The 576,716-nt window shown below is 49.8% G+C and overlaps 3 protein-coding genes, 1 non-coding gene and 1 pseudogene across 12 annotated transcripts; 2 read left to right on the top strand and 3 right to left on the bottom strand.

Moving 5' to 3' along the window:
- Positions 1–45,424: 45,424 nt before the first annotated feature.
- Positions 45,425–51,686, bottom strand: mibp (muscle-specific beta 1 integrin binding protein). The gene is made up of 8 exons (XM_072482717.1): positions 51,552–51,686; positions 50,468–50,558; positions 49,422–49,470; positions 49,136–49,310; positions 48,433–48,504; positions 48,207–48,313; positions 47,570–47,655; positions 45,425–47,487 (listed from the first exon to the last, which is right to left on the bottom strand). The coding sequence occupies exons 1-7, from the start codon at positions 51,575–51,577 to the stop codon at positions 47,570–47,572; spliced, it is 606 nt and encodes a 201-aa protein (XP_072338818.1). The 5' UTR covers positions 51,578–51,686; the 3' UTR covers positions 45,425–47,487.
- Positions 49,982–50,070, bottom strand: LOC140395810 (small nucleolar RNA MBII-202). Its single transcript, XR_011936322.1, has one exon. It is a non-coding gene; the product is annotated as a small nucleolar RNA MBII-202 (small nucleolar RNA).
- A 112,930-nt stretch (positions 51,687–164,616) lies between the features above and the next one.
- On the top strand, positions 164,617–166,539 carry LOC140394806 (beta-1,3-galactosyl-O-glycosyl-glycoprotein beta-1,6-N-acetylglucosaminyltransferase-like; annotated as a pseudogene).
- An 11,317-nt stretch (positions 166,540–177,856) lies between these two features.
- Positions 177,857–423,507, bottom strand: atcaya (ATCAY kinesin light chain interacting caytaxin a). Of its 5 annotated transcripts, XM_072482712.1 has the most exons (14): positions 423,300–423,507; positions 256,327–256,411; positions 256,070–256,185; positions 234,761–234,825; positions 232,100–232,321; positions 221,834–222,019; positions 220,643–220,745; positions 207,829–207,960; positions 188,980–189,066; positions 187,946–188,044; positions 184,654–184,689; positions 182,054–182,089; positions 181,801–181,833; positions 177,857–180,693 (listed from the first exon to the last, which is right to left on the bottom strand). In XM_072482712.1, the coding sequence occupies exons 3-13, from the start codon at positions 256,144–256,146 to the stop codon at positions 181,803–181,805; spliced, it is 1,074 nt and encodes a 357-aa protein (XP_072338813.1). In that variant the 5' UTR covers positions 256,147–256,185; positions 256,327–256,411; positions 423,300–423,507; the 3' UTR covers positions 177,857–180,693; positions 181,801–181,802. The 5 variants fall into 5 exon arrangements, with proteins under 5 accessions (XP_072338813.1, XP_072338815.1, XP_072338816.1 ...); XM_072482714.1 differs by lacking the exon at positions 256,327–256,411; XM_072482715.1 differs by lacking the exons at positions 256,070–256,185; positions 256,327–256,411.
- LOC140395188 (zinc finger RNA-binding protein-like) lies at positions 423,128–498,944 on the top strand. Of its 5 annotated transcripts, none has more exons than XM_072482706.1 (21): positions 423,128–423,272; positions 423,940–424,018; positions 451,926–452,181; positions 456,462–456,536; positions 457,714–457,831; positions 459,928–460,164; positions 460,943–461,190; positions 462,980–463,162; positions 473,539–473,770; positions 475,106–475,287; positions 477,658–477,777; positions 480,568–480,713; positions 481,725–481,866; positions 483,014–483,204; positions 488,382–488,553; positions 489,448–489,589; positions 489,950–490,047; positions 491,732–491,827; positions 493,699–493,810; positions 495,608–495,705; positions 496,748–498,944. In XM_072482706.1, exons 1-21 carry the CDS (start codon positions 423,236–423,238, stop codon positions 496,928–496,930), a joined length of 3,147 nt encoding a protein of 1,048 aa, XP_072338807.1. In that variant the 5' UTR covers positions 423,128–423,235; the 3' UTR covers positions 496,931–498,944. The 5 variants fall into 5 exon arrangements, with proteins under 5 accessions (XP_072338807.1, XP_072338808.1, XP_072338810.1 ...); XM_072482707.1 differs by having other exon boundaries at positions 456,459–456,536; positions 459,931–460,164; XM_072482710.1 differs by having other exon boundaries at positions 423,178–423,272; positions 456,459–456,536.
- The last annotated feature ends 77,772 nt before the right edge of the window (positions 498,945–576,716 follow it).

Genomic DNA, 576,716 nt, shown 5'->3' with positions numbered 1-576,716 from the left:
TCTGGCCGGTTTAGTTCCGCTGAAGCCCCACAAGCAGTGAAATTGATACAAGGCCATTCTGTCAATCCCAAAAGGATCAGCTATAATTGCAAATTGTGGTTTCATTTTCTGGCTGGTGTACTTTCCCTAACAGCTAGGGGGAAAATAACTGCTGAGGGAGAAGTGAAAAAAAAAAATAACACTGGCCTGTACAGGCGATCTTAAGTGCTCTGCCAGAAAAGATGATGCTTTCTCTGCCTCCATCTCTCTCTCTGGTTGCAATGTTAATATCTTCCCCTTGTGGTATTTCAGCCCAAAGGTTCTGGGACAAGTAACGTCTTTCGGTGATTCATGTTGCCTCCAGAGGTACTGGTAAAGATAATATCTAGGTGGGTCTCACTGCCAGTGGCGTTGCAGGTAAAAGGCATTGGTCAGTTTTCATATTTACCACTGAGCTGGTGATATGGAATATTCAAGCCTACTTAATCTGCACTTCTCCGCATCAGTAAGTTAAAGGACCCTTTTAAAGGTGAATTAAAATGATTCAAGTTTACTGGTGTACTGAATCACTTCACCTGCAGAATGAATAAAATTTTATTACACAGAAAGTAGAAAAGGGCAGAAAATGGAGACAAAAGAGTACTCATGTGGAACTCCAAGTTACAGAGAACTAAATTGTATAATTAAAAAGCACACCAAGTACAAACATGAATCTTTTTTGGCATCATAACAGCTTTGACCTCAGTACCCAGTCACAAAGTTTCTAAAGTGCTGGGAAACTAAAGGACGCAGGACCAGTATCAGCGACTTAAAAACATGGGTGTAAATTGGAGAAAGAACATCTTTTTAAAAAGTGGCCTTCAAGGAACAGTAGGGCCCTGTACCACTCTAAAGAGGGCCTTCAGCTGGCCCAGGAACACAGCAGCCAAGCTTCAGCACTTTAAGCAAGAGAGTCAGCGCGTCTGAGGATTTCCCCAATTCAGGTAAGTGTTATATATACTTTCTTTTACAGTGTTCTTCAACATGAAGCAGTGAAATAATATGCTCAAAAGCCAATATCTGATCTGATATTTATAATTTTGTCAATGGATTTGATGGTCAAAGGCACATTGGGATTCTTCAAAAATCAAGAATTTGGATTCAATCATTGAAAGTTCACGGTCTGCATGATTCGTTCTTTCGAGAATTGTTTGTTTAAAGACAACAACATTTCTTCCCTTTTCTACCCAATGTGATGTTACTGGGAGTCAGTAGCATGTTGTTTCACCTTGTTGGTGTTGTTGTTCTGGTGTTTTGCCCAAGAGCTATTTTTTAATGCATGGTCTTTGGCAATCAACGGTTCCGTCTATTTACCAAGCAAACATCATGGACATTCTTGATGTCATAAAGATGCACTGTCCAAAAGGGATCATATGACAACTATGGTACAGCTACTGCCCAACAGAGACCAGTAAAGAGGCCACACACTGCTGTGATTACAAGAGTCCAAACAGGATTGAGGAACAAAGCAATCTAGGGGTGCAGATACACAAATCACTAAAAGTGGTAAAACTGGTTAATAAATCCAGGAAAAACAAACTAAGCACCAGTGTTCATTTCTAGAGGGATGGAATTGGAAATGAGAGAAGTTGTGTTAAACGTATCTAGAACCTTGGTTAAACCATGCTTGGGGCAGTTTCACAGTTCTGTCTACAGATCATAAAAAGGACACAAAGGTATTGGAGAAGGTAGAAATGAGTTTCACCAGAATTGTAACAAGAACTGAGTGGGTTATAAGTATCTGGAAAGATTGAGCAATCCGAGTTGCTTTTCTCTATAGAGAAAGGTTGGATGATGACCTGACAGAGATCTTTAAGATAATGAAAGGGTTGATATGGTAATACAAACAAAGAACAAGAAACAATACAGCACAGGAACAGGCCCATCAGCCCTCCACGCTTGTACCGGTCATGATACCAACCTCAGCACTTCCTTGTGCCGTATCCCTCTACACCTATCCTGTCCATGTGTTTGTCAAGATGCCTTTTGAACGCCGTTAATGTATCTGCTTCCACAACCTCCTATTGTGGAGGAAATGTTTCCACTTGTGGGGGAGACCACAAAATGGAGACCAAAAGTATGAGATAGTCACTAATAAATCCAATAGGGAATTTAGGAGAAACTTCTCTAGCCAAAGAGTGGCAAAAGTTGGATCACACAATACAAGGAATACTTAAGTCAAACATAGCAAAGATGCATTTGAGGTGAAGCTTCTCAAGGATATGAGGGAGAAAGGAATAGAAGGGTGTTCAAATAAGTGTACAGTCATGTTGAGATTGGTATAGACCAGTTGGACTGAATGACAATTTCTGTACAATCTGCATAATCTTTTGTATAACCTGCATTGTTACTTTTCGTGATTTGTGTATCTATGTCTATAGACCCCATTGTTCCTCTACCCCATTTAGATTCTTTTTTTCAAAGCAACATATGGCTTCCTTATTCTTCTTGTCAAAATGCACCACTTTACATTTACATATATTGAAATTAGTTTGTCACTTTTTGCCAACTGTGTACCCATTGTTCTAGTTTATACTCCAGTTTTGTTGCCTTGTAACCTTTAACAAATTATGGGTGTCTCCTACCATTGAAAAAGACAGGTTTTGAGTATATCTCATAGTTCCCAATAATGAGTTATGATGGGGCTCTGTGTTCTTAATGACAGATTCCAGTTTGCCCCAGAGATCTCATCTCAGGTTCCAATTGTAACTGATGACAAGAGCAGGTTTCAGGTCCATCAAATAACTCAAGGGGCGATTTCAAGTGTGACTAGTGGCAGATTCTAGGTGTGCTCCCTTCTTCCCAATAACAGGTTCCAGATGTGTTTCACTGTTCCTGATAACAGGTTCCAGGTGTGAATCATTGGTCCTAATAACAGGCTTCAGATAGTATTGTTATTCACAAATGCAGACTCCAGGAATGTATTCTTGTTCCTGCTACATGTTCCAGATGGATATTATTGCTCTCAATAACAGATTCTAGATCGGTTTCATTGTTCCCAATAACAGATTCCAGGTGTGAATCCTTGTTACTAATAATAGATTCCAGATGGACAGTGGAATAGCACTGTTGCTTCACAGCGCCAGGGTGCCAGGTTTGATTCCCGGCTTGGGTCATTGTCTGTGCGGAGTCTGCACGTGCCCGTGTGTGCGTGGGTTTCCTCCGGGTGCTCCGGTTTCCTCCCACAAGTCGCGAAAGACGTGCTGTTAGGTAATTTGGACATTCTGAATTCTCCCTTAGTGTACCCGAACAGGCACCGGAGTGTAGTGACTAGGGGATTTTCACAGTAACTTCATTGCAGTGTTAATGTAAGCCTAATTGTGACATTAATAAAGATTATTATTATTATGTACATCATTGCTTCCAATAGTAGATCCAGGTGTGAATCCTTTTTTCCAATAATAGACTCTAGATGTGTATCATTGCTTCCAGTAACAGGTTCCAGGTGTGAATCCTTGCTTTCAATAATAGATTCCAGATGTGTACCATTGCTTCCAATAAAAGCCTCCAGGTGTGAATCCTTTTTTCCAATAATAGACTCTAGATGTGTATCATTGCTTCCAGTAACAGGTTCCAGGTGTGAATCCTTGCTTTCAATAATAGATTCCAGATGTGTACCATTGCTTCAAATAAAAGCCTCCAGGTGTGAATCCTTGTTCCCAATAATAGATTCCAGATGTGTGTTATTGCTTCCAATAACAGCTCCAGGTGTGAATCCGTGCTTTCAGTTATAGATTCCAGATGTGTACCATTGATTCCAATAAAAGCCCCAGGTGTGAATCCTTGTTCCCAATAATAGATTCCAGATGTGTGTTACTGCTTCCAATAACAGCTCCAGGTGTGAATCCTTGTTCCCAATAGTATGTTCCAGATTTGGAAAATTCTCAATACCAGGTGCCAAGTGCCGATTATTGTTCCCTCTAACAAGGTGTGTCTCATTGTTCTGCCAATTGTTCAGTCAGTACTCGATAAGCACCAAACTTTCTCATTAATCTGACCAGCCAATAGATAAATGGCGAGGCTTTCTACTGTCACCATTGTTCATTGACTCTTGCTAGAAAACATTTAACTGGCAGTGTGCAGAATGTTCTCACCAGAAGATAACAGAAAGTCAGTTGGCATATTCTGTGTAAATCTCTCTCTCCTGGCTTCCTCATTTTGTGCTACAACCTCTACTGAGCTTTTATGAATGGAGAAATTACTTCATCTGAGAAAATGCTGTTGGCTGTTTCATCTGAATACCATATTATTTTTCCTTTCAAAAGGACTGCAGTTGGCCTGAATACCTGGGATTGCAAGCAATACAAAATTCACAGCTCCTATGGCTGTTCCCCCTCATCCCCTGTTACATATGACCTGAGAGTACTCCAACCAGTATGATCATGTTTCCTTCCACTCTATTGCTTTCAATTCCTTTTGATTCGAAAAATGAATATTCCCTCCAGGGATTTATGTCTGTCTGAGATATTCTGTAAGAAGCTGACCAGGATCTCCCACTCTAAACAGAATGGTAAGTGTTTATGATGCCTCAAAGAGCTCAGTTCCCTTTTCCAAGTCGCTATTTTAGTTGGCTCAGATTCCATCCAAAATGGACCGGATTCAAGTCTCTCAAGCACACCCGTGGAGATACTGCAGCACCAGCCTGCTCCATTAAGGCTGGTACTTCTCTGAAGTGCGATAGTTCCGAGCTCTGTGTGACCTCACCTGGAGGGTTGGATAGTTATAGGCACTTGGAGGGACTAAAAGGACTGTTGTAAATAGGACAATATGTGCTGCAAAAGAGGTAACTCAAACACTAGGGCAAGGAGACACAGGGTCAAACTAGCCCAAGGCAAATTTAGGAAAGAGTATCGGAAAATATTTGACACAAAAAGTGATTTGCATATTGGAGTTTAGATATTGATGAACACTTACTTGGTTCATCTGGCATCACTTTGTCTGCCATTTTGACAGAAGAATAACTATTTCAAATAAATATTTCCATTAAAATATTGCAGGAAGAAACATCATACAAATCTCTTCAGTGTTCACCCACATTCTCCTTGGAGCAAAGGATGTTGAGGGGAGATTGGATAGAGGTGCACCAGATTAGACAGGTTTAGATAAGGCAGACAAAGAAAAGCTGTTCCCATTGGTTGATTGTACAAGGGCTAAGGGACAGAGATTTATAGTTTTAGGCTAAAGATGAACAAAGAATGTGAGGAAGAATTTTTTTAACTATGTATCGCCCGCCATAAGCAAAGGAAAAAACCTCAACATACATGAATAGAGAGGGGAACAGGAGAGCAACATTACAACTGGCTCAATACAATCATTCGATATAGCTAGATATCCCTATAGCCCTAAGAGACCATATGAGAAGCTGGATGAAGCCATGAAACATGGTAAAATGGTTCACACCTTTCCATGCTCACAATTACCACAAGAGTTTAGGATAAATTTTCCACGCCATTCTCGGGCACTCGCCAATATATATCTTGCTCAACTCTAGCAGCACCAAGGCCTGCCTCAGCCTCCACTCCTCAGATACCAAACCCATCTGCACCCATGCAGGAGCCAATCACGGATTCACCACACCAACCTTACAAAGAAAAAGAACGGGAAAAAAAAGGAAATACGCAAAAGCCCCAGTTCTAAAGAGGAGTTACATATATACTACGCAACACAACTTAAACTCCAATCTCAGGCCCAGCACAGAACATACATCATTCCGTCCATTTGGGCAGAGAGGATGGGCAACAGCATCAACAACAGCAGCAGGATTATAATTGAGCCTTCAGGGCCACCCAAGAAGGAAAAAGAAAGGAGGATGAACTAGAACCACCAGAAGTGACCCACAGGATAACAAAGAATCAGGACTCGACCTTGTTTCCATACTTCTCTGACACATGCTGAACACTCAGTAATTAAAGAGAGAACAGGTAGCTCATTCAAACAAGAAAGCATCCCCCCACCCACAGCAGGGCAACAGGATATTCACCAAGGTACAGGACTCGGCTCATCCCCCATGCACCGAATAAGCAAAACCCAACTTCTCAGGATGTCCCATAATAAATGCCTTTGAGAAGAGACACCCCACGCCCTCAGGGGCAACAGTATACCAGCCACAGCACAGGACCTGGACTAGCCCAGTACATCCTGACACACAGGAATCAACACTTCCAGGACCTCCAGCACACCGCAAAACCTACACCCTAGCCAAACTTCTCCAACCCACATCCAGGGCAATGCACTGCCCCCACTTGTACTAGGAAGAAACATGCATAATTACCCCAGCCCCAGCTGGGGAGACCCCATCACCGACGAGAGGGAGAATTGTCAAGACACCCAACAATTGGTTGCCCTGGGAGGGAGAACTGATTCCTTCCTCTCCAGTACAAGCAGGGCAACCGGACCAGGATTAGAAACAGCACTCTGCTCACCCGGATGGAGAGAGAAAGAAAGAATCATCCAAGAGAGGGCGCCCAAACTGACCCAGAAAGATCCATCATCACCCCACATTCTCCGTCATTACAGAAAGGAGCAATTCACCTCCAATAAGCCAACCACAGATTAACCAACCTCACCTCAGCTTATGCCATTACTCAAATCCTCTCACTCTAATAGCTCTAAAGAGAAGAAAAGAGGTCCGTAGGCGAAACTACAACCTCAAAGAGGAATCAGAAGGAACCCAGTCCTCCCCAGGCTATATTGTCTGCCCAGGCCATCAAAGGAAAAACACAGATTCTTAAATTGGAAATAATAGAAAAACAAATCTAAATAAAAACTTGAAGCGGATTAGCTCTAACTGGAGGGCTATCCTCAATCTCAGTGAGGCCTGAACTAACCTTAACGTCCCCAACTATCCACCATTCACCCCCCCCCCCCCCCCCCCCCTCCACCGAATCAACTCATCTTCATTAATGGCAAAAAGGAGTAAAGCTATGCACACACTACATTTCACATAACTGGCTCAATATGATTTTGCTCGAACTTTGCCCTCGTACACACATCTTGCAGGCCCTGACAGGAAAAAAGTAACAATAAATAAACAACAACATAATCACAAAGGAGTAACATCCAGGATTATAGAAGAAACGCAGGACGATGACACCATTTATATTGCTCGAGAAGACAGTCTAAAAAACAATAGCAAACACTCCTCAGGATCTCTCAAGGATTCCAAAGAACAAAGCACCATCACGTCCACCATGCCATTGCTCCAACGCCCAGGCGACCCACAGCCTAGGCCCCGGACGGGGGGAATGACTCAACCTGCTTGGCCATCTCCAACCCTTTATGTCATGCATCAAGAACAGGACAATATGGGACTAGTGATCAGCGGGGCCCAACTGACCCCTAGCCTCGAGGACCAGATACGTTGTGCTCCATTGAATCTGATGCATTTCCGGCCTCCAAATCAAGATTATTAAAGCATGGCAGCCAATGTTCAAGCTCAATTGGGAACTCGCCTCCCACCTCTCACTAGGGACTGGGTGCCCGGACACACCTTGCTCAGGCCCTACCTTCTGAGCCCGTCAATGTAAACGACACACCATGCAGCAGGATTATGACAACTTGGAGGCAGGCCTTTACCAAGGAAAGTGCTCTTTCGAATGCAAATAATCTTTTATGTACCTCCATTGTTCTCCTAAGGATATCTCGCAAATCTTCAAAGTGATCATCCGGAGGCTGGAACCAGCTCACCCCCAACAACACCATTGCACCCTAGGCCCCATCCCAGCCCACTCTGACCGCCACGATCAAACAAGGTTTTTTACAATATATATCGGCTCTTCTTTGTAAAACATCAATCAGGATTCTCCAGGGGCAGAGCGCAAGCCATGTATTCCAAGAAAAAACAAATGTGAAATGTACACCAGAATAAAACAAAGGATTAAAAGACAAGCAGAGCCAGAGCTCGTGAAAACACAATCGCTCCTACACTCACATCACATAATGCCCGAGGAAGAACTTTTTTATTCAGTGAATGTTAATAGGCTGGAACTTGCTGTTATGCGCCAGGGCGTAGAAACTCCAAAATGCATTATGAAGTTCACCTGACCTATAACCTTTATGTTGAATTTGGCTAGGATGAGCACAAAGCCTTTGCTTCAGGTGTGATTCATCAGATTTCCGAGGCACTTTAATCAAAACAAGGTTTATTCTGAGAATGTAGTTAACATATATATATATATAAACACAGCAAGATTTTTTATCAATTACAAACATAAAGACAACACAACAGTTGCAGTACTCTATGTATATAACACATAATGAATCCCCCTTTAGCTGTTCCAATTCAATAACAAAATCCAATAAACCAAAACTCTTTCAAGAGCCTGGCCCAGCACACTGTATTCTCTCTTGACTGGGACTGGTCCGTTCCCTGAGATTCTGATCCAGTTTCAACCAGCAGTTTCAAACTCCCTCTGGAAAACAACTCTATCTTTAAAGTTACCAAAACAGTTTGCCACACCCAATGCGCTTTTCATTGGAACAGCTTTTAAAATAAAAACAGAGAAAAACAGGGAAAATCCTTCTTTTTCCTTCTGCAGTCCAAAGCAACCAAATGAAAACTGAAAACAAAACAAAAACCCTCTCACCTGACAGCCACAGCCCAGCTTCACCCTAAAAAGGACATCACTGAAGCTGTGCTACAAGTCACATGATAAGAGACCAAACCTTTCTTAAAGGGACACTCACATGACACTCCACAGGAAGCGGAGATAATGAAGAATTTCAGTAACTTGGCAACCAAAAGGTAGTAGAAACTCATTGTTAATAAAGTTAATGGATAAAGTTAATCATTTTTCATATAAAGAAGTAACAATGTTTAAAATACATTATGGACCCCAAAATGGGAAGAACCAGCTTAACATCGAAATAATAGTAACTAAATTGAATTAGAACTAACAGCAGATAATTATGAATAAACATAAGTTAGAACAACAACTAATTACATCACAGCACTTAGTGATGACATCAGCAATGGATTTAAATAAGAAGATGCATAATAATAGAACTCTATGACAGACTTCAATAGGAAATTGGCTGCATATGTGAGGGAAATAAATTTGCAGGGCTACGGGGATAGAGCAGGGAAATGGCACTAACTGGATTGCTATACAGAGAACAGGCATAGATGCAATGTGCCAAATGGCCTCCTTCTGTGGTGTAATGAATCTATGCCAAACTTTGCAATTTCTAGGTCGTGACACACACTTCAGGATAGGCCACAGAGGCAAAAGCTTCGAAATAGATAAACTAGGATTAGCTGAATCTGCTTGCTCATCACAGATATTTGGTGATGCAGTCTCACTGGTAGTGATTATTATTGTGCATTCTGCTTTCCATGAAACTTGCAACCACCAGCTAGTTGCAATACTTCGGGAGAGGGGGAGGAGAGAATGGGTGGGCAGTAGCCTTCTCATAAGAGAAGAATGAAAGAATATCTGACCATCTGTCACAGATATCTGCATGAGTCATAGGTCTCAGTAAAGGCAGCTGAAAATTTATTGTACATACAATATTCAAATATCACTTCGTCACTGGAATGTAACAATTTGATCTGTTCATGAATCAAGGGAAGTTAACGACTGATCTCAGCCACAGCCTGTGGACTTATTCACAGGTTTGACAGATCTGTCTATGATATTACTGATTAATCTGACCATGGAGGCAACCATTGTTTCTTACCTTTTTCATTATATTTTGCGAATTCCAGTCGAATACATTGATCTCCTTCTAATCGCTGCTGGCATACCTCAGTATTGTGAATTAGTGCCATTTCCCTGCTCTATCCCCGTAGCCCTGCAAATTTATTTCCCTCACGTATGCATCTAATTTCCTATTGAAGACTAAAGAGATGACCAGATTTTACTGCAATGTCAAATACACTTATCTGGAGTGTTGAGTGAGTATAGGTCTGATGGGGCAAGTGCCACGCTTACTAACATGACGCCGAGGCCTCTTTCACATGAGAACCACTTCCACCACACTGCGTATATTTTAACCCCCTGCACATCCTGTTCTCATGAGATGGAAGCAATTAAAATCATGGCTACTGTCTTGCGTTATACGGTAAACAATGGTAACCAAATACCACAGTGCTTGTCGAGAAATGCACTGTCAAAGGTGTAGTCTTCCCCGAGCCACTGATATTACAAATGGTTCCCTCATTTCTAGTGCTGTCTTTTCATTACCAAACATTACCCCGCTTCAAAAATGTCCATTCCTTGATCCCTCTGTTTTTGTAAACTATGCCCTTTAATTCCAGAATTCCCTTCCTCAATTTACCTTCAAGACCCTCCTGAAAACCCAACTATTGGACTAAACAATTTACCACCTCTGCTAAAATCTCCTTTATCTTGGTTGTCTTTGATTGAGCTTTTGTGAAATGCCTTGACCACTTTTCTATGTTAAAGGTGCTAGACAAATAAAAATTGTTGCTTTCAAAAAAACGAACTTTATCTCAAATTGGCTGGAATACAAAATGAGGAAGGGACTCACAATGTTTGCATCAGTGATACTTTAGCTGACAGACCTTTGGTCAAATCCCATTAGGAGTATTGCTTTCTGTTTTGGTCACTGAAACTCATAGAATTCACCTTGCAGAACCAGTCTACGAAGTGTAGGTAAAACCCGCTGTACTGTGAGGGAGGAAGTTCTAGGATTTTGATCCAGCAAAATTAAAAGAACGGCAATATAGTTTCAAGTTAAGATGGTGTGTGGTTTGGAGGGGAACTTGCAGGTGGTGGTGTTCCCATGCATTACTGCACTTGTCCTTCAATGTGGTGGAGGCCACAGGATTGGAGGTGCTGTTGAAGGAGCATTGGTGAGTTGCTGCAGTGCATCGTCTAGACGATGCAAACTGTTGCTATTGTGCGCCAGTGTGAAAGGAGTGGTGGATGGGGTGCTAATCAAGAGACTGCTTTCTCCTCTATGGTGTTGACCTTCGTGAGTGTTGTTGGAGTTACACTCATCCAGTGAAGTGGTAGACTGATGAATCTCTCAAAGAAACAATATAAATGGGCATGTTCACCATTTTGCAACATCTGCCAGTCTCCTGCAGGAGTTACAGCAAGGACCGATGGAATTCCTGCAGACTTTCAGTCCCACCTGTCATTGAGCAGACGATGGACGCAATTCAACCAAAAATGTTCTAAGAGTCGTTTAAGGTGAGATTGGCGGGGTGTTTCCCACCAGCTCTTTGGGTGAGATCCAGACCTGGACTCACCCACACTTAGGGCTGGATTCTCCCGCCCCGCCCACCGCAAGAGCACCACGGGCGAGTTGCATAGAATGGAAAACTCCATTGACCTCGGGCGGGATTCTCCGGTCGCCAGAGGAACGCGGCTGGAGAATCCTGCCCTTAGTCATTTTTGGGGGCCTTGGGGAGTTTCTTCCCGGTCTAGCCCACACTTAGGGTGGAATCCAATGGCCACGCTGCACCTGAAAACAAGCTCGCCATGGCGCAGGATGGCCGATGAAAGCCAGAAGACCTCATTGCCAGGATTTACCTGGTTCGCAACACTGCTCAATCACATCCCAGGTGGCTACATGGGCCTCGTTGTATCGGTTCTCCACTTCGGTCTCCGGCCTCCGTGCTGGTGTCGTTAGCCTAGTCTTCAGCGGCTAACCCTTATCCCCCAAGAGCCAGCCACCCATCCTGGGGTGCTTCTCGCAGATGCCGGGGATGTAGCTGTCATGCACACACCCAGGGAAGCGGGCACACATGTGCATTATCTTGATGTGGTGGTCGCACACGAGCAGTATGTTGAGGGATTGGAACTCCTTTCTGTAACAGTGGGCACCCCCAGATGGCCCGGTGAGTGCAGGGCAACATGCGTGACATCTATTACCCCCTGGACCTGGACCTGGGACATCGTGGTAATGGTGGAGAAACCTGCTGCCCGGGCACCTTGTTGGTCTTGGTCCATGTCAAAGGTGATGTAGTTTTCCGCCCGGGCATATAGGGCATCCGTGATGTGTCGGATGCACCTGTGGGCTGTGGCCTGTATGATGCTATACAGGTCCCCGCTCGAGCCCTGGAATGATCCCGAGGCGTAAACGTTCAGAGCTGCGGTGACCTTGACGGCCACCGGGAGCATATGTCCTCCTCCTCCATGTGGTGCCAGGTGCGCAAAGTCATGGCACGGGTGTCGCACCATCTCCTTGTTGAGGCAGAGCCTCCTGCGGCACACACTGACTATCATTTGTTCAAAGGACCAGCGAAGCCTGTATACCCTGGACCGTTGCAGGACTGCCCCTCTGGGACCCTCCCTGGCCTGATGAGCAGACAGGTCCTCAGGATGTGGGGCAGTGTCCAGCACATGGGCCGCAGCTTTGAGCATCTGCTGACGCTGCTGCTGCTGTCCTCTCCGGTGTCTGCCCCGCCCAGCCTAGCAGCAGCACCATTAGGGCAAATTTTGCGACAAATATCCCTGCCATAGCATTCAAGGAATTGGGAGAGGGTGTTAGACTGACAAACAGTGGTGTCTCCTACCTCAGGATTCTCCATTCTGCCATTGACCCCCCCCCTCAACCAGGAACACCCTGCCCTTGCACGTCCGGCCACAGCAGCAGGACCCCACATCCTGTACCCTGGATACCCGCTTGAAACGTCACTGGAATCTGGTGATAGTCCCCTTCCTGTGGCACTCACCCACCCTCCGGCAGTGGACATATCCTGGTGTTGTGTTCCATTCCCTGGGTGTTCAGCTGTTGTCTGCTGCGTGGGTGGTGTTGCTGCCCGCAGTGTTCAAGTACAGTGCCGGGCATCACGGTCTGATTGGGCTGCTAGGCAGTGACTCCCACATGCTACATGACCTGCCCACCCATGGGGAACGACTTGGGCTCTGTGAGGTGCTCACTTAACCACGACTGCTAATTCCCTATTAGCGATAGCTGTCAGCCGCAAGTCCTGAGGCCTCAGCAGTCGGTGGGGGTTATGGGTGGTGTTTGGGACAGATGGGTAGTGGGCAGCACGGTAGCACAGTGGGTAGGACTGTTGCTTCACAGCTCCAGGGTCCCAGGTTCGATTCTCGGCTTGGGTCACTGTCTGTGAGGAGTCTGCACGTTCTCCCCGTGTCTTTGTGGGTTTCCTCCGTGATATACCATCAATTCACTGCGAGACTGTGAGAACGAGTGAATATAAGGCTTTACTATCCAAGAACTTGCCTGCCAGTATCTGCTGTACAAATGAGTGCCGCCCACAGGTGGCCGGTCTATATATCGCCCCTTGGAGGGCGGAGCCAGAGGCGGAGCCCACCGGGGTCCCAGTACAGTAGATCATATTATCATTTCCTGGTGATAGGTCACAGTACTATACAAACAGTTCATATTCAGGTGAATACATCCACCACATTCACCCCCTGTTGAAAAAAATCAAGTCCAGCGGGGGTGACGTGGGGTCATCAAATATTCAGTCTGTCTGGAGCCCGGATCGTTCTTTTAGACCTCCTCAGCTCTGGCGGTGCGGCGGGCACGGTTGTTGCAGATGGTGACTCCGGGGGCGTGTTGTCAGGAGCTTCAGTCCGGCGTGTCGGAGACGGTTGAGGGGTGGGGGTAGGCAGGGGGGTGGTGGGGTGGTGGGTGGCGGCAGTGCAGGCGTGGGACAATACAGGAGACCCAGGGGGGCATAAAGGGCGTGGGGGGTGGCGGCAGGCTATGGGGGGGGCGCGTTGGCAGGGGAACCAGCTGGCGCCAGGTCCCGTAGGGAGACCGTATCTTTCCGTCCGCCCTGGTGCGCGACGTAGACGTACTGGGTGTTGGCGTGCAGCAGCTGGACCCTCTCGACCAGGGGGTCGGTCTTATGGCTCCTCGTATGCTTCCAGAGGACAGATCCCAGAGTTGTTAGCCAGGATCGAAGCGAGACCCCGGAGATGGACTTCCTAGGGAAGACAAACAAACAGCCGTGAGGATTCTTGTTCGTGGCTGTGCAGAGGAGCGATCTAATGGAGTGGAGTGCGCAGGAATGATCTTCTGCCGGCGGAGGATCGGGAGACTTCTAGACCGGATGGCAAGAAGGACGGCTTTCCATACCGTCGCGTTCTCCCTCTCCACCTGCCCGTTTCCCTGCGGGTTATAGCTCGTAGTCCTGCTCGAGGCGATGCCTTTACTGAGCAGGTACTGTCGCAGCTCATCGCTCATAAACGATGTGCCCCGGTCACTGTAGACATGCGCAGGGAAACCGAACAGGGTGAAGATGCTGTGCAGTGCCTTTATAACAGTGGCCGAGGTCATGTCGGGGGAGGGGACAGCGAAGGGGAAGCGGGAGTACTCATCAATGACGGTCAAGAAGTATATATTATGGTTGGTGGAGGGGAGGAGCCCTTTGTAGTCAATACTGAGGCGTTCAAAGGGCCGGGAGGCCTTTACCAGGTGAGGCTTGTCTGGCCGATAGAAGTGTAGTTTGCACTCTGCGCAGACTTGGCAGTCCCTGATCATGGCCCTGACCTCCTTGGTGGAGTAGGCCAGGTTGCGGGCCTTAATAAAGTGGGTAAGCCGAGTGACCCCCGGGTGACAGAGGTCATCGTGGATAGCCCGAAGTCGATCATCTTGCGCGCTGGCACATGTGCCGCGGGACAGGGCATCTGAGGGCTCGTTGAGCTCCCCAGGACGATACTTGATATCGTAATTGTAGGTGGAGAGTTCAATCCTCCACCTCAAGATTTTGTCATTTTAAATTTTGCCCGTTGTGCGTTGTCAAACATAAAGGCAACAGACCGCTGGTCAGTAACGAGAGTGAACCTCCTACCGGCTAGGTAGTGCCTCCAGTGCCGCACAGCTTTGACTATGGCTTGTGCTTCCTTCTCGACCGAGGAGTGTCAGTTTTCGGAAGCGTGGAGGGTTCTAGAGAAGAATGCTACTGGCCTGCCCGCCTGGTTGAGTGTGGCGGCCAGGGCGACGTCTGACGCATCGCTCTCTACCTGGAAGGGGATGGACTCATCCGCTGCGTGCATTGTGGCCTTAGTGATATCGGCCTTGATGCGGCTAAAGGCCGAGCGGGCCTCAGCCGTCGGGGGAAATGTGGTGGTTTTAATAAGTGGGCGGGCTTTGTCCGCATAGTTGGGGACCCACTGGGCATAGTAGGAGAATAGCCCCAGGCATCGTTTGAGGGCCTTGAGGCTGTGGGGAGGGGGAAGTTCCGTGAGGGGGCGCATACGGTCGGGGTCGGGCCCTAGGACTCTGTTTTCCACGACATAGCCGAGGATGGCTAGCCGGGTTGTGCGGATAAACGCACTTCTTGTTATATGTGAGGTTGAGGGATTGGGCGATTTGGAGGAACCTCTCAAGGTTGGCATCGTGGTCCTGCTGATCTTGGCCGCAGATAGTAACATTGTTCAAGTACGAGTATGTAGCCCGCAGCCTGTACTGGTCCACCATTTGGTCCATCGTTCTCTGGAAGACCGAGACCCCATTAGTGACGCCGAAAGGGACCCCGAGGAAGTGGAAGAGTCAGCCGGCTGCTTCAAAAGCAGTGTACTGCCGATCTTCCGGGCGGATTGGGAGCTGGTGGTAGGCAGACTTCAGATCCACCGTGGATTGCCTGGTTGACCATCTCCGCAATGAGGGGGAGGGGGTACGCATCCAGTTGCGTGAACCGGTTTATGGTTTGGCTGTAGTCTACCACCATCCGGTTCCTTTCCCCGGTCCTGACAACTACCACTTGTGCTCTCCAGGGGCTGGTGCTGGCCTCGATGACTCCCTCCCTCAAGAGTCGCTGGACCTCTGACTTGATAAAAATCATGTCTTGCGCGCTGTACCGCCTGCTCCATGTGGCGACAGGCTTACAGTCGGGGGGTGAGGTTCGTGAAGAGCGGGGGGGGAGGGGGGGGGAGCAGGGGAGGTGACCTTAAGGGTCGCAAGGCTACATACCGTGAGCGGGGGTAAGGGTCCGCCGAACTGTAGGGTCAGGCTTCGGTGACTGCATTGGAAGTCTAATCCAAGCAGTAAGGGGGCGCAGAGGTGAGGGAGCACGTACAGTTTAAAATGGGCGTACTCAGAGCCCTCATCGCGAGGTTAGCGATACAATACCCCGGATCTGTACCGAATGGGATCCGGAGGCAAGGGAGATTGTTTTGGATGCTGGGTAGATGTGAAGGGAGCAGCGCCTTACCGTGTCAGGGTGAGCGAAGCCCTCTGTGCTCCTGGAGTTGAAAAGACAGGGGATCTCGTGCCCGTTGACCCGGACAACCATCATAGAACTTTTCAGATGCTTTGGCCGCGACTGGTCGAGGGTGTGTGCGCCAAGCTGCGGGTAGCCTGCGTGGTCGGAGGTATCGGGGTCACAAAATGGCGGCCCCCACGAGTCGCACGTGTCGGGCTGAGTCGAAGATGGCGACCAAGATGGCCGCCCCCATCGGTCGCACATGTCGGTCGGTCGGTGTAGAAGCCGGCGGCCAAGATGGCCGCCCCGACGAGTCCTACGAGGCTGATGACGCGTCTGGAGGGGGCGTTCCCAGCAGGCACGAGCCACATTGCGGGGTCTGCGGGTCTGTGAGTCCATGGGTCGGGCCTGTAAGCTTACGCCTTCTGGGCTTTAGGTCGGCCCAGCCAGAATCTGGCGAAGTGTCCCTTTTTGCCACAGTCACTGCACGTCGCTGTGCGGGCTGGGCAATGCTGCCGGGGGTGTTGACCCTGGCTGCAGAAGTAGCAAGGCGGTTCCCCGGTCAGAACGGGCAGCCGCGCGGCACAGGCCTGTGACGTAGCCGGGTCTGGTGGAGGCCGCCTCGGTGGTGCCCACGAGGGGTTCACTGGGTCTGCAGGGAACGCGCTGAGGCTCTGGTAGCCACTTCGCCGTGTCCTGCAGGTCGGTGGCCCCGTTTTCCAGCAGGCGATGCCTGACGTTGTTAGACCGGACCCCAGCCAAGTAGGCGTCCCGGATCTGCAGCTTCATGTGCTCCTCGGCCTTCACATCCTGGTAGTTGCAGTTCCTTGCGAGTAGGGTCAGGTTCTCTAGGTACTCGTCCAGCGATTCCCCGGGTAGTGAGGAGGTGCCGTGCAAACACCTCATTTACGGGCTTCACGAAATGCGCCTTCAGAGTCCTGACAGCCGCCTCGTACGTGGCAGCTTTCTTTATCATTACAGAGATTCGATGACTCACCCATGCGTGGAAGAGACGCAGCTTGAGGGGTTCGGAGGGAGGCATTGCGGAGGAGTCGAGGTAGGCCTCGAAACAGCGAAGCCAGTGGGAGAAGATCTCCTTAGCTTCTGTTGCTCGTGCGTCGAGTTCGAGTTTATCTGGCTTTTGAGCGGCTTCCATGGTGATGTCGCTGGATAATAAATTGATATACCATTGTTGCTAACTTTTGGTTCGCTCTTAAATGTTGCTCGTTGTGTCTTTACTTAATTTGCTCTGTTTCTATAACCTTTGCTCTAGAGTCGCCAGGTATCTTTATGATACCACCACGAGGTTCAAGTTCAAGTGCTGATCAATAACTCAATACACCAGTTAGTAAGATTCAAATCAAAACACATTTATTATACACAGTCAATCACTACTCATGCATAAAATTCTACTTACTAGACTATCTCTAACACTAAAAGGCCTATACTTAGCTTTGGAACTGGCCCACCAGGTCAGGGGAACAAATGGCCTTTTGTTCGATTCTGAGTCTGCAGGATTTAAAGCTGGTATGGACTGGTAGCTAGGAGCGCCTATCTCGTAGCGTGCGTTGACTGGAGACTTACTTGGTTGGTGCAGCTACTAGGCAGGTCACGATCAAGGGTTGTTTCGAGCTGCTGAGAGACCCTGCCAAGAAGGATGAATTGAACTTGGGGGCTCTATTTTATAGTCCCCAGGGGCTCCGCGCCATTCGGGGAGAACCTGTACCTGGTTCCAAGTGATTGGACTAAGTTCTGATCACTTGGATCGATTTCTCCAATACTGGAGCTGTTCCCTGATCGCTGGACGGTTCCTAAGTGTCTGTTGGCCTTCCTTTGTTTTGGCTCTTGCTGGCGCCGAGGAGTCTGGCTTGGCCTTGTTTACCTTAACTGTTTCCAATTGTTCCCGGGGATCGCTCATTAATATGTAGATGGTTGTTAGTTTCAGTGCTGTCTGGGTTCCTGCAAGTTCTGATTACAGGAAACTTTGCACCTGCTTGTTCTTCCTGCGTTGACTGAATTTCCCTGCATTCTTTGCGGATCTCCATTTTAAGTCGGGAAGTGGCCAACCCATTTGGCTACACTCCCTCCTTGTGATCCCTAACGCGAAGCGTGAAGGATCACATAACTGCGTCGTCTTCACTCCCTGACCCAGCGAGCACTCTTCCATGGCCTCTACACTGACCATAACTATGCAATAAACTTTTAACTGACAATTCTAAGTGGCGCTATGCTACAACAGGGACATGCAGTACAACATATTTTTAAAATGGTACCTCTAACTTTCTTCCATAAACTACACTCACTTAAACATCCGATCATGCTAACTTCCTAACAATACAAAAATAACAGCAGCATTCACATTTCCCTCTGGCTTGGCGGTCAAGCACAGAGTTGTACTATCTTTCAGTTGTCTTTATTCACAAATGACGCAAAACAAATGTCCTTTATTATAGATCAAGGGGTTCGGGGGCCTGGTGAAAACTGAAAATAGGGGATCTCATCCTGTATACCGGGGTGCGAGAGCGGTAGGCTCTCCTTCACCATTTTCTCATGCGGATAGTCTGCACGATGCTGCAGAATGTCGCCAATGCTAAAAGGGGTTCAGTTACGGATGAAAGGGAGTACCACGTTATAAACCTATCACACCATGATGGTGTGTTGTTACTTGTCACTGGGCTCTGGGTGCTATGGGGAAGTGAATCATTGACGGCCGAGGGGGTTGGGGTCAGGGGGTTCGCGTTCGCGGGTAACCGAATACAAATTATGATGATAACGAAAAACACGTACGGTGTCTTCATTGTTCTCTTCTTTCTTCTCTTCTCTTCCTTTTCGTCTCTTCTCTCTTCCTGGAGCTTCTGGAATTCTGTGGATCAAGCATAGTTTCTGTTACTATCTTGTTTAATATCTTGTACGTTAGCATGTCTGTCTTTAGTGCCAATTTCCCTTTATAATTGGTCACCATGTGTGACTCCCTCATTTTAAAAAAACAAAACGATTATTTGGACTAGACATCTAAGAAAATATTGCCGTACTGTGTGCCGTCTCGCAGCCTGTGTGATTTACCATCCCAGTGTTTGAGGATGTAAATAGCATAGGGAAGTAACCTTTGGGTTGCAAAAACCAAACAAAAGAACTTTGAACGTAATGAGCCAAAATGGGGTGCGTATGGGCCGTGGCGGGTAAGATTTGGATGGAATCCCTGGGTAGGACGTGATCAATGCCGTATGTGCTCTACCCGAGCGTCGCTGACCAGAGGGGGGTCCTCAGGCAGGGCGAAGACCAATGCCGTTTCTCCACTGCCTGAGCAACCGGCAAGAACGGGTAAGAATGTGGGTGGCGTGGGGGGCTGCCTCTCGAATTAGGAGAGCAACTATGAGTCGGGTTCTGTCGACAGACTAGTTCCTCTGAACTATTGTCTGGGACAAACGTGTTCTATTAACAGCCGGGGGGCGTTAAAGGACTGGTGATGTGGGGCTGTGAAAAACTTTCCGAGTTTACACACAACACTTAACGATAACCTTAACGAACAAACATTGAACAAACATGGTGCAGGTTCCATCAGAAAGGACACCGTTTCTCCCAAGTGGTTCCTGTTAAAACATCATCTGGACACCTCAGTTATCAGTTGCGAACAGGGTCGCAAAGGGGTTCTCGTTTTGGGAGTCAGACTCAATGCCATCATCTTCTCCCGGATGCCAGACTCTTGAATGGATGAAGGTTGCTAAAGCTGCATGGTGTGACTTAGGGTCCATCTCGTCGTTTCGGACGAGCCTGTACCAAATAGTCGTGTCTAATTCTGGGGAGATGGAGTCGGGGTCGTCATCGTAGGGCGCTGGTCTTTGGTGAGGTTTGTTAAGGAATGTGATCAGGAAGGGATCACTCGAATCGTGTTCAGATTCGCTGGGTGTGGGTCCTGTTGCATGGGGATAGTAGGGAGGCGTGCTGTGGCTATCGTCTGTGTCACAGTCGCTGTCGCTGCTGCTGCTGTCTGTGGGTGTACCGGGGCGGAGCCTAGAGTTCGGGGGTGGAGTCGAGGTCGAGTCCGTGGATGGGGTGGACGTGTTGGGGGAGGGTAGGGATACGTTGACTGTGGGCGGGACGTGGTCTGCTGCGGCGAGCATGGCGTGGTGTGTATGGTTAGACTGAGAGCCATATGCCTTGAGCTGGTTAATATGAAACCATGCGGTCTTCCTATTGGGGTACTTAATCTTATAAACGGAGGGGCTTACTTTGTCTGCAATGGAGTACGGACCCGAATACTTAGGTGACAGGAATGTGCTGGGGTTGTAAATGGAGAGCATGCCCTGCTGTCCTACATCAAACTCAGTCGCAATCACTGTCTTGTCGAAATAGGCCTTGCTCTGTTTCTTCCTGGTGCCTAATTTTACTGCGGCTGCTAGCTGAGCCGTTTTTACATTCTACTAATTGTTTCACTGCGTTCTTGTGTGTGTGGGCCGTCACTTCGGGGCTGGTCAAGTCAAGTCCTAATAAAACTTCTGTGCCTTTCATGGGCGTCCGGTCATGAGAGTGTGTGGGGTGTATCCTGTGGATGTGGAAACAGTGTTACACAAAAACATTAGTGCAAAAGGGAGGACTGAATCCCAAGTGGTGCTGTTTTGTTGGACCATTTTCCTGAGGGTTGCTTTTAGGGTCCGATTCATTCGCTCCACAATACCACTTGACTGGAGGTGGTATGCGATGTGGAAGTTTTGGGTAATGCCAAATATTGTGAGGACGTTCTTCATGACACGTCCCGTAAAATGGGAACCTTGGTCGGATTCAATGCTGCGGGGGAGTCCCCATCTCGTAAAGATGTGGTGGGTTAAAATCTTAGCTGTAGTCTTTGCCGTGTTTGTTCTAGATGGGAATGCTTCTACCCATTTTGTAAACGTGTCTATAACAACTAACACATACTTGTGACCATTCCTGCAAGGGGGCAATGGTCCTATAAAATCAATCTGGAGGTTAGTCCAGGGGCCATTAACGGGGCGGGTGTGGCTAAGCTGAGCTTTCTTCGCATATCTGTCCGGATTGTTTTGGGCACAGATAAGGCAATTTTCAACATAGTGTGTGACGTCTTCCTTTAAATTCGGCCACCAACAGAGCTGCCTGAGGTGGGCTGTAGTGGGGTCAATTCCCTGATGCCCATGACTATCGTGGAACAAACAAATGAGCTGATTCCTGTCCTGTTCAGGAACCACATGAAGGGTGTCTTTTAGGATCACACCGTCATGTGTGGTCAGTGCATTTTTAAACCTATCATATGGGGTTGGAAAGTTTCCTTTTAAAATCTCCCTGAGATTACTATCTTGCTTCTGGGCCTGCACTAAATCCTCGATATTAGTCTGTGAGACCTGAACTGCATTCACTGGGGCGCTTTCGGGGGGGGGGGGGGGGGGGGGGTTCCAAAAATGTCCATGTCTGGAACCTGCTTTAGCCAGTGCAACGGCTTTTACATTTCCAGGTGGGGAGGAACGGTGGTGACTTCGTACTTTAATAATGCCAAATATCCTGTCCTGTGCTTTGTCCAAAATGTGCCGGAGCAATGGGGCTGAAGGGAGGGGTTTTCCGTCCGCGGAAACAAATCCTCTTGCTTTCCGCAGGGGTAGGAATTCTGTGAGGCTGTTACAGACATAGAGGCTGTCCGAGTATATGTCTGCTGGGCTGGGGAAAGAATCTGGGTGATCTATAATGTATGCAATGGCTGCTAGTTCTGCAGCCTGCACGCCTAAGTGTCCTGGCAGTTTTAACGAGATTTCTTCTAGGGCGCGTCCTTGCGCGTCCTCAACATAGATGCCGCATCCTGTAATGCGTTCCCGTTTAATATCGTGGAAAAACCATCCACATATATTCTCAAGGGTGCGCACGTGTCTGTTTGCTGGGGGCTCTGGGATGAACTACCTATCTTTTTTTGGGGGGGGTTCGCGATAAAGGGGCCTGTGTCGTGGTGCGGTGAGCTGATTTCACATTCGTGGGGGGGGTGCCTGGGTACTGAAGGTTGTCGGCTAGGAAAGTGTGGATCTTGGTCCTTTTAACAGTGATGTCCTGTCCCTGCAAAAGAAAGGTCCATCTGGCTGCTCTGATCTGGCTGACTGTACCGTCCTTAAGTCGTCCGTCTAGTAAAAGTTGGGTGGGGGGGTGTTCCGTGAGGATTGTGATGGGGTTTAGTCCGGTGATATATGAAAAGTATTGAACTGCCCAGAATACTGCGAGCAGCTGCCTTTCACAGGCCGAAAATCCCTGCGCCACAGGATCTAAAACTCTGGAGGCATAAGCCACGGGTCTTAACTGTTTGTGCCGTTCCTGGAAGAGCACGGCCGAAAGGGTACGATCTGTGCTAGCTACCTCTATAGCATAGGGGGAAGGCGGGTCCGGAACCTGTAGTGCGGGGGCTGCAATGAGTGCGCGCTTTAAAGCATCTACAGCATCCGTGTGCCGCGGAAGTCATTCCCAAGGGGCTCCTTTCTTTAGGAGTTCCGAGAGGGGTGCTGCTTTGGTGGCAAAACTGTCAATATGGTTTCGGCAGTAGCCAACCAGTACTAAAAACGACCGGAGGGCGGAAACATTCTGGGGAAGGAGTAATTTGACAATCGAGTCAATTCTTTTATGCTCGATCTCGTGTTTACCATGCGTGATAATCGTTCCCAAATATACCACTTTTTTCCCAAAATTTTGGACTTCTTGGGGTTCACTTTACATCCAATTCGCTGTAGGAGTTCCAGGAGTTCGGACAGAAGCGTGATGTGCTCTGCCTTGGTGTCTGTCTGCAGTAATAGGTCGTCTACATACTGGACCAGACATTCGGGGCGAGAACATTTTGATAAACCATTGGCCAGCTGTCGGTGGAAAATGGAGGGGGAGTTGTGGAATCCTTGTGGAAGGCATGTCCACGTGTACTGCTGACCTTTAAAAGTGAAGGCAAATTTGCACTGGCACGCTTTTGCCAATGGAATGGACCAGAATCCGTTACTGATGTCCAAAACCGTAAAATATCGTGAGTTGAGTCCCTGTTTGAGCATGGTCTCGGGACTTGTTGCTACCATGGGGGCTGCTGCGGGGGTGACTTTGTTGAGTTCCTGGTAATCGATGGTCAGTCGCCATGATCCATCAGGCTTTCTCACTGGCCAAATCGGGGCATTATTTATTAGTGGAGGCTACTGATCTGAGTACGCCCTGCTCTAATAAGCTGTCGATAACTTTTGCAATTTCTCCCTCTGCCTCTTGGGGAAATCCATATTGCTTCTGGGGTCAAGGGTTAGGTCCTGTTATTTGAACCGAACCAGCCATCCTGCCGCAGTCATGTTTATGACTTGCAAATGCGGTCCTGTTTTTCTGTAGAACTGCCCTAATCGTGGTCGGGTCAAACCAAAAATCGCCGACTGTGCTAATCTTATTTCTTTTAAAATAATTTTTATTAAAGGTTTTCAGAAAATATCAATAACAAAATGAGAAAGAAAAAAGAACCCAACAGGGTTAAGTACAAATCACAATCTAAAAAAGCAACCCCCCAAACCCCTCCCCCCCTGTACATAAATAGTAAATTAACATTAATACCCCGACTTAAGACAACAGGTGTATACACCCCCTCAGACCCTCCAGTGTAAATAACATAAACAAAAATAAAGTAAACCCCCCCCCTCCCCCGAGCTGCTGCTGCCATTGACCAATGTTTATCGTTCTGCCAGGAAGTCTAAGAACGGTTGCCACCGCCTAAAGAACCCTTATACCAACCCTTTCAAGGCAAATTTCACCCTTTCCAACTTAATAAACCCCGCCATATCGCTGATCCAGGATTCCACGCTTGGGGGCCTCGCATCTTTCCACTGAAGGAGAATCCTTCGCCGGGCTACCAGGGACGCAAAAGCCAGAATTCCGGCCTCTTTCGCCTCCTGCACTCCCGGCTCCTCTGCCACCACAAATATTGCGAGCCCCCAGCCCGGTTTGACCCTGGATCGTACCACCCTCGACACCGTCCTCGCTACGCCCTTCCAAAATTCCTCCAGCCTGGGCATGCCCAGAACATATGAGTGTGATTTGCTGGGCTCCCTGAGCACCTAACACACCTGTCCTCACCCCCAAAGAACCGGCTCATCCTTGTCCCGGTCATGTGTGCCCTGTGCAGCACCTTAAACTGTCTGAGGCTGAGCCTCGCGCACTAAGAGGAAGAGTTCACCCTCCCTAGGGCATCTGCCCACGTCCCCTCTTCGATCTCCTCTCCCAACTCCTCCTCCCACTTACCTTTCAACTCCACCACCGAGGCCTCCTCCTCCTCCTGCATCACCTGGTAAGTTTCCAAGATCTTGCCACTCCCCCCCACCCCCCTGAGAGCACCCTGTCCTGTACTGTGTGTGTCATAGCCGCGGGAATTCCACCACCTGCCGTCTGGCAAACGCCCTTACCTGTAGTACCTGAAGATGTTCCCCGGGGGAGCCAAACATCCCGTCCACAAACAGGTCCCCCAACTTTCATTTCCCTGCCCTGTGCCGCCCCGAAAACCCTCCACCTGTTCTTCCTGGGGCGAACCGGTGGTTCCCCCGTAATGGGGTCCACGCCGAGACCCCAATTTCTCCCCTATGCCGCCACCACTGCCCCCAAATTTTGAGGGCCGCCACCACCACCGGGCTCGTGGTATATCTCCTTGGAGGGAGTGGCAGCGGCGCCGTTGCCAGCGCCCCCAGACTCGTACCCACACAGGACGCCGTCTCCAGCCTCTTCCATGCAGCCCCCTCCCCCTCCATCACCCACTTGCGCACCATCGTCGCATTGGCGGCCCAGTTGTACCCACAGACGTTGGTCAGCGCCAGCCCCCCCCTATCTCTACTCCACTCCAGGAACACCCTTCTCACCCTCGGAGTCCCTTGCGCCCACACAAACCCCATTATACTCCTGTTAACCCGCCTGAAAAAAGCCTTCGGGATAAACACGGGGAGGCACTGGAACAGGAACAAAAACCTTGGGAGCACCGTCATTTTGATTGACTGCACCCTACTTGCCAAGGACAGCGGCAATGCATCCCACCTCTTGAATTCCTCCTCCATTTTCTCCACTAGCCTTGTAAAGTTAAGCCTGTGCAGGGCCCCAAGCTCCTGCCCACCTGGACCCCCAAGTATCTGAAGCTCCTCTCCGCCCTTTTTAGTGAGAGCTCGCCAATCCCCCTCTCCTGGTCCCCTAGCTGAACTACGGACAGCTCACTCTTCCCCATATTGAGCTTGTACCCCGAAAAGTCCCCAAATTACCTAAGGATCCTCATTAGCTCTGGCATTCCTCCCACCGGGTCCGCCACATACAGCAGCAGGTCGTCCGCATAAAGCGACACCCTATGCTCCTCCCCACCCTGCACCAACCCCCTCCAGTTCCTCGACTCTCTCAGTGCCATAGCCAGGGGTTCAATCGCCAGTCCGAAGAGTAGCGGGGACAGAGGACACCCCTGTCTCATCCCTCGGTGCAACCGAAAGTACTCGGACCTCCTCCTATTTGTGGCCACACTCGCCATCGGTACCTCATACAACAGCCTAACCCACCTGACAAACCCCTCCCCAAACCCGAACCTCTTCAGCACCTCCCACAGGTACCCCCACTCTACCCTATCGAAGGCTTTCTCAGCGTCCATCGCCACCACTATCTCCGCCTCCCCCTCCCTCGCCGGCATCATGATAACGTTCAAAAGCCTCCGCACATTTGTGTTCAACTGCCTCCCCTTCACAAACCCCGTCTGGTCTTCATGGATGATCTGCGACACACAATCCTCAATCCTCGTGGCTAAGATCTTCGCCAGCATCTTGGCATCTACATTTAGCAAGGAAATCGGTCTGTAAGACCCACATTACAGGGGATCCTTGTCCCGCTTCAGGATCAAGGAGGTCAGTGCCCGGGACATCGTCGGGGAAAAGCCCCCCCGTCCCTTGCCTCATTAAAATTCCTAACTGACAGCGGGCCCAACAGGTCCATATATTTTTTATAGAACTCGACCGGGAAACCGTCCGGCCCCGGTGCCTTCCCCGCCTGCATGCTTCCTATCCCTTTGATCAGCTCCTCCAGCCCAATCGGGGCACCCAGTCCCGCCACCAGTCCCTCTTCCACCTTTGGAAACCTCAATTGGTCCAGGAAACGGCCCATCCCTCCCTCCTCCCTTGGGGGCTCGGATCGGTACAATTCCTCGTAGACATCCCTGAAGACCCCATTGATGCCAACCCCACTCCGCACCACGCTCCCTCCCCTGCCCTTAACTCCCCCGATCTCCCTAGCTGCGTCCCGCATCCGAAGCTGATGCGCCAGCATCCGGCTTGCCTTTTCCTCATACTCGTAGACCGCCCCCTGGGCCTTCCTCCACCGCACCTCCGCTTTCCTGGTGGTTACCAGGTCGAATTTGGCCTGGAGGCTGCGCCTCTTCCTCAACAATCCTTCCTCAGGCTCTTCTGCATACCTCCTGTCTACCCTCACCATCTCCCCCACCAGCCTCTCCCTCTCCCCCGCTCCCTCCGCTCCTTGTGGGCCCTAATGGAGATCAGTTCTCCCCTCACCACCGCCTTCAGTGCCTCCCATACAACCCCCACTCAGACCACCCCGTTGTCGTTGGTCTCCAAGTACCTCTCTATACTTCCTCGGACCCGCTCGCTCACTTCCTCGTCCGCCAACAGCCCCACCTCCAAGCGCCACAGCGGGCGCTGGTCCCTCTCCTCCCCCATCTCCAAGTCCACCCAATGCAGGGCGTGGTCCGAAATGGCTATTGCCGAATACTCGGTATCCTCTACTCTCGCTATCAGCGCCCTACTCAAAATGAAAAAGTCGATTCGAGAAGAATGAAAATTCCCTAGGTGCTAATCTCATTAGCATACTCACCTACTGTGAGCGTTGCGGGGGCTCTTGCTGACTTTGTCATTTTCCGGACACATTGATTTACTGGGTCAAATGACAGGTTGTGGGAGTTCATGAAATCGATGCCCAAAATGTGTTCAGCTGTTTGGGGCAGCTCAACCAAAACTATGGGGTGTTTTGTTGTAATGTTGCCAATTTGAATGGGTACAGGGGCTGTGATGTGTCCCTGTTGTGAGTGGCCTGTGAAGCCACTGAGGGTGATTGTGGCTGTAGTGGGCCACTTGTCTTTTTGGAACATGGTGGAGGAATTAAATGTGGTGCGGGACCCTCCTGTGTCCCAGAGAAATTCGATGGGCTGTCCCCGTATTTTCGCTGCAACGACTGGTCGGCCGGACCTATCCCAAAGGGTGTCGCAGACCGAGGTGGGGGAGCCCGAACACCGTCAGTCAGTTCCGTTCAGGGGCTGGTTTAGCACACTGGGCTAAATCGCTGGTTTTTAAAGCAGACCAAGGCAGGCCAGCAGCACGGTTCAAATCCAATACCAGCCTCCCCGAACAGGCGCCGGAATGTGGCGACTAGGGGCTTTTCACAGTAACTTCATTGAAGCCTACTCGTGACAATAAGCGATTTTCATTTTCATTTTCATTTCATTCATTTTCATGTCTGTCTGGTCTGAACGGGTGCTTACACTATGTATGGGCTTTGTCCTGTTTCTATTCAGAGTGCCTGCCTGCTGGGCTCTCTGTGGCTTTCATGGGGCATTGCACTCTCGTGCAAAGTGACCTAATTGTCCACAATTGTAACACTCCTGTGGTTTCTGTGAGGGGCTGTTCATGCCTTTGTTTACCCAGGCAGGGTTCTGGTGCACATTACTGCTTGAATATCTGCCTCTGCCTGCTGTTCTTCGGGTTTTCTAATCGCGGGTTTGTTGTGGACAGATTGCTCCCAGGAGCGGGAAAACCTTTTTAAAACCCACTTTTCGTTGTGCGCTTCTTCCGAGGGGTCATAATTAGTACAAACCTTTTGTCCTGCCTCTGTGGCATGGGAGATAAGGGTGTGGGTCCATTTGACCATGTTGTCTGGGGACAAATGGGCATGGTCTAGGTTTCCTAAAATGGCTGTAAAATGGATCCACAGGCGTCCAGCAAACGCTGTGGGGTGTTCTGTTTTCTTCTGCCTGCACTTATTCAGGCCTTCTATGGGTCACCTCTGTTATAACCGATCGTGTCTAGGATCGCCGTGTGCATCTCTGCAAGGGTGCCTCCTCCTACATTCTGTGGGTATGGAGGGGCTGCAACAACAGAAGGGTCTAAGCTTAAAACTGTGAGCTTCACTTGCTCACGCTCATCCAGGCCGTACATGGTCGCCTGCTGCTTCACTCTAGCAAAGAAGTGGTAGGGTCTGAGGTGGGGAGGAACGGTGTGATCTTTTTGCACGCGTCCCTTAATTGGGTCACGGTTAAGGGGGTGGTGTAAAGGATTTCCGCGTCTCCGTCCGATGTGACTGTGCGGTGGGTAGTTACTGGATTCATGGGTGCCTGATCTATCTGCTCTGTGGGGGTTTTCGGGTGCTTTTCTCCTTTGGGGCTTTCCTTGCGCACATGTTCCCTGTACATATCTATGCGCAGTTTCGTTTAGTTCTTGCCAATCAGGGCCGTCTTCTTCATCTAATTGGGATCCAAAGGTGCTTTGAAACCCATTTTGCACTGGATGCAAAGACTGCAGTTCCGCAATCTGCTTCCGGCACTTTGGATGATCCACTGAGCTTTGTCTGTGCTCCGTGGTGGCAGCATGGAGTGCTCTTAACGCTGTTTTTAGATCGCTGCCTCTACCTGTTTCTCTGTCTCTTCTCTTACCAGGACTGCATATTGCGTGTCCTGATAGGCCTTATTGTATTGGGTTTGGAAGCTGCTCAGATGTGCTAGACAAGACTGGTGTGCCCACTTGGCATCATCCACCTCGCCGTCCTTTGCTGCCAACTTCCTTCTCAATTCCACATTCTCTCTCTCGATCTCACTAACATCGACCTTGCTCATTCGATGTCTCTCTTCTATCTCTTTGCGGAGCGTCCGAACGACCTCCTCTGTGCCTCGCAATTGTGCCAGACAGGACACGGTTGCCATCGGCTTGCGAGCTTTCCCGAAGCTCTTCTTATGTATTTCGCTCAGGTTCTCCCACCAAGTATGTCCTATACTCCCGGGACCTGTTTCTTTATTTGAACAAAAGTCACTCCAAAGGGGCCATCCCTTCCCTTTGAGGTACCTTCTAATCTCAACTTCCCAAACGGGACACTGACCTACTCTGCTGCTGGTCGCTGCGACCACGATTTCTTGAGGGTTCAAGAGGCGTTCCATTGCCTTCATTGCCATTTTTCCTATCCGAATGCTCTCTTTTAAAATTTGGAACGAGGGATACTAAGACGGTGCTGTAAACATGGGTACGGCGTTCACTATTTTCCGGAATACAAACTCCCGACAGTCTTTCGCAACAAAATCTATCAGTTTTACCTTATAGTCCGTTTGTTACGCATGCATTAACATGCTTCCGAAATATGATGATTGATCAGAACTGCTTGAACACTTGTGAATGTTTCTGTTCCCAATTGGATTCTCAGTTCAAATTTTGGGTTCTCCTGGAGTGGTTAGGCCACTCCTAAGTCGGGTCCCGTCAGAGTTCACCAGTAAATGTTGCTAACTTTTGGTTGGCTCTTAAATGTTGCTTGTTGTGTCTTTACTTAATTTGCTCTTCTTCTATAACCTTTGCTCTAGAGTCGCCAGGTACCTTTATGATACCACCACGAGGTTCAAGTTCAAGTGCTGATCAATAACTCAATACACCAGTTAGTAAGATTCAAATCAAAACACATTTATTATACACAGTCAATCACTACTCATGCATAAAACTCTACTTACTAGACTATCTCTAACACTAAAAGGCCTATACTTAGCTTTGGAACTGGCCCACCAGGTCAGGGGAACAAATGGCCTTTTGTTCGATTCTGAGTCTGCAGGATTCAAAGCTGGTATAGACTGGTAGCTAGGAGCGCCTATCTCATATCATGCGTTGACTGGAGACTTACTTGGTTGGTGCAGCTACTAGGGAGGTCACGATCAAGGGTTGTTTCGAGCTGCTGAGAGACCCTGCCAAGAAGGACGAATTGAACTTGGGGACTCTATTTTATAGTCCCCAGGGGCTCCGCGCCATTCGGGGCAGACCCCGTACCTGGTTCCAAGTGATTGGACTAAGTTCTGATCACTTGGATCGATTTTTCCAATACTGGAGCTGTCCCCTGATCACTGGGTGGTTCCTAAGTGTCCGTTGGCCTTCCTTTGTCTTGGCTCCTGCTGGCGCCGAGGAGTCTGGCTTGGCCTTGTTTACCTTAACTGTTTCCAATTGTTCCCGGGGATCGCTCATTAATCTGTAGATGGTTGTTAGTTTCAGTGCTGTCTGGGTTCCTGCAAGTTCTGATTACAGGAAACTTTGCACCTGTTTGTTTTTCCTGCGTTTGACTGAATTTACCTGCATTCTTTGTGGAACTCCATTTTAAATCGGGAAGTGGCCAACCCAGGTGGCTACACCATCAATTCACTGCGAGACTGTGAGAACAAGTGAACATAAGGTTTTATTATCCAGGAACTTGCCTGCAAGTGTCTGCTGTACAAATGAGTGCCGCCCACAGGTGGCCGGTCTATATATCGCACAAGTCCCGAAAGACTTGCTGTTAGGGAATTTGGACATCCTGAATTCTCCCTCTGTTCCCGAACAGGTGCCAGAGTGTGGCAACGAGGGACTTTTCACAGTAACGTCATTGCAGTGTTAATGTAAGCCTATTTTTGACAATAAAGATTATTTATTTATTTTAGATAGGCAGGGACAATGGTTGTCCCCGAAATGAGTAAACACGATCCAGGGGTTGGCATGGTGGTGCCGTGAGCGGTTGCCCCCCCTCCATTGTGTCCCACGTGCCCCCCCCATCTTCCCATGGCAACCCAGCCCTACTGAGGGTCCCCCATCCCCAGCCGTGGGTCCCCCACCCCCCGCCGAACACTGTGACCTAAGATGGTTCATCACCTCCGCGGCTCCCCATGGAAGCCCTTCTGCCAGGTTCACGTTTTTAAAAAGGAGTATTAATCAGCGCCAGCGTGACCACTTGTTGGAGAGGCCACTGAATGATAGGAAGCCATCAGATAAGGGGTGGCTCGCATTAATTGTGTGCAAATGTGGCTTAAGTAGTGATAATTGGTTTCTCGCCCCGCTACGGCGAGAACCCGATTTCACCTATGAGAACGGGTCGGTTGCATCGCAAACTGTTTGCTGCCTGGCATGGTTCTCGTTTTCTGCCTCTTCCGCTAATCAGCGACCTCGTTTCACTTGAACGAGAGTGAAAAGAGGCCGGAGAATCGCGCGCCTAGTCTTACTCCAATGCGCAGATTCCCGAGGTACCTGAGGCTTTGGGATTCATCCCCTTTGCCCCGGGGACCTTGGGTGAGTGCTAATCAGCACTGGTTCTCACAAACTGGAACCAGATGGAACAATACCTGTGGGGGTCTACCAGGGAATCGGAGGGCCCCAGCTGCATGCCCTTTGGGCAGGGTGGTGCCCTGCACTGCCAGCCTGGCAGTGGCACCTGGGTGCCAGCCTGGCACTTCCAAGATGCCCAGGTGGCACTGCCAGCTGGTAGGGAGGGTGAAAGGTTGGCCCTGCTAAGCTGGCATTTATTGTGCGTGTGCTGGAAGTGCCCTGACTGGGTGTTGAGGGGGGCGAGTGGTGCTTCCCAGTACACCAGTTAGGTCCACGTGCAGCCTCAGCTGCGCGTTCCCCACTGAGGCCCCTTATAATGTGAGTCGCGTTGTTTTGCCATGTGATTCTCAGCGCTACGAGCACCGGGAAACACACGGCTAAACATGCTCTCTAAGTGAGCTTGCGGGTCCCCCACGCCTGTTGACTGCCACCCCTCGCAGACATGGGCATTAACCCCCCCAAATGAGGATATCCTGCTATGGGCCCCATTTTCGGGCTCCCCCACCCTCTAACCTTTCAGGCCATCCTCTTTCAGGGGCCCCCTTCACCCCCCCAACCTTTATGAGACCCCTTCATTCCTCCATTTCAACCCCCTCACCCTTCATTATCTTTCATGGGAATGCCCCCCCTCAGGCCCTGACCCTTGGCAATGCCAACCTGACCCAGGCACCCTGATAGTGCCCTGGTCACCCCAGGTTCGCACTGCCAGTGTGTCCAGGTGCCAGTGTATTTCCCTGTTCTGTCCCCAACCACCTGAGGTGTTCCAATAGCCTCCAAGACCCCTGAGTGGCCATCACGATTGGTCTCTACTTGTGGAGATCAGTATTAATTGGTGCCCAGTTGTGGCCTAATGGCTCGTTTAAATACCATTATCTGGTTCATGCCTGGAGAGGATGTGATCCAGATCGAGCCTGGCGCCATGAGTTGGCTGACTTGCGATTGGCTCAGCGACTGGGGTGAAGCCCAATTTGGGCCTCTCCCGCAACTCACCCATCGCGCCGGGTTCAACCCAGTGGCTGAAACGCGCCCTTTAATGCTTGGAATAGTGCAAGGGCTGAATTTGATCCTGTCCTTTTTCACTGTCTGGCCACACACACTCTCCAACTGCACAAGCTCTGGCTGATTCTTTCACCCCTCTGTCTCTTCCATCATTCTCAGTCGAATCCTGCCCTTGTGCAAAATAAAATGTTCCAGATACTTAAGCTTTGAAATAAAAACAGAAAATGCTGGAAATACTCAGCAGGTCTGGGGGCAATTGCGGTGTGGGAACAGGGTGTTTCAGGACATTGACTTCTTTTCATTCGGCAGCCAGCAAGTTTTAGTGCTGTTACACTGTCAAAGGGCTCTGCAAATACAGTGCATTTGGTATGTTTGGTGTAACATACAGCAGTAAAGTGGGATATTGCAAATCTCAGCATGGTAGCATAGTGGTTAGCACTATGGCTTCACAGCGCCAGGGTCTCAGGTTCAATTCCCGACTTGTGTCACTGTCTGTGCGGAGTCTGCATGTTCTTCCAGTGTCTGCGTGGGTTTCCTCCGGGTGCTCCGGTTTCCTCCCACAAGACATGCTGTTAGGTAAATTGGACATTCTGAATTCTCCCTCAGTGTACCTGAACAGGCGCTGGAATGTGGCGACTAGGGGCTTTTCACAGTAACTTCATTGCAGTGTTAATGTAAGCCTACTTGTGACAATAAAGATTATTGTATCAGCGTTCCTGATTATCCACCATAACATTATCATTTCATAAAGATTGTCTTCATTTGCACCACTGGATGTTTTTCACCGATGAAGGTGTTGTATGAGTATAAATTATGTTGTTCATTCCAACGCCAAATTACCAAAATTTGAAATTCTCAGTTTTCCACCAACTTTCATCAGTCACCAGGAGATTAAGCTGATCATAGAATTTACAGTGCAGAAGGAGGCCACTCGGCCCATCAGGTCTGCACCGGCTCTTGGAAAGAGCACCCAACCCAAGGTCAACACCACCACCCTATCCCCATAACCCAGTAACCCCACCCAACACTAAGGGCAATTTTGGACACTAAGGGCAATTTATCATGGCCAATCCACCTAACCTTTTGAAGGTTCCACTATATTGGTTCAGTGGTAGTTCCCTCCCTTGTGAGTCAGGAAGTTGTGAGTTCACTGCAAAGACTTGGCTTCATAGTCCCAGCTGACAGTTCAGTGCAATATTGGTGGAGAGTTGCACTGTCAGCTGTTTTGCTTTTTGGATGAGACATTAAACAGAGGCCTATGCGTCCGCTCAGGTGAATGTTTTACACCATCTGGAAAAGAACAGAGGTCTCCCCAGTATTCTGGTCAATATTTATTCTTCAGCCAACATCACTCAAACAGATTATCTGGCCATTGATCCCATTGCTGTTCATGTGTCAGCATGTTGGCGGTGTGGTGTATACATTATAACCCAGGATCTATTATTTTTTAATACTTAGTTCGCTACAGAGCACTATGACATATGCCGAGGCTGTGAAAGTCTTCTTGTAAATGCAAGTTTATTTCAATGTCATTATCATAAAATGTTAGTGAGTGTGATTCCTTAGGGTGAGTGTGAATTGGGGATTGGAAGGGTTTCAAGTGAAGATTTCACTGAAGATTCCACAGCATGTGTTCCCAATCTCACTGATATTCCTTTCAGTACAGAAATCTTATCCTCCACATAAAACGGAATGGCATTCCTGCATTGGGACCTCAGGCCTTCTGTGGAATAGGACCTCGGCAGAGCATGGGGCAGAGAACAGGTTGGGACATGATCAGGGGAGGTGGAGGGACTGTGGCTAGAGTTCTGACATATTCTTTGCTGCCCACACGGTATCCAATAGCTTTCTGACATGAGGGTAAACAGAGTTCTGTTTTTTTAAAAGGAACAGAGTGTGTCGACCATTTAGAAACTAGACTCCAAAATTGGATAGGCCCCAACTGATTCTGCAAGTTCTGGAAAGTGGGATTAGATGGGCAGGTTAGGACCTTTCTTGCGTCGGTGCAGACATGATGGGTCAAAGAACCTCTTCTGCATTGTATTATTCTGTGATTCTGAAGTCTTAAATACATCTGGTGGGTACATTATGTTGCTGTTTGAAATTGGTCCCCCTGTTTCTGATTGTGGATAGTGTATCTAATTTTTGTGAGTAATCTTCACGGATTTTTAGGATCAAATAAGTGGAGTGACTTGGCTTTTTGCCAATATTTATTTCTAGCACATGCACAGTCAGACTATACAGTACCTTGGGATCAAGTGGATATAGTACTATTTTTGTTCAGGCACTCAACATTTCTTGTGTCAAGGGTAAATATATCTCCACACGCATATAATCCACTGGTTTGGCTGTCGAGTCACGCTACACTTACAGTAGTGAACGGGATGAGGCCCATATGCTGAAATATCACTTATTCATGTCACTTTGTTTTAAAATTCTCCTGATTTAGTATTGGCCCATTTTACATCAATAGATTAATGTGGGCACCCACTTTCCTGATTAATCATTTGGCAAACACCACTAGCCGATACACAACTATAGGCACAAATGATAATCAGGTTCCATTTCCCAAGAGTCTGTTGCCAAATCAGTCACTGTGGTTGCTCCTGTTGTGAGACCTTTGAGGACCTCGGCTGGAGCCACGTGCAAAACAACAGCCTCTTGTTGGTTGACTCCAGTTACTGGGCCCAGATTCAGAGTGACTGACCAGAGGGATAACAGATCCAGAAAGCACCAAGAGATCTTCTCCTGCAAGCTGGTCTGAGGGCAGATTTGTCTATTGCCCGGGTTACGTTTGCAATGATGTAGCTTGTGAGATGGTTGTGGATTTCAGTGAAGCCGAACATAAGCTCAGCAGGTTGTCAAAGCTTGTGATGTTAATTGAACATTATCATACTCATCATTGTCTTCCAAAATCTTCTGGGCTTTTCAGCCGGGATAACTAAATCCCATCAGAAGTAGCAACCCAAGCTCATTTTCCTTTTTCACTTTGTAGCCCCTATCACCTCCTCCAGTTCGTTGAGATTAGAACTGAAATTAAAATAACTCTCAATAATCCGTGAGACCATGAAAATACCCCCGCTAATGCCATGTACATGTAAGTCTTAAAGCTTTAGCTGGCTTAGTTGGAAATAACGTTGCTTCTTTATCATATCCCAAGCTAAGGAGTTGTGGTCACAACCTAGGTTGATACTTCAGTGTGTTACTGAGGGAGCACTGCTTTGTCAGTTTCTGCCTTTTGGGTGGGTTTGGTGATTGTCCCATTGTCTCTTTAAGGGCAATAGAGTGGAACATCCCAGGACTTGTCTACCACTTCAGGTACATTTGGCACAGATTTGCACGTTCTTCCAGTCCTGAGCATCATTCCTTCCTCACCAATATTGCCGAAAACATATTAACATATCGACATTCATCGCCTGGCTTTTTGTGAGATCTTGTTATGTGCAAAATGGCTGCCATGTTTCCCTACATAATAACCATTGCACTTGTAAGTACTTAGTTGTATGTCAGTTCTTTGAGAAGAGGTGGAAGATGTGACTAAGGTGTTTTAAAAATCTAGGTCTGTATTTCCTTTCACTATTTGCTTAAAGTTTCTATTCTCAAAAATAAATGAGTAAATATTCTGAAGATGTACTTCTGTAGACCCATGTTAAACACAAGTACAATATTGGCTTGAGTGGGTAGAGACAAAAACTAGGGTGGTTAAGGTGCCATTAATCTAATTTATAAGAGGTTAAGGAAGTTGAGTTTGTTTTATTTGAAAAAGAGCCCAAAGTGATCGAATTGGCTACAAGTAAGGTCCCAGAGAATAGCTAATGTTGTTCCTTTGTTTAAGAAAGGTAGCAAGGATAATCCAGGAAATTACAGGAAGGTGAGTGGTATGGAAATTATTGAACATTATCATACTCATCATGGGCGAAATTCTCCCGAAACGGCGCGATGTCCGCCGACTGGCGCCCAAAACTGCGCCAATCAGACGGGCATCGCGCCCCCCCAAAGGTGCGGAATGCTCCGCATCTTTGGGGGCCGAGCCCCAACATTGAGGGGCTAGGCCGACGCCGGAGGAATTTCCGCCCCGCCAGCTGGCCGAAACGGCCTTTGTTGCCCCGCCAGCTGCCGCAGAAATGACATCTCCGGGCGGCGCATGCGCGGGAGCGTCAGCGGCCGCTGACAGTTTCCCACGCATGCGCAGTGGAGGGAGTCTCTTCCGCCTCCGCCATGGTGGAGACCGTGGCGGAGGCGGAAGGGAAAGAGTGCCCCCACGGCACAGGCCCGCCCGCGGATCGGTGGGCCCCGATCGCGGGCCAGGCCACCGTGGGGGCACCCCCCGGGGTCAGATCGCCCCGCGCCACCCCCCAGGACCCCGGAGCTCGCCCACGCCGCCTTGTCCCGCCGGTAAGAGAGGTGGTTTAATCCACGCCGGCGGGACAGGCAATTTATCGGCGGGACTTTGGCCCATCCGGGCTGGAGAATCCAGCGGGGGGGCCCGCCGACCAGTGCGGCCCGATTCCCGCCCCCGCCGAATATCCGGTGCCGGAGACTTCGGCAACCGGCGGGGGCGGGATTCACGGCAGCCCCCGGCGATTCTCCAACCCGGCGGGGGGCCGGAGAATGACGCCCCATTATTTTCCAAAATCTTCTGGACTTTTCAGCCGGCATAACTAGATTCCGTCAGAAGTAGCAACCCAAGCTCATTTTTTTATTGGAGACGATTCTTCGAGACAGGATTTACTCCCATTTGGAAGCAAGTGGACGTATTAGTGAGAGGCAGCATGGTTTTGTGAAGGGGAGGTTATGTCTCACTAACTTGATCAAGTTTTTTGAGGGAGTGACGAAGATGATTAAAGGTATAGCAGTGAATGTTGATATTTCAATAAGGCCTTTGACAAGGTCCCTGATGGCAGACTGATACAGAAGGTGAAGTCACATGGGATCATAGGTGAGCTGGCAAGTTGGATATAGAACTGGCTTGGTCATAGTATACAGGGGGTAGCAGTTGGACAGTGCTTTTCTGAATGGATGGCTGTGACCAGTGTTCCGCAGAGATCAGCGCTGGGACCTTTGCTGTTTGTAGTATATATAAATGATTTGGAGGAAAATGTAACTAGCCTGATTAATAAGCTTGCAGATGACGCAAAGGTTGGTGGAATTGCAGATAGCGATGAGGGCTATCAGAGGATACAGCAGGATATAGATCAGCTGGAGACTTGGGCAGAGAGATGGCAGATGGAGTTTAATCCAGACAAATGTGAGGTCATGCATTTTGGAAGGTCAAATGCAGGTGGGAAATATACAGTAAATGGCAGAATCCTTAAGAGTACTGACAGGCAGAGGGATCTGGGTGTACAAGTCCACAGGTCACTGAAAGTGACAACACAGATGGAGAAGGTAGTCAAGAAGGCATACGGCATGCTTGCCTTCATCGGCTGAGGCATTGAGTATAAAAATTGACAAGTCATGCTGCAGCTGTATTGAACCTTAGTTCGGCGACACTTGGGATATAAGGCGCGATTCTCCGGAAAGATTTCACAGTGTGGTAGCGAGCGGGAACTGCTGCGAGCTTCCCAGCGCTCGGCCCAGCGAGGTCGGCAATGCTATTCAACATTAATTGGTCCACTTAACGAGGCCCCACAAGCTTCTCGGCGCAAATAAAGGCTCGCCAGCCGATTTGCCAGGACCGCACTCGCTAGCCCCCTGCCAACAATGTCGAGCAGCACCTGAACTGCACTTGCAAGCCAGACATGGCGCTGAGAAGACCGGCCCCAAGATTCAGCGATGGAGACCTGGGGAGGCTCCTTGATGTGGTTGAGGGCAGGAGGGATTTCCTGTTCCCCTGAGGGTCCTGGAGGGTGAGTCACAGGGCAGCCAGGGATGAGGTGGCAGCAACCATAAGCTCAGGGAGTGTGACCAGGAGGACTGGCCTCCAGTGCCGTAAGAATTTCAACGGCCTGCACCTGGCAGCATGGGTGAGTTGACACCAATACCCCTGACCCCTTGCCCGAGACCTTTCTGCCCGCATGCGAGCATCCACCCCCCCCCAACACACCAAGTGCCCCCCAACCCTCCCTTCACACCCCTCTCCCTTCAACGCCCTCCAACCTTCCCTTCACACAAACACCCCTCTTACCATTGCGAACCACATGTGCAGCCAACGAGCCCGCTCTGTGGCTCCAAAGGAGTTCTACCACAATCAGCGGGAGAGGGCCCAGACTGGCAGAGGCTTGCTGGACATATGGATCCCCACCACCTTTGCTGGACACTGTCCGCAGCCGGCACACCAGGCTCCCGACCGCTGGGATCACACGTGCCCACGCCATTGGGAACTTGACCCATCAGAGGCAGATTATTGTGGGTAGGCTGGCTGATGACGCTTCAACGGGGTTGAGAGTGTGTGTGGCGTGCAGCCCGATGATGCGAATTGGAAGGGGTGGAGCATCGTGAATCTGCGCCTGTCCCAATTTCGGCATCGGGAGCCATTCTCCACCCGATCACCGTGCTCGATTTCAGCGTCGGGCTACAGAGAATCCCACCAGAGTTTTGATGGGTAGATAGAAACCTTTTCCACCAGCAGCAGGGTTGGTGATCAGAGAACACAGCTTTAGGGCAATTGACAAAAAGATAAGGGGAGATGAGATGAATTGCTTTAACTTTTTAAAAATAATTTTAGGGTACCCAATTCTTTTTTTTAATTAAGGGGCAATTTAGTGTGGCCAATCCACCTACCTGCACATGATGGGCAGCACAGTAGCATAGTGGTTAGCACGGTTGTTTCACAGCACCAGGGTCCCAGGTTCGATTCCCAGCTTGGGTCACTGTCGATGGGGGGGTCTGCACGTTCTCCCCATGGCTGCGTGGGTTTCCTCCCACAAGTCCCGAAAGATGTGCTTGTTAGGTAATTTGGACATTCTGAATTCTCCTTCTGTGTACCCAAACAGGCGCCAGAGTGTGGCGACTAGGGGCTTTTCACAATAACTTCCTTGCAGTGTTAATGTAAGTGTACTTGTGACAATAAAAGATTATTAAAAATTATTATTAAACTTTGGACTGTGGGGGTGAGAGCCACGCAGACACGAGGAGAGTGTGCAAACTCCATATAGACAGTAACCTGGAGCCGGGAGGAATTGCTTTCGCACAGCAAGTTGTTACGATCTGGAAATGTATTGCATGACAGTGTGATGGAAATAGATTTGATAGTGACTTTCAAACAGAAAGTAGATTTCTCCTTAAAAATAAAAAGATACAGAACAATGGAGAAAGAAGTAGGGCGTGCAGTGAATCGGATAGGTCTTTGAACAAGCCAACAGAGGCAGAATATTTCCAATGGCGTCCTTTGGTCCTTTATGATTCTTTGATTTATATTATATGATGTCAGATGTCCCAAAGCACTTTACAGCCAATTAGGCACTTTTGAAGTCTACTCACTATTGTAATGTAAGAAAGATAGCAGTAATTTCTGCACGGCAAGGTCCCACAAACAGCAATGTAATAATGGCCAAGGCAACCTGATTTTAGGTGTTGTTGGGGGATGAATATTGATTGACCAGGTCACTTTGGTTCTTTTTGTGTCAAAATGCCACAAAATAATTGATACGTGTATTTTTTTGAGGAACTGTTGCTACTTAAGAATATAGTGAAAGATTGTTTCATCAGATTGGGATTTGCTATCACGGGAATAACACTCGGGATAGTCTTTGTAGAAATAATAATTGGGTTATTAAAAAATGGTATCAGACCATTTTATCACAAGTGGCTATTGAACCAGAGACTGCATCATTTCAAAGAGAATTGGATATTTGCAAAATACTATGTTGCACCTCCAACTGTGATCAGCTCGTTCAGCAGACCAAGAACTGATTTTGGGAATTTCTGATCTGAACAGTTGCCACATGCTCCCTTTGGGGCAGTGAAGCACCCTATCCCTCCCAATACAGTCAATGAACTTACTGATATCATTATTTTTCTAGGCACCTTGTCATAGACCTTGTATAAAAAAATCAACTATGCTTCGCATTGCAAAGCTAAGTCTGAATGTGCTTTGGATGATATGAAGCCTTTAAATTCCATTGGTGTAATCCAATCCCCAAGATACATCTGCCATCATGGATTTCTCTGATAAAACAAGAGGCCTGAACTTCAACCGTAACAGACTCAGCATGACAGGACCGACCCATGATAAATCTAGGTTCAATTTCTAATTCCAGCAGCAATTGATTCTCTCCTGTCCTGAAACTGCTGGGGGACATTTCCATGGTTCCTCAAACAAACAGCCACTTTTCACATATGAACTTTGGTTGTATCAGCATGCAGGAGGAATTGCTGATGAGCCCAATATTTCCTTAACCCGAGCAGTCACCGGATAGTATTCAGGAACATGATCTTGGCTAGTTTTTCTCCCGAAGCACTGCGGCAGATTTTTTTTGTACTCATTCATGGGATGTGAGCATCATTGGTATTTATTACCCATCCCTAGTTGCTCTCAAGAATATGGTGGGGAGCCACCTTATTGAAATGTTGCCACCTGTATGACATAGGCACATTCAGTGCTGTTAGAGAACATTCCAGGATTTCGGCCCAGCAACATTAAAGGCATTGCAATATATTTCCAAGTTGGGATAATTTGCGACTTGATGGGGGGGGGGGGGGGGGGGGGGCCCTATAGGTGGTGGTGTTCCCATGCCTGTGCTATCCTTGTTCTTGAATACTGTTGGAGCTACACTTATCCAAGCAAGTAAAGAGCAATCTCTCAACTTGTAGCTGGTGGAAAGGCTTTGGAAAGTCAGCTGAGTTACTCGCCACACAATTCCCAGCCTCTGTAGCCAGTTTTAATGTGGATGGTTCAGTTAGGTTTCTGGTTGATGGAAATTCCCCCAGAATGTTGATGGAAATTGAGGCACACCTATTGCTAACTAACCCAGAAGGCCATGGATAAAATTTTGGAATCCCCCTTGGTTCTTGTTGCTCAGGCAGTTCTCCCAATCCTTAGAGGTAAAGATTAATTATTTTCATCACATTCATCCTCATTGTTTAAAGTATATAAAGTTAATGTCATAAATTAGGTTTGCTGTTTATCTATGTATATTTTTGCACCCAACAAAGCAACATGTGTGTTGCCTTTCAAGCTTATACAAAGCTCTTCAAGGTCAGGAGTTTGATACATTGTGAAGATCATTCAGTCCCAGCAAGCAGTCCCAAGGTTAGGCAATATCAGGCATGTCTCTTTTTCACTGTCCCATGGTCCTTAGTCCCTGTCAGATTAGCTTTTCCCTGTGACCTAGCTTCATGTGCAACTGGGGTCCAATTTCCAGACACTAGGGGCTGGATTTTCCAATTATAAGGCTAAGCCCCCACGCCAGCATGGGAATGGTGATGTTTTACGCCGGAAACAATGGCGCAAAATGGCCACCAATTCCCCGTTTTGCTGGGGACTAGCAGGACGGCATGTGCACAGCGGTGGCCTGCAGCAGCTGCGCCGTGCTACATTGTGGAGGCCGCAAAATAGTGCACCCTTCGGCTGGCTCGTGCGCCACAAACCTCCCCCCACAGTATCCCCCCCCCAGATCAACCCTCTCCCGACTGTGGTGGTGTTGGACTGAGTCCGCAGGTACCACGGCGAGTTCCTGACAGGTGAGGCCACATGTGACCCACACCTTCGGGAACGCGGCCAGTCAGGGGCGGGCCTCAGGCAATGTCCTGAGGCCATCGCTGTGTTGCGGCGTACTCGGCAAGTATGCCGCTTTGGAGGGGCGGAGCATCGCCACCCACTATTTGGTCCGAATTGGGTATTCTCTGGCTGATCGCGATTTCAGCATCTGCGACCGGAGAATCCCACCCTAGGTGTTTTCTAATAACCTATCTAATATTTCACGCTTGGCGGTGAATACCATGAATCTGTCTGATATACAGCTAAGCCAGATCCAGTGCAAATGTTAGATATAAAACAGTAAGATAAAAGTGAATTACTGTGGACGCTGGAATCTGAAACAAAAACGGAAAATCTCAGCAGGTCTGACAGCATCTGTTGGTTCAAACAAGGGCAAAAGAGCAATGCCAGAAGTGAGATGAGAGTGACTGCCCTTGACATCAAGGCAGCATTGGCATCAAGGAGCCTTAGCTAAACTGGAGTCAATGGGAATCAGGGGTGGAAACTCTCCACTGGTTGGAATCATATCTGGCATAAAGAAAAATGGTTGTGGTGGTTGGAGGTCAATCATCTCAGCTCCAGGACATCACTGCAGGTGTTTCTCAGTGTCCTAGGCACAACCGTCTTTAGCTGCTTCATCAATGACCTCCCTGCCATCGTAAAGTCAGAAGTGGAGTTATTTGCAGATGACTGCACAATGTTCAGCACCATTTGCAACTCCTCAGATTATGAAGCAGTCCATGTCCAAATGCAGCAAGACCTGGACAATATCCAGGCTTGAGCTCACAAGTGGCAAGTTACATTCACACCATACAAGTGACAGGCAATGACCATCTCCTACAAGAGAGGATCTAATCAATGTCCCTTGATATTAAATGGTATTACCGTTGCTGAATCGTCCACAATCAACATCCTGGGGGTTACCATTGATCAGAAACTGAACTGGACTAGCAGGGGCGGCACGGTAGCTGTGTTTAGCACTGTTGCTTCACAGCTCAAGGGTCCCAGGTTCGATTCCCAGCTTGTGTCACTGTGCGGAGTCTGCTCGGTCTCACCGTGTCTGCATGGATTTCGTCCAAGTGCTCCAGTTTACTCCCACAGTCCAAAGATGTATACGGTAGGTGGATTGGCTATGCTAAATTGCCCTAGTGTCCAAAGAAAAAGGTTACGTGAGATCACTGGGTTGCAGAGATAGAGTGGAGGTGTGGGCTTGAGTAGGGAGCTCTTTACAAGGGCCGGTGCACTGTGGGCCAAATGCCTCCTGCACTGTAAATTCTATAATACGGTGGCTACCAGGGCACGTCAGAGGCTAGGTGAGTAACTCACCTTCTGACCCTTAGACAGCACCTTCCAAAGCCACGACCACTACCATCGAGGACAAAAGCAACAGATGCCTGAGAACCCCACCACCTGGAGTATTCCCTACAAGTCACCACGCTGACTTGGAAATATATCGCCGTTACTTCAGTCACTGGGGCAAGATTCTGGAACTCCCTCCCCCCCACACAGCACAGTGGGTGTACTTACACCTCAAGGATTACAGTGGTTCAAGGCAACTCACCACCATCTGATGGGCAATAAATGCTGGCCTAACCAGCAATGCACACATCCCGTAAATGAATAAAAAACGAGAGCCAATGTTTCAAGTCTGGATTACTCTTCAGCAGAGCTAGAGAGAACATAGAGAGAACTATGACTTTGTAATGTGGTGACTAGGGGCTTTTCACAGTAACTTCATTGCAGTGTTAATGTAAGCCTACTTGTGACAATAAAGATTTTTTTTTAAAATTGATACTGTAGTGGGGCTGGAGCCATAAGATCTGGAGAGAGGCAGTGATAGGTAGCAGCTAGGGATTGACAAACATGCAATGGCCAAAAAAACAAAGGGAATGTCCGAAAGTTAGTGATTCCAAAGAATCCTGTTGGACTTTAACCTGGTGGTGGAAGACTGCTTACCATGGCTAAGGGTGCCAATAGTGGCACATTCAATCAGAACGTTACTGACAGAACAAAGGTTGATCCATTCATCCCACTTTCCATCTTGCTTTTCCCTTTCCACCAAGGCCATCTGTTCCATTTCAGGTTGCACCTTTTCACACGGCGTATTATTCTGCTAGGCTAGGGTTACTTTTCCCATTTCTGGATTTTGTGCTCATCACCACCCCATCTGAGATAATCTAACTCTGAGCAAAGGGGGAAACCACAATCTTACTGATCTGCAGGATTCCCTATTAAACTACCAGGGTATTTATCCATTAATGGGGGTAACAGCTCTGTATGCCGTTGAATCATTGTGTACTATGTCATCCAACCACCAAGACAATGAAAGCCCTTCAAACTGATTTCAGCCTGCCTACTCATTAACTGAATCCACCGGTTCTATAAATGACTCCCAGCCTTAGCAACTCTTCCCGAGCGATTTGTTATTTATTACCTGCTGTGTAGACATTCTTGCAGCTATCTTAAACTTGCCCTTCACACTCCTGACGCTGTGCTCACATCCTGTCCATGGGGCCCTACTGACACTCCCTACTAATCTTTCCTACAGTTGGAGAAGCCATCCTTTGCAGTAATGAAACCCAATGGGCTGGATTCTCCACTCCCCAACACCAAAATCGCATCCGGTGACAGGGTGGAGAATCCTTTTTGGCGCTGAAATCAGGAGCGATTTTTCAATTCTCCACCCCTGAAATCAGCATACTGGAGTGCGCTGCGCTGAGCAACCACCACCTCAGGCCATTGCCTGAAGCCCACCCCACAATGCTCCGTTGCTGACTGGCCAAATTCCCGACAGCATTGGTCACGGGTGCTCACACTGTCCGGGACCCTCACGTGGCGGCTGCGGAGTCAGTCCGGGCTGCCAGTTGGGAGGGCCAATCGGTGGGCAGGGGAGGACTCCGTTCGGTGCAATGTGGGGTGGCAGTCCGGGGCACACGAGCAGCCGATGCGAGGCACTACTGGTCCGCCATGGAGAATGGCACAGCCGCTGCAGGGGGCTGTATCGGCAGCTATAGCTGCGAGCTCTACGATGGCTCCCTGCAAAACGGGGAATAAGTGTCCTTTTGATGCGTTTTCCTGGTGTAAAAGACATGTCACCACTTAGTATCAAAATTGGAGAATCCAGCCCATATGCGTGGAACAAACCTAGCCTGGTGGTTGTGAACCAGCCCGGCTTTGTTTATTCACCAGCTCAATTTTATCATGGATTGTTCCCTTCCACCAAATAGTTCAAAACGGAGTGACAAGCATTTTGCTGTAGTCAAGACACAGGCAGACAGCTCTCAAAAGATGAAAGGCAGCTTGGAACAGAGTGGAAGGTGTTGAACGTGTACACTTACATATAGTAAAATACTGTTTATTTATACCCCACTAGCTCTCAGATCCTGCAATGTGACAACGGCCTATTAATTTTCTTCATATCGGGCTGACACATCGGCCCTTCAAAATAATGCACTGACAGTATTTATATCTACTTTGACAAACACCCTCTGAGCACAGCATTCCCCTCAGTATGACAAGTTTGAATCCAGACGTGTGGGCTTGCACTGAACTAGTAACAAGCTTATGCTCCGAACAGTCGGGGCTAAACTAGTTTCTTATCTTGCGATAACAAGGAGGGAGCGCAGGAACACATAGTGGAATAGAGAAATAGGCCATACTGGAGGGTGAATGATAACACAGATTCAGCAGGGGTGAGTCTATGGAGGGATCAAGGTTAAGGGTAGACTCTGAAGTGGCATTTATGGGAGGAGGATGTGATATTTGACTGAACAGATAAAACTCAAGTGAAAGGAGCTGAATTCAGACTAGAGTGGCACGACTGGTTAGTACTGCTGACGCACAGCACTGAGGATCCCAGTCCACTGTCCATGTGCGAAGTTTACACATTCTCCGTGTTTCCATGGGTCTCTCTCCCACAACCCAAAGATGTGCTGGGTAGGTGGATTGGCTATGCTAAATTGCCCTTAAATTAGTTTTTTTTTTCCATTAAAAAAACTCAGCCCAGCCAAGAACAGCTAGCTTCAAATAACTCCACCATTGCATGTTCCTGCTTTTCAGGAATGAGTACCCAATTTTTCAGTTTAACCAATCCACTATGTGGGTGTCAAACAAGGGGAGAATGCGCAAACTCCACAGTGAGCCAGGACCATGATCGAAGACAGATCCTCAGCACCATGAGGCAGCAGAGGTGACCACTGCACAACCCTTGCTTTGAGAATTCACAAGGCCTGCGGTGCTGAGACCCTGTCGTATGGAATGGTGATCTTTTAGAACTCAGCACAAGATAAAACTCTGCTGAAATTGGCAATTTAGTGTTAAATTATGCACGGTTGAGTCACTAAAGTCTAACCGAACTTTGGTAAAGAGGATCACTTGAAGCAAAATACCGTAACCACTGTTGGCAGCTAATCACAGTCCAGCTGATCGTTCTATAAATTTCAGGAGGTATTTAAACAGCTCGTGCTGTTCAGCACTTCTAAATTTGACCTTGGATTAAATGACCAATTAAAGTTACATAATGCAGACTTTAAACAGACTATTGAGGTGATGTTCTTCAATTTCCTTTGCCTCCTATCATTTTTGCTTTTTATTCTAGATCTTAATTTAATTTTTTCCCCTCTCTTCACAAACACCTTTTGTAATTACTGAGATTCTGAAGCCAATCTTCCATTTGCAAGCAAAAGATGAAGACAGTAATTTTCTAGGCCCAACAACATATCTCATTAAATTTGCTGCTCTATCACCCCAGATACAATGTGGCAATAACAAAAAATGGATACCTTAAATATTTTTTAAAACACCCAATTAAAAGAAGAAGTTTTCCCATTGCAATGCTGGAGATTCACTCATTCAGATGGTGTATTGCCAGAAGTACAAATGGCATTTCCAAAGTTATAGCAAACTATCAGAACAGAGAAATCCCAGGAGGTTTTATGACAAGGGGATGGGTCATGTATTGCAAAGTGGACAACGCATCGAAACCAAAGGGAATATTACAATATAAAATGAAAGGGTGTACAATGGAAAATCAACATAGATGAACGGCTTCAAACAGCCAAACATGACAATACAGTATAGTGGAATAACAAATTGGTAGCCAATACTTCAGACATCAGTTTACATAATTCATTAAAACTGTACAGGATCATAAAATAAAAAGTTACAAACACTACATAAAACTGAACAATTAATTTAAAAAATCTATTAGACTTAAAGTTCAATAAGAACTGCCATTACTGACAGATTGAAATAATTTAAACCATGTCCAACTATATACATACATACAGGACTGTAAAATGAAACCCAAATGTAATGGAAACTGGGCACGTTTGGTAGCAGATATTTCAACTATTTACAACTTGGTTTTTTTTCTTCTACTCTTCCTCAGTCCACCACAGACCCTGAAAGAGAAGGAAGTAACACAAATTTTAAAATGGATCAAACAATCAGAAGATTCTAAGAAATAATCTATTTTATAGTTACCTATGAACAATTCAGGATTTGATTTTGAATCTCTTCAAATACTTGTAGATAAATTTCCTCTTTTGTCTTCAAGCCATTCAAACACACTGGAAAATTAAAGAGAAAGAGTAATTATCAGTTGTGTTCTTGCCACCCTGCAAGAATCATGGATGAGTCTGGATTGGTGTTAAATCTAAAACCTAATTCTAGAAGAAGGTTATGCTTGGAGCAGTTCCCACATGGGCAACTCCAGAATGGAGTTGAACACTAGGAGCTCCTTCATCCCAATGCTGACAGATTTGATGAAGAGCCAAACTGACTCAACAAACAAACCCCCCCCCCCCCCACACACACACACACACAAAGCATTCTGTTCTTAAAACAGATTAGGACTATAGGTTGGCTGGCTGGCTAATTGGTCGATGGTCAGCCCAGATATCCTCTTTGCCACTTATACCCTCCTTTATTTGCCCCCTGCAATTCAGCAGAACAAAATGAAAAGCAGTCAGCTACAGATTACACACATTAATTCTCGAAGACCTGCTCATATCCAACTGCCAAAACATCTTTGCCACAATTTAACTAATTACTGCCTTCAAATAAAAATTGTTTAAACGTTGACTCAATTAATTTCAGTACAGCATGCATAGACACTTACCAACATCAACATTGTTGGCTTCCATCTCTTCCTTGTGTTTTAAGTACATTGGCCACACATGCCCATCAAACAAACCAGGTGGATCGGGAACTGTATAATTCCTTGTACTAAAAAGATAACAAACTCAAGTTAGTGTTGTCAAATCTGTATATTTTAGGGCAGACAAAACAGTTTTGATTACTTAGACTGGATTGAAGAATCACCCATAATAGCAAGTAATACTTGCCTCCTTCTGATCTTGCATTCTTCATACGGAAGGTATAAGAAATAACTGCGATTAAAGATCTTAAGCAATGGCCTGGGAGAGAAAGAAAAAGTCAAATGGTTAACTAAAAATTGATAAGAGTACTTTCATCTCAAGACGACTCAATATTCATTTTAAAGTCGTAAATGATTGGTCACCAGAACAAAGAATAGATTTAGGAGTCAAATCAGGTACTGTAAATAAAACAAACAAATGTTTCATCAATAGCCAATTGTTGGAACTAAAGAAGTGAGTCTAGGTTTGTGGCCAAGGTCAGACAGAATGCAATGAACTTGGAATACCAATACACATGAAAAGCGAGGTGTTGTGGCTGGGTTTACTTCAGGCAATGTTAATATATAATGCACACAATCATAAACCAAAATACTGCAATATTGTACAGAAATGTTGGGACAGTACACTTAATCACCTCAAATTGTTGCTAGTGACAAACCAGTAACCACTAATACTATACCCCAAAATGTTTCTTAGTCCATATGCTCTCCAGTAAGTATTCACTCCAGAACCCGACTGGTGGGCGATTCAATTCAAGTGGACGCAGAATAAAAAAAGGTTCACAGCCTCCATTATGTTTTACTGAACTCTGAGGTATCATGAAGTTACTCAAGGCACTTTATAAACCCTGTTTTCTCAAACTGAAATAGTGAGTTCCAGAAAACTGCACCTGTAGTTATACAACAGGAACCCTTCCACTATCAATATTTGAACTCCTTTCTCTGGATCGCTCTGCTCATCGGAGACTGGACTGGAGACTCCATGCGAGCGGGCAAACTTTACTGGGTTGTCAATCCAGGCGTTGACAGTACTCATCATCGCCTCCATGTCGAGGGCTGTGATCACTGAAGGTCAAAAAAGAACCCAGCAGATTACCGCAAGGACTAAGACAAGGTTAAGTAAATGTCAACGTAGTTCATTGTTTTAAAAAAGTCACTGCCTACAACCATTCTTACCATCCCATTGTTTAAATCCATCTTCCCCAACTTCAATTTGATCTGGTGGCTGAAATATAGTGATCATAAAAACATGGCTGCAAACATACATTTAAACAATCTTTTGCCCACTCTCCCAAACCCTGACTCCTGCTGTTGACTGGCAGCAACACTCTCCAGTACCACAGCAATTGCCATTTCCTTGCATGAGGACTGACAGTGTAAGCAGGCCCTTACCATCAATCACAACCTGCCTTCACTGTGCAAACTCTCAGCAAGTCAGATAACCAATCAGGAACTTTATGGCCGATTCTTAGCAAGTCTTCACCACCCACCTCACTCTTGGATTCAGGGGCATCGTGGCCAATCGCAGCAGCCCCATCATTCCCTGGCTTACATCAGGCAGTACAGCCAGGGGGTCAAACCAAGTGACTTCCTTGGCATGTGCTGGTTTTAAACTATTTTCAGAAGAACTTAAACCAAGTTTCAAATCATTGCAGTAGCTTCATAATCCACCTGTTTTAATACAAGAGGTATCATTGGGCATTTCTGGAAAATTTATCTCTGGACTTTTTAAAACAGAAGAATTTAGAGCACTCCACATTCATCAGCAAAAAAAAGTTCAAAAGTATTCATCAGGGAGATAGAGATTCCGGAGAAATTATCATCAGACTACTGCTCAGGGTAGCGCATTTTCCTAATCAGCTATCAGGTCCCAATCGAGAGTACTAGAGTGAAATGTCACAGGCACACCCAAACAGAGATAATTAGTGAAAGATTATGTCGTCGAATCAGAATTCAAGTGCAGGCACAAATTTCCCCAGTGCCAAACATGATTCATAGAAATTACAAACAGGTATATTGTTAGCCTGCCAAAATATTACAAGGAGTTTAACCGCACCCCGCCCCAGACATTTCACTCCTTCGGTACATTAGTAGTTAGGATTTTAGGAAAGAGGTTTGGAATTCCCATTTTTAAAAAGCTATAATAAAAACAATTCACGTTTCGATATTTTGTTTTAAAACAACACGTTCCCAACCGAACAACAAAAAAAAGTTGTACTCACTTTGAAAAAGTCATCCTGATGTACGACACAGCAGTTTGGTAATGTTTGGCGAATTCTATTCGTCAGAGTGGTTTTCCCACCGTTAGTCACACTGAAAAAGGTTGGGCACAAAAGACAACTATTAACAGGCGGAATTGGAGTGAAAGCGGCGTCAATGGGACGGCTGAGCAAACTTCCGCAATCGATCAAAAGTCGGATTTGAAAAAGGGCGCCAGATTCTAACCGAAACTTGTCAAAAATACTCAGTATGGAGGGGGATCCTGTGATTAACAAATATGTAATGAGAACACATGGGGTGGGAGGGTTATTGGCATTTATGCCAGAAATAAAATACATTCTCAATGTGGACAATTGTAATCCAATTTAATTTTTTTTAAAGCCCATGTAAAATATTTATTAAATAAATCGATTCCGAATTGAAATATGCGACTGCGAATTTATAGCCGAGGTCTGGTTTTTATTTTGAGTTTGGCGCCACTCGGATCAGAGTTTGAGCGGGAGAATCAAAACACAAAGACAAACGCGGGACATTCCCCTCTTCCAACAGGCAACTAGTGGGAAGAGGGGGTAAAAAAACATTTGGTAAAAGACAAAAAAAAAAACTCACGCAGCTCATATGATTTTTTAAGCAGGAAGCGGGAAATCGCCACCAATTTAATGGTAAAACTCGCAAGTTTTAGGAAGAAAATGAGCTGTGAATAGATTCTATCTGCATTTATAAACTAAAAAAAACTTCGAAACCAATTTAAGAAGTAGAACAAATTAAAAGTTAAAAATTTAGGCGAAGAAGTTGACTTGGCAACTACAAACTAAACTGAGTCGCCAACTACAAAATTCAAAGTACAGATTAAATATCTTGTTTAAAAAATATTACATATATATATATATACATATACATATATATATATATATATATATATATATAAAAAATTATTAGATCATGACTATGATAACTAGATACACAAGTTTTTCTCTAAGCCTTCCCACTGTCGCCGTAAGTCTGTTCATTGAAAATAAAAACGTTTCTCAGCGAGAACTGCTGATAACTTTCGCTTTTTACAAAACTTTTACCTGCCATACTTACCCTCCGATACCTATAATGTACTTCATATTACAGTCCGCTCCCAGCTCGATGCCGGTTTCCACACCTGAGATTATTTGTTACTTTCACCGCTACTATTTCATTCACAAATCGGCGCCACTTGCTCCCTTATTATACTTACCCTGTACACGTCAGCATCCAAGCCAGCCAATCCGGCCCTTGGCCTGTGAGCAGGCGCACTAAAGCTGCAGCTGTCTGGCATCACTCATCCCGTCCTCAAACCAATTATAGTCTGGAATCTTTCCTTTCCTAAATCAGAAATAGGGTAGATTCCAGGGACCCCTCCCCCAAACCATCCGTGTCCAGAATCCAGAAAGCTAAGAGCAAATTCTGCAATCTTTAAACTGCATCATCCTAGAGAATTTCTGAAAAAACATATCCTCCCCAGCCCCCCATTCAAACCTTTCACTGACGGTTTTTCTAATGCTAAATCTTCTATTCCGTCCCAAACTTTTTCAAAAGTGGTCATTCTCGCCAGTTACAATATGTATTTTCAGACCTGCAGCAGTTTCACGTGATACGAGTGTGTGTGATGCAATGTAGGAAATGGCGAGAAAAGGAGGTCTAGTTGTGGTTGTAATGCAGCTCAACGGGGCAGAACTCTGTCCCTTAGAAGCTTAACACTCTTCGCAGTTGACGGAGAGTTTGCAACAGCCTTGCCTCAGCGTCAGTCGTGTTATGTTTAAGTCAGAGGGCGTTGGATTCAATCCCCACAATCCAAAGATTTGAGCACATGATTTAGGGAGTGCTGTACTGTCAGTTGTGCTGTCTTTCTAATGAGATCTTGGGCGAAATTCTCCGTTATCGGCGGAAAGTCTGCCGATCGGCGCAAAAAACGGCGCAAATCCGACTTGCGTCACGTCGGAAAAATGGGTCGATAGTCTCCGGCCCGAAATGGGCTAGCAGTGACGTAACGGGATCCGCGCTTGCGCAGTGGTTCACACCGTGCAGCGTCATACACGCTGCACGGCGTGACGGCTCATAAGGCCGCGCTGCTCCCCCACACCCGACCGGAACACCCGACCGCAACACCCGACTGGATGGCTGGCCGTCGCTCAGCCCCGAGGTTCGAGTCACGCGATGTGGAGGCGCTCCTGGACGCGGTGGAGCAGAGGAGGGACGCCCTGTATCCCGGGCACGGCCGCAGAGTTGCCCCACGCCACAGCCGGCGTCTGTGGAGGGAAGTGGCAGAGGCCGTCACCGCTGTGGCCCTGACACCACGGACAGGCACCCAGTGCCACAAGAAGGTGAACGACCTCGTCAGAGCAGGCAGGGTGAGCCTCCCCCATATCCCCCATATCCCCCCTCCCCATATACCCCCCTCCCCATATCCCCCATATCCCCCCCTCCCCCATATCCCCCCCTCCCCATATCCCTCTCCCCCATATCCCCCCTCCCCCATATCCCCCCTCCCCCATATCCCCCCTCACCCATATCCCCCCCTCCCCCATATCCCCCCTCCCCCATATCCCCCTCCCCCATAACCCCCATATCCCCCCCTCTCCCATATCCCCAAGTGAATCCAGCCCTAACCTGAACCTCTGCAATGCACGCGCAACCGATGGCGTGCATTCATATACCTGCCTAACACTCTTGCCTTTTACCCCTGCCCCCCCCCCCCCCCACAGGAGAAGTGCGCACACAACAATAGGGAGTATGTGAGGACTGGAGGAGGGCCCGCTGATGAGAGGCCACTGACCGTACACGAGGAAAGGGCCCTGGAACTGGCTGGCGGACCTGAGGACCGTGAGGTTGCTGATGCAGAGGTCGGGGGCGTACTAGCACGTGAGCCACCGACAGCCCGTCCCCATATCCCCCCTCCCCTATATCCCCCTCCCCGTATCACCTGATCACTGCCTGATGTCTAACCATGCATGCTTCATTGTGTATCGCAGGACCAAACGTCCAGGCACCCATCCCCGCAGGTGCAGACCGCCCGCAGGATGCCCCTCAGAGACCACAGGAGACGGAGAGACCCGCACCCTCCAGCATGCGACACCCGCAGGATGCCCCTCGGAGACCACGGGAGACGGAGAGACCCGCACCCTCCAGCATGCGACGCCCGCAGGATGCTCCTCGGAGACCACAGGAGACGGAGAGACCCGCACCCTCCAGCATGCGACGCCCGCAGGATGCCCCTCGGAGACCACAGGAGACGGAGAGACCCGCACCCTCCAGCATGCGACGCCCGCAGGATGCCCCTCGGAGACCACAGGAGACGGAGAGACCCGCACCCTCCAGCATGCGACGCCCGCAGGATGCCCCTCGGAGACCACGGGAGACGGAGAGACCCGGACCCTCCAGCATGCGACGCCCGCAGGATGCCCCTCGCACACCACGGGAGACGGAGAGACCTGGAGCAACAGGGAGACAACACCACCGTCACGTGCGGGAGCGACCACCCAGCGATGAGGGGGGCAGCCACAGGCCCCCGTCACATCCGAGCCAGGACACCACTACCCAGGACACCACTACCCAGGACACCACTACCCAGGACAGCACTACCCAGGACACCCCTACCCAGGACACCACTACCCAGGACACCACTACCCAGGACACCCCTACCCGGGACAGCACTACCCAGGAAGACGAAATACCGGACAGTGACTCAGAGTGGATGGGTGGAGACGAACTCCCACCCCAAAGTGCCATGGACTCAGAGTGGGACGAAGAGCACGACACAACGCCACTGCTGTCACCAACACCTTCCACCATCGCAGAAACACTCACCACGGTTGGGCACTTTAGTGATGAGGCGTCTGGTACACTCACTGGTGCGCACAACACAGCCGTCCCGGTACAGCAGGTGGAGGTAGGAGCAGCAGAGGGACCGGGCGGTCGGAGGGCAGCCCAGCCCAAGCGAACATCTGCCGCCCAGATGGATCCCGGGTTCCTGCAGTTACCACACCCACACATAGATCCGATGCAACCACCGACCCGGAGACGAGCGAAGAGGGTGACGGGCGGCTTGCGGCGGCTCCGGTCGCAGGTGGAGGAGTCCACCCGCGTCCAGGAGCTGGGAGTGGTGCCGGTCATGCGTGCCACCCAGGCTGACACCGCACGGGTGGCGTCCGCGGTGGAGGCAATGGGTGCGACGGTGTCAGACATGGGGAACGGTTTGCGAGGCCTGGGGCCTTCCGTGCAGGCGGCGTCTGTGGCCCAGGAAATGGCTGCCCTCTCACAGGAGGCCATGAGCCAGTGCCAGCGCCAGATGGCAGAGGCGTTCAACGCCATAGCCCAGTCTCTGCAGGCCATGGCCCAGTCTCAGCAGGCCATGGCCCAGTCTCAGCAGGCCATCGCTGAGGGCATCGGCGCCAGTGGCCATGTGCGAGCCGGCGTCGCACTGTCACAGACAGGGTTTGCCAACACCCTGGGCTCCATGGCTGCAAACCTGCAGACCCCTGTCGATACCAGCACAGGCCTCCAGGACTGGCAGCGCCAGATGTCGGGGGGGCGTCGGATGGCCAGTCCATTCGCATCCCCCACCCATGTAGAGGCCTGGGGGCCATCGGGCACCCCGAGGGAGAAGGAGGTGGTGTGGTCCGTCCCGGCTCCCTCTGTAGGGGAGGTCCCGGTACACCGCGACACCTCGGACCCCCCCCTTCCGTCCCAGGTGCATCGGGTGGGCAACGGGCAGGACAGGCTGGCAGCTCGCCATCCCAGTTGCCCGGGCCGCAGCCTGGCCCATCTAGGCCAGGACGCCCCAGGAAACGGCCGCCAAAGGGATCCAGTGTCAGAGGGCAGGAATCACAGGAGTCCACCTCCAGTTCTGCTGTACCGTCTGGGGAACCACGTAGACGTAGTCAAAGGGCCCGTAAGGCCAAACAATTAGACACTGAGTAAGTTGGCACGGGTGCAGGGCACAGATGAGTTTTAGGGGCTAGGGCACGTGCATGAACTCCTTTGGTTATTAAAGTCAATGTTACACCTACAGAAGCTGCCTTTGTGCTCTGTCCAAAGTGTGCCGGGGTGTCATGTACGTTGAGCGCAAGTGTGTGTGTGAGGGGTGGTCTTACCTCAGCCCCAGGTGAGTCTGCCCCCTTCCCCCTGGGCCGCCATCAACATCCCCCGGGCAGAGGACGGGACCGTGCGCTGCAGTGTCACAGCCGCATGCAGGGATTTTCCGGGTGGATGGTGGTACTGTGGCCATGGGTCAGACATAGTCCAACGATGTAGAGCCAGGAGCTCATCGCAGGGCGGGTTGTCATCATCCTCCATGGCCTGCGATAGACACGCGTCCACCCGCAACTGTGTGAGCCCGGCCCGTTGTGCCTCAGGTGGATCGGCAATGGGGGGGGCGGGGGGGGGGGTGATGTGCATGCGGGTGGGGTGGGTGGGGTTGGGGAGGGGGTGAGGGTGCTGGGTGGGTGGATGGGTGGGGGGTGTGGGTGGTCGCCTGTTGCCATGGTGTGCGGTCTGTGGCCATACTACCCGATTCCCACGCCCATCTAGTCAGTGAAGCGGGCGTCTATCAGTCTGTCCCGTGCCCGCTGGGCCAGCCAGTAACGGTGGACAGCCACCCGCCTGTGTCTACCCCGTCTGCCCTGACCATTGCCCCCATCCCCCTCATCTGGGGAGGACTGGGCCTCTTCCTGCTGCTCCTCCACTCCGCCCTCCTCTGCCTGCGGCACATCGCCCCTCTGCTGGGCTATGTTGTGCAGGACGCAGCACACCACAATGATGCGGCTGACCCTATCTGACCGATACTGGAGGGCGCCCCCAGAGAGGCCCAGGCACCTGAAACGCATCTTCAGCACGCCAAAGCACCTCTCGATCACTCCCCTTGTCGCTACATGGGCATCATTGTAGCGGTTCTCCGCCTCATTGCGTGGCCTCCGTATAGGCGTCATCAGCCACGATTGCAATGGGTAGCCCCTGTCGCCCAGCAACCAGCCCCTCAGCCGGGGATGGCGTCCCTCGTACATGCCGGGGATGGATGACCGCGACAACACGAATGAGTCGTGTACACTGCCTGGGTGACGGGCGCAGCCGTGCAGGATCATCATGCGGTGGTCGCAGACCACCTGTACGTTCATCGAATAGGTCCCCTTCCTATTAGTGAACACGGCCCTGTTATCTGCAGGTGGCCGCACGGCGACGTGCATCCCATCGATCGCGCCCTGGACCATGGGGAACCCGGCCACGGCAGAGAAGCCCACGGCCCGGGCATCTTGGCTGGCCCGGTCCATGGGGAAGCGGATGTAGCGGTGCGCCATGGCATATAGGGCATCTGTCACTGCCCGGATGCACCGATGCACCGATGTCTGCGATATGCCGGACAGGTCCCCACTCGGTGCCTGGAATGACCCCGTTGCATAAAAGTTCAGGGCCACCGTAACCTTGACGGACACGGGGAGAGGGTGTCCCCCGCCAGTGCCACGCGGTGACAGGTGTGCCAGCAGGTGGCAGATGTGTGCCACAGTTTCCCGGCTCATCCGGAGTCTCCTCCTGCATTCCCGGTCCGTGAGGTCCTGGTATGACTGCCGGGGCCGGTACACACGGGGCGCCCTCGGGTGCCTCCGTTGCCGTGGGGCCGCGACGTCCTCCTCCCCCTCCTCGTCCTGTCGGTCAGGTGTCCCTCCAGCCTGGGCGGCTGCCGCCTGCCCCTCTGCGGCAGCCTGCGCCGCCTCTCTGGCACGCTCCTCCTCCTCCTCCTCATCCAGGGCAACATAGACATGAGCGGCTGCCACCACGGCGGCCAACATCGCTGGATGATCTGAAAACATGACGGCCTGGTGGGGGGGAGGGGAACGACGACATGTCATCATTGCCCATATCCCCTCCTCCCCCCAGCCGGGTGGCATGGACCGCATGGGTCCAACTGTTGGAGGCTGGCACCTGGCCAGGTGGACCAACTCACTTGCCCTCCCATCCCCCTCCTCGGCACGGACCCCCCCCCCCCAACCTCCACCCCAGCACGGACCCCCCCCCCAACCTCCACCCTGGCACGGCACGGACCCCCCCCCAACCTCCACCCCAGCACGGACCCCCCCCCCAACCTCCACCCCAGCACGGACCCCCCCCAACCTCCACCCCGGCACGGACCCCCCCCCCTCAACCTCCACCCCAGCACGGACCCCCCCCAACCCCCAACCTCCACCCCGGCACGGCACGGACCCCCCCAACCTCCACCCCAGCACGGACCCCCCCCCCCCAACCTCCACCCCAGCACGGACCCCCCCCCCCCACCTCCACCCCAGCACAGACCCCCCCCCCCCCAACCTCCGCCCCAGCACGGACCCCCCCCCCAACCTCCACCCCAGCACGGACCCCCCCCCCCAACCTCCACCCCAGCACGGACCCCCCCCCAACCTCCACCCCGGCACGGCACGGACACCCCCCAACCTCCACCCCAGCACGGACCCCCCCCCCCAACCTCCACCCCGGCACGGCACGGACCCCCCCCCCAACCTCCACCCCAGCACGGACCCCCCCCCCAACCTCCACCCCGGCACGGCACGGACCCCCCCCAACCTCCACCCCAGCACGGACCCCCCCCCCAACCTCCACCCCGGCACGGACCCCCTCCCGGCATTCCCCCGGAGCCCAGCCTACTCTAACCCCCCCCCCGCCGCACACACACACACACAACCCGAGACACACCTCTCCTCACGCAATCAGACTGCGGCCACGCCATTGCCTGCCCAGTGCCAACCCCCCAAGCCATCACTCACCTCCACGCTGGTCGGAGTGAGCCTGGAGCACCGGGTCACGCCGATGAAAAGGAGGTTTGATTCACGTCGACGTGAACGGTCATCACGTCGACGGGACTTCGGCCCATCCGGAAGGGAGAATATCGGCAGGCCGAAAATCGGCTGCCTTGCGCAGACCCGTGACATTCTCCGCGGCAGCGGCGCCATTAACGCCCCGCCGACATTTCTCCCTTCGGAGACTTCGGCGGGGGCGGGGGCGGGATTCACGGCGGCCAACGGCCATTCTCCGACCCTCTGGGGGGCGGAGAATGACGCCCCTTAAGTCCGAAGAGCAAGGGAGCTATTTTGGTAAAAGAGGATGCTGGAATTTGAAACAAAAACAGAAAATACTGGACAATCTCAGCAGGTCTGACAGCATCTGTGGAGAGAGAACGGAGCTAACATTTCGATTCTGGATGACTCTTCATTAGAGCTAGAATTATTTTGGTGTTCTTGCCAATATTTATCCTTCAACGCCCGTGGTGTACTGGGAAACTGTGAGGTGGAGGAACTCTTAGGAGAATGTGTTGACCGTATCATTTGTAAATCTATTTTGTTGTCTTATGTATTAATCATTTTAGTCCCCAAACATCGGTAAAACTCTGCTTTTTAGGTGAAAAATTTTAGTCCCAGTAGACATTTTATTTTGAACCATGTGGTATTTTGAGACGTAGCTAGAATTTCATTATGCAACAGTTTAATTATTTTATTTAATCCTATTAAAACATGAATTACAGGAGACGTTACCTCTGATTGGGGGATTATGTGGGAGGTTCACTGCTTTTCTTGATTTATATTTATAACCTAGACCTGGTGTACAGGGAACGATTTCAAAATTTGAAGATGATGCAAAACTTGGAAGTATTCAGAACTGTGAGGAGGGCAGTGATAGACTTCAAGACAATATAAACAGGACTGGTGGAATGGGCAGAGCCGTGACAGATGAAATTTAATGGAGAGAAGCGTGAAGTGATATAGTTTGGTCAGACGAACGATGAGAGGTGACAGCTGCCCCACCTGGGTTCTGCAAATTCCCGCTCTGAATACCTCATGACCTCAAGCCCTGAAACCTACCTTCAATCCTTACCTCCCCACTCTTTGCAGCTCTTTAGCAGACTGGTTTCTCTCTCATTTATTGCTGAGCCCGTCAGCAGAAAAGCACAGAAGAACCAGTCTGTGGTTGGATCATAGTAGCTTCACAGCAATTTTCAAATATCAGTCACTTGAATGTCCAGGTTTGACAGGCCACATTGATTCTACAAGTCTGCTTGAAATCAAAGATGCTGGATGTGCGCTCAGTAGCATTACACCACTTCTCAACACTGAAACAGATTTATCTCAAATGCTTGTGGGCCTTGTTGCTTACAAATTAGCTGCTTCATTTGCCTATGTTACAAAGTGCCTTTGATACAAAAATACTTCATTGACTGAAGCACATTGAAAAGTCGGGAGGTCTTGAAAGGCATGTTTGTCTTTTTTACATATTTCACTTTAATTATATGAGGGCAAGTTACAAGTGGCTTTATTGTGCAGAGACAAGGAAAATGGAAGCTGCACCAAAGAAAAACTCAGTCAAGGGAGTTGGGTGTTAGAGGAGGTGTGGTAGAGTTAAAGGGTTTAGAGAAAATATTCTAGGTGTCTGAAGGCAAGTGCTAGGTGGTCACATTGTGAGGCACACATAACAAATGAGCACGAAAGCTATTGGAGACAGTGACATCAATTGAACTTTCTCCTGCCAGAGGGCACAAGTCATTTCAAGTTTTGTTCAGCTTGATGCAGGTGCGGAGTCTCAGAGGTCATTCATGAGGAGGACAATTGTGGACAAGCAAAAGAAAATGTGTGAGGTTCTGTCAGCATTTCCAGAAGCACTGTGCTGCTCGGAGAGAGATGGAAGACATCCTGATCAAGCGAGTGTACAGTTGTTGCCTTTTTACCCTTTATGCGAACCACAAGCTGTTTCTTATATTGACCAAATGACCACACAACCAGTATGTTAGCTCAAAAACACAGTTTATTAATAACACAAGACTTGTACACTATGCAATAATACACGCGGCTCCGTACTAAACTACATCGAACAACTAAGATGACCTTTACTTAACTTCGAGTGACTGGCACTGTGCTAGATAAGGCCTTTATCCGGATCCACATGGTCGTTTGGAAGTTGTTGGGTTCGGCTCAGCTGGGCACATCCGTCAGGATGAGCACGGGTCCTTGAACTTGGTTGTTCTGCTACAGTTGGTCGCGCACAGGCCAGTCCCAAAAGAGACCGATGTCTAGTGCATAGGGCTTTTTATCCTTCGTCTCTTTCGCCCCCTTTTGGACGGTCCTTATTCCAGGTCCAATGGATCGATAAGGTTTTCGATCACCCTCAGCGATCTTAGCCAGTTAGGGGGCGGATACCTCGATGACTGGGCGGGTCCTAGCTATCATTGTCCCAGGCACGTAGACCTTTCCAAAAAAGGGGGGTGGCGCCGGTTAGTCTGCTATCGTTGATGGTCCTTAATGCGAATGCTATTGTCTTGGGGCAAATAGTAATTAATTCTCAATGGATGCAAGTTTCAGCCAAATCTGGTTTCTTTGCACAATACACAGGGGTTGTGTATCTGTCTGTATCCCAAATTGATCACAATTCCCATAGTCCTTTGCAGGTGGCCATTTTACATGGCTACACAAGCTTTTGCGCTTATGTGACCACCTGTATGGAGCATCAGATAAAGCAAGCAGCTCAGGGCATGTTGGCCCTCAGCAGTGCCCTGTACACACTGCCTGCCACTTTAAACAGGATGGAGGAAGACTTCACATTGGCCACTTAATGTCTCACTGAAATATATCAATGTGACCCCCAGCTCTTGGCCAGCAGGGAAATGCAGCTAATAATAATAATCTTTATTAGTCATAGAATCATTGAATTTACAGTGCAGAAGGATGCCGTTTGGCCCATCGAGTCTGCACCGGCCCTTAGGAAAGAGCACCCCACTTAAGCCCACACATCCACCCTATCCCCGTAACCCAGAAACCCCACCTAACTTTTTTGGACACTAAGGGCAATTTATCATCGTCAATCGACCTAACCTGCACATCTTTGGACTGTAGGAGGAAACCGGAGCACCTGGAGGAAACCCACGCACACACGGGGAGAACGTGCAGACTCCACACAGACTGTGACCCAAGCCGGGAATTGAACCTGGGACCCTGGAGCTGTGAAGCAATTGTGCTAACCACTATGCTACTGTGCTGCCCAGTGTCTGTGTCACAAGTAAGCTTACATTAACACTGAAATGAAGTTACTGTGAAAATCCCCTGGTCGCCATACTCCGGCGCCTCTTCGGGTACACTGAGGGAGAATTCAGAATGCAAATCACCTAACTAGCGCGTCTTTCGGGACTTGTGGGAGGAAACCGGAGCGCCCGGAGGAAACCCACACAGGCACAGGGAGAACGTCCAGACTCCACACAGACAGTGAGCCAGGAATTGAACATCGAACCTGGGTCCCTGGTGTTGCGAAGCAACAGTGCTAACCACTGTGCTACCGTGTCGTGATCATGACAAGGAAGACCATAAGACATAGGAGCAGAATTAAGCCACTTGGCCCATCGAGTCTGCTCCGCCATTCAATCATTGCTGATATTTTCTCATGCCCATTCTCCTGACTTCTCCACATAACCCCTGATCCCCTTATTAATCAAGAACCTATCTATCACTGTCTTAAAGACACTCAGTGAATTGGCCTCCACAGCCTTCTGTGGCAAAGACTTCCACAGATTCACCACCCTCTGGCTGAAGAAATTCCTCCTCATCTCTGTTCTAAAGGATCGTCCATTTAATTCCTACAAGTGGAAACACCCTCTCCACATTCACTCTATCCAGGCCTCGCAGTATCTTGTTCGTTTCAATAGATCCCCTCCCATCCTTCGAAACTCCGAGTATTGACCCAGAGTCCTCAAACGTTCCTCATACGACAAGTTCTTCATTCCAGGGGTCTTTCTTGTGAACCTCCTCTGGACCTTTTCCAAGGCCAGCACATCCTTCCTTAGATATGGGGCCCAAAACTGCTCACAATACTCCAAATGGGGTCTGACCAGAGCCTTATACAGCCTCAGAGGTACATCCCTGGTCTTGTATTCTAGCCCTTTTGACATGAATGCTAACCTTACATTTGCCTTCTTAACTGCCGACTGAACCTGCACATTAACCTTAAGAGAATCGTGAACAAGGACTCCCAAGTCCCTTTGTGCTTCTGCTTTCCGAAGCATTTCCCCATTTAGAAAATAGTCTATGCCTAGATTCCTCCTTCCAAAGAGCATAACCTCACACTTTTCCACATCCAGGAAGATGGAGAGTGTTGAGGGGTGTTGGTTACATTTTAATGTAGGTTTTAATGAAGTCTTTGTAGTCTAAAGGACGTTAACTGTAAGTCTTTATTGACTGTTGGAACTATAATAACAAATACAGAAGAAAGAATGCAATCTCGGAGCTATCTCCAAGCTCCGGTCTGCACTCAGCTCCGTCCAAGAACAACACTAGCTCTCGGTGAGGGTCTTACATCATATGTAGATGATACTGTACCCAGTCCGACATTAACCCTATATGTGCCAGGCCCTCACACCACAGAGAGAGAGAGAGAAAGCACAAAGAAGTGGGGACTCTGCTCAAGGTGGATCCACTTCTCATCCATTGGCCAGTCAGAGCACCACATGTTGCCTCCTGCCAGGTGACCAAGTCTACCCCTCACAGGTGGGGCTGTCTTTTGCAGGACACCCACAGGTTCTAAAACCCAGAAAACATCAGCTAAGGGCATCACAGATCACAAAGCAAGGGAGCAGCCTGCCTCCAGCTCTGTTGAAGCCCCCAGGGGCAGCATTACTTGGAAATAATAGGAAAATGGACATTAGCCATGAGGAGAATTCTATGAACAGAATGGAAGACAAATAAAGGGTAATAAGGTGGAGGGACTTGTAAATTGTGAGAATGTTTTATGTTGGTGGGGGTAGCAGTTAGTTTAGCATTGTTGTGCCATAAGGCTTCACAGACAGGTTATCTGAACTAGGCCTCGATGCATCCATCCTGGCTTCTCTGACAGATAAGTGAATGGCTGCAGGCACTCTGGGCATATTAGGCTCATCTTTCTCCTCTTCTGAAATACAGAGTTGTCCTCATTTTCCTTGTCCTGTCGCTCTATTCCTCACTGCAGTGTTACATTGTACAAATTGCATGCGACGCCCGCATTGCGGCAGACCAGTACCATTCTGGACAGCCGTACTGGTACAGACTGAAGAGCACTCCCAGCTCTGTTCAGGCACCTGGGGCAAAATTCTCCTACCCGCCCCGCCACATTTCTGCCCCGACCCGCCGGCGGTAGTCTCCGTAACACCGGCCGGTCAATGGGGTTTCCCATTGTGGGGCAGCCCCACGCCGTCGGGAAACCCCCGGGCGCCGGCAAAACGGAGACTCCCACCGGCGGAGAATGACGCCCTAGAACTGAATTTTCATCAACCCAATGACCTGCCCTCTGAATGACTTTGTGCTTAATTGGCTCAGATTGTATCATTCCTCTTCATCAGTGGTAGGATGGGTCACTGCTGCTATTAGTTGTCCTTAGTAGGTGGCACCTTGGATTCATAGAATTCCTACAGTGCAGGTGACCATACAGCATATAGAGTGCCCCGACCCTCCAAAAGAAAACCCTACCGAGGCTCACTGCCCCATCCTATCCCCTAACCCCACCTGTAACATTTCTTTGTTCTTTGTTCTTTAATCTGTGGATCTTTGAACTGTGGGATGAAACCGGAGCACCTGGAAGAAACTCTTGTCTCCAAGGAGCTACACACTGACTCTGTGAAGACCTGTGGGCAGCATGGTGGCACAGTGGTTATCACTGCTGCCTCACAACGCCAGAGACCTGCTTTCGATTCCGACCTTGGGAGACTGTGCAGAGTTTTCACGTTCTCCCGATGTCTGCGTGGGTTTCCTCCGGGTGCTCCAGCTTCCTCCCACAGTCCAAAGATGTGTAGATTAGGTGGATTGGCCATGATCAATTGCCCCTTAGTGATCAAACGTTGGGTGTTATGGGTTTGTGGGGGAGTGGGCATGGGTAGGGTGTTCTTACAGAAGGTTGGTGCAGACTTGATGGGCCGAATGGCTTCCTTCTGCACTGTAGGGATTCTATGATTCTATGTGACGTGCGCAGGTTGAAGGCATCATGGCATCTTTCAGGATATCTTGCACAGATATGCATGAAAACCATCCAAGAATCACATTGATGCAGTGGAATTCCTTCTGATTGTCAAAGATTACTGGTTGATCCGAGAGCACCTTGTGCGCAATCTATCATGCCATGTACTGTGGGAACCCTGTCACTGCAGCAAAAGGGAAAGCCCTTTGTTCTGTCTGGCCTCATTAGTAGCAAACTAGACATAAGTGGTGGCTCTGGTAAGCATGGTGTCAATCACTTGTGGGCAACAGATTGTAAAATCCTGCAAATGACACTAGCTGATCTTTGGAAGGTACTGTAGGTGAAGAAATTCGGAGCTGTGGTGACGTAGTCAGCTACTGGCAGTGTTTGCCCACTTGGTCCACTGGGAAGGAGACACGGCCAAAGACAGAAATCATGGGCTCCTGTTTCTGTGTCCCTTATTTCCACCACTGGCAACAGCACTGGCATCTACCTGGCAATGCGGAAAATTGCCCAACTTTGTCCTGTCTACAAAAATTTGAACAAATCCAACTCGGTCAATTACCGCTCCATCTACTCTTGATCATCAGTAAAGTGGGGGAAGGGGTCATCAACGGCACTATCAAACGACACCTTCTTAGCAATAGGCTGCTCACTGATGGCCAGTTTGAATTCCACCAGGATCACTCAGATCCTAGCCACATTAAAGCCTCAGTTCAAGCATTGACAAAAGAGTTGAATTCCAGAGGTGAAGTGAGGTGATTGTCCTTGACATTAAAGCAGCATTTGACTGAGTGTGGCATTAAGGAGCCCAAGCAAAACTGGAGCTCACGGGAGGAAGCTCTCTGCTGGTTCGAGTCGTACCTAGCACAAAAGAAGATTGCTGTGGTAGTTGGAGGTCAATCATCTCAATTCCAGGACATCACTGCAGGAATTCCTCAAGGTAGTGTCCTAGGCCCAACCATCTTCAGCTGCTTCATCAATGCCTTTCAATCAATCGTAAGGGCAGAAGTGGGGACATTCAATGATGATTGCTTACATTAACACTGCAATTAAGTTACTGCGAAAATCCCCTAGTCGCCACACTCCGCCTGTTCGGATACCCTGAGAGAGAATTCAGAATGTCCAATTCGGCAGCACGGTAGCATAGTGGTTAGCATAATTGCTTCACAGCACCAGGGTCCCAGGTTCGATTCCCGGCTTGGGTCACTGTCTGTGCGGAGTCTGCACGTTCTCCCTGTGTGTGCGTGGATTTCCTCCGGGTGCTCCGGTTTCCTCCCACAGTCCAAAGATGTGCAGGTTAGGTGGATTGGCTATGCTAAATTGTCCTTAGTGTCCAGAATTGCCCTTAGTGTTGGGTGGGGTTACTGGGTGATGGGGATAGGGTGGAGGTGTGGGCTTGGGTAGGGTGCTCTTTCAATTCTATGATTCTATGAATTCACCTAACAAGCACTTCTTTTTTTCTCTTCTATTTAAAATTTCGAGTACCCAATTATATATTTTTTCCTATTTAGGGGCAATTTAGTGTGGCCTATCCACCTAACCTGCACATCTTTGGGTTGTGGGGGTGAAATCACTTGGGGGTGGGGGGGGGGGGAGGGGTGCAGTGGTGGGGGGGAGGCACGGTGCTTACCATTGACCATAAACTCAACTGGACTAGCCATATAAATACTGTGGATTCAAGAGCAGGCCAAAGGATAGGAATCCTGCAGTGAGTAACTCATCTCCTGACTCCCTAAAACCTATTCACAATCTACAAGGTGCAAGTCAGGTGTCTGATGGAATAATCACCACTTGCCTGGGAGAGTGCAGCTCCAAAAGCTCTCAAGAAACTCAACACCATCCAGGACAAAGCAGCCCATTTAATTGGCACTCCATCCACAAACATTCATTCCCTCACCTGCCGACGCACAGTGGCAGTAGTGTGTACCACCTACAGGGTGCACTGCAGAACTCACCAAGACACCTTGGACAGCCACTTCCAAGCCCACAACTGCTACCAACCAGCAGGACAAGGGCAGAAGATGCATGTGAAAACCACAATCTGGAATCTTCCCTTTATGAAAGTTCAGGAGACCCAAGAAGGTGAATAACAATGGCAGGTTATTATCAGCCAAGAGGAAAGGCTGCAACGCAGCAGACAGCACTTAGGTCCCAACTTGACTACCAATCATGTCAGTCCCAATCTGGGCCTGGTTTTAAAGGTTTATTCTATGAGCCCCAGCTGATGGGCTTCCGTCTATTAGTGGGGAAGCTCGTATTCCACGAATCCCAAGGGGAGATCAATCGGATCATTCTATTGAGTCTCATGAGGGTTATTACATCCCTCCCCCCACCTGGAGGTCCGAAGGTCCTTCTGTCGCTGGATGCAGAGAAAGCCTCTTTCATCAGTTTGCCGCGATTGTGCTTCCAACAGATGTGGGGCTAGGTTTGGGGGGTGTAATGCATCGGGAAGCATCATTTGCACATCAACCATTGGAGGTCTCCTGTTGCAGGACCGTTTCTGACTATACTATCCTCTGAAAATATTGAGTATTCCGTATCCATATCTGATGCTAAGTCTTCCATCCCATGCTGGCCTGGGCCCTGGCCCCTGGAGAGTTGTCCTCCTTGGTAATGGATAATAGACAAGGGGGATGAGGGAACTGCTCATCTGGAGGGATCAGCTCTGGCACGGGCTCTCTGCCTTAGAGGTAGTCCATGTGCTTGCCTACAGTCCATTCTCTGTTTTTCACCATACAAGCGATTGGTCCTGTTTTCTCTAGCCAGCAATACCCAGAACCCATGAATGAATTTTTAAAAAATTGCAATCTAGCTAAATTGCACACAATCTTTTCCGTTCTGCAGGAGTAGAAGAAGATTTTCTTCTGCCTGGGTGAATGATTTATTCAACATTATTATTTCATACAAGGGGTATAATTGGATTTAATTTTATCAGTAATCTCACAGGGTAGAAAGATCAAATGACACCTAACCAACAAAGTGGAATGATTGAACAACAGAAGTCTTCACTGTCAATGGAGAAGTATTGGAGCCCTCAGATGTCTCTCTGTGACACAACCTTTAAGAAGCCAGAGGACAAAGACTGAATGGTTTACAAATGAATCTGTGTTTTCTTGATCAGTGAGTCTTAAGATTCTGCTGATTGCTGCTTCTCACAACAATAAATTTTCAATATCTACTATGCAACACAACTTTATCACAATATTTCAATACGACAAACTCTAAAAGCAACAAGGTATGACAGGTAAGTAGACAAAAGTACAAGATTGAAATCAATGGAAAATACTCATGTGCAGTGTAAAACAAGTTACTTAATCACTATAAGCCCGTTATGCACTAATGCCCTGACAATTTTACCCCACAAGGCCTGCTCACAATAAACCTTCATGAGCAACAAAATAAACAGAACTGCAGCTTTGATTCCACCCTATGTTAACACATGTGCAGGTTTTCTACGAACACCGACAGCGTTTTAAGGTGGCTGTTGGCACACTTTGCCCCAGTTTTGCAGGCTTTTGCTTCAATGAGCATCCCTTCTTCAGGCCTACATACGGAATGGCCTCACTCATTTGTTTCCATGGACCTCACCTTGCCCGCGAGCAACTGCTCTATTTTCTTGCCGAGCTTGGTTTGTCTCTGCTTTGATTAGAGGCTTTTCTTATTTGCAAGAGATATGATAGAGCTTTATCTAGTACCCCAACTACTGTGCGATCATGAATTAATTAATCCCTCAAAATTCCATAATCGACTTTCTGTCAGGCTGTGTAGATTGTTGATGAATGAATCCATGATGTCATCTGGTCTTGTTAAATTTTGCCCCTTTTATAATTATTTTTTTACAAATGCCAAAATATGAATCAAATGCTTGCAGGACTTCTTTGTAAGAAGTAGAAGTCTCATCGACTCCTTGTCTTGCTGTTACATCATCGGCAATAGCTCCCCTGCATAGAGTAATGTACTGACCTGATCCTTTTGTTCTTCGTTATGCAAACCAGAAGTGGTTCTATATTTGGAAAGCCTTCTTATTCCAGTTGTCCCAGTGCTGAGCCTGTTGCGAGCCTTCAGTGCTCCGGAATGGATCTGGGAATGGTAGTGTGGATTCCATACTTTACCAACTTCTGGAACAGTTGTTGCTGCAATGGTTTTGCTTGTTCACTCTGGTCTGTGCTCACTGCTGTCCAGTCTCCAGGTTGTGTCTCAGCTTGCATCTACTGCGCCTACAATGTTCCAACTTTTTGATGAGTTTTGAATCTGGTCCTTTTGTCCTTGTTTTAATGATTTCTTCAATTGTCAGATCTGTAGCTGCTTCTTGGATTATTTTGTGTTTTTACTCGCTACCTGCTGCCACCATGTTTCATTGTGTATTCGAGGTCTAGGTTCTTTCGGGTTTATCTATTCTCCCGAATTAAGAGACGGTAATTTTGGAGACGGTAATTTGTTAAAGGCATGACTTGTTATTTCCAACTACTATATACATAAAGGGTTTAGCTCAGTTGGCTGGACAGCTGATTTGTGTTGCAGAGCAAGGCCAAGAGTGTGGCTTCAATTTCCATACTGGCTGCGATTATTCATAAAAGCCCCACCTTTATGTTGGCCCCACCAACAGCATGGGTTCAATTCCTGTACCGTCTGAGGTTATTCATGAACCTTGTCCCTCGCCTGAGGTGTGGTGATCCTCAGGCCAAATCACCACCAGTCAACTCTCCCCCTCAAAGGGGAAGGCAGCCTATGGTCATCTGGGACTAAGGCAACTTTACTTTATTAAAAGGACCTTTGCATCAATTTGAAACATCTGCTCACTCTAGATCTCTGCTATTCAATCATGTGGTGTTACATCATCATTACATCAGCATCATGTGCTTCTGTTGTTAACCCTTTACTCTACACTGGGAATCTGAAAGTCCTTTGAAAAATTCCAGTTGGCCTCCATTAACAGGAATAGGCCGATTAGTTTAATCGGCTTCCCGCTATACCCGGACGGATAGCTCTGCTGGCTCCCATGGGAAAATGGCCCAGGGGGTGGGATGGAGCAAGAGAACTGGTGAGCAGGTCAGTGATTCTACTGTTAGCCCCTACCGGCCTCCTCGGAAGAGGACTCAAAATCAGATTGTCATGTTCAATTTTCAAGGCCTGCAATACTAAGTTCAAATTGTGAAGATGGAGAAAAGGTTGACTTAAAATTCCTGTGATGTTGTCAGCACATTTTGTGAATAGTGTTTGCAGATGAGTAAGCGTCCTCCAGTCCATAAATATTAATGCTGCAAACAATGTTTGCATTTGTTCACAAATGGATTGATTTGTTTTTCTGAGATATCAACTGGTGCCAAGACACATTAACCAGATTTCATCCTCGTCTGTGGTGAATCAGTTGGGTGTTGGGGGAAGTGCTGCTATTAAACCCAGCAAATCTCTGCTATGAAAGGGCAAAAATTCAGTGCATGGTGATGGGTGAGGAGAGAATGGGACTGGGCAGAGCTGCCCCTCAAAATCAAATAGTTTGCCGTCACTTTTACTCAGCACAGGCCTGTAACTATGGGCAGAATTTTCCGACCTTCTCCGCAGCGTGTTTTCTGGTGGCACAGGCAGCCCACCAGTGATCGGCAGTGGGATCTTCCAGCCCCGCTGATGGGGTTTACAGGGCCTGCACTCTCCTCTGCCAGGGAACCTGCTGCGACGGGGTCACCATGGACGAGACTGGAAAATCCCACCAGCAGGATAGGCCGTAAAATTCCTCTCTTAAACGGAGCATGTGATTGGGCTGGGCCAGACTCACACTAGACATTGCCTTTAGTGAGCCATCAGAACATCTCCAGGAGAGATGGAAGGTAATCAATGAACATTGTAAAATTCCCCCCTCCACCAGTTTAATACTTGGTTGGGCTTAAAACATAATCACTGCGATGTTAGTACATGAGCATCTATAGTCGTTCCCTGATTTCAGCAAGTATTCATCAAGGAGATTATAAAAGCATGAGCCCTGAGTAGTCCCAAAACCATCAGAGCCCACCCTGACGTATCAGCGTGTGGCCACAGCCATTTTCGAGGCTTAGAACCTATAAGCATGCCACAGGCGATCAGCTGACCAGCTGTGGTCCTCCCTGCTTCTCTTTGCCGGCTCAGGATGGGCTTCTCTTTGCCGGCTCAGCCAACGTCCGCCCATGGGTCAGCTGGCAGGTTGGGCATGGTGAGGAGGATGGTGTGGGATGTGGGGAAATCCCAAAGTTGGCAGTGAGCCTGACATTTAGACAGCTCTGAGGAGCACTTGTCATTCTCCTGGTTGCACCAAGAAAAAAACCAGGCCTGTCTAAAATTACATTCGGCCTTTGAGCAAGGTTTCCACAACTCCCCCAATTTTCAATTGTTGGTCTCTCCTTCTTTAGTTGAGAAACAGCTGACTAGCATCTGATTATCAGAAGAAAGAGGTTTATGGGTGGCAAGGTTGTACAGTGGTTCGCACTGCTGCCTCATAGTGGAAGGAATCCTGGTTCAATTCCAGCTTGGGTGACTGCTGTGCAGAGTTTGCACATTCTCCCTGTGTCTGCATGGGTTTCCTCCGGGTGCTCCGGTTTCCTCCTGTAGTCCAAAGACGTGCAGGTTAGGTGGATTGCCACATTAAATTGTTCCTTAGTGTCCAAGGATGTTCAGGTTATGGGGAGGTGCTCTTTCGGAGGGTTGGTGCAGACTTGCCTCCTTCTGCACTGTATGGATTCTATGATTTCTTTGAGTGATGTGAAGTTCTTATTATGAATTTTTTTGTTCCTGATGTCAGGGACAAATAGAATATTTGTCCTATAGAAAAAAAATTCCATGGCCAACTGGCAAGTTCCTGATGGCACAATAGCTAATGGCACGGCCCAACACGGCACCAAGCAGTGCACGCCATACATATATAGAAACATATCAATTTGGAGCAGGGGTGGGCCAGTTGTTGCAGCAAAGCTGATCTGATTGTGGCCTCAGCTCCACTTTCTTTCTTACCTACTATACGCTTTGACTCCTGAAATTAATGATAATCAGAGGGAAGACTCTCCACTGATTGGAGTCATACCTACCAGAAAGATGAGTGTTGTCGGTCAATCAACTCAGTCCCAGTACATCACTGCAGGATTTTCACAAGATGGTGCAATTGGCCCAGCTATCTTCAGCTGCTTCATCTGTGTTCTTTCCTCCTCCAAAAGGTCATAAGTGGAGATGATCGTTCAGACTGTTCAACTCCATTCACAACTCCTCTGACAATGAAGCAGTCGTGCCTGCATGCAACAAAATCTGGACAATATGCAGGCTTGGACTGATCGATACCAAGTAATGAATGTGCCAGCTAGACAATGGCCATCTCCAACAAGAGAGAGTCTATCCACCTTCTCTTTACATTCAATGGCATTACTATGATCAAATCCCCACCACTATCAATCAGAAACTTCACCATATGTACCAGCCACAAAAATATTGTGGTTACAATAGCAGGAATTCTGCAGCAAGTAACTTACCTCGTGATTTCCCCAAGCCTTTCGCCATCTACAGGGCACAAGCCCAGGAAACGCCCTGCTCAATTCCTTTGAGTTTGTCAATAGCGACATCAGCTGGGGGACCACAAATCTCAGTACTGTAAACGGATGGAGTGGGGTGAACTTGACAATGTCAGCACTCCTATTCGAGGGAGGGCCTGAACAAGCTTTGCGTATTGGCTCACTGCTTTTGACCACTATGGTGTGACTGTTTCTAACCATTATCATTAAGAATGTGAGCAGGATTGCCAACTCGAAGGCAAGGTTATAATTGAGAACACTCCAGCATTACAGAAACAAAAGCTCACAGCAGTTCCAAACTCTCTCCGTTCAGTCAGCTGCTTGACAGCCAGCTGAAGCACCATTCCTGAATCAGTGCTTGTTCAATTAGATCATGAATCAATCATGTGCATTGAACCACACATGCCCATTCAGGGCTTGTCCCTGGAACAGTGATGTGTCACAATGGGCTGCCTGTACACGGCTAAAGGCCGAGCTGGAATGGACTCCAGTGTTCTAGCTGTAGGTATTTCAGATAGTTTCGCAAAGTGCTTTAATAACATGATCAAAACAAATTGAAAACTAGCAGTTTAGCTAAAACACAAATGATAAAATACTTGCTTCATAACCAAAGTCCTAGGTTTGAGTCAGGGGGGATAACAAATAACGGAATCAATTTATGAGTGAGCTTCCTCCCTCGTCGCTCACTCGCTAAGTATCCGTTCGGTAATGAACAGCAAGGACAGACCACGTTCGATTCCTGTGGCCTGCTGAGGTTGGGAGACACGACCTGGAAATACTGGTCCTGGCCAGCCAGCCGGTTTCCCGACCCTTTTCCAGGTGCGAACCATTTTGCCAAGGTAATAATAATAATAATCTTTATTGTCACAAGTAGGCTTACATTAACACTGCAATGAAGTTACTGTGAAAATCCCTAGTCGCCACATTCCGGCGCCTGTTTGGGTCCACAGAGGGAGGATTCAGAATGTCCAATCCACTTAACAGCGCGTCTTTCGGGACTTGTGGGAGGAAACTGGAGCACCCGGAGGAAACCCACACAGACACGGGGAGAACGTGCAGACTCCGCACAGACAGTGACCCAAGCCTGGAATCGAACCTGGGACCCTAGTGCTGTGCAGCAATTGTGCTAATCTCTGTGCTACTGTGCTGCCCTAGGTTCAGATCCCAGAAGGGCTATCTGCCCCCAGTTGATGGGACTTTTTAGTCGAGCTTCAGTTTCATGATGAGGTGGGGTGCGGTTTAACTGGCTGGAAGTGCGTATCCAGTGACAGGTGGGTGGGAGTTACTACTCCACAAAGCCAATGGCCACCCTGCATAGGAATTTCCAGCTCCTCCCCACACCAATGATCTGGCTGCTCTTGATTTTCATGTCACTTTTTGAAAGGTTAGTGAGAGGACGGTCCCCCATGTTGAAGGGCCCTCTTCAATAATGTCACAACCACCTCCCAGGTGGGGTTTCCCAAAGTTGATGATCCGGGTGAGACCCCTCTGTAGAACCCGACCGGGAGAGACAACAGGAACACATGGTAGGGCAGAAATGAATGACTAGTTTATTATGGTATACACAGAAATAACAAAACTATTACTCCTCTCCCGGAAGGGCCACCCTCCTCCTCCTGTACCCAGGGCAGGGTTTTTAAACAGAGTAGTTTCCCATGTTAAGGCGAAACCCGCCCCCAATTACCGGGGGAGATCATACTCAGCTCTGTAAGAGGGAAATCAAATGGAGCACAGTTCTTGACTCCCAAGGGGGTCATAACACTCTTAATTTGTCACCATCTAGCTTGGATACCCCAAAATTATTACAAAGCTGGGTGAGAAGGGATGACTAGCTCTGTGTATTTATTCAAGACCTTCTTTGCTGATAGCAGCAAGGTTTAACCTAACAAGGATCCCTTTCCCATGGGTACCCTATCTAGATCCAAGAGTTTTATTTTAGAAGGACCCAATTTAACCAGGCCTTTCTTGAGTGAGTTTATTAACTATTGAAAAGGCAAGGAGAAAAATGGTTAAAACACATGCATCTACATTCATACAGATTAGAAGTTAGGATTGAGTCCAAAGTAAGTAAATATAAATTAAAATGTATAAGGAATATCTCTTAACTCACGAGGAGTAGATGAAGCTTGCGGCCATTATGGTTTGAGATTGCGTACAGTTGATGGATAATTTTCCGACCCTCCATACCGGAATCGCGCCTGGCGCGGGGGCGGAGAATAGCCGTTCGCTCCACAAAACCAGCGAACCAGCGCTTCCGCGATTCTCCGCGGATCCGCCAGTCCCACGCGGGCGGTCGACGTGGCGCCGGTCAGGGGCCATCGGAACAGGCCCCCGCGGCGATTCTCCGCGGTCGACCTGCCGAACTCCCGCCGGCGTGGTTTACATGTGGTACCACCTGGCGGGAGCTGGGACCCGCAACCGCGGTGGTGGACCTGGTGGGGGGCGGGGATATCTGACTCCAGGGGGGTGGCCTCAGGGGTGGCCAGGCCCGCGATCGGGGGCCACTGATTGATGGGCCATCGCGATCTGGGAGGGACCTACCTTCCTCTGCGCGGGCCCGCTGTGTGGCTCCACCCTGTCGGCGGCGCCCGCGCCGAGGTGGGCCGCTGCGCACATGAGCGGACCCGCTTGCGGCTGCCATTCGCATGCGCGTACCCGCTTGCGGCGGCCGAGCGCATGTGCGGCCACGCAGTCTGGCTAGCGGGGCCCTGCCGACAGTCAGAGCTGACGGACGGACACTGGGGCTCTGCTAGCCCCCTGGAAAACAGAGAATCACCCCGGACCTTCGAGGAAAAAGTCTGGAATGACTCTCGCCCATTTTACGGTGGGCGTGGGGTACTTAGTCCCCAGAAGGGAGAATCCCGCGCAGGGTGCCTTGAGATGCAACGGCCATTATGTCCCTTTGGGTGCGATCTACCGGCTGTTCACTCCAGTGGAATATTCCGGTTCTACTCCAGCGCACAGATTTCCTGGTGACGAGGTCACCGGGACATCACGTTGACAATGGCGGGCCACCTTTGCCGCTGAAACACAGGCGGTGGATTGGTCGGTAAATCCCACCCTTTGTCTTTACCAAAGATGGTAATCCATCTCTGGATCTCTCGAATGAGATGGCCATTATGTCCCTTTGAGATTACCGGAGATGGTAATCACTGGCTGAATGCTTTTAGAAGTACCTTGCCTGGAAACAGAGAGGTGTTCTATTGTCCCTTTAGAGAATCACCCTGCAGTACAAGCCAGTGCCTTGTGTGTACTTCTCAACCATCTTTGGGATTGTGCCCATTTAAAAAAAGTAAAACCCAGGTCTTTTTAACGTTCAATATTTTGTGCATAATTCCTGGGTTTTTTTCTCCATCATATTGACACTTTCCTTCCTCTGCGGAATGAAATTAGGTTGATTCTCATTTCATTACAAAAGAGAGAAAAAAACTTATAAAACAACAAAGCACTCCCTCATGTATTCATTCTCTTAGCAATAGGCAGAACGCATATGATCCAAAATTGTTTTTAGGTCCTGGATAACCTGTTTGCCTTTCCCAAGCAGCTGTTTACAGATCAGCTTGGTGTCAAAGTCTCAGATTGGAATTGTCCCAAGCCCCCACCGGTGAGTTCAATGTCGGGCCTGGAGGAAACATATGGCGGGATGCCCAGAAATTGGTTTCATGCCGGCATGGATTTACAGCAGGATCTTCTGTTGGTGCCTGCCAGGCAGGTTGTACATCCTGCCAGAAGCCGGCTTGAACCTCATTTGTATTACGTTAAGGGGCTGCAGATGAAGGCCCGACCACCGCCTCCCCCACCACATTCTGCACGATGCCAGCAGGAAATGCGCTGGCGTGAAACACGTTCAGAACATTGTGGTGAGTAGATGTTGGGCCTCATCTGGACAATACCCAGGGCTGCTTCTGGAGTTCAGGTTGGAGGCCGCCCACAACCCTGGAACACCATAGCAGTGGGCCAGGGGTGCATCTGCAGGTGGTCCTCCCAGATTCAGTGTCCTGGAGGTGGTCCATCTTCCAGCCTCAGAATGTTCCTGGAGATCCATTTTCATTCTCAGCAGATCCATTATCCAGTCCCAGGGTACTCCCAGAGATCTATCTTCACTTTCAGGAGATTCATGTTCGCTTTTCAATAGTGGATCATTGATGTTCGGTGCCTTTTCAATATGATAACATGATATGATGGCAGACTATTGCCATTCAAGCCTGCCTACCACAGAATACAGCGTAAAACACCCGGGTGCATAATTACTGAGGTCAGAGCCGGAGACTTTGGCATGTTTTCCCACTGGCCGCCACAGCGAAAAACATTCCGCGTTCCCACCCCTGCCACGGCACTTAGTCTCATAATAGAAGATAGAAGAATTCCGCCCTCAATGTTTTTTATCTTACAGTCACCTCTGGTCGGTTGCCCTTTCAATCCCTTGCTGTGGCGCTGGACCAAGTATCATCGATAGGTTTGGGGCATTTTACTTGACTGTTGGGCTGAGCCGTTCCAGTCAGGTGTAACACTTTCCCTGCCTCCTGGACCCCTAATTGGCAGGTTCAAACTCAGGCACTTTTAAAAGTCTAATTGTCAAGAGATTAGTGGCTTGAGCTCTGACATTCACATCCTGTAGAAATTCTGGTTCCAGCACTTTGCTGTTAATGAATCTTTCACCAACACAATCCTGGTTGAGGTCTAGAACTTGCTGGGTTACATGTTTTTTCTCAGAGCATACCCTTGCATGGGTTTCACTGCTATTCTCCCCCTGATCTCCACAAACTCTGCTTTTCTGAGGGTGGACTCTCCTCTCTTCCACTTTTGTTTGAAGAGGCAGGGGTCTTCCCCAAACCTGTCCCATATGTTCGGGGACACTACTGCCCTCAGATGAATGTTCAGTTCTTGCTTTTCCTCCAGCTTTTGTCAACACCCTCACTCTCTCAAGGCCAATTTGAAAACTATTCTGCTCCATATTTAAATTTGCCATACAGTGGTCAGCAAAATTGACCAATGCTTCCTGGCGTGGACCTTTGGCTTTTGAGTGGGTGCTCTCCTAACATGTTCCATGTCCTCCAGAACATCACTACCCTCTGGTAGTAGTGCGGCTTCTGCTACACTCCCTTTTGGCTTTTTGGGGGCGGGGGTGAGGCACTTTCCTCACAGGCTCTGGGGTCTTTTGGATTCCCTTGGGTTTGCCTCCAAATTTGGAAAGTTTTGTTTGGGTAACCAGACCCCCAGACTCATGCAGCAGGGATACAGGTTTCTTTTGATGTAACTCAGGACAAGGTAGTTTTGTCACCAGGGAACTATCTCTGTACGCGGACTCTTCTGGAATCCCTCTTAATAATAATAAGCGCTTATTTTCACAAGTAGGCTTCAATGAAGTTACTGTGAAAAGCCCTAGTCGCCACATTCCGGCGCCTGTTCGGGAGACTGGAACAGGAATTGAACCCGTGCTGCTGGTCTTGTTCTGCACTACAAGCCAGCTGTCTTAACCCACTGTGCTAAACCAACCCCTCTTCTAAAGTGAAAAAAAGGATTAAGACAGCCAGACCATCTGCTCACCCTGCAGGGGTTAAGGCTTCAAGTGTTCTGCCTGGGGTGTGACCTGCTTGTGTTACTGTTCTGTCCTGTATCTTTGGCGATACCTTCACTCATAGGGGTTGAGCTAGCTACAATTGTTTTGCTTTTCAGCTAAATGGAGCATCACACTCAATCTTCCCTGGTCTATTTGGAAATTTCCCCATTCGCCATCGCCTGGACCTTTGGTAAGTGCACAGACCTAACTGTGGTCTTTCCAAATTCCTGAAGTTGTTTCTTAACTCCAACCCCCACTGGCTCTATTGCCTTCTCTGGGCCCCCTGAACACTCTCCAGCTCTCTGCCCTGTTGTAGAATTTGGCTGTGTGCTCCCTGCCTCTTCTAGCAACTCCAACATTTTCTGGTTCTACTTTGAACCATTCCGCGTTCTCTGTATGCCTACAGATTCCTGGCTGGCTCCCTCCAGCCCTATTAGTTTCTTTTGACTCAAGCTATTTTTCCTGACTGCTCAGGAGTATTATTTTACAGTGTGCCTTCCATGCCATTATCTCCCAGTCTGGTTCATGCAATCTTCTCTGGAAAGCTGCCTCCTTCTCCCTTCTCTCTGGTGAGCGTCCTCTGTTTCCAATTCTTGGCGATCTAACTGTGTCCTCAGCAATTCTATTATTTTTGTGGCCTTGTCTTAAGTTTGTGATGCAATCTTTCAAACACGCTTTGTAAAACCATCCATCTCGCATCCGAGGGACTCTATATTCCTAAGTGCCTAGATAGCTCTTTTAACTCTTCGAGGGACAGAACATTTAAATCCTCAAAAATGACTTCACCTTCCTCGAGGAAAGCATTTTCATCACGAATGGACATCTTTACAGTTTAACAGAACAGACTCTGGAAAGTCTTTTTGTACTTTCTTAAAATTGGTTTAAAAAGGAAAAAGTTACATTCCCCATTCCAATTGTTTGCTCCGTCTGTGGGAGCAAACCCCAACACTGAGTCTCCAATTTGTTACTCCTCTGCAGGGGCAAAATTGGGACGAGCCCCCAATTTGGTTTCAATCCCAGACAAGCACTCCAATTTCTTATGACCATCTCCCAGGTGAGGTTTCCCAAAGTTATTGATCCGGACTAGACGCCTCGATTTTTTTTTTACCGTCCAGTTGGAATACCTGCAAATTGTTACAAACTCGAAGGAGAGATAATTGGCTCCGTGTCTTTATTTAGTCGCCGGATAGTTCATTTTAAGATTCCAGTGTTCTGTGGTTCAGCAGAGAAACCTCCCACGTCTCATCCTAGCTGTGATTCTTTTTCTGGCTGGAATTGACTTCGATAGTGAGGGAGAGATAGAGAGATTGAAGGTATACCTGCCAAAATGGCTATTTTGCAGGGTGCTACTGTCTGCTTCTGTTACTGTGTCACACACATTCAATGTGAAGAACTTCTAGTTGCTTATCGTCATGGAGCACACAGACAGAACCTTGGGCAACACTTTCAGCTGGCTATTAAATATTGTTTGTATATTCCAAGTGGAAAGCGGAATCCACAATTCTATCTAAGCATTACAGGAAGGATGGCTAAAATTCTCCAGCTGTTCATGCTGGTGGGATTCTCCAGTCCCACTGCAGTGAATGCAGTTTTGCCTGAGCACCAAATTCTCCATTCTCATTGGCAGCAGTGATGCAGCGAACTTGGATTGGAGAATTCCAGACGATGTCTTGAGATGCAATGAGAGTCATGTGAGTGTCCCTTTAAGAAAGGTTTTGTTTTACCACATGGCTTGTAGCACGACTTCAGTTATGTCATTTGTGGGTGGAGCTGGGCTGTGGCTGTCAGGTGAGAGGGGGTTTAGTTTTTTAGTTTCATTTTCCGGTTTGTTCATTTGGACTGCAGAAGAAGAAGCACTGTGTTAAGCTTCAGGAAGTTTCCCTGTTTTCTCTGTTATATTTTAAAGCTTGTTCCTGTGAACTGAAAGCACATTGGATATAGCAAACTGCCCTGGTAACCGTAAAGCTAGAGTTGCTTTCCTGAAGGAATCTGCTAGTTGGAAACTGGACCAGAATCTCAGAGGAAGGACCAGTCCCATTCAAGTGAGATTACAGTGTGCTGGGCCATGCCCTTGAGAGGGGTTTTGGTTTTATTGGATTTTGTATTGAATTGGAAAGATAAGGGGGATTCATTAAGAGTTATATACATAGATTACTGTAGCTGTTGTGTTTTTTCATGTTTGTAATTGATAACAAATTCTTGCTACGTTTTTTATATATGTTAACTACATTCTTATAATAAACTTTGTTTTGATAAAAGCTCCTAGGAAGTCTGATGAATAACACCTGAAGCGGGATTCACCGAAATCGGCGCGATGGCCCGCGCCGGCATCAAAAACGGCGCAAACCACTCCGGCGTCAGGCTGACCAGAAGTAGCGGAATTCTCTGCACTTCCGGGGGCTAGGTGGACGCTGGAGGGGTAGGCGCTGCGCCAGCCGGCACTGAAGGGACTGCGTGAGTTAGCGCATGCGCAGAACCGCGGGCGTGGTTCCACACATGCGCAAACCGGCCGGCGTAGTCTGGCGCATGCGCAGAGGGTTGTCTTCTCCGCGGCGGCCATGGTGGAGCCCGACAGGGGCCGGCGCGGAAGGAAGAAGTGGCCCTATAGCACATGCCTGCCCCCAGATCAGTGGGCCCCGATCACGGGCCAGGCCACTGTGGGGACCCCCCCCGGGGTCGGATTCCCCGATGCCCCCCCGAGGACCGCACCAACCGACTTACCTGCCAGGTCCCGCCATTTGGGACCATGTCAAATCCACGCTGGCCAAAAATGGGCAGCCGTTCGGCCCATTGGTGCCCGGAGAATTGCCGGGGGGGGGGGGCGCTGCCAACGGCCCCGAACCGGCGTGGCGTGATCCCTGCCCCCACCCAAAGTCTGGCGCCGGAGAATATGGCAGCCAGTGCGGAGCAGCGGGGCGGGATTCACGCCACCCCCTGTGAATTCTCTGACCTGGCGGGGAGTCAGAGAATCCCGCACCTGAAGTGAAGACTCTTGTGCTCATCCGAGCCAAATTTAACATAAAAGTTGTAGGTCAGGTGAGCTTCATAGTACACTTTGGAGTTTCTAAGCCCTGGCTCATAACAAATGACCATTATGTTCCTTTGTCTTTATCGGAGATGGTAATCTGTCTCTGGATGCTTTTAGAAGTACCTTGTCTGGAAACAGAGAAGAATTCTATTTTCCCTTAGAGAATATCCCTGTAGGAGAAGCCAGTGCCTTGTGTGTCTCCTCTTCGCCATCTTTGTGTTGTTGTCCATTTAAAAAGAGAAATCTCATGTCTCTTTACAGTCCAATATTTTGTGCGTAATTCCTGTTTTTTTCCTCCATTCTCATCACAACTATTTATGTTCTACTGCAGCCAGCTCAGCAGGAAGGTTTCTAATTGTCCCACTGTGATAACCAGCCCACTGCCCTTAAATGGACATGGAACCTTCTCTGTGTCAATTATGGCCGTACCTCTATACAAATCCCAAAGAGTGACCTTTTTGACCCCAGAGGCCAGAGTCAGGACTGGAAACAGTTCTGACTCCTATTTTCCTCCTCAGATGTCAACATTAGCCATTGGTTTAGGCAATGGTGAGGCTTCAACAAGACTTCAGTGTTCCTGCATTAAAATGGAAGGTGGTTGGAGGGGAGGGGCAGCTAGTGATGAGGGGGGGGGGGGGGGGCGGGGGGGGGGGGATAGTGGGGTGGTAACAAAATGAGCTGGGGCTCCCAGTCCCAAGTGCTATCCAGTGCCCCCTGCTTGAAAATACATTCATGCAGACTATTTCTCCCTCATAAATCGCCCCTTTCTTTGCGAGGGCATATTAAATATTGCTATAGTGCTATTCCATGGGAAGGCATCTTGGACTAGCCAAGTTCTGTCCTCATCCAACATCTTCACATTACAGGGGGGATCACTGGATCATATCAAAATGTGGAATCAAGGAGCCCGAGAAAAACTGAAGTCAATGGGAATTGGTGGAAAACTCTCCACTGGTTGGAGTCATACTTAGACATACATAGTTGTGGTTATTGGAGGTCAATTATCTCAGTCCCAGGATATCACTGCAGGTGTTCCTCGTGGTAGTGTCCTCATCCAACCATCTTAGCTGCTTCATTGGTGACCTTCCTTCCATCATAAGTTCAGAAGTAGGGATGTTCGCTGATGATTGCACAATGTTCAGCACCATTCATGTCTCCTCCTGATACTGATGTAGTTTTTGTCCATATGCAGCAAGACTTGGACAACATTCAAGCTTGGGCCAATAAGTGGCAAGTAACATTCATACCACACAAGTGCCAGGTAATGATCATCTTCAAGAAATAAAAATCTAACCATATTCTTTGATGGTCAATGGCTTTACCATCATTAAATCCCCACTATCAACATCCTAGAGGTTACAATTGACCAGAAACTTAGCTGAATCAACCATATAAAACCTGTGACTACAAGAGCAAGTCAGAGTCGAGGTTTGGAATTCTGCGGAGTGTAACTCACCTCCTTACTCCCCAATGTCTGTCCACAATCTACAAAGTAGAAGTTAGGGGTGTGATGGAGTACTCTCCACTTGCCTGGATGAGTACAGCTCCAACAACACTCAAGAAGCTCAACACCATTGAAGACAAAGCAATTGGTTTGATTGGCACCCCATCCATCATGTTAAACATTCAATCCCTCCACCACCAAAGCATACTGGCAACAGTGTGCACCATCTACAAGATGCACTGCAGAAACTCACCAAGACCCTTTAGACAGCACCTTCCAAACCTCCAGCACAAGGACAAAGGTAACAGATGCATGGAAACACCCTCACCTGCAAGTTCCCCTCCAAATCACAGCATCCTGACTTGGAAATATATCGCTGTTCCTTCATTGTCACTGGGCCAAAATCCAAGAAATCCCTAAGGGCAATGTGGGTGTACCTACACCACGTAGCTTGCAGCAGTTCAGGAAAGTGGCTCACCAACACCCTCTCAAGAGCAATTAGGGATGGGCAGTAAATGCTGGCCTAGCTAGTCAAGTCAACATCCCGTGAATGAATAAATAAAACTGGAAGTGTGAGAATTAGCTGCATTTGGATCACTGAATACCAATTGGAAATGGAAGATTTGATTGATTTCTGCCCTGCATAGACAAGGAAATGCAAGGCCAATTGAACATGACCCTTCTTGTGTTACATTCCTTCAGACATGGCCTTTCATCTCACCTGCTACCCGACCCCTCCAACTTCCTTCTCCCATCATTGGCAGCTGAGTCTTCAGTTGTCTAGGTCGTAAGTTCGGAAATTCCTTCCCTATAGTGACATGGTGGCACAGGGGTTAGCACTGCTACCTCATATTGCCAGGCATCCAGATTCAATTCCAACCTTGGGTAACTGTGTGGAGTTCTCCCCGTGTCTGGGTGTCCTTCCGGTATCCTGGTTTCCTCCCACAGTCACAAGATGTGCAGGTTAGGTCAACTGGCCATGCTAAATTGCCCCTTAGTGTCCAAAAGGTTAGCTGGGCTTACTGGGTTACAGGGATAACTAGGGTGCTCTTTCAGCGGATTGGTGCAGACTCGATGGGCCGAATGGCCTCCTTCTGCACTGTAGTGATTCTAAACCAATCACCTCTTACTTTAAGACCCTCCTTAAAACCAAATTTTAGGCACCTGACTATCTTTGCAGCATTCATTTTTGTCGCGGATTACCCTCTGTGAAGCGATTGTTGTGTGGATCAGCACCATGTTGGATCTAGCTGAGATACTGGAGGATTTTCCTGTGTATTTTTAATAGATCAGTGTGGTATGCATCTCATGCATGCTGTCCCCTTGATCGCTGCGCCTTGTATTTTCTTTCCATGTGTGGTTGTGACGTAGACACACATGAATAAGAACACTTGACGCTGCCAGAAACTTGAGCCTAGGATGAGTCACCATAGTGCAGCTGAGACGCCTCTGTCACCGTGACAACCACAGCAACCTCAAGCAAATGGTCCTGCCATGAGGCCTGCACTTCCTGCGTCAAAAGGTTAAATATATTATAAAGGGCTTTGCACCTTGAGGCAGATGCAGGTCAAGTGTTTTTTGAAGTAACAAGATTTCAGACACTTTCCATTCATCAATTGAAGGGCATATATTTTGTGTGTAAATCTACAGCCCCCTTTATATTAAGAGGTTCTTTGGCCGATAGCCCTGCAATGCTTCTTCAAATTCACAGCAATATGCCAGCCAGTCTGCCTCCTTTGCATAGGTAGAGTATTGGTATTTTGCTCAGGAATTTTCAGCAATCTAAGTTTCTGCAATTCCACAATAGATATAATTAGAATTTTAGATAAATCCACTGACTGGAAACCCATGCTTGATGAAGGTACAGATATTGGACCACAATTTTACATACCAGCTGAAAGTCAGTACATCAAATAGTGTAGAACTCCCTCAAGTGCTACACTGAAGTGTCACCCTAGCTTTAGTCAAGATAACACGGCACTTATTATCGAGTTTAGAACACAAAACATAGAACATAGAACATAGAACAGTACAGGCCCTTTAGCCCATGATGTTGTGCTGACCATTTATCCTAATCTAAGATCAACCTAACCGACACCCCTTCAATTTACTGCTGTCCATGTGCCTGTCCAAGAGTCGCTTAAATGTCCCTAATGACTCTGACTCCACCACCTCTGCTGGCAATGCATTCCACACACCCACCACTCTCTGTGTAAAGAACCTACCTCTGACATCTCCCCTATACCTTCCTCCAATCACCTTAAAATTATGCCCCTCGTGACAGCCATTTCCACCCTGGGGAAAAGTCTCTGGCTCTGCACTCTATCCATGCTTCTCATCACCTTGTACACCTCTATCAAGTCACCTCTCTGCCTTCTTCGCTCCAGTGAGAAAAGCCCTAGCTCCCTCAACCTTTCTTCATAAGACATGCCCTCCAGTCCAGGCAGCATCCTGGTAAATCTCCTCTGTACCCTCTCCAAAGCATCCACATCCTTCCTATAATGAGGCGACCAGAACTGGACACAATAGTCCAAGTGTGGTCTAACTAGGGTTTTATAAAGCTGCAGCAAAATCTCACGGCTCTTAAACTCAATCCCCCTGTTAATGAAAGCCAACACACCATAAGCCTTCTTAACAACCCTATCAACCTGGGTGGCAACTTTGAGGGATCTATGTACGTGGACCCCAAGATCCTTCTGTTCCTCCATACTTCCAAGAATCCTGTCTTTAACCCTGTATTCAGTATTCAAATTTGACGTTCCAAAATGAATCACTTCACATTTATCAAGGTTGAACTCCATCTGCCATTTCTCAACTCAGCTCTGCATCCTGTCAATATCCTGTTGGAATCTGCAACAACCCTCAACACTATCTACAACTCCCCCAACCTTCGTGTCATCGGCAAACTTACTAACCCACCCTTCCACTTCCTCATCCAAATCATTTATAAAAAAAGACCAGGGGCGTCATTCTCCGACCCCCCGCCGGGTCGGAGAATCGCCGGGGGCTGCCGTGAATCCCGCCCCCGCTGGTTGCCGAAGTCTCCGGCACCGGAGATTCGGCGGGGGCGGGAATTGCGCCGCGCCGGTTGGCGGCCCCCCCCCCCCCCCCCTCGATTTCCGGCCCGAATGGGCTGAAGTCCCGCTGATAAATTGCCTGTCCCGCCGGCGTAAATTAAAGCACCTATTTACCGGCAGGGCAAGGCGGCGCGGGCGGGCTCCAGGGTCCTGGGGGGGGGGGGAGCGGGGCGATCTGACCCCGGGGGGTGCCCCCACGGTGGCCTGGCCCGCGATCGGGGCCCACCAATCCGCGGGCGGGCCTATGCCGTGGGGGCACTCTTTCCCTTCCGCCTCCGCCACGGTCTCCACCATGGCGGAGGCGGAAGAGACTCCCTCCACTGCGCATGCGCGGGAAACTGTCAGGGGCCGCTGACGGTCCCGCGCAAGGGCCGCCCCGACATGTCATTTCCGCGCCAGCTGGCGGGGCAACAAAGGCCGTTTCCGCCAGCTGGCGGGGCGGAAATTCCTCCGGCGTCGGCCTAGCCCCTCAATGTTGGGGCTCGGCCCCCAAAGATGCGGAGCATTCCGCACCTTTGGGGCGGCGCGATGCCCGTCTGATTGGCGCCGTTTTTGGCGCCAGTCGGCGGACATCCCGCCCTTTCGGGAGAATTTCGCCCCAGAGGTCCCAGAGCAGATCCTTGCGGGACACCACTGGTCACCAACCTCCATGTGAATACTTCCCATCCACTACCACTCACTGTCTTCTTTCGGCCAGCCAATTCTGTATCCAGACAGCCAAATTTCCCTGCATCACACGCCCCCTAACTTTCTGAATGAGCCCACCATGGGGACCCTTATCAAATGCCTTACTGAAATCCATATACACCACATCCACTGCCCGACCTTCATCACTGTGTCTCATCACATCCTCAAAGAATTCAATGAGGCTTGTGAGGCATGACCTGCCCCTCACAAAGCATGATAACTATCTTTAATCAAACTATGTTTTTCTAAATAGTCATAAATCCTATCTCTCAGAATCCTTTCCAATATTTTGGGGCAGCACGGTAGCCTTGTGGATAGCACAATTGCTTCACAGCTCCAGGGTCCCAGGTTCGATTCCGGCTTGGGTCACTGTCTGTGCGGAGTCTGCACATCCTCCCCGTGTGTGCGTGGGTTTCCTCCGGGTGCTCCGGTTTCCTCCCACAGTCCAAAGATGTGCAGGTTAGGTGGATTGGCCATGATAAATTGCCCTTAGTGTCCAAAATTGCCCTTAGTGTTGGGTGGGGTTACTGGGTTATGGGGATAGGGTGGCGGTGTTGACCTTGGGTAGGGTGCTCTTTCCAAGAGCCGGTGCAGACTCGATGGGCCGAATGGCCTCCTTCTGCACTGTAAATTCTATGATAATCTATGATTTTGCTCACCACAGACGTAAGACTGATGGGTCTATAATTCCCAGGGATTTCCCTATTCCCTTTCTTGAACAGGGGAACAACATTCGCCTCCCTCCAATCATCCGGTACTACTCCAGTGGAGAGTGAGGACGCAAAGATCATCGCCAACAGCGCAGAAATCTCCTCCCTCACTTCCCATTGTAACCTTGGGTATACCCCGTCAGGCCCAGGGGACTTATCTATCCTGATGCTTTTCAAAACTTCCAGCACATCCTCCTTCTTAATATCAACCTGTTCGAGGCTATTGACCTGGTTCACACTGTTCTCACAAGCAACAAAGTCCCTCTCTCTCTTGTGAATACTGAAGCAAAATATGCATTTAGGGCCTCCCCCATCTTCTCAGACTCTAGGCACAAGTTCCCTCCACTATCAACTGAGTTTAAACTGTACGAATTCTGCTTTTTCTCAGCAATGCTGTATGAAATCAGGGGACATTTTGAACTGCCTCCACTTCACAATTTTCAGGTGATGTCCACCATTCACATGCTCTCAGCTGCTGCGTTGTCATGAGTCATTGGGCGGAATGTTCTGCTCCGGGACTAAGTCCCACGATGGAAGCGGGAGGTCGGAGAGCACAGCAAGCAAACCCGCTGAATCGCACGACATTCCGTGAATTAGTTTAGCACCTTCAAGGTTCACATCGAATCTCATGGCTGGTCAGGCAGTAAGTTGACCACCAGACTATCATGTCTGGTGGGACCCCCCCCACCCCCTCACAAAACTGCCCTTCCCCAGACTCCACCCACCTTGAACATTGCCTCCTAACCCTTCCTCTCTTCCTCCGTGTGCAGTATGCTGTGTGCGATATATTGCCAGCACCCAGGAAAAGAGCGGTGCAATGGCAAAGGTAGCGTTTAGTGGCAGATATCATGCAGGTATCAGCATGTACTTGATACATGCCACGTTCGCAGATCAGGAAACAGAACGTGGGTCTCCAGTCAAAGCATCATGGGTGCAGTCAGGAGATTTATCTAGAATTCAAATATCTATTGTGGAATTGTGGAAACTTAGATTGATGAAAATTCCTGAGCAAAATTCCAGTACCCTACCAATGCAAAGCAGGCATGACTGGCTGGCATTTTGCTGTGAATTTGAAGAATATTTGCAGGGCTATAGGCCAAAGAGCCTCTTAATATAAAGGGACCTGTCGATTTACACACTAAAGATATGCCCTTCAACTGGGTGAATGGAAAGTGTCTGGATTCTTGTTACATTAAACAAACTTGATCTGCATCTCCCTCAAGGTGCAAAATCATTTGTAATGGGCGGATTCTTCAGTCCCCCAGCCACTTGTTTCTCGGCCATGCACTGTTTGCTGGTGGTGGGATACTATCCTCCCACCACTTGACAATGGGATTTCCTTTTGAAACTACCCACGCCACTGAGAAACCTGCTGGAGGGGGTGCGCTGATAGCAGGAAACGTGAAACCCGACGATTGGAGAATTCCAGCCAATATATCCAGCCTTTTGACGCAGGATTTCCTACTGGCGAGGCAGAAGTTTCACCGGGGCACAAGCTTCCAACCTGTAGTCCCATTAATGACCATTTGTGACGTGCAAATTACGATCCCAATGTTCACCAGCAGGAAAAACAACCCACCATGAACCCGCCATGAAAGTGCTGGGGGAAAATTGCAACTTGTTTTCCCGCTGGCAAATTTTGGACTTTCGGCCTCACTGTACATTTTCCAATCGAGCCTGCTGCAGTTAGTGTTGCTGGTGGGACTGGAAATCCCACCCATTGCCTTTTTCTTTCATTTATTTGCTGTCCAGGAGGCAATTCTCTCGGGCTGATTATCGCAGCCTCCATGCAGCACAGGAAAGGGTCCCATTAAAATGGACGTGTGGCTGAGATTGCTCTTTGTTTTGTTCTTTCATTGAATATGGGCTTTGTAGGATAGACCAGCATTTGTTGCCCATTGCTGAGTCCTTCCAACATCCTCTGAGTATCCTTGAATTCAACTGGTTCAAATCCTCCTCCAGCTATTTGTTTCAGCTGCTGAAACAGAGAAGAGTTTCTACATTAGAAAAAAAATGTGGAGTACCCAATTCTTTTTTTCCAATTAAGGGGCAATTTACCGCGGCCAATCCATCTACCCTGCACATCTTTTTGGGATGTGGGGGTGAGACCCATGCAGACATGGGGAGAATGTGCAAACTCCACACTGACAGTGACCCAGGGCTGAACCTGTGTCATCGGCACCGTGAGGCAGCAGTGCTAACCACTGTGCCACCGTGCTGCCTTTGGAGTTAATGGGTTACGTATCGAACACACATTGCACAATGAACTGTTATTTTATTTCTGGACTTGCTACAACCACTCCATCTATTATTAATGGACCTCCTCTGTTCATTTGAACCAGCATTGTGTGTCTGCCAACAAACGTGAAATACAGTACCCCACTTTGGCACATAAATACTTGGTCAAATTTTCTGTACCACGGCATTGGACAGCTTCTGCCATGAGATAGAACAGTGGTTAGCACAGCTGGTTAGCACAGTTGCTTCACAACTCCAGGGTCCCAGATTTGATTCCCGGCTTGGGTCACTGTGTGTGCGGAGACTGCACATTCTCCCCGTGTCTACGTGGGTTTCCTCCGGGTGCTCCGGTTTCCTCCCACAGTCCAAAGATGTGCAGGTTAGGTGGATTGGCCATGATAAATTGCCTTTAGTGTCCAAAAAAAAAGATTAGGTGGGGTTACGGGGATGGGGTGGAGGTGTGGAGATAGGGTGGAGGTGTGGGCTTAGGTAGGGTGCTCTTTCCAAGGGCCGGTACAGACTCGATGGGCAGAATGGCCTCCTTCTGCACAGCAAATTCTATGTTTCTAGGTAGAGTTGACCCGAATCCTTCAGTTCTAAATAGTTTTAAACTGTTTTTCTCACTAAGTTATTGAAAGTGCGAGCTGCCCACGTCATAGTTCAGGAAGCAGGCCTTGAGTGAACAGGGTGACTGACAAGATATCTTCTTAACCAATCAGATTGAAGAATTGAAAAATGAGCAGCGGAAAGACTGAAGGAAATGTGATTTAGAGTGAGTTAAATGTCAAATTAGGTGCAGAAAGAGAAATTGAAAGCGGGAATGAAAGATTGGATTAAAAGGGAGAGAGTGAAAAATGAGGCTATTTACAACAATCTGTCCACGGCAGTAACTAACCACAATCACAGTCCCCTTTGGGACAACCAACTCCCCGGGCACTGCTTCGTCATGCCCCACGGGGAGATCGATAACTGTTTCACCATGGGCTTTGTGGAGTTTATCACGCCAACATTGGCCCAGATTTTGCTGTCAAAGTAATTTATAGAATTTATAGAACATACAGTGCAGAAGGAGGTCATTCGGCCGATCAAGTCTGCACCGACTCACTTAAGCCCTCTCTTCCACCCTATCCCCATAACCCCTCCTAAACTTTTTGGACACTAAGGGCAATTTAGCATGGCCAATTCACCTAATGGTGAAGTGTCATGAGAATGTCACTTTAAGAAATGTTTGGCTGCTCATGTTACTGCAGTGATGTCAGAGTGTGGGTGGAGCTGAGCTCTGGCTCTGCTTTTTAGTTTCACTTTGAGAAAAGCTTGGGTGTGTCTGTGTCTTTTTGGTTTCGTTTTCAGTGTTGGAGCTGAAGCCAGACAAAGCAGGTGTACTGCTGTTCTCTCTGCCATGAAAAGACTATCTCTTGATCATTTGGTGAATTCAGAATTATAAATGTTCTCAGTAGTGACTTTAACCTGTTTAAAGGTTTTGTTTAAGGCTTATGGATGTTAATAGGACAGCTTAAGGATTACGTAGTGTTGTATTCTTTGGGGGTTGTATTTGAATTAATGGTTGCTAAGATGTTCACTGTATGTTTTAAAAAGGTTAACTTGAGTTCATAGAATAAACATTGTTTTGCTTGAAAAATACTTTTCCATTTCTGCTGTACCAAACCTGTAGAGTGGGCCGTGTGCTCCCCATACCACAATCTATTGAAAGTTGTGGGTCAGGTGAACTCCATGATACACTTTGGGGTTCTCTAAACCCTGGCCCATGACAGAAGCTAATGTCACCTCGTGGTTATTCATGGCTAAATGGTAGAGCCGAGGTACAGATGCACGGATAAATGGAAATATACAAATATTGGGTTCCAAGTTGCACCAATTCACCATTAGCTTTTTGAAAACTGGGTTTAACTAACTGGATCCCTATTGCCGTGCATTGAGTGTTGTGAAGTTGTTGTAGATACAAAGTAAACATGAACGATGTCTTTCTTGTCATTTCCTTAAGTATACCTTTTAATGATGTAAAATTAATAATTTTTATTAGTGTCACAAGTAGGCAAAGAACAAAGAACAAAGAAAAGTACAGCACAGGAACAGGCCCTTCGGCCCTCCAAGCCTGTGCCGACCATGCTGCCCATCTAAACTAAAATCTTCTGCACTTCCGGGGTCCGTATCCCTCTATTCCCATCCTATTCATGTGTTTGTCAAGATGTCCCTTAAACACCACTATCGTCCCTGCTTCCACCACCTCCGGCAGCGAGTTCCAGGCACCTACTACCTCCATCAGGTCGCCCCTCAACCTCCGTCGTTCCAGTGAGAACAAACCGAGTTTATTCAACCTCTCCTCATAGCTAATGCCCTCCATGCCAGGCAACATCCTGGTAAACATCTACTGCACCCTCTCTAAAGCCTCCACATCCTTCTGGTAGTGTGGCGACTAGAATTGAACACTATGCTCCAAGTGTGGCCTAAGGTTCTATACAGCTGCAACATGACTTGCCAATTTTTATACTCAATGCCCCGGCCAATGAAGGCAAGCATGCCGTCCGTATGCCTTCTTGACTACCTTCTCCACCTGTGTTGCCCCTTTCAGTGACCTGTGGACCTGTATACCGAGATCTCTCTGACTTTCAATACTCTTGAGAGTTCTACCATTCACTGTATATTCCCTACCTGCATTAGACCTTCCAAAATGCATTATCTCACATTTGTCCGAATTAAACTCCATCTGCCATCTCTCCGCCCAAGTCGCCAAACAATTTAAATCCTGCTGTATCCTCTGACAGTCCTCATCGCTATCCGCAATTCTATCATCCTTTTTGTCGTCTGCAAACTTACTAATCAGACCAGTTACATTTTCCTCCAAATCATTTATATATATTACGAACAGCAAAGGCCCCAGCACTGATCTCTGCGGAACACCACTAGTCACAGCCTTCCAATCAGAAAAGCACCCTTCCATTGCTACTCTCTGCCTTCTATGACCTAGCCAGTTCTGTATCCACCTTGCCAGCTCACCCCTGATCCTGTGTGTCTTCACCTTTTGTACCAGTCTGCCATGAGGGACCTTGTCAAAGGCCTTACTGAAGTCCATATAGACAACATCCACTGCCCTACCTGCATCAATCATCTTTGTGACCTCCTCAAAAAACTCTATCAAGTTAGTGAGACACGACCTCGCCTTCACAAAACCGTGCTGCCTCTCGCTAATATGTCCATTTGCTTCCAAATGGGAGTAGATCCTGTCTCGAAGAATTCTCTCCAGTAATTTCCCTACCACTGAAGTAAGGCTCACCGGCCTGTAGTTCCCTGGATTATCCTTGCTATCGTCTTAAACAAAGGAACAACATTGGCTATTCTCCAGTCCTTTGGGACATCACCTGAAGACATTGAGGATCCAAAGATTTCTTTCAAAGCCTCAGCAATTTCCTCTCTAGCCTCCTTCAGTATTCTGGGGTAGATCCCATCAGGCCCTGGGGACTTAGCTACCGTAATATTTTTCAAGACGCCCAACACCTCATCTTTTTGGATCTCAATGTGACCCAGGCTATCTACACACCCTTCTCCAGACTCAACATCTACCAATTCCTTCTTTTTGGTGAATACTGATGTGAAGTATTCATTTAGTACCTCACCCATTTCCTCTGGCTCCACACATAGATTCCCTCACCCGTCCTTCAGTAGGCCCACCCTTTCCCCGGCTACCCTCTTGCTTTTTATGTACGTGTAAAAAGCCTTGGGATTTCCCTTAACCCTATTTGCCAATTACGTTTTGTGACCCCTTTTAGCTTTCCTGACTCCTTGCTTAAGTTCCTTCCTACTTTCCTTATATTCCACACAGGCTTCGTCTGTTCCCAGCCTTTTAGCCCTGACAAATGCCTCCTTTCTCTTTTTGACGAGGCCTACAATATCTGTTGTTATCCAAGGTTCCCGAAATTTGCCGTATTTATCCTTCTTCCGCACAGGAACATGCCGGTCTTGAATTCCTTTCAACTGACATTTGAAAGCCTCCCACATGTCAGATGTTGATTTACCCTCAAACATCCGCCCCCAATCTAGGCTCTTCAGTTCCTGCCTCATATTGCTATAATTAGCCTTCCCCCAATTGAGCACATTCACCCTCGGACCACTCTTATCCTTGTCCACCAGCACTTTAAAACTTACTGAATTGTGGTCACTGTTCCCAAAATGCTCCCCTACTGAAACTTCTACCACCTGGCCGGGCTCATTCCCCAATACCAGGTCCAGTATAGCCCCTTCCCTAGTTGGACTATCTACATATTGTTTTAAGAAGCCCTCCTGGATGCTCCTTACAAACTCTGCCCTGTCCAAGCCCCTAGCACTGAGTGAGTCCCAGTCAATATTGGGGAAGTTGAAGTCTCCCATCACAACAACCGTGTTGCTTTTATTCCTTTCCAAAATCTGTCTACCTATCTGCTCCTCTATCTCCCGCAGGCTGTTGGGTGGCCTGTAGTAAACCCCCAACATTGTGACTGCACCCTTCTTATTCCTGATCTCTACACATATAGCCTCGCTGCCCTCTGAGGTGTCCTCCCGCAGTACAGCTGTGATATCCTCCCTAACCAGTAGCGTAACTCCTCCACACCTTTTACATCCCCCTCTATCCCGCCTGAAACATCTAAATCCTGGAACATTTAGCTGCCAATCCTGTCCTTTCCTCAACCAGGTCTCTGTAATGGCAACAACATCATAGTTCCAAGTACTAATCCAAGCTCTAAGTTTATCTGCCTTACCTGTTATACTTCTTGCATTAAAACATATGCACTTCAGGCCACCAGTCCCGCTGTTTTCAGCAACATCTCCCTGTCTTCTCTCCCTCAGAGCTATACTGGCCCTATTCCCTTGTTCTCCTTCAATCTTTTCATCTTCTGACCTATTGCTCCGGTACCCACCCCCCTGCCATGCTAGTTTAAACCCTCCTGTGTGACACTAGCAAACCTCGCGGCCAGAATATTTATGCCTCTCGAGTTTAGATGCAACCTGTCCTTCTTATACAGGTCACACCTGCCCCGGAAGAGCTCCCAGTGGTCCAGATAATAGAAACCCTCCCTCCTACACCAGCTGTTTAGCCACATGTTTAGCTGCTCTATCTTCCTATTTCTAGCCTCACTGGCAAGTGGCACATGGAGAATCCCGAGATTACAACCCTAGAGGTCCTGTCTTTTAACTTTCTGCCTAGCTCCCTGAACTCCTGCTGCAGGACTTCATGCCCCTTCCTGCCGATGTCGTTAGCACCAATATGTACAATGACCTCTGCCTGTTTGCCCTCCCCCTTCAGGATGCCCGCTACCCGTGCAGAGACATCGTAGACCCTGGCACCAGGGAGGCAACATACCATCCTGGAGTCTCTTTCACGTCCACAGAAGCGCCTATCTGTGCCCCTGACTATAGAGTCCCCTATGACTATTGCTCTTCTGCACTTCAGCCCTCCCCGCTGAACATCAGAGCCAGCCGTGGTGCCACTACTCTGGCTGCTGCTGTTTTCCCCTGATAGGCTATTCCCCCCAACAGTATCCAAAGGGGTATACCTGTTCAAGAGGGGGACAATCACAGGGGACTGCCTGCCCCTTCCGGTGGTCACCCATCTCTCTGCTTGCACCTTGGGTGAGACCACATCTTTATAACTCCTATTTATGATGCTTTCCGCCACCTGCCTGCTCCTATGTGCATCCAATTGCTGCTCCAACCGAACCACGCAGTCTGTGAGGAGCTGCCATTGGTTACACTTGCTGCAGATGTAGTCGACCGGAAAGCTGGGAGCTTCACAGATCTGCCACATCTCACAGTTGGAGCACTGCACCCCGCTGAGTGACATTTAAGCACTAATTAATTAACTTAAAATAAACTCTTGAATTATTGTTAGATTGAGTTACAATTAACTATATGGCCCTGACGCTAGGTGATTTTTACTGGAAAATTAAATGCTAAATACCGATCTCTGCCCTCGGGTTTAGTTACTCCACTATCTAGTTAATCAATTAGATTTTTTTTGCAATATTATTTATTTTTCAAATTTAACAGATTCCCAACCAGCCAATCAGGTCACAGCTTTACTGTGACGTCACTTACAGTCCACCCCGCCCCCAGACACACAATTTGAAAAGGTAATAAAAATTAAAATCACTTACCTTCCCAGGATGCTCTCTGGTTCTATCCCTGCAGATTAACAGTTACAGGTCAGAAGAAAGAGAACAAAACGGTAGGGAAACAGCACCTTCTCCCTCTCTGCACCAAATTACCAAGTTCCAATTCCCACTCTGGATGTGTCTCACTCACTCAGGCCCCGAGTCACTGTCCATATGAAGTTTGCACTTCACCTGCGCAAAGCTTCTTCACCAGACTTACATTAATACTGCAATAAAGTTACTGTGAAAGTCCCCTAGTGAAATGAAATGAAAATGAAATGAAATGAAAATCGCTTATTGTCACAAGTAGGCTTCAAATGAAGATACTGTGAAAAGCCCCTAGTCGCCACATTCCGGCGCCTGTTCGGGGAGGCTGTTACGGGAATCGAACCGTGCTGCTGGCCTGCCTTGGTCTGCTTTCAAAGCCAGCTATTTAGCCCTGTGCTAAACAGCCCCACACTAGTCGCCACACTCCAGCGCCTGTTCAGGTACACCGAGGGAGAATTCAGAATGTCCAATTCACCTAACAGCAAGTCTTTCAGGACTTGGGGGAGGAAACCAGAGCACCTGAATGAAGGCCATGCAGACACAGGGAGAACGTGCAGACTCTGCACAGACTGTGACCCAGGCCGGAAATCGAGCCCGGGTCCCTGCCGCCTGTTAAGCAACAGTGCTAACCACTGTGCTACCGTGCCATCCATGTTGTAATAGTTGTTACTTACTGTCAATCCACCTCGCTGCCACTGAAAATTAACTGCTATAAATATGGAAGGCGCGATTCTCCCAAAAGCGAATAAAGTCTCCTAGCGAGCACATTTAGCCGCTTGTTTTCCGCCACTCACAGTGCCGAGATACACATGGATATTCAATGCAACTTGTGTTGAATAAGGGGTCTGAGTTGGGAATACGCGGCCGAGGCTGCACATAGCCCATTTTGTACAGTGGGGAGCTCTGCTCGCCGGGACTCTCCATTGTAGTGAGAGAGCGGGACGCCTTTTTTAAATGGCGTCCCGATCTCTGAGGCCACCAAAACAATCCCTGACCTTCTCCCCCAGCTCAAATGCAATATGGGAAGTTCCTTACTGCCTCACTCTAATATGCAGATTTGCTAAAAGGTGATCCCGCCCATTGTGGACGGGATTCACATTGAAAAGTCTCCCAAGATTGTGACGAATCTCACATCGTTGTGAGCTGTCTAGATCCCGGGAGCGGAGTCTCCTGTCTTTCAACGGCCATGCCTGTGCCACGGCGAGCTGCTTTTCAGGTGCAGCAAGGCCATTGGACCGTGCCCAGAGTCTACTACAAGCAGCTGGGTGGATGTGTCTGTTGAATTGAGCAATTGCTTCTCATATGAAGTTGCTGTATCCTTTATACACAATTAACAGCAAGCATCATTAGCCTCACCATGACTTTGACAACAAAATCTGTCCCAGATTTGACTTTAACAAGTTCAGACCTTAAGCCTTAAGCATACTCCCCTTTTCTCCCTGACAATGATGATGGGTTTAAGTTCATTTTGGATGGCCTCCAATTCTGTGGCAATATTCAGTTTTACATGTAGGTTGTAGTCTGCTTTTGATAGTGAAGGTTGAGGGTCCAACTTTCTTCACATTACATGACTGGCCAGGAATCCCTTCTGCTCTTACTGTTCGCCATGTGTTGGAAGAATCTGCAGGTTGTTACTCCACCTGTTTGGCCGTGTTATGAACACACTTTCCTTGGCTATCATGTCCTGGGGTGGGACTTGAACCTGGAGCTTCTGGCTCCGAGGCAGGGATACTACCCACTGTGCTCTGACAGTATATACCGGTAATTTAGAATGGGTGTATCAGTGCTTACATGGATTGTGGAGGGAATGCCTTTGTTCTTCAGGTGGGGATTTCCCCAAGAGTTCACTGCCGCCAAGGTGGTCTGCGACCCTGGTGTCCACCTACCTTTTCTTCCTTTCAGAAGACATCAGGGCAATGGAAGCCTGCTTTACTCTGTGTCTTACCCACCCAGCTATCCGGTTAAAACTATTCTCACCCAGAAGGAAAAAAACAGTAAAACGGGGGAATAGAAATACTGGTCCAGACTGAATTTTCCTTCCTGGGTCTCAGAGTAATTTATCTGCCCTCTCTTTGTCCCATCATGCCCCAATTTTTCGAATGTTATCATCACTTCTGTCATTTAACCATTTTCTATTCCCTATTAAAATGACATAGAAGAGGCTGGTAGTAAACATACATAGATTTATTTACACTATTTACATAGGCCTGAGTTATGCAGCATATCATCCCCAGTGCAATCTTAGCTGGGAGGACTAACCACACCAGGCCGTGTTTTGGGCCTGTTTTTATGTTAGTTCATAACAAGCCCAAGGTGGTTGGTCTCCACCCCCTACCTGGGAAGCTTATACTCCATGAGTCCCACGGAGAATCAATGATGGTTTTCCCGTGGTCCTCATGGGGGTTATGACACCCATCTAACCCTTTTACCGCCTTTTTATCAATTGTTTATCCGTGCCCAGTTCCTGCTTATAAACTGTTCGCCTGTAATATCTTCCAATTCTGACAAAGGATTAAAGCTGAAACATTAACATTTCTTCCTTTCTCCACAGGTGCAGCTTGATCTGCAAGGTGCAGCCAGGATTCTCAACCAAGAGGCTGCTCATGGGAGTATGGTGGTCCCAAGTCTTATTGACAGGCCTACTAGCAAATCAGTCACTGGGAATGTATTGGATTTACAGTTCCTCGAGCCCCCCCCCCCACCCAATCTCTTGTGGTCAGTATCAAGTTAATAAAATAGAGACAGAATAAATCTTGCACAGTTCAGTTCAGTGAGCACTGCTGCCTCACGGCGCTGAGGTGCCGGGTTCGATCCCGGCCCCGAGTCACTGTCCATATGAAGTTTGCACATTCACCCCGTGCGTGGGTCTCACCCCCACAACCCAAAGATGTGCAGGGTAGGTGAATTGGCCACACTAAATTGTCCCTTAATTGGGAAAAAAAGCATTGGGTACTCTAAATTTATATTTTAAAAAATAGGAGTGAACAAATTAGGCCTATGGAGAACTGATTCAGTTCAACAATAAGAGTGACTAGAGAAATGTAAGTAAGCCTACTAATGGCGTGACATGTTTCATTGTTTCACTTACAATGAGGAGTAACACTGCGTGGAATTTTCTCATTTCACGGCACAGTTGCGCAGCTGGTGGGAAAATCGGCGTAGGAGCCACTCGTCCCAGGGATGGCTTCCTCTACCATATTTATAGGCATTTGAAAAGAAAATAGTTAAGCGGCAGGTCCCACGATGTTTCTCTGTTTCGGGGAGGCAGGGACAATCAGCATGGGAAATCACGCCAACATAAACCGTGTTTTGGGGCTCCCACAGGATTTCCCGCCCTCGCCGCCAATCCTGCCCCCTACATGTCATGATATGCACTCATGCACATAATGAGATACGGACAGGCAGTGACAGACACCCAGTACAGCCAATCAACACACAGGACAGAACACAACCAATCACCAGGCAGAACACTAGAGGATGGTCTCCCACTATAAAACACACGAGGCGTCAACACTCTGCCTCTTTCCACTGGTGACAACTGTAGTGACAGTCAGGGTGTATCGGTACTCCCGTCTCAAATCGACAGAATACGAAAAACGTGCCTCCCACGAGGCAGAGAGTGTACAGGCCATCGCCCAGATGCAGCGCCTCAATATGGATGAAAGCGGCCATTTCGCACGCTTTTCCCGGGACCCCACGCATGCACAACACGATTGGGAGAACGAAGCGGCCGAAAACCAGACTGCGCAGGTGCGAACGTCAGCTGACCGCACTGCGCATGTGCGACGACGCACGGAGCGTAACGACGTCAGCGTCATGACGTGCCCGAACTCCGGCACCGCCCACTTAAAGCGCCAATGCCCTGCAAAAGGCAGGCGATGTTTAAATTGCGGGAAGCCTGGACATTGTGCAGCCTTGTGCAGGTCTGCACCACCAGTCAAGGGTCAGCGATCCCAATTTCAACGCAAACGCGTTCGATGTGTACAGCAAGATTTACTGGATCCTGATCCTGGTAGCACTATGGATCCAGAGGACGACTGCCTGGAGTCCCCCTATCGTGTGGGCATCATCACTACCTGTGAATATGCCTCCTCAAATTCAGCAGGACGCCTATCTATCCTCAATGTGGATTCCACGGACGAATGGCGTGCTGTCATACACGTAAATCAATGCAGCATACAGTTCAAGCTGGACACTGGTGCTTCTGCCAATCTCATCTCTCAAGCTGATTTTGACCGCATTAAAAAGCAACCCAAAGTTCTTCCGCCAGCCTGCCAGTTCCTCGATTATAATGGCAATGCCATAACTGCACTAGGATCTTGTCATCTCTCCGTCTCCAACAAGACCATCAATGCCACACTGCGATTTGAAATTGTCAAGCCTGATAAGGCATCCCTGCTTGGTGCCCATGCATGCCAGCTACTCAACCTCGTACAGCGAGTCCATGCCATGTCTTCTTCCAATGTGGATCTTCAGGCTGACAGTGATAACATCCATGCTCAATATCCGGATGTGTTTGATGGAATGGGTACGCTGCCATACTCTACAAGATCCGACTCACGCCTGTAATCCATGCTGTTTAGCACAGGGCTAAATCGCTGGCTTTGAAAGCAGACCAAGGCAGGCCAGCAGCACGGTTCGATTCCCGTAACAGCCTCCCCGAACAGGCGCCGGAATGTGGCAATTAGGGGCTTTTCCCAGTAACTTCATTTGAAGCCTACTTGTGACAATAAGCGATTTTCATTTCATTTCATTTCATTTTCATTTCATTTCATGCACCACGCCGGGTGGCGGCTCCTCTGAAGGAAGGTTTAAAGGCACAACTACAGGAGCTCCAAGACCAGGGCATCATCTCCAAAGTGACGGAACCGACTGACTGGGTCAGCTCGATGGTCTATGTGAAGAAGCCCTCAGGAGAGTTGCGGATATGCATAGATCCCAAAGATCTTAACCAGAACATAATGCGGGAACACTACCCGATCCCGAAGCGGGAGGAACACAAGATGGCACATGCCAAATTCTTCACGAAGCTAAATGCATCGCATGGTTTCTGGCAGATACAACTGGACGAGTCCAGCAGGAAGCTCTGCACGTTCAACACACCATTTGGCAGGTACTGTTATAACCGTATGCTGTTCGGCATTGTCTCAGCCTCTGAAATCTTCCACAGGATAATGGAGCAGATGATGGAGGGCACTGAGGGTGTGCGGGTCTACGTAGATGATGTAATCATATGGTCCACGACCCCTGAGGATCACGTATCTCGTCTCAAACAAGTCTTTCGACGTGTCCAAGCAAACGGCCTCAAGTTGAACAAGGCCAAGTGCTCCATTGGCATGTCATCCATCACGTTCTTGGGTGACCAGATATTCCAGCAGGGTGTGCAACCAGATTCGGACAAGGTCAAGGCCATTAACGCCATGAAGACCCTGGACGACAAAAAGGCGGTACTACGCTTCCTCGAAAAATGTAGGCGCAGAGCCCGGCAGGCTGTCTATTGGCCTGGAATCAGCCAGGACATATCCAACATGGTCCTCAATTGTGCGACCTGCCAGCGTTTCCAGCCTGCTCTAACAAAACAAAAACTCCAGCAACACGGGATTGTGACCTCTCCGTGGTCCAAGGTGGCAATCGACCTTTTTCACGCCAATGGGCATGACTATGTGCTTATCATAGATTACTTCTCAAATTACCGTAAGTTGTGAAGCTGTCAGACCTCACATCAAGGACAGTCATCAAGGCCTGCAAGGAGACATTTGCCAGGCACGGTATTCCACTCACTGTCGTGAGTGACAATGGTCCCTGATTCCACAGCCAAGAGTGGTCCAATTTCGCCAAGTCGTACCAATTCAACCACATTACCTCAAGCCCACACTACCCGCAGTCCAACGGGGAGGTTGAGAAAGGGGTCCATATAGTGAAGCAACTGCTCTGCAAGGCTGCGGACTCTGCCTCTGACTTCAACCTTGCACTGTTGGCGTACAGGGCAACCCCTCTGTCCACCAGTATGTCTCCGGCTCAACTCCTCATGAATAGAGATCTGGGGACAACTGTTCCAGCCATACACTTACCAGATCTGGATCACCTCCCAGTGCTACAAAAAGTGCAGCAACTCAGGAACCGGCAAAAGCTGACGTACGATGCTCATGTTACCGATTTGCCTGTGCTATCTCCGGAAGATGCTGTTCAGATCAAGCTACCTGATGGACACTGGTCAGCCCCAGCTGTTGTTCTTCGACAGGCTGCTCCCAGATCGTTTGTAGGTCGTATGGCTGGTGGCTCCATTGTCAGGCGCAACAGAAGGGCACTGCGCAAAGTTGCCTGCCCACCACCACATCCTACTTTTCCATATGTTGTTATGCCTCCTCAGGACACCTCGCACCACGAGGTCACCAATCTGGCAGCAATCCCGCCTGTCAAGGCGCCGTCGTCCCGACCTCCACCTCTCAGGCGGTCGAGAAGGATCAGACGCAAGCCCCAAAGATTGGACTTATAGACATTTATCTTGTAAATGTTGTTCTGTATCTGCATGCTAGACACCTTTCATGTACATATTCATTCACTCGCCATTTAATGTAAATAGTTACACATGTAAATACAGTCGTATATGCTCCAAGCAACCAACATTTTTTTTTTAAAAGGGGGAGATGTCATGATATACACTCATGCACATAATGAGATACAGACAGGCAGTGACAGACACCCAGTACAGCCAATCAACACACAGGACAAAACACAACCAATCACCAGGCAGAACACTAGAGCGTGGTCTCCCACTATAAAACACACGAGGCATCAACACTCTGCCTCTTTCCACTGGTGACAACTGTAGTGACAGTCAGGGTGTATATATCAGTTAGCACCTTCTACACGTGGCTCAGAGCTAGCCTGGTCTAGTTAGTTATAGTAAGCACACTTAGATTAGTAGAGTGTCAAACCCACAGCGAACTGTGTGCACTGCTTAACAAGTTCAATAAAGCGTATTGAACCAACATCACAGTTTGGAGTCTACTTTCAAGTACAACTGCATCCAGTTGCAGTCCGTGTTACCCCAAGGTGAATAACACAACACTACAGATGGGAGCAGAAAATAGGGCCAGATTCTCCAGCCCCGCCCACTGCCAGGAACATACCGTCCCAGCCGAAAGCCAATGGAATCTCGTGACGGCGCCCACCATGACAGGAGTGGAAAATCCCAGCCATAGTGTGCTCTAAGTACAAATATTTCTGTTCACTCAACAATCAAAAGCCTGATATTTGTGACGCATCTGCCCCTGGGTCAGAAATGTGTGTGTTGAAGTTCAACCCTAAAGACTTGAGCACAAAACATCTTATTCCAGGAAAGAAAGTAGTTTGAGGGCTGGGGGTAGCACTCCTTCCCTCCCCCCCCTCCTCCCCCCCTCCATTAGCAGTGCCAGAAAAACACTTACCTTCTCCCCGAAGCTGCCCTCACCCACCTTGAGTTGCTGGATTTCCGAAAGACAGGAATTTTACATTTTAAAAACAATTTTGGCTCAGGCGAGAAAAGCAGTGTGCAGCCTGCCAGCTGCATTGACGGCTTTTCCCACCATATTTTACAATATTTTCAGATGCAAAATGCTGGAGGCAGGTCCCATGATGTCATGCTGGTGGTTACCCTACAATGGAATGGGGCACCGTTTTCAAAGGGTGCCCTCAGGAATGAAAAGTACAACCAAAGATCCTCCCATGCACACGGCGAGGGGAAGATCCAAATGTGGGGGAGCGATACAGCGGGGAAGCCCACCAATGATATTAAAATTTAACCAACTGCTGCCTCACAGCACCGAGGACTTGGGTTCGATCCCGGCCCCGGGTCACTGTCCGTGTGGAGTTTGCACATTCTCCCCGTGTCTGTGTCTCCCCCTCACAACCCAAAGATATGCAGGGTAGGTGGATTGGCCATGCTAAATTGCCCCTTAATTGGAAATTTAAAAAAAATTGCAATCCAATGGAATTCCCATCATTGCATGTCGAGAACGTCACTGGCGGGGGCTGGGATGATCGCATTGCAAGATCTCATCGGCACATGTTTGTCTCTCACGGGATTTTGTGACCTCCCCCTCGCCATTTACGCCCGTAGCAAATGGAGGCGCAATGCCTGCAGCAAACAGGGGTCTATGATACTGAAGTAGCCAAATCCCCCCCCCCCCCCCCCCCCCCGGAAACCAGCTGACTACTCAACCCCTGTCCCTTGACTTCATTAATCCCAGAGGTGAAGGTGGCTTTGGGTTGGGTTTCAGATTTTTTTAAACTTTTAAATGTCACCCCATCCCAAATGACCAATGTGGGGGTTAAAATCATCCCATTGAGTCTAATTGAATTACTCCCTCCTCCCATTCTGGCTGAGATCAGCTAATTAAACAAATTGAACAGGGGACCTTGCTGGACTGGAGGATCCAATGCACCTGCCCGTGGAAAACCTATTTCTCCTTTCTCAAAGAGAAATTGATTTTTCCATCAGATTGCAAAGCACAAAATCGTAAAATTTGTTTAATGCTAAATGGTTCTTTAATGCAATGCAGAATCATTCTTAAGGTCTTAAAAGACTTATTAAATAGTTGGTTGGCTTTACACACCAGATTTTAAGCATAGCTGACCAGATAAGCACGACAACTGTTTCCCTCAGGCAACTACATTTAGAAACATAGGAACAGATGTAGGCCATTTAGCCTCTCGAGTCTGTTCCACCATTCATTGAACTCCATACACCCACTTTACTCCTTAAAACGTTTGAATAACAAACACCTTAGATTTAATATTAACAATCGATCTAGCACCAATTATTGTTTGTAGAAGAGCATTCCAAACTTCTACTTCTGCGTAGAACTATTTTCTCATTTCGCTCCTGAAAGACCTGGCTCGAATTTTATTTTAATTCCAATCTATTTCTAATTCTTATCTAATTTTAATTCTAGTCACAGATTCCCAAACCTATGGAAATAGTTCCCCTCTATCTACTCTATCTGTTCCCCTTACTATCTTAAAAACTTGGATCAAAACATCCCTGATTTTTAAACAACCGATGCAACCCTGGTTTCTATTATCTCTCCTCGTAACTTAACCCTTTAAATCCAGGTATTATTCTCGTAAAACTTTGCAGCAAAATTACATTTCCTCAATGCTTCAGTGAGTCAATAGCTGAGCCATACATACCAGGACGTTGCCAGGTTTGATCCTTGATCTGTGCTAAATTAGCCAATCTACACTGGGACAACAGTCAATGTACTGCAATTAACTTTAGTGTAACAAAAAATGGGCTGAAGCTTCTAATCCTTATTAATGTGCCCTTCTTAGAAAGTGTCTGTGTATTAGTGAGCTGAGGACAAGGTGAAATTTGGTTATAATGTTTCCTATGTAGAATATCTTGTTGCCACTGGCTTAGACCTCCTGCTTATGGTGTAATGTAGATTTAATGGAATTGAGCATTTGCACACAATCTCCCAACTTCAGCTCATTTTCATAGCTCCAGATGCAGACTTCAGTAAGAATAAGGTGAGGTGAGAGTGACTGCCCTTGACTTCAAGGTAGTGTTTGACCAAATGAAGCATCAAGGAACCGTAGAAAAATTGAAGTCAATGGATATTGGGGAGAGGGTGGTGGGGGGGGGGGGGGGGGGGTACTCCACTGGTTGGAGTTATACCTGGTACAAAGGAAAATGGTTGTGATTGTTGGAGGCCAATCATCTCAGCAGCAGGGCATAACTGCAGAATGTCCTCAGGGTAGTGCCTGGACCCAGCCATCTTCACGCGACTCATTCCTGGGATGAAGGGCTTGTGAAGAAAGGTTGAACCTGTTGGGCCTGTACATGTTGGCTTTTAGAAGAACGAGAGGTGAAGTTATCAAAACATATAAGATACTGAGGGGACTTGAGAGGGTGGATACTGGGAGGATATTTATTCTTGTGGGGAACACTAGAACTGGGGGACAGTTTAAAACAGAGGTGAGGAGAATTTCTCTCTCTCAGAATGTCACTGGTCTCTCCCTCAGAAAGCTGTATGTTTTTCTTTTTAATCAAATTAGATAGATTTTTGATAGACAAGAAAGTCGAGGAATATGGAATGGGGGAGGGGGGGGGAGCAGGGGCAGGGTGCGGTTGGCGTTGGTGACCACAACTGGATCAGCCATGATCTTACCGAATGACAGAGCAGGCTCGAAATGCCGGATGGCCTACTCCCTGTTCCTTCGTGCTATGTTCCTAATTTCCTATACTTCATCAATGACGTTTCCTCCAACACAAGATCAGAAGTGGGGACATTCATTGATGATTTCACAGTGTTCAGTCTGATGCACAACTGCACAGCTATTGAAGCAGTCTATGTCTGTATTAGCAAAGCCTGGCCAACATTCAGCCTTGGGTTGATAAGTAGCAAGTAACATTCATGTCATATAAATGCCAGACAATGACCATCTCCAACAGGAGAGAAACTATCTCTGTTTGACATTCAATGGATTTATCAATTCTGAATCCGTTACCATCAATATCCTGGGAGCTATCATTGACCAGAAACTTAATTAGACCAGCAATATAAATATTCCAACTAAAAGAGCAGATGAGAGGCTAGGAATTCTGCAGCGAGTAACTCAGCTCCTGACTCTCAAAGAATGTCTACCATTTACAAGGCGCAATTCCAGGAGTTTGATGAAATACTCTTTGTATGTCTGCATGATAGCTGTTCCAACAATGCTCAAGAAGCTTGATACCATCCAGCACAAAGCAGCCTGCTTGGTTCGGCCCAACCACCATCTTATACTTTCACTGCCTCCACCTTCATGGTAGGTCAGGTGTTTTTCATGTGTCGGTGCAGACTCGATGGGCCGAAGGGCCTCTTCTGCACTGTATTTTCCGTGATTCATCAGCGGACAGAGACAGCAGTATGTGCCATCTACAAGGTGCACCGCATCAACTAGCCTAGCATCCTTCAACAGCACTTTCCAAACCAGCAACCTCTATCACCCATAAGAACAAGTGCAGACAAATGGTAATATCATCACCTGGAGGTTTCCATCCAAACCAGTTAGCATCCTGACTTCATACTTTATCGCGGTTCCTTCACTGTCATTGGGTCAAAACCCTGGAATTCACCACCTAGCTGCACTGCTCACCATCATGGACTGCAGAGGTTCAAGAAGGCAGCTCACCATCACCTTCTCAAGGGAAATTAGGGAGAGGCAATAGGTCACAGAATGATTAAAAGACAAAAGGAGACCATTCTGCCCTTCGCAACAATTCTGCCTCTCTGCAAGAGCAACTTAGTTCCACTTTCCTGCTTTATCCCCCTAGCCCTTTAATTTTTTTCTTTTCAGATAATTACCAAATTCTATTTCGAAGGCTTTGTTGAATCTGCCTCCACCACACTGTCAGGCAGTGCATTCCCGATCCTAACCACACCTCATGTCTCCCAATTCTCCTCATGTTACTGTTCCTTCTTTTGCCAATTGCCTTAAATCAGTGTCCTCTGACCTTCGGCCAATGGGGACAGTTTCTCCCTATCCTTTCTGTCCACACCCCTCATGCATTTTGAATACCTCTATCCAATGTCCTCTTCTCCACAGAGAACATCCCCAGCTGTTTTTTTTCATCCTCATCCCTGGAATTATCCTCCGTAAATCCTTCCTCAAGTCCAGTGTCAAGACGATGATACCCCAGTTGAGGCTGGCCTTGCGAGCAAAGCACACATCCCAAGAAGACATTTTTAAAAAAGAAACATGAACTGGAGAGCGATGTAGAATGTGCTGTAATTCACTTTGAACTGTCTTCCACAATTGCACAAAGCCCTGGCGTGCCATCCTACATACAGCACTCATGCATTTGTTCTGTTGGGCCACATTTCTTTGGAAAACTAACTTCATGAACTAATTATCTACCAAGTCGTGGTACGTTCACTCCTGCATGGTCAACGTGGCCATGTGGGTGTTTGTGGTGAATAAAGGGATCTTTCCATTAATCCTGATCGCCTGGCATGTCTCATATAGCTCCTCTTCTTCCAAACACCTCAGATAAGAGAGACTCCCAAACTTACTGCTGCCAATAATTGAGCCGGGAGCAAAAATAAAGGGAGGATTCTCCGTTTGGTAGACTATGTTCTCTCGCCGGAGCTGAATTGCACTAGCTTCATGATCCCCTTGCTGTCGGAAAGCAGGATTCAAATCAGTGTTCCATGCCTGCAAATGTATGCATGGTGTGGAGTACGAGGGGATCCCCGTGGGATCCGTTATCAGGCCACCATCTCGAGCAGATGGCCCAATAGCAGAGTTCCGTGGCTGGCAATACCCCTCAGCACCGCAAATCGTCCCCGACATTATAAACATTGCCCACATCTAAGAGAGATAAGTTCAGTGAAATCACACACTACAGTGTTTGGAATGCACTTAGTGCACTTTCATCTCTTTGATGTGAGCGATGTTTACAATCATTGGGGCTTCACCACTTAGACCATTGAAGCATAAAGGGATATAAATGAATCAAAGCGGCAGATGTTTTTTTTCGAGCTGTCAATCACAAACCACTACTCAAAAGCCATGAATGGATTGCAGACAGTGAATCTGTGGGAATAGGATGCAGGCACTGCAGCTCACCTTCGAGCAATGGACACCTGAAGCTGCAAGGTAAATATTACAGCTTATAGCCATAGCCCCTGTCTGGACTGCTCTCTAGCTTCCTGGGGCAGCCTGTGTGGGGAGGCAGTCTGTGTGTGGAATAGGTGTGTGGAGGGTATTCCTTTAGGCAGGGGGTCCCTGTGAGAGTCCCCCTATTACAGGGCTCCATGGGGGGGGGGGGGGTTCCCCTATTTTACGAGTCCGTGGGTGGGTCCCCCTATTACAGGGGTCCCTGTGGGGGATCCCTCTATTACATGGGTCCCTGTGGGAGGTCCACTATTACAGGGGTCCCTTGGAGGTCTGCCTATTACAGGGGTCCTTGGAGGGATGGCCCCCCATTACAGGGTTCCCTGGAGGGGGTTGCAGGGGTCCCTGGGGGGGGGTTACCCCTAATACAGGGGTCCCTGGCGGGGGTCCCCCTATTACTGGGCTACCTGGAAGGGGGGGGGGGGGGAGTCACGTCACACCCAAACATGGGGATGGGTGGGTCACCTAAGCAATCCAGGGGTGTAGGCTGCTGTGAGTGCAGAGGCTGGGCTGATTAATGGTGTTGGGGGGGGGGGGCCTTGAATGGTCTCTCCGGATGGCAACCATTGCCGCCTTGCCCACTGCGAGGTCCACCATGTCAGGTTCACAACTGTAGAGACCACAAGTGAACCTCGCCCACATGATTCCTAGCCGTGGAGACCGGAGAATCATGGGTGCAACCAGCACCGATCCCAATTTTTCCCCAATGCCCAATTCTCCTTCCCATCAGTGAATGCATTCTGGGCATCCTGGGGAAGGAGCATCCCGCTCTAAAACATTTGATGAGCTTGTGGTTTTAGTTGGGCAACATTTTAGCCCAACCCCATCCATTATAGTACAATGCTTCCGATTTAATACTGCCGAAATGACCCCTGGCGAGTTTGTTAAGGTTATGTAAAATTGCAGAATTCTGTGAATATTGCACCGCTTTATCTGAAATACTTGGTTTGCGGCATTAACAATGCGACCTCTCAGAATAATCTGCTAGCCGGGCCTTCCCTGACTTTGCAACAGGCCATCTAAATTATGCTGTCTCGGGAAAGCGCAGAGTGAGGGCTGCAGGAAATACTGGGGATGGTAAATGCCCGAGGGCATGCCCACGCCCATCAAGGGGCCCCTCCCCAAACTGTCACCTTGCACTCGACCGAACGCTTTAAAGGCTGAACCTGGTGGCCAAATAAGAGCCTTTCCAGTGGGAGACTTTCTCCGAGTACATGGACAGGGAGCCTGGTCGATGTGGAGCTTGTGATTGTCGCCCCTGGCGTGAACACAGGCCGCGAGTGAACCAGCGGGCCAGACACCCCGCTGGAGGCAGATGTCAGCCCAGGGCCTGTACTTTTCACCTAGATGAGCTGGATGAGATAGACAACTGCTTGCAATTGAATGGCATGGCAGCCCCCCGGGTGGCTCCTATACGGGTGAATGGGCACCTGCTCGATATGGAATTGGACATTGGTTCAGCGGTCTCCATGTTGGACAGAGAACGTTTGACCACATTAAACTGGGGATTCAGACCTTGACGGACACCCAGACTGTTAGATATCGCAGGTACTACTGCCACCCCGGTGATTTATGGGCACCAGTCAGTGCCCCCTCCGCTCACTGTGATAAAGGGCCACGGGCCCAGCCTGTTGGGCCATGAGTGGTTGCGCCATCTGCAGCTGCACTGGCAGCACATTCTCCAGATGCATTCTGGTGGTTTGGGCGAGGTGTTAGGAAACTACCCTGAAGTATCCCAGCCCGGATTGGGGAAGATAAAAGAGGCCAAGGTCCACATACAGGTCAACCCGGGAGCCCCGCCACGGTATTTCCAGGCGTGCCTGGTTTCCTGGAAAAGGTGGAGACAGAGCTTAGTTGATTGGAGTCCTTGGGTATCATCAAGCCCATCACTTTCGCTAATTGGGCACTGCTGGTGGTACCAATAATGAAACCGGACAACACGGTTTGTTTATGTGGGGACTACAAATTGGGGGTAAACGCGGCTTCCCAGTTGGGCTGCTACCCCATGCCCCACAAAGAGGATCGCTACGCGAAGCTCACGGGTGGGCATTCGTTCATGAAGCGCGATATGAGCCACACGCATTTGTAGCTCGAGTTGGACCCTGCCTCCCACAAATATGTCACCATCAATACACAAAGGGGCCTGTACAAGTCTACATGGCTGCCTTTGGGAGTGTCCTCCACCTGTGCTATTTTCCAGCACGTAATGGAGAATATCCTGTGAGGGCTGCCACATGTGGCTGTTTATTTAGGTAATTTGCTGGTCACGGGAACCTCTGAGCAAGAACACTTGGACAACCTGGAGGCTGTGTTAAAGCGGCTCTCTGAGGCTGGTGTTTGCTTATGTGTGAAGTGAGTATTTCATGTGAGAGAGGTGGTCTACCTCGGCTATCGGCTGGACTGCGAAGGTTTCCACCCCGTCGTGGAGAAGGTGTGTGCCATCCAGTAGGCCCCACCCCGACAGACCCCTCAGATCTTCGCTCTTTCCTTGATCTCATTAAATATTACAGAAAGTATCTATCGAACCTTGCAACCACATTGGCTCCATTACACCTTCTTCTGAAATAAAATCATGTATGGGCCTGGGGCCAGCCACAGGAAACAGTTTTGCAGCAGGTGAAGAAGCAGTTGTCATCTTCTGGGTTACTGGCCCATTATGATCCCGCCAAACTCTTGCTTATCACATGCCACACTTCGCTCTATGGTATTGGACCATCTTGTCCCACCAGATGGAGAATGGAAGTGAACGGCCAATCGCCTTCATCTCCCGTAGATTGGCTGCAGCGGAAAGGAAGTACGTGTAGATCGAGAAGGAAGGTCTGGCGGTGGTCTTCGCAGAGAAACGTTTTCAACTATATGTTTACAGACGCCACTTCACTAGCGTTACGGATCATAAGCCTCTGCTCGGGCTTTTCAAGGAGGATAAGGCAATTCCACCCATTGCTTCCATGCAAATCCAGCGCTGGGCTTTGTTACCCGCTGCCTATGAGTATTCTTTTGAACATAGGCCGGGGACACAAATTGCGAATGCCGACGCACTGAGCCAGTTGCTTTGTCGACTGGCCCCTTATTAATCCCCAGGATGGTCGAGGTAGTCGCCTGTCACAGCGTCACAGATTTGTGAGTGGACAAAGATGGGCCTGATCCAATCAAAGTTTCAGCATGTGGTCTTATACAGTGGACAGCATCAACTGCTCCCAGGTGAGTTAAGGGCATGTTCTTCAAGCTGTCTGAGTTCATTGTAGAGGATGGTATCCCGTTGTGGGGTAAGCGCATAGACGTCCCTAACAAAGGACAGGTGTTGATTTGAAAAGACCTCCACAACAGTTATCCAGGTGTGTCCAAGACGACAATGCTGGCAGACAGCTTTGTCAATAATGACATCTGGATAAAACATTTGATTAATACACTGGTTGAAAGTGTCTGAGGTTTTACAGACACAACATACGTATGGTGGCCAGGCATCTCCAGGATGTTGAGTAGTTGGCCCAATAATGCTTCGTTTGCCAAAAGCATCAGAAGCTCCCGCCAATCGCCCCCTGAATCACTGGGAATGGCCAGGCTGACCTTGGGCAAGGTTGCATGCCGACTTTGTTGATCCGTTTGAGGGATCCATGTTCCTCTTATTGATCAACATCCATTCGAAGCGACATGGAAGTGCACAAGATGCTTGCCTCCCAGGTGCCAGGGTCCGTGATGTCTCGGATCGTGTTTTCGGGATCCTCAAGGGGGAGGGGGAGCAGTCCCAAGTCGTGGTCCACATAGGCACCAACGACATAGGTAGGAAAAGGGATAGGGATGTAAGGCAGGAATTCAGGGAGCTAGGGTGGAATCTTAGAGCCAGAACAAACAGAGTTATTATCTCTGGGTTGTTACCACGCCACATGCTAGCGAGACAAGGAATAGGGAGAGAGAGCAGTTGAACACGTGGCTACAGAGATGGTGCAGGAGGGAGGGTTTCAGATACCTGGATAATTGGGGCTCATTCTGGGGCAGGTGGGACCTCTACAAACGGGATGGTCTGCACCTGGACCAGAGGGGTACCAATATCCTGGGGGGGGAAATTTGCTAATGCTCTTCGGGAGGGTTTAAACTAGTTTGGCATGGGGCTGGGAACCTGAATTGTAGCTCCAGTATACAGGAGGTTAAGAGTAGTGAGGTCATGAGGAAGGTTTCAAGGTTGCAGGAGTGTACCGGCAGGCAGGAAGGTGGTTTAAAGCGTGTCTTCTTCAATGCCAGGAGCATCCGGAATAAGGTGGGTGAACTTGCAGTATGGGTTGGGTACCTGGGACTTCGATGTTGTGGCCATTTCGGAGACATGGATAGAGGAAGGACAGGAATGGTTGTTGCAGGTTCCGGCGTTTAGATATTTCAGTAAGCTCAGGGAAGGTGGTAAAAGAGGGGGAGGGGTGGCATTGTTAGTCAAGGACAGTATTACACTGGCAGAAAGGACGTTTTATGAGGAATCGTCTACTGAGGTAGCATGGGCTGAGGTTAGAAACAGGAAAGAAGAGGTCACCCTGTTGGGGGTTTTCTATAGGCCTCCGAAAAGTTCCAGAGATGTAGAGGAAAGGATTGCAAAGATGATTCTGGATAGGAGCGAAAGTAACAGGGTAGTTGTTATGGGGGACTTTAACTTTCTAAATATTGACTGGAAATGCTGTAGTTCGAGTACTTTAGATGGGTCCGTTTTTGTCCAATGTGTGCAGGAGGGTTTCCTGACACAGTATGTAGATAGGCCAACAAGAGGCGAGGCCACATTGGATTTGGTACTGGGTAATGAACCAGGACAGGTGTTATATTTGGAGGTAGGTGAGCACTTTGGTGATAGTGACCACAATTCGGTTACTTTTGCTTTAGCGATGGAAAGGGATAGGTATACACCACAGGGCAAGAGTTATAGCTGAGGGAAAGGCAATTATGATGCGATGAGGCAAGACTTAGGATGCATAAGATGGGGAAGGAAACTGCAGGGGATGGGCACAATAAAAATGTGGAGCCTTTTCAAGGAACAGCTACTGCGTGTCCTTGATAAATATGTACCTGTCAGGCAGGGAGGAAGTGGTTGAGCGAGGGAACCGTGGTTTACTAAAGTAGTTGAATCACTTGTCAAGAGGAAGAAGGAGGCTTATGTAAAGATGAGAAGTGAAGGTTCAGTTAGGGGGCTCGAGAGTTACAAGTTAGCTAGGAAGGACCTAAAGAGAGAGCTAAGAAGAGCCAGGAGGGGACATGAGAAGGCTTTGGCAGGTAGGATCAAGGATAACCCGAAATGAGTACCCTTTCTATAAGTATGTCAGGAATAAAAGAATGACTAGGGTAAGAGTAGGGCCAGTCAAGGACAGTAGTGGGAAGTTGTACGTGGACTCCGAGGAGATAGGAGAAGTGCTAAATGAATATTTTTTGTCAGAATTCACACAAAGGAAAAAAACAATGTTGTTGAGGAGAACACTGAGATACAGGCTACTAGACTAGACGGGCTTAAGGTTCATAAGGAGGAGGTGTTAGCAATTCTGGAAAGTGTGAAAATAGATAAGTCCCCTGGGCCGGACGGGATTATCCTAGGATTCTCTGGGAAGCTAGGGAGGATTGCTGAGCCTTTGGCTTTGATCTGTATGTTGTCATTGTCTACAGGAAAAGTGCCAGAAGACTGGAAGATAGCAAATGTTGTCCCCTTGTTCAAGAAGGGGAGTAGAGACAACCCCGGTAACTATAGACCAGTGAGCCTTACTTCTGTTGTGGGCAAAGTCTTGGAAAGGTTTATAAGAGATAGGATTTATAATCATCTAGAAAGGAATAATTTAATTAGGGATAGTCAACACGGTTTTGTGAAGGGTAGGTCGTGCCTCACAAACCTTATTGAGTTCTTTGAGAAGGTGACCAGATAGGTGGACGAGGGTAAAGCAGTTGATGTGGTGTATATGGATTTCAGTAAAGCGTTTGATAAGGTTCCCCACGGTAGGCTATTGCAGAAAATACAGAGGCATGGGATTCAGGGTGATTTAGCAGTTTGGATCAGAAATTGGCTAGTTGTAAGAAGACAGAGGGTGGTGGTTGATGGGAAATGTTCAGCCTGGAGTTCAGTTACTAGTGGTGTACCACAAGGATCTGCTTTGGGGCCACTGCTGTTTGTCATTTTTATAAATGACCTGGAGGAGGGCGTAGAAGGATGGGTGAGTAAATGTGCAGATGACACTAAAGTCGGTGGAGTTGTGGACAGTGCGGAAGGATGTTGCAGGTTACAGAGGGACATAGATAAGCTGCAGAGCTGGGCAGAGAGGTGGCAAATGGAGTTTAATGCAGAAAAGTGTGAGGTGATTCATTTTGGAAGGAATAACAGGAAGACAGAGTACTGGGCTAATGGTAAGATTCTTGGCAGTGTGGATGAGCAGAGAGATCTCGGCGTCCATGTACATAGATCCCTGAAAGTTGCCACCCAGGTTGATAGGGTTGTTAAGAAGGCGTACGGTGTGTTAGCTTTTATTGGTAGAGGAATTGAGGTTTGGAGCCATGAGGTCATGTTGCAGCTGTACAAAACTCTGGTGCGGCCGCATTTGGAGTATTGTGTGCAGTTCTGGTCGCCGCATTATAGGAAGGTTGTGGAAGCATTGGAAAGGGTGCAGAGGAGATTTACCAGGATGTTGCCTGGTATGGAGGGAAGATCTTATGAGGAAAGGCTGAGGGACTTAAGTCTGTTTTCGTTAGAGAGAAGAAGGTTAAGAGGTGACTTAATTGAGGCATACAAGATGAACAGAGGATTAGATAGGGTGGACAGTGAGAGCCTTTTTCCTCGGATGGTGATGGCTAGCACGAGGGGACAAAGCTTTAAATTGAGGGGAGATAGATATAGGACAGATGTCAGAGGTAGGATCTTTACTCAGAGAGTAGTAAGGGCGTGGAATGCCCTGCCTGCAACAGTAGTAGACACGCCAACATTAAGGGCATTTAAATGGTCATTATGGATGATAAGTGAATAGTGCAGATTGGTTGCATAGGTTGGCGCAACATTGAGGGCCTAAGGGCCTGTACTGCGCTGTAATGTTCTATGTTCTACGTTCTAGATCACAGGAACCATGACCGGGGCGACTATTGAGAAGTTGCATTTATCGTTTTGCACGCACGGCGTTGCTGAAGTACTTGTCAATGATAACGACACTCCTTTCACGAATGAGGAGTTCTCCGAGTTTTTGAAGAGAAATGGGGTGCAGCGTATTCGTACTGCCCCATATCACCTGGCTTTGAATGGTATAGTGGAGTGAGCGGTACAAACATTTAAACAGCGCCTCGAGGAGCCGTCTTCAGGATCGATGGACACTAGGCTGGCATGTTTCTTGTTTTGTTACAGGACCACTCCACACGCAGTTACTGGAGTGGCCCCCACGCAACTGCTAATGGGGCCGAAGACTTCGTACCAGCCTTAGTGTGATTTTTCCAGACATAGTGCGTCACAACCAGTTGCCCCATTCAACGTCAACCTTCCAGGCACTTTGTACCAGGTGACTCGGTGTTTGTTTGAAACATCGCCACCGGTGCCCAGTGGGTCTCCGGAACGTTATCCTTCACCAGACAGGGACGGTTTCTTACCTGGTATAAGCCCAAGGCCGAAGTATACAAAAGCAGCTTGACCATATTGGGTCCAGGCGACCGCTTCTTCGGAAAATATCTCGTCCCCGGAAACATATTCTGAAACTGCATCTTCTGCCTGTTCAGGCAACAGCAAACTCCAAAGGGGTCAAGACATCAACTCGGACTCGGAGATGGAGATGCAGGAGGTCTCCGATGGGGAACCCTCGGATCCACAATCTTGGGAATTGCAGCCGCCACGTCGTTTGTGTTGGAAGTGGTGTTCACCTTCGAGATACACGCCACCCAATCCAGCACCTCAGGTGCCCAACACTCAGCCAGACGCCAAAAGAGTCCCGCTCTCTCCTTTGCCACGGTCTTCAGAGGATCTTCAGACTTTGGGGGGGTGGGGGAGGGGGGAGGAATGTTATAACCAGCACCAGTTTTATGGAGTGGCTATGGTTAACTACCTTGTCGAGCTTGCAGAATATGAGTTCCCCCAGTTAGGGGAGCCGGGGACCCATAACAATACTTGGCCTTGTATAAAAGAGTTGGCTAGTAAGGCATCGACTAGTGAAGACCCAGTAGTGAACTGTTGGAGCTGTAAATAATAGTTATTGTAAAATAAATAAGTTTTTGTTTCGGTCTACTTGGTGTGAACTCTTTGTGGTCCTTCCAAAGGATCCCTTCCCAATTTCAATGACTGGCTGCCTGGTTTATGTAGCAATAAAAGGCACCCAGCAATAAAGAACTCAAGTTTCAGTGGCAGTACTGGTACACTACAAATGGCTGGCATCCGTGGAACATGTACATCAGGAAGTGACACAGTCTTCAGGAGAGGCGGTGAGAACACTGGCAAAAGCAGGAGGAGAGAGCGAAAGTATGTGGCACACTGGCAGCCTCATCAAATTGGGCTCAAGGTTGACAGAGTCAACAGACAAGGATAAGTGAATTGATATGTGTATAAAAGGAGCCCAGCTTTATATAGAAACAAAGGAGAACGCAAGTATGTGAAAAATCCTTTAGCACATAAACACAGCACTTGTATATAGACAACTTTCACAGGGAGCGTGTGCCTGATTAAATCTATGCAGTTTAGAAGGATCAGCCTGTTCCATCATGGGTTCCTTGGAAGGTACCATGATCAAGAGAGATGGAAATTTCTGCTATAATTCCAAACACACACACACGTGAAGGTCAGAGTGCAGGCTGCTGTTAGGCATCTTAACCGAATGACAGTTCTTCACAAGTGAGCCCAGATAATAAAGGCTAATTTTCCTGGCAAGCTACATCTGTCTGTACAAACATGGCAAGCAGGAGTGGAAAATCAGATATGTACCGTTCAGCCTATTACCTGAGGCCCTGTCTGGGATTCTCTGCCAGAGTAGTTATTGGGTGGAATGTCAAGATACTATCATACTATACACCTCCTGACATTCGAACCTTGGCATTGCTAGAGGAGGTTTTAAAAATGTAAATGGCTGCTTTTCCTACTGGGTTTAATCATAGAATAAGCAGTTGCATTCGACCCTTTCTCGGGAAAAGGGCCAAGGTCAGGGTCGCAGGCAAGGGCTGGCTGATATTCTGCCCCACTCTTGTGGCAACTGAATATCAGGCCAGCACTTGACGACTGAGGAGGGAGCTTTGCAGGCAAGTCTGATCCTGTCCACTCCTGGCATAGCCAAATGGGCTCTTGCCAGTGGAATACATTGGATTGTGACCAGGAATGGGGATTCGGCAAGATTTTATTCCTCTCCCCAAATGGGTGTTGAATCCAACCCTTCCCCATGCATAGACCAGAATATGGGGCGGGGGGGTCGGAGAATCGCCGGGGGCTGGCGTGAATCCCGCCCCCCGCCGGTTGCCGAATTCTCCGGCACCAGATATTCGGCGGGGGTGGGAATCGCGCCGCACCGGTTGGCGGGCCCCCCCTGGCGATTCTCTGGCCCGGGATGGGCCGAAGTCCCGCTGCTGGAATGCCTGTCCCACCGGCGAGAATCAAACCATCTCCCTTACTGGTGGGACAAGGCGGCGCGGGCGGGCTCCGGGTCCTGGGGGGGTTGCGGGGCGATCTGGCCCCAGGGGGTGCCCCCACGGTGGCCTGGCCCGCGATCGGGGCCCACCGATCCGCGGGCGGGCCTGTGCTGTGGGGGCACTCTTTTCCTTCCGCCTTCGCCATGGTCTCCACTAAGGCGGAGACGGAAGAGACCCCCTCCACTGCGCATGCGCGGGGATGCCGTGAGCGGCTGCTGACGCTCCCGCGCATGCGCCGCACGGCAAAGGCAGTTTTGTGCCAGCTGGCGGGGCACCAAAGGCCTTTCCCGCCAGCTGGCGGGGCGGAAATCAGTCCGGTGCAGGCCTAGGTCCTCATGGTTAAGGCTCGGCCCCTCAAGATGCAGAGGATTCCGCACCTTTGGGGCGGCACGATGCCGGACTGATTCGCGCCGTTTTTGGCGCCGGTCAGCGGACATCGCGCCGATTGCGGAGAATCCCGCCCATGGACCCAATACAGCTCCGTGGAACACTTACCATTTAATAATCAAGGGGAGCTTGATAAAGGACTTGAAAAGTGTATTTACTCTCAAAGTATGCGGTCACGGCTTTCTAGGAGACACCATGGGCGGGATTCTCCGACTCCCCGCCGGGTCGGAGAATCGCCGGGGGCTAGCGTGAATCCAGCCCCCGCCGGTTGCCGAATTCTCCGGCACCGGATATTCGGCAGAGGCGGGAATCGCGCCGCACCAGTTGGCGGGCCCCCCCCGGCGATTCTCCGGCCCGCGATGGGCCGAAGTCCCGCCGCTGTCAATACACGCCAGCCGGCGTGGATTGAACCACCTTTGGGACGGCGGGACACGGCGGCGCGGGCGGGCTCCAGGGTCCTGGGGGGGGGGCGCGGGGTGATCTGGCCCCGGGGGGGTGCCCCCACGGTGGCCTGGCCCGCGATCGGGGCCCACCGATCCGCGGGCGGGCCTGTGCGGTGGGGGCACTCTTTTCCTTCCGCCTTCGCCATGGTCTCCACCATGGTGGAGGCGGGAGAGACCACCTCCACTGCGCATGCGCGGGGATGCCGTGAGCGACCGCTGACGCTCCCGTGCATGCGCCGCACGGCAAAGTCAGTTTCGCGCCAGCTGGCGGGGCACCAAAGGCCTTTCCCGCCAGCTGGCGGGGCAGAAATCAGCCCGGCGCGGGCCTAGCCCCTCAAGGTGAGGGCTCGGCCGCTCAAGATGCGGAGACTTCCGCACCTTGGGCGGCGCAATGCCGGACTGATTCGCGCCGTTTTTGGTCCCGGTCGGCGGACATTGCACCGATATCGGAGAATCCCGCCCCATATTTCTGGTATCTTCACCAGGCAGCCTAATTTATCGACAGAGGAAAGTATTTTGAATTCGGTGTAGATAGACAGGAATCCATTTCTGGTATTGCAGACAATGGGGGAGGTGTGTAGATTAATCTATAGAATTACTACCCTGCAGTTCAATTTGACATCATCCTTTGTCTGATGTCTTGCATCCTGTAGCACTGTCTATAAATACAGCAGATAAATAGATAAACAGCCCATGCATTGCGCTAAATCGCTGCCTTTGATAGCAGACCAAGGCAGGCCAGCAACACGGTTCAATTCCCGTAACAGCCTCCCAAACAGGCGCTGGAATGTGGCGACTAGGGGCTTTTCACAGTAACTTCATTTGAAGCCTACTTGCGACAATAAGCGATTTTCACTTTCACTTTTTCACATGGGAAATATGATCTTGACAAGGACATGTCTCCAGCCCTTCTACTGATTAAAGTGCAGGCCTCCCAAGAGTTGTGAGGTCTGTAGAACCATTCAGGTAACTAAACCCACTTGCTCGTTCAGCTATTCTGCAAAGGCTTGCCATTTGCAGGGGTTTGAGATCTGCTCCATCTTTAGCCAAGGCAGCGTTTGAACAATCCAAAAGTTACATAGAAACAGGAGATGCCATTCAGCACCTCAAGCCTGCTCAATAATTCAGTTTAACCATAGTTGATTTGTACCTGAACTCCATTTTCCCACCTTGGCCCAAAATGTCCTTACCTAACAAAAATAATCTATGCTGTTGGTAGGATTTGGAAGGACCAGCCAGTGTGTACATTCCTTAATTTCTGCCTGGACACTCTGGAGTTGAACTAACCTTCACTTTCAAAAGCCTGCTGACCTTTCTACAGGTCAGTAGGAAATTTAGTTAATGCTAAAATAACAGAGGATGTTCATTCATTCGAACATCATTTGTCCTGATTGCCCCAACAAAAACGATTTTTAAATTGTCATTTTTTTTAACAGTCCAGTTTGTCTTTGAGATCCACCGACATCACTGGTGTCCAAGGTTTCCGATCAAAAACCTATCCACCCACGAGTGAGGCAACCTTAAAAACAGGTCTTTGCAACTCATCAGGCTGAAAGTAAATCAAAGGGGCTGCACGGTGGCGCAGTGGTTATCACTGCTGCCTCACAGCGCCGATGATCCGGGTTCGATCCCGGCCCAGGGTCACCATCCGTGTGGAGTTTGCACATTCTCCCCGTGTCTGTGGGGGTCTCACCCCACAACCCAAAAAGATGTGCAGGGTAGGTGAATTGACCACGCTAAATTGTCCCTTAATTGGAAGAAAAAAGAATTGGGTACTCTAAATTTATAACAAAAAGATAGAAAAATAAATGGAGTAAAATCAAATAAAACAAAAATATGAAATATAAGGACAAGTTTCCTGTGTTTGAGGATTACACAGGTCACATCCTACAGACTAGTTTAATTTCCCCTTTCATTGCTGCCATTTTCATTTCCTATCACACAGCTTAATGATTCTCCCAATTCTCATGATCTGCGTTCAGCAAGGAGGTGCGGTCTCACTTGGAGAACCAGAACTAAAATCAAATTTCTTGATCTTAATTATTGAGAACGTCAATATATCAAAGTAGGGAGTGTTGAGTATCCTACATTGCATTAAGATAGACAAGTCTCCAGGGCCGGATGGGATCTATCCCAGGTTACTGCGGGAGGCAAGGGGAGAAATAGCTGGGGCCTTAACAAATATCTTCACATCCTCTTTGACCACAGGTGAAGTTCCAGAGGACTGGAGAATAGCCAATGTTATTCCCATGTTTAAGAAAGGAAGCAGGAACAATCCAGGAAATTAAACTTTTGGAAAAGATACTGAAGGACAGGATGTATGCACATTTGGAGGAAAATGAACTCGTTAGTGACCGGCACCATGGTTTTGTACGGGGACTCACCGACTTGATTGAGTTTTTTGAAGAGGTGACAAAAAAAATTGATGAGAGAAGGGCTGTGGACGTAGTTGGTATGGACTTTAGTAAGGAGTCCTTAACTCATACTTTATCTTCTCTAACCGCAGGAAGCCGTACAGGTCACCCAACCATGCTGCTACCCCCGGTGGCTATGCTGACCGCCACGCCAGCAAAATCTGTCACCGTGCAATCAGAGAGGCGAAGGCCAAGACATTGGCCTTCCTCCTCTCCATGAGCTCCGGCTTCTCTGAAACCTCAAAGATCACCTCCAAAGGGTCCGGGTCCACTCCCTCCTCCACTGTCCTGGCTAAGACCGCAAACACTCCCGCCCAGAATCTTCCAAATTTTTCACAACCCCAAAACATGTGCGCATGATTTACTGGCCCCCGCCCACACCTCCCACACTCACCTGCTACCCCCTGAAAGAACCCACTCATTCTCACCCGAGTCATATGCACCCTGTGCGCCACCTTAAACTGTATCAGGCTCACCTTTGCACAAGAGGAGGTCCCGTTTACCCTTCGCAGTGCCTCACTCCCCAATTGATCTCCTTTCCCAACTCTGCTTCCCATTTCTCCTTGGTCTTCACCACTCGCTCGCCTTCCTGCTCCCCCAGCCACTTATATATATCCCCAATTCTTCCCTCCCCTTTCACATCCGGAAGCAGCAGTCGCTCCAGCAGAGTGTACCCCGGCAACCTAGGGAACCCCTTCCAGACCTTTTGTGCAAAGTCCCTAACCTGTAGATATCTGAACTCACTACCCGTCGGCAGCTCTACTCTCTCCTTTAGCTCCTCCAGACTGGCGAACCCTTCCTCCAAATACAAATCCTCCACCTTGACCAGCCCCACTTCCCTCCACCTCCTGTATACACTATCCATCGCCCCCGGCTCAAACCCATGAGTCTCGCACAGCGGCGTTAGCACCGACATCCCTTCCACCCTAAAATGCCTCCTCAGCTGATTCCATATCTTCACCATGGACTGCACCACTGTGCTCCCTGAATACCCACTCGGAGCCATTGGTAATGCTGCCGTCATCATAGCCCTCAAACTAGACCCTTTACAAGATTCCTCCTCCATCCTAACCCACTCTACCCCTTCTCCTTCCCACCACCGCCGCACCTTGTCCACATTCGCCGCCCAATAATAATGAAGCAAGTTTGGCAACGCCAACCCCCATGCTGCCTCTGCTTCTGTAGCAGGGTCCTCCCCACCCTCGGCACCTTCCCCGCCCATACAAAGTCAGAGATGATTGTGTCCACTTTCCAAAAAAAGGCCTTTGGTATTGTGGTAGTCACCACTAGCTGTATTATATGTATTACGGTAAGACACATATACTAGAGGTACATGGGTAAATCCCTGCCTGCTGGCTCCGCCCAGTAGGCGGTGTATAAATGTGTGTGCTCGCCGGTGCTGCAGCCATTCTGGTTCCAGCTACAGGAGGCACAACATCTTTTTCAATAAAGCCTCGATTACTCCACTACTCTCGTCTTTGTGGTAATTGATAGTGCATCAGACATGAAGATCGGGAGAGCCTGAAAGATAAACAAGAACTTCGGCAGAATATTCATTTTCACCACTTGGACTCTCCCCGCCAACATTAAGTACAGTGTATCCCACCTCTTAAGATCCTCCCTGGCCTCCTCCACCAGCTTCATTAAGTTCCACTAATGGAGCCCTGTCCATTCCCTCGCTACCTGAATCCCCAAGTACCTAAACCTATCCCTTGCTACCGTAAATGGCATCCCCCCTAAATTAGCCCGCTGTGCCAGCTCATTCACCGGGAATACCTCGCTTTTCCCTACATTCAGCTTGTATCCCGAGAGCCCTCCAAACCTCCCCAACAGGCCCATAATCCTTCACATACTCTCCAACGGATCCGGAACATACAGCAAGAGGTAATCGGCATCCGATGCAAGAGGATTGAGTGGCACCCGATGCTCCCTCTGTCCCCTCATTATCCCCTGCCACTCTGCCGACCCCCTGAGAGCCATCGCCAATGGCTCTATGGCCAGCGCAAACAGCAGCGGTGACAGCGGGAACCCCTGCCTCGTACCCCTGTGTAAGTCAAAGCTTCGTGAGCTCATATCATTCGTCCTCACCCTCACTCTTGGCGCCACGTACAGCAACCGCACCCATGCCACAAATCTCGGTCCAAACCCAAACCTTCCCAAAACTTCGAACAAGTACCGCCACTCCACCCGGTCAAGTGCTTTCTCCGCGTCCATGGACACCACCACCTCCCGTACCAGAGCTCTTGACGGATTCATCACCACATTCAACAGCTGTCTTATATTACTCGCGAGCTGCCTGCCCTTCGCGAAGCCTGTTTGATCTTCTGTAACCACCCCCGGGACACAATCCTCCATCCTCCCCGCCAACAACTTAGGCAATACTTTCACATCCGTGTTCAATAGTGATATGGGTTTAAGCGACCCACATTCCACCGGATCCTTCCCTTTTTTGGGGATTAGTGTGATTACTGCCGGCTTCATCATCTCCGGCAACTCCCCCTTCTCCAATGATTCATTAAACGCCCCCAACAGATGTGGTGCCAGGTCCGCCGCAAATTCCTTATAAAATTCTGCCGGGTACCCATCCGGCCCAGGGGCCTTCCCCGACTTCACACTCCTGATACTTTCCAGCACCTCCCTCAGCCCCAGGGGCTCCTCCAATGCCTGCCTCTTTGCTTCCTCCACCTGGGGAAATTCCAGCTCGTCCAGAAACCGCCTCATGTCCCCCTCCTCTCCTCCTGAGTCTGCCTCATAAAGTCCCTGGTAATACTCTCTAAATGCCTCATTTATCTTCCCTGGCTCTGACACCACATCCCCAGCCCCAGTCCGGATCTTCAATATTTCCCTGACAGAGCCTGCCTCCGCAACTGGTGCACCAGCATGCGGCTCGCCTTCTCCCCATACTCGTACTGCACCCCTCTTGCCCTACGCAGTTGCCCTCCCGACCCTCCCTGTTGTCAGCCTGTTAAATTGCCCCATGCAACTTTTTCCTCCTTACCAATCCCTCCACGGTGGGCACCCTTGAATATTCCCTGTCCACCTCCACTATCTCGCTCACCAGACAGTCATGTTCCGCCCTCCTTTCCTTATTCGCACGAACTGTAAATTAGATAATTTCTCCACGGACCACTGCCTTCAGTGCTGCCCAAAAAATGCCCGCCGACACTCCCCATTCTGATTGAACTCCACATAATCCCTAATCGCCAACTGCACCTTATCACAAAACCTCCATCCGCCAACAACCCTGAGACAAACCTCCACCCCGGCCTCTGCTCTCGTCCCGTACTGAACCGAATATTCAGCCAATGGGGTGCATGGTCCGAAATAATTATCCCCGCATACCCTGCCCCCTCCACCCCAACCAAAATCTCCTGACTCACTACAAAGTAATCAATCCTCGAATACACCTTATAGACATATGAAAAGAAGGAATACTACCTTCCCCCTGGGTTCTGAAAGCACCATGGATCCACCATACCCATCCTCACCAGAAACCCACCCAGCTCCCTTGCCATTCGTACCCTACCCATCGACCTGGGGCTCGATCTATCCACCCTCGGCTCCAGGACACAGTTAAAATCTCCTTCCATGATCAACTGGTGAGTGGCCAAATCCGGGATTGCTGCCAGCAACCCCCTCATAAAACCCACATCATCCCAATTTGGGGCATACACATTTACCAACGCTACCGGTGCCCCTTCCAATATCCCACTCACAATCCCATATCTCCCACCTGGATCCCTCACCTCCTTCGCACTCACGAATCCCATTTTTTTGCTCATTAAAATCGGCACACCCCTCGATTTCGAATCAAACCCCCGAGTGAAAAACCTGCCCAACCCACTCCTTCCTTAACCTAACCTGGTCCTTCACACGGAGGTGTGTCTCCTGCAAAAAGACCACTCCCACGTTCAAGCTCCTGAGGTGCGTGAACACCTGCAACCTTTTAACCGGCCCATTCAGTCTCCGGATGTTCCATGTTACCAACCTTACCGGAGGCTTGCGCCTCCAATCCCCTCTACTGTCCGTCATCTTCCTCACTTAACTCCTGTCCCTTTAATTCCACTCTGTACCTAGCCCGTCCCAGATGGCCCCTTTCTTCGCCCTTGACCATGTCATCTCTCACCCCCTGCCGCATCGCAGAACCCCCCCCCCCCACTTTTCCCCTTCCGCTTCTTCCCCCCCCCCCCCACTTCCCCTTTCCCCCCTGCTCCCGGCCACCCCTCTTGGCCTTCTCCCCCACCACCTCACTTCCGTTCACCAGCATAACCTGCTAGCGCGGCTGCCCCTGCCCAAAGGCACATCCTAATGATCTCTCTTCCCCCCCCCCCCCCCCATCCCGCACTCCTCAGCTCAAAGAAGAAGGCCTCCTGCTGGCCTTACCCTCCCCCACCCAAACAAGGACTTCTCCTGAACTCCAGGTAGCAGTCTCCAAAAGCAAACAAACAGATGATAAGCACAAACAGTCCCATAAAACGGGGGGAGGGGGGGGGGGGGATGGAAACACCCATCCCCACATAAACTTTTCACCCCTACAACTCCTTACAATCTCAACATTGAACAGAAACCACCCCCCCACACAAAAAAAGGCAAAAATCCCCCAATCCCTACACCCACTTCAAACATGCTTCCGACCATTACATAGTGCAAGCACCCCAGTTCCCAAGCGTTGTCTGCTCAGTTCTCCCCCAGTTTATGCTCCTTAATGAAGTCTTCGGCCGCTTCTGGGATCTCGAAATAATACTCCCGGCCTCCGAACGTCAACCATAATTTTGCCAGGTAGAGCACCCTAATGAGTTAGGCAGGTCGGTTCGGTGTGGACTGCACATGATGCAGCGATGCGAGAAACAGACCTCTAACACTGTAGAAGATCCAACACTGTTTTATTGAACGATAGAACTAACATACATATTTAACTGTGGGTCGACACTATACTGAACTGACTGGAGACCTTGTACTAGCCTGACCAGACTTACTAGCTACCGCATGGTGTTTGCACTTGCTAGCTCGTGGACTCTGACTGTCTCAGTGGCTGGGTCCCGAGAGAGCGAGAAACCTAGTGCCATCTGGCTTTATAGTGGTGGTGTCCTGTCTGGTGATTGGCTGCATTGTGCAATGTGCTTACTGGTCATCCTGTGTGTCAATCACTGCCTGTCTGCACTTCATTATATACATGCGTGGATATTATGATATCTCCCCCCTTTTTAAAAAAAATTAATACTAAGGTGTGGATGCTTATAAATATATATATGTGCCTGACTATATACAGAAAGATGTCTAAACGAACGTATATACATAGGAAGGTTGCGATAGTGCAGATACATGGCAAACGAAACAATATTTACAGAGGTCCAATTTGTGAAGTCACAAAAATGTACAAAAGCTCAGTCTACAGATTCCGTCTTTGTGGTGGGTGACAAATTCTTGTTGATCGCCGCAGAGGCCGCCTGCCTTGGAGAGGCGGGATCGCTGGCATCGCGGTGGGCACGTGGACCAGCAGGATTGCTGGTAGATCGGTGGCCTCGTGGTCGGGTACGTCCGTAGGAGGCATCGTAGGCGGCGGGGCACACCAGTCAGGTAGCAGGTGTGGAATTCTTCGCAGTGCCCGTCTGTTGCGCCGTAGCAGGGAGCCATCAGCCATGCGGGCAAGGAGTTTGAGCACAACAGCTGTAACTGACCAGCCGTCCTCAGGCAACTGTACGCGAACATGATCAGTTGGGGCCAGCTTGGGCAGATCGTGACATGAGCATCGTACGTGGCTTGCTGTTGGGCCCGTGACTGCTGCATTTTCTGTAGGACCGTGAGGTGGTCAAGGTCGGGAATGTGGATGGCTGGAACTGTGGTCCTCAGAGTGCGATTCATGAGCATCTGCGCTGCAGACAATCCAGTGGACAGTGGGGTCGTCCTGTATGCCAGCATTGCCAGGTTAAAATCGGAGCCTGAATCTGCAGCTTTGCACAGCAGCCGCTTTACAATGTGGACCCCTTTTTAGGCCTTCCCATTTGACTGCGGGTAGTGGGGACTGGAGGTAATGTGACGGAAGTTGTAGGACTGTGCGAAGTCAGACCATTCCTGGCTGTAAAAGCAAGGACCGTTGTCGCTCATTACCGTGAGCGGTATCCCATGCCTGGCGAACGTTTCTTTGCAGGCTTTGATCACTGCCTTTGACGTGAGGTTGGACAGTTTCACTACTTCTGGGTAACTGGAGAAGTAGTCGACCAGGAGTACGTAGTCACGCCCGTTGGCGTGGAAAATGTCTACACCGACTTTGGACCACGGAGAGGTCACAATCTCGTGCTGCTGCAACGTTTCTTTGTGTTGAGCTGGTTGAAACTTCTGACAGGTAGGGCAATTGAGGACTGTGTCGGCAATGTCCTGGCTGATGCCCGGCCAATAGACCGCCTCCCGAGCTCTGCGTCGGCATTTCCCGACCCCAAGGTGACCCTCATGGAGTTGGCCCAGCACCATAGCCAGCATGCTCTGAGGAGTTACGATCCTGTCGAGTTTCAGAAGGATTCCCTCCACCACCGTCAGGCCGTCTTTTACGTTATAGAACTGGGGACATTGTCCCTTCTGCCAGCCATTGCTGAGGTGCTGCATCACGCGCTGCAGCAGGGGATCCTTGGCTGTCTCCTCACGAATTTGGACCACCTGTTCATCGGAGGCCGGAAGGTTCGAGGCACACAACTGCACTTGGGCTTCTATGTGGCAGATGAAGTCAACTTTGTTCATGCGGTGTGGTAATGGACCTGGACAGGGCATCTGCAACGATCAGCTCTTTACCTGGCGTGTAGACCAGTTCGAAGTCGTAGCGGCGTAGCTTTAGAAGAATACACTGTAATCGAGGTGTCATGTCATTTAAATTCTTCTGGATTATGTGGACTAGAGGCCTGTGGTCCGTCTCTACCGTGAATTTCGGCAGTCCATAAACATAGTTATGGAACTTGACTATCCTGTTAGGAGGCGCAGACACTCCTCAACCTGAACGTACCATTGCTCAGTGGGCGTCGTGGCCCTGGAGGCATACACCACTGGAGCCCAGGATGCGGAGTCATCCCGCTGAAGGAGCACCGCCCCAATGCCGTCCTGGCTTGCATCAGTTGATATCTTGGTTTCCTTGGTTGGGTCGAAGAATGCGAGAACCGGGGCTGTGGTGAGCTTTGCTTTCAGCTCACGCCATTCCTCTTCATGCGTGGGCTGCCACTGGAATTCCGTCGACTTTTTGAGGAGATGGCGGAGGGCCGTGGTGTGGGATGCCATATTGGAAATGAATTTCCCGAGGATTGACCATTCCGAGAAAGCAGAGGACCGCCTTTTTGTCCTCCGGGGTCTTTATGGCGTTGCTCGCCGAGACCTTGTCAGTGTCCGGCCGTACGCCCTGCTGCGAGATGTGGTCACCTCGGAATTTGATCTCCGATTGACCAAATGAGCACTTGGCCCTGTTGAGCTGAAGACCATGTTCATGGATTCTTTGGAATACCTTCTTGAGGCGAGCAATGTGTTCCTGGGGCGTTGTGGACCAGATAATGACATCGTCAAAGTACACTCGTACCCCCTCGATGCCCTCCATCATCTGTTCCATGATGCGATGAAATACTTCGGAGACAGATATGATGCCAAAAGGCATCTGGTTGTAGCAGTAACGACCGAACGGGGTGTTGAATGTGCACAGCTTGCGACTGGACGTGTCTAGCTGTATTTGCCAAAATCCCTTGGAGGCGTCGAAATTAGTAAAGAATTTGGCATGAGCCATCTCACTGGTCAACTCTTCTCGTTTTGGTATCGGGTAATACTCCCTCATGATGTTTCGGTTTAGATCCTTAGGGTCAATGCAAATGCGAAACTCCCCTGACGGCTTCTTGACGCAGACCATGGAGCTAACCCAGTCTGTGGGCTCTGTAACCTTTGATATGATGCCCTGGTCTTGGAGGTCCTGTAATTGCTTCTTCAGACGATCCTTGAGGGTGTTATTGAAAATATGGAAAGATGTGTCATTTGAAACATGGAAGTCTGGGAATATCTGGTCTGAGAGAAACATGAGAGGATACAGGGAAAGATCCCACAAAGGGTTAACAGCAGCTGCCAGGGAAGGATTGTAAAATGCAGATAGCCTTGGTCAAGCAGGCTTAGCAAACAAGACAAACAGGATTTTGAATGAAGCCAAAAACAATGGCCCACACCTTCATTGAAAGTGACTATCTTAATAAGCATCTGGAAAAGCATGGATGAGGTTCAGTTGAATTTGGTGAGAATTCTAGGTGTGAAATCTTGCTAATACCAGGTAAATTAAAGAAAACTGGAGACTAGAAACATAATTTAAAGCCAAAATCAAAGTCAAAATTATGAGCTGAGGCCACAATTGGAAAATAAAACTATAGAAATGACAAGAATTAAAATTCACACCTCTATTGAAACCAAAGCATTTTGAACATCACAAAGGAAACAATGTAATCAGATCTATGAGATGAAGTCATGTCAAAATGAATACTTAGTTGGATTAGAAAGTTTAGATCAAAGATACTTTTTACAATCAAAGTGAAAAATGTTACTTTACAATAAAGTCATAAAAACTAGATAACTGTTAGAAAAATATATAAACCCGAAGAAAGGGAACAGTAGACAAGAAACAGAACCAGAACCAGAACTCAGAGAGAGGTGGAGAAGCAGAGTCAGATTACAGTCAGCTCAGCCATGGGACAGAGACAGGGAAAAGCAGCCGAGCTAAAACAGTTAATACATCCAAGGAAGACTAGAATTTAAAGAGTAGCCAGAGTCAGTTCAGAGTCAGCTCAGAGACAGCCAGCAGAGTCAGCTCTCATAGCTTGGTATATAGGAAAGATAGGACACAGCAACTGAGCTAACCAGCGAATACATCTAAAGAAGACCAGATTTTAAAAAGATTGATTGTCAAGTTGGGCCTGAAGGATCCTTCAACCAACCAGAAGGATCCAGAAGCAAGATCTTTTTACCTTTCTGTAAATAAAGTATTTGCAGCTTTTAAAAGAAAAAATATAACAATAAAATAACTTAATTTAACCTGAAATAGTGGCTATTCCAAAGTCTACTTTACTTACTTAGCAATGCGGGACCCAGGGTCGATGCTACTAAGTGGTAAGTAGATGAAATCTTCGGTGAAGGTATGGGTTATACCGGGGGATAACTTGAAAACATAGTTTGACCTGAATAGCACCCACTGAAGCCTGCATAGGAGTCAGGGAGTGAGAATCCCTGATCACCATTTAGAATGTCGCCTCTTTTTGGTACAGGGGGACTTCTAAGAATAGTGGTGAGATTTCAACAACAAGGGGCGCCGTCACCCGGCGAGGTGCATGAATCACAGCGGTGGCGTTCGGCTTGAGCAGGATTTTGTATCGGTATGGGAGCGTGCCCATTCTGTCGAACACGCTGTGGTACTGCATGATGATGTCATCTATGTCGGCTTGCAAGTTTCCATCGGGCGAGGCCGTCACCGGTGATGATGACATGGTGTGGACGCGTTGAACAAGGTTCAGGAGCTTGCAGGCATGAGCACCAAGCAGAGATGCTCTGTCAGGCCTGACGATTTCAAACCGCAGCGTCGCCTTGATCGCCTTATTGGATACCCCCAGTTGCCACAAGCCACTAGCAGCTATGGCGGTGCCACTGTAGTCAAGGAGCTGGCAGGCCGGTGGAAGAATGCTTGGTTTGGCGCGGATGGTGTCGAGGTCGGATTTCGAGATGAGGTTCGCCAATGCGCCGGTGTCCAGTTTGAACCGGATGCGGGCCTTGTTCACTGTGAGGACGGAAGACCACTCGTCATCGGGATCCACACTGAGAATCGAGAGGCATTGCATAGGTGTGGTGGAACGCAGCGCATGTGTAGTTATGATGCCCACCCGGTATGGGGACCTGAGGCACTCAGCATCAGGGTCCATTGGGCTGTCGGGATCACAATCTGACATGCCTTGTTGTATTGAGCGGACACTTCTGTGCCGCAGCTGGGATCGCTGGCTGCTGAACGGTGGAGCATAAGAACATAAGAACTAGGAGCAGGAATTGGTCCCTCTGGCCCCTCGAGCCTGCTCCGCCATTCAATGAGATCATGGCTGATCTTTTGGGGACTCAGCTCCACTTTCCGGCCCCGAACACCATAACCCTTGATCCCTTTATTCTTCAAAAAACTATCTATCTTTATCTTAAAAACATTTAATGAAGGAGCTTCTACTGCTTCACTGGGCAAGGAATTCCATAGATTCACAACCCTTTGGGTGAAGAAGTTCCTCCTAAACTCAGTCCTATATCTACTTCCCCTTATTTTGAGGCTATGTCCCCTAGTTCTGCTTTCACCCGCCAGTGGAAACAACCTGCCCGCATCTATCCTATCTATTCCCTTCTTAATTTTATATGTTTCCATAAGATCCCCCCCTCATCCTTCTAAACTCCAACGAGTACAGTCCCAGTCTACTCAACCTCTCCTCGTAATCCAACCCCTTCAGCTCTGGGATTAACCTAGTGAATCTCCTCTGCACACCCTCCAGTGCCAGTACGTCCTTTCTCAAGTAAGGAGACCAAAACTGAACACAATACTCCAGGTGTGGCCTCACTAACACCTTATACAATTGCAGCATAACCTCCCTAGTCTTAAACTCCATCCCTCTAGCAATGAAGGACAAAATTCCATTTGCCTTCTTAATCACCTTTTGCACCTGTAAAACAACGTTTTGCGACTCATGCATTAGCACAACCAGGTCTCTCTGCACAGCAGCATGTTTTAATATTTTATCATTTAAATAATAATCCCTTTTGCTGTTATTCCTACCAAAATGGATAACCTCACATTTGTCAACATTGTATTCCATCTGCCGGACCCTAGCCCATTCACTTAGCCTATCCAAATCCCTCTGCAGACTTCCAGTATCCTCTGCACCTTTTGCTTTACCACTCATCTTAGTGTCGTCTGCAAATTTGGACACATTGCCCTTGGTCCCCAACTCCAAATCATCTATGTAAATTGTGAACAATTGTGGGCCCAACACTGATCCCTGAGGGACACCACTAGCTACTGATCGCCAACCAGAGAAACACCCATTAATCCCCACTCTTTGCTTTCTATTAATTAACCAATCCTCTATCCATGCTACTACTTTACCCTTAATGCCATGCATCTTTATCTTATGCAGATCTGCAAAGGGCTGCATAGTGGCCAAGCTTGCCACACTGTAGACACCAGCATCCTTTTGCCGGACATTGCCGCTTTAAGTGGGCGGAGCCACAATTTGGACACGTCATGGCGCCGACGTCAGTCCGTTCCATGCGACATCGCGCATGCGCAGTGCGGTCGGTCGACGTACGCACCTGCGCAGTCGGGATGTCGGGCTCGTCATCCACTCAGTCATGACGCGCATGCGCAGGGTCCCGGGAAAAGCTCGCGAAACGGCCACTCTCCTCGATGCTCAGGCCCTACATTTGTGCAATGGCCTGTACCCGTTCCGCCTCGAATTGGAGGCCAGCTTTGCAGTTTCTGCCGCCCTGATGTGGGAGTAACAATTCTTAGCATGCTCATAGACAACGCACGTCTCGATAGCGACAGAGAGGGTCAACTGTTTGACTTTCAGGAGCTGCTGACGAAGGGAGTTGGAGTGGACCATGAAAACGATCTGGTCCCGGACCATGGAATCAACCGTCAAGTCATAGTTACATGACTGCGCTAGGATGTGGAGATGGGTGACGAAGGACTGAAAAGGTTCATCCTTACCCTGAAGCCTCTGCTGGAAAACGTACCGTTCAAAGCTCCCATTCACCTCAGTGTCGCAGTGGCTGTCAAACTTCAGCAGGACTGTTTTGAATTTCGTTTTGTCTTCACCGTCAGCGAACGTGAGGGAGTTGTGGATGTGGATGGCGTGGTCCCCCGCGGTGGAGAGAATTAGCGCGATCTTCCTGGCATCCGATACTGCTTCGAGGTCGGAGGCCTCGATGTACCAGAGGAACTTTTGCTTGAAGAGCTTCCAATTTGCGCCGAGGTTGCCGGAGATGCGGAGCTGCAGAGGAGGCTGGATGTTTCCCATGTCACCGGATGGCTGCTTGCTGGTCAATGCTGATTCACTCGAGGTAGGTCCGTCAATTTTCATTTTCACTCCATGGTACCATGATGTGTTAGGCAGGTCGGTTTGGTGTGGACTGCTCTTGGTTCAGCGATGCGAGAAACAGACCTGTAGAAGATCCAACACGGTTTTATTGAACGATAGACTAACATACATATTTAACTGTGGGTCGACACTATACTGAACTGACTGGAGACCTGGCTAGCTTGTGGACTCTGATTGTCTCAGTGGCTGGGTCCCAAGAGAAACCCTCAACTCATTTAAAAGGTGCCTGGATAGGCACCTCAACCGCTTTAACCAGCAAGGCTACGAACCAAATGCTAGAAAGTGGGATTCAGTTGGGTCGTTCATTTTTTTTGCCAGTGCAGACATGATGGACAAATGTCCTCCTGTGTCGCAAACTTTCTATGATTTTGTTACTTTCTTTCAAATCTCCTCTCAACTTTCCCCAGCTTTGCTGAACTCGCCACATAACTGAAGGTCCCTCATACCTGGAACCATTCTCATAAATCCTCTTTAAAGCTTTCACTTCCTTCCTAAGAAGGAGACGCCGATACTCCATGTCATGATATTCAAACACACACATCATGATAGACACACCAACAGACAAATCAGAACACACACCACCACAACCAATCACAGAAAGATATAAAAGCACAAACACGACACCTGGTGGTCAGTATTAGCTGGAGAGGAGGACCAGGACAGACCTGCTACACGACACACTCAGGGAGACAGCACGTGCAGAGTATCCAGAACGAACTGTATTATAAGAGTTAAAATAAAATAGAGTTTTACCACATACAACTGTGTTGACTCATCTGTGCACCAGAGCACCCAACACCACATGGTACAGGAGTGGATCGATACCTGCCGGCATACCTCAGTGTACACAGACAACCAGCAGTGCCCAGGCAAAATGATAGAGCTCCCGGTTCCGCAGCCGCTCCAGTGCTACGGCGATCTCCACGAAAACTGGCGGCGATTCCGGCAAGTGTTCGAATTGTTCCTGGTGGCAGCTGAACTCCAAGACCTGGATGATAGCGAAAAAATTGAATTTCTCCTCACCATCGCCGGTGCAAGGGCAAGAGAAATATTCACAAGGTTCAGGTTCTTCAGGAGGCAGCAAAGGTACAATTACCAGGCAGTCCTGGACAAATTCTCCAAGTACTGTGAAGAAAACGCAATCCAATCGGCAAGTAAAGGTAAGAAAAGCGGCAGTACTCACCTCGTGGTTGGGATCCCGGAGCCCGAATTCCCAGAGGCCAAAATCCCGGGCCTGAGAGAGGGCTGGGTCGAGGTCGGCGGCCATCTTGCTAAAGGTATCACGCTAGCACAGTTGCGCGAACAGTGCGCAGAACCGGAAGTTTCGTTTGCGCATGCGCGAGATGCTGCGCATGCGCAGTCAAGAAAACGGCCATCGGTAAAGGAACAGCGATCTGAGCATGCGCAGTCGCTCCCTACGTGCTACATACCGAGCGTCCGGATGTCAGAGGCCCCAGACCGCACCAATTTAAAAGGGGAAACGTCCCAAATCCAATTTAAAAGGGAAACGTCCCAAATCAAAAAAACAAAAATCTGTTAAAGCTGAAAAACAATCTTCCCTCACCTGGAATGACAGCACATTGCCGCAAATTGACCCAGGAGATGAATTTGACCTCCGAAGAACCCTCCGACAAGCAGTTACCTACGCACAAGCCGATGATTCTGACCTCGAATACTTCGATGACGATCTTTACAGTGTTTCCGGACCTCGCGAGCCCAATGATAGCTCCGTGGTCCTATACGACTATGACTCGGACGAACCTTTCGTGTTGCACATTGGCGGCCCCCACTTTGAATCCGACGCAGATGCGGATTCATTTTTCGGATTTGAGGATCTTCAATCCAGCAGATATGACGTCCCAACTTATCAGTACCGGATGATGCTGCAGCCTGACATTAACAGACAGGGAGCGCTGCAAGCACACGGAGAGCGCCCTGCTGCCACACAGAGCGTGGTCCACGTCCCGCTCAACATTCCCGACTCTATGAAAGAAGACATGCAAGAGTCCAGAGCGCAGTCCTCGCATGAACCAGAAGTGACTCCAGTGTCACAAGCCTCCACAGCAAGCTCGTGGACAGACTCCACAATTGCAGAAACGCAAGACTCCAGAGCGCAGTCCTTGCATGAACAAGAAGTGACTCCAGTGTCACAAGCCTCCACAGAGAGCTCGTGGACAGCCTCCACGATAGAAGCAACGCAAGACTCCAGAGCGCAGTCCTTGCATGAACAAGAAGTGACTCCAGAGTCACAAGCCTCCACAGGGAGCTCGTGGACAGCCTCCACGATAGAAGCAACGCAAGACTCCAGAGCGCAGTCCTTGCACGAACAAGAAGTGACTCCAGTGTCACAAGCCTCCACAGAGAGCTCGTGGACAGCCTCCACGATAGAAGCAACGCAAGACTCCAATGTGCGGTCCTTGCAGGAACAAGACCATGAGGGTCTAGCAACCTCTCCTGACCAACCAGCGGCAGACGATGCAAGTCTGCCATGCTCACGTGAACAGCAAGAAGGCTATAACAGCCGACCATGCTCCACGACACAGCAGCATGACCATGACGGTCTCTCATGCTACAATGAAGGGCACAGCGCTGAAGACTGTTCAAGCCCAACTGAAGACAAGCCAAAGGAATCGCCTCTTCCAAGCCCGAAGAAAAAAGGTTTATGTGCTGACCTTCAGGATCATTATAGCCGAACAGAGATTAATAATGCTGCACGGTCACAGAAGGATGCTGAGGATTTGCTAAAGAAATTAATTGAATGTTTAACTTGCAAGGAGCAGACTGAGAATTGCCAGTGTTTTAGTACAGATCGAAAAAATGGACAAGACATTGATCCTCAGGTAATGGAAATAACACAACCTGAATCATATCTACAGCAGGGACAAATGTCTCCCTTCAACACAACGCCGCAAAGTCCCAACTTCAGAGACCAGCAGTTAGTCAGTAATGACTCTTCAAACCTGGAGGGGAACATTAATTGCATTGAACCTATACACACTCCACTGATAAATGAGCAGAACATTGGAGCAAGAATCCTGAGGACACCGACATCGAGTAGCCAGATAACAAATTTAGAACCCGCAGCAGTTTCAAGTGAACCAAGTGTGCTTTCCACTAATGGTGAAGATGCAGATAAGGTCGACCCGATTATCCATTGTACCACACTAACCCCAGTGATTAAGCAGTTATGTATGGGGAGTATAATGTGGGCAATTGAGAACAGTAAAAGAGAGACTGTGACCATGCCAGTCCCAGCAAAATCAGACCCAGAGACCATGAAGGCATGTACATTAGACAAAGATACATATGAGGTACCTGAGAAGAAAAGTGAAACGGAATGTTCTTTGGAAAATAGTACAATGTCGATAGAAACATTGGATCCTATATTCGAGACCATACATATGGGAGAATTTGGGGGTAATAAACAAGGTTCTGCAATGTCTGGGGGAAGATTTAAAATTCCAAAGAAGAAAAGCCCAAATGAAGGACAACGGCAAGACAATGACAGTCCACCGACATGGTGTGCACCACCAGATGAAAACTCTGACAATTTACCCAACCCTAGTGAACAGCAAGCTGCTAATGAGGATCTATCCACGGGATGTGAGACGAGTGACGACAGCATCCCACTTCCCATGCAAAAGGTGCAAGGTGACAGACCTCGCCTAGTGCGTACCGAGGCACTCAACGATCACGGTGGGACCACTGACGACTGCGGTGGCGGCGCACCGCTTCCACCCTCGATGGCTGAAGCCTCTCCACTGGTTGGTGCATTCCTGCATGTTCCGACTCCAGAAGTGCAGCTTCAGGGAATCTCGGCTGCCTCCAGTGAACCTGTTGGGACTCGACGGAAGGCAGACCGGACTCCAGATGGGGAGCAGCCAAGCGCCGACTCTGATTCGCGCACGCCAGACCTTGCTCCGGACGGGCGGTGTCGCGGCCTCGGTGATGGCACGCTCAGGGTGACGGCAGATGCCACGGCGACAGGGAATGGATCGCGTGGCAGTCCCACTGGGTCGGCAGTGGCAACCAGCACCGGCGGTCCAAGACGGACACACCAATTCGCGCCATCGCCAGACGTTGATGCGAGCAACAATTCTCTCTCCAAGGCGACATGCTTCGACGTTTCTCTGCGGAGTCGCCCTTCCGGCACAGCAGGTGGCCGGAACCAGCATGCACGGTCGCGGCCAACTTCCACATCTGGCACAGTCATCGCCTTGCATGATATTAGTGATGGTGCTACTTCGATGGCAACGACCCATCGGCTACAAGATGCCGTCCACCACAAACATAAAAAGACAAAAGACTCCACCTTGTTCCTGGCATGCAGGGCGGATGGATTGGTGCGTAGGCGCAATCAGCGAGCTTTGCGCCGCCTTCCACGCTCGCAACTGAACCGTACGCACACGCCGGATCCTCCACTGGTTCCCAAGGATGACTTCGTGGAGATGCCACGGATCATGCCCCTTCCATCGCCACCAGAACCAAACCACAGCCAAGGCAACACTAACAAAGATGTTGAATGTTATATTTGCACGAATGAAAAACCAAGCACTGCACGAAGTACAACAAATGGAAAAGTAGAGACTTCGGCAACAGCATCACCTCCAACAGTCCAAGGTGAACCAGTGTGAACCCAAATCTCCACAGCTGAACCGGCTTGAGGACCAGCCTATTCTTGAGGCGGTCACCCATTAGACTGGACTTATAACGCTGTTCATACGTTCAAAAAGTCAAACACTTCTGTATTATAACCTGTTGTTGTTTATCGTTCCAGATATCGTCTGACCGGACCACTGTTCAAGTTGTTTTTTTTTCTCGCATTCATGTTTTGTTATGGTACAACCTTGTTAGTGTGACGCACCCGACATCGCCCCATGTAAATAGTTACGTCAAATACACACGCTGTACACAACACACGCACACACTCTTAGATGCACTCACGACACGATTATATTTATAACCACGTAGGCACATATCTTTGTAAAAAGGGGGGATGTCATGATATTCAAACACACACATCATGATAGACACACCAACAGACAAATCAGAACACACACCACCACAACCAATCACAGAAAGATATAAAAGCACAAACACGACACCTGGTGGTCAGTATTAGCTGGAGAGGAGGACCAGGACAGACCTGCTACACGACACACTCAGGGAGACAGCACGTGCAGAGTATCCAGAACGAACTGTATTATAAGAGTTAAAATAAAATAGAGTTGTACCACATACAACTGTGTTGGCTCATCTGTGCACCAGAGCACCCAACACCACACTCCAGTTGCCGCAGAACCAGAGTTTGACAAAGCTTCATCATAACCTCTTTGCTGTTGTACTGCATGCCTCTATTAATAAAGGCCAAGGATCCCACATGCCTTTTTCACCACATTCTTAACCTGCCTTGCACCTTCAATAATTTGTGCACATATTTCCCCAGGTCTCTCTGTTCCTGCACCCCCTTTAGGATTGTGCCTTTATTTTATATTGTCTCTCCTCATTCTTTCTATCAAGTTGTACCACTTCACACTTTACTGTATTAAATTTCATCTAACATGTGTCCACCTATTCCACCAGACTCTCTATGTCCCACTGAAGTATATCGTCGTCCTCCTCACAATTCACAATACTTCCATCTGCAAATTTTTTAATGATACTCTGCACTGAAGAATGAGGCAGCACGAAGTACCTTGGGGTGTGGGGATCAGGCTGTCAGGGTGAAGTATCAGAGACTGTAGCCATCTGGGATGGCCACATCCAGAATACAAAATGGACATTTGCAAAGATTGCAGGGAAAAATGGACAATGTTAAGAAAGCAAGCAGGCACAGAGCCTGTCTGCATATTGGAGAAACAGCTCCCAGACAAGACTGAAACTTTAGGCCCATTAGCATATGGATGGCCCATCTCCGGGAACAAAGGAAGATACTTAAGTAACCGATCTGGCCCCAGTCCTTGCGGCGCCAGTTCCCCAAACCGAAAGCAGAAAACAAAGCAGGCCAACGGCCACCTAGGACACGTCCAGCCATCAGGGCACCCACCCCTTTATTGGTCAGGATCAATGCAAATGATCAAGAAATGGCCCAATTGATTGGGGCCAAGTTCAAGGCCCGCCCAAAAGCACGCAAAACCCCTTTGTGTATAAGAAGAAGGCCCCAAAAGAGAATCGCTCTCTTGGAATTGGCTCTCAAAGCGGAGAGACCCTTCCACCAGCTACATCAGAAGCAAGTAAGTCCAAGGTCAATGCTCGCTACCAGACGGACGACCTTAGCTGTTCCCCTCTACCACTTTGAACCCAGCAGCCTCAGAACCGAACATCGGCCATTGTTCCTATGACTGAGTGGGCGCCCAAAGCTAAATATAGGCTTTAGCAGTAGTGATAGTTTAGTCTGTAGTATTTCGTGCAGGAGTAGATATTGTTTGAACCTTGCGGCGGTATCGAAAGATACCTGGCGACTCTAAAGCAAACGTAATTAGAATTAAGGAAGGCGACCATATTGAGCGCCATATTTAGAAACAACCAAAGAGAGCAATATTTACTGGCGACCCAGATGGGACTCGACCTAGAAGTGGCCTAGTCACTCCGAGAGAACCCAAATTTGAATTGGAATCCAATTGGAAACAGAAAAACCACAAGTGTAAGAACGATACTGATCAAACCTCCAAGATTCGGAAGTGTGTTCATGCATGCGTACTAACAGGGATATAAGGTAAACCTGAGAGATTTTGTTGCGTAAAACTGTCGGGGGTTTTGTAGGCCGGAAAGTAACGTAAGTCATACCCGTGTTTACATCACCACTTTATCACCCCCTGTTCCAAATTCGATAGAGACCACAGAGATAGAGAAAAATGGCAATGAAGGCAATGGAACGCCTTATGAACCCCCAGGAATTCGAGGTCGCAGCGACCAGTAGTGTAGGGCAGTGTCCCCTATGGGGAGAAGAGATCAGAAAATATCTCAAAGGGAAAGGATGGCCCCTTTGGAGTGAATTCTGCGCCAATGATGAAACAGGTCCCGTGAGTATAGGGTATACTTGGTGGGAGAACCTGTCAGAGATCCATAAGAAGAGCTTAGGGAAAGCTCGCAAGCCGATTGCAATTGTGTCCTGCTTGGCACAATTGCAAGGCACAGAGGAGGTCGTTAGGACGCTCCGTAGAGAGATTGAGGAGAGAGACAAAGGTTGTGAAGGAGTTGTGAACGGATATGAGAGAGAGAACTAAGGAACTGAGAGCGCAGTTAGTGGCGAGGTACAAGGAGGTGGAGGATGCCAAGCAGGCACACCAGTCTTGTGTCGCCCATTTGAGCAGCTTTCAGTCCCAATATGACAAAGCCTACCAGGACACGCAACACGCGGTGTTGGTAAGACAGGAAACCGAACAACAGGTCGAGCAGTTGCAGAAACAGTGCAGCGATTTAAAGCAGCTCTACGAGCACTCCACACTTCCACAACGGAACAAAGGCAGAGCTCGGTAGATCATGCAAAAGTGCCGGAAGCAAATTGCAGAATTGCAATCTCTGCTTTCTGTTCAGAATGGGTTTCAGAGTATGTTTGGACCCCAGTTAGACCAGGAAAATGGCCCCGATTGGCAGGAGTTAAATGAGACTGCCCATAGATATATACACAGGAAAAACCCAAGAAACGAAAAGCACCCAACCCCCGACTGCACAAGCAGAACACACCCCTATGAACCCTGTAACCACACATCGCAGGGCCGCAGCAGAAGGAGACTCAGATTTCCTATACACTACCCATTAACCGTCACCCAATTACAGGACATGTGTGACAAGATTACACCGTTCCTACCCACATCGGACCCCCACCAGTTCTTTGCAAGTGTAAAACAGCAGGCGACCATGTACGGCCTGGATTAGGACACTATGCACGAGAATGCAATGCGCCCCAGAAGCAGCAGAGAAACCAACAGACAGGCACCCTAAATAAGAATAGGGCAAAGCCAATCTACAGCGTTAGCGCCCATTCTGAGAACACAGATATGAACGGCACCGACCGACGGTGTTCGGGACCCCCAGCTTGGGTCTGCGACAAGTCCGGTAGACCGGTAGTGGCAGGCACAGTCCGGGGACACCCCATGGAAATCCTTTGGGACACAAGAGGGTCCCGCACCACGCTCAATTCCTCCACGATGTTTCAGCGAGACACGTGGCCCACGACGGACACCAATACCCTCAGCGGTTTTACAGGTCATTTACAGCAGGGACACATCACAGCCCCTGTAGCAATCCAAATAGGGAACATTAAAACAAGACACCCCGTAGTTCTGGTCGATCTACCCCAGACAGCCAAGCACATCTTAGGAATTGACTTCATGAGCTCCCACAACCTCTCATTTGATCCGGTAAATAAATGTGTATGGAGAATGGCAAAGGCAGCACGAGCCCCCGCCACGCTCACAGTTGGAGAGTACGAAAATAGGATCAGCGCAGTAGGAGACTTCTGGTTCGACCCTCGAGCCATTAGTCAGAACAAACAAGTTAGGCAAGTCCTGCAGCAACACAAAGCAGCATTTGCAAAGCACAAGCACGACTGTGGCAAGATCGCTGGCTTAGTGAATATTACAGGTCCCGAACCCAGACCCCAAAGGCAATACGGATTTCCCCAAGAAGCAGAGGGAGATATCTCAAAAGTAATACAGAGTTTGCTTGATCAAGGCGTACGCTGATCAGTAGCCTCCACAAATAACGCACCAATATGGCCCGTCAGGAAACCCGATGGATCATGGTGACTGACCATTGATTACCGGGAACTGAACAAAGTAACCCCAGTAGCAGCCCCCACCATTGCCACGAGTTCCGAGACCATGCTCAAACAGGGGCTACAGTCAAAAGAAAATTCGGTTTTGGACATTAGCAATGGCTTTTGGTCCATTCCATTGGATAAAGCGTGCCAATATAAATTTGCATTCACATTCCAGGGACAGCAATATACGTGAACGTGCCTTCCACAAGGATTCCACAACTCCCCCTCCATTTTCCACCGACAGCTGGCAAATGGGTTAGCAAAATTTTCCCAACCCGATTGTCTGGTCCAATATGTAGATGATCTGCTACTACAGACAGACACAAAGGGAGAGCACATTTCGCTTCTCGCGAACTTTTAGCACTCCTACAACAAATTGGCTGTAATGTAAACCCCAAGAAGGCCCAGATTTTACAGGAAAAAGTGATTTACTTAGGAACAGTAATCACACATGGCAAACACGAGATTGAGCAGAAAAAAATTGACTCGATCGTCAAATTACCCCTGCCCCATAATGTCTCAGCTCTCCGGTCATTTCTAGGACTGGTTGGCTACTGCAGAAACCATATCGACTGTATCGCCACAAAAGCAGCGCCCCTATCCGAACTTCTCAAGAAACAAGCACCTTGGGAATGGCTTCCACAGCACACGGATGCCGTGGATGCCTTAAAAAGAGCCCTCAGCACAGCCCCCTCATTATATGTCCCAGATCCACTTTCCCCGTACGCATTTGAGGTTGCAACTACTGACCGAACCCCTTCGGCAGTGCCACCTGGGAAGCTTGACAGTGCCAGGCTGGCATCTAGGTGGCACTACCAGGGTGTCACCCTGCCCAGAGGGCAAGCACCTGGGGGCCTCCGATTCCCTGGGAGACCTCGAGTGCTGTTCTGTCTGGTCCCCGTTCGTGGAGACCAGCAGTGAATGGTGCTCACCCAAGACCTCCAAGGCATGTGGGTTAGGTTCCACGTCTTAGCATATTCGAGTGAGACTACCTGAGATCACATTAGATCTAGGGAGGCATGGCGAACCGGGTAGATTCCGGAAGAGGGATCTCCTGGCACCAATGGCTGCACTACGCTGCCTTTTGGGCCCATAGATTTTCTCATACTTAACTCAGTTATTAAAAACTTGGCTCTCACACAACCATGAAGGAGCCCACACCGAGTAATTCAAAGGAACTTGTTTATGTACAATAACTATTGTACACATCATAAGGTAGATCCCGACTGGCTCTGCCTTGCCAGTGCCTAACTGGCCGGCTTTATCTATCATACAACTAGACATTGTTTAGAGGTCGCTCACCCCGTTAAACGGGGGAGCTCATATTCTGCAAGGTTCACAGGGAAGTTAATTGTTCCAACCCCGTAAGACACTTGTGGGTTACAAAACACACATCCCAAAAATGAACCATTGTGAAATTAGGAAGTATTTTTCATACAATGAGTAATGGAAATGTGGGACCTGCTCGCAGAAGGCGGTGGATATAAATTTCATAAACTGTGATTGATCAATATTTCATAGGTAAGAGTATCAAGGGATATGGATCAAAGGTGGACAGCTGGAATTCAGGTACAGCTCAGCCATGATCTGATTGAATGGTAGAAGAAGCTCAAGGGGCTGAATGACCTACTCCTGTTCCTATATTCCTATATATATATTATGCATCCCTCAGCTGTTACTTTGTGTTATAATTAACATGTAAAGAGTTGGAACCGTATTTTGTTCATGTTGCTGTTCTCTTAGGACCCAAGGCAAGATGCAATGGTAAGTTACATTTACAGAATCATAGGATCAATAAATAGCACTACATAGGACAGGCCATTCAGTCCATTCAATGTGTGCTAGTTCTTTCAAAGAGCATTACAGCTAGTCCCAGTCCTTGGGCGGAATCATTAGGTGACATTCCTGAACCCCGTCACCTTTCCTCCTCCATCAGAATTAAGTTCTGGGTGGGAAGGCCAAGGTCGAATATCCCACCCTGCTACCAATTGAGGCCTTTAAGTGGCCAATTATTGACCATCTAAGAGCCTCATCCTGCCACCAGTGGTATGAATCTAGCTACAAGTTGGTCTGTTGCCATGTGGACTGGCTGACAGATCAAACTGTGCGGCCACGCCACTTAGACCATAAGAAATTGGAACAGGCATAGGCCACTCAGCCTTTGAGCCTGCTCCACCATTTCATAAGATCATGGCTGATATAAGACTCACTACGTTTACTTTCCTGCCTTATCTCTGTAACCCTTAATTCCCCGACTGATCAAAAACCTATCGATCTCAGCCTTATAAATGTTCAAGGACTCGGACTCCACAGCTTCCTGGAGTAAAGAATTACAAAGATTCACCTCTCTGAGAGAAGAAATTCTTCCTCAAATCTGTCATAAATGAGCACCCTCTTATTCTGCAACTATGCCCTCTGGTCCTACACTCGCCCATGAGTGGAAACATCCTCCCAACATTTACCCTGTCTAACCCATGAAGAATCTTGTATGTTCCAATCATATCATCTCTTATTCTCATAGATTCATAGAACTTACAGTGTAGAAGGAGGCCATTTGGCCCATCGAGTCTGCACCGGCCCTGACAAAGAGCACCCTACTTGTGCCCACATATCTACCCTATCCCCGTAACCCCCACTTAACCTTTGTGGACACGAAGGGCAATTTAGCATGGCCAATCCACCTAACCCGCACATCTTTGGACTGTGGGAGGAAACTGGAGCACCCAGAGGAAACCCACACACACACGGGGAGAACGTGCAGACTCCGCACAGACAGTGATCCAAGCCGGGAATCGAACCTGGGACCCTGGAGCTGTGAAGCAACTGTGCTAACCACTATCTACCGTGCTGCCCCTGCTGAACTTATTCTGCTGAACTCAAAGGAGTACAGACCCAATCTGTTTAATCTTTCCTCATATGTCAGTCCCTCCATAACCAAGATCACACTGGTAAATGTCCTCAATCCCGCCTCCAATTATAATATATCTTCCTTTAAATATGTTGGCACGATTCTCCGGCCTCGTTACGATCTCGCTTAAGCGAAACGAGGCCGGTGAATAGTGGGAGAGGCAGAAAATGAGAACCGCGCCAGGCGCCAAACAGTTTGCGGTGCAAGCGACCTGCTCTCGTAGGCAACATCAGGATCTTGCTGTAGTGTGGTGAGAAACCAATTATCTCCACTTAAGATCCATTTCCTTACAATCAACGAGAGCGACCCCATATCCAATGGCCTCCCGTCATTCAGTTGCCTTTCCAGCAAGTGGTCATGCTGGCGCTGATTAGCACTCCTTTTTAAAAACGGGAACCTGGCGGAAGGCCTTCTGTGGGGAGACGAGGAAGTGAGTAACCACCTTTACTTACAGGCAAAGGTCCTGGGGGCGCTGGGCATGCCACCCCAGTGCATGGCAGGGAGTGGGGGACTTACTGCTGGGGGACCCTTGGCTGGGGGGGCGGGACCCTCCGCAGGGGTGAGCTGCCATGGGAAGGGAGGAGGCACTGGAGGGGCAACCAGGGGGGGAGCAACTGCTCGGGGCACCACCATGCCAACCCCTGGATTGTGTTACCCATTCCAGGGGCAACCCTTGTCCCTGCCTGTCTGCTCCAATGACAACCCATAGCTCCACTGACTGCCGAGGCCTATGGTTGTGAGGCTGAAGGCTATCGCTAATAGGGATTTGGCAATCGTGGTTAAGTGAGCACTTCACACATCCCAAGTGGGTTCCCGTGGGTGGGTGGGGCATGTAGCATGTGGGTGTCATTGCCCAGCATCCCAATCAGACCGCGATGCACCTCTCTGCCAGTCTGGGCCCTCTCGCGGTGATTATGGGAGAGCTTTTCATGAGGAGACACAGAGAGGGCATGGTCAGCCACCGTGCGGTTCACAGTGGTGGTGGTGGTGGTGGTGAGGGGGGGGGGGCGGTGGGGGTTTGTGTGTAAAGGGAGGATTGGGGGGTCTGAAGGATGTGGAGGGAGGGTTGTGGGTGGAATGGAGAGTTGAGGGCTGGATGCTCCCGTGGGGGCAGATAGGTCTCGGGGGTGGGGGGGGGGCGACGATGATGTCTACTCACTAATGCTGCCCAGTGTAGGTCATTGACCTTCTTACGGCACTGGAGGCCAGTCCACCTGGTCACACCCCTGGTGCTCACAGCTGCTGCCACTTCGTCCCAGGCAACACTGGCTGCCCTATGGCTCACCCTCCTGGACCCTCGGGGGAACAGGACATCGCTCCTGGCCTCCACGCCATCCAGCAGCCTCCACAGGTGAGTGTCCCCGAATCTTGGGGCTGGTCTCCTCACACCATTGTTGCGAGCTGGCTGGGGTTGGCTGAGCAAGTGCAGCTTAAGTGCTGCTCGACCTTGTTAGCGGAGGGCTGGTGAGCGCGGTTCTGGCCAATCGGCTGGCAAGCCTTCATTTGCAGCGAGAAGCCCGTGATGCCTTGTTAAGTGGTCCAATTAATGTTGAATAGGATTGCCAGCCTCGCTAGAGCGCCGGGAAGCTCACGGCAATTCCCGCTCGCTACAACACTTCGAAATCTTTCTGAAGAATCGCGCCCTGTATTCCAAATATGGTCTTGCTAGTACCTTGTACAGTCGCAGCAACACCTCTTTACTTATATACTCCAGCCTTCTTGAAATAAAAGCTAGAATTCCATTTGCCTTCCCTATTACCTTCTGCACCTGTATGCTAGCTCTCTGGGTTTCATGAACAAGAATCCCAAGTCCCTTTGTGCTACAGCTTTCTCTCTCCATTTAAATAATAATTCACCTCTCATTCTTTCTTCCAAAATGAACAATCTCACATTTTTCCTGCATTGAATTCCATTTGCCAATTTTCTGCCCACTCATTTAGCCTCTCTTTAACTATTTATATCCTCCATACAACCTCCCTTCCTCTCAGCTTTGTGTCATCTGTAAATTTGGCCAGAGTACACTCTGTTTCTTCCTCCAAATCATTAACATAAATTGTGAAGCACTGCAGTCCCAGCACTTATCCTTCTGGCACTTAACTGATTACTGCCCTCCAACCTGAGAAAGGCCCCTCATCACTACTTGCTGCTTCCTGTTAGTTAGCCAATCCTCTATCCATGCCAGAATATTACCTCCAACACCATGAGCTCCTCCTGTGAGTTCTCCCAGTGAGACAGAGAAGACAGCCAGAGTGAGACAGCAAAGAGTGAGTTTGGGAATTTGAATCGAGGTGGGAATTGAATTGAATTAAATTGAATCAGTAAGGCAGCTCCTTTTAAATTTCAGGAGTTTAAATTAATTTATATTAAGCTAGTATTGTGCAGTGTAGGTTAACAAGGGCTGCCCCACCCACTCACATAACTGGTTGGCAGTTAAGTGTCAGTCACTTTAATCTACTTTGATCTGAAAGCAGGTGGGGGAGGGGAGTCAATTCAGGACAGTTTAAAAAGAGCCACTTGTAAACTCACTCCCAGTGAGCCAGAGAGAAGACAGAGCCAGGAGTGAGACACAGCTAAGAGTGAGTTTGGGAATTTGAATCGAGGTGGGAATTCAAAGCTGGGTGGGGAGGAAGGGTTTTTTGTGACTGGTAAGTAGTGTTTCTGTTTTTCTGTTTCTTTTCATTGGTATATATATATATATATTTTTTTCTTCATTGTTTATTTATTTAGTTAAATTTTGGGGGGGGAAATTGAAATTGTTCAAGTTAACCGAAGGTTTAAGACATGGCAGGAGATCTCAGACCCGTGTCATGCTCCTCGTGTGCGATGTGGGAGCTCAGGGACACGTCCACTGTCCCTGGCTCCTTCACGTGCATGAAGTGTGTCCAATTGCAGCTCCTGTTAGACCGCTTGACGGCTCTGGAGCTGCGGATGGACTCACTTTGGAGTGTCCGCGATGCTGAGGACGTCGTGGATAGCACATTTAGCGAGTTGGTCACACCGCAGGTGAAAGGTACTGAGGGAGATAGTAAATGGGTGACCAAAAGACAGAGCAAGAGTAGGAAGGCAGTGCAGGTGTCCTCTGCGGTCATCTCCCTGCAAAACAGATATACCGCTTTGGATACTGTTGAGGGAGATGGCTCACCAGGGGAAGGCGGCAGCAGCCAGGTTCATGGCACCGTGGCTGGCTCTGCTGCGCAGCTGGGCAGGAAGAAGAATGGCAGGGCTATAGTGATAGGGGACTCAATTGTAAGGGGAATATACAGGCGGTTCTGCTGACGAAATTGAGACTCTAGGATGGTATGTTGCCTCCCTGGTGCAAGGGTCAAGGATGTCTCTGAGCGGCTGCAGGACATTCTGGGGGGGAGGGTGAACAGCCAGCTGTCGTGGTGCACGTAGGCACCAACGATATAGGTAAAAAATGGGACGAGGTCCTACAAGCTGAATTTAGGGAGCTAGGAGTTAAACTAAAAAGTAGGACCTCAAAGGTAGTAATCTCAGGATTGCTACCAGTGCCACGAGCTAGTCAGAGTAGGAATGTCAGGATAGAGAGGATGAATACGTGGCTCGAGAGATGGTGCAAGAGGGAGGGATTCAAATTCCTGGGACATTGGAACCAATTCTGGGGGAGGTGGGACCAGTACAAACCGGACGGTCTGCACCTGGGCAGGACTGGAACCGATGTCCGAGGGGGGGTGTTTGCTAGAGCTGTTGGGGAGAGTTTAAACTAATGTGGCAGGGGGATGGGAACTGATGCAGGAAGTTGGAAGGTAGTAAAACAGGGACAGAAATAAAAGGCAGTAAGGGGGAATGTGTGAGGCAGAGAAGCCATAGTCAAAAATCAAAAAGGGCGACAGTACAAGGTACAGTGACTGAGGGGAGCTCAGTGAATAGGACCAGGAATACTAAAAGAAATAAAACGGGAAGTGAAAACATTAATGGTAAGCGATGCGGCAGGTTGTTACAGGAAGATGTGGGTTCAACGACAAGGAAAATTAGGAGAAAGGTTAAGAGGAAATATAACTTAGGAGAGGTTACTGATCGAGGTGTTAAGATTAAGAACAGAGGTAAAAAAGCCAACATAAGTGTACTTTACCTGAATGCTCGTAGTATTCGGAATAAGGTAAATGAGTTGATGGCGCAAATCATCGTGAATGACTATGATTGAGTGGCCATTACTGAAACATGGTTAAAGGATGGTCACGACTGGGAGTTAAATATCCGAGGGTATCAAACTTTTCGGACGGACAGAGCGGATGGTAAGGGAGGTGGTGTAGCTCTGTTATTTAAGGATGACATCCGGGCAACAGTAAGGGATGACATCGGTGCTATGGAGGATAAGGTTGAATCCATTTGGGTGGAAATCAGGAATAGTAAGGCGAAAAAGTCACTGATAGGAGTAATCTATAGGCCACCAAATAGTAACATTATGGTGGGGCAGGCAATAAACAAAGAAATAACAGATGCATGTAGAAATGGTACAGCAGTTATCATGGGGGATTTTAATCTACATGTTGATTGGTTTAACCAGGTCGGTCAAGGCAGCCTTGAGGAGGAGTTTATAGAATGTATCCGCGATAGTTTCCTCGAACAGTATGTAATGGAACCTACGAGGGAACAAGCGGTCCTAGATCTGGTCCTGTGTAATGAGACAGGATTGATTCAGGATCTCATAGTTAGGGATCCTCACGGAAGGAGCGATCACAATATGGTGGCTTTTAAAATACAGATGGAGGGTGAGAAGGTAAAATCAAGCACTAGTGTTTTGTGCTTAAACAAAGGAGATTACAATGGGATGAGAGAAGAACTAGCTAAGGTAGACTGGGAGCAAAGACTTTATGGTAACAGTTGAGGAACAGTGGAGAACCTTCCAAGTGATTTTTCACAGTGCCCAGCAAAGGTTTATACCAACAAAAAGGAAGGATGGTAAAAAGAGGGACAATCGACCGTGGATATCTAAGGAAATAAGGGAGAGTATCAAATTGAAGGAAAAAACATACAAAGTAGCAAAGATCAGTGGGAGACTAGAGGACTGGGAAATCTTTAGGGGGCAACAGAAAGCTACTAAAAAAGCTATAAAGAAGAGTAAGATAGATTGAGAGTAAACTTGCTCAGAATATAAAAACAGATGGTAAAAGTTTCTACAAATACATAAAACAAAAAAGAGTGGCTAAGGTAAATATTGGTCCTTTAGAGGATGAGAAGGGAGATTTAATAATGGGAGATGAGGACATGGCTGAGGAACTGAACAGGTTTTTTGGGTCGGTCTTCACAGTGGAAGACACAAATAACATGCCAGTGACTGATGGAAATGAGGCTATGACAGGTGAGGACCTTGAGAGGATTGATATCACCAAGGAGGTAGTGATGGGCAAGCTAATGGGGCTAAAGGTAGACAAGTCTCCTGGCCCTGATGGAATGCATCCCAGAGTGCTAAAAGAGATGGCTAGGGAAATTGCAAATGCACTAGTGATAATTTACCAAAATTCACTAGACTCTGGGGTGGTCCTGGCGGATTGGAAATTAGCAAACGTGACACCACTGTTTAAAAAAGGAGGTAGGCAGAAAGTGGGTAATTATAGGCCAGTGAGCTTAACTTCGGTAGTAGGGAAGATGCTGGAATCTATCAAGGAAGAAATAGCGAGGCATCTGGATGGAAATTGTCCCATTGGGCAGACGCAGCATGGGTTCATAAAGGGCAGGTCGTGCCTAACTAATTTAGTGGAATTTGTTAAGGACATTAACAGTGCGGTAGATAACGGGGAGCCAATGGATGTGGTATATCTGGATTTCCAGAAAGCCTTTGACAAGGTGCCACATAAAAGGTTGTTGCATAAGATAAAGATGCATGGCATTAAGGGGAAAGTAGGAGCATGGATAGAGGATTGGTTAATTAATAGAAAGCAAAGAGTGGGGATTAATGGGTGTTTCTCTGGTTGGCAATCAGTAGCTAGTGGTGTCCCTCAGGGATCAGTGTTGGGCCCACAACTGTTCACAATTTACATAGATGATTTGGAGTTGGGGACCAAGGGCAATGTGTCCAAGTTTGCAGACGACACTAAGATAAGTGGTAAAGCAAAAAGTGCAGAGGATACTGGAAGTCTGCAGAGGGATTTGGACAGGCTAAGTGAATGGGCTAGGGTCTGGCAGATGGAATACAATGTTGACAAATGTGAGGTTATCCATTTTGGTAAGAATAACGGCAAAAGGGATTATTATTTAAATGATAAAATATTAAAACATGCTGCTGTGCAGAGAGACCTGGGTGTGCTCTTGCATGAGTCGCAGAAAGTTGGTTTTCAGGGTCAACAGGTGATTAAGAAGGCAAATGGAATTTTATCCTTCATTGCTAGAGGGATGGAGTTTAAGACTAGGGAGGTTATGCTGCAATTGTATAAGGTGTTAGTGAGGCCACACCTGGAGTATTGTGTTCAGTTTTGGTCTCCTTACTTGAGAAAGGACGTACTGGCACTGGAGGGTGTGCAGAGGAGATTCACTAGGTTAATCCCAGAGCTCAAGGGGTTGGATTACGAGGAGAGGTTGAGTAGACTGGGACTGTACTCGTTAGAATTTAGAAGGATGAGGGGGGATCTTATAGAAACATAAGATTATGAAGGGAATAGATAGGATAGATGCGGGCAGGTTGTTTCCACTGGCGGGTGAAAGCAGAACTAGGGGGCATAGCCTCAAAATAAGGGGAAGTAGATTTAGGACTGAGTTTAGGAGGAACCTCTTCACCCAAAGGGTTGTGAATCTATGGAATTCCTTGCCCAGTGAAGCAGTAGAGGCTCCTTCATTAAATGTTTTTAAGATAAAGATAGATAGTTTTTTGAAGAATAAAGGGATTAAGGGTTATGGTGTTCGGGCCGGAAAGTGGAGCTGAGTCCACAAAAGATCAACCATGATCTCATTGAATGGCGGAGCAGGCTCGAGGGGCCAGATGGCCTACTCCTGCTCCTAGTTCTTATGTTCTTATAGTAGGCTTTTGTGTGGCACCTTATTAAATACCTTTTGAAAATCCAAATATACAACATCGACTGACTCCCCTCTATCTACTCAGCTGATACCTCCTCAAAGAACTCTAGTAAATTAGTAAATTTTCATGAAGCCATTCTGACTCTGCTTGATCAGATTATAACTTACCGGGTGCTCCGGTTTCCTCCCACAGTCCAAAGATGTGCAGGTTAGGTGGATTGGCCATGATAAATTGCCCTTAGTGTCCAAAATTGCCCTTAGTGTTGGGTGGGGTTACTGGGTTATGGGGATAGGGTGGAGGTGTTGACTTTGGGTAGGGTGCTCTTTCCAAGAGCCGGTGCAGACTCGATGGGCTGAATGGCCTCCTTCTGCACTGTAAATTCTATGAATGCACTGCTATAGTCTCCTTAGTAATTGATTATAATATTTTCCAATAACTGAAGTTATCGTGTGTGTGTTTTTAGGGGTGTGGGACTCGGTCACTCAATCTAAGGCACTCTGTGCCTGATCAAGGGATTGGGCATCAGGAGGGGGCGGGCCTGCTGAGACTCCCCCACTTTTTCTTGCTTCCAAACTCCCCCATTGCCCCTGAACCCCCACCTCACAAAATCTCTCCCCCAGCCGCCACAAAACTTGATCTACCTGTGGCCTGAGCTGCCCTGCAATTCTGGAACTCCAGTGCCTGTCCTTCCGGCAGCAACCACAATCACCTCAGTGGTGCTGCTGAGCAAAAGGGCTGCTGACCTCTAATTGGCCGGCAGCTCTCACTAGGCAGGGTGTCAAACTGGGGTGGCATGCCTACTGGAGGGTTTGCCATCACTCTCCTGACTTGTTACTCATCAAAGAATTCCCAACAGTCGGACTGATCGCCACAATATTTATACCTGTTTATCCACCTACGTTTCTGGTCAATGATAATCTCTAGGATATTGAAGGTGATATATTCAGTGATAGTAATCCCATGAAAAGATTTGGTTAGATTCTCTCTTGCTGGAGATAGTCATTGTGATTGGCTTGTGGTTTGGTGGGCCTTCCCGAAAAGAGATAGGGCAGGTCTCTCGTCAGCTCTTGAGCCGACAGGGAGACATCCATTGCTTCAACAGGATTCCACCCCTTGACTCTTTCCCCATATCCTTGCAATCATTTTCTCCTCCAAGTATCAATCTAATTCCCTCCTGAAGATTACTATTGAATCTACATGAACCATTCCATCAGGCAAAACACTTCAAATCTTAACCTCTCTGGTTGCATAAAAATGATTACTGTCACCTCTGATTCTTTACCAATCGTCTTAAATCTGTTACCTTTGGTTATTGACCATTCAGCCATGGGAAACACTCTATCTAAATCCTGATATTAAACATCTCTATCAAATATTATTTTAGCCTACAATTCCAGCTATTCAAGTCTATCCATATAAATATAATTCCTCATCCCTCAGGCATGCTAGTAAAGCTCTTCTATGCCCTTGCCAAAGTCTTTAGGTTTAGCACAACTTACTGGCTTTTGTACCGTCTCATTAACCTGCTGCAGTTTGTTTAGTGTTGGCACACCCACATTGCTATTCGGGAGGGAATTTTGACCCAACAACTGTGAAGGAATGATTATTTCTTTCTAAGTCAGGATGGTATACAGTCTGGAGGGGATCTTGCAGGCGATGATGGTCTTATGCACTCATTGTCATTGTCGTTCTAGGTGGTAGAGTTTGGGAAATCTGTGAAAGAAGCTTAGACGGGTTGGTGAAGTGAACCTGCAGCAGGTAGGTGCCAGAAGAGGTGGATGGGGCGCCAATCAAGCAGACTGCATTCCGCTGGATGGGGTCAAACCTCGTGAGTGTTGTTGGAGCTGCGCTCATCCAGGAAAATGAAGAATATTCCATCGCTCTCCTGACTTGTTACTCATTAAAGAATTCCCAACAGTCGGACTGATCATGTAGCCACAGGATTTAAACTTGTTTATCCACTAATGACTCTGGTCAATGATAACCTCCAGGATATCAAAGGTGATATGTTCAGTGATGGTAATCCCATTAAAAGATTTGGTTAGATTCTCTCTTGTTGGAGATAGTTATTTACTGACACTTGTGAGGCATGAATGTTACTTGCCATTTTTCAGGAGCTCGAACTCCCAGTCATCACTAAGGTAATTGGTCAATGTGTTTTTAAGCTGAAGTAGATCACTGAATACTGCAAACCTTGCTCCAGTTTCCTCCTGCAGTCCAAAGATGTGCAAGTCAGGTGGATTGATCATGCTACATTGACCCTCAATGTCCAAAGGTTAGGCGGAGTTACGAGGATGGGGACGGAGAGTGGACTAAGGTTAGGGTGCTCTTTCAGAGGGCCGGTGCTGACTCAATGGGCCGAATGGTCTCCTTTTGCATTGTAAGGATTCTATGATTCTATGATATAATCACTTTGAAATAAGAACATGAAAAAATATCAGAAGCAAAGTCCAGTTGAGATCAGACTGGGTTTTAGAATTCACCTGTTCCACTCTTAATAGCTGAATGTTTATTTAAAACATTACAATGTACCTGACAGGTGAAGTAGAGCCAGGGGTGATTGACACCACAGGTAGCCAATCAGAAGTCAAGATAGGATGTTCGTTGGACCAATCAGTTTATCAGAGAGACAGGATTGGAACAGGTGTACTGAATACTTTCTACTGCCTCTGGTCACTGGGAAGTGAGACTCGATAGGCTATGGTAGTCAGCTGCTTCTAAAAAAGTGGTGAGTACAGCTTTAAATCAAGATTACTTTCAATTAACAGGAACCTCTGTCCTTGAAGTCCAAAGGTGGGGTGTCTGTAAAAAGGTAGATTTGTCATTTTCAAAAATCTGGGGATAGTTTGTTTTAAAACCACCAGGAGAATTTGGCTTTGCATTTCTCAGCATGTAGGTTGGAGTTTCTACCATAGCTTAATCAATGCATTGGAAAATTGCAAATTAACCTTTGGTTCTGAATACTATAGGGGCAGGTTATTATGTGGGGTTAGCACTTCAGTTATGCTTAATAGTTAATGGCAACAACAGAGAGGGGAAGGGGAAGAGGGATTTCAGGAAACACAAGAGCTAAAACAGAAGTAGGTAGGGTGGGGAGAGAGGAACGAGGAGAAATGACAGATCACTCCACACATCCGTTTCTGTAGATTTTTTTTTTTTAACATTCAAAAATAAATTAACATAAAGGCATGCATAATGGATGAAGAATAAATATGCTTTAAGGGCAATGTTGATTTTATATTGGCTTGTGTGTTTAATTGGGGTTCAATACTTGACCTCAGAAAATGTGTCACAGAAGCACAAATTATCCTGAAATGTGGGAACATGCTTGCTGATTCAGTCAGTAAATGCAGTGTACAAATGAGTCGGGTTTAATTCCCGGTCTCGACTGAGTTAGTTGCTCACATGCCAGTTGGGCTTTAGTGCCCCTGGGCTTGTTGTGGAGGATGATAGTCAACAGTGGCTCAGTTGGTGGCACTCTTGTCTGTGAGTTGTGATGCACGATCAATTGCACAAAGACTAAAGTTGGATACAACTGTGGCTTTATTACAGTCAGATGTGTGGCCTCCTGCTGCAGCTGGCAAAATGGCAGGGCACTGGAGGTCATGCATATTTATACAGTTCTCCCTGGGTGGTGCCAGCTGGCAGGAACTACCGGCGATAGTGCAGGTCCTACCTTACATCTATTACAGTGGATCACCACATTCACCCCCTGTTAAAAATGAGTCCGGCGGGGGTGACGTGAAACTATATACAATTAGTGCAATTATGTACAGTGGTAGGGAAAGAAAAGTCCATGTTGACGGTCCGGAGTCCGTCAAAGGTTCAGCCGGTCCGGTGCTTTGGTGCTTCGTTGGGAGCGGCGTAACGGTGGCGGCGAAGTCGGTGGTGGAGGTGGCAGCGATGGCTGTGCTGATACTGGCCAGTCATTGGAGAACTCCGGGAGCGTGCAGAAGTCCTCTTCGTCCTCTTGTGCGGAAAAGGGGAGGGTGGGGGTGGTCTGGTGGGGTCAATATTGGCCCCCTGGGTTGCTGCTGATGACCATCTTCTAATGTTCTGCCAGGAAGTCTAGGAACGGTTGCCACCGCCTGAAGAACCCTTGTACCGATCTCCTTGAGGCGAATTTTAGCGCCTCCAATTTAATAAACCCCACCATATCGCTGGATTCCACGCTTGGGGGCCTCTCATCCTTTCACTGAAGAAGAATCCTTCGCCGGGCTTCCAGGGACGCAAAGGCCAGAATACTGGTTTTTTCGCCTCCTGCACTCCCAGCTCCTCTGCCACCCCACCAAATATTGCGAGCCCCCAGCCCGGCTTGACCCTGGTACCTACCACCCTCGACACCGTCCTCGCTACACCCTTCCAAAAGTCCTCCAACGCTGAGCAAGCCCAGAACATGTGGGTATGATTTGCTGGGCTCCCTGAGCACCTAACACACCTGTCCTCGCACCTAAAGAACCGGCTTATCCTTGCCCCGGTCATGTGAGCCCTATGCAGCACTTTAAATTGTATGCGGCTGAGCCTCGCGCAAGAGGAGGAAGCGTTCACCCTCCCCAGGGCATCTGCCCACATCCCCTCGTCAATCTCCTCACCCAACTCCTCCTCCCACTTACCCTTTAGCTCCTCCACTGGGGCCTCCTCCTCCTCCTGCATCACCTGATATGTTGCCAAGATCCTCCCCTCTCCAACCCACACCCCCGACAGCACCCTGTCCTGGACCCTGCCTGGCGGCAACAGTGGGAACTCCACCACCTGCCGCCGAACAAACGCCCTGACCTGCATATATCTGAAGGTGTTCCCCAGGGGAGCCCGAACTTCTCCTCCAGCTCACCCAGGCTCGCAAACTTCCCGTCCACAAACAGGTCCCCCATCCTTCTATACCTACCCTGTGCCAGCTCAGACACCCTCCATCCATCTTCCCCGGGACAAACCGGTGGTTCCCCCGAATTGGGGACCACACTGAGGCCACCACCTCCCCCCTGTGACACCTCCATTGCCCCCAAATTTTGAGGGTTGCCGCCACCACCGGGCTCGTGGTATACCTCGTTGGAGGAAGCGGCAGCGGCGCGTCACCAGCGCCTCCAGGCTCGTGCCCACACAGGACGCCATCTCCAGCCTCTTCCATGCCGCCTCATCCCCCTCCATCACCCACTTACGCACCATCGCCACGTTGGCGGCCCAATAATACCCACAGAGGTTAGTCAGCGCCAGCCCCCCCCCCCCCCCCCCTATCCCTGCACCGCTCCAGGAACACCCTTCTCACCCTCGGGATCTTCTGCGCCCATACAAACCCCATAACGCTCCTATTAACCCGCCTGAAGAAGGCCCCAGGATGGTGAGGCATTGGAACAGGAACAAAAACGTCAGGAGCGCCGTCATTTTAACTGACTGCACCCTACCCGCCAGGGAGAGTGGCAGCGCGTCCCACCTCTTAAACTCCTCCTCCATCTGCTCCATCAGTCTCATGAAGTTAAGCTTATGTAGGGCCCTCCAGCTCCTAGCCACTTGAACCCCCAGGTACCTGAAACTCCTCTCCCCCGCCCTTTTTAGCGGGAGCTCACCAATCCCCTTCTCCTGGTCCCCCGAGTGCACTAGGAACAACTCGCACTTCCCCATATTAAGCTTGTACCCGGAGAAATCTCCAAACTCCCTAAGGATCCTCATCACCTCCGGCATTCCCCCCATCGGGTCCACCACATACAGCAGCAAATCATCCGCATAGAGCGACACCCGATGCTCCTCCCCACCCCGCACCAGCCCCCTCGACTCCCTCAACGCCATGGCCAGGGGTTCAATCGGCAGTGCAAACAGCAGGGGGGACAGGGGACACCCCTGCCTCGTCCCCCGGAGTAGCCGGAAATACTCTGACATCCTTCTGTTCGTGGCCACACTCGCCACCGGGGCTCCATACAGCAGCCTCACCCACCTGACGAACCCCTCCCTGAACCCGAACCTTTCCAACACCTCCCACAGGTACCCCCCTCCACTCTATCAAAGGCCTTCTCCACATCCATCGCCACCTCTATCTCCGCCTCTCCTTCCATCGCCGGCATCATTATAACATTCAAGAGCCTCCGTACATTGGTATTCAACTGCCTCCCTTTCACGAACCCCGTCTGATCCTCGTGTATGACCTGCGGCACACAGTCCTCTATCCTCATGGCCAAAATCTTTGCCAGCAACTTTGCATCTACATTTAGGAGTGAGATCGGCCTATATGACCCACACTGTAGGGGATCTTTGTCCCGCTTCAGGATCAGGGAAATCAGCGCTCTAGACATCGTCGGGGGCAGAGCCCCCCCTTCCCTTGCCTCGTTGATGGTCCTTGCCAACAGCGGGCCCAGCAGGTCCGCATACTTCTTGTAAAATTCAACCGGGAACCCATCTGGCCCCGGTACCTTCTCCACCTGCATGTTCCCTATCCCTTTGACCAACTCCTCCAACCCAGCCGGCGCCCCCAACCCTGCCACCTGCCCCTCCGTCACCCTCGGAAACCTCAGCCGGTCCAGGAAGCGACCCATCCCTCCCTCCCCCAGTGGGGGCTCAGACCGGTACAGTTCCTTGTAGAAGTCCCTGAAGACCCCATTGATACCCACCGCACTTCGCACCGTGCTCCCTTCTCCATCCCTAACTCCCCCGATCTCCCTAGCTGCCTCTCGCTTCCGAAGCTGGTGCGCCAGCATCCGGCTTGCCTTTTCTCCGTATTCGTATACCTCCACTGCGCCTCCGCCTTCCTGGTGGTCAACAAATCAAATTCAGCCTGGAGGCTACGCTGCTCCCTAAGCAATCCCTCCTCCGGGGCCTCCGCATACCTCCTATCCACCCTCACCATCTCCCCCAGCAACCTCTCCCTCTCTCGCCTCTCCCCCCTCTCCTTGTGTGCCCTAATGGAGATCAGCTCTCCTCTGACCACCGCCTTCAGCGCCTCCCAGACCACCCCTACTTGCACATCCCCATTGTCATTAGCCTCCAGGTACCTCTCCGTACACGTCCGGACCCGCCCGCTCACCACCTCGTCTGCCAGCAACCCCACCTCTAGGAGCCACAGTGGGCGCTGGTCCCTCTCCTCCCCCAACTCGAGGTCCACCCAGTGCGGAGCATGATCAGAAATGGCTATCGCCGAGTACTCCGTATCCTCCACCCTCGGAATCAGCGCCCTGCTCATGACAAAAAAGCCAATCCTGGAGTAGGCCTTGTGGACATGGGAGACGAATGAAAATTCCCTAGCCCCCGACCTCACAAACCTCCATGGATCCACCCCTCCCATCTGGTCCATGAACCCCCTCAGCACCTTGGCCGCCGCCGGCCTCCTGCCCGTCCTAGACATAGAGCGATCCAGTGCCGGGTCCAGCACCGTATTGAAATCTCCCCCCATTATCAGGCCCGCTGTCTCCAGGTCCGGAATCCGGCCCAGCAAACGCCGCATGAACCCCGCATCGTCCCAATTCGGGGTGTATACATTGACCAACACCACCCGCTCCCCCTGCAGCTTGCCATTTACCATCACATACCTACCGCCATTGTCTGCCACAATGCTCGACGCCTCGAACGACACTCTCTTCCCCACCAAGATCGCGCCCCCCCCCCCCCCCCCCCCGATTTTTTTTTTTTTTTTTTTTTTTTGCATTCAAACCCGAATGAAACACCTGCCCTACCCACCCCTTTCTCAACCTTACCTGATCCGCTACCCTCAGGTGCATCTCCTGAAGCATGGCCACATCCGCCTTCAGCCCCTTCAGGTGCGTGAACACCCGGGCCCGCTTGACCGGCCCATTCAGTCCCCTTACATTCCAGGTTATCAGCCGGATCAGGGGGCTACCCGACCCCCTCCCCCGCCGACTAGCCATAGCCCTTCCTAGGCCAGCCACATGCCGGTGCCCCCCGCACGGCCCGTTCCCCACAGCGGCAGGCCCCCGCACCGACCTCCTCTACCAACTCCAGCTCCCCCTTGGCCATCCAGCAGCAACCCGGTCTCTCCCCACCCACCCCCACCCCACCCCCAGCTAGGTCCCCCCCTAGCTGCATTGCTCCCCCCATTGCAGTCCCATAAGTCAGCTGACTCCTGCTGACCCCGGCCACTCCAGCGCGGGAGAAGAAGCCCGCACTTCCCAGCTCTGGCCCCTTCAGCCCTAAACGCGGGAAAAAGCCCGCGTTTTCCACTCGCCCAGCCCCGCCCCCTGGCGCAGCTCCCTTTCCAGGCCCGGTCCCACTACCCCCAACTCAGGCCTCTTCCCCCCCCCTCGTGGGGCCCCATCTCCCTTACCGACCATCAACCCCCCCAAGCAGTTTACCTACCTCCACCCCCCCCCCCCCCCCCCCCCCCCCACGAGCCCACCCGGCTGACCTAATCAAAACAATGCCCAATCAACCCCCAAAAAACATAGAACACCCATTCAAACACAACGCATCAATCCTCCACCGCGATCCCTCATCCCCGACCCTTAGTCTGATTCCAGTTTTTCAGCCTGAACAAAGTCCCCGGAGGAGGCGTGGGCCTCGAAGTAATGGTGTCGATCCTTGTAGGTGACCCACAGACCTGCCAGCTGCAGCATACCGAACTTCACCCTCTTCCTGTGCAGCACTGCTTTTGCCCGGTTGTAACCGGCCCTCTTCTTTGCCACCTCCGCGCTCCAATCCTTCCAATCCTGGTAGATCCAGACCTCCGCGTTCTCCCACCTACTGCTCCGCTCCTTCTTGGCCCACCTTAACGCACAGTCTCGATCAGCAAACTGGTGGAACCGCATCAGCACCGCCCGCGGCGGCTCGCTGGGCTTGGACCTCCTCGCCAGTGCTCGGTGGGCCCCCTCCAGCTCCAAGGACCCCTGAAAGGACCCTGCTCCCTTCAGCGTATTCAGCATGGTGACCACGTAGGCCCCCACGTCCGATCCCTCCAGCCCCTCCGGGAGACCCAGGATCCGCAGGTTTTTCCGACTCGACCGGTTCTCCATCTCCTCGAACCTCGCCTGCCATTTCTTGTGGTGCGCCTCCACCTTCACCGCCAGGCCCAGGATCCTGTCCTCGTTCTCCGAGACCTTCTGCCGGACGTCCCGGATTGCCGCCCCTTGGGCCGTCTGGGTCTGGAGCAGCTTATCGATTGAAGCCTTCATCGGCTCCAGGAGCTCTGCTTCCAGTTCCTTAAAACTACGCTGGAGAGGCTCCTGCTGTTCTTGCGCACACTGCCTCCACACTGCCTGGTCTCCGCCCACCGCCATCTTGGTCCTCCTCCCTCGCACCGTTCTTTGCTTCAATGCCACTTTTTTAAATCGCCCCACTCCTGGTCCAATCCATACACTATCGGGGGAATGTTGCTGTCCCCTTCCCACAACGGGAAACGTCGAACAAGCGCTGTTACGGGACCTAAAAAGAGCCCAAAAGTCGTTTTTAGCGGGAGCTGCGGAACGTGCGACTTAGCTCCGCATAGCTGCAACCGGAACCCACCACCACCTTCTTGAGGGCAATTAGGGATGGGTAAGAAATGTTGGACTCGTCAGTGACGTTCACATCCCATGAATGAATAATAAAAGATAAACCAAACCTACTTTACGCTGTACCTGACTTCCACCTAGTGCTGCCATCTGGTGCAGCACACCATCGATATTCTCCGTTTTGCCGGTTGGCCAATGGAGTTTCCCATTGTGGGGCAGCCCCACGCTATCGGGAAACCCCCGGGCGGCCGGCAAAATGGAGAATCCCGATGGCGGAGAATTTAGCCCACTGTCTCACTCCCACACAGAAAATGGTTTTGGAGGGCGACCAGTGAAATTGTATCACAATAAAAGTCAATCCGTTCTGGAAAGAAAGGTGAAGGAATGTTTGTAAGACAATCCAGATATTGTGCTTGATGAGCATAAGTGAGCACTAAATTCAACTGAGCACCAAGCCGCAATTAGGTCTCGCACGATTCTGCATCTGTTTTCTGAGAGAGCCAAGTTTGAGTCAGAATGGCTGGTAGTGGGTAGGGCAAATCTCATCTCGTCATTCTGCAGTCCCGGTGACCAATTTTTGAAGTGTTCTGCACTTGATTGATGGACTTTTTGGTTTCAGGAGAGGGCACTGTCTCCAGCACCTAAACCACAGGTATTGACTTTGTAGTCAGTTCTGATGTCAGGCTGACCAATCTGGGGTTGAAATCTCTGCTGCATGACTCACAGTTGTCCCCTTCTATCCCAGTCCTGGGCTGAAGGCATGGCACTGTTGAGGAGGTATGGGCAGACTGACATGAACCATCTGCCCATCATGACTGGGAACTAATGCAACAAAGAAAACAGTCGAAATAATTGTGGAAAGCGATGCAGCAATTTAAGGATAAGCAAAGATCTAAGAGTAAAGATAGGAATTGTGCAGTTTGTCTCTGGGATTTCTGGAGAAGAAGAGAAAGTGGGATGGAGATAACCCAAAATTCCAGGGATCACTTCAGGCTCTGTGAAATCACCTGCTGGCCAATGGCAAAAGCTGGTCTACTAAGAAAGACTCGAAGGAGTAGAGTTTTGAGAAATACGACTAAATGTTGTAGATTTTTAGCTTTTAATGGAATGCAGTTTAGACATTTGGTAATTGGACCACACAAGCAGCAGTGAAAGAAAGGGGGGGGGGGGGGGGAGACCCAAACATTTCGTCTTCGTGGGCCATGTGGTTTCAACAAGCCTCTGGACCACGTATAAAATCTACAGTTGTTCTAAAGTAGGATTTTCCCACTCATCCATTAACAGCCTGGACAGCTTTTCTGAACCTTTCACCATACAAAATTTGATCGGGACAAACATCCGCAAATAGGATTGAAGTGCACCTCTGCTTTGAGAGTCGGATTACCAAGGCTCAGGGGTCTCTGTAACTAGTCACATCGGTGAGAGACCTGTTATTTAACTTGATGCAAAAGCAGAAGTCCCAAACATTGAATGAATTGAATATTATTTTTAAAATGTGTATTTGTAATATAATGGGAAGAGGCTGTAGTAGTCATCTGTAGACCAGAAATTAGAGTTCAGGGAACAGGAGTGGAAGGGGTTGGATTACGAGGAGAGGTTGAGTAGACTGGGACTGTACTCGTTGGAATTTAGAAGGATGAGGGGGGATCTTATAGAAACATATAAAATTATGGAGGGAATAGATAGGATAGATGCGGGCAGGTTGTTTCCACTGGCGGGTGAAAGCAGAACTAGGGGGCATAGCCTCAAAATAAGGGGAAGTAGATTTAGGACTGAGTTTAGGAGGAACCTCTTCACCCAAAGGGTTGTGAATCTATGGAATTCCTTGCCCAGTAAAGCAGTAGAGGCTCCTTCATTAAATGTTTTTAAGATAAAGATAGATAGTTTTTTGAAGAATAAAGGGTGATGGTGTTCGGGCGGGAAAGTGGAGCTGAGTCCACAAAAGATCAGCCATGCTCTCATTGAATGGTGGAGCAGGCTCGAGGGGCCAGATGGCCTACTCCTGCTCCTAGTTCTTATGTTCTTATGAAACACTTGGACGTTGAAAGAAAATTGGAGCATGTAACTCACACCCAAAAAATGCTTGTTTTGCTGTAGTGGTCAATTAAACTCAATCTGTTCTCTTCTCTCTTTGCTAACCTGCATTAAAATTTCAATTAAAATTAAAAGGGTCATCTGGACTCGAAACGTTAGCTCTTTCCTCTCCTTACAGATGCTGCCCGACCTGCTGAGATTTTCCAGCATTTTCTCTTAAAATTTCACAATCTTCCTAACTACATTATATCATGGTCTTGATCCAGTCTTTGTCAAGATATTCCAGGCTTATGAATCATTGATCACCTAAATCTTATAACTTATTACGGGTTCACTTCAGAGAAGTAGCCTCCAGGGATACAGAAACAGTGCTACATAAGAGCAAGAGCCAGATTTGCATGTAACTGGCCTTTTATTAATCTGGTGGTGTTTTGATGGTGTTGGTTGAGGAATGAATGTTGGAAAGACAGAATGAAAGTAAGCCTTCTCTCTAGCATAGTGAGGCACTATGGCCCACCACTGGGACTCGTGGTTTCTAATCCAGCCTCGGAAGGTGAAAGAGGCAGGAAGAAACAAAACATGACATATGTAGGGAACAAATTTGTTGGGTGAGCCACATCGGTCGTGGTGCCCAGCAGCGGGTACTGGATACGAATGAGCAGGAAGAAATATTTATCGTCCCCATACCCCAAAGAAATGTCCTTACTGCCTCCGAAAACAAGGCAGGTTGAACCTGGAACCTTCCAATTCTACGTGGCTCAACCATTGAAATAAGACATATGAAAGCCATATGCTCTCATCAACCCCACTTTTTAACTAAACACCCGTACTGGCAGAGACAAGAAGGTTCTTATTCCACTGAAATGTGTTGTGTGGGTAATAATCTGTTAATCATAGACTCTACAGTGCAGAAAGATGCCATTTGGCCCATCGAGTCTGCACCAGCTCTTGGAAAAAGCACCCTACTTCAGCTCACACCTCCACCCTATCCCCGTAACCCACCTAATCTTTTTTTTTGGACACTAAGGGTAATTTAGCATGGCCAATCCACCTAACCTGCACATGTTTCGACTGTGGGAGGAAACCGGAGCACCCGGAGGAAACCCACGCAGACTCTGGGAGAATGTGCAGACTCCACAGACAGTGACCCAAGCCGGGAATCGAACCTGGGACCCTGGAGCTGTGAAGTAACAGTGCTAACCACTGTTCTACTGTGCCGCCCTGTTAATGTTCTGCATGATCTCTATCCTATCCCGACACTTGTAATTTTGCAGTTTCTGTAACAATGCAGCATGGTTTTTGGACCACAGTAAAACTCACTCTTTAACTTTCAATTAAGGGCTCTGATGTGTGTGGAGTCTAACATTTGCTATGCACAGTCCTACACCCTTTGGGGGCCCACACTAGTCGTGATATATAAAGTAGGAACATTACAAAAGAACTCCCAGACAGGACAGGCACTAAACCTAATGTTAGTAAGGTTCAGGTAAAACTCTTTAACAGCATGAAGCAGACAATCACTTTCTCTTTGATGTTAAAATGAATGGCTAGAATTGGAGAAAGACATGCCTGTATTTTTATAGAACCCTATAACTTCCTGAAAGTGGTTCACCTCCAATAAATAACTTTTGAAGTACAGTGACGATTCTTCTGTAAACAAAGGTGCTGGCCTTTTTGCACGGATCCCACAAACCATAATAATGTTGTGTTGGTAGGGATTGGTTAAAGACACGAGTAGAATGCCTTCTCTTTCATCTTTAATATTTATTCAGCTTTTTTTTTAAAAGGCAAAGTGATGTACATTTATGAAATTGTACAATATTGTCTGTTTTATGTTTCAGCTTTGCACAAATAAAGGAATCCCATTGTGGAAATAAAAACCACAACTTTATCCATGATGCACTTTGTTTAACCCAGTTCACGTTGAGAGAGGAACTGAATCATCAATCAAAATCATCCACAGTTTGACATTTAAGTTTTTAGAAGTTTATTTTTAGTGTCACGATGATATTGAAATATAAACGGTTTGTACAACGGTACTCTGTAATCCTGGCGTTGACTTGCATTACCCTTTTAGTATTGAACCTCTCCGCCAAAAAGAGCTTCCTAACCAACGAGCAAGACTTATCTGTGAAAATCCAATATTTTATGGGGAATCAAAACCTTCCCACATCTGGTGCTCACACTGAAAGGTGTTCAAAGCTGGAGTTATTACTAGAATCCTTTTATGGTGTCAATTGTACAGCCATTTTCCAAGGGGAAGTCAATGAAATCAAGAGAAGTCAACTATTGAAAGTGCAGCATAAAGCAGTAACTCCCAATGTCTCTTATTATATTGAAGCCACCCAAAACTGTGTGAATTTTATAAGGAGCAGAAAGTATATCACTTTTACCCTCAGTAGGAGAGAGGAGCAAATTCCAATTGCTTATTCTATCGTCATTCATCAAAGAGTTGGCCAGTTCGAAAGACTGTTGAGGACAATCTATGCACCCCAGAATATTTACTGCGTACATATTGACAACAAATCATCCATTGCTTTCAAAACTGCAGTTCTCAGCATTGCATCGTTTCCCAAATATTTTTATTGCAGGAAAATTAGAGAACATTATTTACATCTCCTGGAGCAGAGCTCAGGCAGACCTGAACTGCATGGAGGAGCTGTTGGCAAGGTATTTAACCTGGAAGTACTTCATCAACCTGTGTGGCATGGATTTTCCCATCAAAACCAACTTGGAGATTGTCCATCAGCTAGAGCATTTGGCAGGGGGCAACAGTTTAGAGTCTGAAGCAGTTGTGGGTCCGAAAGTGATGCGTTGGAAATATAGCTTTAAAATAATCAATGGGCAAATGACACATATGCAAGTGACCAAGAAACCAATCTTTAATGCGAGCTCAATGTTCTCAGGCAATGCTTACATTGTGGTCAGTAGACAATTTATTGAGCACATTTTCAAGGACCCAAAAGCAAAGCAACTTATTGAGTGGTCAAAAAATACATACAGCCCCGATGAGTTCCTCTGGGCCACTCTAGAGGATGCCTGGTGTTCCTGGCTCCAAACCTTCACATCATAAGTATGATGTAAGCGACATGAGCTCGATTGCAAGGCTGGTTAAGTGGCAACATTTAGTAGGGGATGTAAATAAAGGAAAAGCTTACCCGTTGTGCACTGGTTCCCAGTTGAGGCGTGTCTGTGTTTATGGGGCTGGCGATCTCAACTGGATACTTCAACAACACCATCTCTTTGCCAACAAGTTTGATGCAGAAGTGGATCCCATTGCACTTCAGTGCCTTGAGCAGCACATCCGGCAGAAAACCTTGTTGGGTCGCAGCACATAAAGGTCGGACTGCATCTTCTCCACAGTACGGTACAGTTTGTATCCCTAACTGTTTGATTATTCTTAAACTGCAGGGCGAACACAAAACTGCCCTGTAACCACCAAACCGCCAGAATACCTGCCAAGACAAACAAGTTTATCTGCTGTAAAGCAGAGGCACCTGGAATGTAAAAGGTTTAAACACCACCAGGGCACTTAAAGCAGTGCAATAAAACAATGGACCAGCAATTTGTTTTAAATCCCTGATGAGCTGCTGAACCTTTGATGACCTTCAGTACCTGAGCAATTTTGAACTTTCACAAAGGTCCGTTTTCTGTTTAAATGAGCACCACAACTGGAGGTCTGGGTTGAACACAGAGGGTGTAAATTAATTCAGTCTACCCTGGTACCACAAGGCTTTTAATGAGCACATTCCCAGCAGTACTCTACAACAGCCAAGCAGAATCTGTGCAGTGTCACATTGCCTGATCATTCCATTATGATACACATCTGTGCAAAATTATAACTGGCACCCATTGTACTGCAGCAGGGCAGCAATAGGAGGCAATACTTTGGTACTGTCTAGGGTCATATGGAGCTGCATTTTTTGTGCCCACCCCATAGAATCTCGACAGTGTAGAGGAGGCCATTCGGCCCATCAGGCCTGCTCCGATCCTCTGAAAGAGCACCCTACCTAGGTCCAATCCCCCGTCCTATCCCCGTAACCCCACTTAACCTTTGGACACTAAGAGCAATTTAGTATGGCCAATCCACCTACCTACACATCTTTGGACAGGGAAGGGGGGCACGTAATATAGGCTGAGTGCCCACCCCACCACCTTTCTTGTCACCCCCATAGTAGGGGATGAATGGGCAGCCCTCCCACGTTATTCAAATAGAAAATTAATAAGAATAATACGCTGCCCATACCATAAAACATGCCGTGGGAGAAGCCAGGCTGGAGTGGCCAACCTGATATTTTTTATACGCGCCCTTCAAAGGGTGGGAAGGAAGGGGGGAGTTGATCTTCAGGGGTTGTCCTTTGCCAGTCAAAGGGGCTAATCTTCTGCAGCCTGAAACCCAACCCACCCTACCCACCGCTGCGACCTGTACTTAGTGGTTCTGTTGATCCCTGGACCTCTTACACCTCTTTGTGCAGTCTTGTCAGCAGTCACTAATACGCTCTTCGCATTACCGGGACTGACGGAGCTGTTGGTTAAGCTAATTATCTGGCAGCTCCAGAGGGCGGGCCTTTCTCCCCATTGAGGGACTGAAGTCCTGCATTGCACTTGCTTAGCTCATCTGCAGTGTGGTTTGGCTGCAGGGCAGGCCCCCAACTTTGTTTCTGAGGAGGTGAGCCATTCACTCCCACTGTCTGTCTGCCCCCAAACAAATCCACCCCCCCCCCTTGTATTCAGCCCATGGAAACATGGAAGAAAAAGCTGCTTGGATGCGGTGACTGACTTTGAATATCAAACAGGCAGGTGGAGAAGCAAGCCACTGAAATGTTTCTCTTGGCATGCAAAGGTGATGAATATCATTGCTGAGATTGGAACACTTTCCATTCATATCCATATCACAAACTCCCAAGAGATACCTCATAGGTTCGATGCAGTGTAGGTACAGCACAGGTTAGATTGCAAGCGGAGTTCCCTCTGCACTCTCCCAAAAATATGGCCCCAGCTCCAATCCCAGAAAAGTGCCTCCAATAATGTCAGTTTGACATTTTTCTATTGTCCAGTAAGTACCCTTTGAGTTTGAATATCAATTTGTACCACTTCGGGAGTTTTGTGTTGTGGACCCATGACTCTGGGTGAGCCTAAATTTAAATATATTCTGAGAGCTTTGTAGCCAGCAGACTGAGGGCCTTTATCCATTTAAATTGATTTTGGAACATGTTACAGGAGTGAAAGGGTAGAGGTGCCCTGTCATTTACAAGGGTACAGATGCAGTGGGACATACTTCTCGTGGAAATGGTGGAGATGGAGGTTTTAAAAAATATTTCAAACACCTCATCATTAAACTGTTTTTCTGGGTACAGAGGTTGCCATCTCCCTGCTTTAGATATTGATTTGCAGCTTGTCAATCAACGAAGGCCTCCAGTGCCTGGCTTTACAATTTGACTATTCTGTGCATAAAGGTTTTAGCCAAATGGAATCAAGATTGTTCAGGTATTTAATCCCTGCTCTGTTCAGTTTGAGTGAGGACATATATCCTCCTTCCAGGTTTCACTTCAATCCAGTGAGAGGAATGGCTGTGCTTTTGATACTTTATGGAGGTGGTGTGTGTAGTTTATTCCCTGCTCCCCTACAGGAGGCGATTCTCACTGGGTTACGCCAAATGTGTGTCAGCTGTCACTCTGCTATCAGAGTCACCATTTCTCATGTTAATGTAGGTTGAAGTCCTGTGGGCCACAAAAGAGCTGGTCTGAACCGTTTTCACACATTGTCCAAAGAAATACATTTTTCAGGAGATATTGATGAAAAATGATCGACAATCCTGATTGTTGTACCCCCCCCACTTTTCGGGCTATAAGCTCAAAGTGGGAAAGAGTGAGCTCTTTGTGATCCAGCCGGGGGACCAGGGAAGAGGGATAGACGACCTACCGTTGAGGAGGGCGGAAAGGAGCTTTCGATACTTGGGGATTCAGGGAGCTAGGAGCTGGGGGGCACTGCACAAACTTAATTTGATGCGGCTGGTGGAACAGATGGAGGAGGATTTTAAAAGGTGGGACATGTTGCCACTCTCGCTGGCGGGTAGGGTACAGTCGGTTAAAATGGTGGTCCTCCCGAGGTTTTTTTTTTGTATTCCAATGCCTCCCAATTGTGATTACTAAGGCCTTCTTTAAGAGGGTAAGCAGGAGCATCATGGGATTTGTGTGGGCGAGCAAGACCCCGAGGGTGAGGGGGTTCCTGGAGCGTAGCAGAGATAGAGGAGGGTTGGCACTGCCGAATTTGGGTGGTTACTATTGGGCAGCCAACATGGCAATGATCCGTAAGTGGGTGATGGAGGGAGAGGGGGCGGCGTGGAAGAGGTTGGAGATGGCGTCCTGCAAAGGAACGAGCCTGGGGGCGCTGGTAACGGCACCGCTGCCGCTATCGCCGACAAGGTACACCACGAGCCCGGTGGTGACGGCAACACTAAAGATCTGGGGGCAGTGGAGACGACACAGGGGTGCGACGGGAGCCTCGGTGTGGTCCCCGATCAGAGACAACCATCGGTTTGTCCCAGGAAGGATGGACGGGGGGTTTCAGAGCTGGCATCGGGCAGGGATTAGAAGAATGGGGGACCTGTTCATTGACGGGACGTTTGCGAGCTTAGGAGCGCTGGAGGAGAAGTTTGGGCTACTCCCGGGAAACGCTTTCAGGTACATGCAAGTGAGGACGTTTGCGAGGCGGCAGGTGAGGGAATTTCCACTACTCCCGGCACAGGGGATTCAAGAAAGGGTGATTTCGGACGTGTGGGTCGGAGAGGGCAAGGTGTTGGCGATATACCAGGAGATGAAAGAAGAGGGGGAGGCTTTGGTAGAGGAGCTGAAGGGTAAATGGGAGGAGGAGTTGGGGGAGGAGATTGAGGAGGGACTATGGGCTGATGCCCTAAGTAGGGTTAATTCCTCTTCCTCGTGTGCCAGGCTTAGCCTGATACAATTTAAGGTGGTTCATAGAGCGCATATGACGGGGGCGAGGCTGAGTAGGTTCTTTGGGGTGGAGGACAGATGTGGGAGGTGCTCAGGAAGTCCGGCGAACCATGTCCATATGTTTTGGTCATGCCCGGCACTGGAGGGGAGTTGCGGGAACAGTATCTAAGGTGGTGAAGGTCCGGGTCAAGCCAAGCTGGGGGCTAGCACTATTTGGAGTAGTGGACGAGCCGGGAGTGCAGGAGGCGAAAGAGGCCGGCATTCTGGCCTTTGCATCCCGAGTAGCCCGGCGAAGGATCTTGCTAATGTGGAAGGAGGCGAAGCCCCCCAGCGTGGAGGCCTGGATAAATGATATGGCTGGGTTTATCAAGTTGGAAAGGATAAAGTTTGCCTTGAGAGGGTCTGCACAGGGGTTCTACAGGCGGTGGCAACCGTTCCTAGACCATCTCGCGGAGCGTTAGATGAAGGTCGGACAGCAGCAGCAGCAATCCAGGGGGGGTGGGGGGGGGGGGGAGGGGGGTTTCTTTGGGGGGCATTTGAGCAAGAAAACACATGAATGATCCAGAAACTGACATGTACGAGATGAATCCAATGTAAAATGGGTCAGAAATCTTGAACTGGTTTTTAAAAAAAGCTCAAAACTAATATGCTCCGAGAGATAGGTAATATTTATCCTCAAGATCACAGGGATGTGTGGGATAACATCAATTATTATGAAGAAATCAATAGGAATTGGAGGGGGTGCCAGCAGATTGGAAGCTGGCTAATGTGGTACCCACATTCTGAAAGTGCAATCTGTTAATCTTCCTTCTATCCCAAGCAAAACAATGGAGTCAATTATTAGGATTATCTGCACAACAATGACCTAGGCAATGGCAGTTGGCCTGGATTTAGAACAGGAGGATCTTGCTTCTGTCTTTGACATTTTTGGTCCGTGGATCGTTAATGGGGATATACCTTTAAGTCAAGCAAAGTAAAGAACTCGAGTATCAAAATAGTACACTCTGTGTTATAAAGTTTTGTATTTTGGATAGAAGAACCCAGACTTTATGGCGCCCAAAAGATTGGACGGGTTCATTTTGATTGGTTGACTGGTGACCAATGGATTGGCTAGGGACAGTATTTTGCTCAACAACCAACAGTGATTGGTTCCTGTCAGATGGGGCTTTTCGGAGAGAACCCAGAAGCCACTGAACCCTCAAGGTGGAAGCAGCTCTCTCTGCTCAGCTGCCTACGGTCTGACATCAGAAGCTTCTATCCCCTGAAAGAAGTTGTTTCTCTCTCAAATGCTGGCTGCCTCCTATTTCTGTGAGTCGACAGCGAAAACCATTACAAGCTGAAAGAAAAGGTTACATCCATCTGAAATCCTGGACTGAAGAAACAAACTGGAAAACCATCTGAAACAAAGACTCTTACCCTTTTACTTTCTTATTACTTTACACCACTCTTTCCCCTCTGTTTGTGTTTGTGTGTGTTTAGAGGGTGGGATGAGTTAAAAGGGAGAGGGGTGGGGTTAGATATTAGACAGTAGTTAACCAGTTGTATTTGATGCCTGTTTAATTATAGTTACTGTTAATAGTAAAAAGTTAATTGTGTGTAAATTTACAAACCTGGTGTGACTCTGGGACAACTGGGACTGGAATTGAACACGCATTAGCCCAGGGTTTGTAACATCTTACTCAAAACAGGTGACATCCCAAGAGGACTGCAGAAAGCCCCGCAATGCGCACTAAACAATTTTAATGAAGCACAACGCTAGAATTCCGCAGTATACGGAACAAGGTAAATGAGCTTGTTGCGCACATTGAAATTGGCCAGTACGATGTTGTGGGCATCACAGAGACATGGCTGCAAGGGGATCAGGGCTGGGATCTAAATATCCAAGGATGTGTCCTATTGAAAGGACAGGCAGGTGGCAAAGGAGGTGGGGTTGCATTGTTAGTAAGGAATGAAGTTAAATCAATAGCAAGGAGCGATATAGGATCAAAAGACATAGAATCTCTGTGGGTAGAGTTGAGGAATCGCAAAGGTAAAAAGACCCTGATGGGAGTTATGTACAGGTCCCCTAGCAGTAGTCAGGATGTGGGCAAAAAATAAATCAGGAGTTAGAAAAGGCATGTACAAAGGACATTACAATAATCATGGGGGACTTCAATATGCAGGTGGACTTGGAAAATCAAGTTGGTAGTGGATTCCAAGAAAGGAATTTGTGGAATGCCTAAGAGATGTTTTTTTGGAGCAGCTTGTGACAGAGCCTACTAGGGAACAGGCAATTCTGGATTTGGTGATGTGTAATGAGGCAGACTTGATTGGGGAACTTAAGGTGAAGGAACCCTTACGGAGCAGTGACCACGATATGATAGAATTTACCCTGCAGTTTGAGAGGGAGAAGCTGCAATCAGATGTAATGGTATTACAATTCAATAAGAGTAACTACAAAGACATGAGGGAGGAGCTGGCCAGAGTTGATTGGAAAAGGAGCCTAGCAGGGAAGACAGTGGAATAGCAATAGCAGGGGATTTTGAGGGTTATTCGGGAGGCACAACCAAAATTCATCCCAAGGAGGAGGAAGCATGCTAAGGGGAGGACAAGGCATCCATGGCTGACGAGGGAAGTCAAGGACAGCATAAAAGCTAAAGAAAAAGCATACAAAGTGGGTTTCCTCTGGGTGCTCCGGTTTCCTTCCACAGTCCAAAGATGTGCGGGTTAGGTGGATTGGCCATGCTAAATTGCCCTTAGTGTCTAATAAAAAAGGTTAAGTGGGGTTACTGGGATAGGGTGGAGGTGTGGACTTGGGTAGGGTGCTCTTTTCAAGGGCCGGTGCAAACTCGATGGGCCGAATGCCCTCCTTCAGCACTGTAAATTTTATGATTTAATGTGGCGAGGATTAGTGGGAAGCCACAGGATTTGGAAGCCTTTAGAAGTGAGCAGAGGATACAACTAAAAAAGTAGTAAGGGGGGAGAAGATGAAGTATGAGTGCAAGCCAGCTAGTAATATAAAGGAAGATAGGAAGAGTTTTTTTCAATATATAAAAGGTAAGAGAGGCAAAAACAGACATTGGACCACTGGAAAATGTGGCTGGAGAAGTAATAATCGGAAAGAAAGAAATGGCAGATGAACTGAATTATTACTTTGCATCGGTCTCCACGGTGGAAGACTCCAGTGGGATGCCAGAGCTCCAGGAGAACCAGGGGGCAGAGGTGAGTGCAGTGACCATTACCAAGGAGAAGGTTCTGGGGAAACTGAAAGGTCTGAATGTGGATAAATGACCTGGACCAGATGGACTACACCCCAGGGTTTTAAAAGAGATAGCTCAGGAGATTGTGGAGGTATGGGTGACGATCTTTCAGGAATCACTGGAGGCAGGAAGGGTCCCAGAGGACTGGAAAGTGGCTAATGTAACACCCTTGTTTAAGAAGGGAGGGAGGCAGAAGATGGGAAATTATAGGCCGGTTAGCTTGACTTCGGTCATTGGTAAAATTTTAGAGTCCATTATTAAAGATGAGATCGCGAAGCACTTGGAAGTGCATGATAAAATAGGACTGAGTCAGCACGGCTTCGTCAAGGGGAGGTCAAGTCTGACAAATCTGTCAAGAGTTCTTTGAGGAAGTAACAAGGAAGTTAGAGAAAGGAGAATCAGTAGGTTTTGACAAGGGGTCGCATAGGAGACTGTTAAATAAGTTAAGAGCCCATGGTGTTAAGGGTAAGATCCTGGCATGGATAGAGGATTGGCTGACTGGCAGAAGGCAGAGTGGGGATAAAGGGGTCTTTTTCAGGATGGCAGCCGGTGACCAGTGGTGTGCCTCAGTGGTCGGTGCTGGGACCACAACTTTTCAAAATATACATTAATGATCTGGAGGAAGGAACTGAAGGCACTGTTGCTAAGTTTGCAGATGATACAAAGATATGCAGAGGGGCAGGTAGTATTGAGGAAGCAGGGCTGCAGAAGGACTTGGACAGGCTAGGAGAGTGGGCACAGAAGTGGCAGATGGAATACAATGTGGAAAAGTGTGAGGTTATGCACTTTGGAAGGTGAAATGGAGGCATAGACTATTTTCTAAATGGGAAGATGCTTAGGAAATCAGAAGCACAAAGGGACTTGGGAGTCCTTGTTCACGATTCTCTTAAGGTTAACGTGCAGGTGTTCAGTCGGCAGTTAGGAAGACAAATGCAATGTTAGCATTCATATTGAGAGGGCTAGAATACAAGACCAGGGATGTACTTCTGAGGCTATATAAGGCTCTGGTCAGACCCCATTTGGAGTATTGTGAGCAGTTTTGGCCCTGTATCTAAGGAAGGATGTGCTGGCCTTGGAAAAGGTCCAGAGGAGGTTCACAAGAATGATCCCTGGAATGAAGAGCTGGTCATATGAGGAACGGTTGAGGACTCTGGGTCTGTACTCGGAGTTTAGAAGGATGAGGAGGGATCTTATCGAAACTTACAGGATACTGTGAGGCATGGATAGAGGGATGTGGAGAGGATGTTTCCACTTGTAGGAAAAACTAGAAGCAGAGGACACCATCTTAGACTAAAGAGACAATCCTTTAAAACAGAGATGAGGAATTTCTTCAGCCAGAGGGTGGTGAATCTGTGGAACTCTTTGCCACAGAAGGCTGTGGAGGCCAATTCACTGAGTGTCTTTAAGACAGAGATAGATAGGTTTTTGATTAATAAGGGTATCAGGGGTTATGGGGAGAAGGCAGGAGAATGGGGATGAGAAAAATATCCGCCATGATTGAATGGCGGAACAGACTCGATGGGCCGAGTGGCCTAATTCTGCTCCTTGTCTTATGGTCTAACATGACTTTTAAATTGAGCTTTTACCCTAGATCCTATTAACTTTTAAGTTACAGAAGTAGCAATGAGGAAGAGATCTAAAGGAGTAAATGATCATTTTAGGACTAACATTTTTCACACAATGAGTATTCAATATGCAAAGGAGAAATTCAGACATAGCAGTAGAGACAAAAAAAATGTGAGGAATCATTTAAGAAGAAACTGGTTGCCATAATAGGTTGTGGTGGTGGAGATTAGGGCTTTAAGATAGACCAAATGAACCTTCTAATGCATAATTAACTTGTGATTTTTAACTATTTAGATGTAGCCTGTAGTCACTCCATTCTTAACTTCAGTCAGAGCTTCACCGGAGATTTAACAGTCAGACTCATGTTTAACTGCTTCAGCTTCACTCTGGGTTTGTTTCAGCAGGAATTCTATATACTCACATGTGGGGTGCAAGGAGATAACATGGTTATAAAAAGTATCTGAATAACCAAAAAGGTTATTATGGATATTATTGTGGGAGAGAAATAAAGTTACATTGTATGTAAATGCCCATAACCATCCTGAGAAATAGTACATGCAAATTTGCAATGTAAACAGTGGAGAATGGAAGGTAAATAGAAGGTAATAAAGGTCTGGGAAGAACAGAATTAATTACTTTTAAACTGATGATCCAATTTAGAGCAGAAATATATCTGAAAGTCTTTGTACCCCGTGTTTTGTTAATTAAACCAACATAGTAACTTTAAAAAAATAAATTTAATGTATCCAATTATGTTGTTCCAATTAAGGGCCAATTTAGCATGGCCAACTTACCTACCCTGCACATCTTTTTGGGCTGTGGGGGTCAGACACGGGGAGAACGTGCAAACTCCACACGGACAGTGACCCGGGGCCAGGATTGAACACAGGTCCTCGGTGCCGTGAGGCAACCTTGCTAACCACTGCGCCACCGTGTCGCCCCTAATGTTCTTAGCTATGATTTCAACATTAAATATCTGTTCGTTCAAGCTTTTATCTTTTGATTAGAGAAGCAAGGGTTGATTTATTTACTCAGTAACTTTTATGCAAATTACAATTAAAGATTGGGTAAATGAGAATATAGTCCAAAATGGCTGCCGTAAGAATTTGGTGAGCTAAATTTAGGCGCCATTAACTCCCAACTGGAGCCACGTCATGTTTTAACATGTGGGTCGTGGGCAGGTGTCGGGAGGGTCACGGGTCTCGTGGCGTTCCCGATCATGGAAAGAAGTGCCCAACGGCTATGATCAGCTTTTAAAAATGCTGCGGCAACTGGCTTTTTGAATGCCAGCCGACCCGCCTATGTGTGCCCCCTCAGCAGTGCATAGGCCCGGAGCCCAGCGAGGCAGACCTCCTCTTTCTAACGTCAGCGCGCTGACCCAGGAGCAGATTCTTTTTTAAAAAAAAATTGATGGGGGTCTTCTCTCCAGAAGCGGCAGCAGAGAGCAGGTCACGCGTCCTGTACACTGCCGTCATGTGCTCTGGGTGCGAGAATTCCTACATTTTGGAGCAGCCAGCAGTGCTGGTGTGAGCTCCAGAGCCTCTGGTGAACAACTCATGAAGAACCTGCTGAACACAGGAGCAAAGCAATATAAAGATGATTTCTGGAGTTACGGGTTTATTAATTGTGCCACTGTAAATCAGGATGCAAAGTTTGCGTGCTATACGCAGGGAAATACTGGCAAAAGATTAAAAACTTCAAAGGCATTTCAAGTCGTAACATTGCGAGTTTGAGGACAAACCTCTTGATTTTTTTCGATGGATGCAGTGAGATCTTAAATCATCAGCTGAAGTTCTTACCAGAAATGTAACACTGAATTACAAAGCAAGTGAAATCGTGACAACGAAGCAGGCTTACCTGTCACATTAACGGTTAGTGACACTGGTGGGTTGTGCAGTCCAGGCAGTGAGGGTCGCGAAGGTTGGTGGAGTGGATCCCGAAGGATGGCCGGTTGGTAAAAATGGGTCCCGGGCAAAAACGTTTGAAAAACACTGTTGTAAAGACCAACAGCATCTTTATATTTTTACAATGGGCGGGATTCTCCGTTTCTGAGACGAAGCGTTGACGCCAATGCAGAATCTGTGGACTTTTACACCAGTAAAACTGATGCCGCACTTGGACCGATTCCGCTACTGTTAAGGGGCTGGCAGCGGTGCCGCGTGGAACATAATCGATTTCAATGAGAAACGGTGCGGGATTCGCCAGGTCTGTGATCGACATTCAGGAGGCTGACAAGCTGCAGCCGCATACACATTACACGCCCCACACACACTTACCCCAGCCAAAAAGATGGCACTGGTGATGCTGGAGCGCACCCCTACAGCTGATTGGGGGGGGGGGGGGGGGGGTGGGGGGGGGAGAACGGGGGACCTAAACGACCCATGGCACTAGGTTCGAAGAGGGCTGTTAGAGGTGTGCCCAGCCACATGGTTGCCTTGCCGGCGGGAATGGTGTTCCATGCCCGTTCACCACGACTCCACAGTCCACCTCTTGGCCACCCCCCGACACTGGCAGAAGCCCCTCGGCCAACGGCACAACTGTGGTGATGTTGGACATCTTACATACCCCCTCTCTCTCCCTCAGCAGCCGCCATGCCAGTTTCACGATTATTGAAAGCACAAGTGAACCATGCCGTCGAGAACTCGGCCCATCGGAGGCGGGGAAACACGTAGGTCCTGGAGAATAACGGGTCGGGACCGCTAATGATATGCAAATGGTGTCTAGTGTACGTGCGCAGTGAAATGCATTGACGCCGTTTTCGAGGTGAATGAGAATCGCGATTTTGGCGTCGGAAGCTATTCTCCGCCCAATCGCATTTCCCGATTTTGTCGGTGGCTAATGGAGAATCCCACCCAATGACTTTAACATAATCAAATTCCCAAAAGCACTTCACAAGAACATTCTAATGCAGAATTGGATGTCAAGTCACATAAGATGATATTCGGGCAGCTGGCTGAAGTCTTGGCCGAAGAGGTAGATTTTTAAAGGAGGATCCTGGAGATGGTGGAGAATACAACGATAGGGAGGGTTGAGGCCATGAGGGATTGGAAAACTAGAATGGGAATTTTAAAATCGAAGTTTTGCTTACATGGGAGTCAATGAACACCAGGGTGAACAGGACTTGATGTGAATTAAGCTGCAGGCAGGAGGGTTTTGGATGATCTCAAAACTAGAGAGGATAGAACGTGGGAAGGCCAACCAGGATGTGTGTTGGAATGATCAAGTCCAAAGGCAACAGGCATGATGAGGGTTACAGAACAGAGGAGCTGAGAAAGGGGTGGAGTAGGGTGGTTCTACAGAGATCTTAGAGATGGTACAAATAGGTGGTTGGAAGTTCATGCAGGTTAAGTATGACATCCAAGGCTGTGAACAGTCTGGTTGAAGAGGCTCAGACAGTTTCTGAGGGAGAGGGATGGATTTGGCAGCTAGATTAAGAACTGATTTTGCCACAAGAGAGGCTCCACCTTAACAGTAACTGCACGGCAGCTGTGTCAACTGTTTATTTTTTATAACAACTGAGAACATTGAATAGCTGTAACATTAGGCATCAACTGGGTGAATGTCCAGTTCACATTAACAGTGTCACTAACTTCGTAAACAGGGCCACAACCCCAGTAAACAACTCACTCGGAAATGCTGCAACACTGCTCCGTGGAATGACGGGTCTGGGGTCCATACATACAATTTTCCCTCAAAGCAATGTGCTGAATTCAATCATGCTGCATTTGCCAATTGCATGGCAGAAGTAAAACTACTGGTTCTGTTTTAATATTATCTTTGCACATTCCGAAAGGAAGCTCAGATAATTCTTGCCTCTCAAAAGCCCCCCTCGTTCTCTGGTCTGGGAGAGCACATCTTGAATCTTAGCTCAGTTAAAATCCCACAGCCAGTTAGGCCTTGAATAAAAAAAAACATGGAGCCAATCAAACTATTGGGGAATATAATCTGTGGGGAAGAGACAGAAGATTACTGTTATCTTGAGTATCAGAGGCCTGATCGACTTTCTGGGCCTAATCCAACCCACTGAAATTTTTAACCAGCCTGTGGAAATTATGTAACACTGGAATTCATCATGTGTCTCCAGGAGCCATTTGCATCCTGTGGTACTGCATGGACAGAACCACGGCTAAAGGATTTACCTTACGGGCTCCATTCAACAGAAGTGGATTCATTATTGTTCCCTCCTTGTTATCCAGTAACAAAAGGTTACAGGATACTATTTGGTGTTCTGATAAAAAATCGACTTGAAATGTTAACTCTGTTTCTTTCTCCACTGATGCTACCGGACATATTGTATATTTCCGGCATTTTCCGTGTTTTTTTTCTTTCAGCTTTCCATTATCTGCAGTACTTTGCTTTTGTGTTAAGAGTTAATGGAACCACTCATTTTCTTGGCTTCTGCCCCTTCCTGAGAGCCGAACCGCACTATTTGGGGAAAGTTGACAGGTGTTCCTTAGAAATTCCACTGACAGACACAGGAAAAACACTGATGTGAAAGAATTTGACAGTAACATATTCAATAAGAATCTCAAGGGGGTTTCACAAACGAGTTTTCCACTAAAGATTCCAGTGGAGACAACAGACAAAGGATTATCACGGTGCCGCCTTTAAAGATTACAATGTGGTACAAATACTTCCAGCAAGTTTGACAGTTTTTGCAGCTGTTAATTACACACCGGGCTCTTCACACTGCAGCTGAGGGAGCAAGCATTTTAGATAAGCTAGAATTTAAGTCGACAATTCTGAAAAATTAGAGAAGATGAAAGACCAAATTTAAAAATGCTTTAAAACTGTACATGTAAATACATTCAAAGTGCTAACTACAAATGATGATTACAACTAGAATTGTTAAACAAACAAAATACTTGCAGTTACCAACCCATCAACAGGGAATTTCTTCAACTTCTTTGACAAATCTGATTGTCAGTTAGGTGAGTGTTTACCCTGATCGGTCAGCCCTCACTCTCTGCCTCAACAGCAGATTCACCTCCAGGCAGCCCTGCCTCCTGTCACCCTCACCTTACTGATCCAGTGAAACAGTATTTATGTGGTTTTCCATCTGATTGCTTCCCCTTTTCTCTCAAAGCACTGACTCTTGCTGTAAACAGGTTCCATGGGCAATGACCATCCTTTCCCCCTAACATTGATTATCGAGGACATCACAGCCAAGCTCGGCCCTTATATTCTCCTAAATTCCCAGATACCTGCCAGTAGGGGGGTGGGTCACTGGACTGTTATCAGGAGCGGGATACATGACATCCTGTCTCCCCGCACCCCCACTCCTCCACTACCCAACCCCACCCCCAATTTGCACCACAGATCCAATTGCAATGCTCCTACATCGCTACCCTGGCTGAAATCAGCTAACCGGAGCACAAGCTATGGAATGAAACCTCCCTCTCACACCAGAGATGTACTAACTTACCACCGGGGGAGCATTTTAATAACTGTAAATTTGATTACTTGGTCCCACAGCAGAATCCTAAAACATCTGAGGCCTCTGTACTGCTAAATGATGCATTGGACTCCCGAAAGTTTAAACATCTTTATACTCAATACTTATCAGGGTGATAGAGTGTAATGGAACAAGTGTTCCACCTGGTGCAGCAATATCGACCTCCGATAGTTATGGGTCCAATGCATTCTTTTTCAATTCCAAACCTTAATTTAGCAATATGACCATTGCAGACCAGCTATCTTTGCTGCTAAAGGTGGAGAATCATTTTAATGAAGTGGGTGGAGCTTACTCCACCTGGAAACCTTCTAACCTTCAACCAGTAAGGGATTTTTACCCAGTGACGCTTGTCGTAACGTGGGTGCATGGAGTGTCGCAAGAGGAGAGAATCGAGCCTGGGGATGATGCCTCCACAGCAGATTTTCCTGCTGACACCTGATGCCCAGGTTAATTAAGAATGGCCATTGTTGAAGTGCTGGACAGGAGTCGGTATCCTTGGAACCTACAATACAGCAATGTCAGTGTGAGGGGGAGGAACAGGAGGTTTAAAATGATTCCCCCAAACATCCATACAAAGGGAATTCTTTTGGCAATAGAATTTATGACCATATCCCATATATTTTTCATGAAGCGTTGTAACTTTAGAAGCCCAATGTCATTTGAAAATGGCCTGAATAATGGCAACTGAGTTCAGATGAACTCGGGGCCCAGTGCCTACTGCCTGAATCCTGGAATCAGTGGCAGAGAGTGAAAGTCAAGTTTTTATAACTATCAACCTCAGTCACATTATTTCAAAAGAACTTTCTTGCCACAAACTTCATCCAGTGTTCTCTGAATTCCAGCCTTTGATGTGAAGCTTCTGAAATTCCTAAAACAGAAATGTTACTTGGATCATTTTTGGGTCAAAATTTGTAATGTGTTTAAACTTGAACGGCAATATTTCATGTATGAACTTCCCAGATGCCTTGATAACAAATTCATGAGCGGGGGTGTGGGATTGCGACTGAGGATGGTGCAAGGCTGTGGCTGAGGGGGTGCAGGGTTGCAGCTGCGGCTGAGGATGGTGCAGGGCTGTGGCTGAGGGGGTGCAGGGCTGCGGCTGCAGGGTTACAGTTGCGGGGGGTGGGGGAAGGGCTGTGGGGGTGCAGTGCCTTCCCTGTGGGGGTGCAGAGCGGCAGCTGGAGGGCTGCGACTGCGGGGGTGTAGGGCTACAACCCAGAACATCCTCCCCCTTTCAGACACAAGGTACAAAGTCCACGAGGATAGTGAACAGCTTTTCTGCTTCTTGGCTGAGAAAATCAAAGGGGAACTTCCCTCTGTCAGGTGACCCGCAGAACAAAAAAAGCAGCAAGGGGAGGCACTGCATCAGGACAACGACTTTGGTGGAGGCAGAAAGAAATGGAGAAGGTGTAAAACAGTGCCCAGTTCCAACCACCTGAGTTTACTTGAATTCAGAAGAGTTGCTGTGTGATGAAGTGACCCTTGCTGGTCAGACTGAGGATCTCACATCCTCACATCACTTATAATACTGCCAATAATTCATATCGACTTGAAATAATTAAGAATTGAAGTGACTAATAGAAGAATGCAGGTTTGAGAATAAGATTTAGAAAATATTAAATCTGTATCAATTCTCACAAACTCTAAAATCTGGGAAAACCCGCTTAGGTTAGAAAACATCTGAAGGTGCGCTATAGAGGAAGAACCAAAGCAGTGAAGGATTGGGGATTGAGCTGTAATGGGGGGGGGGGGGGGGGGGGGGGGGGGAGGGGTTCCAGAGGTGAAGGTTCAGGGTACAAGGGATGTGATATAAATATGAATCATTTAACATTTTCAAAAAAGTTACTTTTCCAGTTATAACTACATTGGTCTGTTTTGGCTTCCTCATTCTCAGTTCAGAATTAATGAGACCGAGAGAAGGAGGTCATTTGACCTCTCTTGACTGCGGCCACTGTAAGAACCCCAAGTTACTGACCTTTACTCCTGCTCTTCAGCTGCAGCCACAGGCCTGAGTTAGAGAGAAGATAAACTCTGTTAACTCCTACGCAGCCAAGCCACAAAAATGCCATCTAATATCTAATGTTATTTTTCTAGGCACTTTCAACATTCTCTGGTTTTATCTTTACTTCGCACCAACTCCATTCAAATTACACTTCAGATAGGTTTATTGTTTCCTCATAGATTGTGAGAAAAATCTACATCCGTTTCCTTTGTTTTGCTATAATCACCTGTTTTTCTCAATCATGGACTGACCGTCTTCTGTTCTGTAAAAAAAAAACAGATGCAAAGAATTTTGTTATTCGACAGAATTGCTCTCATGCTGCACGGGAGAGTCGCTGCTGAACCTGTTGCCATCAGTAACTCTGGCTCATTCTCTGAGACCATGTTATCCCGATAGCACAAGTGGATAGCACTGTGGCTTCACAGCACCAGGGTCCCAGGTTCGATTCCCTGCTGGGTCACGGTCTGTACGGAGTCTGCACGTTCCCCCCGTGTCTGCGTGGGTTTCCTCCGGGTGCTCCGGTTTCCTCCCACAGTCTAAAGAAGTGCAGGTTAGGTGGATTGGCCATGATAAATTGCCCTTAGTGACCAAAAGAAAGGTTAGGAGGGGTTATTGGGTTACAGGGATAGGGTAGAAGTGAGGGCTGAAGTGGGTCGGTGCAGACTCGATGGGCCGAATGGCCTCCTTCTGCACTGTATGTTCTATAAAGATCTATAAATCTATCCACTACAACAGGGTTTTTCAATGTGCGGGTTGTGATCCGCGGGTGGGTGAAGGGAGGGTCGCAGAGCGATTGGTCGCAATGTTCTCGATTGTGGGAGAAGTGCCCAATGGCTGCTACCAGCTTTTACATTGAGAATGGCGGCCACTGCTGCCTTTTAGATGAGAATAAATGAGGCTGTGCTGCATTCTTTCGGGCAGAAGCGACAGCAGAGTGCAGGTCATGCACATACAGCCAACATCAAGCACCCTTCATGTATGTGCTTTTGATGTTAAATCACAGAGCAGAGCTGCTTCCATTTTCTAGCTGCTGGAAAGAGGATAGTGAAGATGGACCATTTTCTGAAAAGAGACCGTCACACACTCAAATAGGCAGTGTACCTGATTGGACAGGATCTCATAATAGAATCTGCTGGAGAGCTGCTAAGGAGGCAAGGCAGGACAGAGCAGTGCTACTGTCAGCTACATAGCGGTATAAAGATGATTTATTGAGGTATGGTTTTGTCAATTGTGCCAAGCCCATGTGTGCTACATGCAGGGAAGTACTGACAAATGAGAGGAGAAGTTTCAAGGATTTTAAAGAGAAGTGGGGGGAGGAAAATTAATTTTGAGGTTGAGACCCCAAAGTCAGTTATTCACTGACAGATGACTCCAAATTAAAAGACTACATTGCTGTCGCAGACCTATGATACCACATTAAAAACATGCCCATGAAGCTGTCAGCATTCTGGAGTACCATTTCGCAGAAGTATCCAGTGCTGAGTAAAACACGCATTTTGTTGCTATTGCCCTTCACAGGGCAGCACGGTAGCACAGTGGTTAACATGTTGCTTCATAGCGGCAGACGATTCCCGGCTTGGGTCACTGTCTGTGCAGAGGCTGCACGTTCTCCCAGTGTCTGCGTGGGTTTCCTCTGGGGGCTCCGGTTTCCTACCACAGTCCAAAGATGTGTGGGTTAGGTGGATTGGCCATGCTAAATTGCCCTTCGTGTCCAAAAAAGGTTAGGTGGGGTTATGGAGATAGGGTGGAGGTGTGGTGCTTAAGTGGGGTGCTCTTTACAAGGGCTGGTGCAGACTCGATGGGCCGAATGGCCTCCTTCTGCACTGTAAATTCTATGTTCTAAATTTTATGTTCAGGACGACCTTCATGTGTCAGGTTAGATTTTCCATTTTCATAAAGAAGAAGAAAGCACAAATGGGAACTGGCTGAAGCCTGCACCTGATACACACTTTGCCCTCTCCTCCTTTGAACAGGATTCAAGTGAGGTTGTGAGGACCAAGCAGGCTCCCTTTTCACATTAAAGGTAAGCGAACGTGGTGTGAGTCGTAAAGGTCGGCCAGTGTCGCGAAGATGGGCCAGTTGACAAAAGTGGGTCCCTGGGAAAAAAAGTTTGAAAAACACTGCCCTGGAAAATACACAGTTAATAACATCCCTTCCACTGTATCTCTTGAGATTCAGAGGCTAAAATTCCCACGACCTTGCATATTGTACAAGTGACCATTGTTGCTCGGGTGTTTGGGTGTAGGTTAGGGTCAAGTTTGGTTGTGTATACACACTGGCACTTCCTCATTACATTTAAAAAGCCCGTTGACACGCATTGTCCCGGTCATCCTAGTGGCCATTTGTGAGAGATATTGGAAAAGTGCCTCTGTGGAATCTGTCCCCAGAATCTGTTCCTCTGCTGGAGGCAGAAAAGGAGGGGAGAAAATTGGAGGAGAATATTTTCAGACAAATGGACCTAATAGAAGCAATTTTTATCCACCCACTTGACAGGTCATTCATAAAAATGATGCCTAAAAACTCAGTACCAATTGGACGATATGTAAGCCAAACATTAAAAGGAGTGAAAGGGTTCAAGAGATAATTATCTATGTTCCTGGAGGAGACGCTGTCGTGAGATACAGAAAAAAGGAAGATGGGGTTCAAATTAGTTAACGGACACACTTCTTGGGCCTAACCTTATTATCCTGTTCATAATGAAATGATGGAAAACACATCATGAAATGAAGGTAAAACAAACATAACAGTCTTTAATTCAAAATAATTCAAACTTAATCCTTCCCAACCAAAGGTGAGGAAATGGAAGAAGTAGTTCAGAGAATTTACCTGGGTCTTCTTGCTTTGAGTCTTTCTTCGTCAAATCTGGAAGATAAAAAGGCTGAGATTTATCATGTCACTGAATCTTTCCAAATCACCACACACAAAATTCTACTTTTAAATAGTCACTTCTTGTTATACAAGTAAATTCGGCAGCTAATTGGTATATAGCAATGTCGCAAAAACATCACTGAAACTGATATATTTTCAAGATGTTGGTTGAGCGAGGACAAAAAGAGAGCACTTCTTTTGAGAACACTTCTGTTAAATTAATTCCCAGGATGTTGTTGGTAAGGTTGGCACAGTTACTGCCCATCTCTAGTTACACTGAGGTGGCGGTTTGTTAGTCCACCTGAGAAGGTCAAGATTCAGCCATGTTAATGTTGGACTAAACTCACATGTCAGCCAAACTGAGGAAAGAGGGAGTTTTCTTTCCCTCAAGGACAAGTGAACTAAAAAGGTCACGGTGAGTTTTATTCGTACCAATTTTGAATTTAAAGCTGAATACAAATTCTTAATCTGCCATATCGGCATCTGAACTCACTTGCCTCAATTATTAATCCATTTTCTGGATTGCTAATCCCGTAGCACAACCATCCTGCTGTCACACCCCATGTCCAGCCAAACCAAACCAGTAGAACAGGCAGATTAAGGCCTCCGTTGAAAGATGGCACCTCTAACAATGCAGCTTTCCCTTAACATTACACTGAAATGTCACATTTGGTTACATTCATATCCTGCAGTGGGGCTTTTTCACACAACCTTAGTCTCAGCTGACAGTGCTACACCAACTGAATCAAAGAGCTGGATTTTCATAACGCCACAGAGCTTCTCTGACATCGTGAAAAGGGTGGATGTAGATGAAATACAGAAGTCTCCTCCCCTGAACATGGCATCTACTATTTTTGTGGAAAAAGAAATGGGCCTGGGTTGAGAATTGTGCATGTATGTTTCATGGAGGCAGCTGCCCATATAAAACAGCTGTTGCCTCCAATCATGTCTGATTTTTATTAGTCAGGAGTGGGAAACATGATGTGTAAAGATTAGACCTGATAGAAGCAGGTCTAAACCTTGCAGTGTGTTTTGGAGAGATAGGCTACATCTTTGGATATGGACCATGAACACCTTTGGGAGGGTACAGTACCCTTTGAGATTTTAGAATTGGACAGGGATGTGTGTAAGAAGTACGTAAACTGGGGTGGCACGGCGACGAGGACCCGGGTTTGATCCCAGTCCCGGGTCACTCTCCATGTGGAGTGTGCATATTCTCCCCGTGTCTGCGTGGGTCTCACTCCCACAACCTAAAGATGTGCAGGGTGGGTGGATTGGCCATGCTAAATTGTCCCTTAATTGGATTTAAATTTTTTTAAATAAAGTATATAAACGTACAACAACAAAAAAACGCTGCTTGCTATTTGGCTCTGTGTGTTGACATATGCCTGAGGGTTACCATTGCTGGATTAGTGCTGCATGACTGAATTCATAGTCTTCATCTATCACAGCCTTCCATTTCACAATTTAGTTGCAGCTATTTGAAATGTAATTATAAATTCTAACACTCGTCTTTATAAGGGATTAAACACTTGAAATGTTTGTTCTTTCCAGGGATGATGCAGTTGAAGGAATGCAAATATAGTGAATGGGTTTATATGAATCAGTGTTTTTTTTAAACAATGTCTGCAATAAACACTCAAAATTTTACATTATTTAATCTCAGCATGGATCCAGAGGTCTGCCATGATGGATACTGGATGAGTTGGTATGGGAAGTACAAGGGAAAGAATGGTGGGCATGGGTTGGAACTATGTTGGCATAGAGGCTATAAAGGGCCATGGGGATGGATGGAAAGCATAGGTTGGCATGAAATGTATGAGGAGCACTTTCTGCTGGGTCAGGTTTTATGGAGCCAGTAATGTCCTGACTCTGTGTTCATGACCTGGGAATAAGAATTTAGGCCAAATTGTCTGAGTGAGATTGTTGGGAGGAAATAAAACTATCTTGAATAACAATGTTAATGTAATCATTTTTTTTAAAATGGGCAATTTAGTGTGGTCAATTCACCTACCCTGCACATCTTTTTGGGTTGTGGGGGTGAGACCCATGCAGACATGGGGAGAATTTGCAAACTCCATTTGGAGAGTGACCCAGAGGGCGGAGCAAACCCAGGTCCTCGGCGCAGTGCCAACCACTGTGTCACCGTGCCGCCCAATATAATCATTTTTAATGCTATATCAATCTTCCTCACTCTTCTCCTGAAAGCACTGATCCTCTTTGGAACACTGCAGGATTTGGGAAGCCTTCTGCACCTAGACCAGGAGGCTATTGTTCACAAGTTAGCCCAGACTATGAGTACTGTTAGCGGCTTTGATTCTGTCTGTATGCAGTGCCCACACATTGGCACTATCCAGCAGGAATCGTTAGAACCTCCAGCATTAAAAGTGATATCCAATTAAAGGAGTATCACAACTAAACCTGATTCCATCCTTAACTAACATCCCAGAGGGCAGGGGCGTCACTGGGCAGCTATTTGGAGCAGGATCTTTCCGCGGTGGCAGGGATCCCGTCCCCAAGAGCTTCAAGGCAGTCTAGGGCTACTCAAACAGACCACAGGAAAGGGTTTGCTGAAGACAGATGGTGACAATGCTGTGTACAGCCATTTCTGCCATATTGCACCTCCATGGACCAAACAGTGCCCAAAAGGATGCCTCCCGTCCCCACAGAGACCACTTGGAGGTCACCTGGGTTTATCTAGTAGTCTCCCCACGTGGCAAGGTTCCTCATGGCACTGGTAAAATACCAGTGGAAACAGGAAGAAGCCCTCAATTGGTCATTTGTGATTCAATTAGGCTCTGGGTAGATTGGCCATCTGCCACCTTTCCTGCGGATGGCAAAATGGCATGGCAAAGGGGAGATAATAGGCACTCCACCCAACCCCTTCCTACACCATTTTGTTGGCCAACCTACCTTGATCATGTCCTGAAAGGTGCAAAAAATCCCAGCCTTGGAATGGGAACCTTGACTGATTTCCCGTCTCCCAGCCCAGGCTCTGAAACCTCCCAGCCCAACCTCTGAAACCATTAGGTTTCTCAAGATGATTATCCCTAAATGAACAGAAACTAGGGATTGAACATGGGACCTTCTGACAACTCCGTGTCACACTAGACAATATATTAAAGAGTGAACCAATGGAATAAACCTTCAGGAGATTTTCAAATCAAGTGTAAAAAGTCTTTAAAATTCATGTAGCCATGAATGTTGTTGAACGCCACAAGGCCCAGGCTCGAGCAGTGTTGATACATACTGTAAAACGCACTCCGGGATCTGCACCTGCTCCATGGGAATGACTTGCTCCAGCTCTGAGAGGGTGTGAGCGTACTGAATCTTACTCATGAACTTAAAACTGAATAAAAAAACGCAGAACAAAAACACATTAATTAAAGAAACATTCACACAGCCAACTCCAGAGATTATCGATATACTTCAGCAACAAAACTGGACGATCTTTATTTCACCATATTTCAATTCCTCGGCCCTTGATGCCATCCTGGCATCTCCCAAAATCTTGTTACAATACAGCTGACTATAATCCTTGGACTATTAACCCAGCGAAGACCAGAGTGCTCTTCCTTCTTCAGAAGGGGAATTTTCCAGCTTTCTCATTTCACTTTGACATTGTGATAGCTGAGGGAGCAGCAACAACATAGCCACTGCAGAAAATACCAGGGACACATAAAGCTCCCCCTGTGCTTGACTCCTCCGTTGACCCCTCCACAGGGCCTGATGACACCCAGCCCCCTAGCCTTTCTCTCTATGGTGAACGTTCCTCCCAACCCTCGCCAGAAGCCTGAATCACCCTGATGACCTTTCAGCCCCGATACTCTCGCTCTCCCGCTACACCAATAGACGATGCTGCAGCCTAGGCATCAGGATTCACTTCTGCTAAAAAAGCCTCAGAACATCAACGAGGCAAAAATAGGACAAGCATCCATGTCCATCTCTCCTCTGTCACATTTAGTGTGAGTGCACTAACCTTCATTGTTACCACTGAGGCCCACTTGTGCAGCTCTTCTGTCAGAAAACTAAATTACGATAAGCTCAGGATGATCCTGAGGCCAGAATTGTGTGCTGGGCTTACCCTGCTATTTCCAGTGGGAGACACTGGATATCTGCGAGGAGCAAGAATCCTGGCTGGTTTGTTTCTTTGGCTTCGGAGTTCAGTATTCTATCCAGTTACCAGCAGACTCAATGTGTGAATGAGCATTTTATAGTCAGCTTAATATAGACAGGGTCAAACAGTCACATGGGATAGAATATTCCATAGTTATAAGTAGTTACCTAATGAACGGTCTGGAGATTGCCAGCACAGTCCTAATAAACCAGGACGGGTGAACAATTATTAATGACTTCAGGTTCTTCCTTAGCCTGTAGGTAGAAAACAGACTATGGTAATAAAGAATGTCATAAAAGACCACAAAGTAAATAGATGATGGAGGTCAGCTGGCCTAGCTCGCGCAATCTATTTACTATAAAAAGAGATGACCCCTACATCAAAGTACCAGACTGCCTCTTAAACAACACCATTGTGTTTTGTCAGCAAACAGAGTAGCTAACTTTCACGCACAAGGTATCGCAGAATAACTGTTAAGTCATCTATTTTACAGTGACGTTAGCAGAATGATGAACGTTTCCTGGGAGAAAGAGAACACACAATGCCCAAATTCGAATAGTGTTGGAACTTTTTATGTTCACCTTAACAGACTGATAGGGCCTTGTTTTAGGCCCCACATGACAGACGGCGCCTCTAACAGAGCCACGCTCCCTCAGTATTGCATTAAAATGTTAGCTGAGATGGTCTGCTCTGGAGGAAACACACTCACAATGTTTTGAAACAGGAACTTACCAATTGAGCCAAACTAATACTTTTATCAGAGAGCAAATGAAGAAGAAACAGCACCGAATCCGAACACATATCCCAGAGTTGGGTAGATCATGAATGGAGGACCAAAGGGAGATGGAGCAGTAAGTCTGCTAAGGTAATAGATGAAGGGGTGAGCTGAAATTGGTCCCAAACTGCGCTGTAGATGCTATTGCCTTGAATGAACTTGTGATCGTTCCAGTTTTTGAGAAACAGATTCTATTCTTCTGATAAGTAACTCAGTGTGAAAACAAACCCATCACCGAGACATGCTAAATACTAAACAAAATTTTTATTACATCTCTGGAGTTTTGTGACTGCACTAAGTGTAACAGTGGGAGCTGAATAACGGCCTTTTTAGATACAATAACAAAGTAGAGTTGAGGTTTTGTCAATCTAAATTGATTCACTTCCATCTATGAATGGGCTGCTCTCCACAGTATGACAATATATCCTCTGCTCATGTGCTGGCATCGGAAGCTGGTGCTTGCCAAACCACTCATCAAAACCAGCAAACTTCCCATCTATAAACAAATCCCCAAAATGCTCCAATTCCTCCTCCCTCCATGTCCAAACGACGAGTCCAAGGCATTCGGTACAAAACGATGATTTACACAGATTGGGGTTGTTGTGGTAAACATCGACCACTTTAAGAGTCAGACTGGCTGTGTTCAAATAAGTGCAGTTTTATTGTTACACGAAGCTCCGGGAGAAAGCGTACGTACCCCGTGGTACAGTAGCTAGCCTTTCTCCCGGTTTGAATGGCAGTCATTCATTTTATACTTCGGGTTCACAATGAGCCCAGATACAAAACAATTATCACCTTGTTATCTTTAAACATTTTAGAGATTGTACATCGCTATTTGTAAGCGTTTTGCCATTTACACATGGCCACAGTCAAAGAGGTTTTACAGGTTACAGGCAGCAGCAGGAAAGTAGTATTGATTGTCCCTTTGTTTTAGGAAATGGCCCAAGACATTCGTATTAGCATATCATTGTGTACACCTTGGCTGAAGTCAGCTTTATTCAAGTGGTGTCCCGCATTTATGTATTTCTTAATCTTCCTGTCTGGCTCCCTTTGTCCTGGATCTGTTCCTATCTGTCCTACTGGCACCCTGTTGGACTCCAGGCATCAGTTATGTCTGCTTTATTCTCTGTGTCTCCATCTTGTGTGTCAGGCAGCCATCTTCTGTGCCAAGTGCCCTTCTGAACCATTTCCCACTTCAGGGCCAACAACAACATAGCACCCAGCTTAAAATGATGCCTAAACTGTCTTCATATTCTCATGATGTGGAGATGCTGGTGTTGGACTGGGGTGAGCACAGTACGAAGTCTTACAACACCAGGTTAAAGTCCAACAGGTTTGTTTCGATGTCACTAGCTTTCGGAGCGCTGCTCCTTCCTCAGGTGAATGAAGAGGTATGTTCCAGAAACACATATATAGACAAATTCAAAGATGCCAAACAATGCTTGGAATGCGACCATTAGCAGGTGATTAAATCTTTACAGATCCAGAGATGGGGCAACCCATCTCCAACCCAGTTCTTCATCCAGACGCACGGAACAGCCATGGGGACCAAATTCGCACCCCAATACGCCAACATCTTCATGCACAAGTTTGAACAGGACCTACTCACCGCACAGGACCTTCAACCGACGTTATACACCAGATACATCGATGACATTTTTTTCCTTTGGACCCACGGCGAAGAATCACTGAAACGACTACACGATGACATTAATAAATTCCATCCAACCATCAGACTCACCATGGACTACTCTCCAAAATCAGTTGCATTCTTGGACACACTCGTCTCCATCAAGGATGGTCACCTCAGCACTTCGCTTTACCGCAAACCCACGGATAACCTCATGATGCTCCACTTCTCCAGCTTCCACCCTAAACACATTAAAGAAGCCATCCCCTATGGACAAGCGCTCCGTATACACAGGATCTGCTCAGACGAGGAGGAGCGTAACAGACATCTACAGACATTGAAGGATGCCCTCGTACAAACGGGATATGGCACTCGACTCATCGATCGACAGTTCCAACGCGCCACAGCGAAAAACCGCACCGACCTCCTCAGAAGACAAACATGGGACACAACCGACAGAATACCCTTCATCGTCCAGTACTTCCCCGGAGCGGAGAAACTACGTCATCTTCTTCACAGCCTTCAACACGTCATTGATGACGATGAACATCTTGCCAAGGTCATCCCCACACCCCCACTACTTGCCTTCAAACAACCGCGCAACCTCAAACGACCATTGTTTGCAGCAAACTACCCAGTCTTCAGAACAGTGACCACGACACCACACAACCCTGCCATGGCAATCTCTGCAAGACGTGCCAGATCATTGACATGGATACCACTATTACACGTGAGAACACCACCCACCAGGTACGCGGTACGTACTCGTGCGACTCGGCCAACGTTGTTTACCTCATACGCTGCAGGAAAGGATGTCCCGAAGCGTGGTACATTGGCGAGACCATGCAGACGCTGCGACAACGAATGAACGGACATCGCGCAACAATCACCAGGCAGGAATGTTCCCTTCCAGTCGGAGAACACTTCAGCAGTCAAGGGCATTCAGCCTCTGACCTCCGGGTAAGCGTTCTCCAAGGCGGCCTTCAGGACGCGCAACAACGCAGAATCGCCGAGCAGAAACTTATAGCCAAGTTCCGCACACATGAGTGCGGCCTCAACCGGGACCTGGGATTCATGTCTCATTACATTTATCCCCCACCATCTGGCCTGCGAAATCCTACCAACTGTCCTGGCTTGATGTAATTCACACCTCTTTAACCTGGGGTTGCCCCATCTCTGGATCTGTAAAGATTTAATCACCTGCTAATGGTCGCATTCCAAGCATTGTTTGGCATCTTTGAATTTGTCTATATATGTGTTTCTGGAACATACCTCTTCATTCACCTGAGGAAGGAGCAGCGCTCCGAAAGCTAGTGACATCAAAACAAACCTGTTGGACTTTAACCTGGTGTTGTAAGACTTCATATTCTCAAGGTCGCCACATATAGTTTTACTGACTTTCACAAAGAATGATATAGGAAGGAAAACTGCAAGGCACTAAACCAGAAATAGAAACTATGGGAGGATATTCATCTTTACCGACTGAACCCTACCCGTCAAGGTCAGCTGGAGGTTTTCCCATTTCTTCAAATCAGCCTTCACCGCATTGACTAGATCCCCAAAATTTAGTTCATGGAGCGAGGCCCAATCATAGCCACCCGGATTCCCAGATAATGGAAGCTGGACCTGGACCTGGCTCTCCTCCCTGGGAGATTCAGCAAAAAGCATTAGTTTTTGCCCAAGTTCAATTTATATCCCGAGAAGGAGCCAAACCTCCCGAGCAGCACAGTAGCACAGTGGTTAGCACTGTTGCTTCACAGTGCCAGGGTCCCAGGTTCGATTCCCGCTTGGGTCACTGTCTGTGCGGAATCTGCACGTTCTCCCGTGTCTGCGTGGATTTCCGCCGGGTGCTCCGGTTTCCTCTCATAAGTACCGAAAGACGTGCTTGTTAGGTGAACTGCACACATTCTGAATTCTCCCTCAGTGTACCCGAACAGGTGCCAGAGTGTGCCGACTAGGGGATTTTCAAGTAACTTCATTGCAGTGTTAATGTAAGCCTACTTGTGACGCTAATAAAATTATTATGATCTCCTCTGCACTGGTGAGGGGGTCTGTCACATACAACAGCAAATCGTCCGCAAACAATGACACCCGATGCCCCCCCCCCCTCCATTTTGTGGATGAATTCAATGCTATGGCCAGAGGATCAAGTGCTAAGACAAACAATAGAAAAGACAGTGGATACCCTTGCCTCGTGCCTCTCATCAGGTTGAAATACTTCGAACTCAAAGCATTCGTATGGATGATTGTGGTGAGGGCCTTATATAAGAGCTGGATCCAAGCTATAAATCTAGGCCCAGAGCCACATCTCCCAAGGATCTCAAACAAATAACCCCACTCCACCCTGTCAATCGCCTTTTCCGCATCCAATGAATGGACTCAGGGACTTGAGAAGGGGGACTAAACATTAAGCAGTCTCCGAACATTGGCCGTCAACTATCTACCCTTAATAAACCCCGTTTGCTGCTCCGATATAACCTCTGCGAGGCAGTGCTTCAAGCACATAGCCAAGACCTTCACCAACAACTTTGTATCTGCATTTAGTAATAAAATAAGGCAATACAACCCACACTCTGTCGGATACTAATCCTTCTTGAAGGTCACGGAAATTGACGCCTGCATCAATGTGGCCGACAACGTCCCCCGAGACATAGAATCCTTAAATATTTCTAACAGCAATGGAGCCAGCTGCCTGCAAACTTCTTGTAAAACTCAATCGGGAATCAGTCCGGTGCCGGGACCTTATCCGACTGCATCAGACTCGTGCATTTAATTTGATAGCTCTCGCCTATGGCGGACTTTTGGACCTTTTCCCCCTGATTTTATCCGGATTTTATGGGATAAATCAGCGAAGAGTGAGACAGTGAGGAGAAATTCCCCTCCAGTGTGTGGAGAATTGGACCAGAAGTGGCCGTGTGAGAAGACAAAGTCCTATAAGGAAGAGGCGAGCAGAGCTGGCAAAGCGGGAAAGCACGGCAGAGACCAAGGGCTGTGGGGAGATGGCACAGTGGTCGGCGGAGCAGCTGGTGAAGTTTTTCAAAGATTGCTTCATCAAGCTGAAGAAGGACACGCTGGATCCGATTAAATGGTGCAGAATCAAAAGACCCATGGAAGAACGATCCAGGAGGTGGAGAAAAAGGTGTCCGAGCACAAGGAATACATAACCGTGCTGGAGACCAAGGTGGACTTGATGAACGACCGCCAGAAAAGAATGCAGGAGAAGCTGGAGGACCTGGAGAACAGGTCCAGGAGGCAGAATCTTAGAATTGTCGGCCTCCCTGAAGGCAGTGAGGGATCGGATGCGAGGGCTTATGTGACGGACATGTTGGAGAAGTTGATGGGGGCTGAGGCGATCCCTCGGCCCCTGGAAGTGGATAGAGCATACAGAGCCCTCACAAAGAAGCTCCGAGCGAACGAGCCGCCGAGGGCGATGGTGGTACACTTTCACCAATTCCTGGACAAGGAACATGTTCTGCAGTGGGCCAAGAAAGAACGGAACAGGAAGTGGGAGAATTGTGAGCTGTGCATTTATCAGGACCTGGGCACGGATTTGGTCAAGAGGCAAGCTGGGTTTAATTGGGCAAAAACGTCCCTCTTTCAGAAGGGGGTGATGTATGGGATGTGGTACCCAGCCCGTCTGTGTCACACACATGAGGAACGGGACTTCTACTTTGAAACACCAGACGATGTATGGACTTTTATTCAAGAAAAAAGGCAGGAGGTGAACTAAAAGACATTGAAGGCTTGGCAAGTACTGTGGTGGCGATTTGTTGTGCTGGGCTGTATAAGTAGTGTCATGTGTAATAAGGGGCTGTTTTGATGGCTAAAGTTAACTTTGTCTTGCAGGGAGCTGGTATGGGGGGGGGGGGGGGTGGTCTTTGGGGCTGGTTTTGTTTTTGTGTTTTTTTTCAAAAGTGGCTGTTTCTTCACAGTTTTTTCTGATGTTTGTTTACTAGGGGATATGATGCTTTGAATACCATTTGGGGTGAGAGGGGAGAGAACAATGGGGAGACAGACTGCTTGGTGCCAGGGGCGGGAGCTATCAAGTCAACATGGGTCAGCTGACTCACGGAAGCATAGTGGGGGCGAGCAGGTGTTAAGCTGGAGCTTGACTTGGGGGGGTTGGGATCTAGTGCTGTTGCTGGGGAGGGAGGGAGGGGGCGGCTGCTTTGCTGACAGGGGAGGAACTGTTACTAGGGGACACATGGGAGGTTGGGAACGGCGAATGCCTGAGGGGGCTCGAGGAGGTGGAGGGCGCGAGCTGGAGGCTGGCCTAAAAAGGGTGATGGCTAATCGGCGGGTGGGCGGGTGGGGGGGGGGGGGGCAACCAGGCTGATTACATGGAACGTCAGAGGCTTGAATGGGCCGGTCAAGAGGGCTCGCGTGTTTGCACATTTGAGGGGGCTGTAGGCGGACGTGGCAATGCTACAAGAGACACACCTAAAGGTTACAGACCAGACGAGATTGGGAAAGGGGTGGGTTGGCCAAGTATTCCATTCCGGGCTGGACTCAAAGACCAGGGGGGTAGCGATCTTGATCAGCAAACGAGTGGCATTCGAGGCAGGGAGAATCATGTAAGACAAGGGGGGTAGGTACATAATGGTGAGTGGGAAACTGGAGGGGGTGCGAGTGGTACGTGCGGACATATATGCTCCGAATTGGGACGATGTGGAATTTATGAGGTGGGTGTTAGGTAAGATCCCAGACTTAGAGTCACATAACCTGATTATGGGAGAAGATTTTAACACAGTCATTGATACGGAATTGGACAGGTCAAATTCCAAGACAGGGAGGAGGCCTGCCGCGGCAAAGGAATTGAAGGGGTTTATGGAACAGATGGGGGGAGTAGACCCATGGAGGTTTGCACGGCCGAGGACGATGGAGTTTGCTTTATTCTCCCATGTCCACAAGGTATACTCTCGCATTGACTTTTTTGTTTTGAGCAGGGCGCTAATAGAATACTGAGTACTCGGCAATCGCACTGTTGGATCATGCCCCACATTGGGTGGATCTACGGGTTAGTGTGGAGAGAGGGCAACGCCCGCTACGGAGACTGGATGTGGGGTTGCTTGCGGACGAAGCAATCTGTGGGTGGGTTACAAGCCCATCCAGAACTACCTGTAAACAAACGATGTGGGGGAGGTCTCTGCAGCGACGGTTTGGGAAGCTTTGAAGGCAGTGGTCAGAGGGGAATTAATCTCGATACGGGCTCAGAGAAAAAATGCGGAACGGGCTGAGAGGAATAGGTTAGTTGAGGAGATACTCCAGGTGGACAGGAGATACTCGGAGGCCCTGGACGCGGGGCTACTGAGGGAGCGGCGGAGGTTACTGGCGGAGTTTGGGCTGTTGACTCCAGGGAAAGCAGTGGAACAGTTGAGGAAGGCAAGGGGGGTGATTTAGGAGTACCGGGAAAAGGCAAGCAGAAAGTTAGCGCACCAACTCAGAAAAAGGGAGGCGGCCAAGGAGATAGGGAAAGTAAAGAGTAGAGGCAGGAATACTGTCCTGGACCCAGTGGGGCCGAATGAGGTGTTTAAGGACTTTTATCGTAAATTATATGAGTCGGAACCCCTGGCTGGGGTGGAGAGATTGAGGCAGTTTTTGGATCAGTTGAGGTTTCCGAGGGTGGATGAGGATCTGGTGGAAGGGCTGGGAGCCCCAATTGAGATTGAGGAAATAATCGAGGGGCTGGAGGGCATGCAGTTGGGCAAGGCCCCGGGGCCTGACGGCTATCCGGCGGAATTCTAGAAGACGTTTTCAGAGATATTGAGCCCACTGCTGGTGAGGACATGTAATGAAGCCAGAGAGAATGGAGTCCTGCCCCCAACAATGTTGCAGGCCTCGATTTCATTGATCCTGCAACGGGAGAAGGAACCGGAGCAATGCGGGTCATACAGGCCAATTTCTCTACTGAGCGTGGACGTCAAACTGCTGGCTAAGATACTGGCCACAAGGATAAAGGACTGTGTCCCGGGGGTGATAGGGGAAGACCAGACGGGATTTGTAAAGGGCAGGCAACTCAAGGCCAATGTTCGAAGGCTTTTAAATGTTATTATGATGCCATCAGGAGAGGAGGCGGAGGTGGTGGTAGTGATGGATGCGGAGAAGGCTTTTGATCGGGTGGAGTGGAATTACCAGTGGGAGGCACTGGGAAGGTTTGGGTTTGGTGAGGGCTTTATTGACTGGGTGCGGTTGCTCTATCAGGCACCAGTAGCGAGTGTGCGTCCGAACCGGCTGAGGTTGGGGCATTTTAAACTACACCGAGGGACGAGGCAAGGATGCGCCCTCTCCCCGTTACTGTTTGCTCTGGCCATAGAGCCATAGGCCATGGCGTTAAGAGCCTTTAGGAACTGGAAAGGGCTGGTTTGGCCGTGGGTGGGTGGGGGGGGCAACGGGTTTCGCTTGACGCAGATGACCTGCTCTTGTATATTTCAGACCCGTTGGAGGGGATGGGGGAAGTAATGCGCACCTTGGGGGAATTTGGCAATTTTCCGGGGTATAAATTGAACATGTTTCTGATCCAGGCAAGAGGACAGGAGAAGAGACTGGGAGAGCTGCCGCTTAGAATGGTAGGAAAGAGCTTTCGGTATCTGGTAATCCAGGTGGCCCGGGAATGGGAGGCACTGCACAAGTTAAACCTATCCCGGTTGGTAGAACAAATGAAAGGGGACTTTAAGAGTTGAAAATGAAAAAATGAAAACCGCTTATTGTCACAAGTAGGCTTCAAATGAAGTTACTGTGAAAAGCCCTGAGTCGCCACATTCCGGCGCTTGTTCGGGGAGGCTGTTGGGACATGCTCCCGCTATCACTGGCGGGGAGGGTACAGACCATGAAAATGACGGTCCTCCCCAGATTTCTGTTTGTCTTTCAGTGCCTCCCCATCTTCATCCCCAAGGCCTTTTTCAAGCGAGTGAACATGATTATTTTGGGCTTTGTGTGGGCGGGTAAAACCCCGTGAGTGAAGAAAGTGTTGCTGGAGCGCAGTCGGGGGGAGGGTGGGTTGGCGCTGCCGAACTTCTGCAATTACTACTGGGCGGCTAATATAGCCATGATTAGGAAGTGGGTGGGGGGGGGGGGGGAGGGGGGGGGGGGGGGGGGGGTCAGTGTGGGAGCAGATGGAGGCGGCGTCATGCAAAGACACAAGTGTGGGAGCACTGATAACGACACCTCTTCCGTTCTCGCCGGCCCGATACTCCACAAGTCCAGTGGTGGTGGCAGCTCTGAGAATCTGGGGGTAATAACCATCGGTTTGTACCGGGTAGGTTGGATGGTGGGTTTCGGAGATGGCAAAGGGCAGGAATTAGAAGGATGGGGGATCTATTTATAAATGGAAGCTTCCCCAGCTTGAAAGCCTTGGAGGATAAATTTGGATAGCCAGTAGGGAACGGGTATAGGTATTTGCAGGTGCGAAACTTCTTGAGAAAGCAGGTTCCAGCCTTCCCGCTGCTGCTGCCATGGGGGATACAGGACAGAGTTGTCTCTCGTACCTGGGTGGGGGAGGGGGAAGGTATCAGATATTTAACAGGAGCTGTGGGATGCGGAGGAAACCCCGGTGAAAAAGCTTAAGGGCAAATGGGAGGACGAGCTAGGAGAAGAGATAGAGGCGTGTCTGTGGGCGGATGCCCTAAGCAGGGTTACTACATCATCATGTGCCAGACTTAGCCTGATACAATTCAAGTTAGTCCACCGGGCACACATGACTGTGGCCCAGATGAGCAGGTTTTTCGGGATGGAAGACAGGTGTGCGAGGTGCGCGGGAAGCCCAGCAAATCATGTCCACATGTTCTGGGCATACCCGAAGCTTAGAGGGTTCTGGCAGGGTTTCGCTAAGGCAATGTCCACGGTACTCAAAACACGGGTGGTGCCGGAGGTGGTGATCTTTGGAGTGTTGGAAGAGCCGGGAGTTCAGGGGGCGAAAGAGGCCGATGTCTTGGCCTTTGCCTCCCTGGTAGCCCAGAGACGGATCTTATTAATGTGGAGGGACTCCAAGCCGAGTGTAGAGACCTGGGTTAGTGACATGGCTGGGTTTCTCAGTCTTGAGAAAATAAATTTTGCCTTAAGAGGGTCAATGTTGGGGTTCACCCGGAGGTGGCAGCCGTTCGTTGACTTTCTCGGGGAAAATTAAACTGTCAGCAGAAGCAGCATTCCAAGGGGGAGGAGGGGGGGGGGGGGGGGGGAAAGAGGGCCGGATTGTTGTTTCATGATTGGGGTGTGTGAAGATTGGGATGGTTGGGGGGGAGGGGATGTTTATTGAACCATGTTCATGGCATTGTTATAATTATAAAAACTTGCAAATACCCTAATAAAGATATTTTTTAAAAAAATGTTTTTATTAAGTTTTTAACATATTATACAAACTTACAGCCCATACAAACAAATAACTTGAATAAAAATACCCCCCACAACCTTCCAAAACAACAATAAGAAAAGACAAAAAGACTTTTAAAAACCCAACTACACCTTCTGCTCTCCCCCCCCCCCCCCCCCCCCCCACCCCCAATCGCTCTAACAGCTAACAGTGACCAATTCTCTGAAAGACAATATAAACGGTCGCCATCTCCGGTAGTACCCTTCAATCAACCCCCTCACAGTGTATTTGACCGTCTCGAGGCGCAATAACTCTCTCAAATAAATGCCCTAGCCACGCCAAAGCATTTGGTGGTGTTGCCAGCCTCCAGCCCAACAGAATCTGCCGCCGTGCCACCAACAAGGCGAAGGTCACGACATCAGCCCTGCACCTGTCCATAGGTGCGGCAAATCTAAAACGCCCAAAAGTAGCCACCAGGGGGCAGAGTTCAAGCTCAATATTTAGGATCACCGGCTTGGTGCGGAAAAAGGACCTCCAGAAACCCGCAGCTTAGAACTGGACCAGAACAGGTGTGTGGGTGGTGCGCGGGCCCCCTCGAGCAGTGCTCGCACTTATCCTCCACCCCCTCAAAAAAAACGGCTCATCCTCGCCTTAGAGAGGTGCGCTCGAAATACTATCTTCAACTGGATACGGCTCAGTCTCGCACATGACGACGTAGCATTCACCCTCTGCAGTGACTGACTCCACACCCCCTCCTCCAGTACTGGCCGCAACTCCTCCACCCATTTCGCTTTCAGCCTTTCCACCAAACTGAACACTTCCCCCGCCATCGGACATGCCCTCCTTCGACCGAGAAAAGGAGAAAATCCGCTCCAATAATGCAAGATGGCTGCACCACCAGGAAAGCTGAAAAAAAAACCTCTTAACAAAACTCTGCATGTGGAGCTACCGAAACATAGAAAATCGAAGCACGAGGAGGCCATTCGCCGTTTCGAGCCTGCTCCGTCATTCATTATGATCATGGCTGATCATCAAGTTCAATACCCTGATCCCACCTTCCCCCATATCCCTTTAGCCCCATGTCTGAATCTAACAGCCCAAATTTCTCCTTCAACTTCTCCAGGCTGGCAAACCGCCCCTCCAAAAATAAATCCCCCACTCTCTCCAGCCCTCTCTCCCTCCATGCACAAAATGAGGCTTCAAGCCTTACACACTGCTTCTGCCTCAACGACCTGTTGGCTCGTTCCCCCTCCCCCAACCATCTTCCACAACAACTGCAGCATGAACTTTATCGAGCTCAAGTCCTCCAGACCCTCCAGCAACCCAACCACCCTCATGTTCTGTCTTCTAGACCGATTTTCCAAGTCGTCCACCTTGGCCCTTAATAATTGTCTATTAATTGGCCGCCACCCGCACCATCTCCACTTCCAGGGAGGTGATCTGATCCCTCTGCCAAGACAGAGCTGTCCCCACCTCTTTCAGCTGCACGCCCTGCACCTTCAGCACCTCACCTGCCTTCGCCATGGCCACTTGAATCGAGGGTATCGCTGCCTCAATCGCTTTCTCGTGGTCCTCCGAGACCTCCTGGTGTAATTCCTGAAGCTCTACCACTAAGATGCCTTTCAGCATCTCAGCAGTTAGTGGAGTCGACCCTGATACTGAAGAAGCCTTCACCATTGTTTTCCAGACAAGGCTCGCGAAGCTTCCTCATTTGATGATAATTCCTTATTTTTCTGCTGCCTTGTCCTGTATCTATTGGGCATACTCTTGATGTGGGGATACTTAACTCATCAATATGAACAAACTTCAGCCCAAATTTCCTACAAAAATTCAGGCGAAATAGGCTTAAATAAAGTTCTCTGGCAGGAGCCACCTCATGTGCGACTGCTCCTCAGGAGCCTATCATGACAGGAATGATGATGGGATATCAAACATCCTCCATTGTATGATTTGTTGCATAACCATTGACTAATTACGTGGATAATGTAAACATCGATACTGATAGAAACTGGCTTATGAGCGTAAATATCTTATTAACCCACAAGGGGAGCCCAGTGAATCAGTTTGGGATGTGAACCATAGAAAGCCTATAGTGCAGAAGGAGATCATTCAGCCCATTGAGTCTGCACCGACCCTCTGAAACAGCACCCTACTTAAGCCCACAAGCCCGCCCTATCCCCATAACTCCACCTAACCTGCACATCTTTGGACACTAAGGGGCAATTTAGTGTGGCCAATCCAACTAACCTGCACTTCTTTGGACTGTGGGAGGAAACCGGAGCACCCGGAGGAAACCCACGCAGACATGGGGACAAAGTGTAAACTCTACACAGTCACAGGTCGTAATTGAACCCGGGTCCCTGGAGCTGTGATGCAGCAGTGCGAACCACTGTGCCGCACTCTGAAGTTCAGAGGGATGCCATCTCAGTCAGAAAAAGGAAGGACCAGATTTGAAAATTCACGGTAGGTGGAGAAGTGGGGCTAATATTAAATATGGCAGGAAAGTGGAGTTAAGTCCACAATCAGATTAGCCATGATCTTATCAAACGGTGGCAGAACATGTTCAAGTGGTCGAATGGTGTAATGTTCTTAATGTATACATTTGTCTGTCTGTACAATTGGTTTTATCGGCAAGATACATCCTCACTTCAGGAGTCCATCTACAGCTTCATCTGTGGCAAAGCAAGTAATAAGCCATTGTGAGTTTATCAGCAGAAACTTCCAACCTTTATTGTCTTCAGTGAACCAAGCGTGAATTCTCAGGCTTGCAACGCTTCCAACTACCACCTCGAAGAATCAGTGCAATAGTGACTTTCAAACTCTTTTTTTTTTAATTTTAGAGTACCCAATAATTTCTTTTCCAATTAAGGGGCAATTTAGTGTGGCCAATCCACCTAACCTGCACATCTTTGGGTTGTGGGGGTGAAACCCACGCAGACATGGGGAGAATGTGCAAACTCCACACGGTCAGTGACCCAGAGCCAGGATTCGAATCCGGGTCCTCAGTCCCCGTGCTAACCACTGTGCCACGTTCCGCATCTCGACTTTTGAACTCTTTTAAAGATGTGAGTACATGCTACATCTTTAGAAATCATCTTGTCTTGTGTGTGTGCGCGCGTGTGTCTTGTGTTAATGAGGAGTGAGTGTTGTTGCAAGTGCACTGCCGGTGTTGGGAAAATAAGCATTTACCCTATTGATTTAAAGCCTGCTTTGTGTCTATTCTGAAATATAACAGCCCTGAAGGGGTTAAAACACTCATTTTGTTGTGGTCAGTTGAGAAGTGGGGAAAAAGGGGAAATTATCCCACATCTCCCCCCTGTCCATAACATTTTCATCACCTTAGACTCCAACTGTGCGTGGGTTTCCTCCGGGTGCTCCGGTTTCCTCCCACAGTCCAAAGATGTGCGGGTTAGGTGGACTGGCCATGATAAATTGCCCTTAGTGTCCAAAATTGCCCTTAGTGTTGGGTGGGGTTACTGGGTTATGGGGATAGGGTGGAGGTGTTGACCTTGGGTAGGGTGCTCTTTCCAAGAGCCGGTGCAGACTCGATGGGCCGAATGACCTCCTTCTGCACTGTAAATTCTATGAAATCTATGTTTTTTGAGCACCCTTGTCTCCATTCCCTGGCCTGTCAGACTACTGAAAACATTTATTGTTCTTTTTGTGAGGGTAACCCTTCGAATGTACAATTATTTTTTTTGTCCCACCTCCTTATTTCAATAGTGTGAATCTTCCTATACTGATCACTAACCATTTACAGTGATCAGTATAATTCATTTTGTGATCCTTGCAGTTCATTTATATTGATTAGTACAGTTTATTCATAGACATTGCTGCAAATCATAAGTACTAATTGGTGTAATTCACTTACAGTAACTGGTGCACTTTAACTTATGGTGAATATTGCAGTTAAGTTACAGAGCTCATTGCAGTTCAGTTCAGGGGTGTGATTCTCCGCCGGCGGGAGTCTCCGTTCTGCCGGCGCCCAGGGGTTTCCCGACGGCGTGGGGCTGCCCCACAATGGGAAACCCCATTGACCGGCCGGTGTTACGGAGACTCCCGCCGGCCGGTCGGGGCAGAAATGTGGCGGGGCGGGTAGGAGAATTTCGCCCCTGGTCACTGCCGTTTGGTTATAGCAATCCTTGCAACTTAGTTATAGTGATCAGTGCTGTAGCACACTTAATTGGCCTAGCAAGCCACTCAGTTGTATCAAACGACAGCAGAAAACTTAAATAATAATAAAACTAGACAGACTACCAGGTATCAACCTAGGCACTGGAAATGCAAAGGCACACTCTGCCCAATTAACCCTGCAAAGTCCTCCTCACAAGTCTCTGGGGACTTGTGTGCAAATTGGGAGAACTGACCTCTGACAGCAATGTCTGACATAGTCATACTCACTGAATCATACATTACAGCCAATATCCCAGACTCCTCCATTACCATCCCTGAATATCTCCCACCGGCACAACAGACACACCAGAGGTGGTAGCAACGTGGTCGTATAGAGTCATGAGGGAACAGCCTTGGAAGTCCTGAACATTGACTTTGGACCTTACAAAGTCTCATGGTGTCAGGTCAAATATAGGCGAAGAAACCTGCTGATTACCACCTACTGCCCTTCCTTAGCCTGCCTCCATGTTGAACACCAACTGGAATATCATACTGTGGATAGGAAAGACGTAGAATGTACTCTGGTTAAGGAACTTCAACGTCCATCACCAAGAGTGACTGAGCTGGCCAAGTCTTGAAGATGAAACCTAACAGGCTGGGCCTGCGGCAGATGGTGAGAGATCTGACACGAGGGACAAAGCTACTTTGTCTTGCTGTCACCAATGGATCTGCCCATCACAGTATTGGCTTTAGTGACCACCTCACAGTCCTTATGGAGACCAAGCCCCAGCTTCAATCTGAGGATACTCTCCATCATGTTATGTGACATGACTACTCTCCTAACTGGGATAGATTCAGAACAGATCAAACTACTCTAAACTGGGCATCCAGGAGGTTCTGTGGACCATTAGCAGCTGCAGAATTGCATTCAACCACAATCTGTAACTTCATGGCCCGGCATATCCTTCACTTTACCATTACCATCAAGCCAGGGAGGGTCAACCCTGGTTAAGTGAGGAGTGTAAAAGAGCAGCAACAAGCATATCTCAAAATAATGAAGTTGCAACATGCGGAACATATAATAGACAGAGCTAAATTATAAATCCACTAGATCAGGTCTAAACTCTGCTGTCCTGCCACAACCAGTCGCGAAGAGTGTTGGACAATTAAGCAACTAACCAGAGGAGGAGGCCCCACAAACACCCCTAACCTCAAGGCCGACAGGGTCCCGCAGATCAGTGCAAAAGACAAGGCTGTAGCATTTCCAACCATCTTCAGCCAGAAGTGTCAAGTGGATAATCCATCTTAGCCTCCGCTTGAGGTCCTCAGCATCACAAGTGCTAGTTTCTGTCAATTCAATTCACACCATTAAGAAATGGCTGATGATACTAGATACAGCAAAGACTATGGGTCCTGACAACATCTCGTCTATAGTACAGAAGGCTTGGACTTCAGCCACACCCCAAGACAAGCTGTTCCAGCACATAACAATCATATCTCTGACAACAAGATATATAGAGCGCCTTTAAAGTAATGAAATGTCCCAAGATTCTTCACTCGGAACATTATAAAATAAAGCATGACAGCCGCATTTGGAGATATTTGGTCAGCTGATCAAAAGCTTAGTTAAAGAGATAGGTTTTAAGGAGTATCTTAAAAGGAAGAAAGCGAGGCAGAGCAGTGGAGATATAGGGAGGGAATTCCAGAGCTTGGGGCCAAGACAACCAAACACATGGCCACCAGTAGTGGAGCAGTTATAATTGGGAATGCACAAGAGGCCAGAATTGGAGGAGTGTAGACATCTTGGAGGGTTGTTGGTGATTATTGAGATAGGAAGAGTCAAGGCCATGAAGGGATTTGAAAACTAGGATGAGAATCAAGAGATTGCTTGAATGGGAGGCAATGTAGATCAACAAACACGGGGGTGACAAGGGAACAGGACTTGTGATGAAACAAGCACTAGAGTTTTGGATAACGGTGGGTAGAATGTAGGAGGCCAGCTAGGCGTGCACTGGAATAGTCAAGTGTTGAGATACCAAAAGCCCTGATAGTGTTTCAGCAATAGAGGAGCTGAGACAGGTCAAAGTTGGATAATGTTATGGAGGTGGAAATAGGGGCTCTTAGTGATGTCATGAATATGAGGTCGGAAGTTTGTCTCAGGGTCAAGTGTGACACCAAAGTTGTGAACAGACTAGCTTAATCTCAGACTTTAACCAGGGAAAGGGATGGAGTTGGTAGCTAGGGAATGGAGTTTGGAGTGGGGACTAAAAACAATGGCTTCAGTCTTCCAGATATTTAATTGGAGGACATTTCTGCTCATTGAATAAGCAGCCTAACAAGTTTGCAAAAATGGACGAGCCCAGGGAGACTCGCTCGACACCAAGCACAAGGATATGGTCGTTGGAGGCCAATATCTCTGCCTCAGGACATCAATGCAGGATCTCCTCGGGGTAGTGTCCTAGGCCCAATTATCTTCACCTGTTCCACTGATGACCAGCTCCTCTAACATAACATCAGCACCCATTACGCAGTACCATTTGCAACTCTTCAGATACTGAAGCAGTCTGTAACCTCACGAAGCAAGACCTGGACAATATTTAGGCTTGGGCTGATATGTGGCAAGTAATTCACACTACACAAGTACCATACAATGACCATCTCCACCAAGATAGAATATGACCATCTCTCCTTGACATTCCATGACACTACCATCACTGAATCTCCTTCTCTCAAAATCCTGGGGTTACCATTGCCCAGAAACTGAACTGGACCTGCCACAGCCATAGTGTGGCTACAAGAGCAGGTCAAAGGCTTGGAATCCTGTGGTGAGTAACTTACCTCCTGACTCCCCAAAGCCTGCCCACCATTTACAAGGCACAAGTCAGGAGTGTAATGGAATACTCTCCACTTGCCTGGATAAGCGCAGCTCCAACAACACCATCCGGGACAAATCTTGATCAGTGTTGTATCCACCACCTTAAACATTCACTCTCCCCACCACCAGCAGCATTATATATCATTTATAATGCAGCAACTCATCAAAGATCATTCAAATTCATAACCACTACCTAGAATGACGAGTGCAGCAGATGCATGGGAGCATGCGAAGTTCCTTCCAAGTTACACACCATCCTTATTTGGAACAAGATCACTGTTTCTTTACTGTCATTGGATCAAATCGTGGAACTCCCTTCCTAACAGCACTATGGGTGTACTTGCAAGCTCTGGACTACAGTGGTTAAAGAAGGGACTCATTAGCATTTTTTCAAGGGCAATGAGGGATAGGCAATAAATGCTCATCTAGCCAGTGATGCAAACATCCCATGAATTTAAAAAAAATATATCCTGTTTATACACAATACTTGATTTAAAATAGCATTATTCCTGGTTGGATCCATATGTTGTTCGAGGCTAATCTCTGCAACTTCCGTAATGGCACGTTCACTTTGTAGTGTGTGATCAGAAGTGAAGACAACTCGCCGAGTGTGGTCTGAACGGTGAAACACCTCAAAATAACTAAGAACCTGCTACCCCACTGCTCTGGCTTATGTACAGCAGCACTTTGTTAGAGAAGGTTTGCACTAATAATGTGAATAACACACAACTGACACAGGCTGAGCTAAATACAGCTTTAAATTTTAAATACAAGCATTGAAATTCAAACACCTAAATGTAAACGCACATGGCTAAGTTTAAAGAACAGTGCCAGGAGAAGCAAAATTGGATAATTCTCAACAAGCAAGACTTTGATTTGTGGTTTTCACAAAAAATGTTTCAAATTGCACAATTTAATCACTGTAAATGATAAAATAGTAAAAATCCAAAATTTCAAATTGAATTCGACCTATTCAGTCACTGGAGAACAAGGATCCTGCCATAGATTCATTGACGATTATGTGGAGGAAACAAGAGAATTTAATCAATAAAATGAGAGGAAAGGAGCAACTGGGAATGGTATAATAGGGAGGAGAGATGGTCAGCAACCTGGCCGTCCGCAACCCGACCGTCCGCAACCTGACAAACTGATCACATTCAACCTGACAGTCTGTAACCTGATTGCCAACAACCTGCAATCTGTAAAACAAGCTGCTTTGAAATAGGACTGAACCAGGTTTAGAAGAGAACAGTAATAGACTGAAGGATCTTATGTCCGCTGCTGGATATCAAACAATGATCTGTTTCCTTGAACCTACCTCCTGTCTATCATCTGGTAACACTTCTTCAGCCAACCCAGGCCTGGCATCCTCCTGCGAGGAGTGGCCCCATTCAGATACACGATCATGTAGTCTTCAGCAACCAGTAGCTCCAAGATGCTGATCACGTACCTGAGAAACAGAGAAAGAAACAACATGCGAGGTAATCTTCCGATATATGTTGTTATCAGCACCTTCCTTCCCCCCCCTCCAATTATCTCAACAAGCACGATCGAACGGCCTCGTCGCGCCCGATGCGGTGACGCGGCGAGACCATTATGGAACACCTCACGTGATCTAATGAGACGTCGCGATCTGGATCATGCCCTCGTTAGGCAAAATCCAGATTAACATATTCAAGTGAACCATTAGGCTAATTTAAATATGTCGCCGCCCGATTCTCCCCAGGATCGGGAACCAATGCTTGCCCATGGGAGACTTTGCCATGACACAGTCAGTACTGGCCACACAAACATGGATCAGGTAAAATGGCACTGGGGAGGGGGGGGTCCCCCAGGCCATCGGAGGTCCCCCGGGATGTTGGGCTGTGGGCAGGGTGGAACCCTGGCACTCCCACTGCCACCTGGGCACCCTGGCACTGCTGGTTAGCAGGAACACAGCAGGGTGCCAGGCTAGCAGTGTAAGGATAATAATAATAATCTTTATTGTCACAAGTAGGCTTACATTAACACTGCAATGAAGTTACTGCAAAAAGCCCCCAGTCGCCACATTCCGGTGCTTGTTCAGGTACACGGAGGAAGAATTCAGAATTTCCAAATTACCTAACAGCACATCTTTCGAGACTTGTGGAAAGAAACAAGAGCTTCCGGCGGAAACCCACGCAGACAGGGGCAGAATGTGCAGACTTCACACAGATAGTGACACAAGCCGGGAATCGAACCTGGGACCTTGGAGCTGTGAAGCAACAGTGATAGCCACTGTGCTACTGTGCTGCCCAGATGCCAGGTTGCCCATGCCAGGGATGCCCTACCCTCATTAGGTGGGGATAGGGGAGGCTTGAGGACCCCCGAAGAGGCAAGTTGGGGTGTTGGGGGGTCCCCCGGGGGCTGTGGTGGGGAGTCCGAGGGAGTCGAGATCGGGGCGACATTTTAAAATGGCAATCTCTTCCTGCACTGCAAGAAATAAGGTAAGCATGGCCTCGGCAGGACGTTCCAAAAGAGAGTCCCATTTGATAGAGGGGTCGTTCTTGGCGCTGCAGGTGCTGGGAAACACCCTGCTCTACGCACCCAAAATGGGACTCGGCTTTTTGGGAGTTAAATCACGCCCCACATTTCTACTGCCCCTGAGTTGTCAACATTCATCAATGACGTAACTGCTAACTCCTCTAGCCAAAGAATAAAAAAAACTGAAGTAATCAACTTCAACCCAGCTACAATTTCTATGCTCTTGCAACCTTCAACCGGGCCACTGTGACATGGACAGAATCTGAGTAGTTAACTTTGTTTTCAATTTTCTCTAGTGAATGTCAGGTTCCGCCGAGACCATCAGTCCCCTAGCAGCTCCTCGCCAGCATCAATTCTTCATATGTCAGTCTAGGCAGCGCATGACAACAGGCTGGTTGACTGGGGCTTGGGGGGAATCAAAGAGACACATACTTAAGTCCCTATTATTCTCTCACATATGGGTAAACAATAGCATCTCCACAAATGCCGCCAGGCCTCCTGAACTACTCAGATTCTGTCCATGTCACAGGGGCCCGGTTGAAGGTTGCAAGGGCATAGAAATTGTAGCTGGGTTGAAGTTGATTACTTCAGTTTTTTTTATTCTTTGGCTAGAGTTAGCCGTTACGTCATTGATGAATGTTGACAACTCAGGGGCAGTAGAGATGTGGGGCGTGATTTAACTCCCAAAAAGCCGAGTCCCATTTTGGGTGCGTATAGCAGGGTGTTTCCCAGCACCTGCAGCGCCAAGAATGTCCCCGCTATCAAATGGGACTCTCTTTTTGGAACGCCTCGCAGAGGCCACGCTTACCTCATTTCTTGCAGTGCAGGAAGAGATTGCCATTTTCTGTTTTTATTTCAGATTTCCAGCCGCAGTATTTTGCTTTTATTTTAGTGAGCAAGAGGAGCTTGATATCACCCCTCTCAGCCTCTTTGTTTCAATGTTTTGTGTTCAACCAAGTGAATGATGTTAGTGCTTGGTGAATTGAACTCTTCAGGCCTCACTGGAAACATCAAGACACAGAATAAAGCTCCTGGTCTAACAATGTAGCTCAGACCTCAATCATTAAGCCATCAGGTGGCTTCACTCCGTCAGGCTGGTGACTAGTGTCGAGCTGGAGGTGATTCTTATCCAACTGCCTGGGCTGGATTTTAATCTAAATCCTCGAGATGAAATGGAAATTCCGCACCGGTTCCTCTCGCCTCTCAAACCCAGAGCGCTGAAGACACATTTTCCATCCTTACTGCTCATCCCTTGGAAAACTGTATCGTTACTGTTGGAAATGTGTATGAGTGGCATCTGAACGATATCACTGGCAATTAATGTTTAATGCTAAATCTGCGTGATACAATTGCAGCAATGAGTCATCTGTTTGCAACAAGCTTAAAACAGGAAAAATCTCCAGTTGGATCAACAGAAATACGGAGCCTGACTGACAACTGTTCAGCAGCCTCTGACATTCTTGAGCTGAAACCCGCAAAAGGCTGTCTTCATCCTACCCCTGAAACCATGCCATTCTCTAGTTTCTCTCCCACCTCTCCTCATGTTCTGTCCAAGCTCATTTCATCCATGAGACCTACCCACTAATTCCATTAAAAAATTTTTTTAGAGTACCCAATTGTTTTTATTTTCTCAATTAAGGGTCAAATTAGCGTGGCCAATCCACCTACCATGCACACCTTTGGGTTGTGGGGGTGAGACACACGCAGACACGGGGAGGCAGGCGGCACGGTGGGACAGTGGCTAGCACTACTACCTCATGGCGCCGAGGACCCGGGTTCGATCCCGGCACCGGGCCACTGTCTGTGCCGTGTTTGCACATTTTCCCCGTGTCTGTGTGGGTCTCACCCCCACAACCACAAGATGTGTAGGGTAGGTGAATTTGCTATGCTAAATTGCCCCTTAATTGGAAAAATAAATTGGGTACTCTAAATTTAAAAAACAAAATAATGTTTTGTTTAAAAAGACACGGGGAGATGTGCAAACTCCACACGGACAGTGACCTGGGGCCGGGATCAAACCCGGGTCCTCGACACTGTGAGGTAGCTGTGCTAACTACTGTGCCACTGTGCTGCCCCACCCACTGCTTCCATGACAAAATTAATATTAAACCTCTTTCCCAGAATAATGCTAGCTTACATTATAAGTATCTATGGGGAGGTGATGGCATAGTGGTGCTGTCACTGGAATGGTAATTTGGACACCTACCTGGCGCCGGGTCGGAAAATCCCCGGTGGGTCGCGGGAATTGCTGCCCCGAAGCCGGTTTCCCCATTCTCCAGCCCTGATTTTCGGGCGCCCGTGGGATTGCCACCACGCCAGTCGGGGGCCATAAACAGCGCCCCCCCCCCCCCGGATATTCTCCGGGCCCTGATGGGCAGAGTAGCCGACGGGTTTGGCCGAGTCCCACCGGCGTTGATTACTCAGCTCCCACACGGCGGGACCTGGAAGGTGAGTGTGCGGGGGCCGTCCTGGAGGGGGTGCGGGGGGATCCGACCCTGGGGGGGGGGGTCACGGTGGCCTGGCCCGTGATCGGGGCCTACCGATCGGCGGGCGGGCTGGTTCCGTGGGGGCCTAGTTTACTCCGCGCGGGCCCCTGAAGGCTCCGCCATATTGCCCGGGGGCCGGCGCAGTGTAGGGAACCCCTGCGCATGCGCGGAAACATGCTGGCCGTTCCATACGCTGGCTGTTCTGAGCATGCGCGGAAATACGCCGGCCGTTCCGTGCATGAGTGAACTCATTGGGCCGTTCCGCGCCGGCTGGAGCTGCGGGGACCACTCCGGCGCCAACCTAGCCCCCTAGGAAGGGGAGAATTCCTTACTTTCGTGGGCCGTTGACGCCGGAGTCGTTGGCGCCTGTTTCCACGCTGGCGTGGGGACATAGCCCCATTATTAGAGAATCCCACCCCTAGGCTAATGCTCTGAGAGACAGGTTCAAATCGCACAGCTGGGGGAATTTAAATTCAATTAATACATCTGGAATTATAAAGCCAGTCTCAAGCAGCGGCGCAGTGGTTAGCACTACTGCCTTATGGCACCAAGGACCCGGGTCACTGTCCGTGCAGCGTTTGCACATTCTCCCCATGTCTGCGTGGATCTCACACCCACAGCCCACAAAGATGTGCAGGGTAGGTGAATTGGCCAGGCTAAATTGCCCCTTAATTGGGAAAAAACGAATTGGCTATTCTAAATTCAGTTTAAAAATAAAAAAATAAATAATGCCAGTCTCAGTCAATGACAACCATCATTGATTGTTGTAAACTCCTGTCACTGAGGATTTCCTTTAGGGAAGGAAATCTGCCGTCCATACCTGGTCAGGCCTACATGTGGCTCATGACCCAATGTGGTTAACTGCCAAGGCACTCAGTTCAAGGGCAATTTGGGATGGGCAACAAATGTTGGCCCAGCCAGCAACGCCCATATCCCATGAAAGAATATTTTTTAAATGGTCTACTCTTCTCAGGTACTGATCACCTCCTTTTCCTTTTTTTTAATAAATATTTTATTGAAAAATTTTGGTCAACCAACACAGTACATTGTGCATCCTTTACACAATATTATAACAACACAAATAACAATGACCTATTTTATAAACAAAAAATGAATAAATAATAAATAACAAAAATGAAAACTAACCCTAATTGGCAACTGCCTTATCACAAGTAACACTCTCCAAAAATATAATTTAACAGTCCAATATATAATTATCTGTCGCAACGACCTATACATATTATACAGTATATATTAACAACCCTGAGAGTCCTTCTGGTTCCTCCTCCCCCCCCCCCCTCCTCCACCCCCTCCTCCACCCCCCCCCCCCCCCCTCTCTCTCTCTCCCCCCCCCCCGATCCTGGGCTGCTGCTGCTGCCTTCTTTTTTCCATTCCATCTATCTTTCTGCGAGGTATTCGACGAACGGTTGCCACCGCCTGGTGAACCCTTGAGCCGACCCCCTTAGAACGAACTTAATCCGCTCTAGCTTTATAAACCCTGCCATGTCATTTATCCAGGTCTCCATCCCCGGGGGCTTGGCTTCTTTCCACATTAACAATATCCTGCGCCGGGCTACTAGGGACGCAAAGGCCAAAACATCGGCCTCTCTCGCCTCCTGCACTCCCGGCTCTTGTGCAACCCCAAATATAGCCAACCCCCAGCTTGGTTCGACCCGGACCCCCACTACTTTTGAAAGCACCTTTGTCACCCCCATCCAAAACCCCTGTAGTGCTGGACATGACCAAAACATATGGGTATGATTCGCTGGGCTTCTCGAGCACCTCGCACGCCTATCCTCCACCCCAAAAAATTTACTGAGCCGTGCTCCAGTCATATGCGCCCTGTGTAATACCTTAAACTGAATCAGGCTTAGCCTGGCGCACGAGGACGACGAGTTTACCCTGCTTAGGGCATCTGCCCACAGCCCCTCCTCGATCCCCTCCCCCAGCTCTTCTTCCCATTTCCCTTTTAGTTCATCTACCATAGTCTCCCCTTCGTCCCTCATTTCCCTATATATATCTGACACCTTACCATCCCCCACCCATGTCTTTGAGATCACTCTGTCCTGCACCTCTTCTGTCGGGAGCTGCGGGAATTCCCTCACCTGTTGCCTCGCAAAAGCCCTCAGTTGCATATACCTGAATGCATTCCCTTGGGGCAACCCATATTTCTCGGTCAGCGCTCCCAGACTCGCGAACTTCCCATCCACAAACAGATCTTTCAGTTGCGTTATTCCTGCTCTTTGCCACATTCCATATCCCCCATCCATTCCCCCCGGGGCAAACCTATGGTTGTTTCTTATCGGGGACCCCCCCAAGGCTCCAGTCTTTCCCCTATGCCGTCTCCACTGTCCCCAAATCTTCAGTGTAGCCACCACCATCGGGCTTGTGGGGTAGTTCCTCGGTGAGAACGGCAATGGGGCTGTCACCATAGCCTGTAGGCTAGTCCCCCTACAGGACGCCCTCTCTAATCTCTTCCACGCCGCTCCCTCCTCCTCTCCCATCCACTTACTCACCATTGAAATATTAGCGACCCAATAATACTCACTTAGGCTCGGTAGTGCCAGCCCCCCCATCCCTGCTACGCTGTAAGAATCCCTTCCTCACTCTCGGGGTCTTCCCGGCCCACACAAAACCCATGATGCTCTTTTCAATCCTTTTAAAAAAAGCCTTCGTGATCACCACCGGGAGGCACTGAAACACAAAGAGGAATCTCGGGAGGACCACCATCTTAACCGCCTGCACCCTCCCTGCCAGTGACAGGGATACCATATCCCATCTCTTGAAATCCTCCTCCATTTGTTCCACCAACCGCGTTAAATTTAACCTATGCAATGTGCCCCAATTCTTGGCTATCTGGATCCCCAGGTAACGAAAGTCCCTTGTTACCTTCCTCAACGGTAGGTCCTCTATTTCTCTACTCTGCTCCCCTGGATGCACCACAAACAACTCACTTTTCCCCATGTTCAATTTATACCCTGAAAAATCCCCAAACTCCCCAAGTAACCGCATTATTTCTGGCATCCCCTCCGCCGGGTCTGCCACGTATAGTAGCAAATCGTCCGCATACAAAGATACCCGGTGCTCTTCTCCTCCTCTAAGTACTCCCCTCCACTTCTTGGAACCCCTCAACGCTATCGCCAGGGGCTCAATCGCCAGTGCAAACAATAATGGGGACAGAGGGCATCCCTGCCTTGTCCCTCTATGGAGCCGAAAATATGCAGATCCCCGTCCATTCGTGACCACGCTCGCCATCGGGGCCCTATACAACAGCTGCACCCATCTAACATACTCCTCTCCAAAACCAAATCTCCTCAACACCTCCCACAAATAATCCCACTCCACTCTATCAAATGCTTTCTCGGCATCCATCGCCACTACTATCTCCGTTTCCCCCTCTGGTGGGGCCATCATCATTACCCCTAACAGCCTCCGTATATTCGTGTTCAGCTGTCTCCCCTTCACAAACCCAGTTTGGTCCTCGTGGACCACCCCCGGGACACATTCCTCTATTCTCATTGCCATTACCTTGGCCAGGATCTTGGCATCTACATTTAGGAGGGAAATAGGTCTATAGGACCCACATTGTAGCGGGTCCTTTTCCTTCTTTAAGAGAAGCGATATAGTTGCTTCAGACATAGTCGGGGGCAGTTGTCCTCTTTCCTTTGCCTCATTAAAGGTCCTCGTCAATACCGGGGCGAGCAAGTCCACATATTTTCTAGAGATTTCGGCTGGGAATCCATCCGGTCCCGGGGCCTTTCCCGCCTGCATGCTCCTAATTCCTTTCACCACTTCTTCTACCTCGATCTGTGCTCCCAGTCCCACCCTTTCCTGCTCTTCCACCTTGGGAAATTCCAGCTGATCCAAGAAGCCCATCATTCTCTCCCTCCCATCCGGGGGTTGAGCTTCATATAATTTTTTATAAAATGTCTTGAACCTCCATTCACTCTCTCTGCTCCCCGCTCCATCTCTCCTTCCTCATCCCTCACTCCCCCTATTTCCCTCGCTGCTCCCCTTTTCCTCAATTGGTGTGCCAGCAACCTGCTCGCCTTCTCCCCATATTCGTACTGTACACCCTGTGCCTTCCTCCATTGTGCCTCTGCAGTGCCCGTAGTCAGCAAGTCAAATTCTACATGTAGCCTTTGCCTTTCCCTGTACAGTCCCTCCTCCGGTGCTTCCGCATATTGTCTGTCCACCCTCAAAAGTTCTTGCAGCAACCGCTCCCGTTCCTTACTCTCCTGCTTCCCTTTATGTGCCCTTATTGATATCAGCTCCCCTCTAACCACCGCCTTCAACGCCTCCCAGACCAATCCCACCTGGACCTCCCCATTATCATTGAGTTCCAAGTACTTTTCAATGCACCCCCTCACCCTTAGGCACCCCCCCTCATCTGCCATTAGTCCCATGTCCATTCTCCAGGGTGGGCGCCCTCCTGTTTCCTCCCCTATCTCCAAGTCTACCCAGTGTGGAGCGTGATCCAAAATGGCTATAGCCGTATACTCCGTTCCCCTCACCTTCGGGATCAACGCCCTTCCCAGCACAAAAAAGTCTATTCGCGAGTAGACTTTATGGACATAGGAGAAAAACTAGAACTCCTTACTCCTAGGTCTGCTAAATCTCCACGGGTCTACACCTCCCATCTGCTCCATAAAATCTTTAAGTACCTTGGCTGCTGCCGGCCTCCTTCCAGTCCTGGACTTCGACCTATCCAGCCCTGGTTCCAACACCGTATTAAAATCTCCCCCCATTATCAGCTTTCCCATCTCTAGGTCCGGAATGCGTCCCAGCATCCGCCTCATAAAATTGGCATCATCCCAGTTCGGGGCATATACGTTTACCAAAACCACCGTCTCCCCCTGTAGTTTGCCACTCACCATCACGTATCTGCCCCCGTTATCCGCCACTATAGTCTTTGCCTCGAACATTACCCGCTTCCCCACTAATATAGCCACCCCCCTGTTTTTCGCATCTAGCCCCGAATGGAACACCTGCCCCACCCATCCTTTGCGTAGCCTAACCTGGTCTATCAGTTTCAGGTGCGTTTCCTGTAACATAACCACATCTGCCTTAAGTTTCTTAAGGTGTGCGAGTACCCGTGCCCTCTTTATCGGCCCATTCAGCCCTCTCACGTTCCACGTGATCAGCCGGGTTGGGGGGCTTCCTACCCCCCCCCCCCCCCCCCCCCACCCCCTGTCGATTAGCCATCCCCTTTTTCCGGCTCCTCACCCGGTTCCCACGCAGCTGTATCTCCCCCAGGCGGTGCCCCCCCGCCCATCCCCTCCCATACCAGCTCCCCCCTCTCCCCAGCAGCAGCAACCCAGTAATTCCCCCTTCCCACTAGATCCCCCGCTAGCGTAATTACTCCCCCCATGTTGCTCCCAGAAGTCAGCAAACTCTGGCCAACCTCGGCTTCCCCCCCGTGACCTCGGCTCGCACCGTGCGACGCCCCCTCCTTCCTGCTTCTCTATTCCCGCCATGATTATCATAGCGCGGGAACCAAGCCCGCGCTTCTCCCTTGGCCCCGCCCCCAATGGCCAACGCCCCATCTCCTCCACCTCCCCTCCTCCCCCCATCACCACCTGTGGAAGAGAGAAAAGTTACCACATCGCAGGATTAGTACATAAAACTCCTCCTTTTCCCCCTTTTTAACCCCCCTCTTCGCCCCCCCACATTCGCCCCACCACTTTGTTCAAACGTTCTTTTTAATAACCCGCTCATTCCAATTTTTCTTCCACAATAAAAGTCCACGCTTCATCCGCCGTCTCAAAGTAGTGGTGCCTCCCTCGATATGTGACCCACAGTCTTGCCGGTTGCAGCATTCCAAATTTTATCTTCTTTTTATGAAGCACCGCCTTGGCCCGATTAAAGCTCGCCCTCCTTCTCGCCACCTCCGCACTCCAGTCTTGATAAACGCGGATCACCGCGTTCTCCCATTTACTGCTCCGAGTTTTCTTTGCCCATCTAAGGACCATTTCTCTATCCTTAAAACGGAGGGATCTCACCACTATGGCTCTGGGAATTTCTTCTGCTCTCGGTCCTCGCGCCATCACTCGGTATGCTCCCTCCACCTCTAACGGACCCGCCGGGGCCTCCGCTCCCATTAACGAGTGCAGCATCGTGCTCACATATGCCCCGACGTCCGCTCCCTCCGCACCTTCAGGAAGACCAAGAATCCTCAAGTTGTTCCTCCTTGCGTTGTTCTCCAGTGCCTCCAACCTTTCCACACATCGTTTCTGATGTGCCTCATGCGTCTCCGTCTTCACCACCAGGCCCTGTATGTCGTCCTCATTCTCGGCTGCCTTTGCCTTCACGACCCGAAGCTCCCGCTCCTGGGTCTTTTGTTCCTCCTTTAGCCCTTCGATCGCCTGTAGTATCGGGGCCAACAGCTCTTTCTTAATTCCTTTTTGAGCTCTTCCACACAGCATTTCAAGAACTCTTGTTGTTCAGGGCCCCATGTTAAACTGCCACCTTCCGACGCCATCTTGGTTTTTGCTTGCCTTCCTTGCCGCTGTTCTAAAGGATCCACTGCAATCCGGCCACTTTCTCCTCCTTTTTTCATCCGTATCCAGGGGGGGATTCCCTTCTGGTTTACCGCACAGTGTTTTTAGCCGTCAAAATTGCCGTTGGGGCTCCTATCAAGAGCCCAAAAGTCCGTTTCACCGGGAGCTGCCGAAACGTGCGACTCAGCTGGTCATCGCCGCACCCGGAAGTCATCACCTCCTTTTCCAATTGCCATTATAACCTCACTCCTAGTTCTTATGAACTACCACCCCATCTCTAACTTGCCTTCTCTCGCAGGAACTATCATCTCCTAATTTCAAGCCATCTGTACTCCAACTCTGTTTGAATTTCTCTATTGAGAATTCTGTTCCCACCAGAAGCATAGTCACAAATGACATTTTCTGTGAATGGGTTCATGTTGCATTACCTATCCTTGACCTCCTTGATCTCTCTGCAGCTGTTGGCACAGTCAACCTCCTCCAATGCCTCTCCTTATTCCTTGCTTGATTGCGCTCTTCCCTGTCAATCGTAGTCAGAAAACCCCAGCAATGGTTTTTCTTCCCACCCATGCACTGTTACCGCGGAGAGCCTTGTGGATCTATACTTTCTTCTCTACTTGGTCTACATGCTGCTCCTCAGTGATGTAATCTGTACATGTAAGGTCATCTTACACATGTGTGTTGTCATCACCATCTTTCTTCCCCTCCACCAATTCTGTCTACATCTCTCCTGCCCTTGAGTTGTGAAGACCACTTGTTCAACATCCAGTCTTGGACGAATCACAATTTCCTCTAACTAAGCATTGGGAAGACTGAAGTCATCACTTTCAACCTTGCTACAAATTTCATACCCTTGCCCCCAATTTCCTTTTACTTCTCAGCAGTGGTCTCAGACTGAACTACAGATCACAACCACATCATCCTTGCCAACCACAATCTTTGATCCCATACTTTCTACCTCACAAGAACCATCTGGGTTCACCCCTCTCCCAGCCCACCTGCTGTCAAAACTCTCACCTCTGACCTCGGTATTCCAGTTCTCTACGCTACCCAAACTTCAACTCATCCAAAACATTGCTACTCAAAATGTACCAACCACCATTCGCTCCCTGTCCTTGTCTCCTGGTTCCCAAAGCCTTAAATTTAAAATTTGCACCCTCACATTTTAATAACATAAAGGCGTCACCCCTCCCTATGTATACAATTTCAGTGAGAACTTTCTATTCCTTTGACTCTGGCCTCACGCATCCTTCACTCCACAAGGGACTGCTGTGCCTTCAGACTCTTAGGCCCCAGAATCTGGATTTATCTTTCTAAACTCCTTTGCCTCTTCACCTCACTTTTCTTTAGACCCTCCTTAAAACCAAACTATTTGTCTGAACTTTTGACCACCCTTCATAATATCTCGACCTCCATGTTTTTGATGATGGCTCTCTGAAGAGCTTTAGGCTAATTTGCTCGAGTGAAGGTGGGATATAAAAGCATGCTGTTGGTGTTGAAGTTCCCAAACTGATCCCTGGCTTGTGCTGAATCAGCAGATCTCACCAGTAAAACAAACATCTGCAATCCTCATGATAGGGAGGGTGGCAAAAACATTTAGCTGTTTTCTGCTCCTGATCATGCTGCAAAGTCCAGATGGAGTCAGGATCTTAAAGCTGACAACCACTGTCTATGCAAAACTCAACATCGGCTGGACAGGAGGGAGGAAATATAAATTTCAAATCTGTGTATGGAATCGTGTTACTAAGCGAACCCATAAAAGTGACGTCCAAGGAAACTGGAACGTAATGAAAAGCTTGCTGTTTTTTATGCATTTCCTTGTCTCCAGCCTCCACTTTCTATCTCAACCTTGATTGTCTTTTGATATTTTATTGATACAGTTATGGTCAATGCATTTATGAGCTTTCCTCATTTGATCAATTCTACTCAAATCTAATTTCCAGACATATACATTGTATATGTTGTGTTGCCCTATTATGTATTTTCTTTTATTCCCTTTTCTCATGTACTTAATGATCTGTTGAGCTGCTCGCAGAAAAATACTTTTCACTGTACCTCGGTACACGTGACAATAAACAAATCCAATCCAATCCACGGTGGCCCAGTGGTTAGCACTGCTGCCTCAGAGCCCGAGGACCCGGGTTCGATTCCAGCTCCGGGTCACTGTCCATGTGGGGTTTGCACATTCTCCCTGTGTCTGCGTGGGTCACATCCGCACAACCCAAAGATGTACAGGGTAGGTGGATTGGCCACGCTAAATTGCCCCTTAATTGGAAAAATTTAGAAATTAAGAAATATTTCATTCCAAATACTCCAACCTACCCAAACGATCTTCACCCCGAATTGTCTCCTGCTCTGGACTATTCCTTACCAGGGTCTCAAAGTTATGGAACTCTGTGTCTCTTACCTCACCCTTCACTCTATATCTCTGAGCTTCTGAAAACCAAGCTTGATTTGGTTCATCTTCTTTCCTTGATACTGTCCCGCATTTTGACAACAACCTTTCACTTCCGTTTATCAATGTTAAAATGAGACACAGCTAAACTAAAGGAGTGGGCTGTTACTGCTTCCCAGCCTTGACAACCGGAAGGTTATTCAGGTACAAGTGACCTTACCAGGAAGAGAAGGTGAATTGAGCACTTACAGGAAGAGGTTTTCCATGATGTATGTATAGTCTGCACAACCGCTGTCAGGTAAGTAACACGCAGCAAATACAATGATCGCGTTCAGTCCTTCACCATAATAACCTGTGAGGAAGAGAAACATTTTAATTCTGTGTGATGACAGCTTCAAACAGTAGATATAATGGACACAACTGGTAGAACTAGGCCTGTTTTCACTGGATGAATTACTGAGAGGGAACAGGATCTACGTCTTTCAGAATGAAAAGAGATAGAGTTTGGAGTGAGCTGTTTGGCTGGCATTGTGAGAAGAGAACTAGAAGACACAGTTTTAAAATTTTCAATGAGCTGGACAAATAATTTCCCTCTCATGGCTTAGCCTTAGAGTATGTGGCAGAGATCCTCACTAAAAAGGCCTGGGGAAACACCTAGTTGGGAAAGGGGCGGGAGGCTACAGGAACAGGTAGAGATGAGCATAATTAAATATTCCACGGGTCACAATTATGTTGGGGGCAGGGAGAATAGGGGATGGGTGGGAGGTAGACAGAGTGGACGAAAATGTCTGTGGAGGGCACAGTCCAGGGCTGAATAGTGAAGCTGCGAAGTCTGATAAATAGTCTTGGGTGGATTCTTTAGGAATCAGGGAGTATTTATACAAGTCGTTTTCTCAGAAATTAAATGGATGGGTGGAGGTAAATGGTATATTGTGTGTGGACGGAGATTAATTGGATGTTGCAGAATCCAAGTTAGACTGTATGTGGGCTGTGGATGGAATGACTGATGGTCTGAATACTCTTATCCCATTCTGTGTTTTGCTATGTTCTGAAAGCCCTTTGTCCAATTTTTAAACAACGCTCTTGTCCTGCAGTTGGGGTGGTTCCAAAGCTACCTGTCCTCTCTTACTCTTTCCTGCCCCTGTGATTCTGGCATCACTGTGCGGGGAGTTTGCCTAATCAATCACACATCCCAGCAAACTATGTGTGTGCGGCCAGGCTGCCCATCTGACAAGTTAATTTCAAATAACCAATTTCTAACTCTGTCCACCCAAGAGATAATGGGAAATAACTTTGGATGCCTTTTGGAAAATTGCAAATCCTATTTTGGCACAGAACATATTTATGGAGTCAGCTATTTTCTGCCTTCTCTCACAGTGTAAAATTCAAGAAGTTAAAACTCTCCTCGTTCTGCATTGGCCAAGGTTGACCTTTCCCTACCTCCATGTGTCACGACTCTCATATACGGCCTGATGATTTTCATGTCAATCCTGTGCTCTTGCTCTCCGATGATGATTGTCCTCCACAGCCTCCCATTGGTAGATTCCCCGTCTCCACCTGCACAGTCTTCAAAGGAGCCCCCTTTTGCACTGGGTGAGTTTTTCGCACTCGCAACTGGAGTATCATCTGGAAGACAGGGAGTGGATCTCTTGTGAATGTTCTTAATTGGCCCATTTCAGTTAGGATACGATCACGTTCATTAGATCAAAATTCTATTCCTCTAATTTTTACATCTGTCCTCTCCTGAAAGGGCAAACGTTTCTTGGGCTATTGCACTTGCTAAGTCACCCAATCGGACAGTGGGAAGCATGGCCAGCTTGTGGCTGAGCCCAAAAGCAAAATATTGCAGATGCTGGAAATCTGGAATAGAAACAAAAAATGCTGGGAATACTCAGCTGGTCAGACAGCATCTGTGATGAGAAACAGAGTTACCGTTTCGCCAAGATGACCTTTCATCAGGATTATTGGAGCAGAGTCCAATTGTGCCTCCGGCTGAAAATTTGCACACGCACTATTAAAATGAGTTATTGGAAAGCTATCTGGTGTGGCAACCCTGTGTGTTTTGCTTGTCAATAGACACCAACTCTGGCATTTCCTTACTGTAAGTCCAGCTGAGATCACCTAACTCAGCACAGCTCAAGTATCGGTCCATGTAACCCAGTACCCTACAGGACAGCAAATGTACCAACCAAGTCAGTGGAGAATCATCAGTAATAACACAGAACAGTTTTACAATTTGCAGAGATATTAAAAACAATCTATTTATATATTGCATAAGTGATGTTAATGAGTTAAGAGAGAAGAGTTTCAAAACACTGAATCAACCTAGGACACACAATGTGGGTATGACGGACAGATACATACCTAAGGGGATCAGGGATTATGGGCAGGAGAATGGGGATGAGAAACATATCAGCCATGATTGAATGGTGGAGCAGACCCGATGGGCCGAATGGCCTAATTCTGCTCCTTTGTCTTATGGTCTAATGTAACGTATTCATAGACAGATGAGGAAATGACCCCAATCAATAATTGATATTTTATCCTTACTCAGTGACTCAGCTAAACCAGGGAACAAAACAAAGTATTCTGATTCCTCAGCCCATGTTCCTCTCACTGCAACTTCAATCATGCTGGAAAATCCTAAAACATCTGCTTCCTAAGCAGCATGGAATCAGAGTAAATAATGCCTTTATAGGTGCTTTCTAAGCTGAATTGATCTCCAGTGACAGTATACCTGTGGAATCAAGACTTAATGTTCAAGACGTCATGTCTACGGTGTTAAAAACAAGGGTGACGCTGAGTCCAGAGGTGGCGATTTTCAGGTTGTCAGAACACCCGGGAATCCAGGAGGAGAAAGAGGCAGACGTTCGGGTCTTTGCTTCCCTGGTAGCCCGGAGACGGAGGGCAGCACGGTAGCATAGTGGTTAGCACAATTGCTTCACAGCTCCAGGGTCCCAGGTTCGATTCCGGCTTGGGTCACTGTCTGTGCGGAGTCTGCACATCCTCCCCGTGTGTGCGTGGGTTTCCTCCGGGTGCTCCGGTTTCCTCCCACAGTCCAAAGATGTGCAGGTTAGGTGGATTAGCCATGATAAATTGCCCTTAGTGTCCAAAATTGCCCTTGGTGTTGGGTGGGGATACTGGGTTATGGGGATAGGGTGGAGGTGTTGACCTTGGGTAGGGTGCTCTTTCCAAGAGCCGGTGCAGACTCGATGGGCCGAATGGCCTCCTTCTGCACTGTAAATTCTATGATGATTCTATTAGTTTGGAGGGACTCAAAGCCCCTGAAGTCGGAGACCTGGCGGCTATCAGACATGGTTAGCTTTCCCTGTTTGGAGAAAATCAAGTTCGCCTTGAGAGGGTCACTGTTAGGGTTCACCCGGAAAACCGTTCGTCGACTTCTTTGCGGGAAATTAATCAGCAGCAGAGGGAAGGGGGAGGGGGGGGGGAAGAGTAGTTTAGATTCAAATAGGGGGTTAATAAAGGTGGGACCTGTAGGAGAGGTAAATGGCTTTTGCACTATGTTTATGGTTTCATGTATATTGTTTATTTTGTTGTTGTTACTATACCAAAAATACCTCAAATAAATTTATTTATTTAAAAAAAGACTTAATGTTCAGGGTTAGAGTGTGGATAAATAGATAATTGGACCAAGGTGAGCAGATATAACTCAATTCCATTTCATCTTCCTTTTCATAATCTTCCTGCAACACTTTGAATTTCTATTATTTATAAAGCGGGCTGGAATGTAAGAGTCGATTTGTTCTACAGGTTGAGAAACTGCAAGAAGCAGAGCTGAGGAGCTACAGTTCCACTACTAAGAGGGTGCACTTACATGTGACCGGTTGACAGACTTTCATATCAACATAGGAATTTACAATGACTAAATTCAATACTACAGAGCAATAAAATGATACGAACAGGATGTAAGAATGTATAGAAAGAAGATGATTTGAAAATATTACGAGTCAACCTCCTTGGGGTTGTAGATGGTAAATTGAGGAATATGGTCACTCCCTTAAATGTTTCTGATAGCTGCGTTGCCTTTCTTTCTCTCCACCTCTGATTCTTGCTCTAGTTTCTCTTTTGCTAGTCTCCCTTTACTTGCTTATTACTTCCCTTTCTGTTTCATTCTATGTTCCCCCCCCTTCTTTCCTTTCAGGTGAGAGATTCTGGGTAGTGTGACGTGATGCAGTAAATGAAGGAGCCACCAACACCTGCATTTGGGATGTGGAAGTCTTGATAGTCCTGATGCTTAGCAGGTATTTTCCCAGGCCCTCCCTCAGTCCCTTGTGTTTTCCATCAATCCCTCGCTCTCATCGCATTCCCTATCCTTCCACTGTTCCACTTACTCCTTCCAGTGCCTACCACCATCCCACTCCCACTGTTTCTTCCCCATTGAACTCCTACCAGTCTCTTTATTCTCTCTTGCACCCCACCTGCCGCTCACCTCAACAGCCATCTGCTCTCACTGACTCTTCCCAAGAGCTGGTGGTGAGAGGTCAGATTCCCCTCAATCAGCTTCTCACTCCCCTCTCTTACCTATTCTTTATTCCTATCTGATCATCACAGATACGTTTACTTGGTTTGATTTCAAATTTCCAGTTTTAAAAAAAGTAAATTTAAAATGAGGAAAGAAACTATATGTCTTCCTTTCACTCTATGGGCGCAATCTATCCGAAAGCGGAGAGAGTCCCACTGTGCGCGAGTTTAGCCAGGTGTTTGCTGGCACTCGGAGTGCCAAAAAACACCCGGCTATCTAACGCCCATCCGGGTAGATTGAGGGCCTCAGAAGGGAACTCCCCGATTTCTGCACTGAGGAGCTCCACTCGTCAGAACTCCTCAGTGCAGCGAGAGAGCAGGACATAATTTTTAAACGGCGTTCCAATCTCTCGAACCCCCAACGCGACCCCCGAACTCCCCCCAAGCCCCAACTCACTATAAAGGGGTCCCCTGGTCCCCTCCAACCCCCAAACTTGACACCTTGGCAGTGCCAGGCTGGCACCCAGGATGCACTGCCAGGGTGCCAGGCTGGCAGTGCTAGGGTACCACCCTGCCCAGAAGGCATGCATCTGGATGCCTCCAATCCCCAGGGAGACCCCCACGAATGCCGTTCCATCTGGTCCCCATGAGTGGAGGCCAGTACTGAATGGTGCTCGCCCGAAGTCTTCAAGGTGAAGGGGTTAAATCCCACGCTCTGGTTAGTTCTCGGGAACGCATATTAGAGTGAGACTAGCTGTCTCACTCTAATATGCAGATTTGCCAGAAAGTGATCTTGCCCACAATAGGCTGGATGCACATTGCGACGTCTCACGAGATCGCGTTAGATCTCGCGAGTCGTGGCGAGCCGGGTAGGTCCCGGACGCGAGATCCTCCGGCATCTAACGACCGCGTTGTGGCTGCTTTTCGAGCGCATTGCAACCAGTAGAAAGCACCCTATGTCTCTTTTTCTCAACTCTTCACTCAACCACCCTCTTCAGCCCCTTTTCCCCCAAGCCTTCTCGTTCTCTCTCAATCCCTATCTTCATGCCACTTCTCTCAATCCTGTCTTCTAAATTTGACCCTCTGTTCTCTCCTTTGATTCTTTGTTTCTTTCTCTTACTCCCTTACTTGACAAAGCCAAGTTATTGGTTATCCTGAAAACTTAAAAAATGAAACCTTTGGCTGGATTCTATTTTCCTTAGTGAGGTAGCAGCAGGCAACCTCTGTGACCCTGCTCAAACTCCATTTTCTTAAGTTAGGGGCCATTTGTTAATAGTACCTCGTGCTTCCAACCCACCCAACGAAAGGGAACCCTCTGCAATGATAGAGAATTTTACACTGGACTGTTGCTACCGCACAGTGACACAGTGTTAGCACTGCTGCCTCACAGCTCCAGGAACTGGGTTCAATTCCGGCCTTGGGTAACTGTCTCTGTGGAGTTTGCACTTTCTCCGTGTGTCTGCATGGGTTTCCTCCCACAGTCCAAAGATGTGCAGGTAGGTGGATTTGCCAAGCTAAATTGCCCCTTAGTATCCAAAAGGTTAGGTGATACAGTGATACGGGGATAGAGTGGAGGCATGGGCTTAAGTAGGGTGGTCTCTTTTTTCAAAACATAGATAGGCTAATCATGGCGTTTGTGTGTGTGTGTGGGGGTGGGGGGGGGCAAGAACCCGAGAATTCCCAAACCGACACTGCAAAGACGGAATGTCAGAGGGGGCCTGGCTCTACCGAACCTACAATACTACCAGTGGGCAGCAACGGCAGAAAAAGTGAGGGGATGGGTACAAGAACCCGACACAGAATGGATACAAATGGAGGAGGCATCCTGTAAAGAAACAACCCTCCGTGCCCTGACCACAGCAGCACTCCCATCCTCCTCAACAAGGTAGACAACGAGCCCAGTGGTAGCCGCCACGCTGAGAACGTGGACCCAGTTGAGACAGCACTTTGGGATAACCAAAATGTCCCTTATGGCCCCCATCTGCGGCAATCAGATTCCCCCCAGCCATGCTAGATACCACCTTCAAAAGATGGAGATGGGACGGGGGCACATTGACGGTCGGGGACTTCAATGTAGGGCGCAGACTGGCGACACTGGACAAACTGACGAGGAAGTGGAAACTAGCAAATGGACAGGAATTGAGACACCTCCAAATAAAGCACTCCCTCCGCAAAGAGACAGTAGGGTACCCCGGGGCCCCAGAAAGCACACTACTAGAGGACCTGATAGGCACAAGCAGCAAGAAGGGGGGGGGGGGTATGTGGTAAAATATATGGACAGCTGTTGGACAGAGCTCAAACACCACTAGACGGGAACAGACAAAAATGGGAGGACGAACTGGGGACAGAGGTAGGATGGGAACTCTGGAGCAAAGCACTGAGCAGGGTGAGCTCCACCTCCTCCTGTGCAAGGCTAAGCCTAATGCAGCTCCAAGTGGTGCACAGAGCGCCCTTGACCAGAACCCGAATGAGCAGGTTCTTCCCGGAGGTGGAGGACTGTGGTAAACACCACTAGTGATATATTGTATGTATTACAGCACTGCCTGTGTACTAAAAGTACTATGGTAATCCCTACCTGCTGGCTCCTCCCATTAAAAGTGTATGTTCTCCTGCGCTGCTCCCATTCTGGTTCCAGCTGCAGGAGGCACAACATCTTGTGCAATAAAACCTCGATTGTTTCACCATTCTCGTCTCGTGGTAATTGACGGTACATCAATGACAAATGTGAGCGGTGCCCGAGGGGCCCGGCCAACCACACCCACATGTTTTGGGCTTGCCCCAAGCTTGCTGGGTTCGGGACAGCCTTCTCCGAGGCAATGTCCAAAGTTGTGGGGGTGAGGGTGAAGCCATGCCCGATAGTGGCAATCTTCGGGGTATCGGAGCAGCCAGAGTTACACGTTAGAAAGGGGGCCAACGGCCTTGCTTTCGCTTCCCTAATCGCACGCCGGAGAATCCTGCTCGACTGTGGCGATCGGCAGCACCACCCAAAGCTGCAGACTGGCTCGCTGACCTCTCGGAATTTCTCCACCTGGAGAAGATTAAGTACGCCATCCGAGGGTCAGAGGAAGGCTTCCTGGATACTTGGGGGCAGTTCGTCGGCCTGTTCCAAAACGGCCAGCAACGAGGAGTAAGCCAGGGAAAAAAAAAAGAAGAACCAAAGGACTGCGCAACCCGGGGGGAGAACAATGGCAAAACCACAAAAGAGGAAGGGTTCTGAAACCAATGGGGGGGGGGGGGGGGGGGATATCATAGACCGATCCAGAGGACAGCAAAATGTACATACAGTTAGTCAAATGAAGGACAAAACAAACCTCTGTAAAATAAAGCAAAATTAGCACAGGCAAGAAAAATGTAATGTATATAAACAACAACTGTTTATGAATATGAGAAAAGCCAATAAAAACATTTTCAAAAAAAAAAGTAGGGTGCTCTTTCCAAGGGACTGTGCAGACTCGATGGGCTGAATGGCCTTCGTCTACACTATAAATTCTATGATTCACCCAAAGAGGCAGTGGGCATGTTTCAGGGGGCAGAGCAGCTCTGAAGAAGTCTTCAACATTTTATTTATGTCAAGGCCTGAAAAGCTTGGTAACTGGGACTCCGAGAAAGCAAGGGGAGGGGGGCCTGTAAGGACCCTCTTCCTCCATGTAGAGTTGGACAACTTACAATCGTTAGCACAGTGTCCATCACTTTTCTCTGGTAATCCTTGGGGTTGGCAGAGATAAAATTGGGCCAGGTTACCACCAGGCCTGTCTTCTTGTCATTCATATGGTCCACCTTCTCGTCCAATTAAGTTCCCAGTTTTGGAGGAATAATGGAGGAAAATTCAACCCACGCTCCCTCATCCTCTCTTCTCTATCTCCCCATCTCTCATTTTATTGCTTTTCCTGAAGTTTAAACAAAATAGAGGCTACAGTGGGCAGGATTTTCTGGCTGTTCACTCTGGTACGATCTTACGGTCCCGCCGACGGCGCACCCCTGCCGCGGGTTTAGTGGTGACGAGGGGTGGGTTCAACGGGAAACCCCACTGAAAACGGCAGGACAAGATCCGCCACGGCAGAACACACCACGGAGGGGGATGAAAATCCCGCCAGTATATTTGCATTCAATGCGTGCGTTTTCTTACTCATTATTTTGCATTGACACAATTCAAACACAAACTTTGAACAGCACTGAACATACATTTTACGTCAAGAGGGAGGGGTGGGGTACAGAGGAAATTTATAAGAATGTCACTGGAATGGTGAATTTTAGCCATGAGGAAAGCTTGGCTAGGTTGGGGTTAATTCTTTAGAACAGGAGGGGCTGAGGGGTGATTTAACATAATTTAAAATTATGAAGGGCCTCAATAAAAGTGGTTGGAAAGGACTTACTTCCCTTAGCAGAGAGGTCTCTAACTAGGGTACACAGATTTAAAGTAATTGGCAGAAGGATTAGAGGACATGTTGAGAACTTTTGCTCAAAAGGGTGCAGGGATGGGTGTCTGGAGCTCACAGCGTGAAAGGGTTGGTAGAGGCAGAAGCCAAAGATGCACCAAGTGTCGTTCACTCAGCTGCTGTGGTCTGAGAGCTGGGAAGTGGCATTAGGCTGGATTATCTTTTTCGATCGGCACAGACACATTGGGCTAAATGGCTTCATCTGTGTCGGAAATGTTCTAACTTTTTACCTTTCTAATTAATATGTTGAAATTTGTCCCCTTTGTTTTTCAAAATTATTTGAAAAATGCTGGTAGGCACAATTCACAGATATGCAGATATATTTGCCATGTCAGGAACCTGCCCTGCTCCCTTTTAAATGCTTGCAGCAAAGTTATGCTTACAAGTGATATGTTTACAGAGGCAATTCCCATTGTATAAATGTGGACCCAAAAATTTATAATGGGAAGATGTCTAAAAAATGTGACAAAAACATGACAATGGGAATGGTAAACCACTGTTGCACCTGTATTAGGCGATGTACAGTAGGACCTGTACTACAGGTTCGCCGGTAGTCCCTGCCTGCTGGCTCCGCCCAGGAGGCGGGGTATAAATATCCAGCCAGCAGCCATTTCGCCAGCTCTGTGGGAGGCCATACATCTGATGGCAATAAAGCCTCAGTTGGATTCAACTATCGTCTTTTGTCCAATTGATCGTGCCTCAGGACGTCAAATTGTGGGGGCAGGAAATAGGTGTTAAAGTCAGATTTATGGTAAAATATCGGTAGATTTTACAAGCCATTCATATAGCACACACTTCCCGCAAGTGCCACACTTACTTGCTGTCACATATGCCCCTTCATACTTGGCCATGATAAATTGCCCTTAGTGTCCAAAATTGCCCTTAGTGTTGGGTGGGGTTACTGGGTTATGGGGATAGGGTGGAGGTGTTGACTTTGGGTAGGGTGGTCTTTCCAAGAGCTGGTGCAGACTCGCTGGGCCAAATGGCCTCCTTCTGCACTGTAAATTCTATGATACTTAACACCTCCAGCACTGATGTAACAGAGGGCGGAATTTTAGGGCCCTTCCTGACGACAGGATTTTCCAGTCCTGCCAAAGTTGATGGACTTCGGAACGGCTCGTGGCATTTCACGGCCCTGCCCCCACCTCGACGTGGCTGTAAAAGTTTGCCGATAATGTATTATCAGACATAGCATGAGGATCATGTTGTCAGAAAGAATATCCTGAATCGGGGGCGGCATGGTGGTGCTGTGGTTAGCACTGCTGCCTCACAACGCTGAGGACCTGGGTTTGATCCTGGCCCCGGGTCACTGGCCGTGTGGAGTTTGCACATTCTCCCCGTGTCGGCGGGGCTTTCACCCCCACAACCCAAAGATATGCAGGTTAGGTGGATTGGCCACGCTAAATTGCCCCTTAATTGGAAAAATAAATGAATTGGGTACTCTAAATTTATTTATTTTTAAATTAAAAAATGAATATCCTGAATAGTGGTGATCATCTGCATTGGAGTTAAAAGTCTCAAAAGGCAAGAAAAATCAAACTTCAATAGTGTGCACTCCACTTCTTGTGTGATCATCTTAAATCATTCCCCTGACTTGTTCTCTCCGATAATAGACTTGTAGCCATCAGTACTCCACCCTCATTGTACAGCTCAAAATGCGCCCTCCAGACGCACTCCACGTGTGTAAGGACAGGATCCAAAACTGTCGTTTTTCACAGTTTATCTGGACACAGTAGGAAATATTCATAGGTGCACCATTACACTTACACTGACAACACTGAATACTCCCATCAATACTAAATGGGTGGTTGTCATATCCATAGGAGACAGATGCACTACATTATAGCTTGTGAGCTCTCTCCACATTACATAGACATTATTTGTACTTTATTTGACAGAGGTCAGTTTGCAAGGCAGTCCTGCCAACATGGAGACTTGTTAGCAATGAGCACCGGTAAGAAAATTGAGACTAATCTTAAAGTCTGTTAGTCACTCTTGTGCCAGAGAGCTCTGCCTCAGCATTGGAGCCTTGCAGAATTAGCCCTTATACTCAGTGTTGATCTTTATTGGGGGAACTCATTGCAGCACGGTAGCATAAGTGGATACACTGTGGCTTCACACCACCAGGGTCCCAGGTTCGATTCCCCGCTGGGTCACTTTCTGTGTGGAGTCTGCACGTTCTCCCCGTGTCTGCGTGGGTTTCCTCCGGGTGCTCCGGTTTCCTCCCAGTCCAAAGACGTGCAGGTTAGGTGGATTGGCCATGATAAATTGCCCTTAGTGACCAATAAAAAGGTGAGGAGGGTTATTGGATTACGGGGATAGGGTGGAAGTGAGGGCTTAAGTGGGTCAGTGCAGACTCGATGGGCTGAATGGCCTCCTTCTGCACATATGTTCTACTCGTCCTGAAGTAAATGTCCAATAGAAAAAGATGGCCCACCACAGAGAAAGCTCCACGGTCATGATCAATGATAACCAACCAAAAGGAACAATCAAGCAGCACAGTGAATATGGGCAATATTCGATCTCTTTTCAACAATCATGGTAGAAATCGGAAGTAAACTCCAATCTCACAGTTGATGCCTCAACACACTGGCATTGTAATTCAATTCATCAAATTGGACGCTCCTGACCACTGTAAACCTCAATTGGCTCATATCTAATGAATGGTTACTTGAGAGAAGTCCCAGAGAAACCTCGAAGTGAGGAAGATGCAGTCTATAAATAATCAACCCCCTCTTCTGGATAGGAGGGGAGAAAATTGAAAGCCAAATAACTTTTTCCAAATTACCTTCCCATTCCAACTCATTTCCATTTCCTAAATATTCCAGGGAGTCTGTCTCGTCTGGAGTCTCCAGGTCATCTACATTAATGTCGAGGTCATCAGGCGTATCCAGGTAATCATCTGACAAGATGGAGCCTTCACTCTGATCCAGGGAGATGTTAATTTCTGGGGCAACAAGAGTCTTCCGCTTCGGATGATTCCCAGTGATATTCAGTGTGTTCGGGGGCACTGACCAGGAACAGAGATAGAGACAGTTACCAAAATTACTCAGTATGGGCACTTTCAATGATACATTAGAATCTAAAATTAACATTGCATTGCACGGCACTTTAACTTCTGAACCCAAGTTAGAGACTGTTCTTTGACCGCGGTGTCCCAAAAGTTATGGATCATGGTCTTTTAACCTCTCTAACCTCAGGCGTTTAAGATTTCCTCTAATGGCTAGAAGATACCGGCCGGAATTTTCTTAAACATGGCAGTGTCAGGTTCTGGCTGAAAACTAGCGTGTTTCTCCCCAGAAACACAGCCAGGTTTTCCGTACCAGACCTTTGGTATAACCATGCTGGATTTTCGGCCATCTTTCTCTTTTTCCGGATCATTCTACTCTCGCTCTCTTTCCGGTATCAATCTATACTTTGCCTTAACTATTCGCATAGTCTTTCACATTTCATTTTCAGACTTTGACTTTTAAAGTTATTGTGAGCCGTTTGCCTAAGCAAGAAAATCATTTCTGTGATTGTTTGAAAGTTTCAATTGTCTACAAACTGCCTCTCTGAGTCCTATGCTGGCTGGACTTATTAAAGAATAAGACTTTCAAATGACTCTTAATTGCAATCAACAGAAGACAAATAAAACGATTCTTATTTGCATCTGAGAAGTTTTAACTTAAATTTCTACTGAGTTCTAGTAATCGCAAAGTGCTGCTAAAACCGCATGGTAGATCTAACACCATCTACCCCACAACACATACAAGGGGAAGCCCTCCTCCCGCAATGGAGAAGGCCCTTTCTCACTGATGCTGGCACTGCCTGCTGGAGGCACTGCCAGGATTCCAGGGGTACTGCCCAGCCTTGACCCTCAGCCCGGGGCCTCCAGGCACTTCCACACCCTCGGCGGTGGTCATCATGACTAAAACCAGCAGTGAATCACGCAGGCGTGATAGCCTGCTGTCGGGTAGAGGGGGACATCACGGGATAAAGCCATTTAATCGTATTTTCAGGTTAATTCCCAGCACGTCACCAGCAGGGGACGGAGAAGATTTGAAATCGAGATCTCACAGGCACAAATCACATTATCGCCCACTCACGATATTTAGCGGCCATAATGGGATTTGCACCCTATACATTTGGAGAGTATCAGCACAGCTTCTTGGGTACGTCAATATAACCTGCTAGATCATGCTGATTTCTTCAACTCATTTTCACGATGTGGCGTCGCTAGCAAGGACAACATTTATTACCTTGAGAAGGCAGTGGTTGACTTTCCACTTGAAGTACAGCTATCAGTTTGATATAACTCAATGGCTTGTTGGACGCAAGGCCACTTCAGAGAACATGTTAAGAATCAGCTCAGGCTGGGTAAGAATGGAAGGTTTTGCGCTTTAAAGAAACTGGGTGGGTTTTATGACACTGATGTTGCTGATACCAAACTCTTTATTTCCAAAACTATTTAAACTGAATTCAAATTGCCATGATGGCATTTGAACTCTTGTTGTCTGAATTACTAATGCAGTAAGTCACTACAACACTACTGTATCCACAGGAAGTGGAACTAACAGACAGAAGGAAGACTGCTATTAATGATTATTGATCTTTATTTACAGTAGTAAAACGGAGCAAAATCACTACAAAATATCCCGAATTTAAGCAGATGTGGATCATCCAATGGATTTCCTTTAACCCTGGGTGCAAATCTGCCCTGTGGAGAGACAATGAGGGTCTCCTATCAGGTAGTTAGTTGGTGCAGTTAGTCAGGCTCTATCCTTTTATCTAAACATTTGGGTTCAAATCCAACAAAGACAGGAAGGATGAAGTCTCCTCCAGCTATTTGTAACAGGACTCATTTTGAACTGGGTTCGTGGGTCTTAACCCAATTCCTAGAGCACAGGCTTGTCCCTATTCAGTACCAATGGGCAATTAAAAAAAAAAAAATTTAGAGTACCCAATTAGTTTTTTCCAATTGGGGGGCAATTTAGCGTGGCCGATCCTCCTACCCTGCACATCTTTGGGTTGTGGGGGCAAAACTGACGCAAACACAGGGATAATGTGCAAACTCTACAGGCCCTGAGCCGGGATCGAACCTGGGACCTCGGTGCCGTGAGGCAGCAGTGCTAACCATTGCGCCACCATGCTGCCTATCAATGGGCAATTTCATTCACAAAGGTCACAACATGACTGGTAAAGAAATGGAAAAGAATGGCACACTGAGGTGGTTAGGGTTGAGACACATTATTGGAACAATATCAAGGGAACATTATTCTCCATCTGATATGTGCTCAACATGCTCTGGGAATGCTTAATGGAGCATTGTTTTATCCCTCCTGTAACCTGTGTTCTGCTGCGCTGCGGGTGACTGAACTGGACAAGTGTTCAATTCCCCAGCGGCAACAACTCTTATGCTGAAGAGCTCAAATTGACAATAGAAAAGAACAAGATAGAAAAGACTCACAAGTTCTATTTTCTAGAGCTGGTAATCGTCCAAGAACATCCATCCCTTGTTCCTCTGGTATCGGTCTGCAAAGCAAAAAAGAACATTTTTATATTTGATCAGCTCAACGGTGGGATGGTCCGTGGCTTCAGTTTGCCTGGCCTGTGATCTCAGGGCAGCAACGTTAGGTCTTGACCCAATTTCAGGTTTGTATCCCAACCTTTTCTCCCTGTTCTAGCAATAGGGAATCAGGAGTCAGCCATCCACCTGCCCTGGCTCCAGATCCCGTAATATCAATAGCTAGCAGGTTAGAATTGCTGCCTCACGGTGCCGTGGTCCTAGGTTCAATCCCGGCCCTGGGTCACTGTCCATGTGGAGTTTGCACATTCTCCCCACGTCTGCATGGGTCTCGCCCCCACAACCAAAAGATGTGCAAGGTAGGTGGATTGGCCATGCTAAATTGCCCCTTAATTGGAAAAACAAATTGGATACTCTAAATTATTTTTTTTTTAAATATATAGCAAAAATGAACAATCTCAGATTATAATTACTACTGATAGCTCATGTGGAAATTAAGCTTCCACCATGCTATTCAAAGTAGAGCAGGTCGGCCCCCACGCAGTCTTCCTCCCGAATGAAAAAAAAAAGTTAACTTCACCTCATTGCTGCTGGCGGGACCTTCCTGCGTTCAAAACTTCAAAGTGAAACCCTGTTGCAGTGTGGACATGACAAGATGTTCTCCGATTTACTACTTTGCTTCCTTTGCTATTTTGAATTTAAATCTAATGTATTTGAGCTAAGTCAGGCTGCTGTGCTTTCTTCCTTTTAAAAAAAAAATGTATTTTCTTATAAACCTGCATCAAAACAGGTTACAGCAAATAAACACCCCGGGAAACATACTTCCCAACAATCAACTATACAGTCTGTACAGATTTTCCCCTTTTTCACCCTGCTGTATTTTCAATAGTATTTGTATTATTGCAACACATCTTCTAAATTCTCTTACTATTCAGTCGCCCCTGGGATGTCTTTTTGTTGTGGACAGCCTCTAAATTAACCCCATGTACTAGTGTCTTCTGTCCCCAGTGCTCTCTCCACTCTTGTCCTAACAGTGCCATTCTTGTGAAGTTCTAAAGGTACCAGCTCAGCTCTGTTACCTTGCCCGAGTGACCATTCTTTGTTCATCAGCTGAGACAATAAATGTTGATATACTTTTCTACCATCTCGTGCATCATACACTAAGCCTGATTCTGAGGCGCTGAGTGTTTGTGGGCTCTTCAGGCAAGGGGCCAAGCCTGACCCTGTCCATACGTCACAACTACACCCACATACTTTACGGATGGGTTTGCGGTTAAGCGATTCAGAGCAGGGATTCTGGCTTGATTTTTTTTTTTCTCCTTCCTGGGGCCAAGTGTAATGCACCGAATATTGCTTCGGCTGAGAGCAGCAATCTCAGCACAGGTTGCAGATCAAATTTGGGGCCTTCCCGTTCTGTGTGGCTCAATTCCAACTCGTGGGGGGTGGGGGAAGCATTTACTCAGTGAGCTATGGGGGAGAGCCAATAGGATGAACCTTCTGAAGATGCCAGCTGGAAGCCAGAAACATTAATCACAGTACTCAGAGATTGGGACTTTACATTCAGTTGCTCTCTGTACAGGGGTTCTCTGACAGACCTTGGATCTGTGTAGAATGGTCTGTACACCACCAGCACACAAGGGCAGCAGGATTAACAGCAGCACACCCCCAGAGAAATCCAGATTTAAACACTGCAAGAAGAGACAGCACAGCGGGATTCAAAATGGAAGTCAGCTGGTAAACTGTGCTGCATAGCAGTGGATTCAGTCAGACTGGTCTAATAATTAAACACTTTCACATAATCAAGTATGCATAACACCTCAAGCGTTAACAGACTGAAAATCTGATACATCAAATAAACAAGCCAAAGAATTCTTAAAATAGATTTTCAAATTGTCTCAATGTTAACATTTCATTTTGATGGAACAATTCACAATACTGCACACAAATAGAAATGGCACCTCACCTTGCTATTTCTTTTTCATCAGTTAAGTAAATAAATCATGTGAAAATAATCTTGCTGTCAGAAACGTGTCTGCAGGAACAGCTGGAGTTTTACAGTTCTGCCACCATTTTGATGTTGCTGTCACATGATAGGGACATGTTTCCTTGTAAGGAATATTACAGTCACCCCCACCCCCCCCCTCCCAAACATCCTCTTCCACTCCCCTACACAGTGGAATAAGCTAAGCAGTTCTAATGAGTGGGATGTGAACTGAGCATGCCCAACATCTCCTCGGGGATCAGCATCTCTTCATGGGAAACAAAGGATTTAGCCCAGTCGGAAGAGTACTGCTTTATGACTGCTTGCACAGGCTGCATTTCAAACCTATCTCTTCACACCCTCACACTGACTGATGCTGTTCGCCCCTGCCACTAAATCACTTGGGACCCCGAAGGAATCAGGAAGGAAAAATAAAAGTATCTTCAATCTGGAAAACAACTCTATTAATTGCTTTACTTTCGATTTCTCCTTCCCTCCCGACAGTGCTGAATCCTTGCTGCAGTAAGGTTCCACAGTCTCCCGCTGGTTCCTTAGCTAAGTGGCTATTCTACAATCAGAGCGTCACAGTTGAAACTGAGCCTGATTTAGGATGTTCAGAAGAGGGAATACAACTGGATAGATAGGGATGTTATTTGCATTGTTGACAATTAACACTTTGTCTTTCACAGTGTTCCATTTCCACACACATTAGGTAATCAGGCTTTATGTTATGCCAATAGTGCAGTGATGTTGATAACTCCGACTGATGTCTAAGTGAGTCTGAGTGATTCTGAGCCACAAAGAGTGGAAAGGCCCCATGTTATGTGGGTGAGAGACCAAATTCAATTAGGTGCTTTATATATATTTAAACATGTATTCAATTATATCTAATTAGCAAAAGGCCTTTTTGGAACTGAAAGTGGATTAGAGGGAACACAGTGCATTGTTCACACGTTAAATCTTAAATGCTGCCATGTCAATTAGGGTCCGTAGTGTTCAGTCTCCTGTCATTGACTCACTGAAGCTGATTTTTCCACTTCATTCAAACAGATAGGACAACCTTCTGCTGACCTTTGTGATCCTCAGGGCACATCCCCACCTAATAGTGAAATATAATTAAGTTTCTGAAAGATGATGCTAGTTGATGGTCTGAGGGAGTGTTTCCTGTGGCAGTCTGAGGAAACAGTTATTGTGACAGTCTGTGGATGTGTTCTCCCTGCAAACGTCAGGATGATAGACATCAATTCAGACGAGACGCTGAGAAGCAGTGAACCGATGCTTTAATAAACTAAATATGGACCGACCTGTAGCTCCTCCCACACTGCAAGACTGCCCCAGATCAACAGGCTTTATGCCTCCACAGCTGGGCGGAGCCAACTGCAGCACCAATAATAACATTCCAACAGAATACAGCAACAACCAATAACAGAGCAGCAATAACAATAAGTATATACAACAGTGGAGATAATGATACTAATAAAACAGTAGAATAATAGTGAACATATATAAAACAGCCTTACGCAACCATAACCTGACTCACCACACAGGATTTTCTACTTGTTTAGTCATTTATTTTTCTCAGTTTTCTCCTCCTTGCCTCTGGCTGGTCCCTCATTCCAGGGTCCATCTTTCATACTCAAGCACAGCACGAGAGTGTTGGCTTCCCATTATTCACTGGAATCAAGTTTAAACTGATTGGATGAAAGAATCTCTCCATCTTCTGCTCACAGGGACACTACAGAAAATAAATTTGGCCGACACCGGGCCAATTACAAGTGGGGGGGGGGGCGCTAGTCTCCACACTTCCGGAAAGATTAGCATGAAATTACCAATCTCACTCACAAGAGTTAATGTTTCAGGTCTGTGATCCTTTGTCAGAACGGACACGAAACGTTGGTCGGGATTTTCCTGACACGAGATGAGTCCCAACGTCAGGCGCATATGTGGATTCAGGGCCCACGCACCTGAACAGCATGACTGTGGTAGTCACCACTGTTGTATTGTATGTACCGCATATGAGGTGTATTACGGTAAGGCCCCTGTGACTCGTCATAATTGATAGTGCATCAATTTATTACGCAGAGATTGTATAACGATGGATCTCCGCATCAAGCCTGATCGCCTGCAGCTGCACCCTCAAGCAGACAATGCCAAGTCGGCCTTCGCACATTGGCCAGCTTGCTTCGAAGCATACATCGGATCTGCGACAGAACCACCCTCAGAGGCACAGAAGCTCCAGATCCTCTACACGCGGCTGAGCTCCAATATCTTTCCCCTCATCTGGGAGGCGCCTACCTATGCTAAGGCCATGGCGGTACTGAAGGAGAACTACGTCAGCAGACCAACAAAATCTACGCCAGGCACCTTCTGTCCACACGGCATCAACTCCCCGGTGAGTCTGTGGAAGATTTCTGGCATGCCCTGCACGCCCAGGCAAGGGACTGCGATTGCCAGGCCGTTTTGGCTGTTGAACATTCTGAACTTCTAATTAGAGATGCGTTCGTTACGGGTATAGGGTCAGCTTACATCCGCCAGAAGGGGCTACCCTCGACCTCGTGGCGACCAAGAAACTAGCGATCTCCCTCACAGTCGCCTCCCGCAATGTACAGGTATATGCCCCCGACCGCACGGCACACCCCTCCTGGGAATCGTGGACCCCGCCAGCGAACACCCCATCGTGGACCCCACCAGCGACCGCCCCCAGCCAACCCCAGGCCTGCGCCACGCGGCAGCCGACCAACCCCGGAGGACCCAGGTGCTACTTCTGCGGACAGTCAAAACACCCCCGGCAGCGCTGCCCGGCGCGTGCTCTGCAAGGCCTGTGGGAAGAAAGGCCATTTCGCTGCTGTGTGCCAGGCCCGCTTGAACGCTGCTATTGTCCCTGCACCTCCACGTGCGACCCTTGGGCACCGCCATCTTGCTCGCCTCACAACACGTGCGGCCCGTGGGTGCCGCCATCTTGCCTGGCTCAGGACACGTGCGGCCCATGGGCGCCGCCATCTCCCCCGCCTCAGGACCCCTGCTCGTCGGGCACCACATCGGGCCGCACAACGCCTGCAACCGCCGCCGACCAGCCACGTCTCGCCACCATCATGATCGACCAGTCCCAACCCCACAACCTCGTGACTGCGTCGACGACAGTAAAGGTCGACAGGCACGAGACATCCTGCCTTCTGGACTCCGGGAGCACTGAGAGCTTCATCCACCCTGATACGGAAAGGCACTACTGCTCCCGCGCGGTACACCCCATTAACCAAAAAAATCTCCCTGGCCTCCGGATCCCACTCCGTGGCGATCCGGGAGTACTGCACCACCACCCTCACCATCCAGGGCGTAGAGTTCAGCGTTTCCCGGCTCTACGTCCTCCCCAACCTCTGGCTGCCTTGCTACTCAGCCTGGACTTCCAGTGCAACCTCCAGAGCCTAACCCTGAAATTTGGCGGGCCCCTACCACCCCTCACTGTCTGCTGTCTCACGACCCTTAAGGTCGACCCGCCTTCTCTATTTGCAAACTTCACCCCAGATTGCAAACCCATCGCCACCAGGAGCAGACTTTTCAGCGTCCAGGACAGGACCTTCATCAGGTCTGAGGTCCAGCGGCTGCTGCGGGAAAGCATCATCGAGGCCAGCAACAGCCCCTGGAGAGCCCAAGTGGTCATTGTGAAAACTGGGGAGAAAAACAGGATGGTCGTTGACTACAGTCAGACCATCAATCGGTACACGCAGCTCGACACGTACCCCCTCCCACGCATATCTGATATGGTCAATCAGATTGCACAGTACCAGGTCTTCTCGACAGTGGACCTGAAATCTGGCTACCACTAGCGACCCATTCAGAAGGAAACCGCCCATACACTGCGTTTGAAGCGGACGGCCGCCTTTATCACTTTCTTCGGGTTCTCTTTGGCGTCACTAACGGTGTGTTGGTCTTCCAACGGGAGATGGACCGAATGGTTGACCGGTACGGTCTGCAGGCCACCTTCCCGTACCTGGATAACATCACCATCTGCGGCCACGACCAACAGGACGATGACGGTAACCTTTCCAAATTCCTCCACACCGCCAAACGCCTCAACCAAACCTACAACAAGGAGAAGTGCGTGTTCAGCACGAACCGATTATCCATCCTCGGCTATGTGGTTCAAAACGGAGTCCTAGGGCCCGACCCCAATCGCATGCACCCTCATGGAACTCCCCCCCCCCTTCGCCACTGCCCCAAGGCCCTCAAACGATGCCTGGGGTTCTTCTCGTACTACGCTCAGTAGGTCCCTAACTATGCGGACAAGGCCCGCCCACTAATCCACTCCACCGTTTTCCCACTGACGGCCGAGGTTCACCAGGCCTTCGACCGTATCAAGGCCGAAATCGCCAAGGCCGCGATGCACGCAGTCGACGAGACGCTCCCCTTCCAAGTCGAGAGCGATGCATCAGACGTCGCTCTGGCCGCCACTCTCAACCAGGCAAGCAGGCCCGTGGCATTCTTTTCCTGCACCTTCCATGCCTCCGAAATTCGGCACTTCTCCGTCGAGAAGGAGGCCCAGGCCATAGTAGAAGCTGTGCGGCATTGGAGGCATTACCTGGCCGGCAGGAGATTCACTCTCCTCACTGACCAACGGTCGGCTGCCTTCATGTTCAATAATACACAGCGCGGCAAGATCAAAAATGATAAGGTCTTGAGGTGGAGGATCGAGCACTCCATCTACAATTACCGAGCGCACCTGGTGAAGGCCTCCCGCCCCTTTGAACACCTCAGCGTGGATTTCAAAGGGCCCCTCCCCTCCACCGACCGAAACACGTACTTTCTTAACGTGGTCGACGAATATTCCTGATTCCCCTTCGCCGTCCCATGCCCCGATATGACGCCTGCCACCGTCATCAAAGTCCTCAACACCATCTTCGCTCTGTTCTGTTTCCCCGCCTACGTCCACAGCGCCCGGGGATCCTCATTTATGAGCGAGAAGCTACGTCAGTACCTGCTCAGCAGGGGCACTGCCTCGAGCAGGACGACCAGCTACAACCCCCGGGGAAACGGGCAGGTGGAGCGCGAGAATGGGACGGTCTGGAGGGCCGTCCAGCTGGTCCTACGGCCCAGATATCTCCCGGCCTCCCGCTGGCAGGAGGTCCTCCCAGACGCCCTCCACTCCATTTGGTCGCTCCTTTGCACTGCGACTAACCAAAGTCCCCATGAACGTCTTTTTGCCTTCCCCAGGAAGTCCACCTCCGGGGTTTCGCTCCCAATGTGGCTGGCAGCTCCAGGACCCGTTCTCCTCCGCAAGCACGTGCGGCTCCACAAGGCGGACCCGTTGGTTGAGAGGGTACAGCTACTTCACGCGAACCCGCAGTACGCCTACGTAGCGTACCCCAACGGCCGCCAAGACACAGTCTCCCTCAGGGACCTGGCGCCAGCTGGGTCCCCCCCCCCCCCATCTGCCCCGGCATCACCCTCCCTTCCCCAGCGCACCCCACCACAGCCCCCGCTCCAGGACGATCCGTCCTCCCCTTGGTCCCACCTGGGGATGAAGATGAGGTCGACACGCTCCCGGAGTCACCGATGACCGAACCGACGCTTGAATCGCCACCAAGACTGCGGCGCTCGCAACGACAGATCACGGCACCCGATCGTCTGAATTTATAAACTTTTCCTAAAATGTTAAATGCCTACATGTAAATAGCCTTCCACCACCCCCGCCAGACTCTTTTTTAACAGGGGGTGAATGTGGTAGTCACCACTGTTGTATTGTATGTACTGCATATGAGGTGTATTACGGTAAGGCCCCTGTACTACAGGTACGGGGGTAGATCCCTGCCTGCTGGCTCCGCCCAGTAGGCGGAGTATAAATGTGTGGGCTCTCCAAGCTGCAGCCATTTTGGTGGCAGCTGCGAGAGGCTACACATCTCTGCGTAATAAAGCCTCGATTACACTCTACTCTCGTCTCGTCGTAATTGATGGTGCATCAAGGACCACAACGGCAATCTTCGTGGGGCAGGTATAAAATTTGTTCCTGGCCAGGGGCACACAGACAGACCACACGATCAGAGGGGAAACCATTGAAGTGGTGGTGCCAGGGCTGCAAAGAAGGCCACTGTCACCGTAGGCCCCCTCCTTGAGCCATGAAGTCTCCCACTCTGGTGGCCAACGCCAGGAAGCAATTGGAAGATTGCCTCCATGCAGTTGCCAGCCTTGCTGTGAGGCAGATGGATACACTCTGACTGGATAAAAGATGATGGTCTGGGCAAATGAACACCAATTGGCCCTTCAATTGTTAAACTGACCGTCTGCCGACCACTGCTGCCATTCCCGCCACTGCCATTCCCGCCCGCTGGTACTGCATTACCCAGTGGTGGACTGCATTGGGAGCCCTTCCGACGCAGCTCCATAGCATTGTATTGGCTTTCCCCACACACCCCATCTCCTCACCCGTCACGTGGGGGCTGGTAAAATATCAACCGTCGCTATTCGGAAGGACAGAGTGGATGGTAAAAGAGGTGGTGTAGCTCTGTTATTTAAGGATGACATCCGGGCAACAGTAAGGGATGACATCGGTGCTATGGAGGATAAGGTTGAATCCATTTGGGTGGAAATCAGGAATAGTAAGGCGAAAAAGTCACTGATAGGAGCAGTTTATAGGCCACCAAATAGTAACATTATGGTGGGGCAGGCAATAAACAAAGAAATAACTGATGCATGTAGAAATGGTACAGCAGTTATCATGGGGGATTTTAATCTACATGTCGATTGGTTTAACCAGGTCGGTCAAGGCAGCCTTGAGGAGGAGTTTATAGAATGTATCCGCGATAGTTTCCTAGAACAGTAGGTAATGGAACCTACGAGGGAACAAGCGGTCCTAGATCTGGTCCTGTGTAATGAGACAGGATTGATTCAGGATCTCATAGTTAGGGATCCTCTTGGAAGGAGCGATCACAATATGGTGGCATTTAAAATACAGATGGAGGGTGAGAAGGTAAAATCAAGTTTTGTGCTTAAACAAAGGAGATTACAATGGGATGAGAGAAGAACCAGCTAAGGTAGACTGGGAGCAAAGACTTTATGGTGAAACAGTTGAGGACCAGTGGAGAACCTTCCAAGTGATTTTTCACAGTGCTCAGCAAAGGATTATACCAACAAAAAGGAAGGACGGTAAAAAGAGGGAAAAACGACCGTGAATATCTAAGGAAATAAGGGAGAGTATCAAATTGAAGGAAAAAACATACAAAGTAGCAAAGATCAGTGGGAGACTAGAGGACTGGGAAATCTTTAGGGGGCAACAGAAAGCTACTAAAAAAGCTATAAAGAGTAAGATAGATTATGAGAGTAAACTTGCTCAGAATATAAAAAGATAGTAAAAGTTTCTACAAATACATAAAACAAAAAAGAGTGGCTAAGGTAAATGTTGGTCCTTTAGAGGATGAGAAGGGAGATTTAATAATGGGGGAATGAGGAAATGGCTGAGGAACTGAACAGGTTTTTTGGGTCGGTCTTCACAGTGGAAGACACAAATAACATGCCAGTGACTGATGGAAATGAGGCTATGACAGGTGAGGACCTTGAGAGGATTGTTATCACCAAGGAGGTAGTGATGGGCAAGCTAATGGGGCTAAAGGTAGACAAGTCTCCTGGACCTGATGGAATGCATCCCAGAGTGCTAAAAGAGATGGCTAGGGAAATTGCAAATGCACTAGTGATAATTTACCAAAATTCACTAGACTCTGGGGTGGTCCCGGCGGATTGGAAATTAGCAAACGTGACACCACTGTTTAAAAAAGGAGGTAGGCAGAAAGCGGGTAATTATAGGCCAGTGAGCTTAACTTCGGTAGTAGGGAAGATGCTGGAATCTATCATCAAGGAAGAAATAGCAAGGCATCTGGATGGAAATTGTCCCATTGGGCAGACGCAGCATGGGTTCATAAAAGGCAGGTCGTGCCTAACTAATTTAGTGGAATTTTTTGAGGACATTAACAGTGCGGTAGATAACGGGGAGCCAATGGATGTGGTATATCTGGATTTCCAGAAAGCCTTTGACAAGGTGCCACACAAAAGGTTGCTGCATAAGATAAAGATGCATGGCATTAAGGGGAAAGTAATAGCATGGATAGAGGATTGGTTAATTAATAGAAAGCAAAGAGTGGGGATTAATGGGTGTTTCTCTGGTTGGCAATCAGTAGCTAGTGGTGTCCCTCAGGGATCAGTGTTGGGCCCACAATTGTTCACAATTTACATAGATGATTTGGAGTTGGGGACCAAGGGCAATGTGTCCAAGTTTGCAGATGACACTAAGATGAGTGGTGAAGCAAAAAGTGCAGAGGATACTGGAAGTTTGCAGAGGGATTTGGATAGGCTAAGTGAATGGGCTAGGGTTTGGCAGATGGAATACAATGTTGACAAATGTGAGGTTATCCATTTTGGTAGGAATAACAGCAAAAGGGATTATTCTTTAAATGATAAAATATTAAAACATGCTGCTGTGCAGAGAGACCTGGGTGTGCTAGTGCATAAGTAGCAAAAAGTTGTTTTACAGGTGCAACAGGTGATTAAGAAGGCAAATTGAATGTTGTCTTTCATTGCTCGAAGGATGGAGTTTAAAACTAGGGAGGTTATGCTGCAATTGTATAAGGTGATAGTGAGGCCACACCTGGAGTACTGTGTTCAGTTTTGGTCTCCTTACTTGAGAAAGGACGTACTGGCACTGGAGGGTGTGCAGAGGAGATTCACTAGGTTAATCCCAGAGTTGAAGGGGTTGGATTACGAGGAGAGGTTGAGTAGACTGGGACTGGACTCGTTGGAATTTAGAAGGATGAGGGGGGATCTTATCGAAACATATAAGATTATGAAGGGAATTGATAGGATAGATGCGGGCAGGTGGTTTCCACTGGCGGGTGAAAGCAGCATAGCCTCAAAATAAGGGGAAGTAGATTTAGGACTGAGTTTAGGAGGAACTTCTTCACCCAAAGGATTGTGAATCTATGGAATTCCTTGCCCAGTGAAGCAGTAGAGGCTCCTTCATTAAATGGTTTTAAGATAAAGATAGATAGTTTTTTTGAAGAATAAAGGGATTAAGGGTTATGGTGTTCTGGCCGGAAAGTGGAGCGGAGTCCACAAAAGATGAGCCATGATCTCATTGAATGGTGGAGCAGGCTCGAGGGGCCAGGTGGCCTACTCCTGCTCCTAGTTCTTATGTTCAGGTCTTGAGAAACTTGTTGAATATTTCCTGAATTTTTTGTTTGCATTTCAGATTTCTAGAATCGTAATATCTTGCCTTTCATATCAATCAGGTACAGTTTTCACATTCACCATTAGCTCGATGAACTCCTGGCTTTAGTTATACTGCTCTCGGCAATTGTCTCGTGAAGACCAGGCACTGTTGTTTCAATATGGCCCCTTTCACTTGTAATTTGAAAAATAGGATAACTCCCACTCTGAATAGCATCCCCCGGCAAATTTGTATCCCTCCTTATATAGGAATTTAGGAATTAGGAGCGGAAGTAGGCAATTCAGCCCTTCGAGCCTGCTCCGCCATTCAATCAGATCATGGCTAATCTCTTCGCCTCAAATTCACCTCCCTACCTGTTCCCCATATCCCTTTAACCCTCTTTTAAAAATCAGAAATATATCTATCTCCGTCTTGAAAACATTTAATGATTCAGATTCCACCGCACTATGGGGCAGCAAGTTCCACAAATTCCCCACCTTCTGTGAGAAGTGGTTCCTTCTCATCTCAGTTCTAAATCTACCGTCTCTCAACCTATCTGTGACCTCTCCTTCTAGATTGCCCGACAATGTGGAACATTTGGTCTACGTTTACTTTATCAAAATTCCTTATATATTAATTCCTTTTAGTATCTTTTTAAAAAATTAATTTAGAGTACGCAATTCATTTTTTCCAATTAAGGGGCAATTTAGCATGGCCAATCCACCTACCCTGCACACCTTTGGGTTGTGGGGGCGAAACTCACGCAGCCAAGGGGAGAATGTGCAAACTCCACACGGACAGTGACCCAGAGCCGGGATCGAACCTGGGACCTCGGCACCATGAGGCAGCTGTGCTAACCACTGCAGCACCATGCTGCCCCGTCCTTTTAGTATCTTAAATACCTCAATTGGATCCCCTCTCATCCTTCTAAATTCCAGCGAGTATAAGCCCAAATGGTTTAATCTCTCCCCGTACATCAACCCTTTCATCCCTGGAATCAATTTGGTGAACCTCCTCTGAACTGCCTACAATGCCACCACATCCTTCCTCAAACTGGACATAATACTCCAGATGTGGTCTCACCAACACCTCATACAATTGCAACAACACTTGTTTACTTTTATACACCAGTCCTTTCGCAATAAACGCGAACCTTCCATTTACCTATTTAATTACATGCTGTACCTGCAAACCGACTTTCTGCGACTCATGAACAAAGACACCCAAATCCCTCTCCCCAGGGCACATTTTGAATCTGCTTTCCATTTAGATAAGAATTTGCCTATTTTTTCGGCCAAAATGGATAATTTCACACGTATCCACTGTGGTAGTATGCATTAGGGGTCATGTGGGGCTGTGAAGCCGTGATGTCATTGGCTGACAGATCCCGGGTCCTGGTTGGCTGTTGACCTCTAGCTCCGCCCTGAAGGCGGAGTATAAGAACCTGGAGTTCTCCCCCGCAGGCCAGTCAGCTACTGAACTGCGGGGAACTAAGTCACGCTTAATAAAGCCTCATCGACTTCATCACTATTCGTCTCTCGTGAGTCTTTGTGCGCTACAATTTATTAAGCGTGCTTAAAAAAACTATGGAGCTCAGCATCATCCCGGAATGCCTGAGGATCAGCCCCAACGCAGTGAACTCAGCAGCAGTTTTCAAACACTGGCAGACTTGTTTCGAGGCCTACCTCAGAACGGCCCCCGGCCGGGTCACAGAAGACCAGAAACTACAGGTCCTGCACTCGAGGGTAAGCCCGGAAATTTTCCCTCTCATCGAAGACGCAGAGGATTACCAGACGGCGTTCGCAGCACTAAAAAGCATCTATGTTCGCCCAGTGAACCAGATCTACGCACGCTACCAACTTGCAACGAGACGGCAAAGTCCCGGAGAATCGATAGATGATTTCTACGCCGCGCTACTAATTTTGGGACGGGCCTGCAGCTGCCCGCCGGTAAACGCGATGGAACACACGGACATGTTGATGCGTGATGCTTTTGTGGCTGGTATGAACTCTTCCCAAATGCGCCAAAGACTTTTAGAAAAAGAGTCGCTAGGACTCTCAGAGGCACGGGCCCTTGCAGCCTCACTAGATGTGGCCGCGCGAAACGCCCGCGCCTACGGCCCCGACCGCGCGGCAGCCCCTTGGGCTCCGTGGACCCCCGTCGCGACAAACCCCCCCCCCTCCCCCCCACCCCACAGGCTTGCGCGGTTCAGACCCCAAGTTGTCCCGGGGGAGCCCCCTGCTATTTCTGCGGCCAGGCGAAACACCCCCGGCAGCGCTGCCCGGCCCGCGCAGCAACTTGTAAGAGCTGCGGGAAAAAGGGCCCTTTCGCGGCTGTGTGCCGGTCCCGGGAGGTCGCCGCGGTCCCCGGCGAACAAGGATGCTTGCGCGCTTCTAACGCTCCCCAACCCCCCCAGCGCCCCATGTACGACCCGCAGGCGCAACCAGTTTGGGTCCCGGCCACCGCTGTCCAGCACCCCATGTACGACCCGCAGGCGCAACCAGTTTGGGTCCCGACTACCGCTGTCCCCGGAGAACAAGGCGATCTGCGCGTTTCTGACGCTCCCCAACCCCCCCAGCGCCCCATGTGTGACCCGCAGGCGCCGCCTTTTTGGGTCCCGGCCACCACGAGGGGAGGAGGGGCGCCATCTTGGGATCCCCCAGACCTGTGTGACGCATGAGGACGGCCATTTTGTCCACCCCCGCCGCCATCTTGTGATCCCCCAGCCATGTGCGATGCATGGGGGTGGCCATTTTGTTCACCCCCGCCGCCGTCTTGGACGGCAACAACGGACCCCAGTGTCGACGGCTCCACGGGGTTCGAGGAAGAAGCTCAAACACTACGATCACGTCTGGCCTCAATGACGCTGGACCAAGCACGGCCCCGGACGCTCCAGACGACGACAACAACGGTGCTGATAAACGGGCACGAGACACCATGCCTGGTCGACTCCGGGAGCACGGAAAGCTTCATCCACCCCAACACGGTAAGACGCTGTTTTTTGACCATCCGTCCCAGTGCGCAAAAGATTTCCCTAGCTGCAGGATCCCACTCCGTACAGATTAAAGGATTCTGCATAGTGACCCTAACGGTGCAAGGGAGGGAGTTTAAAAACTACAGGCTCTACGTCCTTCCCCAACTCTGCGCGCCCACATTACTGGGATTAGATTTCCAGTGCAACCTGCAGAGCCTAAAGTTTCAATTCGGCGGCCCAATACCCCCACTCACTATCTGCGGCCTCGCAACCCTCAAGGTTGAGCCCCCATCCTTGTTTGCAAACCTCACCCCGGATTGCAAACCCGTCGCCACTAGGAGCAGACGGTACAGCGCCCAGGACCGGACATTCATTCAGTCCGAAGTCCAGCGGCTACTGAAGGAAGGCATAATCCAGGCCAGCAACAGTCCCTGGAGAGCACAGGTGGTAGTAGTCAAGACAGGGGAGAAGCAAAGGACGGTCATAGACTATAGCCAGACCATCAACAGGTACACACAACTAGATGCGTACCCTCTCCCCCGCATATCCGACATGGTCAATCGGATTGCCCAATATAAGGTCTTCTCCACCGTGGACCTCAAGTCCGCCTACTATCAGCTCCCCATCCGCCCAAGTGACCGCAAGTACACAGCCTTCGAGGCAGACGGGCGATTATACCACTTCCTAAGGGTCCCATTTGGCGTCACAAACGGGGTCTCGGTCTTCCAACGAGAGATGGACCGAATGGTTGATCAACACGGGTTGCAGGCCACGTTCCCGTACCTCGACAACGTGACCATCTGCGGCCACGATCAGCAGGACCACGACGCCAACCTCCAAAAATTCCTCCAGACCGCTAAAGCCTTGAACCTCACATATAACGAGGACAAGTGCGTGTTTAGCACAAACCGGCTAGCCATCTTGGGATATGTAGTGCGCAATGGGATAATAGGCCCCGACCCCGAACGCATGCGCCCCCTCATGGAATTTCCCCTCCCGCACTGCTCAAAAGCCCTAAAACGCTGCCTGGGTTTTTTTTCATATTACGCCCAGTGGGTCCCCCAGTACGCAGACAAGGCCCGCCCCCTAATACAGACCACGACCTTCCCCCTGTCGACAGAGGCTTGCCAGGCCTTCAGCCGCATCAAAGCGGATATCGCAAAGGCCACGATGCGCGCCATCGACGAGTCCCTCCCCTTCCAGGTCGAGAGCGACGCCTCCGATGTAGCTCTAGCGGCCACCCTTAACCAAGCGGGCAGGCCTGTGGCCTTTTTCTCCCGAACCCTCCACGCTTCAGAAATCCGCCACTCCTCAGTGGAAAAGGAAGCCCAAGCCATAGTGGAAGCTGTGCGACATTGGAGGCATTACCTGACCGGCAGGAGATTCACTCTCCTCACGGACCAACGGTCGGTAGCCTTCATGTTCGATAATGCACAGCGGGGCAAAATTAAGAACGACAAGATCTTAAGGTGGAGGATCGAGCTCTCCACCTTCAACTATGAGATCATGTATCGTCCCGGAAAGCTGAACGAGCCGTCCGACGCCCTATCCCGCGGCACATGTGCCAACGCACAAATTGACCGCCTCCAAACCCTCCACGAGGACCTCTGCCACCCGGGGGTCACCCGGTTCTACCACTTTATAAAGTCCCGCAACCTCCCCTACTCTGTGGAGGAGGTCCGTACAGTCACAAGGAACTGCCACATCTGCGCAGAGTGCAAACCGCACTTTTTCAGGCCGGATGGTGCGCACCTGATCAAGGCTTCCCGTCCCTTTGAACGCCTTGGTCTGGATTTCAAAGGGCCCCTCCCCTCCACCGACCGCAACATATACTTCCTGAACGTGGTGGACGAGTACTCCCGTTTCCCCTTCGCCATCCCCTGCCCTGACATGACAGCGGCCACAGTCATTAAAGTCCTTAACACCATATTCACACTGTTCGGTTGCCCCGCATACGTCCACAGCGACAGGGGGTCCTCCTTTATGAGTGACGAGCTGCGCCAGTTCCTGCTCAGCAACGGTATAGCCTCGAGCAGGACGACCAGCTACAACCCCCGGGGGAACGGGCAAGTAGAGAGGGAGAACGGCACGGTCTGGAAGACCGTCCTACTGGCCCTATGGTCCAGGGACCTCCCAGTTTCATGGTGGCAGGAGGTCCTCCCGGACGCTCTCCACTCCATCCGGTCGCTACTGTGTACTAGCACTAACCAAACGCCTCATGAGCGCCTCCTTGTCTTCCCCAGGAAGTTCTCCTCTGGAACGTCGCTGCCGACCTGGCTGGCAGTCCCAGGACCCATCCTGCTCCGAAAACATGTGCGGGCGCACAAGTCGGACCCGTTGGTCGAGAGGGTTCGCCTCCTCCACGCGAACCCGCAGTACGCTTACGTGGAGTACCCCGACGGCCGACAGGACACGGTCTCCCTGCGAGATCTGGCGCCCGCCGGCAACACACACACCCCCCCGACACCAATCACCCCCTCCCTGCCACCGGCGCACCCCGCGAGCGCCCCCTTCCCGGGGGGATCGGTCCTCCTCCCAGGTCCGACCAGAAGTGAAGCGGAAGCAGAAACCGTAAGGCTCCCGGAGACGACAACACGGGAACAAGCACCACCACCGGGGCCGAGGCGATCGACGAGGACGACCAGACCGCCCGACCGACTTGTGGCATCAATGTAACATTACTATATTGTGGACTGTAACGAGAACGTTTTTCCTTTTCCCCCTTTTACTGTAAATAGTTCAAAACACAAAAAAAAACCTCTGTACATGCAAAAGTTTTCCTCCCAGGACCAGCCTTGTAAACCCTTACCACCATACGAAATACCACCCCGCCGGGTTCATTTTTAACAAGGGGTGAATGTGGTAGTATGCATTAGGGGTCATGTGGGACTGTGAAGCCGTGATGTCATTGGCTGACAGATCCTGGGTCCTGGTTGGCTGTTGACCTCTAGCTCCGCCCTGAAGGCGGAGTATAAGAACCTGGAGTTCTCCCCCGCAGGCCAGTCAGCTACTGAACTGCGGGGAACTAAGTCACGTTTAATAAAGCCTCATCGACTTCATCTCTATTCGTCTCTCGTGAGTCTTTGTGCGCTACATCCACATTAAACTCCATCTGCCAAATTTTGGCCCAATCTCCTAGCTTATCTATATCCGTCTGTAAAATCTTTATCTCCTCTTCACTGCCTGCTTTCTCATCTATTTTAATATCATCCGCACATTTTGCTATGTTACACTCTGTTCCTGCTTGCAGATCATTTATATAGATGGTGAATAGTTGAGGTCCGAGGACTGATCCCTGCGGCACCTCACTAGTTACAGTACTCCTTAAAATCAGATAATTTGTCAATTTATCTCATTTATCACGGTGGGACCATGGTGTTCACAAACTGGCCACAATTCAAAACGTATTTCACTGGCTGTCTCTTTGGGATATCCAGGAGCTCTGAAAGGCGTTATTAAAATTCAGGACCCCTCTTTTACCTACTTTTACTGTCCAGCAAGACAAAGAGAAGGAAACAAATTTGAATCCCAGTCCACTGCCAGGAGGACCTTGTGAATGGAATCCAAGAGCCACATGGGATAGTATGTCTGCTAATAGGCACAGATAAAAGTGACATGAGTTATAAACTCCAGCCCCAGTCGTCTGAAGAGCATTGTGAATTTAGGATGTAAAACACTGATAATTTGTGGCCGGGACATTATTCCAAAAGTACAGATTGATTATAACCACAAACTTTCCTTTACACGCAGTGTTGCCAGCACTTCTTGTTCAAGGTCAGTCCACGCTGTTTGTGTCAAAACACACAATCCTAACTATTACCCGACTGTACTTTGTGGATTCTGGCAGACCTGCTCTCGGGGAATACTGGAAGTTCTGCACTTTGGACAAGCCCGTCTCACACTAACTCAACACCAAATACTGTAGCTGTTTAGTCACCTGTATTGGTAACTATACACAATGTCTAAGCACCTTATTCACTTCAATAAATGCTCAGTATATCTATGTTGTATTAAAGAAATCTTGCATTGGTACGCGCCTCCTGTCTTACAGTTTTCAGATCCACCTTTTTGTCAATATTTCCCTTTCAATTTTGTTGTCAATGATCATTGTGTTTGCAGGTTCAGGCCTCCAGATGAGGCCTGTGGAATGGGTTTTGTAACACCTTTTCCCAATTCCCTCGGGTACACACAAAAATATTAACTGCTAGTGATTAGCAATTATGTTAGTATTGTTTTGTCTAGGAACCCTCCTGATGCTGAAATTAGACTTTGTGGCATAGCAGAAAATTGAAGACCTGGAACTTTGAGCAGCCAGAAGTAAATTCTGAGGGAAAAAACATCCTCTGTGTAATGTGGAATTCACTCTAACATTGTTTGTCTGCTTGGCCCAAGATAGCACTCTTTCCTCGGGGTTGGGAAAGCTCTGGATCCAAACCTCACTCCAGGACCTGAAGCAAAACCTAAGCTGGCAGTGAGACACGTTGAAGGTCCCATCATTCAGGTAAATTCATAGATTAATTCAGCACACAAGAAGGTCATTTGGCCCATACTTCCCTGTGCCAACAGTTTCCCCATAGCCCTGCAAGCTTCACCTTTCCAATTAAACATTGAATTCCTTTTGGAAAGTTACTGCTGAATCTACTTCTACTAGCCTTTCCAGCAGAGGGTGAGATACCAAAACTCGCCGCGTAAATTAATTTTTTCTCACCGCCCCTTTTTCCAGCAATTATCTCCATTTGTATCCTCTGATTACCGACTCTCCAAAGTGGAAACAGTAGCTCCTTACATCCTCTATCAAATCACTTCATAATTTTGAACAACTCTAATAAATCACCTCTTAAACTTCTCTACTCTGAGGAAAATAACCCCAGCTTCTCGTGTTTCTCCACATAACTGAGACAGAACTCTCTTGATGATGGCTTATCAGTGATACGGGGATTTAGCACATCTTCCTGTTTTTTGACAGAGTTATGCAGACTCAAAACGTTAGCTCCCATCTCTCTCCACAGATGCTGTCAGACCGGCTGAGATTGTCCAGCAGTTTCTGTTTTTGTTTCAGATTCCAGCATCTGCAGTAATTTGCTTTCATCTTCCTTTTGTTGTCGTCTGTGCCTCTATTTCTAAAACTAAGGGTCCCATAATGCTTTCTAAAAAAAACCAGTCTTCTCAATATGATGCTAAAGATGTTACACTGAGATTCCACAATTGCCTGTTCTCTGGCTTTAGGAGAGACTGCAGATCCTGTGACGCTATTTGAAGAAGAGTGAGGAGCTGTCCCACTCAACATCCCTCTCACAACTGGTTCTGGATCTCACTGCTGTTTATGGGATAGTGATTGGTTACCGTTTTTGCCGACAAAAAACATTCACTATACATCCATGCTGGTATTATATAAATCGCTTTGAGACTATGAAAGGAACAATAAAAATGTAGGTATGATCATTAATTTTGATTTATTGATACACAGTGGTGGTTGATGCGCTGCTCCATTTGGCTCTCAGTCATTAAAATGAATCAATTTTCTTCATTTTTTTTGGTCTCTGGCCTGAAGGTGTTGACGGTTTTGGGCTCCAGCTACATATGTACATAAGAACATAAGAACTAGGAACAGGAGTAGGCCATCTTGCCCCTCGAGCCTGCTCTGCCATTTAATGAGATCATGGCTGATCTTTGTGGACTCAGCTCCACTCTCCATACACCATATCCCCGAATCCCTTTATTCTTTAGAAAGGCATCTATCTTTTTCTTAAAAACGTTTAAAGAAGGATCCTCAACTGCTTCACTGGGCAAGGAATTCCAGAGATTCACAACCCTTCGGGTGAAGAAGTTCCTCCTACACTCCGTCCTAAATCTACCTCCCCTTATTTTGAGGCTATGCCCCCTAGTTCTGCTTTCCCCGACCAGTGGAAACAACCTGCCCGCATCTATCCTATATATTCCCTTCATAATTTTATATGTCTCAATAAGATCCCCCTGCATCCTTCTAAACTCCATGAGTACAGTCCCAGTCTACTCAACCTCTCGTCATAATCTAATCCCCTCAACTCTGGGATCAACCTAGTGAATCTCCTCTGCACTCCCTCCAGTGCCAATATGTCCTTTCTCAGGTAAGGAGACCAAAACTGAACACAATACTCCAGATGCGGCCTCACCAACACCCTATACAATTGCAGCATAACCTCCCTAGTCTTGAACTCCATCCCTCTAGCAATGAAAAACAAAACTCGATTAGCCTTCTTAATCACCTGTTGTACCTGCACACCAACTTTTTGCGACTCGTGCACCAGCACATCCAGGTCCCTCTGCACAGCAGCATGTTTTAACATCTTACTGTTTAAATAATAATCCATTCTGCTGTTATTCCTCCCAAAATGGATAGCCTCACACTTGGCAACATTGAATTCCATCTGCCTGACCCTAGCCCATTCACCTAACCTTTCCAAATCCTTCTGCAGACTTCCGGTATCCTCTGCCCTTTTTGCTTTACCACTCATCTTAATGTCGTCTGCAAACTTTGACACATTGCACTTGGTCCAAATCGTCTATGTAAATTGTGAACAACTGCGGGCCCAACACTGATCCTTGAGGGACCCCACTAGTTACAGGTTGCCAACCAGAGAAACACCCATTTATCCCCACTCTCTGCTTTCTGTTAGTAGCTAACCCTCCGGTAGCTCACCTGGTCAAAATCACTCGGCTATTCAACTACAGGTAGCATCATAACTGTCTCTGATCATCCAACATCCATGCTTACAAGTATGCATTCCCAGCAGGTATCACAGGACTCTAGCTGATTCTTCCCCCGCCACGTTCCCCCCCCCCCCCAAACCCGGTTCACACCCCCACCGCCATGATCAAATACCTTTGAGAAAGAGGGGCAAAGTTGTGATTTGAGGCATTACAGAAAGCCAGAAAGACCCATCGCATCAGGCAGTGAACCTGGAACCACTGTGGTGAGGCAGGCAGTGAAAGCGTTAACGGCATAAATGTTTTCAGCAGGGCTTTGTGTCCCTGACGACTGTCGGTCTGGACAGGAATGCTCCCTTGAAAACTGATGGACTCTCAGCATTAATGTAAATGTGGAGATGTGTGAGCATCTGGACAGCTAACCTGGGAAAATCATCATCCTGCCATTCCTCCTTCAGTTCAACATTTTCCATTCGAAGCGCTGCCTCGCTGGTCCCCATCAGAATCCCGAAGATGGAGGGCACTACAAAATTCAGCAGCTGAACAGATGTAATAAATGATATTGATTAAAAACATTAGGACAGCCGTCTGGTATAACCACATAAAATCATGGCATATCATTTAACTAACCTTGAAATAACAACAACAACAAAAAAAAGGGTTTGAAAAGAACCACTTACATTCTCTTGGATCCTTTATGGCTTGTTATTTTAATAAGAAATGGTCCTTTTGTCCATCAACGACATATTCCTCCGTCTGTTCGTCCTCAAGTAGACAATTTAAATTGTTAATTCTGAAAGCAGCAGCTTAAATAGCTGATCTTTTGCCCACCTTCACAAGGAACCTTCCTATGCTGGGTATATCTCTGCTCTCATCCCCGGTATGGGTACAGATGCCAGTCACAGACTTAATTTTTTCATTGCCAGCAGACTCCTGACATGCACAGTGCTGCGTGGAAAGGTAATTACCAGGTTGGCAGGCACATCAGCCAACGGCAGCCTTATCCTGATTGGTGGCACGCTGTGATGAAATCTGCAAGCACCATCCAATCACCGAAGGGAGAAATCAGAACATACTGTTCATCCTGCACCACATCTACTCCTTTATCTGTGCACAGCTCAGTGCTACTTTATCTGCTCCCTCTCCCACTCCTCTGAAAACTCCCACCTTTCTTCTTCACTCAAACATCTTCTCTCTATTAGATGTTCCCAAGTGTGTGCATAGAATGAAAACGGCAGAGGACCAGCAGAGAATATATAAAAAGGAGTGCAGAAGGGATGTGTCTGATAAAGGGCTGCCCCCGCCCCCCAGACAACGAGTTCCTACAGATTATTCAACTGTGGTAAAGTAAGACAAAATTCTGATCTTCCCCCGATGCCAGCACTTCCTTCAAGAGTCACAGGAAATCATTCGCAGTCTCGGAAAATCGGTGTTGTGTACAGTTGAAGAGATTATAATGCAATAGGATGGAAATGTTTAAAATGACAAGGGGATAGGATGGGGTTGACAGAATAGGACTGTTTGCTGTAGTTCAGGGTCTAGAACAAGGGGCCGGCGATGCATAATTAAATGTAAGAGACTTAAAACAGAGAACAGAACAAACTCCCCTCACACAAAGAGTCATGAGACTGTGGATTTCACTTCTGAGGTTAGTCACCGAGATAAAAACGATGCCAACATTCAAGATTAGATCGGATAGATAAATGAAAGAAACGGGGATGGGGAGGTAGGAAAGATCTAATAAAAGGCGATTACAGCAATTTACTTTCACGCAAGTTAAATGTCATTATGGACTGGTTGAGCCTATATTTTTAATGACAGGAAAGATGGTTAATTTATTTTGACCAGGTTAGGGTATACCAAACATTGTGTGCATATGCGAAGCAAATACAAGTATAAAATCATTTAATTTGAGTCCATTTATTATTTGAGGGGCCAGGGAGTTGGGGGGGGGGGGGGGGGGGGGGGGAGTTGGGGGGGGGGGGGGGGGTTGCTGGCTATGTGAAACAACAGTCTATTTGTCCTGCGCACTCGGTCAGTATTCTCAGAATATTGTGAACCCTCCAGATGTTTCATTGTAAAGATACAAATGTTTGTTTGAATGAGCTACATAGACAGTGAGCTTCTTGTTCCACTTGCATGATTGCAGGGCAAGGAAATGTTCACTTGCCGGTTATATCCTGCTAATGTGCGGAACTCACTTAATGATTTGCCAAGTGTGTGCACAGTACAAAAATGGCAGAAAACCAGCAACGAATATATGAAAGGGCAGGATGCTTATTCATGGTCCTGATAATGGGCTGCTACACTTACTCTACGCGTGAAAAATAAGTTTCTTATTTTTTCCTCCCTCTCCTGAAGATGTTGGCTTCAAAATTTGGATACATGCTGCCTGTTCGTTCAGCACTGCGGGAGCTGCTTTGCTTCCAAAATGGCTTTGATAGTGTCCCCCTGTACTTTTGGTCCTGGCATCCGGATGCCATTTTGGAGAGGGCGTTTACATGCGCACAGGTTGCCTCTGCCAGAAGTATGCAGAGTAGATAGATTCATCAAGGTGTGATGTTGATTTGTGCCAGTGATGTTGATTTGTGCTGGTTGATTTCTACTGCTGCGATTCTAGTGGCTTCCGAGTTCTTCAAAGGAGGTGAACTTTCACCAGGAGGCCAGAGGCCATATCTAGCCAGCTTGTTTAGGGAGCAATTATCCTCCCCAAAATCTCACTGAAAAAATGAAAAATGAAAATCGCTTATTGTCACAAGTAGGCTTCAAATGAAGTTACTGTGAAAAGCCCCTAGTCGCCACATTCCGGCGCCTGTTCGGGGAGGCTGTTACGGTGTGTCAGACTCAGCTGCACGAAAAAGGCCTCACTGAGATCGGTCACCTGCTGCAGCCACATCTGCAGCATCAGAGCAGAGTGAGGGTAGCAGATTGCAGTGGTTCTGAGATTGGCCATGACCATGACCGGCCAAAATGCTATGCTCCACCCCCCCCCCCCCCCCCCCCCCGGTCAAAGTGGGAGTGAAATGGCATGGACAAGATTCCCCACCAGGTTTCAGGAAGTCCGCCCTTGCTCCAATTAGGGCCCTTACGTGGTCATATAAGGGCCTTTTGCTGGCCAGCCTCAGTTTTTATGCTGGCGGGTGAATGACAGAACGGGAGGGGGGCAGGTGCCAGAATGTGGCGACTAGGGGCTTTTCACAGTAACTTCATTGAAGCCTACTTGTGACAATAAGTGATTATTATTACACTTTATCTTCCTCTGACCAAATAGTTGTTTGATGGTACAGAACTCGAGTATTCCTGAAAAACAGACATAACGTTGAAGATTCTATCCTGTGGAGTGCAAAACGAAAAACTTTGACAACTTGTCTCTGTTTTCAGCATTGTGAACTACCAAACAACTATTTGTATACCTGAGACGTAGGTACAATAAAGACCAAATTCGGGATATCAACAACATAGTTCCACTCACAGGTAAGTTAAGGTGGCTCAGTGGCACAGCGGTTAGCACTGCTGCCTCACAGTGCTAAGGAGCTGGTGTGGTAATGCCAGGTAATGCAGTACCTGAGAGGTGAATGACCATTGGCTAGACCGCGGGGTCTACCATTGGGTAATGTACAAAGCCCCGCCCTGAGAGGCGGGGTATAAGAACCGGTGCCGTCCCAGCAGCCTTCACTTCTGTAACATCGCTGCTGGGTACAGTTCTATCTGATTAAAGCTGAATCGATATGACACCTCGTGGTCTCAAGAGTATTGATTGTGCATCAGCTGGGTTTAATTCAGACCTCGGTGACTGGCTGTGGAGTTTGCATTTTCTCCATGTGTCTGCGTGGGTTTCCTCCGGGTGCTCTGGTTTCCTCCCACAGTCCAAAGATGTGGTTAGGTATAGGAGATTATTGGGATAGGTGGGGAAGTGAGCTTGAGCGGCGTGCTCTTTCAGAGGGTCGGTGCAGACTCGATGGGCCGAATGGCCTCCTTCTGTACTTTAGGAATTCTATAAGAATAGGTAAGCTATCTACGGAGTTTCTCTAAGGAAATTAGAACCGGAGTTCATTTTCAAGTGTGCTGATCATGCTAAAGTGAGCCACAGTCCCATGATCGAGGAGTGTTTTTGCAGGATAAGATTGAACAGGTTATGCCATGCCCTACAGTGCACTTGGTCAGAGATGCACAATTTTTTTTTCATTTTTCAATTTGATCCATTTGTGCCATTATATCGCTTCAATAGATGACCGCAACATAAGCAATGCACGTTTGAAACATGCCTGCACTATAAACTCACTTAAGCGGAAATGATTTGGCGGTACAATTGATGCCACTGTCAAACATATAGTAAATCTCTCTAACCATGTACTCTCAGAAAACGAGGAGTTTGTTCTTGTGCATGGCTTCAGTTTTAGTATTAGCCTTCATCCCACATCAAACAGAAACACGTATTTGCTGAGTTCAAACTCCTCTACTCCCAGCTATCCCGCACAAAACAGCTTTCACTGAAGACTCTGAATCATTGAAGGCACGAAGCCCAACCGGACAACTCTGCTCAAAGGCAAGCTACAAAAAAGCTTGTTGGACTTGTGTAAGAATAATGAGCTGCTGTGTGGTATAAATGACAGGATTCATCCTCGTGGCTCACTTTTGGGCACGATTAGCAGGGTGTTTCCCAGCTCCTGCAGTGCCGAGAACGAACCCGCTATTGAACGGGAATCTGCACTTAGGCCCATTTCCTGCACTAACGAGCTCAGCTCAGTGCAGGAAGAGATCGGGGATCCATTTTTAAATGGTGCCCCGATCTCTGAACCCCTCACCGTGATCCCCAGACCCCCCAATGCTTCAACTTACCAATTAAAGTGTCCTTGCGCCCCCCACACCATAAGGAGAGGGCACCCCTGGGCCCGATCCACAGCACGGTCAAGGTGTTACCTGGGCAATTTGGCACTGCCAGTCTGGTACCCTGGCAGTGCCTCTGCCAACCTGGCAGTGCCACCTGGGCACACTGGCATTGCCGAGTGGCACTGCCAGGATGCTGACTGAGGACCATACAGGATTTACACATTGATAGAAATTCTGTGTCCACGTGCTTGTTTGACCTTGCTAGCCTATTCGCTAATGTGTCACTTAAGGAATGGTGTTGTTACTGGACACCCTCTAGGCCCTAGTCTTGCTAACATCTTTGTCAGTTTCCATGAGAAACACAACTTCAATGGAATGATACCGAACCTCCTACCCCTTGCAAGTTAGGTGCTGCTGCCTCCAGTTATGTGCCACCTTATCCTGCAAGAGAGTGGGATGTGTGTCAGTAAGTGTGGTGCAATGTGTTTGAGTAATTGGTCTGTCGTGTTTGAATAGCTGGCAGTGTAAGCTATGAATATGGATATGAGGCATGCAGTGGTGCAAAGTATGAGGGTGAGGTGAAGCTGAGCACAAGGTAGGAGTTGTGAATCGTACAGATTGTTGTAGGTGAATGATGGAAGTCAGTGCATTGGGTCAGCATGTGATGCTAGTCATACAGGTAGCACGATATTGCATTCCAAGATGTACTCACTGGCTTTGACTACCCATGTGGGATCATTTAACTTTTTGTGGCACTACATTCAGATATTCAGGCTCGGCTCCTGACTTTGATTGCCACAGCCAAATGATTCCACACAGTGCGTTTAGAAAGCCACCTGTGGATAGATGACATTTCTCCTCCTCTTCACTCAAGGCCTCCAGTGCAGCATCAGAACATTTGAGCCCCCCCGTCCTTACCCTGATGGACTCGTTCTTTTGTATTTCTACAGGTCAAACTCACTATTACAATACTTCTGGTACTTGCTCCTGCAAAATGCACTTCCCCTTAAGAGGTGCGAGCTGGCTTGAAGCAGAGCAGGACTTGTCCTAGTTTCTCACAATGTTGTGACCCATGCTCAGATGTGCAGTCACTCAACAGCATGCTTAGCGCTGACTGGATGCTACGATCATTCAAATGAACAGGCAGCAGGATGTGTGTGAGATGCCTGCACTGGAAACAACAGGCATGGGTTAATCATGCATTGCAATCCAAGTGCCATTTTTCAGGTCTTATCAAATTACAAAGCCACTGTTGCTTGGTAGGGTGCAGTTCCATAGTTAATGGTTGCCCTTCAGTCACCAAGTGCTTCTAATCTGTAACCCTAGAGAATGAGGTTCACGGTATATTAAATTGTGGGATAGCAACGCCAATGACCTCTCCTTGATGTTCATACTTTCCCACAGCAATGACTGGATATCGACCAAAGCCGAGATAAATTGGAGCTGTCTTTAACGTGGAAAACAAAATATAATTATGGGGCAAGATGACAGAAATGTTTAAAACTACAACGAATAGGACTGACAGGAGCAGTCTGTTAATCGTAGTTTGCAGCTACAATGGGCCAGAGATGCAGAATTAATTGCAGGAGATTTAGAAGAGAGAGCAGGAGAACCCCATCACACAGGGAGGCGTGAGGCGATTTCACTTCTAGGGTTAGTAGTTGAAGTAAAAACAATGTCAATGAGGGCAAAATGGTGGCACAGTGATTAGCACGGTTGCCTCACGGCGCCAAGGTCCCAGGTTCGATCCCGGCTCTGGGTCACTGTCCGTGTGGAGTTTGCACATTTCCCCCGTGTTTCGCCCCCATAGCAGTGGCCTGTGCCTTTAATTCAAATAGAAGGCTGTGCTATTTTAGACTGGTGATTGCTGACTGTCCAGCGTCAGGGATGACTTGGTTTGATTGATTTGGCTAATGGGCAATGAATTGGCCTAAAAGACTGTGCTCTACCCGGTAACAGATGATGATTGGAAATTATCCCACTGGAATGTTTTTCAGAGCTGAGGGGTTCCATTTTGGTTTCACTTTTAATTCCGCAGCATAGATGCAGGGATCTAACTAACTCTCTCCAGAAACGACCAAACTAAACCTCTACAGAAGGTCACTGTCAGGATTGATTCTCTCTGCAGCAAGCCTGGAGGTCAAAGGCCTGCAGTCAAATCATGAGCTGGAAGCAAAGTTTGATGTGGAATAAAGTGTCCATACAGAAATATGTAGGCCTGAATGTGAACTTCGAGCTGAAGACCCGTTTGATAAGAAATAAGAACAATTGCTCCCCAGAAAGCTTGCTGTCAATGAGTATTAAATTTTCTCGCTTGCAAGGACCCTTAATGAATGACTCTGCAAGGAAGACCATTGCCAGTTATGAATCAGAGGCTTTGATCAACCAGCCTGCTGTGAGGAAAGTGTGTTAAAAAACTACCATTTGAAGCAAAAACTCTTATCTCTTGACCTTCATTCCTACTATTTTTATCCCTTTCCAAACTCTGGGTGTGTCTGTCTTGTGTGTGTGGGTAGAGGAGTAGTAGATATTAGCTTGTTGTTATCCAGTTATATTTACTGTATATTTCAAGATAGTTCTTGGTATAAATAAACAACAATTGTGTTTCAACTTACAAACTTGGTGTCTGTATTTATTGGGCAGCCAAGGGCCAAAGACTTTGGATTTTTTAAAGAATTATTGGTTATAATAATAATAATTTTTATTAGTGTCACAAGTAGGCTTACATTAACACTGTAATTAAATTACTTTGAAAATCCCCTAGTCACACTCCGGCACCTGCTTGGGTACACTGAGGGAGTATACAAAACGGCCAATTCACCTAACAAGCACATCTTTCGGGACTCGAGAGGAAACCGGAGCACCCGGAGGGAACCCACGCAGAAAAGGGGAGAACATGCAGACACCGCACAAACAGTGACCGCAGCCGAAAATCAAAGCCGGGTCCTTGGCGCTGTGACGCAACAGTGCTAACCACTGTGCGGTTAGTTCACTTGTGTTGTGGCACCGGGGTACGTGGGGCTAGACTTAACTGCGCATTAGCCCAGGGTGGCGTAGCAGTATATGAAGCAAAGGACAAACAGAAAATTGTTTTTAACATTGGTCAAGTTATTATCTTTGAGGGCCAGGAAAGATAGGACTGGAAGGAGATATTGTGCTGTGCATGTACCGCCGACAAGTGTGCCGGGGCCTGTGAGCCCCAGGGCCCCCAGCGGACGCCCGCCAGTGGCATCGAAGGCCAAGGGGCGAGGTAAGCAGCTGGTTGCCTCCACCTCAGATGTGCAACCTGGGGACACACCTATACATAGCGGTAGAGCGAGGAAGGCAAAGCACATGGAGGATCACTGAGGGCACCAAGGAGGGGGAAAGGGTGAGGGTGACACCATCGGGTGAGTGGGTAATTGTTAAAAACAATAAACATTCTTGATCACACCCAGCATGACACCTCTGTCACTTTCTTCTGAATGTAGCCCGACCTCCGAAAACTTGGTCCATCTCTCCAGGCATCTCCCCCTACCCATAGCACTCACCCACCAGCTGGTTGTGGACTTGTCCCCAGAGCTGTGTCCCATCCCATCGATGTTTGGATGTTGGCTGCTATTATGCCTCCTGCAGTGTTCAAGCACAGTGTCCATACATCAAGGTGTGAATGGGATGCTAGGCAATGAGCAGGGTGGCATGGTGGTGCAGTGGTTAGCACTGCTGCATCACAGTGCCGAGGTCCCAGGTTCAATCCCAGTACTGGGTCACTGTCCGTGTGGAGTTTGCAAGATGTGCAGGTTAGGTGGAGTGGCCACGCTAAATTGCCCCTTAATTGAAAAAATAATAATTGGGTGCTATACATTTATTTAAAAAAAGAATAAATACTGGTTATAACCAAACACTAATGTTCCATGTGTGTCTGCATGATCAGGGGAGCCATAGAACACAACATGGTACCAGGAGTGCTGAAGAACTAAAGGTGACCACAGACAAGAAAATCCATGCTGGAGAATATAAGAACCTGAACGAACGTCTTCTCTGCCAACCTGGTGAACTAAGGATTTGCGACTCCACGCAACGCAAGATGGTGAAGTTTGAGATGGATGGTTTGAAGATACCTCATCAACTTCAAGTCTCGGGCAATCTGGACACAAACTGGTGCGGTTTTAAACAGCGGTTTGAACTGCCTGTAGCCTCCAGGCGTTGCCTGATGAAAGGCGCTGCCTGATGAAAGGCGTGTTGCGTTGCTGCTAACGGCAGCAGGTTTGCAAGCACCAGAGCTGTATAACTCTTTCGGCTTTGATAACGAAGAACAGAGCTACGATGCGGTGATTCAGCGCTTTTATCTCCATTGTTCTCCTAAAAAAAGTATTGGACCGTTGAACGATAAGTGTTCCGTTCCTGTGCCAAAAACATTAGGAATTGTTCGACTTATGATTAAAGGCCCAGTCATGCAATTTTGGACAGTTGCAGTCCTCAATGATCTGGGATCTCAGATGTTGCGCTACGAGAATGACTGTTCAGGGATGATAACCTCACGCTGGACGCCATCATCAGAATATGCCAGGCAAGTGAGCTTTCTGTGCAGCGGATCGGCGCCTTCAGCACAGAAACTGTTGCCGCCAATCTTGGAAGCGATGCTGGCGCCATAACTGCAGTGACGCAGTTCAGAAAGAAACGTGGTCTCAGTGCGTTGCTAGATGTGTTTGTATTCCATTTAGCCTGGTGGTATGCCACACAACACTTTGGAGGGTATCCTCAATGTGAAGACGGATCTTTGTCTCCAAAAGGACTTTACGGTGGTCACTTCTACCGATGCGGTCATGGACAGATGCATCGGCAGCAGGCAGATTAGTGAGGATGAGGTCAAGTATGTTTTTCCCTCTTGGTTCCCTCACCACCTGCTGCAGTCCCAGTCTAGCAGTTATGTCCTTTAGGACCCGGCTAGCTCAGTCTGTGGTGGTACTGCCGAGCCACTCTTGGTGATGGACATTGAAGTCCCCCACCCAGAGCATATTTTGCACCCTTCCATCCTCAGTGCTTCCTCCAAGGGGTGTTCAACATGGAGGAGTACTGACACAGCAGCTGATGGTGGCCGGTATGTGGTAATCAGCAGGTTTCCTTTCCCATGTTTAACCTGAAGCCATGGGGTCCAGAGTGGATGTTGAGAACTCCCAAGGCAACTCCTTCCCAACTGTCTACCACTGTGCTACCACCTCTGCTGGGCCTGTCCTACAAATGAGACAGGACATACCCAGCAATGGTGATAGTGGTGTCTGGGACATTGTCTGTAAGGTCTTATTCTGTGAGTCTGACTACATCAGGCTGTTGCTTACCTCGTCTGTGAGACAGCTCTCTAAACTTTGGTACAAGCCCCCAGATGTTAGTCAGGAAGAGTTTGCAGGGTCGGCAGGGCTGGGTTTGCCGTTATCGTTTCCAGTGCCTGGTTCGATGTCGAGTGGTCCATTTGGTTTCATTCCTTTTGTGTTTTCGTAGCAGTTGAATACAACTGAATGGCTTGCTAGGCCATTTCAGAGGGCATTTAAGAGTCAACCACATTGCTGTGGGTCTGGAGTCACATGTAGGCTGGACCACGTAAGGATGGCAGATTTCCTTCCCGAAAGGACATTAGTAAACCAGATGGTTTTTTACAACAAAAGGCAATGGTTCCACGCTCATAATTAGACCTTTAATTCCAGATATTTTATTGAGCTTAATTTCCATCACCTGCTGTGGGGGATTTGCACCCAGATCCCCAGATCATTATCCTGGGTCTCTGGATTACTAGACCAGTGACAATACCACCATGGCACCACCAGAGGGAGGCCGGTGATCGCTGCGGAGACCCGATACAAAGAGGCCCTTTTTGCACGTGGTGTGCCCGGGGGGGGGGGGGGGGGGGGGGGGGGGGGGGTGAAATGTTTTATAGGTGTCCAAGAATGCCCCACTCTCCCCACCACCCCATCCTCCCCCCACTGACCCCCCTACCTACCCACACCCGCCCTCTACCCCATCACCCCGTGCCCTCAGTGAAACTCGACGTGCTTAGCCTTCCTTGCTCTACCGCTACGTCTAGGTGTATCCCCAGGATGCACATCTGAGGTGGAGACAGCCAGCTGCTTACTAAGTCCTGTGGCCTTCAATGTCCCTGGTTGGCATCCTCTGGGACCAAAGGGCCCCAGCGCACCTGTTGGCGGAACATGCACAGCCGTGCTGCCCTATCCCATGTGTTGATTGTGCGGCCTCACCAGAGAGGTGTAACTTGGGGGAGCCGGTGGCCACCATCCCCACTTCATGGGATGGGTCTGAGTTGGCACCCAGCGCTCTCTCCTCCCACTCGGTGCCTATCGGGACCTGGGGTTCACCTCGGCACAGCTGGTTCGAGCCCCGGCTGCCCCTGCATCATCTGGCTCTGTCAGCCATGGCGGCTCCTCGATGTCTGCACCAAGTTGTCGACGTTCTCGCCGATGCTCCTCAGTGATTTGGCTCTGCAGTGCCTTGGCAATACCCACCTGCAACTGGGACAAGCTCCGCAGCACCTTCGCCATTCCCATCTGAGAGCGGGACATGTTCCACAGCACCTCATCAAGGTCAGCCTGGTACTGGGCATGTCCCTCAGCGAGTCGGACATTCTTCCGAGGCCCTCAGCCCTGGGCGTCACCGACTGCATCACACCTTGAACACGTCCACTAATGATGCTGATGTCGTGCACCGGGCTTTCCACTACGGTTACCACCTTGGCCTCGGTGCCACTCATTACCGGCGAGTTCTCCTGCATCCGTAGCCTTTTGGGACTCCTCCAAACGGCAATGGACCTGCTGGAGTATCGCTGACATCTCCCTCTCAATGTCCCGGCTGCTCCCTAACGTCTCCATCAGCTCTGCGATAGCATGTTCCATAGGCTCAGCATCTGGCTGGGACACAGTTGGGTCCTGGGATCCAGCAGACCTCCGATTGCTGTCTCGCCTGGGCGTTACTGCCTCCACCTGATGTACATCAGCGAACGTGTGGTGCTCACCAGATTGTGCCCACCGAGGTGTGTATATCTGCGCAGGTGGAGGGTGGGGATGACAGCTGAGTCGCGTTGATTGTGGCATCCTCGGAGCTGTTCTCCGAGGTGGTCTCATGGGAGGCGGGGAGGGGGCCACCCTGGATGGGCCGGTGCCGTCGGCTGGAGGAGCTGCACATGATCAGTGGGAGGGATGAGTCAGTCTGTATGGCAATAACTCATGTTTGGCATGTCCTCCAGTGGGGCCCAGTGGATCATCACCTCTGCGGCGTGCACGAACCTCCACATTGGTTACCGTTCTGTCTTCGGCCACCTCTGTTACCTCCAGGGCCCGTTCATCGAATGTCATGAGGATTCTCATATCCGGCACCCCTCCACCAGTTTGGGCCCTTTCCCGGCGATTGTGGGAGAGCTTCTCATGCGAAGACACAGAAAGGGCATAATTAGCCACATGTGTGGTTCACAGTGCTGGGGGGAGGTTTGGATGATGGGAGGGGGGTGTGACGGGTGGGTTGGGGAGCACTGGTCATGTTGGGGGTGGGAAGGTTCTGGGGGGGTGGGGGTGACAACTCACCAGTGCAGTTCTCCTGGTCACGCTACTCGAGCTTACGGCTGTTGCCACATCATCCCAGGCAGCACTGGCTGACCTGTGGCTCACCGTCTGGGACCCTTGGGGCAACAGGACATGCCTCCTGGCCTCAACCGCATCGCGGAGCCTTCCCAGGACCATGTCTCCAAACCTTGGGGCTGTTCGTCTCGGCACCATGGTTGTGAGTTGAATGGGGTTGGTTGTGCAAGTGTTGTTTAAGTGCTGCTCGACCTTGTTAGCGGGCAGGGGCTGGTGAGCGCGGTCCTGTCAAATTGGCTGGCGAGCCTTCATTTGTGGCGTGAAGCCTTTGAGGCCTCGTTAAGTGCACCAATTAACGATGAATAGTGTTGCCGGCCTCGTCGGGAAGCTCGCGGCAGTTTCTGCTCACTACCATACTTAGATATCGTGCCCTTAGTCTCCGAAACGGAGAATTCCGGCCAATATACATTGTGAATAGCTGGGGTCGTAGCACTAATCCCTGCGGTACCCCATTAGTCACTACCTGCCATTTGGAAAAAGACCCATTTTTTCCTGTTTGTTTCCCGTCTGCCAACCAGTTTTCTATCCGTCCCAATACACAACCTCAATGACACATTTGAGGGGAAGCTAAATAAGTACACGAGGGAGGAAAGGATATAAAGATGTGTTGACAGCATTAGATGAAGGTTTGTGTGGAGCATAAACACTATCACAAGCCAGTTGGGTTGATTTATTTATCCCTTTTATCTCACTTTTCCCCCTTCATGTCACCCAAGTGGCCATTCTTCATGAGATAGTCCAGCAGTGCCCGTCACCTGGCTATTTCAAAATGAAGAGAACTACAGCGGGGTCCAGTAATTGTGGAGCCTACGTCCTAGCAAGAGCCTGGCCTAAGGGAGAGGTAAGCAGTGAGGAACATTAAATTGGAAAGCGTGAGGCGACTCGAGCTCCACCCATTTTTCAGAATGCACTGAATTATTGGTGAGATTGCAGTTCCTCCACGTAACCTCAACACAGTCAAATGTATAAGAAGCTGCTTTTACATTGTGCAAGACCAATGATAATGTCTGCCACACGCCCAGCTGCAATTTAACTTGCCAGAATCTACTCCTGTAACCAGAGTCTTCTTAGCATCCATCTTTAATGAGTGAAGACACATGACACACAGGTTAATGTTAGGTTAAGCACTTTGCAAAATGTTACCTCATTAAAACGCCATATAAATGCAAATTGTTGTTCGGAGTCCCCACACACCCACGCTGCTCAGAGCCAGGTGTCGAAGAAAGCAGCTACTGCTCTGTCAGCCAATGTTTTTCCAACATGGTGGATTCAAAATTACAATCTTATCAGTTTAGAAAGCAAAACATGTGATCACTATTTCATTTAATTCTTTCTATTATCATTTGGTAATAGATTCCAAGAAAGTGTGGGTCTTTTCTTATGTAGCTTTTCCATATAACAATTAATCGACTGTTCCATCTTGGCAACTTGATTCTCCAAAGAATACTCGATAAAAATCACTTACTGCACATTGTGACAATCCAAGCAGTGTGTTTTCACTCACATGATCTTCACAGTGGATCCAGAGGCTGCACGTCGACTGTGCTTGTAACACGCGGGTTTTGAAAACTTGTGTGGGATCCTTTTAGAAACACTGAAACATCACAATGAGCACTGTGTGCATGACATTCCAGGGATCCTTTACAAAAGATTAAAAAGCAGCATGGTCCTGCTGCAATTCCGGACACATTCCCAGGGAAGCCCTGCAAATAGATACATTCACAGAGACCCTGTGCAAATACAGGTACACCTTTAGGGGCCCTCTCCAAATACTAGCACAATCCCAGGCCCCTGTGCAAAGACTGGCACAGATGTAGGGGCCCTCTGCAAATACTGGCAGTCCCAGGCCCCCGTGCAAAGAGTGACACACTCCCAGGTCCCCTGCAAATAATGACACACTTCCAGGGGCTCTCTCTAAATACTAGCATATTCCCAGGGACTCCTGAAAATAATGACACACTTCCAGGGGCTCTCTGCAAATAATGACACACTTCCAGGAGCTCTCTGCAAATACTGGCACATTTCAAGGGGCTCACTGCAAATAATGACATACTCCCAGGGACTCCCTGAAAATAATGACACATTTCAAGAGGCTCTCTGCAAATAATGACACACTTCTAGGGGCTCTCTGCAAATAATGACACACTTCCAGGGGCTCTCTGCAAATAATGACACACTTCCAGGGGCTCTCTGCAAATAATGACACACTTCCAGAGGCTCTCTGCAAATACTGGAACACTTCCAGGGGCTCTCTGCAAATAATGACACACTTCCAGGGGCTCTCTGCAAATAATGACACACGTCCAGGGGCTCTCTGCAAATAAAGCCACACTTCCAGGGGCTCTCTGCAAATAATGACACATTTCCAGGGGCTCTCTGCAAATAATGACACACTTCCAGGGGCTCTCTGCAAATAATGACACACTTCCAGGGGCTCTCTGCAAATAATGACACACTTCCAGGGGCTCTCTGCAAATAATGACACATTTCCAGGGGCTCTCTGCAAATAATGACACACTTCCAGGGGCTCTCTGCAAATAATGACACACTTCCAGGGGCTCTCTGCAAATAATGACACACTTCCAGGGGCTCTCTGCAAATAATGACACATTTCCAGGGGCTCTCTGCAAATAATGACACACATCCAGAGGCTCTCTGCAAATAATGACGTACTCCCAGGGACTCCCTGAAAATGACACATTTCAAGGGGCTCTCTGCAAATAATGACACACTTCCAGGGGCTCTCTGCAAATAATGACACACTTCCAAGGGCTCTCTGCAATTAATGACACATTTCAAGGGGCTCTCTGCAAATAATGACGCACATCCAGGGGCTCTCTGCAAATAATGTCACACTTCCATGGACTCTCTGCAAATAAAGACACACTTCCAGGGGCTCTTTGAAAATAATGACACACTTCCAGGGGCTCTCTGCAAATAATGACACACAACCAGAGGCTCTCTGCAAATACTGGCACACTTCCATGGGCTCTCTGCAAATAGTGACAAACTTCCAGGAGCTCTCTGCAAATAATGACACACTTGTGGTGGTAGTATTAGGGGTCATGTGGGACTGTGAAGCCGTGATGCTATGGCTGACAGATCCCGGGTCCTGGTTGGCTGCTGACTCCTGGCTCCTCCCTGAAGGCGGAGTATAAGAACCCGAGCTTCTCCCCGCCGCTTCATTCTGTTGCTGAACTGCTAGGGACAAGTCCTGCTTGATAAAGCCTGAATCGACTTCATCACTTCTCGTCTCTCTCGTAAGTCATTGTGCGCTACAATTTATTAAGCGAGCTTAAAAGACTATGGAGCTCCGGATCACCCCGGAATGCCTGCGGATCAGCCCCCACGCAGTGAACTCGGCAGCAGTATTTAAACACTGGCAAGCATGTTTTGAAGGCTACCTCCGAACGGCTCCCGGCCGGATCACAGAAGACCAGAAAATGCAGGTCCTGCATTCGAGGGTAAGCCCGGAAATTTACCCTCTCATAGAAGACGCAGAGGATTTCCCGACAGCGCTCGCATTACTGAAGGGCATCTACGTTCGGCCCGTGAACCAGGTCTACGCGCGCCACCAACTCGCAACGAGACGGCAAAGTCCCGGAGAATCGCTAGAAGAATTCTACGCCGCACTGCTAATTTTGGGACGGGGCTGCAGCTGCCCGCCGGTGAATGCGATGGAACACACGGACATGCTAATTCGCGATGCTTTTGTGGCAGGTATGAACTCTCCCCAAATCCGCCAAAGACTTTTAGAAAGAGAGTCGCTAGGACTCTCAGAGGCACGGGCCCTTGCAGCTTTCCTAGATGTGGCCTCGCAAAACGCCGCGCCTACGGCCCCGACCGCGCAGCAGCCCCTTGGGCTCCGTGGACCCCCGTCGCGACAAACCCCCCCCTCCCCCTCACAGGCTTGCGCGGTTAAAGCGCCAGACCATCCCGGGGGGGCCCGCTGCTATTTCTGCAGGCAAGCGAAACACCCCCGGCAGCGTTGCCCGGCCCGCGCAGCTATTTGTAAAAGCTGCGGCAAGAAGGGCCATTACGCGGCAGTGTGCCGGTCCCGGGGGGTCGCCGCAATCCCCGGAGAAGAACGAGCCCAGCATAGCCCAACCGCTCCCCAGCGCGACCCACGGGTGCCGCCATTTTGGGTCCCGGGCACCACGAGGGGAGGATGGGTGCCGCCATCTTGTGACCCCCCAGCCACGTGCGATTCATGGGGGCGGCCATTTTGTCCACCCCGACCACGTGCGATCCATGGGGGCGGCCATTTTGTCCACCCCCGGCCACGTGCGATTCATGGACGCCACCATCTTGGTTGACAACAAAGGACCCCAGCATCGACGGCTCCACGGGGTCCGAAGAAGACGCCGCGACACTACTACCACGACTGGCTTCGGTGACTCTGGATCAATCACGGCCCCGGACGCTCCAGACGACGACAACAACGGTGCTGATCAACGGACACGAGACATCATGCTTGATCGACTCCGGGAGCACTGAAAGTTTTATTCACCCAGACACGGTAAGACGCTGTTTTCTGACAATCCAGCCAAGTACGCAAAAGATTTCCCTAGCTGCAGGATCCCACTCCGTAGAGATCAAAGGGTTCTGCATTGCGAACCTAACGGTGCAAGGGAGGGAGTTTAAGAACTACAGGCTATACGTCCTTCCCCAACTCTGCGCGCCCACATTATTAGGATTAGATTTCCAGTGTAACCTGCAGAGCCTAACATTTCAATTCGGCGGCCCAATACCCCCACTCACTATCTGCGGCCTCGCAACTCTCAAGGTTGAACAGCCGTCCTTGTTTGCAAACCTCACCCCGGATTGCAAACCCGTCGCCACTAGGAGCAGACGGTACAGCGCCCAGGACGGATATTTATTCGGTCTGAAGTCCAGCGGATGCTGAAGGAAGGCATAATCCAGGCCAGCAATAGTCCCTGGAGAGCCCAGGTGATAGTAGTAAAGACCGGGGTGAAGCAAAGGATGGTCATAGACTATAGCCAGACCATCAACAGGTACACACAGCTAGATGCGTACCCTCTCCCCCGCATATCCGACATGGTAAATCGGATTGCCCAGTATAAGGTTTTCTCCACCGTGGACCTCAAGTTCACCTACCACCAGCTCCCCATCCGCCCAGGTGACCGCAAGTACACAGCCTTCGAGGCAGACGGGCGTCTATACCACTTCCTAAGGGTCCCATTTGGTGTCACAAACGGGGTCTCGGTCTTCCAACGGGAGATGGACCAAATGGTTGACCAGCACGGGTTGCAGGCCACGTTCCCGTATCTCGACAACGTAACCATCTGCGGCCACGATCAGCAGGACCACGACGCCAACCTCCAAAAATTCCACCAGACCGCTAACGCACTGAACCTCACATACAACGAGGAAAAGTGCGTTTTTAGCACAAACTGGTTGGCCATCCTGGTATACGTAGTGCGCAATGGGATAATAGGCCCCGACCCCGAACGCATGCGCCCCCTTATGGAATTTCCCCTCCCCCACTGCTCCAAAGCCCTGAAACGTTGCCTGGGTTTCTTTTCATATTACGCCCAGTGGATCCCCCAGTATGCAGACAAGGCCCGCCCGCTATTACAGACCACTACCTTCCCCCTGTCGACAGAGGCGGATATCGCAAAGGCCACGATGCGCGCCATCGACGAGTCCCTCCCCTTCCAGGTCGAGAGCGACGCATCCGACGTAGCTCTGGCGGCCACCCTTAGCCAAGCGGGCAGACCCATGGCCTTTTTCTCCCTGCCCCTCCAAGCCTCAGAAATCCGCCACTCCTCAGTGGAAAAGGAAGCCCAAGCCATAGTGGAAGCTGTGCGACATTGGAGGCATTACCTGGCCGGCAGGAGATTCACTCTCCTCACTGACCAACGGTCGGTAGCCTTCATGTTCGATAATGCACAGCGGGGCAAAATTAAAAATGACAAGATCTTAAGGTGGAGGATCGAGCTCTCCACCTTCAACTATGAGATCTTGTACCGTCCCGGAAAGCTGAACGAGCCGTCCGATGCCCTATCCCGCGGCACATGTGTCAACGCACAAATAGACTGTCTCCAAGCCCTCCACGAGGACCTCTGCCACCCGGGGGTCACTCGATTCTACCATTTCATAAAGTCCCGCAAACTCCCCTACTCTGTGGAGGAGGTCCGTACAGTCACCAGGAACTGCCACATCTGCGCAGAGTGCAAACCGCACTTTTTCAGGCCGGGTAGAGCGCACCTGATCAAGGCTTCCCGCCCCTTTGAACGCCTCAGTTTGGATTTCAAAGGGCCCCTCCCCTCCACTGACCGCAACGCATACTTCCTGAACGTGGTGGACGAGTACTCTCGTTTCCCCTTCGCCATCCCCTGCCCCGACATGACAGCGGCCACAGTCATTAAAGCCCTTGGCACCATATTCACACTGTTCGGTTGCCCCGCGTATATCCATAGCGACAGGGGGTCCTCCTTCATGAGTGACGAGCTGCGCCAGTTCCTGCTCAGTAAGGGCATAGCCTCGAGCAGGACGACCAGCTACAACCCCCGGGGGAACGGGCAAGTAGAGAGGGAGAACGGCACGGTCTGGAAGACCGTCCTGCTGGCCCTACGGTCCATGGACCTCCAAGTATCCCGGTGGCAGGAGGTACTCCCAGATGCTCTCCACTCCATCCGGTCGCTGCTGTGTACCACCACTAACCAAACGCCTCATGAACGCCTCCCCTCCTCCGGAACGTCGCTGCCGACCTGGCTGGCGGCCCCAAGACCCATCTTGCTCCGGAAACATGTGCGGGCGCACAAATCGGACCCGTTGGTCGAGAGGGTTCACCTTCTCCACGCGAACCCGCAGTACGCCTACGTGGCGTACCCCGACGGCCGACAGGACACGGTCTCCCTGCGGGACCTGGCGCCCGCCGGCACACCCCCCCGACACCGATCATCCCCTCCCTACCACCGGCGCACCCCACGACCGCCCCCTTCCCGGGAGGATCGGTCCTCCTCCCGTGCCCGCCCAGGAGTGAAACAGGAACAAACACTGAAATGCTCCCGGAGACGACAACGCCTGAACAAGCACCTGCACCACCACCGGGGCTGAGGCGATCGACGAGGAAGACCAGACCGCCCGCTCGACTCATGGCATCCGCGTGACACCAAGAATGTTGTTTCACTCCTGGGCGGGCACGGGAGGAGGACCGATCCTCCCGGGAAGGGGGCGGTAACAAAAAAACATTTTTTTCTCTCTTGCTAATATTGTAAATAGTTTCGCAAACTTTGTACATAGCCCAGTGTAGGGCTAAAACTGTAGTAACATGTCCGAAATTTTCCTTCCAGGGCCAGCCTTGTAAATCCCTACCACCATGCGAACCACCACCCCGCCGGGTTCCCTTTTAACAAGGGGTGAATGTGGTGGTATGTATTAGGGGTCATGTGGGACTGTGAAGCCGTGATGCTATTGGCTGACAGATCCCGGGTCCTGGTTGGCTGCTGACTCCTGGCTCCGCCCTGAAGGCGGAGTATAAGAACCCGAGCTTCTCCCCGCCGCTTCATTCTGTTGCTAAACTGCTGGGGACAAGTCTCGCTTAATAAAGCCTGAATCGACTTCATCACTTCCCGTCTCTCTCGTAAGTCATTGTGCGCTACAACACTTCCAGGGGCTCTCTGCAAATAATGACACACTTCCAGAGACTCTCTGCAAATAATGACACATTTCCAGGGGCTCTCTGCAAATAGTGACAAACTTCCAGGAATTCCCTGAAAATACTAACACACTACCAAGGACTTTTTGCAAATACTGGCACACTCGCAGCCCCTGTGCAAAGACGGGCACACTCCCAGGGACTCTCTACAAATACTGGCTCATTCCCAGGGGATCCTGCAAACACTGAGATCCTCCAGGGACCACCTGCAAATATGGACACACAGCTAGAGACCCCGGAGGATGCCCAGCAATTATCGACCTACTCCCAGCGACCCTATGCAAACATTGATACGCTCCCAGGGACCCTGTACAAATGCTGAATCACTTGCAGGATCCCCTGAAAATACTGATACACCCCCAGAGACCGCCTGCAAATACTGCCACACGTTCAGGGACCCCGAACAAATACTGACACACTTCCATTGGCCCTCTACAAATACCGACCACTCCCAGGGAACCCCTGTAATAACTACCACACTTCCAGGAACCCACTGAAAATACGGTCACACTCCGAGGGGCCCTGTGCAAATAATGGCAGGCATCCAGGCCACTGTGCAAATACTGACACAATCTCAGGGACCGCCTGCAAATACTGACACAAGCTCAGGAACCCTCTGCTAATACTGACACTCAACCTGGGCCCTCTGCTAATACTGACACTCAACCCGGGCCCTCTGCTAATACTGACACTCACCCAGAGCCCTCTGCAAAGACTGACACTCACCAAGGGCCATCTGCAAACACTGACACACAACCCGGGCCCTCTGCAAATACTGACATACACCCAGAGCCCTCTGCTAATACTGACACTCAACCCAGGGCCCTCTGCTAATACTGACACTCAACCCAGGGCTTTCTGTAATACTGACACGCAACCTGGGCCCTCTGCAAATACTGACACGCACCCAGGGCCCTCTGCTAATACTGACACTCACCCAGAGCCCTCTGCAAATACTGACACTCACCCAGGGCCATCTGCAAATACTGACACACACCCAGGGCCATCTGCAAACACTGACACACAACCCGGGCCCTCTGCAAATACTGACATACATCCAGAGCCCTCTGCTAATAATGACACTCAAGCTGGGCCCTCTGCTAATACTGACACTCAACCCAGGGCCCTCTGCTAATACTGACACTCAACCCAGGGCCCTCTGCTAATACTGACACGCAACCTGGGCCCTCTGCAAATACTGACACGCACCCAGGGCCCTCTGCTAATACTGACACGCAACCTGGGCCCTCTGCTAATACTGACACTCACCCAGGGCCCTCTGCAAATACTGACACTCACCCAGTGCCATCTGCAAATACTGACACACACCCAGGGCCCTCTGCAAATACTGACACTCAACCCGGGCCCTCTGCTAATACTGACACTCAACCCGGGCCCTCTGCAAATACTGACACTCAACCCGGGCCCTCTGCTAATACTGACACTCAACCTGGGCCCTCTGCTAATACTGACACTCAACCCGGGCCCTCTGCTAATACTGCCACGAACCCAGAGCCCACTGCAAATACTGACGCTCGACCCGGGCCCTCTGCTAATACTGACACTCAACCCGGGCCCTCTGCAAATACTGACACTCAACCCGGGCCCTCTGCTAATACTGACACGCAACCTGGGCCCTCTGCTAATACTGACACGCACCCAGGGCCCTCTGCAAATACTGACACTCAACCCGGGCCCTCTGCTAATACTGACACTCAACCCAGGGCCCTCTGCTAATACTGACACTCAACCCAGGGCCCTCTGGTAATACTGACACGCAACCCGGGCCCTCTGCTAATACTGACACTCAACCTGGGCCCTCTGCAAATACTGACACTCAACCCGGGCCCTCTGCTAATACTGACACTCAACCTGGGCTCTCTGCTAATACTGACACTCAACCCGGGCCCTCTGCTAATACTGACACTCAACCCAGGGCCTTCTGCTAATACTGACACGCAACCTGGGCCCTCTGCTAATACTGACACGCACCCAGGGCACTCTGCTAATACTGACACTCACCCAGGGCCCTCTGCTAATACTGACACTCACCCAGAGCCCTCTGCAAATACTGACACTCACCCAGGGCCCTCTGCAAATACTGACACACACCCAGGGCCCTCTGCAAATACTGACACACAACCTGGGCCCTCTGCAAATACTGCCATGTACCCAGAGCCCTCTGCAAATACTGACACTCAACCTGGGCCCTCTGCTAATACTGACACTCAACCAGGGCCCTCTGCAAATACTGACACTCGACCTGGGCCCTCTGCAAATACTGACACACAACCAGGGCCCTCTGCAAATACTGACACGCAACCTGTGCCCTCTGCTAATACTGACACTCAACCAGGGCCCTCTGCAAATACTGACACTCGACCTGGGCCCTCTGCAAATACTGACACACAACCAGGGCCCTCTGCAAATACTGACACGCAACCTGGGCCCTCTGCAAATACTGACACACAACCAGGGCCCTCTGCTAATACTGACACTCAACCTGGGCCCTCTGCTAATACTGACACTCAACCTGGGCCCTCTGCAAATACTGACACGCAACCTGGGCCCTCTGCAAATACTGACACACAACCTGGGCCCTCTGCAAATACTGACACACAACCTGGGCCCTCTGCTAATACTGACACTCACCCAGGGCCCTCTGCAAATACTGACACGCACCCAGGGCCCTCTACAAATACTGACACGCACCCAGGGCCCTCTGCAAATACTGACACTCAACCTGGGCCCTCTGCTAATATTGACACTCAAGCTGGGCCCTCTGCAAATACTGACACTCGACCAGGGCCCTCTGCAAATACTGACACTCAACCCGGGCCCTCTGCAAATACTGACGCACACCCAGGGCCCTCTGCAAATACTGACACTCAACCTGGGCCCTCTGCAAATATTGACACTCACCCAGAGCCCTCCGCAAATACAGAAACTCAACCCAGGGTCCTCTGCTAATACTGACACGCACCCAGGGCCCTCTGCAAATACGAACACGCAACCTGGGCCCTCTGCTTATACTGACACTCAACCCGGGCCCTCTGCTAATACTGACACTCACCAAGGGCCCTCTGCAAATACTGACACACACCCAGGGCCCTCTGCAAATACTGACACTCAACCTGGGCCCTCTGCAAATATTGACACTCACCCAGAGCGCTCCGCAAATACAGACACTCAACCCAGGGCCCTCTGCTAATACTGACACGCACCCAGGGCCCTCTGCAAATACGAACACGCAACCTGGGCCCTCTGCTTATACTGACACTCAACCCGGGCCCTCTGCTAATACTGACACTCAACCCGGGCCCTCTGCTAATACTGACACGCACCCAGGGCCCTCTGCAAATACTGTCACTCAACCTGGGCCCTCTGCAAATACTGACACACACCCAGAGCCCTCTGATAATACTGACTCCCACCCAGAGCCCTCTGTAAATGCTGATACTCAACCCGGGCCCTCTGCTAATACTGACACACGCCCAGGGCCCTCTGCTAATACTGACATGCACCCAGGGCCCTCTGCTAATACTAACATGCAACCTGGGCCCTCTGCTAATACTGACACTCACCCAGGGCCCTCTGCAAATACTGACACGCAACCTGGGCCCTCTGCTAATACTGACACGCAACCTGGGCCCTCTGCTAATACTGACACGAAACCTGGGCCCTCTGCAAATACTGACACGCAACCTGGGCCCTCTGCAAATACCGACATGCAACCTGGGCCCTCTGCTAATACTGACACGCCACCTGGGCCCTCTGCAAATACTGACACTCGACCAGGGCCCTCTGCTAATACTGACACTCAACCTGGGCCCTCTGCAAATACTGACACTCAACCCGGGCCCTCTGCTAATACTGACACTCACCCAGAGCCCTCTGCAAAGACTGACACTCACCAAGGGCCATCTGCAAACACTGACACACAACCCGGGCCCTCTGCAAATACTGACATACACCCAGAGCCCTCTGCTAATACTGACACTCAACCCAGGGCCCTCTGCTAATACTGACACTCAACCCAGGGCTTTCTGTAATACTGACACGCAACCTGGGCCCTCTGCAAATACTGACACGCACCCAGGGCCCTCTGCTAATACTGACACTCACCCAGAGCCCTCTGCAAATACTGACACTCACCCAGGGCCATCTGCAAATACTGACACACACCCAGGGCCATCTGCAAACACTGACACACAACCCGGGCCCTCTGCAAATACTGACATACATCCAGAGCCCTCTGCTAATAATGACACTCAAGCTGGGCCCTCTGCTAATACTGACACTCAACCCAGGGCCCTCTGCTAATACTGACACTCAACCCAGGGCCCTCTGCTAATACTGACACGCAACCTGGGCCCTCTGCAAATACTGACACGCACCCAGGGCCCTCTGCTAATACTGACACGCAACCTGGGCCCTCTGCTAATACTGACACTCACCCAGGGCCCTCTGCAAATACTGACACTCACCCAGTGCCATCTGCAAATACTGACACACACCCAGGGCCCTCTGCAAATACTGACACTCAACCCGGGCCCTCTGCTAATACTGACACTTAACCCGGGCCCTCTGCAAATACTGACACTCAACCCGGGCCCTCTGCTAATACTGACACTCAACCTGGGCCCTCTGCTAATACTGACACTCAACCCGGGCCCTCTGCTAATACTGCCACGAACCCAGAGCCCACTGCAAATACTGACGCTCGACCCGGGCCCTCTGCTAATACTGACACTCAACCCGGGCCCTCTGCAAATACTGACACTCAACCCGGGCCCTCTGCTAATACTGACACGCAACCTGGGCCCTCTGCTAATACTGACACGCACCCAGGGCCCTCTGCAAATACTGACACTCAACCCGGGCCCTCTGCTAATACTGACACTCAACCCAGGGCCCTCTGCTAATACTGACACTCAACCCAGGGCCCTCTGGTAATACTGACACGCAACCCGGGCCCTCTGCTAATACTGACACTCAACCTGGGCCCTCTGCAAATACTGACACTCAACCCGGGCCCTCTGCTAATACTGACACTCAACCTGGGCTCTCTGCTAATACTGACACTCAACCCGGGCCCTCTGCTAATACTGACACTCAACCCAGGGCCTTCTGCTAATACTGACACGCAACCTGGGCCCTCTGCTAATACTGACACGCACCCAGGGCACTCTGCTAATACTGACACTCACCCAGGGCCCTCTGCTAATACTGACACTCACCCAGAGCCCTCTGCAAATACAGACACTCACCCAGGGCCCTCTGCAAATACTGACACACACCCAGGGCCCTCTGCAAATACTGACACACAACCTGGGCCCTCTGCAAATACTGCCATGTACCCAGAGCCCTCTGCAAATACTGACACTCAACCTGGGCCCTCTGCTAATACTGACACTCAACCAGGGCCCTCTGCAAATACTGACACTCGACCTGGGCCCTCTGCAAATACTGACACACAACCAGGGCCCTCTGCAAATACTGATACGCAACCTGTGCCCTCTGCTAATACTGACACTCAACCAGGGCCCTCTGCAAATACTGACACTCGACCTGGGCCCTCTGCAAATACTGACACACAACCAGGGCCCTCTGCAAATACTGACACGCAACCTGGGCCCTCTGCAAATACTGACACACAACCAGGGCCCTCTGCTAATACTGACACTCAACCTGGGCCCTCTGCTAATACTGACACTCAACCTGGGCCCTCTGCAAATACTGACACGCAACCTGGGCCCTCTGCAAATACTGACACACAACCTGGGCCCTCTGCAAATACTGACACACAACCTGGGCCCTCTGCTAATACTGACACTCACCCAGGGCCCTCTGCAAATACTGACACGCACCCAGGGCCCTCTACAAATACTGACACGCACCCAGGGCCCTCTGCAAATACTGACACTCAACCTGGGCCCTCTGCTAATATTGACACTCAAGCTGGGCCCTCTGCAAATACTGACACTCGACCAGGGCCCTCTGCAAATACTGACACTCAACCCGGGCCCTCTGCAAATACTGACGCACACCCAGGGCCCTCTGCAAATACTGACACTCAACCTGGGCCCTCTGCAAATATTGACACTCACCCAGAGCCCTCCGCAAATACAGAAACTCAACCCAGGGTCCTCTGCTAATACTGACACGCACCCAGGGCCCTCTGCAAATACGAACACGCAACCTGGGCCCTCTGCTTATACTGACACTCAACCCGGGCCCTCTGCTAATACTGACACTCACCAAGGGCCCTCTGCAAATACTGACACACACCCAGGGCCCTCTGCAAATACTGACACTCAACCTGGGCCCTCTGCAAATATTGACACTCACCCAGAGCGCTCCGCAAATACAGACACTCAACCCAGGGCCCTCTGCTAATACTGACACGCACCCAGGGCCCTCTGCAAATACGAACACGCAACCTGGGCCCTCTGCTTATACTGACACTCAACCCGGGCCCTCTGCTAATACTGACACTCAACCCGGGCCCTCTGCTAATACTGACACGCACCCAGGGCCCTCTGCAAATACTGTCACTCAACCTGGGCCCTCTGCAAATACTGACACACACCCAGAGCCCTCTGATAATACTGACTCCCACCCAGAGCCCTCTGTAAATGCTGATACTCAACCCGGGCCCTCTGCTAATACTGACACACGCCCAGGGCCCTCTGCTAATACTGACATGCACCCAGGGCCCTCTGCTAATACTAACATGCAACCTGGGCCCTCTGCTAATACTGACACTCACCCAGGGCCCTCTGCAAATACTGACACGCAACCTGGGCCCTCTGCTAATACTGACACGCAACCTGGGCCCTCTGCTAATACTGACACGAAACCTGGGCCCTCTGCAAATACTGACACGCAACCTGGGCCCTCTGCAAATACCGACATGCAACCTGGGCCCTCTGCTAATACTGACACGCCACCTGGGCCCTCTGCAAATACTGACACTCGACCAGGGCCCTCTGCAAATACTGACACGCAACCTGGGCCCTCTGCAAATACTGACACACAACCTGGGCCCTCTGCAAATACTGACACTCACCCAGGGCCCTCTGCAAATACTGACACGCACCCAGGGCCCTCTACAAATACTGACACGCACCCAGGGCCCTCTGCAAATACTGACACTCAACCTGGGCCCTCTGCTAATATTGACACTCAAGCTGGGCCCTCTGCAAATACTGACACTCGACCAGGGCCCTCTGCAAATACTGACACTCAACCCGGGCCCTCTGCAAATACTGACGCACACCCAGGGCCCTCTGCAAATACTGACACTCAACCTGGGCCCTCTGCAAATATTGACACTCACCCAGAGCCCTCCGCAAATACAGAAACTCAACCCAGGGTCCTCTGCTAATACTGACACGCACCCAGGGCCCTCTGCAAATACGAACACGCAACCTGGGCCCTCTGCTTATACTGACACTCAACCCGGGCCCTCTGCTAATACTGACACTCACCAAGGGCCCTCTGCAAATACTGACACACACCCAGGGCCCTCTGCAAATACTGACACTCAACCTGGGCCCTCTGCAAATATTGACACTCACCCAGAGCGCTCCGCAAATACAGACACTCAACCCAGGGCCCTCTGCTAATACTGACACGCACCCAGGGCCCTCTGCAAATACGAACACGCAACCTGGGCCCTCTGCTTATACTGACACTCAACCCGGGCCCTCTGCTAATACTGACACTCAACCCGGGCCCTCTGCTAATACTGACACGCACCCAGGGCCCTCTGCAAATACTGTCACTCAACCTGGGCCCTCTGCAAATACTGACACACACCCAGAGCCCTCTGATAATACTGACTCCCACCCAGAGCCCTCTGTAAATGCTGATACTCAACCCGGGCCCTCTGCTAATACTGACACACGCCCAGGGCCCTCTGCTAATACTGACATGCACCCAGGGCCCTCTGCTAATACTAACATGCAACCTGGGCCCTCTGCTAATACTGACACTCACCCAGGGCCCTCTGCAAATACTGACACGCAACCTGGGCCCTCTGCTAATACTGACACGCAACCTGGGCCCTCTGCTAATACTGACACGAAACCTGGGCCCTCTGCAAATACTGACACGCAACCTGGGCCCTCTGCAAATACCGACATGCAACCTGGGCCCTCTGCTAATACTGACACGCCACCTGGGCCCTCTGCAAATACTGACACTCGACCAGGGCCCTCTGCTAATACTGACACTCAACCTGGGCCATCTGCAAATACTGACACACACCCAGGGCCATCTGCAAACACTGACACACAACCCGGGCCCTCTGCAAATACTGACATACATCCAGAGCCCTCTGCTAATAATGACACTCAAGCTGGGCCCTCTGCTAATACTGACACTCAACCCAGGGCCCTCTGCTAATACTGACACTCAACCCAGGGCCCTCTGCTAATACTGACACGCAACCTGGGCCCTCTGCAAATACTGACACGCACCCAGGGCCCTCTGCTAATACTGACACGCAACCTGGGCCCTCTGCTAATACTGACACTCACCCAGGGCCCTCTGCAAATACTGACACTCACCCAGTGCCATCTGCAAATACTGACACACACCCAGGGCCCTCTGCAAATACTGACACTCAACCCGGGCCCTCTGCTAATACTGACACTTAACCCGGGCCCTCTGCAAATACTGACACTCAACCCGGGCCCTCTGCTAATACTGACACTCAACCTGGGCCCTCTGCTAATACTGACACTCAACCCGGGCCCTCTGCTAATACTGCCACGAACCCAGAGCCCACTGCAAATACTGACGCTCGACCCGGGCCCTCTGCTAATACTGACACTCAACCCGGGCCCTCTGCAAATACTGACACTCAACCCGGGCCCTCTGCTAATACTGACACTCAACCCGGGCCCTCTGCTAATACTGACACTCAACCTGGGCTCTCTGCTAATACTGACACTCAACCCGGGCCCTCTGCTAATACTGACACTCAACCCAGGGCCTTCTGCTAATACTGACACGCAACCTGGGCCCTCTGCTAATACTGACACGCACCCAGGGCACTCTGCTAATACTGACACTCACCCAGGGCCCTCTGCTAATACTGACACTCACCCAGAGCCCTCTGCAAATACAGACACTCACCCAGGGCCCTCTGCAAATACTGACACACACCCAGGGCCCTCTGCAAATACTGACACACAACCTGGGCCCTCTGCAAATACTGCCATGTACCCAGAGCCCTCTGCAAATACTGACACTCAACCTGGGCCCTCTGCTAATACTGACACTCAACCAGGGCCCTCTGCAAATACTGACACTCGACCTGGGCCCTCTGCAAATACTGACACACAACCAGGGCCCTCTGCAAATACTGACACGCAACCTGTGCCCTCTGCTAATACTGACACTCAACCAGGGCCCTCTGCAAATACTGACACTCGACCTGGGCCCTCTGCAAATACTGACACACAACCAGGGCCCTCTGCAAATACTGACACGCAACCTGGGCCCTCTGCAAATACTGACACACAACCAGGGCCCTCTGCTAATACTGACACTCAACCTGGGCCCTCTGCTAATACTGACACTCAACCTGGGCCCTCTGCAAATACTGACACGCAACCTGGGCCCTCTGCAAATACTGACACACAACCTGGGCCCTCTGCAAATACTGACACTCACCCAGGGCCCTCTGCAAATACTGACACGCACCCAGGGCCCTCTACAAATACTGACACGCACCCAGGGCCCTCTGCAAATACTGACACTCAACCTGGGCCCTCTGCTAATATTGACACTCAAGCTGGGCCCTCTGCAAATACTGACACTCGACCAGGGCCCTCTGCAAATACTGACACTCAACCCGGGCCCTCTGCAAATACTGACGCACACCCAGGGCCCTCTGCAAATACTGACACTCAACCTGGGCCCTCTGCAAATATTGACACTCACCCAGAGCCCTCCGCAAATACAGAAACTCAACCCAGGGTCCTCTGCTAATACTGACACGCACCCAGGGCCCTCTGCAAATACGAACACGCAACCTGGGCCCTCTGCTTATACTGACACTCAACCCGGGCCCTCTGCTAATACTGACACTCACCAAGGGCCCTCTGCAAATACTGACACACACCCAGGGCCCTCTGCAAATACTGACACTCAACCTGGGCCCTCTGCAAATATTGACACTCACCCAGAGCGCTCCGCAAATACAGACACTCAACCCAGGGCCCTCTGCTAATACTGACACGCACCCAGGGCCCTCTGCAAATACGAACACGCAACCTGGGCCCTCTGCTTATACTGACACTCAACCCGGGCCCTCTGCTAATACTGACACTCAACCCGGGCCCTCTGCTAATACTGACACGCACCCAGGGCCCTCTGCAAATACTGTCACTCAACCTGGGCCCTCTGCAAATACTGACACACACCCAGAGCCCTCTGATAATACTGACTCCCACCCAGAGCCCTCTGTAAATGCTGATACTCAACCCGGGCCCTCTGCTAATACTGACACACGCCCAGGGCCCTCTGCTAATACTGACATGCACCCAGGGCCCTCTGCTAATACTAACATGCAACCTGGGCCCTCTGCTAATACTGACACTCACCCAGGGCCCTCTGCAAATACTGACACGCAACCTGGGCCCTCTGCTAATACTGACACGCAACCTGGGCCCTCTGCTAATACTGACACGAAACCTGGGCCCTCTGCAAATACTGACACGCAACCTGGGCCCTCTGCAAATACCGACATGCAACCTGGGCCCTCTGCTAATACTGACACGCCACCTGGGCCCTCTGCAAATACTGACACTCGACCAGGGCCCTCTGCAAATACTGACACGCAACCTGGGCCCTCTGCAAATACTGACACACAACCTGGGCCCTCTGCAAATACTGACACTCACCCAGGGCCCTCTGCAAATACTGACACGCACCCAGGGCCCTCTACAAATACTGACACGCACCCAGGGCCCTCTGCAAATACTGACACTCAACCTGGGCCCTCTGCTAATATTGACACTCAAGCTGGGCCCTCTGCAAATACTGACACTCGACCAGGGCCCTCTGCAAATACTGACACTCAACCCGGGCCCTCTGCAAATACTGACGCACACCCAGGGCCCTCTGCAAATACTGACACTCAACCTGGGCCCTCTGCAAATATTGACACTCACCCAGAGCCCTCCGCAAATACAGAAACTCAACCCAGGGTCCTCTGCTAATACTGACACGCACCCAGGGCCCTCTGCAAATACGAACACGCAACCTGGGCCCTCTGCTTATACTGACACTCAACCCGGGCCCTCTGCTAATACTGACACTCACCAAGGGCCCTCTGCAAATACTGACACACACCCAGGGCCCTCTGCAAATACTGACACTCAACCTGGGCCCTCTGCAAATATTGACACTCACCCAGAGCGCTCCGCAAATACAGACACTCAACCCAGGGCCCTCTGCTAATACTGACACGCACCCAGGGCCCTCTGCAAATACGAACACGCAACCTGGGCCCTCTGCTTATACTGACACTCAACCCGGGCCCTCTGCTAATACTGACACTCAACCCGGGCCCTCTGCTAATACTGACACGCACCCAGGGCCCTCTGCAAATACTGTCACTCAACCTGGGCCCTCTGCAAATACTGACACACACCCAGAGCCCTCTGATAATACTGACTCCCACCCAGAGCCCTCTGTAAATGCTGATACTCAACCCGGGCCCTCTGCTAATACTGACACACGCCCAGGGCCCTCTGCTAATACTGACATGCACCCAGGGCCCTCTGCTAATACTAACATGCAACCTGGGCCCTCTGCTAATACTGACACTCACCCAGGGCCCTCTGCAAATACTGACACGCAACCTGGGCCCTCTGCTAATACTGACACGCAACCTGGGCCCTCTGCTAATACTGACACGAAACCTGGGCCCTCTGCAAATACTGACACGCAACCTGGGCCCTCTGCAAATACCGACATGCAACCTGGGCCCTCTGCTAATACTGACACGCCACCTGGGCCCTCTGCAAATACTGACACTCGACCAGGGCCCTCTGCTAATACTGACACTCAACCTGGGCCCTCTGCAAATACTGACACTCAACCCGGGCCCTCTGCTAATACTGACACTCACCCAGAGCCCTCTGCAAAGACTGACACTCACCAAGGGCCATCTGCAAACACTGACACACAACCCGGGCCCTCTGCAAATACTGACATACACCCAGAGCCCTCTGCTAATACTGACACTCAACCCAGGGCCCTCTGCTAATACTGACACTCAACCCAGGGCTTTCTGTAATACTGACACGCAACCTGGGCCCTCTGCAAATACTGACACGCACCCAGGGCCCTCTGCTAATACTGACACTCACCCAGAGCCCTCTGCAAATACTGACACTCACCCAGGGCCATCTGCAAATACTGACACACACCCAGGGCCATCTGCAAACACTGACACACAACCCGGGCCCTCTGCAAATACTGACATACATCCAGAGCCCTCTGCTAATAATGACACTCAAGCTGGGCCCTCTGCTAATACTGACACTCAACCCAGGGCCCTCTGCTAATACTGACACTCAACCCAGGGCCCTCTGCTAATACTGACACGCAACCTGGGCCCTCTGCAAATACTGACACGCACCCAGGGCCCTCTGCTAATACTGACACGCAACCTGGGCCCTCTGCTAATACTGACACTCACCCAGGGCCCTCTGCAAATACTGACACTCACCCAGTGCCATCTGCAAATACTGACACACACCCAGGGCCCTCTGCAAATACTGACACTCAACCCGGGCCCTCTGCTAATACTGACACTCAACCCGGGCCCTCTGCAAATACTGACACTCAACCCGGGCCCTCTGCTAATACTGACACTCAACCTGGGCCCTCTGCTAATACTGACACTCAACCCGGGCCCTCTGCTAATACTGCCACGAACCCAGAGCCCACTGCAAATACTGACGCTCGACCCGGGCCCTCTGCTAATACTGACACTCAACCCGGGCCCTCTGCAAATACTGACACTCAACCCGGGCCCTCTGCTAATACTGACACGCAACCTGGGCCCTCTGCTAATACTGACACGCACCCAGGGCCCTCTGCAAATACTGACACTCAACCCGGGCCCTCTGCTAATACTGACACTCAACCCAGGGCCCTCTGCTAATACTGACACTCAACCCAGGGCCCTCTGGTAATACTGACACGCAACCCGGGCCCTCTGCTAATACTGACACTCAACCTGGGCCCTCTGCAAATACTGACACTCAACCCGGGCCCTCTGCTAATACTGACACTCAACCTGGGCTCTCTGCTAATACTGACACTCAACCCGGGCCCTCTGCTAATACTGACACTCAACCCAGGGCCTTCTGCTAATACTGACACGCAACCTGGGCCCTCTGCTAATACTGACACGCACCCAGGGCACTCTGCTAATACTGACACTCACCCAGGGCCCTCTGCTAATACTGACACTCACCCAGAGCCCTCTGCAAATACAGACACTCACCCAGGGCCCTCTGCAAATACTGACACACACCCAGGGCCCTCTGCAAATACTGACACACAACCTGGGCCCTCTGCAAATACTGCCATGTACCCAGAGCCCTCTGCAAATACTGACACTCAACCTGGGCCCTCTGCTAATACTGACACTCAACCAGGGCCCTCTGCAAATACTGACACTCGACCTGGGCCCTCTGCAAATACTGACACACAACCAGGGCCCTCTGCAAATACTGACACGCAACCTGTGCCCTCTGCTAATACTGACACTCAACCAGGGCCCTCTGCAAATACTGACACTCGACCTGGGCCCTCTGCAAATACTGACACACAACCAGGGCCCTCTGCAAATACTGACACGCAACCTGGGCCCTCTGCAAATACTGACACACAACCAGGGCCCTCTGCTAATACTGACACTCAACCTGGGCCCTCTGCTAATACTGACACTCAACCTGGGCCCTCTGCAAATACTGACACGCAACCTGGGCCCTCTGCAAATACTGACACACAACCTGGGCCCTCTGCAAATACTGACACACAACCTGGGCCCTCTGCTAATACTGACACTCACCCAGGGCCCTCTGCAAATACTGACACGCACCCAGGGCCCTCTACAAATACTGACACGCACCCAGGGCCCTCTGCAAATACTGACACTCAACCTGGGCCCTCTGCTAATATTGACACTCAAGCTGGGCCCTCTGCAAATACTGACACTCGACCAGGGCCCTCTGCAAATACTGACACTCAACCCGGGCCCTCTGCAAATACTGACGCACACCCAGGGCCCTCTGCAAATACTGACACTCAACCTGGGCCCTCTGCAAATATTGACACTCACCCAGAGCCCTCCGCAAATACAGAAACTCAACCCAGGGTCCTCTGCTAATACTGACACGCACCCAGGGCCCTCTGCAAATACGAACACGCAACCTGGGCCCTCTGCTTATACTGACACTCAACCCGGGCCCTCTGCTAATACTGACACTCACCAAGGGCCCTCTGCAAATACTGACACACACCCAGGGCCCTCTGCAAATACTGACACTCAACCTGGGCCCTCTGCAAATATTGACACTCACCCAGAGCGCTCCGCAAATACAGACACTCAACCCAGGGCCCTCTGCTAATACTGACACGCACCCAGGGCCCTCTGCAAATACGAACACGCAACCTGGGCCCTCTGCTTATACTGACACTCAACCCGGGCCCTCTGCTAATACTGACACTCAACCCGGGCCCTCTGCTAATACTGACACGCACCCAGGGCCCTCTGCAAATACTGTCACTCAACCTGGGCCCTCTGCAAATACTGACACACACCCAGAGCCCTCTGATAATACTGACTCCCACCCAGAGCCCTCTGTAAATGCTGATACTCAACCCGGGCCCTCTGCTAATACTGACACACGCCCAGGGCCCTCTGCTAATACTGACATGCACCCAGGGCCCTCTGCTAATACTAACATGCAACCTGGGCCCTCTGCTAATACTGACACTCACCCAGGGCCCTCTGCAAATACTGACACGCAACCTGGGCCCTCTGCTAATACTGACACGCAACCTGGGCCCTCTGCTAATACTGACACGAAACCTGGGCCCTCTGCAAATACTGACACGCAACCTGGGCCCTCTGCAAATACCGACATGCAACCTGGGCCCTCTGCTAATACTGACACGCCACCTGGGCCCTCTGCAAATACTGACACTCGACCAGGGCCCTCTGCTAATACTGACACTCAACCTGGGCCCTCTGCAAATACTGACACTCAACCCGGGCCCTCTGCAAATACTGACACTCTCCCAGAGCCCTCTGCAAATACTGACACTCAACCCGGGCCCTCTGCAAATACTGACACTCAACCCGGGCCCTCTGCTAATACTGACACTCAACCCGGGCCCTCTGCAAATACTGACACGCAACCTGGGCCCTCTGCTAATACTGACACGCAACCTGGGCCCTCTGCTAATACTGACACGAAACCTGGGCCCTCTGCAAATACTGACACGCAACCTGGGCCCTCTGCAAATACCGACATGCAACCTGGGCCCTCTGCTAATACTGACACGCCACCTGGGCCCTCTGCAAATACTGACACTCGACCAGGGCCCTCTGCTAATACTGACACTCAACCTGGGCCCTCTGCAAATACTGACACTCAACCCGGGCCCTCTGCTAATACTGACACTCACCCAGAGCCCTCTGCAAATACTGACACTCAACCCGGGCCCTCTGCAAATACTGACACTCAACCCGGGCCCTCTGCTAATACTGACCCACACCCAGGGCCCTCTGCAAATACTGACACGCAACCTGGGCCCTCTGCTAATATTGACACTCAAGCTGGGGCCTCTGCAAAAACTGGCACTCGACCTGGGTCCTCTGCTAATACTGACACTCAACCTGGGCCCTCTGCAAATACTGACACGCAACCTGAGCCCTCTGCTAATACTGATACACACCCAGGGTCCTCTGCTAATACTGACACGCAACCTGGGCCCTCTGCTAATACTGACACACAACCTGGGCCCTCTGCAAATACTGACACGCAACCTGAGCCCTCTGCTAATACTGACACGCAACCTGGGCCCTCTGCTAATACTGACACGCAACCTGGGCCCTCTGCTAATACTGACACTCACCCAGGGCCCTCTGCAAATACTGACATGCAACCTGGGTCCTCTGCTAATACTGACACGCAACCTGGGCCCTCTGCTAATACTGACACTCACCCAGGGCCCACTGCAAATACAGACATGCAACCTGGGCCCTCTGCTAATACTGACACGCAACCTGGGCCCTCTGCTAATACTGACACGCAACCTGGGCCCTCTGCTAATACTGACACGCACCCAGGGCCCTCTGCAAATACTGACACGCAACCTGGGCCCTCTGCAAATACTGACACGAAACCTGGGCCCTCTGCAAATACTGACACGCAACCTGGGCCCTCTGCTAATACTGACACGCAACCTGGGCCCTCTGCTAATACTGACACTCAACCTGGGCCCTCTGCAAATACTGACACGCAACTTGGGCCCTCTGCAAATACTGACATACAACCTGGGCCCTCTGCAAATACTGACACTCACCCAGGGCCCTCTGCAAATACTGACACGCACCCAGGGCCCTCTGCAAATACTGACACTCAACCTGGGCCCTCTGCTAATATTGAAACTCAAGCTGGGCCCTCTGCAGATACTGACACTCGACCAGGGCCCTCTGCAAATACTGACACTCAACCCGGGCCCTCTGCAAATACTGACACTCAACCCGGGCCCTCTGCAAATACTGACACACACCCAGGGCCCTCTGCAAATACTGACACGCAACCTGGGCCCTCTGCAAATACCGACACGCACCCTGGGCCCTCTGCTAATACTGACACGCAACATGGGCCCTCTGCTAATACCTACACGCAACCTGGGCCCTCTGCTAATACTGAAACGCAACCTGGGCCCTCTGCTAATACTGACACGCACCCAGGGCCGTCTGCAAATACTGACACGCACCCAGGGCCCTCTGCAAGTACTGACACTCAACCCGGGCCCTCTGCTAATACTGACACTGAACCTGGGCCCTCTGCTAATACTGACACTCAACCCGGGCCCTCTGCTCATACTGCCACGAACCCAGAGCCCACTGCAAATACTGACGCTCGAGCCGGGCCCTCTGCTAATACTGACACTCAACCCGGGCCCTCTGCAAATACTGACACTCAACCCGGGCCCTCTGCTAATACTGACATGCAACCTGGGCCCTCTGCAAATACTGACACTCAACCCGGGCCCTCTGCTAATACTGACACTCAACCCAGGGCCCTCTGCTAATACTGACATTCAACCCAGGGCCCTCTGCTGATACTGACACGCAACCTGGGCCCTCTGCAAATACTGACACGCACCCAGGGCCCTCTGCTAATACTGACACTCACCCAGGGCCCTCTGCAAATACTGACACTCACCCAGTGCCATCTGCAAATACTGACACACACCCAGGGCCCTCTGCAAATACTGACACTCAACCCGGGCCCTCTGCTAATACTGACACTCAACCGGGGCCCTCTGCAAATACTGACACTCAACCCAGGCCCTTTGCAAATACTGACACTCGACCCGGGCCCTCTGCAAATACTGACACGCACCCAGGGCCCTCTGCAAATACTGACACTCAACCCGGGCCCTCTGCTAATACTGACACTCAACCTGGGCCCTCTGCTAATACTGACACTCAACCCGGGCCCTCTGCTAATACTGCCACGAACCCAGAGCCCATTGCAAATACTGACGCTCGACCCGGGCCCTCTGCTAATACTGACACTCAACCCGGGCCCTCTGCAAATACTGACACTCACCCAGGGCCATCTGCAAATACTGACACACACCCAGGGCCATCTGCAAACACTGACACACAACCCGGGCCCTCTGCAAATACTGACATACATCCAGAGCCCTCTGCTAATACTGACACTCAACCCAGGGCCCTCTGCTAATACTGACACTCAACCCAGGGCCCTCTGCTAATACTTTTTTTTTTTTTTATAAATGTTTTATTGAAATTTTTTTCCCCAAACAACAATTTTTCCCCTCTTACAAAGCAAACGCAACAATAACAATACAGAAATTTTAAACAATACACAAGTAACAAAACCCCTTTATCTTTGACCTAAACTAAACCCCCCCTCCCCCCCCCCCCCCCCCCCCTCCCCCTGGGTTGCTGCTGCTGGTCATCTGTCTTCCCTCTAACGTTCCCCTAGGTAGTCGAGAAATGGCTGCCACCGCCTGGTGAACCCTTGAGCCGATCCTCTCAGGGCAAACTTTATCTGCTCCAGTTTAATGAACCCCGCCATATCATTTACCCAGGCCTCCAGTCCGGGGGGTTTCGCCTCCTTCCACATGAGTAGGATCCTGCGCCGGGCTACTAGGGACGCAAAGGCCACAACGTCGGCCTCTTTCGCCTCCTGCACTCCCGGCTCTTCCGCAACTCCAAATAGAGCTAACCCCCAGCCTGGTTTGACCCGGGCCTTCACCACCCGCGAAATCACTCCCGTCACTCCCTTCCAATACCCTTCCAGTGCCGGGCATGCCCAAAACATATGTGCGTGGTTTGCCGGGCTCCCGCCACACCTCCCACATTTGTCCTCCACTCCAAAGAACCTGCTCAATCTTGCTCCCGTTATGTGTGCTCTATGTAGCACCTTAAATTGAATCAGGCTAAGCCTGGCGCATGAGGAAGAGGAATTTACCCTGCTTAGGGCATCAGCCCACATACCCTCCTCTATCTCCTCCCCTAGTTCTTCTTCCCACTTTCCTTTTAGTTCGCCCACCGACTCCTCCCCCTCTTCCCTCATCTCTCGGTAAATCTCTGACACCTTGCCCTCTCCGACCCACACCCCTGAAAGCACCCTGTCCTGTATCCCCTGTGTCGGGAGCAATGGAAATTCCCTCACCTGTTGTCTAGTAAATGCCCTCACCTGCATATATCTCAAGAAATTTCCCCGGGGCAACTTATACTTTTCCTCCAATGCTCCCAAGCTCGCAAAAGTCCCATCTATAAATAAATCTCCCACCCTCCTAATTCCCAACTGGAACCAGCTCTGAAATCCTCCATCCATTCTTCCTGGGGCAAACCTATGGTTGTTCCTGATTGGGGACCCCACCAGGGCTCCCCGCACCCCTCTCTGTCGCCTCCACTGTCCCCAGATATTTAATGTTGCCGCCACCACCGGGTTCGTGGTAAACTTTTTAGGTGAGATCGGTAGCGGCGCCGTCACCAGCGCCTCTAAACTCGTCCCTTTACAGGACTTTCTCTCCAGTCTTTCCCACGCCGCTCCCTCACCCTCCATCATCCATTTACGTATCATTGCCACATTGGCGGCCCAATAGTAATCGCCCAAGTTCGGTAGTGCCAATCCTCCTCTGTCCCTACTACGCTGAAGGAACCCCCTCCTTACTCTCGGAACTTTCCCTGCCCACACGAAGCTCGTGATGCTCCTGTCTATTTTATTAAAAAAGGTCTTAGTGATTAGGATAGGGAGACATTGAAATACAAATAAGAACCTCGGGAGGACCATCATCTTAATTGCTTGCACCCTGCCCGCCAGCGATAGAGGCTGCATGTCCCACCTCTTGAAGTCCTCCTCCATTTGTTCTACCAACCGTGTCAGATTAAGTCTGTGCAAGGTTCCCCAGCTCCTAGCGATCTGAATCCCCAGGTATCGGAAGTTTCTTTCCACTTTCCTTAGAGGCAAGCCTTCTATCTCTCTACTCTGGTCCCCTGGATGTATCACAAATAATTCACTCTTCCCCATGTTTAGCCTATACCCCGAGAAATCCCCGAACCCCCTCAAAATTCGCATAACCTCTATCATTCCCCCCGCTGGGTCCGACACGTATAACAATAGGTCATCCGCATATAACGAGACTCGGTGTTCTTCTCCCCCTCTAATCACCCCTCTCCATTTCCTGGAGTCTCTCAACGCCATGGCCAGAGGTTCAATTGCCAACGCGAACAACAATGGAGACAGCGGGCATCCCTGTCTTGTTCCCCTATATAGTCGGAAATACTCCGATCTATGTCGACCTGTAACTACGCTTGCCGTTGGAGCCCCATAAAGAAGTCTAACCCAGCTAATAAACCCGTTCCCAAACCCAAACCTCCTTAACACTTCCCATAAATACTCCCACTCCACCCTATCAAATGCCTTCTCTGCGTCCATTGCCGCCACTATCTCTGCCTCCCCCTCCACTGGGGGCATCATTATCACCCCTAATAGTCGTCGCACGTTAACATTCAGTTGTCTCCCTTTTACGAACCCTGTCTGGTCTTCGTGCACCACCCCCGGGACACAGTCCTCTATCCTCGATGCCAGTACCTTTGCCAACAATTTGGCGTCCACGTTCAACAATGAAATGGGTCTATAGGACCCGCACTGCAACGGATCTTTATCCCTCTTCAAAATTAACGATATCGTCGCCTCCGACATCGTCGGGGGTAGAGTCCCCCCTTTCCTGGCCTCATTGAACGTCCTCACCATCAACGGGGCCAACAAGTCCACATATTTTCTGTAATACTCCACCGGGAACCCGTCTGGTCCTGGGGCCTTCCCTGCTTGCATGCTTCCCAGTCCCTTAATAACCTCGTCCACCCCAATCGGTGCCCCCAGGCCTACCATCCCCCGCTCCTCCACTTTCGGGAACCTCAATTGGTCCAGGAACTGCCGCATCCCCTCCTCCCCCTCTGGGGGTTGAGACCTATACAGTTCCTCATAGAAGGTCTTGAACACCTCATTTATCTTTCCTGCCCTTCGCACCGTGTCTCCCCTTTCGTCTCTAATTCCTCCTATTTCCCTCGCTGCTGCCCTCTTTCGCAATTGATGAGCCAACAGGCGACTCGCCTTTTCCCCATATTCATACCTCCTCCCCTGTGCCTTCCTCCACAGTACCTCCGCCTTTCTGGTGGTCAGAAGGTCAAATTCCGTCTGGAGTCGTCTCCTCTCCCTGTACAATTCCCCCTCCGGGGTCTCTGCAAATTCCCTATCCACCCTTAAAATCTCCCCCAGTAATCTTTCCCTTTCCTTGGCCTCTGTTTTCCTTTTGTGGGCCCCAATGGAGATCAGCTCTCCTCTGACCACCGCTTTTAGTGCTTCCCATACCACTCCCACCGGGACCTCGCCGTCGTCATTGACCTCCAGGTATCTCTCAATACACCCCCGCACTCTTGCACACACTCCCTCATCCGCCATCAGTCCCACATCTAATCGCCAGAGTGTTCTCTGCTCCCTTTCCTCTCCTAATTCCAGGTCCACCCAATGTGGGGCATGATCCGAAACCGCTATGGCTGCGTACTCAGCTTCTTCCACCCTAGAGATCAACGACCTTCCCAAAACAAAAAAATCTATCCGGGAGTACACTTTATGGACATGGGAGAAGAAGGAATACTCCCTAGCCCTAGGTCTAAGAAATCGCCATGGATCCACTCCCCCCATTTGGTCCATAAACCCCTTAAGTACCTTGGCCGCTGCCGGCCTTCTTCCGGTCCTTGAGCTGGATCTATCTAGCCCCGGGTCCAGCACCGTATTAAAGTCCCCTCCTAAAATCAAGTTTCCTACCTCCAGGTCCGGTATACGCCCCAGCATCCGTCTCATAAATCCCGCATCGTCCCAGTTTGGGGCATACACGTTAACCAACACGACCTCCATTCCCTCCAGCCTGCCACTCACCATTACATATCTACCTCCGCTATCTGCTACGATGTTCTTTGCTTCAAATGCGACCTGTTTCCCCACCAAAATGGCCACCCCTCTATTCTTTGCGTCCAGTCCTGAGTGGAACACCTGTCCCACCCATCCTTTCCTTAGCCTAACTTGGTCCGCCACCTTTAGGTGCGTCTCTTGGAGCATAACCACGTCTGCCCTTAGTCCTTTCAAATGCGCGAGCACTCGGGCCCTTTTTATCGGTCCGTTCAGGCCTCTCACGTTCCACGTGATCAGCCTCACTAGGGGGCTACCTGCCCCCCTCCCGTGTCGACTAGCCATTACCTTCTCTAGGCCAGTCCCATATCCCGCCTCCGCGCTCCCGCTCGCTCCCCCAGCGTCGCACACCATCCCCGCCCACCCACTCTTTAGCCATTTCCTTTTGGATTTCCGCAGCAGCAACCCAGTTGTCCCCCCCCCCCCTTCTCCCTCCCTCCTCCCCTCCCCGCTAGATCTCTTTCTAGCTTGATTGCTCCCCCCATATTACTTCCGTAAGTCAGCTAACTTCAACTGACCCCGGCTACTCCTGCTCACTCCTCGACCCCCCCCATGTGGGGAACTCCCATCCGCCTTGCGCCTGTCTTCCCGCCTTATTCTTTCTGGTGCGGGAACATCCCTTTACCTGACCCGCCTCTTATGGCGCAGCTCCCTTTCCCCTCCCCCTCCCCTTCCCCATTCTCCAACTATGTCCCGTCTTTCCCCCCTCACCGGCGCCCACATTTCCCCAATGTCTCCCCCCTTCCCTGTTTACTTCTCAATTAACTTCCACCGTAACATTAACAATAACATTTCCTGCAGCATCAGTCCCTCAGTTCCGATCCAATTTCTCTTCTTTGATGAAGGTCCATGCTTCCTCCGCCGTCTCGAAATAATGGTGTCTCTCCTGATACGTGACCCATAGTCTTGCCGGCTGCAGCATCCCGAACTTCACCTTCCTTTTATGCAACACCTCTTTGGCTCGGTTGAAGCTCGCCCTCCTTCTCGCCACCTCCGCACTCCAATCCTGGTATACCCGTACCACTGCATTCTCCCATCTGCTACTCCGCACCTTTTTAGCCCATCTCAGGACCTCTTCTCTATCCTTAAGGCGGTAAAATCGCACTATTATCGCCCTGGGTGGTTCCCCCGCTTTTGGTCTTCTCGCCGGAATCCGATTTGCCCACTCCACCTCCAAGGGGCCCGTAGGGGCCTCAGCACCCATCAGTGAGCTCAGCATCGTACTTGCGTACGCTCCACAGTCCACTCCTTCCACACCCTCAGGGAGACCCAGTATCCGAAGGTTCTTCCTTCGCGCTCCATTTTCTAGGGCTTCGATCCTTTCAGTACACTTTTTATGAAGTGCCTCGTGCGTCTGTGTCTTAACCGCCAGGCCCAGGATCTCGTCCTCAATATCTGTCACCTTCTGCTCCACCACACGGAGCTCTGTCTCCTGGGTCTTTAATGTCTCCTTGAGCCCCTCAATTGCCTGTAGCAACGGGGTCAGCACCTCCCTCTTCAGCAGCTCCACGCACCGTCTCACAATTTCATGCTCAGGCCCCCATGTCGCCTGCGCTTTCTCCGCCGCCATCTTGTACTTCTCTCTTTCTGACCCTTTGGTCGACGATTCCTCGCGCTGCAGCCGCCGCCGCCGGTTTTTTCCTCCTTCGTTTGGGGGGGACTCCCTTCTCACACGCCCCACACCGGGTTGCGTCGTCGAAAAATTCCCCGTTGGGGCTCTTAAAAGAGCCCGAAGGTCCGTCGGAGCTGGAGCCGCCGAAGCGTGCGGCTAGCTAGGCATCACCGCAACCGGAAGTCCCTTCAGTGGCCTTGATGAGGTCTTTTCACAGTTGTTCCCTCTGCTGCTAGAATTCACCTTTGATACAGGCCCTCAGGTCAGCTTGCAGCTTTAAGCTTGCCCTTCCCCCGCCTGCATGCTGGAAGAGGCCCTGTTTATCCTGTAGTTGCAGCCAAATCCTTCACTGTTTCTGCGTGTGTCTGGCAACCAAGAGACATACCCTTCCTGGGGGACACTGTCGGGGGAATATTGCCGCCTTCTTCCCACACCGGGAAATGTCAAACAAATGCCGTGGGGGCCCTGTAAAAGAGCCCAAAAGTCCGTTCCAAGCAGGAGCTGCCGAATGTGCGACCTAGCTCTGCATAGCCGCACCCGGAAGTCGCCCTCTGCTAATACTGACACGCAACCTGGGCCCTCTGCTAATACTGACACGCACCCAGGGCCCTCTGCTAATACTGACACTCACCCAGTGCCATCTGCAAATACTGACACACACCCAGGGCCCTCTGCAAATACTGACACTCAACCCGGGCCCTCTGCTAATACTGACACTCAACCCGGGCCCTCTGCAAATACTGACACTCAACCCAGGCCCTCTGCGAATACTGACACTCGACCCGGGCCCTCTGCAAATACTGACACTCAACCCGGGCCCTCTGCTAATACTGACACTGAACCTGGGCCCTCTGCTAATACTGACACTCAACCCGGGCCCTCTGCTAATACTGCCACGAACCCAGAGCCCACTGCAAATACTGACGCTCGAGCCGGGCCCTCTGCTAATACTGACACTCAACCCGGGCCCTCTGCAAATACTGACACTCAACCCGGGCCCTCTGCTAATACTGACATGCAACCTGGGCCCTCTGCTAATACTGACACGCACCCAGGGCCCGCTGCAAATACTGACACTCAACCCGGGCCCTCTGCTAATACTGACACTCAACCCAGGGCCCTCTGCTAATACTGACACTCAACCCAGGGCCCTCTGCTAATACTGACACGCAACCTGGGCCCTCTGCAAATACTGACACGCACCCAGGGCCCTCTGCTAATACTGACACTCACCCAGGGCCCTCTGCAAATACTGACACTCACCCAATGCCATCTGCAAATACTGACACACACCCAGGGCCCTCTGCAAATACTGACACTCAACCCGGGCCCTCTGCTAATACTGACACTCAACCCAGGCCCTCTGCAAATACTGACACTCGACCCGGGCCCACTGCAAATACTGACACGCACCCAGGGCCCTCTGCGAATACTGACACTCAACCCGGGCCCTCTGCTAATACTGACACTCAACCTGGGCCCTCTGCTAATACTGACACTTAACCCGGGCCCTCTGCTAATACTGCCACGAACCCAGAGCCCACTGCAAATACTGACGCTCGACCCGGGCCCTCTGCTAATACTGACACTCAACCCGGGCCCTCTGCAAATACTGACACTCAACCTGGGCCCTCTGCTAATACTGACATGCAACCTGGGCCCTCTGCTAATACTGACACGCACCCAGGGCCCTCTGCAAATACTGACACTCAACCCGGGCCCTCTGCTAATACTGACACTCAACCTGGGCCCTCTGCTAATACTGACACTCAACCCGGGCCCTCTGCTAATACTGACACTCCACCCAGGGCCCTCTGCTAATACTGACACTCAACCCGGGCCCTCTGCAAATACTGACACTCAACCCGGGCCCTCTGCTAATACTGACATGCAACCTGGGCCCTCTGCTAATACTGACACGCACCCAGGGCCCGCTGCAAATACTGACACTCAACCCGGGCCCTCTGCTAATACTGACACTCAACCCAGGGCCCTCTGCTAATACTGACACTCAACCCAGGGCCCTCTGCTAATACTGACACGCAACCTGGGCCCTCTGCAAATACTGACACGCACCCAGGGCCCTCTGCTAATACTGACACTCACCCAGGGCCCTCTGCAAATACTGACACTCACCCAATGCCATCTGCAAATACTGACACACACCCAGGGCCCTCTGCAAATACTGACACTCAACCCGGGCCCTCTGCTAATACTGACACTCAACCCAGGCCCTCTGCAAATACTGACACTCGACCCGGGCCCACTGCAAATACTGACACGCACCCAGGGCCCTCTGCGAATACTGACACTCAACCCGGGCCCTCTGCTAATACTGACACTCAACCTGGGCCCTCTGCTAATACTGACACTTAACCCGGGCCCTCTGCTAATACTGCCACGAACCCAGAGCCCACTGCAAATACTGACGCTCGACCCGGGCCCTCTGCTAATACTGACACTCAACCCGGGCCCTCTGCAAATACTGACACTCAACCTGGGCCCTCTGCTAATACTGACATGCAACCTGGGCCCTCTGCTAATACTGACACGCACCCAGGGCCCTCTGCAAATACTGACACTCAACCCGGGCCCTCTGCTAATACTGACACTCAACCTGGGCCCTCTGCTAATACTGACACTCAACCCGGGCCCTCTGCTAATACTGACACTCCACCCAGGGCCCTCTGCTAATACTGACACGCAACCTGGGCCCTCTGCTAATACTGACACGCACCCAGGGCAATCTGCTAATAGTGACACTCACCCAGGGCCCTCTGCTAATACTGACACTCACCCAGAGCCCTCTGCAAATACTGACACTCACCCAGGGCCCTGTGCAAATACTGACACACACCCAGGGCCCTCTGCAAATACTGACACACAACCTGGGCCCTCTGCAAATACTGACACGCACCCAGGGCCCTCTGCTAATACTGACACTCACCCAGGGCCCTCTGCAAATACTGACACACACCCAATGCCATCTGCAAATACTGACACACACCCAGGGCCCTCTGCAAATACTGACACTCAACCCGGGCCCTCTGCTAATACTGACACTCAACCCAGGCCCTCTGCAAATACTGACACTCGACCCGGGCCCTCTGCAAATACTGACACGCACCCAGGGCCATCTGCAAATACTGACACTCAACCCGGGCCCTCTGCGAATACTGACACTCAACCTGGGCCCTCTGCTAATACTGACACTCAACCCGGGCCCTCTGCTAATACTGCCACGAACCCAGAGCCCACTGCAAATACTGACGCTCGACCCGGGCCCTCTGCTAATACTGACACTCAACCCGGGCCCTCTGCAAATACTGACACTCAACCTGGGCCCTCTCCTCATACTGACATGCAACCTGGGCCCTCTGCTAATACTGACACGCACCCAGGGCCCTCTGCAAATACTGACACTCAACCCGGGCCCTCTGCTAATACTGACACTCAACCTGGGCCCTCTGCTAATACTGACACTCAACCCGGGCCCTCTGCTAATACTGACACTCCACCCAGGGCCCTCTGCTAATACTGACACGCAACCTGGGCCCTCTGCTAATACTGACACGCACCCAGGGCACTCTGCTAATACTGACACTCACCCAGGACCCTCTGCTAATACTGACACTCACCCAGAGCCCTCTGCAAATACTGACACTCACCCAGGGCCCTCTGCAAATACTGACACACACCCAGGGTCCTCTGCAAATACTGACACACAACCTGGGCCCTCTGCAAATACTGCCATGCACCCAGAGCCCTCTGCAAATACTGACACTCAACCTGGGCCCTCTGCTAATACTGACACTCAACCAGGGCCCTCTGCAAATACTGACACGCAACCTGGGCCCTCTGCAAATACTGACACACAACCAGGGCCCTCTGCTAATACTGACACTAAACCCGGGCCCTCTGCAAATACTGACACTCAACCCGGGCCCTCTGCTAATACTGACACTCAACCTGGGCCCTCTGCAAATACTGACACGCAACCTGGGCCCTCTGCAAATACTGACACACAACCTGGGCCCTCTGCAAATACTGACACACAACCTGGGCCCTCTGCTAATACTGACACTCACCCAGGGCCCTCTGCAAATACTGACACACACCCAGGGCCCTCTGCAAATAGTGACACTCAACCTGGGCTCTCTGTTAATATTGACACTCACCCAGAGCCCTCTGCAAATACAGACACTCAACCCAGGGCCCTCTGCTAATACTGACACGCACCCAGGGCCCTCTGCAAATACTAACACTCAACCTGGGCCCTCTGCTTATACTGACACTCAACCCGGGCCCTCTGCTAATACTGACACTCAACCCGGGCCCTCTGCTAATACTGACACGCACCCAGGGCCCTCTGCAAATACTGTCACTCACCCTGGGCCCTCTGCAAATACTGACACACACCCAGAGCCCTCTGATAATACTGACTCATACCCAGAGCCCTCTGTAAATGCTGACACTCAACACGGGCCCTCTGCTAATACTGACACACGCCCAGGGCCCTCTGCTAATACTGACATGCACCCAGGGCCCTCTGCTAATACTAACACGCAACCTGGGCCCTCTGCTAATACTGACACGCAACCTGGGCCCTCTGCTAATACTGACCCACACTCAGGGCCCTCTGCAAATACTGACACGCAACCTGGGCCCTCTGCTAATACTGACACGCAACCTGGGCCCTCTGCAAATAATGACATGCAACCTGGGTCCTCTGCTAATACTAACACGCAACCTTGGCCCCCTGCTAATACTGACACACAACCTGGGCCCTCTGCAAATACTGACACGCAACCTGAGCCCTCTGCTAATACTGACACGCAACTTGGGCCCTCTGCTAATACTGACACGCAACCTGGGCCCTCTGCTAATTCTGACACTCACCCAGGGCCCACTGCAAATACAGACACGCAACCTGGGCCCTCTGCTAATACTGACACGCAACCTGGGCCCTCTGCTAATACTGACACGCAACCTGGGCCCTCTGCTAATACTGACACGCAACCTGGGCCCTCTGCAAATACTGACACGCAACCTGGGCCCTCTGCAAATACTGACACGCAACCTGGGCCCTCTGCAAATACTGACACGCAACCTGGGCCCTCTGCTAATACTGACACGCAACCTGGGCCCTCTGCTAATACTGACACTCACCCAGGGCCCTCTGTAAATACTGACACTCAAACCGGGCCCTCTGCAAATACTGACACTCAACCCAGGCCCTCTGCAAATACTGACACGCAACCTGGGCCCTTTGCTAATACTGACACACACCCAGGGCCCTCTGCAAATACTGAAACGCACCCAGAGCCCTCTGCAAATACTGATACACACCCAGGGCCCTCTGCAAATACTGACACTCAACCTGGGCCCTCTGCTAATATTGACACTCAAGCTGGGGCCTCTGCAAATACTGACACGCAACCGGGGCCCTCTGCAAATACTGACACTCAACCCGGGCCCTCTGCTAATACTGACACTCAACCTGGGCCCTCTGCAAATACTGACACTCAACCCGGGCCCTCTGCTAATACTGACATGCAACCTGGGCCCTCTGCTAATACTGACACGCACCCACGGCCCTCTGCAAATACTGACACTCAACCCGGGCCCTCTGCTAATACTGACACTCAACCTGGGCCCTCTGCTAATACTGACACTCAACCCGGGCCCTCTGCTAATACTGACACTCCACCCAGGGCCCTCTGCTAATACTGACACTCCACCCAGGCCCTCTGCTAACACTGACACGCAACCTGGGCCCTCTGCTAATACTGACACGCACCCAGGGCACTCTGCTAATACTGACACTCATCCAGGGCCCTCTGCTAATACTGACACTCACCCAGAGCCCTCTGCAAATACTGACACTCACCCAGGGCCCTCTGCAAATACTGACACACAACCTGGGCCCTCTGCAAATACTGCCATGCACCCAGAGCCCTCTGCAAATACTGACACTCAACCTGGGCCCTCTGCTAATACTGACACTCAACCAGGGCCCTCTGCAAATACTGACACGCAACCTGGGCCCTCTGCAAATACTGACACACAACCAGGGCCCTCTGCTAATACTGACACTCAACCCGGGCCCTCTGCAAATACTGACACTCAACCCAGGCCCTCTGCTAATACTGACACGCAACCTGGCCCTCTGCAAATACTGACACGCAACCTGGGCCCTCTGCAAATACTGACGCACAACCTGGGCCCTCTGCTAATACTGACACTCACCCAGGGCCCTCTGCAAATACTGACACGCACCCAGGGCCCTCTGCAAATACTGACACTCAGCCTGGGCCCTCTGCTAATATTGACACTCAAGCTGGGCCCTCTGCAAATACTGACACTCGACCAGGGCCCTCTGCAAATACTGACACTCAACGCGGGCCCTCTGAAAATACTGACACACACCCAGGGCCCTCTGCAAATTCTGACACACACCCAGGGCCCTCTGCAAATACTGACACTCAACCTGGGCCCTCTGCAAATATTGACACTCACCCAGAGCCCTCTGCAAATAGAGACACTCAACCCAGGGCCCTCTGCTAATACTGACACGCAACCTGGGCCCTCTGCAAATACTAACACTCAACCTGGGCCCTCTGCTGATACTGACACTCAACCCGGGCCCTCTGCTAATACTGACACTCAACCCGGGCCCTCTGCTAATACTGACACGCACCCAGGGCCCTCTGCAAATACTGTCACTCAACCTGGGCCCTCTGCAAATACTGACACACACCCAGAGCCCTCTGATAATACTGATACCCACCCAGACCCCTCTGTAAATGCTGACACTCAACACGGGCCCTCTGCTAATACTGACACACGCCCAGGGCCCTCTGCTAATACTGACATGCACCCAGGGCCCTCTGCTAATACTAACACGCAACCTGGGCCCTCTGCGAATACTGACACGCAACCGGGGCCCTCTGCAAATAGTGACACTCAACCCGGGCCCTCTGCTAATACTGACACTCAACCTGGGCCCTCTGCAAATACTGACACTCAACCCGGGCCCTCTGCTAATACTGACATGCAACCTGGGCCCTCTGCTAATACTGACACGCACACAGGGCCCTCTGCAAATACTGACACGCACCCAGGGCCCTCTGCAAATACTGACACTCAACCCGGGCCCTCTGCTAATACTGACACTCAACCCGGGCCCTCTGCAAATACTGACACACACCCAGAGCCCTCTGTAAATCCTGACACTCAACCAGGGCCCTCTGCTAATACTGACACACGCCCAGGGCCCTCTGCTCATACTAACATGCAACCTGGGCCCTCTGCTAATACTGACACGCAACCTGGGACCTCTGCGAATACTGACACTCACTCAGGGCCCTCTGCAAATACTAACACTCAACCTGGCCCCTCTGCAAATACTGACACTCAACCTGGGCCCTCTGCTTATACTGACACTCAACCCGGGCCCTCTGCTAATACTGACACTCAACCCGGGCCCTCTGCTAATACTGACACGCACCCAGGGGCCTCTGCAAATACTGTCACTCAACCTGGGCCCTCTACAAATACTGACACACACCCAGAGCCCTCTGCTAATACTGACACTCACCCAGAGCCCTCTGTAAATCCTGACACTCAACCCGGGCCCTCTGCTAATACTCACACACGCCCAGAACCCTCTGCTAATACTGACATGCACCCAGGGCCCTCTGCTAATACGAACACGCAACCTGGGCCCTCTGCTAATACTGAGACGCAACCTGGGCCCTCTGCTAATACTGACACTCACTCAGGGCCCTCTGCAAATACTGACACGCAACCTGGGCCCTCTGCTAATACTGACACACAACCTGGGCCCTCTGCTAATACTGACACGCAACCTGGGCCCTCTGCTAATACTGACACGCAATCTGGGCCCTCTCCTAATACTGACACGCAACCTTGGCCCTCTGCAAATACTGACACGCAACCTGAGCCCTCTGCTAATACCGACACGCAACCTGGGGCCTCTGGTAATACTGACACGCAAACTGGGCCGTCTGCTAATACTGACACGCACCCAGGGCCCTCTGCAAATACTGACACGCAACCTGGGCCCTCTGCAAATACTGACACGCAACCTGGGCCCTCTGCTAATACTGACACGCAACCTGGGCCCTCTGCTAATACTGACACGCAACCTGGGCCCTCTGCTAATACTGACACGCAACCTGGGCCCTCTGCTAATACTGACACTCACCCAGGGCCCTCTGCAAATACTGACACTCAACCCGGGCCCTCTGCAAATACTGACACACACCCAGAGCCCTCTGTAAATCCTGACACTCAACCCGGGCCCTCTGCAAATCCTGACACTCAACCCGGGCCCTCTGCTAATACTGACACACGCCCAGGGCCCTCTGCTAATACTGACATGCACCCAGGGCCCTCTGCTAATACTAACACGCAACCTGGGCCCTCTGCTAAAACTGACACGCAACCTGGGCCCTCTGCTAATACTGACCCACACTCAGGGCCCTCTGCAAATACTGACATGCAACCTGGGCCCTCTGCTAATACTGACACGCAACCTGGGCCCTCTGCAAATACTGACATGCAACCTGGGTCCTCTGCTAATACTGACACGCAACCTTGGCCCCCTGCTAATACTGACACACAACCTGGGCCCTCTGCAAATACGGACACGCAACCTGAGCCCTCTGCTAATACTGACACGCAACCTGGGCCCTCTGCTAATACTGACACGCAACCTGGGCCCTCTGCTAATACTGACACTCACCCAGGTCCCGCTGCAAATACTGACACGCAACCTGGGCCCTCTGCTAATACTGACACGCAACCTGGGCCCTCTGCTAATACTGACACGCAACCTGGGCCCTCTGCTAATACTGACACGCACCCAGGGCCCTCTGCAAATACTGACACGCAACCTGGGCCCTCTGCAAATACTGACACGCAACCTGGGCCCTCTGCTAATACTGACACGCAACCTGGGCCCTCTGCTGATACTGACACGCAACCTGGGCCCTCTGCTAATACTGACACTCACCCAGGGCCCTCTGTAAATACTGACACTCAACCCTGGGCCCTCTGCAAATACTGACACGCAACCTGGGCCCATTGCTAATACTGACATGCACCCAGAGCCCTCTGCAAATACTGACACGCACCCAGGGCCCTCTGCAAACACTGACACGCAACCTGGGCCCTCTGCTAATACTGACACGCAACCTGGGCCATCTGCTAATACTGACATGCACCCAAGGCCCTCTGCAAATACTGACACGCAACCTGGGCCCTCTGCAAATACTGACACGCAACCTGGGCCCTCTGCAAATACTGACACGCAACCTGGGCCCTGTGCTAATACTGACACGCAACCTGGGCCCTCTGCAAATACTGACACTCAACCCGGGCCCTCTGCAAATACTGACACTCAACCCGGGCCCTCTGCAAATACTGACACACACCCAGAGCCCTCTGTAAATCCTGACACTCAAGCCGGGCCCTCTGCTAATACTGACACACGCCCAGGGCCCTCTGCTCATACTAACATGCAACCTGGGCCCTCTGCTAATACTGACACGCAACCTGGGACCTCTGCTAATACTGACACTCACTCAGGGCCCTCTGCAAATACTAACACTCAACCTGGCCCCTCTGCAAATACTGACACTCAACCTGGGCCCTCTGCTTATACTGACACGCAACCTGGGCCCTCTGCTAATACTGACACTCAACCCGGGCCCTCTGCTAATACTGACACTCAACCCGGGCCCTCTGCTAATACTGACACTCAACCCGGGCCCTCTGCTAATACTGACACGCACCCAGGGGCCTCTGCAAATACTGTCACTCAACCTGGGCCCTCTACAAATACTGACACACACCCAGAGCCCTCTGCTAATACTGACACTCACCCAGAGTCCTCTGTAAATCCTGACACTCAACCCGGGCCCTCTGCTAATACTCACACACGCCCAGAACCCTCTGCTAATACTGACATGCACCCAGGGCCATCTGCTAATACTAACACGCAACCTGGGCCCTCTGCTAATACTGACACGCAACCTGGGCCCTCTGCTAATACTGACACGCAACCTGGGCCCTCTGCAAATACTGACACGGAACCTGGGCCCTCTGCTAATACTGACACGCAATCTGGGCCCTCTCCTAATACTGACACGCAACCTGGGCCCTCTGCAAATACTGACACGCAACCTGAGCCCTCTGCTAATACTGACACGCAACCTGGGCCCTCTGCTAATACTGACACGCAACCTGGGCCCTCTGCTAATACTAACACTCACCCAGGGCCCTCTGCAAATACTGACACGCAACCTGGGCCCTCTGCTAATACCGACACGCAACCTGGGGCCTCTGGTAATACTGACACGCAAACTGGGCCGTCTGCTAATACTGACACGCACCCAGGGCCCTCTGCAAATACTGACACGCAACCTGGGCCCTCTGCAAATACTGACACGCAACCTGGACCCTCTGCTAATACTGACACGCAACCTGGGCCCTCTGTTAATACTGACACGCAACCTGGGCCCTCTGCTAATACTGACACGCAACCTGGGCCCTCTGCTAATACTGACACTCACCCAGGGCCCTCTGCAAATAGTGACACTCAACCCGGGCCCTCTCCAAATACTGACACACACACAGAGCCCTCTGTAAATCCTGACACTCAACCCGGGCCCTCTGCAAATCCTGACACTCAACCCGGGCCCTCTGCTAATACTGACACACGCCCAGGGCCCTCTGCTAATACTGACATGCACCCAGGGCCCTCTGCTAATACTAAAACGCAACCTGGGCCCTCTGCTAATACTGACACGCAACCTGGGCCCTCTGCTAATACTGACCCACACTCAGGGCCCTCTGCAAATACTGACACGCAACCTGGGCCCTCTGCAAATACTGACACGCAACCTTGGCCCCCTGCTAATACTGACACACAACCTGGGCCCTCTGCAAATACTGACACGCAACCTGAGCCCTCTGCTAATACTGACACGCAACCTGGGCCCTCTGCTAATATTGACACGCAACCTGGGCCCTCTGCTAATACTGACACTCACCCAGGTCCGGCTGCAAATACTGACACGCAACCTGGGCCCTCTGCTAATACTGACACGCAACCTGGCCCCTCTGCTAATACTGACACGCAACCTGGGCCCTCTGCTAATACTGACACGCACCCAGGGCCCTCTGCTAATACTGACACGCACCCAGGGCCCTCTGCAAATACTGACACGCAACCTGGGCCCTCTGCAAATACTGACACGCAACCTGGGCCCTCTGTTAACACTGACACGCAACCTGGGCCCTCTGCTGATACTGACACGCAACCTGGGCCCTCTGCTAATACTGACACTCACCCAGGGCCCTCTGTAAATACTGACACTCAACCCTGGGCCCTCTGCAAATACTGACACGCAACCTGGGCCCATTGCTCATACTGACACACACCCAGGGCCCTCTGCAAATACTGACACGCACCCAGAGCCCTCTGCAAATACTGACACACAGCCAGGGCCCTCTGCAAACACTGACACGCAACCTGGGCCCTCTGCTAATACTGACACACGCCCAGGGCCCTCTGCTCATACTAACATGCAACCTGGGCCCTCTGCTAATACTGACACGCAACCTGGGACCTCTGCGAATACTGACACTCACTCAGGGCCCTCTGCAAATACTAACACTCAACCTGGCCCCTCTGCAAATACTGACACTCAACCTGGGCCCTCTGCTTATACTGACACTCAACCCGGGCCCTCTGCTAATACTGACACTCAACCCGGGCCCTCTGCTAATACTGACACGCACCCAGGGGCCTCTGCAAATACTGTCACTCAACCTGGGCCCTCTACAAATACTGACACACACCCAGAGCCCTCTGCTAATACTGACACTCACCCAGAGCCCTCTGTAAATCCTGACACTCAACCCGGGCCCTCTGCTAATACTCACACACGCCCAGAACCCTCTGCTAATACTGACATGCACCCAGGGCCCTCTGCTAATACGAACACGCAACCTGGGCCCTCTGCTAATACTGAGACGCAACCTGGGCCCTCTGCTAATACTGACACTCACTCAGGGCCCTCTGCAAATACTGACACGCAACCTGGGCCCTCTGCTAATACTGACACGCAACCTGGGCCCTCTGCTAATACTGACACGCAACCTGGGCCCTCTGCTAATCCTGACACGCAATCTGGGCCCTCTCCTAATACTGACACGCAACCTTGGCCCTCTGCAAATACTGACACGCAACCTGAGCCCTCTGCTAATACCGACACGCAACCTGGGGCCTCTGGTAATACTGACACGCAAACTGGGCCGTCTGCTAATACTGACACGCACCCAGGGCCCTCTGCAAATACTGACACGCAACCTGGGCCCTCTGCAAATACTGACACGCAACCTGGGCCCTCTGCTAATACTGACACGCAACCTGGGCCCTCTGCTAATACTGACACGCAACCTGGGCCCTCTGCTAATACTGACACGCAACCTGGGCCCTCTGCTAATACTGACACTCACCCAGGGCCCTCTGCAAATACTGACACTCAACCCGGGCCCTCTGCAAATACTGACACACACCCAGAGCCCTCTGTAAATCCTGACACTCAACCCGGGCCCTCTGCAAATCCTGACACTCAACCCGGGCCCTCTGCTAATACTGACACACGCCCAGGGCCCTCTGCTAATACTGACATGCACCCAGGGCCCTCTGCTAATACTAACACGCAACCTGGGCCCTCTGCTAAAACTGACACGCAACCTGGGCCCTCTGCTAATACTGACCCACACTCAGGGCGCTCTGCAAATACTGACATGCAACCTGGGCCCTCTGCTAATACTGACACGCAACCTGGGCCCTCTGCAAATACTGACATGCAACCTGGGTCCTCTGCTAATACTGACACGCAACCTTGGCCCCCTGCTAATACTGACACACAACCTGGGCCCTCTGCAAATACGGACACGCAACCTGAGCCCTCTGCTAATACTGACACGCAACCTGGGCCCTCTGCTAATACTGACACGCAACCTGGGCCCTCTGCTAATACTGACACTCACCCAGGTCCCGCTGCAAATACTGACACGCAACCTGGGCCCTCTGCTAATACTGACACGTAACCTGGGCCCTCTGCTAATACTGACACGCAACCTGGGCCCTCTGCTAATACTGACACGCACCCAGGGCCCTCTGCTAATACTGACACGCACCCAGGGCCCTCTGCAAATACTGACACGCAACCTGGGCCCTCTGCTAATACTGACACGCAACCTGGGCCCTCTGCTGATACTGACACGCAACCTGGGCCCTCTGCTAATACTGACACTCACCCAGGGCCCTCTGTAAATACTGACACTCAACCCTGGGCCCTCTGCAAATACTGACACGCAACCTGGGCCCATTGCTAATACTGACATGCACCCAGAGCCCTCTGCAAATACTGACACGCACCCAGGGCCCTCTGCAAACACTGACACGCAACCTGGGCCCTCTGCTAATACTGACACGCAACCTGGGCCATCTGCTAATACTGACATGCACCCAAGGCCCTCTGCAAATACTGACACGCAACCTGGGCCCTCTGCAAATACTGACACGCAACCTGGGCCCTCTGCAAATACTGACACGCAACCTGGGCCCTGTGCTAATACTGACACGCAACCTGGGCCCTCTGCAAATACTGACACTCAACCCGGGCCCTCTGCAAATACTGACACTCAACCCGGGCCCTCTGCAAATACTGACACACACCCAGAGCCCTCTGTAAATCCTGACACTCAAGCCGGGCCCTCTGCTAATACTGACACACGCCCAGGGCCCTCTGCTCATACTAACATGCAACCTGGGCCCTCTGCTAATACTGACACGCAACCTGGGACCTCTGCTAATACTGACACTCACTCAGGGCCCTCTGCAAATACTAACACTCAACCTGGCCCCTCTGCAAATACTGACACTCAACCTGGGCCCTCTGCTTATACTGACACGCAACCTGGGCCCTCTGCTAATACTGACACTCAACCCGGGCCCTCTGCTAATACTGACACTCAACCCGGGCCCTCTGCTAATACTGACACTCAACCCGGGCCCTCTGCTAATACTGACACGCACCCAGGGGCCTCTGCAAATACTGTCACTCAACCTGGGCCCTCTACAAATACTGACACACACCCAGAGCCCTCTGCTAATACTGACACTCACCCAGAGCCCTCTGTAAATCCTGACACTCAACCCGGGCCCTCTGCTAATACTCACACACGCCCAGAACCCTCTGCTAATACTGACATGCACCCAGGGCCATCTGCTAATACTAACACGCAACCTGGGCCCTCTGCTAATACTGACACGCAACCTGGGCCCTCTGCTAATACTGACACTCACTCAGGGCCCTCTGCAAATACTGACACGCAACCTGGGCCCTCTGCTAATACTGACACGCAACCTGGGCCCTCTGCAAATACTGACACGGAACCTGGGCCCTCTGCTAATACTGACACGCAATCTGGGCCCTCTCCTAATACTGACACGCAACCTGGGCCCTCTGCAAATACTGACACGCAACCTGAGCCCTCTGCTAATACTGACACGCAACCTGGGCCCTCTGCTAATACTGACACGCAACCTGGGCCCTCTGCTAATACTAACACTCACCCAGGGCCCTCTGCAAATACTGACACGCAACCTGGGCCCTCTGCTAATACCGACACGCAACCTGGGGCCTCTGGTAATACTGACACGCAAACTGGGCCGTCTGCTAATACTGACACGCACCCAGGGCCCTCTGCAAATACTGACAAGCAACCTGGGCCCTCTGCAAATACTGACACGCAACCTGGACCCTCTGCTAATACTGACACGCAACCTGGGCCCTCTGCAAATACTGACACGCAACCTGGGCCCTCTGCTAATACTGACACGCAACCTGGGCCCTCTGCTAATACTGACACTCACCCAGGGCCCTCTGCAAATAGTGACACTCAACCCGGGCCCTCTCCAAATACTGACACACACACAGAGCCCTCTGTAAATCCTGACACTCAACCCGGGCCCTCTGCAAATCCTGACACTCAACCCGGGCCCTCTGCTAATACTGACACACGCCCAGGGCCCTCTGCTAATACTGACATGCACCCAGGGCCCTCTGCTAATACTAAAACGCAACCTGGGCCCTCTGCTAATACTGACACGCAACCTGGGCCCTCTGCTAATACTGACCCACACTCAGGGCCCTCTGCAAATACTGACAAGCAACCTGGGCCCTCTGCAAATACTGACACGCAACCTTGGCCCCCTGCTAATACTGACACACAACCTGGGCCCTCTGCAAATACTGACACGCAACCTGAGCCCTCTGCTAATACTGACACGCAACCTGGGCCCTCTGCTAATATTGACACGCAACCTGGGCCCTCTGCTAATACTGACACTCACCCAGGTCCGGCTGCAAATACTGACACGCAACCTGGGCCCTCTGCTAATACTGACACGCAACCTGGCCCCTCTGCTAATACTGACACGCAACCTGGGCCCTCTGCTAATACTGACACGCACCCAGGGCCCTCTGCTAATACTGACACGCACCCAGGGCCCTCTGCTAATACTGACACGCACCCAGGGCCCTCTGCAAATACTGACACGCAACCTGGGCCCTCTGCAAATACTGACACGCAACCTGGGCCCTCTGTTAACACTGACACGCAACCTGGGCCCTCTGCTGATACTGACACGCAACCTGGGCCCTCTGCTAATACTGACACTCACCCAGGGCCCTCTGTAAATACTGACACTCAACCCTGGGCCCTCTGCAAATACTGACACGCAACCTGGGCCCATTGCTAATACTGACACACACCCAGGGCCCTCTGCAAATACTGACACGCACCCAGAGCCCTCTGCAAATACTGACACACAGCCAGGGCCCTCTGCAAACACTGACACGCAACCTGGGCCCTCTGCTAATACTGACACGCAACCTGGGCCCTCTGCTAATACTGACACTCACTCAGGGCCCTCTGCAAATACTGACACGCAACCTGGGCCCTCTGCTAATACTGACACGCAACCTGGGCCCTCTGCAAATACTGACACGGAACCTGGGCCCTCTGCTAATACTGACACGCAATCTGGGCCCTCTCCTAATACTGACACGCAACCTGGGCCCTCTGCAAATACTGACACGCAACCTGAGCCCTCTGCTAATACTGACACGCAACCAGGGCCCTCTGCTAATACTGACACGCAACCTGGGCCCTCTGCTAATACTAACACTCACCCAGGGCCCTCTGCAAATACTGACACGCAACCTGGGCCCTCTGCTAATACTGACACGCAACCTGGGCCCTCTGGTAATACTGACACGCAAACTGGGCCGTCTGCTAATACTGACACGCACCCAGGGCCCTCTGCAAATACTGACACACAACCTGGGCCCTCTGCAAATACTGACACGCAACCTGGGCCCTCTGCTAATACTGACACGCAACCTGGGCCCTCTGCTAATACTGACACGGAACCTGGGCCCTCTGCTAATACTGACACTCACCCAGGGCCCTCTGCAAATACTGACACTCAACCCGGGCCCTCTGCAAATACTGACACACACCCAGAGCCCTCTGTAAATCCTGACACTCAACCCGGGCCTTCTGCAAATCCTGACACTCAACCCGGGCCCTCTGCTAATACTGACACATGCCCAGGGCCCTCTGCTAATACTGACATGCACCCAGGGCCCTCTGCTAATACTAACACGCAACCTGGGCCCTCTGCTAATACTGACACGCAACCTGGGCCCTCTGCTAATACTGACCCACACTCAGGGCCCTCTGCAAATACTGACACGCAACCTGGGCCCTCTGCTAATACTGACACGCAACCTGGGCCCTCTGCAAATACTGACATGCAACCTGGGTCCTCTGCTAATACTGACACGCAACCTTGGCCCCCTGCTAATACTGACACACAACCTGGGCCCTCTGCAAATACTGACACGCAACCTGAGCCCTCTGCTAATACTGACACGCAACCTGGGCCCTCTGCTAATACTGACACGCAACCTGGGCCCTCTGCTAATACTGACACTCACCCAGGTCCCGCTGCAAATACTGACACTCACCCAGGTCCCGCTGCAAATACTGACACGCAACCTGGGCCCTCTGCTAATACTGACACGCAGCCTGGGCCCTCTGCTAATACTGACACGCAACCTGGGCCCTCTGCTAATACTGACACGCAACCTGGGCCCTCTGCTAATACTGACACGCAACCTGGGCCCTCTGCTAATACTGACAAGCAAACTGGGCCCTCTGCTGATACTGACACGCAACCTGGGCCCTCTGCTAATACTGACACTCACCCAGGGCCCTCTGTAAATACTGACACTCAACCCTGGGCCCTCTGCAAATACTGACACGCAACCTGGGCCCATTGCTAATACTGACACACACCCAGGGCCCTCTGCAAATACTGACACGCACCCAGAGCCCTCTGCAAATACTGACACACACCCAGGGCCCTCTGCAAAGACTGACACTCAACCTGGGCCCTCTGCTAATATTGACACTCAAGCTGAGCCCTCTGCAAAGACTGACGCTCAACCCGGGCCCTCTGCTAATATTGACACTCAACCCGGGCCCTCTGGAAATACTGACACGCTGCCTGAGCCCTCTGCTAATACTGACACGCAACCTGGGCCCTCTGCTAATACTGACACGCAACCTGGGCCCTCTGCTAATACTGACACGCAACCTGGGCCCTCTGCTAATACTGACACGCAACCTGGGCCCTCTGCTAATACTGACACGCAACCTGGGCCCTCTGCTAATACTGACACGCAACCTGGGCCCTCTGCTAATACTGACACGCAACCTGGGCCCTCTGCTAATACTGACACGCAACCTGGGCCCTCTGCTAATACTGACACGCAACCTGGGCCCTCTGCTAATACTGACACGCAACCTGGGCCCTCTGCTAATACTGACACTAACCCAGGGGCCCCTGCAAATACTGACACGCAACCTGGGCCCTCTGCAAATACTGACACGCAACCTGGGCCCTCTGCTAATACTGACACGCAACCTGGGCCCTCTGCAAATACTGACACGCAACATGGGCCCTCTGCAAATACTGACACGCAACCTGGGCCCTCTGCAAATACTGACACGCAACCTGGCCCCTCTGCTAATACTGACATGCAACCTGAGCCCTCTGCTAATACTGACACGCAACCTGGGCCCTCTGCTAATACTGACACGCAATCTGGGCCCTCTCCTAATACTGACACGCAACCTGGGCCCTCTCCTAATACTGACACGCAACCTGGGCCCTCTGCAAATACTGACACGCAACCTGAGCCCTCTGCTAATACTGACACGCAACCTGGGCCCTCTGCTAATACTGACACGCAACCTGGGCCCTCTGCTAATACTAACACTCACCCAGGGCCCTCTGCAAATACTGACACGCAACCTGGGCCCTCTGCGAATACCGACACGCAACCTGAGGCCTCTGGTAATACTGACACGCAAACTGGGCCGTCTGCTAATACTGACACGCACCCAGGGCCCTCTGCAAATACTGACACGCAACCTGGGCCCTCTGCAAATACTGACACGCAACCTGGGCCCTCTGCTAATACTGACACGCAACCTGGGCCCTCTGCTAATACTGACACGCAACCTGGGCCCTCTGCTAATACTGACACGCAACCTGGGCCCTCTGCTAATACTGACACTCACCCAGGGCCCTCTGCAAATACTGACACTCAACCCGGGCCCTCTGCAAATACTGACACACACCCAGAGCCCTCTGTAAATCCTGACACTCAACCCGGGCCCTCTGCAAATCCTGACACTCAACCCGGGCCCTCTGCTAATACTGACACACGCCCAGGGCCCTCTGCTAATACTGACATGCACCCAGGGCCCTCTGCTAATACTAACACGCAACCTGGGCCCTCTGCTAATACTGACACGCAACCTGGGCCCTCTGCTAATACTGACCCACACTCAGGGCCCTCTGCAAATACTGACACGCAACCTGGGCCCTCTGCTAATACTGACACGCAACCTGGGCCCTCTGCAAATACTGACATGCAACCTGGGTCCTCTGCTAATACTGACACGCAACCTTGGCCCCCTGCTAATACTGACACACAACCTGGGCCCTCTGCAAATACTGACACGCAACCTGAGCCCTCTGCTAATACTGACATGCAACCTGGGCCCTCTGCTAATACTGACACGCAACCTGGGCCCTCTGCTAATACTGACACTCACCCAGGTCCCGCTGCAAATACTGACACGCAACCTGGGCCCTATGCTAATACTGACACGCAACCTGGCCCCTCTGCTAATACTGACACGCAACCTGGGCCCTCTGCTAATACTGACACGCAACCAGGGCCCTCTGCAAATACTGACACGCAACCTGGGCCCTCTGCAAATACTGACACGCAACCTGGGCCCTCTGCTAATACTGACATGCAACCTGGGCCCTCTGCTGATACTGACACGCAACCTGGGCCCTCTGCTAATACTGACACTCACCCAGGGCCCTCTGTAAATACTGACACTCAACCCTGGGCCCTCTGCAAATACTGACACGCAACCTGGGCCCATTGCTAATACTGACACACACCCAGGGCCCTCTGCAAATACTGACACGCACCCAGAGCCCTCTGCAAATACTGACACACAGCCAGGGCCCTCTGCAAACACTGACACGCAACCTGGCCCCTCTGCTAATACTGACACGCAACCTGGGCCCTCTGCTAATACTGACACGCAACCTGGGCCCTCTGCTAATACTGACAAGCAAACTGGGCCCTCTGCTGATACTGACACGCAACCTGGGCCCTCTGCTAATACTGACACTCACCCAGGGCCCTCTGTAAATACTGACACTCAACCCTGGGCCCTCTGCAAATACTGACACGCAACCTGGGCCCATTGCTAATACTGACACACACCCAGGGCCCTCTGCAAATACTGACACGCACCCAGAGCCCTCTGCAAATACTGACACACACCCAGGGCCCTCTGCAAAGACTGACACTCAACCTGGGCCCTCTGCTAATATTGACACTCAAGCTGAGCCCTCTGCAAAGACTGACGCTCAACCCGGGCCCTCTGCTAATATTGACACTCAACCCGGGCCATCTGGAAATACTGACACGCTGCCTGAGCCCTCTGCAAATACTGACACGCAACCTGGGCCCTCTGCTAATACTGACACGCAACCTGGGCCCTCTGCTAATACTGACACGCAACCTGGGCCCTCTGCTAATACTGACACGCAACCTGGGCCCTCTGCTAATACTGACACGCAACCTGGGCCCTCTGCTAATACTGACACGCAACCTGGGCCCTCTGCTAATACTGACACGCAACCTGGGCCCTCTGCTAATACTGACACGCAACCTGGGCCCTCTGCTAATACTGACACGCAACCTGGGCCCTCTGCTAATACTGACACGCAACCTGGGCCCTCTGCTAATACTGACACGCAACCTGGGCCCTCTGCTAATACTGACACTAACCCAGGGGCCCCTGCAAATGCTGACACGCAACCTGGGCCCTCTGCAAATACTGACACGCAACCTGGGCCCTCTGCTAATACTGACACGCAACCTGGGCCCTCTGCAAATACTGACACGCAACCTGGGCCCTCTGCAAATACTGACACGCAACCTGGGCCCTCTGCAAATACTGACACGCAACCTGGGCCCTCTGCTAATACTGACATGCAACCTGGGCCCTCTGCTAATACTGACACGCAACCTGGGCCCTCTGCTAATACTGACACGCAATCTGGGCCCTCTCCTAATACTGACACGCAACCTGGGCCCTCTCCTAATACTGACACGCAACCTGGGCCCTCTGCAAATACTGACACGCAACCTGAGCCCTCTGCTAATACTGACACGCAACCTGGGCCCTCTGCTAATACTGACACGCAACCTGGGCCCTCTGCTAATACTAACACTCACCCAGGGCCCTCTGCAAATACTGACACGCAACCTGGGCCCTCTGCGAATACCGACACGCAACCTGGGGCCTCTGATAATACTGACACGCAAACTGGGCCGTCTGCTAATACTGACACGCACCCAGGGCCCTCTGCAAATACTGACACGCAACCTGGGCCCTCTGCAAATACTGACACGCAACCTGGGCCCTCTGCTAATACTGACACGCAACCTGGGCCCTCTGCTAATACTGATACGTAACCTGGGCCCTCTGCTAATACTGACACGCAACCTGGGCCCTCTGCTAATACTGACACTCACCCAGGGCCCTCTGCAAATACTGACACTCAACCCGGGCCCTCTGCAAATACTGACACACACCCAGAGCCCTCTGTAAATCCTGACACTCAACCCGGGCCCTCTGCAAATCCTGACACTCAACCCGGGCCCTCTGCTAATACTGACACACGCCCAGGGCCCTCTGCTAATACTGACATGCACCCAGGGCCCTCTGCTAATACTAACACGCAACCTGGGCCCTCTGCTAATACTGACACGCAACCTGGGCCCTCTGCTAATACTGACCCACACTCAGGGCCCTCTGCAAATACTGACACGCAACCTGGGCCCTCTGCTAATACTGACACTCAACCCGGGCCCTCTGCAAATACTGACAACACACCCAGAGCCCTCTGTAAATCCTGACACTCAACCCGGGCCCTCTGCAAATCCTGACACTCAACCCGGGCCCTCTGCTAATACTGACACACGCCCAGGGCCCTCTGCTAATACTGACATGCACCCAGGGCCCTCTGCTAATACTAACACGCAACCTGGGCCCTCTGCTAATACTGACACGCAACCTGGGCCCTCTGCTAATACTGACCCACACTCAGGGCCCTCTGCAAATACTGACACGCAACCTGGGCCCTCTGCTAATACTGACACGCAACCTGGGCCCTCTGCAAATACTGACATGCAACCTGGGTCCTCTGCTAATACTGACACGCAACCTTGGCCCCCTGCTAATACTGACACACAACCTGGGCCCTCTGCAAATACTGACACGCAACCTGAGCCCTCTGCTAATACTGACATGCAACCTGGGCCCTCTGCTAATACTGACACGCAACCTGGGCCCTCTGCTAATACTGACACTCACCCAGGTCCCGCTGCAAATACTGACACGCAACCTGGGCCCTATGCTAATACTGACACGCAACCTGGCCCCTCTGCTAATACTGACACGCAACCTGGCCCCTCTGCTAATACTGACACGCAACCTGGGCCCTCTGCTAATACTGACACGCAACCAGGGCCCTCTGCAAATACTGACACGCAACCTGGGCCCTCTGCAAATACTGACACGCAACCTGGGCCCTCTGCTAATACTGACATGCAACCTGGGCCCTCTGCTGATACTGACACGCAACCTGGGCCCTCTGCTAATACTGACACTCACCCAGGGCCCTCTGTAAATACTGACACTCAACCCTGGGCCCTCTGCAAATACTGACACGCAACCTGGGCCCATTGCTAATACTGACACACACCCAGGGCCCTCTGCAAATACTGACACGCACCCAGAGCCCTCTGCAAATACTGACACACAGCCAGGGCCCTCTGCAAACACTGACACGCAACCTGGCCCCTCTGCTAATACTGACACGCAACCTGGGCCCTCTGCTAATACTGACACGCAACCTGGGCCCTCTGCTAATACTGACAAGCAAACTGGGCCCTCTGCTGATACTGACACGCAACCTGGGCCCTCTGCTAATACTGACACTCACCCAGGGCCCTCTGTAAATACTGACACTCAACCCTGGGCCCTCTGCAAATACTGACACGCAACCTGGGCCCATTGCTAATACTGACACACACCCAGGGCCCTCTGCAAATACTGACACGCACCCAGAGCCCTCTGCAAATACTGACACACACCCAGGGCCCTCTGCAAAGACTGACACTCAACCTGGGCCCTCTGCTAATATTGACACTCAAGCTGAGCCCTCTGCAAAGACTGACGCTCAACCCGGGCCCTCTGGAAATACTGACACGCTGCCTGAGCCCTCTGCAAATACTGACACGCAACCTGGGCCCTCTGCTAATACTGACACGCAACCTGGGCCCTCTGCTAATACTGACACGCAACCTGGGCCCTCTGCTAATACTGACACGCAACCTGGGCCCTCTGCTAATACTGACACGCAACCTGGGCCCTCTGCTAATACTGACACGCAACCTGGGCCCTCTGCTAATACTGACACGCAACCTGGGCCCTCTGCTAATACTGACACGCAACCTGGGCCCTCTGCTAATACTGACACGCAACCTGGGCCCTCTGCTAATACTGACACGCAACCTGGGCCCTCTGCTAATACTGACACGCAACCTGGGCCCTCTGCTAATACTGACACTAACCCAGGGGCCCCTGCAAATACTGACACGCAACCTGGGCCCTCTGCAAATACTGACACGCAACCTGGGCCCTCTGCTAATACTGACACGCAACCTGGGCCCTCTGCAAATACTGACACGCAACCTGGGCCCTCTGCAAATACTGACACGCAACCTGGGCCCTCTGCAAATACTGACACGCAACCTGGCCCCTCTGCTAATACTGACATGCAACCTGGGCCCTCTGCTAATACTGACACGCAACCTGGGCCCTCTGCTAATACTGACACGCAATCTGGGCCCTCTCCTAATACTGACACGCAACCTGGGCCCTCTCCTAATACTGACACGCAACCTGGGCCCTCTGCAAATACTGACACGCAACCTGAGCCCTCTGCTAATACTGACACGCAACCTGGGCCCTCTGCTAATACTGACACGCAACCTGGGCCCTCTGCTAATACTAACACTCACCCAGGGCCCTCTGCAAATACTGACACGCAACCTGGGCCCTCTGCGAATACCGACACGCAACCTGGGGCCTCTGGTAATACTGACACGCAAACTGGGCCGTCTGCTAATACTGACACGCACCCAGGGCCCTCTGCAAATACTGACACGCAACCTGGGCCCTCTGCAAATACTGACACGCAACCTGGGCCCTCTGCTAATACTGACACGCAACCTGGGCCCTCTGCTAATACTGACACGTAACCTGGGCCCTCTGCTAATACTGACACGCAACCTGGGCCCTCTGCTAATACTGACACTCACCCAGGGCCCTCTGCAAATACTGACACTCAACCCGGGCCCTCTGCAAATACTGACACACACCCAGAGCCCTCTGTAAATCCTGACACTCAACCCGGGCCCTCTGCAAATCCTGACACTCAACCCGGGCCCTCTGCTAATACTGACACACGCCCAGGGCCCTCTGCTAATACTGACATGCACCCAGGGCCCTCTGCTAATACTAACACGCAACCTGGGCCCTCTGCTAATACTGACACGCAACCTGGGCCCTCTGCTAATACTGACCCACACTCAGGGCCCTCTGCAAATACTGACACGCAACCTGGGCCCTCTGCTAATACTGACACGCAACCTGGGCCCTCTGCAAATACTGACATGCAACCTGGGTCCTCTGCTAATACTGACACGCAACCTTGGCCCCCTGCTAATACTGACACACAACCTGGGCCCTCTGCAAATACTGACACGCAACCTGAGCCCTCTGCTAATACTGACACGCAACCTGGGCCCTCTGCTAATACTGACACGCAACCTGGGCCCTCTGCTAATACTGACACTCACCCAGGTCCCGCTGCAAATACTGACACGCAACCTGGGCCCTATGCTAATACTGACACGCAACCTGGCCCCTCTGCGAATACTGACACGCAACCTGGGCCCTCTGCTAATACTGACACGCAACCAGGGCCCTCTGCAAATACTGACACTCACCCAGGGCCCTCTGTAAATACTGACACTCAACCCTGGGCCCTCTGCAAATACTGACACGCAACCTGGGCCCATTGCTAATACTGACACACACCCAGGGCCCTCTGCAAATACTGACACGCACCCAGAGCCCTCTGCAAATACTGACACACAGCCAGGGCCCTCTGCAAATACTGACTCGCAACCTGGGCCCTCTGCTAATACTGACACGCAACCTGGGCCCTCTGCTAATACTGACACTCACTCAGGGCCCTCTGCAAATACTGACACGCAACCTGGGCCCTCTGCTAATACTGACACGCAACCTGGGCCCTCTGCAAATACTGACACGGAACCTGGGCCCTCTGCTAATACTGACACGCAATCTGGGCCCTCTCCTAATACTGACACGCAACCTGGGCCCTCTGCAAATACTGACACGCAACCTGAGCCCTCTGCTAATACTGACACGCAACCAGGGCCCTCTGCTAATACTGACACGCAACCTGGGCCCTCTGCTAATACTAACACTCACCCAGGGCCCTCTGCAAATACTGACACGCAACCTGGGCCCTCTGCTAATACTGACACGCAACCTGGGCCCTCTGGTAATGCTGACACGCAAACTGGGCCGTCTGCTAATACTGACACGCACCCAGGGCCCTCTGCAAATACTGACACGCAACCTGGGCCCTCTGCAAATACTGACACGCAACCTGGGCCCTCTGCTAATACTGACACGCAACCTGGGCCCTCTGCTAATACTGACACGCAACCTGGGCCCTCTGCTAATACTGACACGCAACCTGGGCCCTCTGCTAATACTGACACTCACCCAGGGCCCTCTGCAAATACTGACACTCAACCCGGGCCCTCTGCAAATACTGACACACACCCAGAGCCCTCTGTAAATCCTGACACTCAACCCGGGCCTTCTGCAAATCCTGACACTCAACCCGGGCCCTCTGCTAATACTGACACACGCCCAGGGCCCTCTGCTGATACTGACATGCACCCAGGGCCCTCTGCTAATACTAACACGCAACCTGGGCCCTCTGCTAATACTGACACGCAACCTGGGCCCTCTGCTAATACTGACCCACACTCAGGGCCCTCTGCAAATACTGACACGCAACCTGGGCCCTCCGCTAATACTGACACGCAACCTGGGCCCTCTGCAAATACTGACATGCAACCTGGGTCCTCTGCTAATACTGACACGCAACCGTGGCCCCCTGCTAATACTGACACACAACCTGGGCCCTCTGCAAATACTGACACGCAACCTGAGCCCTCTGCTAATACTGACACGCAACCTGGGCCCTCTGCTAATACTGACACGCAACCTGGGCCCTCTGCTAATACTGACACTCACCCAGGTCCCGCTGCAAATACTGACACGCAACCTGGGCCCTCTGCTAATACTGACACGCAACCTGGGCCCTCTGCTAATACTGACACGCAACCTGGGCCCTCTGCTAATACTGACACGTACCCAGGGCCCACTGCAAATACTGACACGCAACCTGGGCCCTCTGCAAATACTGACACGCAACCTGGGCCCTCTGCTAATACTGACACGCAACCTGGGCCCTCTGCTGATACTGACACGCAACCTGGGCCCTCTGCTAATACTGACACTCACCCAGGGCCCTCTGTAAATACTGACAATCAACCCTGGGCCCTCTGCAAATACTGACACGCAACCTGGGCCCATTGCTAATACTGACACACACCCAGGGCCCTCTGCAAATACTGACACGCACCCAGAGCCCTCTGCAAATACTGACACACACCCAGGGCCCTCTGCAAACACTGACACTCAACCTGGGCCCTCTGCTAATATTGACACTCAAACTGAGCCCTCTGCAAAGACTGACGCTCAACCCGGGCCCTCTGCTAATATTGACACTCAACCCGGGCCCTCTGGAAATACTGACACGCTGCCTGAGCCCTCTGCAAATACTGACACGCAACCTGGGCCCTCTGCTAATACTGACACGCAACCTGGGCCCTCTGCTAATACTGACACTCACCCAGGGCCCCCTGCAAATACTGACACGCAACCTGGGTCCTCTGCAAATACTGACACGCAACCTGGGCCCTCTGCTAATACTGACACGCAACCTGGGCCCTCTGCAAATACTGACACGCAATCTGGGCCCTCTGCAAATACTGACACGCAACCTGGGCCCTCTCCAAATACTGACACGCAACCTGGCCCCTCTGCTAATACTGACATGCAACCTGGGCCCTCTGCTAATACTGACACGCCACCTGGGCCCTCTGCTAATACTGACACTCGACCAGGGCCCTCTGCTAATACTGACACTCAACCCGGGCCCTCTGCTAATACTGACACTCAACCTGGGCCCTCTGCTAATACTGACACACGCCCAGGGTCCTCTGCTAATACTGACACTCAACCCGGGCCCTCTGCTAATACTGACACGCAACCTGGGCCCTCTGCAAATACTGACACTCAACCCGGGCCCTCTGCTAATACTGACACTCAACCCGGGCCCTCTGCTAATACTGACACTCAACCTGGGCCCTCTGCTAATACTGACACACGCCCAGGGCCCTCTGCTCATACCAACATGCAACCTGGGCCCTCTGCTAATACTGACACGCAACCTGGGACCTCTGCTAATACTGACACTCACTCAGGGCCCTCTGCAAATACTAACACTCAACCTGGGCCCTCTGCAAATACTGACACTCAACCTGGGCCCTCTGCTTATACTGACACTCAACCCGGGCCCTCTGCTAATACTGACAATCAACCCGGGCCCTCTGCTAATACTGACACGCACCCAGGGGCCTCTGCAAATACTGTCACTCAACCTGGGCCCTCTACAAATACTGACACACACCCAGAGCCCTCTGCGAATACTGACACTCAACCTGGGCCCTCTGCAAATATTGACACTCACCCAGAGCCCTCTGCTAATACTCACACACGCCCAGAACCCTCTGCTAATACTGACATGCACCCAGGGCCCTCTGCTAATACTAACACGCAACCTGGGCCCTCTGCTAATGCTGACACGCAACCTGGGCCCTCTGCTAATACTGACACTCACTCAGGGCCCTCTGCAAATACTGACACGCAACCTGGGCCCTCTGCTAATACCGACACGCAACCTGGGGCCTCTGGTAATACTGACACGCAAACTGGGCCGTCTGCTAATACTGACACGCACCCAGGGCCCTCTGCAAATACTGACACGCAACCTGGGCCCTCTGCAAATACTGACACGCAACCTGGGCCCTCTGCTAATACTGACACGCAACCTGGGCCCTCTGCTAATACTGACACGCAACCTGGGCCCTCTGCTAATACTGACACGCAACCTGGGCCCTCTGCTAATACTGACACGCAACCTGGGCCCTCTGCTAATACTGACACTCACCCAGGGCCCTCTGCAAATACTGACACTCAACCCGGGCCCTCTGCAAATACTGACACACACCCAGAGCCCTCTGTAAATCCTGACACCATACCCGGGCCCTCTGCAAATCCTGACACTCAACCCGGGCCCTCTGCTAATACTGACACATGCCCAGGGCCCTCTGCTAATACTGACATACACCCAGGGCCCTCTGCTAATACTGACATGCACCCAGGGCCCTCTGCTAATACTAACACGCAACCTGGGCCCTCTGCTAATACTGACACGCAACCTGGGCCCTCTGCTAATACTGACCCACACTCAGGGCCCTCTGCAAATACTGACACGCAACCTGGGCCCTCTGCTAATACTGACACGCAACCTGGGCCCTCTGCAAATACTGACATGCAACCTGGGTCATCTGCTAATACTGACACGCAACCTTGGCCCCCTGCTAATACTGACACACAACCTGGGCCCTCTGCAAATACTGACACGCAACCTGAGCCCTCTGCTAATACTGACACGCAACCTGGGCCCTCTGCTAATACTGACACGCAACCTGGGCCCTCTGCTAATACTGACACTCACCCAGGTCCCGCTGCAAATACTGACACGCAACCTGGGCCCTCTGCTAATACTGACACGCAACCTGGCCCCTCTGCTAATACTGACACGCAACCTGGGCCCTCTGCTAATACGGACACGCACCCAGGGCCCTCTGCAAATACTGACACGCAACCTGGGCCCTCTGCAAATACTGACACGCAACCTGGGCCCTCTGCTAATACTGACACGCAACCTGGGCCATCTGCTGATACTGACACGCAACCTGGGCCCTCTGCTAATACTGACACTCACCCAGGGCCCTCTGTAAATACTGACACTCAACCCTGGGCCCTCTGCAAATACTGACACGCAACCCGGGCCCATTGCTAATACTGACACACACCCAGGGCCCTCTGCAAATACTGACACGCACCCAGAGCCCTCTGCAAATACTGACACACAGCCAGGGCCCTCTGCAAACACTGACACGCAACCTGGGCCCTCTGCTAATACTGACACGCAACCTGGGCCCTCTGCTAATACTGACACTCACTCAGGGCCCTCTGCAAATACTGACACGCAACCTGGGCCCTCTGCTAATACTGACACGCAACCTGGGCCCTCTGCTAATACTGACACGCAACCTGGGCCCTCTGCTAATACTGACGCGCAATCTGGGCCCTCTCCTAATACTGACACGCAACCTGGGCCCTCTGCAAATACTGACACGCAACCTGAGCCCTCTGCTAATACTGACACGCAACCTGGGCCCTCTGCTAATACTAACACTCACCCAGGGCCCTCTGCAAATACTGACACGCAACCTGGGCCCTCTGCTAATACTGACACGCAACCTGGGCCCTCTGGTAATACTGACACGCAAACTGGGCCGTCTGCTAATACTGACACGCACCCAGGGCCCTCTGCAAATACTGACTCGCAACCTGGGCCCTCTGCACATACTGACACGCAACCTGGGCCCTCTGCTAATACTGACACGCAACCTGGGCCCTCTGCTAATACTGACACGCAACCTGGGCCCTCTGCTAATACTGACACGCAACCTGGGCCCTCTGCTAATACTGACACTCACCCAGGGCCCTCTGCAAATACTGACACTCAACCCGGGCCCTCTGCAAATACTGACACACACCCAGAGCCCTCTGTAAATCCTGACACTCAACCCGGGCCTTCTGCAAATCCTGACACTCAACCCGGGCACTCTGCTAATACTGACACACGCCCAGGGCCCTCTGCTAATACTGACATGCACCCAGGGCCCTCTGCTAATACTAACACGCAACCTGGGCCCTCTGCTAATACTGACACGCAACCTGGGCCCTCTGCTAATACTGACCCACACTCAGGGCCCTCTGCAAATACTGACACGCAACCTGGGCCCTCTGCTAATACTGACACGCAACCTGGGCCCTCTGCAAATACTGACATGCAACCTGGGTCCTCTGCTAATACTGACACGCAACCTTGGCCCCCTGCTAATACTGACACACAACCTGGGCCCTCTGCAAATACTGACACGCAACCTGAGCCCTCTGCTAATACTGACACGCAACCTGGGCCCTCTGCTAATACTGACACGCAACCTGGGCCCTCTGCTAATACTGACACTCACCCAGGTCCCGCTGCAAATACTGACACGCAACCTGTGCCCTCTGCTAATACTGACACGCAACCTGGGCCCTCTGCTAATACTGACACGCAACCTGGGCCCTCTGCTAATACTGACACGCACCCAGGGCCCTCTGCAAATACTGACACGCAACCTGGGCCCTCTGCAAATACTGACACGCAACCTGGGCCCTCTGCTAATACTGACACGCAACCTGGGCCCTCTGCTGATACTGACACGCAACCTGGGCCCTCTGCTAATACTGACACACACCCAGGGCCCTCTGCAAATACTGACACGCACCCAGAGCCCTCTGCAAATACTGACACACAGCCAGGGCCCTCTGCAAACACTGACACGCAACCTGGGCCCTCTGCTAATACTGACACGCAACCTGGGCCCTCTGCTAATACTGACACTCACTCAGGGCCCTCTGCAAATACTGACACGCAACCTGGGCCCTCTGCTAATACTGACACGCAACCTGGGCCCTCTGCTAATACTGACACGCAACCTGGGCCCTCTGCAAATACTGACACTCACCCAGGGCCCTCTGTAAATACTGACACTCAACCCTGGGCCCTCTGCAAATACTGACACGCAACCCGGGCCCATTGCTAATACTGACACACACCCAGGGCCCTCTGCAAATACTGACACGCACCCAGAGCCCTCTGCAAATACTGACACACAGCCAGGGCCCTCTGCAAACACTGACACGCAACCTGGGCCCTCTGCTAATACTGACACGCAACCTGGGCCCTCTGCTAATACTGACACTCACTCAGGGCCCTCTGCAAATACTGACACGCAACCTGGGCCCTCTGCTAATACTGACACGCAACCTGGGCCCTCTGCTAATACTGACACGCAACCTGGGCCCTCTGCTAATACTGACACGCAATCTGGGCCCTCTCCTAATACTGACACGCAACCTGGGCCCTCTGCAAATACTGACACGCAACCTGAGCCCTCTGCTAATACTGACACGCAACCAGGGCCCTCTGCTAATACTGACACGCACCCTGGGCCCTCTGCTAATACTAACACTCACCCAGGGCCCTCTGCAAATACTGACACGCAACCTGGGCCCTCTGCTAATACTGACACGCAACCTGGGCCCTCTGGTAATACTGACACGCAAACTGGGCCGTCTGCTAATACTGACACGCACCCAGGGCCCTCTGCAAATACTGACTCGCAACCTGGGCCCTCTGCACATACTGACACGCAACCTGGGCCCTCTGCTAATACTGACACGCAACCTGGGCCCTCTGCTAATACTGACACGCAACCTGGGCCCTCTGCTAATACTGACACGCAACCTGGGCCCTCTGCTAATACTGACACTCACCCAGGGCCCTCTGCAAATACTGACACTCAACCCGGGCCCTCTGCAAATACTGACACACACCCAGAGCCCTCTGTAAATCCTGACACTCAACCCGGGCCTTCTGCAAATCCTGACACTCAACCCGGGCCCTCTGCTAATACTGACACACGCCCAGGGCCCTCTGCTAATACTGACATGCACCCAGGGCCCTCTGCTAATACTAACACGCAACCTGGGCCCTCTGCTAATACTGACACGCAACCTGGGCCCTCTGCTAATACTGACCCACACTCAGGGCCCTCTGCAAATACTGACACGCAACCTGGGCCCTCTGCTAATACTGACACGCAACCTGGGCCCTCTGCAAATACTGACATGCAACCTGGGTCCTCTGCTAATACTGACACGCAACCTTGGCCCCCTGCTAATACTGACACACAACCTGGGCCCTCTGCAAATACTGACACGCAACCTGAGCCCTCTGCTAATACTGACACGCAACCTGGGCCCTCTGCTAATACTGACACGCAACCTGGGCCCTCTGCTAATACTGACACTCACCCAGGTCCCGCTGCAAATACTGACACGCAACCTGGGCCCTCTGCTAATACTGACACGCAACCTGGGCCCTCTGCTAATACTGACACGCAACCTGGGCCCTCTGCTAATACTGACACGCACCCAGGGCCCTCTGCAAATACTGACACGCAACCTGGGCCCTCTGCAAATACTGACACGCAACCTGGGCCCTCTGCTAATACTGACACGCAACCTGGGCCCTCTGCTGATACTGACACGCAACCTGGGCCCTCTGCTAATACTGACACTCACCCTGGGCCCTCTGTAAATACTGACACTCAACCCTGGGCCCTCTGCAAATACTGACACGCAAGCTGGGCCCATTGCTAATACTGACACACACCCAGGGCCCTCTGCAAATACTGACACGCACCCAGAGCCCTCTGCAAATACTGACACACACCCAGGGCCCTCTGCAAACACTGACACTCAACCTGGGCCCTCTGCTAATATTGACACTCAAGCTGAGCCCTCTGCAAAGACTGACGCTCAACCCGGGCCCTCTGCTAATATTGACACTCAACCCGGGCCCTCTGGAAATACTGACACGCTGCCTGAGCCCTCTGCAAATACTGACACGCAACCTGGGCCCTCTGCTAATACTGACACGCAACCTGGGCCCTCTGCTAATACTGACACGCAACCTGGGCCCTCTGCTAATACTGACACGCAACCTGGGCCCTCTGCTAATACTGACACTCACCCAGGGCCCCCTGCAAATACTGACACGCAACCTGGGCCCTCTGCAAATCCTGACACGCAACCTGGGCCCTCTGCTAATACTGACACGCAACCTGGGCCCTCTGCAAATACTGACACGCAACCTGGGCCCTCTGCAAATACTGACACGCAACCTGGGCCCTCTGCAAATACTGACACGCAACCTGGCCCCTCTGCTAATACTGACATGCAACCTGGGCCCTCTGCTAATACTGACACGCAACCTGGGCCCTCTGCAAATACTGACACGCAACCTGGGCCCTCTGCAAATACTGACACGCAACCTGGGCCCTCTGCAAATACTGACACGCAACCTGGCCCCTCTGCTAATACTGACACGCCACCTGGGCCCTCTGCAAATACTGACACTCGACCAGGGCCCTCTGCTAATACTGACACTCGACCAGGGCCCTCTGCAAATACTGACACTCAACCCGGGCCCTCTGCTAATACTGACACTCAACCCGGGCCCTCTGCTAATACTGACACTCAACCTGGGCCCTCTGCTAATACTGACACACGCCCAGGGCCCTCTGCTCATACCAACATGCAACCTGGGCCCTCTGCTAATACTGACACGCAACCTGGGACCTCTGCTAATACTGACACTCACTCAGGGCCCTCTGCAAATACTAACACTCAACCTGGCCCCTCTGCAAATACTGACACTCAACCTGGGCCCTCTGCTTATACTGACACTCAACCCGGGCCCTCTGCTAATACTGACACTCAACCCGGGCCCTCTGCTAATACTGACACGCACCCAGGGGCCTCTGCAAATACTGTCACTCAACCTGGGCCCTCTTCAAATACTGACACACACCCAGAGCCCTCTGCGAATACTGACACTCACCCAGAGCCCTCTGTAAATCCTGACACTCAACCCGGGCCCTCTGCTAATACTCACACACGCCCAGAACCCTCTGCTAATACTGACATGCACCCAGGGCCCTCTGCTAATACTAACACACAACCTGGGCCCTCTGCTAATGCTGACACGCAACCTGAGCCCTCTGCTAATACTGACACTCACTCAGGGCCCTCTGCAAATACTGACACGCAACCTGGGCCCTCTGCTAATACTGACACGCAACCTGGGCCCTCTGCTAATACTGACACGCAACCTGGGCCCTCTGCTAATACTGACACGCAATCTGGGCCCTCTCCTAATACTGACACGCAACCTGGGCCCTCTGCAAATACTGACACGCAACCTCAGCCCTCTGCTAATACTGACACGCAACCTGGGCCCTCTGATAATACTGACACGCAACCTGGGCCCTCTGCTAATACTAACACTCACCCAGGGCCCTCTGCAAATACTGACACGCAACCTGGGGCCTCTGGTAATACTGACACGCAAACTGGGCCATCTGCTAATACTGACACGCACCCAGGGCCCTCTGCAAATACTGACACGCAACCTGGGCCCTCTGCAAATACTGACACGCAACCTGGGCCCTCTGCTAATACTGACACGCAACCTGGGCCCTCTGCTAATACTGACACGCAACCTGGGCCCTCTGCTAATACTGACACGCAACCTGGGCCCTCTGCTAATACTGACACTCACCCAGGGCCCTCTGCAAATACTGACACTCAACCCGGGCCCTCTGCAAATACTGACACACACCCAGAGCCCTCTGTAAATCCTGACACTCAACCCGGGCCCTCTGCAAATCCTGACACTCACCCAGGGCCCTCTGCAAATACTGACACTCAACCCGGGCCCTCTGCAAATACTGACACACGCCCAGGGCCCTCTGCTAATACTGACATGCACCCAGGGCCCTCTGCTAATACTAACACGCAATCTGGGCCCTCTGCTAATACTGACACGCAACCTGGGCCCTCTGCTAATACTGACCCACACTCAGGGCCCTCTGCAAATACTGACACGCAACCTGGGCCCTCTGCTAATACTGACACGCAACCTGGGCCCTCTGCAAATACTGACATGCAACCTGGGTCCTCTGCTAATACTGACACGCAACCTTGGCCCCCTGCTAATACTGACACACAACCTGGGTCCTCTGCAAATACTGACACGCAACCTGAGCCCTCTGCTAATACTGACACGCAACCTGGGCCCTCTGCTAATACTGACACGCAACCTCGGCCCTCTGCTAATACTGACACTCACCCAGGTCCCGCTGCAAATACTGACACGCAACCTGGGCCCTCTGCTAATACTGACACGCAACCTGGGCCCTCTGCTAATACTGACACGCAACCTGGGCCCTCTGCTAATACTGACACGCACCCAGGGCCCTCTGCAAATACTGACACGCAACCTGGGCCCTCTGCAAATACTGACACGCAACCTGGGCCCTCTGCTAATACTGACACGCAACCTGGGCCCTCTGCTGATACTGACACGCAACCTGGGCCCTCTGCTAATACTGACACTCACCCAGGGCCCTCTGTAAATACTGACACTCAACCCTGGGCCCTCTGCAAATACTGACACGCAACCTGGGCCCATTGCTAATACTGACACACACCCAGGGCCCTCTGCAAATACTGACACGCACCCAGAGCCCTCTGCAAATACTGACACACAGCCAGGGCCCTCTGCAAACATTGACACGCAACCTGGGCCCTCTGCTAATACTGACACACAACCTGGGCCCTCTGCTAATACTGACACTCACTCAGGGCCCTCTGCAAATACTGACACGCAACCTGGGCCCTCTGCTAATACTGACACGCAACCTGGGCCCTCTGCTAATACTGACACGGAACCTGGGCCCTCTGCTAATACTGACACGCAATCTGGGCCCTCTCCTAATACTGACACGCAACCTGGGCCCTCTGCAAATACTGACATGCAACCTGAGCCCTCTGCTAATACTGACACGCAACCTGGGCCCTCTGCTAATACTGACACGCAACCTGGGCCCTCTGCTAATACTAACACTCACCCAGGGCCCTCTGCAAATACTGACACACAACCTGGGCCCTCTGCTAATACTGACACGCAACCTGGGCCCTCTGGTAATACTGACACGCAAACTGGGCCCTCTGCTAATACTGACATGCAACCTGGGCCCTCTGCTAATACTGAGACGCAACCTGGGCCCTCTGCTAATACTGACACGCAACCTGGGCCCTCTGCTAATACTGACACTCACCCAGGGCCCTCTGCAAATACTGACACTCAACCCGGGCCCTCTGCAAATACTGACACGCAACCTGGGCCCATTGCTAATACTGACACACACCCAGGGCCCTCTGCAAATACTGACACGCACCCAGAGCCCTCTGCAAATACTGACACACAGCCAGGGCCCTCTGCAAACACTGACACGCAATCTGGGCCCTCTGCTAATACTGACACGCAACCTGGGCCCTCTGCTAATACTGACACTCACTCAGGGCCCTCTGCAAATACTGACACGCAACCTGGGCCCTCTGCTAATACTGACACGCAACCTGGGCCCTCTGCTAATACTGACACGCAACCTGGGCCCTCTGCTAATACTGACACGCAATCTGGGCCCTCTCCTAATACTGACACGCAACCTGGGCCCTCTGCAAATACTGACACGCAACCTGAGCCCTCTGCTAATACTGACACGCAACCAGGGCCCTCTGCTAATACTGACACGCAACCTGGGCCCTCTGCTAATACTGACCCACACTCAGGGCCCTCTGCAAATACTGACACGCAACCTGGGCCCTCTGCTAATACTGACACGCAACCTGGGCCCTCTGCAAATACTGACATGCAACCTGGGTCCTCTGCTAATACTGACACGCAACCTTGGCCCCCTGCTAATACTGACACACAACCTGGGTCCTCTGCAAATACTGACACGCAACCTGAGCCCTCTGCTAATACTGACACGCAACCTGGGCCATCTGCTAATACTGACACGCAACCTGGGCCCTCTGCTAATACTGACACTCACCCAGGTCCCGCTGCAAATACTGACACGCAACCTGGGCCCTCTGCTAATACTGACACGCAACCTGGGCCCTCTGCTAATACTGACACGCAACCTGGGCCCTCTGCTAATACTGACACGCACCCAGGGCCCTCTGCAAATACTGACACGCAACCTGGGCCCTCTGCAAATACTGACACGCAACCTGGGCCCTCTGCTAATACTGACACGCAACCTGGGCCCTCTGCTGATACTGACACGCAACCTGGGCCCTCTGCTAATACTGACACTCACCCAGGGCCCTCTGTAAATACTGACACTCAACCCTGGGCCCTCTGCAAATACTGACACGCAACCTGGGCCCATTGCTAATACTGACACACACCCAGGGCCCTCTGCAAATACTGACACGCACCCAGAGCCCTCTGCAAATACTGACACACAGCCAGGGCCCTCTGCAAACATTGACACGCAACCTGGGCCCTCTGCTAATACTGACACACAACCTGGGCCCTCTGCTAATACTGACACTCACTCAGGGCCCTCTGCAAATACTGACACGCAACCTGGGCCCTCTGCTAATACTGACACGCAACCTGGGCCCTCTGCTAATACTGACACGGAACCTGGGCCCTCTGCTAATACTGACACGCAATCTGGGCCCTCTCCTAATACTGACACGCAACCTGGGCCCTCTGCAAATACTGACATGCAACCTGAGCCCTCTGCTAATACTGACACGCAACCTGGGCCCTCTGCTAATACTGACACGCAACCTGGGCCCTCTGCTAATACTAACACTCACCCAGGGCCCTCTGCAAATACTGACACACAACCTGGGCCCTCTGCTAATACTGACACGCAACCTGGGCCCTCTGGTAATACTGACACGCAAACTGGGCCCTCTGCTAATACTGACATGCAACCTGGGCCCTCTGCTAATACTGACACGCAACCTGGGCCCTCTGCTAATACTGACACGCAACCTGGGCCCTCTGCTAATACTGACACTCACCCAGGGCCCTCTGCAAATACTGACACTCAACCCGGGCCCTCTGCAAATACTGACACGCAACCTGGGCCCATTGCTAATACTGACACACACCCAGGGCCCTCTGCAAATACTGACACGCACCCAGAGCCCTCTGCAAATACTGACACACAGCCAGGGCCCTCTGCAAACACTGACACGCAATCTGGGCCCTCTGCTAATACTGACACGCAACCTGGGCCCTCTGCTAATACTGACACTCACTCAGGGCCCTCTGCAAATACTGACACGCAACCTGGGCCCTCTGCTAATACTGACACGCAACCTGGGCCCTCTGCTAATACTGACACGCAACCTGGGCCCTCTGCTAATACTGACACGCAATCTGGGCCCTCTCCTAATACTGACACGCAACCTGGGCCCTCTGCAAATACTGACACGCAACCTGAGCCCTCTGCTAATACTGACACGCAACCAGGGCCCTCTGCTAATACTGACACGCAACCTGGGCCCTCTGCTAATACTAACACTCACCCAGGGCCCTCTGCAAATACTGACACGCAACCTGGGCCCTCTGCTAATACTGACACGCAACCTGGGCCCTCTGGTAATACTGACACGCAAACTGGGCCGTCTGCTAATACTGACACGCACCCAGGGCCCTCTGCAAATACTGACTCGCAACCTGGGCCCTCTGCACATACTGGCACGCAACCTGGGCCCTCTGCTAATACTGACACGCAACCTGGGCCCTCTGCTAATACTGACACGCAACCTGGGCCCTCTGCTAATACTGACACGCAACCTGGGCCCTCTGCTAATACTGACACGCAACCTGGGCCCTCTGCTAATACTGACACACACCCAGAGCCCTCTGTAAATCCTGACACTCAACCCGGGCCTTCTGCAAATCCTGACACTCAACCCGGGCCCTCTGCTAATACTGACACACGCCCAGGGCCCTCTGCTAATACTGACATGCACCCAGGGCCCTCTGCTAATACTAACACGCAACCTGGGCCCTCTGCTAATACTGACACACACCCAGAGCCCTCTGTAAATCCTGACACTCAACCCGGGCCTTCTGCAAATCCTGACACTCAACCCGGGCCCTCTGCTAATACTGACACACGCCCAGGGCCCTCTGCTAATACTGACATGCACCCAGGGCCCTCTGCTAATACTAACACGCAACCTGGGCCCTCTGCTAATACTGACACGCAACCTGGGCCCTCTGCTAATACTGACCCACACTCAGGGCCCTCTGCAAATACTGACACGCAATCTGGGCCCTCTGCTAATACTGACACGCAACCTGGGCCCTCTGCAAATACTGACATGCAACCTGGGTCCTCTGCTAATACTGACACGCAACCTTGGCCCCCTGCTAATACTGACACACAACCTGGGCCCTCTGCAAATACTGACACGCAACCTGAGCCCTCTGCTAATACTGACACGCAACCTGGGCCCTCTGCTAATACTGACACGCAACCTGGGCCCTCTGCTAATACTGACACTCACCCAGGTCCCGCTGCAAATACTGACACGCAACCTGGGCCCTCTGCTAATACTGACACGCAACCTGGGCCCTCTGCTAATACTGACACGCAACCTGGGCCCTCTGCTAATACTGACACGCACCCAGGGCCCTCTGCAAATACTGACACGCAACCTGGGCCCTCTGCAAATACGGACACGCAACCTGGGCCCTCTGCTAATACTGACACGCAACCTGGGCCCTCTGCTGATACTGACACGCAACCTGGGCCTCTGCTAATACTGACACTCACCCAGGGCCCTCTGTAAAAACTGACACTCAACCCTGGGCCCTCTGCAAATACTGACACGCAAGCTGGGCCCATTGCTAATACTGACACACACCCAGGGCCCTCTGCAAATACTGACACGCACCCAGAGCCCTCTGCAAATACTGACACACACCCAGGGCACTCTGCAAACACTGACACTCAACCCGGGCCCTCTGCTAATATTGACACTCAACCCGGGCCCTCTGGAAATACTGACACGCTGCCTGAGCCCTCTGCAAATACTGACACGCAACCTGGGCCCTCTGCTAATACTGACACGCAACCTGGGCCCTCTGCTAATACTGACACGCAACCTGGGCCCTCTGCTAATACTGACACGCAACCTGGGCCCTCTGCTAATACTGACACTCACCCAGGGCCCCCTGCAAATACTGACACGCAACCTGGGCCCTCTGCAAATACTGACACGCAACCTGGGCCCTCTGCTAATACTGACACGCAACCTGGGCCCTCTGCAAATACTGACACGCAACCTGGGCCCTCTGCAAATACTGACACGCAACCTGGGCCCTCTGCAAATACTGACACGCAACCTGGCCCCTCTGCTAATACTGACATGCAACCTGGGCCCTCTGCTAATACTGACACGCCACCTGGGCCCTCTGCAAATACTGACACTCGACCAGGGACCTCTGCTAATACTGACACTCGACCAGGGCCCTCTGCAAATACTGACACTCAACCCGGGCCCTCTGCTAATACTGACACTCAACCCGGGCCCTCTGCTAATACTGACACTCAACCCGGGCCCTCTGCTAATACTGACACTCAACCTGGGCCCTCTGCTAATACTGACACACGCCCAGGGCCCTCTGCTCATACCAACATGCAACCTGGGCCCTCTGCTAATACTGACACGCAACCTGGGACCTCTGCTAATACTGACACTCACTCAGGGCCCTCTGCAAATACTAACACTCAACCTGGCCCCTCTGCAAATACTGACACTCAACCTGGGCCCTCTGCTTATACTGACACTCAACCCGGGCCCTCTGCTAATACTGACACTCAACCCGGGCCCTCTGCTAATACTGACACGCACCCAGGGGCCTCTGCAAATACTGTCACTCAACCTGGGCCCTCTTCAAATACTGACACACACCCAGAGCCCTCTGCGAATACTGACACTCACCCAGAGCCCTCTGTAAATCCTGACACTCAACCCGGGCCCTCTGCTAATACTCACACACGCCCAGAACCCTCTGCTAATACTGACATGCACCCAGGGCCCTCTGCTAATACTAACACGCAACCTGGGCCCTCTGCTAATGCTGACACGCAACCTGAGCCCTCTGCTAATACTGACACTCACTCAGGGCCCTCTGCAAATACTGACACGCAACCTGGGCCCTCTGCTAATACTGACACGCAACCTGGGCCCTCTGCTAATACTGACACGCAACCTGGGCCCTCTGCTAATACTGACACGCAACCTGGGCTCTCTGCTAATACTGACACGCAACCTGGGGCCTCTGGTAATACTGACACGCAAACTGGGCAATCTGCTAATACTGACACGCACCCAGGGCCCTCTGCAAATACTGACACGCAACCTGGGCCCTCTGCAAATACTGACACGCAACCTGGGCCCTCTGCTAATACTGACACGCAACCTGGGCCCTCTGCTAATACTGACACGCAACCTGGGCCCTCTGCTAATACTGACACGCAAGCTGGGCCCTCTGCTAATACTGACACTCACCCAGGGCCCTCTGCAAATACTGACACTCAACCCGGGCCCTCTGCAAATACTGACACACCCAGAGCCCTCTGTAAATCCTGACACTCAACCCGGGCCCTCTGCAAATCCTGACACTCAACCCGGGCCCTCTGCTAATACTGACACACGCCCAGGGCCCTCTGCTAATACTGACATGCACCCAGGGCCCTCTGCTAATACTAACACGCAATCTGGGCCCATTGCTAATACTGACACACACCCAGGGCCCTCTGCAAATACTGACACGCACCCAGAGCCCTCTGCAAATACTGACACACAGCCAGGGCCCTCTGCAAACATTGACACGCAACCTGGGCCCTCTGCTAATACTGACACACAACCTGGGCCCTCTGCTAATACTGACACTCACTCAGGGCCCTCTGCAAATACTGACACGCAACCTGGGCCCTCTGCTAATACTGACACGCAACCTGGGCCCTCTGCTAATACTGACACGGAACCTGGGCCCTCTGCTAATACTGACACGCAATCTGGGCCCTCTCCTAATACTGACACGCAACCTGGGCCCTCTGCAAATACTGACATGCAACCTGAGCCCTCTGCTAATACTGACACGCAACCTGGGCCCTCTGCTAATACTGACACGCAACCTGGGCCCTCTGCTAATACTAACACTCACCCAGGGCCCTCTGCAAATACTGACACACAACCTGGGCCCTCTGCTAATACTGACACGCAACCTGGGCCCTCTGGTAATACTGACACGCAAACTGGGCCCTCTGCTAATACTGACATGCAACCTGGGCCCTCTGCTAATACTGACACGCAACCTGGGCCCTCTGCTAATACTGACACGCAACCTGGGCCCTCTGCTAATACTGACACTCACCCAGGGCCCTCTGCAAATACTGACACTCAACCCGGGCCCTCTGCAAATACTGACACGCAACCTGGGCCCATTGCTAATACTGACACACACCCAGGGCCCTCTGCAAATACTGACACGCACCCAGAGCCCTCTGCAAATACTGACACACAGCCAGGGCCCTCTGCAAACACTGACACGCAATCTGGGCCCTCTGCTAATACTGACACGCAACCTGGGCCCTCTGCTAATACTGACACTCACTCAGGGCCCTCTGCAAATACTGACACGCAACCTGGGCCCTCTGCTAATACTGACACGCAACCTGGGCCCTCTGCTAATACTGACACGCAACCTGGGCCCTCTGCTAATACTGACACGCAATCTGGGCCCTCTCCTAATACTGACACGCAACCTGGGCCCTCTGCAAATACTGACACGCAACCTGAGCCCTCTGCTAATACTGACACGCAACCAGGGCCCTCTGCTAATACTGACACGCAACCTGGGCCCTCTGCTAATACTAACACTCACCCAGGGCCCTCTGCAAATACTGACACGCAACCTGGGCCCTCTGCTAATACTGACACGCAACCTGGGCCCTCTGGTAATACTGACACGCAAACTGGGCCGTCTGCTAATACTGACACGCACCCAGGGCCCTCTGCAAATACTGACTCGCAACCTGGGCCCTCTGCACATACTGGCACGCAACCTGGGCCCTCTGCTAATACTGACACGCAACCTGGGCCCTCTGCTAATACTGACACGCAACCTGGGCCCTCTGCTAATACTGACACGCAACCTGGGCCCTCTGCTAATACTGACACGCAACCTGGGCCCTCTGCTAATACTGACACACACCCAGAGCCCTCTGTAAATCCTGACACTCAACCCGGGCCTTCTGCAAATCCTGACACTCAACCCGGGCCCTCTGCTAATACTGACACACGCCCAGGGCCCTCTGCTAATACTGACATGCACCCAGGGCCCTCTGCTAATACTAACACGCAACCTGGGCCCTCTGCTAATACTGACACACACCCAGAGCCCTCTGTAAATCCTGACACTCAACCCGGGCCTTCTGCAAATCCTGACACTCAACCCGGGCCCTCTGCTAATACTGACACACGCCCAGGGCCCTCTGCTAATACTGACATGCACCCAGGGCCCTCTGCTAATACTAACACGCAACCTGGGCCCTCTGCTAATACTGACACGCAACCTGGGCCCTCTGCTAATACTGACCCACACTCAGGGCCCTCTGCAAATACTGACACGCAATCTGGGCCCTCTGCTAATACTGACACGCAACCTGGGCCCTCTGCAAATACTGACATGCAACCTGGGTCCTCTGCTAATACTGACACGCAACCTTGGCCCCCTGCTAATACTGACACACAACCTGGGCCCTCTGCAAATACTGACACGCAACCTGAGCCCTCTGCTAATACTGACACGCAACCTGGGCCCTCTGCTAATACTGACACGCAACCTGGGCCCTCTGCTAATACTGACACTCACCCAGGTCCCGCTGCAAATACTGACACGCAACCTGGGCCCTCTGCTAATACTGACACGCAACCTGGGCCCTCTGCTAATACTGACACGCAACCTGGGCCCTCTGCTAATACTGACACGCACCCAGGGCCCTCTGCAAATACTGACACGCAACCTGGGCCCTCTGCAAATACGGACACGCAACCTGGGCCCTCTGCTAATACTGACACGCAACCTGGGCCCTCTGCTGATACTGACACGCAACCTGGGCCTCTGCTAATACTGACACTCACCCAGGGCCCTCTGTAAAAACTGACACTCAACCCTGGGCCCTCTGCAAATACTGACACGCAAGCTGGGCCCATTGCTAATACTGACACACACCCAGGGCCCTCTGCAAATACTGACACGCACCCAGAGCCCTCTGCAAATACTGACACACACCCAGGGCACTCTGCAAACACTGACACTCAACCCGGGCCCTCTGCTAATATTGACACTCAACCCGGGCCCTCTGGAAATACTGACACGCTGCCTGAGCCCTCTGCAAATACTGACACGCAACCTGGGCCCTCTGCTAATACTGACACGCAACCTGGGCCCTCTGCTAATACTGACACGCAACCTGGGCCCTCTGCTAATACTGACACGCAACCTGGGCCCTCTGCTAATACTGACACTCACCCAGGGCCCCCTGCAAATACTGACACGCAACCTGGGCCCTCTGCAAATACTGACACGCAACCTGGGCCCTCTGCTAATACTGACACGCAACCTGGGCCCTCTGCAAATACTGACACGCAACCTGGGCCCTCTGCAAATACTGACACGCAACCTGGGCCCTCTGCAAATACTGACACGCAACCTGGCCCCTCTGCTAATACTGACATGCAACCTGGGCCCTCTGCTAATACTGACACGCCACCTGGGCCCTCTGCAAATACTGACACTCGACCAGGGACCTCTGCTAATACTGACACTCGACCAGGGCCCTCTGCAAATACTGACACTCAACCCGGGCCCTCTGCTAATACTGACACTCAACCCGGGCCCTCTGCTAATACTGACACTCAACCCGGGCCCTCTGCTAATACTGACACTCAACCTGGGCCCTCTGCTAATACTGACACACGCCCAGGGCCCTCTGCTCATACCAACATGCAACCTGGGCCCTCTGCTAATACTGACACGCAACCTGGGACCTCTGCTAATACTGACACTCACTCAGGGCCCTCTGCAAATACTAACACTCAACCTGGCCCCTCTGCAAATACTGACACTCAACCTGGGCCCTCTGCTTATACTGACACTCAACCCGGGCCCTCTGCTAATACTGACACTCAACCCGGGCCCTCTGCTAATACTGACACGCACCCAGGGGCCTCTGCAAATACTGTCACTCAACCTGGGCCCTCTTCAAATACTGACACACACCCAGAGCCCTCTGCGAATACTGACACTCACCCAGAGCCCTCTGTAAATCCTGACACTCAACCCGGGCCCTCTGCTAATACTCACACACGCCCAGAACCCTCTGCTAATACTGACATGCACCCAGGGCCCTCTGCTAATACTAACACGCAACCTGGGCCCTCTGCTAATGCTGACACGCAACCTGAGCCCTCTGCTAATACTGACACTCACTCAGGGCCCTCTGCAAATACTGACACGCAACCTGGGCCCTCTGCTAATACTGACACGCAACCTGGGCCCTCTGCTAATACTGACACGCAACCTGGGCCCTCTGCTAATACTGACACGCAACCTGGGCTCTCTGCTAATACTGACACGCAACCTGGGGCCTCTGGTAATACTGACACGCAAACTGGGCAATCTGCTAATACTGACACGCACCCAGGGCCCTCTGCAAATACTGACACGCAACCTGGGCCCTCTGCAAATACTGACACGCAACCTGGGCCCTCTGCTAATACTGACACGCAACCTGGGCCCTCTGCTAATACTGACACGCAACCTGGGCCCTCTGCTAATACTGACACGCAAGCTGGGCCCTCTGCTAATACTGACACTCACCCAGGGCCCTCTGCAAATACTGACACTCAACCCGGGCCCTCTGCAAATACTGACACACCCAGAGCCCTCTGTAAATCCTGACACTCAACCCGGGCCCTCTGCAAATCCTGACACTCAACCCGGGCCCTCTGCTAATACTGACACACGCCCAGGGCCCTCTGCTAATACTGACATGCACCCAGGGCCCTCTGCTAATACTAACACGCAATCTGGGCCCTCTGCTAATACTGACACGCAACCTGGGCCCTCTGCTAATACTGACCCACACTCAGGGCCCTCTGCAAATACTGACACGCAACCTGGGCCCTCTGCTAATACTGACACGCAACCTGGGCCCTCTGCAAATACTGACATGCAACCTGGGTCCTCTGCTAATACTGACACGCAACCTTGGCCCCCTGCTAATACTGACACACAACCTGGGCCCTCTGCAAATACTGACACGCAACCTGAGCCCTCTGCTAATACTGACACGCAACCTGGGCCCTCTGCTAATACTGACACGCAACCTGGGCCCTCTGCTAATACTGACACTCAACCAGGTCCCGCTGCAAATACTGACACGCAACCTGGGCCCTCTGCTAATACTGACACGCAACCTGGGCCCTCTGCTAATACTGACACGCAACCTGGGCCCACTGCTAATACTGACACTCACTCAGGGCCCTCTGCAAATACTGACACGCAACCTGGGCCCTCTGCTAATACTGACACGCAACCTGGGCCCTCTGCTAATACTGACACGCAACCTGGGCCCTCTGCTGATACTGACACGCAATCTGGGCCCACTCCTAATACTGACACGCAACCTGGGCCCTCTGCAAATACTGACACGCAACCTGAGCCCTCTGCTAATACTGACACGCAACCAGGGCCCTCTGCTAATACTGACACGCAACCTGGGCCCTCTGCTAATACTGACACTCACCCAGGGCCCTCTGCAAATACTGACACGCAACCTGGGCCCTCTGCTAATACTGACACGCAACCTGGGCCCTCTGGTAATACTGACACGCAAACTGGGCCGTCTGCTAATAGTGACACGCACCCAGGGCCCTCTGCAAATACTGACTCGCAACCTGGGCCCTCTGCACATACTGACACGCAACCTGGGCCCTCTGCTAATACTGACACGCAACCTGGGGCCTCTGCTAATACTGACACGCAACCTGGGCCCTCTGCTAATACTGACACTCACCCAGGTCCCGCTGCAAATACTGACACGCAACCTGGGCCCTCTGCTAATACTGACACGCAACCTGGGCCCTCTGCTAATACTGACACGCACCCAGGGCCCTCTGCAAATACTGACACGCAACCTGGGCCCTCTGCAAATACTGACACGCAACCTGGGCCCTCTGCTAATACTGACACGCAACCTGGGCCCTCTGCTGATACTGACACGCAACCTGGGCCCTCTGCTAATACTGACACTCACCCAGGGCCCTCTGTAAATACTGACACTCAACCCTGGGCCCTCTGCAAATACTGACACGCAACCTGGGCCCATTGCTAATACTGACACACACCCAGGGCCCTCTGCAAATACTGACACGCACCCAGAGCCCTCTGCAAATACTGACACACAGCCAGGGCCCTCTGCAAACATTGACACGCAACCTGGGCCCTCTGCTAATACTGACACACAACCTGGGCCCTCTGCTAATACTGACACTCACTCAGGGCCCTCTGCAAATACTGACACGCAACCAGGGCCCTCTGCTAATACTGACACGCAACCTGGGCCCTCTGCTAATACTGACACGGAACCTGGGCCCTCTGCTAATACTGACACGCAATCTGGGCCCTCTCCTAATACTGACACGCAACCTGGGCCCTCTGCAAATACTGACATGCAACCTGAGCCCTCTGCTAATACTGACACGCAACCTGGGCCCTCTGCTAATACTGACACGCAACCTGGGCCCTCTGCTAATACTAACACTCACCCAGGGCCCTCTGCAAATACTGACACGCAACCTGGGCCCTCTGCTAATACTGACACGCAACCTGGGCCCTCTGGTAATACTGACACGCAAACTGGGCCCTCTGCTAATACTGACATGCAACCTGGGCCCTCTGCTAATACTGACACGCAACCTGGGCCCTCTGCTAATACTGACACGCAACCTGGGCCCTCTGCTAATACTGACACTCACCCAGGGCCCTCTGCAAATACTGACATTCAACCCGGGCCCTCTGCAAATACTGACACGCAACCTGGGCCCATTGCTAATACTGACACACACCGAGGGCCCTCTGCAAATACTGACACGCACCCAGAGCCCTCTGCAAATACTGACACACAGCCAGGGCCCTCTGCAAACACTGACACGCAACCTGGGCCCTCTGCTAATACTGACACGCAACCTGGGCCCTCTGCTAATACTGACACTCACTCAGGGCCCTCTGCAAATACTGACACGCAACCTGGGCCCTCTGCTAATACTGACACGCAACCTGGGCCCTCTGCTAATACTGACACGCAACCTGGGCCCTCTGCTAATACTGAAACGCAATCTGGGCCCTCTGCTAATACTGACACGCAACCTGGGCCCTCTGCTAATACTGACACGCAACCTGGGCCCTCTGCTAATACTGACACGCAACCTGGGACCTCTGCTAATACTGACACGCAACCTGGGCCCTCTGCTAATACTGACACACACCCAGGGCCCTCTGCAAATACTGACACTCAACCCGGGCCCTCTGCAAATACTGACACACACCCAGAGCCCTCTGTAAATCCTGATACTCAACCCGGGCCTTCTGCAAATCCTGACACTCAACCCGGGCCCTCTGCTAATACTGACACACGCCCAGGGCCCTCTGCTAATACTGACATGCACCCAGGGCCCTCTGCTAATACTAACACGCAACCTGGGCCCTCTGCTAATACTGACACGCAACCTGGGCCCTCTGCTAATACTGACCCACACTCAGGGCCCTCTGCAAATACTGACACGCAACCTGGGCCCTCTGCTAATACTGACACGCAACCTGGGCCCTCTGCAAATACTGACATGCAACCTGGGTCCTCTGCTAATACTGACACGCAACCTTGGCCCCCTGCTAATACTGACACACAACCTGGGCCCTCTGCAAATACTGACACGCAACCTGAGCCCTCTGCTAATACTGACACGCAACCTGGGCCCTCTGCTAATACTGACACGCAACCTGGGCCCTCTGCTAATACTGACACTCACCCAGGTCCCGCTGCAAATACTGACACGCAACCTGGGCCCTCTGCTAATACTGACACGCAACCTGGGCCCTCTGCTAATACTGACACGCAACCTGGGCCCTCTGCTAATACTGACACGCACCCAGGGCCCTCTGCAAATACTGACACGCAACCTGGGCCCTCTGCAAATACTGACACGCAACCTGGGCCCTCTGCTAATACTGACACGCAACCTGGGCCCTCTGCTGATACTGACACGCAACCTGGGCCCTCTGCTAATACTGACACTCACCCAGAGCCCTCTGTAAATCCTGACACTCAACCCGGGCCCTCTGCTAATACTCACACACGCCCAGAACCCTCTGCTAATACTGACATGCACCCAGGGCCCTCTGCTAATACTAACACGCAACCTGGGCCCTCTGCTAATGCTGACACGCAACCTGAGCCCTCTGCTAATACTGACACTCACTCAGGGCCCTCTGCAAATACTGACACGCAACCTGGGCCCTCTGCTAATACTGACACGCAACCTGGGCCCTCTGCAAATACTGACACGCAACCTGGGCCCTCTGCTAATACTGACACGCAACCTGGGCCCTCTGCTAATACTGACACGCAACCTGGGCCCTCTGCTAATACTGACACTCACCCAGGGCCCTCTGCAAATACTGACACTCAACCCGGGCCCTCTGCAAATACTGACACACCCAGAGCCCTCTGTAAATCCTGACACTCAACCCGGGCCCTCTGCAAATCCTGACACTCAACCCGGGCCCTCTGCTAATACTGACACACGCCCAGGGCCCTCTGCTAATACTGACATGCACCCAGGGCCCTCTGCTAATACTAACACGCAATCTGGGCCCTCTGCTAATACTGACACGCAACCTGGGCCCTCTGCTAATACTGACCCACACTCAGGGCCCTCTGCAAATACTGACACGCAACCTGGGCCCTCTGCTAATACTGACACGCAACCTGGGCCCTCTGCAAATACTGACATGCAACCTGGGTCCTCTGCTAATACTGACACGCAACCTGGGCCCTCTGCTAATACTGACACGCAACCTGGGGCCTCTGCTAATACTGACACGCAACCTGGGCCCTCTGCTAATACTGACACTCACCCAGGTCCCGCTGCAAATACTGACACGCAACCTGGGCCCTCTGCTAATACTGACACGCAACCTGGGCCCTCTGCTAATACTGACACGCACCCAGGGCCCTCTGCAAATACTGACACGCAACCTGGGCCCTCTGCAAATACTGACACGCAACCTGGGCCCTCTGCTAATACTGACACGCAACCTGGGCCCTCTGCTGATACTGACACGCAACCTGGGCCCTCTGCTAATACTGACACTCACCCAGGGCCCTCTGTAAATACTGACACTCAACCCTGGGCCCTCTGCAAATACTGACACGCAACCTGGGCCCATTGCTAATACTGACACACACCCAGGGCCCTCTGCAAATACTGACACGCACCCAGAGCCCTCTGCAAATACTGACACACAGCCAGGGCCCTCTGCAAACATTGACACGCAACCTGGGCCCTCTGCTAATACTGACACACAACCTGGGCCCTCTGCTAATACTGACACTCACTCAGGGCCCTCTGCAAATACTGACACGCAACCAGGGCCCTCTGCTAATACTGACACGCAACCTGGGCCCTCTGCTAATACTGACACGGAACCTGGGCCCTCTGCTAATACTGACACGCAATCTGGGCCCTCTCCTAATACTGACACGCAACCTGGGCCCTCTGCAAATACTGACATGCAACCTGAGCCCTCTGCTAATACTGACACGCAACCTGGGCCCTCTGCTAATACTGACACGCAACCTGGGCCCTCTGCTAATACTAACACTCACCCAGGGCCCTCTGCAAATACTGACACGCAACCTGGGCCCTCTGCTAATACTGACACGCAACCTGGGCCCTCTGGTAATACTGACACGCAAACTGGGCCCTCTGCTAATACTGACATGCAACCTGGGCCCTCTGCTAATACTGACACGCAACCTGGGCCCTCTGCTAATACTGACACGCAACCTGGGCCCTCTGCTAATACTGACACTCACCCAGGGCCCTCTGCAAATACTGACATTCAACCCGGGCCCTCTGCAAATACTGACACGCAACCTGGGCCCATTGCTAATACTGACACACACCGAGGGCCCTCTGCAAATACTGACACGCACCCAGAGCCCTCTGCAAATACTGACACACAGCCAGGGCCCTCTGCAAACACTGACACGCAACCTGGGCCCTCTGCTAATACTGACACGCAACCTGGGCCCTCTGCTAATACTGACACTCACTCAGGGCCCTCTGCAAATACTGACACGCAACCTGGGCCCTCTGCTAATACTGACACGCAACCTGGGCCCTCTGCTAATACTGACACGCAACCTGGGCCCTCTGCTAATACTGAAACGCAATCTGGGCCCTCTGCTAATACTGACACGCAACCTGGGCCCTCTGCTAATACTGACACGCAACCTGGGCCCTCTGCTAATACTGACACGCAACCTGGGACCTCTGCTAATACTGACACGCAACCTGGGCCCTCTGCTAATACTGACACACACCCAGGGCCCTCTGCAAATACTGACACTCAACCCGGGCCCTCTGCAAATACTGACACACACCCAGAGCCCTCTGTAAATCCTGATACTCAACCCGGGCCTTCTGCAAATCCTGACACTCAACCCGGGCCCTCTGCTAATACTGACACACGCCCAGGGCCCTCTGCTAATACTGACATGCACCCAGGGCCCTCTGCTAATACTAACACGCAACCTGGGCCCTCTGCTAATACTGACACGCAACCTGGGCCCTCTGCTAATACTGACCCACACTCAGGGCCCTCTGCAAATACTGACACGCAACCTGGGCCCTCTGCTAATACTGACACGCAACCTGGGCCCTCTGCAAATACTGACATGCAACCTGGGTCCTCTGCTAATACTGACACGCAACCTTGGCCCCCTGCTAATACTGACACACAACCTGGGCCCTCTGCAAATACTGACACGCAACCTGAGCCCTCTGCTAATACTGACACGCAACCTGGGCCCTCTGCTAATACTGACACGCAACCTGGGCCCTCTGCTAATACTGACACTCACCCAGGTCCCGCTGCAAATACTGACACGCAACCTGGGCCCTCTGCTAATACTGACACGCAACCTGGGCCCTCTGCTAATACTGACACGCAACCTGGGCCCTCTGCTAATACTGACACGCACCCAGGGCCCTCTGCAAATACTGACACGCAACCTGGGCCCTCTGCAAATACTGACACGCAACCTGGGCCCTCTGCTAATACTGACACGCAACCTGGGCCCTCTGCTGATACTGACACGCAACCTGGGCCCTCTGCTAATACTGACACTCACCCAGAGCCCTCTGTAAATCCTGACACTCAACCCGGGCCCTCTGCTAATACTCACACACGCCCAGAACCCTCTGCTAATACTGACATGCACCCAGGGCCCTCTGCTAATACTAACACGCAACCTGGGCCCTCTGCTAATGCTGACACGCAACCTGAGCCCTCTGCTAATACTGACACTCACTCAGGGCCCTCTGCAAATACTGACACGCAACCTGGGCCCTCTGCTAATACTGACACGCAACCTGGGCCCTCTGCAAATACTGACACGCAACCTGGGCCCTCTGCTAATACTGACACGCAACCTGGGCCCTCTGCTAATACTGACACGCAACCTGGGCCCTCTGCTAATACTGACACTCACCCAGGGCCCTCTGCAAATACTGACACTCAACCCGGGCCCTCTGCAAATACTGACACACCCAGAGCCCTCTGTAAATCCTGACACTCAACCCGGGCCCTCTGCAAATCCTGACACTCAACCCGGGCCCTCTGCTAATACTGACACACGCCCAGGGCCCTCTGCTAATACTGACATGCACCCAGGGCCCTCTGCTAATACTAACACGCAATCTGGGCCCTCTGCTAATACTGACACGCAACCTGGGCCCTCTGCTAATACTGACCCACACTCAGGGCCCTCTGCAAATACTGACACGCAACCTGGGCCCTCTGCTAATACTGACACGCAACCTGGGCCCTCTGCAAATACTGACATGCAACCTGGGTCCTCTGCTAATACTGACACGCAACCTTGGCCCCCTGCTAATACTGACACACAACCTGGGCCCTCTGCAAATACTGACACGCAACCTGAGCCCTCTGCTAATACTGACACGCAACCTGGGCCCTCTGCTAATACTGACACGCAACCTGGGCCCTCTGCTAATACTGACACTCAACCAGGTCCCGCTGCAAATACTGACACGCAACCTGGGCCCTCTGCTAATACTGACACGCAACCTGGGCCCTCTGCTAATACTGACACGCAACCTGGGCCCACTGCTAATACTGACACTCACTCAGGGCCCTCTGCAAATACTGACACGCAACCTGGGCCCTCTGCTAATACTGACACGCAACCTGGGCCCTCTGCTAATACTGACACGCAACCTGGGCCCTCTGCTAATACTGACACGCAATCTGGGCCCTCTCCTAATACTGACACGCAACCTGGGCCCTCTGCAAATACTGACACGCAACCTGAGCCCTCTGCTAATACTGACACGCAACCAGGGCCCTCTGCTAATACTGACACGCAACCTGGGCCCTCTGCTAATACTGACACTCACCCAGGGCCCTCTGCAAATACTGACACGCAACCTGGGCCCTCTGCTAATACTGACACGCAACCTGGGCCCTCTGGTAATACTGACACGCAAACTGGGCCGTCTGCTAATACTGACACGCACCCAGGGCACTCTGCAAATACTGACTCGCAACCTGGGCCCTCTGCACATACTGACACGCAACCTGGGCCCTCTGCTAATACTGACACGCAACCTGGGCCCTCTGCTAATACTGACACGCAACCTGGGCCCTCTGCTAATACTGACACGCAACCTGGGCCCTCTGCTAATACTGACACGCAACCTGGGGCCTCTGCTAATACTGACACGCAACCTGGGCCCTCTGCTAATACTGACACTCACCCAGGTCCCGCTGCAAATACTGACACGCAACCTGGGCCCTCTGCTAATACTGACACGCAACCTCGGCCCTCTGCTAATACTGACACGCAACCTGGGCCCTCTGCTAATACTGACACGCACCCAGGGCCCTCTGCAAATACTGACACGCAACCTGGGCCCTCTGCAAATACTGACACGCAACCTGGGCCCTCTGCTAATACTGACACGCAACCTGGGCCCTCTGCTGATACTGACACGCAACCTGGGCCCTCTGCTAATACTGACACTCACCCAGGGCCCTCTGTAAATACTGACACTCAACCCTGGGCCCTCTGCAAATACTGACACGCAACCTGGGCCCATTGCTAATACTGACACACACCCAGGGCCCTCTGCAAATACTGACACGCACCCAGAGCCCTCTGCAAATACTGACACACAGCCAGGGCCCTCTGCAAACATTGACACGCAACCTGGGCCCTCTGCTAATACTGACACACAACCTGGGCCCTCTGCTAATACTGACACTCACTCAGGGCCCTCTGCAAATACTGACACGCAACCAGGGCCCTCTGCTAATACTGACACGCAACCTGGGCCCTCTGCTAATACTGACACGGAACCTGGGCCCTCTGCTAATACTGACACGCAATCTGGGCCCTCTCCTAATACTGACACGCAACCTGGGCCCTCTGCAAATACTGACATGCAACCTGAGCCCTCTGCTAATACTGACACGCAACCTGGGCCCTCTGCTAATACTGACACGCAACCTGGGCCCTCTGCTAATACTAACACTCACCCAGGGCCCTCTGCAAATACTGACACGCAACCTGGGCCCTCTGCTAATACTGACACGCAACCTGGGCCCTCTGGTAATACTGACACGCAAACTGGGCCCTCTGCTAATACTGACATGCAACCTGGGCCCTCTGCTAATACTGACACGCAACCTGGGCCCTCTGCTAATACTGACACGCAACCTGGGCCCTCTGCTAATACTGACACTCACCCAGGGCCCTCTGCAAATACTGACATTCAACCCGGGCCCTCTGCAAATACTGACACGCAACCTGGGCCCATTGCTAATACTGACACACACCCAGGGCCCTCTGCAAATACTGACACGCACCCAGAGCCCTCTGCAAATACTGACACACAGCCAGGGCCCTCTGCAAACACTGACACGCAACCTGGGCCCTCTGCTAATACTGACACGCAACCTGGGCCCTCTGCTAATACTGACACTCACTCAGGGCCCTCTGCAAATACTGACACGCAACCTGGGCCCTCTGCTAATACTGACACGCAACCTGGGCCCTCTGCTAATACTGACACGCAACCTGGGCCCTCTGCTAATACTGACACGCAACCTGGGCCCTCTGCTAATACTGACACGCAACCTGGGCCCTCTGCTAATACTGACACGCAACCTGGGCCCTCTGCTAATACTGACACACACCCAGGGCCCTCTGCAAATACTGACACTCAACCCGGGCCCTCTGCAAATACTGACACACACCCAGAGCCCTCTGTAAATCCTGACACTCAACCCGGGCCTTCTGCAAATCCTGACACTCAACCCGGGCCCTCTGCTAATACTGACACACGCCCAGGGCCCTCTGCTAATACTGACATGCACCCAGGGCCCTCTGCTAATACTAACACGCAACCTGGGCCCTCTGCTAATACTGACACGCAACCTGGGCCCTCTGCTAATACTGGCCCACACTCAGGGCCCTCTGCAAATACTGACACGCAACCTGGGCCCTCTGCTAATACTGACACGCAACCTGGGCCCTCTGCAAATACTGACATGCAACCTGGGTCCTCTGCTAATACTGACACGCAACCTTGGCCCCCTGCTAATACTGACACACAACCTGGGCCCTCTGCAAATACTGACACGCAACCTGAGCCCTCTGCTAATACTGACACGCAACCTGGGCCCTCTGCTAATACTGACACGCAACCTGGGCCCTCTGCTAATACTGACACTCACCCAGGTCCCGCTGCAAATACTGACACGCAACCTGGGCCCTCTGCTAATACTGACACGCAACCTGGGCCCTCTGCTAATACTGACACGCAACCTGGGCCCTCTGCTAATACTGACACGCACCCAGAGCCCTCTGCAAATACTGACACGCAACCTGGGCCCTCTGCAAATACTGACACGCAACCTGGGCCCTCTGCTAATACTAACACGCAACCTGGGCCCTCTGCTGATACTGACACGCAACCTGGGCCCTCTGCTAATACTGACACTCACCCAGGGCCCTCTGTAAAAACTGACACTCAACCCTGGGCCCTCTGCAAATACTGACACGCAAGCTGGGCCCATTGCTAATACTGACACACACCCAGGGCCCTCTGCAAATACTGACACGCACCCAGAGCCCTCTGCAAATACTGACACACACCCAGGGCACTCTGCAAACACTGACACTCAACCCGGGCCCTCTGCTAATATTGACACTCAACCCGGGCCCTCTGGAAATACTGACACGCTGCCTGAACCCTCTGCAAATACTGACACGCAACCTGGGCCCTCTGCTAATACTGACACGCAACCTGGGCCCTCTGCTAATACTGACACGCAACCTGGGCCCTCTGCTAATACTGACACGCAACCTGGGCCCTCTGCTAATACTGACACTCACCCAGGGCCCCCTGCAAATACTGACACGCAACCTGGGCCCTCTGCAAATACTGACACGCAACCTGGGCCCTCTGCTAATACTGACACGCAACCTGGGCCCTCTGCAAATACTGACACGCAACCTGGGCCCTCTGCAAATACTGACACGCAACCTGGGCCCTCTGCAAATACTGACACGCAACCTGGCCCCTCTGCTAATACTGACATGCAACCTGGGCCCTCTGCTAATAGTGACACGCCACCTGGGCCCTCTGCAAATACTGACACTCGACCAGGGCCCTCTGCTAATACTGACACTCGACCAGGGCCCTCTGCAAATACTGACACTCAACCCGGGCCCTCTGCTAATACTGACACTCAACCCGGGCCCTCTGCTAATACTGACACTCAACCTGGGCCCTCTGCTAATACTGACACACGCCCAGGGCCCTCTGCTCATACCAACATGCAACCTGGGCCCTCTGCTAATACTGACACGCAACCTGGGACCTCTGCTAATACTGACACTCACTCAGGGCCCTCTGCAAATACTAACACTCAACCTGGCCCCTCTGCAAATACTGACACTCAACCTGGGCCCTCTGCTTATACTGACACTCAACCCGGGCCCTCTGCTAATACTGACACTCAACCCGGGCCCTCTGCTAATACTGACACGCACCCAGGGGCCTCTGCAAATACTGTCACTCAACCTGGGCCCTCTTCAAATACTGACACACACCCAGAGCCCTCTGCGAATACTGACACTCACCCAGAGCCCTCTGTAAATCCTGACACTCAACCCGGGCCCTCTGCTAATACTCACACACGCCCAGAACCCTCTGCTAATACTGACATGCACCCAGGGCCCTCTGCTAATACTAACACGCAACCTGGGCCCTCTGCTAATGCTGACACGCAACCTGAGCCCTCTGCTAATACTGACACTCACTCAGGGCCCTCTGCAAATACTGACACGCAACCTGGGCCCTCTGCTAATACTGACACGCAACCTGGGCCCTCTGCTAATACTGACACGCAACCTGGGCCCTCTGCTAATACTGACACGCAATCTGGGCCCTCTCCTAATACTGACACGCAACCTGGGCCCTCTGCAAATACTGACACGCAACCTCAGCCCTCTGCTAATACTGACACGCAACCTGGGCCCTCTGCTAATACTGACACGCAACCTGGGCCCTCTGCTAATACTAACACTCACCCAGGGCCCTCTGCAAATACTGACACGCAACCTGGGCTCTCTGCTAATACTGACACGCAACCTGGGGCCTCTGGTAATACTGACACGCAAACTGGGCCATCTGCTAATACTGACACGCACCCAGGGCCCTCTGCAAATACTGACACGCAACCTGGGCCCTCTGCAAATACTGACACGCAACCTGGGCCCTCTGCTAATACTGACACGCAACCTGGGCCCTCTGCTAATACTGACACGCAACCTGGGCCCTCTGCTAATACTAACACTCACCCAGGGCCCTCTGCAAATACTGACACGCAACCTGGGCTCTCTGCTAATACTGACACGCAACCTGGGGCCTCTGGTAATACTGACACGCAAACTGGGCAATCTGCTAATACTGACACGCACCCAGGGCCCTCTGCAAATACTGACACGCAACCTGGGCCCTCTGCAAATACTGACACGCAACCTGGGCCCTCTGCTAATACTGACACGCAACCTGGGCCCTCTGCTAATACTGACACGCAACCTGGGCCCTCTGCTAATACTGACACGCAACCTGGGCCCTCTGCTAATACTGACACTCACCCAGGGCCCTCTGCAAATACTGACACTCAACCCGGGCCCTCTGCAAATACTGACACACCCAGAGCCCTCTGTAAATCCTGACACTCAACCCGGGCCCTCTGCAAATCCTGACACTCAACCCGGGCCCTCTGCTAATACTGACACACGCCCAGGGCCCTCTGCTAATACTGACATGCACCCAGGGCCCTCTGCTAATACTAACACGCAATCTGGGCCCTCTGCTAATACTGACACGCAACCTGGGCCCTCTGCTAATACTGACCCACACTCAGGGCCCTCTGCAAATACTGACACGCAACCTGGGCCCTCTGCTAATACTGACACGCAACCTGGGCCCTCTGCAAATACTGACATGCAACCTGGGTCCTCTGCTAATACTGACACGCAACCTTGGCCCCCTGCTAATACTGACACACAACCTGGGCCCTCTGCAAATACTGACACGCAACCTGAGCCCTCTGCTAATACTGACACGCAACCTGGGCCCTCTGCTAATACTGACACGCAACCTGGGCCCTCTGCTAATACTGACACTCAACCAGGTCCCGCTGCAAATACTGACACGCAACCTGGGCCCTCTGCTAATACTGACACGCAACCTGGGCCCTCTGCTAATACTGACACGCAACCTGGGCCCACTGCTAATACTGACACTCACTCAGGGCCCTCTGCAAATACTGACACGCAACCTGGGCCCTCTGCTAATACTGACACGCAACCTGGGCCCTCTGCTAATACTGACACGCAACCTGGGCCCTCTGCTAATACTGACACGCAATCTGGGCCCTCTCCTAATACTGACACGCAACCTGGGCCCTCTGCAAATACTGACACGCAACCTGAGCCCTCTGCTAATACTGACACGCAACCAGGGCCCTCTGCTAATACTGACACGCAACCTGGGCCCTCTGCTAATACTGACACTCACCCAGGGCCCTCTGCAAATACTGACACGCAACCTGGGCCCTCTGCTAATACTGACACGCAACCTGGGCCCTCTGGTAATACTGACACGCAAACTGGGCCGTCTGCTAATACTGACACGCACCCAGGGCCCTCTGCAAATACTGACTCGCAACCTGGGCCCTCTGCACATACTGACACGCAACCTGGGCCCTCTGCTAATACTGACACGCAACCTGGGCCCTCTGCTAATACTGACACGCAACCTGGGCCCTCTGCTAATACTGACACGCAACCTGGGCCCTCTGCTAATACTGACACGCAACCTGGGCCCTCTGCTAATACTGACACGCAACCTGGGGCCTCTGCTAATACTGACACGCAACCTGGGCCCTCTGCTAATACTGACACTCACCCAGGTCCCGCTGCAAATACTGACACGCAACCTGGGCCCTCTGCTAATACTGACACGCAACCTGGGCCCTCTGCTAATACTGACACGCAACCTGGGCCCTCTGCTAATACTGACACGCACCCAGGGCCCTCTGCAAATACTGACACGCAACCTGGGCCCTCTGCAAATACTGACACGCAACCTGGGCCCTCTGCTAATACTGACACGCAACCTGGGCCCTCTGCTGATACTGACACGCAACCTGGGCCCTCTGCTAATACTGACACTCACCCAGGGCCCTCTGTAAATACTGACACTCAACCCTGGGCCCTCTGCAAATACTGACACGCAACCTGGGCCCATTGCTAATACTGACACACACCCAGGGCCCTCTGCAAATACTGACACGCACCCAGAGCCCTCTGCAAATACTGACACACAGCCAGGGCCCTCTGCAAACATTGACACGCAACCTGGGCCCTCTGCTAATACTGACACACAACCTGGGCCCTCTGCTAATACTGACACTCACTCAGGGCCCTCTGCAAATACTGACACGCAACCAGGGCCCTCTGCTAATACTGACACGCAACCTGGGCCCTCTGCTAATACTGACACGGAACCTGGGCCCTCTGCTAATACTGACACGCAATCTGGGCCCTCTCCTAATACTGACACGCAACCTGGGCCCTCTGCAAATACTGACATGCAACCTGAGCCCTCTGCTAATACTGACACGCAACCTGGGCCCTCTGCTAATACTGACACGCAACCTGGGCCCTCTGCTAATACTAACACTCACCCAGGGCCCTCTGCAAATACTGACACGCAACCTGGGCCCTCTGCTAATACTGACACGCAACCTGGGCCCTCTGGTAATACTGACACGCAAACTGGGCCCTCTGCTAATACTGACATGCAACCTGGGCCCTCTGCTAATACTGACACGCAACCTGGGCCCTCTGCTAATACTGACACGCAACCTGGGCCCTCTGCTAATACTGACACTCACCCAGGGCCCTCTGCAAATACTGACATTCAACCCGGGCCCTCTGCAAATACTGACACGCAACCTGGGCCCATTGCTAATACTGACACACACCCAGGGCCCTCTGCAAATACTGACACGCACCCAGAGCCCTCTGCAAATACTGACACACAGCCAGGGCCCTCTGCAAACACTGACACGCAACCTGGGCCCTCTGCTAATACTGACACGCAACCTGGGCCCTCTGCTAATACTGACACTCACTCAGGGCCCTCTGCAAATACTGACACGCAACCTGGGCCCTCTGCTAATACTGACACGCAACCTGGGCCCTCTGCTAATACTGACACGCAACCTGGGCCCTCTGCTAATACTGAAACGCAATCTGGGCCCTCTGCTAATACTGACACGCAACCTGGGCCCTCTGCTAATACTGACACGCAACCTGGGCCCTCTGCTAATACTGACACGCAACCTGGGCCCTCTGCTAATACTGACACGCAACCTGGGCCCTCTGCTAATACTGACACACACCCAGGGCCCTCTGCAAATACTGACACTCAACCCGGGCCCTCTGCAAATACTGACACACACCCAGAGCCCTCTGTAAATCCTGACACTCAACCCGGGCCTTCTGCAAATCCTGACACTCAACCCGGGCCCTCTGCTAATACTGACACACGCCCAGGGCCCTCTGCTAATACTGACATGCACCCAGGGCCCTCTGCTAATACTAACACGCAACCTGGGCCCTCTGCTAATACTGACACGCAACCTGGGCCCTCTGCTAATACTGACCCACACTCAGGGCCCTCTGCAAATACTGACACGCAACCTGGGCCCTCTGCTAATACTGACACGCAACCTGGGCCCTCTGCAAATACTGACATGCAACCTGGGTCCTCTGCTAATACTGACACGCAACCTTGGCCCCCTGCTAATACTGACACACAACCTGGGCCCTCTGCAAATACTGACACGCAACCTGAGCCCTCTGCTAATACTGACACGCAACCTGGGCCCTCTGCTAATACTGACACGCAACCTGGGCCCTCTGCTAATACTGACACTCACCCAGGTCCCGCTGCAAATACTGACACGCAACCTGGGCCCTCTGCTAATACTGACACGCAACCTGGGCCCTCTGCTAATACTGACACGCAACCTGGGCCCTCTGCTAATACTGACACGCACCCAGGGCCCTCTGCAAATACTGACACGCAACCTGGGCCCTCTGCAAATACTGACACGCAACCTGGGCCCTCTGCTAATACTAACACGCAACCTGGGCCCTCTGCTGATACTGACACGCAACCTGGGCCCTCTGCTAATACTGACACTCACCCAGGGCCCTCTGTAAAAACTGACACTCAACCCTGGGCCCTCTGCAAATACTGACACGCAAGCTGGGCCCATTGCTAATACTGACACACACCCAGGGCCCTCTGCAAATACTGACACGCACCCAGAGCCCTCTGCAAATACTGACACACACCCAGGGCACTCTGCAAACACTGACACTCAACCCGGGCCCTCTGCTAATATTGACACTCAACCCGGGCCCTCTGGAAATACTGACACGCTGCCTGAACCCTCTGCAAATACTGACACGCAACCTGGGCCCTCTGCTAATACTGACACGCAACCTGGGCCCTCTGCTAATACTGACACGCAACCTGGGCCCTCTGCTAATACTGACACGCAACCTGGGCCCTCTGCTAATACTGACACTCACCCAGGGCCCCCTGCAAATACTGACACGCAACCTGGGCCCTCTGCAAATACTGACACGCAACCTGGGCCCTCTGCTAATACTGACACGCAACCTGGGCCCTCTGCAAATACTGACACGCAACCTGGGCCCTCTGCAAATACTGACACGCAACCTGGGCCCTCTGCAAATACTGACACGCAACCTGGCCCCTCTGCTAATACTGACATGCAACCTGGGCCCTCTGCTAATAGTGACACGCCACCTGGGCCCTCTGCAAATACTGACACTCGACCAGGGCCCTCTGCTAATACTGACACTCGACCAGGGCCCTCTGCAAATACTGACACTCAACCCGGGCCCTCTGCTAATACTGACACTCAACCCGGGCCCTCTGCTAATACTGACACTCAACCTGGGCCCTCTGCTAATACTGACACACGCCCAGGGCCCTCTGCTCATACCAACATGCAACCTGGGCCCTCTGCTAATACTGACACGCAACCTGGGACCTCTGCTAATACTGACACTCACTCAGGGCCCTCTGCAAATACTAACACTCAACCTGGCCCCTCTGCAAATACTGACACTCAACCTGGGCCCTCTGCTTATACTGACACTCAACCCGGGCCCTCTGCTAATACTGACACTCAACCCGGGCCCTCTGCTAATACTGACACGCACCCAGGGGCCTCTGCAAATACTGTCACTCAACCTGGGCCCTCTTCAAATACTGACACACACCCAGAGCCCTCTGCGAATACTGACACTCACCCAGAGCCCTCTGTAAATCCTGACACTCAACCCGGGCCCTCTGCTAATACTCACACACGCCCAGAACCCTCTGCTAATACTGACATGCACCCAGGGCCCTCTGCTAATACTAACACGCAACCTGGGCCCTCTGCTAATGCTGACACGCAACCTGAGCCCTCTGCTAATACTGACACTCACTCAGGGCCCTCTGCAAATACTGACACGCAACCTGGGCCCTCTGCTAATACTGACACGCAACCTGGGCCCTCTGCTAATACTGACACGCAACCTGGGCCCTCTGCTAATACTGACACGCAATCTGGGCCCTCTCCTAATACTGACACGCAACCTGGGCCCTCTGCTAATACTGACACGCAACCTGGGCCCTCTGCTAATACTAACACTCACCCAGGGCCCTCTGCAAATACTGACACGCAACCTGGGCTCTCTGCTAATACTGACACGCAACCTGGGGCCTCTGGTAATACTGACACGCAAACTGGGCCATCTGCTAATACTGACACGCACCCAGGGCCCTCTGCAAATACTGACACGCAACCTGGGCCCTCTGCAAATACTGACACGCAACCTGGGCCCTCTGCTAATACTGACACGCAACCTGGGCCCTCTGCTAATACTGACACGCAACCTGGGCCCTCTGCTAATACTGACACGCAACCTGGGCCCTCTGCTAATACTGACACTCACCCAGGGCCCTCTGCAAATACTGACACTCAACCCGGGCCCTCTGCAAATACTGACACACACCCAGAGCCCTCTGTAAATCCTGACACTCAACCCGGGCCCTCTGCAAATCCTGACACTCAACCCGGGCCCTCTGCTAATACTGACACACGCCCAGGGCCCTCTGCTAATACTGACATGCACCCAGGGCCCTCTGCTAATACTAACACGCAATCTGGGCCCTCTGCTAATACTGACACGCAACCTGGGCCCTCTGCTAATACTGACCCACACTCAGGGCCCTCTGCAAATACTGACACGCAACCTGGGCCCTCTGCTAATACTGACACGCAACCTGGGCCCTCTGCAAATACTGACATGCAACCTGGGTCCTCTGCTAATACTGACACGCAACCTTGGCCCCCTGCTAATACTGACACACAACCTGGGCCCTCTGCAAATACTGACACGCAACCTGAGCCCTCTGCTAATACTGACACGCAACCTGGGCCCTCTGCTAATACTGACACGCAACCTGGGCCCTCTGCTAATACTGACACTCAACCAGGTCCCGCTGCAAATACTGACACGCAACCTGGGCCCTCTGCTAATACTGACACGCAACCTGGGCCCTCTGCTAATACTGACACGCAACCTGGGCCCTCTGCTAATACTGACACTCACTCAGGGCCCTCTGCAAATACTGACACGCAACCTGGGCCCTCTGCTAATACTGACACGCAACCTGGGCCCTCTGCTAATACTGACACGCAACCTGGGCCCTCTGCTAATACTGACACGCAATCTGGGCCCTCTCCTAATACTGACACGCAACCTGGGCCCTCTGCAAATACTGACACGCAACCTGAGCCCTCTGCTAATACTGACACGCAACCAGGGCCCTCTGCTAATACTGGCACGCAACCTGGGCCCTCTGCTAATACTAACACTCACCCAGGGCCCTCTGCAAATACTGACACGCAACCTGGGCCCTCTGCTAATACTGACACGCAACCTGGGCCCTCTGGTAATACTGACACGCAAACTGGGCCGTCTGCTAATACTGACACGCACCCAGGGCCCTCTGCAAATACTGACTCGCAACCTGGGCCCTCTGCACATACTGACACGCAACCTGGGCCCTCTGCTAATACTGACACGCAACCTGGGCCCTCTGCTAATACTGACACGCAACCTGGGCCCTCTGCTAATACTGACACGCAACCTGGGCCCTCTGCTAATACTGACACGCAACCTGGGCCCTCTGCTAATACTGACACTCACCCAGGGCCCTCTGCAAATACTGACACTCAACCCGGGCCCTCTGCAAATACTGACACACACCCAGAGCCCTCTGTAAATCCTGACACTCAACCCGGGCCTTCTGCAAATCCTGACACTCAACCCGGGCCCTCTGCTAATACTGACACACGCCCAGGGCCCTCTGCTAATACTGACATGCACCCAGGGCCCTCTGCTAATACTAACACGCAACCTGGGCCCTCTGCTAATACTGACACGCAACCTGGGCCCTCTGCTAATACTGACCCACACTCAGGGCCCTCTGCAAATACTGACACGCAACCTGGGCCCTCTGCTAATACTGACACGCAACCTGGGCCCTCTGCAAATACTGACATGCAACCTGGGTCCTCTGCTAATACTGACACGCAACCTTGGCCCCCTGCTAATACTGACACACAATCTGGGCCCTCTGCAAATACTGACACGCAACCTGAGCCCTCTGCTAATACTGACACGCAACGTGGGCCCTCTGCTAATACTGACACGCAACCTGGGCCCTCTGCTAATACTGACACTCACCCAGGTCCCGCTGCAAATACTGACACGCAACCTGGGCCCTCTGCTAATACTGACACGCAACCTGGGCCCTCTACTAATACTGACACGCAACCTGGGCCCTCTGCTAATACTGACACGCAACCTGGGCCCTCTGCTAATACTGACACGCACCCAGGGCCCTCTGCAAATACTGACACGCAACCTGGGCCCTCTGCAAATACTGACACGCAACCTGGGCCCTCTGCTAATACTGACACGCAACCTGGGCCCTCTGCTGATACTGACACGCAACCTGGGCCCTCTGCTAATACTGACACTCACCCAGGGCTCTCTGTAAAAACTGACACTCAACCCTGGGCCCTCTGCAAATACTGACACGCAAGCTGGGCCCATTGCTAATACTGACACACACCCAGGGCCCTCTGCAAATACTGACACGCACCCAGAGCCCTCTGCAAATACTGACACACACCCAGGGCACTCTGCAAACACTGACACTCAACCCGGGCCCTCTGCTAATATTGACACTCAACCCGGGCCCTCTGGAAATACTGACACGCTGCCTGAGCCCTCTGCAAATACTGACACGCAACCTGGGCCCTCTGCTAATACTGACACGCAACCTGGGCCCTCTGCTAATACTGACACGCAACCTGGGCCCTCTGCTAATACTGACACGCAACCTGGGCCCTCTGCTAATACTGACACTCACCCAGGGCCCCCTGCAAATACTGACACGCAACCTGGGCCCTCTGCAAATACTGACACGCAACCTGGGCCCTCTGCTAATACTGACACGCAACCTGGGCCCTCTGCAAATACTGACACGCAACCTGGGCCCTCTGCAAATACTGACACGCAACCTGGGCCCTCTGCAAATACTGACACGCAACCTGGCCCCTCTGCTAATACTGACATGCAACCTGGGCCCTCTGCTAATACTGAGACGCCACCTGGGCCCTCTGCAAATACTGACACTCGACCAGGGCCCTCTGCTAATACTGACACTCGACCAGGGCCCTCTGCAAATACTGACACTCAACCCGGGCCCTCTGCTAATACTGACACTCAACCCGGGCCCTCTGCTAATACTGACACTCAACCTGGGCCCTCTGCTAATACTGACACACGCCCAGGGCCCTCTGCTCATACCAACATGCAACCTGGGCCCTCTGCTAATACTGACACGCAACCTGGGACCTCTGCTAATACTGACACTCACTCAGGGCCCTCTGCAAATACTAACACTCAACCTGGCCCCTCTGCAAATACTGACACTCAACCTGGGCCCTCTGCTTATACTGACACTCAACCCGGGCCCTCTGCTAATACTGACACTCAACCCGGGCCCTCTGCTAATACTGACACGCACCCAGGGGCCTCTGCAAATACTGTCACTCAACCTGGGCCCTCTTCAAATACTGACACACACCCAGAGCCCTCTGCGAATACTGACACTCACCCAGAGCCCTCTGTAAATCCTGACACTCAACCCGGGCGCTCTGCTAATACTCACACACGCCCAGAACCCTCTGCTAATACTGACATGCACCCAGGGCCCTCTGCTAATACTAACACGCAACCTGGGCCCTCTGCTAATGCTGACACGCAACCTGAGCCCTCTGCTAATACTGACACTCACTCAGGGCCCTCTGCAAATACTGACACGCAACCTGGGCCCTCTGCTAATACTGACACGCAACCTGGGCCCTCTGCTAATACTGACACGCAACCTGGGCCCTCTGCTAATACTGACACGCAATCTGGGCCCTCTCCTAATACTGACACGCAACCTGGGCCCTCTGCAAATACTGACACGCAACCTCAGCCCTCTGCTAATACTGACACGCAACCTGGGCCCTCTGCTAATACTGACACGCAACCTGGGCCCTCTGCTAATACTAACACTCACCCAGGGCCCTCTGCAAATACTGACACGCAACCTGGGCTCTCTGCTAATACTGACACGCAACCTGGGGCCTCTGGTAATACTGACACGCAAACTGGGCCATCTGCTAATACTGACACGCACCCAGGGCCCTCTGCAAATACTGACACGCAACCTGGGCCCTCTGCAAATACTGACACGCAACCTGGGCCCTCTGCTAATACTGACACGCAACCTGGGCCCTCTGCTAATACTGACACGCAACCTGGGCCCTCTGCTAATACTGACACGCAACCTGGGCCCTCTGCTAATACTGACACTCACCCAGGGCCCTCTGCAAATACTGACACTCAACCCGGGCCCTCTGCAAATACTGACACACACCCAGAGCCCTCTGTAAATCCTGACACTCAACCCGGGCCCTCTGCAAATCCTGACACTCAACCCGGGCCCCTCTGCTAATACTGACACACGCCCAGGGCCCTCTGCTAATACTGACATGCACCCAGGGCCCTCTGCTAATACTAACACGCAATCTGGGCCCTCTGCTAATACTGACACGCAACCTGGGCCCTCTGCAAATACTGACATGCAACCTGGGTCCTCTGCTAATACTGACACGCAACCTTGGCCCCCTGCTAATACTGACACGCAACCTGGGCCCTCTGCAAATACTGACACGCAACCTGAGCCCTCTGCTAATACTGACACGCAACCTGGGCCCTCTGCTAATACTGACACGCAACCTGGGCCCTCTGCTAATACTGACACTCAACCAGGTCCCGCTGCAAATACTGACACGCAACCTGGGCCCTCTGCTAATACTGACACGCAACCTGGGCCCTCTGCTAATACTGACACGCAACCTGGGCCCTCTGCTAATACTGACACGCACCCAGGGCCCTCTGCAAATACTGACACGCAACCTGGGCCCTCTGCAAATACTGACACGCAACCTGGGCCCTCTGCAAATACTGACACGCAACCTGGGCCCTCTGCTGATACTGACACGCAACCTGGGCCCTCTGCTAATACTGACACTCACCCAGGGCCCTCTGTAAATACTGACACTCAACCCTGGGCCCTCTGCAAATACTGACACGCAACCTGGGCCCATTGCTAATACTGACACACACCCAGGGCCCTCTGCAAATACTGACACGCACCCAGAGCCCTCTGCAAATACTGACACACAGCCAGGGCCCTCTGCAAACACTGACACGCAACCTGGGCCCTCTGCTAATACTGACACACAACCTGGGCCCTCTGCTAATACTGACACTCACTCAGGGCCCTCTGCAAATACTGACACGCAACCTGGGCCCTCTGCTAATACTGACACGCAACCTGGGCCCTCTGCTAATACTGACACGGAACCTGGGGCCTCTGCTAATACTGACACGCAATCTGGGCCCTCTCCTAATACTGACACGCAACCTGGGCCCTCTGCAAATACTGACATGCAACCTGAGCCCTCTGCTAATACTGACACGCAACCTGGGCCCTCTGCTAATACTGACACGCAACCTGGGCCCTCTGCTAATACTAACACTCACCCAGGGCCCTCTGCAAATACTGACACGCAACCTGGGCCTTCTGCTAATACTGACACGCAACCTGGGCCCTCTGGTAATACTGACACGCAAACTGGGCCGTCTGCTAATACTGACACGCACCCAGGGCCCTCTGCAAATACTGACACGCAACCTGGGCCCTCTGCAAATACTGACACGCAACCTGGGCCCTCTGCAAATACTGACACGCAACCTGGGCCCTCTGCTAATACTGACATGCAACCTGGGCCCTCTGCTAATACTGACACGCAACCTGGGCCCTCTGCTAATACTGACACGCAACCTGGGCCCTCTGCTAATACTGACACGCAATCTGGGCCCTCTCCTAATACTGACACGCAACCTGGGCCCTCTGCAAATACTGACACGCAACCTCAGCCCTCTGCTAATACTGACACGCAACCTGGGCCCTCTGCTAATACTGACACGCAACCTGGGCCCTCTGCTAATACTAACACTCACCCAGGGCCCTCTGCAAATACTGACACGCACCCTGGGCTCTCTGCTAATACTGACACGCAACCTGGGGCCTCTGGTAATACTGACACGCAAACTGGGCAATCTGCTAATACTGACACGCACCCAGGGCCCTCTGCAAATACTGACACGCAACCTGGGCCCTCTGCAAATACTGACACGCAACCTGGGCCCTCTGCTAATACTGACACGCAACCTGGGCCCTCTGCTAATACTGACACGCAACCTGGGCCCTCTGCTAATACTGACACGCAACCTGGGCCCTCTGCTAATACTGACACTCACCCAGGGCCCTCTGCAAATACTGACACTCAACCCGGGCCCTCTGCAAATACTGACACACCCAGAGCCCTCTGTAAATCCTGACACTCAACCCGGGCCCTCTGCAAATCCTGACACTCAACCCGGGCCCTCTGCTAATACTGACACACGCCCAGGGCCCTCTGCTAATACTGACATGCACCCAGGGCCCTCTGCTAATACTAACACGCAATCTGGGCCCTCTGCTAATACTGACACGCAACCTGGGCCCTCTGCTAATACTGACCCACACTCAGGGCCCTCTGCAAATACTGACACGCAACCTGGGCCCTCTGCTAATACTGACACGCAACCTGGGCCCTCTGCAAATACTGACATGCAACCTGGGTCCTCTGCTAATACTGACACGCAACCTTGGCCCCCTGCTAATACTGACACACAACCTGGGCCCTCTGCAAATACTGACACGCAACCTGAGCCCTCTGCTAATACTGACACGCAACCTGGGCCCTCTGCTAATACTGACACGCAACCTGGGCCCTCTGCTAATACTGACACTCAACCAGGTCCCGCTGCAAATACTGACACGCAACCTGGGCCCTCTGCTAATACTGACACGCAACCTGGGCCCTCTGCTAATACTGACACGCAACCTGGGCCCACTGCTAATACTGACACTCACTCAGGGCCCTCTGCAAATACTGACACGCAACCTGGGCCCTCTGCTAATACTGACACGCAACCTGGGCCCTCTGCTAATACTGACACGCAACCTGGGCCCTCTGCTAATACTGACACGCAATCTGGGCCCTCTCCTAATACTGACACGCAACCTGGGCCCTCTGCAAATACTGACACGCAACCTGAGCCCTCTGCTAATACTGACACGCAACCAGGGCCCTCTGCTAATACTGACACGCAACCTGGGCCCTCTGCTAATACTGACACTCACCCAGGGCCCTCTGCAAATACTGACACGCAACCTGGGCCCTCTGCTAATACTGACACGCAACCTGGGCCCTCTGGTAATACTGACACGCAAACTGGGCCGTCTGCTAATACTGACACGCACCCAGGGCCCTCTGCAAATACTGACTCGCAACCTGGGCCCTCTGCACATACTGACACGCAACCTGGGCCCTCTGCTAATACTGACACGCAACCTGGGCCCTCTGCTAATACTGACACGCAACCTGGGCCCTCTGCTAATACTGACACGCAACCTGGGCCCTCTGCTAATACTGACACGCAACCTGGGGCCTCTGCTAATACTGACACGCAACCTGGGCCCTCTGCTAATACTGACACTCACCCAGGTCCCGCTGCAAATACTGACACGCAACCTGGGCCCTCTGCTAATACTGACACGCAACCTGGGCCCTCTGCTAATACTGACACGCAACCTGGGCCCTCTGCTAATACTGACACGCACCCAGGGCCCTCTGCAAATACTGACACGCAACCTGGGCCCTCTGCAAATACTGACACGCAACCTGGGCCCTCTGCTAATACTGACACGCAACCTGGGCCCTCTGCTGATACTGACACGCAACCTGGGCCCTCTGCTAATACTGACACTCACCCAGGGCCCTCTGTAAATACTGACACTCAACCCTGGGCCCTCTGCAAATACTGACACGCAACCTGGGCCCATTGCTAATACTGACACACACCCAGGGCCCTCTGCAAATACTGACACGCACCCAGAGCCCTCTGCAAATACTGACACACAGCCAGGGCCCTCTGCAAACATTGACACGCAACCTGGGCCCTCTGCTAATACTGACACACAACCTGGGCCCTCTGCTAATACTGACACTCACTCAGGGCCCTCTGCAAATACTGACACGCAACCAGGGCCCTCTGCTAATACTGACACGCAACCTGGGCCCTCTGCTAATACTGACACGGAACCTGGGCCCTCTGCTAATACTGACACGCAATCTGGGCCCTCTCCTAATACTGACACGCAACCTGGGCCCTCTGCAAATACTGACCTGCAACCTGAGCCCTCTGCTAATACTGACACGCAACCTGGGCCCTCTGCTAATACTGACACGCAACCTGGGCCCTCTGCTAATACTAACACTCACCCAGGGCCCTCTGCAAATACTGACACGCAACCTGGGCCCTCTGCTAATACTGACACGCAACCTGGGCCCTCTGGTAATACTGACACGCAAACTGGACCCTCTGCTAATACTGACATGCAACCTGGGCCCTCTGCTAATACTGACACGCAACCTGGGCCCTCTGCTAATACTGACACGCAACCTGGGCCCTCTGCTAATACTGACACTCACCCAGGGCCCTCTGCAAATACTGACATTCAACCCGGGCCCTCTGCAAATACTGACACGCAACCTGGGCCCATTGCTAATACTGACACACACCCAGGGCCCTCTGCAAATACTGACACGCACCCAGAGCCCTCTGCAAATACTGACACACAGCCAGGGCCCTCTGCAAACACTGACACGCAACCTGGGCCCTCTGCTAATACTGACACGCAACCTGGGCCCTCTGCTAATACTGACACTCACTCAGGGCCCTCTGCAAATACTGACACGCAACCTGGGCCCTCAGCTAATACTGACACGCAACCTGGGCCCTCTGCTAATACTGACACGCAACCTGGGCCCTCTGCTAATACTGAAACGCAATCTGGGCCCTCTGCTAATACTGACACGCAACCTGGGCCCTCTGCTAATACTGACACGCAACCTGGGCCCTCTGCTAATACTGACACGCAACCTGGGCCCTCTGCTAATACTGACACGCAACCTGGGCCCTCTGCTAATACTGACACACACCCAGGGCCCTCTGCAAATACTGACACTCAACCCGGGCCCTCTGCAAATACTGACACACACCCAGAGCCCTCTGTAAATCCTGACACTCAACCCGGGCCTTCTGCAAATCCTGACACTCAACCCGGGCCCTCTGCTAATACTGACACACGCCCAGGGCCCTCTGCTAATACTGACATGCACCCAGGGCCCTCTGCTAATACTAACACGCAACCTGGGCCCTCTGCTAATACTGACACGCAACCTGGGCCCTCTGCTAATACTGACCCACACTCAGGGCCCTCTGCAAATACTGACACGCAACCTGGGCCCTCTGCTAATACTGACACGCAACCTGGGCCCTCTGCAAATACTGACATGCAACCTGGGTCCTCTGCTAATACTGACACGCAACCTTGGCCCCCTGCTAATACTGACACACAACCTGGGCCCTCTGCAAATACTGACACGCAACCTGAGCCCTCTGCTAATACTGACACGCAACCTGGGCCCTCTGCTAATACTGACACGCAACCTGGGCCCTCTGCTAATACTGACACTCACCCAGGTCCCGCTGCAAATACTGACACGCAACCTGGGCCCTCTGCTAATACTGACACGCAACCTGGGCCCTCTGCTAATACTGACACGCAACCTGGGCCCTCTGCTAATACTGACACGCACCCAGGGCCCTCTGCAAATACTGACACGCAACCTGGGCCCTCTGCAAATACTGACACGCAACCTGGGCCCTCTGCTAATACTAACACGCAACCTGGGCCCTCTGCTGATACTGACACGCAACCTGGGCCCTCTGCTAATACTGACACTCACCCAGGGCCCTCTGTAAAAACTGACACTCAACCCTGGGCCCTCTGCAAATACTGACACGCAAGCTGGGCCCATTGCTAATACTGACACACACCCAGGGCCCTCTGCAAATACTGACACGCACCCAGAGCCCTCTGCAAATACTGACACACACCCAGGGCACTCTGCAAACACTGACACTCAACCCGGGCCCTCTGCTAATATTGACACTCAACCCGGGCCCTCTGGAAATACTGACACGCTGCCTGAACCCTCTGCAAATACTGACACGCAACCTGGGCCCTCTGCTAATACTGACACGCAACCTGGGCCCTCTGCTAATACTGACACGCAACCTGGGCCCTCTGCTAATACTGACACGCAACCTGGGCCCTCTGCTAATACTGACACTCACCCAGGGCCCCCTGCAAATACTGACACGCAACCTGGGCCCTCTGCAAATACTGACACGCAACCTGGGCCCTCTGCTAATACTGACACGCAACCTGGGCCCTCTGCAAATACTGACACGCAACCTGGGCCCTCTGCAAATACTGACACGCAACCTGGGCCCTCTGCAAATACTGACACGCAACCTGGCCCCTCTGCTAATACTGACATGCAACCTGGGCCCTCTGCTAATAGTGACACGCCACCTGGGCCCTCTGCAAATACTGACACTCGACCAGGGCCCTCTGCTAATACTGACACTCGACCAGGGCCCTCTGCAAATACTGACACTCAACCCGGGCCCTCTGCTAATACTGACACTCAACCCGGGCCCTCTGCTAATACTGACACTAAACCTGGGCCCTCTGCTAATACTGACACACGCCCAGGGCCCTCTGCTCATACCAACATGCAACCTGGGCCCTCTGCTAATACTGACACGCAACCTGGGACCTCTGCTAATACTGACACTCACTCAGGGCCCTCTGCAAATACTAACACTCAACCTGGCCCCTCTGCAAATACTGACACTCAACCTGGGCCCTCTGCTTATACTGACACTCAACCCGGGCCCTCTGCTAATACTGACACTCAACCCGGGCCCTCTGCTAATACTGACACGCACCCAGGGGCCTCTGCAAATACTGTCACTCAACCTGGGCCCTCTTCAAATACTGACACACACCCAGAGCCCTCTGCGAATACTGACACTCACCCAGAGCCCTCTGTAAATCCTGACACTCAACCCGGGCCCTCTGCTAATACTCACACACGCCCAGAACCCTCTGCTAATACTGACATGCACCCAGGGCCCTCTGCTAATACTAACACGCAACCTGGGCCCTCTGCTAATGCTGACACGCAACCTGAGCCCTCTGCTAATACTGACACTCACTCAGGGCCCTCTGCAAATACTGACACGCAACCTGGGCCCTCTGCTAATACTGACACGCAACCTGGGCCCTCTGCTAATACTGACACGCAACCTGGGCCCTCTGCTAATACTGACACGCAATCTGGGCCCTCTCCTAATACTGACACGCAACCTGGGCCCTCTGCAAATACTGACACGCAACCTCAGCCCTCTGCTAATACTGACACGCAACCTGGGCCCTCTGCTAATACTGACACGCAACCTGGGCCCTCTGCTAATACTAACACTCACCCAGGGCCCTCTGCAAATACTGACACGCAACCTGGGCTCTCTGCTAATACTGACACGCAACCTGGGGCCTCTGGTAATACTGACACGCAAACTGGGCCATCTGCTAATACTGACACGCACCCAGGGCCCTCTGCAAATACTGACACGCAACCTGGGCCCTCTGCAAATACTGACACGCAACCTGGGCCCTCTGCTAATACTGACACGCAACCTGGGCCCTCTGCTAATACTGACACGCAACCTGGGCCCTCTGCTAATACTGACACGCAACCTGGGCCCTCTGCTAATACTGACACACAACCTGGGCCCTCTGCAAATACTGACACGCAACCTGAGCCCTCTGCTAATACTGACACGCAACCTGGGCCCTCTGCTAATACTGACACGCAACCTGGGCCCTCTGCTAATACTGACACTCACCCAGGTCCCGCTGCAAATACTGACACGCAACCTGGGCCCTCTGCTAATACTGACACGCAACCTGGGCCCTCTGCTAATACTGACACGCAACCTGGGCCCTCTGCTAATACTGACACGCACCCAGGGCCCTCTGCAAATACTGACACGCAACCTGGGCCCTCTGCAAATACTGACACGCAACCTGGGCCCTCTGCTAATACTAACACGCAACCTGGGCCCTCTGCTGATACTGACACGCAACCTGGGCCCTCTGCTAATACTGACACTCACCCAGGGCCCTCTGTAAAAACTGACACTCAACCCTGGGCCCTCTGCAAATACTGACACGCAAGCTGGGCCCATTGCTAATACTGACACACACCCAGGGCCCTCTGCAAATACTGACACGCACCCAGAGCCCTCTGCAAATACTGACACACACCCAGGGCACTCTGCAAACACTGACACTCAACCCGGGCCCTCTGCTAATATTGACACTCAACCCGGGCCCTCTGGAAATACTGACACGCTGCCTGAACCCTCTGCAAATACTGACACGCAACCTGGGCCCTCTGCTAATACTGACACGCAACCTGGGCCCTCTGCTAATACTGACACGCAACCTGGGCCCTCTGCTAATACTGACACGCAACCTGGGCCCTCTGCTAATACTGACACTCACCCAGGGCCCCCTGCAAATACTGACACGCAACCTGGGCCCTCTGCAAATACTGACACGCAACCTGGGCCCTCTGCTAATACTGACACGCAACCTGGGCCCTCTGCAAATACTGACACGCAACCTGGGCCCTCTGCAAATACTGACACGCAACCTGGGCCCTCTGCAAATACTGACACGCAACCTGGCCCCTCTGCTAATACTGACATGCAACCTGGGCCCTCTGCTAATAGTGACACGCCACCTGGGCCCTCTGCAAATACTGACACTCGACCAGGGCCCTCTGCTAATACTGACACTCGACCAGGGCCCTCTGCAAATACTGACACTCAACCCGGGCCCTCTGCTAATACTGACACTCAACCCGGGCCCTCTGCTAATACTGACACTAAACCTGGGCCCTCTGCTAATACTGACACACGCCCAGGGCCCTCTGCTCATACCAACATGCAACCTGGGCCCTCTGCTAATACTGACACGCAACCTGGGACCTCTGCTAATACTGACACTCACTCAGGGCCCTCTGCAAATACTAACACTCAACCTGGCCCCTCTGCAAATACTGACACTCAACCTGGGCCCTCTGCTTATACTGACACTCAACCCGGGCCCTCTGCTAATACTGACACTCAACCCGGGCCCTCTGCTAATACTGACACGCACCCAGGGGCCTCTGCAAATACTGTCACTCAACCTGGGCCCTCTTCAAATACTGACACACACCCAGAGCCCTCTGCGAATACTGACACTCACCCAGAGCCCTCTGTAAATCCTGACACTCAACCCGGGCCCTCTGCTAATACTCACACACGCCCAGAACCCTCTGCTAATACTGACATGCACCCAGGGCCCTCTGCTAATACTAACACGCAACCTGGGCCCTCTGCTAATGCTGACACGCAACCTGAGCCCTCTGCTAATACTGACACTCACTCAGGGCCCTCTGCAAATACTGACACGCAACCTGGGCCCTCTGCTAATACTGACACGCAACCTGGGCCCTCTGCTAATACTGACACGCAACCTGGGCCCTCTGCTAATACTGACACGCAATCTGGGCCCTCTCCTAATACTGACACGCAACCTGGGCCCTCTGCAAATACTGACACGCAACCTCAGCCCTCTGCTAATACTGACACGCAACCTGGGCCCTCTGCTAATACTGACACGCAACCTGGGCCCTCTGCTAATACTAACACTCACCCAGGGCCCTCTGCAAATACTGACACGCAACCTGGGCTCTCTGCTAATACTGACACGCAACCTGGGGCCTCTGGTAATACTGACACGCAAACTGGGCCATCTGCTAATACTGACACGCACCCAGGGCCCTCTGCAAATACTGACACGCAACCTGGGCCCTCTGCAAATACTGACACGCAACCTGGGCCCTCTGCTAATACTGACACGCAACCTGGGCCCTCTGCTAATACTGACACGCAACCTGGGCCCTCTGCTAATACTGACACGCAACCTGGGCCCTCTGCTAATACTGACACTCACCCAGGGCCCTCTGCAAATACTGACACTCAACCCGGGCCCTCTGCAAATACTGACACACACCCAGAGCCCTCTGTAAATCCTGACACTCAACCCGGGCCCTCTGCAAATCCTGACACTCAACCCGGGCCCTCTGCTAATACTGACACACGCCCAGGGCCCTCTGCTAATACTGACATGCACCCAGGGCCCTCTGCTAATACTAACACGCAATCTGGGCCCTCTGCTAATACTGACACGCAACCTGGGCCCTCTGCTAATACTGACCCACACTCAGGGCCCTCTGCAAATACTGACACGCAACCTGGGCCCTCTGCTAATACTGACACGCAACCTGGGCCCTCTGCAAATACTGACATGCAACCTGGGTCCTCTGCTAATACTGACACGCAACCTTGGCCCCCTGCTAATACTGACACACAACCTGGGCCCTCTGCAAATACTGACACGCAACCTGAGCCCTCTGCTAATACTGACACGCAACCTGGGCCCTCTGCTAATACTGACACGCAACCTGGGCCCTCTGCTAATACTGACACTCAACCAGGTCCCGCTGCAAATACTGACACGCAACCTGGGCCCTCTGCTAATACTGACACGCAACCTGGGCCCTCTGCTAATACTGACACGCAACCTGGGCCCTCTGCTAATACTGACACTCACTCAGGGCCCTCTGCAAATACTGACACGCAACCTGGGCCCTCTGCTAATACTGACACGCAACCTGGGCCCTCTGCTAATACTGACACGCAACCTGGGCCCTCTGCTAATACTGACACGCAATCTGGGCCCTCTCCTAATACTGACACGCAACCTGGGCCCTCTGCAAATACTGACACGCAACCTGAGCCCTCTGCTAATACTGATACGCAACCAGGGCCCTCTGCTAATACTGGCACGCAACCTGGGCCCTCTGCTAATACTAACACTCACCCAGGGCCCTCTGCAAATACTGACACGCAACCTGGGCCCTCTGCTAATACTGACACGCAACCTGGGCCCTCTGGTAATACTGACACGCAAATTGGGCCGTCTGCTAATACTGACACGCACCCAGGGCCCTCTGCAAATACTGACTCGCAACCTGGGCCCTCTGCACATACTGACACGCAACCTGGGCCCTCTGCTAATACTGACACGCAACCTGGGCCCTCTGCTAATACTGACACGCAACCTGGGCCCTCTGCTAATACTGACACGCAACCTGGGCCCTCTGCTAATACTGACACGCAACCTGGGCCCTCTGCTAATACTGACACTCACCCAGGGCCCTCTGCAAATACTGACACTCAACCCGGGCCCTCTGCAAATACTGACACACACCCAGAGCCCTCTGTAAATCCTGACACTCAACCCGGGCCTTCTGCAAATCCTGACACTCAACCCGGGCCCTCTGCTAATACTGACACACGCCCAGGGCCCTCTGCTAATACTGACATGCACCCAGGGCCCTCTGCTAATACTAACACGCAACCTGGGCCCTCTGCTAATACTGACACGCAACCTGGGCCCTCTGCTAATACTGACCCACACTCAGGGCCCTCTGCAAATACTGACACGCAACCTGGGCCCTCTGCTAATACTGACACGCAACCTGGGCCCTCTGCAAATACTGACATGCAACCTGGGTCCTCTGCTAATACTGACACGCAACCTTGGCCCCCTGCTAATACTGACACACAACCTGGGCCCTCTGCAAATACTGACACGCAACCTGAGCCCTCTGCTAATACTGACACGCAACGTGGGCCCTCTGCTAATACTGACACGCAACCTGGGCCCTCTGCTAATACTGACACTCACCCAGGTCCCGCTGCAAATACTGACACGCAACCTGGGCCCTCTGCTAATACTGACACGCAACCTGGGCCCTCTACTAATACTGACACGCAACCTGGGCCCTCTGCTAATACTGACACGCAACCTGGGCCCTCTGCTAATACTGACACGCACCCAGGGCCCTCTGCAAATACTGACACGCAACCTGGGCCCTCTGCAAATACTGACACGCAACCTGGGCCCTCTGCTAATACTGACACGCAACCTGGGCCCTCTGCTGATACTGACACGCAACCTGGGCCCTCTGCTAATACTGACACTCACCCAGGGCTCTCTGTAAAAACTGACACTCAACCCTGGGCCCTCTGCAAATACTGACACGCAAGCTGGGCCCATTGCTAATACTGACACACACCCAGGGCCCTCTGCAAATACTGACACGCACCCAGAGCCCTCTGCAAATACTGACACACACCCAGGGCACTCTGCAAACACTGACACTCAACCCGGGCCCTCTGCTAATATTGACACTCAACCCGGGCCCTCTGGAAATACTGACACGCTGCCTGAGCCCTCTGCAAATACTGACACGCAACCTGGGCCCTCTGCTAATACTGACACGCAACCTGGGCCCTCTGCTAATACTGACACGCAACCTGGGCCCTCTGCTAATACTGACACGCAACCTGGGCCCTCTGCTAATACTGACACTCACCCAGGGCCCCCTGCAAATACTGACACGCAACCTGGGCCCTCTGCAAATACTGACACGCAACCTGGGCCCTCTGCTAATACTGACACGCAACCTGGGCCCTCTGCAAATACTGACACGCAACCTGGGCCCTCTGCAAATACTGACACGCAACCTGGGCCCTCTGCAAATACTGACACGCAACCTGGCCCCTCTGCTAATACTGACATGCAACCTGGGCCCTCTGCTAATACTGACACGCCACCTGGGCCCTCTGCAAATACTGACACTCGACCAGGGCCCTCTGCTAATACTGACACTCGACCAGGGCCCTCTGCAAATACTGACACTCAACCCGGGCCCTCTGCTAATACTGACACTCAACCCGGGCCCTCTGCTAATACTGACACTCAACCTGGGCCCTCTGCTAATACTGACACACGCCCAGGGCCCTCTGCTCATACCAACATGCAACCTGGGCCCTCTGCTAATACTGACACGCAACCTGGGACCTCTGCTAATACTGACACTCACTCAGGGCCCTCTGCAAATACTAACACTCAACCTGGCCCCTCTGCAAATACTGACACTCAACCTGGGCCCTCTGCTTATACTGACACTCAACCCGGGCCCTCTGCTAATACTGACACTCAACCCGGGCCCTCTGCTAATACTGACACGCACCCAGGGGCCTCTGCAAATACTGTCACTCAACCTGGGCCCTCTTCAAATACTGACACACACCCAGAGCCCTCTGCGAATACTGACACTCACCCAGAGCCCTCTGTAAATCCTGACACTCAACCCGGGCCCTCTGCTAATACTCACACACGCCCAGAACCCTCTGCTAATACTGACATGCACCCAGGGCCCTCTGCTAATACTAACACGCAACCTGGGCCCTCTGCTAATGCTGACACGCAACCTGAGCCCTCTGCTAATACTGACACTCACTCAGGGCCCTCTGCAAATACTGACACGCAACCTGGGCCCTCTGCTAATACTGACACGCAACCTGGGCCCTCTGCTAATACTGACACGCAACCTGGGCCCTCTGCTAATACTGACACGCAATCTGGGCCCTCTCCTAATACTGACACGCAACCTGGGCCCTCTGCAAATACTGACACGCAACCTCAGCCCTCTGCTAATACTGACACGCAACCTGGGCCCTCTGCTAATACTGACACGCAACCTGGGCCCTCTGCTAATACTAACACTCACCCAGGGCCCTCTGCAAATACTGACACGCAACCTGGGCTCTCTGCTAATACTGACACGCAACCTGGGGCCTCTGGTAATACTGACACGCAAACTGGGCCATCTGCTAATACTGACACGCACCCAGGGCCCTCTGCAAATACTGACACGCAACCTGGGCCCTCTGCAAATACTGACACGCAACCTGGGCCCTCTGCTAATACTGACACGCAACCTGGGCCCTCTGCTAATACTGACACGCAACCTGGGCCCTCTGCTAATACTGACACGCAACCTGGGCCCTCTGCTAATACTGACACTCACCCAGGGCCCTCTGCAAATACTGACACTCAACCCGGGCCCTCTGCAAATACTGACACACACCCAGAGCCCTCTGTAAATCCTGACACTCAACCCGGGCCCTCTGCAAATCCTGACACTCAACCCGGGCCCTCTGCTAATACTGACACACGCCCAGGGCCCTCTGCTAATACTGACATGCACCCAGGGCCCTCTGCTAATACTAACACGCAATCTGGGCCCTCTGCTAATACTGACACGCAACCTGGGCCCTCTGCAAATACTGACATGCAACCTGGGTCCTCTGCTAATACTGACACGCAACCTTGGCCCCCTGCTAATACTGACACGCAACCTGGGCCCTCTGCAAATACTGACACGCAACCTGAGCCCTCTGCTAATACTGACACGCAACCTGGGCCCTCTGCTAATACTGACACGCAACCTGGGCCCTCTGCTAATACTGACACTCAACCAGGTCCCGCTGCAAATACTGACACGCAACCTGGGCCCTCTGCTAATACTGACACGCAACCTGGGCCCTCTGCTAATACTGACACGCAACCTGGGCCCTCTGCTAATACTGACACGCACCCAGGGCCCTCTGCAAATACTGACACGCAACCTGGGCCCTCTGCAAATACTGACACGCAACCTGGGCCCTCTGCTAATACTGACACGCAACCTGGGCCCTCTGCTGATACTGACACGCAACCTGGGCCCTCTGCTAATACTGACACTCACCCAGGGCCCTCTGTAAATACTGACACTCAACCCTGGGCCCTCTGCAAATACTGACACGCAACCTGGGCCCATTGCTAATACTGACACACACCCAGGGCCCTCTGCAAATACTGACACGCACCCAGAGCCCTCTGCAAATACTGACACACAGCCAGGGCCCTCTGCAAACACTGACACGCAACCTGGGCCCTCTGCTAATACTGACACACAACCTGGGCCCTCTGCTAATACTGACACTCACTCAGGGCCCTCTGCAAATACTGACACGCAACCTGGGCCCTCTGCTAATACTGACACGCAACCTGGGCCCTCTGCTAATACTGACACGGAACCTGGGGCCTCTGCTAATACTGACACGCAATCTGGGCCCTCTCCTAATACTGACACGCAACCTGGGCCCTCTGCAAATACTGACATGCAACCTGAGCCCTCTGCTAATACTGACACGCAACCTGGGCCCTCTGCTAATACTGACACGCAACCTGGGCCCTCTGCTAATACTAACACTCACCCAGGGCCCTCTGCAAATACTGACACGCAACCTGGGCCTTCTGCTAATACTGACACGCAACCTGGGCCCTCTGGTAATACTGACACGCAAACTGGGCCGTCTGCTAATACTGACACGCACCCAGGGCCCTCTGCAAATACTGACACGCAACCTGGGCCCTCTGCAAATACTGACACGCAACCTGGGCCCTCTGCAAATACTGACACGCAACCTGGGCCCTCTGCTAATACTGACATGCAACCTGGGCCCTCTGCTAATACTGACACGCAACCTGGGCCCTCTGCTAATACTGACACGCAACCTGGGCCCTCTGCTAATACTGACACTCACCCAGGGCCCTCTGCAAATACTGACACTCAACCCGGGCCCTCTGCAAATACTGACACACACCCAGAGCCCTCTGTAAATCCTGACACTCAACCCGGGCCCTCTGCAAATCCTGACACTCAACCCGGGCCCTCTGCTAATACTGACACACGCCCAGGGCCCTCTGCTAATACTGACATGCACCCAGGGCCCTCTGCTAATCCTAACACGCAACCTGGGCCCTCTGCTAATACTGACACGCAACCTGGGCCCTCTGCTAATACTGACCCACACTCAGGGCCCTCTGCAAATACTGACACGCAACCTGGGCCCTCTGCTAATACTGACACGCAACCTGGGCCCTCTGCAAATACTGACATGCAACCTGGGTCCTCTGCTAATACTGACACGCAACCTGGGCCCTCTGCTAATACTGACACTCACCCAGTTCCCGCTGCAAATACTGACACGCAACCTGGGCCCTCTGCTAATACTGACACGCAACCTGGGCCCTCTGCTAATACTGACACGCAACCTGGGCCCTCTGCTAATACTGACACGCACCCAGGGCCCTCTGCAAATACTGACATGCAACCTGGGCCCTCTGCAAATACTGACACGCAACCTGGGCCCTCTGCTAATACTGACACGCAACCTGGGCCCTCTGCTGATACTGACACGCAACCTGGGCCCTCTGCTAATACTGACACTCACCCAGGGCCCTCTGTAAATACTGACACTCAACCCTGGGCCCTCTGCAAATACTGACACGCAACCTGGGCCCATTGCTAATACTGACACACACCCAGGGCCCTCTGCAAATACTGACACGCACCCAGAGCCCTCTGCAAACACTGACACTCAACCTGGGCCCTCTGCTAATATTGACACTCAAGCTGAGCACTCTGCAAAGACTGACGCTCAACCCGGGCCCTCTGCTAATATTGACACTCAACCCGGGCCCTCTGGAAATACTGACACGCTGCCTGAGCCCTCTGCAAATACTGACACGCAACCTGGGCCCTCTGCTAATACTGACACGCAACCTGGGCCCTCTGCTAATACTGACACGCAACCTGGGCCCTCTGCTAATACTGAAACGCAACCTGGGCCCTCTGCTAATACTGACACTCACCCAGGGCCCTCTGCAAATACTGACACGCAACCTGGGCCCTCTGCAAATACTGACACGCAACCTGGGCCCTCTGCTAATACTGACACGCAACCTGGGCCCTCTGCAAATACTGACACGCAACCTGGGCCCTCTGCAAATACTGACACGCAACCTGGGCCCTCTGCAAATACTGACACGCAACCTGGGCCCTCTGCTAATACTGACATGCAACCTGGGCCCTCTGCTAATACTGACACGCCACCTGGGCCCTCTGCAAATACTGACACTCGACCAGGGCCCTCTGCTAATACTGACACTCGACCAGGGCCCTCTGCAAATACTGACACTCAATCCGGGCCCTCTGCTAATACTGACACACAACCCGGGCCCTCTGCTAATACTGACACACAACCCGGGCCCTCTGCTAATACTGACACTCAACCTGGGCCCTCTGCAAATACTGACACGCAACCTGGGCCCTCTGCTAATACTGACACGCAACCTGGGCCCTCTGCTAATACTAACACTCACCCAGGGCCCTCTGCAAATACTGACACGCAACCTGGGCCCTCTGCTAATACTGACACGCAACCTGGGCCCTCTGGTAATACTGACACGCAACCTGGGCCCTCTGGTAATACTGACACGCAAACTGGGCCGTCTGCTAATACTGACACGCACTCAGGGCCCTCTGCAAATACTGACACGCAACCTGGGCCCTCTGAAAATACTGACACGCAACCTGGGCCCTCTGCTAATACTGACACGCAACCTGGGCCCTCTGCTAATACTGACACGCAACCTGGGCCCTCTGCTAATACTGACACTCACCCAGGGCCCTCTGCAAATACTGACACTCAACCCGGGCCCTCTGCAAATACTGACACACACCCAGAGCCCTCTGTAAATCCTGACACTCAACCCGGGCCCTCTGCAAATCCTGACACTCAACCCGGGCCCTCTGCTGATACTGACACACGCCCAGGGCCCTCTGCTAATACTGACATGCACCCAGGGCCCTCTGCTAATACTAACACGCAACCTGGGCCCTCTGCTAATACTGACACGCAACCTGGGCCCTCTGCTAATACTGACCCACACTCAGGGCCCTCTGCAAATACTGACACGCAACCTGGGCCCTCTGCTAATACTGACACGCAGCCTGGGCCCTCTGCAAATACTGACATGCAACCTGGGTCCTCTGCTAATACTGACACGCAACCTTGGCCCCCTGCTAATACTGACACACAACCTGGGCCCTCTGCAAATACTGACACGCAACCTGAGCCCTCTGCTAATACTGACACGCAACCTGGGCCCTCTGCTAATACTGACACGCAACCTGGGCCCTCTGCTAATACTGACACTCACCCAGGTCCCGCTGCAAATACTGACACGCTACCTGGGCCCTCTGCTAATACTGACACGCAACCTGGGCCCTCTGCTAATACTGACACGCAACCTGGGCCCTCTGCTAATACTGACACGCACCCAGGGCCCTCTGCAAATACTGACATGCAACCTGGGCCCTCTGCAAATACTGACACGCAACCTGGGCCCTCTGCTAATACTGACACGCAACCTGGGCCCTCTGCTGATACTGACACGCAACCTGGGCCCTCTGCTAATACTGACACTCACCCAGGGCCCTTTGTAAATACTGACACTCAACCCTGGGCCCTCTGCAAATACTGACACGAAACCTGGGCCCATTGCTAATACTGACACACACCCAGAGCCCTCTGCAAATACTGACACACACCCAGGGCCCTCTGCAAACACTGACACTCAACCTGGGCCCTCTGCTAATATTGACACTCAAGCTGAGCCCTCTGCAAAGACTGACGCTGAACCCGGGCCCTCTGCTAATATTGACACTCAACCCGGGCCCTCTGGAAATACTGACACGCTGCCTGAGCCCTCTGCAAATACTGACACGCAACCTGGGCCCTCTGCTAATACTGACAAGCAACCTGGGCCCTCTGCTAATACTGACACGCAACCTGGGCCCTCTGCTAATACTGACACGCAACCTGGGCCCTCTGCTAATACTGACACTCACCCAGGGCCCTCTGCAAATACTGACACGCAACCTGGGCCCTCTGCAAATACTGACACGCAACCTGGGCCCTCTGCTAATACTGACACGCAACCTGGGCCCTCTGCTAATACTGACACGCAACCTGGGCCCTCTGCAAATACTGACACGCAACCTGGGCCCTCTGCAAATACTGACACGCAACCTGGGCCCTCTGCTAATACTGACATGCAACCTGGGCCCTCTGCTAATACTGACACGCCACCTGGGCCCTCTGCAAATACTGACACTCGACCAGGGCCCTCTGCTAATACTGACACTCGACCAGGGCCCTCTGCAAATACTGACACTCAACCCGGGCCCTCTGCTAATACTGACACTCAACCCGGGCCCTCTGCTAATACTGACACTCAACCCGGGCCCTCTGCTAATACTGACACACAACCTGGGCCCTCTGCAAATACCGACACGCACCCTGGGCCCTCTGCTAATACTGACACGCAACCTGGGCCCTCTGCTAATACTGACACGCAACCTGGGCACTCTGCTAATACTGACACGCAACCTGGGCCCTCTGCTAATACTGACACTCACCCAGGGCCCTCTGCAAATACTGACACTCAACCCGGGCCCTCTGCAAATACTGACACACACCCAGAGCCCTCTGTAAATCCTGACACTCAACCCGGGCCCTCTGCTAATACTGACACACGCCCAGGGCCCTCTGCTCATACTGACATGCACCCAGGGCCCTCTGCTAATACTAACACGCAACCTGGGCCCTCTGCTAATACTGACACGCAACCTGGGCCCTCTGCTAATACTGACACTCACTCAGGGCCCTCTGCAAATACTAACACTCAACCTGGGCCCTCTGCAAATACTGACACTCAACCCGGGTCCTCTGCTAATACTGACACTCGACCCAGGCTCTCTGCAAATACTGACACCCATCCAGGGCTCTGCTAATACTGACAGTCGACCAGGGCCCTCTGCAAATACTGACACTCGACCAGGGCCCTCTGCTAATACTGACACTCGACCAGGGCCCTCTGCAAATACTGACACTCAACCCGGGCCCTCTGCTAATACTGACACTCAACCCGGGCCCTCTGCTAATACTGACACTCAACCCGGGCCCTCTGCTAATACTGACACACAACCTGGGCCCTCTGCAAATACCGACACGCACCCTGGGCCCTCTGCTAATACTGACACGCAACCTGGGCCCTCTGCTAATACTGACACGCAACCTGGGCACTCTGCTAATACTGACACGCAACCTGGGCCCTCTGCTAATACTGACACTCACCCAGGGCCCTCTGCAAATACTGACACTCAACCCGGGCCCTCTGCAAATACTGACACACACCCAGAGCCCTCTGTAAATCCTGACACTCAACCCGGGCCCTCTGCTAATACTGACACACGCCCAGGGCCCTCTGCTCATACTGACATGCACCCAGGGCCCTCTGCTAATACTAACACGCAACCTGGGCCCTCTGCTAATACTGACACGCAACCTGGGCCCTCTGCTAATACTGACACTCACTCAGGGCCCTCTGCAAATACTAACACTCAACCTGGGCCCTCTGCAAATACTGACACTCAACCCGGGTCCTCTGCTAATACTGACACTCGACCCAGGCTCTCTGCAAATACTGACACCCATCCAGGGCTCTGCTAATACTGACAGTCGACCAGGGCCCTCTGCAAATACTGACACGCATCCAGGGCTCTGCTAATACTGACAAGCACCCAGGGCACTCTGCAAATACTGAAAAGCACCCAGGGCCCTCTGCAAATACTGAAAAGCACCCAGGGCCCTCTGCAAATACTGACATGCACCCAGGGCCCTCTTCTAATACTGACAGACGTCAAGGGTGCTGTGCAAATATTGACACACTCCCAGGGAACAGTTTCAAATCCTGGCACACTACCAGTGATCCCCTGCATCTACTGGCACACTCCCTGGGACTCCCTGCAAATACTGACACTCATAGGGACCCTCTGGAAATACTGCCACACTCCCAGGGAACAGTTGCAAATACTGGCACACTCCCAGGGACCCCCCTGTAAATACTGACACACTGCCGGGGACTCCCTGAAAATATTGACACACTCCCAAGGACCCTCTGCAGATACTGACACACTCGCAAGGACCCTTTGCAAATATTGACTCACCCCCAAGGACCCTCTGCAAATACTGACATACTCCCAAGGACCCTCTGTAAATACTGACACACTCCCAGGGACCCCCTGAAAATATTGACACACTCCCAAGGACCCTCTGTAAATACTGACACACTCCCAAGGACCCCCTGAAAATATTGACACACTCCCAAGGACCCTCTGCAAATACTGACACACTCTCAAGGACACTTTGCAAATATTGACACTCCCAAGGACCCTCTGCAAATATTGACACACTCCCAATGACCCTCAGTAAATACTGACACACTCCCAGGGACCCCATGACAAGCTTTTAATGACCCCTCGCAAACTTGCCTTGATCCCCTCCCTTCCCAATATTAGCTGCCTAAAGAAAACGGTGATTTTTAATTGTTGGATGTGTTTTTAGAACACGGCAGCAGAAATGTGAGTGAAGAGTGAAAAAAAAATCTGACACTTCACAGAGCTCTATGGGATGCAAAAACTGTGCCATTTAAGAATGGTATCCCTCCACAATGACACAGAGCTAGAACATCTAACTTATACTGCTGGTTCTCCATTGAATGTTAGCTGGAAGAACAGATGTTACCGGCTGGTATAACAAAAAGATGACAAGGTAGTGAGCTCCCAGCCAATAGCAGAAAACTGTGCAATTTCCCTTCATGCCGGTGTGGTAACACTGAAACGGAGGAGATAGTTGCACATTGCTTGTCTAAATTTGATATTTTGGCAACTTGACCCTTGAATTCCAATCCATAATGTGAAGCCAAAACCACTTTATGTATTTAAAATATATATATATTTTTATTAAAGATTTTCCATTTCCAATAAATGTTGTAACCAAACCCACGTAACCCACAGATGTTACACAGAGCCAACATAACAAAAACCCAACCAACTGTATACACCTCATCCAAAAAGAGAAGAGAGAAGAAAAAAAAAAAAAACCAGAAACTTCCCCCCCCCTTTAATTCTGTGGTTGGCTATATTAGGGGTATCGCGGTACCTAGGTGGGATGTACCTTATACTGTAGCATAAGTGGTGGAACCTGCCTGCTGGTTCTGCCCAGCAGGCGGAGCATAAGAGTCTGTGTTTCACCCACAGCAGTCATTCTGTACCGGAGCTGCTGGGATAACGACTTGTTCATTAAAGCCTTCAATTGGACTACAATCTCGCTTCAGTAGTGATTGATTGTGCATCAATTTAATGAGCAAGAATTGAAGAATGGCTGCTTTCTGCATCAAGCCAGAGTGTCTACAAATCAACCCCCACGCGGCAAATGCAGCAGCAACTTTTAAACATTGGCTGGCATGTTTTAACGGGTACATCAGGACGGCCCCGACTACCCCCACGGAGGAACAGAAAATGCAAGTCCTCCACTCAAGGGTGAGCCCAGAAATCTACACACTTATTGAAGACGCGGACGGTTTCGAGGACGCAATGACTTTGTTAAGCGAGCACTATGTCCGCATTGTGAATCAGGTATACGTTCAGCATCTTTTAGCTACCAGACGGCAGATCTCAGGGGAATCACTGGACGATTTTTACCGCGCATTGTTAGTGTTAGGTAGAAACTGTAACTGCCCACAAGTCTCAGCCAATGACCACACCAAACTCTTAATATGGGATGCTTTTGTTGCGAGCATGCTGTCCTCTAAAATCTGCTAGCGACTGCTGGAAAACGACACACTAGGGCTTAAAGAGAAAACTTGCGCACTCCCTAGATGTAGCCTCCCGCAACGCCCAGGCCTACGTTCCCGACGGTACCCGCATGGACAGGGTGGACCCCACCAACGGCCGATTCCAAAGCACCACTAAATTCTCCACAAGCTTGTGCAGTGCGGCAGCCAGGAAACCCCGGCCGGGGGGGGGGGGGATGCTATTTTTGCGGGCAAAACAAACACCCCCGGCAACGCTACCCGGCCCGATCCGCAATCTGCAAGGGCTGCGGGATGAAGGGGCACCCTGTGGCAGTATTGATGCACGATCAATGACCACTAAAGCGAGGTTGTAGTCCAACTGAAGGCTTTAATAAGCCAGATGTTTCCCCCAGCAGCTCAGGTACAGAATGAAGGCTGCTGGGGCGGCACGGGCTCTTATACCCCGCCTAGCAGGGCGGAGCTACCAAACAGCTTGACCAATAGGAAGCATACAATTTCTACCAATGGTGTTCCAGCATTACCAGGTACCATAATACCTCTACTAACACATTCACCCCGTTAAAAAAGAGTCCGGCGGGGGTGGTGGCCTGATACTACAAATATGGCGACGTGGTAGAATTAGTTATGGAGGTACCGTAATACCACCGTACAGCGTTTTGTAACTATTTACAATTTATGATTTAAATTTACAATTTAAAATGAAGCAATCAGTCGATCAGGCGCCCTGGTCGTCCTCTGTGATCTTCGGAGCTTCGGTGGTGACTCCGGTGGAGGCTCGGGCATCTGTGACTCCGGGTGCGTGTCCTCGATCTCTGTAGCAGCTTCGACACCCCTAGACAGCGCGGGTGGGGAAAACGGTTGACCTGGGAACGGAGCGCCTGCGGGGTGCGTCGGTGGGTGGGGGGGCCTAGCCGGGACCGGCGGAAGGACCGATCCTCCTGTAAGGTGCCCTGGTGGAGGGGAGGGTGGGACTGGTGGCTGGGGTGTGCGTGGGACTCCGGCGGGCGCCAGGTCTCGTAGGGAGACCGTATCTTGTCGGCCGTCAGGGTACGCCACGTCGGCGTACTAGGGGTTAGCGTGGAGAAGATGGACCCTCTCGACCAACGGGTCCGACTTGTGCGCCCGCACGTGTTTTCGGAGCAGGATGGGTCCGGGAGCTGCCAGCCAGGTCGGGAGCGAGGTCCCAGAGGAGGACTTCCTGGAGAAGACAAGGAGACGTTCGTGAGGTGTCTGGTTGGATGTGGTACAAAGCAGTGACCGGATGGAGTAGAGGGCATCCGGGAGGACCTCCTGCCAGTGGGAGACTGGGAGATTCCTGGAACGTAGGGCCAGTAAGACGGTCTTCCAGACCGTTCCGTTCGCCTTCTCTACCTGTCCGTTACCCCGGGGGTTGTAACTGGGCGTCCTGCTCGAGGTGATGCCCTTGCTGAGCAGGAACTGACGCAGTTCGTCGCTCATAAAGGCGGACCCCCTGTCACTATGTATGTAGGCGAGGAACCCGAACAGTGCAAAGATGTTATGGAGGGCCTTGATGACGGCGTTGCGGTCATGTCGGGGTAGGGGATGGCGAATGGGAACCGGGACTACTCGTCAATCACGTTCAGGAAGTACGCGTTGCGGTCGGTGGAGGGGAGGGGGTCTTTGAAGTCCATGCTGAGGCGTTCAAAGGGACGGGAAGCCTTTATCAGGTGCATTTTCTCTGGCCGGTAGAAGTGCAAGTGCACTCCGCGTAGATTTGGCAGTGCCTGGTGGCTGTCCTGACCTCTTAGATGGAGTAGGGCAGGTTGCGGGTCTTGATGAAGTGGAAAAAACGAGTGACCCCCGGGTGGCAGAGGTCCTCGTGGAGGGCTCGGAGGCGGTCCACTTGTGCGGTGGCACATGTGCCGCGGGACAGGGCGTCAGGAGGCTTGTTTAGTTTCCCAGGACAATACAAGATCTCGTAGTTGTAGGTGGAGAGTTTGATCCTCCACCGCAAGATTTACATAGAATTTACAGTGCAGAAGGAGGCCATTCAGCCCATCGAGTCTGCACCGGCTCTTGGAAAGAGCACCCTACCCAAGGCCAACACCTCCACCCTATCCCCATAACCCAGTAACCCCACCCAACACTAAGGGCAATTTTGGACACTAAGGGCAATTTATCATAGCCAATCCACCTAACCTGCACATCTTTGGACTGTGGGAGGAAACCGGAGCACCCGGAGGAAACCCACGCACACACGGGGAGGATGTGCAGACTCCGCACTGACTGTGACCCAAGCCGGAATTGAACCTGGGACCCTGGAGCTGTGAAGCAATTGTGCTATCCACAAGGCTACCGTGCTGCCCCCTTATCGTTTTTTATCTTGCCCCGCTGTGCATTATCGAACATGAAAGCAACCGACCGTTGATCAGTGAGGAGAGTGAATCTCCTGCCGGCCAGGTAATGCCTCCAATGTCGCACAGCTTCCGTGGCCTGGGCCGCCTTTTCGACTGAGGAGTGGCGGATTTCGGAAGCATGGAGGGTATGTGAGAAGGCGGCGACGGGCCTGCCCACTTGGTTGAGGGTGGCCGCCAGAGCTACATCAGACGCGTTGCTCTCGACCTGGAAGGGGAGGGACTCGTCGATGGCGTGCATTGTGGCCTTTGCAATGTCCGTTTTAATGCGGCTGAAGGCTTGGTGGGCCTCTAACGACAGGGGAAAAGCTGTGGATTGGATCGGGGACGGGCCTTGTGCGCATAGTTGGGGACCCACTGGGCGTAGTAACTGAAAAACCCTAGGCAGCGCTTCAGGGCCTTGGCGCAGTGAGGGAGGGTGAACTCCATAAGGGGGCGCATGCGTTCTGGGTCAGGCCCTATAACTCCATTTCGCACTACGTAGCCAAGAATGGCTAGGCGGTTGGTGCTAAACGCGCATTTATCCTTGTTATTTGTAAGGTTAAGGATCTTTGCGGTCTGGAGGAATTTTCGGAGGTTGGTGTCATGGTCCTGCTGGTCGTGGCCGCAGATGGTGACATTATCGAGATACGGGAATGTTGCCCGTAAACCGTACCGGTCAACCATTCGGTCCATCTCGCGCTGGAAGACCGAGACCCTGTTGGTGACACCGAAGGGAACCCTTAAAAAGTGATAGAGCCGCCCATCTGCCTCGAAGGCAGTGTATTTGCGGTCACTAGTGCGGATGGGGAGCTGGGGGTTGGCGGACTTGAGATCCACCGTGGAGAAGACCTTGTACTGCGCGATCCTGTTCACCAGGTCGGATATTCGGGGGAGAGGGTACGCGTCCAGCTACGTAAACCTGTTGATGGTCTGACTGTAGTCGATGACCATCCTATGCTTCTCCCCGGTCTTTAACACCACTACTTGAGCTCTCCAGGGACTGTTGCTAGCTTCAATGACTCCTTCCCTCAGTAGCCTTTGGACCTCTGACCTAAAAAGATCCGGTCCTGGGCACTGTACCGTCTGCTCCTGGTGGCGACGGGTTTGCAATCCGGGGTGAGGTTCGCAAACAGGGAAGGCGGATCGACCTTAAGAGCCGTGAGGCCGCAGACAGTGAGGGGGGGTATAGGGCCGTCGAATTTGTAAGTTAGACTTTGGAAATTACACTGGAAGTCTAAACCTAAGAGTTGGCCGCGCAGAGGTGGGGAAGGACGTAGAGCCGGTAATTTTTAAACTCCCTTCCCTGGACTGTGAGGTTTGCTACACAAAACCCCTTTATCTCCACTGAGTGGGAACCGGAGGCCAGGGAGATTTTTTGATTAATGGGGTGGACGAGGAGAGAACAGCGCCTTACCATGTCGGGGTGTATGAAGCTCTTCGTGCTCCCAGAGTCGATTAGGCAGGACGTCTCGTGCCCGCTGATAAATAGTCGTTGTTGCAGTTGAGAGTGTTCGAGGCCGGGACTGATCCAGAGTCACCGAGGCTAATTGCAGCAGTTCAGTGTTCTCTTCGGGCAGTGCATGGTCAGCCGAGTTGGGGTCCTGGGGGTCCATCCAAGATGGCGGCTCCCATTGGTCGCACATGGCCGGGGGTGCATAAAATGACGGCGCCCATCCATCTAACGTGGCGTCCGCGGGACAAGATGGCGGCGCCCGGGGCCGCACGTGGCCCTGGAGTAGGAAGATGGCGGCGCCCGCTGGCCGCCCGGGGACCGTGGAGAGGTTTGTGGTGGCGGTCCGCATTCGCCGCCGGAGACGACGGCAACCGCACGGGCCTGGCTTACCACCACGAAATGGCCCTTTTTACCGTATCCCTTGCAGGTGGATGCGCGGGCCAGGCAGCGCTGGCGGGGGTGCTTGGCCGGCCCGCAAAAGTAGCAGCAGGGTCCCCCGGGGTTGCCAAGTCGCCTTGCAGCGCAAGCCTGTAGGGGAATGGGGGATGTCTCGGGGTCTGCTGCGGAGGGGTTCCACGCTGCCCAGGGGGCTGCCGCGCGGTCGGGAACGTAAGCGCGGGCGTTTCTGGAGGCCACATCCAGGGAGCCTGCAAGGGCCCATGCCTCCTTGAGACCTAGAGTGTCTTTTTCCAGAAATCACTGGCGGATTTGGGAGGACAGCATACCTGCCACGAAAGTGTCCCGAACCAAGAGTTCAGTGTGTTCGCTCGCCGAAATTTGCGGGCAGCTGCAGTTTCTCCCCAACACCAGGAGTGCACAGTAGAATTCTTCCAGTGATTCCCCAGGGATTTGTCGCCTCGTCGCCAGCAGATGCCGGGCGTAGACCTGGTTTACCGGGCAAATATAATGTCCTTTTAGTAGCTCTATTGCCGCATCGAAGTTTTCCGCTTCCTCGATGAGGGTGTAAATTTCCGGGCTCACCCTCGAGTGCAGGACTTGCATTCTCAGTTCTCCCATGGGTGTGTTTTCGGCCGTCCCGAGATAACCTTTAAAACACGCCAGCCAGTGCTTGAAGATTGCCGCTGAGTTCGCCACGTGAGGGCTGAGTTGCAGACACTCCGGCTTGATTCGGAGCTCCATCCTTTTAAATCTAGCTCATTAAATTGATGCACGATCAATGACCACTAAAGCGAGGTTGTAGTCCAACTGAAGGCTTTAATAAGCTAGATGTTTCCCCCAGCAGCTCAGGTACAGAATGAAGGCTGCTGGGGCGGCACGGGCTCTAATACCCCGCCTAGCAGGGTGGAGCTACCATACAGCTTGACCAATAGGAAGCATACAATTTCTACCAATGGTGTTCCAGCATTACCAGGTACCGTAATACCTCTACTACCACAAGTATGCCAGGCTGTCTCCACAGGCGAACCAGGCCCGCTGCCATTCCTCTCCTCACAGGCCATGTGCAATTCATGGGGGCAGCCATCTTGGATGACGTCTCAGGACCCCGACTCAGCTGGCCATGTATCGCCTGATGAGACCTCCCAGCCGGCCATGTGCGATTCATGGGGGCAGCCAACTTGGATGGCGTCTCAGGACCCCGACTCGGCTGGCCATGTATCACCCGACGAGGTCTCTCAGCTTCTGCCACAACTTGCCTCAGTGACACTGGACCGGTCTCGGCCCCGAACGCTTTCAACCGCTATGATGTCGGTACTCATCAACCGGCACAAGACATCCTGCTTGATTGACTCTAGGAGCATGGAGAGCTTCATCCATCCCAGTACGGTAAGACACTGCTCCCTCGCTGTACACCCGATTAAACAAAAGATCTCCCTAGCCTCTGGGTCCCACTCTGTGGAGATCCGGGGTACTGCATAGCCAACCTCACGGTCCAGGGCGTGGAGTCCAATAACTTCCGACTCTACGCCCTCCCCCATCTCTGCGCTGCCACATTCCTGGGACTGGACTTCCAGTGTAACCTGCAAAGTTTAACGTTCAAATTCGGCGGCTCCATACCCGCCCCCCCCCTCACTGTCTGTGGCCTCGCGACCCTCAAGGTCGACCCGCCTTCCCTGCTTGCAAACCTTACCCCCGATTGCAAACCTGTCGCCACCAGGAGCAGACGGTACAGTGCCCAGGACCGGACCTTCATTAGGTCGGAAGTCCAACGGTTACGAAAGGAAGGCATTATCGAGGCCAGCTACAGCCCCTGGAGAGCTCAAGTGGTGGTTGTAAAGACCGGGGAGAAACATAGGATGGTCATAGACTACAGTCAGACCATCAACAGGTATACGCAGCTCGACGCGTACCCTCTCCCCGCATATCTGATTTGGTCAATCAGATTGCACAATACAAGGTATTTTCCACGGTGGACCTTAAATCAGCCAACCACCAGCTCCCCATTTGCCCAGACGACCTCAAGTACACTGCATTCGAAGCAGATGGGCGGCTCTACCACTTTCTAAGGGTTCCCTTTGGTGTCACTAATGGGGTCTCGGTCTTCCAACGGGAGATGGACCGAATGGTTGACTGGTACGATCTGCGGGCCACGTTCCCGTACCTCGATAATGTCACCATCTGCGGCCACGATCAGGACCACGACACCAACCTCCGCAAATTCCTCCATACCGCAAAAATCCTTAACTTAACCTATAACAAGGACAAATGCGTGTTTAGCACCGATCGCCGAGCCATCCTCGGCTACATAGTGCATGATGGAGTCATAGGCCCAGATCCCGAACGCATGCGCCACCTCATGGAGTTTCCCCTCCCCCACTGCCCCAAGGTCCTGAAACGTTGCCTGGGCTTCTTTTCTTATGACGCCAGTGGGTCCCCAATTATGCGGACAAGGCCCACCCACTAATCCAGTCCACGGTTTTTCCCCTATCGGTAGAGGCCCGCCAGGCTTTCAGTCGCATCAAAGCAGACATCGCCAGGGCGACAATACACGCAATCGATGAGTCCCTCACCTTCCAGGTCGAGAGCGACGCATCAGACGTAGCTCTGGCTGCCACCCACAATCAGGCGGGCAGACCCATGGCCTTCTTTTCACGCACCCTCCACGCCTCGGAAATCCGCCATTCCTCCGTCAAGAAGGAGGCCCAAGCCATCGTTGAAGCTTGGCGGCATTGGAGGCATTACCTGACCGGCAGGAGATTCACTCTCCTCACTGACCAACGGTCGGTAGCCTTCATGTTTGACAATGCACAGCGGGGCAAAATTAAGAATGATAAGATCTTATGGTGGAGGATCGAGCTCTCCACCTATAATTACGAGAGCTTGTATCGTCCCAGGAAGCTCAACGAGCCTCCTAATGCCCCGTCCTCCTTGGGGACCTCGCTCCTAACATGGCTGGCAGCCCCCGGACCCGTGCTACTCCGAAAACACGTATGGGCCCACAAGTCGGACCCACTGGTCGAGAGGGTACATCTCCTCCATGCTAACCCCCAGTACACCTATGTGGCGCACCCCGACGGCCGACAAGACATGATCTCCCTCCGGGACCTGGCCCCCGCTGGATCCCACCCCTCACCCCCACCCCCACCAATCCCAACCATTTTTTCACCAGCGCACACCACTGCAGCCCCCTTCCCAGGAGGATCCGTCCTCCCACTGGCCCCATCCGGATGCGATGAAGCTGAAGATGACACGCTCCCAGAGCCACGGATGCCCGAGCCGACGCCAGCATCACTGCCGGGACTGCGACGATCGCAGAGGACGACCAGTGCCCGCGACCATCTGATAGTTTCATTGTAAAATGAACTTGAAAATAATTGTCTGTAAATATGTGTATTGCATGTAAAGGCACCGAAGGGTACCGCTATAACCTCTTCCACTGTAAAAGCAAGGCCACCACCCCCGACGGACTCTTTTTAAAATAGGGGGTGAATGTGGTAGGCTATATTAGGAGTATCGCGGTACCTAGGTGGGATGTACCTTATGCTGTAGTATGAGGGGTAGAACCTGCCTGCTGGTTCCACCCAGCAGGTGGAGCATAAGAGTCTGTGTTTCACCCACTGCAGTCATTCTGTACCGGAGCTGCTGGGGTAACTACTTGTTCATTAAAGCCTTCAATTGGACTACAATTGAGCTTCAGTAGTGATTGATCGTGCATCAAATTCCTTAAAGTAGGCAATGAATGGTTGCCATCACCGGTGGAACCCCTCAACCAACTCCGTAACAGTGTACTTGATTTTCTCTCGGTACAAGAATTCCATTAAGTTACCCAACCATACTGAGGAGCTGGGCACAGTAGAGAACCGCACCCCAGCAGAACTCACCTCCGGGCAATCAATGAGGTGAAGGCGAGGACAACTGCCTGCACCCCCATTTGCAGCCCCGGCGAGTCTGACTCACCAAAAATTGGCATCAGAGGACAAGGCTCCAGCTCAATATTCAGAATTGCTGACATAGTGCCAAAGAAGGAGACCCAAAAGCTTACCAGTTTGGGACAAGACCAGAACATGTGTTTGTGGTTGGCCTGCCTCCTGAAACCGGGTCCTCTACCTCCGGAAAGAAGCCACTCATCTTAGTTTTGGTTAGGTACACCCTGTGCACCAGCTTAAACTGGATCAGACCAAGTCACGCACATGAAGACGTGGTGCTCACCCTACGAAGGGTCTCACTCCACACTTGATCATCCACCACAGGCCCAACTCCCTCTCCCACTTCGCCATCACCTCATCCACCGGGTCTCTGACAGAATACTGCCTGTAAATGCCAGACGTGCTACCCTGCTCCGATCCTGCTGACAAGGAGATCTTCTCCATCAGACACGTCGGCGGTGCCACGTGAAATACCGGGAAGGCCCCTCGTACAAAATTCCTTGTCTGGAGCTACCTGAATGAGTTTGACCCCAAAAGCCCAAACTTCGCCAACAAATCCTCTAAGCTGGCAAAGCGTCCCTCCACAAACAAATCCCCGCATCTCAAACCCCTCCACACACTTGGGTGTCCAGTCTTGACGGCTCAAATAGGTGATTTGCGCAAATAGAGGCCATCCTCGATACGGACTCCAGCCTAAAGTGCTGCCAGAATTGTCTCCATATCCTTAAAGTGGACACAACCACCGGGTTCAAGACGTACTCCTGCCAGAGAAAACAGAAAGGACGCCATCACCAGTGCACCAAGGCTAGATCCCCCAGGCGCAGCACGGTGGTGCAGAGGTTAGCACTGCTGTCACACAGCACCAAGGACCCGGGTTCGATCCCTGGGTCAGTGTCCGTGTGGAGTTTGCACATTCTCCCTGTGTCTGTGTGGGTCTCACCCCCACAACCTAAAAAGATGTGCAGGGTAGGATTGGCCATGCTAAATTGCCCCTTAATTGGAAGAAACTAATTGGACACTCTAAATTTATATTTTAAAAAAAGACTAGATCCCCTACACAACTTCATCGCTATCTGTCCCCAGAACCTGGGTCACTGCACCACCCCAGAACCCTCTCAACATTGGCACCCAATAATAAAAAAGCTAATTTTGCACCAGTCCACCAACTGTCTATCCCTTTGAATAACTGCTCTACGGATCCTCGGGGTCTTGCCTGCCCATATAAAGGATGAGGTCAACCTATTAACTTTCACAACAAAAGATTTGGGGAGAAAAACAGGAAGACATTGAAAAAGAAACAAATACCGTGGGAGAACATTAATTTTAATAGTCTGGACTCTCCTGCCAAGGACAGGGGAAGGTTATCCCACTTTTGCAATTCAAATGTAACCTTGTGCACCAGAAGTGCGTAATTCAATTTATGGAGCTGGGCCCAATTTGTGGGCCACCCGGACACCCAGATGCATGAGGTTAGAGCTGGCCAGGCGAAAAGGCAGCACACCTAAGTTGGCCATATCCCCGGGGGAAATAACTGGAAAGTACTCACTCTTATCCAGATTCAACTTGTATCCTGAAAAAGAACTAAAGCTCCTCAGCAGCTCCATTACTACACCCATAGTGGGGACCAGGTCCATAACATAAAGCAGCAAATCATCAGCATGTAGTACCATATGTTCCAACCCTCCCCTCTTTCACTTCCACTTACGCAAAGCCCTCAAAGCAATAGCTAAGAGATCATTCGCCCACATATGTAGGAGGGGGTACATCAGACAGCCGTCTTGTCCCCTATTTTAATTAAAATTACCCGAACAATTGGTACGAACACTAGCCGAAGGGGCCTTGTACAATAAACATACCCACAGAATCAAATTTGCCCCTAGAATGAACCTCTCCTAGAACTTCAAAACGGTACCTCCACTTCACCTCATCAAACTCCTTCTCGGCATCCCAAAGACAAAATCACTTGGGCTCAACGGACAGGGAGAGAACCACATTCAACAGCCTCCGAATATTGACTGACAATTGCCTTAACAAAGCCTGATTGATCCTCTGCAATCACCTCAGGGAGTCAGGGCCTTACCGCCAACACCTCAGCCAGTATCTTGGCACCCACTCTGTGGGGTCCTTATCCTTCTTCAACAGCAGGGAACTAGAAGCCTGCCATGGTGTAGCAAGCAGGGATCCGGGCCCGGGACGAAGAATCATTAAACATATCTACCAGCAACGGGACCAACTGATCCACAAACATCTTGTAGAATTCCACAGGAAACCTTCAGACCCAGGAGCTTTAGCTGTTTGCATCTGCCCAAACACTATCAAAATCTCCTCAGGGCCTAACGGGGCCTCCAACTCCTCCCGCCACTCGTCCCCCACCACTGGAAACTCCAACATACCTAAAAATGTCGACATGTCCAACCCCATCCCCCCCAAGAGTTCCAACCTAGAAAGATTCTTGTAAAAAGCCTCAAACGCAGCATTAACCTGATCTGGGGTGGAAACTAATCTGCCACTCGAGTCCCTACGCTGAATAATCTCCCGGGAGGTTGCCTCAGCTGATGACCTAACAGACAGCTGGCTTTCTACCCGTTCCCAGAAAAGAACCCCCTCCAACTGCCGCAACTGGCGCAGTGCCTTTCAAGTGGAAACCAGATCAAACTGTGTCTGCAGCTTCTTTGTGTTTGCCAGGGGCTCCTGGTTAGAGACACGCGAATGGCTGTGGTCCACCTCCAAAATATTACCCCCAACCTCTGCTGTTCCATCCTTACCTCCCGATCCATGTGGAACTTCCATATGATTTCCCCTCTAATAACTGCTTTCAAGGCTTCCCAAAGCATTGAAGGCGAGACAGACTCACTCCTGTTAAATTTTACATGCGGCCATAGAATGCCATATCCGCCAATAACCCGTCATCTATCCTCCACAGCGGTAACTGAGCAGGGCCTGACTCCAAAACCACATTCATCAGATTCAGGGCCTGATCAAAGATGACAATGGCTGAATACTCTGCCCTCCTCTCCTAAGGGAAATGAGACCTACCCACCACTAAAAGTTGCTCCTGAAATAAACCTTGTGGACTGGAGAAAAGAATGAGAACTCTTACACCCCCCCCCCCCCCCCCGCCCACCCCCCAACGTACATAAGCCACCATGGATCAACCCATGCCCCCCCTCTGTTCCATAAACGCTAACAGCATCTTTGCCACCCCCGAAGAAGCCAATGACTTCAGCTTAGAACGAACCAACTTTGGATCAAGTGCACAATTTAAGTCACCCCCAAAAATCACTTGCTGTGTATCCAAATGGAATGGAAGTCAACAGCTTCCTAATAAATGCTGTATTGTCCAAATTTGGGGCATATATATTCCAACCAACCTATTCAGAGGGCAGCGCAGTGGTTGGCACTGCTACCTCACGGTGCCGAGAACCCGGGTTCGATCCTGGCCCCAGGTCATTGTCCGTGTGGAGTTTGCACATTCTCCCCATGTCTGCGTGGGTCTCACCCCCACAACCCAAAGATGTGCAAGTTAGGTGGATTGACCATGCTTAATTGCTCCATAATTTAAAAAAAAATACATTAACCAATGCTACCAACATACCTGCCATAGACCCGGTGATTGTCACGTGCCCGCCGTACAGGTCCGCCACAATCTTGTCCACCGAAAAAATAACCCATTTATGGATTAAAATTGCCACCACTGCGGGCCCTGCTTCGAAGCCCAAGTGAAACACCCGACTCATCCACCCCTTCTGCAGTCTGGTCTGGTCCCTCACCCGCAAATGAGCCTCCTACAAAAACACATCAGCCCTCAGATTCTTTAGGTGAGAGAAAACTCTCCACCTTTTTACAGGGCCCCCCAATTCCCTTGTGCACCAGGTGACCAATCAAATCGGGGGCCTCCCACCCCCCTTCAACCTGGAGTCAGCCATTTCCACCGACGGGGACTATCAATTGCCTGTAAAAAGGATGTAGGCCCAAGGCCCACGCACGATGCCTGCCAAACCCACCCATGAAGTGAAACAAAGGAAACCCCATGGTCACCATCAGAAAACAAACCGTCCTGCCACCCCCTCCCCTGAACCAGACCTCACCCAAATGTACATGTTGGTTACATACCAAAGAAAAATACCCCCTCCAAACTAATCCCAACAAACCAAAAATGATAGGCTCACTGAACCACGAAACACAGGTCAAACCGGCCACAGCCCCTCCCCCACCTTGCTCCCGTTGACTAGCTAACAATTTACTGCTAGCGAGGTAGCCCCCACCCAGAGCAGAAAGAAAATAAACACTTCTACCTGTCCTGGCTGAAAAAAGGCAAACAAAATTGAACATCCCTACTTAGATCAAAATCCCACTGGGAGCCATATATTTCCAAAAATACTACCTTAAACAATACCCCTCAGAACAATTTACCCTCCATCCCCCACTATAGAACTTATGCAAAACACTCCCATCGTATCCCTGGAACAAAGGAGTAACAAGAAATATATACGAAATACAAAATACCCCCAACCCTTTGTCCTTAACAACCATAAAAGTTCCCACAGAGCCCATTTAACTTGATCCCAGTCCACACTTTGTAATAAAGACATCAGCCTCCTCTGAAGTATCGAAGTGGTCATCCTGTGACTCGCAGGTAGCCTGCAGCCTCCCGCTGGCTACACCACTCCAAACTGCACTCTACATTTGTACAATGTTGCTTTAGCCTTATTGAGGCTGCCTGCCTCCTCCACTCAGACATCTTGATAGATTTTAATGAGGCTCCCTTCCCACCTTGAATCACGGTTCTTCTTGGCCCACTTCAGGACCTGCTCCTTCTCCTGGAAGCTATGGAATCTGATGATTACTGCTCGTGGTGGCTCATTTGCCCGCAACTTCTGCTGGAGTGTTCGATGGGCCCTGTCCAGCTCTAGAGGGGACACTAGTCCACCCTCCGACACGATCTTACCGAACTTCTGCGAGAGATTCGGGCCCTCCACACCCTCCGGCAACCCCACGACTCTGAGGTATTGTCGCCTCAACCGAGTCTCCAGGTCGTCCACCTTTGTCCTCAGATTCTTATTTTACTCTGCCACCAATGAGATCTAAGCCCCCAGCAAGACAATTTGCTCGCAGTGCCTCGACAGAGCCACCTCCACCCCCTTCAACACCTCACCATGCTGTCACATGAGAGTGCCTTTAAGAAATGGATGTTTAGATGACTTCCGGGTGCGGCGAGATGACTTCCGGGTGCGGTGATGACCAGCTAGGTCGCACGTTTCGGCAGCTCCCGTTGGAACGGACTTTTGGGCTCTTAATAGGAGCCCCAACGGCAATTTAAACGGCAAAAACACTGTGCGGTAAACCAGAAGGGAATCCCCCCGGACACGCATGGAAAAGGGAGAGGATAGCGGCCGGATTGCGGAGGATCCTTTGGAGCAGCGGCAAGGAAGGGAAGCTCAAAGCAAGATGGCGTCGGAAGGTGGCCGTTTGTTATGGGGCCCGGAGCAACAAGAGTTCCTGTGGCGCTGTGTGGAAGAGCTGAAGAAGGAGTTGAAGAAGGAGCTGTTGGCCCCGATACAGCAGGCGATTGAAGGACTAAAGGAGGAGCAGAGGACCCAGGAGCTGGAGCTTCGGGTCGTGAAGGCAAAGACTGCTGAAAACGAGGATGAAATACAGGGCCTGGTGGTGAAGGCAGAAACGCATGAGGCACAGCACAAAAGGTGTGTGGAGATGTTGGAAGCACTGGAGAATAACTCGAGGAGGAAGAATTTAAGAATCCTGGGTCTTCCCGAACGCGCAGAAGGGGCGGACGTCGAGACATACGTGAGCACGATGCTTCACTCGCTAATGGGATCGGAGGCCCCAACGGGCCCTTTGGAGGTGGAGGGAGCTTATCGAGTTCTGGCGCGAAGACCAAAGGCTGGAGAAATACCTCGAGCCATAGTGGTGAGGTTTCTCCGTTACAATGACAGAGAGATGGTTCTCAGATGGGCGAAGAAAACTCGGAGCTGTAGGTGGGAGAATGCGGTGATCCGCGTATACCAGGATTGGAGTGCGGAGGTGGCGAGAAGGAGGGCAAGTTTCAATCGGGCTAAGGCGGTGCTTCACAAAAAGAAGGTCCAGTTTGGAATGTTGCAACCGGCGAGATTGTGGGTCACACACCAGGGGAAGCACCACTACTTTGAGACGGCGGAAGAGGCGTGGACATTCATTGTGGACGAGAAGTTGGAATAGTCTGGCGAGAGAAAGAGCTTTTGGGACAAAGTGGTGGGGTGATTATGTGGGGCGAGGAAGGGGAAGGGGAAGGGGGGGGGGGTATGATTTTTCAATTCGTTAATTTTGTGATCCTGTAACTTTTCTCTCTTCCCCATGTTGGGGGGGGGGGGGGGCGGAGCATGAGGAACTGTGGGCGCCGGCCATTAGGGGCGGGGCCGAGTGGGAAACACGGGATCTGTTCCCACGCTATGGTAATTCTGGAGGGAACAGGGACGCAGGAAGGACCGGGCCTCGCACAGTGGGAGCCGAGGACAAGGGGGGAAGCCGAGGTCAGCCAGAGTTTGCTGACTTCTGGGAGCAACATGGGGGGTGCAACTACGCTAGAGGGGGATCTAGCGGAGGGGGGGGGGGGTTAACTGGGTTGCTGCTGCTAAGGAAGGGGAGCTGTTATGGGATGGGGTGGTCGAGGCGGGAGGGCACCATCGGGGGGATATACGGGTACGTGGGAACCGGGTGAGGAGCTGGGTTAAAAAAGGGGATGGCTAGTCGACAAGGGGGGTTGGGGTAAAGGGCCCCCCAACCCGGCTGATCACGTGGAACGTGAGAGGGCTGAACGGGCCGATTAAAAGGGCACGGGTACTCGCACACCTAAAGAAATTAAAGGCAGATGTGGTTATGTTGCAGGAGACGCATCTGAAACTGATAGATCAGGTCAGACTACGTAAAGGATGGGTGGGACAGGTGTTTCATTCGGGTTTAGATGCAAAGAATAGGGGGGTGGCTATTTTAGTGGGGAAACGGGTACTGTTTGAGGCAAAGACCATAGTGGCGGATAGTGGGGGTAGATATGTGATGGTGAGTGGCAGATTGCAAGGGGAGACGGTGGTTCTGGTGAACGTATATGCCCCGAAATGGGATGATGCAAATTTTATGAGGCGTATGTTGGGACGTATCCCGGACCTGGAGGCGGGAAAGTTGGTAATGGGGGGAGACTTCAATACGGTGCTTGATCCAGGGCTGGACCGGTCGAGGTCCAGGACCGGGAGGAGGCCGGCAGTGGCCAGGGTGCTCAAGGACTTCATGGAGCAGATGGGAGGGGTAGACCCCTGGAGATTTAGTAGGCCTAGGAGTAAGGAGTTCTCATTTTTCTCCCATGTTCACAAAGTATACTCACGGATAGACTTTTTTGTCTTGGGAAGGGCACTGATTCCGAAGGTGACAGGGACGGAATATACGGCCATAGCCATTTCAGACCACGCTCCACATTGGGTAGACCTGGAGGTAGGAGAGGAAAAAGAACAGCACCCACTCTGGAGAATGGATATGGGCTTATTGGCGGATGAGGGGGTATGTTTAAGGGTGAGGGGGTGTATTGAAAGGTACTTGGAGCTTAATGACAATGGAGAGGTTCAGGTGGGAGTGGTCTGGGAGGCGTTTAAGGCAGTGGTCAGAGGGGAACTGATATCCATAAGGGCACATAAAGGGAAGCAAGAGGGTAAAGAAAGGGGGAGCGATTGTTGAAAGAACTTTTGAGGGTGGACAGGCAATATGCAGAGGCACCGGAGGAGGGACTGTACAGGGAAAGACAAAGGTTACATGTGGAATTTGACCTGCTGACCACGGGCAAGGCAGAGGCACAGTGGAAGCAAGGCAGAGGCACAGTGGAGGAGGGCACAGGGTGTACAGTATGAGTATGGAGAGAAGGCGAGTCGGCTACTGGCCCACCAATTGAGGAAAAGGGGAGCAGAGAGGGAAATAGGTGGGGTGAGAGATGAGGAGGGAGAAATGGAATGGGGAGCGGAGAGAGTGAACGGGGTGTTCAAGGCATTCTATGAGAGGTTATATAAGGCTCAGCCCCCGGAAGGGAAGGAGGGAATGAGGTGTTTCCTGGATCAGCTGGAATTCCCGAAGGTGGAGGAGCAGGAGAGGGCGGGACTGGGAGCACAGATTGAGATGGAGGAGGTGGTAAAGGGGATTGGGAGCATGCAGGCGGGGAAGGCCCCGGGACCGGACGGATTCCCGGTGGAATTTTATAGGAAATATATGGACCTACTGGCCCCGCTTTTGACGAGAACCTTTAATGAGGCCAGGGAAAGGGGGCAGTTGCCCCCGACTACGTCCAAGGCGACAATATCGCTCCTTTTGAAGAAGGAAAAAGACCCGCTGCAGTGTGGGTCCTACAGGCCTATTTCCCTTTTAAATGTAGATGCTAAGCTCCTGGCCAAGGTGATGGCGACGAGGATAGAGGACTGTGTCCCGGGGGTGGTCCACAAGGATCAAACTGGGTTCGTTAAGGGGAGACAGCTGAACACGAACATACGGAGGTTGCTAGGGGTAATGATGATGCCCCCACCAGAGGGGGAGGCGGAGATAGTGGTGGCGATGGACTCCGAGAAAGCATTCGACAGAGTGGAGTGGGATTATCTGTGGGAGGTGCTGAGGAGATTTGGTTTTGGAGAAGGGTTTATTGGATGGGTACAGTTGCTGTATAGGGCCCCGGTGGCGAGTGTGGTCACGAACAGGCAGAGGTCTGACTACTTCCGTCTTCATAGAGGGACGAGGCAGGGGTGTCCCCTGTCTCCGTTACTGTTTGTATTGGCGATTGAGCCCCTGGCCATAGCACTGAGGGGCTCCAGGAAGTGGAGGGGAGTACTCAGGGGAGGAGAAGAACACCGGGTATCTCTGTATGCAGATGATTTATTGCTGTATGTTGCGGACCCAGTGGAGGGGATGCCTGAGTTAATGCAGACACTCAGGGAGTTTGGGGAATTTTGGGGGTACAAATTGAATATGGGGAAGAGTGAGTTGTTTGTGGTGCATCCGGGGGAGCAGAGCAGGGGAATAGATGATTTACCGCTGAGGAAGGTAACAAGAGATTTCCGGTACTTAGGGATTCAGATAGCCAGGAGTTGGGGAACCTTACATAGGCTTAATTTAACAAGATTGGTGGAACAGATGGAGGAGGATTTTAAGAGATGGGACATGGTGCCCCTGTCACTGGCGGGTAGGGTGCAGGTGGTCAAAATGGTAGTCCTCCCGAGATTCCTTTTTGTGTTTCAGTGCCTTCCGGTGATGGTCACGAAGGCTTTTTTCAAGAAAATTGAGAAAAGTGTCATGAGTTTTGTGGGGGCCGGGAAGACCTCGAGAGTGAGGAGGGGGTTCTTGCAGCGTAGCAGGGATAGGGGTGGCACTACCGAGCCTAAGTGAATACTACTGGGCCGCCAACATCTCAATGGTGTGTAAGTGGATGGGAGAAGGAGGGAGCGGCGTGGAAGAGATTGGAAATGGCGTCCTGCAAAGGAACCAGCCTACAAGCACTGGTGACGGCGCCGTTGCCGTTCTCCCCGAAGAAATACACCACAAGTCCAGTGGTGGTGGCAACGCTAAAAATTTGGGGGCAGTGGAGACGACATAGGGGAAGGACGGGAGCCTCGGTGCGGTCCCCAATAAGAAATAATCATAGGTTTGTCCCGGGGGGAATAGATGGGGGATTCGGAGCATGGCAGAGAGCTGGGGTTGTGCAACTGGGATCTGTTCGTAGACGGGACGTTTGCGAGTCTGGGAGCGCTGACGGAAAAATATGGGTTGCCCCAAGGGAATGCATTTCGGTACATGCAACTGAGGGCATTTGCGAGGCAACAGGTGAGGGAATTCCCGCAGCTCCCGACGCAGGAGGGTCAAGACAGAGTGATCTCGGGGACATGGGTGGGGGATGGTAGGGTGTCGGATATATACAGGGAAATGAGAGACGAGGGGGAGATCATGGTGGATGAGCTGAAGGGGAAATGGGAAGAAGAGCTGGGGGAAGAGATTGAGGAGGGGCTGTGGGCTGATGCCCTACGTAGGGTAAACACGTCGTCCTCGTGCGCCAGGCTAAGCCTGATACAATTCAAGGTTTTGCACAGGGCGCATATGACCGGAGCAAGGCTCAGTAAATTTTTCGGGGTAGAGGATAGGTGTGGGAGATGCTCGAGAAGTCCAGCAAACCACACCCACATGTTTTGGTCATGTCCGGCACTGCAGGGGTTCTGGGTGGGGGTGGCAAAGGTGCTTTCGAAGGTGGTGGGGGTCCGGGTCGAGCCAGGCTGGGGGTTGGCTAAATTCGGGGTTGCAGAAGAGCCGGGAGCGCAGGAGGCGAAAGAGGCTGATGTCTTGGCCTTTGCGTCCCTAGTAGCCCGGCGAAGGATATTGCTTATGTGGAAGGAAGCCAAACCCCCCGGCGTGGAGACCTGGATAAATGACATGGCAGGGTTTATAAAACAAGAACGGATAAAGTTCGCACTAAGGGGTTCGGCTCAAGGGTTCACCAGGCGGTGGCAACCGTTCATTGACTACCTCGCAGAACGATAAAGGAAATGGGAAGGCAACAGCAGCAACCGGGGGGGGGGGGGGGGCTCGGGTGGGTCCTCAGGGGTGTTTTTGTATAGATATTTGTACTAGGTTATGTATATTGGATTGTTTGATTTTATTTTTGGAGAGTTATTATTTTTGTTATGGCAGTTGCCATTTAGTTTATATATTATTTATTTATTTGTTAAAACGGTCACTGTTATTTATATTGTTTTATTGTTGTAAAAAGGAAAACCTTTGTATTGTTTTGTTTGGCCGAAAAATTTGAATAAAATATTTTTTAAAAAGAAATGGATGTTTAAGCAATGTACCTTTAAGAAAACAGTGATGTCAGAGAGTGGGTGGAGCTGTGCTCAGTTCAGCCATTTTGAAGTTTCAGTATTGAGGAAAAGACCTTGGTGTGTGTCTGTGTTTGCAGTGAGCTGGATCTGCTGTGATCTCTGCCATGAAAGACTATTTCTGGATCATTTGGGTGATTTAAACTCATAATAGTAAAGCCTTTAACCGGATGTGTTTCTGTTTAAAGGTGTTAAGTCTCATGGATGTTGTTTCATAGGTATAACTGAAGGAAAATTTAATGTTGTAATATTTTCAATGTTATATTTGAAATAAGGGGTGATAAGAGATCCAATATTTATTTAAGAGGTTAAGTTGAGTTCATGGAATAAACATTGTTTTGTGTTTAAAAACCCATATGTCCATAATTGTAATATCACACCTGGAGAACAAGTCGTGTGTTCGGAAAAGCAACAATAGCACTAAACGTGGAGGTTGGTTGAACTCCATGATACATTTTGGGGTTCTGAAAACGCCTCTCCCATTACAATTGGGGGCTCGAGGGGGATAAAAGTCTATCTATTGGATTGGCTTTTGTGAGCTTAAAGACAGTGAAGGATTGTTGCTTTTCCAGTGTGGTATTTTAGTTTAAGTGGGGAGAGTGTTGTGAACAATGGCTCTTTCAGAGGGTGGAGAATGTCACACGCAGTACCTTACGGACAGAGACGAAAAGCAGACTGTTAGATTTGGCAAAAACATTGCAGTTAACATTACCTGACAAAATGCGAAAAGATGAGGTAATTATGGCGGTGGTTAAGCATTTAAAGTTGCCTGCGATAGAGTTTGACTCATGGGAAATGGCAAAAATGCAGTTACAAATTAAACAAATGGAACATGAGAAAGAATTAAAGCGGCTTGAATACGAAAGAGAGAGCGGAAAAAGAAAGAGAGAGAGAGGAAAAAGAAAAGGAGAGAGAAGAAATGAGAAAAGAAATAATAGCCCTAGCAGAACAAAAAGAAAAAGAAAGGGAGATACAGATCAGGAAAAAAGATAAAGAGAGGGAGTTTGAACTTCAGAAAACGGCCATGAAACATGAAAGTCAGTTAAAATTGGCAGACATAAAGGGAAACATAAAGTTGGAGGATAGTGATGAGGATAGTGAGAAAGAGCGTCATAGTCGAAGGCTTGGTGGGAATCTATTTAAATATGTCCAAGCATTGCCAAGGTTTGACGAGAAGGAAGTGGAAGTTTTTTTCATTTCATTTGAGAAGGTAGCTAAACAAATGAAATGGCCACAGGACATGTGGGTCTCACTGATTCAAACACAGCTGGTAGGTAGAGCTAGTGAAGTGTTTGCATCACTACCGGAGGAGGTATCTGGAACATATGAGGACGTGAAGAAATCCATCTTCAGTGCATACGAGCTAATGCCTGAAGCTTACAGACAAAGGTTTAGACATTTGGTCAAACATACATGGGGTTTGAGAGGCCCAAACAGAGTAATTTTGATAGGTGGATAAGGGCTTTGAAAATAGACCAAACATATGAAGCTCTCAGAGAAATTATACTTTTGATGGAGTTTAAAAATTCAATTCCTGATGTAGTGAGAACTCATACGGAAGAACAGAGGGTTAAAACTGCGAGATTAGCAGCAGAAAAGGCAGATGAGTATGAATTAGTTCATAAATCAAAGATTGGTTTCCGACATCAGTTTCAGCCGGTGAGGGATAGAAACTGGGGACATGAGAAATACTCAAGTGGTAAAGGTAAAGGTGATCTGATGGGAGACAATAAAGAGAGTGTACCTCAGATTTATTTTTTTTAATCCAGGAGGGTGGAAAAGAAATGAAAAGTTTCAAATGTTTTCACTGTAATAAACTAGGCTATGTGAAGTCACAGTGTTGGTGGTTGAAGAAAAGCACTGGGAAGGCTGATATGGTAAAACAGGATAAGACAGTGGGATTTATTAGAGTGGTAAAGGAAAGCCCAAGGGAAGCGAAGGAGGTGCAAACGATTGTACAGCCTGTTCAAGAAGTAATTGTTAAGAAGGTGCCAGATGTCTTTAAAGAATTTACTTGTGTGGGTAAAGTTTACTCATGTGTATCAGGAGGAGCAGGTAAAGAAGTCACAATTTTAAGAGATACAGGGGCTAGTCAATCTTCAATGGCAAGAGATGAGGAATTGTGTCGTGTGGGAGAATGTTGCCAGAAAAGGTGGTGATACATGGAATTCAGGGTGAGAGGAGTAGCATTCCATTATATAAGGTAAGTTGGAAAGTCCACTGAAGAGTGGTGAAGTGGTAGTAGGAGTAATAGAGGAATTATAGAGTCCAGGAATACAGTTTATCTTGGGTGATGATATAGCTGGATCGCAGGTGGAAGTGATGCCTACTGTGGTTGAGAAGCCAGTAGAAAATCAGACAACTGAAGGGTTGAAGGACGAATATCCTGGGATTTTTCCGGATTGTGTAGTAACTCGGTCGCAAAGTCACAGGCTAAGACAAGAGGAGAAATCAAAGAGTGAAGATGAAGTTGAAGTGCAATTATCAGAAACGATTTTTGATCAGATGGTTGAAAGAGAATAAGAACAGGTGGAGGATGAGGCGGATATTTTTAGTTCAGGAAAATTGGCGGAGTTACAACAGAAAGATATAGAAATAAAACGGACATATCAGAAAGCATATACAGAAGAGGAATCTGAGAGTATACCAGAGTGTTATTACCGTAAAAGTGATGTCTTGATGAGAAAATGGAGACCTGTACATATGCAGACGGATGAAAAGTGGGCAGAAGTTCATCAAGTAGTATTGCCGGTAGTGTATAGAAAGGAGGTGTTCCAAGTTGCACATGAGGTACCAGTGGGAGGTCATTTGGGAATAAGGAAAACACAAGCTAAAATCCAGAAACATTTTTATTGGCCTGGACTACATAAAGATGTAGTTAAATTTTGTCAATCATGTCACACATTTCAAGCGATAGGGAAACCTCAAGCAGTGATAAAACCAGCGCCCTTAATACCCATTCCAGCATTTGAGAAACCTTTTACAAGGGTCCTAATCGATTGTGTAGGACCACTTCCTAAAACAAAAAGTGGGAATCAATATCTTTTGACTATAATGGATGTGTCTACTAGGTTTCAAGAGGCCATTCCAGTACATAATATTACAGCTAAAAGGATTGTGGAGGAGTTACTTAAATTCTTTACTAGATATGGACTACCCACAGATATTCAATCGGATCAAGGATCGAATTTTACTTCAAAGTTATTCAAAGAAGTTATACTCATAGAATTTACAGTGCAGAAGGAGGCCATTCGGCCCATCGAGTCTGCACTGGCTCTTTGAAAGAGCACCCTACCCAAGCCCACACCTCCACCCTATCCCCATAACTCAGTAACCCCACCCAACACTAAGGGCAATTTAGCATGGCCAATCCACCTAACCCGCACATCTTTGGAGTGTGGGAGGAAACCGGAGTACCCGAAGGAAATCCACGCACACACAGACAGTGACCCAAGCCGGGAATCGAACCTGGGACCCTGGAGTTGTGAAGCAATTGTGCTAACCACGATGCTACCGTGCTGCCCACGGATAGCTTAGGAATAAAACAATTTAAATCAACTGCGTACCATCCAGAATCGCAGGGAGCGTTACAAAGGTGGCATCAGGCATTAAAGACAATGTTGAGGGCATATTGTCAAGATTATTCAGAGGATAGGGATAAAGGAATTACATTCGTATTGTTTGCAATTGGGGATGCACCTAATGAGTCTACCAAATTTAGCCCTTTTGAACTAATTTTTGGTCATGAGGTAAGAGGACCACTTAAATTGATTAAGGAAAAATTGGTGGGTGAGAAATCGGAAATTACACTATTGGATTACGTGTCAAATTTTAGGGAACGATTAAATAGAGGTGAATTGGCTAGACAACATTTGAAAGTTGCACAAAATGTGATGAAACGGGTAGCGGACAAGAAATCCAAAGTTCGTAGTTCTGTCAGTGGGGATAAAGTTTTAGTGTTGTTACCAGTGGTATGTGAGCCTTTAAAAACTAGGTTTTGTGGACCGTATCAGATTGAAAGGAAATTAAGTGAGGTGAATTATGTGGTAAAAACACCAGATAGAAGGAAGACTCACTGAGTGTGCCATGTGAATATGCTTAAAAGGTACTTTGAAAGGGAAGGAGAGAAAAAGGAATGTTTAATGATTCTAACTCAAAGTGACAAACCAAATCCAGATGACTGAGAATTTGACATAACTCAAATTAAATTGGAAAATGAGGATGTTCTTAAAAATTGGGATGAATTGTTAAGTTACCTTCCAGAGGAAAAACGAACTGACCCGAGTTGTTGATATCACATGGGCAAGTTTGGAGAGATAAATTGGGAAGTACTAAAATGGCTATATCTGATGTAGATGTGGGAAATGCTGTACTTATCAAACAACATCCATATAGACTTAATCCTTTAAAATTGGCACAGGTTAACAAAGAGATTGAGAGTATGCTTACAAATGGCATAATTGAAGTGGGTTGCAGCCAATGGAGCTCACCCATAGTGATGGTACCTAAACCAGACGGTACCCAATGGTTGTGTGTGGACTATCGAAAGGTGAATGCAGTTACAAGAAAAGACTCTTATCCTATCCCACGTTTGAAGGATTGCATTGAGAAAGTGGGACAATCTGTTTTTATTTACAACTTCCAGACATGGAAAGAACATTTAAAACATCGTATGGAGTTCTTCGATCGACTTCAGGAGGCGGGTTTGGTGATGAACCTAGCCGAAAGTGAATTTGGAGGAGCCCGAATCACTTTCCTTGTGGAGTTTCCGATACCCTCAAGACGAAGGGAAATAATGCGATTTCTTAGAACGAGTGGATTTGATCTAACAGTTGTGCAAACGTTTTGTGGCGTGATTACTCCACTGATGGAATTGCTGAAGAAACGTTAAAAAATTCAATGGACAGCGGACTTTCAACAGGCATTTGACTGCCTGAAAGCTGTGATCACCAATGGTCCGGTATTGGAGAATTGCAAGGAACTCTGTGGTCAGATTGAACTAAAGTATCTGATTTTAAAGAGAAATGCCGAGGAATAGAGGAATGGATGGATCGTGCAGAGATTTTGTTCAAAGAGACTGTCAATCGAGAAGAATTTCGGTTGGAGGAAGAAGAACAAAGAAAAATGGGCTATATTATTATACCTGTTTGCGTGGTTTTTTTTTAAAAACGAAAAGGTATATTTACTGTGTACATTTCTTAGTGGATGGTGCAAAAGTGAAAAATGAAACCATCTTGAAGTTGATGGTTTATTTTTTCCCCGGGGGGGGGGGGGGAGGTGTCATGCGAGAGTGCCTTTAAGAAATGGATGTTTAAGCAATGTACTTTTAAGAAAACAGTGATGTCAGAGAGTGGGTGGAGCTGAGCTCAGTTCAGCCATTTTGATGTTTCAGTTTTGAGGAAAAGACCTTGGTGTGTCTGTGTTTGCAGTGAGCTGGATTTGCTGTGATCTCTGCCATGAAAGACCATTTCTGGATCATTTGGGTGATTTAAACTCATAATAGTCAAGCCTTTAACCTGAAGTGTTTCTGTTTAAAGGTGTTAAGTCTCAGGGATGTTGTTTGATAGGAATAACTGAAGGATTATTTAGTGTTGTAATATTTTCAGGGTTATCTTTGAAGTAAGGGGTGTTAAGAGATCCAATGTTTATTTAAGAGGTTATGAGTTCATGGAATAAACATTGTTTTGTGTTTAAAAACCCACGTGTCCATAATTGTAATCCCACACCTAGGGAATAAGCCTTGTGCTCGGAAAAGCAACAATAGCATTAAAGGGGGAGGTTGGTTGAACTCCATGATACATTTTGAGGTTCTGAAAACACCTCTCCCATAACAATGCTCCTTGTAAGCTTCCAAAGTTCTCTTCAACTTTTCTCGGACAGGGTCCAGCACCTCCCCAATCAATTTACGGATGGTTTCAAACATCGTTCTCCATTACCTCTCGAAATGCGTGTCAAATTCGGTAGCCAGTACCCCAGATAGCACATCTGCCGTAATCGGGGCAGCCGCAACCGCTGGAGCCGCTATCTTCCTTTTGAGGTGCCACGGGAAACCTCCAAGTCAGTGGAAGAATTTCCGCCCTGAAAACTTCTTAGTTCCAGCCTTTTTGGCATTCTTCAACAATAGTCTCCTTCCACTTTCATCTAGCTCAAAATTATCAACCAAAAACCTTGGGAACCGGACAACAAAAAAAACAAGTGGCCTGGCGAGAGGTACCTGGTGCACAACCTCCTCCTATAATCCGACACCGGAAGTCCTCCCCAAGCCACTTTCTGTATGACATAACTGGCAACAGGTATAAGACACGATTTGTAGGTCATAATTGGGGCAGGGAGGCAAATGGCTGCTGGCAGGCACGCTTTTCCCCATTGTCCTTCCTTTTGCTGGTGAATTTCATCATGGTGGGCAAGACCTGTCCTGAGAAGCTGTCCCATCTGCTAATACATCCAATTAAGTTAATTAGAGAGTTTGTAGAGGGCTAGCGGCTTCCTCCTGTTGCCTAGAGATATAGGTCACTGAACTGGTACACCATAAACCTAGAGCAATGCTCTGGGGTCCTTGGCTCGAATCCCATCAAGGTAGATGGCACAATTGTCCTGCTGAAATTGTTATGTAACCTGGTGAATGGTGTTTGAATGGATGACTTGCATCATCAAAATGATCTGTCGAGGGCCAGCTTGCGATTTTGGTAGAGGTGCATGTAATGCAGACTGGGTCAGGGGCAGTCAAGAAGCCTGAAGGCTGAAACACTGTGGGGAGCCAGTCATTAATGCCCCAAGGAAATTAAGTGGGTCCCTGGAAAGGGAGAATGGTACAGAGGGGCACTCAGCTATTTGCACTTAAGTGTGTACAAGTTACGGGGAGTGTACATTATGGGCTTGGGCATTGCATAGGATTGTTACACTCCTGGTGGGGGTCATAGGAGGAGGTGTCAAGACATCAGGACACAATTTGAGTTCATCTGATCACAAGGAAAGTAGCATCTAGAGATAGGAGCCCAACTGTCAGGTTTCAGCTCCAGCTGAATGAGGAGCAAACCCTTCTGCATGAAGGTCAGAGCCTAGCGGAGAGAGACGCAGGGCAGGAGTGCCATGGAGGCCGTAGTCTCTGCATCTACCAGTGAAGGCAGAGTTTCTTGGAGATATTGGAAAACCAGTGCCACTGGAAACTATGACTATCCAGGCAGAGGTCTCAGGGCTTTTGGCCCCCGTTGTGAAAAACTTCACATCTCGCAGCACCACTCACCACACCTTGCCAGTGGCTGTGAAAGCCATTGTAGCCTTGAACGTGTTTGCTTCTGGCTCCTTTCTACGATCAGCTGAAGACCTTGGTGGGGTTTTGCCTCCATTTCTGCATTTCCCCCAAGTGGAGGGCATCATCAATTGCACCCATGTGACCATCACGATTCATCAACAGGAAGGGTTTCCATTAGCTTAATATTCAGCTAGTCTGCAACCATCAGTTTCCTGCATGCCTGCGCTCACTTTCCTGGCAGCTGCCATTACTTCTGCATCCTCCAGCAATCCAGGATGCAACACCACTCTTTATTCCACCCCCACCTGAGCATGGTTGTGTGGTTCCGTTTTTCAAGGATTGCCCACAGCTGCCTTTCTCACCTCCCTCACTTACTCAGGATGTACTGATCACCCAGTGCCACCCAATCTAAGTGTGCATCTGAGTTTTATCTGAGTTGGTGGTATGTACACTTGTAAGGTGTAAGAGTGCTTGTACCTGATGTCTCTGCTAGCAGCGTTTGCCTGGATTCAGAAAGAAGAATCTGTCAATCCCCTGCAAATGTGAACCCATGGGAGTCACAAGCTCATGAGCCTTGTAGAGTTGACGCCTCTGCGGCATTGAGGTTTCCCAATGCAGCTGAGCCGCTTGCATGCTGTTGGACGTGCTGGAGTGCTTCACACTACCTTCATCGATGTGCTGCAGTTTCTATTCACCTCCTCTACTGGGGAAGCCCTCTTTGCCTGCCCTGACTTCCTCAAGCTCTGCTATGCTGGTGATCTCCATTGCTTCCCCCCTCCAAGGAAGGGACACTGTGTGGCCAGGCGATCTGTCCTCTGCTTTGCACTCTTTCTCTGCCAATTCATGCCTTTTCTCCTGCAAGGATGCAGATGTGGTATATCTAGACTTCCAGAAGGCATTTGACAAGGTGCCGTATAAAAGACCAATCCAGAAAGTGAGATTGCAGGGGATTGGGGGTAGAGTACTAGATTGGATTGTGGATTCGCTGATTGACAGAAAGCAGGTCGGGATAAATGGGTCCTTCTCTGGCTGATGAACTGTAACCAGTGGTGTGCCGCAGAGGTTAGTCCTTGGACCTCAACTGTTTACAATCAATATAAATGATCTGCAAGCAGGGACAGAGTGTAACATAGAAACATTTGCGCATGATACTCAAATAGGTGGGAAAGCAAGTAGTGAATCGGAGATAAAGATTTTACAGATAGATATAGATAGGCTAGGAGATTGGGCCAAAATTTGGCAGACAAGTTTAATGTAGATAAGTGCGAGGTTATCCATTTTGTGTGAAAAAATAGAAAGGCAAATTCGTATCGAAATGGAAAGCAGATTCAAAGTGCACCTGGGCAGAGGGATCTAGGTGTCTTTGTTCATGAATCGCAGAAAGTCGATATGCAGGTACAGCACTGAATTAAAAAGGAATGTTAGCATTTATTGCAAAAGGACTGGAGTATAAAAGTGTTGTTGCAATTGCATAGGGTGTTGGTGTGGTCACATCTGGAGTACGGTGTTCAGTTTTGGTCTCCTTGTTTGAGGAAAGATGTGGTGGCATTGGAGGCAGTTCAGAGAAGGTTCACCAGATTGATTCCGGGGATGAAACGGTTGATGTATGGGGAGATACATACACACATAGAATCCCTACAGTGCAGAAGAGATTGAACAGTTTGGGCTTATACTCGCTGGAGTTTAGAAGGATGAGGGGGGGGGATCTGATCGACGTATATAAAATACTAAAAGGGATTGATGAAGTAAACGGGGACCAAATGTCCCCCTTTGTAGGGCAATATAGAACGAGAAGTCACAGATATAGGTTGAGAGGCGTAGATTTAGAAGTGAAATGAGGAGGATCGACTTCTCAGAGGGTGGTGAATTGGTGGAACTCACTGCCCCACAATTCAGTGGAATCGGAGTGATGAAGTGGTTACAAGAAGGAGATAGATATATTTCTGATACAAAATGGATTAAAGGGATAGGAGGAAACAGGTAACAGGATTTGAAACCAGAAGAGATCAGCCATGATCTGATTGAATGGCGGGGCAGGCTCGAAGGGCTGAATTGCATACTTCTGCTTCTAATTCTTATGTTCCTGAGGCAGAGGAGAGAGAAAGGAGAGTGCTGTCTCAATGAGCCTTTAGGCTCATTGACATAAGATGTTGCAAGCACCCAATGCAGATCCTCAGCAGCTCTATACTGAGTCTTGCTAATGAACACATCGGAACACATTCCTCCCACGTTCAGAAGCACTGTCTGGCCTCAGCTGATGTATCTGCTGGAGGATAAATACCCAGAGGCCTCTCATGAGGATCTGCTGTTGCACTCATCTTACCGGAGTGAATAAGATCATTCAACTTTTTCACCACTGCTCCAAGTTCCATATGTCCACATTCTGTCTGCTCACATTCTCAGTCACCTCTCCACGTTCCTCCTTGACCTTCTTCTGCCACCCTCTGGAACGAGGACCTCCCTCCTCTCCCTCACTGCCCCAAGAAGGAACTCAAGATCTGCAACTGAAAATGAAAGGGCTGCTCTGCCCCAGGTTCCAGCCCTCAGCCTTTCCAGCTCCGTGACTGGCACGGCAACTGAAACAGTCAAACAGCAAGCCACATCAAAATCTGCCATGATCGGAAATCGGGCACTCGATTGCGCAGTCCTGTTTCTGCGGCTGCTAATTGGTCACCCAAACTGCCCTCCAACTGATTGAGAGGCTACCCCTGGGAAAATCAGAGTCTGTGACTGCTTTCCTTCTGGGAGCAGAAGAGAGTCACAGAAACAGTCCCAACACCCATTTTCCAACCCTGGAAGAAAGGTCAGGCCCATAGAAATATTGAAAATTGGGTAGGAGGGCTTCAACTTAACTTGCAAGGGTGAGGATGTGTTTTAATAGCCACATGGGCCAGAATTGTGTCAGTTGAGATCGAGAGTGTGAAGGGCTCAGTGCTGCAGCAAAAGTTAAAAAAGGTCTCTTTTATTCTTCCATGGGATATAAGCATCACTGGCAAGGCCAGCATTTATTGCCCATCTTTAATTGCCCCTTAGAGTGAGCCACCTTCTTGAACTGTTGCAGTCTATGTGGTGTTTCCAAAGTGCTGTTAATGGAAGAAATTTGAGATTAGAATTAATATACAACATTTATGTGAATACTGTGTTGGTATTATAGGGGAGGCAATGGTGTAGTGTTGTTCCTGGGCTAGTAATCCAGAGACCCAGGTTAATGCTCTGGAGGCCCGGGTTCGTATCCCGCCATGGCAGATGGTGAAATTTCAATTCAATAAAAATCTGGAATTAAAAGTTTCATGATGACTATGAAACCAATGTTGATTGTCATAAAAATAATCTGGTTCACTAATGTCCTTCAGGGAAGGAAATCTGCTGTTGTTTCCTGATCTGGCCTACAGGTGACACCAGACCCACAGCTATGCACACATCCCATGAATGAATAAAAAATGAAAATAGTAATGAGTGTATCCTTCCTCCCTCATTTATCTCAATGGTCTCTTCCTCCACTAATAATAATAATCGCTTATTGTCACAAGTAGGCTTCAATTAAGTTACTGTGAAAAGCCCCTCGTCACCACATTCCAGCGCTTGTTCGGGGAGGCCAGTACGGGAATTGAACCTGCGCTGCTGGTCTTGTTCTGTATTACAAGCCAGCTGTCTAGCCCACTGTGCTAAACCAGCCCCTAGTTCATCATATTCAAAATCCAAAGTTACAACTCCCTCCATGACCTCCCCATCCTATCTCCATAACCACCTTCACAATTGCCCTGTTGATTGTGGCTTATCAGATGGCCCTCAAACCCTTTTTCAACCAGGCTACCAATTAGTTATCTCCCCAAACACTAGTGAAACTCGTTGGCATATATTATTCATTGTTGAAGTGCCTCACAATATTTCCTATATCAAGCCTTAAGTGAATGCACTTGGGGTGTTTTACTAGCTTAAAAGGTGCTCCATGAATGCAAGTTGTTGTTGGCAGCAGAGCACACGTGGTCCATGTGAAATTGAATTGAACGTCAGAATGAAGAAAGTGGAGAAAATTACATAAAAGTAAACATTTTGAAACAAATGTTGGCATTAATTTGTTTCCGTAAAATGGTATCAAAATTCCAAATGTATAACCAGTGTGACACATTGGCACATAACCCAGGCTGACAATCAGCACCGTGCCAGTGGTGGTGTCCTCCAGATAAGACTGTAAACCTAATCCACTTGCTCAGGAGAAAGATGTCCTCATACTTGCCTCAAATCACCTATTCTGCACAGTTCACAATCCAGCTCCCTCAACACAAACACACGTCACACATACTTTCACCAGGTTTATTTCCTTGTCCAGTGCCAGTCGGCTCAGTTCTGTAAACCAACCACACATCACAGATCTGGCAGTGGAGAATATACAGGTAGCTCTGCTCTGCCTGGTGTATGCCTGTCTTTCAGGCATTGAGTTGAGGCAACATTCCCTGCTCAGAGCCTACCTGTCGCTACCAGCCATTCCTGACTCTGCTTTAGACCTGGGCTGTTCACTGCCGTTATCACTCGGAGCCGGTCTTGGTTTTCTCACTTCCCGCATCATTGTGCCGTGATCTTAAGTGAGATTGACAATTAGGGGGCTGTATTACAAGGCTTTAACTTCGTAAAATCTTCCCAAAGTGCTTCACCAAGAAGAGATATAGATTGGTTTTGAGGAGGATTTTAAAGGCGTGATTGAAGGAATGAAGCTCCAGAGGGTCATTTCTGGATTGCTGAATGCTCTGCACCTAATCGAGACCAGGAGTGGATGTAAAGAAGACAGAGTCAGAGGAGGGCAAGAGCAAGGATGGAGAAGATAGGAGGCAAAACCATGTAAAGAAATTAGAACAATTATTTTGAATGAGGGAATATTGGTGACTGGGAGCCAATGGAGGACAAGAGGCACTGGCTGAGTGGGACATGATGTAGAAGGTGCAAAATTTTGGATGCTGGCTGGAACTTGTGGTACTTTTGTGGCTGTATCAACTTGCATTTCTCTGGGGCCTTAATGTTGCAATGTTCCAAATAAATTCATAGAGTGGAAGAAGGGCGGGGACAGGGACATGGCTGAAAAGTAGATTTCAAAGAGGCATTCTTCAGGTGGGATGAGATATAACAAAGGATTGTGGAAGAGCTCCAGAGCATCTGAGGTGATATGGCGAAAGACGCTTGTGACTGATAGTGGAGCAAAGGTAGGTAATGGGAGAAACACTCAGTACAGCAGAGCTAGAATCATGGACGGTGTATACTGGGTTCATGTTTGGAGGAAATAAGACAAAAACACAGGATAGATCAATCCAGGGAGGAGGAATCTGCATGGTGGCTGATGGTGGATTTTGGGCGATAACTGAGTGCGACAGTTGAGTCAAAGATGGCAACGAGTTTAAACAGCAGTGCCAGAGAGGTGGGGGCAAAGACGTGCAATATTTCAGAAATGGAAATCTTGATGGGTGTTGGTTTGAAGCTCAGCTCAGGAACAAGTACGAAGCTGAGGCTGCATTCTCTTGTGTTGAGCTTAAGCTGCAATCAGGCAGAGTAAGGGGATCAGCAACTAAAAGATGCACAGATTATGAACAGGATAACTTCGGTTTTTCTGACATTAATAAATTCTGCCTCATCCACGGCCTTGCAGGCAGTCAAGTATGAAAGTAGTGGAATCAAGTGAGAATCATTGAGAGACACATTCTTCAACAATGTTGTTGAGGTATAAGCAAGAAGTGAGGAATACAAAGGGCTGAAAATGGGACTGAGGAGGACACTGGAGGTGGCTGATGAGGGATGGAACAGTTGTGGCTGGTAATATTGGGAAAGGTGGGAATGAACCTACAAAAGAGTGGACCATTGAGGAGAGGATGAAGGAGAATAATGTAGTTGTCCATGTCAAAGAGTACAGAGAAGATGAGAAGGGATGACACATTGTACACAGAATAATGATGGCAAATTTGATCAAGGTGATCTCCCATTTGTTGAGAGCTGGGTTGAAAGTGCCCATAATAATTTCACATGGAGCTTCTCTATCCAGTTTTGCCTCCTATTCTTTCATCCTATCAGCCTAATGAGACATTGCGAAATTAAATTTCATGTCAAATATTTTAAGCAGTCCTCCAATATAATTTTGCTAATTTCCTTTATTGAGATCTTTACTGTGCAAGCTGATTCACTGCAACCATGTATTTGCAATATCATCGGGAATGGCGATCAGAAACTTTGACTGATGTTGTATTTGGACATTAATTATAGAACAGTGCTAGAACATCCCCCGATGTTTACCCAAGTGCAGTATTTGAAGGTGTACAGCAGGCAAGTGTATGCTGCATTAGCCAGGTTAGTTGTTTAAATGTCAGTTTATCTGAGAACCTTTGCAGGGCACATGTGAAATAAATTCCTCCTAATCACTGTTTGGTTATTCCTTCTGGAAAAGTACATGCATGTGGAGATTGTTTGGTGAGAACAGGACCACAATTAGCTATGATGCCTCCCAGAGGTCGGTGATGAGGCCCATGCATAAAGAAAGGCACCTCAGGCGAGGCTGCTGATGGCAGCTGTTCACCTATCAAATAGATTGCTAAGCTCAACATCAAACTATAACTGCTTCCCCAGCCATAAAAAAATATTTTAAGACTGGGGGTGTCCAACATACCATAGACGTGGAACTTTAATCCAATTGTACATATATTTCTGCTTCGCTGATGTTAGTACCATTATCATTTGTTTGCATTTAAATTCCACTGTGTGCCTTTTTGTTAAGAGCCAAGCGTCTTTTGTTCCTATTACAGTACACATTTGTTGAGGATTAGTTGAACACATGTCCCTGTTTTATGGAGGAAACGGCTGGCAGCATGGTGACACAGTAGCACTGCTGCCTCACAGCACCAAGGTTCGATTCCGGTCTGGTCTGTGTGGAGCTTGCACTTTCTCACCGTCTGGGTGAGTTTCCTCCAGCTGCTCCCGTTTCATCCCACTGCCCAAAGATGTGCAATTTAGGTGGATTGGCTATGCTAAATTGCCCCTTAGTGTCCAGGGATGTGCAGATGGGGTTGCGAGGCTAGGCAGGGGAGTGGAACTAGTTAGTGGTCTTTCAGCTGCACACTTAATGGGCAGAATGGCCTGCTTCTGCACTGTAGGGATTCTATGAACTTTCATCAACATGCCTGTTGCCCATTTATTGAGGGTTAAACATTGTTAAGAGAGGTTAAAGTCCTCAAACGTTCCTTTTCATGAAGGGTTAAGCTTTTCTTGGGATATTGTCAGCATTCCCATTCTATCTTTCAAAACTATTGGGGAGTAAAGCCCTCAATGCCCCTTGGGGTTTAAAGGCCTTGACGCTCATTTGGGGGGGAAGGGGGGGGTCCGAGAGGCAGCATTGCAGCTCCCCCTACCGGACGGGAGGGTGAAGTTGCTGTTTTTTTTCTTGAATGAATTCCAGGCCACGTTTGCGCGCACGCGCGCCGCCGGTCGGGTCGTCATCACGCAGGCGGTGTGTACCGGGAGCCTGGAGAACGGCGAGGTGAAAGGTCGCGGTCCAGACGCAGGGAAGCTAATGATTCCTATATGTCCCATAGTCTCCTTCGCTTACGGTGAGTACCGATGGCACCGGCACCTACCCCATCTCCGCCTGGCCGGCATTAGCGGCGCCGCCGCCTCATTTCCCCCTTTCACTCAGCAGCAGCTCAGGGCCCAGCAGCTCCAGGCTCAAAGGTGATGATGGATCCACGGCGAGTGGGGCCTGAGGCAGCTCAGGTGAGCGTGTCTCTCTCTCTCCCCTCCCCCCGCTCTCGGCCCCGCGCCTTGAGCCCCAGACTCGCCGCTTTCTGCGGAATTTTCCTCTCCTTCCGCTCCAAGCGGAAATAGACCATGACTGACAGGAGAGTTGGCCAATGGGGGAGGCCGGGAGGGGCGGGCGCTTCCGGTCCCTACATTAACATTCTATTAGTTTCTTTTTTAGTTTCTTTTTCGGGGAACATTTCTGCCTGTCCCTTCACCAATCAGTAAAGTGGCCGAGCTACACTTTGAAAGATAAACTGAAACCAAAAACAGTCGTGCAATAAGTTGCATTTTCCTCACATTGGGGTCCTTGCCTTACAGTGCATTGTTTTCCCTTTCTGAAACACTACAGCTCTGTCCGGTGCGGGGCTGTTAATAAAGTTATTGTGGTTGTTGTGTTTTGTTCGCGGAGGCGGTGCCAATAAAGTTTTTATTTGATTGTTCCCTCTCTCCTCCCCCCTAATTGGTCACGTGACGCAGTGCCCGGCCGGTTGGGCGAAGACGCCAAGATGGCGGCGAGTAACTACTACGGATTCGCGCATGGCGGCGCTCAGTACAGGTAGGATGAAGGAAGTGGGTGGTACTGGGTGGGTGGGTGACTGGGCAGGTGCAACCTAGGAGGTAGCGAGTCCCAACACCGACAAATCGGGTAAACTGTCCCACGAATCTCCCTCAACAACGATATTCTTTAAAATAGCCATCTCCCCCGCCCCCTTCCAAACCTTCCATCCCCCTCCGGTAAGGAATGAATTAACGGCGGGATCCTCTGTCACAGGAAAATGGCGGAAGAGTCACGGCCTCGGGACTGCAGCGGCCGAAAATTTGTGCAAAAATTACGGGGTGTACCTCCTCTCCTTCCCTTTCCCTTCATTGAGTACATACAGCAACACTCTCTCCCCTGAGCATCCTACCCTTTTCCCGGCCTGGAAGGAGACAGGTGGCAGCTACCTGCCCGGTTACCTCATTCTACCTTAACAGCCGCCACCGGTTTTTAATGGTGCCAGCGCTGCCCTGTGGCTGCACCGTTATTGCTCCATGGGAGGGGCATGCCGGCTCTCTCCTTAGTGAAGCCGCTCCTCGCCTTATTTTCACTTGTCGTTCGTTCTGTTGCCATTGCGTTTATCTTAATCACACCTGAATCGGTACATCTGCCCAGTCACTTCCCTCAGTTCAGATTCCGCCTTTTTAATGCAGAATATAATTTGTGAATGGCTTAGAATAATTCCAATGCTTAAAGCTGCATCCTGTCGTAAACCTTAGAATATTACACGTCCCTTCGCTAGGTGTGAAATCTGCAACGTAGTTTAGTTTTAACAATCGTAATGTGTTTTCTGCTTGTCTTGGAGAAAAATCTAAATTTTATTTCGCACCCATGCCAAATGCATTTCATTGCCTGAGGGGCTGGACAGTTACAATTGATGTGCAGGGCAGCAGGGTTTTCTCCAACATATTGAAAGAAACATTCGTTTGAATGGAGGTGTGTTTTGAAAGTAAACAGTTTTTTTTGTCACTTTTGGGGATGCTACTTTTACTCCTGTGTACAAGTAGGACATTCTGGCTGTTTTACATGCTTTTCTTTTAAGCTGAAAACATTTACATTCACCTCCGCTTGAGTTGTGCACCAGTAATGTTAAGATGAGAATTACAGGAGTTTGGTAGTCGTTTGACTTTTTAAGGTGAAATTCAAACATGAGAAGTAAAAATCTGTGTTCCATTAAGAGTTTTATCTTTTATTCTGTGAACATCCTGAGGTCTGTTGGATTCTGATTTTGGGCATTCCTAGGGGTGCACATCTCCAAAAATCTGTCCTGGTCCACCCACGTTGCGCTACCACCAAGAAAGCACAACAGCGCCTATACTTCCTCAGGAAACTAAGGAAATTCGGCATGTCCACATTGACTCTTACCAACTTTTACAGATGCACCATAGAAAGCATCCTATCTGGCTGCATCACAGCCTGGCATGGCAACTGCTCGGCCCAGGGCCGCAAGAAACTTCAGAAAGTCGTGAACACCGCCCAGTCCATCACACGAACCTGCCTCCCATCCATTGACTCCATCTACACCTCCCGCTGCCTGGGGAAAGCGGGCAGTATGATCAAAGATCCCCCCCCCCCCCCCCCGCCCGCTTACTCACTCTTCCAACTTCTTCCATCGGGCAGGAGATACAGAAGTCCGAGAACACACACGAACAGACTCAAAAACAGCTTCTTCCCCACTGTCACCAAACTCCTAAATGACCCTCTTATGGACTGACTTCATTAACACTACACCCTGTATGCTTCATCCGATGCCAGTGCTTATGTAGTTACATTGTATATGTTGTGTTGCCCTATTAAAGATTTTCTTTTATTCCCTTTTCTTCTCATGTACTTAATGATCTGTTGAGCTGCTTGCAGAAAAATACTTTTCACTGTACCTCGGTACACGTGACAATAAACAAATCCAATCCTAGGTCTCGTCTCTAATTTCTTGGAAATTTTCTTGAAATTTCCAAACGGCCAAACCATTTTTGTTTTTAGTAAATTAGTTTTACTGTTATTGCATCTGCTATAGTTTTACACTGCACCCTCAGAAGTGAATGCCTTTGACAGTTAAGTGTAAAGCATTTAATAATGTTTTTCACATCTGTACATTATGGGTAACAGACTAGTATTCTTGCAGGTGCAAATGGTTTATTTAACTAACAATTTAGAAACAATGGAGGGGTTAAAAAGAAGTGGTGATAATCATCTGAGGTACATGGCAAATTAAGTTCAATGCAGAGAATTGTGAGTTGGTTCATTTTGGCAGGAGAAGTATGGAAAGACAGTTCAAAGTAAAGGGTGAAACTCTAAAGGAACAAAGGAGCCCTATTTGCATAAGTCATTGAAGACGGCAGGGCATGTTGAGAGAGCAGTTGATAAAAGCATATACCATCCTAAGTTTTTGTAATAGTGACATTGAGTACAAGAGTGAGACGGTCATGTTGAATTTGCATAAGAGTTACGCCTCATCTAGACTAGTACGTCCAATTCTGGGCACCCTACTTGAGGAAGAGTGGGAAGACATTGGAGAGAGGACAGAGGAGATTCGCAAGAATGTTTCCAAGGATAAACAACTGTAGCTATGAGGAGAGGTTGGGGCTGTTTTCCTTGGAGAAAAGAAAGGCTGAGAGGTATTCCAAAATCCTAATGGATATGGACAGGGTAAAGGGCAAAAGGAGCATAAGTGATCAGTATTCGGCTAATTCAATCAGAAGAGCACGCAACTCTTAATTTCAGGGTCGTGGATTTGTGCCCATGTTGGGCGCCATGGTTTAGGCTGGCACAGTGGTTATCACTGCTGTCTCTCAGCACCAGGAACCCGGATTCAATTCTGGCCTTGGGTCTCTGTCTGTGTGGAATTTGCACTTTCTCCCCATGTCTGCATGGGTTTCCTCCAGGTGCTCTGGTTTCCTCCCACAGTCCGAAGTAATGCAGGTTTTGTTGATTGGCCATGATAAATTGCCCCTTAGTGTCCAGCGATGTGTAGGTTAGGTTAAGGGGTTATTGGGTGGGGAAGTGGGCTTGGGAGGAGTGCTCTTTCATAAGGTCAGTGCATACTCGATGGGCCAAATGGCCTGCACTGTAGTAATTCTGAGGTGAGGAAAATTGCTTTTATCCAGAGTGGTTGGAGTCTGGAATGAACTTTGAGTGTCATGGAGGCAGGTTTAATCGAGATATTCAAAAGGAAATTGGATTGCTATCTGTAAAGAATTAATGTCCAAGGTGGTGGTGCAGTGGAGTTAGATAGAATGCTCTTTCAGAGAGCTAGTGCAGACTCAATGGGACGAATGGCCCCCTATGTACTGTAAATTTGTGATATGGAAACTGAGTTGCTGTAGGAGAGGGCCAGATACCAGAGGTAACTGAAAATGGGAAGAGAAGCCCTTAATGGCTTTTGTCTGGCTACAGTTAGATTAGAATGGAACTAAACATGCAGTCCATTCTAGTTGGATAACAGCGGACAGGCATTGGAGGAAAATGGTGTGATCGACTGTGTCAAAGGTTTAAGAAGAATCAGGAGGACCAGATTCCCTTTGACAAGTAATTTGTGACGTGGAGAGCTGCATTGGTACTGTGATGGGATGGAAACCTGATCAGAGAGATTCAAATGTAGAGTTCTGGGAAAGGTGAATGTGATCATGAGTTGAGAAATGTCCTCACTCAAAGGATTTAATCTTTGAAATATTTTGCCCCAGAGACTTGTGGATGCCTCGTTTGTGTATTTTTTAAGGCTGAGACACAGATTTTTGGTTTCCCAGGGAATCAAGGGCTCCTAAGGAGTGGGCAGGAAAAACATTGAGGCTAATGGTCAGCCATTATTGTATTGTATGGAGAAGCAGGCTTGAGCGGCTCTTTGGTCTACTTCTATTTGTTATTCTTATGGCATTATGTAGTCGAGAGACTTCCAGCACATTCCAGACTTTGGCGAGGAAAGGAAAACCAGGTTTTTTTGAAGGAGAGTGAACTGTTAATGCCAGCTAACATGGGAGCAAGGAATGAAAGTTGGATCAAGAACAGAAAATACTGGACATGCACAGCAGTTCTGACAGCACTTGTGGAGAGAGAAGGGTACTAACATTTAGAGTCTGGATGACTCTTTGTCAAAACTGGAAAGTTGGATAGATAGTTTAGCAGGGTAGCTTTGAAATAGCAAGCGGTAGTTCTCATGGACAAGGTGAGCTTGGAGAGGACATGAGGGGAGATGCAGGTTCATGGTTAGAACATTGGGAAGCCTCAGGAAAGGGAGGGAGGTGAGAGAGGCAGCTGATCAGATGGTGTCAGTCGGAGAACCATAGAATCTCTACATTTGGCCCATCAAGTCTGCACCAACCCTCTGAAAGCGCACCTTACCTAGGCTCACTCTGTCACTCTATCCCTGTAACTCCACCTAACCTACACATTTTGAACACTGGGGCAATTTAGAATGGTCATTCCACTTAACCTGCACATCTTTGGACTGGGAGGGAACCAAAGCACCCGCAGGAGACCACACAGGCACGGGGAGAATGTGCAAACTCTACACAGACAGTCACCCAAGATCGGAATTGAACCTGGGTCGCTAGCACTGAAGCCGCAGTGCTAACCACTGTGCCACCATGCCATCCTGACAAAATCCATGTGTTCCTCATACTTGTTGCAGGTTAGAGTGAAGGAAATGGGAAGCGTGATTAAGATGACGGCTTGCAGCAGAGAAAAGAGGCGGGAATTATCTTTGCATTCCAGGGTGCTTTTGGAGTAGTGCACAGTTTTCGCAGACAAGTGTTGCTATCTTTATTTGGTTCTAAATATGGCGGTCAATATGGTCGCCTTCCTTAATCCTAATTATGTTTGCTTTAGAGTCACCAGGTTCAAACCCGAATACTGATCAAAGACCCAATACACCAGTTAGTTCATTCAAAGTCAATACTATTTATTTACCCACACAGTAAGTTCTACACATGCACAAAGTACTACAAACTAAACTATCTCTAACGCTAACGCCTATACTTAGCTTCGGGTGCCCACTCAGTCAGAGGAACAGTGGCCATTGTTCGGATCTGAGGCTGTTGGGTTCGAAGTGGTACAGGAGAACAGCTAAGGTCGTCCGTCTGGTAGTGAGCGTTGACCTTGGACTTGCTTGCTTCTGGTGTAGCTGGTGGAAGGGTCTCTCCGCTTTGAGAGCCGATTCCAAGAGAGCGATTCTCTCTCGGGGCCTTCTTATACCCGAAGGGGTTTCGCGCGCTTTTGGGCGGGCCTTGAACTTGGCCCCAATTAATTGGGCCGTATCTTGGTCACTCGTATTGATCTTGACCGATAAAGGGGTGGGTGCCCTGATGGCTGGGCGGGTCCTATGTGGCCGTTGGCTTTGCTTTGTTTACGCTTACGGTTTGGGGAACTGGCACCGCGATGTCTGGAGCTAGATTGGTTGCTTGAGTGTCTTTCCTTTGTTCCAGGAGATGGGCCATCAATATGTTAATTGCCCGACAGTTTCAGTCCCGTCTGGGAGCTGTTTCTTCAATATGCATACAGGCTCTGTGCCTGCTTGTTTTCCTAACATTGTCCATAGTTCCCTACAGTCATTGCGATCATCCATTTTGTATTCTGGAAGTGGCCATCCCAGATGGCTCCACAAGAGCAAGACCTGATGGTGTTTTATGTGGTCCAGCTAGATGTGGGTGATGAATGGCAGCACTGAACTGTAGTGAAGGGTGGGGGAACTTTTACACAAGACTCTGGGATCAAAGAATTTACAGTGCAGAAGGAGGCCATTCGGCTCATCGAGGCTGCACCAGCTCTTGGAAAGAGCACCCCACTTAAGCCCACACCTCCACCCTATCCCCGTAACCCAGTAATCCCACCTAACCCAAGGGCAATTTAGCATAGCACAGACGGTGACCCAGCCAGGAATCGAACCCGAGACCCTGGAGCTGTGAAGCAACTGTGCTAACCACTGTGCTTTTCTGTTGGTGATGTAGGAACAAGTTGTAAAATCTACAGCACACAAAATGCTGGTGTTTATAATCCATATTAGATTTATCTTGCTCTAACCTTTTCCACCCCATTGTATCGTCCATATTCCCTTATCGGTTGAATCAAGCTGAAATGTGTACGTGCTATCAGCTGCTCCTACTCTGATATTAAATTACATATTCACTGCACTAACTGTAAAGAAATTTCTTCTAAATTGCTATTTTTGGTCTATTGGTAACCACCCACGTTTACACCCCCTTGTTCTGGACTTGGCCACAGGTGAAATGTTTTGTCCACCCCCAGCCTGTCGAACCCTTTCATAATTTTTGAAGACCTCTATCAGGCCTTTTCCACAAGGAAAAAAAACAACTTTGCTTATATTTTATAGTTGAGTCTTAATTCTATTAATTCTGCATTTTCTCGAAATTTTTCTATTAAGGGGCAATTTAGTCCGGCCAATCCACCTACCCTGTTTGGGTTGTGGGGGTGAAACCCACGCAAACACGGGGAGAATGTGCAAACTCCACACGGACAGTGACCCAGAGTGGGGATCGGGCCTGGGACCTCGGTGCCGTGAGGCAACGGTGCTAGCCACTGCGCCATCGTGCTGCCCATGACCTGATTATTTTTAATGATGTTTTAGTGCCATCTATTAGCCTGGACACCAGGGGAACTTCCCTGTGTTTTTGTTGTTGAATACTACCATGGGATCGTTTACATCTTCAGAGAGCAGTAAACGCAGTTTTAGGATCTCTTAAAGACGGTAGGTGGTGATTGATGTTTACTTGAGATCAGGGAAGTACGTTGAAACCTGGGACCACAATGCCTTTCTTGAACATTCCCTTCAATCATATTTGTGTATTAGGTTTCTGTAATTTTAAATGACCTCTAAATTGACTGACAGACCGTTCAAATATTACTCCTAGTTGAATGAATGGAAGGAACACTTAAATTTATAGTTCCAATTTTTCATGTTTTGGGAGAACCTTTTTAAATATTGATTCTAGAGCATGTATTCACCATTAAATTGTATCCTACGCAATATAGAATCTTGTCCAGCCTAATTTGCTTAGAACATAGAACATAGAAAATACAGCACAGAACAGGCCCTTCGGCCCACGATGTTGTGCCGAACCTTGGTCCTAGATTAATCATAGATTATCATTGAATTTACAGTGCAGAAGGAGGCCATTCGGCCCTTTGAGTCTGCACCGGCTCTTGGAAAGAGCACCCTACCCAAACTCAACACCTTCACCCAACACCAAGGGCAATTTGGACATTAAGGGCAATTTATCATTGGCCAATTCACCTAACCTGCACATCTTTGGATTGTGGGAGGAAACCGGAGCACCCGGAGGAAACCCACGCAGACACGGGGAGGACGTGCAGACTCCGCACAGTCAGTGACCCAAGCCGGAATCGAACCAGGGACCCTGGAGCTGTGAAGCAATTGTGCTATCCACAATGCTACCGTGCTGCCCTTGAGAACAAATAAATCTACACTATATCATTTAACCGTAATCCATGTACCTATCCAATAGCTGCTTGAAGGTCCCTAATGTTTCCGACTCAACTACTTCCACAGGCAGTGCATTCCATGCCCCCACTACTCTCTGGGTAAAGAACCTACCTCTGATATCCCTCCTATATCTTCCACCTTTCACCTTAAATTTATGTCCCCTTGTAATGGTTTGTTCCACCCGGGGAAAAAGTCTCTGACTGTCTACTCTATCTATTCCCCTGATCATCTTATAAACCTCTATCAAGTCGCCCCTCATCCTTCTCCGTTCTAATGAGAAAAGGCCTAGCACCCTCAACCTTTCCTCGTAAGACCTACTCTCCATTCCAGGCAACATCCTGGTAAATCTTCTTTGCACCTTTTCCAAAGCTTCCACATCCTTCCTAAAATGAGGCGACCAGAACTGTACACAGTACTCCAAATGTGGCCTTACCAAAGTTTTGTACAGCTGCATCATCACCTCACGGCTCTTAAATTCAATCCCTCTGTTAATGAACGCGAGCACACCATAGGCCTTCGTCACAGCTCTATCCACTTGAGTGGCAACTTTCAAAGATGTATGAACATAGACCCCAAGATCTCTCTGCTCCTCCACATTGCCAAGAACTCTACCGTTAACCCTGTATTCCGCATTCATATTTGTCCTTCCAAAATGGACAACCTCACACTTTTCAGGGTTAAACTCCATCTGCCACTTCTCAGCCCAGCTCTGCATCCTATCTATGTCTCTTTGCAGCCGACAACAGCCCTCCTTACTATCCACAACTCCACCAATCTTCGTATCATCTGCAAATTTACTGACCCACCCTTCAACTCCCTCATCCAAGTCATTAATGAAAATCACAAACAGCAGAGGACCCAGAACTGATCCCTGCGGTACGCCACTGGTAACTGGGATCCAGGCTGAATATTTGCCATCCACCACCACTCTCTGACTTCTATCGGTTAGCCAGTTCGTTATCCAACTGGCCAAATTTCCCACTATCCCATGCCTCCTTACTTTCTGCATAAGCCTACCATGGGGAACTTTATCAAATGCCTTACTAAAATCCATGTACACTACATCCACTGCTTTACCTTCATCCACATGCTTGGTCACCTCCTCAAAGAATTCAATAAGATTTGTAAGGCAAGACCTACCCCTCACAAATCCGTGCTGACTATCCCTAATCAAGCAGTGTCTTTCCAGATGCTCAGAAATCCTATCCTTCAGTACCCTTTCCATTACTTTGCCTACCACCGAAGTAAGACTAACTGGCCTGTAATTCCCAGGGTTATCCCTAGTTCCTTTTTTGAACAGGGGCACGACATTCGCCACTCTCCAATCCCCTGGTACCACCCCTGTTGACAGTGAGGACGAAAAGATCATTGCCAACGGCTCTGCAATTTCATCTCTTGCTTCCCATAGAATCCTTGGATATATCCCGTCAGGCCCGGGGGACTTGTCTATCCTCAAGTTTTTCAAAATGCCCAACACATCTTCCTTCCTAACAAGTATTTCCTCGAGCTTACCAATCTGTTTCACACTGTCCTCTCCAACAATATCGCCCCTCTCATTTGTAAATACAGAAGAAAAGTACTCGTTCAAGACCTCTCCTATCTCTTCAGACTCAATACACAATCTCCCGCTACTGTCCTTGATCGGACCTACCCTCGCTCTAGTCATTCTCATATTTCTCACATATGTGTAAAAGGCCTTGGGGTTTTCCTTGATCCTACCCGCCAAAGATTGTTCATGCCCTCTCTTAGCTCTCCTAATCCCTTTCTTCAGTTCCCTCCTGGCTATCTTGTATCCCTCCAATGCCCTGTCTGAACCTTGTTTCCTCAGCCTTACATAAGTCACCTTTTTCCTCTTAACAAGACATTCAACCTCTCTTGTCAACCATGGTTCCCTCACTCGACCATCTCTTCCCTGCCTGACAGGGACATACATATCAAGGCTTAGCCTGATATGTCTCCCAACAGTTCCCATCAGGTACCGGATCCTGACTGAAGATAAATGTTTGTCTTCAGATGCAATTGGAGAAAACAGTTGGCTTTATTACAGTGAGCTACTTTATGGGGGGAAATACTCATCACTATTTCTAGTGTCTGAACCTTTTGTTATAATGTAGAACCCAAGAAAATCTACCTGTCTGGTAAATATACGTAAAATACTATGGATGGCGGAAATCTGAAATAAAAACAGAAAATGCTAGATAAACATAACTGGCCTTTCAACATCTGTGGGGAGAGAAACATAATTAACATTTTGAATCCGTATGACCCTTCTAGAGAACTGAAGAATGATAGAAGTGTAGTGAATTATATGGTTGGTGAGTGGGGTGATGCAGAATGGAAGGTCAGGGATACTTTGGACCTCCAACCCATCTCGTTCGCTAAAGCCCTTCAGTGAAGGAAATCTGCTGTCCTCACCTGGTCTGGCCTACATGTAACTCCAGATCCGCACTAATGTTGTTGACTCTTTTTTTTTAAAATAATATTTTATTGAAAATTTTTGGTCAACCAACACAGTACATTGTGCATCCTTTACACAACATTGTAACAATACAGATAATAATGACCTTTTTAAATTTAAACAAAAACAACAACAAATAAATAAATATTAAATAACAAAAAATAAAAACTAGCCCTAATTGGCAACTGCCTTGTCTCAGGTCACCCCCCCCCCCCCCCCCCCCCCCAAGTCCTGGGCCGCTGCTGCTGCCTTCTTTGTTCTCCCCTATCTATCTTTCCGCAAGATATTCGACGAACGGTTGCCACCGCCTAGTAAACCCTTGAGCTGACCCCCTTAGGACGAACTTAATCCGCTCTAACTTTATGAACCCCGCCATATCATTTATCCAGGTCTCCACCCCCGGAAGCTTGGCTTCTTTCCACATTAGCAATATTCTGCGCCGGGCTACTAGGGACGCAAAGGCCAAAACATCGGCCTCTTTCGCCTCCTGCACTCCCGGCTCTTGTGCAACCCCAAATATAGCCAACCCCCCAGCTTGGTTCGACCCGGACTCCTACTACTTTCGAAAGCACCTTTGTCACCCCCATCCAAAACCCCTGTAGTGCCGGGCATGACCAAAACATATGGGTATGATTCGCTGGGCTTCTCGAGCACCTCGCACACCTATCCTCCACCCCAAAAAATTTACTGAGCCGTGTTCCAGTCATATGTGCCCTGTGTAATACCTTAAACTGAATCAGGCTTAGCCTGGCGCACGAGGACGACGAGTTTACCCTGTTTAGGGCATCTGCCCACATCCCCTCCTCAATCTCCTCCCCTAGCTCTTCTTCCCATTTCCCTTTTAGTTCGTCCATCATAGTCTCCCCTTCGTCTCTCATTTCCCTATATATATCCGACACCTTACCGTCCCCCACCCATTTCTTTGAGATCACTCTGTCCTGCACCTCTTGTGTCGGGAGCTGCGGAAAATCCCTCACCTGTTGCCTCGCAAAAGCCCTCAATTGCATGTACCTGAATGCATTCCCTTGGGGCAACCCATATTTCTCGGTCAGCGCTCCCAGACTCGCAAACTTCCCATCCACAAATAGATCTTTCAATTGCGTTATACCTGCTCTTTGCCACATTCCATATCCCCCATCCATTCCCCCCGGGGCAAACCTATGGTTGTTTCTTATCGGGGACCCCCCCAGTGCTCCGGTCTTTCCCCTATGTCATCTCCACTGTCCCCAAATCTTCAGTGTAGCTACCACCACCGGACTCGTGGTATAGTTCCTTGGTGAGAACGGCAATGGGGCTGTCACCATAGCCTGCAGGCTGGTCCCCCTACAGGACGCCCTCTCTAATCTCTTCCGCGCCGCTCCTTCCTCCTCTCCCATCCACTTACTCACCATTGAAATATTAGCGGCCCAATAATACTCACTTAGGCTCGGTAGTGCCAGCCCCCCCCCCCTATCCCTACTACGCTGTAAGAATCCCTTCCTCACTCTCGGAGTCTTCCCGGCCCAAACAAAACCCATGATACTCTTTTCTATCCTTTTGAAAAAAGCCTTTGTGATCACCACCGGGAGACACTGAAACACAAAGAGGAATCTCGGGAGGACCACCATCTTAACCGCCTGCACCCTCCCTGCCATTGACAATGCTACCATATCCCATCTCTTGAAATCTTCCTCCATCTGTTCCACCAACCGCATCAAATTTAGCCTGTGCAATGTGCCCCAATTCTTAGCTATCTGGATCCCCAGGTAACGGAAGTCTCTTGTTACCTTCCTCAACGGTAGGTCTTCTATTTCTCTACTCTGCTTCCCTGGATGCACCACAAACAGCTCACTCTTCCCCATGTTCAATTTATACCCTGAAAAATCCCCAAACTCCCCAAGTATCCGCATTATTTCTGGCATCCCCTCCGCTGGATCCGCCACATATAGTAGCAGATCATCCGCATATAAAGATACCCGGTGTTCTTCTCCTCCCCTAAGTATTCCCCTCCATCCCTTGGAACCTCTCAGCGCTATCGCCAGGGGCTCAATCGCCAGTGCAAACAGTAATGGGGACAGAGGACATCCCTGCCTTGTCCCTCTATGGAGCCGAAAATATGCCGATCCCCGTCCATTCGTGACCACACTCGCCACTGGGGCCCTATACAACAGCTGCACCCATCTAACATACCCCTCTCCGAACCCAAATCTCCTCAACACCTCCCACAGATAATCCCACTCCACTCTATCAAATGCTTTCTCGGCATCCATCGCCACTACTATCTCCGTTTCACCCTCTGGTGGGGCCATCATCATTACCCCTAACAACCTCCGTATGTTCGTGTTCAGCTGTCTCCCCTTCACAAACCCAGTTTGGTCCTCATGAACCACCCCCGGGACACATTCCTCTATTCTCATTGCCATTACCTTGGCCAAGACCTTGGCATCTACATTGAGGAGGGAGATTGGCCTGTAGGACCCGCATTGTAGCGGATCCTTTTCGTTCTTTAAAAGAAGCGATATCGTTGCTTCTGACATAGTCGGGGGCAGTTGTCCCCTTTCCTTTGCCTCGTTAAAGGTCCTCGTCAGTAGCGGGGCGAGCAAGTCCAAATATTTTCTGTAAAATTCAACTGGGAATCCGTCCGGTCCTGGGGCCTTTCCCGTCTGCATGTTCCTAATTCCTTTCACCACTTCTTCTACCGTGATCTGTGCTCCCAATCCCATCCTTTCCTGCTCTTCCACCTTGGGAATTTCCAGCCGATCCAAAAACTCCATCATTCTCTCCCTCCCATCCGGGGGTTGAGCTTCATACAATTTTTTATAAAATGTCTTAAACACTTCATTCACTCTCTCCGCTCCCCGCTCCGTCTCTCCATCTTCGTCTCTCACCCCCCCTATTTCCCTCGCTGCTCCCCTTTTCCTCAATTGGTGTGCCAGCAATCTGCACGCCTTCTCTCCATATTCATACTGTACACCCTGCGCCTTCCTCCATTGTGCCTCTGCAGTGCCTGTGGTCAGCAAGTCAAATTCCACATGCAGCCTTTGCCTTTCCCTATACAGTCCCTCCTCCGGTGCTTCCGCATACTGTCTGTCCACCCTCAAAAGTTCTTGCAACAACCGCTCCCGTTCCTTACTCTCCTGCTTCCCTTTATGTGCCCTTATTGATATCAGCTCCCCCCTAACCACCGCCTTCAACGCCTCCCAGACCACTCCCACCTGAACCTCCCCATTGTCATTGAGTTCCAAGTACTTTTCAATGCATCCCCTCACCCTTAAGCACACCCCCTCATCAGCCATTAGTCCCATGTCCATTCTCCAGGGTGGGCGCCCTCTTGTTTCCTCCCCTATCTCCAAGTCTACCCAGTGTGGGGCATGATCCGAAATGGCTATAGCCGTATATTCCGTTCCCCTCACCCTCGGGATCAATGCCCTACCCAACACAAAAAAGTCTATGCGTGAATAGACTTTATGGACATAGGAGAAAAACGAGAACTCCTTACTCCTAGGTCTACTGAATCTCCACGGGTCCACCCCTCCCATCTGCTCCATAAAATCCTTAAGCACCTTGGCTGCTGCCGGCCTCCTACCAGTCCTGGACTTCGACCTATCCAGCCTTGGTTCCAACACCGTGTTAAAGTCTCCCCCCATTATCAGCTTTCCGGTCTCTAGGTCTGGGATGCGTCCTAGCATTCGCCTCATAAAATTGGCATCGTCCCAATTCGGGGCATACACGTTTACCAACACCACCATCTCTCCCTGTAATTTGCCACTCACCATCACGTATCTGCCCCCGTTATCCGCCACTATAGTCTTTGCCTTGAACATTACCCGCTTCCCCACTAATATAGCCACCCCCCTGTTTTTCGCATCCAGCCCCGAATGGAACACCTGCCCTACCCATCCTTTGCGCAACCTAACCTGATCTATCAGTTTCAGGTGCGTTTCCTGTAACATGGCCACATCTGCTTTAAGTTTCTTAAGGTGTGCGAGTACTCGTGCCCTCTTTATCGGCCCGTTAAGCCCCCTCACGTTCCACGTGATCAGCCGAGTTGGGGGGCTTTCCACACCCCCCCCCCCCCCCCCTTGCCGGTTAGCCATCATCTTTTTCCAGCTTCTCGCCCAGTTCCCACGCAGCTGTATTTCTCCCAGACGGTGCCCCCCCGCCCATCCATTCCCGTACCCACTCCCCCCTTTCCCCAGCAGCAGCAACCCAGTAATTCCCCCCTCCCCCCCCCCCCCCCCCCCCCCCCCCCCGCTAGACCCCCCCGCTAGCGTAATTACTCCCCCCATGTTGCTCCCAGAAGTCAGCAAACTCTGGCTGACCTCGGCTTCCCCCCGTGATCACGGCTCGCCCCGTGCGGCACCCCCTCCTTCCTGCTTCTCTATTCCCGCCATAATTATCATAGCGCGGGAACCAAGCCCGCGCCTCTCCCTCGGCCCCGCCTCCCATGGCCAACGCCCCATCTCCTCTCCCTCCCCACCTCCCCCCATCACCACCTGTGGGAGAAAGAAAAGTTACCATACCGCAGGATTAATCATACTATCCCTCTTCGCCCCCCCCCCCCCCCCCCCCCCCCCCCCACTCGTCCCACCACTTTGTCCAAACGTTCATTTTCGTAGTCCAATCATTCCAATTTTTCTTCTACAATAAAAGTCCACGCTTCATCCGCCGTCTCAAAGTAGTGGTGCCTCACAGACTGTGACCCACAGTCTTGCCGGTTGCAGCATTCCAAACTTTATCTTTTTTTTGTGAAGTACCGCTTTGGCCCGATTAAAGCTCGCCCTCCTTCTCGCCACCTCCGCACTCCAATCTTGATAGACGCGGATCACCGCGTTCTCCCATTTACTACACCGAGTTTTCTTCGCCCATCTAAGGACCATTTCTCTATCCTTAAAACGGAGAAATCTCACCACTATGGCTCTGGGAGCTTCTCCTGCTCTCGATCCTCGCACCATAACTCGGTATGCTCCCTCCACCTCCAACGGACCCGTCGGGGCCTCCACTCCCATTAACGAGTGCAGCATCGTGCTCACATATGCCCCGACGTCCGCCCCCTCCACACCTTCAGGAAGGCCAAGAATCCTCAAGTTGTTCCTCCTTGCGTTATTTTCCAGTGCCTCCAACCTCTCCACAGATCGTTTCTGGTGTGCCTCCTGTATCTCCGACTTCACCACCAGGCCCTGTATATCGTTTTCATTCTCTGCTGCTTTCGCCTTCACGACCCGAAGCTCCTGCTCCTGGGTCTTTTGTTCCTCTTTCAGCCCTTCAATCGCCTGTAATATCGGGGCCAACAACTCTTTCTTCATTTCCTTTTTTATCTCCTCCACGCAGCGTTTCAAAAACTCTTGTTGTTCAGGGCCCCATATGAAACTGCCACCTTCCGACGCCATCTTGGTTTCTGCTTGCCTTCCTTGCCGTTGTTCCAAAGGATCCGCTGCAATCCGGCCACTTTCCTCTCCTTTTTCCATCCGTGTCCAGGGGGAACACTCTTCTGGTTTACCGCACGGTGTTTTCAGCCGTTAAAATTGCCGTTGGGGCTCCTATCAAGAGCCCAAAAGTCCGTTTCACAGGGAGCTGCCGAAACGTGCGACTCAGCTGGTCATCGCCGCACCCGGAAGTCCCTGTTGTTGACTCTTAAATGCCCTTTGCAATCAAGATAGCATTTGAGTATGGCAGCAAGGTGGGCGGCACGGTAGCACAGTGTTTAGCACTGCTGCTTCACAGTGCCAGGGACCCGGGTTCGATTCTCGCCTTGGGTCACTGTCTGTGCAAAGTCTGAACGTTCTTCCCATGTCTGCGTAGGTTTCCTCCAGGTGCTCCAGTTACCCCTCTCAAGTACTGAAAGACATGTTTGTTAGGTGAATTGGATATTCCAAATTCTCCCTCAGTCTACCCGAACAGGCACCAGAATGTGGCGACTGGGTGATTTTCACAGTAACGTCATTGCATTGTTAGTGTAAGCCTACATGTGACACTAATAATGATCATTGTAGGTGCAATAGGGAAAAAGCCTCTGCTGGTTCAAGTATTTACCTGGCACCAAGGTAATACTTTTCAGCCCAGATCACCACTGTGGGAGTTCCTTAGCGTAGTGTCTTAGGCCCAACTATCTTCAGCTGCTTCATCAATGATCGTCCTTCCATCATAAGGTTACAAGTGGGTATGTTTGCTGATCCTTCCAGTAAAAGGTTAAAAGTGGGCAGCATGGTAGCATAGTGGTTAGCACTATGGCTTCACAGCACAAGAGTCCCAGGTTGGATTCCTGGCTTGGGTTACTGTTTGTCCAGAGTCTGCACGTCGTCTGCGTGGGTTTCCTCCGGTGCTCCGGTTTCCTTCCACAAGTCCTGAAAGACATGCTATTAGGTAATTTAGACATTCTGAATTCTCCTTAAGTGTACCCGAACAAGCGCCGGAATGTACGGACAATATCCAGGCTTGGGCTAACAAGTGGCAAGTAACATTTGTGCTAGGCAATGGCCATCTCCCGACGAGAGAGGATCAACCATCGCCCCATGACATTCAATGGCATTACCATCGCTGAATGACCCACTATCAACATCCTGGCGTTCCATTGACCAGACATTGAACTGGTCTAACCACATAAATACTGTGGCCACCTGAGCAGGTCAAAGGCTAGGAATCCTATGGCAAGTAACTAGCCTCCTAATCACCCCCCCCCCCCCCCCCCCCCGGGAAATAAGGCAGTCAGGAGTGCAATGGATTATTCTTCACTTGCTTGGATGAGGGTAGCTCCAAAAACACTCAACACCATCCAGGACACAGCAGCCCGATTGATTGCTCTCTCTTCCACAAACATTAAATCCCTCCACCACCAACGAACAGTGGCCGCCTTGTGTTATCATCTACAAGATGCACTGCAGGAACTCATAAAGCTTCCTTAGCAGCATCTTCCACACCCGCAACCACTACCATCTGGAAGGACAAGAGTAGCAAATGACTGGGATCATCACCACCTGGAGGTTACCTTCCAAGACGCTCACCATCTTGATTTAGAAATGTATCATCGTTCCTTCACTGTCGCTAGATCAAAATCCTGGAATTCCCTCCCTACTAACTGCACTGTGGGTGTACCTGCACCACATGACTGCAGCGCTTGCAGAAGGGAGCTTACAACCTTTTCAAAGGAAATTAAGGATGGGCAATAAATGCTGGCCTTCCCAGAAATACCCATGTACTGTAAATGAATAATAAAAGCATTTAATACCAGATTCAACCTGGTTAGGAAATTGGCTGAGTGGAGATAATTTTCAGTATGTGACTCGTGGTTTCTCCAAGCATCACTGGGGGGGGGGGGGGGGGGGGGGGGCCTCAACTGTTCACTGCATTTGGGAGAGAAAAGTCACTTATCCAAATTTGCTGAGGTGGCATATATAGTAAATAGTGTAGAAAGAAGTGTAAAATCACAGAGACATTGATTGGTTAAGTGAAGGAGCAAAACTCTGGCAGGTGGATTTTGGTGTCTGGCCCAACAAAAGGGTCAAACAGGATTCTTTAGAAATGGTGAAATGCCTGAAACAGTTGGGGCCCAAAGAGACTTTTGGTGGGTGGGGAGGGGCCCGAAGTACATAGATTCAACAGGTGCAGAAAATAATCAATGAGGCTGGTCTTTAATCTAGTGAGCTAGAATACAAAAAGTCATGCTTCAGCTACACACAGCCCTGAGTAGTCTACACCTGGAGTACTTTGAGCAGTTTTAGGTGCCACATCTTTGGAAGCACATATTGAGATGATGTCTGAACTTCAAAGGGTTAAATTGTGAGAAGTGACTGAACAATCTGGAATTGTATTTCTGAAATTTAGAAGGACAAGAGGTGATTTGGTCAGTGTTTCAGGGAAATAAATGGTAGATTGGGAGAAATGATTTCCACTAATTAGGGAGGCTTAAAATTTGGGAGCCAGATTGGAGCCGGACGTTTGAAGCACTCTCTTCCTCCAATGGCAGTTGATGTGAGGTCAGTGGCTCATCTTTAAACTGAAATTGGTAGACTTTTGTTAGCCAAAGATGTTAAGACACCAGTATTGTTATAAATATATTGTTGAGAAAAATCCAACAACAGCAAGTATACGAATGTATGGTATTATTAATTTGTTACCTCAAGTTGCTCAAATGCAGCTCCAAATGTTCTTGACATAATTTTGAAACATTTTCAAAATGGGCAACTATTTCAGCGCTTTTAACTTTGAGGGCATGGAATTGAACAGGTTCCTCGATCAGTTTTTTTTTGGAGTGTTTTCTCCAAAGTGCCCAAAGGACTCTCAAAAGAATCTCCATTGTGCCTCAGAAGTACACTTTATAATTCAAAGTTCACTACACTTTTTCAAATAGAATAATTAAAATATAGGAAGTGAAAACCATTTTGTTATACAAATGTTTTGCTTCTGGGCACAGGTAATGTCCATCTTTTGCAGGGTAAACTTAAACTAATACTTAAGCCTGAGGCTTGTGTCATGGGAGTGTCCCTTTAAGAAATGTTTTTGTCTTATCACATGGCTTCAGTGATGTCATTGTGTGGGTGGAGCTAGGCTGTGACTCTGGGAGTTGGTTTTACTTTCGTTTTCACATTTGACTGCTATAGACTCAGACAGAGAAGTATTTTGGCCTGTCTCTCTATTTTCCATTTTAAAGAGTTATTTCAAGAAAGAAACCCAATTATTATAGTTATCTACAGTTTTGGTAAAAAGGGGCTTTTTGGTTTATGGGATCTTGTTATTGAATTGGAACAGTTAAGGGGGAATTTATTAAGGGTTATACATAGATTACTGTAGCTGTAAGGTCTTAATGTTTGTAATTGATTCTTACTGTGTGTTTATATAAATGTTTATATAAATTTGTAGAATAAAGCTTGTTTTTTTGATTAAAACATCTAAGAAACTCTGTTGAATAACACGTGAAAGGCAGGCTCTTGTGCTCATCGTCACCAAAGTCGATGGTTGCAGGCCAGGTGGGCTCCATAATATACTTTGGAGTTGTCAAACCTTGGCCCGTAACACTTGTCAATGGTTTTAGTGATTCTTTTCAAAAAAAATAACTTTAACATGCACTCATGCGGTAGTTTGAAGTTGAGACTTTGCAAGGGAAAAAATGTCATGTAAGTAGGTTGGCTAAAATATTCTACTGTCCATGTTTGTGGGGATGAAATGTCCTAAGGTTCAATTAGTCTCTGTGTGGAAGCCCTCAAGCAATAAGTTGATAGTCTAGCCTTAGTGTTAAAATCTCCCATGCAGCTTGAACACTGGAGTTGAGTTTGGCCGGGGAAATGCATTTAAACATCATTCTTTGAAATCTGGCCAGACTTCACTCTGTTGCAGTGTCCATGATTGTACAATAAGCGTAAAGGTGTATCATTGTAATAGAAAAAAATATTTCTTGGCTTATTTAAACCTGTTCTTTTGTGTGTGCTTTCTCCAAATCCCCTCTGTTTTTCCTTTATGAATCTGATTTGCTTTATTTGTCAGTTGGCTCTTCCCTACTTCTGGTCTGGTTTGTCTCTGAATTTCTACCTGATCACTGATGTTTCTGTTCCCTGCTGCTACAGATTGTTGATGGCTCTGCAGAATGTAAGCTTACAGGCGTAGGCTTTGTGGGGACTCATTTTGAGATTTTGGAAAGTGCAGTGAGGTGCACTTGTTCTGCTGGGTTTCCCTGTTCTGGGCTTTCTTTAACTGTTCTGAAATTCTTACGAGAGCTTGGTCTCACATGAGGCTGGCCCTTATTGGTTCAAGTACACCTGCATGGAGCTACACTGGTCATGGGTGGGGCTCTAATATTGATTTGCCAGCATCAGTCATTGATTGCCATGAGGAAAGCAACTGCAGTTAAAGCTCAGCTCTGATTTTTCTGAACTCTTTGAGATGGATGGCATCTGCCTGCCTCACTTCAGTTAATTGTTCATGCTGGGTCACTCTGCTGGCATGAAGACTTGCCTTAGTGCACTTTCAGTGACTAACTCAGGCAGTTTCAAATCCATTTTACAAGTTTGCTGGAATATAAGCAGTATAGTAATGCCGAGGTCAGCTTATCATTACTCTCCCAGAATAAAGCACCAAACTATTGAGCAACTTCAAAGGAACTCATAACATAGGATTAAATGCAAAGGAATCCTTCTCTGGTGGGGGGGGAGGGGGGAGGAGGAGGAGGAGGAGGAGGAGATCCTGTTAATGATGTACATGTAGGAAGATAAACAGGTTCTTCCGTAGTTCCAAGTTGACTCTTTTTCATGGTCAGTTTTTGGGTTCAGTGGGACAGGACGAAAAAGCCAAAAACAAAATGCTATTAGACATCTGAAATAAAAACAAAAAATGCTGGCAAAACTCAGCAGGCCAGGCAGAATCTGTTGGAGCAAAACAGAGTTAACAGTTTCAGGCCAGTAATGAAAGACTTGCAACATTCACTTGGTTTCTTTCTGACAAATGCTGCCAGACCTGTTGGGTATTTCCAGCATTGTTTTTATTTGGGAAGAAAAAGCCACTAGGATACAGTCAGATGAAATGTTATAACCCGCACCATCAGAAAACAATTGTGAAGCTTAGTCCTCTGCGTCAAGATTTTCAAAAAGTAAAATATTGGGGGGGAATAGTTTTAAGGAAATGGTTAACTATATCAATGATTGTCCACACCAATAATTCTTGGGGCTTTCACTGGCCCGTAAGGTTTACTTCATATCTTTGGAATGTCAAATCTCTTAATGATAATGTCAATTCTACATTTAAAAAGTGTATCTTTATTTAGCTTCTATCTTAATCTAATCATTGTTCAAATGTTTAGATAGGAAAATTAAACAGTGAAAGCTACCAAGAACCTTTAACTTCCTAGTTTACTGTGTGATTACTTCAGTGTTTGCTTCTCCGACAGCTGGCATTCACGGCTGCTGCATGCCAGGAGATTCCCTTGACATGATGTCAGATTTTAGAGTGCCATCAGAAAAAGGGAAGTCCATGCCACAGTGATCATTAGAGCTTCGTGGGCATCTTTCCTTAAAGTTGGAGGTGAGCACCATTGCTTTGCCGCCCTGACAAAATCTAACTCTGTGCCCAATTAAATGTTTTTGTGTGACCCTGGCGGATCTCAAATTGAGCGTCCGTGAGTAGGTTATTGCTGAGTGAGTGCCGCTTGATAGCATTGCTGATGTCTCCTTCCATCACTTTACTGATGATGGAGAGTAGACTGTTAGGGCGGTAATTGGCTAGGTTAGATTTGTCCTGTTTCTTGAGCACGGGACACACCAGGGCAATTTTCCACATTGCTGGGTCAATGCCAGTGTTGTCGTTGTACTGGAACAGCTTGGCTAGGGTGCAGCAAGCTCTGGAGCACAAGTCTCCAGTACTATTGCTGGCATATTGTCATGGCCCATAGCCTTTGTAGTATCCAGTGCCTTCAGCCGTTTCTTGATGCCGTATGGAGTGAATCCTATTGGATGAATACTGGCATCTGTGATGCTGGGGACCTCTGGAGGAGACCGAGATGCGTCACTGACTCGGCACTTTTGGCAGAGGATTGTTGTGAATGCTTTTGCCTTGTCTTTTGCACAGATGCAGAAATAATTGAGGATGGGGATATTTGTGCAGCCCTCTCCTCCAGTGTGTTGTTTAATTGTCCACTATTCACAGCTGGATGTGGTAGGACTGCAGAGCTTAGACATGATGCGTTCATTGTAGAATCACTTAACTCTATCTATTATGTGCTGCTTATGCCATTTGGCATACAAGTAGTCCTATGTTATAGCTTGACCAGGTTGCAACCTCATTTTTAGGTATGCCCAGTGTTGCACCTGGCATGCCCTCCTGCACTCTTCATTGAACAGGGTTGATCCCCTTGCTTGGTGGTAATGGTAGGGTGGGGCCATGAGGTTGCAGATTCTGCTGCTGCTGATGGCCCACATCGCCTCATTCCCGAGTTGCTAGATTGGTTCAAAGTGTATCTCATTTTGCACAGTGGTAATGCCACACAACACGATGGAGGGTATTCTCCATGTGAAGACGGGACAAAAATTGTGCAGTTGTCACTTCTACCGATGCTGTCATGGACAGATGCATCTGCAGCAGGCAGATTGGTGAGGATGAGGTCAAGTATGCTTCTCCCCCTTGGTTCCCTCATCACCTGCTGCAGTTCCAGTCCAGCAGCTAAGTCCTTTAGGAGACATTTCGTGCAGAACAACAGCTTTGAAGATAGTTTAGAAAGAAACCTAGGGCGGCATGGTGGCGCAGTGGTTATCGTTGCTACCTCACAGCACCGAGGACCCGGGTTCAATCCTGGCCTCGGGTCACTGTCCATGTGGAGTTTGCACATTCTCCTGTGTCTGTCTATTGGGCAGCAAGATAGCACAGTGGTTAGCACAGTTGCTTTACAGCTCCGGGGTCCCAAATTCGATTCTCGGCTTGGGTCACTGTCTGTGCAGAGTCTGCACGTCCTCCCCGTGTCTGCATGGGTTTCCTCCCACAGTCTGAAGATGTGCAGGTTAGATGGATTGGCCATGCTAAATTGCCCTTGGTGTCCAGAAAGGTGAGGTAGGATTACTGGGTTACGGGGGTAGGATGGAGGTGTGGGCTTGGGTAGGGTGCTCTTTCCAAGGGCTGGTGCAGACCCGATGGGCCAAATGGTCTCCTTCTGCACTATAAATTCTATGATACGGCCAACCCGGTCTGTGGTGGTACCACTGAGCCACTCTTGGTGCTGGACATTGGAGTCCCTCACCCTGAGTACATTTTGCGCCCTTGCCTCCAAGAGGTGTTCAACATGGAGGAGTACTGATTCATCAGCTAGTAGTGGACAGACGGGATTTGATAATCAGCAGGAAATTTCCTTCCCCATGTTTAACCTAAAGCCATGAGACTTCATGGTATGCCGAGTTGATGTTTAGGACTCCCAGGGAAACTCCCTCCTGACTGTATATCACTGTGCTGCCACCTCTGCTGGGTCTGCCCTGCTGGTGAGACAGGACATAACTAGGAATGGTGATAGTGGTGTCTGGGACGTTATCTAAAGATATGATTCTGTGAGTATGACAATTCCAGGCTGTGAGACAACTCGACAGGGCTGGGTTTGCCATTGTCGATGCCGCGTGGTCCATCGGTTTAATTCCTTTTTTGTGTTTTCATAATGACTGAGTGGTTTGCTGGGGCATTTAAGAATCAACCACGTTGCTGTGGATCTGGAGTTATATGTAGGCCAGACCAGGTAAGGATGGCAGATTTCCTTCCCTAAAGAATATTAGTGAAGCAGATGAGGTTTTTTGACAATTAACAATGGTTTCATGGTCATCATTAGACTTTTAATTCCAGATATTTTTAATTGCGTTTAAATTCCACCATCTGCCGTGATGGGATCAAACCCGGGCGATTAGATCATTACCCTGGTTCTTTGGATTATTAATCCTGCTACAGCCTCCCTCAGCACTGTTTCGAAGAAGAGCAGGGATTCCTATTTTTTTGTCCTGGGCAATCGTTATTCCTCAATATACAGCACTAATAAATAAAATGGATTATCTGATCATTAACGCATTGCTGTTTGTTGGTGTTTGCTGCATGCAGATTGACTGCAAGATTTCATACAGAACAACAACTTTGAAGATAGTTTAGAAAGAAACCTAGGGCGGCATGGTGGCGCTACCTCACAGCACCGAGGACCCAGGTTCAATCCCGGCCTCGGGTCACTGTCCATGTGGCGTTTGCACATTCTCCTGTGTCTGCGTGAGTCTCACCCCCATAACCCAAAGATGTGCAGGGTAGGTGGATGTGCCATGCTAAATTGCCCCTTAATTGGAAAAATTATTTTAATAAAATAAATAAACCTTTGAATAATATCATACGGTAAAGCTGCTCAAATAATCTGCACAATTTTTAGCTGTTTTACTGAACTCTGTCATGCTATCAATTTGGATCATTTTCACAATACTTGGCAGGATGAGGCTTTCATCTCACACCAGGCCATCTATTGACCTTTATTGATGAATGTGGTGATGACATTTGTGGGGTTTGATTTCTGTTAGCAAAAAATATGATTCCAGTGCCTTAAAAGAGTGGTGAATCCACATTCAACAATAACTTTCACAAGGGAATTGGATAGGTATTTGAAACAAACTGATTCTCGGAACCGTTGACAAATTAATACTGGTAACGTAGAACCTCTGGGCCTTTTCCAATTCAAATTGAACTTAATTTATTACTTGAGTGTAACAAGTGTCACCGATGTGAAATATATTAGGCAGTCAGCATCAGTGAAGAGAGAAGAGTTAATGTTCCTCATATGAATTTGTTCACTTCAGGGGCTGACTGATCTGTGCTTTCAGTTTTTTCCATTTTTAGAATCATAGAATGCTATTACAGGAGGCAACTCAACCCAATGTGTTTGTTTAGGCTCAAAGTGTGATCGTATTGCCCCACAGATTTTTCCCCTTCCAGTATTTATCCAATTCTTGGAAGGCTACTATTGAATTGACTTCTGTCGCCTTATCATGCAATGCATTCATAACTTGAATTAACTTTTATTTGTAAATTCCCCTCATCTCACTCGAGTTCCTTTGTTGGGGCGGCAGTGGCTAGCACTGCTGCCTCACGGCGTCGAGGACCCGGGTTCGATCCCGACCCTGGGCCACTGTCCATGTGGAGTTTTGCCCATGATTGCGTGGACCTCACCCCCACAGCCCAAAGATGCGCAGCATGGGTGGATTGGCCATACTAAATTGCCCCTTCGTTTGGAAAAAACAGTTAGGTACTCTAAATATATTTTTTAAAAGACTTACTTTGTCAGTTACCTTCAATCTGTGTAATCTGGTTACTGACCCTTATGTCACTAGAAACTGTTTTACTTCTTGTTCTATCAAAATCCTGCATGATTTTGAATACCTCTAAAAGATTACAGGGAAATTTAGTACTGTTTGAAAAATAAATTAGCATTCATGGGCACTCTGTTTTCCCAAAGTGTTTCTCATCTAATTAATTGGTTATGAAATCTAGTCATTGATTTATCTCAGTCAACAGGGCAGCCACTTTGTGCAGTTTTTAGTCTTCGTTGAGAGAAGAATGTTGATGAGGACACCAGGATAATTCTCTAATTTTCTTCAAATAGTGCATTGGAATCTCCTTCATCCACTTGAGTGGGCGGGTAAAATCTGTTTAATGTCTTATCCATAGGACAAGGCCTTGTAGAAACAGAGAAAATAGAAGCAGGAGGAGGCCATTTGGCCACTCGAGCTTGCTCCTCCATTCATTCTGATCTTGGCTGATCATCAAGTTCAATACCCTGATATCCCCCCCACCCCCCACATGCCTTGATCCCTTTAGCCCCAAGAGCTATATCGAACCTGGGACCCTGGCGCTGTGAAGTCACAGTGCAAACCACTGTGCTGTCCTGTAGTTACCTGTTTTCTCTCTACCTCCCTTTTTGAATAGCAGGGTTACATTCGCTACCAACGGGGAGGTGGTGGCATAGTGGTCACTGGACTAGGAATCTGGAGATCCAGGGTAATGCTCTGTGAACCCGGATTCAAATCTCACCATGACAGATATGGAAATTTGAATCCAATAAGAACCTGGAATTAAAACTCTAATGATGACCATGAAACTATTGTCGATTGTTGTAAAAACCCATCCGATTTACTAATGTCCTTCAGGGAAAGAAATCTGCTGTCCTTAGCCGGTTTGGGCCGACATGTGACTCCAGACCCACATAGCGATGCAGTTGATTCTTAACTTCCCCCTTCCGAAATGACCTAGCATGACATTCAGTTCAATGGCAATTAGGGATGGGCAACAAATGCTGGCCCAGCCAGCGACGCCCACATTCCAAGAACGAATTTAAAAAAAAAACTCCAATCTGTAGGAACCATTCCAGAGTCCAAAGAATTTTGGAAAATTACCACCACTGGATCTATTATTTCTAGGGTCATTCCCTTAAGTACTCTGGGATGAAGATTATCAGGCCCTGAATTTGTCTGCCTTGAATCCCAATAATATTCTCAAAACCATTTCTTTGCGAATACTAATTTCCTTCAGCTCCTCACTAAAACTTGTGCTTCTCAGAACTTCCGGTATATTATTCATGTCTTCCTTTGTAAAGACCGAAGCAAAGTATGAATTTTGTTCCTCATCAATTTCTTTGTTCCCTGTTATGAATTCCCCCATTTCTGACTTCAGTTTTTATTCACCTTTTTCTCTTTATAAACCTATAGAAAATTTTACTGTCAGTTTTTATATTTCCCACTAGTTTACTTTCAAATTGTATTTTCCCTTTCTTAATCAATCTCTTGGCCTGCCTTTGCTGAATTTTAAACTGTTTCCAATCCTCAGGTATATTGCTTTTTCTTGCTAATTTGTCTGCCTCTACTTTGAATCTAATACTATCTCTAATTTCCTTTCTAAGCCATGGTTTGGCCACAGTTTCCTTTCTACTCTTCTACCAAATAGGAATAAACAACTTTTAGTTCACCTATTTGTTCCTTGAATACCTGCCATTGCCTGTCTGCTGTCCTTCCTTTCAGTAATACAAAGAAGAGAACAAAGAACAATACAGCACAAGAACAGGCCCTTCGGCTCTCCAAGTCATGATACCACCCCTGGCCAAAGCACTCAGCACTTCCTAATATCCCTCCATACCCATCCTATCCATGTATTTGTCGAGATGCCTTTTGAATGCCATTAATGTATCTGCTTTCACAACCTCCCCTGGCAGCGCATTCCAGGCACTCGCTACCCTCTGTGTTTAAAAAAAAAAGTAAAAAAGAAAAAAACCTGCCTCGCTCATCTCCTCTACACATTGCCCCACGGGCCTTAAACCTATGCCCCCTAGTGACTGACCCCTCCACTCTGGGAAAGAGTGCCTGCCCATCCACTCTATACATGCCCCTTATAATCTTGCAGACCTCGATCAGGTCACCCCTCAACCTCTGTCATTCCAATGAAAGCAGTCCAAGTCTATTCAGTCTCTGGATTGCTGACACCCTCCAGACCAGGCAACATCCTCTGCTTCCTCTCCAAAGCCTCCTCATCCTTCTGGTAGTGTGGCAACCAGAATTGTGCGTAATATTCCAAGTGCAGCCCTACCAAGGTTCTATACAAATGTAGCGTGATTTGCCAGTTTTTATACTTGATGCCCCATCCAATGACGGCAAGCATTCCATATGCTTTCTTGACTACCTTGTCCTCTTGTGTTGCCACTTTCAAAGATCTGTGGTCCTGTACTCAGAGGTCTCTGACTTTCTATATTCCGAAGAGTTTTGCCATTTACTGTATATTTCCCCTCTGTGTTAGAAGCACCGAAATGCATTATCTCACATTTGTCCGGTTAAACTCCATTTGCCACTTCTCTGCCCAAGTCTCCAACCTATCTATGTCCTGCTGTATCCTCTGACAATCCTCAGCACTATCTGCCATTCCATTAACCTTGGTGTCATCCGCGATAACATGTTTCCCAGTCCGTCACAGCCAGCATTGTATATGGCAGCATTTCATTGGCACTCCACTAAAATGTCAAAGATATGTTATATCTTGAACCCACAACTTCTCACTCAGGTGAGAATTTTGCCACTGACCAAACATTGCAGGACAAAATAACTTGATTCGGAGAGTGGGCAAATATATTGGAAATGCAGTTCAACATGGATAAAATATGAAATAATATATTTTATGGCGGGTGAATCAATGGAGTATACCGTAAATTAAGATTTGTCCAAATGGACTGCATGTAATATTTCATTAATTTCCCTACACCTCAAGCTATTGAACATTTAGCCACCAGTAAAATAGCAGTGCAAAGAACTGTTTTTTCCAAACTTACAGAATCACAAAACTGAAGCAGGGCAAATGAGTGAGTAAGAACGAATGCCCAGTAGAACTCCAATCTGCTGGATTATCAGAATTTGTGAGCCATGTGGCTGCAGGTTCCAGTTAGGATAATCTTGCCCGAAAGGTAAAATTGCTGAATTGTGCTCTTAAAAGTTCTTTCTCAGTTATTTCAGTTTTTAGTTGCCAAATATTTTCTTTTTTAGACTAATAGGTTTATGCTGATTTGTTCTCTTCAGTGCACAGCCCGCCACTGGCATTGCATATTCACATCCATCCACGCCAGCCAGTTATACCGTACAACAAGCTCCACCAACAGCCCATACGGTCACTGCAGCATATGCTCCTGTACCTGCCACGCAAGCAGTGAGACCAGTGACCTCAGCAGCATATGGAAGCTATCCAACCGTGCATTCTGTGACAGACTACAACTATGGACTGAGGCAACCAGAAACAACACCACAGCAAACACCGGCCACAACACAAAACTACCAGGTAACCTATATAGCATTTCCTGCTCCAGAGTAACAACAGCAGTTTTACTTGTGGGGCATCATGAGGGAGTCCTTTGTATAGGAGGTGGGTACATAAATTATGTTCTGTTTGATGCTCTGTAATTGGAAATGCTTATCCATTTCACCATTTGCCCCAGTGAAATCTGATTTTAACTTGACCATTTCAAAGAATTTGAAGTAATGCTGTTGCTTTTTTATGTCCACTAAAATAGCTACAAATCTTTTCTGCATAAATAAATGCTAATGATGAATTGGTGGATCTTCTAAATGAAATAATGGAGCCTGAGTACAAATTAAAAGTGAATGTCTTGTTTTTTGATTCTGACATCTACGTCTGACAATTGTAAGTGTTAGTGGGTACTTGCCTTTGGGAAGATGGTTATTCACAATGTTACTGCACTCATGGAAATTTCGCCTAAGTTGCATTTTCACATAAAGACATCACAAAATTAGAGCTAGGTCAGTTGAGATTAAAATCCAAAAGCAGTTTGTCTCACAAAAGAGTACTTAAATCTGGACTTATCTCCCCCAGGAAGCTGTAGCTCTTGGGTCAATAGGAAATTTCAAAACTGATGTCGGTAAGTATTCGTTTTGTATGGGTTACATGGAGGAAAAAAACAGCAGACTGGAGTTGAGGTACAGATTGCTGATGATCAAGGGGTTGAATGACTTGTTCCTGTTCTGGAATTTATCTGTCTAGTCATCTCAATTAATGACTCTGCAAGCCTTTTGTTGGCTTGTTTCATCTGAATAATTGTCTTTGAGGCATGGCATGCCTCAAACTGCTCAATGAATTTAAATCTTCCAGCATTCAGATTTTATGTTGTCCCTTCATGTTGTCAAAATGTGGCAAATATGCATTGCTTTCACAATGTATGTTTGTGTATTGAGCTCTGCACTTGGTGGCAAACTGTCTTCATGTTGTTCTATTTTTGCGTTTCTTATAATGAACAATTTGGCAATCTAGTTTTTGAAAAAAGTGCTTCGTACCTAATGTTGATTGTAACTGTTGAATTCATATAGTTTCTGATTCTACATTGGGCAACACCACAAGTCAAACTTGTACGATAGCCACAGAAGTAATTTGGAATATGCAAATAAAAACTGTTTGTACCCATAAATGGTTGCTACATTTCAGAAGGTTATTAAAATAACCTTCATTCCAGAATCTAACTTTCAAATCAAAGTATTGCTCTAATAAGTTCTGGTATGGGTTCTTTAACTGAGTATCATGAAATTAAGCAGATCAAAATTCTAGCAATTTGGAGCAACAGGGCATTTATTGATCAGAACATTGGTAAAACTGAGAACAGGTTGGGAAGCCCTTAGCAGCAGTTGCACTCATGCAGTTGAAATCTGTGGAATTATATTGGCTGACTTTTACTCTGAAAGGAAAATGTAATTTCCCCAAATATCTTAGACTTAAATGTAATGGGCTACATGGGTTGCATATTGATTTTGACATTTCTGTGGATTAGAGCCAGTACTGCCTTGTGTAAAACTGAAATTATTTCTTCCTAAGAAAAAAATGCCTTAGTGCTAGAACGTTGCGTCCTTAGATTATGTGCTTCCCTTTTTTGTTTTGGAAGGCAGTCTGCTCGGTTTCAATTTCTCAATAACCAGGTAAGTAATACCTTGTACTAAACTTTTATTTTATAGGTTTCAAAAACACCAATGGTTTTTGTTTAATGCTGAATGTGCTTGGGGGCAATTAAGGGGAAAAGACAAAAGCATTGGCTGTTCAAAAATGTTGAATTTAATGCAGAAATATTGAATGTAAATGCTGAATGAGTTTAAAATGTTTTGTGTTTTTTATAATTTAGGACTCTGGGGGTGATGCAGGAATTTCAGGAACTATTTGTCCAATGTCCAATAATGTGTGCTATGGAGTTAATTCAAAATTGTTTGAAATTATTGTGTGGCACCAGATTAAACTTGCCAAGTTCAGCTAAAACCTATGCACTATTCTGTGTGTCGCTTTTCTGGCTATTACTTTCAATTAGCAAAAATAGGGGCAATTATGTGGAAGCGGAAGCCTCACTTTTCATATTTCATTCCACAGTGAAATTTGCAGCTTATACCGTCAAAACGTTATCCTGATATACTTGATTTGAAATTCAATATACATCTTAATATAGTTATGGATGCTTTTCAGAAATTCTAAAAATCTATGGGGAGAAACATCATGCTGAAGCGCAGAAATTATTACAGATGTCAATCAATCAAACCTCAAACTTTTCCAGTCTTTGTAATCTGGTGTACATTTAATAGAAGATTGTGGGCTAGAGCCAATTTGAGAACACATCTGGTTCAGAAGGGTCTCTGCCTTTTAAAATGAAGGTAATTCTGAGTGTCCGCACCCACTTCCTTTGGGGAAACTGACTGTAGACATCAAGGTATTTCATCTGCTGAACCTTCTCCAGGTTAGATTTGTAAATACTGGTGGATGTAAATTTTGTGAAATTAATTGGGAAAGGTTACACGAAAGCTAATCAAGTGCATTTTAAAAAGGCAGCAGCTCTCATTCCTCTCCATTGTGCATTCACTTGTATCAAATTCAACATCAACCAATAATTCCATATCGGCGTAAATGTTTGGTCCAGTTTTATTGTTAAAGGTTTTGGTCTTTCTTTCCTCCCCACCCCCTTTTCCACAACGAAAAATGGTGATCAATGCCTGAGTACAGTTCCACAGATGGCAACAGTCCTCTGTTACCTCATACAAGCCGCCATTCTTGGTGTGTCTCTGAACGATTGAGTGTTGGGCTTTTCAGTCAGTAAGGGGGAGGCATGGCTCCAACTCTGTGCAGCACCACATCATGCATTGACCTATTGGGGAGCTCAGGGTGAGTGTTTGTTTATGTCTGAGGTGCATACACCTCATTGATGGGGTGGGAATGAGAGGGGACTGGTATTTACACCTTTTAATTTGTAAATACTAAATTGTATAGGTTTTTAGTGGCATTAATTTTTAGAAGCATACCTATTATTAAACTCTCTATCCTTTGAGACCGTACTCCAGCATTGATGAGGAATTCCACCAAATCAAATTTTTGTTCCTGTATAACTAGTTTATTTGGATCACAATCTGTCTATAAACTATTTCTGAGTTTGTTCAGCATTCTGGTTTTTTGGGAGTTCAAAGTCCTAGGTTAAATGCAATATCAATCTCCTCTGTAATTCAGCAGCAATTGATATTCCCACTGCCACAGGATTGTTACTGGAAAAGGGAAACGTCACAATGATACATTGTAGGAATGAGACGTTTTGGGAACTCCTTCATGTTGCCACTGGTTCCTTAACCTCTGAAGAGTTCCATTCCCAGCACTAATATCTCACCATGATAAACTGAAGAATTCAATGTTATTTAAAGTTAAACTAATCTTAATGAGATGTTTTAGTATGGATTGAAAGATTCCATTTGTACATTAGAGTAGCTCACTTGAAAAGAAGGGTTTAGAAATATTACTGCCGTGACAGTATACATACACACAGTCTGATTCCATATCCAAGCTTGGAAAAATTATATTGTTGCAATCATTTTAATTCCGTGATCGTCCACCTAAGTGGTAAAATGAAACTGTAACAGGATGCTTGTTGAATGAAGGAAGAGGGGAAATAAAACCTATTCTTCAAGTTTTCATTTGATTATTTAATTTGAATATCACAGTAGTACTGCAGGGCTATTGGGTATGGTTTAAGGTGACTTGTTTTAGTAAGTTAAATGTCTTTAGTTTGAGTTATGTTGTATCATCTCTCAATATATTATCTTTTGTGATTAGTTGATGTTACATAGGTTATCAAATTCTTAGGTTGAGGTGTAAACGTTTATGTACAGCAAGGCCTTTAAATCTTGATGTATTTCAACTGAAGGTTTGGAGGCTCTGTTAAATTAAAATGGTTTTTTTTTTTAAAAAAAGTGCAAGTTGATTTACAATCTGCTCAAACTTGCTGCTCCATACTAAATCAGATGTTAGATTGTTGCCGGGTAAACTACAATCACAAATTAATTAGTCTGAGCAAGTATTCATTCTGTCTTAATTTGTCAGTGTTCAATTATTTGGATGCACAACTTTTATATAAGTGTAGCCACACTAGAGTTTTGTGTATAGCACAATTTTTTTTTTACAAACTTCTACATCACAAGTTTTACTAAACTACATGTGTGTGTATTGATATCTATACATTTATATATATATATATATATATATATTGGCATTGATCTTGCCATAATGAATCACAAAGTTTCTTTCTGCAGCAGTACTACGCACAAGGAGGAAATTCGGACAAGACAGAGTGGGGTTGGATGACAGACTTGATCTATGGTTCATCTAAGGTGCTTGTGGAGAAAGCTTAATTAACTTTGTATGTAAGGTAGATAGCCGCTAAACTGTCAACTCACAACGCGTATCTCCTTTTAATGCAGTTTTAAAAATTTAAAAGCATTAGTATAAAGTTTGTAGCAATTAACATTTAAGAATTACAAGAATTATTCATTTGCAAAAGTATTTTTATTTTTTTAATGGAGTATATGTTTATAAAGTGGATAAAAGGTACACAGCTGGCTTTTGCAGTCTGTGGTTTTATAATATCAGTGGTGACCCTGATCATCTAAGTAATCAGCAATAAAGCTGAGAGTTGACTGTGCTGGTCCAGGTCATGAATGGTATAAAAGCCATGTCTGGCAAGTGTGCATCTTGTACTTGTCTGATTTTTAAAAAATCTTTCAGGTGCTATTTTTGTGGCCATAGACATGTCTAGTATTTTTATATTTCAAATGAACCTATTTCACCAGCTAGTCAGTGTTTTCACTTGTAAATTCAGTGTAATGCTACAGGAAACATCTCTCTCAACCCAAAACCCGAGTGTTGTGTGATGATTTTAATTCAGGCTCTCCCATTGCTCAATAACAGATCTGTAATCATCATTTTTTCATCCTTCTATTATTAAGCTCGAAATCCTCCCTTCTTCGTCAAGTTTGGAAAGACAGCATCTTTAATTAAACTAGGTGGTCCTCCACAGTTCAAGTAGAAGTTAACAAAATTTTCAAAGATGCCATTACACTTAGCGATAACACTGTGTCGTGTTGGTTTGGTTCATATGCAGTATAAAAATCCTAAACTGCAAAAATCAGATATGTGGTCTGCTCACACTGTTGCTTTACTTTATGTCAAAAAAGTTAAAGGGATATGGAATTCCCCCTCCCCAGCATGATTATACCACAGCTCCACAGGTTAGAGTTGTGCTATAAGTTGTCAATCCTACTGAGAGAGCCATAGCGCATAACCCTGTCAACAGTGGGTTACTGATTGAATATATGTGCATGTGCCGTACGCTTATTGAGCATACCGGACATGTTGAAATTAGTGCAGAGTGTTAATGGTATCCTCAAGAAGGCAACAGCTCCTGATGACTCGTAGGATACTATTTTTTGGTGGAGGGTAGCTTTATGTGTAATATTCCAGCAGTTTTGTGTTGCAGTCTTTCATGTATTTTCCTTGTCTGGAATGTAGGACAATTACAGTTATGCACGTTCAACAGCACCAAGTTACGATAAACAGTACTATCAGCAACCTGTCTCCACTGCTGCTCAACCTCAGCTCACAGCTACAGATTCTTACTACCAGACAAGTGAGTGAAATGTTTTCTGGATTTATGTTTACACTGAAGGTTGACTAATAGGACGGAACTTGGCTTCGCGTTTGCTTAGCTGGCTAAATCAGGGAGCAGCTGAGCCACACAGCTTGGAAAGATTCCACGTCCAGTCTTGGCCTGTGCTGAGTTAGTTGATCTCAGCAGGCTGATGATAGAGACTCTAAAATGACCTCATTTCTCCCAGACCAGAGAGAAAGCCAAGATTCCTGTACGGATCATTTTCCTGTGATTCCTCGTGAAAGGTGTTCAATATAACCATTGGACGAGGACAAGATAGGGCTTGGACACAATCAGAGCCTGTGACTATCACTTTCTAGTGATAGTCACTTTCTCACTGCTGCACGCATGAAGAGTGGCCTCTTAAATGAGATGCGGGTTACTGTGGAACTTTGCCTCAACAAGAGCTGTGACTTGATGGAGAGAAACAAAATAGAAGATTTTGTTGGGCCTTAATTTTTCTGAATTTTGTGTGTTGTGAAAATCCCTGCCAAAAGAAATTCTGAAGAAATGCTAAAAGGCTGCAGAAGCAGAAAACAATCAAAAGTAATAGCAAATGATCGTGATTAGATATTACAACCTTTAAAGAGGGCACATATATATTTAGCGGAAGGTATAATCTCCCAATCGTTTAAAACAGCATCTTCTCTGACTTAAATGGGCAATCTTATGGACGATTTATGGACTTCTCATGCTTCAGAGTTGAAAATTATTTAAGATACAAAACATTTTAAAAATCTAATCTGACCTGCATCTTGAACTTCTTTGTAGTTGTCAAGTATGAATCCATTTTATAATCGAAAGTGCAAATCAGAACATTTCCTTTATAGTGAGTAATGAGGAGCAACGGGATTGTCCATGTGCACAGACGACTAAAAGCCATGTTACCTCTGTACTGTGCAGGTGTCTTTGGTGAGATTATAGTGCAGGTTCACCTAAATGTTAGCTGGACTTAAAGGAATGAATTAGGAGGCCGGTTACATAAATTTGGATAGTATTCCTTTTGAAATTAGAAGGTTAAGGGTGCTGATCTGACTTGCTTGTTAAAATGCTGAAGGGATTTTATAGGGAAAGTATTTTACTGGCAGGCAAATCCAGAACAAGGGGCCATAATAAAATGGGGGCTCTTAGAAGTGAAGTGAGATGTACCTTTCCTCAGTCTTGGAGATCTGGAACTCCCTTTCCTTCAGAAGGCTGTGGGTGCTATGATAATGGGGATTTCTGAAACAGGTTGCTGGATTTTTATTCGGCAAGGATATCTAATGATGTGGATCAAAAACAGTTGAATTAGATTATTAGATGACTAATTTGAGTAGTGGAACAAACTACAGGATTCGAGTCCTGTTCCCTTGTTTCCAAGCAACTACTTGCATGGTATTGCCTATTTAGATCTCTGGTCTTAAAAGGGATAGGTCAGCCAAACAGCTGCACATCATACGAGACCAGAGACAGCACTGATGCCATGGGAAATCTGCAATAGAATTTCTTCTTAGGATGTGGAAAACACGTACTAGTGAAAGTGAGTGGGTGGCGCAGTGGTTAGCACTGCTGCCTACGGCATTGAGGACCCGGGTTCGATCCCGACCACGGGTCACTGTCACCCCTACAACCCAAAGATGTGCAGGATAGGTGGATTGGCCACACTAAATTGCCCCTTAATTGGAATAAGTGTGAACAGTATTTGCATATTCTGGTTTACATTTGATGGTAGAATATTTGGAAGACTATTTTCTTTTAGGTGTGTGTGTATCTGTATGTGTATTATTTGTATAAAAAAGCACAATAAAACTGGAAATATTCAGTAGGTCAAGCAGCATCTGTGGAGAGAAAGGTCATTGACCTGAAATGTTAACTCTGATTCTCCCCACAGATGCTGCCTGATCTGAGTATTTCCAGAAAGTTTTGTGTTTATTTCAGCTTCTCCAGTATTTTGCCTGTGTGTGCGCGTGTGTGCGAGAAATTATAATTTAAGCTGTCTTGTCAGATGCATTAATGTCAAAGGTGGGGTTGGAATTTCTCCAGTATGTCTAGGTACAATCAAGTCAGATAACACTTTGCCTTTTTTTGTTTTTTAGTAGCTCCTAAAACCAGTTTCAGCCAGTCTGGAACACCATACACACAAACACAACAGTCGAGGCAAGTTACTGCAATAAAGCCTGCACCCACTCCAATCCCGGTTACCACCAGCTTTACAGTGTATCCAGTGGTAACGACAGTGCAACCGACTGCCCAGCCTACTGCAGCAGTGGCCACAGCTGCTGTATCTTACACACAGACACCCTCCTACAATACTACACCAGTTAGTTATTCAGGTAAGCAGTCCCCCTTTTTAAAAAACTTATTCATTATTGTTTTGGTACTATAATTCATTTGCCTGTGCGACTGAGAATGTTTGATCAAAATTAGTGTGCCATTTCTATATGACGATGTTTTTCTCTTCTGCTTTAATCCCTTTAACTCTTTACACACTGTCCTATGTATGTATATTATTCATTTGATTTCTCTCTTTATGCTTCCTTTTGCTTCTGCTAATATCATACCTGTTCTCCCCCCCCCCCCAACACTTTGTTCTCTTCTCCCTTTATTATATTCTCATATTTCCAAAATCTGAGAAAGGGTTTAAGGCTTTAAATGTTAACTGCTGTTTAAACTCCCAGTCTTTTTGGAATTTTGTATACTTTATTTCTTAAGTTGAGGTTAAATTTATGTGTTCTGCTACTTTCTTAAAGAGGGCCCAAATGCCTCTTCAAAAAGAGCCAGGAGATTTCCGAGCAGTATGTTGGTGTTGCATCTTTTTCTCTGTGAAGGTTAATTAACAAAGTAGCAAAGCGCCACACACCAGATTTTGTCATTGGTTTTAGTCAGTGCTTTCTACATCCTCCAATTTGTCAGCTTTCGCCTTATGTCCAGCCTGTAAAGTGGAATATCTTGCTGCTCTTTTGTGAGGAAATTAAAATTAACATTAACTGTGGCAATTTTTCAATATTTAAAAACTGTTGTTTGGTTACTGAATAAGGATGATAATTAAAACATGGTGCCTAATATTCACATTTTTAAACTGGTGGTAATTATAGTTCTGTGTTTTATTAGGGTCAAGTTACTCTGGATATGAAGCTGCTGTGTATTCTGCTGCTACTTCGTACTATCAGCAACCACAGAAACCCTCTGCCACCACTTGGACTAGCACTGGGACTGGCACAGGAACCAGTACCAATACAGGAAGCACTTTCATCAAAAAACCCGCCTTCCAGAACAAACAGCAAAAACCGAAGCCACCGCCGAAACAGCCACAGCTACATTATTGTGATGTCTGTAAAATTAGCTGTGCTGGCCCCCAGGTAACTGGGTGAGACAAAAGTGTATGTTATTGCTTGCATAACTGTATTTCTATTTGCCAATAATTGGATTGGATTGGATTATTGTCACGTGAACCGAGGTACAGTGAAAAGTATTTTTCTGCGAGCAGCTCAACAGATCATTAAGTACATGGGAAGAATAGGGAATAAAAGAAAATACATAATAGGGCAACACAAGGTATACAATGTAACTACATAAGCACCGGCATCGGATGAAGCATACAGGGTGTCTCCATGGGCCTCGGAGGGTGTTCAAGCCTGCAAGAAAAGAAAAAATAAATAATGAGTCTCTTTAATCCAAGGTATATGGTTTAGATTTTCTAAGGAATAGTGGCCAGATTTTCTCTCAGATTTGTGCATCTGTATTTTAACAATGCTGGTTCTTGCTGAGTGTCCTTGTACCGCCTTGTCTACCCATATAAAAAGCTTTGCAGATGACACCTTTGCGCATCACACTTTTAAGTTTAGGTGATCCATTCCATAAAAAAAACATCTGGTAGTTTAGGTGATCCAGTGAGCAACACTATGCCAGGGTCTGATAGTGTACAAAAGGAAAATCTGTCCTCCACACCAGAGTTTCCTCTTGTGAAAATGCTACCACACATTGGCATAAGATTGTAATTACCTCGTCTTAGATGCAACCTAATTCTGTACAGGAATCACAGAAGACCACAACCGATTCTTCTGGGCTTACTTTAATTCTCCTGGTTCCTCGCTTCCCTGATCCAACAAAGTTGCCAAGAGACTCCAAAGCCAAGATAAGACCCTTATTGTGCCTTTCAGAGCATGACTGCAGTGGAGCTTTTCACCATCGTAGTCCATATATCTCTGTACCACATTACAAGGATTTGGAGTTTGAGGCAAAGTGGACATTTATTGTTTAATTCAAGTTGTCTTGAGAATGGGACAGTGGGCGTGTTTCTCTGGAACTGCTGTAGTTATTATGGAGAAGTACTCCCAAAATGTTGTTGGGTAGGGAGTTCGATGTGGTAATATGTCAAAATCCGGGATGAGTGCAAATTGCAGGGAACTTGGAGATGTAAGTGTTCCCATACATCTGTTGCTATGACTTTCTCCGGGTTCAAGGTTATGCGTTTGGTAGATATTACTAAGAAGCCATTGCCAGTTGATCTGTGCATTCTATAGGTAGCACTACAGCCACAATATGCTGTTGGTAAAGGGAATTGCTGTATCTGCTGAGCCCTTTTATCCCTTTTGAACCTTTCATTCTTTGAAATGCGTCATGTTCATACATTTAACAGCTGATGGCCTGATTCTTACTGATAACTATTGTGCTGTAATGTTGAACATATGTATTTGATCAGATCAAGGCTGCACCAAGATGGAAGAAACGATTTGCATTTATTGAAACGCTACATTCCTACAGGTTTTGCATTTAACGGATTGTTAATGGATCAATCAGTACAATACTGCTTCCATAAAGATGAACTAGGTTATACATTATTTACTTGGAGATTGACGCATTGAGTATGTCATTGTACAAAAGAATAAATTGGCTTACCCAGTTTCATCACTCCAAACTATATTCTAATGTTTACCTGTACTGCTTTCTCCCAACCATGACTGCCCCCTCTTCTCTCTCTCTCTCTCTCTCTCTCTCTCTCTCTCTCTCTTTCTCTCTCTCTCTCTCTCTCTCTCTCTCTCTCTCTCTCTCTCTCTCTCTCTCTCTCTCTCTCTCTCTCTCTCTCTCTCTCTCTCTCTCTCTTTCTCTCTCTCTCTCTTCCCCCCGCCCCCCTCCTCCTCCCAAAAGACTTACAGGGAACATTTGGAAGGCCAGAAGCACAAGAAGAAAGAAGCAGCTTTAAAAGGTGGAAGTCAGACTACCAGTGGGCCACGTGGAGCCCAGGGCCAACTGCGATGTGAGCTGTGTGACGTGTCCTGTACAGGTGCAGATGCCTATGCTGCACATATCCGAGGTGCCAAGCACCAAAAGGTACTGAGAAGATGATATAAGTACAGAAAATGCTGAAAGTGCCTGGCGTGTTTTTCACATCTAAAAGAATGGATTAACATTTCTGGACTACAGTTTTGATAAAGGCTGTAAACCAATGTTGTTTTCTTTAGGTGCCAGCGAACATTGTATAATTTCAGCATTTTTATTTTTTCCGCAGTAATAGTAAAATAAGTTATTAACCATCAGCGAGTTAGCAGTTACCAGGTCTGCTTACCTTTCCAGAGTAAGACCTACAATGTCCATGGATGCAATTAGAGCTGATTGCTGCAGTTTGTTCCATAGGTGTGTGAGACCCCACCCGACCAGCATTCTATAATAGCAGCATGGCAGTTAGAAAGGAAATACTTTTTTTAAAGCAACAAACATTGAATCTGCCTTTCAATTGAGGTGTTGGTGTGAGTTGGAACTCAATGGGCCAAATGCCGCCTTGTTATAACTATAATAGGTGGAAGGGAAGGTGGCAGCTAATGAGAATAATCTCAAGTAGCCAGCCTCCAAAAAGGGAAGTACCCAATCAAGAAATCAACCACTGAGATAAAAGTTGTAACCATGCTCCTCAATCTCTTGTTCAAGGCTGTAGTGCTGAGTAGTGTCTCGTGGAACTGCTTTCGGGGTCTGTCTCTGCCTCTGTAGCTGCCCACACAGCGAGTTCCCTCTTTCAAATATACTACCTGGGCATTTCTCTCTTGGTTAGTCCACCAGGCTTCAGGATGACTTGCTTTCACTGTGGTTTGCTGGGTTCTCAAATGGATGATTTGTCGGCTCTGCTGCATGTGGTGTTTAAAGCGTCGGGTAGATAGATTGACCGGAGGTTTGTGCACTCCCTCTGATGCCGCGACTTCACCTCTACACTTCCCAATGAAGTCTGTCGATGTGTTTGTTTTCTACTGGCATGAACCTTAAATAGACTGGAGACCAGCATTTTAATGGAAGAGGGTGGAAAGAAATATTGTGTGTGTTTTAAAAGCAACTTGTACGGTATATTTTAATGTAGAAAAGTCCACCACCACGTTTTACAGAAGCATTAAAAGAAGATGAATGTGAAAGCAAAGGCAATACTAGGAAGAGTGACTGAAACTTGGTTCAAAGTGAGGCTTAAAATAGGAGAGGGTAATTACCATAAGACATAGGAGCGGAAGTAAGGCCATTTGGCCCATCGAGTCCACTCCACCATTCAATCATGGCTGATTTCAACTCCATTTACCCGCTCTCTCTTCATAGCCCTTAATTCCTCGAGAAATCAAGAATTTATCAACTTCTGTCTTAAAGACACTCAACGTCCAGGACTCCACCGCCCTCTGTGGCAATGAATTCCACAGACCCACCACTCTCTGGCTGAAGAAATTTCTCCTCATCTCTGTTCTAAAGTGACTCCCTTTTATTCTAAGGCTGTGCCACCGGGTCCTAGTCTCCCCTGCTAATGGAAACAACTTCCCTACGTCCACCCTATCTAAGCCATTCATTATCTTGTAAGTTTCTATAGATCTCCCCTCGCTCCTAAACTCCAATGAATATAATCCCAGGATCCTCAGACGTTCATCGTATGTTAGGCCTACCATTCCTGGGATCATCCGTGTGAATCTCCGCTGAACCCGCTCCAGTGCCAGTATGTCCTTCCTGAGGTGTGGGGCCCAAAATTGCTCACCGTATTCTAAATGGGGCCTAACTAGTGCTTTATAAAGCTTCAGAAGTACATCCCTGCTTTTATATTCCAAGCCTCTTGAGATAAATGACAACATTGCATTTGCTTTCTTAATTACAGACTCAACCTGCAAGTTTACCTTCAGAGAATCCTGGACTAGGACTCCCAAGTCCCTTTGCACTTCAGCATTATGAATTTTGTCACCGTTTAGAAAATAGTACATGCCTCTATTTTTTTTTCCAAAGTGCAAGACCTCGCACTTGCCCACGTTGAATTTCATCAGCTATTTCTTGGACCACTCTCCTAAACTGTCTAAATCTTTCTGCAGCCTCCCCACCTCCTCAATACTACCTGCCCCTCTACCTATCCACTTAGCCAGAATGCCCCCAGTCCCGTCATCTAGATCGTTAATATATAAAGAGAACAGCTGTGGCCCCAACACTGAACCCTGCGGGACACCACTCATCACCGGTTGCCATACCGAAAAAGAACTTTTTATCCCAACTCTCTGCCTTCTGCCTGACAGCCAATCGTCAATCCATTTTAGTGCCTTGCCTCGAATACCATGGGCCCTTATTTTACTCCGCAGTCTCCCGTGAGGCACCTTATCAAAGGCCTTTTGGAAGTCAAGATAGATAACATCCATTGGCTCTCCTTGGTCTAACCTATTTGTTATCTCTTCAAAGAACTCTAACAGGTTTGTCAGACATGACCTCCCCTTACTAAATCCATGCTGACTTGTCCTAATCTGACCTTTCACTTCCAAGAATTTAGAAATCTCATCCTTAACGATGGATTCTAGAATCTTGGCAACAACCGAGGTTAGGCTAATTGGCCTATAATTTTCCATCTTTTTCCTTGTTCCCTTCTTGAACAGGGGGGTTACAACAGCGATTTTCCAATCCTCTGGGACTTTCCAGTCACTCCAGTGACTTTTGAAAGATCATAACTAATGCCTCCACTATTTCTTCAGCTATCTCCTTTAGAACTCTAGGATGTAGCCCATCTGGGCCCGGAGATTTATCAATTTTTAAACCTCTTAGTTTCTCTAGCACCTACTCCTTTGTGATGGCTACCATATTCAACTCTGCCCCTTGACTCTCCTGAATTGTTGGGATATTACTCATGTCTTCTACTGTGAAGACTGACGCAAAATACTTATTTAGTTCCTCAGCTATTTCCTGGTCTCCCATCACTAGATTACCAGCGTCATTTTGGAGCAGCCCAATGTCTACTTTTGCCTCCCGTTTTTAATGTATTTAAAGAAACTTTTACTATCATAATGTTACTGGCTAGCCTACCTTCATATTTGATCCTCTCTTTCCTTATTTCTCTCTTTGTTATCCTCTGTTTGTTTTTGCAGCCTTCCCAATCTTCTGACTTCCCACTACTCTTTGCCACATTATAGCCTTTCGCTTTTGCTTTGATGCATTCCCTGACTTCCTTTGTCAGCCATGGCTGCCTAATCTCCCCTCTGATAACCTTTCTTTTCTTCGGGATGAACCTCTGTACTGTGTCCTCAATTACTCCCAGAAACTCCTGCCATTGCTGTTCTGTCTTTCCCACTAGGCTCTGCTCCCAGTCGATTTTCGTCAGTTCCTCCCTCATGCCCCTGTAGTTACCTTTATTTAACTGTAACACCTTTACTTCTGATTCTACCTTCTTCCTTTCAAATTGCAGACTGAATTCTACCATATTATGATCACTGCCTCCTCAATGTTCCCTTACTTTAAGATCTTTTATCAAGTCTGGCTCATTACATAACACTAAGTCCAGAATGGCCTGTTCCCTCGTAGGCTCGGCATCACAAGCTGTTCCAAAAAGACCACCTGTAAACATTCAATGAATTCCCTTTCTTTGGGTCCACTGGCAATATTATTTACCCAGTCCACCTGCATATTGAAGTCCCCCATGATCACTGTGACCTTGCCTTTCTGACATGCCCTTTCTATTTCGTGGTGCATTTTGTGCCCCTGGTCCTGTAGGAGGCCTGTACATAACTCCCATTATGATTTTTTTTTGCCTTTGTGGTTCCTCAACTCTACCCACACAGACTCCACATCATCTGACCCTATTGATTTAATTTCATTCCTAATTAACAAGGCAACCCCGCCCCCTCTGCCCACCTCTCTGTCTTTTCGATAGGTTGTGAATCCCTGGATGTTTAAATGCCTGTCCTGAAGCCCCTGCAACCACGTCTCTGTGTTGCCTACCACATCATACCTGCTAGTCACAATCTGGGCCACAAGCTCATCTATCTTGTTCCGTACACTGCGTGCATTTAAATATAGCACCTTTAATTCTCTTGACCGTCCCTTTCTGTTTTCTTAGTGTGGTGGACCTTGGTTTACTGAGCCTTTCCATACACTGTGTCATATTTTGTGAGATGGGGACTATCGTAACCTCTCCTGAGTTCTGTCTTTTCGTGCTTTTTTGTATTCCTAAGCAGCTATGCGTCCCACTGATTACTTCACCTCTTGGTTCCCTGACTGTCTCTTTCTCCCCCCCCCCCCCCCCCCAAATCTCTAGTTTAAAGTCCTATTGACCACCCTATTTACTCTTTTCGCCAGAACACTGGTCTCAGCTTGGTTCAGGTGGAGACCATCCCAACGGTATAGGTCCCCCCCCTGTCCCAAAGCTGATGCCAGTGTCCCATGAAAAGGAGCCCCTCTTTCTCACACCACTCTTTCAGTCACGTGTTAACTTCCCTTACTCTTGCATCCCTATGCCAATTAATGGATTTAGGGTCATAATTTCAGGACATGGGACCAAGCCAGCTGACATTATTGGTTACCATGGTGGGCTGACAAAAGGAATTGCTTAAGAGGCCAGAACAGGAATGGAGAGGTTTTCTTTCTTTTTAAAAAATAAATTTAGAGTACCCAATTCATTTTTCCCAATTAAGACGCAATTTAGCGTGTTCAATCCACCTACCTTGCACATCTTTTGGGTTGTGGGGGTGAAACCCACGCAAACACTGGGAGAATGTGCAAACGCCACACGGACAGTGACCCAGAGCTGGGATCGAACCTGGGACCTCGGCGCCGTGAGACTGCCGTGCTACCACTGCGCCACCGTGCTGCCCTAGGAATGGAGAGTGATTGCGGAATTGTCCCAGACTTAGTGACTCCTTGCAAAAAGGCATTTTGTGACTATAGCACCAGGAGAGTAGACTTGTTGAGCACCAGGAGAGTAGGCTAAGGAATCCTTACGGAAATACTGCTGTGTTAAATTAGAAGTTTAAATTAAATCTAATTTTCAGAAAAGCATTGTGACAGCCTTTATAAACTTAAAATTCCAAGACTGAGTTTCAAGATGATCGCTATACTATTACTGGAAGATGTCAGATAGAGAATCTAGACCATAGGCCACAGCTCAGTGTATTTAGTATTGAGATTAGAAAATATTCCATTAGAGTGTTGTGAATACTTGGAATTCTCTGTCCAAAGCACTGTGGGTGCTCAGTTGATGGCAATATTCAAGACCGATTTTTGAGCACCAGAGAAAACAAATGTTATAGGGATAGGGTGGGAAATTGCATTTGACGAAGAAGATCAACCATGATCTTATTGAATGGCAGAACAGGCTCGGGGCCACGTGCCATTGTCCTGTTTTCATTCTTGTGTTCTTATAACATCATTGCCAGGAAAGTTTTATATCTGGTACGCAGCAACAGAAATAACATGCTGGTCAATCTAACACACGAGGCTGCTAGTTTAAAAACCCAGTCCTGACCAAATGTACAGCTAAGTTCTTTTCTACCGTGAAACATGAGATTTATGAGGCTTCTACTCAACTGTCTTTGTCCATCTTCGCATCCGGCATGGTGATAAACTGAAATTATTTTGATGCTTCTCACTTATGGCAACAATGAATTTCAGCTTAACTCGGTTGGTACCTGAGTTCCTGAGTCAGACGTTTGTAGGTTTTAATTCCATTCTAGGACATGAGTGCATGATATAGGCTGATACTCTCTTGCAGTGCTAAGACAATAAGTACTCGTATCTAAGGTGCTTGTGGTTGAGATGTTAAGCTGATGTGCTACTTGCTTGTTCAACTGGGAAGGTGTCGGGATCATTCAAAGGGCAAGTTTCTCCTATTTTCGACGTCCAGCGATGGATGTGATCGGAGGGAACGCACCTGGAGACTCTCCGACCCAAACCTGACCTGTAAAGCGCTACAATGGCAGCTTTAGCTTCAGCTTGAAGAAATCGCTGGGAACAATACAGCCAAGAAGGTAAAAAAAAACAACAAAAATAAGAGAGGTGAACCAAGTATGTTCCTCAGACTCAGAAGCTTCCTTGGAATCGGCAGCGGACAAAATGGCAAGCGTCCTCTCCTCCCAGGCAACTGCATGGCCATCGGCCGAGGACATCAGCTGCATCGTGGCGACAGCTGAAAAAATATGGAGGTGGCCCCTTCCGACCATAGCGAGCGGATCACGGCGGTCGTAAAAATCTTGTCCTGGAGTCGAGCAAGGTTTTTGAAAAATAAAGTAAGTGACCTGCAGAACAGGTCTTGAAGACAAAACATCCGCCTCGTGGGTTTGCTGGAGGGGACAAAAGACAACACCATCACAGAATGCATAGCCAGCATGCTGTTTAAGATGGTATGCGGAAGGTTCTCAAACCCCCCCCCCCACTCCCCCGGAGCTAGATTGGGCTCATTGCACACTGCGACCATGACCTTGTGCAGAGGAACCCCTCGAGCAATGATCTTAAGGTTCTTTAGCTTTAAAGACGTTAAACGGGCGGATCGATTGATCCGGCTAGACCAGGATCTTAGCACTGAGTTGGCGAAAAAAGAGCTGCATTTAATGGGAAGAAATTTGCACTATTCAAGAAGGGTATCTGGTTTGGGCCATTATACCCACCCTGCCTTAAGAGTCTCTGTCGAGGGAAACAATTCCTTCTTTGACTCTCCGGACGATGCAAACACTTTTGTTAGGAAACTTGGTTTGAATTCTGTGTAAATCCTTCTCTATTTATGTCTAAAAATTAAATTGCTGGACGTTCGGAATTTAAATAATTGTTTAAAAGGTTGAATTACGCTGAAGTTATTACTGTTGAAGTATTTTTTCTTTTATGCTAGTACTGTATATGTTACTCTTACTGTGCTGTTGTCACTGGATTGTTGCAAGTGAATTTTCATTGTTATTTATATTGTTAATTATTTTTCTCAAGTTTTAATATAGGCTCGGCTGATGAGCCCATCAGCTATTGTTCGAGATGGGTCTAGTGAAGGGAAGTTACAAATGCAGATATTCTGCAAACACCTGGCATGGGGGAACTTAGATTATTATAGAAGTTTGATGTTTTTGTTGGGGGCTGAGGGATTGGAGGAGGGAGGGGTTATAGATGGTAGCCTGACGTCCATTAATTAATGCTGCCTTGTGGGACCTCCTCACCATGGCGTTACGAAGTTTCTTGCTTGCTGATCTTCAGATGTATTGGTTGACCCCGGTGGGAGAACAGTAGAGGTTCTCCTTTCCGCCATTTAACCTGGAACGTGAAGGGTTCGAACGGACCAGTGAAGCGGGCAAAGGTCTTTGCACATTTGACGGGCCTCGACCCAGGTGTTGTGTTCCTTCCTACATGAGACCCATTTGCGGGTGAAGAACCAAATCAGGTTTTGTAAAAATTGGATGGGACAGGTCTTTCACTTGGGGGTTATTGGTAGGGCCAGAGGCATGGCAGTACTAATCCATAAAAAAAATACAATTTACTCCCTCCTGGATTTTGGATTACCCAAGTGGGTGCTACATTATTGTCTGGTTCACTGGAAAACACTCCAGTTATTTAGGTGAATATTGATGCTCCCAATTGGGATGACCCGAACTTCATAGACTCCCTAGTGAACATCCTCCCCGATTGAGACTCTCACTTGGACCCTAAAATGTATTGCTCAATGTCCAAATCCCGTCCCCAAACTGGGATGTCTCTGGCATTGACCTCTTTCATGGATATGGTTGGAGGAGTTGACCTGTGGCATTTCTGCATCCAAACGGTAAAGAATTTTCTTTTTTTTTTTTTGCATGTTCACTGCGCCTACTCCCGAGTTAATTTTTTTGTTGTTGACAAATCCCTCCTCCCCTCAGTGAAAGCAGCCAAGTACTCTGCAATTGTCATCTCGGACCATGCCTCTCATTTTATTAATTTTGCTTTGATTTAGGTCCCCCTGAGCGCCCGTCTTGGAGACTAAACATCACTTTACAAATTCAAACGCAACAAAACAAAGTCAATTTCTCCTTCCAACAATCTGGGAAACCGTAAAGGCCATCAGAAGGGGGAGATTATTTCATATAAAGTTCACATTGTGAAAAAGGAGAGAGTGAAACGACAAAGGCTGGTGGACTCCATCTTGGAGGTTGACCGCCAATATTCTTTTGCCCCAATGCTGGAATTACTGATGCATAGAAAAAAACTTGTAACTTCAATTTGAATTGATCTCCATGGATAAAGCAGTGCATCAGTTACGTCGTTCTCGGGGCACCTTCTCCACATGGGGAGAAGGCGGGTCGTCTTCTTGCGTATCAACTCAAGAGGCAGGCTGCCTCCTGAGAAATCCCTCCAATGTGGAGCAAAGAAGGTGACCTAGCGCCAGTCCCTCAAAAGGTAAATGCAGCTTTCAGTATGTTTTACCGTGAGCTATATGAGTCAGAGCCTCCTCCAGGTACCTTAGACACGATGAGGTTTCTAGATAGTTTACACATCCCGACCATTGAGGAAGGCAGAAAACGGGAACTGGAATCCCCTTTAAGTCCAAAAGAAATACAGAAACGTATCGGTTGGCTGCAATCGGGCAAAGCCCTAGGTCCTGATGGCTTCCCATCCGAATCTAATGAGGTTCTTAGAGCAACTAATACCTTTAATTTTGGACATGCTCAATGATTCACTGTCTAGGGGATCGCTACCTCATCCCTTGCCCAAGCTACAATCTTGGTGCTCTTTAAAGAGGGTAAGGACCCAGTAGAGTGTGAACCTTATAAACCCATTTCACTCCTTAACACTGATTTAAGCTACTGGTAAAATTCCTGGCAACCCGGGTGGAGCCCTATCTTCCATCTGTAATATCGGAGGATCAGACAGGTTTTATCAAAGGTAGGCAGTTATCAGCCAATGTCCGACGTCTCTTGAATATTGCCCTTTTCCCCCCATCTGCTCGGGATCCTGAAGTTATAGTATCTTTGGATGCTGAAAAACACTGAATAGGCTGGAGTGGAACGAACTACCCTTCTGAGATCTTGGATAGATTCGGATTTGGTCCTAAATTTAACTCCTGGGTTTGTCTAATGTACAACGCTCCGAAAGCTAACATCCGCACAAACATGACTTTGTCTGAATACTTCCGCTAGGCAAGGACACTAGACAGGCTGCTCCCTTTTTCCATTGCTCTTTGTAATGGCCATTGAACCTCTGGCAATAGCATTGAGGTCATCGGAAGGGTGGAGGGGAATACACCAGGAAGAAGAGGAACACCGGGTCTCGCTATACGCAGATGGCCTACGCTTTATATTACGAATCTGATCTCCGCAATAGAAAATGTCATGAAGATACACACGAGATTAGGGACATTTTCAGGTTATAAATTAAATGTGGGCAAAAGTGAGTGCTTTCCATTGAACCTGACAGCCAGAGGGGCTCAGCTAGGTTCGCTGCTGTTTCACCCTCTTAATTTCAGATATCTGGGGCTCCGTGTGGCCCATAACTAGGCCGTACTCCACAAACTGAACTTTTTCAAGCCTGATTGGCAAGATTAAAATGGACCTACAGAGGTGGAATAATCTCCCTCTGACTCAAGCAGGAAGGACCCAGACTATCAAAATGAATGTACTACCAAGGTTTTTATTCTTATTTCAATCTATCCCCATTTTATTACCCAAAGGATTTTTTAACAACAGTTAACAACTTAATATTGCCATTTATCTGGGTAGATAAGAGTCCCAGAGTCCGCAGTGCTCTGCTTCAGAGAGAGGAACGGGCGGCTTAACCCTCCCAAGTCTCCTGTTTTATTACTGGGCTGCCAACATACAGAATATTCTACAATGGCTAAGTAACCCGAAGTCGAACTGGAGTAGATTGGAGGCATGGGCTTGTGCCGCAGCCTCCTCCCTACACATAATTACCGTACTGCTGCCCTTTTCCCCAGTAGGGTTCTACCAGAAATGGCGACCATTCATTTCTTTCTTTAAAGATCTAAACATGTTCGAGGGCATGGGGCATGAGTTAGTGGGGGGTGTAGTTTAGTAATAGGGGTTCCTTGTTCCAATGCATTTGTTAACTGCCTTCCTACTTTTAGTTTGGTTGTTTCTTCACTTTTTTGTTTATGAAACTTTTATTCGGTATATATTTTTGTCTGTGTAGATTACAGTTTATATTTGATAACTCAATAAAAGGTTTATTAAAAATTTCTCCCACCGTCGAGCTCATGCTCTTAACTAATGTTGAAATAAATTGCTGAGTGGAATCTGTGTCATTGGCTGCTGCATTTGGCAACATCGACTCACCGCTGACAACTGCCAAGAAAACAGCTTCGGATAAAGCAGCAGCAGACCATGAACCAAGGGCTTGCCTTCAGGCAGAGCACACCTAAGTGATTGACAACCATATACATTGTTGTATATGAACTGCTGAAGTGTTGTTTAGAACTGATTTCAATATTCTTAGTTCGTGTTTGGGGTTAATTGTATTTTAATCATTGTTTGTTTCTGCAGGTTGTTAAATTGCACACCAAATTGGGTAAGCCAATTCCCTCTACAGAGCCAGTTGTCGTGAATTCAACATCAGCTACGGTAAATAAGATGGTGAGCAGTGCCACAACCACAGCGACTGTACCAGCAGCCATCCAGATGCCTTCCAAGCCAGCTGCTGCCTTTACTAATAATACAAGCAAGCCACCTACAATAACAGTGAAGAAACCTGTAACACCCAAAATAACATTCGTTGGTATGTTAAAGATTTGAAACTACCAAATCTCTTATTGTCCTGTCCTCTGTGGACCGTTTTCCCTGTGAAGATTCAGTTCATTACTCACTAGTTCATTGCTTTGTACGTAGCTCTCTTTGTAGCTCAGTCTGTAATTGTACTGTGGTGCACAGCTGTGCAACCAGGAAATTCTCTGGTTCAATCTCCAGTTGTCGAGCTGATCTTCAAGGTAGTTAAGACCGTGGAAGCTGAAGCAATCATCCTAATTGCTGGTCCTTATCATCTTCAGTGGATCGCTGTTCGAAACTCCCATTTATATGGGCGTCAGATGATGCTCTGCTGATGGTGCCTTTCTATCAACTCACTGTTTTGACTACCTTGTGCAGTTTATTAGAAGCAGCACTTTTGCTCGAATGAGTGACCACATGAGGGAGGGAGAGGGATGCTACCCAGAAGCAGCCCATATTCTCGAATGAGTAACCAAATGAGGGAGGGAGAGGGATGCTATCCATCTAACATATTTTTGTAATTATTTTTCATGCTTAATTCTGTATGTAAGTACACAGTTATGTTTTGTGGATAAGAGTCTGTGATAAAATATTAATGTTTTGCATCCGATTCAAACTTTATTCCTAGGTGCAGTGCTCACCTGAGAAAAAGAATGCAGTCTTGAGTTATTGTCATTTAATAAGTGGCTGTATCAACTAGAAAGTTGAAAATGTTACTGCTGCACATGGTTTGTGTGAGAAAGTGGAAGTTGAAGCACTGTGTGTGTCTTGCTGCAGGTCAATCCAGATTGAATCTGACATTTATTTGCTCTTTGTTAGGTGAGAAGTTTTTAGCCCTACCTGTTTGATTGGCCTTTGTGGAAAGAGGCTACTGATTTGGACTTGATGTTGAGTTCCATGGTCATAACAGAATACTGTTAAATCAGCTGACCTTCTCCAACATGAACTGCAACATTTAAGCAAATTGTTTGTAATGTGCATCGTGTGGCAAGGGAACAAAGGAGACTCCTGGAATACAGTCATATCGGTCCAAACAGGTTTTGCACTGGAGTCTCAGTCCAACTTGGTGTCTGGAGTGCAGGTGTTTTCACTCCACTCTGGAACCAGGTTGGGCCATGGCTCTGGATTTGATTTGTTTGTACCAATACTGCATTTGTAGTTCAAATACATCCTTGTGGAAGGCTTTGCACCGATTGCAAAGTTCTAGGCTTCAGTGTGTGATTCATCTGTAATTGCCAAACGAGGTGTACTGGTCCGGTAATTGCATGTAGTTTGCCTCCTCGCAAATACGCACTGCAACCTAGCTACTGTTTGAAGAAATTCAAAAACTTCTCTTCTGCATTCAAAGGAGGAAACAAATTACAGACGATGGGAAACAAAATGGAAGAAGTTAAAGCCCCAAATGCTAAGCCAGAGCCCCAGATGCAGGAATTCAAGCCTGAGCAGATCGCAGCACCAGTGCCAGCTTCCACTATCCCAGCGCAGCTTCAAAACGATGTCCAGCCTGTAGGCCACGATTATGTAGAAGAGGTAGCTATGTCAAAATGTGTGTAAAAATAATTTATTGATTCCACTCCAGGGGAGGGAAGAATGGCGTTCCTAAAGAGAACTTTTAAGAACTGAAAGCTTTTACCGACTGTTAGAATAATTTTGTGAAGGGAAGGAGAATCTGGGGAGAATTTTTACATAAATAACCTTTCCCTTCTTCCTACTCTCTTGCCGACCCAAAATTTAAATTCTTTTAACCAGCATTTTCTGAAACATGCTCCTCGTTACTACTGCAAGTTTTATTCATGTTCTGCTAAGTTGATAATTATTCCCAGGGAAATTAGGAGAATCTTGGGCAGCTTATCCTCATTATCAACAGCAGCTCCTGCAGTGCATAACAGAAGAAATTGGAATCAGTGTGATCATGGCTGATCATCTGCCTCAACTCCTTTCTCACCACTCCCCAAACTCCTTGATTCCCTGATAGACCAAAAGTTTGTATCTCTCAGCCTTAAACATACTCAATGATGGAGCACTCGCAACCCTTTTGAGATGGATGATTCCAAAGAATCACTACCCATTGAATGAGGAAAAGTCTCTTTGTTGCAATCCTAAGTGATTTTATGCCTTTATGCCATCACCGATTCGGAGTAAAGAATCAATTGGTTCAGGGGAGCGGGAGGAGGTTTTCCCACCCAAATTGAATATTGCTCGTAGTCAATACCTGCAATTGAAGAGTCGTCTGGTTAGAAACATTTCTCACTTAGAGCTGGTACCTTCATAGGAGGGGGCTCAGAAGACTCCTTTGTATCGTAAACCTTGTAGAAGGGAAAATTAAGATCGCTTTCGGGTAGAGTGGGTTTGGAAGCTGGAGAATATTTTATCCACGATGAGCAGATGCAGTTCAGTCGTCATTTTAATAGCATGCCTTCTGTCCTTTTTTCATTTTCATTATAAATGCTTGTGACCACAATGCTAATGGAAATTAGTTATGTATGTAAACTTGCACTGAAAGTAACCCTTCCAACATTAGTAGCACAGTAGTGATTGCATGACAAGTGTGCATAATCAGTTATAAATATGGGCATGCAAATTTATTGATGCATTTCACAGTGCATGCACGTGTTAGCATTATTACTAGCTGATCTGGTATCATACCAAATAAGTTCAGTAGTATAATTTCGCTGTTGCCTATCACTTTGTGTTGCCGTTATTTATCGTGTTTTCTGCCTTCCATTTCATTGTTTTCTGCCTTCCCTTTCATGTGGAAGACGGTGTGGCTCGGCAGAGAACTGCCAGCACCTCGAGCCTTCATTAGATGATGGGGAGTTGCAGGGAAAATGTGGCCCTTTCTGTTTCCTTTCTGTTTCACTCTCTCCATTACTCGTGCTTTCCTTTGTGCAATTATGTTACACTCATCCTTTACCTTCTAGATGCTGCTGTTCTTCCTACCCCCTCAATACCCCCCCCCCCCCTCTCCACCACCACCACCATTTCAACTAAAAAAAAAATCTAATTAAATTGTCACAGAATCCCTCTTCCTTACAGGTGTAATAGGTATGGCTATTAGAACTCAAAAATATAAGCTATTATAATTAATGCTTTCTACCTGTCATAATGCAGATGGGGTACTAGTTGGCTTAAATCGAAAAATTTTGAAAAGAAAATTTACTGATAAATTTCTAAAACACAGGCATGTAATCAAAATATTTTTTTAAAATAAGATGCAATGAATTTTACTCAACGCTTTGAAACTTGACCGCTCACCTCTAATATTATTCAAAATATTTTGAGCAGACTTCTGGAAGCTGAAGGAAAAAAACATTCCTTATACAGCTGCTTGAACAGTAATCATGCCTCAAATTTTGCCGACTGCACAATCCAAATTCAATTTACAGTATTATCGGTCTGAACAAAACTGTCAGCATCAAGTCCAGGCTTTTGGCAGAGGCTGGCCTTCAAATGAAAACTTCAGTGATGGCATAAAAAGACAATTCAATAATTACATTTGCTAGGAAATAACTAATTTTTTGATACTTTACAAAATATTTTGATTAAATTTGGATATTAGAAATTACAGTTTGAAGGGGAAAAGGCAAATTTAAGATATTAAGAAACCATATTGAGAATTTTGAGATCCCAGATGTCTGATGCACAGCTAGTATTGGGTTTGTATGGGTTTTTCCACACCACAGCTGTGAATATGGGAATTTATAATGGTTAGAAATTTGATAGTAGTGGGTAAAATGTGGCAACCAATACTGTAGGGAGTTCTGAAACTATTTTGGCTTGGTTACTTTGCTGTTGCATTTTGGTGACATGGAACGTTGTCTGTTTTTTTTGTTTTGCCTCTCCATCCTAAGCTAATCTGCCCGCTTGCTCATGCAGTTTCTATTGTTGTACTTCATTTAGGTCCGGAATGATGAAGGAAAAGTGATCAGATTTCACTGTAAACTTTGTGAATGTAGCTTTAATGATCCTAATGCAAAGGACATGCATTTAAAAGGTCGTAGGCATAGGCTACAGTACAAGGTAAGGACTTGGGTGTTTTATATTTAACTGCAGTGCACTGTGGTTTCTTCTTGTGCTGGGATCATCCTGTGTAGGGCATTGGTAAATATTGTGTATAGGTCATTAGTGATTGCTCCACTGTTCCATATAAGGCGCAATTGGGTGTAATTTAATTTGTGCACCACTTCTCAATGATGTTTGTTGGTTTGCAGATAACTCTCTTGTATTTTCATTGAAAAATAGGTAGGTTGAGGAATATGCTGGTTCTACTGGTTTGTTTGAAGTGGCTGGTTAAGTAATGTCCTGTTTTATGGAGAGGAGTGTTAGTAGTGGGTGGTGTTTCAGGTCTGAGTTGATGGATATCTAATAGATCAGAGAAACTTATCTTGGTATGGATAAAGCCTCTGATTTGCTTCCCATTTAGGGTACAGTGGGGATACTGCTCTTTGAGTGCAAAGACCATGATGGTGCGTTCTCTGACTGACTGACATTCTTTGATTTGTTGCCATAGCTGCTGAGTATCCCCCAATCACCCATACTGCAGACTTTTTATCTTGTGTGACTTACATTTCCATTTTCTTGAGTTGATGGATCTGTATTATTAGTCTGCAAATTAGTCTGTATTATTAGTCTGTATTACAACAAAGTGGATCAAGTGTAAAAACATTTCCACGTAATTAGGGGCCTGTAATGTTTTATTTCACTGAGCAAAATCTGGACTAATGATCACTTGTTTAAATTGGTAATTTTTCTTCTGTTAGGTATGGAAGTGGCTCACAATTTTGTTTCTGACATGTTTCAGGCAGTTACTTTGTGTATTCTGAAGTTGTTCAGATAGTCTTTCCTCAGTTCTCCCTCTGACTGGCACATATGTCCTGCAAACAGATAAGATGAGTAATTTGTTAATATGGGTCATCGCAATGTATATGTGCAAAGTGTCACATGGTTGTGAACAGGCATGATATGGTGCCAACGCAGGATGGATCTGGAAACATTGTCCACAGACATTTAATGGAGAGAATTGTGTCTGCATTCCTCCTCATCAAATTCCACAGATCCTTTGGATGCAGCTTGCTGAAGCTTTCAGTGCTGAGTCAGTGTTGTGCATCTGTGCATAAAGGCCGTGGTGTTATTTTGTGTTGAAACCCAAACGGACTACAAATCTGGCTCTGCAGGTTGAGTGAGTCAAAAGTAAAGGAACTGGATCTAACCACTGGTCCTAAATCTGTTTCGTCCACCACTTAATCATTTTTAATATCAGAAATGCCACATGGATTGAAAACAGCAAGTCTAGCACTGCTGGGATTGAAACATCTAATCTATTCAATAACACTCCTATAGCTGCAAGTTTAATGACTACTTAGTTGGCTGTATATAAAATAATTTTTGGGTGAATACTTAATGGTACTTGAGGATTAAGTACAAAGAGTTCTAATTAAGTGTCGGCAATTTTTCTCTCTCTCATCAGACTAATCCAAGCTATAAGGCCATGGAGCATGCTGGGAATCCCATATCTACTTCATCCATCGTTGCCTGAAGTCTATTTGTTCAGATTTTTAAGTCCTTTACTTCAATCTAAACATTTGCTAGGTTTTGGCAGACGATGACACGAGAACCGCTCTGACCTTCCTGATCGTTCAGTATCTTTCCAAATTCTCCCCAGCTGTAACAAACCACTCTTTTCCCCATAGGTTGTGAAAGTGCATAATTACCAAGTCCCAAACCCATGACCTCTGCCTCCTAGGAGGACAAGGGCAACCAGCAATTGTGAACACTACCATTCCCAAGTTACCCACGAGTCTCACACCATTCAGATTTTGAAGTATACCACGATTCTTGCATTGTCACTGGCACAAAGTCCCGGGCTCAATCTGTAACAGTGCTATGGGTGTGCCTTTACAACATAGGCTGCAGCAGCTAAAGAAAACAGCTTGCCACCATTTCCTTTGAAACAATTAGGCACCGTCGATAAATGCTGGCCTTGTGTGGATGAGTGAATAAATTAGTTGCATTCTGTCACATATTCATCTTGACTTTGTTCAATTATGTGTTTTACTTGGGTTCGCACAACATACAACTTTTGCATTTGTATTTTCAATCATAAGTCAAGTGCAAAAATAAATTGACCTGCTAGAAACACAAAGCAGGTCAAATCGCCATCTGAAAGAGAATTACAGGTTAATTGTTCAGCTGCACCTGAATCTTAACCTGGGTCTTCCCTTTTAGACACTGACCATTGGCATTTTGTGTTGGATTTGGGGGATTTTAAAGTTTTTCTCCGTTTCAAGCAAGGGGGAAAACTAGTTGGAATAAATACTGGCTCAGTCAGGAATTGGTTTTGATTAAGTTTGGTGAAGAGATCCTTAAAATCAGTGGACTTCTGAACTTTAAACTCTGTGTGCTTAATTTCTAATGTCTGAGCAATTTTTTTAAAAGTCCTCTTTTACTTGAATAATATTTGGCTGAGTCCAGCAAATGAAGTTGAACAAAATCATTTTTTATTATTAATAGTCACTTGGTAGTGCAGAACCTGACTATTGCAATGTTATTCCCTTGGTAGTGCAGAACCTGACTATTGCAATGTTATTCCCTTGGTAGTGCAGAACCTGACTATTGCAATGTTATTCCCTTGGTAGTGCAGAACCTGACTATTGCAATGTTATTCCCTTTGAGATTTGGTGTTCTTGTGATTCTGTCTGGTGAGTGCAAGATGAAAAGCTTCGACAGCATGTTTTTTTTTTTTTCTTTCAGCATTGCTCAAATTGTTTACATGTTGCAGTAATGCCTATGCCCTCTCTCTTTATTTAAAAGAAAAAAGTGAATCCAGATCTTCAGGTTGAAATAAAACCAAGTATCCGAGCCAGGAAAATCCATGAGGAGAAGATGAGAAAACAAATGCAGAAGGAGGAGTACTGGAGGAGGAGAGAAGAGGAGGAGCGCTGGCGAATGGAAATGAGGTTAACATAGAATTTTGGATGAAGACGTCCACAAATGACATTATTCCATGAGTTTCTGGAATCATCTTGTCAGTCATGTTTCTGCACGGCTGCTAGAATTTAATGAATCAAAAATCTAGTCATCTTTTTTCCGATAAATTTAGAGTTCCAATTAAGGGGCAATTTAGCGTGGCCAATCCACCTACCCTGCGCATCTTTGGGTTGTGAGGGCGAAACCCATGCAAACACTGGGAAAATGTGCAAACTCCACACCAACAGTGACCCAGGGCAATCCTGGGACCTTGGTGCCGTGAGGCCGCATTGCTAACCACTGCGCCACCGTGCTGCCCAAAAAATCTAATAATCCTTATTAAGGAATGTTTTCTCAAATTAAGCAAAAATATTAAAACTATTGTTACTGGTTAAGGTGGTCGGTGGAATTGCTAAAGCAGTGAAAGTCCTTAATCTTTGGTGACACTGGTCAGAACTGGGACTTTGTTATCTGCATGTTTCTCCACATGCTGAATATTGCGATCTTTTGAATCCAAAAATGGTTGCATTTTCCTTTTGTGCTTTGTGCAATTTAAAGTGCTCTCAGGCTAATGAAAGTCTACTTTCACATTCAAATCTACTGGCACTTGTATTGCAGGTATTGGTACAATCTGCACGTTTATGTAACCTTGTTTTCTAAATGATTTCAAGAACCTGCAGTGAAAGGTCGTTTAGGCTTGCACTGAGAAAAATAGGGCTTTGTGACCTCCCTCGGTCATGATTGGCAGAAAGAGCTAAATGCTCATTTTTTAAAAGAAAAGTGTACTCCCAGGTTCTTCAATCAGTAGCATAAAAATTAGATTAACTGATCACTCATCTCTCGGCTGTTTGTGAAAAATGGTGTGTAAAATGACTGGCACATTTACCTTCCTAAGTATCTGCACGTCAAAGTAGTTAATTGTACGTGAAATACTCTATTTTTGAGAGGTTCAATGAGAGGGTACATGAGTGTTTCTGAGGTCTTCTGTTCCACATTTGCAGGCGGTATGAAGAGGAGATGTATTGGAGGAGAGTAGAGGAAGAACATATTTATTGGGAAGAGCAGCGTCGCAGGTTAGCACCAGACTGGCACCCGCCACCGCTCATGGGAAGACTGGGCATGCCACAAGCACCTGCACCCATGGTATGTTTTGAACCCATGGCATTTCATACCCGTTCAAAAGGGAGCTCCTGAATGGGTCAAAATTGAGACTATATTGTGTCTTTGAATCGTCTTAATTGCAAATTGCCTTCTCTCACCAAAGCAGCACTGGAGATATAAGAAGTTACCTCTGTTGCTTTTGAACACTTAATTCAATAAATATTAAGTCATGTACCAGGTGAAAATTTAGATTTTCATCAGTGCTGGTTAAATATTGTTAAAACCACTGCTAGAATGTTGTCCTTTTTCTCATTTCATCATCCCCAATTTTTCACAGTGTAAACAGGAGCTCCAAAACCGGTGCTCATGATTATATTGGAAAACACCTTCTAAATCCGTAGTATTTGCAATGAATGAATTAATGCTTTAGTTGTGCTTAAACGGCAGAATCTTGACTGCTGCAATATCAGTAGTCATCTAAGCATACATTTGTTGTATTTTCTCCCTTCATGTTCTTAAGTGATTTGATTTTATGCTGAACATGAAGGACACAATTGGTCTGGGTTCCTGCTCCAGATCTCAATCCAGTGATGCCCACTGGAAAAGTGTTTGTGGCTGTTGGATGGGGAATAGTATCTATGTTACGCTCTGCAGGTGTGCAGCAGCCTGGATGGGGTAAGAAACCCACAGCTGTGGCCCAACTAGCAGGGCAGCAACATCTTGATTGTGAGGAAAATTGGATTTGTAGGTGTAATGAGGGAAAAATAATTCTTCAAGAGGGCGAAGAAGCAATTGGAATAAAGTCTTGGTTAATGTGCATAGATAATGGGGAAGATTATATGACACTAGCCAGCACCAGCTTCTGAAAGCTGCATATAACATTTTTCCCAAATGTAAAGAGAAAATGTATATTTGCTGCAGTGTAATATCTCCGGTGCTGAGAGAAATCCTCTTTTTTGGAGCAGAGACCTGAAGTTCCTGTTTATTTCCCAGGCTCATTGTCTCGCTGCTTCCAAAGTGGGTAAGGGGCTCAGCTTTCATATTTGATTAAGAAATGACAACAGAAGTTGCTACGGCCTGCTTTGCAGCAGTGTTTTAAATGTCAACACTGGTTCCTTTTCTTATTACAGGAGGTGCTGAGAGTGGCCTCTGGATAGCTGTACATTAACAATTGTATTAAATGTTTCAGCCTCCACGTCGCCCCGATTCCTCAGACGACCGCTACATCATGACAAAACATGCTAGCATTTATCCCACAGAAGAAGAATTACAGGCCGTGCAGAGGATTGTCTCTCAAACAGAGCGAGCTCTCAAACTGGTGTCAGATGTTATTTCTGACCAAGAAGGTCTTAAAAAAGATGGAGACAATATGGAGAAGGGGTAAGAAACCCACAGCTGTAGCCCAACTAGCAGGGCAGCGACATCCTGTGATATTGCCCGAATGACGGTTTTTACTTTCATAGAATTTTAACTTGCAGAAGGAACTTGCATTTATACAATGCCTAAATTGAGTTTTTCAGAACTGAATTGTAAAAATTAGTATGCAGCAAGTCTGATGTCCATTTTGCATATTGTAAAGAGAAATGTGATGTTCCACCAGCAATAATTAAATTAATAACCAGATAATCTATTTTTTTGTAAAGGACTTGCATTTATATAGCACCTTTCACAACCGTGGGTCGCTCTAAAATACTTTACAGCCAATGGAGGAAGTGAAACCACTGTTGAAATCATAGAATCCCTATGTGCAGACAGAGGCCATTCGGTCCGTCAAGTCTTCACCAATCCTCTGAAAGAGCACCTTTTCTAGGCCCCCGTCCCCACCCTATAATCCAGTAATCCCACCTAACCTTTTGGACACTGAAGAGGCAATTTAGCACGGCCAATCCACCCAACTGAACACCTTTTGGACTCGGAGAACAAACTGGAGCACCCGGAGGAAACCCACGCAGACATGGGGAGAATGTACAAATTGCACACAGTTTCCCAAGGTTGGAACTGAACCTGGTTCCCTGGCGCTGTGATGCAAAAGTGCGAACCACTGTCACCATGCCATGTAATGTTGAAGCAAGGCAGATGGTTTGGACATGCCATGCTTCCACAGAAAACAGCGTCCACAGAAAACCAATGTGATGTTGACCAACAAAATATTTTTGTGATGTTTTTTTATTATATAAATTTGAGTACCCAATTAATTTTTTCCAATTAAGGGGCAATTTAGCATGGCCAATCCACCTACCCTGCACATCTTTGGGTTGTGGGGGCGAAACCCAAGCAAACACGGGGAGTATGTGCAAACTCCACTTAGACAGTGACCCAGAGCCGGGATCGAACCTGGGACCTCGGCGCCATGAGGCAGCAGGGCTAACCCACCTGTGCCACCGTGCTGCCCTTATTTTTGTGATGTTTATGATAGCTACCAATTGGCCAGGGCTCTGGGACGCACTTCTCTGCTCTTATTCAATATAGTGCCACAGGATAATTTATGTCCCACCTGAGTGAACCGATAGTATCTAGGTTTAACATCTCACCTGAAAGACAACACCTCTGACAATGGAGCATTCTGTTTGTTCTGCACTGAAGCATCAGCTTGTACTCGAATCTCTGGAGTGTGATTTGAGCCCACAAGCTTCTGGTTGAGGCAAAATTGCTACCGACTGATGTTGGCTGAGGGTAGAATTTTGCAAGGAGAGGCAAGATTGCTACCGACTGATGTTGGCTGAGGGTAGAATTTTGCAAGGAGAGGCAAGATTGCTACCGACTGATGTTGGCTGAGGGTAGAATTTTGCAAGGAGAGGCAAGATTGCTACCGACTGATGTTGGCTGAGGGTAGAATTTTGCAAGGAGAGGCAAGATTGCTACCGACTGATGTTGGCTGAGGGTAGAGCTTTGCAAGGAGAGCTTTTCTGTCCCTTTTCTCACTGCCATGAAGTCTTTTTCCACCTGAATGAGCGTTTGGACTCTCCACATAATATCTTATTGATAATGCAGCACTTTCTCTGTAATGCACCAGATTATGGGTTTTTTAAATCCACAACTTCCTGACTCAAGCAGCATATTACCTTTGAGTCAAGCTATCAATTGAAACAGCATAATTCGCCATGGTACAATTTGCTGTTAAGGATTGAAATGCAACAGCACAGAACAATTTTCCTGCCTCATCTGCTAAAATATGTTATCCTGATGGGATATTTGTTCATTAGGCATTGCGTGCCCTCCAGCACCACATCCAAGTGGTATTTCTTCACACTTGGAACCTGGACCTTCAATGTTGCACAATTGTACAGTACAGCAGGAGGCCATTTAGCTCCATTTCTGTGCTGTTTCTTTAGTGAGCTGGCCAATTGAATCCCACACTAGCCTCATTCCAGTAAACCTGCAAATTGGTCCTCTTCAAGTACTTGCCAAATTCCCGTTTAAAAATTCCTGATTCCGCCATCCTTTCAGATAGTGTAGCATCGTCACCATCTGGAAAACCGTCCACCATTTCTTCTTTTGACAATAAAATTTAATCTAGTCACCTCTGGTTACTAATCCCCACTTGTTTTAGGAAGTAGTTTCTCCATACTTTACCACAACACGATACAGTATATGCTTCATTCGGTCACCACTTAACCTTCTCTGCTCTTGAGTAGGACAATTTCAGTTTCTCTATTCTATCTGTGTCCCACCCTGGCAATGTGAGTATACGGTCAAGACAGAGACACTGTTCTACTTGCTATGTTTCTTGGGAATTCACTGGGTCTTTATCTTCTCCTCTACACTCCCCTGGCAAACTGATGGTGCTGAGGCTAAACATCTAGCACACACTCCTGTTGGATTAGCAAACTGCATGCACACCGGCATTTAAATCCGAGACTTCACTAGTACCACCACACAAAAGCATAACCCTCCAGTACCTAATTCAAGTGATCATTAAAGTTCTGTGGACCAATTTGATTTGACATACTTGTATGTAAAGTTCAGCTGGACTATTAGATTAATATCGAACAGCCTCTTCAATTGTATTCTAATTCAGACTTTTCATTTTGTTGTACACCAGTCGATTTGCAGTAAATTAGCATAAACGAAACAGGTTTGACCAACTGTGGCCTGAGTGTAATGCCTCTGGTGTAGTAGTACTTGACTATTATAATCTGCAGTTTATCAATGCAAACTATAAATGCTGACTTATTTTCTGAGGACTAACTGTTCTTTCACTATGATCTTAGTTCACAATGAGTAGCTTACTGCAGCTAAGCACAGAGAAAGGTTACATCACAGATGCTACTTGTCCTCTCATTTACCAGATATACTTCCTACAAAATTTGTCATGTGTCTGATAATTTGTTGTGTGTAGTTGAGGCTGGCTTTGCTTTGGTGTATACAAAGCTATGCTTAGCGCTCATTGGGGGAAAACATCTGAAGCTGGTCATTGACATCAAGTTCATGTTCTACTTGTAGTTCAAGAGTATTAATACCCTTAGGGAATATTGCATATGATTATCATTGATGTTTCGTGAACTCTTAATACTTGTAGTTTTATTTTTGTTGCGAGCCATAATGACTGGCTTCAAGGTTGTTGTCACAGGCCTGCCATCAGTGTCCACATTAGTTGAGCTTTTGAAACAAGCCACACTGCTGTTACAAGGAAGTTGGAGCTGGTGCAATCAGTGGAGTTTAGCAAATCCATCTTTGGAGCAGTCATACTGTTTTTTAAATCTTTACACCTTTAAATATGACACTGGTCTCCTTTTTCTACCATTATTGTCCCTTTAGCGTAACTCCTGGAGTTTTATCAGCCTGTCTAAAGTGGAACTTCCAGTAACCTCTTGCCCTGCCTGAATAAGAACCTTTCTATGGTGTGGCCATCTGATATGGAGCAACGTTTGTAACCCTATTTGTGGCCCTCATTTATCTTTCTCTTTTCTCCCACCCAACCACAGAGCTGGGTTGAGATGTTCCAGGGTTTGCTACACCTAGAGTCCTCTCTGGTATTTGAATGAGGGCTGATTGTCTGAAATGTATTGTGCACCCGTGAATTTTGTTTCTGGGTGGTGTGGAGAATTTACAGATACTCCCGTATCAAATGTTGAAAACCTTTTGGAGCGTAGTAGTTTGCCAACCATTGCTGATATCTTAGTAGTGGATGGTTAGGAGAATAGTTTAAGCTCCATTCAAACATGAGCACAGAACGAGCTACTACTTCACCACAAGATGGTTTGTTGGGTGGTGGTGGGGGGGGGGGGGGGGGCAGGGCAGCCGGGCGATGGTATAGTTACATTGTTACTGGACTCGTAATTCAGGGACTCGGGGGCAATGCGCTGGGGACCTGGGTTTGAATCCCTCCACAACAGATGGTGAATTTTGAATTCAATAAAAATCTCGAATTAAAAGTCTAATGATGACCAGGAAATCATTGCCGATTGTCATTAAAAACCCATCTGGTTCACTAATCTTTCACAGAAGGAAATCTGCCACTCTTAACTGGTCTGGTCCATATGTGACTCCAAGTTCATAGCACTGTGGTTGACTTTAAAATTGCCTCTAAAACCAATCTGTTCTGGGGCAATTGGGGATGGTCAATAAATGCTGGCCCATCATGACACCACCATGAATGAATTAAAAAAATAAGTGCTACATTTCTAATGATGCATCAATCTGAGGCCTCCTCTACCTGTTCAGGTAAATTGTATGGCACCATTTAAAGAAGTGCTATAAACTGTCCTAACTAACATTGCCCCCCCTCAACCAGCACCATCAAAGGACCATTTAACTGATTATTTTCTGATGAGGTTTTTTCAGCGTATAAAATGGGTGTCCGATGTACTTGCATATGACTGTTCTCCCCCAAAAATTGAATTGGATGTTAATGTTATATGATAACATACAAATATCACGGTTGTGTTCTCAATCGGGTGCCGTTGTGGCTTCAAGCTTACAGTATTTGTGTAATGTGGATATCCTCCTTTAAGATGTTCTTAGCTTTTCTGGAAAATATAACTGAAATGTATTTTACTTTTCACTGAAGACTAAAGCCAGGGCGGCGCAATGGTTAGCACTGCTGCCTCACAGCACCGAGGATTCGGGTTCGATCCCAGCCCCGGGTCACTGTCCGTATGGAGTTTGCACATTCTCCCTGTGTCTGCGTGGGTCTCATCTCCACAACCCAAAGATATGCAATAGGTGGATTGGCCACGCTAAATTGCCCCTTAATTGGAAAAAATAATAATTGGATACTCTAAATTTATTTTTAAAAACTGAAGACTAAAACAGCAATGGAATGTGTGGTTCATGGTCTTGCACTCCATGCCTTATCCTTCATTACCCTGCCATCTGCTGGCAATACAGAAGCATTACAAAAATGACGATTGTTGGCACTTGTAGGCGAACGTAGCTTGCCAGACCCCCCCCCCACCATGTGAATTATTTTTACGTATTACATTTTGAACTGAATTTAAAACTGGTTTCTCTTTCATGTAAAAAAAAAAAAAACCTTTTAAATTTAAATATAGATTACTCACTGTTTATATGCCTTTTAACTGACGTTTAAAGGATTTCCTGCCATGTTTTCACAGAAAAGGTGACCTTGGAGCACGTGTGCTGAAAGGGGTCATGCGTGTTGGTGTGCTGGCAAAAGGATTGCTTCTGCGTGGTGATAGGAATGTCAACCTTATCCTGCTGTCTGCCCACAAGCCCACAAAAGCCCTTCTGGAAAGGATTTCAGCTAACCTGCCCAAACAACTCCTGGTAACCATCTTCGAACTTCATGCATACTGTACATAGTCATATTCTGTGTTCTGATGGATATTGGGGAAATGCATTTTCAAAGATTGTGCAAAGCATAAAGATAATTGTGTAAAGTGACTTTATAAAAAAAAAAAAAAATTTTTCAATTTAGTGTACCCAATTATTTGTTTTCCAATTAAGGTGCAATTTAGTGTGGCCAATCCACCTAACCTACACATCTTTGGGTTATGGGGGTGAAACCCACGCAGACATGGGGAGAATGTGCAAACTCCACACGGACAGTGACCCAGGGCTGGGATTCGAACCCAGGTCCTCAGAGCCGCAGTCCCTGTGCTATCCACTGCGCCACATGCCGCCCGTGTAAAGTGACTGATTTACAGTTTAAGACTATTTCATTTCATTTATAGAGATTTGAAAGCACTTTCTGCTGCTGTTCTATCTTTTTTTAAACTGATTAAAAACTGATTGTGGATGACTACTTTCTTGCCTCCTGTTCGGATGTGATTGCACAGGCACCCTTTTGTACCTAAGCCAAGAGTGCAACTCTAGATACGCAGCTTGTTTGACTTTGAGAGTGAAATATCACTCCAAACTGAATTCTATATTCGTCCAATGTACACAAACACACTTTACAGTAGAATAATGATATGGGGCAGGCACATGATATGGGGTTTTGTCCCCTCCCTCAATCTAGAACCCCGACCCCCCAGTTGCTGAAATCGGCCAAATACTTGGTCCTGGCTCAGCTCAGGATTATTTATTCATTGTTGCTGTTGTATTGTTTGCATTGTACAACAAAAGGAACCTCGTGAAAGATTTTGATACAATTGACTTTTTTTGCGGTCTTGAGCTACAAATATTTCCACAAAAATAGTTTGCATTTTTATTTCACAGACCGTAACGGAAGAGACATATGAATTGAAAACCTGCCCCAGTGAATCTTGCATCTTCCTTTCTACGTGTAAAGAACCCAAGATGCAGGTCAAAATTTCACTGACATCCCCTGTCATGCGAGACGATATTGTGAAGGATAAAGGTGAGATTCGTAAAGCCATTTTAAGTAACTTTGCAAGAAAAACCTACGGGTCACTGGCATTTACCCGAATCACTGGGCTGGAATGGAGTTTGGCCATAAATTTCAAAATGGCATGGAGAGAATGCAACCTACCTCTAAAGCAAGTAGCACAAACCTTTTTCCTTCCATTGGTTTTGTGCTTACCGTTTAACTTTTCTCCCCTAGTGTCCTCAGCTCTGCTCAGATCACAGTTTCTCACTTTGTAACTGCAGAAAACCTGTTAACATTGTCATGGCTTGTTCAGTATTTCAGCTCTCGTTTGCACATCACTGCTATCAACTAACTGCTGAACTTTGGGACTATCCCCTCTTTATTTTTAAGATGCAACCTCTGTCCCAGTCCAAGATCCATCAGATATATTGAACAAGCAAAGATGCCTTGAGGGTCTGGCTGCCCTTCGTCATGCCAAGTGGTTCCAGGTAAAAATATGCTGTATAGCAGTTTATTTGTCAGTATTTGTTATCTGCAGCCAGGGACACTGATTTATGGTGACTGTCAAATTCCATTTTTGTTGGGGTTTCTGTGAGCCCTACCTGGCTTTAGAATTGCTTCACATAATTTGATCAGACTTCAGTTGGAGCCATAAGAACAAAGAAAAGTGCAGCACAGGAACAGGCCCTTCAGCCCTCCAAGCCTGCGGCGACCATGCTGTCCTAAACTAAAATCTTCTACACTTCCTGGGTCCGTATCCCTCTATTCCCATCCTATTCATGTATTTGTCAAGATGCCCCTTAAATGTCACTATCGTCCCTGCTTCCACCACCACCTCCGCCAGCTTAAATTGAGTGACTCGATCAAATTTGCTTCTTTTATATAAAAAGAAAGGGCAGGGGCAAATACTGGGAATCTTAACAGAAATTCTGGAAAAGAGAAGGCATTTGGAAAGAAAGAAACAAGTACTCCAACTCCGCCATTGAAGGTTCCATACCCAAACCTTTAATTTGTCTTTTTATCTTTACAGCTGCTGATGACCATGGGTTTTTCTCCATTTTTGTTTCCATGTTTATTCTATTGAACTCTCAACAATTTAGACGTGTTTTAGGAATCAGACTGTGATGCTAGGCAATTGATCAGCGGCATTTTGTATTCTCTCATCCTTTTTATTGAGGTATCTTCAGAGCCAAGGATATTGCCGATCTGTTGAATTCTTCAGCTTGTGCATAGGGGCTTGCTTAGTCTTATTATTGAAGCTTTTGTGGATATTTTTCTTAATTTGCAAAAGTTCACGCATGTGCATCACGTTTCTGGTAATTTCAGGAGCACGGTGCTGCGGCAAGTGAGGGTAGTTGTGTGTACTGGACAAGTGGTTGGGTCGAAGGCTAGCCCCTGTAAGACTGGTCTCCTGACACTGCGAGAAGCCTTGGACATGTTTACACTTTAACTTGTTGATGGAATCTATACTTGTTGATGAGTTAACAACCAAGTAGTCATTGTAAATAAGAGATGCGTATGGAACAGAATGAAAACGTTAATATATATATATGTGGAAATAACTTGCTTTTCAATAACCCTTTATCATATTTCCCAGAACAGCTCAATGTGCTTTCTCATCCAATTAATCTGTTTCCAAAATGCAGTTACTATTGATAATGTGGGTGTAAGTGTAGCTATTTCAATATGTGCATTTTTGAGCCACAATACTACAATTACATGACCAGTGATTTGTCATGGGGTACAGCGTGGTGCATAGTTTTAATAGGCAATATATTTTTAAAACGTAAGAGTTCCAGTATAGCTACAACACTGGCACCTGTCCAATAATATGGCCGCTCTCATTCGCGCTGGCTCTCAGGCTAGGGCCACTTAGTTTCTGGCCAGTTTCCTTTTGACAACTGTCTGGAATCTTTGAAAGGATAGTTTATCATAAATCCATGCCCTCTGTCTAAGGGGCACCTGTTTAATGTTAGCAATTTTAAAGATTCTAAAATACTAACTTTGGTCAAAAACAGTTTCACAACCAACTGTAGTCATTGAATTACTTTTAGTGCATGTCAAGCCTCTTATGGGTTGCGAACAAAAAAAATATTTTATTACTTTCAAGTTAACTCTGCACTGTGGATTTGACATTGCTGAGTAATTATAATTTTCCGTCCAAATTTGAAGGCTAGGGCTAATGGCTTGCAATCCTGTGTGATTATCATACGAATTCTACGTGACCTGTGCCAGCGAGTACCAACGTGGGGAGCCTTGCCAGACTGGGTGAGTAGGCATATACCATATGCCAAATCTTTTGCATTAGTTTTCTATTGTGATAGATTAGCATCATCGCTCCTCGCCCATCACTTTGCAGCAGTCTGGTACTTAAGTTATTTATTTGTGAGACTGAAAACTAGAACTTGAGGTAGCTATTCATGAGAACCAATATGGCTCATTTGAATCCTACCCTTATTGGATGGGTGCTCCTTTATAGGTCACTGGATAATGATCAAGAATGGAAACGCCAGCTAATAGATGCTGTGGTCTAATTAATCCATTGCAGATTGTATTTAGTATTATGTCTATTTCACATGATGAATCTTCACTTTCTGGGAGGAGGTTCATTGCTGCTTCTGTCCAAAGAAACTGGGAATGATTCCCGTCTGGTCCTTTAAATTATCTAGCACCTGTGTTCCAAACTACAGCCCTACAAAGTCATATATAGGAGCAGGAGTAGGCCATTGAACCTGGTCTACCATTCAGTAAGATCATGACTGATTGGATGGTGGCCATAACTCTACTTTTCTGCCGGTCCCCATAGCAATCCACTCTCTTGTAGATCAGAATTCTGTCTTAACGCGATCATGAATTTATTCAATGACCCACCCTCCACTGCTCCCTATGGAAGGGAATCCGAGAGACTAACAACCCTCAATGAGAAGAAATTCCTCCTCTTAAATGCGTGACCCCTTATTTTGGAACTGCGCCACCCAGTTCTACATTTCCCAACGAGGGGAAACCTTCTCCCCGCATCTGCCTTGTCAAGCCCTCAGCATCTTCTGTTTCAATAAGATCATCTCTCATTCTTCTAAACTCCAATTGGTATAGGTCCAATCTGTTCAACCTTTCCTCATAAGTCAGCCCTTTCATACCAGGAACCAGTCCAGTGTGAGCCTCATCTCAATTGCTTCCAATGCAAATATATCCCTCCTTCAGTAACGAGACCAAAATTGTGCACCAAACTCTAGGGCATTTGTAGCAAGACCTCCCTACTTGTATACTCCATCTCCCTCCCATTTGCGATAAAGGCCAACATCCCATTTGCCTCACTAATTAATTGCTGTACCTGCATGTTAACATTTTTTGATTCAGATATGAGGAATTTTAGATGCCTCTGTACAGTAGCATTCTGCAGTCTGTCTTCATTTAAATAATATTCTGCTTTTCTCTTCCTGCTGCTAAAGTGGATACACTCATTTTCCCTCATTGTACTGCATCTGCCAATTTTATGTCTACTCACTTAACCTATTTATATCCCTTTGCAAATTCTTTATATCCTTCTCACAAAGTCAGCAAATTTGGCTACAGTGCAGTTGGTCCCTGCATCCAAGTCATTAATATAGATCATAAATAGATTAGGCTCCGGCACTGATACCTGAGGCACCGCCCTAGTTACAATTTGCCAACTCAAAAGTGACACTTGCACTGCAACGGCTGAATCGCTACATCCTGATCTTTTCCAGAACACTCCAGATAGCAGTGAAAGTGAGTTTCTTCATGCCTCAAGTCTAAGCAGCAGCTGCCAACTTTTACTTTTGGGCCTCCTTTTTTCATTTACCTGTTGATATTTTGTTTGACTGCAAGGATCTCTCACTAGGCCATCATCAGCTCACTGAATACAGCGTAGTCACTCATAAAGAGGCCTGATTTCTCTCTGCCGCCGCAGCTGTCTTTTCCTCTGAGTTGACAGGGCTTTTATGCAGAGTTTGAACTGTGGCTGGTAATGCAGCTTGTGTGTTTGAGGTGAATATGTCTCTGTGCTTGATATTTTAGATTGAGCTACCCACTGCCAAAAAAGCCAACTTAATTTTGGGTATACACCTTAGAAAGTAGGTGCAAGTCAATTGTAATACCATATTGCTTTTTGTAAACAGGCAATGGAACTGCTTGTGGAGAAAGCCATTAGCAGTTCTTCAGGCCCTCTGAGTCCTGGTGATGCGATGCGGAGAGTGTTGGAATCTGTTGCCTCTGGAGTTCTCCTTCCAGGTTAGTCTCTCTTGCTTGCTTTGTGTGATGGGGAGATAAACAATCTTCTTCCTTCGCCTTGCACAGGATATGAGCAATTCATTGTGTTTTCATCAAAGTTATATGTTGAATGTATGCTCAAAATGAGATGTCAGATTTGGGAATGGGATACTTTGTTTCTGGGCATCCATGATGATATCGGGGTCAAGAATAGCAGCTTTCTGCAATGTTGGGACATGAGTGCAAATATCCAAGCTTTCATTACCTAATGCAGTACTTAGGACACAATACACTCAGGTGCCTTCTTTCAGATGAGACGTTATTGCTGCTAGAGTGGATTAAAATGATTCCATGGCAATATTTTAAAAAAGAACAGGGGAGGTGTCCCCAGTGTGCTGGCCAATAATTATTTCAAAATCAAACATCATAAAACAGATTATCTGGTCATTATTGCATTGCTGCTGTGTGCAAATTGGTTGCCACGATTCCTACATTACAAAAGTAAGAACACCTCAAAAGTGCTTTGTTGGCTGTAAATATGAAAAGCACTATATAGATGCACTATATAGATTTTCTTTTTAAAGCTCTTAACCGGTATCTTAAGCCGTCAATGGTTACATCCATCAGTTCCATTAGCACTGCCCCAGCAATATGAGTTACCTTCAACCTTAAATTAAAAACCCTTGCTGAATAGTGGTATGCCTTTTTAAAAATTTCCCGTGCTAGCTATTCAATGGCCTCTCTGCGAAGGATTTCCCCAAAATTAGGAACCAACACTTCTACAAAACCATGCCCAAGAGGAAGTAGATTGAGATGGCCCTAAACTAATTTCATGTCGGCTAACGCAAGATTAACCAGATTGCCGTGACTGGATTTGCGTCTAGGAGCTGAAAGGACAACGTTTCACCCACTTTATAAACCTTATGACTTTCTGCCATTACACATCTGTACCATGGTTTAGAAGGGGAAATTGGAAGAGAAATGCAATGAGCAATTTGTCGTTCCTGATAGTACATCAGTGGATTTGGACTTTTGCCATAACATGCAGGATGATGAACGGATACCTGTAGCATGGCCATCTAAGACTTAATTTTATATGGGGTTGTAGCTTTTCCACCTAAATGTTTTTAGGAAAATAAATAGAGCATGTAGGCAGCAGAATATCATTGTATTATGACTCTGCATGTGTATGTTGAATTTCTTCCCCATTTTAGCAATCCTTTGAATGTTGGATTGGTTTTTATTTGTACTGACTATTGTGTGAAAAGCTCAAAAGAATGAAGATATCTATTTTGTATTAAACATTCACGACACTACGGGTGGATGTTAATTTCCTGTTCTTCCCACCCCCATCCCGGAAGTAAAATGAGCCAAAATAGTACTAAGCATTTTTTAGTCCAACTTTGTCCCTCTGATAGATGCTGGTGCTATATGACCAGCTTTGATAAGTGACCAATGGCTGAAATTATAGCACATGGATGATGGATCCTCCACAGGGAAGGCGGAGGAGGGATAATCTTCCTCCTGTTCGAGGTTGGTCAGAATAGGGGGATGCCATATCTAACAAAATAGGTCTTTCAGGTGCGATTATATTGGGGTGCGGAACTTTGTACCAAAACTTGCCAAATACTACTAGCATCATCTGCTAACTCCCCAAAGTAATGCACAGTAAGGTTTTTGGTGACATGAGAATTATAGGTTTGTAACTGTTCGATCACTAGATGCAGTAAAGAAACTGTCCAAGTGGTAGCCCTTGTGTATTTTTTAACTGAAGTCTGATTGCACAGTTTAACTAGGGAATGCAATTGCTTGCTACAGATGGTCCTGGGCTCCTGGATCCCTGTGAAAAAGATCACTCAGATGCTCTGTCCTATATGAACCATCAGCAACGAGAGGATATTACAGCTAGTGCACAGGTGAGGTTTCTGCGCTGGGCAGATATCCATTAAAACAAGGTGATTTTTTCTATAATCCTATGGAGCAGAGTACAAAAGCAGGGAAATTACGATCCTGTTTGACCTCAACTGGAGTTCGCCGTCCAATTCTGGTAACGACACTTCAGAAAGCATATGAAAGCATTAGAGAGGGCAGAGAAAAGATTCTCAGTGATGGTTCCATGGATGGGAAATTTCAATTTCCTGGGTAGATTGGAGAAACCGGGGCTGTTCTCCTTAGAGAAGAAAAAATTGATGAGGAGATTTGATAGAGGTGTTCAGAGATTTGAAGGATAGATCATGAGAGACTGTTCCTCTTGGCAGAAGGATCGAGAACCAGGGGGCACCAATTTAAGGTGATTGACAAAGGAAGCAATGGCTGCATGAGGGGTAAAAGCTTTTTAATCCACAAGTGGCTAGGATCCGGAATGCATTGCCCACGAATGTGGTGGAGGCAGGTTCAACCGGAGCTTTCAAAAGAGAATTGGACAATTGTCTGGAAGAGAGAATTTGCAAGGTTATGGCGAAAAGACAGGAATTGGGTGAGGCGAGTTGCTCTTGCTGAGAGCCGGCACAGACACGACAGGCCAACTGGCCTCTTCCTGTACTGTCATCATTCTATGATTACATTATCAAGCATCATCAATGCAATGAGAAAATGGAACTACCTTTTTTATATCAAAATTCTTTAATTTTGCGAATACAAGTTGTGCATTCTCTTCAAAAAAACTAAGCTGTAAGACGCTATACAAATGGGGAAAACAATTAGCACAAAAATCCAAAATGAAAACACTGCTAGATACACAGTATCTAGAGGATACACCGTAGCCATTCAGTATCAAAGAGAGAAAAGACTACTTTGGGTGGAGACCAGTTTTGTCATGGAGTAACATTTTGTTGTGGATGGTTTTCCTTTTGCTTTCAAATGCATTTTTCCAATTGTTTCTGCATTCAAGCAGTGAGAAGTATCCTGGAGAAAATGATTGGTGATCATTGAAAATTAATTGTATCTTCATCTTCCCAGCATGCATTGAGGTTGTTAGCGTTTCGGCAGATTCACAAAGTTCTTGGGATGGACCCACTACCCCAGCCAAAGCCTCGGTTTAATATGAGAAACCGCAAACGGAGACGGGACACCAGTGAAACAGCGGAAGGCGAAGGGGAAGGAAAGAAAGACAAAAAGGACAGTGACGCAGGAGACGTCTAGACTTGTTCTAAGTGATGCTAAATTTTGAAGATTTCAATTTTTTTTATGAGTTGCTGTTTAGTCTGAGACATTTGCAATTTTAGTGTTTTACTTGAATAACAATGTACTGTAGATTTGTTTTAAACTGTGCTTTAATGAGTATTAAATTGCATCATTCCATAAAGATCATGTTGCCCACGGCAACAGCTCCCCATCTCTTTCCTCCCACTCTCCTCCGCCCCTGCCCCCAGTAAATACAACTTTTACCAAGTGAGTAAACCCAGTCTGGAAACCCATCTTTCTCAAGATTTCAAAACCGAGGTGACTCCGTGCTTCCCTGGCTGGGCTTTCTGTCGTAAACTGAGAACAATTGGAAAGATATTTTAATTGTATTCAGTTGAAAGATGGGGTATATTTTTACCAAGCAACAAGTGCAGGACGTTGGATGTCCCCTTTTTGTGTTAGTGGTTTTTACAGTTCGCACAAATGTAACTGAATGCAGATACCTCGAGTACCTATATAACTCTTAGCTATATTCTATGTGAGCACGTTGAGACCTGTTTTAAGTAAATAAAACTTGTGCAGACATCAGAAACTTAGCATTTGGTTGTGATTGGTGTACATCAGATTTGTGGCGCACACCATTCAGAAAATTGGGAGGCCTTTCACTGTGATCATGGAGTCTGGAGCCTGTGCCAAACATGAATATTGCGATGCTGTTTCCTGGCTGAAAGCATACAGTTCTGACAAAACTGGTGAGATAGGTTTTGAACTTATGAAATTGTTTTTGGAAAGATTGGTTTAACTGGCCTAACTCCTACTAGGCTCTTCTGCTAGGGTTGAAGTTGCCTATCTCCAGTACGTTTCTCTTTTCAATGAAGACAGTCACCGGATCCTTTCCCAATTGCATCCTTTATTTTTCTGAAACACGACAAGAGGCATGTCATTTGGCTCGATATTGAAGTCTTTTCTTTTCTGTCGTTCAGCTGAGTAAAGAAAAAATTCTCATAACTACTGTAAACCTCCCCGGCATGGATTTTCTTCAGCAGTGGTCATCACCCATGTGTTTGTTAAGATACCTTTTGAGGTGCTGTTTTTTTTTTTTTTGTGTCATTTCAAAAGTTCCTGTTATCTATTTCCAGATTTCCACATTTTGGTGATTAAAATTTAACAATCCGATTTTCCAAGACCCATTTTCATTCAAAACTCTTGAGAATGGATTAATCTGGCAAAAACTCCACAGGACAGATTCCTAGTTCACTACTGACCAGTTCAGTGTTTTTTAATGTACTGATCTGTAATCCTATCTGTAAAAAATAAAGTATGCTAATAATCTGGTTTGAAGGCAAATATTTGACAATTGAATCTTCTGTTTTAAAAATAACCTGTGAATTGAGTTCCCTAAATTGCATGGGAGTCGACAACCTGGTGGGGTATGGGCCTGGTGGGAGGGGTGGGGGTGGTGGGCAGGGAACGGGCTTAAAGACAAAGACCTTTCTTTTTAAAGTAGCACTCCAGCTGATTTGTGTTATTGTCAGACTCTGTCTGCCTTGTGGCGCATTTCAGTTTTCTCAATGGATTGTTCCCTGCAGCTGGTCAGGTGCTGAATTCTGTGTTATGAACTGTGGGTGATATCGCAACTCAAGACAGCTTGTGCACCAAAATTGCCTGACACTCATAAGTATAAAATCCCTTCTAATGTGCATAAAATGTACAGTTAAACTGGTTACACTATTCACATTTGTATAGGTAGAAAATGCCTCTCGCACTGTATGCGTACCCAATACGGTTTCACCTATTGAAATGTTATTTCTATTGAAATGTGGCTTTGTCCTCAGCTCTGTGGTATTTAAAAATGTGCATTCAACTTTTTGTCAGCTGTGTATTACGATACTGAACTAGCGTAAAAGTGCTAATGGAAAAGAAAGCAGTGTAGAGGATCTCTGTAATTGGATCCTTTTTATGCTTTGAGGTAGCTGTTGACACATTGCAACTTTATGAAGATAACTGGGAAATAAAATCCTTACTGAACAATTGTATGTTCTGATTGTGCTTTTTTGTTGCATCCAGAATTTCTGTAAATATGTTTTTGAATTTCACTGCATAGTGGCTGATTTCCCAGTGAGGTGCTGGATTTGTTTGCAAGACATACTTTGGTAAGTTAATAAAGTTTCTTCAATGTAGTATCTGTTTACTGAAGGGTAATTTGTTCATTTATTGTCCTCCACATATCTGCTGGATTAAACAGTCAGTAATTTGGGGGTTGTGCATGGCTGGGACAAGTGTAAGTATTCCAAAAAGATGTGTGCATTTGATTCCATGGTCTAGTGAGGCCATCATAAAGTTCAGTGCTTATCCATGAATCAGAAAAGTTGCAAGTGTTGATTCCTAGCTGTGATATCCCAATAACTGTCTTCGAGATCAGATTGTATGAAAGTTGGTCTCTTGTCACTGAGCTAAGGAGGCTGAAATCAGTTCACATTCTCATTCCTGATCTCTGTCCAGTTAGCCTTGCTGGGAACTGAATGCATGTGTTATCTGGCAAAATCCGATGTCTTCTCTTGCAAAACAGTACAGTTCCAACACCACTTGAAGCTTGACACTATCCAGGACAAAGCATCCCATTTGTTTGCAACCCCTTCCAGAAGAGTTCACTCGCTGCCACGGACGCACAGACGATATGCGCTGCAAAAACTCAGCAAGGCTTCTTAGACAGCACCTTCCAAACCCACAACCGCTACCTTCCAGGAGGACAAGGGAAACTGATACGTGGGAACACCACCACCTGGAAGTCTCCCTCCAACCCACTCACTATCCTGACTTAGAAATATATCACTGTTCCGTCATTGTCACTGAGTCAAAGTCCTAGAACTCCCTCCTTAACAGCACAGCAGGTGTACCTACACCAGACGGGACAGTAGCAGTTGAATAAGGCAGCTCTCCATCACCTCAAAGGGCAATTAGGATGGGCAATAAATGCTGGCCTAGCCAGGGACACCAACATCCCTTGAATGAATATATTAAAAGAAAATTCACCATCCGGGTGAATTCTGGAAGATGATGCTGAGCCACGTCATTGAGCCCTTGACTTTTCTAAGACTTCCTAGTAGCTCAATTCAAAGATCAACCTAAAAACTAGGTTGTTCTGTCCCATACTGGCCTTAAACAGCTTCAGTAACTTCTGAATTTAGTTGAAGAATAATAGTTCTGCCAGAAGTGGACAATCGTTGTGCGGAATCTTTCAGTTAAGATCGACCTTTGCATTCCAATTAGCCTTTTTAAGAGCTAGCGGATAGCACTACTGTTTTAATATGTTTGATGGTGTGTTTTTAATCGGCAGTCTGTTATTCAGCTGAAAAAACTACACAGCCTTAATACAATCAGCAGTGACGGAATTGAATTAAATATTAACTGATATTAATTTAAAACTAATTTCAGTGCAAAGATGCATTTTAAACTATGCCGACATGACTAGGGCTTATCTGGAAATAATTTCTTTACATTCCAAATTAACTTTATAAAATGTGTGATTTAAAGATTTCTGTTAGTACACTGGCGGGTCGGGCACAGGCAGTTAAAATGAACGTGTTGCCACGATTTCTGTTTCTTTTTCAATGCCTGCCGATTTTCCTGCCAAGGTTAGAAAGGTGCTGCTACAGAGGGGAAGGTAGGCAGGGGGTTTGGGTCTTCCGAACCTGATGTATTACTACTGGGCGGCGAATGTGGAGAAGGTGCGGAGCTGGGTCAGAGGGGTTGATTCCCAGTGGGTCAGAATGGAGGAGAGTTCGTGCAGGGGGTCGGGATTGAAAGCACTAGCAACAGCGCTGCTCCCGATGGCCCCGGGGAAATACTCAGGGAGTCTGGTAATAATAGCTTCATTGAAAATTTGGAGACAGTTTCGCCAACACTTTGGGTTGGGGGCAGGGCCAAGGGAAATGCTGATTCGGGGGAACCACAGATTTGAGCCAGGGAGTGGGATGGAAATTTTCGGAAATGGGAGGAGAAGGGGTTTAAGACACTAAAAGATTTGTTTCTTGGGGGTCGGTTTGCAGGATTGAAGGAGCTGGAAGCGAAGTATGGGCTGGAGCAGGGGGAAATGTTTAGATACATGTAGGTTCGAGATTTTGCCAGACAGGAGATAGAGCTTCCCGTTGGAGCTGGCCTCCACATTGCTGGAGGAAGTGCTGACGGTGGGAGGACTGGAGAATGGGGTTGTGTCGGCGGTTTATGGAGCTATTTTGGAAGAGGAGAAGGCACCACTGGAAGGGATCAAAGCAAAGTGGGAGGAAGAGTTGGGAGATTTATGGAGGAGGGGTTCTGGTGTCAGGTGCTCCACCTCGTACGCGATGTTGGGGCTGATACAGCTCAAGGTGGTATACAGAGCACACCTCACGAGGGCGAGGTTGAGCCGATTCTTTGAAGGAGTAGAAGATGTGTGTGAACGTTGTGGGAGGGGCCCCGCTAATCACGTTCATATGTTTTGGTCCTGTCCAAAGCTAGAGGATTACTGGAAGGAGGTTTTTAGGGTAATTTCTAAAGTGGTGCACGTGAAACTGGACCCGGGCCCCCAGGAGGCTATATTCGGGTGTCGGACCAGCCAGGGTTGGAAACGGGTGTAGAGACAGATGATGTAGCCTTCGCCTCGTTGATCGCCTGAATGCGGATCCTGATGGGTTGGAGAGCAACCTCTCCACCCTGTGCCCTGGCGTGGCGGGGGGACCTGTTGGAATTCTTGACTCTTGAGAAGGTTAAGTTTGAACTGAGGGGAAGGATGGAGGGGTTCTACAATTCATGGGCATTATTCATTATGCACTTTCAAGAACTGGATAACATTAGTTGGGGCGGGTGGGTGGGAGGGTTGGGGGAGGGGGGCTATGTGTGTTAATGGCGACTATGGGTGATCCCTAATTCCATTTTGTCATTTGTGTGAACATGCGGGCTAATGTTGGGTTTGGTGGGTGGATGGGATCATTGTTATTGATATGGGGATTGACATATTTGTTACTGATTATTGTTTATTGTTGGTGGGTGTAAATTTGGGAGAAAATGTGAAAAAGGAGGAGAATAAAAAATATTTTTTTTTAAAAGATTTCTGTTAGTGGATGAAATGGATGGGAAATATGTGCTAAGTAGAATTTTATAATGAACTTTACAGGCAAAACTGTACTTGTCGAACATTTCCTCAGAACTAGGAGTAGGCAATTCAACCCCTCGAGCCCATTTCGCCATTTAATACAATCATGGCTGATTTCTCAGCCTCAACTGCAGTTTCCTGCCCGTTTTCCATAACCCTTCAACCCCATGCTAATTAAAAATCTGTCTATCTCAAATTTACTCAATGCCCCGCGCATCCACAGCATTCTGGGACAGTGAATTCCACAGATTCACGACCCTTTGACAAGTAATTTCTTCTTATTGTATGTTTTCAAGAAGCAGTTAGATATAGCACTTAGTGGCGAAGGAGATCAAAGGATATGCGGGAAAGCCTGATTAGACTATTAAATTGGATGATCATAATGAATGGCGGAGTAAGCTTGAATGGCCTCCTGCTCCTATTTTCTGTGTTTCTCATTGCTGTTTTAAATTTGCTACCCCTTATCCTAAAACTCTGACCTCTCATTCTTGATTTCCTCCCAAGAGGAAGCATCTGCTCTACATCTACTTTATCCATAACGTTTCTCATCTTGTATACCTCAATTCAATCTCCCCTCAATCTAAACTCCAGCGAGTACTGGCCTAAACTGCTCAATCTCTCGAGACAAACCCCTCGTATCTGGAATCAATCTAGTGAACCTTCTCTACACTGCCTCTAATGCAACTACATCCCTCCTCAAATAAGGGAACCAAAACTGTACTGCAGACGGGGTCTCACCAATGCCTTGTACAGTTGCAGCAACACTTCTGTACTTTTATACACTATTCCTTTAGCTATAAAGGCCAAAATTCAATTTGCCTTATTACTTGCTGTACCTGCATACTAGTTTTCTGAGATTCGTACACCAGGACACCCAGATCCCTCTGCACGAAGCACTCTGATGTGGGCATCACGGAGACGTGGCTGCAAGGGGATCAGGGCTGGGATCTAAATATCCAAGGATGTATGTCCTATCGAAAGGACAAGCAGATGGGGAAAAGGGGAGCGGGATTGCATTGTTAGTAAGAAATGAAGTTACATCTATAGCAAGGAGCGATATTGGATCAGTAGGCATAGAATCTCTGGGTAGAGTTGAGGAATCGCAAAGGTAAAAAGACCCTGATGGGAGTTATGTACAGGCCCCCTAGCAGTAGTCAGGATGTGGGGCAGAAAATAAATCGGGAGATAGAAAAGGCATGTAAAAAGGGCAATATTACAATAATCATGGGGGACTTCAATATGCAGGTGGACTGGGCAAATCAGGTTGGTAGTGGATCCCAAGAAATGGAATTTGTGGAACGTCTAAGATGGCTTTTGGGGGCAGCTTGTGACAGAGCCTACTAGGGAACAGGCAATTCTGGATTTGGTGATGTGTAATGAGGCAGACTTGATTGGGGAATTTAAGGTGAAGGAACCCTTACGGAGCAGTGGCCACAATATGATAGAATTTACCCTGCAGTTTGAGAGTGAGAAGCTGCAATCCGATGTAACGGTATTACAATTCAATAAGAGTAACTACAAAGACATGAGGGAGGAGCTGTCCAGAGTTGATTGGAAAATGAGCCGAGCAGGGAAGACAGTGGAACGGCAATGGCAGGAGTTTTTTGGGGGTTATTAGGGAGGCACAACAGAAATTCATCCCAAGGAGGAGGATACATGCTAAGGGGAGGACAAGGCATCCATGGCTGATGAAGGAAGTCAAGGACAGCATAAAAGCTAAAGAAAAAGCATACAAAGTGGCGAGGATTAGTTGGAAACCAGAGGATTGGGAAGCCTTTAAAAGCAAGCAGAGGACAACTGAAAAAGCAATAAGGGAGGAGAAGATTTAGTACGAGTGCAAACTAGCTAGTAATATATAGGAAGAGATTTTTTTTCAATATGTAAACGGTAAGACAGGCAAAAACAGACTTTGGACCACTAGAAAATGTGGCTGGAGAAGTAATAATAGGAAAGAAAGAAATGGCAGATGATCTGAATAGTTACTTTGCATCAGTCTTCATGGTGGAAGACACCAGTGGGATGCCAGAACTCCAGGAGAACCAGTGGGCAGAGGGGAGTGCAGTGACCATTACTAAGGAAAAGGTTCTGGGGAAACTGAAAGGTCTGAAGGTGGATAAGTCACCTGGACCGGATGGACTACACCCCAGGGTCTTTAAAGAGATAGCTGAGGAAATAGTGGAGGCATTAGTGATGACCTTTCAGGAAACACTGGAGGCAAGAAGGGTCCCAGAGGACTGGAAGGTGGCTAATGAAACACCACTGTTTAAGAAGGGAGGGAGGCAGAAGATGGGAAATTATAGGCCGGTTAGCCTGATGTTGGTCATTGCTAAGATTTTAGAGTCTGTTATTAAAGATGAGATTGCGAAGCACTTGGAAATGCATGGTAAAATAGGACTGAGTCAGCACAGATTTGTCAAAGGGAGGTCGTGTCTGACAAATCTGTTAGAGTTCTTTGAGGAGGTAACAAGGAAGTTAGACAAAGGGGAACCAGTGGACGTGATTTATTTAGATTTCCAGAAGGCCTTTGACAAGGTGCCGCATAGGCGAATTAAATAAGTTAAGAGCTCATGGTGTTCAGGGTAAGATCCTGGCATGGATAGAGGATTGACTGACTGGCAGAAGGCAGAGAGTGGGGATAAAGTGGTCTTTTTCAGGATGGCAGCCGGTGACGAGCCGTGTGCCTCAGGGGTCTGTACTGGGACAACAGCCTTTTACAATATACATTAATGATCTGGAGGAAGGTACTGAAGGTGCTGTTGCTAAGTTTGCAGATGATACAAAGATCTGTAGAGGGACAGGTAGTATTGAGGAAGCAACGGGGCTGCAGAAGGACTTGGACAAGCTAGGAGAGTGGGCAATGAAGTGGCAAATGAAATACAATGTGGAAAAGTGTGAGGTTATGCACTTTGGAAGGAGGAATCTAGGCATAGACTATTTTCTAAATGGGGAAATGCTTCGGAAAGCAGAAGCACAAAAGGGACTTGGGAGTCCTTGTTCGTGATTCTCTTGAGGTTAATGTGCAGGTTCAGTCGGCAGTTAAGGTAAATGCAATGTTAGCATTCATGTCAAGAGGGCTAGAATACAAGACAAGGAATGTACTTCTGAGGCTGTATAAGGCTCTGGTCAGACCCCATTTGTAGTATTGTGTGCAGTTTTGGGCCCCGTATCTAAGGAAGGATGTGCTGGCCTTGGTAGGGTCCAGAGGAGGTTCACAAGAAAGATCCCTGGAATGAAGAACTTGTCGTATGAGGAACGTTTGAGGACTCTGGGTCAGTACTCGGGAATTTAGAAGGATGAGAGGGGATCTCATTGAAACTTACAAGATACTACGAGGCCTGGATAGAGTGAATGTGGAGAGGATGTGTCCACCTTTGGGAAAAACTAGAAGCAGAGGACACCATCTCAGACTAAAGGGACGATCCTTTAAAACAGATGAGGAGGAATTTCTTCAGCTAAAGGGTGGTGAATCTGTGGAACTCCTTGCCGCAGAAGGATGTGGAGACAAATTCACTGAGTGTCTTTAAAACAGATAGATAGGTTCTTGATTAATAAGGGGTTATGGGGAGAAGGCAGGAGAATGGGGATGAGAAAATATCAGCCATGATTGAATGGCGGAGCAGACTCGATGGGCCATGTGGCCTAATTCTGTTCCTATGTCTTATGGTCTTCTCTCCATTTCGATAGTCAGTTGCCTTTCCATTTTCCATCCCAAATGGATAACCTGCCACTCCATGTTAACTCTATATGTCAAATTCTGGCCCACTCAAACTATATCCATTTGTAAATTTAATATTTCCTCATTGCATCTTACTATCCCACCTATTTTAGTGTCATCTGCAAATATGGCTATATTACCTTCTATCCCTATACCCAAGTTATCAATATATATTATAAATAGTTGGGGCCTGGAGAACTGAATCCCATGGCACCCCAGTAGTTATATCTTGCCAACCGGAAAAAGACACATTATCCCGACTGTGCCTTCCATCAGTTAGTCTTCTGTCCAAGATGATAAATTACCCCCAATCCCAAGTGACCTTACCTTCTGTATTAACCTTTAGTGCGGCACCTTATCAAGTGCATTCTGGAAGACCAGGTATATTACATCTGCAGGATACCCATTATCTATTTGGCTTGTTACATCTTCGAAGAACTCTAGCAAATTAGTCAAACATGATTTACCATTCATAAAACCATGCTGACTGATGGATTGTGTTTTAACTTTCTAAATGTCCTGTTATTGCTACTTTAATAATGGATTCTAATAATTTCCCAAAGACATGTTTAACAACTGGTCCATAGTTTCCTACCTTCTGCCTCCCTCTCTTTTTGAATAAGGGCATTACATTAGCATTTTCCCAATCCATTGGAATCTTTCCGATTCGACAGATACATGGATAGGATGGGTATAGGGGATATGGCACGAGGAAGCACTGAGGGTTTTGGCCAAGGGAGGGCCGAAGGGCCTGTTTCTGTGCAGTACTGTTCTTTATTCTTTCCTGCATCCAGGGAATTTAGGAATATTATAACCAATGGATCCGCTATCTCTGCTGCACTTCCTTTAAGACCCTGGGATGTAGGCCATCAGGCCCGGGGGACTTGTCTGCTTCGATCCCAATAGTTTGTTCGTACTTTTCCCTATTGGTGTAATAGTTCCAAGTTCCTCCCTATCTATTACCTCCGCATTACGTGTTACTTTTGGGGTGGTACTCGTGTCCTCTATCGTGAAATCTGAAGCTGAATATTGATTTGACGGCTTCATTATTCCTGTGTTTCTGCACTATTAACTCCCTGATCTCATCCGCCAAGGGACCAACATTCACTTTAGCTCCTCTCTCCCCGTTTATATGCTTTTAGAAATTTTTGCTATCCATTTTTATATTTTGCACTAATTTTCTTTCATAATTTACCTTTGTTCTTTTTATTACTTTTTGGTAACCCTTTGTTGATGTTTAGAAGTTTCCCAATCTTCCAGCCTGCCATGTCTGTGGATCATCCATTTCCTTGAGTTTATTTGAAAAATTGTTGAAACCACATATTACATACGTACAGATTTCTATGGATGTGATGTATAAATGCATTATAAATGTGACTGTAATAAAGTCGAGGAAAACTTGTCAAGTGACACGATTCGGACAGCAGTGATGTCTGAATACTAAACAAGAATGCTGAAAGTGAAGAGGACTTGGTTAATGGATAAATGAGAATTATTTCTGACCACGGCAACTTTCCACATCAACTTTAGTTTATTCTTTCATAGGGTGCAGACGCTATTGGCTAGGCCAGCATTTATTTATTGCCCATGCCTCATTTCCATTAATAAAGTGGTGGTGAGCCATCTCCTTGAACAACCAAAAGCCAAGTGGTGTAGGTACACCCAAAGTGCTGTTGGGAAAGGAATTCAGGATTTTGACCCAGCAACAGTAAAGGAACGGCGATATAGCTCCAGGCTTGGAGACGAACTTTGTAGGCGGTGGTGTTCTCTTGTATTTGCTGCCCTCGTCCTTCGAGGTTGCAAGGGTCACAGGTGGAAGGTGCTGCTGAAGGAGCCTTGGTGATTTTATTTAGGAGTGGGGTTGCATTCTTAGTAAGGAATGAAGTTAAATCAATAGCAAGATGTGACATAGGATCAGAAGGCATAGAATCTGTGTGGGTAAAGTTAAGTAATCGCAAAGGTAATAAGACCCCGATAGAAGTTGTGTACAGGCCCCTTAACAGTAGTCAGGATGCGAGGCAGAAAATAAATCTGGAAATAGAAAAGGCATATAAGAAGGGCAATATTACAATAATCATGGGGGACCTCAGTATGCAGGTGGACTGGGAAAATCAGGTTGGTAGGAATTTATGGAATGTCTAAGATGTTTTTTTGAGCAGCAGGTGACAGAGCCCACTAGGGAACAGGCAATTGTGGATTTGGTGATGTGTAATGAGGCAGACTTGATTAGGGAACTTAAGGTGAAGGAATCCTTAGGGGCAGTGACGTCAATATGATAGAATTCACCCTGCAGTTTGAGAGGGAGAAGCTGCAATCAGATGTAATGGCATTCCAATTAAATAAAGGCATCTACAAAGACATTAGGACGGAGATGGCCAGAGTTGATTGGAAGGGGACCCTAAAGGGAAGACAGTGACACAGCAATGGCAGGGGTTTTGGGGGTGATTCGGGAGGCACAACAGAAATTCGTCCCGAGGAGAAGGAAACATGCCATGGGGAGGATGAGGCATCAATGGCTAACGAGGGAAGTCAAGGACAGCATAAAAGCAAAACAAAAAGCATGCAAGGTGGTGAGGATTAGTGGGAAGCCTTTAAAAGCGAGCAGAGGACAACTAAAAAATCAATAATGGGGAAGAAGATTAAATATGAGTATAAGCTAGCTAGCAATATTAAAGAAGATGGGAAGAGGTTTTTTTTCAATATATAAAAGGCAAGAGAGGCAATAATAGATATGGAGAAAATGAGGCTGGAGAAGTAGTAATAGGAAACAAAGAAATGGCAGAGGAACTGAATAGTTACTTTGCATCAGCCTTCATGGTGCAAGACACCAGTGGGATACCAGAACTCCAGGAGAATCATGGAGCAGGTGAGTGTAGTGGCCATCACTAAGGAAAAGGTTCTGGGGAAACAGGTCTGAAAGTGGATAAATCACCTGGACTGGATGGACTACACCCCAGGATTCTAAAGGAGATTGTGGAGGCATTGATGGTGATCTTTCAGGAATCACTGGAGTCAGAGAGGATCATAGAGGACTGGAAAATGGCTAATGTAACACCTCTGTTTAAAAAGGGAGGGAGGAAGAGGATGGGAAATTATAGGCTGAGTAGCCTGACTTCGGACATTGGTAAGATTTTAAGAGTCCATTATTAAAGATGGGATTGCTGATTGCTTGGAAGTGCATGATAAAATAGGTCTGAGTCCAGGGGAGGTCATGTCTGACAAATCTAGAATTCTGAGGACGTGACAAGGAAGTTAGACAAAGGGGAATGAGTGGACGTGATCTATTTAGAGTTCCAGAAGGCCTTTGACAAGGTGCCACATATGAGGATGTTAAATAAGTTAAGAGTCCATGGTGTCATTTCATTTTCATAGTGTTAGGAGTAATACTTGCATAGATAGAGAATTGGCTGACTGGCAGAAGGCCTCTGGGGATAAAGGGGTCTTTTTCAGGATGGCAGCCGGTGACTAGTGGTGTACCTCAGGGGTCGGTGCTGGAAACGTACAGAAGGGACTGAGGGCACTGTTGCTAGGTATGCAGATGATACAAAGATATGCAGAGGGACAGGTAGTATTGAGGAAGCGGGGGTGGGGGGAGCTGCAGAAGGACTTGGACAGGCTAGGAGAGTGGGCAAAGAAGTGGCAGATGGAATACAATGTGGAAAAGTGTAAGGTTATGCACTTTGGAAGAAAGAATGGAGGCACAGACTATTTTCTAAATGGCAATGCTTATGAAATCAGAAGCACAAAGGGACTTAGGAATTCTTGTTCAAGATTCCCTTGGTTAACGTGCAGGTTCATTCAGCAGTTAGGAAGCTAAATGCAACGTTAACATGGCGAGAGGACTAGAATACACGAGCAGAAAGGCTTTATAAGGCTCTGGTCAGATCCCATTTGGAGTATTGTGAGTATTTTGGGCCCTGTATCTGAGGAAGAATGTGCTGGCCTAGGAAAGTGTCCAGGGGAAGTTCGCAATGATCCCTGGAATGAAGAGCTTGTCATATGAGGAACGGTTGAGGACTCTGGGTCTATACTCGTTGGAGTTTAAAAGGATGAGGTGGAATCTTATTGAAACTTACAGAATACTGCGAGGCCTGGAGAGAGTGGACGTGGAGAGGATGTTTCCACTAGTAGGAAAAACTAGAACCAGAGGGCACAACCTCAGACTGAAGGGACGATCCTTTAAAATAGAGATGAGGAGGAATTTCTTCAGCCAGAGAGTGGTGAATCTGGAACTCTTTGGTGCAGAAGGCTGCAAGAGGCCAAGTCACTGAATGTCTAAGACCGAGATAGATAGGTTATTGATTAAAAAGGGAATCAGGGGTATTGGAGATGAGAAAAATATCAGTCATGGTTGAATGGCGGAGCAGGCTAGATGGGCCGAGTGGCCTAATTCTGCTCCTATGTCTTGTGGTCTTAAATCGATGGCAGGGCAATTGAGTGGTATCTGCCACTTGGTTTCAGAGTGGAGTGTTGTCTGGCCACAGTTAGCCTGTTGGCTTATAGGGACTGTGCTTATTGAAAACCTTATAGTATAACAAGGTAGGTGGGAATGAAGGAGTATCTTACTGGTCAATTTTTCATGTTAAATAAATGTGTTTTTGTTGTTAAAAGCTAGCTGGCAATTCTGTCACTGTTCATCCATGTTTTTTAAAACAATAAGTAAACGTTCCTCCGAGCCAGGGTTCCATTTTAGGATCTTCCTGTCCAGTAGTAACATCAACTGGGATTGTAACATTTGTGATGTCTGCTGTTACTGCCTCGACTAACCCTGCAGTTAGTTTTTTTCCTTTGTGGATTGAGGAAGGTTTTTACTGACTCATTCAGGTGTAAATCATGTCATTTCTTGATGGGTTTCTATCACCCTTCTCTTACTTTCCTCAATATGCAGACTCTGGCATGGCCTAGTTCCAAAGATACTTGTTCAAATCCTGCTCCCCCATTTGTATGAAAGAAAGAACTTGCAGTTACATAATACCCCTGCTGTCATGTGCTTGTAGTTCTTCACACACAATGGTGTGTTGTAGTTGCAAAGTGGGAAGGCCGGTGAATTGGGAGGGAACGGGCTGGAACAGTATTTGATGGTGTGGCGTTCGGTCCACACTACCTGTGGCAGGAAATCTCCACGGTAATGTCGCTGCTATGATGCAGCGGAACTGCAATTGTGCTTGTGGACAGAGTAATTTAGTCTCCTCTAAATGCTGCCATTTACAATTCCATGCAGATTTTGGAATTGAGTGCACACAGGGATCACAAACTGTCAGATTTGCAACTTCATAAAGCTTGGCAGCCATTTTCCTGGCTAGGGGGTGGTCAGTTCCAGCCCTCCTTGACTCGGAGTTGCAACACAATAAATTAACCAATAGTTCTTAGAAAAATGCTCAAATTCTTTGGACCTTGGCAGTCCAATAATTAGTCACCAGATTTGTAAATTTAAACACAATTACTTTTATTGATAACAAGAACTATAATGAAATAAGCAGCAAATACAATTGGTTAACTATTAACAAATTCCTAATCCCCCACTTTAACTTGCCCCATTCCCCCTCTCTCTATATACATGATTTTGTGAGGGCCACGAAGAATCCAGCACGAGTTTCAAGGATACAAAGAAATAACATTTATTTACAATAACATATATATATACACAACAGCGGCAACCTCGCTTGCTGCTTACTTCTTCCTGCTGGTTCCAAACGGGCCAGCTTTATTTATACAGGGAGTCTGCTAATGATTTCTCCGTTTCCCCCCTCATTGGGGAAGCTCATGCTCCCACAGGATTGTGGGATTGTCATTAGTCCCCAGCCAATGGTAAGCAGGCAGGTTATAACATCCCTCTCTCCCCCCCCCCCCCCCCCCCCCCCGAAGTCCAAGGAATCCACCGAAGACCCTGGCGAAGGAAGGCGCCTGACTCGTTTTGCCGCAGGCCGGACACCATTTGCACGAGGTGCTGGATCGGGCGGCGTGTAACGAGACGGAGACCGGCGCTTCCGTGATGAACGGCGTAATGCTTGTACATCCACAGCCCGTGGGCTCGAGGATTTCCCCTCTGATGCGTCCTGTGTCTCCATCTCGGAGTCAGAGCCTGCTGCCTCTGTCATCTCGGCGTCTTTATCTCCGCGCGGTTCTGTAACGACCTGCGCAGGCTTTGAGTGAGGCACCAGAGGAAGATTGTGAGGACTACTTTCCATTGTCTCTGGTCTCTGCGGCTGTAGAAATGAGCTCCGGGGGCGGGGAATCTTTGGAAGGGATAGTCTTCTGGACCGAAAGTGGTCTACATGTTCATGCTGGAGACGACCCTGGGCTTGCACCTGGTAAGATATAGGGCCCATTTGGCGAAAGATTACGCCAGGGACCCACTGGGCACCACCAGCAAAATTCCGAATGAACACTGGGTCACCGGGCGCAAACTGCCGAATCGGCCGATGCCGAGAAAAACCCTGTCCTTGCCGTTCTTGTGTGCGGCGTACTTTTGCGCCAATGTCCGGGAAAACCATACTAAGGTGAGTTCTGCGGGAGCTACCCCAGTCACGTGTCCATTGACCCGGAAGACTGCTTCTTTAGGCCTCGTTTGAATGTCTGCACTGCGCACTCCACCAACCCATTTGAAGCCGGGTGGTAAGGGGCAGTGCGGATATGGCGTATGCCGTTCATCTTCATGAACCTCGCAAACTCCTCACTGGTGAATGGAGTGCCGTTATCCGTGACCAGCACCTCGGGGAGGCCATGTGTACTAAAAGACAAACGCATCTTCTCAATTGTTGCGCAGGACGTTGTGCCTAGCATCTTGTGCACCTCCAGCCATTTAGACTGGGCGTCGATTAATAAAAGGAACATGGATCCTTGAAAAGGGCCGGCAAAATCCGCATGCAAGCGCGCCCAAGGCCGCCCTGGCCATTCCCAGTGATGTAGGGGCGCGGCCGGCGGAAGCTTCTGATGCTCCTGACAAATGGAGCAGTTTTTGGGCCACCTTCTCAATGTCGGCGTCGAGGCCTGGCCACCAAACATAACTCCGGGCCAACATTTTCATTTTGGTCACAAAGTCTCTTAGTATCAGCTCCTGTCCTTTTTCCGAGACAATCACACGCGTCCCCATCAAGAGGATGCCGTCTTCCACGCTGAATTCTGACAGCTTGGAGGAAAATGCCCGCAACTCTCCTGGGAGCTGTCTATGCTGCCCACCATACAGGACTATGTGTCGAACCTTTGACAGGATTGGCTCCGTCTGGGTCCACTCACGGATCTGTGATGCCGTGACAGGCAAGGTGTCCATAAAATTTAGGGTTGCAACCACCTCACCGGTCGTGGGGGTCGACATGGGGCCGGTCGACAAAGGCAATCGGCTCAGTGCGTCGGCATTCGCTATCTGTGTTCCTGGTTTGTGCTCCAGAGAATACTCGTATGCAGCGAGCAACAAAGCCCAGCGCTGGATCCGTGCGGAGGCAATGGGTGGTATTGGCTTATCCTCTCTGAAAAGTCCCAGCAGAGGCTTATGATCAGTCACGATAGTGAAGTGGCAGCCATACACGTACTGGTGGAAACATTTCACTGCAAAGCCCACTGCCAGGCCCTCCTTCTCGACCTGCGCGTACTTTTCTTCCGCTGCAGTCAATGTGCGGGAGGCAAAAGCGATCGGCCGCTCGGCCCCGTCCTCCATCTTGTGGGACAGGACGGCCCCAATACCATACGGGGATGCATCACATGTGACGAGCAAAGGCTTTCCAGGATCATAGTGGGTTAGTAACCCAGCCGACGACAATTGTTATTTTACCCGCCGGAAAGCGGTTTCTTGCAGCTGACCCCAAACCCAGGTGTGATTTTTCTTTAGCAGAAGATGCAACTGGGCCAGCGTAGTTGCCAGATTGGGGAGGAACTTCCCGTAATAGTTTACGAGGCCGAGAAAAGAACGAAGATGCGAAGTGTCAGTCGTGGCGGGGGCCTGTTGAATCGCGCGCACCTTCTCTGTGACGGGGTGCAAACCTTTGCGGTCCACCCGATAACCCAGGTAGACTACTTCCTTAGCCTGAAAGACGCACTTTGTGCGACGTAAACGGACTCCAGCCTCTTAAAAGCGTCTAAGGACAGCCTCCAGATTTTCCAAATGTTCCTGCTCCGACGTCCCTGTGATCAAAACGTCATCTAAGTAGACAGCGATACGCGGTAAACCTCTCAAAATGCCCTCCATAACGCGTTGAAAAATAGCGCAGACAGAGGATACTCCAAAGGGCAAACGTGTATATTCATACAGGCCCCGGTGTGTATTAATTGTTACATATGGTCGTGAGGCCGGGTCCAGCTCCAACTGTAGGTAGGTGTGAGTCATATCTAATTTTGTGAACGATAATCCACCTACAAGCTTTGCGTAGAGATCCTCTATGTGAGGCATTGGAGATCGGTCGAGTCTGGAAGCCGTATTCACTGTAAGTTTATAGTCGCCACACAAGCGAACTGTGGCATCTGGCTTCATTACAGGTACAATTGGTGCTGCCCAGTCAACGAAACGGACGGGCCTGATAATAACCACAGTTTCCAAACGAGTGAGCTCCCCTTCTATCTTCTCGAGCAAGGCGTAAGGCACCGGGCGCGCCCGGAAATAGTGCAGCGTGGCTCCTGGTTCGACTTGGATACGTGCAACGGCCCCTTTTATTTTCCCCAATCCGGGCTGGAATAAATCTGGATATCGTCCTAGCACCTCAGTCAACCCTCCAGAAACTGTTTGGAGGATGTGCTGCCACTGCAACCGCAAATGGCGCAACCAGTCCCGACCCAACAGGCTGGGCGCATGGCCGCCCACCACGATAAGTGGGAAACACCCCTCCTGGCGTCCATAAACAACAGGGGTCATCATAATTCCTGCAATGTCCAATGGTTCCCCCGTGTAGGTGGCCAACCTGGCCTGTGTGTCGGTTAATGTAAGGGTCTGTATACCCTGCTTGATGCGGTCGAATGTTCTCTGGGCGATCACGGAGACCGCTGCGCCGGTGTCCAACTCCATCTCATGCAGGTGACCATTGACCCGTACTGTCACCTTAATGGGGGCCACACGTGGAGCTGCCACACAATGCAGCTGCAGGCAGTTGTCCTCCGTCTCCATGTCCTCAGGAGTAGTCGCCGCAGGTTCATCCACATGGAAGGTAAGGCCCCTGGGCTGGTCCCAGTTTCGGTCAGAACGATGGTGCCTCTGGCCCCCCCGCAGGACCAGCGTCCGCGACGGGGTCGGCACCTACAAGTCTGACACGGACATGGCTCCTCATCCATTGGTTCTGGAGAAGGCTCCCTTCAGGGAGGACTGTCCGACGGCCACTGGCGTCGATCCGGACGTCGTCTCGCCCAAGGTACCGCAGGAGTGCGGGGGGACGTTTTCGGACGGAAGGGGTTGTGCCCCAAGGCATGCACTTCCATTCCCTGTATCTCCTGCACTCCTCGTTCTGCACTCTCTCGGGACAATACTATTTGAATGGCCTGTTGAAAAGTCAATGTTGGCTGAGCTAATAACTTTCTCTGGGTGGCCGCATTGTTAATACCGCAAACCAAAGGGTGGCGTCACATTTCTGACAAGGTCTCACCATAGTCACAGTACTCCACAATCCTGCATAGCCTGGATAGAAAGTCAGCAAGGGATTCTCCTGGGGTCCTCTCAGCGGTATTAAACCGGTAACGTTGGACTATCGTGGACGGGGTTGGGTTAAAATGCTGCCCCACTAAATTCACAAGTTCATCAAACATTTTGGTGTCCGGCACAGCTGGGTACGTAAGGCTCCTAATCACCCCACACGTATGCGGGCCGCAGGCGGTGAGCAATATGACCACCTGGTGCTCGTATTCAGTGATATTGTTTGCCCGGAAAGAGTAATGCATCCGTTGTGCATACTGGCTCCAGCTTTCCAGCGCAGCATCAAAAACATCCAAATGTCCGTACAGAGGCATGGTGTAATAGAAAACAACTTCCAACCTGTATCCAACAAAAATCCAGGGAGGTGGCTTCAGCAGTGTCGAGAGCTATTCACTTTAACCCTCGTCGCCAGTTTTGTGAAGGCCACGTAGAATCCAGCACGAGTTTCAAGGATACAAAGAAATAACATTTATTTACAATAACATATATATATATGTTGTAAATAAATGTTATTTCTTATATTATATATATATATATATATATATATATATTACACACACATCAGCAGCAACCTCACTTGCTGCTTACTCCTTCCTGTTGGTTCCCAACTGGGCAGCTTTATTTATACAGGGAGTCTGCTAATGATTTCTCCGCCACCCTCATTGGGGAAGCTCATACTCCCACAGGATTGTGGAATTGTCATTAGTCCCCAGCCAATGGTAAGCAGGCAGGTTATAACACATGACAAACAAACATAGAGGGGAAGAGAGGGGTGAAACTAATAAGTAAAAGGATAAAAAGTCTGTTTCAGCGGGTTGTTGTTAAGCATACTTTCCTTCAAACCAGGCTTTCAGGCCATGGTCTCTGTTTTCCAGTCTCTAATGGCTTTCACTGTCGATTCATTCAGGTCTCTGCAGTTTCAGAAATGTAGCGACTGTCCAGCTTTTCTGGAGAAAGCACAAGAGAGAGAGAGCAGGTGCTTGACTTTCAGAGTCCAGGCCTCCAGCTCTGCTTTCCCTGGTCTGAAGAAATCATTCCACTGGGGTAGGACATGATCACCTATTGGGCACATGTGGCCTTTTGGTCTTCCAGTGACGGTGATGTGCTGAGTGGATGTACATCAGGTGGCTCTCCTCCCGATCAGAATCAAATAGGCGCTTTTAGGCAAATTTTGCCCGAAATTCAATAACAAATCAACCAAGATTGCAAGGTGAGGCGGTGGTGCTGGTGAATGTATATGCCCCGAACTGGGATGACGTGAACTTTATGAAGCGTATGTTGGGGAGCATCCCGGACCTGGAGATGGGAAAGTTGGTAATGCGGGGGGTGGGGGGGGGGGGGTGGGGGGGTGGGGGGGGGGGGGGGGGGGGGGGACTTCTACACGGTGCTGGACCCAGGGCTGGACCGGGCCAGATCTAGGACCGGGAGGAGGCCGGCAGCAGCCAAGGTGCTTAAGGGCTTTATGGAGCAGATGGGAGGAGTGGATCCCTGGAGATTTACTAGGCCAAGGAGTAAAGAGTTTTCCTTCTTCTCCCATGTCCGCAAAGTGTACTCCCGGATAGACTTCTTTGTCCTGGGAAGGGTGCTGATCCCGAAGGTGGCAGGAATGGAGTATTCGGCTATAGCCATTTCAGGTCATGCCCCACATTGGGTAGATCTGGAAGTAGGAGAGGAAAAGGAACAGTGCCCACTCTGGAGATTAGATATGGGACTGTTGGCGGACGTGGGGGTATGTGTAAGGGTGAGGGGATGTATTGAAAGGTACCTAGAGATTAATGATGACGGAGAGGTCCAGGTGGGAGTGGTCTGGGAGGCGCTGAAGGCGGTGGTTAGAGGGGAACTGATCTCCATAAGGGCCCATAAGGGGTAACAAGAGGGTAAAGAAAGGGAGAGATTGTTGAGGGAGATTTTGAGGGTGGATAGGCAATATGCGGAGGCTCCAGCTGAAGGGCTATACAGGGAAAGACTGAGATTGCACACGGACTTTGACTTGTTGACCACGGGTAAGGCGGAGGCACAATGGAGGAAGGCACAGGGAGTGCAGTATGAATATGGAGAGAAGGCGAGCCGGCTGCTGGCCCAACAACTTAGGAAGAGGGGGGCGGCGAGAGAGATCGGAGGGGTTAGAGACGAGGAGGGAAAGATGGAACGGGGAGCGGAGAGGGTGAACGGGGTGTTTAAGGTATTTTACGAGAGGCTATATAAGGCTCAACCCCCGGAAGGGAAAGAGGGAACTCAACCCCCGGAAGGGAAAGAGGGAATGATGCGTTTCCTAGACCAGCTGGAGTTCCCGAAGGTTGAGGAACAGGAGATGACAGGACTGGGAGTGCAGATTGAGGTGGAGGAGGTGGTAAAGGAATTGGGAACATGCAGGCAGGGAAGGCCCCGGGAACGGATGGGTTCCCGGTGGAGTTCTATAGGAAATACGTGGACCTGCTGGCCCCACTTCTGACGAGAACCTTTAATGAGGCTAGGGAAAGGGGGATACTACCCGCGACGATGTCGGAGGCGACGATATCGCTGATCCTGAAAAGAGACAAAGATCCGCTGCAGTGCGGGTCATACAGGCCTATTTCCCTCTTGAACGTAGATGCCAAGCTTTTGGCCAAGGTGATGGCGACGAGGATAGAGGACTGTGTCCCTGGGGTGGTGCATGATGATCAAACGGGGTTTGTTAAAGGGAGGCAATTGAATGCTAATATAGGGAGGCTGCTGGGGGTAATGATGATGCCCCCACCGGAGGGGGAGGGGGAGATAGTGGTGGCGATGGATGCAGAGAAAGCATTTGATAGAGTGGAGTGGGACTACCTGTGGGAAGTACTGAGGAGATTTGGATTTGGAGAGTGGTTCATTAGATGGGTTCCGCTCCTGTACAGGGCCCCGGTGGCAAGTGTGATTACAAATAAGCAACGATCTGACCACTTCCGACTATATAGGGGTACAAGACAGGGATGTCCCCTGTCCCCGTTACTGTTTGCGTTGGCAATTGAGCCACTGGCCATAGCGCTGAGGGGCTCTAGGAAGTGGAGGGGGGTACTTAGAGGAGGAGAAGAGCATCGGGTGTCATTATACGCGGATGATTTGTTGTTGTATGTCGCGGACCCAGTGGAGGGGATGCCTGAGATAATGCAGACACTCAGGGAGTTTGGAGAATTTTCAGGATATAAATTGAATATGGGGAAGAGTGAACTGTTTGTGATGCACCCCGGGGAACAGGGCAGGGGAATAGACGATTTACCGTTGAGGAGGGTAACAAGGGAGTTCCGGTATTTAGGGATCTAGGTGGCCAGGAACTGGGGAACCTTGCATAAGCTTAACTTGGCACGACTGGTAGAGCAGATGGAAGAGGACTTTAGGAGGTGGGACATGGCGCCCCTGTCATTGGCGGGCAGGGTGCAGGCGGTTAAAATGGTGGTCCTTCCGAGGTTTCTTTTTGTGTTCCAGTGCCTCCCTGTACTGATTACAAAGGCCTTTTTTAAGAAGGTGGACAAGAGTATTATGAGCTTTGTGTGGGCTGGAAAGACCCCAAGAGTAAAGAGGGGGTTCCTGCAGCACAGTCGGGACAGAGGGGGACTGGCACTGCCGAGTCTAACTGATTATTATTGGGCCGCCAACGTGTCAATGATATGTAAGTGGATGAGGGAAGGGGAAGGAGCGGCATGGAAAAGACTGGAGATGGCGTCCTGTAGGGGAACTAGTCTAAAAGCACTGGCGACGGCGCCGTTACCGTTCTCCCCGAAAAAATACACCACAAACCCAGTGGTCGTGGCAACTCTGAAAATTTGGGGGCAGTGGAGACGACATAAGGGAGTGACGGGTGCCTCAGTGTGGTCCCCGATAAGGAACAACCATAGGTTCGTCCCGGGAAGGATAGATGGGGGATTAAATCTTGGCAGCGAGCAGGAATTGCGAAATTGAAGGACTTGTTCTTAGACGGGACGTTCGCGAGTCTCGGAGCACTGACAGAAAAATATGGGTTGCCACCTGGGAATGCATTTCGCTATATGCAAGTGAGGGCATTTGTGAGGCAACAGGTGAGGGAACTTCCGCAGCTCCCGGCGCAAGAGATCCAGGACAGAGTGATTTCGGGGGCATGGGTGGGTGATGGTAGGGTGTCAGATATATATAGGGAAATGAGAGATGAGGGGGAGACGATGGTAGAGGAGCTGAAGGGAAAATGGGAGGAGGAGCTGGGGGAAGAGATTGAGATGGGGCTGTGGGCAGATGCCCTAAGTAGGGTAAACTCTTCGTCCTCGTGTGCCAGGCTCAGCCTAATACAATTCAAGGTTCTACACAGGGCGCATATGCTGGAGCAAGGCTGAGTAGATTTTTTGGAGTGGAAGATAGGTGCGGGAGATGCGCGGGAAGCCCGGCGAACCACACCCACATGTTTTGGTCCTGTCCGGTATTGCATGGGTTCTGGGTGGGTTCGGCTCAAGGGTTCACCAGGCGGTGGCAACCGTTCCTCAACTATCTCGCAGAGCGATAAGGGAAAATAGGAATGGTAGCAGCAGCAACCCGGGGGGGGAGGGCTCATTTGGGTCCTCAGGGGTTTTATGTGTGTGTTTATATATTAGTTATTTATATTAGATTTTATGAAGTTACTATTTTAGTTACTATTTCTGTTTTTTCTTATTTTGTTGTTAGCAGTTGCCGTTAGTTAGCATATTATTTATTTTTAAAAAACGATCAATGTATATATTATTACAAAGTTGTAAAATGGGAAATTTTTGTTTGATCGAAAAACTTTAATAAAATATATTTATTAAAAAAAAGTAAATAAAAGAATAGAACCAGAATGCCAGCGAATGGGAGCTCGAGGGATCGAAGGGATGCAGAAATGATGGAAAAGGCCATGAGCAGCAGGCGGATGAGCTGGGCCGACCCACCAGGTGAGGGGGCCATGGCCACCCAAGAGAGGGAGGAAGGCCTACGACCCGAGGATCAGGAACCCCCCCCCCCCCCCCCCCCCCCCCCCCCCGCCCTCCCAATCACCGGGAGAAGGCTGGAAGCATTCCTTATGAAGGAACTAACCGCCATGGAAAATCCAGGTGGCGGTGACGGAGGCGATGGTCACCATGCAAAACAACGATCGGAATGGGGAAGGAGGTGGAAGCACAGGAAAAAACAGTCCATGAATTCGAGAAAGCATCGATGGACCAGAATGACAGGATCGTCGTCCTGGAGGCAGAAGTCAAAAGGTGGTGGCGGCCCTAAGGAGCTTGAAAGGGAAAGTTGAGAACCAAGAAAACTGGTTCCGACACCAAAACATTCGAATTGTTGGCCTGCTGGACGATATTTAGGGCAGGGTCCCAATGGGCTACATTGTCCAATTGCTGGGCAACCTAGTTGTGAGACACATCTTCCCCAACCCCCCTGGAGATCGACAGAGCGCATAGGTAGCTTATAATCGAAACCCAAGGCGGGGGAACAACCGAGGGCGGTCATCACGAAGTTACATTGATACCAGGATCATGAGAGGATCCTGAGGTGGGCGAGACAGACCAAGCTGGATACCTGGGAAGGACACAACCTTGGGGTGGGGTGGGTGGAAGAACACAGACAGGGAGGGGGGATGGGGAGGGGGTGCGCTGGGCGGGAAGGGAAACACAAAGGGAAGAAAATGTTGGTTTTGAGATTGGCTTTGACAGGTAAGGTTGAGACTGAAGGAACAAGATGGCGATGCAAGCAACCACTTTGGAGGGTCCAAAGGGGTGCATCTACGTGCTGTACACATAGTTGGTGGCCAGGGTGCCCGCTGGACAAAGGGAAATCCCGGATGCAGGGGTGCATCCACTAGGTAAGTATGGTTGATCCCGCAGGAACGGGGGTGGGGGGGACAAAAACCCCCACCAGGATTATCACCAGGAATGTCAGGGGACTTAACGGCCCTGTGAAAGATCCAGAGTCTTTGCCCATTTGAGACATTTGAAAGCCGACATTGTCTTCCGCAAGAGACACACCTGAGGGAGAAGGACCGACTACTGGTAAGGAAGGGCTGGGTGGGAAGGGCTGGATGGGACAGACACACCACTCATGTTACGGGATGAGGACTGGGGGCGGGGGGTGGGGGGGGGGGGGGTAGTTGCTGTACTGATTAGTAAGAGGAGGGTGTTCATGGCGACAAGGACGGTTACGGACCCATGGGGATGGTACGCCATGGTCAGCGAGGTCCTGGACGGGACACCGGTCGTTGTGGTAAACGTGCATGTGCCCAACTGCGGCGACATAGATTTTATAAAAAGGACCATGAGAAATCCCTGACATCGACACACACCGACTGATCATATGGGGAGGGGGCGACTAATTCATCTGTGTACAGGGCCCACTGACAGACTGATCAAATCCCAGATGGGGAGAAAAAGACGGGAATGGCTAGGGAACTGGGAGCATTCATGTAGCAGATGGAGGCAGTTTACACGTGGCGGTTCCTACACCCCAGTGAGCAGGAATTCTCGTTCTTTTCGCCGGCGCACAAAGTATACACACCGAATTGACGCCTTTGCAATTAGAAAATCAGTAAGGGCGAATACTTCGCGATAATCACCTCAGACCAAGCTCCACATTACGTGAGTGTGAGGTTGGAGACGGGCTGTGTCCAATGCCCCAAGTGAAGGTTGGACACGGACCTTTTGGTCGATAAGATCTTCTGCCAGAAAATATCACAGGCCATAGGCGAGTACACACTAACAACCAGAATGGGGATGTCTCACCTTCAGCACATTGGGGGGGCAATGAAGCCAGTGGTAGGGAAGTGATTATTGCCTACAAGGCATGCAGAGACAGAGAGAGAGTGCGGCTCAGCAACAACTGAACAACTCCACCCTGGAAGTCGACAGAAAATACTCCGAACCCCCAACCGTAGAGCTTCTGGCAGAGAAGGAAAAGCTGCAAATGGACTTTAACCTGCTATCCACCAGGATAGTGCACCAACTCCGCCAGACATGGGGGACCTTCTACGAACATGGAGAGAAGGTTATATACCTACTGGCTCACCAGCTGAGAAAGCAGGCAGCCACGAGGGCAATAGAGCAGGTGAAGGACAGCAGAGGCAGACTGGTAGCCGAACCAAAAAAAAGCATTTGAGACCGACCGGGGACTGTATACCTCCAATCCCCTGACGAGGCGCGGGGATGAAACAGTTCCTCGATGGACTGGACATGCCATTCATGGGGGATGATAGTCGTGTGGAACTGGAAGCACCAATTGGACTGGAAGAAATCATGGAGAGCATCAGCTCCATGTAGGTGGGGAAGGTGCTGGACGTAATGGGTTCCTGACGCACTTCTATATAAATTTCGCACCAGCCCTGGCCCCACACCTACGAGAAAGGTTCACAGCGAGGGGCACCCTGCCCCCCACACTAACACAGGCCACAAAATTGTTGATACCTAAAAAGGACACGGGTTAGACGGAATGTGTATCATATAGACCCATCTCGATGCTCAATATGGACGCAAAGATACTCGTAAAGTCCTGGCTAAGAGACTGGAGAACTGCATACCAGAGTTGGTCGCAGAGAACCAGGCGGGCTTTGTCAAGGATACACAGCTAATTGTGAACATCATGCGGCCGCTAAATGTAATAATGTTCCATCCAGAGAGAGAGAACCAGAGGTGATTGTCTCCCAGGATGCAGTAAAGGCCTTCGATAGAGTTGAACGGAAGTACCTCATTGCTGTACTGGAGCTGTTTGGGCTAGGGACAGGATACACCTCATGGGTGAAACTCCTGTACAACGCCCCAAGGTGAGCATTCGGACCAACACCACCAGCTCTGAACACTTCCAGCTGCACAGAGGCACAAGGCAGGGATGCCCACTGACCCTGCTCTTGTTCGCCCTGGCAATCAAACCCCTGGCGAACGTCCTGTGGGAGTCGAAAGACAGGAGAGGCATCCGAAGAGGAGGCAGAGTTTCACTCTATGCGGATGACACTCCTCTACGTCTCAGACCCGCAGAACAACCTGAAAGCTGAAGCTCCTGGAAGAGTGCGGGGACTTCTCCAGCTACAAACTCAATCTGGCAAGAGCAATCAGTGAACCCAAGCGGGGGAGGGTCAGAGCTGGGAGGCCTCCCATTCAAACTAGCCCAAAACAAATTCCGCTACCTGGGGATTCAGATAGCCACGACTGGACACGGATCCACAAGTAGAATTGACCAGTCTGGCAGAAGAAGTTAAAAAGGACCTACAGAGATGGGATGTGTGGTAGTATGTATTGGGGGTCATGTGGGACTGGAAGCCCTAATGTCATTGGCTGACAGATCCCGGGTCCTGGTTGGCCGTTGACCTCAAGCTCCGCCCTGAAGGCGAAGTATAAGAAGCCGGTGTCTTCCCCCGCAGGCCAGTTTACTATCGAGCTGCTGGGGAACTTAATAAAGCCTCATCGACTTCACTATATTCGTCTCATGGAGTCTTTGTGCGCTACAGGATGCACTCCCGCTTTCCCTGGCAGAGAGGGAACCGATGATTAAGATGAATGTACTGCCGAGCTTCCTCTTCCCATTCAGATCCATACCAATGTTCATCCCCAAGGCCTTTGTCCAAGGGATAGGCAAATACATCATGGTGTTTGTGTGAGAAAAGTCGATCCAAGTCGACACTGCAAAGGAGGAAAAACATGGGTTGCCTGGCTCTACCGTACCTGCAATACTATTGCTGGGCAACCATAACCGAGAGGGCGAAGGGATGGATACGACCGAGAGGGTGAAGGGATGGATACGACCGAGAGGGTGAAGGGATGGAGACGACCGAGAGGGTTGAAGGGATGGAGACGACCGAGAGGGTGAAGGGATGGAGACGACCGAGAGGGTGAAGGGATAGATAGGACCGAGCAGGTGAAGGGATGGATAGGACCGAGAGGGTGAAGGGATGGATAGGACCGAGAGGGTGAAGGGATGGATAGGACCGAGCAGGTGAAGGGGTGGATACGAGAACCGAACATGGAGCGGATGAGGCTGGAGGAGTCCTGCAAAGAAACATCCCTTCGAGCCCTCTCCACGACAACGCTCCCATCCCCCCTAGCAAAATACACATCCTATCCAGTGGTGGTAACCATATTGAAGACATGGAACCGAATTTGGGGGGGGGGGGGGTGGCGCTGCAGGCAGACTATGGACGAACTGACGGAGGAACTGGAGCTACCGACAGGAACAGGAACTCCAGCACCTTCAAATCAAACACTTTCTCTGCAAGGAGACGATGAGGTACCCTAGGGCCCCGAGAGAGACTTACTGGAGGAGCTAATAAACATGGACAGTAAATAGAGAGGGAACTGTAGGGACATCGATGGATGACTGCTGGAAAAGGCAAGGACAGCACTGGACAGAGCTAGGCACAAATGGAGGATGGAAGTGGGTTGGGGACTCTGGAATGAAGCACTGAGTAGGGCCAACTCCAGCTCCTCCTGCACGAGGTTAAATCTCATGCAGTTTAAAGTGGCGCACAGAGCACACCTAACCAGAACCCGAATGAACAGGTTCTTCCTGGAGGTAGAGGACAAATGTGAAAGGTGCCAGGGAGGCCCAGCCAACCATGCCCACATGGTCTGGGCCTGCCCCAGACTTGGGTTCTGGACAGCCTTCTTCAAGGTGATGCCCAAGGTTGTAGTGAGGATGGAGCCCTGCCCGAGAGTGGCAGTCTTCGGGGTATCAGACCTGCCAAAACTACATATGGGAAAGAGGGCCAATGCCCCCTGTTTTGCTTCCTTAATGCACCACCGGAGAATCTTGCTTGGCTGGCGATCAGTAGCACCACCCACAGCTGTAGACTGGCTGGCAGGCCTATTGGAATTTCTCCACCTGGAGAAGATCAAGTACACCATCCGAGGGGGTGGATGAGGGCTTCTTCAAAGTGTGGGGGCTATTCATCAGCTTGATTCAAGACCTGTTCAACAGTGATGAGAAGATGGGGGAGGTGGAGGGGGATGGGGGCGGGGGGGACTGAGGAGAGCAGATAAGAACGCACATGTAAGTAAAATTTGTAAATAAGAAACATCACAACGTGTAAATATCAGGTTGCACTATCTGTTAAATTGTTATGCAAAAACTGGAAAAATGCCAATAAAAATATTTTTAATAAAAGAACGCAGCCTTTTGGCAATTCATTGACCACTAGCCAACCAATAGAACGGCGTCCAACCCCATCTCTCGGGTGCCATGAAGTCTGTGTCCTACTCCTCAAACTGACACCGTATACTATGTGGAATCTTTTTGAATACCGCATTCTCTCTGCTACATGTCCATTAAGCATCCAAGGATCAAAATGATGACGCCAAAAAAAAATAAAGGGGAAATGAGGGAATCAACAGGAAGGATCCTTAAACTGGGCAAGCCATCGATGGCAGCAAGCGACCCATGCCAAGACAGGCCCAACTGCAGCTGGATTGTGTTCCAAATTCATTTAAATTAGCTTCAAAGTGCCAGAGGAGACTGCAGCTATCAAAGGAGGCTGTCACTGACTTGTGTGCCCTACTGCAGGATGAGCTGTGACTTGGTAGATACACAATGGCAGACGCCCTGAAGATGAGCATTGCGTTGAATATTACACTTCTGTTTCTTTGCAGGGCTCCATTGGGGACATCTGTGGGACCTCCCAGACAGCTGCTGAAGGAGGTCACCAATGTCGGTCAAACCCTGACGGCCAGCCAGAAACACTAGAAAAATCTGCCAAATTTAAGGTATATCCATGACTCTCTTGGGATGGGCTTCCGACTCCATCACCTTTCATCTGGGTTGTGATCACTGAGATTACATCATGCAAGTGTGTTCCCAGTTCCCTGGGAGCAGTCTGACACACACACATGACATTACCACACCTGTTCTGCAACCGCATCCCCCCCCCCCCCACCCCAACCCCTCGCCCAACACACACCTTCAGGGATGGATTCCCGGGGACAAGGATTGCCCACTGTGGCTATAATTACTGATGCCAGTGAGGTACACTGCAGTGCTGCTGTGGAACGTTTGCAATGCCTACCACAGGTTGACCTGAATGACAATTGAGCAGGCCATTGGCCCCCTCAAGATGAGAATCTGTTGCCTGTACTGATCCGATGGAATGCTGCAGTGTGGGCTCCTCATCATCGTGGTGTGCCATTCACCCCATCACTGCATCAGGTGTATACAGATGGATGCCATTCCTTATCTGAGGAGGGTGATGGTGGAGGAGGGAGCAGAGCAGGCAGGATAGGATGATGAGTCACTTGCGTCAGAGCCAAATGTCATTGTTTCTCAATCGCACCCCTCTTCCTGCAACCATAATGCCCTTTCAATGCCCATCTAATTAGAGCCTCCTGATGTGTTAAGTAAGTTGGTTCAACGTTGACTGCAACTGGATGCAGTGAAACTAGAAACAGGCTTCTGACACAGGAGATGGTCCAACACTGTTTTATTGAACTTCCTGATTGCTGTACATAGTCTGCTGTGAGTTGACACTCTACCAATCTAACTGATAACCTCCTACTGGCTTGACCAGACTAACTCTCTACCTCATGGTGATAGTGCTCACTGGCTTGTGCACTCTTACTATCTCAGTAGCTGTGTCCTGTAGAGAGAGGGAGAGTCTTAATGCCCTGTGTGCTTTATAATGGTGGTGTCCTGTCTGGTGATTGGTTGTTATGTGTCGTGTGTGTTCATTGGTTATCCTGTGTGTCAATCACTGCCTGTCTGCATCTCATTATATACATGAGTGGATATTATGACACCTCCCATGCACTTTGGCAGGACATCACCTTCTTTTCGCTCACCATTGCCCAATGCCCAGGATCTGCACCCACGCTGACACATCTGAAGAGCTGATCAAACGTGGCCTTCCTCTACATTGGCAGCCCACTGAGGTGTAAGGGTGTCGGTGACACTTCACAAGGCAGCAAATCTCCATAAAATGTGACATGCATTTATTAGAAGTGCACTATCTACGTGTGCCAAATCGCCAGTGAGACCCTGGTGCACCTGTGTTTCTACGAGGTGCGAACCCTGTACTTGTGCTGAAAGGGGAGGCACTCTGCTGATCATGTAACATTAAAGATTGTTCCATAGTGCAGGATGTAATTGGAGGTAATGAGACGGGAATCAAGATGTGGCTTTTAATTTGTATCTGTTTTTAAAAGCTTGTGAGCTGGAGGAAGATTGCCAGTAATGCAAATTGAGTCTGATTGGACCTTTAGCGTAACAAGATGCAGGCACAAGCTTGACATGTTGAGGGAATGACAGGTTTAGTAGATGATGAATGGATTGCGGCTGTATCATCCAATCTCACTTGCTCATTGCAGCCCACCTTTCTGCTTCCAGTTATCCCTGCATGTGAATTATTGCTGTGGTTGCATTCACGTTATAAACATTATTTTGTGCTACCATGGAGCACAAGGTTCAGGATACTTTTTCGAAAAGTAAAGTCGTCATAGTCCCAGATGACCATAGGCTGCTTTCTCCTTTGAGGGGGAGAGCTGACTGGTGGTGACTTAACCTGAGGGTCACCACACCTCAGACATGGGGCAAGCTTGAGAAGGTGGTGCCTTCATGAATAACCAGTACAAAAGGCATGAATACCACCATTTTGGAAATAGACAATTCTGGAAATAGCAGGTGTGTTAATAAGAGAAAGGATAGCTAGTGTTTTTAGATGTGTAGCCACCATCAGAAATTCAACTAAGATGATTTGGGAGAAGCAGTGTTGCACAGGGATGTTGCACAGTGTTGCGCACTGCCGTTCGCAGGGCTTATGCTCTCACGAAACCTCACTGTAGTGATATCATGATTGTGTTCTAATTCACCGACCGACCACGAGGGGTCTCACTAGGATATAAGTGAATGTTAGAGTCAGGTGACCTCTCAGACTGGCTGGAGGAAGCTGAAGAGAGTTGACTTGTGCTTGATCTTACTGTTTTTCATCTGTTGTTTTGTATATAGTTTACCCACAGTTAATGTTAATAAATCGTTTATAGCTTTAGCTACAAGTGTTCTTGTAATATAATTAAGGCCATCTGACAAGAACATTACACTTGCAAACAGCAAAACTGGGAACGCTGAACATACTTTCCAATGGGAGTCAATTAGATTAGATAGGTTTTAGCCATCCTAATGTTTGGCATGTATAAAAGATCAAAGGTAATACAATTTTTAAAGACATTTACTGGACAAACTGTTTAGTAAAACAAGAAAAATGTAATATTTCACACTTACTGTACTTTAGAGTGGAAGTGGATGGTGATCAGGACTTGCATCACAACAACAAGGAAAACCCTTGTGCCAACAATGGCAGACTACACATGCTCAGTACGTGCTTTCTACTGCAGGAAATTGATCATGGTCACATTTCCTTTTTGTCCTTAAATTTCGGCAGGTTCAAAAGATGGCCTCTAATTTTTATTTTTAAAACTAATTATTTGGGCGCCCTGTGGGTGAGCTGGTGCACAATGGCACGTGAATAAACAAATTCGCGAAAGGAAGCTGTGAGCTGAAGTTCACACACAGACGTCTTTACTGTCCTTTAACAGGAAATAATATTTCTAACATCACTGTTACCTGTTGTATTCCTTTTGTAAATAGCGCTAGGGATCCCGGTTCAATACTGACCTCGGGTGATGGTTTGGAGTTTGCATGTGTCTGCGTAGGTTTCCTCCGGATGCTCTGGTTTCCTCCCATAGTCTAAAGATGTGCAGGTCGAGTGGATTGGCCATGCTAAATTGCCCCTCGTGTCCAAAGGTTAGGTGGGGTTACAAGGATAGGGCGGGGGATTGGGCCCAGGTAGGGTGCTCTTTCAGAGGGTCGGTGCAGACTCAATAGGCCAAGTGGCCTCCTTCTGCCCTGTAGGGATTCTATAATTCTATGAAAGGGCAATTCAGAAAAGTCGTCATATGTGTTTGCAGAATTGGTCTGCAGTAGCACCTTTTGTCCATTTCAATGTCTGCTGAAATAATGTTAAATATTCTAAAAATGAGTTTCAAAGTTGTTGTAGTGTTTCTGCTCTTTTGTTTATATATCTTCCTAAATAAGACAACTTGCAACTTTATATTGCTTTCACATCTTTTTATAGTGATATGTCTGTGAATAAGATTGTATGCAGTTAGCAATGCGACCTCCAACCAGCTGGTGGCGTCAGATTTTGGTCACGTGATGTGGCAGGCTCATCCGTTGGTAGTAAGGTGTACACAAGGACAGCCGCACATCGCCAATTCCAGAGCAACTATAGTCTATATAGCATTCTGCATGTTATCCTTCCACGTGTTAATCAATAAATCATCATTCTAAGTAAGTCATCAGCAGTTCTGAGAGCATCATTTCAACAGCGGGACAACAGAACACAACACTTTATGCAGCCCAAATTGCTTCATGATCAATATTTTGTATTGCTTGCTGTTTGGTAGGCATAGTGGCAGCCAATTTGCATGTACTGAAGTCCCACAAACACCAATGGAATAAATGAGTAGTTAATCTGTTTTGTGATGGAATGAGGAACGGACAGGCCACCAAAAAACTCCCCGCTCTTGTTTGATAAAAGTCCCAAAGCATCTTTTACATTCAGCTGAACACAGGGCCGCAGTTTCTCATTGTGCCTGAAAGATGGTAACTGACATTCCGGAGAGTGTTGAATGGGTGCTGCATTATATGCTAATGCTCCAAATGTGCCATCACGGAGCTGGGTTACAATCTGGATGATTACAGATGACTGAATGACTAGTCTGGTCTCCTTTTTATGCAGCCCCTTGTAAGTTTTCATGCTTCATCTGTGTATTGGAAACTGATCTTGGATAGAGTGGAGGTTAAGTGCTGCAATTAAATTCTTACCCCTTGGTTAGAAAGAGGGAAAATTAGGCAGCATTTTTATTCCCAATAATTCTCCGCTGGCAAATGAATGGCTGGTTGTCATATGACCAGTTTGGGCTCAGACATGCTGCTGTCCAAGGCTGTACTCACTGCCTCAAAGAGCATAACACAAACCAGGAGATAGCTGTGGTCCAGGGAAGGATGAGATAAGCATGGGAGTTACAGTTTGTGCGTGCTTTAATTTTAGCACAGCGAGGATTCAGGAAAAGGAAGAAAGTAGGACATTTTTTAAACCATATTTTTATTGAAATTTTAACATTTTAAATCAAAAGGTTGACAAAACACAAACAGTACCAACACATTTATGAAATGAAATAAAAATCGCTTATTGTCACAAGTAGGCTTCAAATGAAGTTACTGTGAGAAGCCCCTAGTCGCCACATTCCGGTGCCTGTTTGGATCAGAAGAAATACCAGCAACAACAGTAACAGGAACCCCAAAAACAGAAATACCCCCCCCCCCAGAACTATCCCTCCTCATGAACCACTTCCCCCCACTAACAACTAGCAGTGGCCAGGGACGGGACTCTCCGATCAGTGATGCCGGAATCGCGATACGCGATTGGGTGGAGAAATACGCGTGAGCGAAAATCGTAGCTGGCGCAGGGTGCCCGACGGAATGCCATGCTCCAGTGCCTCGACAAGGGTGTCAATGCATTTTACTCCGCACATACAGTAAACGCCGTTGGCATATCATTGACAGGCCGGGCCTGGTATGCTCCAGGGCTTCTGGATGCTCCGCCTCTCCCAGAAGGAATTGCCGATGGCGAGTTTCACTTGTGGTTTTAAAAATTGGGGAACCGGCACCGAGGCAACTGATGGAGAAAGAGGAGGTGGGACATGTTTCCAGAGGTGGAACCATGGGCTGCTGGTCCTGCCACTGCCATGGCTGGCTGGGGGTGGCATCTCGCAGGGTCGGTGGTTATACAGGGTGTGATTGGGGTGATCAGGGGATGAGTCATGGCTTTGGGGTGATCCCTGAGACCCGGGTGGTGTCCAGGCATAGACCGTCATTGCTGCGGCCTGCAGCCATCTTGCTACGCATCCCACTGCCCGCCCACTGTGACTCCTGATTACGCAGAGTGACACTAACCGTATGGGTGCACCCATTCCACCCCACCTACAAACGAATGCCACCGACTGGCAGGGCATCACATGGCCAACCCAAGGAGAACGCCCATGGTAGCCACTACACAATGGGCCGGATGGGGGCAACAGAGCGTACCGCTGATGTGGGTAGTACCAGCCACTGGTGGCCCTGTTGGCAGGGACAGGTGCTGGGGTCAGAGGTCCCCATAGTGCCAGGGCATCGACGGGGCCAGGGGTGCAGTGCAGTGCCTGGGGAGAGTGCTGGTGGTGTGGGGATGGGAGAGGAGGAAGGGAGAAGGGGGAATGGGAGAGGAGGGAAGGGAAAGAGGGACATGTGGTGGGCAAGGGTTACAAAGCAGGCCAGGGCCACCCGCTCCCGGTGGCTGTCAAGGTGACGGTTGCCATGTCCTTTTTCGCCACGGGTCCTTCCAGGCGCCAAGTGGGGACCTGTCTGGGATGTCATAGACCTCGTTACACAGGTGCATCTGTGCCATCACGGCAGCCCTGTATACCGCTTGGCACAATATATCAACTTCAATGTGGACCGAGCCCACCAGGATGCTCGGGCAGTGGGGTTCGCCATCATCGTCGGGAAGCCCCAGGTCCAGGGGGTAATCAATGGGATGCATGTCCCCCTATGAGCTCTGGCACATGATAGGCCAGTCTTGACAAACCGAAAAGGTATTCACCCGATGAATGTACAGCTGGAGTGCGACCACGAGCTGCATTGTACCCAGGCAGTGTGCACAACACCTTCATCCTGGAACGCTCAATGGGTCCCGACACCTTTGAGGTGTACACCCGGGTGAGGGGTTGGCTCCTTGGTGACAGAGGTTATCCCTGCGGTCACGGCTGATGACGTCCATCCGGAGGCCACAGACCAACATGGCGACCCGCTACAATGACGCCCATGCTGCGACCAGGGCCATGATTGAGTGGTGCCCAGTAACAGTACAATAGATTTGGCTGTGCCAACCCTCCCACCTGCCTTTCCCTCTGGAGGACCCCTCGCCGAATCGGAGGTGTTCTCCCCCGCCCATATAAAGGCCAGTATGAGCTGCTCCATCTCCCGAAAAAACAACGTTGGCAGAAAAACTGGGAGATATTGAAACAAGAACACAAATCACGGCAAAATATTCATCTTAATAGATTGAACTCAACCCGCCAGCGACAGTGGAAGGCTGTCCCACCTCTGCCAGTCGGCTCTAACCCTACTCGCCAAACCTGTAAAGTTCAGTTTGCGAAGTTGCATCCAATCCCAGGCCACCTGAAGCCTCAAATAGTGAGAACTGGTCCCTGCCAGGTGGAATGACACCCCCCCCCCCCAACCCAACACCTCCCCTCAGAGGACTAAACACAAAATATTCACTCTTCCCAACATTCACTTTATATCCTGAAAAGGGACCAGACATCTGCAATATCCCCATTATCTCCCCCATAACTGACCCTGGATTCCTAACATACCCACAAATAGGGACACCATGTAGTCTACTCCATCCCTTACAATTGCCCTCCACTTTCCCGAGGCCCTCAAAGCAATCGCCAATGGTTCGACCGCCAGCGCAAACTACAGTGAGAACATAGGACAACCCTGCCTCATCCGCCTGTGCAGCCTTAACGACCCCAAATTCATGTTGTTCAATCGAACACTAGCATCCGGTGCTTCATACAACAGCCAGACCCACGATACAAACCCAAGACCAACCCCAAACTTCTCCACAACCAGGAACAAGTAGTTCCATTCGACCCTACCGAACAACTTTTCGGCATCCAGAGGCACAATAATCTCTGGTTCTGGTCCCCCTGCTGGTGTAAGAACTACATTAAGCAGCCGCCTCATATTGGAGGACAGATTTCTGTCCCTCACAAATCCCGTCTGGTCGTCCCCTACTACTTCCGGGAGGCAGGGCTCCAATCTCAGTGCTAGGCTTTTAGCCAAAGGCTTCATTCACATCCACATTGCGCAGAGAGTTTGGGCAGTAAGACCCACCCTCTGTGGGTCCTTCTTCCGAAGGAGGGAGATTGACACCTGCCTCAATGTTTCTGGAAGGGAACCCCGCACCAATGAGTCATTAAACATCCCCAGCGCCATTGGGGCCAGCTGGTCCGTGAACTTTTTGGAAAATTCTACCATCAGGCCCCAACGCCTTTCCTATCTGCACCTTACCCAGAATCCTGCGGATCTCCTCCAGCCCATTGGCGCATCCACCTGAGGAAACTCCAAGCCTTCCCAGAATTCAACCATTTCCTACTCATCCTCTGGTGGTTCCGAGCTGTAAAGCAACTCATTATTGGAACCAAACACCTCATTAATTTTCTCTGGAGTAGAGGCCAACCCACCTCCAAATTCCTGCACAATCTCCCTGGCAGCCTCTTGGCGCCTTAATTGGTGCATGAACTGTCAGCTAGCCTTCTCCCCATATTCCTATACTATCTCCTTTAAGTGCTGGAGCTGTCACACCACCTGGCCTGTGGACAGTAGGTCAAACTGCAATTGCAGCTTCTTCCTGCGCCAAGAGCTCTGACTTTAGGTCACTCACAATATTCCTATCCACACCCAGAATTTCACCCACTACCTCCTGACTCTCCTGCCTGTTCTCCCTATCCACATGCGACTTGTACGAGATGATCTCCCCCCTAATCACCACCTTTAATGCCTCCCAAACTGTAGACAGTGAGACCATCCCGTTCTCATTCCATTCAACGTAGTTCTTTATGGCCCCCGAAATCTTCGCACAGAACCAGAGGTCCGATAACAGACCCACATCCAGCCTCCAACTTGCGAGCTGCGCTCGGCCCCCTCCAACTTTAAGTCCACTAGATGCAGCGGTGGTCTGAAATAACCACCGCCGGGTGTTATGTTCTGTGTTTTCGTCGTAGTACAGATGCACACAGGACATCTAGTTCTTTGACTAGTAAGATAATTTATTAACATGATTAACACGTGGAAAGATAACTAACAATCTATAGTACAAAGGTTAACTAATAAATGAATTCATTGAATTCTCCTGGAGCTATTTCTAATGCGACTGTCCTCTAGTACGACTTACTACCAACTGCCGAATCTCTCAAGACACATGGTGGATCTATATCGCCACCTGCTGGGCGGAGGTCATACCGATAACTATATACATTGATAGATAACAATATACATTGATGTACACATGCATATCACCACACCGAGTACTCCACATTCTTCACCCCAGGTAACAATGTCCGACCCATAACGAAAAAATCAATACGCAAATACAAATGTACCGGTGAAAAAGTGAAATCTCCTTACTTCCCTGGTGTATTAACCGCCATGGATCCACCCCTCCTGTCTGTTCCATAAGTGCCTGAAGGAACCAGCAAACTGGGCCTAGAGAGTTCCAACGTTGGGTCCAAAATGCAATTGAAATCCCTGTCTAAAGTCAGCTGTCCAGTTCCGGAATGGCAGCCAACAGCCGTCTCAGAAACTTGACATCTTCCCAATTCAGGGCAGATATGTTCACAATCACTACAGCTCTCCTCTCCAACGTACCAACCGCCCGCATCAGCCACCAGCGCAATCACCTGAAAATGGACCTCCTGCTAATCAGAATCGCCACACCCCGTGCCCTGTTGTCAAACCCTGAGTGAAAAACCTGACTCACCCAAGCTTTCCACAACCTGATTTGGTCCCGCACCCACAGGTGAGTTTCCTGTAGCAACACCACATCAGTCCTCAGCCCTTTTAAAAGGGAAAAAAATCCTTGCTCTCGTCACAGGCCCCCACAAGGCCTGCACATTTTAAGTGATCAACCTTGTTGGGGGTCTCTCACCCACCCCTCTCCGTCGAGTCAGCCATTTGCACCATAGTGCACTGTCCCTACCCAAACTCCTGGGTTCCATGCGCATCTAAGATAGCCATCAGACCCACCCACTGGGTGAGACAGAGAAAACCCTTAGTCACTGTCAGTTCATCCCTTCCTCCGCCCCCCTCCACCCCCCCCCCCCCCCCCCCCCCCCCCCCCACCATGGCTCCCTCCTCCCCCCCTCCAGGCCCACAGGCTGCCTGGCGCCACATCCTCCTCCATTCCCTCCCATCATGCAAACAGAAAACTATAGCTAGACCTATTGCACCCCTCCCAACCTGGGCCAACAGGCTGCAGCCTCTCCTCCCACTCCTCTCCCATTTGCTAGTCTCCCCTCTCCCCATCGCTACCAAGGTGCCTCCCAGGGTCCCCTTAACATATCCCCTCAAACAAAAGCCAATACATCCCTTCCCCCGCCCCCCCCTACCCCACAACCGTACCCAAACCCCAACAAGATCAACAAACCTCTCACCCTTCCAAGAGGAAAAAAACCAAAGGAACACCTACCAATCCTGTTTTACAACCACCTCCTTCCCCCACAGAGCAAAAGTGAAACATTGGTAAAAACAGTAACATTTCTACATCGTACAAACACCACCCTTCATACACAGAGTCCAAAATAGTCCTCTTCACAGCGGTCCCTTGCACCGCTTGCTCCAGCAAAATGTGATCATTCAAATCCATTGTAACCCATAAGCGAACCAGGTGTACCACTCAAAACTTTACACCCTTATTATAAAAATCGTCTTTGCCCTATTGAAGGCCACATGCTTCTTCGCCAATTCCGGTCCCAATATCTTGATATTTTTGCACCGTATTTTCGTTACAGTCAATATTCCGAATCCTTTTCGGCCGTGCCAAGACCTTCTCCTTACTCTGATAATTGTTGGAGTGGATTATCACCGCCCGCGGTGACACATTCAGTCTTGGCTTTTGCCTGAGAGCCTAATGTGCTCTGTCCAATTCCGGAGGGGCGAATATTTCATCCCCTCCCACCAGCCGAGAAAACATTACGGAGAAATACTGGGTCGGTTTCAGGCCCTCCGCTCCCTCTGGCAGCCCCACTAACCTGAGGTTTAGCCACGGTGACCTATTCTCGAGGTCCTCCACTTTCAAGTCTCAGGCCTTTATTGCTTTCTGCCACCATCAGCAACTCTGCCTCCATCAAGGCAAACCGGTCTTTTTGCCCTGACAAGGCTGCCACCCATTTGAACTTGTGCTCTGTGATGAATGATATCTGTGTACACATATAGCTTTAATGCGTAGGCCCCTTTAAGACCGACTATCCTCCGTAATCGAGAAAGCTACGACGTACGAAACGGCGGTCGAAATCCTACAGAAGCGCTTCGTAAAGCCGATAAACGAGGTACACGCCAGACATTTGCTCTCGACATGCTGCCAGTGCTCCGGGGAAACGCTAGACGAATACTTGGAGAGACTCCCCGCGCTCGCCAGGAACTGCGACCATAAAGAGGTGACGGCAGAAGTTCACATGAACTTACATATTCGTGATACTTTCGTGTCCGGTATCCGATCCACGTACATCCGGCAGCGGCTCCTAGAAGACGGAGCTAAGGACCGCCAAGGCACGGTAACACTCGCCTCTTCTCTGGAAGTGGCCCACCACAATCTACGCATGTACTCCGCGGACCTTGCGAACCCCTCTCGATCCCCTCCAGACTCGGCCACGCTACAGGCCTGCGCCGCGCGGCGACCCGCTCACACTGGGGGCCCCCCATGCTATTTCTGTGGGCAAGGCCAGCACTCGCGCCAGCGTTGCCCGGCCCGCTCCGCTTTCTGCAACGAATGTGGAAAGAAGGTGCACTTTGCAAAGGTCTGCCTGGCTGGGCACAAAGGCCAGAAACAAAAGCCTCATCGGGCCCAGAAAATGAACTCCCGGGACCCCGACAGCAGGCAGGACACCGTTTCCCTGCGAGACCTGGCACCCGCTGGCTCGCCCACCGACGCCACCCTACTGCTACCGACGCTCCCCTCCCCGCACCGGCTGTCGACTCCGACAGCACCCCCCCCCCCCATAGCGCCCCCCTCCCCCCAGCCGGCGCCGGCACCAATCACCCTAGTCACCCCGGATACCCCCCCCTGCTCCAACGAGGGCAAAGGCTAAGACAACCGTGCTCCCGGATATACCACCACCGAGGACGACCATATCCACCGCACCACCACTGGAGCTGTGAAGGTCATTCAGACCACCCAAAAGACTGAACATGTAATTCCACTTCACCCATGACGGACTATGCATTTTTTTAAACAGGGGGTGAATGTGATGAATGATATCTGTACACACATGTACCTTTAATACGTAGGCCCCTTTAAGACCGGGTTTGGAACCCTGGGGGACTCCGCCTCTGACTCAGCCCCCAGGGAACTGTATATAAGGTTACATTCAGTGGGCAGCGTGCAGTGAGCACACTTCTCGACAGCTGTCTGGTTCTCTGGTAATTAAAGCCTTTGAGTTATCAATCTTCTCTCCTGAGTCTTAATTGAGAGTATCTCATGCTCTCACCATGTTCAAAGCTTGCAGCGACTGGACACGGATTGAGCCCAATAGTGACTTTAAAAGGTTCCTTAACTTCCTGGCCCTGCCACTCAAACTGCCTGTTCATTTGTTTGTCAAACACTTCAAGCTCCTGCGCCATTACCTCTGCCAACGTGTCTAATGTAATGGGCATGGCGGCCACCTTCCCTCCTTCACCTTCCTTCAATGAGCTTCCCTCCTGAACGTTTTTTAATATTGAGCTTCTTTGTCGACCATTTTGACATACCCCTGTCTGGAGAGAGTTCACTTCCTCAACCCACTTGGTTTGGGCACCAAAAACCCGGAAAAGAAAAAGGTCAAAAGGGATCAAATCTCAAGACCTTGCTGGGAACCACTTTTTGTACTTCTTGTCTTTGCATGACATCACCGGAAGTCGAATGTAGGACACATACAAGGCTTAACAGTGAAGAAAGAAGTTCAGGAAGCTCTGACTCATAGTATTAATGAGATGAGAAAGGTATAAAGTATCAGAATGGAGGGATCTTACACCAGACTCTAACCTGCTTTCAATATGACCAGCTTGGAAGTTCCACATTATTATAAAAGGACAAGCTTTTTTTTGTTTCGTGAGGTAATAAAACTTCATGTGTCGATAAATCTACATGTAACATTTACTTCAGGCTTGACCAAAATGGGGATAGTTGGGACACTGGGGGAGATTGGAGATATGTTAGGCTGGATTCTCCGTTCCTGAGTCTAAGTGCTGACGCCAACAGAGGATCCATGGAGTTCCACATCCCTGTGCACCGATTTCATTACCGGTGAGGGGCTAGCACCGGCGCCGCGTGGAACATCCGCAGAACACATGAAAAACGGTATGGGAATTGCCAAGTCCGTGATGGACACGCGCAGGGCTGACAAGCTGCAGCCGGGCGTAGACTATACATCCTCCACGCACACACCGATCACGTCCGAAAAGGTGGCCCTGGTTGTGCTGGACCGCGTCCCCGTCCACCCCGGCCCCTCAGCCCACCACCTGGCCACCCCCCATTACTCCCTCCAGCCCTGGCAGAAGCCCCCCCGGCCAACGGCACGAATGTCGGCAAAGTATTGCGATGCTGGACACTGTCCATACACCTTCTCTCTCTTCGCAGCCACCACACCAGGTTAACGACTGTTGAGAGCACACGTGGACCGCGCCGTTGGGAACTCGGCCCATCGAAGACGGAGCATTGCGGGTGGGCCCGCTAATGAGATGGGAACATGGTTGCAACTACGCTCTGTGTGTGTCGCAATGACGCCATTTTGGAGGGGCGGAGCAACATGCTTCGGTGTCAAACCGGCGCCTGCCTCGATTTCGGCATCAGGAGCTATTCTCCGCATGATCGCTGTTCCCGATTTTGGTGTTGGCCCACGGAGAATCACGGCCGACGCCTGTAAGCTAAGTCAACAAACATTATCTAGCAAAGAAAGCAGCTGTGTCTTAATTTTAACTTCACCAACTTGTGTGGATCCAATTAATATTGGTAGCCTAAAGGGGAAGATAGAGGGTTGTTATCAGTGGTACTTTTGAGAAGAATGTCTGAAACCAAGTGTAGGTTTGGATAATCTATTAAAATGTGAGGATAAAATTTATAAGGGAGGTTACCTGTTAAATACCTGGACTTTGATAAAGTTAGAAGGATGGATGTTTAGCAAGTCACTCAGTTGTATTAAACTGCTACAGAAAAATCAAAAAGAAATCAAACTGGATGGGCCATCCGGAATCAACCGAGGCACTAGAAACCACAATGGTACATCAAAGTCATGTCAACCCTGTACAGTTCTCCTTTCTAACATCTGAAGGCTTGCGCCAAATATGGGAGAGCAGTCCCACGGACTAGTCAAGCAGCAGTCTGACATTATCATATGTACAGAATCGTACCTTACAGGCAGTGTCCAGACATCACCGTTACCATCTCTGGGCATGTCCTGTCCCATCAGCAGGACTGGCCAGGCCCATCAGAGATGGTGGAACAGTGGTATGCAGTAGCGAGGGAGGCCACAACATTTACTTTGCATTCCATGAAGTTTCATAGTATTAGGAAAGATGTGGGCAAGGAAATCCTCTGCTGATTACCACCTATCGCAACACCTTCAGCTGATGAATCAGAACCCCTCCATGTTGGACACCACTTGGAAGAAGCACTGCAAGCGGGAAGGGCACAGAATGTACTCTGGATGGGGATTTCAATGTCTATCCCCATGAGTGCTTGGTTGGGCCACTACAGACCTGAGCTGCCCTTGTTCTAAAGACTCAGTTAGACTGAGTCTGCGGCAGATGGCAAGGGAAAAAGAAAGGGAAAACCTACTTGACCTCATCCTCACCAATCTACCTATCCAGATGCAGCTGTCTGTGACAGTTTTGTAGGAGTGATTGCCACACAGTCCTTGTGGAGTCAAAGTCCTCTCTTCACATTGAGGAAACCCTCTACTGTGTTGTGTGGCACTATCACTGTCCTAATTGGCAAACATTTCGAGCAAATCCAACAACTCAGATCTATGCATCCATGAGGTGCTATGGGCCATCAGCAGTAGCAGAATCATACTCAACTACAATCTGGAACCTCCTGGGCCAGCTTTGTGTCACCTGCAAATTTGTAGATATTACATTTAGTTCCCTCATCTAAATCATTAATATATATTGTGAATAGCTGGGGTCCTAGCACCGATCCCTGCAGTACCCCACTAATCACTGCCTGTCATTTGGAAAAAGGTCTGTTTATTCCTACTCTTTGTTCCCTGTCTGCCAACCAGTTTTCTACCCATCCCAATACACTATCCCAAATCCCTTGCATTTTAATTTTACATGCCAATCCCTTAGGTGGGACTTTGTCGAAAGCCTTCCGAAAGAAACAAAGTTAATATTTCAATCCCAGTGGGACCCTTCTTCAGAAGAAAAATCAGATTGGATTTGAAACGTTAGCTCTGTTTCTCTGCACACAGATGGTGCCTGATCTGCTGAGTTTTTCCAGCACATTCTGTTTTTAATTAAGGAAAGTGCCAAGGGCAGCACGGTAGCATAGTGGTTAGCATAATTGTTTCACAGCTCCAGGGTCCCAGGTTCGATTCCCGGATTGGGTCACTGCCTATGCGGAGCCTGCACGTTCTCCCCGTGTGGGCGTGGGTTTCCTCGGGGTGCTCCGGTTTCTTCCCATAGTCCAAAGATGTGCAGGTTAGGTGGATTGGCCATACTAAATTGCCCTTGGTGTCCAAAATTGCCCTTAGTGTTGGGTGGGGTTACTGGGTTATGGGGATAGGGTGGAGGTGTGGGCTTGGGTAGGGATGCTCTTTCCAAGGGCCAGTACAGACTCGATGGGCCGAATGGCCTCCTTCTGCACTGTAAATTCTGTGAAAACTGTGCCACGCTGCGTCTGGGCCATCAGGGAATATCTGGCAAGCATGCCGCCAATCCAAACGAAGGTGTTTTAAACAGTCACGGGCCCATTCTAAAGGACCTGCACAACAGCCACCCGGTGGTCTCAAAGATGAAAATGCTGGCCCACAGCTACATATGGCGTACTGGCATCGATGCAGACATTGAGACACTGGCAAAGCAGTGCATGCAGTACTTAGAACACCAAAAGCTGCCTCTGGGAGTGCTGGGGCAGGCCATGGCCGAGGCTGCACATTGCTTTTGCAGGACCCTTTCAAGGCTCAATGTTCCATGCTATAAGGTTTCAAGACTGGCCACTCAAAGTGGTTGGACGTCCACCGCCTGGCATCTACTACGTCGCGGGCCACGGTCGAGAAGCTCCGCAAAACATTCAGCATCCACGGAATTCCAAAAGTTTAGGTCTTGGACAACGGGTCTTCTTTCACCAACATGAAATTCGGCCATTTCCTATGGACAAACGGCATCCCTCACTTATGGACCGCGCGTACCTCCCGGCATTGAATGGGTGGGCCGAAACGTGTGGTGCAAACGCTGCAGCAGGGCATGCGAAAGTAGACCACGGGTTCTCTGGAGACCTGCTTGGCCCATTTTTTGTTCTTCTACAGAACCAGTGGGGTGGTGCCATTTGAACTACTGATGGGGCGACGACTGCACACTTGATTGAGCCTCGAGTTGCTCGATATTGAGGAAAGATCCACAGCATTGGGAACGTTCCACCTTGGATTCGGGCAGTTGCATGTCCGATCGAGAATTTCCCACAGGTGATGCGGGATACATTTGGAATTTTGCTGAAGGAGCCTTCTGGATTCCAGGGTTTGTGGTACAACAGACAGGTCCAGTCTCCTACTCGGTATGAGCACAGTGCGGGGAGTCAAACTGGCACGTTGACCACCTCCGTAGCCGCAACCAGGAGGTGCTTGATAGCCGACCGGAGGTTCAGCGGCTGATATTGCCACTCCCTCCGGCTCTGCCGCCGGTACCATCTCCTGGGGTGCACAAACCCCACGGCGCGGAGATGTGGGATCTGACACATCGCTGGCCTAGAAAGCAGACCAAGGCAGGCTAGCAGCACGGTGCAATTCCCGTACCAGCCTCCCCGAACAGGCCCTGGAATGTGGCGACTAGGGGCTTTTCACAGTAACTTCATTTGAAGCCTACTTGTGACAATAAGCGATTTTCATTTTCATTCCATTTCATTTCATATCCTATGATCCCCTTCACCCCAAGAATAGAATCCCTATTGTGCAAAACGAGCCCAATTGGCCCATCGAGTCTGCACCGACCTTCCAGAAGAGCACCCTACGTAGGCTGATTCCCCTACTCTATCCCAGTAACCCCAGTTAACCTGCACATCCTTGGACACTAACAGGCAATTTAGAATGGCTACTCCACCTAACCTGCACATCTTTGGACTGTGGGGGGGAAACAGGAACACCCAGAGAAACCCCTTGCAGACACGGGGAGAACATGCAGACTTCACATAGACAATACCCAAGACTGGATTCAAACCCAGGGGCGTCATTCTCCGACCCCCCAGAGGGTCGGAGAATGGCCGTTGGCCGCCGTGAATCCCGCCCCCGCCGGTTGCCGAAGTCTCCGAAGGGCAAAATGTCGGCGGGGCGTTAATGTCGCCGCTGCCGTCGGAGAATGGCACGGGTCTGCGCAAGGCAGCCGATTTTCGGCCTGCCGATATTCTCCCTTCCGGATGGGCCGAAGTCCCGTCGACGTGATGACCGTTCACGTCGACGCAAATTAAACCTCCTTTTCATCGGCGTGACCCTGTGCTCCAGGTTCACGCCGACCAGCGTGGAGGTGAGTGACGGCCTGGGGGGTTGGCTCTGGGGCAGGCGATGGTGTGGCCGCAGTCTGAATGCGTGAGGAGAGGTGTGTCTCGGGTTGTGTGTGTGTATGTGCCGGGAGGGGGGTCCGTGCCGGGGAGGGGGATGGGGGGTCCGTGCCGGGGAGGAGGTTGGGGGGGGGTCCGTGCCGGGGTGGAAGTTGGGGGGGGTCCGTGCTGGGGAGGGGGATGGGGGGGGTCCATGCCGGGGAGGAGGTTGGGGGGGTCCGTGCCGGGGAGGGGGATGGGGGGGGGATCCGTGCCGGGGAGGAGGTTGGGGGGTGGGTCCGTGCCGGGGAGGGGGATGGGGGGTCCGTGCCGGGGAGGAGGGTGGGGAGGGTCCGTGCCGGGGAGGGGGATGGGAGGTCCGTGCCGGGGTGGAGGTTGGGGGGGGGGGTCCGTGCCGGGGAGGGGGATTGGGGGGTCCGTGCCGGGGTGGAGGTTGGGGGGGGGGTCCGTGCCGGGGAGGGGGATGGGGGGGTCCGTGCCGGGGAGGGGGTGGGGTGTCCGTGCCGGGGAGGAGGTTGGGGTCCATACCGGGGTGGAGGTTGGGGGGAGGTCCGTGCCGGGAGGTGGATGGGGGGTCCGTGCCGGGGAGGGGGATGGGGTGGTCCGTGCCGGGGTGGAGGTTGGGGGGGGGCTCCGTGCCGGGGAGGGGGATGGCGGGGGTCCATGCCGGGGTGGAGGTTGGGGGGGGGGGGTCCGTGCCGGGGAGGAGGATGGGGGGTCCGTGCCGGGGAGGGGGATGCGAGGGCAAGTGAGTTGGTCCACCTGGCCAGGTGCCAGCCTCCAACAGTTGGACCCATGCGGTCCATGCCACCTGGCTGGGGGGAGGAGGGGATATGGGCAATGATGACATGTCGTCGTTCCCCTCCCCCCCACCAGGCCGTCATGTTTTCCGATCATCCAGCGATGTTGGCCGCCGTGGCGGCAGCCGCTAATGTCTATGTTGCCCTGGATGAGGAGGAGGAGGAGGAGGAGGAGCGTGCCAGAGAGGCGGCGCAGGCTGCCGCAGAGGGACAGGCGGCAGCCGCCCAGGCTGGAGGGATGCCTGACCGACAGGACGAGGAGGGGGAGGAGGACGTCGCGGCCCCACGGCAACGGAGGCACCCGAGGGCGCCCCGTGTGTATCGGCCCCGGCAGTCATACTAGGACCTCACGGACCGGGAATGCAGGAGGAGACTCCGGATGAGGTGGGAAACCGTGGCACACATCTGCCACCTGCTGGCACACCTGTCACCGCGTGGCACTGGCAGGGGACACCCTCTCCCCGTGTCCGTCAAGGTTACGGTGGCTCTGAACTTTTATGCAACGGGGTCATTCCAGGCACTGAGTGGGGACCTGTCCGGCATATCGCAGACATCGGTGCATCCAGGCAGTGACAGATGCCCTATATGCCATGGCGCACCGCTACATCCGCTTCCCCGTGGACCGGGCCAGCCAAGATGCCCGGGCCGTGGGCTTCTCTGCCGTGGCCGGGTTCCCCATGGTCCAGGGCGCGATCGATGGGATGCACGTCGCCGTGCGGCCACCTGCAGATAACAGGGCCGTGTTCACCAATAGGAAGGGGACCTATTCGATGAACATACAGGTGGTCTGCGACCTCCGCATGATGATCCTGCACGTCTGCGCCCATTACCCAGGCAGTGTACACGACTCATACGTGTTGTCGCGGTCATCCATCCCCGGCATGTACGAGGGACACCATCCCCGGCTGAGGGGCTGGTTGCTGGGCGACAGGGGCTACCCATTGCGATCGTGGCTGATGATGCCTATACGGAGGCCACGCAATGAGGCGGAGAACCGCTACAATGATGCCCATGTAGCGACAAGGGGAGTGATAGAGAGGTGCTTTGGCGTGCTGAAGATGCGTTTCAGGTGCCTGGACCTCTCTGGGGGCGCCCTCCAGTATCGGGAAGATAGGGTCGGCCGCATCATTGTGGTGTGCTGCGTCCTGCACAACATAGCCCAGCAGAGGGGCGATGTGCCGCAGGCAGAGGAGGGCGGAGTGGAGGAGCAGCAGGAAGAGGCGCAGTCCTCCCCAGATGAGGGGGATGGGGGTAATGGTCAGGGCAGACGGGGTAGACACAGGCGGGTGGCTGTCCACCGTTACCGGCTGGCCCAGCGGGCACGGGACAGACTGATAGCCGCCCGCTTCACTGACTAGATGGGCGTGGGAATCGGGTAGTATGGCCACAGACCGCACACCATGGCAACAGCCGACCACCCACACCCCCCACCCATCCACCCACCCAGCACCCTCACCCCCCTCCCCAACCCCACCCACCCCATCCGCATGCACACCACCCCCCCCCATTGCCGATCCACCTGCGGCACAACGGGCCGGGCTCACACAGTTGCGGGTGGACGCGTGTCTATTGCAGGCCATGGAGGATGATGACAATCCGCCCTGCGGTGAGCTCCTGGCTCCACATCGTTGGACTATTTCTGACCCATGGCCACAGTACCACCATCCATCCGGACCATCCCTGCATGCGGCTGTGACACTGCAGCGCACGGTCCCGTCCTCTGCCTGGGGGATGTTGATGGCGGCCCAGGGGGAAGGGGGCAGACTCACCTGGGGCTGAGGTAAGACCACCCCTCACACACACACTTGCGCTCAACGTACATGACACCCCTCGCACGCTTTGGACAGAGCACAAAGGCAGCTTCTGTAGGTGTAACATTGACTTTAATAACCAAAGGGGTTCATGCACGTGCCCTAGCCCCTAAAACTCATCTGTGCCCTGCACCCGTGCCAACTTACTCAGTGTCTAATTGTTTGGCCTTACGAGCCCTTTGACTACGTCTACGTGGTTCCCCAGACGGTAGAGCAGAACTGGAGGTGGACTCCTGTGATTCCTGCCCTCTGACACTGGATTCCTTTGGCGGCCGTTTCCTGGGGCGCCCTGGCCTAGATGGGCCAGGCTGCGGCCCGGGCGACTGGGATGGTGAGCTGCCAGCCTGTCCTGCCCGTTGCCCACCCGATGCACCTGGGACGGAAGTGGGGGAGTCCGAGGTGTCGTGGTGTTCCGGGACCTCCCCTACAGGGGGAGCCGGGACGGACCACACCACCTCCTCCTCCCTCGGGGTGCCCAATGGCCCCCAGGCCTCTACATGGGTGGGGGATGCGAACGGACTGGCCATCCGACGCCCCCCCCGACATCTGGCGCTGCCAGTCCTGGAGGCCCGTGCTGGTATCGACAGGGGTCTGCAGGTTTGCAGCCATGGAGCCCAGGGGGTTGGCAAACCCCGTCTGTGACAGTGCGACGCCGGCTCGCACATGGCCACTGGCGCCGATGCCCTCAGCGATGGCCTGCTGAGACTGGGCCATGGCCTGCAGAGACTGGGCTATGGCGTTGAGCGCCTCTGCCATCTGGCGCTGGCACTGGCTCATGGCCTCCTGTGAGAGGGCAGCCATGTCCTGGGCCACAGACGCCGCCTGCACGGAAAGCCCCAGGCCTCGCAAACCGTTCCCCATGACTGACACCGTCGCATCCATTGCCTCCACCGCGGACGTCACCCGTGCGGTGTCAGCCTGGGTGGCACGCATGACCAGCACCACTCCCAGCTCCTGGACGCGGGTGGACTCCTCCACCTGCGACTGCAGCCGCCGCAAGCCGGCCGTCACCCTCTTCGCTCGTCTCCGGGTCGGTGGTTGCATCGGATCTATGTGTGGGTGTGGTAACTCCAGGAACCCGGGATCCATCTGGGCGGCAGATGTTCGCTTGGGCTGGGCTGCCCTCCGACCGCCCGGCCCCTCTGCTGCTCCTACCTCCACCTGCTGTACCGGGACGGCTGTGTTGTGCGCACCAGTGAGTGTACCAGATGCCTCATCACTAAAGTGCCCAACCGAGGTGAGTGTTTCTGCGATGGTGGAGGGTGTTGGTGACAGCAGTGGCGTTGTGTCGTGCTCTTCGTCCCACTCTGAGTCCATGGCACTTTGGGGTGGGGGTTCGTCTCCACCCATCCACTCTGAGTCACTGTCCAGTATTTCGTCTTCCTGGGTAGTGCTGTCCCGGGTAGGGGTGTCCTGGGCAGTGCTGTCCCGGGTCGTGGTGTCCCGTGTAGTAATGTCCTGGGTAGTGGTGTCCTGGGTAGTGGTGTCCTGGGTAGTGGTGTCCTGGCTCGGATGTGACGGGGGCCTGTGGCTGCCCCCCTCGTCGCTGGGTGGTCGCTCCCGCACGTGACGGGGGTGTCGTCTCCCTGTTGCTCCAGGTCTCTCCGTCTCCCGTGGTGTGCGAGGGGCATCCTGCGGGCGTCGCATGCTGGAGGGTCCGGGTCTCTCCGTCTCCCGTGGCCTCCGAGGGGCATCCTGCGGGCGGTTGCATGCTGGAGGGTCCGTGTCTCTCTGTCTCCCGTGGTGTGCGAGGGGCATCCTGCGTGCGTCGCATGCTGGAGGGTCCGTGTCTCTCCGTCTCCCGTGGTGTGCGAGGGGCATCCTGCGGGCGTCGCATGCTGGAGGGTCCGTGTCTCTCCGTCTCCCGTGGCCTCCGAGGGGCATCCTGCGGGCGGTCTGCATCTGCGGGGATGGGTGCCTGGACGTTTGGTCCTGCGATACACAATGAAGCATGCATGGTTAGACATCAGGCAGTGATCAGGTGATATGGGGGAGGGGGATATAGGGGAGGGGGGATATGGGGTTGGGCTATCGGTGGCTCACTTGCTAGTACGCCCCCGACCTCTGCATCAGCAACCTCCCGGTCGTCAGGTCCGCCAGCCAGTTCCAGGGCCCTTTCCTCGTGTTCGGTCAGTGGCCTCTCATCAGCGGGGCCTCCTCCAGTCCTCACACGCTCCCTATTGTTGTGCGCGCGCTTCTCCTGTGGGGTGGGGGGGCTGGCAGGGGTAAAAGGCAACACTGTTAGGCAGGTATATGAATGCACGCCATCGGTTGCGCGTGCATTGCAGAGGTTAAGGTTAGGGCTGGATTCACTTGGGGATATGGGGGAGGGGGCATATGGGGAGGGGGGATATGGGGGATGGGGGATATGGGGGAGGGGGATATGAGGGATATGGGGGATATGGGGGAGGGGGGATATGGGGGAGGGGGATATGGGGGAGGGGGGATATGGGGGAGGGGGGATATGGGGAGGGGGGATATATGGGGAGGGGGGATATGGGGAAAGGGGGGATATGGGGGAGGGGGGATATGGGGGAGGGGGGATATGGGGGATATGGGGGAAGGGGGGATATGGGGGAAGGGGGGATATGGGGGAAGGGGGGATATGGGGGAGGGGGGATACGGGGAAGGGGGATATGGGGGAGGGGGGATATGGGGGAAGGGGGGATATGGGGGAAGGGGGGAATATGGGGAGGGGGGATATGGGGGATAGGGGGGAGGGATATGGGGGAGGGGATATGGGGGAAGGGGGGATATGGGGGAAGGGGGGATATGGGGAAGGGGGATATGGGGAGGGGGGATATGGGGGAAGGGGGGATATGGGGGAGGGGGGATATGGGGAGGGGGGATATGGGGAGGGGGGATTTGGGGGAAGGGGGGATATGAGGGAGGGGGGATATGGGGGAAGGAAGGATATGGGGAGGGGGGCTATGGGGAAGGGGGATATGGGGGAAGGGGGGATATGGGGGAAGGGGGATATGGGGGAGGGGGATATGGGGGAAGGGGATATGGGGAGGGGGGATATGGGGGAGGGGGGATATGGGGAGGGGGATATATGGGGAGGGGGGATATATGGGGAGGGGGATATGGGGGAAGGGGGTATATGGGGGAGGGGGGATATGGGCGAGGGGGATATGGGCGAGGGGGATATGGGGGAAGGGGGGATATGGGGGAGGGGGGATAATGGGGAGGGGGGATATGGGGGAAGGGGATTTGGGGGAAGGGGGAATATGAGGGAGGGGGGATATGGGGGAAGGAAGGATATGGGGAGGGGGGCTATGGGGGAGGGGGATATGGGGGAAGGGGGGATATGGGGGAAGGGGGATATGGGGGAGGGGGTATGGGGGAGGGGGGATATGGGGAGGGGGGATATGGGGAGGGGGATATATGGGGAGGGGGGATATATGGGGAGGGGGATATGGGGAAAGGGGGGATATGGGGGAGGGGGGATATGGGGGAGGGGGGAAATGGGGGATATGGGGGAAGGGGGGATATGGGGGAAGGGGGATATGGGGGAGGGGGATACGGGGAGGGGGGATATGGGGGAAGGGGGGATATGGGGGAAGGGGGAATATGGGGAGGGGGGATATGGGGGATACGGGGGAGGGGGATATGGGGGATATTGTGGAGGGGGATATGGGGGAAGGGGGGATATGGGGGAAGGGGGGATATGGGGGAAGGGGGGATATGGGGGAGGGGGGATATGGGGGAGGGGGATATGGGTGAGGGGGGATATGGGGGAAGGGGGGATATGGGGGAGGGGGGATATGGGGGAGGGGGGATATGGGGGAAGGGGATTTGGGGGAAGGGGGAATATGAGGGAGGGGGGATATGGGGGAAGGAAGGATATGGGGAGGGGGGCTATGGGGGAGGGGGATATGGGGGAAGGGGGATATGGGGGAAGGGGGATATGGGGGAGGGGGTATGGGGGAGGGGGGATATGGGGGAGGGGGATATGGGGGAGCGGGGATATGGGGGAGGGGGATATGGGGAGGGGGATATGGGGGAAGGGGGGATATGGGGGAAGGGGGGATATGGGGGAGGGGGGATATGGGGAGGGGGGATATGGGGGAGGGGGGATATGGGGGAGGAGGGATATGGGGGAGGGGGGATATGGGGAGGCTCACCCTGCCTGCTCTGACGAGGTCGTTCACCTTCTTGTGGCACTGGGTGCCTGTCCGTGGTGTCAGGGCTGCAGCGGTGACGGCCTCTGCCACTTCCCTCCACAGACGCCGGCTGTGGCGTGGGGCAACTCTGCGGCCGTGCCCGGGATACAGGGCGTCCCTCCTCTGCTCCACCGCGTCCAGGAGCGCCTCCACATCCCGTGACTCGAACCTCGGGGCTGAGCGGCGGCCAGTCATCCAGTCGGGTGTTCCGGTCGGGTGTTCCGGTCAGGTGGGGGGGAGCAGCGCGGCCTTATGAGCCGTCACGCCGTGCGGCGTGTATGACACTGCACGGCATGAACCACTGCGCAAGCGCGGATCCCGTTACGTCGCTGCTAGCCCATTTCGGGCCGGAGACTTTCGACCCATTTTTCCGACGTGACGCAAGTCGGATTTGCGCCGTTTTTTGCGCCGATCGGCGGACTTTCCGCCGATAACGGAGAATTTCGCCCCAGGTCCCTGACGCAGTGACCAGCTGTGCTAACCACTGTGCTGCTGTGTCCAATCTTTCCGGACAGATAAAGGGCGGGATTCTCTGACAGCTGACGTGGAATCGGGAAACGCGATTGGGCGGATAATCGGTTCTGACGCTGAAATCGCAGCGGCCGCAGATTTCACACCAAAACTTAATTCTTCATCACCTTGACAGCAGCATCAATGAGTTCCAGTACGCACATACAGTAAACACCTTTGGCATTTCATTTGCGGGCCTGACCCGTAATTCTCCGGGGTCTCCGCGGTTTTCCATCTCCAATGGGCCGAGTTCCCAATGGCGGGGTTCACTTGCGCTTTTAAAAATTGTGGAACTGGCGTCGCTGATGAGGGAGAGAGAAGGTAGGACGCAGAGAGGCACGACCGTGGGCTGCAGGGCTGGACATTGGCTGGGCTGGCTGTGGTGGAGGGGTGGAGCAACAGGCCGTGTGGCCGAGGCGACCTTCCACGGGTATGGCGCAGTGTTCAGGCACAGAGCGCCATTGCCGCACCCTACAAGTCAGCTCCTTGCTGCACACCCCACTGATCACTCACCTTAGCTCCTATTCTGCAGAGTGACACCGGCCACATAGGTGCCCCCACCCCACTATCCCCTCACCCCAGACCCTACCCTCCACCCCACCCTCCGCTATATCAACCCTCCCCCCACGGCCACCTGCTGCCGGGCAGGGGCAGCGTAGTGTACCACTGGCAAGAGCGGCGGAAGCCAACAGTACCTGTGCCAGCTGGGACAGGCACCAGGGCCAGATGCCCCCATGGTGCCAGGCACCAATGAGGCCATGGATGAGGGGATGGGGAGGCATGTGGGTGTAGGGTCTGCAGTGCCAACCGGGGGCACCATGTAGCCCTTTGGACCTGATTGGGCACGAGGGTACGCACCATGTTAACATGTCGGCCATTCAACCCCTGCAGACAATGGACATTGGAATTCAACCAGCAATGGTGGCCTTCCATCTAGTCGCCACAGACCTGGGGGATGCCCTGCGGCTGTACGAGCTGGAGCTGCTCGATGAGGACTCTCCAGCAACGGAGCCTGCCCCAGAGGAACAGGAGGCAGCTGCTCATGATGGAGAGCTGGCCGCCCTACGGGCCGAAGAGGAGGAGGTGCAAAGGAGACGCCGCATGAGGCCTCATGTGTCCCGGCAGCGCCTGTCATTCGAGGACCTACCAGGCTGGGCATGCTGTCGAAGACTCAGGTTGAGCAGGGAGATGGTGTGACATACCTGTCAGATCATGGTGCACCTGGCACCGTGGGAGAATGTGGGAGGGCACACGCTCCCGGTTGCCATCAAGGTGACGGTTGCCCTGAGCTTTTACGCCACAGGTTCCTTCCAGGCGCCGAGTGGGGACCTGTCCGGGATCTCACAGACCTCTATGCACAGATGCATCCGCACCATCACGGAGGCCCTATATGCCCAGGCAGATTATTACATCCAATTCCATGTTGACCGAGCCCATCAAGATGCCCGGGCAGCGGGGATCGCCACCAGACGGGATGCATGTCGCCCTACGCGCACCTGCTGATGACAGGCAGTTCTACACAAACCGAAAGGGGTTCCACTCGATGAACATGCAGCTCATATGTGACCATCGGCTGCACATCATGCACTTCTACGCCCGGTACACGGACAGTGTGCACAATGCCATCATCCTGACACACTCAATGGACCAGCTACAACGACGCCTACGCAATGACCAGAGGCATAATCGAGTGGTGCTTCGATCATGCGGTTCAGGTGCCTGGACCACTGTGGAGGGGCCCCCCAGTATGATGCTGAGAGGGTCGCCCACATCGTGGCGACCTGCTCTGTTGTCCACAACATTGGATTTGTTTGGATTTGTTTTGGATTTGTTTTGTTTATTGTCACGTGTACTGAGGTACAGTGAAAAGTATTTTTCTGTGAGCGGCTCAAACAGATCATTTAGTATACAAAAATAAAATAAAACAAAAATAAAAATACATAATAGGGAAACACAAGGTACACAATGTAAATACATAGACACTGGCATCGGGTGAAACATACAGGAGTGTAGTATTAATCAGGTCAGTATTGCGCAGCAGAGGAGCGACGTGCTGGAGGAGGATGTATGCCAAGCCTCCTCCGACGAGGAGGGTGTGGAGGAGGATGAGCATGGGCAGGACATGCGGCCCAGGTAGGCGCAGGAGGCGGCACAACGTGTGTTCCAACACGCACTGGACGCTCTGATTGCCTCCACGTTCACCAACCTGGGGGGAGGGGTGGGTACTGGCCAGGGGCACGGGCTCCACATTCCCCCCCCCCCACACTCCCACCACCACCCCCACCTGCAACCCCCTCTGTGATACATACCTGCCGCACTAAGGGAGTGGGGGTCCTGGGTTGGCAGTAACAGCGGGTCTGGTCCATGCAATGGAGGATGATGACAACCCACTCTGCAATGAGCTCTGGTGCCCTACATCGTTTGACATGCCCATGGTAGCACTTTCCATTGTCCATCTGGCTGATCCCTGCAAGCGAGCTGGCCATTCCAATATTCATTCCATTCCAACACAATGGTGTCATCGTGTCGCAGGCCTCATGCCATTGAAATGGCATCGGCGAGTCATCGGAAGGCCCTCCCCTGATGCTCCGCACCCAATGGGGCGAGTTCCCGACCGCGCGGTTGATGTGTGGCCTCAGTGATCGGGAAGCCGGTGTGGCGGCCACGGACTGTGTCCAGCAGCACCACTGTCGGCCGGGAGCCATGCTGTTAGCTGCGGAGGTTTCCGCGAGTGCTGGGGGAACCAGGAGGTGGCCAGGGGTTGTCCTGTGGGGCACTATTTGGTAGGTCGGGTCCGTGCACGGCCGGTGCCATGTTGTACGGCGCGACTGCTGCAAGTCGTCGCCGCGCGCATGCCACGGGCCCGGCCATTCTCCGGCTGTTTTTGGCGCAGGAGCCAGGAGTTTGGCCCTGCACTGCTGCTTTCTCCTTACCACTCCCAGGATCAGTGAGAGTTCGGCGCCGATTTTGGAATTGTAAAACGCCACAGTTCCCACGCCGGCATCTGCACTTATTGCAAAATCAGAGAATCCAGCCCTTAGTGTCAGGAAGGGAGAATCCAGCTGAGAATATTTCAGTTCTGCTATCATTCTAGCAGATCTTTACTGCATATTCTCAGTGCCTATATCTTATAATATGGAGACCAGAACTGTTCAGTTCTCCGAGTGCATACTCCATACTCCGAGTGTGGCCCAACAAAGTTTCTACAGAAGTTCAGCATGACCTCTCTGCTTTTCAATCCTATTCCCCTGGAAATGAATCCCAGCGTTTTTAAATGGCCTTATTAACCCGCATCACTGCCTTTAATGTAAGTTGAAGTAAGTTTTCGGATAACTCTTGTCACTGGAACCATAGAATTCCTACAGGGCAGAAGGAGGCCATTTGGCCCATCGAGTCTGTCTGCACCGACCCTCTGAAACAGGGGAGGAGGGGATATGGGCAATGATGACATGTCGTCGTTCCCCTCCCCCCCACCAGGCCGTCATGTTTTCCGATCATCCAGCGATGTTGGCCGCCGTGGCGGCAGCCGCTAATGTCTATGTTGCCCTGGATGAGGAGGAGGAGGAGGAGGAGGAGCGTGCCAGAGAGGCGGCGCAGGCTGCCGCAGAGGGACAGGCGGCAGCCGCCCAGGCTGGAGGGATGCCTGACCGACAGGACGAGGAGGGGGAGGAGGACGTCGCGGCCCCACGGCAACGGAGGCACCCGAGGGCGCCCCGTGTGTATCGGCCCCGGCAGTCATACTAGGACCTCACGGACCGGGAATGCAGGAGGAGACTCCGGATGAGGTGGGAAACCGTGGCACACATCTGCCACCTGCTGGCACACCTGTCACCACGTGGCACTGGCAGGGGACACCCTCTCCCCGTGTCCGTCAAGGTTACGGTGGCTCTGAACTTTTATGCAACGGGGGTCATTCCAGGCACTGAGTGGGGACCTGTCCGGCATATCGCAGACATCGGTGCATCCAGGCAGTGACAGATGCCCTATATGCCATGGCGCACCGCTACATCCGCTTCCCCGTGGACCGGGCCAGCCAAGATGCCCGGGCCGTGGGCTTCTCTGCCGTGGCCGGGTTCCCCATGGTCCAGGGCGCGATCGATGGGATGCACGTCGCCGTGCGGCCACCTGCAGATAACAGGGCCGTGTTCACCAATAGGAAGGGGACCTATTCGATGAACATACAGGTGGTCTGCGACCTCCGCATGATGATCCTGCACGTCTGCGCCCATTACCCAGGCAGTGTACACGACTCATACGTGTTGTCGCGGTCATCCATCCCCGGCATGTACGAGGGACACCATCCCCGGCTGAGGGGCTGGTTGCTGGGCGACAGGGGCTACCCATTGCGATCGTGGCTGATGATGCCTATACGGAGGCCACGCAATGAGGCGGAGAACCGCTACAATGATGCCCATGTAGCGACAAGGGGAGTGATAGAGAGGTGCTTTGGCGTGCTGAAGATGCGTTTCAGGTGCCTGGACCTCTCTGGGGGCGCCCTCCAGTATCGGGAAGATAGGGTCGGCCGCATCATTGTGGTGTGCTGCGTCCTGCACAACATAGCCCAGCAGAGGGGCGATGTGCCGCAGGCAGAGGAGGGCGGAGTGGAGGAGCAGCAGGAAGAGGCGCAGTCCTCCCCAGATGAGGGGGATGGGGGTAATGGTCAGGGCAGACGGGGTAGACACAGGCGGGTGGCTGTCCACCGTTACCGGCTGGCCCAGCGGGCACGGGACAGACTGATAGCCGCCCGCTTCACTGACTAGATGGGCGTGGGAATCGGGTAGTATGGCCACAGACCGCACACCATGGCAACAGCCGACCACCCACACCCCCCACCCATCCACCCACCCAGCACCCTCACCCCCCTCCCCAACCCCACCCACCCCATCCGCATGCACACCACCCCCCCCCATTGCCGATCCACCTGCGGCACAACGGGCCGGGCTCACACAGTTGCGGGTGGACGCGTGTCTATTGCAGGCCATGGAGGATGATGACAATCCGCCCTGCGGTGAGCTCCTGGCTCCACATCGTTGGACTATTTCTGACCCATGGCCACAGTACCACCATCCATCCGGACCATCCCTGCATGCGGCTGTGACACTGCAGCGCACGGTCCCGTCCTCTGCCTGGGGGATGTTGATGGCGGCCCAGGGGGAAGGGGGCAGACTCACCTGGGGCTGAGGTAAGACCACCCCTCACACACACACTTGCGCTCAACGTACATGACACCCCTCGCACGCTTTGGACAGAGCACAAAGGCAGCTTCTGTAGGTGTAACATTGACTTTAATAACCAAAGGGGTTCATGCACGTGCCCTAGCCCCTAAAACTCATCTGTGCCCTGCACCCGTGCCAACTTACTCAGTGTCTAATTGTTTGGCCTTACGAGCCCTTTGACTACGTCTACGTGGTTCCCCAGACGGTAGAGCAGAACTGGAGGTGGACTCCTGTGATTCCTGCCCTCTGACACTGGATTCCTTTGGCGGCCGTTTCCTGGGGCGCCCTGGCCTAGATGGGCCAGGCTGCGGCCCGGGCGACTGGATGGTGAGCTGCCAGCCTGTCCTGCCCGTTGCCCACCCGATGCACCTGGGACGGAAGTGGGGGAGTCCGAGGTGTCGTGGTGTTCCGGGACCTCCCCTACAGGGGGAGCCGGGACGGACCCACACCACCTCCTCCTCCCTCGGGGTGCCCAATGGCCCCCAGGCCTCTACATGGGTGGGGGATGCGAACGGACTGGCCATCCGACGCCCCCCCCGACATCTGGCGCTGCCAGTCCTGGAGGCCCGTGCTGGTATCGACAGGGGTCTGCAGGTTTGCAGCCATGGAGCCCAGGGGGTTGGCAAACCCTGTCTGTGACAGTGCGACGCCGGCTCGCACATGGCCACTGGCGCCGATGCCCTCAGCGATGGCCTGCTGAGACTGGGCCATGGCCTGCAGAGACTGGGCTATGGCGTTGAGCGCCTCTGCCATCTGGCGCTGGCACTGGCTCATGGCCTCCTGTGAGAGGGCAGCCATGTCCTGGGCCACAGACGCCGCCTGCACGGAAAGCCCCAGGCCTCGCAAACCGTTCCCCATGACTGACACCGTCGCATCCATTGCCTCCACCGCGGACGTCACCCGTGCGGTGTCAGCCTGGGTGGCACGCATGACCAGCACCACTCCCAGCTCCTGGACGCGGGTGGACTCCTCCACCTGCGACTGCAGCCGCCGCAAGCCGGCCGTCACCCTCTTCGCTCGTCTCCGGGTCGGTGGTTGCATCGGATCTATGTGTGGGTGTGGTAACTCCAGGAACCCGGGATCCATCTGGGCGGCAGATGTTCGCTTGGGCTGGGCTGCCCTCCGACCGCCCGGCCCCTCTGCTGCTCCTACCTCCACCTGCTGTACCGGGACGGCTGTGTTGTGCGCACCAGTGAGTGTACCAGATGCCTCATCACTAAAGTGCCCAACCGAGGTGAGTGTTTCTGCGATGGTGGAGGGTGTTGGTGACAGCAGTGGCGTTGTGTCGTGCTCTTCGTCCCACTCTGAGTCCATGGCACTTTGGGGTGGGGGTTCGTCTCCACCCATCCACTCTGAGTCACTGTCCAGTATTTCGTCTTCCTGGGTAGTGCTGTCCCGGGTAGGGGTGTCCTGGGCAGTGCTGTCCCGGGTCGTGGTGTCCCGTGTAGTAATGTCCTGGGTAGTGGTGTCCTGGGTAGTGGTGTCCTGGGTAGTGGTGTCCTGGCTCGGATGTGACGGGGGCCTGTGGCTGCCCCCCTCGTCGCTGGGTGGTCGCTCCCCGCACGTGACGGGGGTGTCGTCTCCCTGTTGCTCCAGGTCTCTCCGTCTCCCGTGGTGTGCGAGGGGCATCCTGCGGGCGTCGCATGCTGGAGGGTCCGGGTCTCTCCGTCTCCCGTGGCCTCCGAGGGGCATCCTGCGGGCGGTTGCATGCTGGAGGGTCCGTGTCTCTCTGTCTCCCGTGGTGTGCGAGGGGCATCCTGCGTGCGTCGCATGCTGGAGGGTCCGTGTCTCTCCGTCTCCCGTGGTGTGCGAGGGGCATCCTGCGGGCGTCGCATGCTGGAGGGTCCGTGTCTCTCCGTCTCCCGTGGCCTCCGAGGGGCATCCTGCGGGCGGTCTGCATCTGCGGGGATGGGTGCCTGGACGTTTGGTCCTGCGATACACAATGAAGCATGCATGGTTAGACATCAGCAGTGATCAGGTGATATGGGGGAGGGGGATATAGGGGAGGGGGGATATGGGGTTGGGCTATCGGTGGCTCACTTGCTAGTACGCCCCCGACCTCTGCATCAGCAACCTCCCGGTCGTCAGGTCCGCCAGCCAGTTCCAGGGCCCTTTCCTCGTGTTCGGTCAGTGGCCTCTCATCAGCGGGGCCTCCTCCAGTCCTCACACGCTCCCTATTGTTGTGCGCGCGCTTCTCCTGTGGGGTGGGGGGGCTGGCAGGGGTAAAAGGCAACACTGTTAGGCAGGTATATGAATGCACGCCATCGGTTGCGCGTGCATTGCAGAGGTTAAGGTTAGGGCTGGATTCACTTGGGGATATGGGGGAGGGGGCATATGGGGAGGGGGGATATGGGGGATGGGGGATATGGGAGGGGGATATGAGGGATATGGGGGATATGGGGGAGGGGGGATATGGGGGAGGGGGATATGGGGAGGGGGGATATGGGGGAGGGGGGATATGGGGAGGGGGATATATGGGGAGGGGGGATATGGGGAAAGGGGGGATATGGGGGAGGGGGGATATGGGGGAGGGGGGATATGGGGGATATGGGGAAGGGGGGATATGGGGGAAGGGGGGATATGGGGGGGGAAGGGGGGGATATGGGGGAGGGGGGGGATACGGGGAAGGGGGATATGGGGGAGGGGGGATATGGGGGAAGGGGGGATATGGGGGAAGGGGGGGAATATGGGGAGGGGGATATGGGGGATAGGGGGGAGGGATATGGGGGAGGGGATATGGGGGAAGGGGGGATATGGGGGAAGGGGGGATATGGGGAAGGGGGATATGGGGAGGGGGGATATGGGGGAAGGGGGGATATGGGGGAGGGGGGATATGGGGAGGGGGGATATGGGGAGGGGGGATTTGGGGGAAGGGGGGATATGAGGGAGGGGGGATATGGGGGAAGGAAGGATATGGGGAGGGGGGCTATGGGGAAGGGGGATATGGGGGAAGGGGGGATATGGGGGAAGGGGGATATGGGGGAGGGGGATATGGGGGAAGGGGATATGGGGAGGGGGGATATGGGGGAGGGGGGATATGGGGAGGGGGATATATGGGGAGGGGGGATATATGGGGAGGGGGATATGGGGAAAGGGGGGATATGGGGGAGGGGGGATATGGGGGAGGGGGGATATGGGGGAAGGGGGGATATGGGGAAGGGGGGATATGGGGGAGAGGGGATACGGGGAAGGGGGATATGGGGGAGGGGGGATATGGGGGATATGGGGGAAGGGGGGATATGGGGGAAGGGGGGAATATGGGGAGGGGGGATATGGGGGATATGGGGGAGGGGGGATATGGGGGATATGGGGGAGGGGGGATATGGGGAGGGGGATATGGGGGAAGGGGGGATATGGGGGAAGGGGGTATATGGGGGAGGGGGATATGGGCGAGGGGGATATGGGCGAGGGGGATATGGGGGAAGGGGGGATATGGGGGAGGGGGGATAATGGGGAGGGGGATATGGGGGAAGGGGATTTGGGGGAAGGGGGAATATGAGGGAGGGGGGATATGGGGGAAGGAAGGATATGGGGAGGGGGGCTATGGGGGAGGGGGATATGGGGGAAGGGGGGATATGGGGGAAGGGGGATATGGGGGAGGGGGTATGGGGGAGGGGGGATATGGGGAGGGGGGATATGGGGAGGGGGATATATGGGGAGGGGGGATATATGGGGAGGGGGATATGGGGAAAGGGGGGATATGGGGGAGGGGGGATATGGGGGAGGGGGGATATGGGGGATATGGGGGAAGGGGGGATATGGGGGAAGGGGGATATGGGGGAGGGGGATACGGGGAGGGGGGATATGGGGGAAGGGGGGATATGGGGGAAGGGGGAATATGGGGAGGGGGGATATGGGGGATACGGGGGAGGGGGATATGGGGGATATGGTGGAGGGGGATATGGGGGAAGGGGGGATATGGGGGAAGGGGGGATATGGGGGAAGGGGGGATATGGGGGAGGGGGGATATGGGGGAGGGGGATATGGGTGAGGGGGGATATGGGGGAAGGGGGGATATGGGGGAGGGGGGATATGGGGGAGGGGGGATATGGGGGAAGGGGATTTGGGGGAAGGGGGAATATGAGGGAGGGGGGATATGGGGGAAGGAAGGATATGGGGAGGGGGGCTATGGGGGAGGGGGATATGGGGGAAGGGGGATATGGGGGAAGGGGGATATGGGGGAGGGGGTATGGGGGAGGGGGGATATGGGGGAGGGGGATATGGGGGAGCGGGGATATGGGGGAGGGGGATATGGGGAGGGGGATATGGGGGAAGGGGGGATATGGGGGAAGGGGGGATATGGGGGAGGGGGGATATGGGGAGGGGGGATATGGGGGAGGGGGGATATGGGGGAGGGGGGATATGGGGGAGGGGGGATATGGGGAGGCTCACCCTGCCTGCTCTGACGAGGTCGTTCACCTTCTTGTGGCACTGGGTGCCTGTCCGTGGTGTCAGGGCTGCAGCGGTGACGGCCTCTGCCACTTCCCTCCACAGACGCCGGCTGTGGCGTGGGGCAACTCTGCGGCCGTGCCCGGGATACAGGGCGTCCCTCCTCTGCTCCACCGCGTCCAGGAGCGCCTCCACATCCCGTGACTCGAACCTCGGGGCTGAGCGGCGGCCAGTCATCCAGTCGGGTGTTCCGGTCGGGTGTTCCGGTCAGGTGGGGGGGAGCAGCGCGGCCTTATGAGCCGTCACGCCGTGCGGCGTGTATGACACTGCACGGCGTGAACCACTGCGCAAGCGCGGATCCCGTTACGTCGCTGCTAGCCCATTTCGGGCCGGAGACTTTCGACCCATTTTTCCGACGTGACGCAAGTCGGATTTGCGCCGTTTTTTGCGCCGATCGGCGGACTTTCCGCCGATAACGGAGAATTTCGCCCCAGGTCCCTGACGCAGTGACCAGCTGTGCTAACCACTGTGCTGCTGTGTCCAATCTTTCCGGACAGATAAAGGGCGGGATTCTCTGACAGCTGACGTGGAATCGGGAAACGCGATTGGGCGGATAATCGGTTCTGACGCTGAAATCGCAGCGGCCGCAGATTTCACACCAAAACTTAATTCTTCATCACCTTGACAGCAGCATCAATGAGTTCCAGTACGCACATACAGTAAACACCTTTGGCATTTCATTTGCGGGCCTGACCCGTAATTCTCCGGGGTCTCCGCGGTTTTCCATCTCCAATGGGCCGAGTTCCCAATGGCGGGGTTCACTTGCGCTTTTAAAAATTGTGGAACTGGCGTCGCTGATGAGGGAGAGAGAAGGTAGGACGCAGAGAGGCACGACCGTGGGCTGCAGGGCTGGACATTGGCTGGGCTGGCTGTGGTGGAGGGGTGGAGCAACAGGCCGTGTGGCCGAGGCGACCTTCCACGGGTATGGCGCAGTGTTCAGGCACAGAGCGCCATTGCCGCACCCTACAAGTCAGCTCCTTGCTGCACACCCCACTGATCACTCACCTTAGCTCCTATTCTGCAGAGTGACACCGGCCACATAGGTGCCCCCACCCCACTATCCCCTCACCCCAGACCCTACCCTCCACCCCACCCTCCGCTATATCAACCCTCCCCCCACGGCCACCTGCTGCCGGGCAGGGGCAGCGTAGTGTACCACTGGCAAGAGCGGCGGAAGCCAACAGTACCTGTGCCAGCTGGGACAGGCACCAGGGCCAGATGCCCCCATGGTGCCAGGCACCAATGAGGCCATGGATGAGGGGATGGGGAGGCATGTGGGTGTAGGGTCTGCAGTGCCAACCGGGGGCACCATGTAGCCCTTTGGACCTGATTGGGCACGAGGGTACGCACCATGTTAACATGTCGGCCATTCAACCCCTGCAGACAATGGACATTGGAATTCAACCAGCAATGGTGGCCTTCCATCTAGTCGCCACAGACCTGGGGGATGCCCTGCGGCTGTACGAGCTGGAGCTGCTCGATGAGGACTCTCCAGCAACGGAGCCTGCCCCAGAGGAACAGGAGGCAGCTGCTCATGATGGAGAGCTGGCCGCCCTACGGGCCGAAGAGGAGGAGGTGCAAAGGAGACGCCGCATGAGGCCTCATGTGTCCCGGCAGCGCCTGTCATTCGAGGACCTACCAGGCTGGGCATGCTGTCGAAGACTCAGGTTGAGCAGGGAGATGGTGTGACATACCTGTCAGATCATGGTGCACCTGGCACCGTGGGAGAATGTGGGAGGGCACACGCTCCCGGTTGCCATCAAGGTGACGGTTGCCCTGAGCTTTTACGCCACAGGTTCCTTCCAGGCGCCGAGTGGGGACCTGTCCGGGATCTCACAGACCTCTATGCACAGATGCATCCGCACCATCACGGAGGCCCTATATGCCCAGGCAGATTATTACATCCAATTCCATGTTGACCGAGCCCATCAAGATGCCCGGGCAGCGGGGATCGCCACCAGACGGGATGCATGTCGCCCTACGCGCACCTGCTGATGACAGGCAGTTCTACACAAACCGAAAGGGGTTCCACTCGATGAACATGCAGCTCATATGTGACCATCGGCTGCACATCATGCACTTCTACGCCCGGTACACGGACAGTGTGCACAATGCCATCATCCTGACACACTCAATGGACCAGCTACAACGACGCCTACGCAATGACCAGAGGCATAATCGAGTGGTGCTTCGATCATGCGGTTCAGGTGCCTGGACCACTGTGGAGGGGCCCCCCAGTATGATGCTGAGAGGGTCGCCCACATCGTGGCGACCTGCTCTGTTGTCCACAACATTGGATTTGTTTGGATTTGTTTTGGATTTGTTTTGTTTATTGTCACGTGTACTGAGGTACAGTGAAAAGTATTTTTCTGTGAGCGGCTCAAACAGATCATTTAGTATACAAAAATAAAATAAAACAAAAATAAAAATACATAATAGGGAAACACAAGGTACACAATGTAAATACATAGACACTGGCATCGGGTGAAACATACAGGAGTGTAGTATTAATCAGGTCAGTATTGCGCAGCAGAGGAGCGACGTGCTGGAGGAGGATGTATGCCAAGCCTCCTCTGACGAGGAGGGTGTGGAGGAGGATGAGCATGGGCAGGACATGCGGCCCAGGTAGGCGCAGGAGGCGGCACAACGTGTGTTCCAACACGCACTGGACGCTCTGATTGCCTCCACGTTCACCAACCTGGGGGGAGGGGTGGGTACTGGCCAGGGGCACGGGCTCCACATTCCCCCCCCCCCACACTCCCACCACCACCCCCACCTGCAACCCCCTCTGTGATACATACCTGCCGCACTAAGGGAGTGGGGGTCCTGGGTTGGCAGTAACAGCGGGTCTGGTCCATGCAATGGAGGATGATGACAACCCACTCTGCAATGAGCTCTGGTGCCCTACATCGTTTGACATGCCCATGGTAGCACTTTCCATTGTCCATCTGGCTGATCCCTGCAAGCGAGCTGGCCATTCCAATATTCATTCCATTCCAACACAATGGTGTCATCGTGTCGCAGGCCTCATGCCATTGAAATGGCATCGGCGAGTCATCGGAAGGCCCTCCCCTGATGCTCCGCACCCAATGGGGCGAGTTCCCGACCGCGCGGTTGATGTGTGGCCTCAGTGATCGGGAAGCCGGTGTGGCGGCCACGGACTGTGTCCAGCAGCACCACTGTCGGCCGGGAGCCATGCTGTTAGCTGCGGAGGTTTCCGCGAGTGCTGGGGGAACCAGGAGGTGGCCAGGGGTTGTCCTGTGGGGCACTATTTGGTAGGTCGGGTCCGTGCACGGCCGGTGCCATGTTGTACGGCGCGACTGCTGCAAGTCGTCGCCGCGCGCATGCCACGGGCCCGGCCATTCTCCGGCTGTTTTTGGCGCAGGAGCCAGGAGTTTGGCCCTGCACTGCTGCTTTCTCCTTACCACTCCCAGGATCAGTGAGAGTTCGGCGCCGATTTTGGAATTGTAAAACGCCACAGTTCCCACGCCGGCATCTGCACTTATTGCAAAATCAGAGAATCCAGCCCTTAGTGTCAGGAAGGGAGAATCCAGCTGAGAATATTTCAGTTCTGCTATCATTCTAGCAGATCTTTACTGCATATTCTCAGTGCCTATATCTTATAATATGGAGACCAGAACTGTTCAGTTCTCCGAGTGCATACTCCATACTCCGAGTGTGGCCCAACAAAGTTTCTACAGAAGTTCAGCATGACCTCTCTGCTTTTCAATCCTATTCCCCTGGAAATGAATCCCAGCGTTTTTAAAATGGCCTTATTAACCCGCATCACTGCCTTTAATGTAAGTTGAAGTAAGTTTTCGGATAACTCTTGTCACTGGAACCATAGAATTCCTACAGGGCAGAAGGAGGCCATTTGGCCCATCGAGTCTGTCTGCACCGACCCTCTGAAACAGCAATCTACCTAGGCCCATTCCCCTGCCCTATCCCCATAATTCCACCAACACTAAAGGGCAATTTAGCTTGGCCATTCCACCTATACGTATACCTGTTTTAAGATGTGTGTGCCAGAATTCCATACAGTATCCCAACCGAGGATACTTGCACTCTGACCCTCTAAGAAGAACGACGTCTATTTATGAGCACCTTTCATAACGTCTGGATATCCCGAAGTACTTTCCAGCCAATCAAGTACTTCTGAAATGCACTCAGACATAGCAATAACAAGTATCCCCCAGTGCACTCACTACTAATGACTTGCGGCGCTCAACAACTTTATTAAGCCAGCACTTCCCAGCTCATGGACTTGTACCTCTGAGAAAGCCAAGAGTAGTAATTGCATAGAACCTCAATACTTCCAAGTTACCACCCTGACTTAGGCATATACAACAGATTTTTCTGTCACTTGGGTCAAACTCCTGGAATTTCTTGACTAATTCCATCACCGCAGCAACAGCAGCTTGTGTTTATATAGGACGGCAACACTCGCTACAAGTTCCACCCGGCGGAGGGTGCGAACAAAGGGAAAGTCTGTTGACAGTGGCGGGACCGGAAGACCCCATCGCCTGCCGAGGGTGGGCCGCATCTGCAGCTGCAAAACACACTTCGGAGGGAGTGGAAAACCCCACCCATAATATCTTTAACATAGTAAAACATAGCTGGCACCTCACAGGAACATCACGAAACTGAGCTGCACAGGTGGTATTAAAAGTGATCATTGAGATAGGTTTTGAGGAGGAGCGGGTTAGGGGTATGTCGGGAATTCCACAGTTTAGGGCCTTGGCAGCTGAATTCATGGACACCAATGATGGAGTGAATAAAATCAGGGATACTTAAGAGGTCGGAATTGGAAGAGCACGCAGATCCTGTAGGATTTTGGGGTTGGAGGAGGTTACAGAGATTGGGGGGAGGGGGGGGGGGTCATGTTGAAGCCATGAAAGGACTTGGGGGGAAAAAAATGAGAATTTTAATATCAACCATAAGGGTTGCAGCTGTTTAAAAATAAGTCCGACCACCTACCCGGAGCCAGCCGTAACAGGCAAGAAACAGGCTTTGTGAGCATTTCCAGAATCCAGGAATAAAAACAAAATGATTACCAATTGTGCTCTAAATTCAAACGCAGTACTTTGAAGGTAATAGTCCTGGATTCCCTGAGCCACGAACAAATTGGCAGAGGAGCAGACAGATCAAAAAGAGGATTTTTGTCTCATGGGATACTGCCAGCATTTCTGGGATATGAAGGAGGTATAATAATGAGATGGGCTCCTCTGAACCGGGATGGGACCCATGGCCTTTTGAAAGGGTGAATAGGAAGCTGGCTAAAAAGGCGGTTAAATATAATGTGAAAGGAAATTCTATTAAAAATGAACTGGGGAAGACAGCGGAATTATAGTATTGCCACTGGACTAGTAATCCACGTTAATGCTGTGGGGACAGAGGTTTGAATCTTGTCATGGCCAGCTGGTGAAATTTGAATTCAATTTTAAATAAAAGGAAATCTGGAACTAAAAGTCTGATGATAATGATAATCATGAAACGATTGTCGTAAAAACCCATCTGGTTCACCAATGTCGTTTAGGAAATATGCCGCCCTTACCTGGTCTGGCCTACATGTGACTTCAGATGCACAGCAATGTGGCTGACTCTCAAGAACGCCCTCGGGGGCAATTAGGGATGGGAAATAAATGTTGGCCCAACCTGTGACACCCACACCCATGAAGAATTAAAAATACACAGGGTGGGATTCTCCGTCCCGCCAGCCCAGTATTCCAACGCGGTGTGCCCCCTGGTAGCGGGATCCTCCATTCCTGCAGTCGGCCAATGGGGTGTCTCATTGTGGCCATCCCATGCCGTCGGGAAACCCGTGGGCGTGGGCATGCTGCCGGCGAAACGGAGGATCCCGCCGGCAGAGAATCCCGCAGACAGTCTGTAATAAACAGGTGAGATGGAGCCAATTGGGTTGGGAGGAATGAGATAATGAGGATTAAGGAGGCATGCCAACTGAAAAATCAGGACTTGGAAGTAAATATTGCAATGCATAACATATAAAAGATAGAGGGGAAAGCAGGAGGGGTGTGGAGTAGCTGTAATGATTCAAAATAACTCTGACTGTAGGAAAAAGATACACAGCTATCAATACGTCAACAATAGAATTGTATGGATGGGGATAAAAGTTAACAAAGGATTCATTACACAAATAGGTGTAGCCCTCAGACCACCCAATAGTGAAAGGGAGGTGGAAGCAGAAATATGCAGAGAAATTAGCGAATTGAGTATAAACAATAATATTAATCATGCATGGTTTAAACTTCCCTGACATACATTGGCAGAAGAGGTGGAGAAAGAGGATAAGGGAATGGTATTTCTACAATGTGGAGAGAAGTCTTTCTAACTCAATATGTAAAAAGACCGGCAAGAGAAGATCTGCTCTTGGATTTAGTGAAGGGGAATGAGCCGGGACAGATCAGAGAAGTAAATAATGGGGGAAAATGGTGACCATTATACAATAAACTTTAAGATAATGGTCGAATTCTCTCTGGGCGAGCGGCTGAGTGAAGGAACCGGGAGCAGAACGGGTGAAGGTGGAGGAGAGTTCCTGCATAGGGACGCCTCAATGGGCCCTAGTCACAACCGCACTCTCATCCTCCCCGATTGAGCACTCGAGAAGGCTAGTGGTAGTAGCCACGCTCCGAACGTGGTACCAGATGAGGCAACACTTTGGCCTCACCGGAATGTCCACCATGGCCTCCATCTGCAATAACCATAGGTTTACTTCCACAATAATGCACACCACCTTCAAAAGGTGGAGATTAGACGAGGGGACTGATGGTCAGAGACATGTACACAGACGACAGAGTAGCGACCTTGGGGGGGCTCACGGAGAGGTTCCAATTGCCAAATGGAAATGAGATAAGTCACATACAGGTCAAAACACTCCGGAAACAATGACATAGCCCCAGATACTAGGACATTCATGAGTTGAAAAATTGCTGGATGCAGGGTGACCGAGGGACGAGAAACTGCAGGGACCTGTACGGCCGACTGTTGGAGAAGGTACCCTCCCCCTGGACGAGACAAAGGAAAAATGTGAGGAGGAACTAGACATAGAAATAATGGGAGGACTCTGATTCGGAACACTGCACAGGGCGAACTCCACCTGCACATATGCAGGGTTCACTTCCAACCTGTTCATGCTGCCGCATGATGGAGGACCCTTGTCCAAGAAGGTACACATTGCAGCCCGTCATGAGTTGCAACTCACTGCAACCTCCTGGAATCTGATGGCTACTAAAGCCTCATACGCTCCCCTTCCTCGTCTGCCCTATGCTATGGCCTCATCCGCTGCAGTCTCATCTTTCCCTCAAACTCTTTAAAAAAGTGTTTTCCAATTAAGGGGCAATTTAGCATGGCCAATCCACCTACACTGCACATCTTTGGGTTGTGGGGTGAGACCCACGCAGACACGGTGTAGAAGGAACTTTAGTGCGTTGGTTAATTGCCCGCTTAAGTGTATTCATTTTATCTAGCTGCGTGGCTATATTTTATAAGAAAGGCACTTGCTAAAGCATGCTGAAAATGCTTGACTATAGTTTAACACTGCTTTTCGACCGAATATAAGTAGGTAACGTAAACAAAATACTGCTTAATATTTTGGACTCTGCCTTATTATGATAATAAGTTGTTCTTCCCAAGCACAACAAAATGCGTACTCGAATTGTTTTTAAACCAAGGGCAAAACATTCATATTTTCTCTTGCGTATGTTCCCAAGTTTATCTCTTCAAAGTTGTTTATTTCACACTATAAATATAATGGTTTTCAAGTGTATAACTCAGAGTGCTTTGGAATGGATATGCAGCCAGACCACTCCATTCTCCATAAATATTTGTGTCAAATAAATTTCCTTAATCGAACTCTCGAAGAATTTGTCTTTATTATAATTTCCACAACACACGGACAGTGACCTGGGGCTGGAATCGAACCCGAGTCCTCGGCGCTGTGAGGCAGTAGTGCTAGTCATTGTGCACCCCCGTCTTTGCACTCCCGTCAATGCTCAGCTAGAGGCATGAGCCTCGTTATACCTTCTCTCTGCAGGAGTCATCAACCTCGTTCTTTGTGGGCAGCCTTTGTTACTGAAGAGAAAACCCCTAACAGGGTGACCTCTCCTTTCCTGTTTCTAACCTCAGCCCATACTACCTCAGTCGATGAGTCCTCATCAAACGTCCTTTCTGCCACCATAATACTGTCCTTGACTAACAATGCCACCCCTCCCCCTCTTTTATCACCTTCCCTGAGCTTACTGAAATATCTAAACCCCGGCACCTGCAATAACCATTCCTGTCCCTGCTCTATCCATGTCTCCGAAATGGCCACAACATCGAAGTCCCAGGTACCAACCCATGCCGGATGTAGAGTGGAAGGTAGTTGTGCTGAACTGTTGACTGCCAGACCAGCTTAGATCCTCCCTGTGTGAGTATAGAAATCCCTCCCATCATCCCACAGGAGCTTAATGTTCAGCGTTTTCTCCCTCACCGACCTCTTAATCCGTCCCCTGTGTTCATTGGTTCTGTTGTGCTTCTGGTGCATGAATGTTAGCCGCTGAACATTTTGAACTGGATGTGCCGATGACCCGTGTGAACCTCACCTATCCACATGTTGAGGCCATTTACACTGTTCAACATTGTTATAACTCTCAAGGAGATCACGGTTGTCATGATATGAAAACATGCAGCTAATGAAAACATAGAACAGGACACGACCAATGAGCAGTCAGGACACTCTGGGGTGATATCTCACTATAAAAGGGATGAGGCTCTCACACCCTGCCTCTTTCCAGAGACCAACAAGTACAGAATGAGACAGGGTGTATCCTCGGCATCACACCCCAGCACGTGGCTGAGAACAAGGCTGGTTCAGTTAGACTGAGTTACTACATTTAGATTAGCAGAGAGTCAAACTCATTGAGAACTGTGCTAATAGTTCAATAAAACACATTGAACTCACTTCAAAGTCTGGAACATCTTTTACTCAAAACTGCATCAAGTGCCAGCTTGTGTTATTCCAAATTACATAACACAACGTGATACCAGGAGTCTGTTCAATCTAGTTAGTTCAATTCAGCAAGATCCGTGACGACCAGCGATGTATACCGGCACAATGGAAAAGATTCCGGCTCCTCACCAGCTCAGGACCTCCGGCAATCTCAGTGCCAACTGGCGGACATTCAAGCAGAAATTTCAGCTTTACGTCGAAGCATCTGATGCACGGAAGATAGCTCTTTTCCTCACCACAGCGGGTGATCACGCCTTGGAAATATTCAACTCCTTTCTCTTTGCCGAAGACCAGGACAAGACAAAGTTTCAGACCATCCTGGACAAGTTTGACAGCCACTGTGAGGTGGACACCAACAAAATCTTCGAGCGCTACATATTCAAGCAGCGATTGCAAGGTAAAGACGAATCCTTCAACTCATATTTAACTAACCTTAGACTGCTAGCGCAATCCTGCAACTTCGGTGATATCACTGACTCCATGATCAGAGACCAAATCGTTTTTGGAGTTCACTCTGATCCTTTGAGAGAGTTACTGAAGATGAAGCATATGACCCTGCCAGTCACGATTGAAACATGCACAGTGCCTGAACACGCTGAAAATCCCTATTCCCAGTACAAAACGGCAGAAAATGATAAACTTGCCTCCCACGAGGCGGAGGGTGCGCAGGCCATCTCCTGAATGCAGCACCTCAACATTGATGAAAGCGGCCATTTTGCACGCTCTTCCCGGAGCCCAACGTATGCGCGATGTGAACGGGATAACGAAGCGGCCGAAACCAGCACTGCGCATGTGCCCAGACGTCTGAGAACCGCACTGCGCATGTGCGATAATGCACGGAGCGTCAGGACGCTGACATCATGACGTGTTCGAACTGTGGCACCACCCATTTAAAGAAACACTGCCCTGCAAGAGTCAGATGCTGTCTAAACTGCAGGAAGCCAGGCCACTATGCAGCCCTGTGCAGATCTGCACCACCAGTCAGGAGCCAGCGCTCCCAATTCCGACGACGGCGCATCCGGAGTGTGCAACAACGCCTTCAGGATTCTGATCCCGGCAGTGCAACGGATCCAGATGATGAAGGCCTGGACACTGCCTACCGTGTGGGCATTATTACAAAGTGTGAATATGCCACACCAGACTCATCGCAAGTCCAGTCAATCCTAGCTGTGGATTCCGAGGACGAATGGCGAGCAGTGGTGAAGGTCAACCACTGCCCCATCCAGTTCAATCTGGACACAGGTGCCTCTGCCAGCCTCCTCTCACAGGCAGACTTCAAACGCATTAAAAAGCCCCCAAGGTCCTTCCAGCTGCCTGCAAGCTCCTGGATTACAACATCAATGCCATCACAGCACTGGGATCTGCACGTATCCAACCGACACACACAAGCATGGTTACGCTTTGAATTGTAAAGCCGGACAGGGCATCCCTACTAGGTGCGCACACCTGCAAGCAGCTGAACCTCATTGAAAGGGTTTACACCACGACATCCTTCCATGTGAATCTTCAGGCCGGCATCAACGGCATCCCGGCCCTGTATCCAGATGTGTTCAACAGGAGGGCCACGCTGCCGTATCGATACAAGATTCTGCTACGACCTGATGCCAAGCCAGTGGTCCACACACCACGGCGTGTCCCTGCTCCCCTGAGAGAGCGCCTGAAGGCACAGCTCAAGGATCTTCAGCAAAAAGGCATCATATCCAATGTCACCGAACCGACTGACTGGGTCAGCTCGATGGTGTGCGTAAAGAAGCCTTCGGGGGACCTGCGCATCTGCATTGATTCCAAGGATCTCAATAAGAACATCATGCGGGAACGCTACCCCATCCCGAAGAGGGAGGAACACACGAGTGAGATGGCACACGCGCGCTTCTTCACCAAATTGGATGCTTCACAGGGATTTTGGCAAATCCAGTTGGAAGAGTCCAGCAGAAGGCTTTGTACCTTCAACACGCCTTTTGGCAGATACTGCTACAATCGCATGCCATTTGGCATCATCTCGGCATCAGAGATATTCCATCGCATCATGGAGCAGATGATGGAAGGCATTGAAGGGGTTCGTGTGTACGTGGACGACATCATCATATGGTCCACGACCCCTGAAGAACATGTGTCCCGTCTCCAGAAGGTATCCCGCCGTGTACACGCCAACGGCCTCAAGTTAAACAGGTCCAAATGTTGTTTTGGCACAGCGACGCTCAAGTTCCTAGGCAACCAGATCTTACAGCATGGTGTGCGCCCAGACGCACAGACAAAATCAATGCCATCGAGGCGATGAAGGTCCCGGAGGACAAAAAGGCGGTGCTGCGCTTCTTGGGTATGGTCAATTTTCTGGGCAAGTTCATTCCAACATGGCCACACACACCACGGCCCTACGCAACCTGGTGAAAAAGTCAACTGCCTTTGAGTGGAAGGCGGCACACCAGACAGAGTGGCTGGAGCAGAAAGCCAAGCTCACCACTGCACCAGTCCTGGCATTCTTCGACCCGGACCGGGAGACAAAGATATCCACAGATGCGAGTCAGGATGGCATCGGTGCGGTGTTGCTTCAACGAGATGACACATCATCCTGGGCACCAGTAGCCTACGCATCAAGGGTGATGACGCCCACTGAAACCAGATATGCTCAGATTGAGAAGGAATGCTTGGGTCTTCTCACCGGCATCCTCAAATTTCATGATTATGTCTACGGCCTGCTGACATTCACTGTCGAGACGGATCAAAGGCTTCTGGTACCCATCATCCACAAGGACCTGAACGACATGACGCCTCGGTTGCAGAGAATCCTGCTTAAATCTAGGAGGTATGACTTCAACTTGGTGTACACACCTGACAAGGAGCTCATCATCGCTGATGCATTGTCCCGCTCCGTCACCTCGCCCAGTGAGCCGCTGGAGATCATCCAGCACATCGAATTGCAGGTGCAGCTGTGTGCTCGCACTCTCCCGGCGACAGATGAGAAGGTAGTTCTCATCCGTGATGAGACAGCCTAAGACCCCCTCTTGCAGCGCGTCATCCACAACCTCACCAATGGCTGGCAGAAAGGGCAGTGCCCATAATTTTACAATGTGAAGGTTGACCTGACGGTGATTGATGGTATCCTCCTCAAGCTGTACAGGATTGTCATTCCGCTCAGTTTCCAGAGCTTGGTGCTGCGCCAGATTCATGAGTGACACCTGGGCGTCGAGAAGTGCAGACGCAGAGCCCGGCAAGCTGTCTACTGGCCCGGCATCAGCTAGGACATCACGAACATGGTCCTGAACTGTGCTACCTGTCAGCGGTTCCAGCCAGCGAAGAGCAAGGAGACGCTCCAACAGCATGACATAGTGACCTCTCCGTTGTCCAAGGTTGGCTTCGACCTCTTTCATGCGAATGGTCGCGACTACGTATTGATCATCGACTATTTCTCGAATTGCCCTGAGGTGCTGAAGGTCCCGGACCTCACCTCTCGGACCGTCATCAAAGCCTGTAAGGGGACGTTCTCAAGGCATGGCATCCCAATCACCGTCATGAGCGACAATGGGCCGTGCTTTAACAGTCAAGAATGGTCCACGTTTGCCAGGTCATACAATTTCCAGCATGTCAGCTCCAGCCCACACTATCCACAGTCCAATGGAAAAGTTGAGAAAGGGGTGCACATTGTGAAACAGGTCATCTGCAAGGCCGCGGACTCTGCTTCCGACATGCACCTTGCACTGCTCACGTACAGGGCGACTCCATTGACCACTGGCATGTGGCCGGCTCAACTCCTGATGAACAGTGACCTGTGGACGATGCTTCCAGCCATACACCTGCCCAACCTGGATCACCTCCCGGTGCTGCAGAAGATGCAGCAGCTCAGAGACCGTCAAAAGCAGGGCTATGATGCCCATGCCACCAATCTGGCTGTGCTATGCCTGGCAGACACTGTTAGGATCAAGATATCGGATGGTGGGTGGTCTGCTCCGGCTGTCATTGTTCGACAGGCTGCGCCCCGCTCTTATGTTATACGTATGGCTGATGGTTCCATCGTGCGAAGGAATCGACAGGCATTGCACAAAGTTGCCCTCTCGCAACCACTTTCTCCTCCATTTCTATATGTTGAATTGCCACTTCCTGATACCTAGCACCACGAGGCCACCAGTCAGGCTTCCATCCCGCCTGTCAAGGCGCCGTTGTCCCCTCCGCCACCTCTCTGGCAGTAGACTAGGATCAGACGCAAGCCTCAGAGACTGGACTTGTGAACGTTTGTTTTGTTTGCTCTGTTCTGTTGTCCTCCGTCAGTCACGTTAGACAGACTCATTCACATGTAAATACATTCACATCATATGCCAACACAACATAAAAAAAAGGGAGATGTCATGATATGCAAACATGCAGCTAATGAACACATAGAATAGGACATGACCAATGAGCAGTCAGGACGCTCAGGGGTGGTATCTCACTATAAAAGAGATGAGGCTCTCACACCCTGCCTCTTTCCAGAGACCAACATCTACAGAGTGAGACAGGGTGTATCCTCAGCATCACACCCCAGCACGTGGAGCAAGGCTGGTCCAGTTACACTGAGTTACTACATTTAGATTAACAGAGAGTCAAACTCATTGAGAACTGTGCTAATAGTTCAATAAAACACATTGAACTCACTTCAAAGTCTGGAGCATCTTTTACTCAAAACTGCATCAAGTGGCAGCTTGTGTCATTCCAAATTACATAACACAACAACGGCATCCGGACAATTTGATTCCAGGTGATTTCCATGAATAAAATCTCCCCCAGAAATGAGGAGGCGGGATTTTTCCGCTTAACTGGGGGAATCAGACTTCGTTGAGGTTGAGGAGGAGTGGAGAGTGTAATATCGTGAATAAATATAATAAAATAATAAATATAATAAATATAAATATAAAGATAAATATAATCTTTGTTTTCTACCTGTCTGGTCAATGCGTGCTGCCTTAGCGGATTCTACAAACAAATAACCACATTCCCTGCCCTGGACCTTCCCCCCACCATTGTATGTCTTAGTGTAACGTTCCCCATTCGTAACCCACAGCCCAGCAGCCCCTCTCTTGCCTGAATGCCAATTGCCCCCCTTCCCCAGTGGAACCGTAACCTTGCAACCCGTGAAGCGTAACCCCTGCCTTAGCGCTGGTCTGATAGGTAGCGACTTGCCTGTGACACTCCCCTGAAAGCAATGTGGAACTGCCTGCAAAGCCTGGCGCTGGGGGTGGGGGAAGGGGTGGGGGTGGGGTGCAAGGCCCATGTTGGCTGTTCATGCACATCGCCGTGAATCATGACAGATTCCCACAACGTGTACCTGGAGAACAGAATCCATCTGAGAGGTACAGATGAGAACAGGCCCCCCAGGTGGGAGAGGGTCATGCCTCTGCACTGCCCTCTGACACTGTCACTCACAGGTTCCATGAGAGGAGGTGTCAGGAGTTCCATGGTGAGAGAGGGGTTGGTCCGTGTCTGGGGTTGGGGGGGGGGGGGGGGGGTCAGGGTCGGGGTTGGTCCGTTTCTATGGGGATCTCCTTTTTTCTATTTCTTTTACATTGGATGCCCGGGAACCCGCCTCTTGTTTTTTGTTTTGACTGTGTCATAAAATACGGTAGCACAGTTGTTAACACTGCTGCTTCACAGCGCCAGGTTCGATTCTTGGCTTGGGTCACTGTCGATGCGGAGTCTGCACGTTCTCCCTGCGTCGGATTAGGTTCCCTCCGGGTGCTCCGGTTTCCTCCCACAAGACGTGCTATTATGTAATTTGGACATTCTGAATTCTCCCTCTGTGTACCCAAAAAGGCACTGGAGTGTGGCGTATCGGGGCTTTTCACAGTAACCTCATTGCAGTGTTAATGTAAGCCTACTTGTGACATTATAGATGATGATTATTATTACTATTATTAAAAAACGCCAGCAGGGCAACTGGTGACTACCTCTTCTGCCTGAGTTGACACTGAAACCCGCAAGCCCTGATGTCCAGGTTTGAGAGACTGTAGTTAGATCCCCTTTGGGAAATTGATTCATTGCAGGTTGTCAAAACTGCTGATCGCACGTTTTCAGCCAGTCAGAAGCTCCTGGTGATACGGGAGTTGAGGATTCGCGAGAGTGTGTGAACAGAGAAAGAGAAACAGAATTCGGCCCATTGTCCCATATAAGTTGTAAGATCATTGTAATCCTCTCATGTTGTCATCCCCCTGTGTCTATACTGAGGGCCTCTAATATACTCCAATTCCTGACCCTCTCTAAATGTATCAAGGCTCTTTCTTTCCTGGAACTACTGCTTCAATTTTTTTTAAATTTGGGTCTCCCCAGGTCCATAAACCCACCTCCCCTCCCCAAATGTTTCCATCTGTCCTGAACAGTCTATGATCTTTGATGATTGAATCCACTTCCCTCTTCACAGTCGCGATGACATTAAATTTTCCTTCTACTATTTTTGTTCTAATCCCAGCATTTTATTCCCAGAGCTTCCAACATTGAGGTTAAAACACGAGGGGAAAGTCATTCCCTGTCTGTACTTTCAGCATATGGAGTTGGGAAGGCAAATGACCAAATTGCACATACCCAGCCAAGGATGACTACCCAGTTTTGTATTTTCTTTAATCCCTCTGCTTGTCCCCATCATTCTACCTTCACTCTTATCTCATCCACCATGGCGGGTTTCTCCATCAGGGGAATCCTCCGCTTCGTCGGCAGAGCACTCACGCCCGCGGATTTACCAAAGGCGTGGGGGTGGCCACAATGCAACACCCCATTGGCTGGCTGGCGGGATGGAGGATCCCGCTGCCGGCAGGGGTGCGCCCTGCCAGAAAACGGGTCTGCTGGAACGGAGAATCCCAACCCTTATTTTTCACGCCTAAAATGATCAATTCCCTTCTCTTCTCCTTTGCTCAAATTCTTTATTCCAATCTCTGTATTATCCACTAAAATTCTTGTTCCTTTTCTGCATGGAAGCCCCCATTTTCCCTCCCTTTAAAGATCATGGCTGGGATTTTCCGGTGGCTGACTCCAAAATCAGGAAACACGATTGGGCGGAGAATCGGTTCCGATACCAAAATCGCAGCAGACGCCGATTTGACGGCAAATCGCAATTCTCCGGACCGCAACAGTGGTGTCAATGCGGTCCAGAAAGCACGTGGAATAAGCACTGTTTGCATATCATTAGCGGGCCCGTCCCGGTATTCTCTGGGGCCTCCTCGATTCTCCGTCTCCGATGGGCCGAGTTCCCGGCAGCGCGGTTCACTTGTGCTTTTAAAAATCCTGAAACTGCCGTCGTCGCTGATGAGGCAGAGAGAGTGGATGTCGGACACGGAGAGGCTCGACTAGGCTGCCGGGCGGGACACTGGCTGGGCTGGCTGAGGTAGGGGGGCCCGGCCATTGCCGGGGAGGGTGGGGAGACGGGGGAACGGGCTGAGTGGCTGGGGTGACCCCCAAAAGCACTGGGGTGGTGTCCAGTCATGGACTGCCATTACCACGGCCTGCAAGGCAGCCAAATTGCTGCACACCTCACTGACCACCCACCTTGGCCCCTGATTCTGCACTGGCCGTATGGGTGCCCCCACTCCCCACCATCCGACCATACCCCCCACCCGGCCGCCACCCATCGGCGGGGCACCAGGCGGCCCACCGAGGGCAAGGTCCACAGTAGCCCCTATGGGGGCGGTGGGCAGGGGTCACAGAGTGTACCCCTGGTATGGGCAGCACCAGCCAATGGTACTCCTGACATCAGAGATGGGCGCCAGGGCCAGACTCCCAATGGTGCTGGACAACGACAGGGCCAGGGGTATGGAGATGGGGTGACGTGCAGGGGCACAGCCTGCAGTGTCAACCGGGGCTACCATGTAGCCTGTTGGACGAGGTTAGGCACAGGGATGCTAACAT

The sequence above is a fragment of the Scyliorhinus torazame genome, chromosome 18, assembly GCF_047496885.1.
Source record: "Scyliorhinus torazame isolate Kashiwa2021f chromosome 18, sScyTor2.1, whole genome shotgun sequence".
Taxonomy (NCBI): Eukaryota; Metazoa; Chordata; class Chondrichthyes; order Carcharhiniformes; family Scyliorhinidae; genus Scyliorhinus; species Scyliorhinus torazame.
Note: the sequence above shows the minus strand (reverse complement) of the source record. Positions and strands in the feature narration are given on the sequence as shown.

Excerpts from the sequence above, each read along its gene's own strand:
- mibp (XM_072482717.1), bottom strand. The coding sequence starts at position 51,577 with ATGAAGTACATTATAGGTATCGGAGG. Across the intron at positions 49,471-50,467 it reads ATCAGGATGACTTTTTCAAA|CCACCAGATCAAATTGAAGT; the intron begins GTGAGTACAACT and ends ACTATATTTCAG. Across the intron at positions 48,505-49,135 it reads TTCCTGTTGTATAACTACAG|GCCATTGCTTAAGATCTTTA; the intron begins GTGCAGTTTTCT and ends TTTCTCTCCCAG.
- atcaya (XM_072482711.1), bottom strand. The coding sequence starts at position 255,943 with ATGCCGTTAACGCTTTCACTGCCTGCCTCACCACAGTGGTTCCAGGTT. Across the intron at positions 220,746-221,833 it reads GAGAGTCGTGACACATGGAG|GTTATTATGGTGAAGGACTG; the intron begins GTAGGGAAAGGT and ends TCTTCCTCACAG. Across the intron at positions 181,834-182,053 it reads TCCATGATTGAGAAAAACAG|GCCTGTGGCTGCAGCTGAAG; the intron begins GTGATTATAGCA and ends TCTCTAACTCAG.
- LOC140395188 (XM_072482710.1), top strand. The coding sequence starts at position 423,236 with ATGATTCCTATATGTCCCATAGTCTCCTTCGCTTACG. Across the intron at positions 461,191-462,979 it reads TTAGCTGTGCTGGCCCCCAG|ACTTACAGGGAACATTTGGA; the intron begins GTAACTGGGTGA and ends TCCTCCCAAAAG. Across the intron at positions 481,867-483,013 it reads CACAAGCACCTGCACCCATG|CCTCCACGTCGCCCCGATTC; the intron begins GTATGTTTTGAA and ends TAAATGTTTCAG.